The 415,138-nt window shown below is 38.5% G+C and overlaps 18 protein-coding genes and 3 long non-coding RNA genes across 34 annotated transcripts in view; 9 read left to right on the top strand and 12 right to left on the bottom strand.

Moving 5' to 3' along the window:
- Positions 1-22,114: 22,114 nt before the first annotated feature.
- On the top strand, positions 22,115-265,648 carry LOC140669725 (uncharacterized). 3 transcript variants are annotated; one of them, XM_072899780.1, is made up of 7 exons: positions 22,115-23,654; positions 49,115-49,303; positions 110,979-111,081; positions 240,963-241,106; positions 246,079-246,746; positions 261,000-263,763; positions 263,886-264,198. In XM_072899780.1, the coding sequence occupies exons 1-7, from the start codon at positions 22,902-22,904 to the stop codon at positions 264,059-264,061; spliced, it is 4,797 nt and encodes a 1,598-aa protein (XP_072755881.1). In that variant the 5' UTR covers positions 22,115-22,901; the 3' UTR covers positions 264,062-264,198. The 3 variants fall into 3 exon arrangements, with proteins under 3 accessions (XP_072755881.1, XP_072755879.1, XP_072755880.1); XM_072899778.1 differs by having other exon boundaries at positions 261,000-265,648; XM_072899779.1 differs by lacking the exon at positions 240,963-241,106 and having other exon boundaries at positions 261,000-265,648.
- LOC140669561 (uncharacterized) lies at positions 125,309-128,151 on the bottom strand. 2 transcript variants are annotated; one of them, XR_012047360.1, is made up of 2 exons: positions 126,796-128,151; positions 125,309-126,679 (listed from the first exon to the last, which is right to left on the bottom strand). It is a non-coding gene; the product is annotated as an uncharacterized lncRNA (long non-coding RNA). The 2 variants fall into 2 exon arrangements; XR_012047359.1 differs by having other exon boundaries at positions 126,873-128,151.
- LOC140669726 (uncharacterized) lies at positions 214,579-246,198 on the bottom strand. The gene is made up of 4 exons (XR_012047389.1): positions 246,068-246,198; positions 222,094-222,316; positions 216,990-217,134; positions 214,579-215,224 (listed from the first exon to the last, which is right to left on the bottom strand). It is a non-coding gene; the product is annotated as an uncharacterized lncRNA (long non-coding RNA).
- A 23,299-nt stretch (positions 265,649-288,947) lies between the features above and the next one.
- Positions 288,948-296,013, bottom strand: LOC140669610 (cilia- and flagella-associated protein 43-like). Its single transcript, XM_072899610.1, has 7 exons — positions 295,449-296,013; positions 294,617-295,370; positions 293,381-294,059; positions 292,444-293,245; positions 291,507-291,793; positions 290,708-291,133; positions 288,948-290,348 (listed from the first exon to the last, which is right to left on the bottom strand). Exons 1-7 carry the CDS (start codon positions 296,011-296,013, stop codon positions 288,948-288,950), a joined length of 4,914 nt encoding a protein of 1,637 aa, XP_072755711.1.
- Positions 296,014-314,924: 18,911 nt separating this feature from the next.
- LOC140669282 (uncharacterized) lies at positions 314,925-334,494 on the bottom strand. The gene is made up of 10 exons (XM_072898965.1): positions 334,390-334,494; positions 333,936-334,030; positions 332,905-333,725; positions 332,501-332,586; positions 332,003-332,424; positions 331,754-331,920; positions 320,202-320,347; positions 319,744-319,795; positions 319,510-319,648; positions 314,925-319,403 (listed from the first exon to the last, which is right to left on the bottom strand). The coding sequence occupies exons 2-10, from the start codon at positions 334,009-334,011 to the stop codon at positions 318,505-318,507; spliced, it is 2,808 nt and encodes a 935-aa protein (XP_072755066.1). The 5' UTR covers positions 334,012-334,030; positions 334,390-334,494; the 3' UTR covers positions 314,925-318,504.
- Positions 321,646-331,361, top strand: LOC140669283 (uncharacterized). Of its 2 annotated transcripts, none has more exons than XM_072898968.1 (5): positions 321,646-321,801; positions 328,216-328,468; positions 329,929-330,165; positions 330,420-330,565; positions 330,909-331,361. In XM_072898968.1, the coding sequence occupies exons 2-5, from the start codon at positions 328,216-328,218 to the stop codon at positions 331,203-331,205; spliced, it is 933 nt and encodes a 310-aa protein (XP_072755069.1). In that variant the 5' UTR covers positions 321,646-321,801; the 3' UTR covers positions 331,206-331,361. The 2 variants fall into 2 exon arrangements, with proteins under 2 accessions (XP_072755069.1, XP_072755067.1); XM_072898966.1 differs by lacking the exon at positions 321,646-321,801 and adding an exon at positions 327,308-327,869 and having other exon boundaries at positions 330,909-331,355.
- Positions 334,495-335,864: 1,370 nt separating the features above from the next.
- On the bottom strand, positions 335,865-339,188 carry LOC140669721 (uncharacterized). The gene is made up of 4 exons (XR_012047388.1): positions 338,584-339,188; positions 338,245-338,461; positions 337,961-338,103; positions 335,865-337,693 (listed from the first exon to the last, which is right to left on the bottom strand). It is a non-coding gene; the product is annotated as an uncharacterized lncRNA (long non-coding RNA).
- A 4,793-nt stretch (positions 339,189-343,981) lies between these two features.
- Positions 343,982-350,377, top strand: LOC140669181 (uncharacterized). The gene is given in 5 exon segments (XM_072898762.1): positions 343,982-344,116; positions 344,119-344,160; positions 347,643-347,812; positions 348,765-349,284; positions 349,784-350,377. Coding segments are annotated over 5 exon segments (1,194 nt in total). The 3' UTR covers positions 350,111-350,377.
- A 199-nt stretch (positions 350,378-350,576) lies between these two features.
- LOC140669183 (proteolipid protein 2) lies at positions 350,577-358,144 on the bottom strand. 4 transcript variants are annotated; one of them, XM_072898764.1, is made up of 5 exons: positions 357,786-358,144; positions 353,900-354,054; positions 353,253-353,426; positions 352,633-352,731; positions 350,577-352,364 (listed from the first exon to the last, which is right to left on the bottom strand). In XM_072898764.1, exons 2-5 carry the CDS (start codon positions 354,032-354,034, stop codon positions 352,230-352,232), a joined length of 543 nt encoding a protein of 180 aa, XP_072754865.1. In that variant the 5' UTR covers positions 354,035-354,054; positions 357,786-358,144; the 3' UTR covers positions 350,577-352,229. The 4 variants fall into 4 exon arrangements, with proteins under 4 accessions (XP_072754865.1, XP_072754866.1, XP_072754868.1 ...); XM_072898765.1 differs by lacking the exon at positions 357,786-358,144 and adding an exon at positions 357,399-357,662; XM_072898767.1 differs by lacking the exon at positions 357,786-358,144 and adding an exon at positions 355,450-355,829.
- A 242-nt stretch (positions 358,145-358,386) lies between these two features.
- On the top strand, positions 358,387-360,697 carry Fitm (acyl-coenzyme A diphosphatase Fitm). Its single transcript, XM_072898763.1, has one exon. The coding sequence runs from the start codon at positions 358,746-358,748 to the stop codon at positions 359,937-359,939; it is 1,194 nt and encodes a 397-aa protein (XP_072754864.1). The 5' UTR covers positions 358,387-358,745; the 3' UTR covers positions 359,940-360,697.
- A 503-nt stretch (positions 360,698-361,200) lies between these two features.
- Positions 361,201-368,947, bottom strand: LOC140669180 (uncharacterized). 5 transcript variants are annotated; one of them, XM_072898759.1, is made up of 8 exons: positions 368,636-368,947; positions 367,489-367,830; positions 366,121-367,285; positions 365,446-365,936; positions 365,010-365,260; positions 364,489-364,872; positions 362,916-363,287; positions 361,201-362,730 (listed from the first exon to the last, which is right to left on the bottom strand). In XM_072898759.1, exons 3-8 carry the CDS (start codon positions 367,262-367,264, stop codon positions 362,283-362,285), a joined length of 3,090 nt encoding a protein of 1,029 aa, XP_072754860.1. In that variant the 5' UTR covers positions 367,265-367,285; positions 367,489-367,830; positions 368,636-368,947; the 3' UTR covers positions 361,201-362,282. The 5 variants fall into 5 exon arrangements, with proteins under 5 accessions (XP_072754860.1, XP_072754859.1, XP_072754857.1 ...); XM_072898758.1 differs by having other exon boundaries at positions 367,489-367,809; XM_072898756.1 differs by lacking the exon at positions 367,489-367,830.
- Positions 368,948-369,570: 623 nt separating this feature from the next.
- On the top strand, positions 369,571-373,902 carry LOC140669458 (uncharacterized). 2 transcript variants are annotated; one of them, XM_072899320.1, is made up of 4 exons: positions 369,571-369,854; positions 370,293-371,416; positions 371,905-372,022; positions 372,092-373,902. In XM_072899320.1, the coding sequence occupies exons 2-4, from the start codon at positions 370,487-370,489 to the stop codon at positions 373,873-373,875; spliced, it is 2,832 nt and encodes a 943-aa protein (XP_072755421.1). In that variant the 5' UTR covers positions 369,571-369,854; positions 370,293-370,486; the 3' UTR covers positions 373,876-373,902. The 2 variants fall into 2 exon arrangements, with proteins under 2 accessions (XP_072755421.1, XP_072755420.1); XM_072899319.1 differs by having other exon boundaries at positions 371,905-373,902.
- Positions 373,903-375,878: 1,976 nt separating this feature from the next.
- Rplp2 (ribosomal protein LP2) lies at positions 375,879-377,342 on the top strand. The gene is made up of 4 exons (XM_072898960.1): positions 375,879-376,029; positions 376,643-376,815; positions 376,911-377,012; positions 377,126-377,342. The coding sequence occupies exons 2-4, from the start codon at positions 376,644-376,646 to the stop codon at positions 377,194-377,196; spliced, it is 345 nt and encodes a 114-aa protein (XP_072755061.1). The 5' UTR covers positions 375,879-376,029; position 376,643; the 3' UTR covers positions 377,197-377,342.
- Positions 377,343-377,608: 266 nt separating this feature from the next.
- Chc (clathrin heavy chain) lies at positions 377,609-386,192 on the top strand. Its single transcript, XM_072898951.1, has 9 exons — positions 377,609-378,128; positions 379,244-379,451; positions 379,684-382,735; positions 382,817-383,114; positions 383,185-383,625; positions 383,700-384,262; positions 384,351-384,573; positions 384,664-384,739; positions 384,840-386,192. Exons 1-9 carry the CDS (start codon positions 378,087-378,089, stop codon positions 384,965-384,967), a joined length of 5,031 nt encoding a protein of 1,676 aa, XP_072755052.1. The 5' UTR covers positions 377,609-378,086; the 3' UTR covers positions 384,968-386,192.
- A 112-nt stretch (positions 386,193-386,304) lies between these two features.
- Pop4 (ribonuclease P/MRP subunit POP4) lies at positions 386,305-388,689 on the bottom strand. Its single transcript, XM_072898959.1, has 4 exons — positions 388,539-388,689; positions 388,315-388,451; positions 387,861-388,245; positions 386,305-387,651 (listed from the first exon to the last, which is right to left on the bottom strand). The coding sequence occupies exons 1-4, from the start codon at positions 388,552-388,554 to the stop codon at positions 387,512-387,514; spliced, it is 678 nt and encodes a 225-aa protein (XP_072755060.1). The 5' UTR covers positions 388,555-388,689; the 3' UTR covers positions 386,305-387,511.
- Positions 388,690-388,788: 99 nt separating this feature from the next.
- LOC140669274 (haloacid dehalogenase-like hydrolase domain-containing protein 2) lies at positions 388,789-391,940 on the top strand. The gene is made up of 4 exons (XM_072898958.1): positions 388,789-389,066; positions 389,526-389,822; positions 389,907-390,117; positions 390,206-391,940. The coding sequence occupies exons 1-4, from the start codon at positions 388,936-388,938 to the stop codon at positions 390,371-390,373; spliced, it is 807 nt and encodes a 268-aa protein (XP_072755059.1). The 5' UTR covers positions 388,789-388,935; the 3' UTR covers positions 390,374-391,940.
- Positions 391,941-392,045: 105 nt separating this feature from the next.
- On the bottom strand, positions 392,046-397,091 carry LOC140669271 (WD repeat-containing protein 48). Its single transcript, XM_072898953.1, has 12 exons — positions 396,703-397,091; positions 396,062-396,278; positions 395,764-395,976; positions 395,390-395,685; positions 395,115-395,300; positions 394,717-395,034; positions 394,541-394,643; positions 394,299-394,464; positions 394,038-394,229; positions 393,716-393,962; positions 393,521-393,640; positions 392,046-393,449 (listed from the first exon to the last, which is right to left on the bottom strand). The coding sequence occupies exons 1-11, from the start codon at positions 396,748-396,750 to the stop codon at positions 393,578-393,580; spliced, it is 2,049 nt and encodes a 682-aa protein (XP_072755054.1). The 5' UTR covers positions 396,751-397,091; the 3' UTR covers positions 392,046-393,449; positions 393,521-393,577.
- A 1,050-nt stretch (positions 397,092-398,141) lies between these two features.
- Positions 398,142-403,682, top strand: Ago (F-box and WD-40 domain protein 7). 2 transcript variants are annotated; one of them, XM_072898955.1, is made up of 9 exons: positions 398,142-398,593; positions 399,090-399,346; positions 399,809-400,035; positions 400,097-400,199; positions 400,321-400,836; positions 400,947-401,354; positions 401,446-401,761; positions 401,865-402,019; positions 402,567-403,682. In XM_072898955.1, exons 2-9 carry the CDS (start codon positions 399,137-399,139, stop codon positions 402,618-402,620), a joined length of 1,989 nt encoding a protein of 662 aa, XP_072755056.1. In that variant the 5' UTR covers positions 398,142-398,593; positions 399,090-399,136; the 3' UTR covers positions 402,621-403,682. The 2 variants fall into 2 exon arrangements, with proteins under 2 accessions (XP_072755056.1, XP_072755055.1); XM_072898954.1 differs by having other exon boundaries at positions 398,143-398,574.
- A 307-nt stretch (positions 403,683-403,989) lies between these two features.
- On the bottom strand, positions 403,990-404,406 carry LOC140669609 (DPH4 homolog). The gene has a single exon (XM_072899609.1). The coding sequence runs from the start codon at positions 404,404-404,406 to the stop codon at positions 403,990-403,992; it is 417 nt and encodes a 138-aa protein (XP_072755710.1).
- A 319-nt stretch (positions 404,407-404,725) lies between these two features.
- On the bottom strand, positions 404,726-411,043 carry LOC140669270 (ecto-NOX disulfide-thiol exchanger 2). The gene is made up of 10 exons (XM_072898952.1): positions 410,821-411,043; positions 409,785-410,052; positions 409,073-409,659; positions 408,770-408,987; positions 408,464-408,658; positions 408,142-408,325; positions 406,696-406,802; positions 405,665-405,859; positions 405,275-405,584; positions 404,726-405,129 (listed from the first exon to the last, which is right to left on the bottom strand). Exons 1-10 carry the CDS (start codon positions 410,867-410,869, stop codon positions 404,912-404,914), a joined length of 2,331 nt encoding a protein of 776 aa, XP_072755053.1. The 5' UTR covers positions 410,870-411,043; the 3' UTR covers positions 404,726-404,911.
- A 2,367-nt stretch (positions 411,044-413,410) lies between these two features.
- Positions 413,411-415,138, bottom strand: part of Cpa (F-actin-capping protein subunit alpha) — a 3,731-nt gene continuing 2,003 nt past the window's right edge. Inside the window, exon 3 of the mRNA XM_072898957.1 lies at positions 413,411-415,138. This exon is cut by the window's right edge and continues 452 nt beyond it. The gene's annotated coding sequence lies outside the window, so the exon portion shown is untranslated.

The following is a 415,138-nucleotide window of genomic DNA, read 5'->3' as shown; positions in this document are numbered from 1 at the left end:
CGTCTCTGTCCTCACGACTCTCCTTCTGCGGTCTCCGACTCCTCGTGGGCTAGCCCACGGCGAGATAGCCGAGGTCTTCTCTGACAAACGCGAAACATTACACTCGCTCTTGGACCTTAAGGACGTCGAGTAATTATTCGCCCGCGGTGCCATAGATATCCGGCGACAAGAGACGGCTCCTTCAACCAGTTTAATTAGAATTTTTTTACTCCATTTTTCATAATTTTGTTCGAAAATTTCTTGATTATACGGCTCAATATTTTTTAAGTATACGATATTGTTTAGACGACTGGGAAATTTGTCGCAAATTTTATAACCGCGATGGAACGCTCGCTTAAAATTCGAAAAAAAAAAAAAACTTTCTCAATTATACAAACGATTATAAATACAAAACATGCAATGATCAATCTTAAATGTAAAAATGTTCTATTAATAATTAACTGTTGATTAAGAAGTTAAAAGTAATAACATTGACTTTGCTGTACACGAGTTGTAGTTTCAGCGAAAGAAGATACATAAGGAACTCATGATTAGTGCACAGACGTGTCGGTTAGTCGATCTAGAAATTAATTTTCTCCGCGTCCAGTTACATCTCTTCGCGGGGATTATCCAGCGTGAAGCGACGATTCTTCTTCTTTCTGGCCGAGGCTACGCGATCGCGAGGTCGCCGCGGGTCGTCGCGAATTTCGCATTCGCAGAATCCACCGCGCAAATCTCTCTCTCTCTCTCTCTCTCTCTCTCTCTCTCTCTCTCTCTCTCTCTCTCTCTCGAATTCGTAGAAAAGTGACTACGAAAGTCCGCAGAGAGCCCGAATGAGCTCCATTACGATAAGTGCCCGACAGACACGAAAGCATAAATCCGAGACGAGTCGGAAAGATACATTTCCTCCTCCTCCTGCTGTAGCAGAAACGCGGATACACACCGAACAGCGTAATTCTACTTAATTGGTACCTCGGCACGCGGAGGTTACTTTGCTTCGAATCTCAGTCCCGCTCGTGACTCCTTTTTTCTTCAACAAATGTATATACAACTGTTCGTGCGCGCCGAAGGTTTGGAGGATCGTGGCCTTTCTGAGGCCGATAGTCGGACGGTCTCTATTAAACCCGACACGTAAATATGACGAATCAAGCAAGCTGGTACTGCGTTAACGGTAATTTCATATTTTTTAAACCTCGCAAAAGGAGAGAAAGAGAGAGACTGACCGTATCTCGACGTGTTTTACTTTTTGTTGAGATAAAAAAACCATTAACGTTACTAAAGAACGATCAAAGTACCAACGTACGGATTACACTTAATAAGTACTTCGAAAGTGAGGTCATCGCGAATAGTGTCAAGAAACTCCCTTCGAGGAATTCTTCGAGAATGGACTGGGTCTTTCGTGTAAAGCCGGGGCGGAAATGTGGAGAAACGTTACGCCGGCTAACGCGGATGGGAAAACGCGCGGTCAGATGTGTGTACGCTGGTGATCCATGCGATCCTAAGCGTTCTCGGTGGAAAAGATATAACCCTTCGGGGTCAAAACAGAGAGGGGGAGTCCTCGTCGCGAACGTGCGAGAGGCATAAGATGGCCGCTACTGCGGGTCGGGTGATTATTGCGTAATCAACGCTAATTATCGTACATCGCGGTACGCTTTCCGCAGGAATGAATCGCGTTGTGTATACTAGGCCTTCCACGCTTCTTGCGGTAGAGGAGGAGGAAGAAGAGCGAAGAAGGAGACGGAGATCGGCATCGGAGAGAGAACGACGGTGTTGTGGATGAGTGTACACGCGCGAAAGAGACATAATGGCACTATTGCAATCTGCATACATTATGCTCCTCTCCCCTTCGTCTCGCGAGGAATCATCGTCGGGCTTCCTTCTCTTTCCCTCCCTCACACGCCTTCTCTCGCTATTGCATTCTTCCCTCTCGCTCCTTCGTGGTGTTGGCGTATATACAGGATTATACTTTGTCCTCACGGTGTTTCTCACGGAAGCTGACTCGGGACGCATGACGCTCCCAAGGTCTCATTGAATACACGCCGCCGCGCCGCCTCGAGAATCGACTCCGCCGCGCGTTTATCCGTCGCCGGAATTGCTCGCAGCCATCCGGTTTCCGGTATCGCTTACCTATGATGAAAGAAAAGCCGCGATTCCGTAGGAAAAACTTTGTATTAGATGCCGAGCGTATCCAAACGTGAGCTGTGACGATACAGTTTTCATACAGTTTAAAGTAAATGTATTTCCAAATACTTCCTAATATTTAAATAAAGCAGCAAAGCGATCACAATAAATCACAAACGATAACAAATCTCAAAATATACTCAAAATATATAATCAATAATTTCTAAAAAATATTTCTCCTTTTAAACAAATTTACGCGATTTGAAATTTTTTTAATGTAAAAAAGTGAATATTTTAACGAAAATATTTAAATTATTGTATTTCTCTAATTATTAAACTCTATTAACTTAAATTATTTAATTTTTCTAAGTTATTTTTCGAAAGAAAAAAAAAGAGAAAAAATATTAAAATAATGTTGGAATATATAATAAATCTCATTATATATATATAAAAGCCATAAACTCAATACTTTGTCAAGAGTTGCAATTTCACAATGTCTGTCCGATGGCGGAGCAGTCAGCTCGAGGTGGCACGTCGCCGGAAAGGACGACCTATCGGCCGTGTATACCGGACCAGATGTTTACTACCGGCAATAATGGCGCGGGCGTTTCATTAATTAATAGCCTCCGTAGTCTGCGTCAGCCATGGACGTCTCTCGTCTGACATTTCGAGTGACAAGCCGGTGTTCCTAGATAGCGTGACCGGTGCCTGTGTCCCGTGCATTTATTATTCACGACTCCGATAGGTTATACGTCGGTGGTACTTGGAAATCGCACGCTGGTTCGGGACGGCCGTATCACGCGTCGCATTAAAACCGCTCCGTGCAAATTGACGTCGCGCGCGCGACCCGTTCCACTTCGCGCCGAGAAAACGTGTCCGGCAGGCGGCCTCGGGCGAGAATTAACGCGTCGCTCGCGACACGAATTTTATCGCCGTTAAACGCTCATTTGCACCGTCGCGATTGATCCATCGACCGTATCGCCGCACACGCGATAAATCTTCGCCGGCGCGGAAATCGAGTTCCAAGGATGATGAGGCAGACGTTCGCGCGAATACTATCCACGTCGGCGGCTTTTGAAGACGATATCGCCGCGAGGAAGAGAACGGCGACGCAACGTGAATGCAATCGATACAAAAAAATGTTTGACAACACGCAAAAGTATGGTTTTTAACTTTTCTTCTATACATACTCTCAAGTGAAAATTAATCTTGCTGTACCTACCTCAAGTTGTAATTTAAAATTACGTTCACCCATACTTTTTTTATACATACATATAGGTATATCAAATATTACTTAAATTTTACTTAATAGATTTAAAGAAATAATTTTTTTCGAGAAACGCACTCTATTTGGCCTCATAACAATAATTACGAAACGAATTATTACACAATTTCCAATAACATGGAGAAAATTATATTCGGCAGTCTCGAGAATTACATACGGGTTTCTTATCGTCAGGATAGCGATATACATATATATTCAGTACGTGGAGAGAGAATCCAGCGAGAGAGCGAGATCCACTTGACAAACCGTGCGCCATAAACAGGCGCGTTCTCCGGAGCGGCGATCCCCTCTCGCGACATAACCGTAGATTCGACCCGCGCTGCATATTTGATGTCGCCCGTTCCATGATCGCCCAGAATTTTCCCCGGTGGATCGTGGCGGGCGGTCATAAGAGCTCTCAGTGATTGAGGGTTAGGGCAGAAGCCGATATGCCGCCGGGCCCGGCAGACTCCTCGCGCGGCATTAACTTTTCATCTTTATATAATTCCACGGTCATACCGCCGCCGCGCCATGGCAAGTAGGTAGATAGGTATGTACCATACGGACACACGAGGCCGTACCACCTCCCACCCGTCCACCCACCTTTTCCGGGCCGCGCCGGAACCGGGCGTAATTGCCGGCGATAAAGATCCGCCGAGATACGAGCCCTCGTTATGAGATTTGCCACCGGTGGGACCGCCGATTCGCGGCTGCCTCCTCTTCCCCTCCGCCTCCACCACCATCTGCTGCTGCTGTTGCTGCTGCTGCTGCTGCTGCTGTTACCCCGGACTCCTTGCGTATTCACGATGCATTTTTACGAGCGACGTCTACGAGCGACGTTGAGTGCCGTATACGTGAGGCTCGGCTCTCACTAAATCATTCGCGAACCTACCGATTATCTGCCGCTTCTCGCGTTTATGATGCCAACACGAAGATATGGCACAGTCGAACCACCAAGTAGTTTTCTCCGCGCGAGCTCGGAAATTTATTCTTAATTGAACTGCTTTTCAAAACAAAGACAGATGCAAAATTATATCTCACATTGAAATATTTTCATAAGTGTAATGTATTATAAATTATCACGTGTCTGTTGAAAATTTATCTCGACAACACTTCTTATTCGACAAGCCGTCTCGAATTTACGGTGTCGGCGAGAGGAGGAGAGAACAGTGGTGCGAGACGGGGGAGACAAAAGATACGGCACGGCGACTTACTACGTCGTCGTCGTCGTCGGGGAGAGGCCACGAAACCACTTTGAGGGAAATCTATTGCATCCGTGGGTCGAGGCAGCCGCGCGTCGAGAGGGCGAGTGTGGGCTCAAATGACACGGAATAAAAGTAATGCCCGGCGATACACACCGCCCCTGCTAAGAACACCCTTCTTCTCGCCCTTCGGCCGGAGCTGTTCTTAGTATCGGCGCTGGAGGGTTCCCGCCGGGAAGCGAGCAATCGATATCCGGGATAAGAAATGCCCGCTCGCACTAGGAAATCTCACCCTACTATTGATCCGCAATTATTTTCCGATACGTCGTAACAATGGTGACGTATCGCGGTTGTTCGAATTTTGTTAAAATTACCTCCCTTTGCTAGATATTACAAAATATTTATATCCTTTTTAATGAAATTTCAAAATCTAAGAAAACTTCTGAAGAAACTTGTTAAAAAAACGCAATTCTCCTTTTTATTCCGCAAGTATTATTTGTGAAAATTGCGCATTAATTAAAGAAAAGACTTTAGTGTAAAAATAAATTAATATAAATAAAACGAGCAAATAAGAGCTACGCGCGTACGATAATGGACGCAAATAAATTAATTCTTTGAGTAAAAATTCAAATTATTTATTGTTATATATGTTTCTTTTTTCTTCCAGCTCTCTTCAGAATAAAAAAACTTGTAATTGTCATTGATGAACCTGTCCTTTAGTTTATATAAATGTTCTTTATATTAATGTACGTAAAAATAAATTAATATAAATAAAACGAGCAAATAAGAGCTACGCGCGTACGATAATGGACGCAAATAAATTAATTCTTTGAGTAAAAATTCAAATTATTTATTGTTATATATGTTTCTTTTTTCTTCCAGCTCTCTTCAGAATAAAAAAACTTGTAATTGTCATTGATGAACCTGTCCTTTAGTTTATATAAATGTTCTTTATATTAATGTACGTATTTATTTATATTCTAATCTTTCATTATTATTTACGTAAGAAAACTTGAAAAGTTAATCTGTATTTTGTGCAACAAAAATATATAATTTATGGCATAATAACGTTAATTTTTATGTTTGTGCCAATATTATAATAAAATCTAACGTGACGTATACAATGTGTTGAAATCACTATTAATTATTTACGTGAATACGTCAAGTCGTTTTCATTTTATTAGGGAATTGATCTAATCTATAGTCGCGGAGGACTTGGCGGTTTCTCAGATCTTACTCGGCAAGTCATCGACTCCAATCAACGACCGTTCAAGAGACGTGTGATTTGACGTTCCGAGAAGCTCTAGAAACTTAGTCCCACGAATAACCCGGGCACACGCTACAAGGACACGCGGCGATGTGTCCATCGTAGGGAATCGATTCCGCGAAATCGGCCGATCTAATTTACGTAGACGCACGCGAGATCTTTTTTGTTGTTTTTAGGTTTAGCCGCTATTTACCTATCCGATGTGTCACGCGTAATCCGACCAGATTTCGCCTTCTTTTTGTCGATTCTCGCGCCGATTGACTGCCCAAGGCGGCTTTTTGATAGGCTTAATCACACGACTTGACGTAATCGAATCTCTCCTTTGAATGACTCGGCTGGAATCGATAAATCGTTTTACCGCACTCAATCGAAATCTCATTAATTTGTAACGTACACTTATGTAAATTTCCTTGTGATAATATTTAAAATCACTTCTACGTAACCACTTTATGCACTTTTTATGTATCTCTTGTATATAGAGCTTTTGCAAAAAATATAAAAGTATGTAATAAATTCATATCTAAAATTTTTTTCTCAGTATAAATATAATTCTCCTTTATTGTAAAAATATCAGAAACGAGTTATTTCTCAAATTGTTCACAACTGTTCACAATTGTTAATATCTATATTTGAAATTTATATAATACTATTTGAGTATACGAAGAATATATTAAGCTATAAATAAGGGGAAAATTGTGCAATATCAATCATAAGAAATGATCTTCATCGAAACAACGGTAAAGAAGATCTTATTGCAATCTTCGGCGATTCCAAAAGCGTGACATACCGTTCAATATATCGTGCAGAGAGTTCAAGGTCGACTTTAGTAGAAGCACGTCGATTAGATTGCAAATCGAATATGCTTACCTTTCGATAGAAGTTGTATGAAGGTGCTGAAGAATCGAAGAAAGTTTCAGTGGAGTGTGCGAACGTGCTCTGGCAACTGACGGATATCGTGTCTCGTGCGATAATTCGACGTCGACTGAGGGTCTCCTTGAACACGAAAGTATATTTTATGAAGGACACATGTTCAAAGACTGAATTTCTTATTTCTATTTTTAATATTTTTTTTTTTTGTTATTTTCACATTATAAATATTTCCATTATATTATTTCCATATATAAATATACATTTTGCTTTTAAATCGACTACATATACTATCTCAACAAAAAATTTTAATAAGTAGCACAAAAATATATAAAATATATATTTAATTTTTTTAATCTTTCGATATATACAATATGTTTAATATTATCAGCAGTATTTATTGTTTCTTATCTCTCGCAAGAATAATGGAAAATAATCGATCGAAGAGAAACTTCCTGCTGTTTCAATTATGTTTCGAAAATTGACATAGTGACCTACTAAAGGGGATATATGCTATGACGTCAGTCGGTTTTCCTACATAGGGGTAATTCGGAACGGTGGGGTACGCTCTGCGTGGGATCGATATTTGGTCCATGGGGCTCGTTGGCATTAAAGAGGAGAAGACGCCTTCGTTGCAAGAGACTTATGCATTGCAAGCACCGTCATCGGCGTCAGATGCTCTCGCGATATTAAAGTACAACTGGAAGCATTCAGAGAGTCCGTCGCGCGAAAAGCATTCCCGCCTAATTCTATTACCAGTAACGAATCTCTCTCTCTCTCTCTCTCTCTCTCTCTCTCTCCGGCGCGGGCCAAGATTGATCGTCGAAGGAAAAAAAGCGAGCAGAGCCGAGCGCGTGCTCGGCCATCCGGAATAAAGACCGGCGAAGAGAAGGGACTGCGAGAGACGCGACGAACGTCGATTAAAACTTTTGTTGTAAGCCGCCTTGGACGGATCATTGGCCACCTCGGCAAACAAGAGTGACAGAGTTCCGCTAGTAGCTTTTTTGTCCCGACTCGCTTTTTCTCGCGACTCGCTAGCTAAGCTGTTAGTGGAATTGACCGCCAAAGCGGCTTACTCTCGTTCTCCCTTTCTTTTCGTCCTCACGATCACGTTTCCTCTGACGCGAACTTTCGCGAGATCAATCACACATCGTCGAAGCCGTTTATCATATACACACCGAATTGACGCAGAGAAAATATGTTTCAATTGTACTTGACTCGATAACGTTTGATGTTCTCAAGAAATGGAAAAAGAGACAATTGTCTTTTAAAATATAAATTGATTACCTCTCTTTTTTTCGCTTGAGATCAAAGACCGTGAACAATGTAATATTTAATACACTGTATAATGTACAGAAATTATAAATTGCGTCTGGGATTAAAAAGTAAGAGAGAAGTCTAGACAGTGAACCGTGATCAGATGAAGCATGTCCAGATAATAAATAATATACCTACTCATTAGAAAATCGTTTAAGAATAATAAATATTAATTAGGCTTCCTGATTCTCTTACTTTGGCAGAGTTAACAGCCGTATTGGCGTGCAAAGGAAGCAAAGTACAAATTACGTTTTCATGAAATTTCCGAAAAGGCGGTTCGATCGTCCAAGAAGACGCGCCGCAACTGCCGAAAGTGGCCGAATCGATATTTGATCGGCCACGCGATATTCTGTAATTTGCGTTAATATTCGACAAATGCCTATATATGAGGCATGGTGTGCGCGCGATGAGCGCGTTTCCGTAGGATGTAATTATTCGACGCCTCTCTTAGAGGCTAGCGCATGAATTATTCGGCGTATATATAAGCTCCGAGGCTCGTTAACTCGCGAAACGGAACGAAGACCATCGACAATCACGATGTCAAAGTCGGGGCAGGCAGGTGCCGACGGTGCGACGCGCACGACTTCCGGTGCGCTCGCACCCGCGGCACCGCGCTCTTTATGCACTTGTTGCACAATCTACCTCTAACGATCTCCCTTCCCCCCGCGAGCTCGGATTAATAATCACGACTCCGTCGTAGTCCTGCGAGAGAGACGATGAGCGGTCCGGCGCGGAATCCTATTTAAAAATAATTGCGTACCCGCTCTCGCGCGCTCACCTGGTGGTTTCCTGTACTTGATTACGGCTAATTGTTCGAGATTTACAAGTATAATGGCACGTTTAATGCGGCGACTTACGTGACGGCCCTGAGACCGACTGTGTCGTCCTGCAGACATAACTTGTGCACGACGAGCGAGCGAAAAAAATAATCCCCCTCCTTGTACGAGGCGACGCGTCTTCGAGTTTCCTCCACGGAACTGTGACGAAACGATTGTCGGACGAGCACAACTGACCTTAGAATTGCAAAGCAGTATAATTATGCGAGAATGAATTGTCTCGACCGCAGTAGTATGTCAGAAGCGCATCGGAAATAAAATTATGCACAGGCGTTACGTCGAGGAAAAAAAAACCCAGTATTCTCCGCTTGTATCTCTGAAATCATTATCGCAACAGTTTTAACAACGATAAAAGTAATTAAGTTTTTGAATCGGTCGAGTTTCTTCTTCCAATAATATTTACTTGTGCATTATATTTTCTTTAGATTTCTTTTCATCACTTCTATAAAGTTTCTTTTTTGTGACTTGTGGCCTCACATTTCGTTCTCAGCGTTTTATATAATAACGATAATGCACATAAATGATGCTTTGAATCCTGCTTGACTTGGACTTCACAGATCCAAATTACCAAAGTGCACTGAGACTGGGACTTTGATTTAAAATCCGGAATTAGTCGGGAGTAATCTCTCGTTCCCAAAGCTCTCTTTTCCCTGCATCTTTCACTTCTTCTCTCTCTCTCTCTCTCTCTCTCTCTCTCTCTCTCTCTCTCTCTCTCTCCTGAATCGTCACAACGCGCGTCTTTATAAAAGCACATTTGGACATTTTGGCAATTCGAGCTATCAACGAAATGACCATTCGCCACGGTATCGTCGAAGCGAATAAACAAACGCGTTGGCTATATACAAAAAGAGAGAGAGAGAGAGAAAGAGAGAGCAGGAAAAAAGATGAGGAGAGAGCGAGAACATAGAATCGGCCACCGCCAATCTGTCGCTGGTTACATTAGCCTGGGGATTGGCTTTTCAAAAGTCCACGTTTGATGAGCCGTCCGCTCTTTCTCTCTTTTCCTCTCTCACTCGCTTGGATACTTTTAAAGTAAATTAGCTTTTTAGTTTTCTGTGACTAAAACTCTGAGCATATATATATATATATATACATGTATATACATATATACATATATAAAAGGAAGGAAGGGCTTGCTCGAGCGCCGTGTCTGCCGGAGGGTTCAACTGCCTCAATGTCTGAATGGATCCTTCCTCTTTCTTTCTCTCTCTCTCTCTTCTCTTATTCTACGTCCAGTCTTGTATTCGTGAGCGCGTTCGACCTATTCGTATGTGTACGAGTGTCTAAGTCAAACAAACGCGTTAAACTACTCCTACAGCGTATGTACGTCTGAATGCCCAAAAACACAAAGTGCACCACTGCATCGGCAAAGAGAGTGGTCTCCGCCCGCGCGTTAATTCACGTGAAAGATCAGCCGAGCGGCCGCGCCCCGAAGCGACGATCGCTTTTGCCAACTGGCGTTGACTTTCTGCCGTCGGAAAAAAAGGACAAAGTCGAAAAACGAGGAGGAATCTCGCTTTTTGTGCGAAACATGTATAGGAGTCTCTTTGAAAAGACACGGCGAAACAAGCGTTTTAACAAAAAGGCGAAGCGTGGGCGAATAAGCTTTTGTAAAAAATAAATGAAAAATAGACGTTGTAAATGGAGGAAGATTATGACTGAAAGTATAAGTATCTGCCGAAAAGTATGTGGTTTCTAAAATTAATAATAAAAAGGATATAGACATACGTGTATATATGTATAATATATTTGTGTGATAACGATATTACTAAAAATAATTCCATCAAATCTTATATGGTGCTGTTAGTTTCATAATTAAAAAATTATAACGTGAAGATTGAGATAAAAAAGTGACTGTGTCCGTACAATCGCGAAACGAAAGAAAATCGATAATTCCATGTTAGGCAATAAACCAAATTGTCGGTTAATACGCGGCGAGCTCATTGCTTATACGATTGAATTACCAAACAAAATTCTTTCAGAGCGTAGAAGCGTAGGCAAAGTTGCCGCAGCTATCGAATTTACCTCTCAAACTGATTTCATTGTATTACAACGGGGAGGGTTATGTAAATTGATGAAATGGAGATCAAGCTGAATGAAATTGAGATACACCCGGCCGGGGAATGCGCAATTTATTGCAAAAATATTCGTTTTTAATATGGCGCAGCGAAAACTGTAGCGCGAGAAATGTACACGCCGCGATATTTATATATCAAATATGTGTTTTGCATTTAATTGCCTGGCGCGAATTGATCGCGGAGTCGAAAGAACAATTCGTTTACGAAAAATGCCAAGCGTGGTTGGTATTTGTTTTTTTTTTTTTTTTTTTTTTTAATTTTTTTATTACTGCACAACCACCGATAAATATGATGGTTTTATGATTTAGAACAACGAAGATAAGAATGATTTGTAATTTTTATTTACTAATCTTAAATCTGTTCAATAGTAAATTTTAGTTTACTATGTAAACTGTATAACATTTTCCAATATACACAAAAAAGAATATATATATTTTTTTTCTACAACTATATAATTTGTTAAGAAATAATTCAATGTTTAACAAATTACATACATGTAGTCAAATTATTTCTACAATAAAAAATGATTTTTCATATTGAAGATGTAAAAAATCATCTTTCATCTTATAAATAATAAATTGATTAATCTCATATATGTGTATGTATGTGTTAATTGTTGCTAATCTCTGATATTCAAATTAACTATATGTTCTATAATTGAATAACTAATAAGATTACCTTGTGATTATTTCGTGTAAACTTTCTCGCTAAAAATGCGATTTCTAGCAAAATAGTTTAGCGCGTATCGTCACGAAGGCAGAAATATAAATTCCGCAGCAAGATCAATTCCGCCTCGAGATTCGTTCTCCGACTTGGCGTTTTATAGATTTGTCGATCTAAGATCGAAGGAGATTTCGCACGAGAGTATAACTAGATTACGCTATCAAACCGGCCTCATTACGTGATTAGTTCTCTTCGATCTAAGAAGCGTGAGAGAAAGAGAGAATATAATCCAGATTCCGCACGAGCGCGTATACGAACCATCGGGTGATAAATAATCGAACAAAATGGTAGAAAAAAAGAGAGGTGGGGAGGGGGGGGAGGGGAAAGCGAGAAAAAGAACGTAAGTTTAAAGGCAAATACTCACAGACTCCCCGCGAGGCGACCCCGGCTGAACTTCTAGCAGACATTGCGGGGGGTCTTCTAACGAGCCGTGCAATTAACATTTTTATTAGACGGTTCTTCAAGCCGATCCTCTGCTCTGCTCCACATGTGTACCTGCCAGAACCAGCCTCATCGATACTTCTCGGCAATGCGGAACATCTGCAAAATGGATTTTGATATTTTCCTATTAGTGCCTTTATTAAAATAGAAAGAGAGAAAGAGAGAAAACAAAATTGTCTTCTTGGGAATAATTACTCTTATTTGCATATGTTGTCTTCTTATGTTTTATTTATCTTATATATTTTATTAATGTAGAATCGATTTCTTTTATCTGAGAAAATGTGTAGATATATATATATATATAAATAAGTTCCTCTCTCCGGATATATTATTATAGAAACTTTTATTTAATTAAAAAATATAATTTTCATTTGTATATTTTTAATCTTCTTGTGCTTTATTTATCTTATATATTTTATTAATGTAGAATCGATTCCTTATATCTGTGTGGAAATGTGTAAATATATAAATAATTTCCTCTCTCCAGATATATTATTATTATAGAAACTTTTATTTCATTAAAAAATATAAAACGATATTAATGACGAAACGTTCGTCGGATCGTGCGTTTTACTCGCGATCAATCTTCTCGCGGGAAATTCCGTCGAGGAAATAATCGTTCTCGCGCCGCGCGATTTCGCCCCCACCGCGATATTATTTCTTTAAGCATCATCATCTTCACACCTAGAGCGAGAGCCAACCGTGTTATTTCCCGACCTGAGGCGTCTCGCGCAACAAAACAAACAAGGGCTATCGTATAGGCCGTACGTAGGGCGAGGTAGGCCGGTAAGTATCGTTGCAATGCACAAGCCGATACGAGATGGTTGTTGCGCATTTCAGGGCCGCGCTCGACCGGTGGTGCATCCGATGCGGCCGATGCATGCGCGATGCATTGTTCGGCATTTCTCTCGATGTGGCATCGCGTCGGTGTGCGCTACGTGCCGTACGGTGATTTGGCTAACCACACGTTTGTTGAGCCATCGGCGGCATCCGGCATTGTTTGCTCGCTTTGATGAGGCCAATTCGCGTCTCTCGCTTTTGCGTTCGCGTACGTTTCGTGTGGGAGATACGTACACGCGTGCATCTACACTACCTCAACGGCGATATCGCTGCCGCCTGTGTGTATGTGTGTATGTACGCGCGCACGCACGTACGCGAGAGAGCCTGCGTATGTCATTAGTGACCCCGGGGGTGACCCCGGGATTCGCTCTCACCATACCGAGCTATCAACACCGACCACCGTGCACCACCGACAGAGAGGAGCTCCATTATGCGCTTCCTAACGATACTCGCCCCGTGCGCGAAACATTGTCGCACGCCGCCGCGTTCGTTGCTCAGGGTATGTATTGCGTTGATTCGATGCGCTTCTGCCTGGTCGACGCGAATCGCATTCTGTGAAATCGAGCCTCTCTTCGAATCTTTCAATGATTTGAAAGATGACGTTTCCGTCCAACTTTTATTCACGAGTAATCGCGTAGTTGATAACAGACGATTCGTCGAATTACAATCAATGATTTTCTGAATAATTTTTAGTAACAAAAGCGAGTACGTAATTTTTGGATTTTTTTTTATATTTAATATGCATAATCCAAATTGTTTTATATAATATTCAAAATTAATTATCCAAAAATATAGAGAAACATTTGTTTTATGCAATAAAAGTAATCAAATCATTTTTAAATGATACATATATATATATATATAATCAAAATTATTATAGATATAATAACGAATAGAGAACCCTTAATAACCGAGATCAAAATGACCGTATTAAATTGACAATAACAGTGAGTGTAAAAGTGACACGAGAAAGAGAGAGGGAGAGAGTACTTTAAGCCGATCGAAAATAAAGACATTCTCACGTTACGATAGTTTTTGCGGAGAGGCAGGGGGGGGGGGGGAATAAGAAAAAGTCGATACATATTTTCTATCTGGTTAGCAGTAACCAGCTGCAAAAAGCGCAGCTCGACACGCCGTGAATTCGCGGCGCGTCTCATAAATAAGCACGTACCTATAGGAAGAGAGCAGGATCGATCCGACATGGGACGTCCGTCTGGCGCGGAAGAGTAAGTACGTGTACACGAGGGGCCCTCTCCCCCTTCTCCCTCTCGTCGTATAACGATACCGCTCGTCGTGTCCCGTCTCCGCCGAACTGGTAAGTAACCGGTGGTGCTATTAAATGCAGACACGAGCGCGAGCGCGGCCCGGAAATTGCCTAATTTCCTGAGTGCGCGCGCCGATCCGTCAACCTGACGTGACGGGGACGTGGCTGCACGGAATGCCGTGACTTTTAATGTCAAGTGTGTCGAAAGAAAACCCGGTTATATCGGCGAGTCTCTCTCTCTCTCTCTCTCTCTCTCTCTTGCGGAGGAGCTATATAAGGCTGGACCTGGCGACGGACGAATATATACGTCGCTCTTCTTCGCTCAAGTGGATTTCCGTTCAAGTCGAGGCGCCGCGACACGAGAGACTCGTGTCTCGCGATCCAATTGCCCTAGCTCTCTATTCGCGTCTACATCGGAAGCGGATATGCGCTTCTCGTTAGATTAATCGCAATCTCGAATGTTCTTGACAGTGGCAGCACGCACAGACGATGCAGTGAACGTCGCGTTCGCATGAGTGCTCAAGCTCTTTAGCTTGATGTATCGAATGAGTAGTTGATTAGTTCCTAATGATTATTAACGCATATTTATTCGGTTTACGCTTATTGTTTAGATTATTCCATTCATTAAACGTTATTATCTGCAATATATAAGGCGACTTTGTGGAATATATAATATGTATACACATATAATCCGTATACACATATATGTGCACATACATATTAAATATTTCAAGAAAAATCAAAGTATTAATAAAATAATTTTTTTTCTTGTTCACAATAAATTCATTTTATAAATCGGCGTAATAATTAGCATTTTCTCACAATGAGCATTCTTATTTACATGTTACATCGCATCAGTATATGTCGTTTCACATTATAAATTCTTTTATTACATATGTTATATATTGACATTGTTATCGCTTTATGATCTGTTAAAATCGATCATATTTCCGATATACACAAAGTAGCGATCGTTAATTGAAACATTGAATTATCGGCATAATCAATAAAATGTTCTACAAGGAATACGTGCAGAATGACAGATATTTCGACTATCGGATTGCGGAGTTATCGAGAGCGATATTTGTCGACCACGTCGAGAATTCCTCTCTGCTGGAATGTACCAAGCTACCGATAGATGCAATAAGCCCTCAGAATAAGTGGTTATCGAGAGGGGAAAGATAGACGTTCGACATGGGTCCTCGGTGATAGAGAGACTAATCCGTTAGCTTAGTGTTTCCCAAGAAAAGAAGAAGGGTGACAGTAGATAAGAGAAAATCCACAATTAAGAGACGTCAATCGTTCGTGACACATGCTACGTCGCTTTCCAATCTTCGTTACACGACGTATCTCGAAAATGCTGGTTCGAAATTTCTTTTTTTCATGATAGATACTGGAGGTCAGACTAAGACTAACCGTGTTTCAAAGTCCAAGCGCATTAATATTCTTTCTGAGTAATTAATCATTGATAATAAATAAATGAATAATCAGTATGAAATATGCAGTTCCGTTTCAACTAAATCAATTGTCAATAACTCTAACAAATCTTAATTCTGTCATAATTTGAAGAAATGTTTGATCAAAACTTGGTACATATATGAAATTTAAATATACGTATATCAAATACTAATGCGTATGAAAAAAATTTTCTTTAGATACGCATATAAAATATTGTCAAATCTTTATCAGGCAAATGTTTAATTTTAAAATAATTACTCGAGAAGATAACAGAAGACACTCCTTTGTCTTTTACTTCAAATTCCACGAGTATACAGCACGCGTTCGTCGAAAACGGTGAGAGCAGTTTCCCCGTGAGCCATCCGCATATGCGTGCGTGCGTGCGTGTGTGTGCGTGCGCGTGCGCGCGCGATGTGTGTGTGTGTGTGTGTGTGGTGGCAATCTCCGCGTCAGCCGTGCGATGTCGTATCTGTTTCACCAGATGCCACATGCGCCGCCGGCAGGGTCGCGAAGCAGGACGAGGGGGATTGCGATACCACGTCTCTCTCTCTCTCTCTCTCTCTCTCTTTCTCACCCCTCCACGAGAAAATGGGCGTGTATTGGCGTCCCCACCAGCCAAGTCTCTTCTCCTACGACCCCTCCGTCGCTTTTCCCACCAGGTGGACCAGGGGCGACTCCGACGACCGTGAGATCCCACACGGACGGATGCGGCGACGGTGGGACAGAAGAGAAGGGAAAACGACGGACGGTGGAACTCGTTCTCTCGTGTCGCTTCGAGAGTCCCCTACTTTGCCGTGTCGTCCGCGCACGCTGTCCTCCGTGGTTGCCGTGATCCACGCCTTCCATTTCCTCCCATTGGCCCGATCTGTCCCCAGAGTTCTGGTGACACACGCCTCTCCCCGTCGTTCTCCAGGAATCAGCCGCGGCGCAGGAGATCGCCGCTGGTTCTCCTGCCACGAGGAGCAGCGGAGAGCGGTCGCGCGAGGATGTCCTTAGGTGCGTCCGTTCGAGGATTGATCAGCCGCCACGGGGCTGGGCGTGTACGCGCTCTATCGCCGATGCGACGGAAATATAGATCCGCACCCTGGCGAGAGCGAGAACACATCTCGATTCTACACATCCGCGCAATTTTGCTCAGCGCACACCGGAATGTTATATCTTCGAACCTGGGAAAAATCAATGACCAGCATCCCTCGCACGAGATTTGTAATCATCGTACTCTATTGCTGTCAATCTAAATCGAATTATTTCTATACCTAGAGTACTTGGATACTAATATCTACCCTTGCGAATATTATTCGGGTACCTTTATCCTTGAAAATTACCTTGCTATTTTCAAGTAAAATGATAGTTAATAAACCTACCTACACATATATATTTTTCATTAAAGAATAACATGTCGTAATTAGTAAACTAATTGTGAAATATCTTATGTTATCCAGACACGGATATTTTATTTGTTTCGATATAATTAATCGAGCATTGAGAATGGAAAACTTTCTAGCTAAATTAGACCGAGTTTTTTAACTAACAAATTCTGCTTGTTATAAAAATATTGGATGAGATGAGAGAACCTTCTGATATTTTTTGCCTAACTCAAAATATAATAACGATCATACGCAATCGACCTATACGCTTGTTTTTCTTTGTACTTTACCGTCCAGAACAGGCTGCTTCTGCCTAAACTGCTGATCGGACAGCTGGGAAGCGCGGCCTGATTGCGTAACCGGGGACTATATTCGCTCGGTCGTAAAATGTAATCGCTATGCTTCGAACATGGTCGATTGTACAGAGAAGACGCGCATTATCTTGTAGAAACTGATAGCGGATGTCGCGAGTGATTTTTACATCTCGATATGTCCGTTGAGATGACAAAACCGTGAACTTCATGAACGATAATACAGCATGGCGTATCTAGCATCCGAGCATAAGAGCTATTTCTTGCATCAAAACAAGTCTTTACCCATACAGCACAAATCTTTCAGTTATATTGCAGCAATGTTGCAAAAATATTGTAGCAACATACAATATTTTTGCAACATTGCTGCAATATAACTGAAAGATTCGTGCTGTATGGATACATTCTCGTGTATACAATCAGTTTATCGAGCCAATTTGATCAATCATATATATATATATATATATATATATATATATGTGTGTGTGTGTGTTATTATCGTTTGTTCCTTGTTATATCAGCTGTTGATTTTCTCAATTTTAAAGAAAGTCTATCTATCCAAAGATATTTCGTTTTTCTATCAACACTTGCGTTATTTTATCTTCCAAAGTTCTTTATCCCCTTTTAATAACTTTTACGAAACATATTAAAGTCTACAAATACTATTATTATCCGATTCTGTGTATGTTTCGATAAAAGAATCAAGCAACTTTCTCGATTGTTTTTTTATATATTATCAACTCAAATCAAACAGTCTGAATCGATCGTTGATATGAAAGGGAGCCAAGGCACGAAATCTAGTCCGATTCACTCGATATAATTAAACACGCGTTCTCGAAGTTGTTCAGGCCGACTTTTATCGAGCGTTGCCTCGATAACACGCGCGCTCTTGACAGTCCATCTGACAGAAAGGTCGCGAGACGAGCGCGCAGGCGAAGCGAAGGCAACGACGGCTTTGTCTCGTTACGTCGGCAGCGAGAGAGGAGAACGAGAAGTCGGCGAGGATGATCTGAACGCGGCTGAACCGAGCTGAAGATGGAGGCACGATAACGACGACGGAAATTGAATTCTCTCACCAGTCATCCCGCTGCGAAGAGAGTGCATACACACACGCATCGATTCGCCCCGCGAGTCGTATAAGCCCGAGTATCGACGGGCTGTTCGTCGAGGGAAAAAGAGAAAGAAAGAGAGAAAGAGACGGGAGAGCCTACGGTTCCGTCCTTCCTGCTCCTTTTGTCTCGGCAACGCAATACGGTTGGGTGCACGTATAGGCTACTTCGAAAGGGCGAAGCTCGCAACGGCCGCTCTACGTACCTGCGGCATCAACGTCGTCGTTTTACCTGCCATGCGAGACAAAACAAGGAGAGAGAGAGAGAGAGAGAGAGAGAGAGAGAGAGAGAGAGAGAAAGAAAGAGCCTACAAAGCCTCTCGTTCCGAAAAATTCTATTCGCCTGACAGTTTATGAGCCAAGAAAATACATCGACGATAGGAAATACGCACATATATTGAGATATTAAAAGTAGATTAGGATAATCGTGGAATATTTTGCAATATTTAATCTCTTAATATCCATCTCGTAATGTCTGACGACGGAGAATTTACCTCGTGATGATTTGCGATAATAGTTTGACAATTAACTTTTCATTCGCTTTTTACATCCGTCGTATGACAAATAATATGAAAGAGGGATATTGAACTCGTGTTATCAAATTCTCGAAGATATACATATATTTACATTTTATAATAATTACGAATGTTTTTGGATAAAAATAAAAAGTATTTACATTTGTAATTATTGCAAACGATAATGATTTATATGCTTAATGCTTTTAGTCGTGCATATTATATATACAGCATAGTATGAGATTTTATGAACACAATCGGTATAAAATTGATACAAAGTCATTCAAGTCGTAAACGTAGTAGTAATATGTATAGGAATAATTAAGGAACTTAATGAATTGTAATTCTAGATATACTAAGAAAATGCGTGGATTTATTTCTATGATGCATAAAAATCCTCATTATAGCTTTAACATTAAAACGTGCTTATAATAGATGCTTTAAAAAAATTACTATATCTCAAATATTATTTATATGTAACTTATTTATATAGATATGAATATGTTTTTAATCTCGAGATAATATTTCTTTAGAAAATATAATTAGAAGGTGCTTTAAATATACTTTAAATAAATAGAAATGATCGAAATAATAATATTGTACATTAATTATAACATCACTTTAAAGCTGGAGGATTAAAAGAATAATGTGTAAACATTTACTTTTTATGTAAATGACATTATTGCTTTAATCGCAATATATCAATAATATATTAAATACGTCTTTAGTAAACTAATTTTCAAGAAAATTCTTGAAATTATACTGATAATCGCATATGTAAATAATAAAATGTATGAAACAAACTTGTACGAATAATTAAACTAACAATGAGACATAATTGTACGCAAAGAAAGTTGATGACAAGTGGACAAGTAAATAAACAAGTTATTTCACACTTTCGGTGTGAAATGCAATATCTAAACGGTTGAAAGTTGTGAAAAAAGTATCGCTTTATTTTGTTTTAGTTTTTATCTATGTGCGTACCCCGAGTTCGGGGAAGCCGAACGATGCTCGCTCGAGCGTGCCTTTTTTTAGAAATTAAAGATAAGATAACGCGAAAAGGATGCGATAAGGATGTGAAAGGGAAATCCGGAATCCCAATAAAAGGCGAAATGTTTCGATAAAATTCGATTTTTTTATTGGTTCGAAAATCACGGGGCTACGATTATTGCCCATCGATCGAATCCGCATAGATTATTTATAGTGATAATTTAAGCATGTTTTCCGTACGATTAGTGCGTCGATGTGCGTTTTATTGTCTCCATACGCAGATTTGTGTATAACGTATAATGGTCTGGTTAGTAAAATCGTACCTAGGAGCATGTCCAATCGACGTTACGATAATTTATGGCTTAAATAAATGCCCGATCGGTGTACGAGCATGTACAGGTATCAATTTACATGACGCAACGGATATGTAACCTGATATATCGTGTGGCGGCGGTACAGGCAAACCCGCGCCCGGTGGTTCTCATTGAAACTACCGATGCAAGCAACGCGAAGTAGCGACGAAAAAAAAGGATTGACATGACACACACATACGCTTACATACATGGAAAAACGTATTGAATTCAAATGCGATGACGATAAATTCATAGATATATATTAGAATCGATGAATCAACGCGAATTATCGTGAGCAACGCTCTTGACGTTATAACGAACGTACGCACTGAAACATGAGATTCATAGATAACCGAATTTGCAATGCAATTTTGCATTGATTTGTTCCCGAATTCGATGATAAATTCTATATCTAAACTAGTGCAATTCCGATTTTACAGGGGGTTTAGTCTTGTATTTGATTGAATGAAATATATTTTTTTTCAAGATCAATGACGCTGCCTCTGGTTTTTAATCTATTTTTTAATCTCTATAAAATGTTATTAATATTCGTCGTAACAGGACGTCAATATATGTATATTCAACGTAATTTTGGTATCTCTAATTAATGCGATTGTTTTGCCAATCAATTTGATGCTTAATGACATTTAAATATCGTGTATACATACTACAATGATGAATTTAAATATTATGTATACATACATATTAAGAAATTTGAAGTCAATTAAATCTAAATGATTGAAAAATCATTTTCTAATAACACTTCGAGATATCTCGAGTGTTGTTTCGTTCCTTCAAAATTCATTATATATATATATATATATATATATATATATATATATATATATATATAATGTATATAAATTCGGAACTTGATAAAATAATAGAAAAATACGATTCTTTACCGTGGAGCGAGAGAGAGAGAGAGAGAGAGAGAGAGAGAGAGAGACGACGTTCCCGACGTTCTCGACAGGGACCCGAGGATCTCACAAAAGATGAACTCTACTTCGTGGAGCTGTCGGTCGGCGGTGGCGGAGGCGGCATCGATGTAGTCGCTCGCGAAAGGCGGGAGGCGGCTGGCGGCTGAAGTAGTCTGTAGATAGATAGAGGTAGAAAGAGCGAGTGAGAGAAAGAGAAAGAAAGAAAGAGAGAGATGTATATGGAGGCTCGGCCGTGCTCGGGCGGCTTCGGGCGTTTCCGGCGACTGGTGGTGGCCGCGGCGCGCCGCGCGCCGCGCGCCCGCACCTCCGCCAAGAGTTGCACGCTGCGTGAAACGAAACTCGTACGTACGCGATCAGCTCGACCGAGGCCGCCGGCCTTCCTTTGCGTATCGGGCCCCGTTGCGTGTTTCGCGTCGCCGAACAGACGACAGGTATCTCTGCTCGCCTCGCGATAATAGCCGTGTGCGATAGTTGCTCGCGACGACGAGCGTTGGTGCGACTCATACACGGTGTCCTCGTGCGAGCCGGCCGAGAGCGCGCACGAATACACGTACGCGCGTTACGTACACACCCGCAAGCCGCGTACGCGCGGTCGGTCGTGCAAGGGCGCGAAACCGTCCCAGTCTGGTACTTAACGTGGTTCCGCGCGGGAGATTCGCGATGCGTTACCGAGGCAGTGTACCGTAAAGAGTTCTCGCGCCGGCAAGAAAACGCGCCAATCGCGCGTCCGGTGTTCGCGTGGTGTGCTTCACGCTCGGCGGTTTGTCGCAGAAGAGGAGAGGGAGGTAGAGGAGGAGGAAGTGGTGGAGGAGAAGAAGGTGGTGGTGGACAAGCGAGAGGGTGTGAGAGAGAGAGAGAGAGAGTGAGAGAGAACGACGAGGGAGAGAGAAGCACGGACGGCGAGAAATTGAGGCTCTCGGCAAGAGTGTGTGACATCTTTTTTGCTCCTCTCGTGAGATCGCCCGCGGTTCGGCTCTCACTTCAATGGAAACACGGAGGGTCGTCGCCGACAGCAGGAGCAGGTAACTTTCTGGCTTGAGAGAAAATCGGAATCGTAGGCGGGGCTTAAGGTTCGTGGACACGTGACACGGAAACTTGTCACGCCGCCCTTGCCCTCCCCTCCACGCGACCGAAATCCACGCGTCCACGGACGACGCCCCATCCCGGGAGACGGACTCGTACGCGTGTGTGCGTGCGTGCGTGCGTGCGTGCGTGCGTGACACTTCGCGTTTCCACGCGGAAATTTCTCGAGGATTGCTTCCACGAAATCTCAGGAATAAGACGAATGCCTCGGAAGTACGTCAACTATGCGCTTACAGCACGCTTTGAATGCACACGTCGACGTTGACAGAATTCTCGCGCTTGGGCGAAATTACGTGACACGATTCTCGCAGCAGGCTCGCAGTGCTTCTACTCTCCTTCGTATCGCGGAAATTCAAGGCTGGGAATTGGTCTGGAATCCACACGACTCTCGCGTCTGAATAATGCGCATCCGATTTCATTGTTACTCGTGCATGACAGTATCCTTCGCCTCTTCTCTCGCGCGCGATTCCACGATTAACCAACAGCCGACGACCGTTCCATCAACTCGCGAGACGATGATACCGTCGTGGCCGTTCGAGAAACGCCACCGTGGCGTCGACGCGTGAATCCCCGAGGATGCAGCAGGCCAGCGTGGGCGGCTGCGACGAGGACTCCGGCGCGACGAGTCCTCCAGAGAGATCGCCGGCCGGTTTCGCCATCAAGAACGAGCCTGTCGCTCTTGACAGGAACGACGGCGTGAGGATCAAGATCGAGATGCCCGAGCCTACGGAGGCTGGCGTCGAGATTAAAGGCGAACCCCGGGAGGATTATCAGCGACAGCCGGGTAACAACGATAGTTATCGTTACAACGACAAGAAGCCAGGATACGTCCCGGACGTTCTCGGACAGTGCCAGCCACCAGGATATCGTCCCGTAGGATTGCCCAGCTCTTTCGGCTTTCCTTCCTTTTACGGGCATCATCATCCAGCAGCGTCCATGATGCCGACGACGTCGTCGTCGTCGTCGTCGTTCTCGGCTGGACGTCCTTCCCCGGATGGGCCGATCGGTAAAATCGCCGACGGTCACGAGCAGACTGTCGTGTCGCACGCCGCCTACGGCAGGATGCCGCCGATGCCCAATGACGGCTTCCTGCAGGAGCATCATCATCATCATCATCATCATCGCTTCGACGCCGGCGACTTTCAACACGCCAACTCTGTAGTGCCGTATCCGGGCTTCCGGCCCACCATGCGCTCGTCCTACGGCAATCATCAGCATCATCACCATCATCAGAACAACAGCGCCTACAACAGAAGCAGTCACTATCATCCGGCTAGGCAGCGTAAATGGAGCAGCACTGCGTTTCGTGGACTTCATCCGCCGATGCCGGTAAGTTTTTTTTTTTTTTTTACATATCAAATTATTACTTTTCACGATTCATCTCATTTTTAAATACTTGACAGCAATATTTGAAATTTACTGCAATCTTTGCGAGAGCGAATCAAATCTAGTGTTTCAGCTGGAAATATAAAATTGAGGTTGTCAATAATAATAATAGAATTCACACGCATGGCGATATTATATATTATATCTAAATAATAAATACAACTCACGTACGTGTGTGTATTCTCTCTTATTAGCGTTTTCTATCATATAATGATAGCACTTCAGAATCCACAATTTAATCTCTATGGTAATCAAACAGCAGTCATAAAGGAGACTGTCTATTCTTGTGTCTTAAAGTCATGAATGTTAAAGAGAATGTTGAGCTCTTTTCCCACATCGATAATTCGCAGCCTTTCATCATTTAAAGGCTTTTTCGGTTTGGCAGAAACTGAATATAATGAATCATTGAAATTATATTGTGGATTTTTTTTTAAGATTGCGAAAAGAGAAATTGCTTCGATTCTGCGATGCATTAGTTATATTACCTATGTATTGGATTACGCGGTTATTCGGAACGGTGTAGCACTTATTAAAGGAACAATACCCCTGTGACGAAAGCGAGAATATGTGCATTCGCGCGATCTTATTGCGGCTCGATAAGATCGATAATCGGAGAATGGAGATAGTATCGACGATGACGACGACGTAGGCGGCGGCAGAAATTTCATTTTTCGCCCTCCGGCGCGTACGAATCATCGCCGAGAGAGGAGGGTAAGATTTCCGAACACGCAACCGGTACGTTGCATCTTCTATTTCGTGCGAGCAACGCATTACGTACCGTATCCGCGCGATCGTAAATTGTCGAAATTTCTTAATCTTCCGTACATCGGTCGATGCGTATATACAAAGCTATACATCCCATACGGAATAAATAAAAATTAATAATATTTTATAATTCCCGAAATACAAATGTTGCTCTATGATTTTTCTCTATTGATTTCAGCAAAATCTAAAATATACAAATGATGAAAAATGATTATGAGCGTATATAAATCATTATATATAAACCGTGTATATATTAAAATCATAACTATAAAATTATTATATTTTACCTTCTTTCTTCGTGACTTAAGTAATCAATTTATATATCTACTAATTAAGAAAATAGTTATTTTTCTTGCTTTTTTCCAAGTTTGGAAATCTAGTTTTTTTAATAACAAACTCTTTCTCGATTAAAAATTGGGTCACAGCGTATAATGCATAGAAAAAAATTACAAGCAAAAAAAGTATATATAGAAAGTAAAAAAATTCTACGTAACACGAAATCTACCATGTTATTATTATTGTACAGTAAAGATATATCATAGAGAGGCGCTGGCATTAAATCCTTCTCAGTATTATCAAACAAATCGATATTACATTTAATATATTTTATATATATATTGATACATTTATTACAATAAATATAAATGAAAAATAATTTTATTTGTTATCAGTATTTTAATGAAATTACTGATTTTTTAATATCAAAAAAGATAACAAAGTAATGTAAAAATCAGAGCAGTTTTTCAATCGTATTTGAATATCAACTAAATAATTTTACTTTTATATTTTTTATAAAATGATTTATACATATTACATATATGTATATAAGAGTATAATAATGAGACAGTAAAACTTATTTATCCTGTGCTTTGACATAATTGTATTATCTCAATAACAGGAGGGACTTAAAGAAAAATTAAAGGTGATATCTTATACCACAGCTCTCGCTTCCCACGATTTTTTGCTTCCGTAAGACATTGTGCACTGCAATTGAAATTGCCGGGCCGGAATGAAGGTTTAATGAAATCGGACGAGACGTCGCGATCGCCTGGCCAAAAATTGCGCCCTGGCCCAAAATTACAGTGATTACACGCATCGCGGCTGTGGTTCTGCCCCTCGGGGGAGGACTCTGCGCGCACCCTTTCGCCGTCCCTCGAAATGAAACCCTCCCCTCTCCTCTCTCTTTTCCCGGCTCGTGGAGTGGTACAGGACTCATTGAGAGTTCGACTAATTTATAAGCGGAAAACGCGCGCGGCTGGGATGGCGGATGGCGGATGGGTCGGTTCGCTCGACGATTACCGTAACGCCGTGCTCGTAAAACAGATGCGCGTGCTCGGCGTCCATTATGACGTAATCCGCCGTTTCTTATAATTTATCGTCGGCCGAGAGCGAGCGAGCGAGCGAGCGAGCAAAACGGGGATAAATATCGTTCGAAATTTCAGTTAACCGGCCGCATTAATTTACGAGGCGACGATTAGCCTCGCAGTTTTCGACGAGGGTTGGATTAGCGCGCCGTCCTGGTCTGCTTCTTTCGTTTTATGGCACTTTCGTCGCGTTTCCAAATTTATGATGCGCGAACGATTCAACTGGTGGCTTTTCGTGAAACGATAGGTTTTGGGGCGTAACAGCCGATTTGAACGGGTTTCGTTTGTGTTTGTTATCCGCGAATCGATGTATTTGTAGACGTGTTTAACGCTTAAAGAGTTTCACACGGACGGCCTTATCAACTGATCGTAAGGATCGGCGTCGATTGGCTATGAGGCGTCACTCACTCTCCACGAGAGAGATCTATCGCTTGTTCGCTCGCGGAAAGTATGAGAAATGCATTAGCTTTGGGTATCATGCGGTGAACGTTCCGCGAGAAATACCTGTTTGACGATCTTAATTTGTGCCGATATCATGATTGTGTTTTCAACGCGTTTATTTTCAACTTTGATACGCATTTATCGTCGTAAGATTTTTTTTTTACCGATTGTAATATATTATACATATTCATAAATTATAATTATATATTAACAAAATATACATATATGAGAGATTATGATTAAACAGCTTTAATTTTCACTGAATCTATCTCAACAGAAATTTAATTTAAAGCACATAATTAGAAATAGAGCAGTTTAAATATACATAAAAATATTTATCTACAATATAAAATATACAAGCTGAACCAATAAAAGTCTTATATATACATATATTAAATAATAATGCTTTTAAATTTTTTTTTTGCTAAAAAAATTCAATCTTATAAAGTTTTAGTCTTTACAATTAAAGTTTAAAAAAGATATATATATATATATATATATATATATATCTTTTTTAAACTTTTATATTTGATATTTTAATTTAAAAGTTATTTAGTACCTATAGAGAACTCTCTTTATTCTATTTTATACTTGAATGTAAACGAATGCACTGTAACAAGACGATTCACGTGCTCCAGAAACGCGTGTTCAGGCGCTTGCGATATCGGCTTGCGATCGTTCCAAAACGAGGCGACCGAACTAGATGCAAGAGCTATCGTCGCGTTTACCGCATCCGGGCCGAAAGTGCTCCACAACTCGCTGCAACTCGCTGCAACTCGCTTTCTCATCAGCATACCCTTTCGTCCCGCTTAACGACCGCGTTCATCTTTCGCTGGTACGCACCTGTATCGAGATAACGCTCGGTAACATACGATCGCAACGAATAAGGGCATTGAATCGAAGCCGATCCCTTCGGCTTCGTTTTCCCGACCGCGTGCGCGCTCCTGATCTTACGACGGAGTCGTTTGCGTTGGCTCGCAAACCCGAAGGCGCGAATCAGTCTATAAATTTCGCGACCGGGAAGTCGTACACCTGCGTACCGCGCAGACCGAGCAAAGTGATCAGTGTCGCGATAGCGTGGGACATTCCTTATTTTCTTTGCTGTTTGTCGCGAGTTGCCGATTCGTTTCTGAGAATTTAGTTCCGCGATGGTGTGTGTATTTCGAAGAAAATTACTGCTTTCCGAACACTCGCATAAAAAAATTGTAATATTAATTTTTATTAATATTAACCCTTACTCCGTATTGTTATTTTTCGCACCTTCTAACTGTACAGGTGGGTCAGCGTATTTTCGATAAGTTTATTAATATGTAAAAGTGTTTGAAAAAATGTATATACCTTCTTTGAACATTCTAAATAAAGACTAAAATAATAAATTTGAAAAATAATTTACTTAAATATATTATTTTATGATTATTTGTTTTCGAGAAATTGACATTGTTAGAAAAATCACGGACAAAAATGACCCACCAATACGGAATAAGGGTTAATTTAACATTATTATGTTATATTTTACTGTTTCGATATATTAGCCACATAAGCTCCAACATATTGTAAAAATTATAAAATGTCATCATTGCTAATTGCAATGCTCATTATAATTATTTCTTGATAACATTTTCAAAAGGTATACTTTTTCGCGCGCGTGGTATATAATCATAGATTATTATACAATTGTAGTCACGAGAAGAAAAACTGGTTTAATAGGTAGTGATATACATCATTGAGTAATTTTTATTCAAGTCATGTCTCATAATTTTCTCAGCGAAAACCTACGTTATCTTATTTGCATGTGATGACATTGTCAACAGCAAACATATACGTGCGTGTATAATCTACAGTCACGTAATATTTATTTATAGATAATATAAAAATATGTAGGAAATGGAGAGATTAAATAATACTGTTCTTACATTTTGAATTACATATTTTTTATATAATATTGAAGAATAATAATATAATTCGACATTGTCTGAACATTGTAAAATTATGAAACTTAAACTATTGAGAATAGAAGGTTAAAAAGAAGATACACGAAGCATATAATTTTCCATAGATTTGCCTTGAATAATGTTGTGGCGATGAAATTTTTTTTTTTAAATAACATGTAATCCGTGTAATTATTTCTCAACATATACATTTATAATATGGAAATTTATTCATAATCTTTCTGTACAAATATACTTTGAAAGACATTTATTACATGAAAAAAAAAAAACATAAATATGAATGCGTTTGTGACACGTATATAAGATAGTCTGAAGATATATATATATGTATATATATATATATACACAAAAACCCGCTCGAGAAGCTGCATCCGCATTCTCACAAGCAAATTTATTCCGTCGCGTGGCACGAATGCAGATTGTGCACAATTTAAGCGTTTTTATGTTTTCTCGTTCATCGATCATTCAGTACATAACCCTGCCACACGCGTCTACATACATCAGGTTAAACGCTAAACCGCGTCAATTTGCGAATAACGTCGCGCGACCACGTTGCGGACGGACGTAAATGGAAATAAAAAAATGGGGTGGAAGGGCAGCGAGAGAGAAGATCCAGCGGGACTACGAGGTGAAAAGAAAGGAATACGTTTGCACGCCTCCAATGTCGGAGGGGCCTGCGACCGACGCCCCGAGCCCCGAAGCGGTTCCGCTCGCCAGATGCGTGCGCGAGCCGGACACGCCGATGCATTTTTCTACCTGATCTGAAGGGCGTCCAATTGAGCGCAACACATGGCGCTGCGGCTACGGCGGCGGCAGGGACGACGATTCGTCTCGTATCGTCGAGGAAACGAGCCGTCGTCGAGCGAGTTTGATCGCCACGCTTTTCATCGTCGGCAAACACGCTAGACAACGACGTTTGTTGTTCACCAACCGGGCCCCACGTCACGGGCCCCCGCGTTCTGTAACGACGATAACCCGTGGGGAATCTCCTCGGAATGTTGCCCTATTTTCTGGATCATAAAGTCGTTTAAGTATCGCTTATGTGAAACGCCGGCGTGACTTTGATATGTACAAATACATTCTACGTTACAGTTGCTCACGTATGTACGTACATATGTATCTTGTACGGATATGTGTATTTCTCTCTCTGTGTTTGTATACGCGCTGACTTAACGACGACAACGACAACGACAACGACGACGACGACGACGACGGTTGACGCGCAATAAAAAGCGCACTTCTATAGTTAATGCCGCAAAACACGCGGCATATCTCAATGACACAGGATACACACTCGTTACGAATCAGTCTGTACGTCGCCGATCGCTCCACGTGCGAGTGATCGCGCGTGTGTTGGTACGTGTCACTTTGTAACGCATGAATAATTAATGGCGGGTATTTAACTTCTCATGTTCCCCCTTCGACGCTTAAACGGGCGCGTCTCGTTTCATCTCCAGCGATGGTTTTTCACTGCCATGTTTTTTTTTTTTTTTTTTTTTTTTTTTCTCCGAGCTTGTAATGCTAATTGAATACGTGAAATTAATTAATTTCAACGTAAAATATGATGTTCATTACGGAGCTTCGATATGCATGTGTATAAACAAACTGCTTATTACGTTTCCACACTTCTCGTTAAAAGAGAATTAGATTGGAAACCAATAATATTTTACCTATTAAAGTATCAAAAAGTATTGATATCGTGTCATATTGATGAGGTAGACAAAAAAAGTAAAAATGAAGTAAAAATGTAATCAATCTCGGCCACGCTTGTGGAAAGGTATAACGACGTTTCTAAACAATCGTGATCAGACGAATCGCATACCATGACTAAAAGGAGGGTATCGTCACCCCAAGTTAGAAGCAGGGCATAACGAAGAATAAATAATTAGCGAGCGGCTGCAGGCCTGCGGTTTCGACGCGCACGCGCCCTCATCATGCGACTGTCGACGGCTGACAAGGTTTCGTTTTTTTAGCAAGAACATAGAAACGACAATAGTCAACGTTATGTCGAGAAAAAAATAGATTCTTAAATTTTCCATAGTTTTTTTTTTATTTTATTTGCTAATTATTAATATCGTTAATTATCAAATGACAAGAAATTAATTAATCGCTGAGAAATTTGGAAATTCTTTCTAATTAACAATAAAAATGATTAATAGCATTGTTACCTTGAAATAAGGCAATTCTTGACTGAATATAAAAGTAATTTTTATATTATTTTAATTATTTTTTAATATTTTGATACATACACTCCTTCCCTAGTATGTTTATCTGATATGATATAAAACACTAATATTTTTTTGACACTGATCAGAGTATATCATTTTTTCTCGATATAGTTACTTTGACACGTGGCTGCATAATGATCTAACTTTTTTCTACTTATCATTACGCGTTAGTTTGAATTGAACGTGCAATATCATGTCGATGAGATTACTTCTTCGAGAGCTTTTTTTTCGCATAAAATACTTACATAAAAAAAGGCCAATAATTTTTAACCGGTCGACCGTAACGCGATATCGCGTTTCTTCGTAATCGCGCTCCTATAATCTCTCGCTCTCGCGCGCGACCTAAAAGCCGCGCGGCTTAATTAAGTTCTGTTCGCGTGCCGCGACCGACTGAGAGAACCACATATTTTTAACTGTCGACATAAACTAACAGAGAACGATACGCGCGAATTCTTTATCGTGTGTACCTATACCTATGTATATAGCAGCGTAGAAATATTTTCCCGGTTATATAATATCGTTATTCTCTTGCGCCGCAGTACTGTTGATCATAGTAAGATCGACCGTAAATGTCATAAGCACCAGAGGAGAATCGGACGGGGAATATCGCGCGTAATTTTTTTCTCTGCGATTAATAGAACACATTGATATTGCGGTGAGTTTGCGCATTTTCAAACGGCATACGAGATTTGTGAGAACGCACGCGCATACGCACACACATTATGTTATGAATACTTAAAATGCAAACTATATATGACTATTCGACAAAAGGGGCTCTCTAGCAACGTTGCATTTGTCAGCGATATTGATAATAGAGGGTTGGAAAAAGCCTCTCATGTGACTCGCTTTGAATTGTCCTCCATCGCATTGATAAATGTAAAATGTCTTCTAGCTTAATGGCTGGGATAGGCTAATAAAATGTGATAGCCAAGAAAATATCTTTTTTTTACAACATCTGAATTAATTTTTTGCGTATATGTTTGTTATTATTATTTTGATTTTTAAACTACGCGAATTGTCAATTTCAATATTTTACACATAAAATCTGTACCACATATCTATAAATCAACTATCATCTATAATAAAATCTATAATCAATCTGATTATTTTTACGCTTTTAAAGCTTAAAATTTCGTCCCAATCAAATTGCGTAGAAAATAAAATAAAAGAATATACGTGATATTTTTTTCTTCTACAACTGTAGAGGATTATGAGATATAACTCTATTAAGATTTTGAGATCTGATATTGTGTGTAGCTATCACACGCACATAAATATATAATCAAAATCTGAACAAAGGTAACAACATTACAAAATACACAATAATTTTTATGCGTGAATATTTATCTATTATGAAACTTCCTTAGTTGACATTTACTATCATGTGAGCTTATCTTCTATTCGCGCATCTCGGTGACACGTTTGACGTTTTGATTGGTTTTGATTAGCATCACTTATCATTAGTAATTGCTTTTAACGACGTAAGCATTATGGATACGCGTTTACATTCAGCGTCGTACACATATCGAGATAATTCGATAAGAATTATATATTAAAGAGATTCTGCCCGATTGATAAATATCATAAATCAGTATCATAAAAATGCAAAGTACGTGATAAGCATTATCTATAAAAAAAAAAAATGTAATTGCAAGTAAAATAAAATTATTACACTGATGTTGTTCTTCGGATTTGGATATGTATATGTATACGTATGTATACGTACGGGATCAAGCGGTCGGTTTTAATATAATCGCGACGACACGTTACCTGACCTCGCGATTACGTTACAAAGAGATACGGGAACGTCGTTTATTGGCCGCCACTACATTTTACGAGCGCTGACACTGGCACGAACGCTCAGCTATCGTTGGCATTATGATCACTGCCATTAAAGTAATTGACGTCGGCTCAGAGGAGATAGATACGCTTCTTATTGACCGACCCCGACGACACCACTCGACGTCGCTTCAACGAGCGTCCAGTCTCGACCTCAGCACCGTAACACGCTCGAGCGATCGATTAAATGCCGCCGCCACGAGTCGCAATTTGCATTAGAGCGCCCCATTCCCCCGCCTTTCGTAATTCTGAAAGCGCGATCTCTTTTCTCTTCCGCCATTCAACGACACCCATTCATCATCGTTTCGCTTTAGCCAAAGTCGAACGTTGCAATTACGTGGACGATCGCCGTGAATCGGTAATCGGTTTACCCGATTATAATCGACGCCCGCGATCGGTTTCGTCGCAGACGTGTCGAAACACGCGTCCATTCTGCGAGAGCAGAATTCGATTAGGATACATCTTTTCCATTTCTCAGATGCTGCAATATATTTCGATTCTCATATGGAAACTTTCTAATTTCTCGTGTAAATTTTTTTTTTTCAAAAATTGTTTATGAAAAAGTATTAGAACAAACTTTCTGATTAAAATAACGAATTACATCCAACTTTTTTGTGTATAACGATACGAGAAAGTTTTGCAGATTTTTATTTTTTGCACTTAATTATCAATCTATCCAATTATTTTTTAATTATATCAAGAATTTATGGGAGAAGAACTGCTACTGTAAATCAATTATATCGAATAACAAATTTTAGAGAGATCAAAAACGGTAGCCTTCCCATACGAGCATGCGATTCTTTAAACAAAGTACATTAAGCGCGTATACTTGCTCTCTCTCTCTCTCTCTCTCTCACACATAGCGAACATCATTATAATTTGATCGGTGTTTCACGATCGCGCCGATCACGTTGCGAAGACATCAGAGATGTTCGAAAACGTCATTTGGCCGCGCGCTGACTTTACGACCGCTGACACCTACCGCGACCCGCAATGGCGCGCCGACTATGCGGCACGTGTACGCGTTTGCACTGGGATGTTACGGCCGCGAATATTAAAGTAATTGATGCCTCCATAAAGCAGCGAACAGCGGCACGTCTTCGATGTCCCTGCGAAGACTCTGGGTGCTTTAAGTCGTGTTCACATAACTCCACGCGCGTGCTCCATCTTGACCCCAAGCTTGCCAACGTGTCCTATCGGCTACATCTCTGTTGCTCGATACCGGGTTTGTAATTTCTTGACCACAGACCGCTCTTTAAACGCGTTTTTAAATCACTAAGATTAATAATCGATGTAAATCGTAAAATTATATATAATGTAGATTTTATATTTTTTATTTTTGACATTTTAAAAAAATTTATTCAGCCACGAATAAGACTAGAAAAATTATAGAATAATAATTGAAAAATTATTTTACATACATATATGTAGATTGTGTATGTATAAAAACACAATTTTTCTACACGTGCGACTCAAGTTAAAATTGACAAAAGTAAAAGTCTTGGATTATCTGTATCTTATAAAACGCACAATTTAGTATTGTAAAACATGAAAGTTTCATCCGCATGTAAATTCCTTTATTTTCTCATTTCTCACTGCGAGCTTCAATCCGCATAAAACAGACACAAGAGAAACTCGCGGACGGGTCTGTGTGTGATCGCCTTTAACTTCACAGCAGTCGTTCCCTGTCTCATATATTTCCTGGATACGTGCCCGTGTCACCGTTTCGCTCGCATGTTTTCTCTCTCTTTCTCCTTTTCTCTCGTAATTTCTCGCGTCTCGCGACTACCGTCCGATGGGGATTCGCGTTCTTCGGCAACCGGTTCTACGTGCACGGCATTCTTCGCTGTACGAAAAGATACCACTATGTATAGTCGCACATCATTTTGGTCTTACAAGAATTCTACTTCATTATTATTCGATTGAGAAATAAAAATTAAGTGACATCTCACGGCATAATATTTCATATATAACATAATAGAAAAAAAAGCCATATTCTTTATATTCTATAAGTTTTTTCCTTCAGATACATAATTATTAAAAAATGAAAAATTTTATGTAGCGTAAGGGAATAAAAATAAATCTCCCGGTATTCTCATCTTAATCTCGACGCAAAATGCAAAACACGAGCACGCTTTTACACATCGATACGACGCGGCGCGATTTAAAGACCGGCTCGATCGCGTAGGCGGCTGCCTCTTCCCTCGGTGTAAACCGAGCTTTACGGCTCACACGGTGCCGTCGATCGTGAGATCGTATTAGAGCACCACGTCGGCGTCGGCTTTGGGTTTAGTTCGAGCAAGGGGTGTCGAGGGGAACAACAGCGCGCACCGATACAACGGGGAACGAGACAACGGGATGTGGAGGCAACACACAGAGTGGTGTGAGCGTGCACAGAGACAGTGGAAGGAGAGAGAAAGGGTAACAGGGAGATGTTGCAGAAGGGCATGGCACATGGAAGGAACAGCGTGTAACGATGTATCAAGCTGTTGCGCCCCTGGCGTGTCCGGCAATGGTGGATCGTCGCTTTGAGCTGGACCGCGGCCGCTTCGGCTCTGCATCATGCCTTTACATGCTCCCAATGCCCAAACGAGGGACGATAATGCCCTCGCTCTCGTCTTGTTCCCGCGTATAGACACTATTAATTTCGTATCCCCCGCCTGGTGCGCGAACCGCGCCGTTAGATTCATCCGATTGACTCGTTCGACCGCATCGCCGCTGGATACCGAGCGTATTATTTTCGATAATTCGCAATGAGAATGGAACCGGCAAGTCTCCTCGCTCTGCGACGTAGAAGGTAACGGGAAATATATGTACGTAAGTTGGTCGTTATTTTGTCCCGATATTAATTGTTGAAGGTATTAGATACAACATGTGTTTTGCAACATGAAAATTATTTTATTATCTTATACATGGATCTACTAATTCACATCTGTGTTCAAGAGTCCTGTGTGTGAAGCTGGCATCTTACTTCGTGGAAATTCATTATTGAAAGTTTTGGCTTTATTTGTAATAGTTTTAAAATTCTTGCTAGATTAAATAAATAGTGTCGGTCATTAAAAGTATAGGCTGGAAAAAAATCGGGACAAACTGAGACGCCAGATCCTTCACGTTGCATCTCACTTTGTCTTTCGACAATTTTTTTTAACATTCTAGCCAGATTTTAAACACTTGAGAATGCTGCAATAGTTCTACAAAAAGTTTTATGTATAAAAATTATTAGACTATTATATAAGATAATTATATAAATTAGATCGCTCGAGACACTAGACGTAAATGAGATTCATGTTAACTTACCTTTGGAACACTCTCTCTCTCCCCTTAGAAATTAAAAGTAATTGCAGAATGACGAAGAATAACACATCTAATTAATCGATAGAATTATCGAAATATGATCTGCGTTTAATTTGTTTAATTAATATTCTTATAATTTTTACACATAGAACTATTGCGAAACTTTCAAACGCTTAAAATCTGACGTGAAAATGCTAAAAAAAATCGTTGACAGATAAAATGAGACACAACGTCAACTTGGCGGTTCAGTTTGTCTCGAGCAATTTTTTGGTTTAATGACCAGACTTTTTGTTTAATTTATCAAGAATTGTAGAACTATTAAAAATAAAGCCAGAAGTTCAAAAATTAATAATTTTCCATAAAGTGAGAAGCCAGTCTTTACACACATTCGAGAATCTATTCATATAACTAAATCATATAACATAAATGAAAAATGAAGCTATTTCAAAAGTGTAAATTAATAATAATAAAATAAATATATATTTTAGTATAGTGATATAATATAATAGTAAATATATATAATATATATTTAATAAAAAATAAAATTTAATAAACTATACATCATATATAAAGAGAGAAAATAAAATTATTGAATTAAATAAGTAGAAATAAGAAAACGAAATATATGTATTATTTGTTTATGCGTGACTTAGATCCATCAATACTTGGGATGTGTGAAGTTAGCATCCCGAAATGCAATTTTTATAGTTCTGATTAAAATTCTGGCTTCTTCTTAAAGAGTTTAAGTGTTTTTTATAAAAAAATAAAAACAGTTTCGTCGATTAACGGTTTTAACTTTGAATTTGAAAATTGGGGTGCTAACTTTACACACCCAATACTTGAGCCTAACAAAACGGAATCATGGTTGACAATACGTACAATTTTGAGTCTTTTTTTTTTTTTTTTTTTTTTTTTTTTTTTTTTTTTGAGTCATGACGTTTGCTTTCACGAGAACGTCATAAATACAATGCTGAACCAAAGTAGATTTTAAATGGCTCGACAACAGATTGAATCCGGCAAAATGCACGGCTCTCTATTACAATCTCGGTCATTATTAGCATCGCGTGAATAGGCCGTGTAATATATCCTTGTGCGTCAGTCGAGACCGTCATTTTCACGGAGTGTCACGGTGCACAAAACAGAAGTACCGGACGTATAATGACACGTTGACAGGTGCGTACGGCTTGACGGCCGATCGATGGCCGTGAATATACACGCGAGAATATAGCCATAGCACGCGACACGTGCACGTGTGTGTATTATGTATGTGTAGAGACGCAGTTATATATACATATATACATATGTAGAGCTCGGCGATACGACGATGCGTGCGAGGAAACGCGTGTACGTTTCGCACGTGCCCGTCGTGCATCGTTCCGCTTCGAGAGGTTCTCTTTTCCACCGCATCCGGGGCTCTTCGCTTCTCTTCGCAGCCCGACCTGCGATATCCGTGTCTTCCTCCTCATGTATTTACATTGCTCTATTACGATAATGCGGCAGAATCAACTGTTACCGGCGGCTCAATATTTCATACGAGAAAGCGTCGTTGCTGTTTGTTTCGTGCACGCGAGACTCGACGATCTTTTCCTCTCTCCTTTTGCGATGATTTTCTAAGCAAAGTTAATTTGCCCGGTGCCTTCTCGGCTAGTGAATAATCGAACGCCAATTTTCATATGGAAAAGTCCGTAGGGGAGTTCGGAGAAGTGTGCGAATAATTCTTTGTCGCTTTTTTAAAGAAAATTGCGAAAAGTGTAGGACAAAAATTGCAATCATTTTCTGATGGAAAAGAAAAGAAAAAAAACTATCAAAGTATCATATTATCATATGTTTGGAAATCAATTTTGAAAGACTCTCCCCGCGAAGACATTCAAGATGAGATCATTTCGTCAAGTTACACGGACTTTTAGGGTTGATAGACGAAAAGGGACAGGGGTGGTCGAGGAACGTAACACGACGCGAATGTATCCGAGCTCGAGGAGGAAGACTGCTAACCCTTGCCTAGAGGTAGAAGGGGGGAGAGAGAGTCCACGAGACGGAAACCCCGGGAAAGGGTATCTGTTGTCATGGTCCCTGATGCTCCATTATTGATTAAAGATGGCTGGCTTGCCGGCTGGCTGGCTAGATGGATGGTTGGCGCAGTCGTGACGCCATTTTAATATGCGCAATTATAATGTGTACCTAGAGCCCTCAGGGAAAGGAGGTTGAAGGGGACCGATGTACGGAAAGGTATCAGTATAGGGTAGAACACGGCAAGCCAGGAGGTCCAACCGAGGGGGTGAAAGGAGAGGGAGTGATTTGTCGAGTAGGTAGCAGAGGAGAGAAATGGGGAGGAATACACACTCTTCGGCGGGTGACCCGAGCTTCTTTGTTTGCCCGAAATCAGAAGGGGAAACCGTGTAATTGAGGAGTTAATTAGGACGCGTTCGGCGCTTTAATTGGGTTCTCCTCTCCCGTTCTTTCAGCATTCGCGATTCTTCCCGCTCGCGGTCGTCTCTCAACAGGTAGTCAGCATTTGCATCGTTTACATCGTGCGAACGCGAAAACCGATCTCGCGCGAGAAATAACTTGCTGTAGCTCTTGACCGAGTTGCATTGAAAATTGGAAATTATAAACTGTAAGTTGGTAAATTAGAAATTTCACTATATTTAAACAGACGAATGAGAGGAAAATATATCTTGAAGATCTTTTTACTTATACATATATAAGTATTTGACATGTGAATATTAATATTCAAATACGCCGGTATGACATATATCGACATTCGGATGAATAAAAATATATTTTCTCGATATATATTTCGTATCGAGAATCCCGTTCATTAATACGTACCGATAGCGTGATCAGCTGTGGTATCAACGAAACGAAGTTTTGCGGGTAGTGCACGCCTATTGAGATCACGTGGTTATCGGAAAACTCGATGAGATAACAATGAGGCCGGCTCATTAGTGGCGGGGTTACAATGACATCGCATCGGTTCGATACTCGACAACATTGTTGCGCGGTGTTATTCATGATAGACCATGGGCGCTCGTAATATTGCCATTAGCATGAGTTACGGATGGATTTTCCATTGTGTCGTAAAATGACTCTCACAATAACAGTCGAGTTGCAATGTATCGGTCACTGCAGCCCGATAATATCCTCTGACATTTCATCGGTTGCATCGTTATTTATTTTTATTTTTTTTACAGAAAAATACGACGACAGAAACGCGTGTATCTATATATACATAGACAAATAATAATTTTTCTGAATTTTCAATAAATATCTAAAGGTGTTAAATATGACAAAAGTATTTTTTTAGCTTTAGCTTTCTTTTCTTTTAACATCACATTGTTTACATTATAGTAATAATGATGAACAGATAATTCGTCAATAACAAATTTACAATCATGATCGTGAATTTGGATATCCAATACGCCACGTTTGTGGGCGTACACACAGTGTACGCAATAACGGCGCGTACGTCGGGTAGATACGCGGGCTTACAATGCCCGTAATAGAGGAATTAATGCGTGCTGCGTGTGGTCGTGCCCCACAGGGGTTTCGCGAGATTCCCGATAGCATTGTCCGCGCTCATAATTCGTGTGCGCAATTAATTGAGACCGAAGAACCAGCGGCTGACATCTTTAAAAACGGCGGGAGCGACGTCGCGAAAGATCGTCCTCGGTATTCGTTACACGAGATGCATGCGCGCCCGGATATACGTACACGCCCACCCGGATATACATTTGCAATTAGTTACTAAGTATACGTTTAAGAAGAATGAAATATCTTTTAAACTCATATTTCTGGCACGTTTATTCTTGTCGTAATTTTTTTTTCTTCCTAAATTTATTCGCATACGAAAAATCTTTCGGATTTATTATTCACCTTCTGTTTTCATTATGCCTTTAAATTAAATTAAATTAAATTAAATCAAATTTTATGCAGAAGTTTCTTTAAAAGCTTCTTCGGCGCCATTTGTCCCATTTCCATCATATTTAGAGTACAAATAGACATTCGCAATTTCTTTTACGATTTAGAGAACCGCCTACGTGACATGCGTAATATACTTTATACAGAATGTACTCTTTATGAGAAAGCAAATAAAGCCGCGTGTACGCGAGGGAGGAATACCAACGGCTTTTCCCTATGTCGTTGCCATCAGCGCTTCCTTGCTTACCATGACATTAACGTATTTTTTATTTAAGGCATCGCGCTACGTGACGACCGAAGGGACGATACAATGTAATGCACCTGTAGTCGATAGGTCGTCGACAGAAGTCATTCCTCGCGATCCCTCCTTTCCTTGGAAAAATGGCGAGCTACAATTACGCGCAGGGCGGTCGCTTTAGAATACGACGCATTTTCTCGGTTTGATACCGAATAGGTATAATCAATCGTTGAGAAAAATTTATTAGTGTGAGTCGTATGGTAAATTTAAGATTCCGTGCAATTCTAAGGAAGAAATTTTGTATTCTTTAATAAAAAAGAAAAGAAATAAGTGTAGACAATAGTGAGCTGTTATTCTAGATTCTAGAATAAAAGAAAATTGTCTAAGAAGACATAAAAAAGGAAAAGATATATAGAAAATTATATATCGAAAAGATTCAAGAAAGGACATTATGTCTCAGTTGTGTTAAAATATATAATTTATATATATATATATGTATATAAAATAAAATTCATATACGAATATGTGACTGAAGGAAACATAGAAACTTTACGTGTTATTCACAATTAATAATCAGTACAGGAAAGATGTGTATATATATATATATATATATATATATATATATATATATATATATATATATATATATTAGTCACCGTTGCAGAAGTCCCGTTAATAACATTTCAACGACGAAGTCTCATTCCCGCTACTCGTGTATCGCGAAATCGGTACCTTTTCACGAAGCTACGCAAGAATTTTTCTACGCAGTGCACGAGGCGTGATTCATTGCGCGTCGAGATGCGAGTACCTCCCCTCGAGATTGCGTTCGCGCAGATGACGAGGCGAAGCCGGTGTTCGCCGGTGTTAGCTCTAAGAATTTTCTCATACGCCTGCAAATCACTGAAAGTAATTACAATGTTCCATGGCGAGACGCGTCAACCTGTCTATTTTCCAGCGTTTTTCCCGCGAGCGATTGCATCTAAGCGCGTATCTGCGGAGACGTTGGCGCAACTTTTTTTTTCTTCTTTTGCGCGTTGATCCGACTTATGTATGAGAAAAGATATGTCTTTAGCGATGTATGTCGCGGCATTTATTAAGCGGAATTCATCGCCGAGTAACAGCACATTACTCGGTATAGATCTTAACACACTGTCATGACCGGTACGATATAGCCAGAATACGACCTGTTCCGTCCACGTACGTATAAAATGTAAACCAACTGTATTTAATTACATATATGGTCAGAGTAAAGAGTCAATTAAATGCGATAATGAGTGATTTGTCAGAAATTATATTCGCTCAGTATGTAATTTTCAACATATGTGTATCTTTTAGACAGATCTTTGAAAAGAAAACGGAATCTGCTTGGCGTTTTCAATATGTTATATATAATTAGCTTTTGTATCGAAATTAAATTATCAATCTACATAATTATTATAAAATTGAAATTCGAGTATTTCCTAAATATAGTTGTCTAAAAGTTATTAAAAGATAATAATAAAACACACGAATCAAATTTGTTTTCATGAGAATGACATTACATATACATGTGTGAATTACACAACGCAACGAACGAAACTGAATGTAAATATAATACGAAAATACATGTCAGAAATTGTAATCGCTCAGAATATCATTTTCAACATATATGAATCTTTTAGACAGATTTTTTTAAAAGAAAACGGAAATGCCGCATGTCATTTTTAATATGTTAATTAGCATTTCTATCGAAATTAAATTATTAATCTGCACAACTATTATAAAACTCGATTATTTTTTAAATATAAATAATAGCTCTCTGAAAAAGATAAGAATTAATAAAAGCGTGAAGCAAATTTATTTTCATAAGAATAATATTACATATAGGTACATGTAAAATATACAACACGTGGACGAAACTGGATCTGCAAGAAATGTAATACGGGACACGTGTGATGAGATGATAACGGGGGTGTAAAGTACAATAAGTAACAGACGTCTTTGTGGTGCATCTCTGACGGACAAGAGAACCGGGATAGGCTTTTTGCCGGGCGTAAATTGTCCTCAGACTCGGCGAGAGCGTAATGAAACATGACGCGCGGAATTCCGCGACGAGATCTCCGCCGTCGCTCCGCGGTTTAATTCGTCGGCGTGACGGAACGCGCCCCCGCTCTCCCTCTCGCTCTTCTCCCCATTTATCTCTGCCGGTGGCATGACGGAACGCGTTTTGTCGTCACGTTATGGCGCGCGCGCCCATGCCCGCGCCGATCGTTTTGTCGCTGGCAATTACGGGACACGAAGTGGGCGGCACATAGCGTGTCGCACGCGCCGGGGCTTTGATGCGCGGATTGCGTCCTCCCCGTCCCCCTCGGCGTCGCGCGGATGTCGCCCGACGCGAAGTCACGAGACTGTGACATGACACGCCGATGTCACACCGTCTGAGCACACAAGGCCCCATCAAGATTAGAGTAGTTTGCCGGCCGTTTAGCGACGCGCGCTTTTTCCCGCGTTTAAGCGACAATCTTGCGCCGCTTTAATTAAATGAACGTGTACGTCGGCGCGGAATGTGAGTTAAACTTGAGCTCGTTAAACGCGCGAGCGAGCGTCGCGTTTAGGCACGCGTGTTAATTATAGATCCTCTAGACTTTTTGGAAAACACTCGTCGTGGTTAGGTTAGCATATAGGCAGTCGAAATGGTCTTATATAGTTTGTAAGAAGGTGATTAAAACGGATTAAGATGTTTAAGGAGGACCTGAATCAACTACGTCAAAAGGTCGTGAATCTAATATATTTCGAGACCTTTCATCAGTTTGATATAACCTTTTAAAATGTAAAATTAATAATTAATTTGTCAGTTAAAGTAAATATTTGCCCTGTAGAATATAATTTAACCTTAATATTGTAAATATTATATTGAACTAATTTTTTTATAATAATTATACATATATCACGGAAAATTTTAATTTGACGTAGATGATTCGTATTTTTAATAAGATCGATAATATTATACTGTATCGTCGTATGCATTTATCTCAAGTATGTCATATAATTTCGTTAGAAATTAAATATAATAACGTTCTTACGACAGTGAGAGACCGCGTTATCATCGCTCGGAAGGATCGATCGGTCGCTTTCAGAGGCTTGTCTCGCGCGCGCCGGAGGTTGAGGATGAACGCGCATAAATACATACGGCCGTCGGATTTGCATAGGTCGAACACGAGCCTGAACTTCTCGGCGCTTTTACGGCACGGGTTATCCCGCGGCGTAAAAGCGCTCGCGCGCGGTAGCGTGTCGCCTACGAAATTGATACTCTCATCGCGAGATATCGCGCTGACGTAAGTGTAATGTTCGGTGAAACGCGTGATTAGGCCCCGCCGCGGTGCCTCCGAAATAGGCAACGCCGTCATAACGGCATGTCGTTCGCCTACTAGGCGGATAACATCCCGCCCGAGGGGGAGAGCTACCATAATTTTCACTTATCCCCGACATGAGTCGCTCCAAAGTATCGAGTATGGCGTTGAGATTTCCTCCGAGTCGCGCGATATGTCACGTTCCGGGTAAGCATGTTGCTCGAGATGTACCATATATTTATAATATTTGGAATAAGAGAAAGGGAGAGGACTTTGTGCGGCAGTTATTCATTTTCTTTGAATTGTTTATAAAATACTTGAAATACTTGAGAGATATAGCTTTAAGCTACTTCTGTGGAACATATTTTGTAGTTTTCCAAAAAATCTCACATTGGAATTCTATCAAAAGAAACGCTTTAAATAAGCTTCTATTATTTTGGGCACGTTAATTCTCTATAATATGGACGTGGATGCTTTATCAGCGTCGTATCGTCGCCCGAGAAACTGTCGTTCGAAAAATTCAAGCATAAATTTGAGAGTGCTTACTCACTGTAAAAATTTAGGAAATCCAGATTTCTCAAGGATTTTTGTATCTGGAAGAATCAGGGAAATTTTATTGAACGTCAGGAAATTTTTTCAAAATTTTTACTTTGATGATTTTGTTCTCATATTATAAACAGTCGGTATCGTAAAAGTCAAGTGAATTTTATGTGTTTATAAATATATTATAAATATATATCTATTTCTGTTTATATACCTATGCAATGTCTTAACAAAATACTGAAAAAATATGCAGTATATGTATATTTTTTATTGTATAATTTTTAATGATAAAAAATTATTCAAATAAAAAATATTTATTTTACAAAAAAGTCATTCAGTTTTTTTTCAGTATATTTGCAAATCATGCAATAAAAAACTTTACAATAGAAAGTATAAAAAAATCTTTAAAATATTCTCTTCACTTGGAATTTGGAACAAAGATACCTATACGTTCAAGAAATTTTTAAGGAATTTTTTTTTACAAGATTTGAGTAGACATCCTAAAATTCGTTATTCAATCTCATTTGCGATACAACGTTTTAACGATGGCAGTTATTATCTGTCGGGCCATCGTCTTCATTCTCGTCGTCGTCATTGTCCACGAAAAGGTTGTGTTCGTATATTACGCCATTCGTAACGTAATATATGCGCACACGCTTGTATATACATTACACGCGCGCGTAAACGTATAGATACACGCGCGCAGTCGGTCAGTCTTTCTTCCGGGCCGCTCGTTAATGAAGCGGTTCGACTCGTGTTTACCTCGCTGGAGCCGACCTCACTTCGTTATTACGCGAGTAGCGGCCTTCGGGGTCTGCAAGTTTCGAGCCGTTCATCTCCGCGACCCCGGCCACTCGACGCACAGCGCGAATAATGTCACTTCCCGAGTAACCGTGGAAAATTGCAAAGCGATCCTCTTGCGGCTCGCGTGAAATTCTGATAAATTGCCGCGCAAGACTTCTCGATACGCTTAAAGTACACGCGAGAATTTTTATATTGTTAAATGAAGGTTTGGCAATATAAAAGTCGAGCGACTAATTTATTTTTTATCACTAACAATAAGTGAGACAGACAAGAGCCGAGGCGTACTAATTGGAGCACAAATTTTTAATCTGTTACAAAATATTAAATTTCATTCGAAAATATGCATTAAGTATGTATGGATGTTTTTGGTCATTTTTTGGTTCATTTTCAACACAAGAAAAACATATTGCAGTGCAAAAATGTCCGAAACTAATAGTGAAGATGACATAAACAAAATTAGTATTTTAAAATAAAGATACGTATAATAAAAAATATTACAAAATGTAGTACTTTTTATTTGCTACTTTTTCTCACTTATTGTTAATTATTACCTGAGAGCCTATTGCTTCATTATTATTTTTAATAAATATTCTATTAATAAAAATGGATCTGTCTAGAGCATTTTTTGCAAAAAAAAAGATTCAAGTTTTAAAGTTTAAATGAATATTAACTTTGCATGACAATGTAACCGAGACACTTTCGAAAAAATATATTATAGTTACCTGAATTTTGTTGTTGTAGAGTTCACTGTTTGTGGCATTTCGTGATCTAGACTGCGGAAGAGAACGCACGATGTGTACGACAGACGATGTTTATTTCATTTGTGCACGCGGTGCACGATAAAGACATTCGGAAATCACTGCGCGACGACCGCAAAAGTTTCGCGTCACTGCCGTTTATATTGCGGAATGAATTGAAGTAGAAATTAGACAGGTTGGCGGCGTTTCTCTCGAGTCACAAATTCATCCGCAAAGATTGCATCATATTTTATATGATTGCCAGTCGTAACTGTTATAATAGTTACTCAATCTATTTTTTCTTTTTTAAAATGCGTGTTATAGCAAAGTTATGACATAAACTTGAATTGCAGTAATTTTATTTCTTGTGAGATATAACAAAACATTTCTTTCAAAAGCTGATTGTTTACTGATAAAGTGCCCCAAAGGAATCTTGGCTTCTTGCTTCCTCCAATTGCGAAGAATTCCTGGCGATTAGAGAGAGAGAGAGAGAGAGAGAGAGAGAGAGAGAGAGAGAGAGAGAGAGAGAGAGAAAGAGAGTCACGTTCCATGTCACGGATCGAACATGTGACATTTCATGATTGTGGGAACTTTTCCGTTCATCTTATAAAAAAGCATACGCCATAGCTTTAGGCCTTCGTGCAATCAAGTGAGATCATTAACTGCATATATTATATATATTATGTAGGATTATATTATTTCATGTAATATTGTATACTATATTATATGTCTCATTAACTCTTCGTGCACAGAATACTATCGTACTAACAGTTATTCTATTCGAAAATATACGTGATATTTTTAAATAAAAATCTTCATTTTTGTAGGACTCTCTTTATAATTCTCTCTACAAAAAAATATGTATTTGTAAAAAATTACGTAAAATTTATAAATTTATAAAGTGATTCACAGAATTAGACACACTATGTTTTTGGTTGAAAATATCTATTTTAATTGTTAAAATATAGAATATAGAATAGCTCCCTCCGTGACGACGAATTTTTTTTATCCGATATTCTCGTCTAAAAACGAAATATTCGAGCAGATATATATTATAGCGCATGGCCAGTCAGAACGATGATTCGCCAGCGTGGAATTTGGAGAATACCGCGCCGCGTTTTTCGAGAGCACATCCCATGCCTTGTATAAAAATAGTTCGCCCGATATTATACGCGGCTTGTTCGCGCGAATACCATTGCTACTCTCATACTAGCGCGGAAAAAATGGTGATAATACTTCCCATCGTACACCGCGAGGTAAAATATACATCTCGACTCTAATGCTTATATTTCCAGAGTCATTGAATACACTTTTAACTACACAACTTTTACGATATATTATAGTTCTTTATATTTTCAGGAAAAGTTCTTGATGAATGAACAAAGAATGTAATTAATATTCATTGTAGGCTACTAATTTTTGATATTAAATATTTTGACAATTTAGCCTTAAGAGTTAATTTTAATCGAAACATTTTTAAAAATTTATTAATATTTTTATTTTTTGAAAATTGTCAAAAATATAATATATCGAGAAGAAGATATCACATAATTTGGTGTTGTTAAACGTCGAATTTAAAGTTAGCGTAAAAATATAAAGACTGATATTTCGATTTGAGAATTTAAGACAAAATCCACATTGATGTCGAGTTGATCGATGTCGAATTATTTCCACGGTTGCCGACTAACCGTTGCGTTACGATAAACAGAAAATATCACGTGCGTCAAAACTTGGGCGCGAAGTAGCGCGTTAACTCACGGACTTTAGGAGTTTGTTATTTCGGTTTTGGCGTTAACTCCCGCGCGAACCAACGACAAGAGACATTCGCCAGACCACCCTGAAATCGTTTCCATCTACCTCCCGTGTCCCACCCGCCGGTTACTGACTTTCCACACTGCGTCGTGACCAATAGCAGCTGATGGTGCTGATGCCAAACCTTCTGGCACGAAAATAACTAAAACACACGGTGTGTTACGCCAACGGCGTGATGTAAGATTTTCCACGGTATAAACGGAAGTTCAACGAGGAAATTAGACCGATAAATACAATTGGCGAATAATTAGAGTTTGACGTATCGATATGAGATTGATATAAATCGTCCAAGCTTTTACATTTTACAAAGATTATACTCATTTATCATCGAGAGTCAGTGTGTGGCAATAAAAGCACGTGAGAGAAGAAGGTTCAGAAAAATTTGCGACAGAACAGCGTTACACGACGAGTGATAAGTCTGGTAGCGAGGCTGTTTTTACAGGAGGCACACAGGCGGATCGAATCGCGCACGCGGCCGCGATTAATCGCATGGAATTCGTGTCGCGGCCCCGACGAGGACGATCAAAAAGTCCTTATGTACCGCGGTGAACGGGACGCACCGTGCCGTGCCGTGCCGTGCCGTGCCGTGCGAGTAGCGTGCGAGAGAGGTACTCCTTTTCTCTCTTTCCGTCTGAGCCTCTCTTCTCTCAGCGGGCCGGTTCCGCCGTAAGAACACTTTCAATGGACCACACACGCGCGACGACCTCGCGCTCGACGAGTACGCTTCTTACAGGGTCAGAGGCTTATGTCATCTATCTTAGGGAGCTGCTCATATTCAGTCGCGGCGACACTCCAATGCTCCGATTATAGTGGGACGTTTATCTGCCGAAACGACGGACGGTAGGGCCTTTAGGCCCCGTACACATCGCCAAGTAATAAACGATGAAATGGATGAGTTCGCTTATTAACCTCTCTATTGTGCTCGAGAATCTCGGTTTAGATATTTATAACGAGCGTCATTCATAAGCAGAATGGGATAATATATCCTTTGTCATACATTTTTAAGAAGAAATTATTCCAATTCTTTTTGCAAGTAATTTAAATAAATCTTATAATTTCATTTCTTCGTAATAACGTTTCCAAGTTTGTAAAGTGTACTTTTCTTAAGAATATCTTTTCGCTACATGCTACAAATAGATATCTTTGTCTATTATCTAACGTATAATTTAATTTATTATCTAATTACAGATCGCTATCAGGCAAATAAAGTTTAATGCCTTGATAATCAGACTACATATTTAAATAGATGCACATTAATTGCATATGATCGATAAGGTCATATAATAGATAAGCCATGAATTAAATATCAAGTGTGAAGAAATTAATATACATTTTATATTGTATAAAGAATAAAATAAATCAATAAGAAATGTGCGTGAGTGTGTTCAAGCAAGTATAAGCAAAATTTAAAAAAGTTACATACCTTGATAAATTACAGCCTGGTATTCGAAATAATAATGGAATCATAAATGATGACCTTAAACGTTGACTGTAACATGAATAACTTCAATCTATTGCTTACCAATGTGTACGCAGTCTTAAGGATTATTACCAGCGTAACGAATTTCATGTAAACTACACGTCGGCGAATACGGACGATTTCTGTCTCTGTTCGTGCGGTCAATTGGCTTTATCGCGCTACTGAGACATTTCGGATAAGATCACCATGTCGTTTCACATCATTATTCCTTTTGTACCAAACGTACCGTTACCACACGCGATCAAAAGAAAGAGAAGAGAAACGTTAGCTATAAAATTAATCCTTATATTATGCGGAAAAAAATTTATATTAATTGTAACCTGTTGAAAAAACTTTACTTTCGACGCGATAAAAAAAATATATACCTATATATAATCTTCAATTAATTTAAATAATTTAATTAATATAATTACTAATTATTGTTATTATTAATTTCCTCAAATAGTAAAGTATTTTGTTATAAAATCGAGATTTACAAAATTTATGTCTTATCTCAATTTCTTGTTAATGGAAAATATATTTTAAATTTAGTAAAAAAAAGAAAAATATCTGTATATACACATAAAATAGTTTTTAGGAAACATGTTTATAGGAAACTTATCTTAATGCAAATAAACAATAAATATTTTAAGAATAAAAATGACTTACTGTTTTTGTTCCAGTGGCCTACATGGTTTTTCCGACCAGATCTTCCTCTTGGCACGCCACTATCGACGAGTCACGTTCCAAATTCGAGTAACGTTTCTACTTCGTCGTCTTTGCCATCTCGTACACATCTGGACGTTCCGAAAGGACCGGAGCCTCCTTCCAATAGCAACAAAGTCCATGGACAGACGCCAACGATATGTACAGTGAGTGACACGTTTGATCATTTGATCCTGCTAACTAGACCGTAATAATTGTAGTTATCTTGTTAATATACAGATCTTATGAGAGACCAAGTTAAAACTATGCATATATACATATATTGAATGCTTTAACTGAATGAAAAATATTGCTGTGTTTTTATAGTAAAAAAATTTAGAAAAATATTTAGTATTAGATCAGTTACCTCAAAAATTATAAAAATATTTAGTGACAAATAATAGTGAATATTAAGAATTAATAATGGGATGACATAATCGCGATCGTAAAAATTTAGAAAAATATTTTGAAGATAGAGAAATGTAGGTATATAATAAAAAATTAAGAACAGATAAAAATTTTTTTTTTTTAATTATATTTGTAAGAAGACGAATAATAGCATTTCGATTGATCTCGGTGCAAATTATTAACAATTATTTAAAATACAATCGATTATTAAATCATTTGATAATAATTAAATGCCGATACGGGCGGTAAGTGATACTCGTTTGCTCGTTGGTGATTTTAATTAATGCACAATATCGTTAATGGCGTCGATTATTCTCGACTATGATTGTTATTAACTTATTTGACCGCAACTTTATGCTGTTACAAACCGCGAGTTGTACCTACGTAAAATCGTAACGCACGTGTATATCGATATTTTTGCGTACTCATCGTCAGTGTCGCGTTATTAAAACTAAGCGATCAATTCCATGTTTTGCGCATCTCGCGAACACGGGATATAACGAACAGTTATGTAGGATGAAGTTTTGCCGCGCGACAAAAACGACGTCGGTTAATTGAAAAGTACAACTGTTCTCTGGGCTAGTAATAACGCGTAATGAGCAGCAATTTCGTTTAAAATTATAGGTGTGTTTGTATCACGCGCGTGAACGGTAGCGGTAAAGTTTTATAGCCTTTGATCGAGGTCAATCGTCATTTGTATATCGATCCTATCCTGTTCAGTCGCCAGTGTAGAGCGTAATTTGTGCAGTGAACATAGTATTTTGTCGCGATAGCGTGTCTGCAGGTGACACCGGCCTGGAAATACGTGTCTAGCACGAAAACAATCAGGTTATCTACGTGCTTGTACGACGTGATTTTGTCTTCTTCGTCGTGGAACGTTGTGGATCAGTGTCACGTGACATCCGCTCTATTAACTTCGAGCGAACAACTCTCCTTGTATCATCTGACGCGTCACTTTTTTAAATCTGTTTTTGCCGCATATTATTCAAGTGAATTATAGTGTCGTAAGATTGTCAAAATCATAAGAGATGAATGGCATACAAACATGCAAGCTATTTTTTATTTTTCTAAATATGATGCGTGAGAGCGTTTGATTGATTATCCGAATGCAGGTCATCATTAAAATATAAATAATTAAGGTAAGGCGTGATGTGTAAAGTAGATAGTAGGACAAATTTTTTGTTTTCCCAAAGTGCGTTTGTATCACGTTTTCTTTACGTCAAAACTTTCTTTTTATTATCTTGCACGATTGACACCAAACCATCCCGTCGGTGGTTCCGCCTCCGCGTTACTCAGTCACCCAGGTCACGGGAACTCATTTTCGAGGCGCACGGGCTTAACGACCGGTGACATGGCACAGAAACGTACCGAACGTGTAAGTTACGGGCACGCGCGATCGATATTCAATTTACAGTTTTGTCACAACAATCGTGTTTCGTGGAAGAGAGCGACATGGCGTGGCGCCACGTCGATGCCTCCGCACCGTGGGAGTTGGGGCGACTCACCTCTGCGGCGAGGCCTGGAACCCTGAAAACCGCGTGGGCGGCGAGTGCCTTGTTAGAGCGGGCTCGTTAGCGCCGATGATGTGCTCGCCGTCTCACTCTCTGTTATACCGGAGTCACTTAAATGCAATCCTTAATAGAGCCACGCGACCGGATCTCGCGGATACGGTGCCCTCGCTGCGCCGGGGGGTCCGTCTTCGGCCTCCCCTTCCGTCGCCGCCGCGATTGTTACGTCGCGTAAATCGCGACGCCTGAATATTAATTATCGCGCGGGATCGCGGGTCGCGTCGAATGATCGATCTGGTTGCCGCGATTAAGGACGGCATCCCCGAGTGGGCGGAGGAGGCAATTTATACCGGCCCACGGCCACGGTATAAGCGTCCATGGGGTTTGGACGATACATACCGTATCGGAAATATTTAGCTCTCTCATCAAAAACAGCGAGGCGGCTGTTTAGGAATGTAACTGCCTTAGATGTAACGAACAGCTTGTATAAAAATGTAACGCAAGAGATAGCGAGGCTTAAACTTTAACTTGTATACATATCAAAATTAATAATATATATCTTAATATTACGGTAATATATTTAAATTTTATTAAACTTTTTTAAACTTCTTTTTAAATCTCTAGCATGTGATAATTTAAAAAATTGTTAAAGTAACGTATAGAAATTACGACACTGATATCTTGAATACTTGGTTTTTCGATATAGTGTGGCTTTAAATGTTCGCGAGCTCGAAGAAGATTGAACGGTGTCATTTGAAAGTTTATTTTTCTTCGTTCGTAGCTTTACGAGGAACGCGCGGAAACCGTATGTGATTGAGATTGTCTATTTTTATTTCTCTCATGAATTATTTGCCGCCGCCGTTTCATTCATTCTCATTGTAATCATAAGACGGCATGTGGCGTTATTCGCGGACGTTGCTATATATTTTCCGCGCGTATCCATATCGACGCGCACGGTCACGCTAATAAATGTGCATCTGCGAAAAAAAAAAAATTCCATCCCGAGAAACAGTTATTGCAAATTGCGACTGTGCCGAGGTATAAAACCGGCGCGCGGTTACGCGATCCTCGATATTCTATCCGGATCGTTAACGGCAATAACGCGCAGTGATTTTATTTCGGAGGATCAAGAGAGATACTCGCGCGCGGGCTGCTCGTTGAAATTCGAAGCACGCGGCGAACCTTAACCCTCGACCATCCCGCGTTCGATTTGGATAACATAACTATCCACGGTAGAGGAATCAGTTCCGATCTCGATAGAAACGGCGCAGTATTTCACGAGAGGGAGAGAGAGAGAGAGAGAAAGAGAGAGTATCGCAACTCTATTTTGCAACATTGTTTTACTTTATAGGACGTCCCGACTCCTCCGGATAAATCTAATTACCGCGTTACTACGAGAGCATGTACTTTTTCTGCTTTTATTAATGATTTATATGATATTTAGCTGGATAAATAAGGGAGAAAGAGAGAGCCAGTTGCTCTTTATTATGCGTGCTTGCACTTGAGTTAAATCGAGCATCTAAGTGCAACCGGTATAAGATACTACGCGCTCCGGGGAAACATTTTATATCTACGCACGCACGCTAGAAAGTGGCATAAAAATGTATCTTATATGAGAGATCTAACGAATTTTTATTGCGTAGCTTGGTTACGAGCCCAGTTTCGACCGCGAGATATTTTTAGCGAGATATCGATGCAGATAAATCGCAAGAATGAAGCTACTACTCACTATTTCTTCCATACATTGCAAGATTTTCATAGTCAACATATACTGAGTATTTTTATAGTCGTGGATCATATCAACAAAAAATGGAAACTTTAAAGACAGTTAAGTGTGAAAATATGTATTTCATGCATATTATCTTATTGGAAATTGCATACTTTATGCTAAACCAAAAATTTATAATTTAGCTGTGATAAATGAAAATTAGCTAATAAATCGACGAGACTGTCGATTAAATGATTTACCATGTGCTAAGAAACCAGTTCGATATCTCTAATTACAATTAATGCAGTTTATTTTACTGAGTAATTGGTTGAGATAAACGAAAATCTTAAAGTTAAATCTGAAAATATCATACACAAATTCTTTTTCGATAATCGGTTATCCAAGACAACCGATTAGTTAGTAAGTAAATAACGAGAATGTGCTAATTAAATACTTATCGTACGAAACCGGTTCGCGATTGACGTTAATTTATCGCGATTAATGTGAACATTTTCTTAATAATTTAATAATAAAGTATAATACTTAATAGTTTAATAATAAAGAAGAATAAAATATTAAATAAAAAAGAAAAATAATATTTCAAAATTAAAGCTGGAATCTCTTTGGAACGTATTCTCTTCCCCAAGGATCAGTTATTCAGCAGTGAAAATTTAATCAAAACTAAATAAAGTCAGTATATACTAAATAACGAGAATGTCAAATCAGACAACGGTTGATTGATAACAGAAACCTGTTCGAAATTAGCAATTAACGATACCTAGTCACGATTGATGCGAAAATTCCAAAGTACATTTCGAAGTACAATGTAGGTTTCGCAACTTCTTCTTCTCTGCTCCTCATATCGCATAGTAGATACATACATACGATATACCCATGTGTTAAACTGGGACATCCGCGGGGCAAAATCTAATTGCACAGCCGCTTAATTAGATCGTTGGCTATCTCGCGCGCGCGCAGTCTCGTCGTGCCCTTCATACCAAACTCTGCTGGTGTCTGCCCTTAAGATACGGATCGGCCTTAATTCACCGCGTCTACGGGATTAATCTCCGCTCGCGCGCGGCGCCGCGAGTACGCTCTAAAATTAGCGCGAGCGTCAATTGAGCGCGGCTGCACACGCACGTGTCGGTATATACATAGCACGCATCGATTACCTCATACGGATTTTTTTTCCCTCTCTTGGACGCTTGGACCGTTCTAGAATGGATTTCGATATCGCGAAAAAGGATGTATCTTTGATTCTGTTTTATCTCAAACAGTAATGAGCGTACTCAAAATTATAGAGATTTTTTTTTATACGTAAAGAAATTAAGAATTGCCTATTTTTTATATGGAATATCTGTTTTTGTATTGTATTTCGGCTTTTTAATCAAGAGATTAAAACTTTTATTTTTTATTAATATGAACGATAAAGCTGAATATTATTAAAGTACAAACTGAGGACGTCATTTGCTATAAACGCTGCTATAATTATCAATATTATTATTTGATAAAAACTATATAGTTTATGCCAACATAGTACTCTATAGATATTTCATTCACGTGTCATAGTTAAAAACTGATAGTTCTACTGACTTTTTTATTAATATAAGAATGCCATTAAAAGAGGGCATTATTTCATAGTATGCATTTCTCTATACTTTTATCTGCATCGATACGACACGTTTTGCATAATGGCATCTTACAAATTCATTATGCGCGATGTGTGTTTCAGATTGTATATTGAAATTATAGAGAAATGCAGATTCGACGTTCAAAGCTCCCGCATATTATGAAGCTTCTTTCCAGTATGCCTTAATTTACGCGGTAATAAAATGCCCGTAAGATTTGTTGAGCGCGTTTTACGAGATGCTTATTGAATGTCATACAGTACCTATCGTTAAACGAGAAAATATCCGTATCCTCTTTCGATTACTTTGCGCAAAGTAATAAATCGATTTTCTTCCGGTATTTTTTTCTTATACATTTTTGTGGATAAAAAAATCAATTTGTGTTATAAATTGTATAAAAGTAATACAAATTGGAATGAACATATGAAAGATTTGAAAAATCGTACAAATTAAACACGCTCACATTTCGTGAGAAAGAGCAACCTTTTTATATGTTTAACTTTTTGGAAAAAAGTTTTGCAAAAATACTTTATTTGTTTTATACTATAAATATTTTGGTAAAATTTCTGGTTTAAGTAGGTAAGTAGAATTTCTTTTTTTAACGAAAAAGTAATTTATAGGAACTATAGGAGAAAGGAGGGCACATTTATATATACAGAATATTTATTATATATTGAGCCTTTGAGAACCTTCGAATGAGAACACAACGCAACGCGTTCCATCGGTCGCAAAATAAGATGGCATGCGTCTCATTATTAGGCATTCGACCGGTGACGGACAAAAAACGCAATAATTTCATCGGTGCCGGCCCTAACGATGACGGAGCCGTGATGACAAAAAGCTCAATCTATCAAATTGTCACTGGCCTTTCTATTCCGTAGCCCCGCGCCTTCCCTAATAAGCAATCTTCCCGTGGACCTTACCGTAAACCGCCATCCACGACCTGAATAGGTTCTGGACCGGTACTGACCGGCTTCGATCACAGGGCCGGCTCTCCTTTCCTCGACAAATTTGCCTCGAGTTTTCGATTACGATTTTTTGTTTTGAAACTAACGTTAATATAGGATAAGTTTAATATCATCAAAGTTTAAATAATATTCTTTATAAACGATTAATGTTTATTAACTGTGAAATATATTATAGATTGAGAATTGCGATTTTTTTCTCATGTTTTTCTTCATCGCAAATTTACGAGATTTCAAATTATATTATCATAAAAATAAAAATACACGCGAAAGGAGAGATTTTTCCAGCTTTTTCTATCGATAATCAAGAATCTCAAAATGAATGTTTCGTCACATTTTTCGTTGAGCTGATATAAATTAAATAAAATTCGATTAATAAGAGTACTCGCGCTTGCGGATATAATTTTAATCGAGCGTTACGTGCGCGCGGATCGCCGTCCCTGGACATACACAGTCTATGTCCTCTGCGAACATGTATATACAAGCTACCAGATGCCAGGCCACGAATCGGCAAGAGAACGGACGCGTCGGTAGTCGTCATCGCGTCGTCATCCGAAGACGGACAACCGACGGTTAATAACCGGGCGATTTTGTTTGTGCTCTTTTGCGGCCGCGGACAGCGTTGCGGCCTCGGCTCGGCTCGGCACCGAAGTCACTTTGCTAATAAGTCATTTGCCGTACTGCGTTGGATGTCGCCGCCTGCTTATGAAGGCGTCCCTTCATGGCGCGCACAAAAGGATGTTTCATTAACCTAAGACACTTTATCGCGGACGGTTAATTATTTCCGAGAAGCGATACGCGAAGCGCTGCATGGCGCCGCGGCGCTCCGGATATTTTATATTTCGCTCTTTCTTTCTCGCCATTTACATATATGGATGTGCGTTAGATAATATTTTTCTCCTTTTTGAATACAATTTTGGGGTAAATTTTTTTTGTCAAAAATATTACGACATATATAATTGCTGTATGTTGTTATAATTATATTAAACTAGATTATTTTATTATATTATTAAACAAATAATACATGAATGTATGATTTATATTATCACAACTTGACATACCATATAATGCTGTTAAATTCTCGGAAGACATTGCTCGTAACACAAGAGCGTGCGCTATTCCTTTACGAGGGACGTTTCAGTCCGAAATGGCAAAATTAATTTGCGGAGAATGCGCGCGCAACATTTCCGCGCATAAAAGATCTTTATTTCCCGAGTGGACGAGTTTAACGATGTCGAAGTCTCGGCAAAACGGAACCGATGCTGGGAAGGCAATAAACAGATCACACTTGTACGTCAGTCTGACTACTAGGTACGTCGAGCGCGAAGAGAGTACGAGTGTTCTCACCTGCGTGATTAGTGGAGACCGAGTTTAATCGCGAAGTAGGACGGCTTTTCACATTTTTACAGACGCGAACGTAGAATCGCGTTCTCTTCTTTCATGTCATCTAGATGACATCTAGATGTGATCACGGCACGAAAAAACTCTTTGTGATTGCCATTAAATTATTTCATTGCGCGATTTAAATCTCATGTCTCCCATGAAAAAACGCATTATACGAAAAAAAGATAACATTGTAACTTTAGTCCCTCGTCATTTTATTTTATTTTCCGTTCTTTCCAACTTATTTCGAAACAACTAATTTTTCACTTATTTAAACAGCTTATTTTTGACAAAAATTTAATTACACGTAAATTTTATGTCCTTAAACGGAACATACGCGAGATAATGAGAACGTATGGTAATATTGGGAATACCGATCTTTCCGGCACTCGAGGTGGTCTTTCTGGCGGCTACCAGCTCACGCCAATCGTGCATAACTTCGCGCTTTCGGCCGTATCATTAATGGTGTCACGTATGCCGAACGGTGTACATACTGTCTCATCATGAACAGTAACCTAAGGCATTGGCGAGGCTTGATGTAAAGATTTCGCAAAAGAAGAGCGTTCCTCGCGCGCTGATAAGAGGCGGCCCGCCCGCCTCTCGGGGACAAGGGGACGTCCGGGGCCCCTCGAATTACGGCGTTGCAATAAATTTAATAAAGCCGGAATTAATGTATGGTTGCTCGTTTCAGCTGAGAGCACACGGCACTCCTTATACTTATGTCTCGCGCTTTCGCCCCGAAATTTAAGACACAAGTGAGTGCGCGCGCTGTTTAAAACGTAATACGCGCATAAATTGCCACGGTAGGTATACGAAATTTTTATCCAACTAAATAGGCAGCGCGTTACGTAAATGTTCGTATTTTATTATCGAGTGGAACGTTTAATCCCACTGCGTTCACAGTTTTCACTCCACTGGATTCGTACGAGTTTTTACAGCGAAATATTTTTACTGATTATTTTCTTTTTTTTTTCTTGCTATTGGAAAGATATTTGTTGCTCGCTATCTTTATAGAATTGTCGTTTCATCATTTGCGATACAAAATATGATGAACGAAATTTCTGAAAGAATTAGAGAGAGAGAGAGAGAAGATTTGTAGTGGTAACACGACTAGGTAAAGGTTAGGAAAAGAATTTAGGAAGAGACGCGAGGGAAGAAGTGGGCGAAATGGTAGTCCTGGAGAAACATCTGCGCCCTTAATTATTTTACAGATTTAGTAGATCGTTATGGCTTGTAAAATTACTGCCAATTTCACGCCTCTAAGCTTATTTTATCCGCGCGTTAGCTGCCTATCGGTGCGTCGCCGCCGAGGCTTCCCGAAGAATATTGGGCATCCTTCGCGGCTAAATTAATGGCCCCGTTGTTTATGACTGCATCGGCACCGGACACGCAACGATTCCGTCGCGAATTCCCGTAAATACCCGCGATAATGCGATTCGCCCGCGCTGCCTCTCACATATCGCTTCACATCTATTCTCCTCTCTCGTCCCATTATCTTGTTCTGTCCTCTTCTTTCTCTCTCTTTTTTTCTTACCAGAGAACTCGTTAGACGATGGTCCTGTTCTTTTTTTCTTTCTCTTCGTTCACTCTTTCGTAGTTATTCCGTCTTCTTGATCGATTATTATCGATTTCTCTGAGAATTAATATCCGACCGTTTAGGACATCAGTCATTTTGGAATAATATTCGACTTGAACGCGATTATTGACAGATATGTTGTATTACAGTATTATATGGAATAACATATTTTTTGTACTTTGATTAATTGACCCTAAAGAAACAAATTACAAGTATAAATAAATATTTTTAGATTATCAATATGTAAAGTGACTTTTTTAAATATTTATAGTCGAGTAGATTTTATAATATTGCAAAATTTATTTTTTTTATATTATGCAACAATATATAATAAGTTAAAGAATTTTTGATGTGAAGAAAAAAATAACATTACGCGATATTCAATAATATGGGAGAAATACGTAATGGAATCTCAAATATTCCGTTCAAGAAGCGATAAAATATGTAAATAAGGATCTTGGGTTGTAACTTGTATTTGCTCGGTGCTACTTAAGTTAGGTAATCTCGTGTTCGAGATCAATAAAATAAATGTGTATTATTATCTAGATGTTAAGCACTTAGCAGTTCACGATATAATTAGTCGCTCGCGAAGAATCAGTTTTATTAATGACGTTGGTTGAGACTTCTATTAATATCTGCCTTCTCTCAATATTAATTCTTATAGGTTCTTAACCATTATACTTATTTAACATTTGTATACAAAATGAGTGGTTATACAAGACTCTTATTAGATTCGTGTTAACTCAATGGCGTTCATAGCATTAATAGCATATCATTATTGAAAAATTGCGACAACTCTCTTAACATCTTTGAGGATACTTAAAAAGACAACTCAAAATATATGATATTTTATTTAAATGGAGGCTAGTATCAAGTAGAAAAAATTAATATTACGTTTATATTACATTATAATAAAACAATCTGTACAATTTGATTTTATCGATGTGAACATTTTGATTTAATAATAAAAATTTAATAACAAAATGAAAATATATTTTTATAATCACTCGAGATGATAGCAGGGACAAAGAGAATTCCTGTGGAACTCTCGATAAATGAACGAGTGGATTTGTTATCTCGAACGGATGAGATAATCGCAAATTGCAAAGAGCCTCTCGATTGGCATTCGTCGCGAATGCCATTGTTATACCGCTCCCTCCATCACGCATCTCGTCGGGCCGTGCACGATCTCGCGGTCTCGTGTAATCGAAATCGAAAATCGACGGGTGGAAATGATCCTCGCGAAACGCGACGCGCGCGCGACTACCGGATCCCGGCCCGGTGCACGGATCACTGTAATTTAATAAATTGCGATAGCTGCCGTCCCGGGGCAAATTGTAGCATAATCATTCATTAGTAGGTCGTGACTTCGCGTCGGTGCAACACGACTCGCGTTCGTGTATTTGAGATGCGCACAGCCGTGCACGTACCGCTATGCACCTTTCCCTTCCTCGGTTGATCCTATTTTTGAGAATAAAGAACATTTTTGTGGAAATAGTCTTTTATACTTTATTCAAAAATTTGATGAAACTCTTTCGATCAGCTTGCGATATCTGCTATTCTTTTTTTTTTTTTTTTTTTTTTTTTTTTAATGCTCTTAAAAGTTTTCAAATTTATCATTTTATAAATTATTATTTTTCTAGTAGCAATGTTTTAATAAATCAAATTAGAGAGAGAGAGAGAGAGAGAAATAACAGTTCATTATAAAACCATTACTTTAATAATTTTAAGCGTTTTCAATATCATGATAAAAATCTGTTCCGAAGCAAAATTAAAGCTCTTGTGATGCAACAGATTAACATCAAGATGCATCCTTAGGATATGATGGTATGTCATAGGAGAAATTTGTACTCCTGACAAGTAATCAAATTAATTCGAATGAAGCGCAATTTCAGCACGAAGCGCTGTCAGCTGGTGTTTTAATTCGCAATAAGGTGATCCCGATACATCCATCGTGAGGCCTCGGTGAATACTGAACGCTATCTGAACGATCTTCTGGGAGAAAAGACGCAAGGTGCTTTGTGCTAATTACCGATCACCTTCAAATCCTTCGAAACTAAACTTTTAACGGCCACGTAATGGATCGTCGATCACAGGCTTCGCCATAATAATGTCGCGTCGAGAAAGCGAATCCCTTGCCTTTCGAATGTTTCGCTCTCAATATCTTTTATCTTCGCCACGCAAGCGGTATTTTCGATACGCCTCAAGTCGATTAAATCTCGATCGGGGCGCAATTAGGCCCGCGCTAATTTCCCATAATTAGTCCGCGGGGTAATGAAGTTATTGCCGGTTAGGTTCGTGTGCCCCATTACACGGCATTTACATAAAACGTCGCGACAAAACGTGTACTTAAAAGCGATAACGCGATGTCGTTAACCGCTGATTAACCACGCGCGATCGTCGCCGCAACCGGAATCGCTCCGAGGCCGCGCGAATCGATTCGCGGAAATGTACAGGAAGCAAGAAAAGGAAGAAGAACGAGGAGAGCGAGATCGTCGCGGGAAACGGTTTTCATAAATTAGGATCGATCTGTCGGCGAGATAACGTGCTAACACACGCAGCGGGCGGATGCAATTAATTTGCGGCGCGCAATGTGTGTACGCTGGTAAATATTCATGTTTATGATATAGTAGGCATTGCCGTAATTGCAGAGCGCGCGACACGAATTCGCGGAAGAATTCTCGACTCGCGCGAGAAGGGGAACGCGATTGTGGCTTTCGTCGGGATCGGCATCGTCAGAAAAAAAAAGGCTCGTCTTTCGAAGACGCGCAGTTTCCATAAATTTGTTAAGTAATTGCGGGGCACGCGCGATTTAGCGACGACGGCCGCATGAAATTAATTTAGCACAAGCCGTGTACATTACATAACAAGGGCGTGTTGCTTTAAGCACGAGCTGACTAATAGTATCAATTGGTGTCAGAATTCGGTATCTCATTTCTTTCCCTATATAATTAATATGCATTATTCTTTTTATTAATTTATTTGCTTTTAGTAGTTTTGCTTTTAGTATAGCTTTTATCGTCAGATAAATTGCAGCGAGAGAAAGAGATTTTGAGATAAAATTTTGATATTACATAATAAAACTTCTCTCTCGTTGGTGCGATAAATATATGATTATTTGCACATAACTAGATTCACTTACGCATCCGGCGGAACGCGATTCCGAATAGAATCAATTATACAAAGGTCGACGAAACGAGGATTCGATAACGGGCGAACGATCGACGCAACGCGATTCGTAAATGATTTTAACGAATTAAAAAGAGGCGGATTTTCCGAATAGATTTATTGACGTAATACCAACGGCACACATCGCGGACGAATGCAATTCATTATACGACGCCCGGAGCTTTTATAGGACGTTCCACACAGGTGTTCGTTCACCGATCGACATATCGATTAGCGAAAGGACGATATTTGAAATATACTCTAGTCTGTAGGAAATAAAAAAAAAATTTTCTTTTTGTTAAAGCAATTTTAGCTAGTATATTCAGAATATATTATAATATACATATATTTGCATAGTAAAATGAATATTTAGTGTACCACATTTTAATTTTTCTTGGAAAAACAATTTAATTTTCTGTTATTATAAGAGTATACTATGTAATCGTCACACATTATTCTAATTGTGACATTATATAATATTAGACACATTGCGTTTTTGAATAAACAAAATAGACAGATAGTTAGCAGCAGAAAATAAAGTGAACGAAAGAGAGATAATCTCATCGAGTAGTACCTTATCTCTCTCTCCGCTCGTGATCCCTCGGATACGTTTCGTCTAATCGATCGTTGTACAGGATCGCGATTTGATCGCTCAATTCCCGTCGTGATCGACGTGGAAGCCCTCATCTGGGCAGAAAACTGGAAGCCCAGGGCTATGGTGGCGCGTGAAAAGGGTCTCGCTTGGAACGTCGTCGCTCGAGAAAATTACAGAGTTCATTGTTTCGCGTCGGCCCTACGGTCCGGCGGAGGACGGCTTGTTTTATGCTTCTCCCTTTCCTCCCCCGTTTCATCCCTTTTGGTTTTTTTTACTGCGAGAAACTGCGTGCACAAATCGGCGGATACGGTAATGCCGGTATTGACGTTCCGACGTTTATATCGCGTCGTCGACGGTGGGAAGAAACTCGGTAAAGAAAGAACACGAGAGACGCACCGATATTGACTTCATTTACTGCGTTGCGTACATAAATGTTTCATATACGAGAAAATATTACGTATACAAAACGTTAATGTAACAATGTTGAAAATTAGAGCAAAGAAAGAAAAAGAAGATCAAAGAAAGCATAATAGGAGTTTATTAAAAACAATTGTGAAATGCGCATAGATTTTAAAATAATCTCTCAACATTATCTGGAGAATAAAAATCATGCAGTGTGAGAGAATAATATTTTAATTGGATGAAAAAAGGCAGTTTATAGAGACTCACGGAAGTCGCAAATCACCTATATCATGTTTTTTTTCTCGTAAGCGTGATTAAATCAAGCCAAGAGTCTTCAATATAATTGTATGCATATAATCGGCAGAAAAAAACAACGAAGGCCGCGAAGTTGAGATGTCATTATGTCTATTCGAACAAAGTCCTTCGATCTACTCGTTTCGTCAGATGATAATAATTACGCGCGAGCGGAAGAGAGCGCGGGTAGAACAGAAAAACGTTCACGAGGTGGAAAATCACATGTTATTCGCTCTTCTTTTTTAAATATTACATGTACAAAGTGTCGCAGATTCCTTTGACAGATTTGAAGTAGACATTTTTTTCTCCTAAAAAAAAAGGTAAAATTTAATTAATTCCGATTTATAAAGTACTAAGAGTTTAGAAAGTTTCACAAATTAAGAATGAAAATAAAGAAATTATATTTCTTATTTATTTTCAAATGAGTTTTATATTAATTTAATCATTGTAAAAATATTTACTGACTGTTGAACGATTGCATTTAAATGACGACAAAAAATGTTTGCTAAGGAAATATCCAAAAAAATTGGTCAATATGTTTCTACCCAAAAAGTAGCATTATAAACTTGCGACACCTTATAGTCGTTGGAAAGGAAAAAAACTTGGTAATGTAAATTACAACGGCGTTCATAGCGACAAGACACGCGCGGCTGCCGCGCATTAACATAATTGGCAATTGCGCGAACGGAACCGCGACTACGACATACGCGATCGTCGATTTTCGATCGCGAGTCTCTAGAATGAGTCTCGATTTATATTTGTCCCACGTACCTATCCTCTTTCGCGGACGAGGGTCTCTGGGTCTATCCCTTCTTTATTGCCCGGCACTTTTCTTTTTCCGGGGGAGTTCCTTCCCTCGAGTCAATTTCATCGAATATCGATGGTACTCGAGGTAGAGCGTGGAGACCGGGAGTTTGTAAACTTTTATTGGGCTATCGAAACGTTTGCGCTTTCAGGACATGCCACTTGACGCCGCCTGTCATAAGAAAGAGAGCGGCAATGACTTAAAAAACAGACGAGGGACCGGTTCCTCCTGCCTACCCACCGCTTCGTGAGATTTACTCGAACGAAGGCACTGCTTATCGGGCTGCTTGTAAATTTTCAATGTCAACGTGCGTGCGATTCCTACGTTCATCAACAACACCGTATACTGATTTTTTAGATGTTAAGTAATAATTTATATTTATTATTCCGGTGTTAAAGTAACTTATATCACTATAATCTTCAATTGTCTTATCTTCTGTTGTGTTGATTGACATATTCAGTCTCAAAATCACGACAATTCATTCTTTCACCAACATATACATATATGTATGTGGAAGAGCGTAGGCACATATAACTGTCAATATTTCTAGCAGCCGCATGTGCTTTTCCTACTATCTGTCGTATAATTTCAAAGTTACGCTCATTGCTAAGTACAGTTAAGCTCGTTACGTGTCTACCGCTCCCTGTTCCTCTTCCGAGAGTAATGCCCTAAATATCAATTACCAGGCAAGGAGCGGTCGTCGCGACGTAGTCGCGCGAATACTACTTTCCGCGAAGCGGAAACGTTGCACGAGCAACGCTAATTAGTGATAGGACTTTCAATGGGACTTTGCTCGATAATTGCGTTCGCTTGAAAAATTATGGACAATTTAATTCGCGACGCGAGCAAACCTAACGTGGGTAAATAAATATTTGCGGGATAGATAGGTGAATAAACTTTGCGTCGGCGTGTATCGTTACCGATTCAATGCCTAAGAATTGTATATAGAATTTAATCAAGTGCGTCTGCCTTTCGCATTTCTCGAATCGACGGTATTTAGCGTGATAAAGCACCTGGCAGCTGCACGTAAAGATCTGGGCGTATATTCGAGTTCTAACGGGCTCGACGATAGTCGGCTAATGACGTTTTCTTTACGGACTTCGCGACTTCTCTTACTACCAATTAATTTCCCAATCTACATCGGTATATCGATAAGCGAGCTTGCCGCTCGTCGATTTACGGTGATCCTAACGGGAGATATACCGTCCAGCCTTTCCCCAGGGCAATCTCTCGTTGCTGACAATTCGGTCGTTGCGAATAGTGGAATAAGTTGTATTATTTTCACTCGTGGTTAAACGAGGACTACATCCGTGTTTGGTCGTGCGCACCCGGTATAGAGAACAATAATAGCACCTCGTTGTCGTTAACCTCTATGCAGGTTCAACGCCCATTATCATTCTACGTGTAGAACTTGTCGTAATATATCACCATCCAGGTAAAAAGTGGCAGACGCTTAGAAGCAAGGTATAACCGTAACTCCTGTCAGATAATTCGAAATATCTTTCCAATATCTATCTAGAAATACTTTTTACCACAATAGATGTACTAGATGGACCGTTGAACTTAACAATTATAGTTATTAGTATAGCTTTATCGACAATAGAATTATCGCGCAACGATATTGACTATGATTAGCTCTCTTTTCTACATTAATTAAATTTTGCATATCCTTCTTTCAATTGTTCCAGAATTTAATCAAATACGAATTTAATATCTCATTTCTTATCACCGTAATACAGATAAATTCAAATGTTACTTGAAAATAAAAAAATGCTTTTCAAGATATAGATAAGAATCGCTCAAACTTTAAATATGATCTGATTAAATCTTGTAGAAGTTTGAATTATTTATGAAATGGAAATTTAAAATTCATTAATATATATGTGACTATGTGTACATGTAAAACAAATTATAATAGAATATATAAATTATAATAAAGCCACCAACTTGTATATTGAAATTTTCATTTATTAATAATTGTCAAAAAAAGAACTTTAATCCTTTCATTTTATTTTGATATAATATTCACATAAATCTCGCAATTTAAATAAAAAATAACTAGAACTCATCGATGCGCAATAGCGAAGTATAGTACAAAATATTTATTTATCTACGTAAATATATATATATATATATATATATATATATATATATATATATATATCGAAATAATATATAAAAATAGTGTCCAAAATAATTATATATTAAGAAGATAATTATTGTCCGCAATTTTTATTCGGTCTTTAAATAAATATTTACTATAAAAATGGTTTTTTGTTAATTGTCATCTTTTCTAATATATATCTGTTTAAAGAATAAATAAAAAATTTTATTTGCGAGCAATCATTTTTTATGATTAATTATTATAAATACACATATACAATTTGAATATTATATACATATATATATATATATATATCTTAGCAAATTTTTAATTTATTTTACAACTGCTTGAAATTCGAGCACGTTTCAATTAGAAAATAGCATACGATAACGTAAAAATCGCGACATTTATAATGAATGCTGAGTATGTTCGAAGGAAAACAAGTGGAATACGTTTTACGCGTCAAACAACCGGGCCCAATATCCATTGCGGCTGCTTACGTGGAAAGATGGTAAGCCCCGCGGGGCCAGTTCGGCGTTTGTCTTTAACGAGCTGCTGCGGCGCAGGTGTATCTTTTCGATCACCGTAGGGCGTGGCTCTTCTATTCGTTAGCGCGAACAGATTCGTCGGAAAAGGCACGGCACACGCATACGCTTCGCGACCTTTCGCTGTTATTATTGTGTACAATACGCGCGGCCGCGAGACTTCTCGGTCATGGGATCCTTTCGACACGCGAGCAGGATATATCGCGAATTTCTAGTTTCCACGTCACGTCAGTCGAGTCGCCGATCGCCGTTTAAAACAATGTGTGCTCGTCGTCCTTGCGTGACGATTGCGTATATACTGTTGACATTTTCTGTTTCAATGGAATTTTTTGATTATCAATGCGGGAGACCTTATCAATCATCTTAACAAGTTAATCAAACATTCTTACGAGACAGTCCGTATATTAGAATAAATTGCTAGCGACTATATACATATGGTTTAGTGGATTTGTAAAGAGAAAGAGACATAGGTGCGTATATGCGTGTGCGTGAATGGGCGTATATGCTAATAGAGAACATACGCGTTACAGGCCGTAATTAGCTACTGTTCAACAAATATTCCTGCGGCAATTGTTTGAAAGCAACAGACATACTTTATCATGTTAAATCCATCTAAGATACCAGCAGCTGTGCAGTTAACTCTTTTTATTCGTACGAATCAATTTTCTATCTATCGTGCAGGTAGAATTGAATCAATTCGTATTTCTAAGTATAACCTACTACCTATATCGTGTCGCGAAACAATTTTATTTGCCTATACCTTTCCATAGAATTATTATAAGACGAAAAGGGAGAATAATTGTCGGAACGATTTATCGAGATACGTGGGAAACGCATATTTCCAACTTCGTCGAAGAAGTTACTACAAGCGATCAGAGCTCGAGCTGACGGGACGAGAGACGGGACGAGGGGCCTCAGGCCCCAGAGACGCTTAACGAGCAACGTCAAATTTTTTTCTACAGCTCGACGCAATTAGACTCTGTCCCGTTTGCCGAAGGGACGCGCGAAGAATAATGACGGCGCGCTAAATTGCCAGTCGTGGACAGCAGTCGATCGTTCGGCGGTCGTCGTCGGACGCAGGCATATTAAATGCGACGAATATCTCGAATAATTCGTCGCGTATTTCCAACGACAGTTTCGCTTTCATAATGCGTATAGAACAAATCATCGAGCGAAATTCAATTTAACTGTTAGTGGTTTTTAATGAAAGTGCTTTTGAGAGCTCGAGTTAATCAAATTTGATAAAATTGAAAATCCACAAATGTTTAGAATGATTCGCAATTTTCTCTCTAAATAAAACTCGCATGTGTTATGAAAGGTATAAAGAGAAATAAACAAACATATTTCGATATATGTATTTTACGTACAGATTTTTTTTTCGCATCGCGATCAAAAATCTGAAATATTCTTCTGAACAGATTTTAAATTTCAAAAAATGTTAAATTGCCTTTAATGTGTATAATATAGGCCTGTACTCTTTCTCATAAAAAAGAAAGATTGAGTGTTACTTCTTTGTTAAAGAAACAAAGCGCGTTTTGATCCTAGTAAGATCCATCTATTTGATTTAACAACTTACCTCGTCCGACTAGTCATAAGTGATTTCATCATAAAGCCTAGACATCAGCCAACGCTTTGAGAGTTGAAACTTCCGACTCCCGTTCTTGAGACAGTGGATTATACCAGTTGGTCATTCGTATTGTCGCGAGTCTCGTAATCCCATAATCGTTTCACGGTTCATTCAGGAAAGCTGGGGACGGCAGCTATTCGTAGGTATCTGGCTACCGCGATTATCGTTTAACGACCTCTCGGGCACACGAGAGTGCCACTGTAGCGAGAGAGAGAGAGAGAGAGAGAGAGAGAGAGAGATGGAGAGATTATTACAATTTCGAGCCGCAGTGTAACATAAGTGGCACAACGTCCGGTAATTAGTTTGGCTGATGATCTATCGGGGAATGTATATTTTTTCTCCCTCGTCACGTCTCCATGTCTTTTAGAAACATATATCGCGTCGTAGAAAGGAAAAAAATAAAAAAGATCAATGGTTTCCTCGTTTTGTTTCGATTAACCTGACATCTCTCAACACGTGACAAGCACACTTATTGGAAATCTCGAAAAATTCGAGGCATATTTACTATATTTAAGAGGTAAATAAAATGTGGAAAAAATGTTTAAAATAAGAATATATTTTTTTCTAAAATTTTATTTAATTTGTCTTAATCTACGTAATTTAGGAAACGATATCATTAAAAAGATAGTAATTTTGCATTTATGAAAAAGGCCGTTATTGGTTAATCGAATAATGATTTAAGCAAGAGAAGAAAAAAGGGTGAATAAATCAAAAATACAAAACGATTATCGAATAAAAGCGTAGAAACGATTTTAATGAGCACTTTACTGCGTGTGATCTCGCATCACCTTTTAGTTTTGTGGGTGGAAATTGATGTGGCCTCATGCTATTCGATCACTCTGATAAAGTAAGATGTTTAGGTTCGCACCTGGCATCAGGCACGACTGTATCGTATCCGATTTTTAAATTTACGGCCGAACAATAGCCGTAATCGTGATTTACCTTTTACCTGTAGAAATGGGCGCGAATATACACGTACGTGAGAAATCAGATCTTCGGTTCCTGGAAATCGTGAGATATGATTTCATGCACACGAACTGAGAATTGAAATGAAATAAAATATATAATATATGAAACTTTAGAATATATCATATTGTTAGATAGCTTTCTGCGCAACATATTTGAAAAAAAAAAAGTCCCCTGGATCGCCTTGTTATTTGTCCTCTATTTAAATCAGTTTATCCCGCTGAACTTGTTTCTGATCAACCGGACGATATAATGCGTAATTATCTCCTCAATCGAGATCGCGAATTAACGTTATCTGTAATCAGAGGTCCGGGAAAAAAAAAAGTTAGCGCGGCAATAACGTAAACCTCGGCGATTACGAATTAACGAGCGCTTATTTCGTTCCCCCCTCCCCCTCCCAGCATACTCTCCCTTCCTCTCGCCGGGATAATCCGGGAACGAGTCGCGCCCGAGTATATACCAAGTAACTGGCGCCCATAAATTCTCGTCACGTACGGATCCGGCCACAAAGTTTCCGATGCATCGACGCGCACTTGATTTCCTGCCGCTCGCCGGGTCCATCCTTTCCTCTCGTGCGATCCAGGAGGTGGGCAGGGGTCAGTCGACATGTTCGCCAGGCGAGACGTTGGCTGCTGCAGGCACGTCCACGCGGGACCTATTACTAAAAAGAAAAAAAAAAAATCATAGCCGCCGCGCTGCTCTCTCCGGCAATAAGACAAAATGGCGCGGCCAGGCAGGCTTGTTAATTGCAGTTTAGTGTTCTTGCTCGTAATTAGGTGCACTCGCGCACCTGGGCAAAAGCCGGCTTTCGAGCGAGCGAGCCAGGCCAGGCTCGCACGACTCCTCCGTGCTCCCGGGATAATTACCGCATCGGCATCGGCATCGGCCGTCATACACGTTCCTTACCAGGATCTCGATCTCCTCCGGCACGGCTACCTGCAACGCACTTTGCGCGTCACGTTTGTGTGCGTGCGCGTTTCCATGGGCGTTTCGCGCGCGAGCTCCCCCGGTGATATCGTCGTCTCGTCGGCCCGATCGACGCGGACGTTCTCACGGAACACGCGGTCGGGAAACGAAGCGCGCGGAATCGAAGCGAGTCGCGCAATAAATCCGAGCGTACTTTATTAATCCTTCGATGCGATGTACCCGCCGGATCGTTGCACAAGAGCACGATGGGTGCGCCCGGTTCCGCGAGACTGGCGTTCAGCTTTGTAAAAAAAATATTCCATCTTCTATTTTTTAAAGTTTTCTATTTAATTCAGGATATCTACTCTCTGGAAAAACGGAAAACTAGGAATTCTCAGGAATTTTTGTTGTACCTGGAAAATTCAGGAAATTTTATTGAGATATTTATTCAGGAAACTTTTTTTTTTAAATTCTCTCTTTAATAATTTTGCTCTCGTATTGCAAACAGCAAGCCAAGCAAATTATCCGTTTAAAATATATATCTATTTTTTTATATTCAATGTCTTCACAAAATATCGAATATGCAATACATATTCTTTGTAATTTTTAAAAATGATAAAAAATGAAAATTTTAGTAAAAAGCTTCTTGTGAAGTTTTTTTCCTGTAAGTATATTTACAAATTTTTAAATATGAAAGTGTGCTTTTCTTCCATATGAGTGAAAAACATTAGTAAACGTATGGATAAACAATTTCTTTTAAAAAATTGTGTAAAAAATCTTCAAAATATTCTTTTTATCTGAAATTTTAAACAAAAATACCTGGAAAATCAGGGAATTTAGATTTTTTTACAAGATTTGAACAGACATCCCGTAATTATCACAAATGAAGTAATATACGGCAGCTTATTTTTTTTAATTCATTATTATGAGAATCACACGAAACGAATATCTAGTCGAGGAGTCGAGACGATTCCTGAGATATAATTCTCAATCACAATCCCGGCGTAATTTATTCGCAGGATTTCTTTTTTCGAGTCTTGACATTTTGCAAATTAATAAATATTGCAGCGCCACAGATTAATCGCGGCTGCGGTTTCTCAGGCGTAACAGACATTGCAATACGCGATGTCTGCGAGTTTTACGCAAGTGTGACGAACGGAACGAAGTCGTGGCTCGCGGTACGAATCGGGCTTTTACATTTCCACGTAACTTCATCGTAGATATTGCGTAGCGCGCGCGTGTATGTATACAACATTTATTTCTATAAACCTGCTGCGCGCGGAGAGGCAAAATAAACATTGAGATTAGAATCGCATCGATGATCTCTGAGTCATAGTGCCATAAGCGAACATTCGTGCCCGGCTGCACGTAGGTGTGTCCTGCCGGAGATTAAAACCGCGGCAGCGCAAAAGCCATAACGCGATTATTTCCTAAGTCCCGCTGTTGCTTCGTCGTAAAACGGCAAAGGGTAATTTCACCTCTCGCGAGAATCTACGTCTACGCTCTTATTCTATCGAACAACCGTTTCGTTTATTTATTGGACTATTACGTTATATCCGCTTCAACTTTGACGCTTAACAACTTCGCGAAATATTTTCCTTCATCTCTCTCTCTAATTTATATTTAGATACATTTATTATACAACAATAATTTATGTATATATCTTTTTTTGATAAATTATTTATTTTTAAGAAATTGTCAATGTAGAATTTATTATGTTTTTGTTAGAAAGGGTTTGGGAAAATTACTTAGTCCGGCTTTCGAAAACACAAGAACGCATTTGCCCGTAAAAGCAGAGATACAGGTAGACGTTGTAATTATGCGAACGCAAGGAATAAAGGGTCTCTTCGTGTTGTTTTAATAAATGCAAAACTCTTCTTGAATATTCATGTCGGTGGCGAATGATTCCTTTTGTCGTTGCAACCTCGCTTCTTCCTCTCCTTTGCACTTAGAAAACGAGAGCCAAATTACGGAAAATGTGTACCATTGTTCGTAAAAACAACTTTTTGTGAAGTCCATCCAAAAAATGGATTTCGCCAAAATGTAGCAAACGAAATTGTAGGATTTTTTTTTATGGTTTTTTTAGATTCAAGGCATGCTTATTAAAATCACAATTTTAAATTTTAACAAAATCTTCAGATTCAAGAACACGCTTATTAAAACACACACAATTTAAAATTTTAACCACCTTTGAACAAAAGCCTTTCTAAAATTTTATTTATTATTGTATAAGCAATTTAATAATTTAATTAATAATTTCGCTCAAATCAAGGTAATTGAAGAAGTAATTATGCGTTTGATTTTTTTCATCATTGAATCTTTCTTTAATCGGTGCTCGGATACGCATCGAAAGTATTACCTTTTCCTTTCGTCGGTACCAACGCGAGTGTTTACGAAAGTCTTTACCATACTTGTGTCCAGAGTCGTCTCCAGAAACGACGAGGCCGCCACCCCAATTAACACCTGGCCGTCGTTAACGTGTCTCGGGCTCCCGGGCTTTGCCTTTTCACCGTCTCTTCCTTTCTTTCTCTTTTTTTTTTTTTTTTACCTTTCGTTCGAAAATTCCTACCCAAAAACCTGCACCACGAAAACGACCAAGGACTTCTTTATTGTTGCGACCGCTCGGTTGTTTGATCAGATCGGTAGCTCTCGACCCACTAAACGAACTTCTGTTTATCGAGTGTCAATTTTTCCATCCACTACGTCCGTTTCTTTCTCTTTTTGAAGAAAGACAATTTCCTTGCCGGCATCACCGTCGTTTTACGTCTTGGCATTTCTCGGCGGTGTCATTCTCTAATCCATTACCATACTGGACGTCCGTAGTTAACCATTCCGCGATGTTTGCGGAAGCAATCGACCGTTCGATGTAAAAGAAAAGACCCTTTTTCGTTTACAAGGCCGAAGACTTTTAGGTAAACGAAACGTACGGCTGAAATTTTTAAGTATCCCAATTTTCATGGTATATTTTCTCCAAGAATGTCAGAGAAATGCGATGTAGCTTTAGTATATATATCGGCACGGAATAAGAAGGATTTCTAACGAGATACGTATCCTTAACGATACGAGTTGCAACAGAGGCAAAGTGTCGAAAACCAATAAATTCACCGCGCGAGTTGCGCAGATCTAAATCGCGGACGTTATTATTTCGCGTCAATTTTTTATCGAGCAAACAACGAGCGCGCCATTCTCAGGCAAGTTTTAACAGTTTCGCAGTAACCCTCCGTGCACCCGCGCGCGATTGCATCCGACAATGGTGTGGCCGGGCGTCAGTAGCGGCCTGCGTTTTCGGGCTGCATTAAACGCGCGCTGCGCGCGGACGTTCTTAATTTCTTATTGTGTATTAACATGCCACACGTGTGCTCACGCGAACGAACGAACGAACGAACGAACGAACGAACGAACGAACGAACGAACGAACGAACGAACGAACGAACGAACGAACGAGCGAGCAAGCGAGCGAGCGAGTAGTATCGCGCTTTCGGAGTTTTGTTTTTGCCCGCCGGGAGGACCCGTGTGGGAGACGGCAGCTGTGCATTTCAGATAATACGATCCCGCGTACACACCACCTGCACTCGCGATGTGTGCATTACGCCCGGTCACGTTACCGATAAGGACGAGTGTATAGTTGCTATTGGGGTACACACGACTTCTCGTCCCGAAAAATTTTCCTTCAGGCCCGTCACCCGAATACCCTACGAATCCGCGGAGAGATCGCATTTGCAAGTATAATCGTCATTCGTATTATAGAAGGGGTTTGTATGTAAATAAAATATAAATACCCGAGTATAAAAAATTTAGAACACACATACCGATTAGAAAATATTTCATCTTTGCTGTCACGTTTGACGTCGGCGATGCTGAATGCGAGACAGAAATTTAAGGATTCAGATACCAAATTATACGTTAGATGCATTGTTTCAGAACCGTTGCCTACTTTGGCGCGTCTCGTAGCCTCCGGGCAAACGCAACAGCATACGGTGATGCATACCGGGATAAATGACAGGAGGAAGGAAGAGGCGAGCGAAAAGGGTCTCGGATGAGAGAGAGAGAGAGAGAGAGAGAGAGAGAGAGAGAGAGAGAGGGGGGGGGGAAGAAGGAAAGGGGGGTAGAAGGATTGTCAGAGTAGGCCTGCGGTAATGTGGGAGGACGCGCAGATTGCGAGCCTGTCATTCCGGCATACGAGGCGTGAAAGGAGAAGCGTTTGCACCCATGTAAATTCCGCCATTGGGCCCCGACGTTAGCGGTGGCCGGTGCGGTCCAGGCCCGTTGACGCGGTCTCTCTCTTTGAACGGTATCGCGCGACGCGGGTGTTCGCGTATCGCGAGGACCGAGCGTAGGATGCATCGCGACGCATGTGTGTATGCGTTTGTATACGCTAGACCATTGAAAAATCAAGACCGTATTGTGCGGACGATGATTGGCCGCCAAGCGGAATGTTAGCCCCGTCCATCGGGTTGACCACCGGTCTTCTTCTTTATTAATGGCATCCCATTCGTCGACGGTGCCGCTCCTTATTACCACTATTTCGTCCTTTGATCTGTTCTACGCTTTTGAATCTTCGTTATGCGAAGCGCTTCTTAAAAATGACGCAGCGATGTATACCTCGTGATTCTCGAACTTCTTGTCTTTCTTTTGTTACATTTCCTTTCTCTTGTATATTTTTTCATCTGTGTCTCCGTTACGTTTATATACTGCTTTTTTTCATTTTTCTATGCGATATATAGACGTTATGGTCAATTGATAGCATTTACTTTAAATTCAATTGCTGGTAAGAATTGTATATCCAATGTTCATACTAGTGTATTCGCAAATAATGACACAATGCTCGACGATTATTCATCGTTGATGATTGTGCATTGAGTTTGCGCTAATCGATTGGCACATGTCCCGAGCCTTCTTACACGAACATTTCTTTACGTCAATAACTTTGAAGAAGCTTCGTCGTTCATATACACGTCGCTCACGCACGCATGGAAAGGACAGCGAGGAGGGATTCTCCAACTGGACGAATATAATATAATAAGCTCTTTGCGTTTCATTAATATTACTGACATTCGATCGTGCAATTAGCGACAATCGTCTATTCCGTCAAGTCGTTTAACGAGCATTCGCGATACGCCAGTAATTAGTCGCGCGGAATTTTACGAGCACTCGTTCGAGCTCAAAATGCTTTTCCTATCTGCGATATTTTCTTTCTCCCCTCCTACCTTCTTGTTACTATCAGGGTATCTACTTCCTGGAAAAACGTAGAAAAATTAGGGAATTTTCATTGGAATTTTATTGGGATTCCGGAAATTTTTTTTTTAAATTCTCTCTTTGATAATTTTGTATAATTTTCTTATACTGTAAGCAATTAGTAAGCCAAGCAAAATATTAATGTGTATTTAAAATATAATTCTATCTCTATTTTTATATATTTAGTGTCTTAAGAAATTATTGAATATTCAGAGCACATATTTTTTTATTGTAATTGTTATTGATAAAAAAATGTAAAAATGTTTATCTTACAAAAAAAGTTATTTAGTTCTTTTGGTACATTTACAAATGTATCACTTGAAACTTAAGATGTTCTGTGTTTTTCTAACATTTTCTAATATTTTTCATTCATATGAAGGAAAAATATTAGAAGATGCATACAATAAAAAAATTTATTTTAGAAAGTTACACTAAAAAATCTTAAAAATATTCCGTCTATTTGAAATTTTGAATAAAAATATTAGGAAAATCCAGAGAATTTTAAGGAATTTTTAAAATAAAATTTAAATAGACACATCTTAAATAGACTTATTTTTTTTTCGTCCGCGATGACGCATATCTCGAAAACGATACTATCTTTCATCTGGCCGTGTCGTCTGACCAACCACTTCGGTTCGGAATCTCGCGTCTTCGATGGCGTCATCGCCGTTGCTGCTGGTGCATCGTCATTGTCCCTGTCGTAAAGACGGCCTGTTTATCGGTCGGCGGCTCGATCGTTCGATTACTCGTCGATCGTTTAATAGCAATTACTTTCTCCTCTCTTCTCTTTTCCTTCTCCAGAGAACACGGAGATTCGCCGTGCTTCTTTTTTCCCACCGCTTGGAAGAGAACGCTTCACTACGAGAAGAAGCAAAGAAGCCGGAATTTGCGCGACACGCGAGTTTTCTTTCTCTGTTAAAATTCTTCTGTATCAACCTGAGGCGGCATTGCATTTCTCTTTACGATGAAATTGTAGAATGACAAATAATGGAGAGACCACGGATGATAAGTTGCGGAATCACGTTCGAACGGCGATCCAGTATTTCTTTTTCTCATTTAGTAGAGAAAACGCGTCTTATGAGAAAAGACACGGAACGGAGATTGCTTTTTTTTCTGTGATTATGTTTATAGTAATATCAGGTTCTTTCTCCGACAAAATCATGGATTTTAAACGACAGGTAGGAATTATTATATAGATCGTTCTCATCCTACGTTTCATATCTTGTCTTTTATTTCAATTTTGTGTTTTCTTTTTCTTTTATTAATGCAGAATTAATGCAACGCAACGATCGAAGATGCACGTCCGCGAACATCGTTGACCCAATTATACGCTCGGACAGTATATCCACTCTTCTCGATCGGATATTGTCGAGAAGGAACCGAGCCTCGGTCGTTCTGCTTGATGGTCCTACGTATATCGTTTGTAATTACATATTTTACAGGGTGACGTCAATTACGGTGCCGCGGAAATAACGTCATGATATTTATTATCTTTAGTATCGTCGTCGTTATTTCTTAAGTATGGAGATTAATACAGATTATACGGGCGCTTCGGCGATAGGTGATATAACTCGATTGCAATTACTCGACAATATTTTTATTATGGCTTTTACAAGAATTTTCTTCGTTCAATCATAAAATATATATGCAATTTTATATTAAGAACTAATAATCATGAATATCTTTTTTAGCTGAAAATATCCTATTATGTCAACAACTTGTTCAATTTTTATTTTTGTCAACTGTCTAATATTTTATTTGAAAGATAGCTTTTTTATAGGAACAGTTTAATTTTGTCTTCTTTAAACTGCATAACAATTACAGATTTTCGCTTCTACCTCTAAATCTATTTTTTAAATTTTGATTTGAATATTGTCGCTCTTTATTATCCAGTAATCCAAATACATCTTTACTTGTACGTCCGGGTAATGAATTCGCCCCTTCCTTACTTTTTATTTGAATATTTTCCATTTAATGCGTGCAGCGATGTAAGTGCATTTCGCCTTTATGTCCGGATAGCTCACTCGTTCATCTCGGTCTAACATTGTCGAGTGACGACCCGCCTTCCTGTCCTGACAGTCCACATCACTCATACTTTTTGCTACGACAGCGTCGAATATGTTGGAGATTCTCTTTACAGCTTAAAATAGAATTATTATACGAACGACGGTGACAAAAACTTGCTCCATTACCTGCCGCGATTACGGTTCGGTATTCGACGCTGGAGTTGCTTCCGGATTCGATGTATAGCGGACGGTAATTATGCGATTATCCTGGATTAAAGTTCGATAAAAGCCGTAAATGCCGGCTGGACGCTCCGCGGTATCATTTTTAATATAATAAACCGGCCGAGGGTCGTCGGGTCATCGATGCTTCCCGAGCGATCGCGCATGCATTAGCATGACGGTAGCGTTGAAAATTAGGCTCGCGCGACCCGCGTGAGAGGCAGTATTTTTGCCGTGGCGAATTTTTTTTTTTTTTTTTTTTTGCTTTTTTTCTTTCGCGATCAACGCGGTCGTAAAAGCGCGGAGTATCTCATTTACGAGCAGGCCACCGAGTGGCCGCGCGCGCTTTCAGGTTGAACGACCAAGCGATGCGTAATTAACGGATTAACCGCCGGCGCAATTTTTATGAAGACTTTCTCAAGGAGCAGTGTAACTTCAATTTGTTATAAAAGGATAGAAATCCAAATTTGTAGAAGAAATACTTTATTACCACTGTCCACAATATAAATTATGCAACGGATGAGGGAAACATTAACATGAAAACGGAAGTCTTTATATATTCTAAGAGATAGTTAATGGTTAAGATTAAAGCGGCATTGCACGGTGTCTTGAAAAAGAATCTCTTACGTAACGGCAAATGTAAGAATATTCTTTAAAGTTTCGTTGTCGTGATGTCACAGTAATAAAACACCTGCACGGTTGTGTCTTTTCAAGCCAAGAAAATAAATGAGTGAAAGATATGGTCTGCGATGCAACAACAAATGATCCCTGATGCCCAACACTTTCTCACGAAAACCACGTGCGATATTGTTGGCGTAACCAGGTGTGCGTCACGAACGGCAACGACCGTATGCGACAAGCGTGCTCGTGTTCAAAGGATTCGTATCGCAAGTCGGGACACGAGAGGACGAAAGGAACGAGCATGGACCACACACACAGCCTGCGCGCGGTTATTACGCTCGCCGGCTGCGCGCTAAGGGCGCCACAACAGCGGCGTTGAAGTTGATTAATTATCATTGCCATTCGTTCATTGCCATTCGCGATACGTCGCGTACGTGTGCCCAACATTCTACCGTATAAGGCGTCGTGAAGTTCGCGAGCCATTTGTACATCGACGGTTCGCGCCGCTTTTACAACGTCACCCATCTTCGTGCTTTACAAAGAGAGAGAGAGAGAGAGAGAGTCGAGTTTGCAGTCGCCATCGCAATATTGTGGAATTTTCTATTCAGAAAAGAGTTTCAGTTAACCGATGTTCAAATAGTGTGCAAAAGAGATATACATATAAGATCAATTGATTAAAAATTGAAAGTAATTATCGCAAAAAGTTTCCGATAAATAAGATAAAATCATATGAAGAAGAAGGATGACTTAAAAAGTTTAAAAGATGCAAAATCGTCTTGCTGCTGTACGTGTAAAGTGACACGAAAAGAAAAAAAAAAATTTACGAGTGGACATGCGAGAAAGCCTTCCTGTAGGTATGACGAGACACGCATCAGAATCACATTATATCACAATCACGTCGGATCACAATCACAGCAACGTGATGCTGGAGAATAACAATGCGCGGGCGATGAATCGGCGGTTCTCCAAAATCTTTGTTCCCGCGACGATCCACAAATTGTCCCGCGTTTCACGCATCGTGAGAGGCGGCAAGGTCTGCGACGTCGACGAGGGATTCCTGACTTTCACGATGCCACATCGTTAGCCCCTCCACCGTCACCTGCAGCATCAGCACGGTTCATTGTGCACCTGTCATGTTTCACGCCCTTAGAACAACAATCGTCGTTGACCCGGCAGATTACCGAGAGCGAGGTAGCGAAGAAGAGAAGCCCGGTCCTTCGATCGTCCTCGCCGTCATTTCTTCAAGTATAACCGGGACAGAGCGCGGTCTAGTCCGAAGAAATCGTCGATTTATTTATTTATCCGTGATGTAGAAGAAGCCACACAGAGTTCTATACGGAGGTGTTATATTTATCCTGCAAACCCTAAATAAAGCTCACCCAAGACGGTCGACTCTGGAAACAGCATATTAAGACTATGGAAGCAGTATCAACGAGCGCCGTGACAACAGTGAAAGACACCTCCTTCGAGATCTTGACGGACGTTTTCGTCTCGAGAAACCGGTCAAAGGGTGCTTCTATCGACGACCGGAACGCGAGAGAGTGCGAGAAGGGAAAAAGGAGAAGGATGGAACGCGCGGGCACCGCGACGTTTGGGTGAGGGATGGCGGGTTTCTTCGAGGAGGAGGGTTTATTTGTCGAGCAAACAGAAAATGCGAGCGAGCGAGGCGTCAGCAGAGCCGAGCGAGGAAAGTCAGCAGCAGCAGCAGCAGCTGCGAGAAGAAGAGAGAAGGAGAGAGAAGGAGAAGAAGGAAAAAGACGAACGATACCATGCGCTCCCTCAGCCTGTTCGACGCGAAGGGCTTTGCGCGTCCATTGTTTATCTTCCAACCGCAACACAATATTCTTTCGCGAAAGGCTGCAAGAGGGACCGCCACCGCGCCCGCTCCCTTTCGCAATCGCACTTTGACAGTCGCTGACGAGTCCATCCTGAGAGTATTTGCATCTTTACGAGCTAGCTTCTCTCACGGGCGCACCTGTACGGGGTACCTGAAGTCGAAGGGTGCGGGAGGGGCGCGTACATCTTCGGGCGATGTTTTAACCCGGTTTAACTCTCCTACTCCTCTTCATTTCTGCAGCATCCTTTATCGTCACGACTCGAAGTCCCCTCTTATCCTCCTTCCCTTCCGCCAATCGTGTCAATCTTCCGGGAATAATCTATTTGTTTTATAATTATATATTTCGGGGGAATGGTGATTATTATGGTGCACAGTTACAAAAATAATTTTACGAATACCTTTGACATTTCAGCATTCTCATTATCTTATCAGAATTAGCAAATTTTTAATGTTAAATAACATGATGTCACGTGATATGTATAATTACAACAACAGGATGAAATTTTAAAAACACGTCGTAATTTTTAAAATAAATAACAATTAATAAAAAATATAATAAATTTTTCAATTAAAATATTCAGAAGGAAATGTATTGACGTACATTACGTGGAAATTTTATTTATCAAGCATGCATCAGAGAGAGAGTTTTCATCGGATAATTTTTTGCAGAATCTTTTGCATTAATTCTATCTTTTCATAAAAGTTTTTAAATTTGATTCAATCAAAATACAATGAACAAAAAAACTTGTGCAAAAAGTTTGCGAAAAAATTCTTATAAAAAATGCTCTGCGACTTTTCTTACGTAATCTTCTTTTCATCATAAGGCGTTGTCGTCTCCATTTAGTGACATAATTGCCTTGTGAAAATACGCTTACGTTATACTCATCCTGTCAATCGTGATGCGTGATGAAATGTGATGTGTGAAATTACAGAAAGAACCGTGACACGCATGCACTCACGGACGCATATTATGCAATGAGCTTGTCAAGACTTTTATACGGATGTCGTCGAGAAAGTTTGACTGTGAAAAAAATAATTGTGTGGATAAGATATTTCAATATATATATATATATATATCTTACAGATCTCTGTTTTTGGAGGTAGTTTATTACTGTGTCCCGGGTCTGAAACACTTACTCATAAATTTCTGTTCTTCATCTCGTAATATTTGTGAAATATTATTATTAATTAAGAGTATTATAATATCATAATTTCTTTATTTTAATAACATTAAAAATTGTTTATCTTTTATCATTGAAAAATTATTAGCCAAGGTTTGTATTCGACGATTTCGAAAATTCGATTCCACACACTTCTACGGAGTAAATAATTTTGTTAAGTTTAACTTTGATTAGTTTTCTTGAAAATGGAAGCTTTCATCTGAAGGCTAACAAGGTAAATTTCATCTGTTGCCGATATTGATCGCAGAATGTACTCTTGACCATCGCGATATTAATGATCGTATCGATACGATGTCACTATTGTTGAGAGAGAGAGGAGTGACAAAGACCGAGACGAGACACGGTTGCAGGGACAAGGACAGTCGGAGAATGAGAGGGAGAGGGAGAGAGAGAGAGAGAGAGAGGTTACCGAGTACTGTCGAGTATCCACTCCAAAGAGCTGGGTGGGCTAATTAGCGCGTTGCTTGGCAACCAGAGGCTGAGTACGATCTGCACTTTACTCCTCTCTCGATCTCTTTCTACGTCCCTTTCTCTCTCTCTCTCTCTCTCTCTTTCTCTCTTTTCCAATGATTTTCTCTTTCTCTTTTCGTTGCATCGTCGTATCATGTAACTTTCTCCATCTCTCACGTCAACTCTATCTCTCTTCAACTCCCGGAAGACGCGTCCATTGAAATTACGAAGAGGTCTCGGAGTCACTTCCAGTTTTTCTAGGATCATTTTAACGGGTCTTCATGCCTCGGGACGTTAGAAGGCGTTCTCATGTATTCTCGCGTATGAGATTAAATCCCTTGCTAGATCGGAATTTAATCGGCCATCTCTCGTTCGCGACCGCCACGCTCGTTTTATGACTTTTTAATCCATTTTGCACGGTGGCGAGTCATGACATATTTCCGTTTCAGAATTATAATGGTAAGTGGTAACGATGAAACTGAAACTAAATTTTGGTCAATCGAGAAATGACCATTTGTCAACATTTGTATTCTGCAGTTTATATTGTATGTACGCGTAATTTATTTGAAAATTTAAATCAATAATCTCAATGATAATTCTGCGATTCAGTATACTTTATTATATGGATTATATCTCGTTTTACTAATATTTATTTATAATTAATAATTTTTTTCAAGTAACTATATATATATATATATATATATATATATATATATATTTTACCTTATAATTAAAAATTGTTTTCCCGGACGGGTTACATACTTCATTTTTCTTGCGTCCGATAATCGCAAAAATGTTTCCAATGTTCGTGGCGAAATATAAAATTTATGCCCCAATGTTTCCGCATGAAATATGAATCGTGCGCGAGATATCCAATATTTAAATTATACGGATATTAAATGTGCGTATTTTTTCGACTGATTTTAGTCCAGTCCACATCAACGAGTTTTACGATGGAAATAGCTGCACAAATATCCATTTCCTGTTTTTTATTACAAGAAACGCAAGAGAAACATTGTAATTTCTCATTTAATCTATGAGAACTTTTAGTTGTAATACTCTTTCACAGCTTTTAACAAAAATTATAATATTTTTCATGCAATAATCACGCAAAATTTTTATTGCTCATTCTTATCACAAGCTTATGTGAATAGCGTGCATTGAGTTGCGAATTGAGTTATCAGCTTGGATTAAATAATTCTGTATATATTGATTTGATTGGATATGTCTGACCACAATCAGACTGTAGACGAAAATGGCGTCAAGTTTTAGCCAAAGAGCTTAATTTATTATTTGCATCATTAACTTGTGATCGAAATTTGACGTCGTGAATTCATTATCATGTATCATTATATATTTATTATTATACGCATTTCCGTATATCGTCTTCCATCTTTAGATTAACATGAAGAAATGTAATATCACTAATACAAGTTAGAATATTAAGCGACACAAGTATCATGCAATTAGACTCAAAAGCTAATAAGAAATTACGATTATGCGATAACCTTGCACATAGCACGTGGTTTGGTGGTAGTGTTTTCATTCGAACGATGACGTAGAATAAGAGAGGTTCAAGAGAGAAATCTTCCTCTCTCTCTCTCTCTCTCTCTTTCTCTTTAAAGCTCTTCTGTGGCATCTGTTCGTTCTCGCTTTGTCGGCGCTTCAAGCTGTGAAATTGCTCCGACTTATCATTCGAGCTAACGAGTCCCTAACCGTCTTCACACTTCACACTCTCCTCGCACTGTCTATTCTCCGCACCTTGCTCGCAACGGCGTAGAACGTGGAAGGGTTATTTTTGGCCGATGAGAACCTCTTTCTTTTAATCGTCGCGAAACTAACCGGAAAAACCTGCCATTCCATCGCCGTAAAATGTTAACCGCAGGTTAACAGAGACGACGGCGGCAATTAACGGCATGGAATCTGAACGAGATAGAAATGATTCAATTCGTCGATTGCGTTATTGCGGGAAATGAAATTTCAAAAATTCATATAGAAAAAAATGTATGAAATATAAAATTTAGTTAAATAATCTCGCTGTGGAAGAATTGAGCAATTAAATTGAAATTGCTGGATGTGTATTTTACCAGCTGATGTGATATGTGAGGATTAATAACGAAAATTTAAAATATTTTGCGCGGACCAGCCAAGTATATGCCAACAGACGCCATTGGTTGTCGTATCTGCTCGAGGATAAAAAAAAAAAAAAAAAAAAAAGAGGAGAGACACGATCTCCGGGGCCGCGGCTTGTCACCCTCGAGGACGGCGATTTCGTGAGATGGCGTAAGCAGGAATCGCCTGTATAATTTGTACCTCCGCCGACGTTGACGGTATTGTTACTTCATCTCCGTCTCTTCGATCGCATGTACATACACGTACGTACGTGTAATGTTGTATACACGCGTATGTATCGATCGCGATTCAATAGAAAATTTAAAATTAATTAATCAAGAAAGTTACTCTTTCTGTTTTGAACGTCTCACCAAACGCAACACCGTGGGCAAACAGTCAGTGTAATACAACTCGTCATCGACGACTGATTAAACGCGCGAGATCGAGAAGTAGCCGTCGCGTCCACTTAGCCGAAGGATTCTCAATCGCGATAGCAATCAATCGTAATGCCGAGTGCGCGTAACGTCTTCTCTCCTCGAGAGGGACCGGGGCTCTCGCGAGAAATAGAAAGAGACGCGCGCGGCGGCACCTCTTCTTCGAGGCACTCGACTCGCGAGGCACATTTGCAAAGGATACGTCTCATCGATCGTCGGATTAATGACGCGCAAACCTGTTCCCTTTCGCGCGCGAGACCAATGGTTACGCGCGTCGAGATGCCGAGAGATATCACCGTTATATACTCGCCCGAGTCACTCGACTTAACGACAGAATCATCGGGGACACACACTCTGTGTGTTGCCGGTAACGGCGAGCACTTAGCTTAACGATCGGATAATTGATAACCGATAACCCGAATGATGAACGCCGCCGGCGGCGTTTGCAACCACGTTACAGAGTTGCTTTCCGCCGCGAGCTTCCGCCGCGGAAAATCGACTCGGGCTCTACCCGGTGTCGCCGGTTTCCCTTTATCCGCGCGATCATCGATCATAGCAGTTGCACGATGCCAGCTCGCCGCTAATGACACGTCTCGCTACCGGCGCGATGAGACGAAACGATCGTATTGCATATGCGTGCAAGAATGGAAAACGTCGTCGTATCAAGTTAAGAGAGGGCACAAGTTCCGACGCATATCGATAATCATCGTCGCTCGCGTATAATTGGGTATAATTTACGAGGTGCTGGTGTCAAGCGGGTAAAGCCTGGTAATTTTGAGTTTGAAAGAGTGAGAAAGAGAGAGAAAAGGAGAGGAAGGAAGATGAAACTGTACTGCTTCATTATGTTAAAAAGTAAGCGCGCGTTTGTCGCGCGCATTCACTAATCGATGATCGGTTGATCGTGATGCCTTTTACCGCCAGTCGTGTTTCCGAATGCGCGCGTAATCGCGAGGAATTATGGCCTGCGCTCGTGGAAAGTGCGTAAAAATTGCAGCGCAACGGCCGTTACTCATTTTTAATCATCGGTTGCAAATTGCCAGGAAGTTAACAGAATTTTTTATACTTCGCCACGTGAGGGGTACGCAAATCGAGCAAGGTTGCTTGGAACAGGGTGAAGCAAACACGATAAGCGTCACGTGAATGTAACGTTAAAAACGAGCATGTGGAGCCAGAAAAAAATGATATAAATTGAAAGCACGAGTCATTATGGAGACAGGAACAATGTAAAAATTTTATTATTACTGTAATTTATTAATTTAATAAAATTATGTTTTTTACGTTATAGTTACACAATATAAGCCGTTAAATTGTGCAAGGGACATTAGATATTAATGCTATATTAAAAAAATATTTATATTTCGATCTAAAACAATATGTATCACACTAGTTTAAAAGCACTAAAAAATTGTTTCGAAGACAATCTTAATTTTTTAAGTTTATTTTCATTTACGTTCACAATTCTATTTTCTCTCTTGAATAATCAATAGTACTATCGATACGTAGTTTTCGATACGTTCTTCTAGAATGTCTAGAACGATTTTTTTGTGTCGTGTAAACAGACCTTAAGGCAAAGGAGCCGTTAGCGGATTGACATTTCGAAACGATCATATCGTGGATCATCGGCGAATCGGACAATATTCAAGCTGACGATCACGTCCTCCGTGGATCCGTTGTCGACTCATTACGTCATTCTTGTCGCTCCACCATCGCGATCGACGCTCGAGCTGTCGCGCCGATTGTCGACAGTCATCGGATACGATTGAAGAGCGCGACCTTCGCGCAATTAAAACCCCTTGAAAAGTTTCAACGGGGCCGGATGAAAACGGTCGCCCGGTTGACAATACAGGGTGTCCCTGACCAATCGCGTTTTGCTCGAGGCGCATAGATCCTTGAACGTGTTCGACGTCGATTATTCCTTGTCGAAGATCTGACACAAAGCCATCAGTTTTCAATTTTCGACATTGAATGCTTCAACGATCGATAAATTTTCATATGAACGCACTTGATTCTTGATCTCATAAATTAAATCACGGTTTTTTTTTCACAGGCAAGATGATGCATAAACGCTAAAAGTATTATATGGTACACCTTGCAGTGCAATTTAAAATTAAATTTAAAATTAAATATATTAAGAATTAAGAATAGTTTTTACATCTTTTGTAAATAACAATATACATAGTATGAATAATATGTGAACTCATAAAAAATATTAAAACATTTCGTATGAAACACTTCAATAATTATAGATCACCACGTAAAAAAGAGATTAATATTTTGAATAATCCCTATGTAATTTCCAAAATAACTAAAAATTATCTCATTTGTTCGGCCAACATGGAGAGGTCTGATTAATCAGGACACCCTATACATTCCCGGATCTGCGATGAATACGCTCTTAATGTAACTGGCTTCCCCGTAGACGAGAGCCGCACCTGAGTTAATCCATCGTGCGTGTGTACATGCGATTATGTGCGTGGAAGCGGGGGAACAAAACGAGCTGTTGACGCGCCGGAGGTTGTCAAAAATCGCGTTGACTCGTCGTTGATTGATGATCACACAAGCCCGCGAAAATGCCAAGGACTAGATGTTTTTCTCGCCTGGGGAAAGCGGCTTTCTCCGCTCAAGAGAAGAGAAACACTTATCGCGACCACATCGGAACTGTGTTATCGATCGCGAATCGAACATGTGTTTATTTTGTGAAAAGAAGTCAATTAATTACCTTTTGCATTAATTTTACATTAATAAATTTGCACTATCCTTCATAGAAAAGCAGCTGAATGGTTTAATTTAATTAATCAAAGATACTGCGAGTAAAATTAAGTTCTAATTGAGAAACAAAAGTCAGATAAGTGTGATATATTTTTAAAATTTCTTTGATACAATTTTTTCATGTTAGCAATATTAATATCGTTATTCGATGAATTTCGTAAACGAGCGTGATCTAAAGGATCGGTTTCACGTGATCACTCGCGAACCGATCGTCGCGCCGAAAAACGCCCGAAGCGATTAGGATTCTCTTGGATTGCGGTGAATCGACGCCCCTTAAAGACACCAGATTACTAGAAGCGGCTCGCGGGAGAGACACGATTAGAATAATCGTCGTCGCGACTAGCGATCCGATGGTCGTTTCTCGACTATGAGTTTAGAATAGTTTAAACTGTTTAACATAATGTCTGGCGAGAGAAAGAGAGAGAGAGGGAGACGAGCGGCGAATCTGTGGAGCGCGTGAACGCTCCGATTCCGGGGACCCAACAATTTGGCGAACTGTTCCCTAATGTCAACAGATTAGCCGTAATAATGAAATTACACGTTCGCGTAATGTCTCACATATGGAGTCACGTCGTCTTGCCGTAAACCTCGTGATCGTGCAGCAGTTCGTCTCCGACCTTCTTCTTTTTGTTCCTTCCCTCCCTGCAACCCCCTCTGTTCATCTTTATTCTTCCCGTCTCGCTGTGGCTTACTCTCTCTCTCTCTCTCTCTCTCTCTCTCTCTCTCTCTCTCTCTCTCTCTTTTTCTCTCTTTCTCTCTCTCTTGTTTTCTTCCTCCGCGTATCACCGCATCTCATCCCCTATCCTCCGTGTCTGCCTTCCGCCGAGAAGATTTTGGTAATGCTAGGGTTAGACATTATATACCCGGGGACGAGAGGTCAAACGGGTTTATGGAGCAGATTACATGCATTATTTTTGCGCTCGATCCGCTCGATCCGCTCGACCCGCTCGACGACGAAATGACCGGTAATTCATCCGACATTTGACTCTGGACCGTGTCTGGAACGGAGAAATGAGATTTCTCGCACCGAGGTTTGGTAGAAATTCATGGACGAACCCATCTCTCTCTCCATCGCTCTAATATAATATCAGCGAAGCTGTGAAAAGTTACTATTTCTGATGACTGTGAAATTTGTTTTTCATAGAAAAAAGAATTTTAGGAACATTTTTAATTATTCGAGTAAAAATTATAATTTTTGTTTAAGTTTTTAATTTGATTTTTTTTATTATATCTCTTTTTTTTGTATATAAAAGCACATACATAAAAATTTTGATTCTTTATTTTACAAGATTGCCTAGTCAAATTATATCGAGGAGCTTAAGTATGCACTCTAGTATGCACATCGTTTCCGTAAATGCCTGGACGATAGACGCATCGACCGCCGTTACGAGATCGGTCATTGACCGCCGTGGCTTTTCTTGTTTCGCGGCAATAAAGTTTTTGCACTAGCGGGATGATCGCTCGCGGGATGGAGACTCTGGAAGCGTAACCTCACGAAATATTCTGCATGCAGGAATGTCTTGATTGTTGTTTGCAAAGAAACATTATAACGATGTTGGCTTTATAAAAGAATGAAACGATAAATTGAAAATATGGAACGAAAGAATTGTAAGAGTCGAGAGAGAGAGAGAGAGAGAGAGAGAGAGAGAGGGAGGGAGGGGGGGAAATGCGCTTGTGTGTAAAGTTCTGATATAAAATTATATTTTATAAATATTTAATTCTCTAGCAAGCCCTCTTTTTAAATTTTTGTAACATATTATAAATTTTTAAACTAAATATTTATAAGTAAAATATTTTGTTTTATTTTATTATTTTATGGTAAATTATTTTTCCGATATTCTTGTCGATTTTGATATATAATAATATACTACTACTAGTACTTGTATTTCAGCCTCGTATCATATTATTGAATTGTAAAGTAATAATCTTTTATAACATTATATAATATTTTTATACACGTGTAGTATGTATATAATATACGTAATTGCAATATATAGCCACATTTCATCCAATATAATGCATGGTGTACCTTTCCAAGCGACAATTTACCTTGCAAAATTGAATTTACATGAATGAATATCTTAAACGTCAAAATATATCGCTGGAATTACGAGGGTGATGGTTCGCGTCGCAAATCAACTAAAGATGCCGTCCTTTGGTATTATAATCGACCCTTTTAAGCTTAGTACACACCTATTTCTCGTATAGACATATGTCAACGTAATATATACGGTCGATATATTGTATATTTGCATTGTGTACTTGAGCGAATAAATATTGCGCGGACAGTGTATCTCTTTCGAAATAAAAAATATATATAGATCATAACGTATTCTACAGAAGGCAAAATGTAACGAGCAAATGTCTCGTGTAGAACTTTTTTATTAAACCATTCACTTTATTCGTGGGAGGCCAGCGATATGAAGAATGTTATTCTCGAATCAAACGGTCTTAAATTTTATTGAATAAAGGTCAAGTATAAGTGTGAACGAATAACACAATCCGATCCTTTGTTGTCTTTAGACATTGTACGCTCGTCCTCCGATCGCGAAGTTGCGGTCTCCCCGGATAATAATGATTTCACGGGATCGAAGGATGACGTGCGGCGGCGGCGGCGACGGCGGCGGCGTCCCCGAGGGAACGAGAAGTGGCTGATCCATTGTTACGCTATCTCTCCTATTCTGCGCCGCGTTTAATGCATAATCTATTACGGGCTTTTAACAATGCGAGCCTCGCCTCTCTCGCCGCGGCGCGGCGAGCGTTCGTCTCTTCATCCACGAGGGTGTCGACGAATCGATCTTCCGCGTGCTGTACCCTCATATTTCACGAATGTTTTGACGTCTGCTTCGTAAGCATCCGCCGTAAGGGTGGATCGGCGACGATCAAGAGCGGAAGGAAACAAGAAAGGAAGAAAGGAAGGAAGAGGATTCGCCTGTCCCGTCTCTTTTCTTCCTTCTATACTCTCTTTCTCTCGTATGATACGAGTCGATCTCCGGCTTTGTCCATTCGCTGATATCACCCATAATATAGCCTTTATGTAGCAGGTATAACGTTCGGATCTACATAGCAGACGATTGTGTGACAGGTTTTTGACGTACACGAATAATGACTAGTCATCTTGGACAAGATCATCATTAACGAAAGACGGTGCTATATACATATTTTTAGTATGCTTGTACTAGCGATGATGTCACCGTGAAGCGGCGAGATTATGAGATTTGTTATGACTATTCGGTGGAAAAATAGGAGTGTAGTTATTTCATTTGTGTGGAATACAATCTATTCAATAAGAAATCGTTTTGTTTGTCATTGACATGAAAAAGCGTAGTATGTGAGGAGAAGCGGATACGCGAAGAAGGAAAGAAATGGAGAAGAAAATAGAAATGAAAGATCAACGTCAACCAAATTTCGTGACTTGGTTCTAAGAATATTTATTGCTCTAACATGCTAATATAAATAAAGCCAACAATTTTATGCTACAAATATTTGACAAATTACAAAGTATGTAGTAATAATTTGCATTTAGAGTTGAAATAAAAATCGAAATATAAATAATGAAAATCTGAGTTTAATAAAAATACACACTTATCAAAAAAAGTAATTTTTTAAAATAAAAATGTTTATAAAATATGATAAATGAAAGTGGAATTTTTAAATAAATAATCTAAATAATTAATATAAACCTTAAGCGCATTGAAATATTTTATATATTATATTTACATAAAAGTATTAATTGCTATAAATACATTTTTTTAAGTTTTAAATACACTTTTAAAAACACTTGTTAAAATAAAATTTTAAATATTATACACATACGTATTACACGTAATTAAATTATATAAAATATATTATACATGTGTACATGTATATAAAATCTATATACATGCATCATGCTTATATGTTACTTAAATCAAGTCATCGTCGCGATATTCGTATGTGCAGTTTATCATAAGAGTTAATCAATTGTGTTAACAATTGCTAATTATAAAGAATATAGGGACTAATTGTATTTTAAAAAATAATACGGTATATACGAAGTTCACGTACCTATTCCTTCGAATGTCGCCGTATAAATGACAAGAGCAACAGCGCGCTACGTCCGTAAAGGTCGAGCGCCGAACACTGAGTGACGATGTAAGATAACAAATTCCTTATGCCTATAAAATAATATACGTAGGTATGCCGAATATCCTTTGTAAAAAATAGTGACGCGTCCTTGTTTGTATCCTTGGTATGCGTGACGTAGGAAGACACGGCATAGGACATAGTGGGGGAAGGCAAGTGGGGGAAAGGACCGCCGTGTCGCGCAGAAAGCGGAGAGACGAAAAAATTATTATTGTTCAGCCAACGCTCGCGAGAGTTAACAAGTACGTATTCGACATACATATGTCGTTCATATCAATAAAGTTTTTCTACCTCATTGTCAGTAGCTTTCGATATACGATCTATCTGATTCTTTTGTAAAACTAGTTTTACTTACAACACCTTTCGTTTTCGACTTTCAAATTAATTTTATTAATAAATGAGTGTATTACAATTTTTCGCTTCATCATTCGATCCTGCGATTCGTATTATTTCAATCTGAAAATGATTAATATATTACATCTCAATCCGCGAAAAACAAAAAGCATCTAACAATAAGGTATATTTAAAGTTTAAAGATTATTATTATTATATAGAAATATTTGACAAATTACAAAGTATGTAGTAATAATTTGCATTTAGAGTTGAAATAAAAATCGAAATATAAATAATGAAAATCTGAGTTAAAAATAGACGATATAAAACATACACCAAACATAAAATTCAAATAAATGTGAATAATTTAAGAAATAAAATAAAATAATATGTATACACTTAATATAATAATAAACTTAACAAAATAATATATACATTTATGGAGAAAACGTCACGGATTTGTTAGAAATCCATTTCTGGCATAAAGATTACCATTTGACTGTTGTTCCACAATCGTTAGATAAAGAAACACGTGATATCCAAAGAGGATATTGAGAGGCGAGTTAGCGCGAAAGGAAAGAGAAGGATCAACGAAAAAGAAAGAAGGCAAGGGTGATTATACGATATCGGATTCTTCTCGTAGTCCCCTTCGTCCTTCCTCGACCCTTCCTTGCCGGTTCGTTCGTCCCTTCGAATGCGTTCTACCGTTCGCGAAGTCATTCGACGATTTTCGTCACGTCATTTCCCGTAATGCGATATATACCGGCGAAATCTCGAGCATCATTCCGCGGCTATTAATCTATTGGCGGCGCTCCAAGGCCAATGCACTTCCCGATATACATATTCAATGACGCGCTGTTGAGGACGAAGAGACGTAGGTAATTGCGCGAAAGAGAGCTTTTCGATCGATCGATGACGTTTCTATGAACAACGGTTAGAACAGCACAAATAGCTTTCGCATATTAAGAAACCTCTATTACTAATAGCGAATATATTTTGTACGCAGCACAGCTAGCTAGAAAATGTCTTTATGTTAAAAACTCTTTATTTTTGTTTGACATATGTTTGTGGAGAATTATTATTTCTCTTTCTCGCAGATCGGAAATAACTTGCGAAACTTACGCGACTTTCTGAAGAACCCTGATTATCACCACCGCGAACTTAAATCATCACAGTAATATCTCTCGCTTTAATAGACCTCATGTGTAGTGCTTTATAGTTCTCGTGGGACCCGCGTGTGCGGGCTTTAATGCGGCATTTAACGCGATAATTATTCGTAATGTACACATCGTTCGCTCGCTCGTTCGCCCTCGAAGGAGACTCGCGATAATCGACAGATGCGTTTCTCGCATTCGTTTTATTTCGCCGCATCCATAAATCGGTTTGCGTACTTTGACGTCGCTTTATTAATCAGGAAGAGTCGGGCTGAAAGAAGAGAGAAATATCCAAGCGCGCGCTATGGGCTTTGGATCCCTGTATATACGTAGCAGCGTCAATTAAGCCGACAGCTAAATGATCAATTACAGTTAACCGATGATAATGCACGATCAGCAGCGGCTGGTAATGGCACATTCTATCCGGACCCGAACTTTTCTCTCCGCTTCTTGTCTTCACTCGGCCACGCCACGCCAGGCCACGCCACGCCAGGCCACGCCAGTGAGCCAAGCAAGCTACTTCCTCTTCGACTAGTCGCTTCCTTTCTCGCCTGTTGCGTGCAAGTGACTTCGATCGGAGAGAATCGCCTCAGGGAGAAACGTCTTACGTCTATCCACCTACCAACCTACCTACTTGCCTCTACAACACAATACAGAACCATTTTGTAAGCCCCGCGTCGATAAGCCGCACCGAATTACGCTGTTACCTCAACAAGTCTTTTTACTGCGCCGAGGCTAACCGGCTCGTTTCCTAAGTTCCGCCATATCTTCACCGTAATCCTTTGCTACCTGACCTGCTTAACCGAACAATGCTCGAAATAGAAAAAACACGTGATTCGCGAAAAAGCAGCCCCGATTTTAATGTCGCTGAGTAATGTTTTTACGAGGTGCAGAAAGAAGTATAAAAATGTTCTATTTATCAATATTCATATATTTTTTTTATACTTTTACTTTTTTTCCTTAAAAGTTGCTTTATAACTAAATTTTTTTTTTTTTTTTAACTAAGAAATCTTTTCAGAAATCAGTAAGAATCCTTCAAGTTTATATAGCATAATACAATAGTTCTTAATGATGACGTAGGAGATAAAATTATTTATTCATGCTTTATTTTTTTTCTCTAATTTTTTCGTGGATAATTTTTATCGATAATTAAAAAAAATTAGCATTATATATAATATAATCCGTTTAAATGCTGACCTGAGGGAATAACGACTTTGCTATAAGAATCTACGCGAGCGTGATTTACGCGGTCTGTGATATCTCCGAAAAACAGGCCTGTTCTATTCGTCCGATATAAACGGGGAATTCCTGCGGGCCGGTTTGAGTATCAACATCGTGAATAAGATCTCAGGACGGGTTAACTTTGTCTGGACGAGTCTGGATCGCGAACGTTTGGGGCGTGGGTATACACATACACAAATCCCGGTACATTCGTGCACACCCACACGTACATACGTACAAGCACATCGCATATCGATCGGATATTTATGAAGATTCGGGAAGAATGGACGATGATTCGCATCTGCCGGGCCATTAGCCTTACCTCCACCTTATCCACGTCAGGGTCGTAGCTGGGGGCGCCAGGTGTGACCTCCACGGATCTCTAATGACGAGCCACGATAATCCTTACGGACGATGCCGACTCGGATATATAGACGCGGAGATTGATATGCCTCGTTGAAGAACAGACTGATAGCCCGGAAAGCTATCGTCCTTCTTCTCCTCTTCCCCTCTCTTCGTCTCTTTCGCGCGAACCCGCCGATTTTTCTTGAGATCTCGAAACTGTGACGGATGATAGGATGATTAACGCGGGTTTGGTCTTACATTTTGGTTAACTGCCGAGACATCTTACGAAAATGATTTCTCTAGTGTCAAAGTGAAATTTTGATTAATATGCGCCAGTGAATCTTTTTCAGAATAATTGATGTTTGGATTTTTGATAATATTAAATGTTTTTATTTTTTGTCATTTGGATTCATAATTGAATAATTTTTTATTTATTTATACTGTATACATATTTCGAAGAAATTAATATTTTAGTAAAAAATACATTTTTTTGCAAAATAACTTATATTTCAAATTTATTTTTAACTGGATTTTCCTATACTCTATTTATATATCACGTTAATTGTGTTTACATATTTCTACAGTAGTTGTTTTCCAATTGCTCTTGCACGAGGAGTGTGTTCTGCTGATAAATCATTACTCGGTACGGATTACTAGCAAGTTTGCGATTGCAGAAATGGTACTTGTAAGCGCGACATACGTCGGCATTTTTCTTTCTTCATCGTGACTCGTCTAACTATGCTAATTTGAAGATGATCGATGAGGTATGAATGTATACTCGTTGATGGTTAGGTTAAACCAACGGTGAAGACATTCAAGACATTTTTCAACATGAGTAAATCTTCTTCTTAATTTCTAATTCTCCTTTTTAGCTAAATTAAATAAAAATTTAAAAATAGTACATATACATGAAAAAATATAGTTTCCCCTTATCAACGTATTTTCGAATTATTTTTATCATCATTAGCGGAAATTTTAGAATGAGAGAGTGGCTTCTACCACAACCTTAATCTCGAATCTTTGAAGCTGCTTTTTTTTTTTTTTTTTTTTTACACACAACAGTTAAAATCGCAATGAGGACGGTAGAAACAAAGCGGCGCGATCGTTTGGTTTCGCATGAACAACGCACGTCCCGGGGTTATGTGCGGACACGTTAACTGGAGGGTGATCGATGAGCAGATTACTTGGCGGTCCATACGGCAACGGATGTTGAGAACAAGCGCGTTTCGCGCGCCAATAAGAAGGAGCGAGAGAGGGAGAATGAGATAGAAGGAGAGAGAAAAAAATCGCGGCCTTTCTCGTACTCGCCGATATACGCGCCATCGGTCGCTTTCTCGCTCTCGCTCGCGCCGACAGGAATTTCACCTACAACCTTTCGACGTCGAGGCTGCACGCCAAGGTTTGGAGAGGACCTTGTTATTAATCACGACGCTGCCATCTCCCAGAGCAACGTTCGCTCGTTAGCCAGAATGGTGGTGGGACGGCGCGGTTCGCGCGATGAGGGGCGAGGAAAAGGAGAAGAAGGAGAAGAAGCGGGACAGAACGAGAGAGGCAGGAGGGGAAAAGGGTGGCCATCTCTTAATTACTTCCGCGCCAATTAACACCGCTTCGAATAAAGAACGACTACTCCACCACCAATGGGAGCGTGGTTCTGAAAAAGTCAGTTGCTGGCGATTTGATTTCATGTAAAGTGCACGAGTACCTATGGCATTTTTGCGAAATCGACACACATTCCCGGAATTTGAATCCCTCGTTCGCGTTGATTAAATAAGTATTTGGTTTCGTCATTTTCGCTGTAATCGTTTTTATTTTTAAAGCAAATATTTGAACAATTATAGTTAGGTATTATGATTTATTCATGTTACTTAGAAATTAATTCCGCATAAATATGCATGTGCAATGATGAGAGTCTTTTCGTTATGATTTTTATTCGTGTGATTTATATTGTTTGTTTATATTTTATATTATGTACGTATAGAATATGTATATGTATATGTGACTTTCAGTAGAAAATAATAGAATAAAATGCACAAAAAATTGTACATGTATACATACACTTATACTTACGCATACAATACATATAACTCTCAGAATCTATAAAAGTCAGGATTAGATAATTGATAGGAAACACACACGCACTGAGAATCTTGTATATACATATATGTAGTTAAGACAGCGTAATCGCGAGATCAGGCATACTTGAGTCAAGATTCCGCTTGTTCTTAGTCGAATGCTTCGCAAAGTTGGTAACAAAGTAAGCTGGTCACGTGCGGGGATAGTTCGGTGAATTCCATAAGATAAGGGAAAGCTCGAGACAGAAAGAAAAGAAAGAAAGAAGCGGCAGATGAGTGAGTAAGTCGAGATAGCCGAGAGGGATCAGCTGTAGTCTTCCAAAAGTGGAGTCTCGTGGGAAGTCAATCAACCGACCTTTCTTCGCCTGTCGTGAAGGGGGTGACTTTCTTTTAGACCCTGAATGATGCTGAAACACACTTTGTAGACACAATCGATTTTCTTTTATATTTGAGAGATGCATCGAATCTATATATTTAATAAAAATACACACTTATCGAAAAAAGTAATTTTTTAAAATAAAAATGTTTATGAAATATGATAAATAAAAGTGTAATTTTTAAATAAATACTCTAAATAATTAATATAAACCTTAAGCGCATTGAAATATTTTATATATATTTACATAAAAGTATTAATTGCTATAAATACATTTTTTTAAGTTTTAAATACACTTTTAAAAACACTTGTTAAAATAAAATTTTAAATATACATATACGTATTATATGTAATTAAAATATATCTTAGATGCTTTTTGCTTTGAATTTTTCGCGGATTGAGATGTAATATATTAATCATTTTCAGATTGAAATAATACAAATCGCAAGATCGAATGATGAAGCGAAAAATTGTAATACACTCATTTATTAATAATTAATTTGAAAGTCGAGCAATAATGGTGTTGTAAATAAAATTAGTTTTACAAAAGAATCAGATAGATCGTTATTGAAAACTACTGAGAAAAACTTCATTGATATAAACGACATGTATGTCTAATACGTACTTGTTAACTCTACACAAGCGTTGGCTGAACAATAATAATCTTTTCGTCACTCTGCGCGTCGGTGCTTTCCCCCACTTGCCTTCCCCTACTATGTCCTATGTCTCACTACGTCACACATACCAAGGATACAAATAAGGACGCGTCGCTATTTCTTATCTTATATCATCGCACAGTGTTTGGCACTCGACCTTTATAGGACGTAGCGCGCTGTTAGTCTTGTTATTTGTACGGCGACATTCGAAGGAATAGGTATGCGAACTTCGTATATACCGTATTATTCTTTAAAATACAATTAGTCCCTATAATCTTTATAATTAGCAATTGTTAACATAATTGTGATTAATTCTTATGATAAACTACGCATACAAATATCGTGATGATTACTTGATTTAAGTAATATACAAGCATGATGCATATATATGGATTTTATATACATGTATGTACACATGTATAATATATTTTATATAATTAAAGATTATTATTATTATAAAAATATGTATCGCCCGTAATAAAATAATAAAATTAATAGTTAATAATAAATAATTAAAATTAAATTTGATTGTGTCTGTCGTACTTTAATTCCTATTTTAAGTGGAAATCGCGAGAAGTATTGCTATGATATATTCGAAATAAGAATCGTCACAAGATACGTATATGGTAAGATGTTACACAAAAATCGTCAAAATTATAAACTAATTCTCATCCTTAAACTATTTTTTAGAAAATAATTTCAAAAATTATGGTGGTGAAATTACAAGTTAATTATAAAAAGATTGATTTATAATTGTGTACGTTGTTTTGTACGTCATTAAGTACACTTATATATCAATTATAATATATCGTAAGAATTTTTAGCAGCGTATTTCTTTTTTTAAAGTTTAACTGTAATCTTACTTTATTCAACATAAAGTAGAATAAAATTTTCCCGACTAAAAGTCAGGTGAAAAATTTGTTGTAATCAAAACTGGAAGATCAATGGTTGATAATTATATGATAGACTTGAAGAATTTTGATGCGGGCCTCGTGAAATATTCTGTAAACACGAAGATCGTTCTTTCTCTTTCTCTCTCTCTCTCTCTCTCTCTCTCTCTTTCTCGTGCATTTTCCCCCGCGTGTAATCGCGTGGAATCGGCTCGCGCGTGTAAAACGATGCGCACCGACGGCGCGGCATAATAAAGGTTACCCGCGTCGCATACCACGATCATCAGCGATGAAACAACGCGCGCGTGGTGGCCGCGGGGATCAGCGAAAGAGGGAGAGGAACAGGGAGACGGAAGCGGGAGAAAGGGGGCGAGCGGTAGTTCACACAGGATATGACGATATCACGGTGTGTATGGCGGTCGCGAGCGGTGGTGATTCAAAGGGGGCGGTTCGCCGGAGACCCGGGTGCGCGCAGAGCAAGTAGAGGGCGAATTGAGTGTAGAAGGGACGTCGGCGGCGGCAGGAGGCGGTGAGGAGGACGAGAGACGCGGTGGACGGAAAGGGGTGGGAGAGGGAGGGCAGTGAAACGTGAGCACGAAGGGTGGCGGGCGAGAGAGAAGGCGGGGGGGTTGTTGGAGTCGGGTAAGGGGATGGGTTGGCGATTGGCATTTAATTAGCGGCCGGATGACCGCCGCCGCCTCCGGATCAATACGCCGCCCCCGGGGGCAGTGTGCAGGAGGCAGCGATCCCCTTTCGATCCCCCCGCCTCCCCTCGCTTCTCCGCGTCTCTTCCTCCACCTCCTCCTCCTACTTTCCACCTACCGACCCCTTTGCTCCGAACCAGAGAGTACACCGGGCAGAACCGAACTCGTTTGCTTCGTCTGCCGGGCGAAACCCTTTTGCTCTCCACCCACCATCGAAGGATGGAACGAAATAGAAGCGGACGGTGAGGAAGGGAGGAAAGGAGACGGGAAGAGAGAGGGTTGCGCGCGCGAGGGAGAGGTTTCTGCCGCTCCTTAATCTAACCTCCTGACCGAGCTCCCCACGTGCGGGGAATATCCGGAAGCACTTCGGTTCAAAATAAAGAGAACCGACCGGGGGTAAGTGCCGCGGATCCTTTCCTTCGCGGTCGGAAGTTTGGGCGAATCGAGAAAGATCGGCGGTTGTCTTGTCCTCTCTTTTCTCTTTCTCTTCTCGGATCCGTTTTCCAGGGAAGAGGCGAAAGTAAAGGAGTACTCTGTCGATATTTCGGAGTGACGCCCGATACGCAATTATACGTCCGTTCGATATAATGGTCATTTGAGACCTTACGAGTTTCCGATGAATTATCAGGAAAATACGAGAGTATATGAAATACGCCATCTACTTCTACAAAATACTAGCTGTAATATGAAGTAATAATACAAGTTAGTGAATTAGTGAATATAAAAGTTTGACATGTAATTGTTTTCGTTGTATGATTTTTCATGATTAAATATATCTTACAAAATTGAATTTTAATTTAAAGACTTTAACGTTTTTCTAATTATTGTGTTTATTTTTTAATTCATATTTTTGTGACTTTTCTTAATTATTTCCAGTCTTATTTGTGTACCTCGTGTATAGAGTAGATTAACTTTTTAGACATCAAAATAAAATGACTACAATGTTTAAAGACTTTAATTTTCAATGCCAAATAATTATGTAATTATATTACAACTATAATAACAGTTGTATAACAGAGTTTACATTTTTCCAATTTTTCGAAGGCAATTTTCAATTTGTCAAGATCATGTTACTGAATTATTACACACACACACACACACACACACACACGCGCGCGCGCGCGCGCGCGCACGCGCTTGTCTTACGGAATAAACTTGCAAAGTATTTTTTACCTTTTCGGCAGTCACGACTTTTTGATACACGTCGGCGGTGCTCCATTTGTTCGATTCATTCTCGTCGCGGCTTCTTTTTTAATCTCGCCACTCTCGCTAGCGGCCGAAGTGCAAATCGATTCTCCCGTCTTCCCTTTTCGCTCTCGTTCGCGCAAGAGTTAATCAAGGTAAACAGACTTCATTGTTCCATAACGCGGCAGTTAAAAAAGAACAGGAGAGCCGCGGCGCATCGGACACGGTGCTCGTGCCAAATCAGTGTTTATGCTTAAAATTATGGCCGCTCGGGTAACAGCCTTTGGAAATATCGCCGAGTCGAAAAGGGTTCTCAATCCTCATCGCGGATGCATAGACGATCGACCGGCTGTTTATGATCGACGCCATTCTTAAAAGTACCAGCAGCAGTATGGATTGATACGTGTGCGTTAGCGTTATTGCCGCAATTATTTACAGTGACAGGTCTATCTATATGCAAATGTCCGTATCATCCTCTAATAGCTCGAATTGATATCGATAATCGATCAAGAATTACGTAAGCTGTACAATGTCTCGACATACAAAGCCACGGAAGACATCGTTGATCAGTACGATGTCGATTTCCAATACATCACAATCATGAGAAAATATCATACGAGAAATATGATTTTAAAATGCGATCAATTTAAAATAATCTCCAAAAGCGATCGTTTTATCCTGAAAATAATTGCTGTCTTTAAAATATTTAATTGTACACACAACATTTGTATTGAATATCTGTAACAACATCTCGTAATAATTTCGTGTTTTACATTTCACGTCATAATTGTCCAAATTTCTGCTAAAGCTCGCTCGATCCGATCAAGCGACTCGACAGCACGGCAGTTACGACTCTTCAAATTCTTATTTTCATTCGTTGTTGCGCGGACGCTTTTTAATATGTCAAGCTACGCCCAGATCAAGGAGGTCGCCGAACTACTTTAATTACATGTTGCGCTCTTAACGTCTTTATGTTATATTTTTTCGCGAACACGCAGCGCAGACTCGCAGCATCAAATACGCCTGGATTATACGCTTTTTACGATAACTTAATTGCACGTCTCATCTCTACGCGTGTCTTCCAGCCGGAAGATGGTCAAATACCAAAGCGGAGCACCTCTGGCCTCCGACCCCTTTCTTCCCTCCCTGCTCCTGCCTCTGGAAGAGGCCATTCTCCCCTCTGTCCCCCTCCCACTATCTCCGCCTCGTTGTTTCTGAAGGAGTGTATAAAATACGAGACTTGTTAACAATGTTCGCACCTACACGCGCGTGCGCGCTGGACCTCACGTACGTGTACCTGGTCACCCATAAACGCATTGTACCCTGGCAAGGGACCCCCTTTCGGCGACGACGACCTTCGGCCCTTGAGATCCTCCGGAGATATTTTATTCCCGCGGATTTTTATGAGCCGATATATCACACATCGACTGGGCCCCGGCAGGGTTGGCGTTATGTTCGGGGCCTGGACCGAAAAGGGTCGGGCCGTCTTTTCCATCGCAGATAACTCGCGCGTTGTGCAAGTTATCTCTGAGCGTATATGCATGTTAAATTCGCATTTTTAAGGACACGAGACTTAATTTTATATCGCACTAGGAACAATTTTTTTATGCTCGTTTGATAAAAAGAATTTATTTTTATCTAATTTTATCACTATTTGATTACGACTGCTTTTAAATGAAATAACCAACATGATCATATATATATATTATTTTTTAAGATGAAGACTATTGGAAGAGATCAAACCGACAATATATTTGACAGAATGTGTAAAAAAATATATATTACTTAAAGAGATCGAAAGAAGGAAAGAAATTAAACATCCAACATTCTAGAGTCAAGAAGAAATGATTGTTAAGAGAAAGAATAAATAGGATCGACCAGAAATTTTATGTATAGTCCTGCTACGAGAAACAGTGATTTTTTATATGTCAAAAATCAAACTCCGAGTAAATGTGTGAATCCGGAGAGAAACGTCTCGGCATATCGCTACACGATTTCGTTTTGGAAGAGTTCGTGAGCATGTCTATGAGCTTGTCGTATTCCGGGAAGAACGGCCGCCTAGACTGTAATCACTCATCTCGTGGAATAATGGTGCGCGACGTGCGTGATGGGATTGCTTAATATCATCTTTGGGAACGATGTTGCCGGTCAAACGGTCCGATTATCGATTTCCTGCGAACTGCACACCACGTTCTTCCTCTCGAAACACGCCTTCTTGAGCTCATGACCTTAAGGCACGAGAAATGGCCATCACTGTATATAATATATCGAGTCGCCGTGGTCGACCTTTCGTTTCATTCGGGCTCCATGTGCGAGAATTCCGTAGAACGTATGAAATTGTCGGAAACTGTGCTAAAACGCAGTGCGATTTGATTTTTATCAGAGCAAATTTCTTAATAACATTACATATTAAATATATCTCTCTAATCAAAGGAATGATATTGCAAATTGATTTGATGTGAGAATAATAGAAATTCGTAGGATTCATACGCACCCTATACATAAGATATGTAAAAGAATTTTTTTTTTTTTCTTCAAGAAACTTGCTTTTGGTATTTCCTTGTTTTTTTTCATCTTAATTCATGCTTATAATATATTCTAACATGGTTACGCATGTTTGAATGATATCTAAAGTCTCGCGATTTTTATTATGTGTGTAAGAATATTACGTTAAAGCATATGACGCGTTTTCGCGAAACAGACGTTTGCCAGGAAACAAAATCCCGTGCCAGAGGGCCATCAACCAGCCAGCCAGCCAGCCGGCCGGCTAGCCAAACCTCGACGAAATGTAAATCGCCGGTCCCTGTATACGTGAGCCCCGTTGAAATCGCGTGTGTCATTTCATTTGCAGAAGTGTGGCCGCGGAGTGTGTCACGGCATCGAAAGTTTCAGGTCGTTACGAGTAGTCAACCAACACGGTGAGACAATAGGGTGCCCCTCCCGGTCCACGCGGCCATTACGCGATTACGTGTCTGGATCGCTCGTAGTACGTACACCCCCTGCTACCGAAGTTTAAGCGTTATTGACGAACGTCATTTCTGTAATGATAGCCCAACATGCGATTTTAGTGTCTTGGAAGGGACCGCGATATAGAGGGATGAGCAAGGACGATCCAAGACATTTTAAACCGCTGACGTCTACGGATAAGATCGATAACAGTCTTGTTATCCCTTGTGATGCGGAAATATTTAACGGAATATTATAATAATAAATGTCAATATGTAAAATATTTATTGTGTAATACTAATTGTATTACTATTGTATCGATTAATCTATTAGCATTGAATAACTTCATTGTAATTTTTCCGACACACATAAAGAATGTCGAAAAATATTATGTAGAGTTCATTGCACGATTATATATCTATTCGCGTGAAGGGTAAGAGAATCTCTGTAAAATTGACATTATCATTTGTATCGTTGCAAATCACGTCAGCAGAATTGTAGAGAAGATAGCTGCTGCGCGTGTAAAACTACTTTACTGCAACAAATCATATACAATACAATTGCTGGTGTTATTATTTTTTATCAATTCGCACGAGCAACTTTGTTCGCGGTCAGACGGAGCTCGCCTTTCGATATCTCATCGCCTGGAAGTCGAGTCTCGCGGCGCTTCTCGATCGTCGATGAAACTGCAACGGCGATGCAACGCTGCCACCATCTATTACGCCATTACGGTTCATTTTCGTTTAACGGCCGACGATCGTGAACAACGGCGAAAGGTGTGGCCGTCACGATGAAAAGTCAAGGTGCAGGGAGACGTGGCTGTTAGACACAATGGTGACCGATGATACACCCTTCTTTTCCCTCTTCGTCGAAACGGCGACTCAATCGGAAATTACCGATGGATCGGGACGATAGAAACGCCATTTTATTAAAATGTCTAGTCATTTTTTTAGGCACGACTCGCGCATTGTTTCGTGATTTTCGTGTCGATTTGTTGAGAATTTTGTCTCGAGAATCGTAGCTGTCTCTTAAGAAATTAACAGATAAAGATTCGCATCTCTAGGAGGGTTGAATGAAAAATTTTTCCCAACATTTATTTGCAACCAAGAGCAGTTTGTAATAAATTTCTCGGAGTACGTACACATACATGAATGCGTGCACGCGTATTACAACGATCGTTTTACGATTAAATCGACGGATTATATTCTCTTACTACTTTTTTCGCTGCGTGGCTCGGTGTACAAGTCCTCGATTATTTTTCGCATTTGCCCGCGAGCTGTAATAACGAGATTTAGAAAACACATACACACTTGCCCGTTCAACGTCCGCCTACCTGTCCACGTGCGCGGCAAACGGAAAAGGCATGGAAAAAAAGGAGAGACAAGCAATTTTCTACTCAGTGGTAGAAAGGACCCGGGTCATTTCCCACAGGTGCGGAAGAACTCGGCTTTGTGGGTTTTTTCCACAGTAATTTCTCCAAATAATTGAGATTTAACCTTTGACTGAAATTTTCCTACCTGTCATGTGAAGGATTGAGACGTTCCTTTATATGATCATTTGTGTCAAATGAATTTGGGCTTAGGTACTCGTTAGTGTAATAGATAAATTAATCGTAACTATAATTCTACCGATATTTTAAATTGTGGGATACAACCCAATGATCTTTTTCGGCTGTGAAATTATAATTAATTTAAACGTCATTTAAATTGTCATTAAAGTAGTTAGTAATTTAACTCATATTACACAATCATGTACAAACTTGTGTCATTTAATTATTTTATAACAATAAAATGTGCTCATTAAATATTAATAATTACAATGTTAAATTAACACGACCAATAATACTCGATTTCTTTGTATAAATTTGAAAACGGGAAATTGTTTGATATGTAGTACATATTATGTATATTGGAGAAGAGGGAGAGAAAAATCTTCTACATATAAATATATGTACATTACTATATATGTATATCGTTGTCGCGTTTTTCACGCTACATGTATCAGGACCGACAATCGGGGTGGTATTATTTCATCGGTCGGAAATAGCGAAGGGTGATCTTCCGAGGAGGGGGTCGGGACCAAAGTTAGCATAGCTTGTGTGACTTAGTGGTCCTAGGGGTGCCGTCCATCAACCCTCGTAAAGAACCTTTCTTATTTTGCGATATTTTGTCGCCGACGCGATATTTATCGTCCACGTAGGACTGACCAGTAGCGTCGCAAGCTTTAATGAAATATTTATTGAATTATTTATAATTTAAAAAAAGAATCTGTATAACGCAATATATAAATATATAAATGTAAATATATTTCCTATTTTTAAAAAAATTATATATATTCAAAGATTAATTAATCGCAATTATTATATATTAATGGCTTAAAAAATATTACATATATATTTTATATAAATATTATTTAATGCAAAATACGTTATCTTTTCTTATAAATTGTAGCCAATAAAAGGACAATGCGTGTGCCAAGTTTCATATTCGCATAAACACGATGACACGCGCATCTCTCTTCACCGTTCGCTTTTGTTGGTGCCCAAGTACCCAACCAGTCAATTCCGCTACATTTAAACGCGTCTCGGTAAAATGGGCAGATATATCATACAAATTGCCATTGTGGTCGCGACAATATGCTAAACGCGTGGCGCGTTATGGATGGCTGTTAGCATTTCGTTATTCTGCCGACGTATATATACACTATTTAGAATGAGGGATATGTGCGTTTACGGCTGAACAAAAAAATCGCCTCTCTGTAGCAATTTTTTTCTTTTTATATTGGGCGAACATCTTTTTAATGCGTATTCCTGCTCGCGTCAGGAAATTAAATCACTCTCATCACTTTGCAGGCTATTTCGTTTAAATACTAATCATCTATTTTGTGTGACACGATAGCCGATTTATTTTATATTTTTATTTGCAATTTTTATTTGCAAAAGTAAAAGAGCGTGTGTCGATGAAAGCTACTAATACATAAAAATTCTCCGCTCTTGTGGCTCGTGATATTTCAATTCAATTTATAATACAGTCTCTTATTAAGAGAGATTCGATTTAGCGAGGGTATTTTCCGGTTTTTCGTTAATGCGGCACGCAAGATTGTATGAAGTTTCCCCGTAGGATAATGCCCCTCCACGCATTCATTACTCGCGAAAGGGTGGTGGGAGATCCGATCAGCGCAACGCACAGGAGAGAGCCTAAATCCTCGAACTCATTAATGAGCTCGCGCAGTCCACGGGCGACGCGCGTATACGCCCAAGCTTTATACTTGAGGTTTAATTCGTGCCGACCAAATTAATTTGCAACGATAAACGAAACGGTGTGTGCGTATGCTGTTAGCGCCGCTGCGTTTCGAATCGGTTCAGATTAGCTCTGTTCATTAAACACGGGCGTGCGCGAATTCGACGGCCGGATTTGCACGGCCGGCGCAACGGCCGTTGCATCAAATCATCAGCATCATCGACATCATCGTCGCAGAGAGCCGAGTTGAGTTTTCGGCACTTTCGCGTTATGTATTATGCGTTTCCTGTAATCGAGCTGCCGTATCGATCAAAATTTGCGGTTGGTTCCGAACAACGTTATCTGCGTTAATCTCAACAATGCAGTACACAAGAACGTTAAACTCGCGATGAAATCTCAATTTATCTTATTGTTAGAGTTACAAAAATGTATTATCGATCTTAATCGTTTCGAGAAATATCTTACTATTATGCTACGAAAAAGAAAGCTATTGTTTGAATTCTGTTTTTGAATTTTCAATATCTTTTCTGAATTTAAACTGGGTTTTATATATATTTATATTGAACTTTCTTATATTTACAAATAATATTGAATAGGGAAAAGAGAGATTAAAAATTGAATTTGCGCTCATTTAATACAAGGACAATTTAAAAACTCTACCAGTCAATTAAATAAAAAGATGCTCGACAACGATGAGTATATTCAGTTTCCTCAGTCTTGTTAATCATTTTCTCTGTCGCTCGCTTGCGAAGCATTTCGAATAATAATCATTATCACTCACAAATGACGCAAAACGAACGTCTGTACAGTGTTTCCAAGTAATGATAATTAGTGTAATGTCAAGAGATCTGATTTGTTGTTAGGCGATATTGGTTTCTCAGAGGAGACGCACGCGAATACAATGGCGCACTGTGAAACTGTTAATAACTGCTCGACGTTGATAATAATTATTAGCACGATAGCGAGCGTTATTGAATGGAAATTTTGCATAACTCATGTAATCCGTATCCGCGCGCAATTAATTATTGTGCCGCGATAAGTCGCGATATTATTCCCGTCCGTCCCTTGAGCATACACGCGCGGTTGGGCTGATTGCGTGTGTGTGCTAACGTCATGTCATATATTATACACGCATCATCGCGTTGCGTACGCGCACTTTCCACAGCTGATTTCGGCGTATTTCCTCAATCGTTTAATGTACAACCCGCACGATTCTATCATCATAATGATAACTCTATGACAAGATAATGACATCAACGAAAATCTCCTCGTACCACTTTTCGAAATTACTGTGTTTAAAAATACGTAACGGAGATGACTTTCTTTTTAAGTTAAGTGCGAATAAGTATTACCATAATAAAAAGTATCAGAAAAGTCATAATAATATTAATAATAAAAAACCGGAAAAAAATAAATTGCAGTACATCAGATGTCAGGTGCACGTTGTCAACTGTCTCTAAATAGTTGACAACTAACATTTTCACCCATCATCGATAAAATTCTTTCGTGGAATATCAGCATTTCAAAAACCTTGACCGAACGAAAATTTGGCCGCGGGGGTGCGATCGATCACGATTTGTGCGACAGGTCGATCGATCGTTCGGTAGGCGGCTTTCGGAGAAGCGAAGCTGATACAGCGGAGCTGCGGACGCTCTCTCTTTCTCTCCCTCTCCTCAACTCGACACAAAAAAGCCAGCTGCCGCGAACGCTAATTTCGGCACGCGCGCCGCGAGGCTTTTTAGGCGCCGTGATACAACGGAAAGCGTAACGCAGCGCGCATCCGAAAGCCGCAGCGCGCGTCCTGAATACCGCGCACCTTGCGCCCCGTTAATTACGCGCTGGCAGCGTGCGCGCACACGTTCCCGTAATCGCTTTTTGCGCAAACGCGCACCTAATGCAACTTTCGACGTGCAAGAGTATCGTACAACGCGGATCTCTCGAGAGCGCGTACACAGATTGACGTCAATATCCAACATTTCTAGGAACGGAAACAATCTTCGAATTAACGTAATATTACGAGATTTATTTATTTTATTATTATTTTTTATTCACTTTTCAAATATGTAATTATTTATGTGTTTATATATATATATATATTTGGAAATAAATGTAAGCAAGAGAATGTTAAAACTAAATTAAAAAACTAAAAACTTGAACGAAGTAACATCCGGTGGTAGTTACAAAGACCGAGGTACGGTTCGATAAAAATTGTAACAGCAAATACTAACGACGAAACAAAGTCAGAGAGATTCGTTTCCGGAGTGTTAATCACGTCGAGAAATGGTAGGCGCCTTTAAAAAGACGTTGCCAAAGTCGTTATCGCCCTAATCGAGGAACATACAACCGTGAAGAAATATGCGTATGTACATATGAGCGCGGGGCGCTCGTGCATCCTTAAGCAGGGAGTATTAAGGAAGGAACGAGATGATAAAACCCCGTAGCGGGGCCTACGGCTGGCAATAAATGTTTCGTAGCTCGTAAAAATGTTATTGCCTTCTGTGCGGCGCGATACCAGAAGACGGCGCGCGAAAGCAAAGGGGGACGTTGAGGTGATAGAGACACTCGAGTCAGAGCCTGGCCAATTCGCCGTGTATGTACAGTCAAGTACCGGCAGACCCGTATAGGTATACAAGCTGTGAAATGGTGATGTAACAAGTCGTAAGTAAGAATAGACATGAAAATTTACGTCATTATTTTAACGTAAAATCTAAATTCCTTGCTCTCTTTATGGCGGTATTAAATAATTTCTTTTTAACTGGCTTTGTTCTTAAATTATTTACAATGAAAGTTGAGTGACATAATCTGTCATAGCTACTTTTCATTCGTTTGACCTTATCTAGATTAAAATGTTTGCTGACAAACCATTCCTCAGACTATATTTATGTTTACATACAATAACGTTATATTTTGAACAATTGAAAAATAGAACTTGTGTGAATGTGTGTGCAAATGGATTTAATTTGTGACTAGGAATCCTATCTTTTGATTGCATTATTCCAATTATCCTGGTGTAAATATAACGCATACAATGGTACGCGTTGATCAGACTTGACGGTAGATAAGTCAGACTATGACTCGGACGTGTGTAAAAGAAGTCGGCTTGGAATATCATGAAAGAACGAACGAACGACACACCTCCTTTGCATGTAACTCGAGAAATAGCATTCGTCATTGCAAGACCGGTCTATTATCACGCTTGCAAGACAGATAGAATGACAATGCCAGACGGAAGTGAAAGATCCAGGAAGTGTTACGCGCGATATCATAACGTTGGCTGTATAAACCGCGTATTCATTTAGAGTTAAAATATTTTTACTTTTAAATACATCAGGAATAATTGATTTAATCTACATAAGAAATAATTTATCTTGTTAAATTAATGTTTGCGATAATGTTTTCCGCGCGATTTATAAATAGGTCAAATGGTAAAGAAAAATATATGCGATCTAATGGAACGGCTTAAAAGGCTTTTATTACTAATAAAAGAAAATTAGAGAGATTGGAAAATTAAGTTGAAAAGGCGGAAAAAATATTTGTAGCAAGAAATGTTAATTTAACAAAATTACGTTATCTCGAAACGATTGGAAATCGCCTGCGAGAATAAGATAGCACGCACGTTTCTTATTCCGACATAATAACGCTCCCTCTTCTTTTTATGTCGCTAATATCGCCGTATAATCTGTCGCCGTTTCGGAATAAATAACCCGCGGCGCGGCTAATAAAATTCGACGCCTGCGAAATTTTGTCGGTCCCGTCGCCCTCGCGGGTCGCTCTTTCGCGCGACAGAAGATTTCCGGCGGATGCGTTTCTCACGATGGCACGGGATACTGTCTATATAAAGACACATAGCCGAGTAGGGCGGAAAAGGCGGGCACAGCGTGCACCGCGTCGCTTCATTTGTCTTTATATTAACGTCGCTGTGTAACGTCGTATAACAACGTTATGACGACACACAACGCGGTGCTAACATCGCCGCGAAACAACTTTTTAACCCTCCCCCCTTCGCCCCTCGGCATTTTCCCGCAGCCCTTTTTTTCGCCTCTTTATAAACGCGCCGCCGTTTTACGAGGGACTCTGGCACAGCCAGAACTGCCTCTGATTCCAAATTATTACTCGCACACGGACGTCTCCGGGGGTAGCGTTTTTTCGGCAAATTAAATTTTCGTTACGATCGGACGGAAGATGCTTATGATAGAAGAAAGAAATTTACAAAACTGTACATTTATTTATATTAAGAAATGGTTTATCTAACGTTATATATTCTTCTCGAAAATTCTTTATCGAAAGTACATCGATAAAACTCAAAGATAACAAAAATAATGACTGCTATTCTTGAAAGTAGCAATAAATGAAATGTTATTAAAAAATCCTTGAAAATTGGGAGAATAAAAATAAATTAATTATTAATATGCATAGTATTGAAAGAATAAGTGAAATGGTGGAATATAATAATGATAAGAGCGACTTGGAAGAATAGAATAAAATCTGGGACGATCTCCCCCTAACGCATATTAGCAGGATAATTGTGGAACAAAGTTTCCTAGTGCAAATTCGTGTTGCTCGGCAGCAAACTTTCAGATCTCTGTAATAGACATAAGAGCGAAAATTCGCTTCTTCTCTTCTCGATCCAGAGGCAAAGAGATACGTCGATACCTCGACCTAGGTGTACGTATTACCTGCAGGTAGCTTGCAGCAAGAACGAGAAGAATAAAGTTTTCTGCCGCGCGCTCGTATATATAAAGTAATACCGATACGTGAGGTCGGCTCCTTTCCTGCCCCGGAGGCGGTATTGGATGGCGGCTCCCAGGGGGTTAATTTCGTGCCGAAGGGTGGAAAATATTCACGGTTCCTTAAAATCCGACGAGCCTGTCTCTTACGAGCTTTCTCTGGGGTGGCGTTACGGCCAAACGGTCACTCAAAATACTAGGGTCTTGCCGTTCATTTTTCGCTCGCCCATGGCGATCATTTCTTAATCTGCGCTATACTATTCAGGATATATATATGGGATACTAAAAGTAGAGCAAAATTTCACTTGCTAAATAGAAGGTGTTACTGTATCTAAATATTATATAATATTATATAATACTTGCCCTATAACTTAATAGTCCCATTTATTTTTATTAACGCACTGTCTTTGCTTGCAGTCCATCCGTTGCACGGTGAACGGCTGTTCCTGCGAATCCTTCACACCCGGTAAGCGTCACCTACGTTACTGCGAGAACTGTCATCACGGTTGGGTGCCTCACGGTAAGTCCAATCACGTGTACATGTACGTTCACAAAATAATTATCATGCATATCGCACTTTATTGGCATTTCCATAATCAAGCGCATTTTTTGGGAGGGGGGGGGGGAGGGAAAGAAAAAGAAAAAACGAGAGAAAACGCATGAAAAGATTTTCCCGGGGATATTCCGGCGCTTGGGTGTCGCGTGCGCGCGTGGTTAAACGCAAATTTTCCAACTGTCAGCATACTTCATCCGACGGGCCCTCAGGGACGAAATTCAATTTTCCAACGATGACCACTGCCCAGCCCTCGTTGGGCATCGCGACCGCGTCCCCTCCCCCTTTTGTGTAGAAGGGCATCGTGCGCGCGCGCGTGTTATCGAATACAACGATATAAGACGTCGGAATACTTTATGCCCTCGTAAGTTTCCGAATGTGCGGAAGTGAAGCGGGAGGAACGAGGGCAGGTCTCCGTTTCTGAACAAAGTTCCATCTACGACATCCGTTGTGAATACGCGTTCTCATATGGTTTACGGACACATACATACACGCGCATACGTCAAACCGCGCTTAAAATTCTGCCTGCTTGACCCGCGATAGATTGGACGCGGCGCGGCATGGAATACATATCAATTTCGGGCTTCCTTCCGCCCGGTCCCGCGGGAACGCGGTTGCATTCTCTCTCTCTCTCTTTTTTTTTCTTCTCTCCTTTCTCCGTATTACACTGGAACAAAAGGTGTCGCAACCTTTCGCGCGTATTTTATTGCGCAAAAAGATGCATGACGTAAGCGAGAAAAGTGATAATTATTCCTGCACTCGTCAAAGGTTGAATTAGAATTATTAACGTAACACGTTAATGCACCAGACGTAAGAGCAAAGTGCATAATTATGGAGGTATTCGAGTACTTGTCGGCTGCTCGCAGATTATGGAGTAGCGGTGTTGGACGTACATTTTTACAGCGAATCGAGTGCGTAATTCTTAATGAGCTTATCGATCAACCATTATTCATTATATTATATATATATATATATATATATATATGTCTCAGAGATAAAAGTATCGAGAAAACAAAGATTATGTTTCTATCATTATCTTGTTTTGAATATATTAATACAACTACTTACATTTTAAAATATTTATACAAAAATTTTTGTAAATTTAGCAGTAGCTTGATAAATATCTGAACCGATTAGAAATAATAATTAATACACATAGCATGTATGTTATTATATCATTAAGAAAAATATCGGTTTATCAATATCTTATATTTTGTTTCCTTGTGTCATATCTCAATCAGTATACATTCTTGTATATCAATTTAAAATTACATAAATTTAACAATAAGATATAAAGACGATTGCCATAGCTGTAAATCAGTTTTGAAAGTACGAATATAGTCCTTTTTCTTTCGATACAATATAAACGATTTAAATTAGAAATAAACAATCAGAATAGAAATACCTACCGTTACTGTTTGTTTCGAACCGGTTTCGCCGAGAGAAAATGGTACAAAAAAGATTCGTCATTATCGATCCGTCAGTGATTAGGATATAATAATTTATCATATATATTTTCAGCGATAAAAAAATCAACGTGCAACGACAGAATTATTATTGAGATTAATGAACATTACGTTTTAAATAATCCATATCAAAATTAATATAATCTCAAGTATAATGTCATTTAAAAATTTTTAAATATTGAATTCTTAAGTATTTTACATTCTATTTACCTTAGTATATATATTTCAATAATATAATTCAACTTAATTATACTTAACGGTACACAGTCTTTCTATTTATGATCGAAGTTAACTTACGTATTTGATTGTGCTTAAGTACTTAACACATGTCAAACAGACTAGGTAGAGCATTGTTGGCAATGCCACCGTAGATATGCATTGTGTGAGGCATCGTTGAACGCGCGTCGTGAACGAAATCACGAGTAGTGCGCTGACAAAGACCTTTTTAAATTGTAATGAGCTGCCAAAGAGTGAATTATGTGCCGTCCAAGTGCCATCGAGTTCTCGGCGAACCCCATCCTATAAAACCCCGCCATACACGCGTATATATATATCCCGGCATCCCTGTGGCCGCTCTCGGCCACCCCATGTCATGAATATATTTACATTGATCGGCCGTCTCGGCATTTTTCATTTGGCTCGTCGTTGTGTCGGATGGAACCGAAGTGTGTCTATCCCTTCGATACTTTATTTATATCGACAGGACGTGTCTGTCTTTTGAGGGCCGTGTGCTCGCGCGTCTCTCCATGCAGTTTTCATCGGAAACTCGCGTATGAGCGATGAACCCAACGCTAATGATTCTTTCGTCCTTGCGTGGAAATCCCTGGAGTTTGACAAGACAGCTTCCTGGGCCATCAATATATTCGCGAGTATATATCATATATGTGAATCTCTTGGAATCAAAGTCACGCTCAAGAGATGTAAGAATTATTTATATTATTTATTTTTAAGTGTTTATATATAGGGAGAATATACATTAAACAAATTTCAACAATAATTATTCCTCTCTTCCTCTCTCTCTCTCTCTTTAATAAGAGAAACATTATTTAACATCTGAAGAGATCACTTTGCATAATTATCTTTCTTGTCAAACATTTATTCAGTTTTAAATTTCATAAATACCTCTGGTTGTGATATAGCATGCGTCATCGGCATCGGGAACGATCGAGAAGAGTAACCTAGCGAGACCATTACACGCGGATTAACCTAAGCCGCGCGTTTTACGTACGATATATATATATATATATATATATATATATATATATATATATATATATATATATATATATTCACGACGATACGCGAGAATGGGCGGCTGGTTTCTTCATAAAAATCGCGGAAAGTAGATGCGCGTGTAATGAAGGGTTAAAACGAGCGAGGTACAGTTACGTGATTAAAGTCTCGATGTTGAGCATACATATACGTGTATAGGGACCTCCTTTCCGCTGCGGCGTAACCTCGACGATAAGAGGATACGCGCGTACTCTAAATCCCGTACGCGCCCTTTCTGGTAATATACGGGAGAGAGCAATTTATAGCGGCGAGAATTTTCCGAACTTCGCCTTCAATACTTTACGTGCCTGCGCGAACCGATCATCTACGGTCTCTCGCCATTCCGGTCGTCCACAATCTAGTCCAATTAGGCGTGTTTCATCGCACTTCATCGTACGTTTAGCTGGTTGCCGCGAATATCTATCGTGGCGAGATCGAAGTCATAAAGCCATTGGTTGATAATAAGTTGCAATATACTATTTTATACTCGATTTTATGTAGAGACTTATTTCAACCACGCTAAAAATTGCTACAAACATTCGCTAATTGTAAGCATGACAGAAGCCATTAATATTATATGTCATGATATAAAGGCACGCTTTTTTTTTCGTTGATTAATCTTTGACTACTTAATCTCAGATTGAAATTTTTTCATGCAATCGTCGGGAATCAAACTCGATGATTTTATTAATTGCTTACGATTGATTTAATTTTGTTTGCCTTATTGCTATAATATTTCTTCGCGTCTTATATCGTAGAGAATTTTATACGAGAATGTTGATTTTACGGTCCATTCTAAAATGATGGATAAAATTGCCGAAAGGAGGAAGTCCTTGATCAGTAATTTTACTTGGCTCTCTCAACAACTCGAGAGGAGGAACTATGCAGTTAAGAACGGTGACAGGGTTGAAACGCAACATCTGCGCCTCCATCTGCACCTCTCACGATCGGCAGCTGGCGGAAGGTGAAGGAAAGGGCCCCGCAGGGCCCTCAGAGGAAGACGTCGAACTTTGGCCCGCAAAAGGGATATACGCGCGTCTCGGCGCGTGCACGATAAATCATTAAAAAGGCGTAGCCCGGAGTGACGCGCGCCGCTGTTAATAAACGCGCCACCAAACACTTTCTTTCTCTCTCTCTCTGTGAATTACGGCGACCATGAACGAACGGGGGTTATACTTGCCCCCCGTCATAGTCTTTGTTTCGCATCGGTCTGTGACCGAACTCCGTACTCGGGCGACGGGGGATGATTTACTCCCTGTTCCGTGAAACACGCACTTGCAATTATTTATTCGAACGCTTATTATAATGATTTAGATCCTTATTGTAACATATAACAAGATTGGATGAACCTTTTAATGATACATATCTTTATTAATCACGAAAAGTGTTGATTTCAAAAATTGTGTTTTCAATTGTGAAGACAATTTAGTTTTAATATATATAATAGGTATAGATTATTATGAATATATAGCTGAAAATAAAAATGATTTTTATATTTAATGTATAACTTTGTGATTTTACAAATTTTTTTCCGAGGTGTGAAACTGTAAAAACTTATTATTTGTTGAGAGTTCTGACTTTATTTTTAGTTAGTTTTATCTTATAGTTTGTAATTTATAGTTTTAGAATTTTTGATAAGATTATACAAATAGTTCTGGCTATAAAACAAAAAAAAAATGATTCGGAATAAACTGAGACGTCAAGATCATGCTGCGTGTCACTTTGTCTGCCGATAATTTTTTTGGCATTTCTTATCAGATTTTAATCGCTTGAGAGTTTCTATAACAATAATTCTATAAAAAGTTCAATACGTAAAAATTATTAGAATATTAATTAAACAAATTAGATTGTTCGAGATGTCAGACGTATAAATGCTGGTAAAACATTCGTATCTCGTCTATAATAAATTAAATGTGCATATACATATGTATAAAAATAATAAATGATGCATATTTACTCTATTATTTGTAAATGATACAATTGTTTGTATAGATATTTGAATAATTGCAATATTTCTTCAAAATATAAATATAATACGTATGTAATATTATTGAATAAAATCATCGCGCAATTTCTTTTATACATATGTTCATATATTCCCTGATTAAAAATATTATATATTATAATTTTTACTATAATATTTTCTCCGGCTAGAGAGAAATTACTATTATATTATTTCGTTACAGAATAAAGAATATAGAGAAGTAAAACGTGCAGCGTGAAGCGTATTATGAAAAAAAAAAAAAACATTGCGGACGATTTTCGGAATTTGTCGACGTTCGCTACATACGAACACAGTCGCGGTAATACCTCGTAGTGCTAGTGTACAGTGATACCCCGTAGAAACCGACCCCCATCAGCCTGAAGAAGATACGTGCTTTAGTACTACGTGCTACAGCGCGACCAAGGTCAGTTTCTGAACATCACTGCCGCGGAAAGGTGATTCTCGGTTTCTCGTATCTTATCGGTCGAAAGAGAGGATTTCGCAGGCGAACAAGTTTCAACAGTGCCGAATTGAATAACGGGCGATTATCTCAACACATCTATTAGTCTGCGCGATCACGATTTACGTCTTTCGATATTCGTAGGCGAGATTGAGATAATTTACCGCGTTATTACAATTGGCAGGTTTCGAACGAGTGTCGGGAGAGCCGAGTTGAAAGATCAACAATCGTTTCGCTATCTATTATCCGCGCAAAAGAGTGCACACCAAGTTTTTTGTGTATATATAACGCGATGTACGCGCAATTTTATCATTTGTGCGACGGCAATCAAACAGGAAAGTATCGGTCCGACGTATCTGTATAATGTAATGTCTGAAAATATCAAGTTATATATTTATCGCTCGCGCGATGAATACTAATAATTTTTTCGCTTTAGTTTAATTTTCGCGTCGCAATTAAAATAAAGTGCGCGTTGACGATTATTATCGGAAGTGTCGTGCAAAATGTTGCGCAATCGTCATGTTTAATTAGTATATTCTCAATTAAGTGCAAGTATTTTGTAAGTGCATCGACAAAGAATTAAGAGAGGATAAGCAGGCTTGGGATATATCGGACTTTATCAGGGCAATAATGAGGTAATTTATTATGTTTTATTCGCGGAATTAATTTTTTTATCGCGGTGATCACATAGCGTATTTCGTACAATTCCATTTGGGTGTGTATAAAGTTGGCGTCTCATTTATTTCGTGGAAGTACAACAATTATTGATTCTAGCTTTATATTTAAAGTTCTAGATAAATTAAACAAATAGTTCTGGTCATTGAATCAAACAAATGGCTCGGGGCTAAGACGCCAAATTCACGCTGCATTACTCACTTTGTTTTCCGAGAATTTTTTCGAATGTTTTATTTTAATTCTATAAAAAGTTCTATACGTAAAAATTATTAGAAAAAAATTAAATAAAGTAAATTGCCAAATTAAACTGGTCATATTTCGATAATTATGTCGATTTTAAATGAGATTTCACGTTATTTCGTAATCACTTTTAATTTCTAGCAAAAGTTTTACGCGTAAAAATTATTAAAATATTTATTAAACAAATTAAATCGTCCGAGACACGCTAAAAGTATAAGTAGGTGAGACACTAGTCGTATTTTAATAGTTCTATCAACTTTAAATGAGATTTCATATTATTCCGCAATTACTTTTAATTTTGAGCGAGAGTTATATGCGTAATAATTATTAGAATATTTATTAAACAAATTAAATTGTCCGAGACATTGGACGTATAATATGAAATCTCTCTTAAAGTCGATAGAACTATTGAAATATGACTAGCGTCTCACAAGCGGTACTTATATCTAACTTATGTCATAAATATTCTAATAATTTTTACGTGTAGAATTGTTTGTAAAAGAAATATGGTTTTATAGAATTTCAATTTTTTCAATTTTGATTATGCATTTCATTTTAAAATAAGAATAATCAATAATATTCTGTAATTTTAAATACAAAATTAATATTCCATATTTACGACATTCTCTTTTCTACTTTATGCCTTGATAAATTTTATGTTTAATATACATTAATTAATAAGTCAGACTTATATTACCATTGTCTTAAACATAATGCGAATACATTTCATTAACGGTTATATGATTCCATCGCGTACTATAAAGCGGGGATAAAGTTTAGAAGATTTTGTCGTGGGGTGCATTACGTCCCATTAAGAGCGTCGAAACGCGTCGCCGCTTTTAGAGCTTAAAACACGAACCTATTTGTTCTAATATGAAACCGATGCTAATGGCGATATATCATAGCCGTCCCTTATATATCCACCCTTCCTTCTCTGCCACCTAGAAAACGTCACTATGAATCACGAGATGCTAATGTACCAATTTATCTCGTCCCGACTTTATTAAGACTTACTTTTTCTCAGCGCGAAGGGAACGAAAGACCACGACCGTTCACGCTAACTCTCGCTCGTCTCTCTCTCGCCTTCAGGGCTTCAATTTATACATCGATGTGTATACAATCGCATAATATATATATATATCCGTAAAAAGAAGATCGATATCGGGATGGGCGAGAGAACACGTATAAACAGCGCCGAGATACGGACTGACAAATTCCCGCGACGGAATACACGCTCGTAAATCATGGTCCGGTTTTGGCGGCCGAAAGAAGGATGACGAACTCGTCCTCCTGGAACTCTTTAAAATTCCTTCGGGGGTGACGCGTCGGTCCTGCTGCGCCGCATCATTGTCTCATCATCGGCGCGTTCTACGCGCGCGAAAACTCGCTTCTACCTTTGGAATCGCTGCGCAGATCCATTAACGCGCCGGAGATAGCTCGCTTGCTATTTTACACGCGGAGGGTTTCTCGATATTGCAGTGCACTTGAGAAGCAGATGAAATATCATACTTTGAAAATGTTTTTTACAATTTAGGACATACGGTTTTTTGTTGGTAAACACTCGTATTTGTAATGTTTCAAAACTCTTTGTGATGTTAAACAACGAATTTTCTCTTTTATATATATTATTTATTTATTTTATAAAACAAACTTTAAAAAAAAAAAAAACACAAGATTTGGATAATACTCATATTTGTGCAGATATTGTTTCAGCAAAAAAATTATTATAGAAAAGGATATTAATCTTTTAAGTACAGTTATCTGTAATTTTCTTTAACAAAACGATATTTCAGAAATATTCATTTAATGTACCTACAGATATATTATATACCTAAAAATAAAAATAATGATTTAATACATATATAATATATATATTACATAATACAATACCGAATAATTATTTAATAAATATTATAAGTGAATATATAAGTGAATAAATTATTTAATAAATAAATTAATTATAATAAATATTATAAATATATAAATAAATAAATTCTTTTGAATCCTCCATCAAGTTTTTTCCTAAATTGCTTTATAAAATTAAAAAATGTTGTCGATATAGTGACAAACAGGAGAGAAATAACTCTAACGCATTAGTGCTATTTATAAGTCGCACGTTAATAGTTTACCGGTTAATCCAGATTCTCGTCCGTCGATTATCTTGTCGATATAGGTGGAAACACTTGTCGAAGGCGAGCGCAAAGTGCACCGGACGACGGAAATAGCCGCCGGGGTCTGCCATATGGGCACGATGGGCGCGCGCGAACCAGAATGTCGCTCGATAAATCCAGCGGGCGTACAGATTTGTCACGCGTGCGAAAATAGATGTGAGAGAGGCAGAGAGAGAGAGAGAGAAAGAGAGAAAGAGCCCGCGAACCGTGGACGGACGTCGATGGCAGAGGGAAGGGTGGGCGCGAGGTACGCCGATCAACCGCGACGCCAGGATGCGAGGGAGCCGGGGAGAAACGCGCGGGGGGACCGGACGCAGTTGGTGGGCCTCGACGTCGCCGCGTAAACACGGAGGCGCCGCGACGCTTTACGACGCCTCGCTACCTCGACCGCTGTTTAACTTACCCGCGACTTTCTGGCACGCAGGCCATTTTCACACCGCCCGGCCGCGGTAACGACGACACGCGCGACGTCGGGTCGACGGAACGTCGTTGAAAATTGCAAACACATTTGCGAAAGCGAGACGAAAATCTCGCGCGTTTCGGTTTTCGATTTAAAAAATATTTTCTCTATAACAAGATATATATATATATATTATAAATTTTTTTTATTTAAAAAAATTTAATTAAGTTTTATTATACTACTTATTATACTTATATATGTATACTATAATATATTGTAGACATTTAATTTTATATAATTTTATTTTATTAGAAATAAAAGTAAAAATAATAAAATTAAAGTTTGTATAACATACGTCGTCTGTAATCTCCTGAATTTAATTTCTCAAATAATATCCGATATAATAGAGACAAAATCAATTTATAAAACATGCATTTGTCTTAATATTATTGTTTAGTGACTGTTTGGTTGACAGGATGAAATTCAGACTCGTGGTGCGTTAAACCAGGATCAAATTCGAAGGGACAGTCATGTGTACCTTGTGTATAGAAGGGCACGATGTCCCATCAATGTACCGAAGATGTGCGCGCGCGGCAATTCTCGAGATTAGGATTAAATATTGATGGCGCCGGTTGATACAGATTAATGTACATTCACCGGGCATCTCGATCTCCTCAATCTAACCAACGCCAGTGTTATTTGTCTCTCGTTCTCCGTCGAGGAGAAACGCAAGCCCCTCTTGCGCTCCGGTCGATTCTGGCTCCGGCTGCTTCCATGACGAAGGACCAAGAGGGATCTCTGATTACCACCTCGGACGCGGCACGGATTGTCGAGTCCTCTTATCTGCTCCGCTTCTCTCTTTATCGTGCCAAGTCTCCGTTCTTACCTCGTCCCTTTGCCGTCATCCCAGCCTATCCTACTTCGGTTATGATGAACGGTGTCGCTGGGGGAGGCATTTATTCCGAGATACAACGTCCTGGGGGAATCTATTAGCGTGGCTCGGATAGATGTGAGCTTATTTACTCTCGCGATAACGTCGAATTATCTTAAAGATGCTTCTCGGATGCTCCTCAAGATTCGTCATTGCAAAAAAAAAAAATTCAATGAAAATCAAAGAGATAAAATAATTTTTATATGATATTAAATTTATTTTATATGCTTATTTATAAAATAATAAAATTTTAATTGACTAGAACGAACGCGAAGCACCTGCAGTAATACTCGGGTCAATCTGTTAATCTATGTAAATTCTCATTATCAAGTATAATATTTCGATCTAATACTGTCCGTGATCGATCAACAAATAAAAGAAAGGATCGAGAACAGGTGTCGTTACGGAAACGCCGCGACGAAAAAAAGAACCGAGCCGATTAAAGAGTGCTGTGTAACCAATGTTTTGACCGTGATCGTTCGTTGTAATTAATGGCGTCGGGACAGCCCGCGCCGTGTAATAATCGGTAATTACTCACGGTAATTAAATAATGCGTTTATCGCGATGGATCGATCGACTGGGTGGCCCCGAAATATCGACTCACGAGGACGACGCGTCTCCGACGCGATAAATCTCTTCAGGTTTACTCCCGTCTTGGCTGGCGGCTTGCCCTGAAATTCGAGCGCGCGAGATAATACACCGTTGAAGGAAGACGAGCATCGAGAGAGTGGTTTATTCCGTCTTCTTGTCGCGTTCGCGCTCGAGTACTCGCGGCACAAGCCCTTTATTCTTACCTAGACTTCACTTGACGCCACCACGTTTAACGCCAAGTGTGACTTGGAATCCCATTTGCCTAATGACCGGTTTCGCCAACTTTATCCGTTGTCAGTTAACTTTATCCTTGGCTTAAATCGATTAACTCTTTCTGTGCAATTAAAATCGAGAAGCGACAAGGGAGCAGTGAATTAAAACCAAATTAAGTGACGTTGATAAAACCGAACGTGAGATTTATGATTTTTACAATTCATCTTATATCAGTAACGTATTTATACAGTAACATAAATTACATGTATAGGAAAAGAAATATTCAAAAAACTATCTATCTTTCTTTTGATTTAAAAAATATTAATAAATCATGTTTTTAACTGGGTACTTTTGAAAAAAGAAATGTAATGAGTAATGTATTTGTTAATAGCATACATTAATATCTTACATTACATTGTGTGAATTGCATACAAGTTTGAAAAATGGATAGACACAACACCTTTCTCGCATCTGGCTCAGCCTAGCGAAACACGGATTAGTCTCCGTGATATTGGAGCAAACAAATGGCGTCATTCTTCCGAGAAACGTTCCACTTAATAACGCGGATAACCCCGACCTCCGTTTTTCATCCGTAAAGACGTCCGACTGCTCCTTCTTACGCATTTGTCAGCCGCGGTCAGTTTTCGCAAGCGTCGCTGTTCGTGATCGGCCTATCGAGCAAATTCCCTTTTCGAAAAAACAAAAAGTCCAGAAAGTGCTCTTTTAAACAAAAAGAGTTTATAATTATTTAAAGAGAAAGAAAGTGGGAATTTATACATGAAAATTTGACGAAGTACATATTTTTTTAAATTAATCTTTATTTATTTTCTTCTCGTAAGAACGTTTGTGATAATAATTCCACAAAAGTCTGAAACCTTTTATAGAGGATGACATCTTATTAAAAATTGATCGAGTTTAAAAAATTTGCAAATTAAAATTGAAATAATTTACTTAAAAGATACTTTATAGAAGTTATCTACTGAAACTATCATAAACGTTCCTTTATCTCAACCGCTTCGCAAACCCGTCGCCGGTATATTTTTTAGTCGTTGCGTATTTCTTGAAACGACAAAGTGTACCTATTGTTAGTGGAGGCGTAGGAGAGAAGGAAAAGGACGATCGTGCGGCTGCTAAGCGGCAGACAGGATTGTGGCGACTATTTGACCGCAAAGGAAGAGGAGAGGATGTGCGGTCAACGGGGTCCCCGTGAGATTAATGTGTCGCCTCCTATCACCGCGTGATTGACAGCGCTGTAACCGCGACAAAGCGCCGACATCCCCAGCCTCTCCTCTTAACCCTTGCCGTCGCGTCACTTTGTCCCTTAAAGTTTGCACACCGACGGCGACTTCTTCGGTCGCAGAAGTACAAGATTACGCGGCCGCAACTGTTGTGCCTTACGCGCGTTATTGAAAGTTTACTTCGCTCGTTTTATAACAGCCTCTATATATTATCTTTACGATGATTATGTCTGTGCTTCATTATCTATCACGAATAGATTTTTTCTCTAAGAAAAATTAAATGGAGACAGATAATTGTAAATGAAATACATGTAATTATATATTTTTAATAATTTTGTCTTCAATCTATTAAAAGATTCTCTTTAAGAATATCGACATATCTTTACGATGATTATGTCTGTGCTTCATTATCTATCACGAATAGACTTTTTCTTTAAGAAAAATTAAATGGAGACAGATAATTGTAAATGAAATACATGTAATTATATATTTTTAATATTTTTGTCTTCAGTCTTTTAATCTCTTCAAGAATATCGACATATATGTGAACATTAAGTTTTTTTAATGTATATGAAATTTTTTTACGAAACTTTAATGTACATTCATATATACATGTATATTACATATTTTTTAGAGATATTTCAAACATTTTTTAATTTTTTCAGTTTTGTTTAATGATTATAAATATATTTAAAAAAAAAAAATAAATTTTTTTTCAACTTTAATAAATTTGTTCCTAAAAAGAGGTTAATATGTAAAATAAGGTAAATGCGTGCATATTTCTTAATACGACACCATATTCAAATTACGCTGGGAAAATATAAAGCCGCCGTGTTTAAAACCATATCCAAGAAGGTTCTCATCAACGGAAGAAAAGTTTTGCAAACAGGTAGCATCGCTTTCCAGTCGATCCCGCGGGTCTGTCGGCAATTAACCAGGCGGTCGCGGGGTAATTAGATGAAGGTTTAATTGCAGGCGCTGCCTCGTCGTAGCCTGTAAACGAGAAAAGCTCGCCTGTCTCCGAGGTGCAATTCCCCGCATATTTACATCCCCCACGGGACGCGAAAGGGTCACGGAAAGGGATATAAGGCAGGAGAAAAGGGCCCGGGAGCGATGGCGTTAGAGAGAAGGCGAGGCTTGGTTCCCTTTCGACGGTTTTACCGCTCCCCCCGGCCGTCTTAAAAGAAAGGGTTAATTAAAAACAACAAAAGCTATCCGCGTCATTAGCGCTCGTTTGTATGCGCCCGCGCCCGCGCCCGCGTTAGCGTTAGCGCGTCCGGGGCCCTTTCGAAGGTCTCTTAAGCTATCTAGTCGTTCATAACTTTTTAACGGCTAGAACAAAAATAAAATTTTTTATAACAAAAAATAACAAACAATTAGCAAATAATTTTCATATATATTTTTTTATGTTTTGATAATTTGGCTCAGATAGCTTAAGAGATCTAAAGCTTAAGCTATCTGAGCCAAATTATCAAAACATAAAAAAATATATATGAAAATTATTTGCTATTTTTTGAGCTAGGTATTCCGAGCGCGAATCTACCCCGGTTGTTGCTTCGTTCCTTCCTGCTGCGATGAGATTGCACTTCTCAACTGCGAAGGAAAGGACGAAAAAAGGGTCTCACCCATGGAAGCGCAGTGTCACGAGTCACAAGCGTTTTAACGTTTCGAACAACGTAATTGGACCGAGGGCAGCGTTACACCCTTAATTTGACTAGCTGCGGCGGTTACTATCATATTCAAAGCCATTGTGATTTAAAGCCAAATAGGATACTGCCAAAGAGTTTGAAAGCATTGCTATTCAAATCTCGGAATGTCTAAGATATTGTATTTCTGTAAAATTCCTAATTAATTTAAAAATATGTAAATTTTTAATGAAAAGATAAATGTATATACATATTTTAAAAATGAAACATTCGTATATTTTTAATAATTTTTATAGAATATCAGTGAGTTTATTTTTGTTATTTTATTCTTTATACTTTGTGTCAATAACAGTGCAATAATGCATATTTTTTAAATATGTTTTTACGGTTTATATTTAATTAATTTATTTATACTAAATATAATAATTAATTAATATAATAATTTTTATGAGACTAAGAATCTTAGAATTTACTAGTCGGATTGATTTTTCTCTGTTGCTTACAATTTTACATTAAAACAACCCGGCATATTGCGGTATTCGTAATTATATTAAGTCTGGGGGAAAATCACACACAGACGGTATCCTTGACGCCAGATTGGAATCCGTGACGGTCGCAGCTAGAAATTTACTAAGATGGATGAGGACGTCCGTCGTGTCGGTTCGTGCCACACTCGGTAACGTGGTTGTAATTAGTAAGAACTTGGAGTGGTCTCCGAGTTCGTTCAAAGTTCCTTCGATCAAGTTCACGTTTATTGTATTTTGACGTTCGCTTATTTCTCAAGCAGAATTATTTATCATTGTATTATTTCGCCATGGACTGCGAAGCGCATATTTCTCCCGGGAGGTTTCCAGATATGGTTTCAGAAGGGCACAGGGAGATTAATTGAATCGATCAAAAGAATGTGTGTTGTAGAAGATAAATTTATAGAAAAGTAGAAGAAAATGTACAAGTCTCAATTATATAAATCATTGGATATATAAACGTAATTAATAAAATAAAATAGTAAACTGTATAAAATGCTTTCACGTCACTTTATAACATAGTTGAATATATTAAAGATGTAAAGGTATTTCATGCGCTTTTCAGATAAAAGACTGAAGGAAAGTGCTGCTGGTGATTAAACAAGTATAAATTAATACTTTACACTAACTTTATACGAATTTATCTCGTAGGATTTTTACCCAAAATCGTGCAAGTCGACCGTGCAATCGATCAGAGTGCAAGTCGCAGTTGTATCCGTCCGTAACTCTAGCGAGGAGATTTCGCGCAGCAGATAAGCGCGAAACGAAGTGCTGCGAGAAATAAAGCGGGACGCCGAGAAACGGTTCCGTAATTACACGTTTGGAAGTACGCGGTTCTTGCAGATTGACATCAAGCTTTTCGGGCCGCGGCCCCGTGCATAAGAAACTTTGTATTAGCGGTCGAGCGTAATTCTGCGAAACAGCCGCGTTATCAGCAACGACTCCTTAAAGCCCTGAAAAAGCTATTGTCGGCTTATCGCGGTTGGATCTGACATTTTCCGCGAGGACTCTCGATATAAACTCTTCTAATTCCCGAGTGCGAGGAGCGCGATATCGATCGTCTCGAACGAAACGTTCGCTCTTTTTTCCTTTCTCTCTCTCTCGTCATATGGTTTCTCGCTCTAACAATATTTCGCGATAAATAGTCGTATCTATTCTACGAGGTGGCTGCGAGAATCTCCGTCGACATTTATATGTCTTATTCCTCCCGACCGCCATCTCGCTCAACCACGACGGGCTCTCTAACCGGAGTTATCTCCCCCGCAAATATATATTAATGCGAGTGATATATCAGCTGGCCCCCGCAAGGGACAAAACGTTAAATATTGGATAAGTTGGTCCGCGGTCTCGGCCCGCCGAGACCAAATCTCGGTGATGGATAGCCCGCTGCTGACTGTCATAACAACTTGGGCGCTGGTACTTGTTCGATACTCGCGAGATGTCCACGTTGGAAGATGGAAAGGTCCGTGGATAAAAGTGACTGCTTTCTCCGCGCACCAGGGGAATCGCAGACCTCGGGATTATTAACTCTCGATCTTACCACAGCTTGTTCGAATCTTATTCCAGCTTGGATTTGCTTTTAATTCGTCGAGCATACTTTATGATTTGATTGCATATGGTAGATTACGAATACAGTAAAATATATATATATATATATATATATGCATGTATGTATGTATTATTATATTTTATTGTTTATAATCTGTCATATTTTATCAAATTGTAAAGTATGCTCGACGGTTAAAAGCACAAATCTGAAAAGAAATAAAATTATATAGAAAATAAATATACAAATACAATTTTGAGATATATATTATAAAAAAATGAAACACTTTGAATTTATCTCGTGTTTAGTAGGAAAAATCTTTACATTCAGAATGCACGATGAGTTTGGCGAAGTGATAATTGGTTGACCGGTATTCCGGAATGTTTCAAACAGCCGTTTACCTAAAGGCGGTATTCTATTAGCAGAGAGGCCAAGTAGTGTCACGTCGACGCACGCGTCCCTTGAGGATCAACCCTTTGCCGGTCCCTGCATAATCCACGACCCCGTAGAGACCTGGCGCGAAATTAGAGGCCCCTTTCCAATCCGGCGTCCTCCAGCGCCGAGATGATTTAGGGCAGAATTATCAGGAGGAATCCAATAACGAGGACCGCGGAATATGTACCGCAGTGAATTAAGATCCAGACGCGTCTCTCCCCTCGCTTCGAAGAATGATGCCAAATAATAAGACGCCAACGGTCGTGAAACACAAATATACTTCACTGCAACGTATACGTGGCTAATCCATTTAAGCTATTGAAAATCAAACTGGCGTAAATTACTCGATTAATAAAAAGTTGACTAAAGAATATGATATAATAGTATATATGAAAAGGAGTAAATTATAAAAATAAACAAAACTTTTCACAGTTTTATCAATTTAAATACAAGTACTTTCATTACAAAAGATATAATTGTTAACAGTTGATCGTCGTCATTGTTTTTGATACTGTTCTATTTTTTCACGGATATCGAGACTTTTAACGGAACGAAAACGCTTTCGCGGAAGAGTTGACGCTGAGATCTTACGGAGAACAGATGTGCATAAAATATAAGTCGAGAGTGAGCTTCACCGTTAAAGAAATTGATAGTGAACGTCGGCGGAATTTGTGTGACGTAGAAAACACACGTGAGGGATAAAGAGAATCAGGCGCGTATATCTTCTCGCTCGTAGAAAGTCCGATCCGGGAAAAAGAATTCGGTATATGCAGTGAGCATTCGTGGAAATGATAACGCGGTCCGATGTCATGAGAAGGGGTTATCGCGAGCAAGACGACCGGCCTATGACATCGATCAGTCTGTGTCACTCGATGTGAACCTCGTATCGCTTAACATTAATTATTATTGCCTCTTCGACACTTCTCAGAGTCCGCGTAGAAAACATTATATCCGTGTTTGTCACGATAACCACGATAATCCCGTCACATTCACGAAGATTCATCTCGTTTGCCGGCTGTCGTCTCTTCGCGCGTTACGAAAACCAAATGAATCGACGTACAGTACGTTTCTTTCGTGACAGATAACGATATCTGTGTCATCTTGCGACGCACTTGCAACGAACGCATGAACCGATTGATATAAAATTTTTTTTCTTTCCAAGCAACTCACGAGCAGTTTTAACTATTTGAGTAGCTAATGTCTGACTTTTAAAAGGATCAATTAAAAAAATCTCATTAGATAAAAATGTTTGTTTTTTTTTTTTTCTTCTTTCTTTCATATTGCAGTTTGCAAAATTGTATCTGATTTCTGACGTCAGTGTTTTTCTACGCGAAAAATATAACTAAGATTGACAGCTGATAATAAAAAAATATTATCGTCAAACATGCATATTTAAAGTCTACGTTTTATCTATGTTAACAATTAATTTCAACATCGACGAAAAAGTTTTAAAAAAGCGTATCTCTCCGCGAGATGTTGATTCGTAGTTCTATTTGTTTTCTCCCAAATATTATCGTACCGCGAAAAGAAGCACAGCACTTTTTGACCCGACGATGTGTATATTCGCATCCTGACGTCCGCGAGTAGCACGAGACCGACCCACTTCGCAGCACCTAATATAACCCGCTATTCGATCGCATGCCTCCGGTTTTACGGTGTAAACAGACCGTTGGCGAGGCCCGTCACTCCGCGGATAAACTCGCCTTGACAGAGTGCAGGTCCCCCAGGAAAATCCCGTAACTCTCGCCGACGTAAATTCCTTTCCACGAAAGGAAGCGAAGAAAAAAGACGGGGATCAATTTTCCTTATGACCACGTGGTCTTCTCCACGACAGCCTGTACGGTGGAAAATAATTGTCACAGTTGCCCAAGTGGCATTGTACTATCTAAATGTATACGGTACACGATAATAGAGATAATTATAGTGTGACTGTGTAATTTTAATTACATTTATAAATTATGAATCATAAATTTATAATTTATCATATAAATATTTCTTTACGAGTATCGATTTTTTTCGAGACAAAACTCAATGGATCTATCGAGTAAATCACTATCACATTTTTTTATGACATGTGTATTAGAACTTTTACTGAAAATATAGAAAGCATCCACACACACATATTTATCTATTTCTATCAATTCCAATATACATAATCGCTTGAGATACCGGGTAAAGAACCATTGCCGACGACGATGACGACGACAACAACGAGGATAGCGTTATGCACGGGTTATGAATGGAGGCAGTGTGCGGTCACGTCAATGCGTTAAGCGTGCGTGAGGTTAGTTACGCATCGTTTGCCGACCCCAGGGGTGTTCACTCCCGAGTAACTTACAGCGAAGCGAACGGTGCTACGGGGGTGCTATCACAACATGGTTCTCCCGTTACCGAGCGGTGATCGAAGTCGCGTAGATTAGGGACGGGAAAGCCACTTGTATAACGGAATAAGTATGACAAGTCGACGTCTGCGCTGCTACAAGAATACCGTGAAAGGATTCGCTTTTTCACCCGAGCAACACGGATGTAAAACGAGAAAAAAGAAGAGAAGGAGCACGTATTGGAGGGATTAAGGGATGACGCTACCGAAGGATCTTCTTGTTCTTTTTTATGTACCGCCGAGTCGGCAGTGACAAAAACAAGAGATCGTATAGCTCGAACCATGTATTATGGATAGGCACGGACAGAGATCCGTTTGTGTTCACGATATCGTCGTGCAGTGGCGTACGTCCGTCGAGATATCGGACAAGGGTGCTATCACATTTGTCGTCCGACAACTCAGACATGCGTCCAAAGGACGTGGGCAAAGAAACGTCTAAAAGACTGTCTAATATTTCAAACATCTGTTAAATGTACTTTATGCTTTCTTTTCGCACTCTGTTTGACAAGGTTGTGAACGTGGCAATTTGATCTGCCGTAGAAAATATATATTGTTAATTCATTCTTACTAATTTAACTTGAGTTTTTCACATTTTTTTATTTTGTCAGATTAACTATGGTAAACAATAAATAATGAATAATATATTTACGATTAATGATTAGCTTGGATCAGATTTTAACAGCGCGAGACACTCTAGTTGTTTAAAATCAATCATATATATATATTTATTAAATGACAAAAGAGTGACATTCTATTAACAAAATTAATTTTTTTTTAATTTTCTAATAAATTTTTTAATAAAGAAACTATATTATTATATTTCGCAGTTTATGAAATTTTGGAGGGAATTTAGCCAAGAATTATTTTGCAATAATATTCTTAAACGTAATTTGATTCTTCTGATAAATCACGCATTCGTCTAATTGTAAGTCGAGGCTACACCAATGTCGGCGCATAATTTCAGAGGAAACGCAACCATAAGGGGAACGTTGAGTGGTGTACACTGTCGAACGCAGTTAATAACTGTCTAGTAACACAGTGGCCACGCTTCTTTCGAAGCGTGCCCGAGTCTTGCGCACGTCAGTGATAATTAGCACCACGTTACAGTAATACCGCGCACTTAGACGATTCATTTTATAGCACATCGCGGCCGCTTTTGTAGGTCGATAATCGTCCTCCGGCGATTGAATCTACCACAACATATATATATATATATATATGAATGTCGACTAATTGCAAATTAGGGAGTACACGTTATCGCCTTTTATATAAAGCCGCGAGTTCTTCTCACATTTATATACAGTTTCCAAACTTTACTTTCGAAAAAGTGTCAGTATATACTGTGACAGAAGAATAATTTATTAGTATAATAATAGGGGATCGGATTTTTTATCGCTTACAACTGAAACAGATAGAAATAAAAGTATCGACGTTCCGACAATTTCGTCGAGGAGAAATCGATTCGAAATCGTTCATTGGATTTCGCATTTGTAATGTGTCATGCTAATTCAGCGATACGCCGTGTATCAGTACGATCGCGCGCGAGATGAAAGCCTTGGAATACGCGTCCACAATCTGTGCGACTGTCTTTGATTCGCTCAATTTACCGTCGGATATACATACGATCCGTTGCGAACGGCGGACAGCATGTGCTGGCGAGAGATAAGAGAAATTATCGTTAAAAACACGCCAGCTTGTCCGCTGTCGGCACGACTCGTCTCCCTTTTTCGTCCTGCATCGAGAAGGGGCACTTCTCCTCCATAAGCGGCCGCACTTAGGTTTTTGCCGGCCGGACGAATCTCCGGTCTCGAATCGAGAAAAAAGCATCCGCGATCGCGCACCCGGGGACGACAACGATGGAGCCGGGGTGACCCGGGTCGGCGGGATCCATTATCTCACCCGCGTCTCTCGCTCTAACGAGGTCTCCCGCGCGAAATTAATGAAACGCAGGAGGGCCGCGGCGGGCACGAACCAACGCGCGCGCGTGGATAAGTTATTATTAATGAGCCGGCCGCGCGCGGCCATTTCTGCCCGGCGGTGAATGAAACGCGTCGCCGAGACTACATGAGTGATTTCACTACTCCACTTGCTTTTTGCGGTGCGACGAGGCGCGCTAACGAGAATCACCAGCGTGCATCGCGATATGAAGTTCATCAGAGGAAGTCTCTGAATTCTTCTTAATTCTCTTGAGAACTCGGACCGCGTTATTATCCTCAATTTTGAAGAATGAGAGATTTAGTTTCTTTTTTTTTTACACGAAATTCAACAAAAAAAGAAGAGATGCTAAATATCAATAGTAAGTCATTTTTGCTTTTTAATTTATTTTATTAAACAATTAATGATAAACATATTTATTATCATTAATTATTTAAAAAGAAACATTATCACGCCATCATTAGTAAAATATCACATTTTTAACCTAACTATAATATTGCCAAAAAATTTTTAACTGGCGATGCTTTTATTTAATCTGCAACGTAAATGTCAACAGTAAGAAAGACTACATATTTCGTAAATGGAATAAGTTTATATTTCTCTGCAAAAGAAGAGATATGTTGTTTCGTATTGCAATTGGGACCAAAAGTTTTATAAGTGACTTACAACTGGGTCATCAATAGATGGTTATTAAAATTTAAATATATATTTTATGTACGAATAAAAATCTTTTTATTTTAATTAAATATAATAGCTAAAAGTTCAGAGAATTATTGTATAAAATATATATTCGACTTATTATACTCTTTTTTTAAACATAAAAGAAATCGTAGTCAATTAAAATTTAAATAATTATTTTATGTACGAATAAAAATCTTTTTATTTTAATTAAATATAATAGCTAAAAGTTCAGAGAATTATTGTGTAAAATATATATTCGACTTATTATACTCTTTTTTTAAACATAAAAAAAATCGTAGTCAATAATCTTAAATGACTTATAACTGGGACAGCTACCTTAAATTTTCAATTTTTTTATATTGAAATTTCTTTCTTTTTTAACATACTGAGATTTGGAAATATAATTGAAGGAAAAACTGAAAAATTTTTGAAGCTACGTGTCTGGATGCAAGACGCCATGAGATAATTCATGTGTGAAGAGAAAGAAGGGTACCGATAAAACCGAGGCGGAAAGACAGGGAGGATAAGAGTGCATTTGCCCGGTCCCAGTCCATTATTTCGCGGCGGAGAAAAATAAAACCAGCCGCACATAATCCTCCGGTAATCCCGAATACGTTCGGGGCGCCAAGGGCGAATTACTTTAGTTCGCAACTTCGTCCGATAATCACGGCGGTGGCCCTCCCGCTATCCTGTCTCAACCAACCCCCTTTTCCTTTCGTCCCTTCGTCCCTTCGTCCCTTCTCTCTCCCTCTCAATTCGCTCTCTACCTTCTTCGCGAGGCATAAAAACGGGCGTTCCATAATTGATTTTGTTCTTCGGAAGTTGGCATGCGGGGGCCCCCGAGAACGCATGTCGGGGGCCGCGGCGGCGGTAACGCGAAACTTGCGAAAAGCTTCGGCACTGCCGCCGCCGTGCTCGAGTGGGTCTCGAAGCCGTTAAAAGTTTTGTAACGATCTCTCGGCGGAAATTCCCGATCGTCCGACCGTCCGCGAACTTCCAGCTCTCGCCCCGACAATGGAAGAACTAAGGGGGCTAAGGTAAAAGAGAAGAGAGAGAAAGAGAGAGAGAGAGAGAGAGAGAGAGAGAGAGAAACTCGGAAGGGAAGGGACGGAGGCCGACTAAAGACTCCGACCGCCCTTGTTCGCGTCGCTCGCACTTCCGGTCTGAGTTCGCGAAAGGGGTTGAAAATTGCCACGATGAGAACGACACTCGAAGCGAAGGCTCGTGCTCGGTGGATAATGATAATTAAACCCGCGAGCGAAACTATACGCGTGAAATACGTCCGAATTGTTGATGGTTGGATTCATCGGTTGCCATATTACTTTATCTCACGTTGGTTCTCTGCCACTTGACACGAAAATCTGCAATATTTTTAGGAAAGAATCATTGTGTATGCGATATATTATTCTGTTCTCAATCAAAGTATGTATATAAAGTGAAAAGCAGCTCGAGGAGGAAATACAGTAATTGTACTTGTTTTCAACGACTTTTTAATTTAAATTTCTTTTACTCTCGAATCACGCAAAAAAGAGAATTGTGTTGGTTTTCATTTTTATTACCTTTTTTAAATAAATAAAATATTAATAAAATAATGTATTATTTATATATTGACAGTTGTTCGGCCGGACTTGATTTTTTACTTTTCAAGTACTTACGGTTTACCTATGTCAAATCTACATTTTAGGAGGCAGTATATACTGCGACCGCACATATTAATAATAACGAACGTCTGGAATTTAACGTCGTATCCGCAGAAACTTTCGAACTGCTTAACCTCGCGGTGAAGGGGTTAACGATCTTACATCACCGTCTTCCTATTCGGGCAAATTTTCACTCGCATACTTTTCACGTCGACGTAAACAGTGCGGTGTATCGGCGTGCTTACGTTACGTCTCGATGTTCGTACGGCGGCGGTCTATACGGCTGCCTGATGTATGGCGACAGAACTGGCAATTATTATCGGTGTATTACCGCGGTAAGCGTGCATAGCCGTCATTGGAATTACCATATACTGTTATTTCGAATCCGCTTTTACAGTCGCCTCTAATGACAGTGGCGTTATATCTTCCCTCGACCCTTCTCGGAGTCCTTCGCCACCGACCATCAATCTGGTGGAAGGTAACCCGGCCTCCTTCGGCAACGGTCGTGCAGTAAACGTGTATCTAATCTGTCGGTGTTAATCTACTATATAATTATAAGATTATAGTTTTAATAATAATTTTTCTCTCGGCGACTTTTTGTAAGCGCATGTGCCATTTATCTTTACAACTTTTAGCTTCTAGATATTTAAATAACCAAGAGGAAAAATAGCCTTACGTTAAAATTTTTTACATAAAAAATCCACCTGACAGAGATTAAGCGACAAATAAGATTTTAATATTTATTTTATTGCATTGAGATTTAATTTGTGCTAACAAATTTTTTAGTTTTCTAAATTTATTAAATTATTTCAATTATTTAGTCTGGATCATCAATTTTACAATTAGAAAGAAAAATTTCAAACGGGATTCGAAACTTTGCGAAAATATAACTTTATTATATTTCTATCAAACTTTTTCTATACAATTATCTGCAAAAAGCAAGGATAAGTAGCAACCGCTGTGCAGAACTTTACGATATTATCTTGCTGAACGCATTTGCCGAAGATGGCACGACAGTTGCCGAGGAGAAAATCGCACCGTTGAACAGCAGAAGGCATTAATACTGCAGTTAACGCGGCTTTCACACTGGGGATTTCTTTTTCATGTCTCGAGATAGACGACGACGAGGCCGGATCGCCACGAGGTGGACGAGGCAGACACGGTCGGTCTCTCGAAGTAGGACTCGAGCGGACAACCGCTCGGCGTTTCAAAGCCGACAGTCCACCTCGTATAAATCATCCTAATAACCGTGCGGTTCCACCTGCGGACTCGCTAAAACGCATATACGTATTATACATACATATATGCATATATGTATATATATATATATATATATATATATATATATACATATATACATATAATACGTATACACGAGTACGTGCGAGCGTACATTTCGTTTGCCCCGCGCGAATATCGTATGCATTATTCAGAGACCCGGAGACTGGCTGCAACCATCGCGCGCGAGACCGGCTTTGCATAAGCGCTGACGAGGAAAACCGCGCGCGCGAATATAGGCGATTCTCGATTTGTATTCATCGATAACCATCGAGGCAAAAGCGTTATAATTGCTCCCGGGCTTGGTCTTTTTTTTTATTTTTTGAGGTTTTTTCTAGCGCGCCGCGACGCCTTCTTCGTTTGTTTATTAACCTTCGCGGCATAATACCAGTATCTGATATCGGTGCATTCCTAATTCCTCCAAAATCAAGGTTAATCAGTCTTGGAAAAATGTAGTAAATGGAAAAAAACCAGCGTAAATTCTAGGTTTTACGTTCCAGACTTAATCCAATCGAATAAAGTGACAAAAACTAAAAATAATTAACGCTAAATAAATATGTTTATGTAACTTTATGCAAAACGATATTTTTGCTTTTAAATAAATTTTACCGACGACTGCAGTTTAAAAAAAAATAAAATCAATATAATAATAAAGTCTTTTTTAATTTAAATTGATATGTGAAATTTTGAAAACAAAAACTTGCGAGGTATAAATGTTACTAAATTTTATATTAATTTTTAATAAGAAAAATGTAATAGTAATAGAATTAAAAATTTTTACAAATATAGATCTGGTGCACATATACCTTTCAATATCTTTTAACAAAGACTAATTTATTTGCTACGTCGATTCCTAATCTATTATGGATTTTATTTTGGATAAAGCTTAAATTAAAAAAACGTTTAAAAAACGTTTTAATAGAAAAGATCTGTTTTTGTCGGTTTCTTCCGGAAAATACTGACTTTTATCATCATGGATTTTATCCAAAAAATGTGGAATTTTTCCAACCTTATCCAAAATTGGTTGATGGAATTGACGACCTTAAAAGCAAGACAGGTATGAACGAAAGGAAAAGATGAATTTTTTTCTTATAAGCGCACGATATCAAATCAAACATGAATCTCGAGCATTATTAATATGAACGCGTTGCCGTACATCTTATTAATTTTACTAATGATAAAAATTCACATTCTTTGTTCGGACGTTGTGCCTGTCCTCGAACATCGGCTTTTCGAAGCGATTACGGTGCACATTACGCACCGTATACATGCCACCGTGGCTCGGTTAGCACGGCATAATTAGCGCAGCGTTGCTTTATTAGCAGGAGACAACGTCTCCCGGCCGACGGGCATTGTTGGTAACCGCCAGTAATTTCCCCGTGTTTGCGTTGGCCGTGCACGTGTTAATAAAGCCGTTTGCGTCCTACTCGTGAAGCATCGTGCAGCTCGTGTTGCAGTTAACGCGCCCGCGCCTGTTGTTTCATTCTCGGAGCCTAACACTTGGAGGTGTCATATTATTTATCAAATAAAGCAAGCATTGGAGGGGAATAACAAGTAGAAGTGGATAAATTATAAAGATCCTAACTCAAACGAGTTTTTTAATATAATTTCTATTTTTTCATAAATTCTATAGTCCGTTTAGTTTAACACGTTTTATATATCAAGTGATATACAACTTTATAATCTGAAAATGATAACGAGCAAACTTCTCGATACGACATTCCATTCTTACATCTTCAGTTGCACAATCGAAACATCTCTCGCGGTTGGAGGAAAGGGCATTCTCTTTGTCGTATTGGAGAGTTACGTAACGATTTCGAAAGATGTAGTTTTCAAGTATCATCGGATTTAGGTCGTTGCTGTTCGACATGGGTGGTCCTGCGCAGCTTCAATCGCGACGATCATTCTCCGACGTGATGATCCGCAGACGCCGATTAACAAAACCAAACTAGCACCGGCTTGTTATTCATAATAGAACATCGTTCTTGAATCAGTATATACATATAAATATATGTATAATATTTAGTATTTCCTTATTGAAGGAATAAATAATTTTGAAATATACATAACATTTTATTAAGGTAAATTTATCAATTTTAATTACAATCACTACTGAGCCAACATCAGAGATTCACTTAACGTTATAGACAATTTCTTTGTGAATAATGGTAGGCATTATCGTTTGAAAAGGTCACGACACCATCGAAAGAAATTAATATAGTCTTAGCCGGGCGCCTTCGCTTCCGGATCGTAAACGTTACGAACATATGACCAGTATTATTCCGCGGCAATGTATCATGACCGCTATTATCGTTAGCTTGTAAATGTTGCCGCTTTAATGGTGTCTTAATTGAGTCGACCATTAGACCCTCCTGCCGCAGTGCCTTCGCACTCGTGAATATTAAGATATTAGGCTCGTTTTGGCATAATACAGGAATTCAAGTGTCAATTATGCCGATTTTTGGGAATGTAAGAAGTAACTACCGTTTCGAAAGTATTCATCAACTTTTCTATAATTGAATTTACAGATTATTCTAACCCATAAAATTATTGGAATATATTTTATTTAGTTAGAAAAAATTCGTCATCAGAAGCACTCATTCTCTCATTGCTTTCAATTAATATTTCAACGTAATAAAGGTCTATGATTTACAAATGATTTAAAATTGATTTAAAAGGATGTTTATTTTAGAGAAAGAGAAATAAAATATTCAAATATATATTTATAAAGAATAAAATTAGATCATAAGTATCGAAAGCGTAAAGAAATTTAAACCATTATAATTAATAACGCGATCTTAATGAAAACACATTTAATGAATTAATTTAAGTCATAGACGTTTATAATTTTTGTTTAAATTTATATCTCTGTTTCCATTATATTCGGTCGTGATTAACTGGACTTAACGCAGGTGAATTTGATCGCGTAAAGAAGATCGGGATAAAAAAATCGAGAGAGACTCGAGCTCGGGTGGAGTCGGAAGCGGCGCGGTAGAGCGAGCCTGATAGAGCCATAAATAGCGCCATAGCTCATTGATCCGCATAATCGCATGCATTACTGCTCTCCTCTCTCGCTGGCGTTTCGCTCGCGGTTTTCGCTTTTCGAGCCGGCGGCTATGTGCCGTGTGTACCATTACGCCGGCGAACGAGGAACCACCCTTTTCACCCTCCGAGAATGCGCTTTCGACGGTGACGATTATCGCTGCCTGCATAAATGATTCGCGCGAATCGACTCTACCGATGTGCGTACCGTGATGTGCGTATAGTATGCGTATAGTAAATATCAATTGAAAGGAAAAAAGAAATTGACGCGACAGGTGGTCACTTTAAATTGAACAACTGCAATCAAAGAACCATATTATTCTCGTTACCACATCATTTGATATAAAACGACCGCTTTGTTTTTGCGGTTAAGCGCATGCATTTGGAATCTCGTAGATTCTTTAATGTTAATGCAGATTGAAGAAAAAAAAATCGCTTACATAAAGTAACACATAATTTATATTTAGATATCTCGAACGATATAATGTTTAGTTTTTTCTCTCTCTGTTTTACAAAATTGACGCACTATAATAATTTTAAATAAATTATTTTAAAAATTTCAATTTAATTTAAATTTAAATTTATTAATTTTCTAGACTTTTATTGTTAACTCGGTATATGATATAAGAGATAATTGACACTATAATTGTAAGGAAATCGTGAAAATTGGTGAAAAGTAAATTCTCGAATTGGAGAGCGACGCAATTTCTGTTTGTATGCGATCCTTGTTCGATCTGGAAACAAAGACAGTGCTAAAGACTGTTCTTGTTCATAAACTGGCAAGTTTCCAATCACGTGAGCATCTCGATGCGCTTTAATGTCGATTGTATATTTGCGCTTGGATTAACGTCTTTTATATATAACGAACATGTGTTGTAAGTCAAAAATATATCCTTTTATGTCGCAATTGTGATCCATTAATTAAAAATTATATTAATGTATATACGGATTGAAGAATTAAATACTTACAGTTTAATCTTTTTCTTTTTTACACAATCATAAAAAATAAATATAAAAGGTAATGAAAAAATAAAGTGCAATGTTTAGAATCAAAGAGAAATAACTTATCTCAAAAAGTTTTTAAATCAATATTTTTTTAATTAATGTGAAACTAAATCTCTGAAGAATGAAAGTATTAAACATCGATTGCTCAAGATGTCTAAATTGCATATTTTTTTTTTATAAATCATCACAATTACACTAATATGTTTTTGCGTAATTTCCGGCTGTCAGCCTGCGGATCGGCCGACCACAAAATATCGATGAGTGTCGATAAACTGATGCTGAGACGTATGATACCTCCTCAGAAAAGCGGTCTGAAAAGTGGTTCTTTGAGTACCGCATCGTCGGCGTACGGCGTCCCGCGGGGGCGGCGGCTTTGACCTGGTAATAGCGTGCCGAGAAGAATGGGAAATGTCACCAGGGGGCGACGAGCGCGCGGACCTTCGCCGGGTCCGGGGAGTCAACCCGCGAGCCTTTTTTGTTCGGGCCGATGAGAGACGGGCGCATGAGTGCCGGGGCCCACATGGGGGCATAGGATCGTTCTCGCGGCGTCATTAGTCCTCCTTGTCGACGTGGACCCGCACTTCAAACGAATAGAAACGTTTTACCGCGGAGAGACATTTCGCCGCGAAACAAAATTACATCACCGAAAAAAAATGTCTCGGTGGGAGGAAAAAAAAAGAGTTGCACCCAGTGGAAAACGATTGCAGCGTGGAAAGGCGAGGGGCATTTTCTTAATTTAAAAAGCAAAAGAATTTCCCACCTTGGAAAGGTGTTCCATAGTCGAAAGATAATTTATCATGGACAGGCGTTCATTATGTCACGGAAAGATCGCTGGAAAGACAGCTGGAAAGACCCGTATTAAGGAGAAATCATTACGGTTCCAAATGTGAAAATTCCATCATGTCATGCGAAAATCTCTTGAAATAAGATTAAAAATTCGTATTATAAATATCAACAATAACTCAGCAGCTAAATGTAGTTAAATTTTATTAATAGTCCATTTGAAGATAATGTTAATGAGATCTCTAAATGTGTGTTGTGCTTATCATAAGTGTAAAGTCTAAATTATGATCATTTGCATGTTATGCAGTCTTGTTGCCTTTTTGTATCATAAGATTTACGTTTTACTATGACAAAAAGAAGTATTTTTTGTTCAATCAAAAATTCAGAAAACTACAATCAATAAATAAAATATTGATTAAATTCTTGATATTTTATTTAAAAACAATTCATATTTAAATATCTAAATATTGCGTGACATGCGTTATGATAACGGGTCATAAATCATGAGTGTGAGGTTTGGATCGCGTGGCCTTTTTCCGTCAATAGTTTTACATTCCGCTGCTACTAAAAGATATATAAAATGATGTTTCGGGAAAACGATTTATCAAAGAAATACGTTTTTCTCTTGTTCGATAATTACACGAAAAAAAAATCAAGATGTCACCCGGCAATCGAGATCATGATATAATGATTTTAGATATATCGCTTTGTGTATAACGGGTATATCGGATCGGATCGGTACGTCAATTACCCGTTAATTACCGGTGCAGAAGCTCGATCGCGCGGTGGACGAGACGCGCGCACGCATAAAAAAGATACTTCGCGAGCGTACGCGGAGCGCGCTCGCTGCTTTTATCTCGCGATTTCTTCATGCGGCTAATTATCGCGCAAAAAAGGACGTCCAATGTGCATTTACGATGTTCTTGGCTAATTGAGCTTGTTTAACCGCGGCATCGGGCGCCTTCGCGAAAGTCGACGTGAGAAGCACGGAACGACGTAATTATACGCTCGTGCACCTGTGTGTTACCCGCAATGCGGAGATATGCACTCTTGCGAGATACACTTTTAAATTTTCGCCACCTCCAGTAACGAAAAATAATTAGGAAATGTATATATTAAATGCAATATAAACATTATGCAACAAGAATTTGAATCTCGACTGTATCGCTCGGTTCAAAGATACCGAAAATTATATCGAATTATATGTTACTTATAATTTCGCTCGATTAAGTGATCGTAAACGCACAATAAAATTGTATACTTAACGAATTAATATATATCTCTTTATATTGCTTTCTTCGTCTGCTCTTTTAACAATTATTTTATTATTTCCTACAGTGGCAGCGAAGACACATTATATCGAACTCCGTTTTTCATTGATTTTATCGAATCTCGAATTGTTACAAGGTCGATCGTACATTACTGTGTCCGATAAGAAATTACAATTCGAGGCGACTAAACGTGTTGGAACGCGGGGCGTTCCTCGGTGCTCCAATATTGGACTCGCAAGGGTTATCAAGGTTACCATAGTTACCAGGTAGATAGGTCAGGTAGATTGGCGGGGCCCCGGGTGTGGGAAGGTGGCCCGTGCCAGAGAACGAGATGGTCGCGGAGATCCCTATCGTTTCCGTTAGCACGCGCCCCCGCTACAGCGATTACACTCGGGCAATCTCGGAGCCGCAGTCGAAGAAAAGAAAACGTGTGTGTAGTTTCTGTAATGGCGCCCCGATCGAACGCACACAACGAAGCGCCGGCCCAGGTGCCTGGCCCAGGCGTATCGCGCGCGGAGGGATTCGGAGAGATTATTTATACACCCCCGGAATCTCTCGCACACACGGCGAACGCGCGGGCGAGAACAACTTTTTCCGCGCCCGAAATAAATCCGCTCCGGCAATCTTTTGCAGGGCCACATCCTCATTTTCTACGTTCCTAATTGTAATTTATAATTGGAAACACGCGCGCGGAGAGGAAACTTCTCGCGATCGATAATTAACCGTGCGCGCGCGAGGCCAAGTATTAGCGAACTTCTTGTGCCTTGACGCGGGCGTGTCCGCTCTCTCTCTCTCTCTCTCTTTTTTTTTCTCAAAGTAGAAAACTATTCGTTTTCTACTTTCCATTCGGCTCACCTTCAATTCCTTCACAATCCTTTGATTTCATGTTCTTAAGTAATTGATGCGATCTATCAGAAATAGCCATAAACAGGAAGTGAAATTGGTATATTATTATAAATTAAAATTTAGTTAAAGACAAAGATGATGGGATGATCTAATAATGAAATATTATTATTAATTTATTATTAAAAGAATAATTAAAAGTTTATTAACCTACAAATATATAATAATACTATAATTCATAAAGAAAAAGAATTATTGTTCATAAATATAAATATCGTTGGATAGAAAATATTATATTTAAAAAATGATAAACATTGTCATTAATAACTTATTAAATTTAAAAAAAAAATACAATAGTAATTGAAAATTTATAAATTTAATATGATCTCTGTTTATTTGATAATTTGACATAAATTTTAATCTTTGATTAGAAATTACATTTGTATTAATTAAAATATAGTTTTATGAAAGTTTTACACAGGTAATGTGTTTTACTTCACTGAATATTATTAACTTGCTTCTTACGTTATGACTTTCCGGTAGCGTGCTGCCAATCGAGATCATGCTTGAAGCTTTCGGCAAACGAAGAGACGCGCGACGATCAGGAGCAAAAAAGCATTGTCCCTTGTCTGACTGAAAAAACGCTGGTAGATTAAAAGTAAAAAAAAAAAAAAGGAAAGAACGCGAGATGAAAGAGCTAAGAAGGAAGGAAAGAGAGAAAGAGATAATAAGAGAAAGAAAGAGCGAAAAGACGGAGATGAGAGAAGAAACAAAGGGCCGAGGGGGAAGTGACCCTTTCTAAAAGCCAATCAAAGGAATGACAGTCCGCTGCCTGCCTCATAACCTTCAAAAGGGCTGTTCTGACATTGCATTGGGCACCGGGCTACTCCATATTGATGAGTGACCGACCGGTCGCTCTTTCGGTTCGAAACAATTGCGGCGCCTTCGGTGCCGCATCGAGATGCATACGGATGATCTCGGTGAGATTTCAATAATCGAGCCAGTCATTCTCGGTGTCTTCCACTGCTTCCCTTCGATCCTATCGGGATGGAACCGCGAGAGATAGAAAGCGATCGATTTTAAGCAGCACAATTTGGCAACCTGTTATTCAGATACGAAGATCATTTTCTTTTAAATGAAATAAACATATAACTGGGAAGGGAAGAAAATAAAACAACATAATCAATAACAAATCTAATAAAATTGTTTTATTTTTCCAACTATCAATTGTAGGAGAAATCTTGTTATAATTTTTATTTTAAATAATTATTTAAAAACCTGACATTATTTAAAAAATTATACAAACATATTATGAAAAAGAGACAGATTTTCAAACAAAGAAGAAAGTAAAGAGGATTGCGTTTCAAAAATATTAACATGGACATCACTGTTTGTCGGTTGATTTATAACGCATACACTTTTCACATTAGTTACATTATACATCTTCCGAGAACAAACATTTTGATTACGTGAAGCATGACAAAACCCCGCATTATTTCCAACAAAGAAATTATCGACAACGCACTATCTGTCGAACGCTGTCACAATACCGCCGGTCGCCTGTCAAGGCCGAGACTCACAGGGTCGTGTTTTGCTGCAAGAGAGCAAGCACCGCATATATTTTATACAGAGGATCCCAGAAATTATCTTTATCACACGTTCAAATTACAAAAATGTATAGTTTTAATGTCAAAGCTAGTAGCCTTTGTTACGATTAAAAATTAGAGACTTGCATCGAAGAAAACTTTATAAATATAAGATTGATTAAAATACGTCGTAATCCTGTAATTAATTTTAGATGATTTTTATCTTGATAGAGTTTTTTTATTTTTTCTAATGTAATTAAATGAAGAAAGAGACTAAAAAATTATATAAAAATATTGAAAAATTATACGATTTTCGAAACACCCTGTGTATAGTACAGCAGATAGGCCGGACACATGCGTTGACACTACCGTCGTTGTTCGCGAAAGCGCAACATGAGTGACATCGCGACAAAAATATCGGGTTTATCGCGCGAGGTTATCCCGAGAAGACAAAACTAAAACCTCATGTCGTATATGTACGAGCGACAATCGTGTGTCAACCGTTTATCGTTTTAATGGTCGTCTAATTAGCGTTCCCCGCTTTATTAACTCCCGCTCGCCGCGCTATCCGCGCGTGCACTTTATTTCGTCTTCGTTTCTCTTTTCTTATCCCTTTCTTTGTAGCGGAAAAAAAAGACCGCTTCGATAAGTCGCCTGAATAAAAGAAGAAAAGTTGCTATAATGATGCTCCTCCCGAAGGCTCCTACGAATTTACCGTGTCTGCAGATTCTTGTCCAGGATACTTTTCATAATCATTGAAATACTCCTTAAACGGAATTGTTCTCTTACAGAGAAAAAAATAAAACGTAAGAAAATCCGAGATATCAACAGAATTATATGATATTAGTGAATACGTTAATACCAATTTCCTATTAATATAGAAACACTCGTTCTCTTGATGTTGATGTTACTATCAATGCGAAAAATTGTTTTGAAAAATATATTATTAAGCGAATATTTCCATTACGAAAGAAATGGTGACAATCGTGATAATTGCACGGTTATTTTTATTGAGCAATCAAATCTTGCGCGTGCTGATTTTTGCGCGCAAACTCCAATGCGTTTGCATATTTGTAAGATACGACAACGATGGTAACGTCTGATGACATAATTTTATCGCGACATAGAATATTGTCATCAGTTAAGGAAAATAAAATTTTTTTAAAATTAATTTTATAATTTTAGAGATCTTTATTAAAGAATAAAAATTACAAAAAAATATAATAATTGTAACACGATATAAATTTTTCTTTTATTTGAAATTTTCATTAATATCAAGAAGAAAATGTAATAGAAATAATTTTCAATATTGCTTTAAGTAATCGAAACATTAATCTTACTACTATTATGCAATTTAATAATAGACAGAGTATGATATTTTTTCTGCTTTTTCGATTCTCGATCGCGTGTTACGTTTGTGCTGAAATTCATCGATAGCAAATGATAAACCAGCAAAAAAACAGGGCAACGTATTGTAAACAGGAGTATATTTAGCAATATGTTTTAACATGCAATCAAGTATACATCACATCTTATCACCGTGTCTCTTCATAAAAAGGAGATTATGCAACAATCAAATGGTTAAAATTATCTACCTTATGTATACATCGCTCGAGACCTACTTTTTCCTATAAAGCGTGCAGTGATTTATCTTTTTTATATTCATTGTTATAACACAAATATATATACATCTTATCAAGGAGAATTAATAATTACTGCTTATGAAACTTTTAAATTGCATTAAAAAGAGGACAAGATACAATGCAATAGAGATACGAGATTAATGCATTGTTTAAGGCAAGAGCAGAAGAGCGAGAGGGTTTCATTTGTCAAATAATGAGTCCTGCATATTAAACAGTCCTTTAACGCGTCTTCGAGGGCCAGGCGCTACGCTTTGAATTATCTCGAAACAACGGGTTACCGTTGTTACCGGCACCAGAAGCGACCTGCAGAGGGAATTCAAGGAGGCGTAGTCATCCCAAGCGCATAACTCTCGGGCGTAGAGGGCAATCTCTTAGCTCGACAATGCGTCGGTGATTGTAGAGAAGTCTGAAGGGAGGAGGAGGAGGGGGAGAAGGAGCAGGGCGGCCGGAGAAAGAGGAACGCGAGGAGAAGGAAAGGAGGTGCACGGGACGAAGAAGTAGAGACGAAGAAGAAGCAGCCGAGCGAGATCAGCGAGATGACGGATACCCGGTTTCACCCCGTGGAAGTCACAACAATGTTTGTTAGCTGGCGTTATATGCCGGCACGCAGGCAACCTTTCCATCACGTTTCCCGGTTAAACTAATGGCCGCCACGTCGTGAGGTCCTGCGGGATGACTGCGCGCTCACGGCACACTGAAAACAGCGCATTTGTTAGGGGGGACGGGGCCCCGAGAGTTCTCGCGGGATTATTACGAAAGGGCAACGGCGGGAGGAGAAATCTCTAGAAGAGGAAGAACGGGGGAAAGGGGGTTGAGGCAGATTGAAGGAGGCATTTCTCTCTCTCTCTCTCTCTCTCTCTCTCTCTCTCTCTCTCTCTCTTTCCCATAGATGCACCGAGCGCCGCGCGACGACTTTAGAGGAGAGGAGGGAGAGGTCGGGGGTTCGAGAGAAGCGACGAAACAAAAGAAGAGGGAAGACCGATGCTCGGGGATAAATCAAGACTAACCAGCCGAGAGCGCGGCCTTTAATTCATGCGCGTGGGATGCGCGGGATCGGCGGCGCTCTTCGGGACGATACACCTCCGTTGTGGCAGACGCGGCGGAGGAGAAGAGACCCCGAGTCCGTGAAGAGGGAACGGCGGGGACGCCGGATCGACGAGTCGACGGTGGATGAGGAATGGGCCTTTTGAGGGCACCAAGATTCGCACCTCTCGTGGCATTCGATGCCACGGCGCGTAACTGTGTGTGGGATCGACGACGGCGACGAATGTTTATGCCAAGGTGAAGCTTACGCGCCTGTCCTGAACGAAAATTAGCCGAGGTCATCGAGAGACTTTTTACATGAAACCACGAGACCAAATCTTCCAGGATCATAGTCAAGATAAAACGTACCGTGAGATAATCGATGCGTTCCGCGTTTGTTTCTTTCATCCGGTTAAATGGATAGAGAATGCGTATTTTCGATGTAAATTAGACGATGAATGACAATGAGGGATGGTCTACAATTTGAAAACAAATTAGGAAAAATTTAGTGTACGCGTTTATCGTTCCCAACTCAAAATCCAACGAACCATGTGGTCGTGAAAGATGACTTTTTATCCGAGCGCGTCATCTGGTGACGCGGAATCCCCTGTAATTTACAAGCATCGGTAAAACCTCTTGCTTTCGTAATGAGTTTTTCCGTAGCAGATTGCATCCAGTCTTTGATAATTGTATGTTTCTATAAGTACGCCAGAGAAATTATACGCGCACGTTTCTGAAATTATGCAGATACATAATTATAAGATGTACGATTACAATTGTGGAGAACGCATCTTTCATTCGGCGAAGAAACCAAAATAATTCACGATCGTAACGCGAGAGGGGGGAGGAGGGAGGGCAGGGAATTGATATTCGGGCGTGCAGGCAATCTCGGTATCATTGAGAAAGCGAACCTTGAAGGAGCACGACGCTAAGTACCGGCGCGCGCGCGCCCGGTAGCAATTTATTCATTGCGCCCGCTAACTGGCGGAGCATTGAAAACCCGCCACGGTAATCTGCATTCATTTGAATAAATAACCGATCAATAACCAATAATAAGTTGGGCAATCGTTGGTTTGTCGTCCCCGGCAATCCCGACCCCGGTGTGATAAACTGCCGCCGCATATATAACCGCGCGCTCTCTCGCATCCGAGCGCTCGCGTTCTCGCGAACTTGACACCCACACTTGAATCCCGCGGCAAAATCCCCGCGGCGGGATATCTGGGTCAGTAGGCGAAACAGCTGTGTATACGCAATTCGCAATTCGCAATTCTCTCTTCCGCGTTTTCATGCGCGATATTCGTCATTTTTTGTCGACAGATTAGGCTTACGATATCGAGCAAAATATAATTGCCGGTTCCACTAATTTGTTTTGTTAGGAAAAAAAAAAAAAAAGAGGAGAAGCGTTAAATAAAACGCGCAGCTGATATATTCGCGTGCTCGGTAATGAATTTTTACGAGCGGTCATCCGCGCGCGCGTTACTCGACTCGCTCGAGCGTAGCCTCTCGAATCCGCAATCCGTCCTTCGCGGACGCGAAGCCCTTGGGCAGGAATTTTCGAGTAACGAGTCGGCACGCCGAGAGAGCAAAAATCCACATCGTAAAGGGATACTTTCTTCCGGCGGTTCCCCTTTGCTCCGCGAGCGGGGGAGAGGAACGTGCGAACGTCTCTCGTCAACCTGGCCGTACTCAATCTCACTTGCAAATACGAGGCCCGCTCGTGTCTCGTATTCGCAAGTGTATGCGTGCGTATTTGTGTGCGGCTGAATGGTTCCGAAATGTGGAAGCGGAGGAGGACGGAGGGTCCACAGAGAGAGCGCACACACAGGTCCCACCGAGCCAATTTGTGACTGACGAGGCGATTGGTAATAAGCAACGGGGAGACTCAAATTGCTTGAGTTTTTCTGCGGTCGTTCATTGGGTGTTGTCGTCGAGGTAGTCCCCGAGAGTCCTCTCTCAGGACGCCGCGAAACCGAGGGAGAAGAGCGAAGGAACAAGCTGGGTCCGGGACGAAGAAAAAAGATACGACGATCCAAGACGATCCCATTAACCGGACTCCTCCTCTCCTTCTCTTTTTTTTTCTTCCCACGGAGCACGAGGGTTCTTCCTGCGTGTCTTCTCGTGCGATATCAACTTCTTTCCATCGATACCAAAATGATTTCCCGCAAATATAAACGTAATCTCATAAATCATAATCGTATATCAAGGTAATTACTTATTAAAAAATGGTAGCGTAGGAAGTATGATTTTTTATTTCACTGTGAAAATTTAAAAAAAAAATAATCTAAGTATATTTTCAAAATATATTGCGAATTTCATTAAGAAAAAAATAGATATATCAAAATATATAGAATATATTTATAATTAGTTTTATTCTTTAAATATTCTTAATACTTTTTTTATCTAGAAATATATGTATAGAACTTTTGAAATTGAATATTCATTTGATACGCAATAACTTATGCTGGTCGTTTAAAAGAAAATTCTGACGCAATAATGTGTATCTCTCTTCTCTGTACTTACATATAACGTCAAGAATAAAAAAGGGACAAAATAAAAGAGGGAGACCAAAGGGTTCCGGACGAAGATCCGTGGCGATCCCATTAACCAGGATCCATATTCTCTACCGGAGAAGTGCAGGGGGGGGGGAGGGGACGGATAGGGGAACAGTTGGGTATCCGCCCTTCCGTGTGTGTCTCTGTGCTACGACCGGATCGCTTCTGCTCTACAGCTTCCAGAGTGGGTCCGGGGACGCGCAACAAGACCCGCGTCGGAGGGACCGAGTCGGCGAGAAAGGAGACAGAGATAGGGGGCCCCCCCGAGTCCCTATATTATAAGCAGCCCCGAACGTGTTGCAATCATCTCGAGACAATGGCTCACCGATCGGTCCGCCTCGCAAAAAGGCCCGGGCCCCATAATAGCCGCGACGCATCGTCCACGACGCTCCGGGCAATCGTAGGGCCCTTGCGTCTTCTCGTTTGCTTTTTTCCCCCCACGAACGAATTCCTTCCTACCGCGACGGGACCCGCGACGTCGATTACTCGACGTGTCTCGCACGGGGAAACGCAGACGAAACTGAAACAGGTTATTCCGGAGGAATGCGTGTATCAAACATTCCACGACACGAATCGTGTCGAGCAATTTTCACACGAATTTCGGAAATGAAAAAATTACATTTTACTTGCACTGCACATACACGAGCGTACTATTATTGTATTATATTCTTCTCACATATACACACATACTGCTGATTTTATTTTATAAATTATTAAGAACGTTATTCGATCTGTTTTCCAAAGAAAAAAATGTTACAAAAAATTAAAAAAGTACGTAAAACTAAAATAAGAAGTGTTAATAATATTTTAAAAATGTATGTGTGTGTTTGATGTATATATATATATATATATATATATATATATATATATATATATATATATGATTACATATTTCTTAATTTAATTGACAATATTATGAAAAAAGATATTGAAATAATCTGACGAATATTTAAAGAACTGACGTAACATGAAAAATTTACTGCTATACAATGTAAGTTCTATTGCCTTCAGCAATGTTTTTTTTTCATGCGATGATGCATAATGGTAATCAATTGCATAACATACCCCGCTAATTAACTTGTGCCGATTTCTCGAAGGTCGTCGCCAGTGATGAACCAAAGGCTTAAAAACGAGACAAAGAACGTTCTTTATGTATACGTTTGCCGATTATGTGTACGTCATCATTTTCGCCTTTATAATTGTAACTGCCACTATCGCGGCATTAATTCTGTTTCGCGAATGGTTTTAAATCATATACGTCTTCGTTCGACTCGCACAAAACATACTCCATCATCGACCCGCAAAAAAGTATCACAACTAAAGAGATATATCCGATATAGGATAAGAGATATATCCGAGAGCCTCGGGAAAGAAGCGAAGAAATTAAGTTACGGAATATTATCCTAAGTAATGAACCTAATGTAAAAATAATATTTTTATCGTGCCTGGCTGATTTTGATGGATTTTTTGCATTAATATACTTTACAAGATTTGATTCTATTACGTAAAAAAAAAGATGAAACGAAAGAGAATGCGGATTAATCGAAAAATCATTTTACAATTGATGAAATCGTAAAAGTTCGTAAAAATTCAGTAATTTTTAAAGCGCAAGATTTACATATTGTTCTCAAAAAATATCTGCAACTTTACGCACACTTTGTTAGTATTTTTTATACAATATTGTCTTTATGACGTACGTGACACCGAGAAAAAGTCTTGGTCTCGAACCATATCGGCGCTATATAGGAGAAGCGAGGCTGATCGTTTCGGGCCCTTCGGCTACAAGACACAATACAATTTCAGACTATAAAGCATGCGTGAAAGTTACCGTTGTCTACCGGGCGTCCTGCGCGAATCACGAGACGTCGCGCGCTAACGCCGGCCGTAAAATGATAAAAGGAACGTAGCGATAGAGACAAAGAGAAGGGAGCGGGTTTTCTTGGAAGCTAGGGGGCTAATTGGTCCGCAGGACGAGACAGAACCATAAACTGTCGCCTGCAATCAACGATGCGCGATTTTAGCCCGCGGCTGGATTCACTCTTAAACCCCTTCTCTCCCCCTTCTATCTGTATCCCGCCCCGTCGACCTCGTCTGTCGTAATGCGAAGAAGAGTCCCAAGTTTTATAAGGACCCCCCCGGCCTCCAGGCGTTATACGAGAGAGAGAGAGAGAGAGAGAGAGAGAGAGAGAGAGAGAGAGAGGGGGGGGGGAGAGCCTGAGACCGTGTGTACGAATTTACATTTAGAAAATATAATGAAGCAGCGTGAAGCGACCATTAGTCGTTCGGAGATGACAGACGGTTTCGGACCCCCGCAGGTCCTTCCTCCCCCTCTCTACACGAGGGACCCGAGTTTCGTGCAACACCGGGCCAATGAAACAAAGAGCAAGAGAGCGCAGGTTGAGGTGAGACAGGGTCCTTAATGACAGAGGCACAGTGGTTTTCATTAAGGTCGTCGTTCGTGGATAGAATGCGAATTACGCGAAACTTTTTTATATACGTTGAACAGGCGATCAGGTGATTAGGTACTACTGAGACAGTTTTATAGGAATTTAGGTCTCATATGTAGAAAGTGAACAGTGACAATATGACAAAAATGATTTTTCCACGTCGTAAAAAAGAATTTAATTTTTTATTTATTTTTAAATATTAATTCGCAACAATATTACGTTGCGTACTTAATTATATATATTTCAACTAACTTTGAATTTTTCTTTATAAATTATTCATATTTGTTAATAATAAACTATAGTAATAACATATATGAATAAAATTATTTTCTAATCATGTATTAGAAAATAATTATTAATAAGTTTAATACATATTATATGTTCAGCAAGATATTAATATTTCATAAACACACATAATAAAATTATAATCATATAAATATTGTAGCAATATATACTAAAAAGAATCACGCAGTGTTTTCGAAAGGTATGTTGATATAAACTACACTTGTTAAAATTTCCAAAAGCGTTGTAATGATCGGCTATCACTCAGTATACACCGAGAAATTGGCTGGAACGATTCTGACAATTCACCGATCTCGAACGCGCAGCCAGTTGGTGTCCGTAATTAAAGGTGCCCCGTCGTCGCAGTCGCTCCAGTTCGATTTCTGCTCGTTGCCGGCGCTCGTAAATCAGCGAAGACAGAAAAGGTCAGGCCCCGGTCCATCCCGCCGGAGATCTCTTCTCCTTTTCCTTTCTCCTCCATCTCTTCCCGTCTACGAGATAGATCGCTTCGGGATAGATCATCGATCTATCGCGTCGCCGTAGCTGTGGGGCGCGAATCAACAACGAAGACGACTACGAACGACAAAGACAACGACCTCGATTTCGCCGGAACGAGAATAAATCGCAATTAAGCGCATTAAAGTTTTTTTTGCGCGATCGGTGCCGCTTGTGACGAGTTGCGGGCCCCCGCCGACGACGTGCCCCCGAGGTGACGAAGGAAACGACGGTCGAGGCGGAATAATAACGCATTCTCATATACCTCCTTCCTCCGTCTGTCTCCTGTCACTCGTGTCTGCTGCTCTTAGTTGTACGAGAACCGTGTGATACCGAAAAATCTGTCCAGACATCGTGTCTTTGAACCGAAAGGCTGAGAGACGGGAGAAACACGGTATAGGGGCGTGTCTCTCTGATTATTATAATTATTTCGGACTTTGGTGAGGTTTCCGAGGACCGTAATTAACGCAACCACGGCCAGGACATTTTGACAGATCTCGAATTCTTAGTAATGATAAAAAAGGTCATATGTTTATAGCCAGAGAGAAGGAGACCTGGATCTATTCTAAATTATCCACAATAAGCGACAAAACCTGAAATCGACGAGAAAACAATTCGTCTGACATCTAGATATATAATCTCTTCAATTTCGACGAGGATAATCTCGGTGAAGCGCGGGGTAGACAATTAAACTGATACTGTTGTTGTCATTGATTTGGCAGAAAAATATCATGTAATAACGGGAACAAAAAAGGAGAGAAATCTTTTTGAACTCTGTGTTTTCTTCGCTGCGAAACAAAGAGACAATGTTGAAGAATTCTGTGAAAAAAATGTAATTAGAAGAGACAAAAGAATTTGATTTTTGAAATAAAATATAGGACGACGAGATGAGCCTGTGCAAAATAAACAAGAAAAAAGTGCAATTTTTGTCGAGAACAGCGATTGCTTTCGCACGTATATCATTTACGACAAATTTAACAAACGTAAAGATACGATAATAACACGCGCTGCGACAAGAAGGCGACCTTTGATCCCGATCTGCAAACTTGAAGACTAATCGAACCTGTGACCGGCCAAAAACAGCCATCGATCCGATAATTAAATCAGAGAGTTATTCCCGTCACGCGTCCACGCAATTATAATTAAGGATTTATTAGTATCGACCGCTGCCACCTCTCCGGAACCGCTGCTCCCCTCGCTTCTCTATCCGCGCGTTCCCCATGCCAGAAGACTGTAGAAACGCCTCCTTGGGTTCTAACGACTAACAGGTCGAAAACTCTTTAAAGACCGGACAGCAGAGTTCCCGTCTCTCTCTTCCTCCTGCTTCCTCTCTAACTGTGGTCCACTTCCCCCGAGGGGGAACAAATTAAAAACTGTCCCAGTGGCCGTAAATAAAACGCAGCCGGCATTCCGCCCATCTCTATATACGCCTTTAAAAAAGGCCTCTAGACACGCACCTACGTGATTTTCTATACCGGGTGCCGCGACATAAGCGTGCGAGAGCAACTAACAAGTTATCCTTGCTTCTAGATTGTGTCGCGATTGATAATTTTTAATTTCTAAATTGTATGACTCTTGTAATAAATGTAGATAGAAAGACTGAACATTGATATTGAACTGGTACTGAACACTGGAAAAGAAAAAGAAAGATATCAATCAAATAACAATTTAATGTAAGGCTAATTTTTAATCTCAAATTATGTCAAAAATAATAATTAATGTTAATTAAATTCTCTAAATAGATTTCAAACATGCCCTCACGTAATCGAACGTAATGTATTAATGCTGATGAAATTAGCATTAAAAATGAAAAATAGCTTCTTAAAGTGACTGTTGATCCCTCCCGTGATTGAAATATATCGTGTAACCGGTACTCGTTTGGCCAGTGATGAAATGCTTGCTCACATGCACGGGCCCGATTGACGATCATCGACGTAATCGAACGATCGGTTAATCAAGAGTATAACAGCGCGTTAATTAGTAATCACGCAGTTGCGTAACATAATAGCGGCAATTACTCGCGAAAATATCGGCGCCAATTAATCGCGCTGTTAATTTTTGAAGACACCCGGATCGCATGCTAAATTACTCGTTGCCCCTGATCCAAACGTAAACCCCCCCGGTTCTTTCCTTGACACCCGGTAGATCGGAGATCCCCGGCACCGCGTACACCGTATATCTCGAAGAAAGGATGAGATACTAGGTCCTGGCGCCGCGCGGCGTTCAAAATAATGACACGGGGCCCGGGGTCCCATCGGCGGGGATGGCAACGGTGGGGGAGAGCTTTTAATTACAAACTGATGACCAAGCCAAACCCGAAAATATTGTCTTCCTCGAGGAGTGTGGGGTGTCCTTCGGGGACCGGAATATATTAGCGTAAGGATCGATCGCGGTGCCTTACCGGTGTGCCTCGGCCATCTTTTTCTCTTTTTCAAAATGTGCCACGGCGTAGATGCAGGCGAACGGAGCGGCGTCTCGCGTGAGATACATCACTCACGTGGGCCCCTATAATTAAAGCCGAACAACATATCTGTCATATTCCCATTCCCCTCCCCCTCCCGCTCCCCCTTCCCTCCCCCGACTCGTCCGAGCCATTCTAGTTCCATCCACGTCTCTGCTTATCCGCTTTCACCTTTTTTTCCACGCCTACTTTACATTTTATCCCGACGTCGACTCTCTTTCTCGCCGGAGAAAATTGCTAGAAATTCACGCGAGCGCGTCTGCAATTTCTGCGACGAGCCGACGAAAATTGTGCCGATTTCGTTATGGGCTGAACTCGACGTGACTCATCTCTTCATTATCTTCAATAACCACTCCCGTCATTATTCCACTCGTTACGCTTAGAGCTAAACCGGCCAAAAGTCTCTCGGCAATTATTTAAAAGTACTAGTATATTTGCACTAAAAATTTAATTTCAGTCGCGTCGAAAGACTTGCTCTTTTTTCCATTATTAATATTAAAATTTCATTATATTAATATAAATTAGCGAATGATTATTTTTATAATCGATAAAACTCGCGATACTCGGAAATTATTTTATAAGAAGCATCACATTCTATATATATATATACAATATATAGCTGGCTCATATAACAGCAATTTGTATTTTCCCGGTCTTAATGCAAGAAACGAGGGTGCATATCGTTCCACGCTCGCAACAATGAACTCCGACGACTATCTTCGAATGTGGAATCACAAAGTCGTTATGCAGGCGTCATCACGCGAGTATCATCCCTCGTGAAGATTACATATACAGGTCTTGTAAATATACGTAGGTACATATATATATATACATATACTGTGAGTAGATTCGTGACGGATCGACATCGCGCGCGTACGCAGCAGGTGCGAACGCGTAATCCACGCCGATTTCGGCGATTGCATTCGCTGGTCGCGCGAAGGAGTACAACGAGAAGGCAGAGGCTATGAGAATGGCACAAGGGATCCCTCTCTCTCTCTCTCTCTGTCTCTCTCTCTCTCTCTCTTTCTCTCTCTCTCTCTCTCTCAATTTCTGCCTCAACCAATTCCAACTTCGGTGGAGGCGCGCGCGCGAGCATGGCCAAGCGCGTATAACGTAACTTCTGCCCGGGCAATCTGACTCGAAATCACCGTTGGGTGAATTATCGCGGGTAACTGCGTGCCGTTCCCGGATTGCAGCAATTACCCTGGCCTGGGTAATTATCGAGGAGAAGGACTCGAGTGTTGTTTAATCTGTGATCTGGCTGCCCGGGGTTCTTCGATTACGTCAGAGGAGCTCGGTTGCGACGGGGCGAGGGGAAATCGCGAAAACGTACGATGAGAGGGTAGGGGAGAGGGGGCTCTATCTCTCGAGAGTCTCTCGGACCCACCTCGGCTTCTCGATTAACGTAAACAATTAAAGATCTTTGTCCTCCGCGCGCGATTCCGTCATCCGAGGCGAGGCTGATAGTCTCGAAGAGAGGAGAAAATTACCAGCCACGAGGACAGTCGTCTAGTTTTACGAGCGATTCGTTACGGCCGCGACCCGATTATCTCGCATTGCGAAAGCCGGAGGCGAATTAAAGCGTCATCGAGAACGAATATGTGTGGATGCGTTTACTGACTAATGTCGTTTTTCAAACAATAAGGTAAGACATGGGATATATAAAATTATTTTGAAATAAAATATCATTGCCATAGTGTCTTCTCTTCATATATATTTAATTATCTTTTTCATTTTTAAAATTATAACATTTATCTATAGTATTAATAAATTGTGCTTATAATATTTTAATCAAAAGTTTTATTTTAATTATATAAATATTAGATTATTATAACGATATATTCTTGACCCAAGTTAGTCTTTAAATATCATTGAAGAGATCGCGCGAATAAAACACGTTTTTCATTTTCTTTAAACGTGGAAGGCTTTCAGAGATATAAATTATAGGACCAATGTTTCGCGAATCTTTGTTGCCCCCTCGATCGGGTCGCCGTGTTCATCGTCGTCAATTAAGATCGTGAGCTCGTGATTTTCACAATTATTACCGAAAGCATCGCGTATCGGAGCGCAACCGAGGTAAGGTCGACCGAGACCCGCCGCAACATCGAACCGAACTGGCGCAACTTCTGTCGGCGCAGCACGCGGATTACCCAAGTTGCAGCTACGTGCAAAGCACTAACTCGCTTTATTAAGTTGATCTCTCGACGCTCTAAAGGTTACATCTTATCCCGGCGTATCTATTGCTCCTAATGCAACCGGCGAGAGAGATATGGTGCGAAAGTAGTTTAAGATTTTTACTTTGTCGCGCATGCGGCCAAGATACCACCAACGGTTTCGATCCACCGCGATTCGGGAGACCAGCTGCAGCTCTCTGTGACCCCGTCTCTTCTCTTTTACGCGATATTAACGGTGATTCCAGCCGCGACGTTATTATCGTTCCCTCTCGCGAAAATATATGCGACTATCAATTTATTTATATACTGAACGTAAATTTATATATTTAAGTGCGAAATGATAATGAAAAGAGATTTTAGCAAATTTTCATTGCAACTCTCGTTCTGTTACATCACTTGCATATAATTAGTTTAGATAATAAATACAAGGATAATTTTTTCATCGTTTTCCATTTATATACGGAGGAAAACAGCTTCCGCATTTAATGTAAAAAAAAAAAAAAAAAAAAAGAATTATCCGAATAAGGGCTTACTGCACGCGTCGAAGACGGACACGGAACGGAACGCGCGCTGTTCCGCGACGCGAAAAGTCACGCTCGCGATATTCCAGCATGCACAATTGTGCGGTGCACCGGGTATAAATAGACTACACCGAGTTCTACGAACGGGGGCCAGGTGTTGCCCGGCTAACGAGGTGCAACACGAGAATATAAGCTCCCAGCCGCAAGGAGCCGCCGAGGCGTTCGCTGACCGGGGCTAAAGGCGGTCTCGTTGCACGGCCGTTAAGCTCCGGGCGCTGGTAATTAAACCGAATGTTAATTGCGTAATCGCGCCGTGCCCGCGTGCGGCTCCGCTTGGCACGCGAGGCGGCCGCGATCGAGCGATCAGCTGTTTTCTAACCGCGCTCGCGCATTCCTTTCTTGTCTTTGCGATGCTATCCGTTCCCGTTGCGGACGCGCGGCCGAGTCGCACCCGTGAAAATATAAGGCGTTCTTCGTTCGACTTGGTCAACACCTGATAAGTATAACGTGTAGTTCCCGTTGTCTGATAATTTTTTCACGCGAATCGGGGAGAATTTCTTTGCTCGCGTTTGACATTAATTTTTTAAGAATTTTTATTTTATTTAAAATCATTGAAATATTAGTCACGTAAACAGGGTGTTTACTCCCTGAGAGAAAAATACATAGAAAATTCAGGGAATGTCTTTTGCATTTGAAAAAATTATAGAAATTCTCATGGAATTTTATGAGGACTCAAGGGATTTTTTTTTAATTATTTCTTTAATAATTTTGCTCTTAGATTGTAAACAGCTGACAAGCAAAATAAATTATGTAAATTTAAATATATTATATTATACATATATACTTATCTCTGTTTATATATTAATGTTTTAACAAAAAATGTACGGTACATATTCTTTATTATAATGTTTAATGATAAAAAATGAAAATATTATGTAAGTGAAAAATGTTTATCTTATATGAAAATTATTCAATTTCTTTAGTACATTTACAAATTACTAGCACTTTAAGAGGCTCTGTGTTTTTCCTTTCTATGAATGAAAAATGCATATGATAAAAAAATTTTAGAAAGTAATCATTTTATAAAGTAGAATAAAAGATTTTGAAAATATTCTCTTTACCTGGAATTTTGAATAAAAATGCTTAGAGAATCAGAGAATTTTCAGGTAATTTTTTTACAAGATTTGAGTAGACACCCCGATGAAATTATTTAAACTAATTTTAATTGCTTACACTTTACAGATTATAATTTACAGAGTATTTGTTAGGACAAAATAAAAGCAATGTCAGGACATTTGATATCATATAATGATGCTATCCGTAATGTAAATATAACTCGCAAGTAGAACTCGCGTAGCATACTTCCGTAATACGAAAATTCGAGTGCATCTACATAAGGACATAAATCGTTCGAGTAACACCGACAGGCTTTTCGCTTGCCACGCCTGCCGTTTCCGCGTGCACGCGATAATACGTTGCACACAGAGAGAAGGAGAGACGAGTAAGAGGGGCCTCGATATACTTTCCGAGAAACCACTACGAGTCGACTCCTTAACTGCATTTTACACGAAGCGACGAGCTCTGACTGTGTTACGGCTGATCGACGCAACCGCTCGTGCATCGCGCATGTAACACATTGTATCTTGAAGCGAATCTTATATTAGATGACCGAGAAGGGAGGCATTCAAGATCGCCGCCTTCTATCTCTCTCTTTCTCTCTTCCTCCGCGCGTAACAGTTAATTGCCGACCTTAGCCTGCGGTGCGCGATGTACTTCGACGGCATGATCGCCCAGGGAAACGCGGTCCGCTGCTCGAGAAGAAGGGGCCCAGACGTCCCTCTCGTATCTTGGAGCTTCCTCGATGTTTGGGACGATCGTCTTGCAGATACAGAGAAATGGAAGAGAGAGAGAGAAAAAAGCGATCTCCACGACTAGGTGACGGGTGGGCTCCAACGTGTAATCTGCTTCGTCCAGCACTATCGCGTATATATTTAAATATACAACGTGTCTTGGTGCAAGATTGTAGCCCGTGAAATACACGCCATACACGGTCGGCTAATTCTTAGTTTTGTTTTCTTGACATTACGATATCGCGTTGATGACAGCTGTCATAAAAATCAGACATTTCATCAAAGATGAATTTCAGTTGATTTATTTTTTTTTTTTCACGCTAATTATTGCTCGATGTAACTTTTCAATAATGTTAAATATTTGAGCAATAGAGTTTTGAATAAAAATTTACTAATACATAAAAAATTATAATATCTCTGTTTTTTTGCTCAAAGTTTAATTTTGAATAATATATGAGAAATTCTTGCAACTCTGTTATCTGCTGAATCTAATCTACATGCCGTGTACACATGCGCACATATACGAGCTCCATGTACACGTATCTAGGCGCACGCACACACGGACGTGTATGCCCTAGAAGCATTAAAGTCTCGACGTCATCCTCGGATCCTAGCGGACAACAAAGAGAGCAAAACGGGAGTAAAACGTTGGATACAAGGTGGAAGTAAAACGAGCGTAAGAGAAATAAAGAGGATACGCGGGGGGAATGAGAGACAGGACAGCGGGAGAGAGCGCATATAACATTGAGTTCGCGAAGAAGGAGCAAAAGGAGGATGTAGTGGTGGTGTGTCAGTAAAGAAGGTGGAAGAGATGCCGAGGGACGGGGGGAGGGAGGGGAGGGCAGCGAGGGGGAGGGAAGAAAGAAGAGAAGAGGCCGGGAGCTATGCGTGCTCCGCTCCGCCCACGCTTTCAGAGACCCAGGACTCAACTTGTCCACCTTCTTCTCGACGTACAGCCACTCGCAAGAGTGCTTGGTTGCTGGATGCTTGTCCTGGATTGTATCCGTGTGTCTATCCGATGTGCCGCAGAGAAGTTCTCTCGATGACAGGTTCCCCGAGAGGACGAATGCAATATCGAAAGTAAGGGCTCGTGGAACTTCGGACGATGATGAAAAGCAACGGGGTCTTCGTTCAGGCACTTATCGGCTCGTCATCGACGAGGGTATGCGACTGTACTCTCTTGATGAAAGAAACGCATATATTCGAGATGTGATTATCGTTATTAATTGCTTTCCGAAAGCACCCGGAAAAATTTTTAAGATCGAACATGTCATACTTTGATCGTTGTTAATGGGGGTGAAGACGCGCCCTCGTCGAAGGCGACTCGACGCTTCAATGTCCGCTTCGACGTGCGAAAAAAGAACGTGAATGCGCCCGAGGCTTTATCGATGATGTACATTAGCACTCTGCATTTTAAAAGATACAATCTGTATTATACTTTATAAGATCAGTATCACTTTTACGTTTTATTAAATTATTTTGCGATATTTGAAAATCACTTTTAACAATGCTAACAAAATAATATATAAAATATATCTAAGTATATGAAATGATGGAATCACAGTTTCTTTAAAATTAACATTTTATTTTTATATAGCGATACAATCAACTTATCACGTATTGTCAGCAATGATAATTTTACTTCGTAGTAACAAATGCATGTGAAATTAAAACGCCATCAAAAACCTATTAAAGAAACATATGCAGTTTGTTTTAAAAATTACATGCAAAATTCTGGATAGCCATTTTCCTTTCATGGGCGGTGGGTTCCTTTTGATGCGGACCGTACTCACACGGTCCTGCGGCCGGAGGCACCATCTCCTGGAACGCTTGTCCCAGGTATCCGTGCAAGTCTCCTCCTCATGTGTAAGCCCGTGTCCCTCGCACATTACCATAGCTCGCCCGCGAGCCTTTAGACTCTGAAGCGCAACTTCGTTGCCCGTCTCGTGGAAGCATAATTCGCGCGCGTTTATCAACGAATAACATGACTCCAATGTGTTCATGTTAGAAACCATAATAGACCGAATAACCGAGAAAAAAGTTCATATCAAACAGTATTAATGTTGATATTTCGTTGGATGTCCATAAATTCTGTGTAATCTTAATTGAATGAAAGAGGAAGGAATTTTTTTGTCTTTTTGTTATGTGGAGAAATTTTATAAACGCTATATTTCTATCGAGTTTAAAACAAAATTTACAATGTGATTTTATAATAATAAATTAATACTTATTATTAGAAAAAAAGAAAATATAAGATACTATTAAGCGCGATGTTCAACTCGATTGTGCGTTTATCTCCCGCGCAATCTATAGATTGTGTTAAGCGACAATGTAAAATAGGATTTACAACAGCCAGACGCATCGAGCATTAAGTATACGTCGAGAATACGGGCCAATGTCTTCCACTCGGCGGCGAGCGTCAGCAGCAGAAAAGCGCAGTCTCTCTCGGCGCGACGTCTCGCTGGCTGAGCAAATACCGCATGTTAATCGTATTCGCGAGAGAAAGAGAAACGGCCCGAGGTCTCTCGCGCCGTCCCTCCCTTGCATAAAAGCGTAGGAGTGTGTTTGGAAACACTGTTAAAACATCGGACCGCAGCTGAGCAGCGCTCGCTATTGTTCGCCCGGCACAAAACCGGCGAAGCCGGCGCGCGCGCTGGACCTTTTCTGCGACTCAATGGAACGCGCGTTGTGCGTTATGCCGCTGCAACAAGGTGGACGCGAAAGCGAGGTGGGCGAAAAGAGCGACGGCGAGTACCTTTTGTCTTTTAATCGTCGCGCCGTTGCCGAGGGGGATGCCCAGGCGTACGGATACGGAAGGGTCGCGCTTCGACCGGCAAATGGCCGCTAGCTTTCCGACGCTTCGAGGAAACACGAGGGTTGTTCCACAGGATTTCAATCTGCTCCTTTTCATCGCACGTATTGACAGAACTCGCGCATTCGATGTGACATTTTTTATTAATGATCAGATTAAAACAGAGATGCATCTTTCTCGATCGTTTCAATACTTTGAATATATTTGTAGATTATAAATATTATTATAATATATTATAGTTATACTGTAATATATTATTTATAATATTGTTAGCAATTGTATTGAATTATAATTTTTTATAATTTATAATTATATTTAATTGTAATCTAATACAATTATAAATTATATTAATACATAAATATATATGTTAAATAATTTAATTATAATATATTGTTTATAATATATCTTTCAATTGTCACATAAATGATGTGATGAATCTCATAATCACTGGATTATTGGTTGCTAGTATTTTTAGTTATCGATACTCACACGCATGTACGAATAAATATACATATATTTCCGGACACTGAATCATCGAAAACGGTAAATTCTGGCCCGGCTTTCGCGGCGCTCGCTTCCGTGATTAATCGCGCGAGCGGTCACGTCGATCGTTGTCACGTGCGGCCGCACAAAACTCCCGCCCTCGAAGACAATTTATATACATCGTCGCCGCGGGTGGCGTATTGTCTCTGCTCTCTGTCGGAGAGCGAAGCCGACTTGGTCGACCGGTGACCAACCGGTGATTCTTCCCCGCGGAGGATCCCATCTCCCTTCCTCCAGAACTCGTACCTCCCGTTTTTCGAGAGACGCACTGATCAGCTTTTCAGGGTTTCGTGTCGGACACCGCGGGTGGGCGCCATCGGCTCCCTCCGCCGCCCTAATAATTACCACGCGAGGAACGAGGTCTTTATCGTGGAACAGCGTTCTTTAGTATCCTCCGACGGAGGATCCGATTCCTTTTCGGCCTTTTGGGTCCTTTTTTTCTGGCGGCCGCGAAGATCATGAGATCGAGTCGGATCGAAATGCACGCCGCAGGATTTCACATGAAAATATCGTGGGTACTCTCAGATCGATATTATCACCTTATCTCTATCAACGCGTATCATTTAGATTAAATTATCATACTTGCACAATAATCATATTTTTATTCGATCTTAAATATCATGACGTTGTATTTATCTCATTATCATAATTACGTTAGTTTTCTTTTTGTACTATTGTTATCATGTAAACAAAAAAAAAATAAACTCACGATAAAGGTGCCTCACTTTCCCCTACAATATAATGTCGATTGAAGAATCCTACACGGGTCATTCTTGTAAGTGGATATTTCCGAGTGGCACATGGACTCTTGAAATGAGCGACGCAACGTGATGCAGTAGGTACGAGTGCGTGCGTTCGCTGAATCTCGACATAGCCATCTCGAGGTGTGTCCGTTTCCGCTTCGCTGACGATACAAATACTAAACGCCTCGCCGCCAAAGAAGGAAACGAGGCGCGAAGGAATCAATGTAATGATCCTCGAGCCAACGCGCGACCGCAGCCAAATTTCCGAGGCAGCCGGCGCGGCAGATCGTTGTTTATCGCGTCTAGATTTCAGCTGTTCCGCGATAATCTCTCATAAACGGCGTGAATGCGCGTCTATATTCGACCATTCCGGCATTAAGTTACCGCAACAACATTGTTAGAAGCGCTATCGGTCTGCGAGTTAATTAGAAGTCTCGAAGTGCGAACAGTGCTCGTTGGCACTGCATCTTGATCGCGCCATTTCAAAGGCGAGCAAAAGCGCACTTCTAAAATGATTGTGTTTCAAATGTAGTTGAATAATAGCTAGGTAAACGTGAGTCGAAATCGGACACGTGTGTCAAAATCGGCACGTGATACGATCGGAAGGCTCGTGCGAGGCCAGGTATTGGCGGTTTGAAAGAGAAAAAAATCAGATCGAACCGTAAGACTGAAGGATGTTTCTAATTTCACAACTCGCGATATTTTTTTTTTTTTTCTTTTTTTTTATTACATGTGGATTCGGAGTTTTTTTTATGATTATTCCTAAAAAGTCGCGAGTTGCAAATGTAACAATACAGGGTATCGAGATAATCGGTATAAAAAGGTAATGAGAGACGCGTCTCGGTTGACGCGTCTGAGATTCTCTTTCCTCGAGCACATCTCCACCCTCGGGCTTTTCTTATCGTCCTCATAGACGCGAGCGCACGCTCTTTGCGTCGAGAGATAGCGGACGCTCGTTTCCGCTTCATTGATATTGAAATGACCGACCATTTGTGGGGAAGGGGAGGGGAAGAGTCCGGCAGCGCCGTCTCGAAAAAACAAGCCACGATGACCCTCGAGGCGAGAGGAGCGGCTCGGAAGTAGACATCTCCGAGTGGTCCGGCGTCATCTACTTTTCTTGCCTTATAACCCTTACGACATACGATATATCTCAGAAGATATATCTCCCACCGCGTCCGTCGTCTCGGATGCCACACGTATCGTTCGCGTGTATATACGTGCATCGGGGGTATAATACGACACGTAATCTCCCCGCGCGCGATCTTTTCCCCCTGTGTCTCTTTCTTTCTCTCCGGCTCGAGAGGACTCTTCTCCGCGACCGGCGAGAATGTTTACATTTGTCTCCTCCGGCCAAAGCCTCGCCGGACGCGCCTCGCACAAAGAGCGTTTTATAGTCTGGCGTCCTCCCGGGCGCGATGGACGCGGAGAGAATTCCTCCCTCGTCACGGCCGTGTCGCGGCCGGCGACAAAACACCCACAAAGACCGCCTTGTTAATTACAGTCGGCGTGACCGACCCCATGTGCATCCGGACCGCTCCGCCACCGAGCTTTCCGAATCTCGCAGAAAGGAGAAAAAAAAACGTGACGTCGGTCATCGAATGGTCATCGTGATCGTCTTTCGATGTGACGGAGGCGATGCAATAAAGAACGTTCTCTTTGTTGCTACGAGAGATTTTGACTCGCGACACGCCCTGGCTGAATGCTTGTCCGGTTGTAGTTGAAGATTTTAACGTACTAAATATTTCGCGAATTTTAATTATCTTGCAAATGATTAAAAAAAAAGATTTTATCCAGTTTTATCAAGATAAAAAGATAACATTTTTGGCAAACGTACTCGACAAAATAAACTTTGTTTTTTTTTTTTTTTTTTTTTTTTTGCAAGTTTTTTCTTCAAATTTTTGACAAAGTAAAGCTGTGGAAATTTATAGCGAATTCTCAAAATGTAACATCGATCCGCGATCGACGAACCCTAGAGCCGCCAGGAAGAAGTCTATTCTCGGCCTCGCGATCGTCACTCTCGCTTGTTTATACTGAGTGGGACAGAAATACAAGAGTGTCGCTGAGACGCGAAACATCTGTCGCGTCGGACCTGTCGACGTCGTCGTTCGCGTCGTCGTATTCCGTCTAAACTATTTTCGCGTACAGCCCCTGCGATCGACAAACTGACAACTAGTGACAACTGCTTTTCCGCTATGTAAATTCGTCATTTTTCCGTTTGCAAAGTATTCCGAGTAAACTGATGTCCTAGAAATACAGTCGTCCCTTCTTTTCTTACATTTTTTACTTTAGTAACACCAAGTCAAAAAATCAGAGAATACCTTTAAACGCTATCGATGCAGATGCATCGATACATAATGTCACTTTGGCAACATTCAGACAGATAAGCAAATAAGTAAGATAACACACATATGTCCCGTTCAGATATATATTTTAAATGAGAAAAGAATACATATAATTATATAGTATCATATCTAATTTACGGATCTCAGAAAATATGTACCTGTAATTTTTTGAAAATAAAATGACACGCCAAGGGTATAATTTTTCCATTTCACGCGAGACTGCCATTTATCTCTATAAATTTTATTCAATATAAATGATTACCTGTAGGTAAGAATTAATTCTCAGCGTAATCAAAGAAGCCGTTAGCGAATCGAAGTGCACGCGCGAGAAACTCGCAGAGACGAATCAATGACGCCGATCACACAAGTCGTTGCAGAGGACGCTAAGTGAATCGGACAATGACGTCGTTGTGGCCGGGATAAATCGAGAATGCGTTGCTAGCGTGAAAGCATCCCCGTGGGTAGAGACATTCGAGGGAAAAGGAGAGAAAATCGAACGGCGTCGTGACTTTAAACGACGCTCTGTCGCGCAGCTGGCACGAGACCATAATATTTTTCGTAGTGTAAGCCGGGGAATCGAACGTGACCCCGCGAGTGTATAAGCGTTCGTGATTTATTAAAAGATCGAGCATCCGCGACGCGACCCTGAACGCGCGTTTCTTCCTCGCGTGCCGAAGAGCGAATTTGTCGTCCACGGCGAGAGAGGGAGAAAAGAGAGAGAGAGAGAGAGAGAGAGAGAATCGTTGTGGATGCGCTCGGCAAAACCGATCGTTACCCAAAGTGTCGCCTGGCGGGCTTGCGTGCAGGAATGCAATGTGAACCGATCATTACCGCGACGCGGTGTCACCCGGAGGAGGGTAATTTCGTCTGGAAAGTCCACTGCGCCAACCGAGGCGGTGACGAGAAGGAGAGCGAGAGAAGAGAGCCACATTCTTGCTATTCGACAATCACGCCCTGCCGTCATACCTGCGGTCAAGTCTCTTTTCGCCACGTCGTTCGATCACGTCCTCGCCGCAAAATTATTTCGCGTACCGCTTTCGACATAGACCGATCTTATAACCGAGTGCAATCTACACGCACGAAGTACGAAGTGTTTTTGGGATGAACATGCCGTGCTTTCGGAATGCATCGGTCGATTTTTACTTTTAATAATAAAAAAAAAAATTGCGGAGAATGTTACGCGATAATTTTAATTCTTGAGAACTATATTTAAGCTAATGAATTTCTGCAATGATATTATATAACCTAATGAATTTATTTTATATTTATATAAATTATATACATATTATACATATATTATATGTGTACATATATATATATATATATATATATATAGTAATACTAAAAATATATAGTAATAATAATAAATTAAGAAATATTTGAATAATAATCGGGAATTAAAATATATTATTAGATATTTTAAAAAGTAAGACTTTATACATACACTAGAATAATTCGATAAAATATCTTATAAAAATAACTTAGAAATACTTTTCTTGGATGCTTTATTTTTATAAATTTATTAAGAAAAGAAAAATCTAAAATTTTTCGTCCTGATAAACTATAATTGTCTACGATTTTGGCCAACAAATGCGGTATTGACAGATGCGGTTAATCTTTCTCCGCGAGCAGCTGGTGGATTTTGCGGTAGAAATACGAGGTCGCGACGAATAGGAGAGGATCTCGTTAATTTTTCTTTACCTTAGGCAATGACGGGGAGGATCGATACACACTGAGGCTCGCAGGTGTCCGTCTCCTCGGGCGGAAGCCGCCTCCGAAAATTAAACATCCGGCGTAATAATATTCTTATAAACGATTACTTAACATCCGTTGCCGCAACAACGGGCAGCAACCCCGTTACGGAATCGCTACCGATATCGCATCTCGTGTCGCGCCTCCGATCGTCACAATGGGAGACCGTTTCTCGCCTTGCGGTCACCTCTCCATCCGGGGATGTGTCCTCCTCCGATCTCGCCCCCTTTTTTTACTGACGTACAGCCGCCGTAATAGCCGTAGGACGCGTTCCGCGGTTGTGCGTGAGCAAACAGGATATCGTGCGGCCGCGTATCCTTGAGTCCCGTGCATACCTAATAATTGTAAAAATACACGCACGCGGGATCTGCATAATGTCTTCGCAGGCATAAAAGACATCTCTTCTCTCCCTTTTCACTGCGGACGGGCGAAGAGCCGAGAGAGAAAGATCGTGTTGACGAAAGTGGTGGAACACGACGTCGTTCTCGTGTGCAATCGGGAAAAAGAGGGCCATGTGCACGCGTACTCGGGACTCGTCGTTCTTTACTACTACTACTTACTCGAAGAAATTGAATTTAGGATTAAATTAGGATGAAAATATAACGGGGACGTTTCTCGGATTAATCAATTCGGATTAATCGTTGCTGTCGTTGACAACAATCACAAAATTTAATAGTAAAGAGATTGCCAGTCCATGAGGTTACCGGCTGAGTTTCAACTTTAAGGAAGCGCATTTTGGATGTTGACGAGGCGGGCATCATCTCTCAGAGAAGCGAACGCACGCGGTGAGAAAAAAAGACGGTAAAATCGATACAAATTGGGAATGCGATGACGCGGCGCGTTTTCGCGGACGAGGATCATCGTCGGAGCGTCGGGAAAATAACAACGATCCCAATTATCGGCTCGTTTTGCCAATTTGCCCGCGTAGCCTTCATTATTAAGGCCCGCGTCGATCAGGCCGACGTATCCCGATGGGAAACAATGGCACCCGGGATGTCAGAAATAATACAAATAACCGAGACCGGTGAAAGTACTGTTTAGTCCGTAATTTCCTTCACAACGCGACCACATCGGAAGGCGGAGCGCGGTCACACCTTCCAGCTTGCGTTCTCTTTTCGCCTCTTTGCCTCTTCGCCTCGCACCTATCCTCCCCGGAGGCTGCCATCCTCGATCTCATTTTTCAACAGACGCAGGCGCGATTTCCTACCGCACCGGTCCAACATACTGAAAGTCATCCTCACACATTGTTTTTATAAGAAAACCCTCCTGTCATCGTCGCCGGACTCGAGAAGGGCGAAAGGAGCCCGGCGTGACGGGATCTCTCGCAGGAAATTCGAGCCATCCGCGGAAAGAGAGCAGTAAACTATCTAAACTCGTCTATTACACTGACAGAAACACGTCTTTGACCAGATATCGCCGTCAATCATGTGTCTGCGTCTGTAACTTGTAATGCGATTGTAATGAATATTGACGAAATTCATTCTTTGCAAAAGTTATTTTACTTAAGAATATTCCGTTAATTTTATATATTGTATATAATCAACGGAATATTTTATACTAGTATTATTAAAAAGTTGACGATATTTTTTTAAGAAATCAAAATATTATCCTTGACAGCTATATAAAATATAAACATCAATTTCTAAAGAAAATTATATATTAATCTGCTTCTAATAAGTTGTGAGTTTAGAGAATTGTCTCTCTCTCTCTCTCTCTCTCTCTCTCTCATTTTTATGCTATTAATTATATCATTTTAAATTAAGTTTTTAAATGCAAAGAAACACATATCGTTACGCGAAATTGCGCTTAGAGTTTTTCTCACTGGAATGATCGAAGAGACGATGAAGAGATAGGTCTCTTGCCCACCCTGGTTCTCTTTCGAAGGATTCAGGTAAAGATGCCGATCTTTTCGAGCACAATACGCTTCTCAGCGAGCTGTAAGTTATTATTACTGACTCGCCATTGTCCGGCTGTCAACAATTAGTTTAGATGATGCTTCAACATCCCACCGGACAATGCCACCTGAGACTCGCAGTTTATTTTCGGTATTCGGTGAAATATAACGCGGCCACAGAGAGCAAATAATAATCTTCATCTCGGTCACCTTCTTGCGCAAGACTCGACCAAAGGATTTCGGGCGTTCGAACAGCAATCGATGCATCGATATAAAAATACGGCGAGAAAAACGTGTTGAATTTATTATATTAAAAAAAAAAGCGGAAAAGAGCTGTAAAAACAATAAAGATATAACGAGAGTGTAATAAATTAATACAACAAATACCAGAAATTTGAAACATCTCTAGCATCTGCGCCAGCATCATTCATCTCGTATTCCAAAAAAAAAAAAAAAAAAAAAAAAAAAGGAAAGCAGTCGCGTGTTCGCGTTTCTCTCAAAATAATATTACAAAAGGTGGTCCGCGCGCGTTTTTCCGCCCTCGCGATTCCGCATCCACTTCCTTTCTGGCGGCGGCGAAAGACAACTTCAAACGACAAAAGACGGGTGGTTAAAGCGGGGGTCGCGTCCCGCTCTTGAGCTTCAGGATCTTCCCGCATGAAGAAGGGGCGGCGAATGCGCGAGTAGGGGCACGCAAGGATGATACAAAATATTAATATTGCGCGCGTTTCCCTCATAACTCACGGGTCGCTGAGCGCGTTACGCACGCTCGACGGCGTCTATATCCCAAGGGACCGCGGCGTTCTAGGATGAGCACAGGATATCGCTGGGGAGGAAGCGAGAGAAAGGAGAGGAGTGGAAGGGGAGGAAGGGGGAAGAGAGAGAAGAGAGGTCGCAAGCTGGGAGTGTGTGTCTTTGTACTTTTAGAGGCTCAAGGACCGCTTTCGGTCCATTGTGGCATTCTCGGGGCCACGGATCGCCATGGAAGACGCATGTATTCGCTGCTGGCGGACGCAAAGTTTACGATGAAGAAAAATCTCCCCCCTTTGTCTCCCGCGTCTTCTCCCTTTCGTCGGTCCCATTATTATGCCCTGACATAACTCGTCAAAAATATTGTGATTGGTCGACCATTGAATATGACGTTACCTGGCCCCGATCCTTGGAGCCTCGTGACGACAATGGAGTTTAGGAAGCGACGTTCGTTTGCTAAACCAGGCGGATCGTGAATCTCTCTTTTTTTTTTTTTTTTTAATAGAGGAAAAAGAGAGAGAGAGAGAGAGCGAGAAGAGGAATGGGGAGAGGGGGAAGTCAAAAATATGATATTTTCCCTACTCGATGTGCGACGTGTCTCTGGAATTTCATACGGTTCTCGCGCACAATGGCCACGCTTGTTCGGGATGCTCGGCAAAACGTTTTTGACGTTGATGAAGTTGGACGTGCGGAACAGCAAAAGAGGAGGAAATATGCCAACGTACAATACTCGTTTGCTTCTGTTTTCTCTGAAGATTACATTTGTTATCTGTAATGTCGAGTTTCGATGGTTTCTTTTTTGGCAGGAAGCATCTTGGAAGTACACGCGAATGGCTTTCTTAACTGCTAATATAATATTATTAACATAAATTTTCACTTGATTGTTTATAATTTAGCAAAACGTTTGAGAGTTTCAAAAATTATATATATATATATATATAATTTTTAAGTCTCTCTTTTTACTGTAACGTGTGTGCATACATATACATATTACGGTAACGATTGCAGGAATAAAACTTACTGTCATTGCAAAAACGACGTTATCACGTTTCCTAAGCAATTCAGGACGTCCCTTTGTGACTTATGTTAGTTTCCTTCCAGCAAAATGTCCGAAATCTTGCAGTTGAGATGGTGGAAAACGCCGTCTTTCGCTCGATCTTAGACTACGAAGTCAAACTCCTTGCGCCCACGCATCAAGCCTAGCCGCTAGTTGTGCAGCCCTTTGCCGAGCCTTTAGGGTTGCCGCGATGATGTTGCAAATTTAATCATCTGCATACTTGGCGATTACACGGTACACTGATCACAGGGAAGTCGTCGGGCGCGCCTCCCGGCGGTTATCCGGGGGTTTGTCCGAACTCCGTTTACGGTTTACGGGTACATACTCTCTGTATCTGTGGACAGTAATGGCCCTGTCCGTCTCCTCGCTTCCACGCGCCCTTCCTTTATACTCTGTCTCTGTCGCTCCCTTCGACCGTGAGATGTTGTATATGTGTACGCGACGATGTATTTACATACTCGAATTGATTTAATATCCGGATCCGGCTGTACTTCGCGGCTGATTTTAGCTTCATTTTCCTGTTTACTTAGGCGGGAGGTATGTACTTGGAGTCCGGAGGAAAATCTGACAGAGTTCACTCCAAGTGAAGCATAGCTTCACTATGTAACTTTCTTTATTGGACTTTGTCAGAGTCCTAGTTCACTGTTCACCTCTCTCAAATCTAGTATTTGTACTAATCTTGTATACACCATTGTTAATTTCGCGAAATCATTCTTCCGTTATTTCAAGTGCAAATCTTCCATTCAAGAATCAAGCTCTGACTTTATTAAAGGCGTTAACTATAAACTCTCCACCGTTGGAAATCGTTAAAAGTCACCGACTCTCTGGGTCAAGCGCACCGCTCGCGTACGCATATATCGCTCGCAAGAGCGCGGTCGATATCGCAGAGGGGCAGGGACGGAAATTGAAAGGGGGAAAGGATGGAAAAAAGGGCGCGGTAATTGCCGGCGGCGTTACAGTCCTGACCGTCCTGCCAGCAGAGGCGAGTCGTTACCGCGCCGTCTGCATTTGGCAAATGAAAACTTAACGAGGTTTGCTGGAAAATTTCTGCTCGGTGATACACGCGCGACTCCTCTCCCCACGGACGCGCTTCAAAGTGACACGTGCCTTGCAACGTCCCAGTCCTCTCCCCCTCCCCCCTCCCCCTTCCCCCCAACCTTTCCCTCCCCTTGAACACCCGTCGCGTCTCCCCGATCTTGCACCGCTCTTGACATCGGATACATTTCGATGGTACCAGCGCATCCCCTTCTACCCTTCTGTTCTCCCGACCGGCGGGCATTTTCGATCCCGCCGCGCTTACGTTTCCCGCGCCACCCCCGAGGGTCATCTCTGATACCAATCAACAGAGGCATTCCCACGTAATTGGTTTTTACGTAATGTTAAGCAGCCCGAGAGTTGCGCTGGACTCCGTATATTTGTTTTCCGTCGAGGTGAACTCGCGATATTCGGCCGCCGGTGGCGGGATCAAAGCCTCCGGATCGGCAGAATTAATTAAACGGACGATCCTCCTACGGGAACTTCCTTGCTTTTTTCGAGCGTCCGCGCACACCGGCATACGCCGTTGGTATCCCACCGAAAGAGAGATAGATCCGATCGCATTGGCAACTAGAAGTTTTACGCGCGCCCGAATGGGTCGAGAATCGTTTGAGGATGCATCGAGGAATTGCGCCCTTGCATTTTTTTTCCCCCCTTTACCCTTCGTCAGACGTTACAACCGCGCGCTCTCGATTTCACGGCGAGATAGTCTTTACGAGATATAGTCGACGATATTTTTATCTCACTCGTCCATTGACGATAAAAAACAGAAATTGAAAATACGCATTATTTTATAATAATAACATAATAATTAACATTATCATGTGTATTATGAATTTTACATCGAAAACTGCCAACTTTTACTAAATCTTAATTCTCACTTTTTATTATGAAATATATGAATTATAAAAATTATGTCGTTCTTGTTTATAACAAAGAATGAAAAGTTTAATTGAATATGTATTTCAAATAATAATCGATAATAGATTTCATTGGACCACAAGTCTGTAGAATTAATAATGTTGCGTGAGAACTAACGCGTATAAAACTTGCTCGCTGTCGTATTTTCACGGATAATTCGGCGAAAAAGCCGTAAAATTTATATCTTCCGCTTGAAGCCTTATCTGCTTACGGTGCGCGATAGGTCGAATTACCGCGAAACGAAAGAGGAGAGAGAGAGAAAGAGAGAGAGGAAGAAGGAGAGGAAAAAAAGGCCGGAGGTGCCTCGATAAAATTCCATTGTACCAACGCTCGGCGGCGTTTTAAGCCTCTCGTTCTGCTTCCTGCCGTTCTTCCCTCTCTCTTCCGACGAGTTCCCGGCGAACCCTCTTGTCGCTTGTTGTCACGGACCTTTATTAGCCCGCCCCGCGAGGATAAGGGCGACTTTTTTATTTCCCCACGACTTGACATCCGTCGATCTCTCTTTCGCATCTACCACTTGTTGCTCGCGCGACCCGTCGTTTCTTGCCGTGACACCAGCTACCCTCTCTCGTTTCCCAAGTCTTCTTTTGTCATCCCCCCATCCGTGATGTCGCGTTGTAACTGGCTAAACTTGAAAAAATCCCGAAATTCATAAATATTAGCACGCGGCTTTGAGGAATATTTTATTCTACGCACACAGAGAGATTAGTCTAACAAAGTTCGGTAATATTTATGAAAAATATTTTTTGAATACACAGAAATATATACATAGAATCCAAAAAATATTTTTTTAAGTATTAAATATTTTTTGAATATATAACAAAAAAGATAAAGATATAGAAATACCTATTTTAATAATGTATATATGTATACATTATATGTATATAATATACACGACACGTCATTTTGTATTAAATTACATGTAAAATAAAAGTCGGGAGAAGGAATCGTGTCTAATAATACGAAATCATAATACAAAATACATAACGTGAAAATTGTTTCGCCAATTGGATTGCAAGATTTTTACGATGATGTAAATGCATAGGGGTTTTAATTCCCTTGGTATATAATGCTCGCTGGTTTCACGTTTTTAATATCATTGAACACGAATGCGCGGAATGTTTTGCGTTCACATAACCACCCTCGTGCCGCGTTTTGCGAGTTTATAAAATTCGCGCCCACCCCAGTCAGTGTGATACGCACACACGATTATTTCGGGAGTTACATTATCCGCACGAAATTTGCGCTTGATTACGACTTATAATTTCTTTTTTGGCACGTCATTATTTTCGGTATGATCCCGCGCACCGCGGGAAGACCCTGTGATTCATATTGTCGTTTCGTGTGTATGCTGAATTTCTGTCTTGAGAATGGTGATATTACTGGACGGAGAATATTATAAACCAGGGCTTCTCAGAAGCAACGAGAATCTATCGGTAAAATATATTGTTTCGATTCCCTACCAATTAGATTTTATTCTAAAAATATAATAAAAATATAAATTAGCTGAAATCGTGCATTATTAGAAGTTTAATATAAATATATATTATACAAGGCGCAACATTATGCTTTATTGCGGCTTAAATGTTATGGTTTATTGCATCATAATGAAATATATAATTCCTTTATTAATTGTCCAACTATTGCATCACATTTACTTTGATATTGTGTGTTATAAATCATTTACTTGACATGTTGAATAGCCAAGACTTTATAATCATATAATTATTAATTAAATTAATTTGATTAATAATTCTTTATAATAATTTTTCTTTGCGAAAAATATATTTACATGCACGAAGATACCCAAACGGAATGAGAGCCACTGTATCAAAACCGCAAACCACGGGCCAATATAATGAGATTTAAATTACTGTGGGACTGTGACATAGTGTGCTTTTTACGAATCGTTACCTGCGCGACTCTCATCTCCCGTGGCCAATTAAGGATGGAAATTCGATTTGGAATCTCGTCCCGAAATAATCGATTACCGTTGGACACAACGGTGCTTATTCCAATTTCGTTAAACGACAAAATACCCCGAAGAAATCACCTTCCGAACATAATAACACGTGTTGCATAAAAAAATTAAAACGGCGGAATTTTTGATGAAATTCCTTTTGTTATTAAATTGAAAAATTTAATGAATTTTTAAATACGTTTTTATGAACAATTGCATTTACGCGCTTAAAAAGATATTTATAAAATAAAATACATAGCATACACATAGGTAGTAATTATCCCTGATTTTATGTTCTAGTTTTATTCAAATTCTTATGAAATTATTAAATACGATATAGATGCATATTCTTTTCATGAGACTAACATACAACATGATTTTCTAATTTTAATAATGTACGTTGTAATATGATGTAAATAAGATAGATATTTTCGACACACATTTTTAACGCTAAAGTTGTTTGCTTAATTTTCATCAAAATTATTCTTTCATATTAAAGAAATGAAACTTTATAATAATGTTTAGAATTACGATAAAAAAATATTAACTTTAAAATTGATAAATATATTCAATTCACGTATATATATATATATGCATGAATTTCTAATTTATATCATATACATGTCGGATAAATTCGTCGCGTTTAATGTGCCAAATACGCCATGGGAAGCTAACACGCTCGCGAGAGTTGTCCGCACGAAAGTGGAACCTTCGAAAAGGTCTTTCGCCGCGTTGCGCCTCGAATCCTGAAACTGGCACATAACACGCGGGACATAATGCGCGCATAAACTCACCGGCCGCGGAAGAGAGAAAGAGGAAAGCACATTAAAAGTCAATTTGTCAGGGAAACGATCGTCGACCGTCTTCTCCCCGAGGTGTTGCGGGGCGTATATAGCCCCGCGCACGCGGAGGAACGAACGAATGACACGGCGGTGCCTACCTGCGTTACCACGGCGTGTTATTCCATCACAGGCAAACCGAGCACCACAACCGGCCTTTTTCCGCCTGGCGCTTTTTGTCAATCAATTAAAGCGCATTCGCCGCAATTTAGAACGCATTAAGACGCCCCGCGGCAACATTCCGCGCGTTTCTCCCATCGTCGTCGTCGTCGTCTTCGCCTTCGTCTTCGTCTTCGTCTTCGTCTTCGTCAATCTCTCGCCTCGTAGAAAATACTCTCGCCAAGAGCAAAAACTCGGAACTCGGCGAAACGTGTCACGGATAGAACGATCGAAAACTAGTAGTGGAAAAGTAATTTGTACTCTATCGGCGTTCCGTTCGGTTGATTCCTAAATATCTTTACGCGCGATTAACAGTAGCATACTTAATTCGATCCCAACAAGATTTATTCTGATTGTATTATAACATGCTTGATAAGCATAGATAAATTATTATCTCTCTCTCTCTCTCTCTCTCTCTCTCTCTTTTTCATAACTAATGTAACATTTAATAAAAATTAAAAAGAGCAAATTATATAGAGAGCATGTAACTGGATAAAACGATTCGAAAATATGATCATTAATTTTCACGTTTTATAACATGCTTTGATAAGCATAGATAAATTATTATCTCTTTTCATAATCCACAACTAATTTAAATAAGAGTTTTAATATAATATTGAATTAAAGGGAGAGAGCAGATATTAATTCCATATTAAAAAAATTTACCTACTACATTTTATAAAAACAGCAAATTATAGAGAGTATGTAATTGGCTGAAATAAAAATATGATCAGTTGGACATTTGTTTTCGCGTTTGCCAGAAAATTAAATTTTTATTATTACAATTCTTGGTACACGAGATATTACATATTTCGTGTGCAGACATTTTAATGTATGCAATGGATAAAATAAATTTGTTGACGATAATAGAAGAGAGATCGAATACGCCGGATCCGTAGGCCATAGCCAAGAGAGGAGGCCTCCTGGCAGGCGAAGAAGCTCCTGGAGCAGGACCTGTCATTACCGAAATCTATATTTAATGCTGCTGCGGCAACACTTTTAATCCCGGCATTATCTGATTATCGCGTCCTCACGAAGAGAAGAAGGAGCGACGCCTTCTCCACGGTCGCGATCGAATCTTGGGCTGTCTGGCGAGAGGAACCCTTCGATACTCTCTTCTTTCTCGACGACGAAAAGCCGTGGAGGATTTTCTACGGTTTATAGATCGCATCTTCCTTTCTCGTGACCTCCGCTAAAATCTCCGCTGCGTCTATATTATCTGGCCGCCGTGATCTGCCGACGGAGGCTGCGGTCCGTACATTGATTTCGATAGTTATCAACCGACTTCCCCTCCTCTCTCTCTCTCTCTCTCTCTCTCTCTCTCTCTCTCTCTCTCTTTTCGCTCGCTCGAAAACACGCGCTACAATCAGGAAGGCAGAAAGCGAAAAGCTTGTACAAAGAGTCATGGAACAGTATAATTTTGGTAATTAATGATAATGATGTACGATAATGAGAAATAATAACTCGGCGGTGTGTGAGTTAATGAGCAATTATTTAACAAATTTAGTTATGATAATAATTTATAATTGTTATAGGTAATATCGTTTATTCACTTCTATATTTAGCATACACGAATTAATTTCGTACATAATCATGAGAAAAATACAGAAAAACATCAAGCAATACTAAAGTATCAGTTATGTTTTAAATGTCAAATTCATCAGCAAATTTGTCAGCATAAAATAATGTCACTCTTGTATATAAGTATATCATACATATGCTGATATCGAGCAACTACAGTCCTTATGTCAGTGAATGAAATAGAAGAAGATTTGCAGATCTAATCGATTTTTTCGGGTCGAAATCACTTTTCACGTTGCTGCACGACTAGGTCACGGATTTGGTCTTCGTGCGCATCCTCACACCAGTAAACAATTATCACCCCAGTCGTCGGTTTTTTGCCGAGGATCCATCGACCTCGATGTCAGATGACAACGACGACGACGACGATGACGATGAGGACGACGACGACGACGACAACGACGACGACGACGACGAAAGAGCTCACGAACATCTCCCACGGTGGCTGATGTCAGAAGACGTGCGCGACAAAGTACGTGTCACGCCACTCCCGGTTCGTTTGAACTAATTGCCGGGACTTCTCTCGCTTCCACCTCGTATCCCGTCATCGCCGGGCCCGCCGATTTCATCACACTCCTTTGATCTTTTGGTCCGTTTCTTCTCGTCCTCCTCCGTCTCCTCATCGTGTCTCACCGCTCGCTTACTTAGTCCTTCTTGCTGACTCTATACCGGCTTCGTCATCTCGCCTGGAATGAGACCCGCGTTGCAAGCGGAACGACACCGATGCACCTGGTATCTTTCAGCCTTGACTCGTCCCGCTCAAGTTTTGCATTGCTTGGGAATAGCTCGTGGGAAGTGACAGAAAAAGAAGTGACGTTAATCGGATCCCCCTTCCCGCCCCTTTCCTTCTCGATCGAAAGGAATCGTACTCTCATCGACCGCATTTTCTTCGAAATGCGAAAGTTCAGTAAACGAGAATCGTAAATGCGTATTTCTCAGTATGGAGGAAACATAATATTTAGAAACGTACATTTATTGCGGAGACAATAGATTTATTCGTTTTTATTAAAATTCTGCGACGGTCTTTGAAAAAATATAGCTCAAATTTTAACAGATACAACAAATATTCTATGCTGCATTAGAAGATTTTTGATAGATGTAATACATTTTTATAATTTTATGTATTTATTATAATAATCTTACAGTAAAGTGCTTAGACGTTGTCTAGGTTTACTTCAAAATTTATTTAAATATTTTTGTTATACCGCTTCATCTCTGATCCTTTCAGAAAGTATGAGAGTAACGAAAGAACAAAAACAAAATCACCGAGACTCCTGGATCTCGTAATGCGCTTAAATCGAAACTCGCGCGTACCTAAAATAATTACCATCCGCTTCGTTAGATCCGTGCTCGCTGATGAACTTTGTAAAAGCTTCTTTATCTCCACGATCGCAATTTAATATCTGCCTGCGCTCGGCGCCGCGAGCACGCTAATCTTTGCAATCTGCTCAAAAATAAAAAAAGAAAAAAAAATGGTGTCCTCTTGAGGTCGACAGGTCTCACACAATGCTTCTCGACAAAGAGCACGACTTTTCGTCCCTCGTCCTTCACACCGTGAAGGGACTAGGTATAATCCTGTTATGGTTTTTACGCATCGTTGACGATGTCACCGGCTCGGTATTGTCGATACCTCGAACAATGCAAAGATTGACGACAATAGAATCTCTCGGTCAACCTCGGTCCGCAAACTGTCACCGGAGTGTCATTGATTGTGTGTACGTTCCGGTCGGCTTACGCGGTCGAGCCCGGACACAATGCCGGGGACAGATCCGGGATCGGATCCGATCCTGGACAATGGGTGGGCGCGTGTCTTGACTGCGTGTCGTCGTCAACCGTCGACCGCAAACGATCGGTGGTGTTGGTGCCTGCGACAAGTGCCAATTTCCGCGGACTATCCGATATATAGAATAGATGAGATTTCTTTCTCTGTGTGTCTCTTCCGCGTGCGGACACGCGATCGTTACCGGACAGGTACCTCGGGGTAGAGACACCTACGGGCCCACCTCCGCCTTTCTGCGCGGATACACAACCGCCATTGTGTGTCGTCTGCGGAAACATGGGACCGCAAAAGTCGTGTGAGAGTCGTCGTCGCCGCGCGTGGGTCGTACATGTCCTGCTCGCGAAAGCGACCATAGGATTTCATCAAACGCGCGTGAGCTCGCGTGATGATTAACGTGTCGGCGCGTGGCCGGGCACCTCCCACGCCCACGTTGCGTCACACGGTTTAATGCCCGTACCTGTTGAGGCAGTTATACCCTGTCGGATTTTACGACAATTTACACATAATTAGCACTGTATGAGGTGTCTCGAGAAATCACTGTGTAAATATTCTTTTAACCTGAAATTTTTTGAAAGGTAAAAGTTTACCGAACTTTGTTATAAAACAAGCGTCTAAAAATCAAAAAGATAAAAATCTTAAATTATTCCTTTACTGTGTATATACTAATTTGATAAAATTAGATAATTTTAAATTATATTCTGTCATATACATACGTACACATATTCATCGTACTAATATGCACACTTTTATTTTTGTTTCAGGTAAGTGAAGATACGAGTAGAGTTCCCAACGATTTGCGTAAGTCGGTCAGGTCAGTGTAAAAAAAAAAAAAAATATCGCGAAAGATAGAATAAAAAACTGCTATATTAATATTTAGTGAAAGGTATAAATTTTCGGACGCTTTAGAAACGTAAGAAACAAATTTTTCTTAGAATTTTATATCGATTATTAGCAATAGCTATGATTCGAACTTACATTATTCTTAATTTAATACGATTGTAAATTTCAAATGCATTGCACTTTTGGAATAATTTCTACAATATCTTCTATTCATACAAGGCGTTATTTATAGTTGTTTTTATTTTTGTGGAGGTATACGATATGCTTAGTAATTTTTTTACTCGGTAATCAGACTTTAAAGACTATTGATTTGATTAATTTTAAAATATCTTAAAAGAATCTTAAAATATTAGAAAATCAGAAGATTATTATTTTTATTGGTTTAATAATAAAATGTATATATATTTTTTTCTCAAATAAAGCCAAAACAGACTTAATGGATTTATGTTTGATAAATAGAGATTAATTATCTAATTTCACAGAAATTCTTCAATATCTCAAATAACTTAAAAACAAGCATTCTTTCTATTGCACTATTTTTCACGTCAGTAGAATTCGTCAGTAAAAACAACTTCAAGCTTCGTAAATTTTCAGGCTTTAAAAAAAGTGATATTTGCGCGGGTTTGAAGCTTGTTTGTCATTTGACACGAGGGGAGAAAAAAGAAAGAACTGTGTTACAAAAATCTGTGAACGATGTTTAAATTCGCTACTCACAATCAGTCGAAGAGTTACGTAACGCAAAAGTCGATTCGCGAGAAGGCGTGACCGATCACGGTCGGCCTTGGCACTCGTAATTTATGCGAGATTTGTCATTGCGGGTCGGCAAGATCGGAGACCCGAGATCGAGTCGACGCTCGATCGCTCGCCGAATATCTCTCTCTCTCTCTCTCTCTCTCTCTCTCTCTCTCTCTCTCTCTCTCTCTTTCTCTTTCTCTTTTTCTCTGTAGCTCTTTCACCCGTATCTAACGGCGGGGCTCGTCACGCCTATCCTCGAAAATGGAAGAGCGGGATAATTAGCCACCGGATTGTGTTGGCTAATGCATCCTTTTGTCTCCGCTCGGCGGGTTATCTGATTCCAGCCGGTAGCCCTTGTAACAGCTCGTTGGCTGGCTCACTTCGGTGAGATAAGAACGACTGATATGTCCACGCAGTGGAAAAGCCTCTCGAAAGAAAGATCTCTGTCGTGGCGCAACTCGCGGAGATAAAAAAGAAGAGAAAGAGAGAGAGAGAGAGAGAGAGAGAGAGAGAGAGAGAGAGAGAGAGAGAGAGAATGGCGGGAAAAAGGGTTGTAGTTAAACAATAGAGCATTAAAATAAAAAAGGTGAAAATCGATATAATTAAATATATTAATTTCCTTTAACAAAAAAATAAGTAAATTTGAAGTAGATTTAAACTTAAAACTAATAATATAGAAATAACAACAAACTTTGCCAAAGAGATTGCGTTTATCTTCCGGAAGAGATAATCATTCATTCTTGAAGATGAATATCACAGGTGAAGAAGCGTTTGCGAAACAATTCGCGCTGCTTTATTCCTCCGAAATAGAGGAAACATTAATTATAAATTAGCCTTTCTCGTGTTTGCCCAGTATACACTGCGAATGCCTCTTGTTTAACTCAATGAAACTTAATGAAACGTTCAGCTTGGTCAACTTCGTGTCTTCTTTCCTGTTTGCCAATCATCAACGCGTAAGGTCGTTCTCCGAGCTCGCCGAGTGACCACACCCACGCAACAGTACCTCCGGTTTATTTATGATGCCACATGCTCATTGCGTACGTATCGTATCGTATCGTATCGTATCGTATCGTTGCACCGGCTCGCACTCGATCGAACGGTATTCTTGCACGGGATGTGCGTTTCTTCGTTAGATTCGAGGGCGGAATGAAAGCGCGCCGCAAGCAGGTCAGCGATTTAATCTTAGATTGCTCCAAGTATTTGGGAACCAATCATCTTCCTCTCGATCGGAATCGGTGATTTCACCGTCGGGAAACTAAAATTTATTCGATCGGAAGCATATTTTTGCTTAGAGCGATTCGATCTATATCGTCTTACAACAGAATATCTAAATTTTAACACGTATTTCCATATATCTTAAATTATAATATAAAATGAATTCGACTTGATAATAGTAGCTTACATTCACGGAATCGATAATGATAGCTTACACGATCGCGAATGTAGATATTAATTACCTCCTGCTATCTCGTCGCGCAAATTATCAATCTGAAATGAATGACAAGTGTGAAATCGCGAAATATTCAACATTATCTCTCAATCTGTGTCATTTGCGGGAACAATCTCTCATGACTGTCTCATTCGAAAAGATAAAGAATCAATTACTTTTCCCGACGAGCGCGTTCTCTTTTCCGTGATTTATACTCCGTGACAATCACTCCTAAGGATCGACGATCCCCGCCGATAGATCGAAGGTTGCGCGGAATTTAATGCGTCATACATACATCACATTGACCTATCATTAACATAGAGCAATTATCCGCGTTTACGCGACCAACGGAAAGCCGGCACTGCATCAGATCGACGTTCGTTCACCATTCGTTTGTGTGCAAAATAGCTAGGCTATTTATCGGCAGCTTTATCTGATCGCATCAATCGACTATCGCCGTGACTAATTCCCAAGAATTAATCCCGCGTGATGAAATTAATATACCGCGAGAAACGAACTCATGTAAATGGAGAGAAAAGCGCCGCGTTTAAACGAAACGCCTGTTCGCACGCGAGAAAAATATTTCTAATCGAATCGCATATTCGGACACTGACAGCTCATAGATGATATTTCGGAAAATTAACGTTCATCTATGTCTATGTTATTCGCTCCAAATGGATAAAACGCAATATCTGCTTATGCAATATAGTTTATTAAAGCTTCCCTTTTATCTCTTCTACATACTATGTATCATTATACAACGCTCGCATACTTTCCTATTACATTGTAGCTGATATTTTTCTCGAATGGACGATCTCTCAGCGAATAGAATTAATCGTATGACGGATTACGCTCTTCAAAGATACATAGTGATCGATGTAGTTTACGATCAGTGTAATGAAAGTGTTTTCTCAAACGACCGCAGATTGTTTCGCAGCGTTAGTTTCCACGAGCGTTTCGTTTTAGCCCGCAGCTAAAGTCCGTTCCTAGGTATGTAATCGGCGACACGTAGCAGAGACATTTATCCCACGATACCGACGTGCCGTTAATCGCGATCGCGACGATCGATGTACTATCACTCCGATCAAGATGCCGGACGACACGACATTCTATCGCCGATATGTCGATTTATTCTCGCCTCTCACCACTGTGCGTCACCTTCTGCGACTCTTCGATAGAAATCACAATCTCTTCTACAGAACTACTTATTGTGAATTAGCACAGATTGATTCTGTGAATCTAATGATGTCATAATAATATATGATTAATTCTCTCAACCTGTTAATAATAATAAAAATGTTTCGAGTTTTGAAACAAATAAACAAACTGAAAATTAGTGTAAATACTGTATAATACTAATAACAAACAGATGGAAAAACTATCAATTTTTTTGTTTTATAATATATATTTATAGTCATCATGAAAGAAGCTTAATAATTATTAAAGTTATCGAAAAAAATGAAGAGAATTAATTCATGCTTAAAAAGATAAAGAGGCTTGACAATCGATATTTTCTTTTGTTAATAACGCAGGTTTAAAAAAAACTATGTTGTTTATGCTTAACATTATTCGCAATAGAAGATTCTCGTGAAAAATCCATGCGAACAAAATATAATACATATCTCAGAAGAGAGAAATAATTTGTCAGAAAAAAACAAGCGATTTATTATACTCATAGTTCACGATAAATCGAATTGCTTCTATTGCTTATTCTCTTTATCTATTTCACTATGTAGCAAGCATCAACGATCACGAGGAACGCGCACGCGGCTACGGTCTTCGGGCTTCAAATGATTGTAGGAAATTCATGCAGATCGCAAAGCCATTGCCCTGCTTCTGAAATAACGATAGATGTCAGAGAAGGAACGAAAAGGCTGTATCATCCACGATTTGAAATACTGTTACGAGTTGTTGCATGAATTTGCGCTCTTAAAAACTTCCACAATCGTACTTAAATTAATGCGAAACGCGCTTAATCAAGTGTGTTGGTAATGTTAATAGTTAATTAATATTAATGAGTATAGACGTTTCTCCACGAGACTCGACTTTTTGTCGCCACGTGTGCAATCATGCGCTTCGTTCAAATAGAACAAATTCAAAACAAATAAAAAGAGACACAGTTATATCTGTGATTGTATATTACGAGAAAAACATATGATCAATTTAACGATTCAAAGGATAGAAGTTATTCGCTTGTTTACCGAGACTTTTTATTTATTTCGACCTCCTGAACGCATTCTTCAAGTTTCGCGGTTTCCTCTAGTCTAGAATCATTCTGCATATCATTCTCAGTCGTGCATCCTACGTGGTTTCGCGCGAATCTAGCGCATCATGTGCATTTGCCCGTTGAGATAAAGGCGCGGCGCGACTCTCCGCATGGAATCGTCGTAGGAGAGATTCACGGAGAAAGAAAGAGAGAGAGAGAGAGAGAGAGAGAGAGATAGAGAGAAAGATAGACTGGAAAGCGGCCCTGTTTCTGGAACCGCGGTGTTCGAAGCCGCAACAGGAGCGTAAACGATGCAGAATCATCGTCCCTCTCTCTCTCTCTCTCTCTCTCTCTCTCTCTTTCTTTTTCTCTCTCTCTGTGCCCGGAGCCGCCGCCGCCGCCGCCGCCGCCCGGTCGGGATGGATGCCGTAATATTAGCATGACAAAGAGACGCTGGGACGCCTTCTCCTCGCTTCTGCTTATACACCGAGGGGCCGCTGCCTCTCAATTCAAATGCGATGGGCGTATGCTATGCTAATATTCTGATCCACCGGCGTTAATGCATTATCAAACGCGGCGAGGTGCATCCGTGTCCTATAGCTGGCTGGCTGGCTGGCTGGCTGGCTGGCTGGTTGAGCGCACGCTAGTCGTGGACGCTCCGTCAACGTCGTGTACACGCGCGTGTGATGGGAGATGCACGGGTGTCGTCCCGAGGTTGACGTCTCAGTTACCGCCTTTCCTCCAGTTTTCTCGAACGCGGGTTCAAGATTCATCAACGAGAACGGTTGCTTTCTTCCCCAACAGAAATCAATTAATGTTATTAGAGCACTCAGACAGCGTTAATTGATCTTTCGTTGAGGGGCAACGTTCGATTTTATTGCGCGCTTCTTGCTTTCTCAGCTCAGAAACGTCGAGGCTTTTAACGTTGCAATTTTATTTGACGAGAAAAAAACATATCTCGAGATGACGAGATATTTAGATAGTATCTGCAGAGACGTATTCCGTTCATCCTTTCGACGCTTTAAGATCTCTTCCTTTTTTCAAAACGCGCTCGTAGAGTGTTGTTCCATTAGACTTTAAATGCCATAACAATTATCGCAATTCGAAGGCGCAACAAGTAACTCGTTGATGCATCTGCTGCTTCCCGAAATTATTCGCTCGCTAGCTGTTGACTTTTAATTCGCGAATAGTTTATTTATTCATAAGCTTATGTACAATCGATCGCTGACCGATGAGTGTCAAAGCAAATATACGTGAACAACAAAATAAAAAAAATTTTACATTAATCAAATTGGCTTTAAACGTTTTCAAATTCGACTTCTCTCGTACGAATTTATAAAACAAAATTTATAAAAATTTATAAAATATTAATACATGATTATGAAAGATTTAACACTTTATTAGAAAAAAAAGACACATTGTATAGGATTCTTCGTGTGTTAAATAGCTTTTGCTTTGGTAAAAATAAATATACAGTTTTAATCTGAAAGATTGATTCACAATGAGTTTTTTAAAATTTTTTTTCGCCGATCAGTTCTGTTTTAAATATTTATACATAGAGGCCAATGTTATAAACGCGGCAGGAAGTCACAGAACAAATCTCGTTTAGCCGGTTACATTGTGAAAGATTCTGTTCTAAACTTCCCGACATTATCTGAAAGAGATAAAAATCTTAGTTATTAGTTTCTTGCAGATTAGTCAAGACCAAATCGTTTAATCGGAATGACTCAAAGAAAATTACAGGGCAATCACTATTAGCCTTATAGTTAATTAATGCAGAGGCCTATTGAGACAGTCGAAGATTGAGTTATAGGATTCTAATTAAGTTATCACTTTTTTGATAGGTTGTATATTTATTACATATACATTTATTATTTATTTAATACAAAAAAATATTTAGATATAAAAAAAAGTAAAAATTATACCGCCGTTTTAAACCAGTCACTTTTAATTGTAAGAAATTGCATACGGGTATACCAATCTATAGGCTTTTAATCAATTTTGAATGCATATTTAATAACTGAAAAACAAAGCGTTTCTTGTGAGATGCGATTGAAAAATTTTGGTATCAGAATTCCGTAGCATCGTAGATATACCATGGGATTTTTTAACGTAAATTACGCCACGAGAAGGATATCCTGTCATTCGTTCTCCCGACATGACGCTTCCACGCGAGCCCCATTTCAATTTTTACGGTGCGTCGAACGCATAACCCGCGTCGCGTCGCGTTGCGTCGCTCCCCTGCGTGCACGCGCGACTCTCTGGCCACGAGCAGAGTCCCTCCGACCACAATGGAGCAACTCGGCGCCACCCCCGCCCCCCACCGTCGCCGTTTCGCATAAAAGGCGAAAAATCGAGGGGCGCGTCACGTCGGTCGGTATTGTGTAACTTGTCGCTGCGGGTCCGTGTGCGGCCGACAGCGACGGCACGACGCGAATTCCGGACAGCTATATCTCTGTCACTGAATTATTCACTTACACGTGTACCGCGGGGGACGGAAAAAGAGAAAGAGAAGAGAGTACGCGCGAAAATAACGACTGCAAATGGAGAGAAGCAACGACTACGAATTAACGAGGGACGGAGTTAAAAAACGCCAAAGAGTATAATTGATTAAGCTAGAGCGAAGTAGTTTTCACAGTAATTATAAAATATGTCTATCATGCATATAGTATTATGAATATATTAAAAATAAAAAAATAAAGAATGAGTTAAGAAAATATTATAAAAACAGATAAGAGAAAAAATATTTATAACGGTGAAATAAAAACATCCCTTTAAAGCACTGTAATAAAAATAAAACATATCTATGAATGAGCATCCATCTAAATTATAACAAAACAGAGAAACAACATTTTGCAACATGTAGGAAACAAGAACAAAATACATGCTCGTAACGAAGAGGCAACCAACGGACAGGAGAACAAATAGGAATGAGAGAAAGAGAGAGAGAGAGGAGAAAGAGGGAGAGGGAGAGAGAGAAGGAAAACGAAGGCGTCGCGACGTCCCAACAATGGCAAGCCGGCACGCTCACGCGGCTCCCAACAATGGCAGAGCGCGGCGCATTGTCAAACTGGTGTCAACTGTCAACCGGTCGTTCCGCGAGGCGACAGACCGAGGGAACCTCAGAACGGAGGACGGGCTGGGACGCCGTCGCGAGACGCGCGATCAGAAACGGAGCGTGAACCGGAGATCGCTCGACCATTATGAACGACGGATATTCCAGAACAGAGCAACGATGATATTCAGACGGGAATGTATTTGGATTCTCTCCCACAAACATATCGCGTGCAAGAGAGAATATCATATTTTGAAAAATATTAAATATTGAACAAATAAATATATAAAAAAGGTATAAAATTATTTTTTTTTTAAACTTACAAAATCCTAGTTGATACATTATTATTCATGAATTTTTCACTCACCCGAATTAAATAGTAGTTTATATAACTTTTATTTCTAACTTCTTGTAATTTCATCATTTTTTAATTTTTAAATACATTATTTTTCAAATTGCAACAATTTGTAAATTATAAATTATATAAATATGATGATGTACATGTCATATTGAAGCATTGATAATGTTCAAGAAAATATCATTAAAATTAGACATTTATATCAATTTTATAATCAAATTTTAGATCTTTTTTTGCTGATATTTTTACTGCCTTTCAATTGACCATTCTGACTACATATGTTTTCCAAATTTCTCATCGGTTTTTTTTAACTCATTTTACGTAAAAAAATGGATGGACAATCACGCAACTTTGTCACATCATTCACTTTCGAAAGAATTTATTGTTTAAAAAATCGAGGTCAAAAAAACAAATAGGAAGCGTGAGTTTGGATGTCATCAGCAACTATTTTCTCGGACATTTAGAGTATGGTCTTTAAAATTCTGGAAAAGCCGTAAAACCACAAAACATGACACCCGCCGGGATTCATTCACGCCACCTATCTGGTGAAGAATAAAAACGAGTTTATGATGGCAAGAATTACACAGAACCGAAGACGCGACCGATCCCTTCGATGTACCGTGGACACCAACAGGTACGCAATTCCGACCGAATTTATTCCGAGTTGTCTACCTTACACCACCCTTCGAAATACATCCTTTCCCTTTTCCTTATACGAGTCAGCAGTTCTCTCTGAGACAACAATAAAACGGAAAGCGAGCTTGGCGACCCACCACTGTCGTCGGCGATAATCTAATTAGAACCAAATTGTACCTTCGAGCGACGTGTCCGAGAGAAGTCGCTCTTGAATTCTTCGACAGCATTTATTCAATTCCCACGTATAGTCGCTAATTATTAATCTCTTTGTGGAGTTAGATTAAATTAAATTTTACAAGATTCAATATAGTTAAATTTGCAAAAAATTTACTTTAAAAAAATACATTCTAAAGAGTATATATTTACGATCTTACACAACATCTCAAGAGACGATAATATGTTGTCTTTAAAAATATTTATTTAAAAAAAAATTTATCTTTAAAATTAATATCGAATATCTTTTGAGATTGCATTGAGATTGTATTTCTTTATATTTTTTTCTTCTCTATGTTTGGAAAAGCATATCGCGTCGATAAACACGCTAGATTATTGCGTATCGAATATCCGAGTATCGAGTCTGCGCGTATCTGCGTGTGAATGAGCTCCGAACGTGTCGGAAAGACCTTCGGCTACGATCTATCGTACGTGTATTCATAGGTCATCGTCGATCGTCGGTCGTGACTCACTATCGTCCCTGGCAGCAACATTCAAGAGAATTTTCTCTCTCACTCGGTGCCACCGCTCAAGACCGACTCTCTGTCTCCACCCGTAACCTTTGCTTTTTCTCACCTGGCTTATTCCACGCGTAGGTACATACATACATACGTACGTACATATATATATATATATATATATGTACGCATAACTGGGAAGGTGCCTCGACAGCACGCGCGCGCACGCTTAGCATATTAAATTGCAGGCCGGTTTACAGGCCCGACGACGCGAATAATCGACGAGTTATATTATTATACGCAATGTATATCATTATCCTAACGCATAAATCTATCGGCAATAATGTCGGACGACAACACGTGCCGCATATTTAATACGATATATGCGCTTCCAGTTTTCAAAAACGTATCGCGTTAGAATCTGTAAACATGTCACCAGGGATCGAGATAGGCAAACAACTTGTCGTTTAACAACTGAGAGAGAATCAAGAATGAAATAATAAAGATAAAATTTACTAAATATTATATTTAATATAATATATATTTTTTGGGGACATTTAAAAGTTAATAAAAATTAATCGAAATAATCCATCACCTAAATTGAGATTTCTTATATTCACTTCGCATTGAATTGTTTTACTTTTTATTTATTTATAGATTATTATAATTGTTTTTGTTTTCTTTTGATGTGATACCATTCGTTTTCAAACAGCTCATCTATATCTTTTATAACTCATGTCAGACAAGAGCAACATAGACGGAGAACGTGTTTGGCATATGATTGTAGTGTCACGTGGCGCTAACAGGGTATCAATTTTCTCGCGAAAATTATACCGATCAGACATACGCGACGATATGGAAATATGTTAAGGCGTTACGTTCTACACGAGACAGTTCGATGTTATCTCACGAGATAAGGACAGTTTCGCTATTCGTTTTACGATCGAGACTTGTAGTTGTTGACACGGGTTTATATATACGTATGTACATCCAGAATGCATCTGTTTGCAACAACATGAGGCTTCGCGTGATGCATATTTTTCATAAAGTGGGAACCTTTCGTGACGCGCGCGAGAGTTCGCAGCTCTTTTCGCAAACGTGTCCATCTCCTCGATGCTCGTAAAGCGACCTTATTTTTTACGACTTTCCTTCCCCGCCTTTCCTTTTTCTACGTCAAGAGCGATTAGCGGAAGGAAGCGAAGTGAAAATCGAAAGGCTCTCTTCTCTTCCGCTTCGCGAAGAACGAAGCGCCGTCACGACTCACCTTCGTTACGGAACCTGACGAACTTCCGAAGCACTTCGACTTCGACCTCCTTTAGTCGCGAAGCCGCTACGGCTATGCAAAATGAGAAACGTCAGACTCGTCAGAGGACGTTCTCTTCGTTGCTTTTAAACTTGTTAATTGAAGACGTTATTGTAACGGTGCTACAGCTCCGCTTGCCTTCGTTCGAAACTTTACAGTCGGGGAAGTTTAAGATCGAGTAGAAATCTTTAAAAGTGAAGTGTGTAATAGACCCATGTAATGGATACATTTTATAAAGATTGTTGCTTTCCAATTTTTATCATTTGCGCACAATTTCTTTAATTGAAAGATTTAAATAGATTAAAAAATTTTAAGTAAAGGTGTAAAGACACTAATAACATACACGATTGCAAATTAAATAAGGATTATAAAAAATAGTAAATTAAAAAAAAGTAATATAAAGAAATTATACAAGTGAATTAATATAAATAAATTAATTATACATATATAAGTAAATTAATATATGTATATAAATTGAAATAAATAGTAACAAATTTAAGAAATGCAACATTAATATGGAAGCAGGAAAAAGCAAGATGTATAATTTCAATTTTTATGTCCAGTAAAAAAAGTTTGACAGTTTGAAACAATTATCAAAAATTAAATGTACCCATTAAACATGATTATATGTGATTCTTTAAATTAAGTATTACTTACTCTTGCTATTATTATTTAAGTATTATTTACCCTTATTTTTATTTGTTTTCTATTATTAATTTTGCATGTTTAACATATCTCAACATCAATGAAGATTCGAGTGTATCACTAAAATAACTTGTATGATTCATTTCTTATTAATTTATTCATAGGAAAGATATTTTGAAGTTGCAATAAATATATGATAACGTCTCGCACTTATATAAATAATAGACAGTTTCTCTTAATTTGCCATATAGCTATCTGCATGTCGGATAGAATCGCGAAATACCTCATGAAAGGATCATAATTTATGCGATTCGCTTTATGATCTTGCCTGTTCTTTAAAGTTACTGTCGTTCGAGGAATCTGAGTTCACTTGTACATAAATATATTTGTCGAAAGCGCAATGCGATAACGCCGTATGATATTCGTTTATCGATCCAGCTCAGTGATTTCAAGTCACATTTACATCTTTAAAGTTATACCGTCCTCGATATCCTATTTCTACGTAATTCGTTATTAACTTTATTTTTTACGATTATATTTTACGTTGCAATTTTTGCGCCGAAAAATGGAGAAATCTTGCGGTAAAAGTCGTGATGTCGCTGAAAGACCACTTCGCGAGTTCTAACTCCTCGAGTTAATGTCTGTTACGTGCAACGATTTTAAAGGGAGAACATATGACCCCCTTCTCTTTGACGACGCCAATAAAATCTCAAGTATAAGCGAATCTATCATCATTTAATTTTTATTGGTCTATTTCTCGCTTTTCCCCTTCCATCAAGAATGTGTCTTGAGGCTTTTAATGCGCGTGTAATTATCCACGTCGTAACTTTGATAATTAATGAATAAAGCGGCGCCATAAGCGAGAGACATCTCGAGAAATCATAATCCGCTAATTAAAAATTTAATATTGGACACATTTTATTTGTAATTATAATTTTTTTGAGCATATAGATAATTCGAAAAATGCCAATATTTTGAAATTCAATAATTGAATTCAATAAGTAAGAATATTATTCTCTAAGAATCCATCTGTAAATATAATTATAACATTTATTTTATTTCTATTTTCGTGACATTGCGCGGGTTGAGCTTTCAAATAAATCAAATTTTATATAATAATAATATACATATATAACAATAATTTTATATAATAAAAGGCAATAATAATTTTTTTCAAAGCAGTGAAAATGAGAATCTCATATTTTTTCTCTTAATTTTAAAATTACTCTTAAAATCACTGAAATTTTGCATATATTTTGTTAAATGATCATTTCGATGTCGGCTGAATATATACTTGTAATATAATCATAATTAGCACAGAAGTTTTAATTACGAGACACGGTTCACAATGAGGCCAATCTTACTTTTAATAAATTTTGCTGCGATAACGGGACATCGGACAGAAACGTCGGACGAATCTCCCTCGAATTAAATGACATGGTATAGTAAATATTTCATGATAGTAAAAAACTTTGCGTCTCAGCAATTTTTTATCTATTATTATACATCTTTATAAATACAATTCTACACGTCTCTATAAATACAATTCTCTTAAATCACTATGAAATATTTACAATTAAAAAAATGCAGAATATCTTGACGTAACATTTATTAACATTTTCCTTTTATGTGCGGTCCTCGTTCTTCCACGTGTCTCGAAAAATAAGTGTTAAGAGAGTCGAGTGCATGATCGGCATTCGATTGCCATAAAACCGTTTCAAAGGGAAGACGCGCGCGACATAAACGATGAGATTCCATCGTCGGCAATAAATACACAATTAAGCGTCGTTGGTGTCGATACGAACATCGGAGATATTTAACGACGTGATAAAATCAGGTGACGTGTGTCACGGTGAATGGACCAGTATTACAGCGAGCAGAGTGCAATAGAAGCAAATCCGTGGCCTGGGGGCACGTCTCCCGACTATAATTTAAGGTATCTGAAAATTCCTTGGATGGTGTTTTATTAAAGCACTCCTGTGGAGAGATAGAGCGAACGCGAGCGAAACGACGATCAAAATGATCAAGTAAACTTCTCCAATGCATTGAGATGATAATTAGAACTGCTGCAAACTCATTAATACAACTGCAATTATCTTTATATATGTATTTCCAGATTCAGTCGGACGATTCCACTCATGAGATACCGTTTGTTCGACGAAATCTCATGCAAATATTATTATATGTAAAACGTATTTTACATGAAAGATGTATATCAATGATGAAAAATAATGTAAATACCTGAAAGATGATTTTGAACAAAGCAAAAATATCTCATACATTTAAAATTATATAATAGTTAGTTTATCAATATGTGTTTCAAGACAAATCCATATTATAAACAATACATTTACTTGCATTATATATACAGGGTGTCTGGTAATTTAAAAAAACCTGCTAATGACAGATTCTTGAGATCATTTGGAGACGTTTCCTCAGCGAAAATGTCGAGGCATCAATAATTTCTGAGTTATAAGCGATTGAAAAAAGCGCTTTTCGCAAACTAAACTTTTTGAAGTTAAAAAAATTACCAAAACTACATTCTTCAGATAGAGTTTACTGTAATTTTAATTTAGGCTTAATTACATAGATATATAATGATAAAAATTGGAAACTTGCAAAAAATGATGACATCTCTCGATATTTTCGCTGAGGAAAAATCAACTCCAAATGATCTCAAGAATCTGCCATTAACAGGTTTTACACCAATCACCGGACACCCTGTATATGTATCTATATATATATATATAAAATTAATTATAATTATACACATAAATTAAAAAAAAAAAAAATAAATCGAAATATATAATAAATTATGCCTTCCTGTATATTTTTTCGAAATACTCTTTATCGTTTTATCCATCAAGATAAGTTACTATGCGTGACGATAAATGTACCTCTTGCCACACTACAAGCGTCTGGCGGAAAAATGAGATTACGCTAGAAATTTAGGATTCACCCTCGAACACGTTTTACCACATATTATCCGAATCCACTTTAAATCCTCTCCCGGCAAGGACATTCGATTTCCCCCTCCCTCCCCCTTTGCATCACGATGGCGTCCACCCTCTGTCCGCAATGTGCTTTGCGATTTAAATTTTGTCACGGGACAAATTGCCTGACAAATCGGATTTTCACCATCGCGACTCAGTCACCGACGATCAAAGCTCGACGTTCCGTGCGTTCTTTTTTTCATCCATTTTTTCTTTTGTTTCATTCTGTACGAAATACGATTCGCGAGAATTCAATCGACGCACTGTCCAAAATGATTTAAATATTTCTCATCCGAAATTGATCGTTTCATTCATCGATTTATCTTCAGCACTGCTGATACGAAAGCAATATTTTAATGATAATTATTTTTAATGACACACGTGTTTAATTTATTCTTTCAACATCTAAAGCGAGCCCCAAGTGAAACCCCTGATTATTTTGCACAACATGCAGAATAATGGTGTCCGTATATCTTTGTAACATGACTTATTTAAAAAATGGCGATTGAGGTTTTCGTTCGGAGAATCAAGATACATGGGAGAGAGGACGATCTTTCTTCGCGACTGAATGGAAGTTCTACGGAGAACGGACGACCACCGAGTGGCACTCGCCAGCTATCGAGAAATGATGCTCAGCGCTTTAATTAAGTGGCGTCTCCCTTATCCGGAGAAAGAGGGGCAGCACGCAAAAAAAAAAAAAAAAAAAAAAAAAAAGAAAAAGAAAATGCTGGGTTCTTCTTCGTCTGTGGCGAATGAAAAGCTTTCGAGCTTCGCTACGCTTGCGATACCGACCTCAGCGGTCGCTATTGTCCGCGAACGTTCTATTTAAGAGCGACGTGCAACAAGTATCGGCATTCATCCGCGTCTTTTATTTTCGCCGTCTCGCGAATTGTGTGCGATATCCCTTTTTGTTTTTTAATTTTTTTTAATTAATCACTCAAGAGCTGGTGTTAATGATCCGCTTGCTCTTAACAGCGGATTTATCGCCCTGCCTTTTAACCGACATATCAATTTAAATTCGTATTTTATTGATTATTATTTAAATTGCAAGAAACGGAATGAAATATTATAGATTATTATAATTTTTTTATGGCACATAAAATATATATAATATATAACTGCACAAATGTTTATCTTTTTGGAATGAATAAAGTTTCATGTCTCTTTATTATAATCAAGAAGAAACCCGAAGAGTATGGATATGTTCACATTAGGGTATCGTTAAGCGAAAGCGGTTAATAAATGATTGGTGATAATTTGTCCCAGTAAAAATCGGCAACGATTAAACCACAATAATTGCAGCACGAAACCCCGAATCTCCGCCGGATGTCGTGTAATTACGCGGAGACCTTTACGGTGTCGCGATCCAGTGATTTTATCGTCCGTCGTTTTAACGAGACCCAATTCTGCGTACGCATTTGCCAAAAATAAAGCAAACCGACACGCATGACGCTCCTCGATAATTGGCACGCGATTACGCAGGTCGGATAACGAGAGGACGGTTCTGAAATGCGGTAAGTATGCGGAACATAGACGTCAGGTAAAAATTGGGTATCTACAAAAATCCTTGTACTGTTATATGCGCTATACTTTATTTTTATAACTTGTGACAGTAATTAACTCATAAAATCGAGATAACAAGTAATTAGACAACACACACTAGTTATAATCACACATATGATTAATAGTATGCTAAATACGATTCGGAATCATATTTAGCATAAAAAAGAGTATATAATTATTCTTTTTCTTGTGTTGGACAAAAGTTATTTCTTGTTGAACTGTCTAAATTCTTGTTCAACAAGAAATAACTTTTTTCCAACACAAGAAAGAGAATAATTATATACTCTTTTTTATGCTAAATATGATTCCGAATCGTATTTAGCATACTATTAATCATATGTGTGATTATAACTAGTGTGTGTGTTGGAGAGGTTTCAGTGTCAAAAAATTCCAAGAAATTATTCTCTTTTTCGTACTTTTATTAAAGTGCGTTATCACGTCATTAGTACTTGTAAGTGTCATAATAGCGAAACGGAATTGTCTTGCCTTCCCCCAGTAATTTTTTTTTACTTCGAAGGCACTTCTAGCATGTATATATATATATATATATATATGCATTTATGAGTATCTCATTGTTAGAGTCATTTTTCTTGTAATGCGATAAGATCTACTATCAGAGTCTTAGCCTCGATAGTAGCAGCGATGCCTTTTTTCTCGCGGCACTCACGTCGATTGAAGTGCGAGAATCGAGCAATATCACGAGATGTAATCTTATCGATGGCAAGAAGCAGCCTCTGGGAATGCACGGCGTACGTCTTCTAATTCAAAGAATCTTCATGAATCGAAAAAGAGGGAGAGTATTTTAAGGTCGCATAAAAAAACACGACGATTGCCGGTCGCGGCGCATTACCTATCTGCCTCCTTCACGCCGTAACAATCTCGTAATGGAAAAAAGGCTTAACAGCGTAAGCGTTGGCGCGCGGTGCGGACGAGGGGGAATCGGATGAGAGGCGAGAGGAAGGGGGACGGATGCAATTTCGCGAGGAAGATAGAGAGGCGACGGCCGCGGGCGAAACACGCGGGCGTTTCCAGCCGGCACACACGTGGCCTCTCTCCCGTCTGCTACTGTATCAATTCTGTCAATTGTCAATTCGTCCCAGCACGACGTAGGCAGGGAGAAACGGGAGGGGGGAGGGGGGATGGGGAGTGAGAGGGGGTGGAATAAAGCGTCGTTTGAAGTGCGGGATCCGCGTAATCCCATTTGCAGCCAGGAAAGGCTGTGCCTGGAATGAGAGAAAGAGACGAGGATATCGAGAGACAGAGACTTGCTTGCACGTCTCCTCGTTCCTGGCGTTGCCCTCTTTCGCGAATTAGGTAGCCAAATTCGCTCCTTCCACAAAGATCGAATCTCATCACTAAGGCTCCCTCGCCCACCCTGGCGTTCGTTCCCGCGCTTGGAGTTGGTCTTTCCTTTCCGCTCTCTTTTTCTTTTTTTCCCTCCCTTTTTCTTCTCTTTCTCCTTCTCTCTTTTTCCTCGTCGTCGCAATACTACTCGGCCATCGCCGCATTCATTCTCCCGCTTTCATCCACCTCCATGAAATCTTTCTATGCACGCACCGACAGCGAAGCAATTGCAACAGAGTGCTCTTTCGCTCGTCCTGAACCTGTTCGAGACCCCCGCGGCAGAGAGCACCGCTCATCTGCTTAGCGATTCCTTCCTTCTTCCTTCCTCCCGGTCGCTCGTTCTTTTCTTCAGCCTACGCGTTCTCCCGCTCCACCTTCTTGCTGCTTCACAGGTCATAAAATTGCGGAAACGCACATGTCGCGATGTGATACGATGCGCTTTCAATTGACGCTTCTTTTTCAATGATTTTGATGAAGCTACGTCTAGAATGACGACTTATTTCAAGAAAATTAAATTAATTTTTAAAATAAGAGATGAAGTATTTTGATCTACGTAGGTCTACTGTATTTCGTCCAGAAATCACAATTTCTACTGTTGAAAAAATAATTTAGTCGGATATACGAGCGTATATTGATAGCATAGACCGTCAACGAGCTGAAATTAATCAGCGCCCTTCTTCGTTCGCGTTCTTCTTTCAATAGATTCGAAACTTCTCCATCCCCCTCCTTCTCTCGGTCGTCCTCTTTTCTCCCGTCCAAGGTTCACTCTCTGTCCCCTCTTTTCTGGTACTCTCGCTTTCTGGCCGGCTATTAATCCCGTCGTAGTTGGGATCCGGGATTATTGAAATTATTATACGGCAGCGAACCCCGAAATCGGAGGGCCTGTACATTTCGAGATTCCAGCGCGCGCCAGTCTCGACGCTCCCGTTTTGTGTTCATCGGCGTGCGTGTTTGCGTGCACACAAACTCTGGCCCTCTGTCTCTTTCTCTTTCTCTTTCTCTCAAAGGCCAGCAACACAACGTGGTATCACCCAGGAAGCGGAGAGACGAGCATGAGAACGAAGGGCCACGAAATAATGAGTCACCCGTCTATCCGGCATTCGGTCCATCGTGCGAGCCCGAAATATCTTGTTCCGGCGCGCGTTGCGTGCGTGCGTCTCATGTCGACCATTTTTACCAAAAAGAGAGAAAGAGAAAGAGACAATGACAGCTATCCCGGACGGCTACCGCAAGAGAGACGGTAAAATCTGTATTTAAAAATTAAAGCTATCCCGGAGTAAAAATGTGCACGGAACCATAATACCGAGGTCGACGTTGTAAGGGTCGCGTGCGTTAGGGTGAACCGCACAATTAGCGGCCACTTTAAGAATATTTGCTTTCTACATCGCGGGATTATTGACAGCTACGCAAATATTGAAATAACACACGCGTATATATATTCCCAATTTTACTTTAGGCGTACAAAGTCGCGTTCGCAAAATGAATTAGATCATGGATTCCAGCTCAATCTTGCTTCGAGAACAGCGAAAGGTGAAGACAATATTTTTAAGATTGAAATCTGATGATAAATCTTACGATAAATAAAAAAAAAAAGAGTCGCGAAAGAAAAAAATGAAAATATATGCGCACAATAGCCTCTATAAATTTTACTATCTGTAATCGTGTGTTTAATGTTAAATGCATTCCTCTCGAGCCATTCTGATGCAATATTCACATTTTCTCCAACTATCGCATACCAATCGCGTAACAATATTCCCACATGACAGTTACCTTCGAGTTAAGCCAATGATTTGTTATTTCGCGTGCTTCCAAACTGGATTACATATTCGATAGTCCTACCGATCGCTTATACATCTGTGCCATATTTCTCTGACCGGCTTGCATAAAGCAGTATGCGATCACCGACGATGAGGAAACGCGCCGTCGCATGTGATATATCATTGGCATTCCTGCCGCGATCATATAACGCAATGAAATATTTCGTATACACCAGTAATCTAGCGTGGATGGTAAATATTTTGAGTTTTCTTTTTAAATAATTTCTAGTTAGGAAAAAAGTGATTTCTACAACGGTCAAAGCAATAAATTAATGAGAGATTTATTATCGCAGCCAAAAACAATACCTTCGTCGTAATTCACACGTTTTTGATAATAAAAGAGCCACACTGATCATTTTCTTGGAACAATTTTAAATCATAATTTTTTCCGTAAATAATTTCGCTCATTCGAAATAAAGAGATAGAAATTTTATTTTTTTAGGATAGATCAGTCAAGATATTACATAATTAATCGTAGGATACGTACTGTAAATTTTAGACATGATAAAAACTAACTAAAAATACTACTCATATGTAAATCATTAAATATTCGAGCCTGCTACTTTGATATCGCTAAAACAACAGCTAGTCCTCTTAAATTATTAATTCTGATGAAGAGAGAGGATAACCCCGGATTCCGAAACGAGCTATACATACAGTGTGACGAGTCAGTGTCATCATTATAACAATATTACAGATGAGTGAAAGTGTAATATATGTCGTTCCGCGGCCGAATTATACCGTTCACAGTGAAATCGGGGCTTTCACCCCACTTTCCCCTACGGCGACCCCTATATATCGCCCCCAGGGAAGGGGGAAGCGCGCGCATACGGTGTACGGTACGTGCAGCCCTCTTTGTGACAGAACGCACTACCTCGCCACGGTGTTGTCGCGTTAATCCAAAGGGTGATTGAGGGGTGCGGCCCAAAGGGGGCGTGTACGCGATTTACCTACCTACCTACCCCTTTTATATTACGACGACACGGTGATCACGCAAATAGAGCGTTCGGGAAAACCGTTATTGATCCTCAGCACGTTGTAGACGAAGAGAGATCGCTCTCCAGGAATTATGAGTCTCACCCTCAGTCGTAGCCTCGCGTGTTCCGCGCGCACTCGTCGCGTTTCCTCTTCTTCAGAGCGACCGGTTATTACGCCGCTTAACACGCCGTTTTGTTACAATGTCGCGTTAACTTACTCGCTACTTTGTATCCGTGAATTGGACGCGTGAGTACGAAACGAGGAACGGAAGGAGAGAATAGGACTTTTATTACGCGCTTCAAGGATCGAAATTTCTCTTCCAGCACTAAACGAATTTTTTTAAAATTGCAAACAAAGAAATAGATGGATAATGTGATTTTAATTTTACAGTATTTACTTTTTAGCTGGTGGATAAAAAAAAGTGTTGCTTTTTAAGAAGTTTTTGCAATCCTTTCAAAAGGGCAACAATTATTAGAGATAGAATATTGGTAAGAAATACATAAAATCATTTGACTGATGTAATTAATTATTTAATAGGAATATAAATGCTGATTTTTAACTTTATTATTTATTATAACTTTTATTTTAAAAATAAAAGTAACGCTAAAAATAGAATTACGCAAATTATTATAGATTATTATAAATCCCGCATCCATATATAAGATAAATATTGACAATTCTTTTTTAAAAAAATTGCTTATTTAATTCTAAATGCTTTCATCCTTATATATATATACATTTACATATATACAATATATATATATATATACATAAACAATTGAGAGAATTCTCTGGCGAGCACATCGGTTACTTTCATAAAGATGGGTCTCGCTAACATTAAGTGAACTCAATCTTACGTCGTCCCGTGACGTCGCGAGCGCCGAGAATAAATTAATAACCACGTTCTCGCTTAATTGACGTCGGGTTCGCGCGTTCGTTCAAATTAATGGGAGCTCCGTGCGTACCCCGAAAATCAACAGAGATAATAACTCGTCCCATCGATCCTCCCGAAGCGCGAAATTAAAATGTAAATTGAGAAACGCGTGCGCGCGCGCGAGGCGGAGATTGTTGTAATAATTGATTCACGAGGCACGATCGCGATCTCGTCCTCGTATATTGAGACCGAACGCCATACACCGATATCCGTAAAACGTTCGACAGGTGTTCCCATAGCGAGGAGGAAGTGATTTTACACGGCAGCTAACGTGGTAAAGTGCTAATGTGCGAATTAATATAGCGGTCACTCCATAACGTTGGTCGCGCATCACGAATCCTTGGCGGATATGGCCGCTCGCGTGTAATATCCGCACCTACACGTGTACCCGTACAAGCCAGTCGACACGTAAAAATAGTTATATCGAAGTCCAGTACGTTTCCTCGATATCCTACTTTCTGGCAACGTTCACCTCGATCAATGTAAAACAAAACCAGCAACAATCTTATGTAAACATCAAGTATTTATTTTTTTCCTTTTACAAATTATTGTTCATCTTATACAATTTATTTTACAGTTATTTTACAGTATATTTTCTAAGTAATCACTCGTGAGTAATATAACAGAAATAATTCATTTAATTAATAAAACAATGTTATAAGATTATTTCAAAAATGTATGCACGAGAGAAATTGATAATTAAAAAATAACTTTTAAAATATATGTTTTACAAGATTAATATCGTAAATTATAACATGAATGACTGTTACTCTTATGATTCGTTATTACTATAATATATGTTTTACAAGATTAATATCGTAAATTATAACATGAATGACTGTTACTCTTATTATTCGTTATTACTATATTTTTGTTTTTTGCATCATACTAGGGAACTCGACAAATCTTTTTTTTTTTTCGATAACAACTTTGCATTACGCGATAAGCAATCGGTCGCGGTTCGTTGCGATACGGAGCTTGCCGAAATATTCGCCTAGGCTCTGGCGCAATTCTTGCGCGCGCGCGCAAGCGTCCAGAATACCTTTCTCCCGATTAATTGCCGTGACGGCAATCTCTTTTCCCCTAATTAATACGTATTGCATATTTCGTGTCGGTGAACCGGCGACGCGACCGCGACCGCGAATGGACTCGGTATCGCAATACTCCGCGATCGACTTTAGAAAAAAGAGACACGACACAGGGTCGGGGCCCTCGCGTGTCTCCCAGGACCATCCGGCTGATTCATCAGTCCACGAACGTAATTAGCGACGCGCTGCGTGAGTCTCGCGATGCATTTAATTGCCGTCTGGTCGAAATTACCTTTCCAGGTATCATTCTGAGTCTGCCCGAATATCTGTCACTCGCACCAGATACATCATCGGCAAGGACTGAGCATCCTGTCGATATTATCGTCTCTTTTCGTCAATGATATCTCTTGACTTTTTTTACATCGCCAATTCTCATTTTTGTCCGGAAGTGTAAATTTTTCGGCTCGTTATTTCGGTCCGTTATATAGCAGAGATCTCAAGGATAATTAAGATAGAAGAATACACACATATTTATCAATCATGTCAACATAGTCGTAATTTCTAAGCAAAAGGGGAGGCGACAGTATCTACTTTGATACAACTAGGTAGGTAAACAAAATCCCACCATAAGGTTATACTTTTTGTCGTATAAACATGTTTTTATATGTATATATGTATATAATGAATAATGCAATAAAATATACATATTCCTTTTGATTATCAATTCTTTTCTAGGGGTTTCCGTGATACAATTTACGTAAAATACGTTTAACTCCATTCACAATCTTATATTCCTACATAAATGTGGTTCATTATTTTCTCGTCCATTATGATACAGATCCCCTGACGATTAACGGCAACGGAAGAATCCGTAATCGTCGCTTTCTCACAGGATATGTTAGCCAATCTTGATGAAGACGACGAATCTCTTGTAATCTTTAACCGCGACCGAAAGGGGAGATTTTTTTTCAATTTGTCGGTCGATGCTTAGATTCCATCGTGACGCGTTTCTCATTAGACCTTTATTATTCGGACGACACACATTAGCATATCTTTTCTATCGCACGATTTCCGTTACGGTAAACCGTAGGTACTTTACTCGAGTCCGTCTGTCATCAGATGTATCTTTACTCACGGGACGATTCACCCCCTCGGTGAATTAACAAATAAAATCCGCTTGAGTTATTCATATATTTTTACCGGATGCCGGGACGATACGCGTGTGTCAACTTCAAAGAATCCACGATACATACATTAACGCACGTAAACGAACGTGCGTTCGGCGACGGTAACCTGCGGAAGCACACGACTGTAAAATTTCTCTCCCGCCACGTGTTTCTCCGCATCAACCTTACCGGACACGGTAATTAACTGTCTGGCGCGTCGTCACATCACCGGTATGCATCGGAATCCGCGGGCCTTTATCTCGATATTTTCTTACCGGTCGAATGCTTTTAATCTTTCCTTTCGCCGCGAGGAAGTCTAGTACGTACGCGCTGTCGAGCCTTCAAATACCGATTTGTTTTGCCAATGTATGTTAACTGATCTTTTCCGTATTTCGCTATCTTTCTCTAGCTTAGCTGTTAATATGAGTGGAGGAGGAAAAATGAGTTAATTACTTAGTACAGGTGGTCAGTATCTTAGCTGGTCAATATCGGTGAAAGTTATAATAATTGCCATGTGAGATATACGAAAAGAAAGTCTGGATTAATTATAATTGTAATCGATAGACGTCAAAATTAGACTCGCATTTTTGCCCAGGTATATTTATCGCATTACATTATCACAATATGATTTATATTTAGAAAACCGTTAGAAAATAATTAGAAAAATGACACAAGTCAGGCTGTACCATGTATCAAGACGACAACAAAAATGAAAAATACGATAACGTGCAGAAAAAGATTGAAAACATTATTATTGAAACATCTTTAACACATAACACATCATCCGTAGTTTCCTTTTGCGTATATAACACGTAGTAAGGCCTTTTCGAGTCTGAAGAATTCAATTACCGTGTCCGCGTAAAAAGTTATAATCCTTATTACACATCGGCGTGTAAAACGCAGAAGCGTAAAATTATTTCCCGCCGCGTGTCGTTGATGTACATCAGAGATCACCGCGTAGCGTGATCGCGGAAAAATTGCTGACGATTTCTCCAACCTCTCTTGCACATTGATTTTCTGGAACGGCAACAATGTGAAACCGGTCTCTCTCTCTTAATACGCGGCAGTTCCGTTACAATCCCTGAAATTAGTGTACGCTTTGGAGCATCTTCTTCGAACACGAAGCAGCGAACGACGCGCGAGTAAGCGAACCGAAAAAGAACGATGCGCTTTCGAGTTTAATTAACTGCTCGGGGCGCGCTTATGATTTTTCCGATTCTTATGTTTCCCTCCAACTCGTTTCTTAACCCTAAGCTCTTGGCGCGATACGTCCAGTCTCGTAATTCTTTGTTTATAACTCAAAATGTGCTCGAAAAAATTATTAAGTCTTTATTATATTTACATATTTATCAGAGCGCTCTCGTCTTCTGATTGTTTATTATTACAATTATTTTCTATAACATCACAGTATGCTAGACAGAAAGCGAGCGTATAAATATTAATCCTTATAAATTTTCAATTATATATAATTTTTTATTATAGCTATTTTTTATAAGAACTATAAATATAAATTATACTTTTTTTAGAATATTTTTTAAAAATTATTTTCTTCTTGTTTAGCGCTAAGTTTAAGGGTAAAACTGTGATTTCTCGACATGGTGCAAATTCCGGATGTAACGATGACTGAGTGAGAATTGAGATATCAATTTGTCAAATCTATGAGTCGCGCTAAAGCTCTTCGTTCAAGCGCCATACAGTCTATTTAAAAGCAGCAAATATAGCCGCGATTTCTCGAAAGTCTCAAGATGGAAACTCGATCCGACACATCATCGGCCCGCGATCCGACGAGACCCGGACGCGCGAGATATAACTGGAAATGAGATAAAGAAAATTGCGAATAATTCAAATCCAAATTGCCACGGACATATTCTCCAACAAACAGCGATTCGATCGCGAGAGGGAGGGTACGGCGATAAGAGAGGAAGAGAGATAGATATGGAAGGAGGGAGGAAGAGAGAAACGCAAAGGAGAAAGAGAGAGAGAGAGAGAGAGAGAGAGAGAGGGAGGGAAGCGCGAGCGCGCGAAACCACTCTACAACTTTTGATATCGATGCATCATCTCGATCCTCGCACCGGGTTCGCTGATCGATTTTCATTCCGCGGGTTGCATGGCGGCTCGCTATCCGGGTGCTATCTTCAACCACCTCGTCTTCGTCGACTCGCATCTACGGGGTGCCCGAGAAATAGCCGCGGGACAAAAGACTCGGTGGAATTTGTCATCTATTTATAGAATTGTTGACATATTGATTGGGGTAAATGGCGAAGTTGAATAACACAGTTGATGATGTATCGAACCAAGAATACGCTGAATTTAGTTTGACACATCTATCGTTTCGAAATGCTAATTAAATGAAGACCAAATTTGAATCTAAATGTCGATGCATTCCAATTATTGACAGAAGACGTAGAATATTTACAAGAAACGAAAATAAACAAACTATGCTAATTTTAAGATTTGCAAGAAGGAATAACTATTATAGGTCTCGTGGTGGATAATACGTAAATATCAATTTCAAACAGATCGATTTCCTATGGCTTATTCCATTATTGCTGTTTTATTTATATAAATGCACAATGAAATTTATAATGACTTATAAGGTTATTAAATAAAACCAAAATATTAAGAGAGGACTATTCTCGCTCATGCGAACGCTTCGTAGCGTGCCCGAGGGGTAAGAACGAACGCTCGGGAGGGACACCTTGTATAAAGATACGTGTAAGGCCCCCCCGCTCCACGGGCAGTGTAAGATATCAGCTAAGAAACGGGCCCGTCCGAGACTTTACGACCGCTCTTATAATTATCTCCAATAAATATCTCCGCGGCACGAGAGCGTATATCGAAATACTTCGGCGGGTCAGAGGTGAACTCGTACCTCCATCTTTCGATCAACGCGTTTCTTTTGGTCGCCCCGCGCGTTCTCACTGATAAATTTATAATGTTAACCGCTCGCGAGAGAGAGAGAACGGCAATATCGCGAGAGGGCCGGCTCTACCGGGGCAATAAGGAATGAGCCTGCTTAATAAGTCGGGTGACCACACGCGAACGCGGGGATGAAACCACCTTCTCCTCCTTCTTCTCCTCCTCCTCCTGCTTCCCTTTCCCTTCCTCTTCAGGGATCGACGAACTAATTTCGCGATTCGAATCTCGATTAGTCTCCGCGACCTCGCTCGTATCGCGCGTACGCCGGATCGTGCGATCGCACGAACTGCCAGCGATGCGATATAACTTCGATTTGCTTACGCCTCTACATGTGCAACATTGATGAGTTAGAAGCCACAACCGTGTGCTAGGGAGTTGAGTTAAAAGTGCAGATAGATTGCGTTGCATTTAAGATTCTCCCTTCGCCTCGTGTTCGATAACGGGATGAACTATTGAGTTTTTTCTTTGGAGAAAAACACTAAAGAGCTTAAGATCCTTAAGATTGTTCTACAGAAAAGAGTACAAAATTCTCCTTTAATTACAAATTGGCGGATTAATTAGTGACGTGTACACCTTGCGTATTGATAGAAACTATATCTAGATTTTTTTATTGAGATTTTTTTCAAGACGTACTTGTACTCATCAACCATAGAACGACTTGATCAAGCGACCATCAAGCACGCCGATTCTCCGGAGAAATATAGAAGTTGTTATTAACTTACGCCTCAATTACCATGGTATCAAGCCGGCGATCGCGCGGGTTACAGTCAAATAAAACGGCACGTTAATGAAAGCTAAACTAATACACGCGGCGATACATCGATAACGCGCGCGAGGTCCATTCGTCCATCCCCCTCGGTCCCGTTCCACTTGGCCGCATTTCTCTCTCTCTCTCTTTCTCTACATACTCGGATATATACCAATAAGACGAAATCGTCTATGAGATTAACGCGTCATTAAATAATTACAGCGTGTCCGGCTACGCCGTTGGCGGAGATGACGGGACCCGTATGTGTATAGTGGTCACGCATATACGAGCACGCGTCGCACGATAAGCCACGAGATAACGAATCGGCGAGCGTATGCACACGCGAGCGATGCAACGAAAAAGGAAAGGAGGAGACCCTCTCTTGCCCGCCCGAGAAATATCCGCCTAATTATTCTTTTCATTTGGACTGCTTCTTTACCCGAGCGTGGACGAAGTCGACGGGTGACCTGGCTCCGCGCACTGGAACGACGCAGAGATATACGGATACTCTCTATCCCGGACCTACCGCGCGTCTCTCAACTGACACACCCATTCTGTCCATAAAGTCGATTAGGATAAATGTCACACGCGGATAAATATGACGGTAATATTTCGAAATGGAATGTGTGTCTAAAAGAAAAAAACCCGATAGTAATAAAAAAATTGTTAAAAATGACTGTCTCTCCCTCTCTCTCTTATTTAATTACTACCGCAAAATCCTTTAGAAACATTAGAACAATATTTATTTCTATACATTTCTCAATACTGGTTATATAAACATTGAAAAAAAAATTTGCGACTTTAAAATAAACTCATTGATTGTTAAAATATATTAAATTCGAATTAAAAGAAATAGAAATAAAACAAAAAATACATGAAATTATAATAATTCACAGTTATAATTCACATTTAAAAAAACGAATGTTTCTTTAATGAGGATATATATATATATATATATATATATATATATATATATATATATATATATTGTTTTCTTTTCTAGTTTTATACGACATAAAGTCTATAAAAGTATAATTTAATAAAGGTAATTGGGGTGATAATCATAAATGTAAACAAGTACGGTGCGCGTTCTACTATGATGCGAATCGGTCGCGGTACGACGCGATTGCGTGAGTATCGCACGTGCGTGAGGAGATTCGCACGCCTACGTATACGTCCGGATGTGACGCTCGCGCGTAAAGGACGCGCGACGGAGCGGACTTTCGAGTTTCCCGAGTCTGATCGCGGAAGAGCGTAACGGGAATGGTAATGTCATGAATATGTTGACGTGGAGAAGAGAACGGAAGAAGATAACCTTCGCGAACGTGGAAGTGTAAATTGATCACACTAAGCGTCCGCAGAATAATCAGGTTGCGGATAACAAATGATTTATTTTGAGAATTGTTGCGTTATGTAAATTCACCGTGAACTATCTTCCAGTAGGGTTCGCAAAATAAAGTGTAAAAGTATAATTCAATTACATTATTAATCGCAAAATCTAAAATTTTATCCGACATAAACATAATTATATATAAAGACGTAACGCTTGTAAATTTAATCTACAAAAACATCATATTTAAAAAATACACGGAAAGAGAAAAACTAATTGATAATATCATAATAGTAGTTTGTAAAAATTAAAAAAAAAATTAATTTCAAATTAAACCAAAAGAATTTAATTAAAAAAATTGTTGATTTAAACGATTTGCGGCGAATCATTTAGTTTAATATCGACAAGTGAGGGCCAGCTTTCTCACTCGTTCTCGAGGAGTAATTTTGCCCGTAGGGAGAGAGATAATACTCGTAATAACACGAGGAAAGAGTCGGGCGCTTCGCGGGTGACCGCGTACACGCTCGCAAAGCGTTGCGTAAGGGAGTCGCAGTGAAGCGGCGCCGATCCTGGCGCGGCGGCGTGTGAAAATGACGCTGCGGCGATGAGGATGACGGTGGTGCCGTGGAGGAATCGGACAGACGACCTCTCTACTCGCTTTCACGGCGCGCGTCCGACTCTCTCGTTGAGACACACCGGCATCGCACGGATACGCTCGACGAATTCTGGCGGACACGGCCGGTCGAAAGCGGGGCCCGGGGCCCGGGGCCCCTCGTCCTGCCGGGCACACACAATGGACGCCACGGTCTCCCGCTGTCCCTCCGCCTCTTTCGACGTCGTCCTTCTATGCTAATAGGTTTCCCATTTCTTAAATGAGTCCGGGCGCCGGATCATATCCTTCTCATCTACCGTTATTAATTCTAACTCGTAATCTTTTTTAGTCTTAATTTAAACGCGAGGAAGAGATGTCTCATAGAAGGTACCGTTGCTGTACAAGCGCTTCCAAGACGTGAGAATCGACCCGACGTCGTGTTCTGCAGAAATACCACCATCAGGCTTTCCTTTCCCGATTGCGACAAAATACTGTATAATGTCAATTGCAATTTGATCGGCAATTTTACCGCTTCAAGATTCCACGTCGTAAAAGAGACCCCTTGATCGCAAGTCTTGATATAAATGTCGACCCGAAGAAACGGATGGAGAACTTATACAACCGCCATAATTTTTAAGATTGTCCCCGCAATGAATTCCTCGAGCGCGCCGATGGAGTAGCGGTGACTTTTATTCCCGATAATGACAGAGAAGAACGGGCGGTAGCGGAGTAAAAGAGAGAAAGAGGGAGGGTGAAGGGGGGGGGCGAGAGGCAAAGGATGGAGGACCAGGACCCCGACGCGGTACGTGATCAATTTTCGGAGCCCCGACGCGGTGTGCTATAGGTGCGCGCCTAACTACGATTTCGGCGTAATTATATACGTGCTCTCTCCTCTTTCTCTCTCCGAGCGGCATCTCGGAACACGGTCACAGTATATCCCGGGCCTCTTTCCAACCACATACGCACACATTCGAGATTCGCTCGTTCGCGCACCTGGAGTCCTGGTGCACGTCGTATGATTACCGCGCGACAAACCGTGCGAGCGCGGTTACGGTCGGTATCGATTCCGCAATTTACGTCGCCGCCTTTTGGGCCCCGAAACTCTCGGGGGGCCCCGGTCGAGACTCGGTGAATCGACGTGGCGCGGAGGTGGAGGAGAAAGAGATCGCAGTCGGAGTCTCGGAACGTGCGAGGGAAGGAGGGAGGGAGGGAGGGAGAAGGTGGCCCCGGTGGGGCGGAACAGGAGGAAGATTGTTGAAGGATGAGCGGTCATCGGGTCCTCCTGGCCCGGAGGAGCAGATGGCCACGAGACGAACGTAATTGGCGAGCCATCGAGATTATTGCCCGTGGCTCGTTCTACCTTTCGTCCTCTTTCTCCCGCTCCTCTCCCGCTGGTCTCTACTGTGGCTTAGAATACGATATTAGAACAGATTCTTTTTATCTATGATATCCCAGATTCTAGAAGGAACTGTCCTGTGGCCAGTTTAGAGGAACGAAGATGGAGAGCGAGACATTTAAGGGATGGCCAGAAGGCTATGCTAGACGAAAGGAAGTTGCGCGCCCCCGGAGTTGTCCCTGAGAGACCACAACTCGGTCTAGACTGCCTGACTCATGCACCTGCTTCGGTGCCGTGTTGTTTCCGCGACGGAAAAAGAAAAGTGGCAAATGAGGCGGAATTAAGGGTTTAAAAACAACGCGTCCGCCGAATGTTGATGAATACCGTTACCATATTGCTGACCGTGCTCTGCCTTAATATTATGAGTCTATTTAAAAAAGCTAATGAAAATTAGAAGAAGTTCGTGTCATCCTGATACTTATTGAGAAATATAATTTCAAATTTCATCAATATTATCTCGCTATTAATTACAATTATAATAAAAATCAGAATATGATTTTTCTAGTAAAATACTATAGTATTCAATAATTTTCTAATTTTTTAAATTATATATCATTACTATAACTCTCCTCTTTAACACTTCCATATTTTATATACTCTTTTTATATATATATATATATATATACTTTACCGAAGATTGTTAAAAATTATTACCAGGCTAGAGAGAGAGAGAGAGAGAAATCAAGAGAAAAAGAGACATCACCATTTATGTATTTTATGTGGGATATAAAGCTCTATGTGTGATCGGAAACATACCAGGTGTCATAAATATCGTTTACACTAGCCTCGGTGTCGCCTCAATATATTTACCGGCGATCCTTGGAGCTGGAATAATCTGAGGAGCCAGTCGCTACAAGAGAGAAGGAAGGGCCAAAGTTCTGCCGAGGCCGCGTCGACGTCCGTTCGCCTCGACGACATCGGCGCATCTCGCACACCCGGGACCGGGACCGGGACCGGGCCCGAGCCCCCGAGACCGTGTTATATACTCGCGCACGACGACCTTTTATTTTCGTCTCCCGCTCTCTCTTTCTCGACTCACGCGGCCGACTGGCATCGGGTACACGACGCGGGTCACCTGTCCCTCGCGCGAGCGTTGTAAAATGACTTTTACGACGAACCCTGCTATCCTGAACCCCGCTGTCCGCGGGAGGTCCGGCGAGAAGAGAGCCTGACCTCTCGAGGTGTCTCGTTCGATTTCGCTTGACACCGAGTCTGCACCGATTCCGGGTCCGCGCCAGCTTCGGAATATAAATTTGATTCCATGTGCCTTCTTCGTGTTTCTCTCGTCTCGAAACCATAAATTACAGGAGAAATGTCGCCGCCGTGAAAATGGTCCTGCGTCTCTAGCTCGATATAATGAGCGGGTGCACATTAGCATACGCGCGGTGACGAGCGAAGACAGATGTTCGAGGCGCGATACTGCCGCGGTGCCGCTGATACGTCTCTCTTGTAGCCGACGACGACGACTGCGTACGCAGTTAATCGCGGACGAGGAGGAAACGATCTCGCGCGACGCGCTGGAAGATTGCACCGAGAGAGAAAGAGAGATAGAGAGGCGCGCGCGAGTTATTACGCGGAATGAAGGCGAGATATGGCGTTGGACTATTCCAGCGTAACGTATAGTGTTGCCGGCTGATTATAATTTGTCGGTTAAAGACCCTGGCGGAATTTACATTACGCGTCTTCTGTAAATCCTTTTTGTGACTCGTGAAACGTTTTTATAAGAGATATATTATAATCGTGTATTCTCTTTCATAGAAATTTGAGACATGCACTGGAAAATAGGAAAATTAAAAAGTGGTCTAAAAATTATATTTTATTCTATTTCTATAAGTTTGTTTTAATTCTTGGTCTCAGTTTTGTTTCTCTTAAATTAAACTCCTACTGTTTCGCTTTATACATATTCAAAATACAATAATTTTGATTATAATTTATTGATTAAAAACTCTGACGGAATTTAAATTACATGTTTCCTGCAAACTTTTTTGTCTCGCAAAGTCACTTTAAGAGATACATGGTTATGTATTCTTTTTTATATTTGAGATATGTATTAGACAGACAATAGCAAAATTAAACATTTAAAAATGTACATTCTAAAATTTTTCGTATATTTTATTCTATTAAAGTTTCCTTTATCAAATTTGCTTTATATATTGTATAATTCTTTGTCTCATTCTATTCTAATTATTTTAATTTAAACTTTTGCTGTTTTAGCTTTATACTTAAAATAATTTTGTGAAAGCGTTGCTAATAAAAAAAACGTTGAAAATTTTAATTGTCTCTGTAAACAACATACATATAATGTAAAACATATTGTAACGTTAATCTATAAAAATGATGGTTCTTATAAGTTAGTGGTAATTAAATACGTAACGTTTTACATCTTTGCGTTAAACATACATATGTGAGCATCGTGCTCAAGCGTATGCGCATCCGCGTATTTTTATTTTACGAAGGCTCGCCGTTTTCTTGACAAGGACATTACCTATGGCCGACGAGAGACTTAACTTTGATAAATCCCTGCCGGGATTTGACGCCGACGCGCGTGTCTAAAACACACGACAGCCAAGGCAATTAATCTCCGCGATAATCTGTCGATGTACCTCGCGCGAAATTCGGTTTACCACGCACTTGGAAAGAACGCGGGGCTAATTGCTCGTTAAGCACCGCGAACAACACCAGCATATTCCACTTCCTGTGAAAAAATGAAGTATGAACGCGCCACGACCATCAAAGATTGCGCGATTATAAGCGATACGCATCTTTGTACTTGAGTTTTATGATTTTCGCGTGCATTTGTCAAACGTATGTATAGTCATCTTAAAAAAAGAAATACAGTCAAAACTCTTTATTCGCGGGATACGTTCCGTTAAAATGCTGCGAATATATGTAGAAAACACGAGAATATGGGGATAAAATGTATGGAAGTATAATGCGTTCCAAAAAAATTAAAAATTAAGAAAAATATTATTAAGAATGGTTGTTATTTTAAATTAATAATCAAACACATAATTAATACTCAATATGATTGCGTAATATTTTTTGAGAGTTATACGTTATTAAAATTGCAACAAATTACTTAAATATTATTGGACGGTTGATCAGAAATTAATTTAAAAAATGTAGCAATTTTTTCTTGTTTTGCTGCACTTGGTAGACTCTTGAATTCAAACTTATATTCAATCATCGTTTGTTTCTTTTTTTTAATTCAAACTTTTTTTCTATCGAGAGATGACGTTTCATAAAGAATTCACAAAGATAATAGAATAGGATTGCAAAATTTGCCCGCGAATACGGAAATTTCTGGTCGTGAAGTAAAAAGCGTGGCTAGAAACTTTTACTTTGCAAATGTGCGATTAGTGAACCCGCAAATAATGAGCTTTGACCGAACATCGAACATCGACAAACATGGTCCTAATCTGGACCACGTCAAGATGATCACATATCTCTTAAGGAACGAGCGCCTTGTACGCGTTCGTTTTTACAAGACACGGTACGAGGCACTTGCCGCTTTCCTGACAGCGACATTACCGAGTCGGTAGGTAAGCAGGAGGAGAGCCAGCTGGTCACAGTGGCTGCTTCTGCCGCGATGAGCGTATCCATTTCCATACAATGGCAACCGCGCGCCATTTCCATACGCGTCGAGTCGCGCTCGTGGTTTCACACGCGCCACACTCGGTTTTTCGCAATATCTCGCGAGGTTACGTGCGTGCGTGCGTGCGTGCGTGCGTGCGTGCATGCGTACGTGCGTGCGTGCGTGGTGCGTGCGTGCGTCCGTCCTGTATACTTGCGTGCGCCGCGGTGAACGAAACCGCGGAGCATCGATCCGCGCTGCACGCGTTACATTTCTCGGCGGGGATTAAAACGTCGCGTCGTTAAGTTTGCAAGTTTCTCGAATTTCTCGCGGCGACTTTGCTTTTGCACGCTTTTCTCATTAATTCTGATCTATTAACCTTTAAAAGTCAAATATGAGTCATTTTCACCTTATTCTTCAACATTAGAATATGCCGAAAGGGCCTTAATCAATAAAAAAATGTTTAAAAGGTATTTTTTAACTTTTGTTGTATATTGATAATTTTTTATAAATGTCAAGGAATATGTACATACGTTACGTTTGATCTAACACCGATATTGATTATTTTAATACATATATGAATAAATAATACACATATAATGAATTTTATTATATAGAATACGTATTAAAAATCAACGTGCGATAATCTCATTTACTCTTTGATCATTTTATAAATTTATATCGTCCAAAAATTAAAACACTAATATTCCTTCATCGATTTGAGCCAATGTTTAAAAACAGCCAGAGAGATACGGTAGCGAGAAGCGCAATAAAATACGCATGGAACGCGCGTAAGATTTATGTCGAGGAGGTGCTGAGACTGACAACGATAGGCCGCTGCAGCATCCGTGGATCGTTGTTGCAGCCGCGCTGATGTACATACGTGGAGTTGACAATGAGCGTCTCACCGTAGATTTATTCCACAGGAAACGCGCCGACGATGACAATGATACGCACGTCGTATGACCTCGTGGCATCTTCTGATTGATGCTCGACTCTGCGTGTCCGCGCGCATATATTAAATTCCTTCTCATCATTATTATAACCGTCCCGCAGACCTCGGCATCTGCTTAACGTTATGTATTCTACGGCTTGTCACGCATGTGCGTCTTCGCGAATTAATCAGAACGTATACCTGCCGGAATGCGAGTACACGGTGCGAAATTTGCTCAATTAAAAAGAATGGAAATATTTTACCTAGTTATGAAATTAGAGTTTTAGGTATATATGTAATAATTCATTTTATATGCATAATATATGATTCATAAAATTAAAATTTTATATATGATTATGTAGTATAATATTGTCATTACAAATTTTCAAGAGAAGACATATGTATTTGTGTAACAGCTTTAAGAATATATATTCAGATTTTTATTGTATATAATACACACAGACTATTTTATATTAAAATAAAAATGAAATAAAATAAATTTTTTATATTAAATATTAAAAATGAAACATTGAAATAGAAAATTTAGAATCGCAATTTGGTTTATGGGTAGATAGATAACCGTTACGATCCTTCGTGCCACAATGGGATTCGGTTCCAAGAGTGCCGAAAGACGAGGTCGCGTCTCGTAACTCGTACGAGAAATCTGGTTAGAGTTGTGACTTTCCTTCATTCAGGTATAAAGAGAGAGAGAGAGAGAAAGAGAGAGAGCGAGAAAGATAAAGAGAGGAAAGTTCAAAGAGGAGGAGACGACACATCTGAGAGAGCGCATGGGCGTTCTCGCGGGAGCGCTCTCGCTTCCCGGTATTTTGTCCAGTCAGTGGAGGACACGTTACTCCTCTCTCACGAGCGGCAGGTGACACATCGAATAGCCGACCACCGTGATCGCGAACGACGCACGGCGAATTTTATTATCTCGTCTCGGCCCTGTTCTGCCCGCTCGCATTTCACCGCGCTTTCAGGAAAGCCGAGAAACCCTTCGTACAAACGATCGGCACGGTGGATTGTGCCATATATAATCCTATATGGTCTGGTATCTTGTCCCTCTGTTTCGGCATTTTTGAACGGAGATTAACATGCAAAAAGATGCGAAAAAATAAAGAAATTAAGTTAAAACTTGAACTCTCTTTTTATAGGATATTATAAAATTAATTGTGTATGTATCTAAAAGTTATATAAGAGATCACAAAAACTGCAATACCAGAAATTTATAGAGCAGTTTTGTATCTAAAAATATAAAAATGTGATAAATATAATCATTTCTACATCTCTGTGGATAAATTTAATTATGTCTGCCAAATTAATGGAGATTTTATTCGAGGTTGTTTAAAAAGTTAGTTTAAATGTAGCCAGCGTGTAACGTTTTTTCAAAGTATCCCCGACCTTTTTAAATTGTACGAGGTTAGATTTAAAAAGAAGGCGCATGCACGTAAATCTAAAAATGGCAATTTGCATGTCAGTCCGTCAGTTGCTTGGATTCAACACCGAGCATCGAGATAACGAACGAATCGTTGATTTCTCAGCGCTCGCGCGAAAGTCGGCGGATATAACGGGTGACAAGTTGACGCGTGATATGTGCCAACGCGCCCAGACCTCGGACTGTGCTCGTTGTTAGTTCGTGCGTCTTTATCCGCGAGAATTAAACGAGGAGAAACGGGAATCGATCGATCGAAAGGAGGGGGGCGAATTGTATCGTGACCACCGACCGGAGAGCGTGGACGGGCGTCTTCCTCGGAGGCGACGCGCGCGGAGACTTCCGTTAATTCCGTTGAGCCGCGATACGTTTCCTATTAGCCATCACGAATAACTCGGCTATATATACGTATATATATGCATGTATCCGGGGCCCTATTCCACCTTCTTCCCCACCACCCCTGTAACGCGCCCCTCCTTCCCCGCGCAACAAAACTCATTAAGCGTCTGTCCGTTTGTTCCGATATATGTTAGCCAGGCTCGCACGTATGCGGTGGAAGTTGTAAACGAATTAACGATGTGTCGTGGCCCTAGCTCGCCTCGCGCGCGATGGCATCGGCGCATCGTCCCCCGGCTGGCGGAATGCAATTCCGCGTACAATTAACCGCCTAGGAAGCGACAGGTTCTCCGGCGATCGGTTTACGCCGTCGCCGTCGCGCCGTGGGCGGAAACCGTCTTCGGATCGGGCCACGGTCGTTAAACCCGATAGCACACGATGCGGTCTGCATGTGTGTTGTAAATTGATATCGCTCTAACCGGCCATTACCGACAGTCACCGATGGACTAATGTCGATTAACGATGTTTACTGAAATTGCTCTCCTCCCAATTCGCTCGTATTATGCGCGAAAGATGTATCGATGGTTACGCGTAGTAAACCATCGGACAGGTGAGAACATTATTATGTATAGCCCAACTTTATTCCTAATGCTTTTTAGGGAGGAAATTTATAAATGGAAAAATATATCAATTAACGTTGTGTAAAATCGAAAATGAGAAATATAAAAATTGTGTCGTGTGATGAGTAGTTGTATAAAATATCTGTTTTAATTGAAATTTTAGAAGGATTAAGGAAGATTTTAGATAAGTCACTTTGTCAGAGATATATTTTTAAAGAATAAGATAATTGTTTATATTATTGGATTTAAATGAGCACTAACAATAAGAATAAGTAATAAAAATTAAAATAAATAAATAAGCAATAAAAATTAGCACGCAAATAGAGTGGAATATTTTCTCTTGTATCTTTATTAAAAAAAATATTTATTTGTGCTATAATTTTTTTATGACTTATCTAAATACAAAGGCACACTAATAGGTATCGTAATATAGATAATTACCTTATGAGTTGTCACGAAGATATGGTGAAATCTTTGCGTCAATGATGCGCAATATTAATATCCATATTATTATTTTTCTACTTCATTTTGTTAGACATTCTTGTAAAAATTCCATTTTCGTGGAAACCGCTCAGCTCGCAACGATCTGGAATTAGCATAAATCAAATATTTTTAGTAAATTATAGATGATCTATGCGGCCAGGCGTACACTATTCCGCGAAGCGTGTCCTCGTGTTTCGTAACGTCACGGAACAGGTGGACAGTTTTCGAAAATTATAGATCGGACGGAACTCCAGAAAATTGCCCGCCAATTCCACACTTCGCCGTTTTCATTATGGTGTCGTGACGGAGGTCAGAAAAAAGGACTGGAGGAAGATCCAGGAAGGCGAGGAAGGCATTTCGGACAAATTACCGACGGACGGAGAGACAGAGAGAGAGAGAGAGAGAGAGAGAGAAAGAGAGAGAGAGCACCCGGGTTATGGCGCTCCGGTGGCTCTCCTAAGACCAATTATTCGGACAAACCTAATTATCTGCCTCCTCTCCTCCGTCCCTTTCCCACTTGCCCCATAAAAAGCGAACAGGTTGGCTACGAAGTTCTCGATCTCTCGCGCAGTCAGAAGCCGGGCAGATGTCGCGCGTCCCCATAAATGTCTATATTTTACATACACACGCCCGTGTCTCTAAAGATAATGGCATAATTAAAAAAAACTTTAGTGACTCTTACAGGAGGTGCACTACATTAACATAATTCAGAATATATATCTACCGTATGCTTTAGGGTATGTAAATTTCATTATCCCGTTTAAAAATCACTTTACTCGAATTTTAGCATTTTAACAGCTACTAATATTGACGATAACCGTAATATCTCCCTGCCTCTTTCCCCGCTCCTTCCCCGCAGCTGATTGCGATTCGCTGCAACGTTCAATGTTTGATCGGAACAAACAAGAGGATGTTGTATTAAGCGAATAAAAAAAAATGACTGATTATTTTACCCGTCGCACATCGAACACGAAAATTAAATCATGTGTTTGATAAAATTCTTGTCCAATCCGCCGCGTGACTGTTACATTTGTTTCGATCAGTAAAATCGAATTCATTAATGTTTCGATTAATCATACGTTAAAATGAAAAAAAAATGAAATTGTGTTTTTTATGATATTTATATGAGCAGTATATATATATATATATACACACAATATATTTTTATTAAAATTTCATCAATTTTTTCCAGATTATTTTTAATTCTTCGAAATGGAAATAATCTGAAGTAATGCGATTTATTTACACTCATTCACACGTAGTAAAATTGTTTAGTTCTTCAAAATGTTAAAGCTTTGCTGCCTCTCTCGATCGGAGGAAAAGCGGGTAGCGAGACAATCGAAATAAAGTTCGAAACCAGTCGGAAGAGCCGGAACCTCGAGCGATGGCTCATCCAGGTCGCCAACTTTAATTCGGACGGCCGACATATGGCGGCTCTTGGGCGCGTTGCGGCCTGCGCACGACTGACGTTACGGCATAGTCGACGACAGGCGATCTGCGGTTTCTGTCATTTACCGATAATCATTCGGTTTGTTCACCCTGGTGTGCGCGCTACCCTATTAATACGCCGTGGGCTAGCTTCCGGCCTCCGGTTGTAAGTGCAAGCCGGCTTGCGCCGCGTCGGTACTCCAAACTGCTCGTCCCCGGAAAGATGACACGTGGCCACGACTCGGTCTCGGTCGTTACTTTTATTACTATGCGTATTGCTTCCGGTCCCGAGGACAGACCGGCACGGAACCGCGGCGAGCGAGAGCGTAAGAAGCGTTATCTATCATCGGACAGATCTATCGGGCAGGTGCTTGTAGATACAGAAGCCCTGAAAACAAGATCTTGTCCTCTTCTTCGACGTGACGTTACTATTAGTTTTCAAAACATCGACAAAATAATTGTTTCTGCGATAGTTTCCGTTGACGGATTGGTTACGCAATGCACGCAGATGTGTCTCACTTGCGTTACTATCGTTTAAATAGATGTGTAGGTATCGATATTGAAAATTTTCTTTAAGAAAAATTGTGGAAAAGTACGAGTAATAACATTAAAAATTGATTCGGTTCTACATTCATTCTGAATTGATTTTTCATCCTTTATATTTTTAATAAAACTTGTTTTTTTCAAATTTTAGACATTTAAATATACCAATAGCATTTAGATTTCAACGTTTCAAAATGATCTTTCTACTGAATTTTTACGAATCTTTATGACAAGAGCATGCATTTTAAAATTAAACACGCGAGCTCCACGATATCCGATTTCGATTATTTTATTTAATGCATCAGTGAAGTTTCGGCGCAATTTTTGCTCGCGACTCGGCATCTCGTTTCCCGTTGACGATCCTTGAATAATTCACGATAAAGTATAACAGTAGTAGTCGCCGTCTAGCTGTCTGTCATGTCCCTCTAGCACAGATCCGTCTCGAGCCACGGCGCGCTTTTCATTTTCAGTTGGAGCTTAAACGCTCGTGTCGCACGCGAAAACGGCGAGACGACGGGGAAATTAAGGGCTCTCGAGACCGTCACATCAGGGAAAAACGAGGAGCTCGTCCTCTCTCGACAAGGGCGACTTGTCCAACCCTCGTTTCGCGAGTACGAGAAATGATCTCTCGACTAAAGCGGATCCCTCAAGCACTATAGTCGACACGACACGACGTCGACATTGGTGGCGCAGCACCCTTTCGTCTCTTCCACTAGTTTTCTCGACGTCTTTGTTCTTTCTTTTCCATTTTTTTTTTTTTTCGTCAGCGAGACGGTAAACATTCAGGACACGCAAGCGAACGCAAACGTCCGACCTGTCCCGTCCCGTCGTCTTCGTCTCACCCCTTGCGGATCGCAAAGGGGTTCGATCCACCCTAACGTTTCGCTTTTTCATAATAAAATCGTCATGCGGTGCCCCGATTGGCTGGGATCGCTCGAAGGGTCTCACAATACATCGGGGGCTTGTCCACGCCAATATTCGTGGGGCGAGGGCGAAAAAGAGGCAAGGAATGTGCGAGCGAGAAGGAGAATACCGGAGGGTCAGGATAAAAAGGGCGCGACACATCCAGTTCCCTCATACTCCGAAGCTGTGTCGCTGTGTAAATAGGGCACCAAGAGACACACGCCCCACGCATTGTGCGTGCCCTCTCATCTGAAGGGGCGCCCTTCTGTCCCCCTTTGACAAAGGGTTGTCCCGGGCGCGCGGTCGCTTTAAAACTGAATTTTTTATTCAACCGACAGGAAAGCGGCCATCATACCCTGCGCTGCCACATTCCCTGTCTTTCGCCCTTTTTCTGCGAACGCGTGCGTGTACAGCCGCATTCTTTTCCTTCTGGAACGCGTATGTTCCCTTCGCCATATCAGTCATCAAAACGGATGGAAGAATTTATTTCTCAAAATTGAACATATCTCTTAATCTTTAATATAGATAATTGTGAAATTAAACTTTTGCTGCTTTTTAAAATTATACGGACTCTGATAAAAATGATTAAATAATAAGAAAACAATATTAATAATAAAAAAAAGGAAACACAATGTTAACGTAATATTGTTCTTTAATCCCTGCATCGATACGACAGTCGTGAATCTGTGGCATGTTTAATATCCTGCTCATAACGCGCGGGATTCATCGGTACCGAACAAAGGGAGAGTTCTGTTTTTTAGTCATCATTGAGCCAGAAGAATGGCCAAAATCGCCATCGTCGTGGGACGTACGCACAAGCATGGGCATAGAGGGAGGAGGGTGATGACTCGGGGGATGGATAAGGCGGGGAGGGGGTTTGGAAAGGGCACTAAGTACACAGATGCACGCGTGCACGTCCTACGGAAGGTACTTACCGCCCCGCGCACGAGTGATTAGCGATATTTTATTTCGCATGGGAAACCAGACAGATGAGAACTAGTTGAGTGGGAGCTCAGCTCTCTTTCATTAGGGCAAGCCCCGTCTCTAAACCCCGTCCAAATCACCCCCTCGTCCACAACGTTCCCTCCTCTCTCATTTACCCTACTCTTCTCCCCCCTTCCCTTCTCCTGTCATTGCTTTCGCAACTCGTCTCTCGACGCTGTCACGATGGCGTTACATCCAATATCTTCTGGCTCTGTCTCTCTCTTTCGGTCGAGTGATTCCAAAGTGAACAAGTTTCCATTGAAAGAAGGATTCGATACTGCTTGCACAGATTTATCGATTATAAATCAGCCAGACGTTTACGGCTAACGCGATTTTGTCGTCATTGTTTCCACGACGTTTATCGAGGCAGCGCGACGTCCCTCAATCTACTCGCAGTTAATTGGAGTTTTAATGAACACTCTAATGAGCGCCAGTTATTTCTTTCAGATAACAGGTATACGCTATCGCAGTACTTTGTAAAGAATGAAGCGTCCACTGCGTATAATATATAATGTAAATGTTTATTGCTATGATTTTACATAAAGTTATAATTAATGCAGAGAAACTAATTAATTATATTATAAATTTTTTTTTGACGTTAAATGTTGTGTTTAGAAATCATAAAAAAATATAAGGAAAATATCAATATTTCTTGTACATAATCGTATTACATAAATCATTATTCTTTAAAAATTTTTTTATCTTTGATATAAGTATTGTGAAGAAAATAAAGAAATAAAAAATGTCCAATTCTATCTGAATAAATTTTCAAAGCGTATTAGCGTATTTTATGATACGCTATTCAAATAAAAAATTAGGTATAAAATGCTCTTAAAATCTGATTTATTTACAACATGACATCTGTCCTGTTATTATCCAATCGTACAATGATACGATCTCATCTTCGAATCGTAGTCGAAGTCTTCGGAACGGAAAGAGACATATGTCGACCATTTTCACGTACACAACCAATACTCAGACATGGCCAAAGGAAACAATCACGGAACGTTTTCGTTAGAAGAGACCGAATCATGGTGGAAGGCAGAATCTTTAATATCAAGAATCAGGATCCGCCATTTCTCTCTACCGGGCGTGGAATCCTCGGTAGAATGTTTGTACATAATACGTACGTGTGCGTGTATATGTAGATATGTATATGCATGTGTGTGTGTGTGTGTGTGTGTGTGTATTTGTGTGTACGTACCGGGATATGGAGGTTGGCAAACCCGTCCTTGTTAGCAGCTGCGTAGCATCCATCCCCCGCCCGTTACACAATGCCCTCGCGCTCCCTTGAAAAACGATGGGTGGATTAATGACGTCACGGACAACAAGGAACGCACCTGGCTACTGTCCAGGATCCACCAATCTACGGCGTCCTTCGACCTCCATGCGCCATCCGAGTGAATAGATAAACCATTATGCTATTCCTGGAAGAAAGGATTGAGACGCCCACTCGTTACCGATTTTAAGTATAATTCCGATAGAAGAAAATTAATAGGATGTCTAGTATAAACATATCGAACGGAGAAAACTTAATAGGTTGATAATATATATATAGTAAAATAATATTGAAATATTTTCTTTATTTGAAATTATTAAAGAAAAAATCAATTATCCACGATTCGATGATTGATAATTCAAAAGTTTTAAACATTTATGTTTTTTTGAAAGTTCTTTGAAAAATATTTTGGATGTTTCTATTGATCGAGAAGTGTAAATTAAATAACTCTAGCGTAAAAATATATTTTAAAATCGAAGCATGTTTGTTTTATGAGAGGCACGACCTAAGAAAACTCGGAATCAATTAAATCCACACACTAGTCGTTTTATTGTATTATTGTCACAATTCGCGGAATCTTCGAAAAAAAATCCGTAAGAATTTCACGACACGTTTATGAATTTATAGCGCCCTTTGTGCCTGTGGCCCGGTAATCCAACGGACAGGTACCTACCATTTATTGGGCTCTTTGTTATTATATATCGTAAAGAAAAGCGGCGGGGGCGTAAAGGGGAGTTTTCCACGCTGAAAAGGCGGCACGCGGAACCCCTTTTTCCTCGTAATTAAGACGCGAGCCACACCGTCGAGGGACGAGAGAAAGAGAAAGAAAGAGAGAAAGATGAGAAGAAAAGAAGAAGATAGAGAAAGAAAAAGAGAAGCATAAGAGACGAGCAGAGAGAAGCAAAATCTTTAGAAACTTTTCAGTCGAAAAGATGGATGCAGGAAGGGGAAAGGGTTGCGCTGATGATGCATAAATTAGGTGGGCTAATGGGCCGAGGTCGTCGCTGGAGATACCGTCTGAGAAAAGACCGGGGAAAATATTAATGCCCCGGGGCTCTGACTAGCTGGTTGGCTGGCTGGTCTACGGACGTCCGCGCATTTTCGAGGCGGATACTCGTAATTACACTCCTTCGTGCTCTCTTTTTCACAATCGGCCATCGCCATCAGCCGAATCGTCGTCGGGAGACTCGCGAAGTTACTACGGCAATAATCTCTTTGGAAAATCTCGTAACTTTTTTCTTGACCAAATCACAAAATTTTTCGCGAAAAGAGATATCTTTAAAAATATTTATTTGAGGATAAAGTTTATATTTCTTATAACTATTGTGAGACAAATAAAATATCTCTAAGTTAACATTTTTTTGTTTACTGTGTATTAGATTAAAAATTTTCTGTTCGAAATTTTTGAACATGCGGCATAGAATAGCAACTTATCTATTTCTAAAATGCATTTATTTCAATTTTATTTATGAATCATGTATTAATTTTAAATACCACAACTTTCTCTTCTATATCATCTACATATATGTATATATAAGTAATAATATAATGACAAATATCATTTTTTTTTTGCATCATATAATTACGCTGCCAAAATGAGACTCGATTGCGGACACTGCTTCCTTGTCTACGTAACATAGCAGTTCCGTTTCCATTAATAACTGATGATCCTTCTGACCCTTCATTAACCCCGCTGCATTAATTTCAATCTTTTTCCAGGACCTCTCTTTCATGCTTGCACATATCTTACGTCCATATTTACATCGTCCGATAGAAATAAAACATCGAACGCGCGAACCCCGCAGCGACCGGCGGTGATATATCCAGCGTAATCACGACCGTACCGAGATTCAAGTCTGGTAGCCATCATCCTACGAGATCACGTACACGCTCGAGTACGAGATGAGCGCCGAGAAAGGTCTGCGAAGGCACTGTGAGCAATAATTCTGTATCGCTTCCCCGTCCGCGCTACCCCCGGACCCTTTCATGTGTACCAAGAGTTGATCTGCCAAACAACACCCTCGCCTTAGTCGCCTGGAAACGCTTCGTCGATCACTCATGGTGCTATTCTTCATTCTTTTATAGTGATTTACAAGCAAATACCGGTCAATCGATGCAGTGCCAAGCAAACCACTCAATGTCAAGGATGCGTCTAACTTCTAACTTAACCGACTGCGAGTGATAAGATAGTAATTAAATGGTGATTAACTCGATGAGTACACACAATAGCATATCAATATCAAACATAAACGGGTTTTATCATAACAATATCATACATTACATAACATAATTGAACATAATGTTGTCGTACCAACTGCCAATTCAAAGAAAAATTTTGCAAATATCCTGGCTATTTATAATTGAGTGTGGAATTATTATTGTTAGTTCTATTTATTAGATTGTATTAATTTTTTTCTTAATTTTTCTCAATGTTATATGCACAATTATACATATATAATTTAATTTATGTAATATAATATAAACTGCTATTTTAAAGAACAAATATCATAAATATTTATAACGGTGAAATTATCGTTTTTAATTCTATTTATATTAATTTTTTTTTTTTATTCCCTTTTAACACATATTCGGGATCATCCTTGTTTTATTTACTAGCATTTCTCGAAACAATGATAAATTGTCACGGCTCTCGCACTTCTTCAGTATGAAAAAAAATGACGTTTGAAAGTGAAAGCGAAATTAATTAACGTTCTTGCTTCGATATATAATGTCGCTCGTAAAATAAATACGGAGGCCGCCGTGTCAGCGAGAGACCGAATAAGCACTGTGATGCGTCGTGAAAGGCGAAAAATCTTTCCCAATAATGGCATCACGGATCTGCCAATCAGAGCACCGATCGCAGACAGAAAAACGAGCAGTGCATACGAATGTATAACGTGGTGTACGTGTGTATTTGTGTGTGTGTGTGTGTATATATATATATATATGTACGCGCGCGCACTCGGTCCTTATATCTGCGTCTCTCTGCGCCCCGTAATTACCAGGGTCGGCCTTCACCGCGGCAATTTGTCAAGGCTGTAATAATCCCAGCGGACCTATGGCATTGTATACATATCGGCAGATGCCTCCCACCGGACCAGATAACATCGCCGGCCGCTCTCGGCCGGCCGGGGGCCCGCTCTCTTCTGGGGTACCATCGCCAGGCCCCGTGAAAACCATCCATTTCGAGTCCGCGGTACTATCATCGGCTCGGTTTTTGACGCCCGTTTCAAATTAAAGCCAATCAGCACGCGATACCATGTATCCAGCCTGCGATACCAGGCGTATATACAAATACTGTCTTTCCTTCACTCCCTCGCCCTCCCGCCCTTTCTCTCGCCACAAGTACGGGGGACGGTTCGTTCCCACCTGTGTGACCGACGTACTACGTAACACACGCGAGATCGCCGGACTGTAATTTATACGACTGACCCTCGTTACATCGCGATCCGTCATTCGCGATTATGAGGAAACGATGCTCGCGAACTCTTAGCGACTCGGAGGTGAGGAGGTAAAGAAAGAAGTGAACAGGGTATTTATTATGTACCGCGAGGCTGGATTCCGGCGAAGGGAGGGGTCGCGAGAAAACGCGGAAACATTTCTTCGTAGGTAACAAACGATGAGGAACGTAATTGATACTGTACACTATGAGATACCATTGTTGCGTAATGTTTACTTTGAGGACAGAGAGAAAGAGAGGGCAGCTTGAAATTATTCCTCAAATCGAATTGTCTCTCTTTACTGTCGAGATATATATTAAATGCCTGAAAGATGCAAATTAATTAATCATAATTATGTTTAAATTATTTTTCTAAAAATTTCTAAAAATTAATCGCACATTTTTAATCTGACATCTCGCTACATGTGACAAAGTTTTTCGTCCGCTAAAAAAAAATATATCAATTTTATCAAACCGAGCATCTGACACATACGCAGCGTGTTTATAAACGTCGGAGATTTTAGGAAGTGCACACGCGGATATCAAGCGCTGAGTAATGAGTTCGCGCGAACATCTCACCGGCGTTTCTCTCAAAGACCTAAACGATTTCCCATTTCAACGATCGTCGGTCTTTCCTAGAAAGAGAAAGGTAGAGAGAGAAATAGAGATCAACCATGAAAATAACGCGTCAAACAGAAAGAGAAAGAAGAGGAAAAAGGGAAGATTGCTCGACGTGCTACAACGTGACTAGTCTCATATCTTCTCCCTCCGACCCTTCTTGTACCTTGTCTTTTCTCTCTCTCTCTTTCTTTCTCTTTTCGTATACACGAGGTGTCTCTAGCTGGATCTCGGTTAATGGTGCATGGCAGTTGCAGGGGCCAGTACGTCAGGTCTGTGCAACAGAGTGCGAGCATCCAGCTATCTTGATGAGATCTTGTTTTCCGTGGGATCCCCCGCGGTGAGACGCGATTCGTTCTTCGTGTTCGTTGCGCATACCCGTTCCATCGCCGGAAAATCACCGATGACTGCGTATAGCACGACGCCGACGTACAAACACGTGCGGCAACGACGAATGACAGGAAACGATCGCCGCGCATGCGAATGCGATCAACAACGGCGTGGCAGAAGAGAGATAGAGAGAAAAAAAAGAAGGAGAGAGCGAACGACGGTAAAATGCAGTTTTAATTATGCGCGCATCGGTCGCTTACGCCTTGCGCTCGCGGCTCTCTTACCGTAATTAATAATACAATTAACAACATACACGATCGCCAGGCCATACCGTTCGAAAGTGAAAGTCCCCATCGCGTGTCTACCTTAAATTGTCGAAGAATTGAAGCGAGATTCGATCTCTGAATCTAACGCGCAACGCACGCGCCCAATTAAATTCTGATGTTTTGAAATGTTCGCGATTGTGCGATTTTTTTGTTGTTACAACAACGATTTTCTTCGCGTGAGAAGAAAACGCGTTTCTCGGAAATGGGCTTAAGCGCATCGCTAAAATGCTAATGCGCTCTTTACACTGTCTTTCAGACGCGGAAACGAATTTAATTTACATAATTAAAAACAAATTATATGCTGATCTTCCCGGATCTCATTCGTTTTCATTAAATAGAACGGTTAAGATTTTCGTGATTTGACGATTTTCTTTTTTTTTTTTTTTTTTTTTTTTTTTACACAGTACATAAACATCTGTCTTTTAGAAAAATGCTTTTCAGGAATGCACTTAAGAGACGCTATATAATCAATATCTCTCAGTGGAGACGCGATTATGTCGGTGTATTCGTTTGATTATACCCATATTGTCCTTCTCGGAGAAACAACCGGTTTCTCTTTTTTTTTTCTTTTTCTACAACAGATCCGTGCCATGTCCCTTTGCGGAAGATATTACCGACGAAAACCTCTCCGTCACATTCAACCCTAAAACGATGTCTGACAAAAAAGGGGAGACTTTACTACGTCCTAATTGGGATGACAGAGACGTCAATGGCGGTCACGATCAAAGAGACCGTAAATGTTGGTTACGGGTGTAAACTACGGATTTTAGTGTCACCGAGAGTTTTTTAGGTTCCATAAGATACGCTATTTATGGGGTTGTGTAACCCGCCCTCGTAAAGTAAAGGCGTGCATCAATAAATAAAGCGATTACGCGCTGCGCGACCAACGCTACCTGTACACTTTGCGAAATCAATTCCGCGTTTTTCCTTCTGTGCCACTCTCGATACGGCCGTCACTATGCGATAATAAAGCGAAAACGCACAACGTTATTTATGCTGATTTACCTCGCGGGAATTGATACTTGTGTTGCCATCGAGTTATATAGACGTTTATGTTAATCAATTAACAAATTAAGAGCCGCGGTTGCGGAAATATTTTCTTATCCAGGTAACAGTAAATATTAATTCTGCAAAAATATTAGAACTTGTAATTTATGTACATCGAGCTAAAGATATATCTTAATCGAAATATCAATTAATATATAGAAAAATATTAAATATTTACATATTAAAATTTATCATAGCTAAAAGTTAAAAAAAAATATTTAGGCGATTTTTATACAAAATGATTCAATATTTAATTAAATAATTAATCACATTTTTAACGTTAAATGTAAATATTTAGCTCACTCGGACGCAATTTCCTGGATTTCTTGAGAACATTTCGCGTACTCCGACTTTGCGTTTGCGCCGTTAATGGGGAGGCGTATCATTAGACGATATAATTATCAATGCACCGGCGCTATTATTATTGATATACCCGTTACTTCGTTTTTATATCGCATCGTGTGCCGTCATTCGTCGACGCGCATCGAGAATACTAATAGGATCGTTTACATCACTCAACTTCGCATTGTTGCACGGAGTGTGTGATCAGCCGAGATTAAGCTCGATAATTAGATACACTCGAGAGATCGGATCACAAGTAATAACTGCGTTCTCCGACCTTAATTAATCTTGATGAAAATTCTTATCGCCGCTATCGCCAGCACATCTATCAGCACCAGTCTTATGATGCGCTTATACTCTTTACAATGGGACACCGTTATTTCAATAATGCTTACGCTCTCAATAATAAACGTTCTTCATTTTAAGTACAATTGTTTTATTCTTAGATACCTAACGAAAAAAAAAAGAGAGAACGAATACTTAATTTTACATTTAATGTTAAAAATGTGATCGTCCGATTTTAAGATATTTATCAAACCTAATTATCTAATTAAATCATTTTGAATAAAAACTGGCGAAATAACTTCTTTTTTTAACTGAGCTATGAAAAATTTTAATGTATAAATGTTTAATATTTTTTTATATATTAATTAAATACAATACATCGTTGAAAAATATCTTAGAGACGACATTAAAGTCAATAATAATTTCTCTTTGATTTAGACAATTCCTTCTAAGAGACATAATTTTGCTACGAACAACTTGTCGGCGAAAATCAATTTTTCAGCAGCGCTATATATTTTCGAGGCGACGTGTTTTATACGATCGTAAGAGCTTAGCCCGGGTTGTTGTCGCGAACCGACGTGAACGGAACGAGATATTCTCCTTCTTGTAATTAGAAATTTATGCACTAGTTCGCGGGCGTGTTATTCAAATGTGACACCGCCACTTCGGTCCGGTCTGGGTCCGCATATCTCGGCCCGTAATAATAAGCGATATTTATGCCCGCGACGATGTACGCCATTAATTATCGCTCTAACGGGCCACACGCGACTATGTGTTGCATGTTAAAAATCAACCTCTCCATCATCCGATTATTCCCCTCGTCCTCTTGTCCTGTGTTTCAGATTGTCTCGTATCCGGACAATAATAATTCTTATCGAACGAAGGGATACGATCGTATTGTCGTATCTTCGTCGCGACATGTTTTCAAGATGACTTTTACAGCACCGTACTTTTTCAACCATACTTTTAATCAAACATAAAATTTTCCAAGTATTAAACTTTTTGCACTTGAATGATATATAAATCGTAATTCGAGGTGGAACAGTATTTGTATTATTTGTACTAATAATTTAATTCAGGCCTTCTTAGTCAGTTAAAACATGAAACTTGCGCAATGTGCAAAAATGCTTTCGATTTATCGCCATACACATCGAATCGAGCGTTTCTCGCGCGTCTTAATCCTTGCTATGTGCACGATCGAATCGATATATGAAGCAACAAGCTCGTAAAACCGGCCATGGAGGAACGAAGAAGCGTTTCCTTTACGATCGATCTCGCTCCTGTCGCGCGAGGACTCGCCGCGAAGGGAGAAACCGCCGGTGGAGCAGCTGCCGGGATCGTAAAATCCAATCAAGAGTCCCACGCAAGCGACCGGTCTCTCTTTCGGAGCGTGTCTTTTAATAAAGTTCGGGACACGAGATAGCGGGATCGGGCGCCGGGTGAGACAACGGGGGGGCGGAATAGGAGGGAGTGAAGAAAACATATCGATGGAGAGTTAACCGCCCTTACATTTGTATTCCTCCTCTCTTTCGGCAACCCCCATCGAGAGAGGGCTAACTTCTTAACACCGGGGCGACGAGACCAGATAACGATCCCGAACTGACGTATGCGTGCCGCGTGAGCGTTTGTTACATAGCACGATTAACGGTGTGAGCTTCCATTATACGTACGTCGGCAACCCCGTAGATTTCATTTACGGAATTTACAATCTTCGAATAATGTGCAGCGTCGTGGAAAAGAAGAAGGAAAGTAAGAAAAATCTTTCAATCCTTTCAACTTGAAATGAGAGATGATTTTTAATTTTTATAAGTACTTAATCAAAAGTTTTTCCATTAAAGTACGAGCGTTTTCTTTTTTTTAATTTAAATTAAAAAAAGTAATTTTTTTATAAAATTTAAAATAAAATTAATATATAATTTAAATATAATAAATATAATATTTTTAATAAGTCTTGTTTTAATTATTTCGTATATTTATGCGTATACATGTATAAATGATTTTGCATAGATGAATCGTTCTTTCACAATCTGACTACGCCAGGGCAAGTCGCGCTTTCTCATCCCACGCTGGAAAAGGGAACGATTCTCTCTTTTTCTCGAGACACACCCCTCTCGCGCCGTGAAATTCAAACACACGTTCGAAGCGCCGCGCTTTGTAGGTAGGGTGTTTCCCTTGCTCGTACGATTTCGCGTCTAAATCAGCCTTTCTATCTCGCAGCGACGTCGATAATGGTCGAAGAAACGCGCTTGGCCGTCGATGCTTATAGAAACGCGCGCACCTTTCTTTTATTTCGCCTTTCGCGCATTGTCGATCCCGCGGATAGGGAGACCCTATAGTGTTCTGTCTTCGAGATCCGGTCGACCTTTCCCGCGCGTTCCCACGTGCGAAATCGCGCCCGAGAAGCGAGCGACCAAGCCACGTCTCTTGCTGTAAAATGCATTGTCCATTCGCGCTCGCTCGCAAAATCCGAAGCGATATCCACATCGCCGGCGGCCTGGACGCGATGCGGTATCGACGTCGGGTATCGACGATGGTGAAGGAGTCTCGAACGCGCTCTCGTACTCGAAGGAGTAAGAAGGAGATCGGTATCTTCACGCTGTGCGTGGCCGTGTTGCGAGAGATGGAACGTACGTCGACGGCTTGACAAATTGCTCCCTGATTCGCGTTTTCGCTAAAATCAATCACTCGGCACGTTAGCGTGTCACCTTTGCACTCGACTCTGGCACGGCGTAATTGCCGGATTCTCCTCCGCGGCGTAATTGCAGATCGCGCGCTGCATCATCAACGGGAACTTTGCGATGAGATGCGCCTAATCTCCGGCTAAAAGTCGCTCGGCGATCGATCCTCCTCCGCCGCGTCCCATCAACATTACTGTCGGCTCAAATAATAATGCTGGCGTGTCGTCAGACGCGCGAATTTCTCGTCTATGCAACGGCATAATTCTCACGCAGTAATGGTGTGTCGATGATATTTTTCTATATTGACTATTATATAATTATTGATTGATTGACATGAAAGGAGTTTCTTGCAGCTTGAGCGAAAATTGAATATCGATCCAATCGCTTTCACTTCGAATGCAATTCAACATTTGAAAAATAAACTTTTTCATTTTATGATCAAATAGATTTAAGTCTCCATACTTCGTGAAATTTTGAGAACATAAATGTTTTAAATTAAATTGTTGTTAAGGAAAATGTCAAGTTAATATTGCCTCGTGAGTCTTTCACTAATTAATTCGACTTCTAAATGTATCAGCATCACGTATCCTATTCCGTTGAAAAGAGAAGGTCGATTCAACCTGAAATCGCGTCATTTGCCGATGATATCTCCGATATCGCCTCCTATTCTCGCCACCCGAGCCGACGAAATTAATTACGTTCACGCAGTGAGCTCTGCGAGCGGAGTTTCGAAAGGAAGTCTCGATCGGGAGAGGAGATGCAACTCCCATTTCTTGCTGACGCATCGCGAGGCGTATGTGTGTATGGTGTGTATGGTGTGTATGGTGTGTATACCCAGCAGCATCGTCTCTCGCGCATACTCTCTGATACAGCGAGAAACAGGGGCGAGAAGAGAGAAGAAGAGAGAAATCGGGACCAGCGGTCTAATAAAAAGAATATAGGAACGATAATGCAGTCTCCAGAAAGTCCTTTGGACGCACAATGGGGTGTATCATGGCTGGGATGACACGGCCCTTTCCTGTCAATGCTAACCCACAGGCGTCGCATTGTGCCTTAAGGCATCTCTATATCCACGTCCCTCCTGTCCCTCGAGAACTCGCGAGTGAGACGCGTCATCCTGCGAATCTCTTCTTCTTCGGGCGGTGAGAATCAGAGGTGCCGGAGGTGCCATCGAATATACTCTCTCTTCCGGTTGATGATTGCATTGATTAATTATTCACTGTCGATTTTTTTATAAATAATCTTTCACATCCCTCAGTCGTGAATCTAAAAAAATATTATATACAAAAGCAAATGTACATTTATTTAGGACGATCGGCATCTAAAGCATGAACCGTAAACCGAGAAATATTTCCTCTTATCGTTTCGAAAACATCAACCGATTATAAAGAAGAATCATTAATCCGAGCCTTCTCCCGTTTCGAATCAGGGATATGCGACGATGACACGGAGACAAAAAGATGATAGAAAACGAAGAGGTTCTTGAACGCAAAGTGATTCGATCTTCTCTCTGGGACTCCCTAGGGATCTCGAAGAGTATTCGGTGACAGGCAAACAAAAGGCAGTCGGAGGCCTTTTGCGGACGATACAGTGTTTTCGAAAATTCATAACAAGCTCCGATTGTCCGAGGCATGTGGGGGGCCTTTCACGTAAACTCGTGATTGCGCTACGCCATTTTTCCTCGCGCATAAACGATTTTCCGCAAGGATGCAATATTTCGCTAATTTCCTTTGTCCATTTCGCCAGCTCGTTACTCGCGCGAGAGAATCTCAAAGAAGACACTACAAAACGCGCTGTAATTCGAAAGTTTATCTCCAAAGATATTATTTCCGGATTTTAAACACATTTTACATAATTCTTTTCGCTGCCGGGTTTTAGAAACCAATTGACCAGAATGAAAAATAAATGGATGATCATATTATAATGCGAAAGAAATGATCTGTAAAATAAATTTTAATATCTCATTAATCCTATTAAATCTTATGAAATATTCTATTCTTATAATGATCAATCTTATAAAATATAATTAGCTATCGATATTCTCTTAATCGATGGATAAAAATTAAACGATTTATCAATTAAATAAGCTTCGTAAATTTTTCGAGAGTTTCGTAGCCTCTGTTTGGTTTCACACATCAAAGAAGTGATGCGCATGTTTTTTTTTTCCATCCTCGAATAGAGATCTAATAAAAAAATCAAGAAACGAGACGGAGACGAAAGTTATTGCGGGAAAGAGCGACTGTTTTTCCCATGAACGGTCCCGATCTACGCGAGAGAGCAAATTGAAACGATAAGGCGGATATAGCGCGTCGGCACGCGATCGCGCAGGCGTATCAAATTGATACGAGCGAATAATAACTTTATCTCGGCGCGCACACACGTCGATGCTGCCGCGTCCGCCTTCTGAATGGACCGATCAATTCGCCTAACGTCTTTTTAACCCAATTAATTAGCCCGGCGGACCGGCAAGCGGGGAGGGCTAATGCGAAATACTTGTAGTTGACCGGCAGTGACGTCATTGGCACGTCATCCGCGCTCTCGTCCTTCCCCGGCGCGATCACACGCCGCTCCTCTCACTTCCGCCGCTATAATAGATATTAATTGCCGCACGCGCGCACGTGCGGATACGATAGCCGCTTCGATCGATAGAGCACTCATAGTTTTTATGCCACGTGGTCCGTCGATTGACAGTTGAGAACGCGAGTCTCGTTACGGATCTTAGGCGATTTTATACGATTCGAGAATTTCTGAAAGACAACTGTAAAATTTCATTTATTTATTTATCTCAACGTTTAAACACACAAGTCATCTCACAGTTTACCTCAAATCTCAAACCAGCTCAACCAGCATAAGCCAATATTTTTTTCAAATTATCGTAGCTTGAAAAAGAATTGAGTAAAAAGAAGAGGAAGATTTTGTGTGAGAAGAAAATTATTTCAAATTCAAATGCACTTTATATCCCTAATTTTTAGGCCGTTTATATTTTTAATACATTCGGAAAGATGCTGCGCAGCAAAAAGTAAAATCTTCTGCATCGATGAAACTCAATACCAGCGAATGTCATGCTAGCAAAGTTTTACCTGCCGAGTCAATTTGATTTGTCTTCTTACGGTACAAAAGATTGGCTTCTGTTTTTGCTAGATTGCACTGGAACACCGGCGGAAAGAATCCGTTTAACGTTCGCCCGGCTAATCCCGCGATCTCGGTCCACATCCACGTCGAGATCGTGGATCCGGAAAAATCGACGACGGGGACATACATACCGGTTTCCAGGCAATTTCACGCGGACGGAGACGTGGACGAGGTTCTGACCGGGACGGAGTTAAACCTATTATTATCATAGTTTGTCCCCTGTAGTGAAAATGTCAAACCATCTCGCATGGTTGATTTCTCGTCGTTGGGCGGAGGAGGTAGGGACAACCCGATGGCGGTCACATCAAAGCTGAAGGATTCTCGCGACGCAGGACTCGCACGACAGGACACGTCTGTCTCGCGTTCGTCCTCGACAACCTTACGTCCTACCTCTATTTCTCTTTTTTTTATCTCATCATATATCTCCAGTCGCTCTTCGTCGTTTGTGTGTAATAGGGTTTGATCTGTATGTTGTTTAAATGGAACTCGAACCGAGTCAAATCGTCCAGAGTCATTGATTGGCTCGCTTTTCGGGAAACCTGTCCGTGATATACATTCGTGGTTTTTAATCCTTCGTATCTCATGGGATTCTCTCGAGGACGAAAAGAACAGGAAGGAGAAGTAGACGGCAAAGCTGCGAAACAAAAAAACCGATCGGCCGATCGCGAAGAGAGCAAAACGAAGGAAGGGAGGAATGAAATGAAAACGGAAGCCCGGAGGAGCAAAAACCGTCGATATGTGATGAATCGATGAATTCAATTCGCGTTCACGTACGAACGGCACTTGTTGAACCGCGCTCGCGCCGAAAGCTGTAAATTATTTGTGACAATTGCGACGAAAACAGGAAAATTTTTCAGCACGTGTTACATAATTTATATTTGCTAGAAAAATTAATTAAACGTTAGCAAAATTATTAAAACTATTAAGTAATATATATTATTATTTTCTCTTCTTAATCTCTAAAAGATTCAAATTTTGGGATGCCATTTCGATAAAAAATTATTTACAAGATACATTCGGTTTTTAATTTGTGTTCGCTACAGTTTCAAAGAACATATCTACAACGCACGAAACGCAGGTCTTGGTTCGCGACCACAAAAAGATGCCATTTGCAGACTCACTGGAAGAACACGATCCGGCGTGATAAAAAAAAGCAAAGACGACTTCTTCCAAGAGAAGACAATTTCAAGAGAGGCGGACGTGGAGGCCAAAGAACGAAAAAGCCATCGACAGGCGGCAAAATCGATAGGAGCCAATGGCCGACACAAACATCAATCGTTGACTCATCCCATTTGGATCACAAAAGTACGTCGAATTGGGTCGCTCTCTGGGTCGTTCGTAGGACCCGAGTGTAAGGGGCCCCTCATCTCATCGAGCGAACAATTATTTTGCAGGTCCTTCTCGCTCTCCCTCTCTCCTTCTCGCTCTTATTCGCCTTCTCCAGTTCGAGACAGAATATATATCCCGCAGCGCGACGTCCACCAACGCGCGGCAAGACAAATGGCCTCGTGACGGCGGCTACATTACATTTCAAAACTGGCCTAATCGTCGGCTTTCCGGCGATGAGAAAGAGGGGCCCGATATATAAAGCCGCGGGGCCATATACCTGCATCGGCAGGCGCGGCGCAGCGCGATACATTGTCTTTCCCGCGTTCGACGTCCTCTCTTTTTTAAAGATTCATCGTCGGCACGCTTTCCTTTCTAAATCGCAGAGAGATTTTCGAGCGTAGATTTTCTTCATTCGTAAATTAGCGCCGCTTCTTAACGATAGATATAGATAGATAGAAAAAAAATATTTGCTGCCATTATTATTTTCGAATATTCGAAATTAATATAATATCGGTGAAATAAATCAGTATTTCTTTTTCAAACGATATGTTATTTCTATTATCATTAATATTACCGCGTTGATAATATTAATGTCTTTAATCGATCGATTTTTTTCGATTTATAGTTTATGAAAGAACGACGAGAACAATAGAACGCTCGGACAAAGTATGGCTGATTTGTTTCTCTATTTCGACGATGCTTCGCGTTTAATCCGGCTGTAAAATTAATGATCAGCTCGTGTCGAAGTTATGACCGTCTTGCGCAATGGACCAGGCGTGATCTGCCAGGCCCAGAGATGATTCTACACCTGACGTTCAACCGAACCGAGTCCGGGAAATCGCGCAAACTTCTCCGCTAGAAACGTAGAATTTTAATTATTATAATCATATATATGTGCAGAATATTACGAATAATAATAAATATCGCTAAACATTATATTGTAAATCACGTGTAAAAAAAAGAATATCCTTTATTAAGATAGTTAATTAAAAATGCATTATACATATATATTTTATGAGAAAGATCATAACTATTATAACTGTCGATATTTTTGTATTCAAAAGTTCGAAAGATTGAGAATTATTTTTTACGCTCGCTCACGCGTCCATTAAAGAATTAACCCTTTGGTAGCGCAGCGCGTGTCGACGCGCAAAAATAACTCCGGATTTGGCAGACATTCCCGCTCGCCCCTCTTCGAAACGAAAGCCGGCAGTGGCAGCTTTTCCCGCCGCTTTTTTTTTCGACGAATTTTCCGCGAACTACCAGAATGATCGGTCCTCGGGAGTAGCCGGAAATCGCCCTGTTATCCGTCGAACGTTGTGCAAAAACGCGGAGGTGCGAAAAACCGATTGTAATCGCGCTGGGTCTACAGGGACCTCGCGGATTCGTTGCACCAACAATATGCGTTTGGAAAAAAAACAGCGGCGTTAAAATCCTATGGGCATAGGAGTATTTGATTGAATTATCGAAATGCAAAAAGAATGTTATAAACGAAAGGCAAAAAGAAGGCCAATGAATCCATTAAGTTAAATTATACACAGTGTTTTACATAGTTTTTCAGCCGTAAAATTTTTTACCTCTTTTCTTTTAATCTTTTCTTACCTAGAATTTCCATGGAATTTTATTCATCGTCGCAAGTTGATAATTCTCAAAATTAAATATATGTAAGTGACATTTGATAAAAATTTTTCATTTCTTTGTATGACATAATTATGTAAAAGAAAATGAACAAAATCACGCATTAATTAGTATATATTCCGTTTTGTTTTAAAAGTATAATTTTGCTTTCAAAGAACAATTACAAGTCTTTTTGTTTAAATTGTTACCCATATATACTCTATATATCAAACTGACATTGCGGTCAGACAAGTCGATAGGCGATCTCTCAAGATCGGATCCGTGAAACGCTCGCACGGCACGGCTTTCATTCGTAGGGTGTGACGCGTTTTCAGCAAGAATCGAGACTGTATTGTCCGCACTATTCAACGCCCGAGGGAAAATATACCCCGCGGAAGAAAATATACCATGGAAACCACGAAGGAAAGATTGCGTAAAGTATTGCTGGCGTAACTAAAGAAATGAAAACCTGTCGCAGACTCATCTATGGTGCGTGATGAAAAGAGAAACGAATCAGGTGAACCATACAAATCTTGATCAATAGTGCCTGCGACTTTTGTCGCAAAGCTGAAGAGACACTAATGACATTCTTCCCGAAGTTGAGCAAATGTTTCAAAAGCGAAAATCCAAGACTGACACTTGTATATTAATCAATAACACTTTAGAGCGAGAAAAACTTTGACCTGTTGATAAAAAATTGCTTTATAGAATTCATATTAACAGATTAATTAGAGGAGCCTATAAATAAAATACAATCTTTTTAAATACATTTAATAATATGTGCATCTATTATCGATACAATCGTGCTCGTTGATAAATAGAGTTTGTAAAAAGGCAATTATAAAGATACGCGAAAAAGGAAGTTAACAACGCGATCGAGACCGTCAAAAAGTCCATCAAGTGCCCCATGCTGAGAATGTGACCGCCCTACGTTCGGTAACAAATGATAGTTTTGATAATTAGCGGCTCCTTTTCTTCGTTTCTCAGCGACTGCTCCTTGTCGCAACACACTTCGAACAATGTTAAGAAGCAGCAGGTGTGCGTGCAGTATTTAAAAATTCGTGATGAATGCACTGAAGCGTTAATTCCTTCATATAATATGTCGCATCAGAATTATCATTAACAATCCGAAAATGGCCAAACATAATCGTTTATTCAGCATTTAATTTACTTTCAGCACGTCGTTCATGCGATATTTAACACAGTAGTACATTTGCATGACAGAATGTATTTCATATTTTATCCTCTGAATAAAATAAACTCACAAATTAAAAAAAGGAGACATAAGAGCAATCATTGGTTGGATTGGCAGGAATCACGCAACACATGGCTTTACACGATCGAAGTAAATTGTAGAAGATAACGTTCTTTTTACTGGACACCTAATAAATATATTTTCTGTCTCAGGGCAGCGGTGATTCTTGTCATGCATCGGTGTCTTTCACACACGTTTGTGCAAACTATTGCGCAAAACACGGTGACCGTTTATTCGTCGCGACGATCCTTCGTGGGGGTTCCTTTGGTATGCTGGTATTGGTTAACTTACCGTAAAGCGGCGATCGGGTAGCACGATCGATCTCCGTTGCTGCGAGGATCGTGTCAGGGCTGACTATGAGCCAACTTTTACGTAATAACCGACGTCTTGTTCCAGCGAGGCATTGCGAAATGGCACGGCAGAAGACATAAAGTCTCACGCGAGGACGAAAAGGCAATTTGAGACCATCGATGCGTAAGCGAAACTCGATATTCGATTATGTCTTCAGTAGGTAGGTCAGTTGTCGAATCACGAATTCTAGACTTCGCGAATACAACGATAAATTATCACAAGTTCAGCGTTAATATTTTTTTTACAAATAACACAAGATCTTTTCAAGAAGGAATTGAACGAATCAGTTATACGTCAAAAGTTAATAAATTTAATAAATTTCGAGATTCGTGAATTTGATATTACAAAAAAAAGAACACCTTTTTAACTTTTTAAAATATATAGAATTAACTTTTAAAGCATATGAGTCATTTAACTCTATCAATATTTTAATAACAGAAAAGTCTTAAAAGCCTTAATCAATAAAAATCAAAAAATGTTTAAAATTTATTTTTTAACTTTTTTTACAGATGTCAAGAATGTATAAATTTTTGTAAATTTTTCAAACACTGAGACAGCTAAAACTGTGACAAAACATTGCGATCTGGAATGAGTAAAACAGAATAAAAAATGCGTGACATGCAAGGGTTAATAATTAATTTATGAATTAAAGTAAAAAGTTGTAAAATATAATTTAATCTTAAAATTGTAAATATTATATCGCGAACTAACTTTTTACAGTCACTGTATCATTTTTAATTTATTTATTTAATTTGTGATTTTAATTGTACGATATAAAAATTCATAAAAATAAAAATTTTAATTATACAGAGCAAATCTTTACTTTAACTCACGAATTAATTATTAATTTTATATTTAAAAATATTAAAAAGTGCTTTGCGAATTAAATTCATGAATCCCGAAATGTATTAGATTTATTAATTTTTGACATAGCTGATCCATCCAATTTCTCCTTAACTTTACGATTAAAAAAAAGAGAAATTTCAATCGGATTGTTTGAAACGTTGCATTTACTTTTTACTCTTCTCTTTAGCGTATCAGAATTTATTGATACTCGGAAAGGTAGGCAATAATAGAGAGACGGTAGATAAGACAAAGGAGAGGTTTCGTGTCGCCGAAGGAAGTCCGCGGTGCGGAGATTACGCAAGCTCCATCCATGTAATTTATCTAACAACGTAATAAGTGACTTCTTGCTTATTTTGAGACGGCCATCCGCCGCCAATGGACGACTGGCGTCGGATTGAAAGTGTCATTATAAACGCGGCCACACACACGTTGGCGAGACAACGCTATTGTGTGAACGCAAGCCTCCAAATTGAATGCGATTTCGTCTTCTAGTCCCGAATCATTGTGGTACTCTTTAAATTTTGGACTTCCGAAAAATATTCGGATGATTATATTTCCTTGCGCAATCATTACAGATCATGAAAAACATGTATGGCAAATCTATATACATAATAAATTTAGAAAACTGTGTCAAATCTTAATGTGATTACAGTTGTCTATCTAAAAAAGTGCATATATAAAAATATACCGTTTTATTATCCTATCTACGTTGGCGTGAATTTCACGTATAACTTTGTGTCCAACTAATTACAGCCGTACGAAACCGCTTCATATTAATCTCCGCAAGAAAAACGATCATGCTTAAAAATTCCCATTATGCTTTCTGGTGCTTGCTGATTACATTTTGCGATAGAGCCTTGAGTCTCGTGTGTATTATTGCGCGATAAATATTTTTATATACGTATTTAAAATAATTTTCTCTGCGAATGTTATTCGTCAGAGAAGTAATATTAGTTTTACTTGTTGTGTAACAAATGTCAATAATGCAGTCAATAAGGTAGAATTGATTGAAAAAGTAAACAGTGTCACTTTCAATAATTAAATCAAACTAATTTTTTGTTTATTATTTATTTCTTTTTCTCTTTAAGCAAAATATTGATATTTTTATTTTTCTCGCGAATAGTTCAGGTTAAACAAAGTAAATGAAAAACATTAATGACATATGAAAGAATAATTCTTTCGAATAATTGAATTTTTAGGAATTGGAGGACCTTGGAAATTATTTGATATTCGCGACGATGGGACTTCTCATGGTGGGATCGGCATCGCAATCCGACGATGCCGTTTGTACAGCACTGTAAACAAGCGTTCGGCCAGGTTAGGTTACAGGGCGCGAGTAAATGGTATGTAAACCGTGTGCCGACTTCACCCTTGGCCTCAACCCTGGCCAAGTATCCCTCTCTTTCTCTCTCTCTCTCCGTCTCTCCTGCTCTTCTCGCACTCCGCAAACTCCATTAAAACATTATCCACGTGCCGATGCGCTCGGAAAATCAGACGCGACTATCCAGCTTCCGTGGCGTATTGATATTACATCCCACCACGGGCGTCCTTGCGCGGTATATACATATGTATACACACGCACACACACGTTTATACTCTCGAATCTCCATTCCGTGGGCGAGCGCACCCGGGATCGACCGGGCCGTCAGGCTTTCGAGTTTTCAAAAAGGGTCGAAAGCCGCCCCCGTAAACACCGCGGGATGTACATACACTCGTTAAAAAAAAATTGTCGATAGACTTGCGGCAATGTGAGCTTTCGGTTCGCGAAAATGTCGAAGGGTATCTGCCGGGGGCATCGGGTAGTCGGGAAAATACCGCAGGTATTCATATCGACGGTGTGTAATCGTGTTTGTCTGAGAAGAGATTTTACTCAAGAGCGAGCGTATCTCAACGATCACGATATTGGTATCCATCGTGCGGAAAGAACAATCCTGTCGTTAAATGTAATTGATTTGATTTGATGTTATTCGTCTTCTTTTAACGGAACGAATTAGTGTCTGATAAATTGTTGGAGTCGATAATGTTTGAAACTTTCTGAAAGTGCTCTATGAAAAAAAAAAAAAAAAAATGAAAACAACATACGTGGAATAAAAAGAAACGGAGTAAATAACGACGGATAATTCCTCGACTTTGCTCATCGCACCGCTTCCGGAGATAGGATTAAAGCGCCCCGCGAACCATTTTTCTTGATTCGTACATTTTTCCGCCCTGTTATTTGAATTAGAATCGGAAGGACGCATTCTCATTCGAGTCACATAAGGATTTATTTGGAAAATATACACGCGTATTTCAGAGAGAATTTTAGTAGAACCGGAAAAAATTGAAAAATTAATAATTTTGTAATTATATATAAAAGAGATAATATATCGTTATAATAATATCTATTGCATATACAATATATATATATATTTTCTTTTTAAATATTTTAATTTTTTTAAAGAAAAAAATTGCCTTTAAAAATATTTTTATTTCATATCTTTAGCGAAATAAAATACATACATAACGCAGTCCAACATGATATACGATGATTGTGAAGATGCAAATATTTCGGACTCGTTAATTTAACCGCGAACAAAAGCGAACGCGGGGGCGATTCGTTTAATTTTCATTTATATCGCGCAAATCAAGCGCACGTGGGGATGTCGTTTGCGATATCGGATTACCGTCCCCTCGATACGTGGACATGCTCGCGGAAAAATTCGTTGACACACGCGCGCATCCACGTACACATATACAGACACACATATATATACCTGTGAATCTGGCTTCGACCTCGTGCGCAGGGTATTACGCAAAAAAACAACGTGCGCCTGTCAGGGGAAATAAAACAAGGATCGGGTAAATAGCGACGGCCCGTAGATAATTCTATTTTGTTTATCACTGCCGCGGGAAATGCGATTTCGTACGCCACCGACTGACGCGATTTGTTTTTATATTCAACATTCTCCGCGGCCGCGTATTTTCTCCACGAGATATGTACGTTTATAATCAGCGGTGGTGTGTTCCTGCGGTATCTTGTGCGCGCAAAATAGGGATTATCGATTACACCGCTGAAATGCGCGGATCTGTTTTTAATTAATGATTTTATTTAAAGCAGAACGTTGGCGATTTCCAACATACATTCGGAGCGACGGTAACTTTGTTTCTGTAATATTTATCGTTGTGTAATCGTGATCTTTAATTTTAAATATGTGATGGCGTGGCGTGATCGCTAGGCTGGGTCGACATTTAGGTGGCAAGATTGTCATTGCCATTTAATTAAATCGAAAAAACCGGATAGTCATTAATGACAAGTGGCGCCCAATCGCGATGACTTCGTGATTTTTATTGATCCCACGCTGAGCCCCGCCGCGAGGGCTGAGACCGCTCACAGGGATGTCTTTCCCTTCTTCCTGATATGGCACCTATAACGATAATCACGCAGGTAAAGGTCGATCGACGCCGCACGGAACTTCCTTAATTTTATCGATTACACAAAAAGAGAAATCACATAATGAATCCCAATCATCGATTTTTACGACCATGTGAAATTGTCGGTTCCCGAATTCTTAAAGAAAAAGGATCATATCCTAATCATAATAAAATTTGTAATAAGATAAAAGATAAGATAATGAGATAAATTAATATAGAAAATAGAGCGTGTCTATTTTAAGACCACCTTTTTATTCTCAGAACTTTGATTTAGATTTTTGGTTAGATTAATAAATCGTGAAAATAATTGACTATTAAAATTTCCAAAAAAAGGTCGACTTTTTAAAATTTAAATCATAAATTTAAGAACAAGTAGATTTTGCATTATTGTGCGATTCTGATTTCGAAGAACAAAACAACATCGTAATATCATCCTTGAAAAAATAATTGCGCTCTCTATCGTTTGTTTACTCTCGACGAGTTTCTTTCGATCGTCCATCCAGCAAGTGTCGGACTCAGGTCGATGGGGAGGGGGGGGAGAGATAAGTAGAAAAGGTGTATTAGCGCACGATTAACGTTTTCGTCGTGTGCGAAACACCTCGCTATACACGCGGTGCGATTCGCGATACGATCTTGCGCCGAGTCCGCGGGACTACAAGGAGGTCCATAAACTTTCGTGTCCCGAGATAGTAATCGTCAGGTGCGAAAAGCGTGACGGGTCTAGAGGGAAAGCGTCCGCGCGGTCGCTGGTCTCCATTGGATGGGTGTTTCCATCCGCACAACTTCGTCGACGTCTAAGAAAGCGTCGATGGTTTTTTCTTTGTTTTTTTTTTTAAGCGCGATTTCTGGCCACGATTATTATAACGCGATACCGATGCGCACGGAGACGACCAGCGCGGCCGATGATCCGCTTTTGCTTCATTAGGGAAGGTTGCGCACACTCAAGGTAATAATAAATCTCCGACCTCTTATCGATTTCACGACGATACGATACGACGTCGATTTGTCATACGTTTATCCGAGAGACTTATTATATGCGATTTATCGCACGCCCGATCTCGCGCCACGTTTATAACGCGGGCTACGATTATTAATTTAAAGGCAAGAGGGTGATAGAGAGAGTTAATATAAATTTCTATATCTCGGTTGCTCTCACGCGCTGCAGGAAGGAATCGTGATCCAATAGAATCATTTATCGAATCATCGATAAATAATCGCGTTACTTATAACGATTTTGTTGAAATTGATGGAATTGATAATATATTCTATTGTTTAAAAGAAATGAAAGTAAACTCCGCTATCTAGTATAGTATGATATAGCATTGTGTATTTTTAATTTGCGTATTTTTTATTCGATTCCAAGTAAGAACAAGTATTACAGTTGCATTAGAGTTTATGATTACAAGCGAGCTGAATTCATTAAGGTCGTACAACGCATCTTACATCGAATTACTTATGACTGTCTGATTCCTTCGCAATACTAACTTTCTCTTCGGATATCAAAGTGCAATTCGGATCGGATTATCTGTACAACTGCACAAAGTAGCCGATATTAAATTCTGAACAGAAAATATTCTGGTAATATATATATATATATATATATATACATATATATATATATATATATATATATATATATATATATATATATACACACACACACCATAATATTTAGGAACGCGTTGTGTCTTGGATTCAGTATCATACAAGTCAGACGAATTAAATTCTATGCAAAGATATACATCGTAAACATTGTGATGAAATCTTATTATATCGTACCTATTCAACGATACTCGTATCAGAAACTAAATCCCAATCAATAATTCGCGAAAACTTCCATTTAGTATTTTATATGTATAATTAAATATTTTTCGTATATTACAAGGTATATAAAATTATATAAATAGAATTCTGTCATGAAATATAAATCGTCCAAAGTGGATTTAAGACTGCAAAAATTTTTTCTTTATTACTCTGATCTGATGACACGAAAAGAACAGCTGATCTTCACCTTTTTATTAAACTCGGGGGGAAAGTTATCTGTACATCATGAAATGCGCACTATGATCGTAGCGAAATCGAGTAATCGAACTGACACGAGAGGAGGATACCTTCGGAATAATATTGTTCTCTCTTCTCTTGCCGCTCCGCGACGGTAGCGTGCGGATGGTCCCCGTACGAGTCGAGACGTTACGACGACGGCGGCAGCAGCAGGTTGATGGATGCCGGAGTCTCATGAGAAAATCCGGACGGAGGGGATAAGCCGCGCGACTCTCGTCGTGTAGTCGTCCTTACATACTCGGCATACATAGTGGTGGCACAGCTCTAGTGGTGGTACCGGACTGACGGCGACGGCGCCGGCAATGGTAGTAGTATTACGATAGTAGTAGTAGTAGTAGTAGTAGGAATGATGCCGACAGAGTCTAGTAGTAGGGTCGATCGAGAGTGGGGACGATAGGTCCGGTCGCGAGAACGGGTAGGGGTAAGTAAGTACCTTCGGTGCCACGGCGACCCTAGGTTGCCTCGACGATGCCGGAGACAGAATCAGAGAGAGAGAGAGGGAGAGAAAAGGACAGAGAGTAGCGGGGGAAGAGGGACATGCGAGTCCGCTCGAGGGGACGACCGGGCGACAGAGAAAGAGAGAAATCAAACGATATAGTCGACCGGAAAGGGAGAGACGGAGTGACGGAGAAAGATGTATTTGTGTGGATGTGTGTTTGTGCGTGTGCGGGGGTGGGAGTACCCGGAGCTTAGGACACTGGTGGGGCGCGCGAGGGGGAAACAGGATAGGGTGGGGACAGAGGACGTTTGTCCACCGACACACGCGCTCGCACGCGCGTGTGCACCCTATCGGCAAAGAAAATCCTTTCTGACCTCTCTCTTTTCCACTTACCTGTATTTCAGCGCTGGCGCGACTGTCAAGCATCCACCACCAACAGCAGCAGCAGCAGCAGCAGCAGCAGCAGCAGGCTCAACAGCAACAACAGCGGCTTGACGGTGGCGGTACTGGTAGTGGGGATGTCGTCTCCGGCCCTCGTTCCATTGGTAGGGAGGATAAAAGCGTCGTAGGGAGGGTAAAGCACCCAGCATCGGCGGCGACGACGACGACGACGACGACGACAACAACGACGACGACGGAGACGACGACGGCGACGACGACGACGCCGCCGCCGCCGCCAACAACGACGACGACCACGACCACGACGACGATACTCGATGGTAGCACAGGAAGTGGAGGAGGGGTAGGTGGCGGCGGTAGTGGTGGTGGCAGTGACAGTGGTAGTGGTATTCCTGGTGGGGACCGTAACGGCAGTGGTAGTGGAGGTGGTTGTGCCGGTGGTGGTGGCCAAGTCGCGGAGAAGGAGGAGAGGCCACCGGCTTCAGAGACTGTCGAGCCGACGGCCGCGTTTGACGTCGCATCCCTCGTACTCTACGGCTCGCGCGCACTGCCGATACGCCTTAAGATCTTGCTCGATCAGTTGTTCAACCAGTTGCCCCCCGCGCAAGTGACACGTATCCTAGCTGCCTTCGGTTGGACCCACGAGGATTATACGCGAGGATACATACTGCAGGTGAGTTGACACGTCGAATTTATTCGACGCACACACAAACACACGCACATATATGTATACGCGCATCGATACGTTTGTGCGTGCGAACCGCGTGAGACACCCCTTTGTATTGAGGGATGACGTCGCGTCAATTGCGGAATCTACGATACGTCGCGATCGTGTACCATGTGATGACGATACTGGGACTTGACATATCGTACTTGGGACGCTCGCCGGAGAGACACGCGGTTGTTAATGTTTCGCGCGCGACGATCAGCTGCGAGACGGACGCGCGGTTTTGACACTTGGATTATCTCCAGATGTGACAGCGAGACGATAATTATTTTGGTGACATCTTCTGTGAATAGGTGCTCCAAATACATTGGCACTCGACAAGTTCGCGAAAATCTGACGAAGTCTATACTGAAAAATACTTTCTCAAAAGCTGACGCGAATCAAGACCTCTTAAATTGTCGCCACTGAATATATAATTATCGCATCTAAATGTAAAAATATCCTACATGCGTGTTACACGATAATAAATCTTAATAAAATAAAATATCAATAAGTGTCAATTGGATATTAATCTCAACAAAATTAATAAAGTAAAAGGCTTTTCTTTTTCTAAAGAATGCTTTAAAATAATTTTACGGATATAAAATATACACGCGTGATAGATTGTGACACCAGAAAAACATCGAGGAGAGAGACGTGAAAGCAGAATTGAAACGATCAACAGTGCATCAAAAGTGTATCGTATAATAGTGCAAGCAGTGCAAACGACGGAAGATCGAGATATCGGCGTCAAGTGAGGTACCTGCGCAGTAACATGTAAATCTCAATGGGAGTCCTCCGTCGGAAACATCCGCTACATCGAAGAGGACGGAAAGCACGAAGGACGTCGCACTGAGAAGAAAGAAAAGATCTCCTCTCGCGAGGAGGCTCGATCAAAAAGATGATTTAGATGCACGATTGAATCCCGTTATCCTGTCATCAAAGCGATGTAGTTTTCAATATTGAAGACTTTTCCGAAAAATAGGAATTCAAACTGATTGAACATATCAAAGTGTCTTGAAAGTGTAATGCACTAATGGAAAAATATTGTCACAATTTGAAGACAACATATTTTAATTTAACATTCTGATATAAATGTTAAAATTGTGTTAATTATATGTAACTGTGTTGACACTAGCAACGCTTCTCCGCAAATGTCACATCTGAAATTTGGACATTTTTGACAGCTTGAGAGACGATATGTTAACTGACAATTTTTTCTTCGGTAACGTGTCTTGATCACAATACAATATACAGTCTACTTTTACTACCGATTTCTACGAGGTTCACTGTGGATCATCGTTCTTCTTCGGATCAATCGGTGATGAATCGGAATATATTGATGGACTGTTCTTCTTTAATAGTGTGTGTCGATCAGTGAAAAAGTAGTGAAACTATAACGTCGTTAAATAGTTCAGATATACAAAAGTTCGTTAAACATTTGGTATAATTAAAAAGCTCGATGTTGCGTGAAAGCTTTTTTAAACTAAATAAGAAACATAAATCGCGCTAAATAATTATTCTTAATAATCATAGTGACATTAAACATAACTTATACGTGCGGTACACCTGCAGTCGTAATTATAAGAACGTTTAAAATGCAATTTGTGAAAATCGATAAAAAACCGCAAATAGTTTGAATAAAATTATAAATGAAAACATGATGTATCGCGATAATGATCACGACCTATCGCTAGGAGATGAGACGTATATGAAAATATATAATTATCAATAATTTTGGTATCATAAAAAAGATATTTTTCTCGAACATGTAACTCCGAACGTGCAATCAGTGAGTGATTAAAGTAAAATGACATTCACGAAGTCAATAGTTCCTCGCATCGTACTCTATCACAATTATTATCACATCTAATCTAACTGTACTCTTTTGATAATTACTGATATTTTAATTGTTTATAAAATAAGCGAGTTTGCAACGTAATCTAATGAATAAGCGTAGAAACAAGAATGACATTTCGAATGACGAAAATAATTCCTCGCAGTATACTTTATCGAGATAATAAATGTGTGTGATCGACCTTGACATTCTATCAAAATAAATAATCCTTATATTATACATATATGTATATGTGTGTCGCATGTTCATTGTAAAGTCAGTTTTATAAAAAGATTTAGTTAATTCACACATGAAACACTAAGTCTGGCCCGATTGGTATAAAAAACCTACTCTTTGAAAAAAAGCTAAATTTATAAAAGACCTACGGCATTATATGCATAGACTTCTCTTCTCGTGAGTGGTCCAACTAAAAAAACGATGCTTTACAACAAATAACTTGCATATTATTTATTAACGCACTAATCTCGACAACATATTTAAATAATTGAAAATATTTATATTTGATTAAAAAAAAAAAAAAAAAAAAATTATTTCGCTTAATGTATATGACAGGTCGCGCAATATATGCGAATAATCGAAATGAAGATGATATTTTGAGACAACAGAGATTTACGATTTGCACAATAGTTACCTCGATAATTATTTACATTTTGATCTGAGGTTGAAGATAATTGCAAAGAATCGATGACGTGTCGAGACAATCGTAAAACATTGTCATGGTAAAAGCTCAATCTTGCAGCGATCTTATAGATTTTTATGCGATACGCACACATACACACACACACACACGTAAAGCAATATATATACTTTGTCCTATGCGACAATATATACTTTGTCTATATGCGAGGATACGAAAACGCGCACGGTCGTGCGTTAATCTCACGCGAGAGAGAGACGCGCGCGTTAGGAAACGGGGAGTATCCGTGTAAACTGAATTGCGTCGATGTCGGCGTGAAATTAAAACGTACGGGAAACCGGTTTCTCGGACGAGACGGATACGTAGAGATATGTGCGTACGTATGTACGTACGCACCGCGCGATGCACTTATCCGTTGCAGCGGCTCCGCAAAGGCGTGGAATACGAAGAGCGCGTGCGCCGGAATTTATAATCAGAATAAATTTCGAGAGAGATGAAAAACGCGACATCTCGGACTATCGTGTACCCTGGTGTTCGCACGCGATGCGCAAAAAAAAAAAAAAAACCCTTAGAAGTGCCTCTCTATGGATTATGGGAATTGTCATTGAAGGGAACGCCGCCGGTGACACGTGCGGACCACGTACGCGTGTGTGTATACTATCGTTTTGTTTACTTTCGTTTCGTCGAACAAATTTAAACCGAAATTCGAAGCCTGTTAGAGCTCGCGTGACGATACACTTCGAGAAACTCTATTAGCCCGCGTACTTTTCCCGTATTACTCGCGCGGAGAGGCCGTTTGTGTTACCGCCGTGCTTAGGTATTTCGTCGCCATAAGCAAGTCGAACGAAGACACGCGATTATCCGGAACGAATAATGTCGAAATACACGCTTCGATAGTAATCCGTTACGTCTTTAACAAGTCGAAGCGCCGTGAATGACACAGTTCTAACTCTCGGTTATAACAGGATTAGATTAACGCCATGGCTCTAATAGAGAATATTTTCTAACCACTTTCGTAATTATTATCGAAATGTATCGCTTGACACATGAACAACATTTTACTCTCCTCGAAATTAACTATCTGTGTATTATTTATACCTATACATATATATATATATATATATATATATATATATATATACTATTTGTTTTAAATAATTTCAATAACTAATATATAGTTAGGTACTGATATAATAGAGAATATTCTATTAATGAAAAAACTGACACATTGTGCAATAAATGCTTCAACAGAAAAACGAATAATAGCTAACGACAATATTTACTGAAGACAAGGTTTACATATCAAGTACATATTCAAAATATGAATCAACCGCAACTCTGTTGATCGTTTATTTAGAGACGTCACGATTCTCGAGTCGCTAAATTCTGATCATCTATGATGGCGATGTAGGAAAATCGAAAAGTACAAGTATCCGCTTAGAATTTGCATTTCGTCGAGCCATTGACAGCCATTGTTGCCGTCTTAGGATTCATTATGGAAACATTTTCACCGAGTCGATAATTCCTAATCACCTATCTACGACATGAAAGTGGATCGCTCCGAGAAAATGATCCGCCGGAAATTAAGAAGATTTTTTGTGCCTCGCTTCGGATTTGCATTCTCTCTTTCACATCTGGCGAACTTGTTGCGGTCGAGCGCTACTTTACGGCTCGTTACCGGAATATTTTCGACCGAGTCGCAAGACTTCCTGAATCATGATCTGTAGCGCACAAGTGTCACGTTGGGAGAGCGATCTATGAGAAATCGAGACCTCGGCTCTGCTCCGGATTTGCATCTCGGTATGTCAGCTATCGAGCGTTGCTTTATGACTCGAGTCGCGAGACTTTCAGAGAGAATCATGATTTATATTGCAATAGTGTCTCCTGGCAGCGGGAATTCACTATCGGAATATCTCTCGTCACGGAGTCGTAGAATTCCTGAATCATGATCCATAGTTCATAGAGAGATTTGTCTCTCAGCGTGTAAACGATTCGCGCTGTCCAGCATTGTTTCATATATATATATATATCTCCATTATTATTTCCTTGCGGGAAACATAATGCAATAGTGTTAAAATAGACCTTACCCGGAACCACTAGAAAACTTATTCTTGGAATAATGAGACTTTCTGAATCGCGATCAATGACATACAAGTGTCGATTTCACGAGCAACCAAGAACCTCCGAATCGTGCTTCGAATTTGCATCTCCTATTCGCCAGTAAAATTTTCGCTTTACGGCTCGGAATACCTTACGCGAGGAAGCGGGGTCGAGAACACCGTCTTCGTGGATGTGGAAACGGTAAATCAGAAAGCTCGTGACGGCGGAGGCCAATTTTGCACGTCGCAACCGCGTCGTGTAGGAACGGAAGCAGAGTTGCAGCGACCCGGCGGAATCAACAAGGATTTTACAGGGACTAACTACCGTCGATTTTGCCGTTTTACGACGGATACCGATAGAGGAAGAGGCAACTTAAGAACGCGAAACCGTGCCTCCTTCTTACCGTCGTAGCAAGATTTACGACCGAATTGTGCGTCGGCGAGCGAGTCGAAAGGATCCTGACGATCGGTGGCTGGGAAACTATCGAGTAAAGTATTTTCGATGCAAAGTGCATAATCTTTCGGACACGATTTCTGTAAACATGCCACGATGACAACTTTGTAATTATTTAATAATTCTCCGATGATTATATATATTTGTCATTTGTTATATTGTAGCCTTTGAAACGTACAATTTTTTTTACGAAGTATAACAATGACAAAAGCTACACTTTTTCTCGAAAATAGAATTTTTTATAGAAATTTCACTAGCGAAAATTCAACGATTGAAAATCGCGTTATTATCCGAGAGAAAATAAAAGTTTTTCACGGCGGGTCGTAAAAACTGATACATTTTATGATTAGTAAAAATTGAAGTAGAAACGTAAATGCGTTAAAATTCTCTTGAAAATCGCACATTTCGCGTAAATTTATTAGAGACATTTCTTTGAAATGTATACATAAGAAATTAATGTTGCATTTTACAATTATAACATGATGATAATGATATTATTAAAAAAGTAATATAATTCGTTCGTAACTTTTTACGCAAGAATTGATGATAGGCTCAAATTGTCGACGATTGAAATTAATTAGTTGCTAAATATCACACTTTTGAAAGGTTGATATTAGAAATTTAGATATTCTTGGTACAAATAAAGATGTTCGAAAATACAATAATTCCGGTGAGATACATACTACATCATTCTTAAAATATCTCCGATTGAATCCAAGCAGAAGCGTCAAGGACGACGGCAACAAGTCCTTCACCGGTGGTCTCTCAGAATTCGAAACCCGTCAAGATCGCCTGACCCAGGAGCGATCGTCGTCGCGCAGCGTTTGCGAGGAATCGTAATGTCGAAAGTAGCGACAAGATAAAGCAGACAGAAGGCCGGGCAGCGGAAATCGGTAAAGATGGTAGCCCGGAGCCGATCGACCTGTCATTACTCCACCTCGATGGGAGCATGAGCCAAAACCGTAAATTACAGATCATCTCGAGAGCGAACGGAGACGATTCGAGGGTACCGATCCCGGAGTATTTGCCAGATGAGAAAGAGAGAGAGAAGCGAGTCAGAGAAAGAGGGGAGAATCAGCTCGGGACCGTCACGGATCGATCACTCGAGCGGAAATGCAAAATCGGGCGCGCGCAATCGGCGAATTAAAACTTCGACATGCTATTTACATGGCTACCGAAACGATCGAGGCGGAATGACGATGACGACGGGGGGAAGGCAAACAGGAAAAGTCTGGGGAGAGAAGAAGACGAAAAGAAAGAATAGAGCGATCGAGCCAATACGAGAAAAAATTACAGAGTGCGAGACCGAAACGGAGGCTTCAATTTCTCACAAAATGTAAGACGATGAGATTATTGGAGGCAATCAAGATACACGAAAGATTGACCAGTGATTATAAATGTCTTGTACATGCGGAGTAAAAAATCAAGATAAATCTCGCGAAATGCATACAACTCTAATTATTTTGAAATTAATTTTTAAAAAATGTTCTTTTTAATGCTTTATATTAATCTATTGTAAAAAATTCTGAAAACAAATTCTAAAACGCGCAGCTTCTAATAGGCGTGTATTTTTTTCGCCTACCAAAGTCGACTGACATTTGACATGAATCTTGAAACGTGACATGTGAACGAGGCGTGCGTGCAAAGTATCAAAATTCCAACCGCTTCAAACGCATTCAATCGCGTTAACATTACATTAACGGCGTGCTTCCCTTGCGATCGCGGCGATGCGGCTAATCACCAACGATTGGCTACGATGTCTTCGGTCTGGATAAGACGTACATTCTCATGGACCACGGGATGTGACGACGGGAAACGTGTTTCGAATGTAAATCATTTCACATGGCGCTTTGATTCTCCGGGTCCGGGCCTCGGACGCACACACGCACACTCGCGCGTCCGGAATGCGTTTCGGGATGTCTCGATCGCCCGGAGCAAGCCTCGGTGCGAATTATCCGACGATAATGTCAGCGTTAAACGTACAAGATCGAGCGATCAGAGTCACATAGTTCATTCTTCGATGTTGGAGCATCGCTCGCGGCCGGAATAACTTACGACGCGAGTAATAACGCAAGTCCGTGCTCTCGCGGCTCTTTCGGAGCTCCCTTTCGGTCTCTCTCAGTTTGTCACGCATTCATTTTCAACGAGCATTTAGCGTCGGCGCCCCAGAGTTTTGTCAATATGATACGTGATTACGATTAATACTTACGCGTTTATTTTTCGCAGTTGTTTGACGGATGATATCACGTATGTCGGCGTAGCCGCGAATCTTGTGTACACGTGTAGCATATGATATATGAAAGGTTCCGAACAAAAATGACGTAAGTAGGAAATAGATCAACATATTGCGTATCGCATAGTTTTGAGATCATACTTGTAAATCATAATCTTGGCGGAAGATGACGTAATATTTTTGAAATTCCTTTTAATTTTAGCTTAAATACACAAAAGTCGTAGATGAAAAATGAGAATATATTATTCTCAATGGATAAATTTAATGATAAATTTTAAATGTTTCTGTATTTTAATTGATTTATAAAGATGACAGTCTCAATATAAAAAAAGAAACGAAATTTAATTAATACATTTATAAAGATAAATATGGAAAATATTAAGAAAAAAATTTATATCTTAAAATAACCTCATTTATTTTTAGACAATATATATATATATATATATATATATATATATATGCATATATATAAATTAATGATATTTATATATTTGAACATACAGAAAATATAATCTTTAAAATTTCACGAAATTATCCTTCTCTAAAAATCTGCAAAAGTAAAATTTCTAAAAATGCATATCCTAGAATAAATAAATTTTTCATTCTAGAAAAAACTAATTTATTTTTATCATTCTTATTTAATTTATTTTTAGAGAGACAAAATATAAATATAAATTAATTATTTATAAATTCTAACGCACAAGATCTTGAAAATCTCACGGTATTCACGAAAAAAATAAGCTATTTCTCTTCTCTAAAAATCTGCAAAAGTAAAATCTCCAAGTTGCGCTTAAGACGCCATTTTCCCGGTCACCTCGGTGAAACTCTCCGCGTGTTGCATCGAGATTACATTTTACGACGTGCCGGCGGCCGAGCTCTTCGCGTTTACGGCGACTTCGCCGACAGTTTCTCTTCGTCCGCCGATCGTCGCAACGCTAACGAGAGCGCGTGAGTAAAGTCGAAATAAAACGGCGCAGTTGCGGTGAGGCCGCGTGACAAAGAGCGAGGAGAAGCGAGTGAGAAGAATATGCAAAGAGAGAGAGAGAGAGAGAGAGAGAGGGAGAGAGGGAAGGAAATAAAATGTGAGCGGGAGGACAGAGGATAGACGCAGGTAGCTGCAATCCAATTTAGTGGCGGATATCCACGCGAGATCTTTACGATTTCTACCCACGAATAAGACAGGGCCCACTTACCGTGAAATCATATGCAGTGTCCAGTCACGGATGCCATTGCCTTGCCGCCGTCACCACCGCCGCCGCTGATCTTCCTTCTCCTCCTCTTCCTCCTCCTCCTTCACCCTCGATCATCGCTGCCGCTTCTTTCGCGGTGAAAACTCAACTGCGTCGTATATCGCGCCGGCAATTGCATGCATCGCCAGATGGCACCACCGACTGGAACTGTCTGCCAACACGCGCCGTTTTCGTTCGCCACGTATTTCGATGCCGCTCGCTGACTTCTCTTTCATCCCTATATTTGATAAATTAATCGCACAATTAATCAACAAACAAATTGATTTTTCTTTATCTTTTGCAAACACAAGGTAATATATATAATTCATAATATATATATATATATATATACCTTATATTAATATATAATTGATTTTTTAAAATAATTATTTTGTAGATGGAAATAAGTATATAATTAGAAAGGGGGGAGTCCATATATATTTATATAAATCAGATCGAAAAGTTTGCCACTTTTTTTAAATTGTCAATTAAGTGATTGAGTGAGATTATCAATTAATGAGTGATAATACAAAATAAACAATATACGGGGAATTGCGTGAACGAAGCAAGAATTATGCGAAACATATGGGGATTGAGGGAAACTTAATGAGCGAGCGAGTAAAACGAGGTTTATCTTACGTCTTCGGCTCTCGTAATTATCCATTATGCAATAACGCAGTAATGCTACGCTTCTTGTTCTTAACGCCTGTTTTATTCTTGGGTACCAACTACTAAAATTCCCAGGGTCCTCCGCATCGCGTTTCGTATATGTGAAACGTTGAAAGAGACGTGTACACATGCTATTATTTAAATTAATTACATCTATCTGAATTTAATTAAAGGCATCTCCGAACGACAAAGCGAACTTTGAATAGGTATACATGTATGTTACTCATTTTGCTTACGTGATGTTACATATCTCGCATATATTTTGTAAAGTCAAGCACAAATTTAAAAAAATATAATTATCTGCTAAGAGATATGAAAAATATTTAATTAATTAAATATTAAAAATAAATTTTAAATTTATTATTAACCCTTCGTCCGTACTGATGGATCATTTTTGTCTGTGATTTTTTTAACAACGTCAGTTCTCGAAAACAAATAATCATAAAATAATATACTTAAGTAAATTATTTTTCAAATTTATTATTTTAGTCTTTATTTAGAATGTTCAAAGAAGGTATACACTATTTTCAGATTTTTTAAAACACTTTTACATATTAATAAACTTATCGAAATATACGCTAACCCACCTGTACAGTTAGAAGATGCCAAAAATAACAATACGGAGTAAGGGTTAATAAATAATGTGCTTCTGTGCAATTGCGGTAAACTCGATAAACAGTATTCACAATTTAAATGAACAAATATAAGTGGTGTTTTTATAATAAACACGGGCTTGAAATAGACCCCGTTGTAGAGTGAACAATTTTTATAATAAAAAACCATAAAACAAGTTAATTTTAATGTTAACTTTTTTTGTTAGCTAAGAATATATAAGAATCGGCAGACGTATTCTCAATTTTAGTATATTAATTATATCTATAACTATTGTATATTATTTACTTCAGAAGTACATTGTACAATAAAAATCTTTCTTTTTTCTTTAGCGTTTGTCGTCAAAACTTTTTTTCATCATAATTTACACCGCCCACACGTTTCACACTCATTTCGTGTCCCATCGGACACACGGGAGCGCATAAAGCGGTGAAATTTTACGTTGTGGAATTTGGTGAAGGCAAGAGAGACAGAGAGGGAGGAGGGGGAGGGGGAGGAGGAGGGAACGTTGTTGGAACGAGCCTCATTCGCGTGCGGGATTAAAATTCGAGTCCCACGGTACACGGTAGTGTTGCGTTCTCAGACACGACTGTTCGGATCCTTTCATGTAAGGACGAGAGAGACGCGCGTTTAAGCGCTTCGCGGAACCCTTTTTTCGTCCCTCCTCCCCGAACGTCACGCATGTGTGTATAACACGGCCGCGGGTGAATGATGACGCGCACACCGTCGAATCTTTCGTGAAGTATCTATGGGAAAAGCATCCTCGGCCTTCGAGATCGCCTCTCAAGAATCGACAACTACCGTAGTAAATGATAGGCATCTCGCGGTGCAAAGTCTCGGGAATATAGCACATGTTTTTTTGTTTCTTTCCCAATTCTGAGATCATATCTCGACGTTTAAAAAAAACACGACAAAAAAAACATTGCTGCCGATAATTTATATCTAGCATAATTTCGATAAACTGCGATTCGTATGCGATAAAAATTACAAAACGTCTAACTATTTGTCAAACGAAAAGAAATTTTTTTTTTTTAATCCGCGATGGATGACTCTAGAAGCTCTTGTCATTTCTCATGAAATTATGATTATCAAATGTAATTCGAAGATAATAAGTTAAATAATTTTCAATAAAGTAATATCATTACTTTATTGCGCGCGAGATTTCGTCGCATTTGTAGTTTGGCCGCGTGATGATCGATGGGAGAAAATGAACGCGCGCGAAGAAATGGCGTAACAAAATTCCTGCGTGTCTTGATATCACAATGCGCGTAAAAATCCTTAAATTGCATACATCGTACGCGGAGACGAGCCCATTATCGCGGGAAGCAACCGGGGAGAAAACGTCGTCGCGCACTTGTGGACACATGAGAAACAGTGTGACATTACTCGTGCATCATCAAACGATAATCTCGATGCGATCTACAAGAGAAATAATATACGGTGTATACAGGGGACGTCACAGCTGTCGCTGTCGCGTTGAGATTTGATTACCGTCGGACGAGAGTAAAAATCGGAAAATTATACTTTGTGCAACGTAACGGTACGTCGATTCGTTATTCATTGTCTTTCTATCCATATGGTTTCAATTATCTTCATGTTTGGACATGTTGTCATCCACTTTCTCCGCAAACATTGTTTAATATCTTTGTGAAAATTGAGCTTTTGCTCATTTTAACGCGCGTACGCATCTCCCTAAACTGAATTAATTTTTCATCTGATATTTCTCTGTGAATTAATTTTTCATCTGATATTTAATGCGCACATGGTAATTCAGCAGAAAGCGAATAAATTTTTTAGTCGATGCGTTATTAATTTATATTTAATAAATGTTTTACCACATGTATGTATAATATAAATATCTTATATATACCATCAATTATTATTCCGCTTTCTAAGATTTTTCAATTGGATTGATCAATTTGAATTAAATATTTTTTTTCTTATTAATCGAATAAATAAAATGTAGCTCTAAATTTTAGGATATTTTATATACAAGTAGTATTCTTTCTATTTTATTTTATATATATATATATATATATATATATATATATATATGTATATGTATATTGTTTAATTTATAAAAAAAAGAAGGAGCACAAATAGCTGTGCAAGATATCCTGCCGAATATACCATGACGGCGCCGAATCGATTCTATCAAAGAGAACAAAAACTTTGTGGCAGCGCCTATTATATCTGGCGGCGTGATCGCCAGCATTCGTCTGACATTCTTTATTTTTGCGGTTAGCCCGGGGCGAGAAATAACGACGTCGTTCCCGCGATCGAATCCGGAGTGGCGGGCGGTCATGAGTGTCCGCCGGGACGAGTGTGTTTCGCACACATATTTCCGGCCGTGTGCGTACGTGATGTAAGTACGCATACGGTGGCGCGTGCGCGTGCTTGAAGAAATATACACGGGACGCGAAAAGCGTCGCGGCGCTGGGCGTCCTGCGTTACGTCCGCGAGGCTCGCTGGAATGCGTAAATATACAAATCACAAAGAGAGAGAGAGAGAGAGAGAGAGAGAGAGAGAGAGACAAGCTCACGCTCCACATACGCGGCCACCCCGAATTTATAAGAAGCCGTGACTCCACACGAGCGCGATATACGTGACGTACGAAAGCGTATCGCCAGATTTACGTTCCTCTCGGCAGGATACGTATCTCACCGAGAGAGGGGCCAAGATGAAAAATTTAACTTTTGTCAAGAACATGGCGAATCGCGACAAAGAAACATCCGGTGTTCTGCAAGTATTATTCGCTAAAAATAGAATTAAACAAATGAAATTAAACAAACAAATGAAGGAAAAGTGACTTTCTTCTTAAAAAAGAAAAATTATAATAAATAATATAATGTACATAAATATATAATTTTTCGGCAGGGTATTATTAACGAGAAAATAAATAAAAGACGAAAATTATATTTAACTTTTAAAACGGTACTTAATAAAATATCGAAAATTATAGTGTGATGTGTGTTTTTTAATATACAACTATTATTATTTTTTTGCGATTACTCCCGTTACTTTATTTCGAGCGAAGGGTAAACGAATTACACGAGATTGACTGGAATTTATCGAGGCATCAAATTATATTCGTTCTGTTAAATACAATTTTTAATGGTACGTGATGACAAATCGCTAAAGTTCGATCGCAAAAAAGAGATTATCGTTAATAGCAGAGAAAGACAGATCGAGTGTGTATGTACAATACGTTCGTTGAGATGCAAGGTTAAATCCTTAACGCGTTTAAATGCAATCTCGCTGCTAACAGGCAAAGCAGAACTAATTACCCGCTACATTAAGCATCATCAATCAATCCTTTTTATTTATCAGCCGGTTTTTGCGCATTCCATTTCACTAAAGTAACGGACCGCCTGACCTTCTGCGGTTGACAATATACGAGAAGCATTTTTATCGTGATGATATAATTACAGTCGAATAAGAATAACGCTCTTTTACGTCCACCACCAGTGATTATGCGAATCGGTCGACGATATCGCACATTCTTTGTCGCGTGATTTGTGCATTTACGCAATTTCCCGCCTAGGTTAAACAGTGTAATCTTGAACACTGGCAATTTACTTGCAATGAATGTTGTAAGAAACTACTTCGAAAAAATTCTTTGTCCTTTGTTTTATCGTGATAAAGAGAATACTATTATAATAATGCATTGTTGCAATTCTTAGAAAACTTTAAAAAGTCATATTACAATATAATGCATAAATAATTCTGCGTGTGTACTTTTTTTCTTTCAAAAAAAATAATATATAATAATTATAATTTTTTAACAGTATTATTAATTAAAAATTATAAATTAAGAAAATAAATATATGCAAAAATAGCTTAAGAATAAAATAGGTTTGTGAAAAATGTTTCAAGTAAAAATTGTTTGGTTTCGAAAAGGATGTTATATGATGATTTTTTAGTGGGATTCTTATTTTTTTATAATAAAGCTATTTTATATAATACGGTATTATCTACTTATATCGTCGTTTTCTTGAAATAGATTTAAATAACGATAATATACGATGTAAGGCAAATATTGTTTAATGTCAGAAAGATACACAGAGACACATGGAGACATATGAATCTGATCGCGCAATCTTCACGTGGTTAAATAATGTCAACGCTAGTATGTATCTTTGAAGATTTACGATGGAAGGTTCAGGAAGTTTTTAACGATATAAAAAGAATTTGATTATACTATTTTGAAAATGTTTTGACATCAACTCTAAGAATATATGATAATTTGTGATTCTTATTTTGAAAAAATTAAAAATAATCTTGACATAAATAACTTTTAATAAGGATGCAAAATGCAAATGTCATCTGATATTTTCCTCGAAACTAAATAACTGAATAACTGTTTTTTTATTTGATTATCTTTTATCTTGACACTTAAATTAATTAATTTCATCCTTTCTGTTTACAGGACTCGCAGAACGGCCCGGTGCTGGACCGATGGAGTATCTGCTCGGCTGAGGAGGAGCCGCTGGTTCTACAGCAGTTCCTCAGGTTCGCCGAGACGCGTCCGTTTGTGCAGCAGCTGCTGCTGGCCGCCGGAACGCCGGGTACGGATGCTATGTCACCGAGCAGACGACCTTCGCCGCCGACGATGCCACTAGCACACCTGCCACCCCCGTTGCACATGCTACATTGCGGGCTACCGCCGCCGGGTTCCCGGCTGCCGCCCCCGCTACCGCCGCCCCCGCCTCCGCCGCCGTCGTCGCTCTCGCATTCCTCGATGTCGCCGACGGCGCAGAAGCACCACTACTCATCGTCGTCGGCGAATCCGATCGGCGGCATCACCAGTAGAGCGAATTCACCTCCGCGTACCCTGGACTCGCACCTGACGGTGTCGCCGTTGAATCGGCTGCAGAGCATGCAACCGTTCGACTTCCGGAAACTGGGCACCCTTGGGCTGCCTGCGTTCCCTCCGTTGCCGCCACCGCCGCCATCCGCGGAGCAGCTTTTGCAGAATCGGAAGTCCTTGAGGAATCAGCAAAGCCCTCACAGTCCGCCTCATCATTCGTCCGCGGCGTCGCAGTTGCAGAGGCCGCACATGCCAGTCGCGCCCATCTCTTCCTCGTCGTTGACCTTTGGCCACCCGCTCTCGGTCGCCGTCTCCTCCGGTGCGCTCCCACCGAGCTTTCCGACGCACTTCCCGCCACCGCCGATGGGCAAGTCGCCCGGCGGGATCGTTGCCGGGTTAACTGTACCCGCGGACGTGCACAGCGGCGGTGAAAAGAGCAGCGAGTTCGGTTCGGAAGAGGACGACGACGACGAGGAGAACTCGGACAGCGCGCTGAATCTCAGCAGACGAGACTCCGCTTTGTCGAAGCACGCGATTTGCTCCGAACAACGACACGCGCCGTTATCCCTCCAGGGCACGCCGTTGGGCAGGCCGTCCGGTATACCTGGCAGGAAGCCGCACTCGCCGGGCAAACGGCCGGGTAGCCAGTGGAGCGCCGCCGCGAACCTACCACCGAACCTCGGCACGCCCTTCATCAATCCTACCACCGGCAAGAAACGCGTGCAGTGCAACGTCTGCCTCAAGACCTTCTGCGACAAGGGTGCGCTGAAAATCCATTTCAGCGCGGTGCACTTGCGAGAGATGCACCAGTGCACCGTCAAGGGTTGCAGCATGATGTTCAGCTCGCGCAGATCGCGCAACCGACATAGCGCCAATCCGAATCCCAAGCTGCACTCGCCGCATCTACGTCGCAAGATCTCACCGCACGATGGCCGTTCTTCCATGGCGCACGCCCTGGTGTTACCGCCGCAGGTCGGACTACCCGTACCGGCCACTGGACTGAATCACCTGCCGTTCGGCACGTTTCCGTTGCTCACGCCACCGCCGGATCTCCGCTCGCCGGCCTCGTTGTGCGCACTGGACTTTAAGCACCTGGATTTGTCGTCTACGCAAGCGGGCCAGGGCAGACCGTACGACGAGGCGTTGCAGCAGAGAATGTCGGTGAACGCGAGTCTGTCGACCACCACCACGGCCTCGACGACAATGCCGGTTGCGATGTCGAGCTCCGCACTCATCACGACCACGACACCGGCGCGAAGTTCGTATCCTAGCGGCGGTGCAATCTCGCCGTCCACTCAGGCGTCGTCCATGATACCGGAAGGCGAGGAAGACGATGACGATGACGACGGTGGTATCGTTGTCGTCGCAGAGGATGAGACCAGCAATTTGCCGTCCAGATTGCAGCCGCTCCGCGCCGACGACGATGAGCAGCCGGCCGACTTCAGTCTGGCAAAACGACCCAAGCTCTACTTCGGTGACACCGCCGATGAGGATCTTGCCAGCAATCCGGATAGCAATGAGGATAACGACTCGATGGGCACGGTCGATCAGCAATCTTTCTCCGTGAATCAACACTCGCTCAACTCGAGTTCCTTCCATAGCCGGGGCGTGCGCAAGAGGAAGTCTCAACATCCTACGAGATGCGCCGTACCGGTGGAAGTGCATTCTTCGTCCACGGACGGTGATTCCTCCAACGACGAGGAGCAGCGAATTCAACGGCGCTGTTTGTCAGACAGCGTAGTCGCACCGACGCCGATGGCAGAGTTTCAAAATCAACCAGAAGACATGTCGATGTCCAGGCTTGAGGCAGAAGAACGGAAGATACTTCCCGGCTCACCGAGAAATCTCAGAGGCGGTCTTCATGAATCGGACTCGCGCTCGCCAGATGCCGCCAATAGAGAGCGCGAGACGACAGTGTCCGTCAATAATCGACGCGACGCTCTCTCTTCCCAGGAAAACGCAGAGGATCCACTTCAAGACGAGCCACGGGACTTGAGCTCGAGAGCGAGTAGCATCAAATCACCGAAACGACAAATCACTCCGGAACCAAAGATCGATAATGCACCGTCGTCGAATACAACGCCGAGCGGGGCGACGACAACGACAACTTCGGCGGCTGCGGTGAAGAATTCTGACGCCACATCGTCCTCCGAGCAGAAAGATCGACAGCAGAGCGCGGAGAGCGACGAAACGAGGGCAAAAGAAGAGGCAATCGCAAAGAGAGAACCTGCCGAGGCGTCCGCGCAGGAGGAGAAGAAAGCAGTGAACGAGGTGGAGCACCAGGAGGACGAGGAGGACGACGAGGATGAGCCCATGGAAGAGGTCGAGGAGGATGATGATGAGGAAGAGGAGGATGCGGACGACGCGCTGCGCAATCAAGAAGGTGAGCGTCCCGATGATCCCCCCCGTGCCCCGAGCTCGGTCGACAGCCGTCCGACGACAGCCGACGACCTCTCCCACGACTCCTCGATCAACACTTTGCGTCAACTCGAGTCCTTGTCGCAGGGTCGATGCGCGATGCCGTACGCCGAGACGCAGCGGGTGGCTTCGAGGTCTGGCCGCGGCTCTACCAGCCCTATCAGCCTCACGATCCACCAGGAGACCACCATGGACAACTCCTCACATGGCTCTCGTTCATCCAGCGCCTCACCCTCCACAGCGGCCATGGATACGGACAATAGCCTGATCACGTACGCGCGCTACGAGAACGGCGGCTTCGTCAGCACCCAGGAGGTGCCGCTCGACCGTGAGAATCCACGCCGTTGCACGGCTTGCGGCAAAGTCTTTCAGAATCACTTTGGGGTCAAGACCCACTATCAAAACGTTCACCTCAAACTGATGCATCGCTGCAGCGTGGACGGATGTAACGCGGCCTTTCCCTCGAAACGATCTCGCGATCGTCATTCGGCGAATCTCAACCTGCATCGGAAACTGCTGTCGACCTCGTCGAGTCCGCCGCTCTCATCCAGCTTGCCACCGAGTCTATCACCACGCGTCGACGATCCGCAGATAAACCCGTTGCTGCATAACGAGTTTCTGGCGAGACTCTACGCTGACGCTGGCATAGGCGCCTTGGGTGCATATCCCTTAGCACCTAGTTTGCCGTCCGCGGTCGATCTGGCGGCTAGAATACCACCGCCGCATCCGTTGTTGCTACCACCGCATCTCGGCGCCACCTTCCCGGGTCTCTCCTCGTTCGCATCTCATCTGGCTGGCCTGAACGGCCTCACTCATCAGCACCTGAACCACTTAACGAGACTGACCCAGGAACAGAGCAACAGGCATATGTCTGCTTCACCCATGTCCTCGCCAGGCTTGGATGATCGTAAAGAGGAGGCCAGGTGCACCATACCCGGCTGCGAGCGTGTCTTTGGCTCCAAGGCCGTGCGAGACGCGCATTCCAGGGATCCTCAGGCCCATCGCGATTTGCCGATCCTATCTACCAGCAGCGGCTCGTGACCGATCTCGTTCTGCGGTCGCGGATACGATTATTATCCCCTACTGTGATGCCAAAATCCTAACGGCGACTCGATCTGATCGATCGATCACCTATGATCTCGTTTCTATGTAGGGTCGGCAAACGATGCGGTCCTCACCAATGTCCTTATTCGAAACGTTCAACATGGACATGCATAAAAACGTGCAATATCGAGCAGAGTGTATACGGGATGATCGACCATCACGTGACTGATACGAAGTAGTCCCCGTTAATCAAGGTCATCGAAGATCTGCCCATGGAGCCTGTTCCAATGTGGTAATATCTGCCTGCCAGTTCTTTCCATTTCTCAGATTCATTCAGGATATTTGTTGGGCTGATCTAGTCAATCTGGAAATTTTACTCGTTATCAGAAGGTAGATAAGATAGAAGATTCACGCACTGAATCGCTGCCAGTCTATCGCTTGATTGACAATATTGCGCAAAATATAATACTTTAATACTTTAATACGTCAAATTCTGCATTGAATAATAATAATGATACATCAACAGAAACTTGGAGAACTTACACATTAATTAACATAAATCATGAATTTTACAAAATAAACGATTGTTGTGTAGGGTTTTATTTAAGTTGAAATATATGGAATGCAGATTATTGCATAATACTTGATTATACATATTTAAAGTTTCTCTTGCATTCTGAATAAAATTGAATGATTTTAATTCGAATGAGTAAAGAATTAGAAGCTGTGTAAATATTACTTAAAAATATTAAAAGGGAAAGAATTTGATATTTATTTATGAAATAAAATTTTTATTTATATTCTATATGCACTCTATATAAACAATTTTTACAAATTACATATATATATATATATATATATATATATATATATATATACACGTATATAATATATACACCAAATTTACACGTTTCACAAAATTTATTTATTGAATGTATTTATATATAAATTTTTTATTCATATTCTACACAATTTTATATTGATTGACACTTGAGAATCTTATTTTCTTTAACCATAGACGAATAATACGTAGTAAATATGCTAATTCCTTTATAATTTTTAGAAAAAAATTGATAAATTCGGAAATGCCGTACAAAAATATAAAATCATTCATTTTTATTGAGAAAACAAAAATCGTATTTTGCAGTATTAATTGGTATCTCTGTTTATAAGAAAAGTATTACTCTCAACTAAAATATAAAATTTGAAAAAAGAATGAAAATTTGTGTGGGTTTTCTATCTCCTGATATAATTCTAAAGCAAGGAATGAAGCAGCATGTGAATTATATCCGTAAAATATTTTCTTTGTATCATTGTAAAAAATCGTAAAAATGACACTGGCTGGCATAAATTCAGAATTCAATTGGTCGATTAAACTGCCTGACCTTGAAAATGTTCACATTCGCGTGGCGTGCGATCAATTTTTTTTTTCACGACCGCGATGCCGAAGAACCGAACATGCGAACCGTTCGACCAAAGTATTTCGTCTGGTCCGCTAGATTTCCCTTATTCGTCGAGAGCGACGGCCGCGTCATTTAATCGAGTCTCATTATCAGGATTATCTAACATAATCAGAACTAAAGAATCGAGACGGACAAAAGGAATAAGGGATGGACGAAGAAGAGCGGACTCAGAAGCGCGGTTCCAAAGGGCTAATTTCATCATCGTTGTGATAACGTACGTTTAGCGAATAACGCCACTATTTAACCAGTAACCAGTTACTACCACTGTATATAAAATATAAAACATAGTACCTTTCGATGTAAACGCGTAATTATATCGACTAAGCTCTACCAACGCGTCCGACGCGATGGTTAACGATTAATTTTGTAAATGTAAAGAGGAAGCCGGACGCGTGTATCGGATAAGGAGGAGAGGAAGAGAAAAAAAAGAGAGAGAGAGAGAGAGAGAGAGAGAGAGAGAGAGAGAGAGAGAGAGAGAGAGAGAGAGAGAGCGATGTGTATCACGTCGCGACGACGGCAGCTAGAAAGAAATGCAATCTTACTTTAAGGAGAGAAAGGACACCCTTAAGAAAGCTCGAAAGCTGAAGAATAGGGGATGTTTGGCCGATCGGTATAGGATGGACGTACACAATGGATCGACCAGCAAATCAAAGCGACGGCGTTTCGCGCTAGATAAATGAGAATAGATAGATTTTATTTATTGTTTCCTAGGAACTTCACACAAAAAACAAACACGCACACATACACACACGCATTACACGTACACACATTCACACACATTCACACACCAGAGCGGCCAGTAGCGGGCACTGCCGCGAGTAAACTTCCTCCTCTAGACTTGTAAAGTCGCCTTGTCGTTTTCACGTGGAAATCAATTGGCGCCGGAGGATTCGCTCCTGTTATGTCGTTTGAGAGGAAAATCACTCGGAGTCATTCGGTCAAGAGAACCCGGGAGTTGCGAGAGCTCCTCCTAATATAATTTTTTGGTTGTACATATATACTTTATTTTCATATATCTACGGATATAAATGTATAATTTTCCGGTGCAACGCGAGATATTCTTCTTCGGGAGCGTACGTATGTATGTGGTGCGCGTTTTTCTATGAAAACCTTCGTTTTACATTTTCGCGTCCTGAGAGAGAACGAGCGAGGTTTCCCCTTTCTCCCCCTCGACACACGACCCACTACTACTACGCATTAAGAGAACGAACGAGATTTACTATTGTAATTATGTATAAACCGAATGCTACGATGTATATTATAGATCGATTATAAAGAACACACACACTCATCATTATGAAAATAAATACCTATCAAAACTAATTCACTGGACGTGTTCTCCTTCTTCCCTTTATATTATATATTACTTATTATTAGTACGGCAATCTTAAAGTGTTCTTTATCAATTTTATATAGTCAATTAAAATAATATATTTTATTATTAAGTGAGACATAATTTCATGTATACATATGTATTGATTTTTCATTTTATTTATTTTTATGTTATATATTTTATTTTTATATTTATTTGTATTATCTTAAAGTTTTCTTTATCAATTTTAATATAATTCATCTGCAATTATATTATCATTACTAAAATAATATTACGTTATTATTGACACACTTTCATGTATATATATATAAAACTGTTCATTTTATTTATTTATAAAAAAAATAACTTTAATATATCTTCTTGATTAAAAAATATAATGCTTATAAAAAGAGGATGTTTGACAAAAGGTGTAACTGTCAAGATTATACTATACATGTACCTGTTCTCGTCTTGACGAAAGATTGGGCAGCGCCTCATCGAATTTTCGACATAGACAGATAGATCGTGCGTGGAAAAATGAAAAAAAAGAAAAACCTCACTCCGCCCACGCTCTAACACGGGGTGACCTCGTTTTCGCGGAAAGAAGATCCTTCTTTTGCCAGAACGATGCCGGATCGTTTATCAGAGGATCTCGCAGGCGTGCACGTGCACGCCTACTAATCCGCGGGCATCACGAAAAAGAGGATCTCTCTGACAAAAGGCTTGTTTTCAGCCTGGACTCTGCAGAATCACACTTGCGTTATAGTGGCGGGACTCTAAGCAAAAAACATGTAGGTTCTCTATAATTATTTACGATTATATGATATAGATAGTAATTTTATACTTATATGATAAAGTGGAATAATATTTGGAAGTGATACTTTAACCTTAACTTAAAATTAGAATCATAACATTTATTTCTGCGTATTCATGACTGGTGTAAAACTTGCATTTATTCATAATACACAAACCACTATTATTCTAATTTAAAAGTAAAAGTACATTCTCTTCGGAGGAAAAGAAAATATTATGTTGAACAAATTATGAAGTAAAATTTTTCCAAAATAATTATTATAAAATTACATGCTGGAAGATGCAATTATTTTACATCACGTACGGAAATAACTAGGTATGACTCTCGTCGCAAACTTTTGACAAATAGATAGTTACATACATATATATATTTATGAGTCGACTGGAAGGACCTTCCGCTTAGACTGCTTACTGATAAGTCCACCGTGCAAAACAACGGACTAACACGACGGCAGAGCACAATAATTAAAAGTGTCTCGTAGTCGGGTCCACCCAAACGAAACGCTTAATTACACGTAAGCGAGCGAGCCTGTCGTCCTCCGGAACGAAAAAGGAGGCTCGAATCCAGCTTGGATCTCCCGGCCTTTAATCGGCCAGGCAGATTAGATTAGGGATCCTTCGATTCTCGCGCTAGCTTACGTTATCCCCCAACTGGGGATTAATAACGGATGCGTGCGAAATCGAATCCCAAGTTAGACTCCAAGTGGTGTTTGGCATCTCCATGAATCACATTGTAAAAAAATATATAAAATTACGTGAACAATAAGTAATTACACAATGAATAAAAGAAACGTATAACATTTTCATTATTTAATGTGCAACTTTATATTTATTGTTCATATATAATTCTGTAATATTTTTTTACAATGAACAATGCAAAAATAAAAAAAGTTTATACTTTTTATTTATTTATTGTTGAAATAAAATGTGTATTAGTTTTTTAATTTAATAACGTATTATATTATATAATAAAATTATTCATAAATAAGAATAATAATAATAACATTGTAGATTTATTGCAACAACCATTCGAGACAATTCAGACAAGTTTTTGATATTTCCTTTCACTTTACGTAAATTTTAATTCACTTTGCAATATAATTCAATTTCCCGGAAAACATTGTACGTCTAAAAAAATTCTCATCTTTTGGAAAGCTTTTTTTTTAGCAATTTAAAGCATCGAGAGAAAATTCTTCCGTGTCTCTGCGAGTTTGGCACTATATATTTCTCTTTCTCTATTTTTTTTTCCTATTCGCAAAAACGTGTACGTAACACCGATGTACGCGAGATAAATGGATTTAGCTTCGACCTTACCGAGTACGTGCGCTCGCCCGGCTAGAGCTTTATTCTACCACCTCTCCCGACGCTCTCGTGCGCACGACAGGTGCAGCGTGGGAGAACGAGGGTGGGAAGGTGGAGGTAGGTGCACGCTCTCACAGGGAGCTCGTCACGAGGGGGGAAAAGGGAGGCCGGAGGAGACAGGGAGAAGGAAGGCAAAAAGGACAAAACGGTAGAGAGAGAAGGCGGTCTCTTCTCGGTTAACGTCGACTCGCCCATCGATTCCCCCGCGTATCCCCGTCCATTACCGTCCATATCGTATATCCCCGGTCCATTGCGTCTACCGCGGGGGCCTCACCATTGCTCTCGCGTGATCGTTTGGGCCAGCTGATCACGCTCTTGACAGCGAAATCTGCGCAATACGGATAGATGAAGGTTTAGTTAATATATTTTCATCATAACTCTATTTAATTTTTATTATTAAAGCAGAAATCTATTGAAATTGAATAATAATTATTTAATAATTACATCTTCAGTCAGAGTCTATCATATTTAATAATCATGTCAAGAAAACGTAAAAAAAATGTCTTTTTCTTTTGAATATTAAATTTATTTTAATCACACCAAAATTTAATTTATTATTGAATTCTGATATCTCAATATAATATTAAATTATATTACTTTTTTGACTATACTAAAAAGAAAAGTAAGTTGATAACTCGATAAAATAAATTGTAAAAATAAAATTATGTCGCTTATTATAAATCAAAATTCAACAGAGAGAAATCAATAATCAAAATAAACAAATCAATAAATCACAGATTGAATAAATGTTTAACAAAACAAGAATCATTTTAAATGATTTTAAAACTTGTTCACTCTATATAATTTGCACGATATACATATAATATAAAGGAAACATTAAGCAATAACATATTACGAGATTTCTTTTCTACTTCGATTTCTCTCCAAAGATTTTTCTTCAAGAAAGAAAGGACTCTAAATTTACTTTTTATGTTAAATTTGTAATGGGGATGAAAATATGGAAATCAGATGAGCAACGTGATGTGATAAATTTTAATACAGCTGATTAAGTAACAGCTCTAGCAAAACATTTTATTCTTGTTAGATCTCAATTTACTTGCTTATTTATTTAGGGAAAGTATATATGTATATATGTATATAAAACCCAGCTACTTTCCTGTATTAGTCAGCCATTAAACTTTTACTTGGTCGCGTGAGAAACATATTAACCAGAGAATAATTACACTCAATGCAATTTGTATACTTGTGATTATTTTCTGTTGCCTATACTTATTATAAGTTTCGTTCTTTCTTATGTAATCTTACAGCTAAATTAAATATTTAATGAATCATGTCTTTTATGTCTTCAATCTACAGACACAACAAGTAAATTATCTCGTAATAAATACTTTACACGTACAGAGTTTTCCTTAATTTAATTTTGAATTTTCTCGTTTTAATGATCGAAAATGTGTGTCTTTATTTTTTGACGGAATAACAAAAGTATACTTTAATAAATAAAATCTGTATAGGTCCCTCTTTTCACTTACTATGGAACAGAGGAGTTTGAAGATTTTTGTATAATTCTCCAAACTTTTCTGGTTCTTTTAAAAACCTGTTTGAGATCGTTATTCGTGCACGCTTCAATTATTGTCACGCCAATATTCCCTATAATCACTGAAAATATACGCAACGATTGCCCATCCCCGTGAAATTAGTCCCCTTAGTCATCCGACGTATCATCAGCGCCTATACGGTCTTGGCGAGCACGAGGACCAAGGGTACTTTTAGGCACTTTTTCCGCCGAATTGGGCCCTGGACACCTGCGCGAGTCGCGAATTTCGTGCGTCTAGCATCCAGCAATCGCAACGTCGAACATCCGGCACGCGTGCACGAGGGGCGCGACGGGGTTCGATCGAACGCGCGCGTAGGCTACGTATATATATATATATATATATGTATGTATATCGGATGCCCGTTCGTTCCTTAATCGAAGAGCGATACGAACTAATCGCCGTGGTACGAACAGGTACCGCGGCTCCGACCAGGTATATATCGCCATACATACGGGCGGCGCGCTCTAAACACACGTTAGAGCCGTGGCCACTCGGCCGTTTAATCAGACGCCACGGGCGAGCTTCCATGCCGAACCGTGAATATCGGTCCCTCGTATCTCTCGACTCTCGGCCGTCCGTGGCCGATAAAGATCGCGCCACGGCAATTTCGGCGTCCCGCACATGTCGTGTCCTAGTCCGATCCGGCAGCAGGAATTACGGCGCTAAACAAGCGAATCCACGAACAGAACGGAGATGGAAAGCGGACAGGGAAAACTATCTCGTCGCGTGATCGATCGTAAAGTGTTGCTTCTTATTGACTTAATCACGCGGAGACAATGTGGATTTCAATGCAAACGAAAGGGAAACGAGTACTCGTGCGTGCTGTTATTTTTTATTAGGGATAACACATACATATGTATATAAAGTACGTTTTTTTTTTTTTTTTTACAATATGTCAGTTTTTCAAAATAGATTTTTCTTAGGGTTGCACGAGAATCAAGACAAGATAGTATTCGGAAAAATATTGTATTAATAATATTGTATTGAAAATTTTCGATTAAATCGTGTCTTGGTCTTGAGTGAATCTTTGTAAGAAAACTTTTATCTCGACTTTATTAGTAACTTTTACCTAATAGTGAACAATTGTGTAAAATAATATTTAACATAATCTTTATATATAATATAAAATAATTATTATTATTTATATCATTTGTTTATTTTGTATAATTGTGTAAAATTTTATATTGATTATTTCGTTTATTGTATTAATTGTTTCTAAATTTATTAATATAAATGTTTTTATTTATATTTAATTTAAGTAAAATTTTTAAAATTTAAGAAAAGTTTTTATTTAAGTAAAATTTTTTAAGTTTGTATATAATATAGTGATATTTTTTTCATTTAATTTACAAATATACATATTTTAGCTTTTTTTAATTAATAAAAATATTATTTTAATCTTGTCTCGAATTTCAAGACAAGCAATATCAAAAATAGTCTTGGTATTCGTTGTAATCCTAGTTTTTCTAATTTTCGCGAATTCCTGTAATATTCCTTGTAAAATTACATGTTTGTAAGGCTGAAGAAAGAATTGATCTCAAAATTGGTTAACAAAATTGTTGGTCTTTATCGCCCGCCATCGGTCACATGTTCGCACCTCGCTTGATGATATCAAAATCTTATGTCGCCGATCTTAATAGCCAATCATGCGTCACACCACGGACGATCTTATCTCAATAACGTGCACTCGAGTGTCTGATGCCTTCGTCACACCTTCGTGAACAAGATAATCATCTCGAGTACCTACAATCTAGATAAAATAACATTGACCAGAATGCAAATGCCATTCTGTAACATTATCGAGATTCTTTCGTAAATGCCATCTTCGATGCGATCAAATAGGGTGTAACTGAATTAATGAGTCAAAACTTGCAGGCGTATTAATTGAGCAATTTGTAGTCATTCTCTTTTTAAACAGAAATTTCATTAATCGCTCTATTATATATTATTTTTTATTTATTCTTAAAACTTGTTAAATTACAAAGTTAAATATCCTGTTCGCTAACTCTTTCTTATATGCACATATGTAATACATGATGTTTTAATCTTTGTGCATACTGTTATTTTTGGCACTCTCATTGTCAAACCGGTGAGTCCGACATATTTATCAATGGGTAAAAGTGTTAAAAAAATGTATATATATATATCTTCTTTGATTTCATTAAATAAAAAGTAGAATAATAAATTTGAAAAATAATTTGCTTATATATATAAATATATTGTCATTGCAGATAGATGAAGAAAACACTTAAAGGCTTCTGTTAGAAATTGCAAAAATGATCTACCAGGAAGAGTTAATTAATGTACACTAGATTCAGATTTCTAGATATTTTCGAATCGTAAAGGCTTTGACATATTGATCAAGACTGTACGTGGGGTTTAACAAAATCTCGACAGAATCGATTCCCAGACATGATAACCGCAATCCTTTTCCCTTGGTGCGACCTTCCTCCCGATGCGTCAGTTGGAATGACATTGCACGCGATGCAACCACCGGACCCACCATCTGGTATCGGATTGTTTGTCGCCGTGCGCGACAAGTTCTCTGATCGTTTCGCGACGCGATTTCCGAGAGAAGAGGAGTTTCTTTGCGGTGATGTCGCGCAGTGACACGCAATGCGAGCTCGAACTCCTTTCCAGAGGATCCTTTGTTGCTCGAGGAGATGTCGAGGGGGGGTTTCTCTCGTGTCTGTCTCTGCGACAAAGATTTGCGCTTTTTGAAGTGAACAGCCTGGTCACGAAGCGCTATTCATTGGCACATGTGGGAATATCGATATGTCGAATTGATCTATTGACTCTCAAAGAATGGGAACGAATACTTACGGTTGCATAAAAATATGTTTGTAATTGTATGAAATTCTATTCTTAGTTATACCATCATTTTCCAATGCTATTTTTTTTATAATATAAATTTCGAAAAATGATTATAATTTAAGTATCCATTTTTTTATATTTTATCTATTTAATTTGATGTATCTATTTAAAATTTTATCTATTTAAGTTTTACATCTATTTAATATTTATATATTTTTTAAAATCCTTTTATTATAAGAAAATATAAAATAATGTATATATAATTTTTGATAAAATATAAATTGAGCGTAAAAAAACGTTCACACTCAGGTGTAAAAATTCGAAGCAATTTTTTTTCATTGCTAGGGTCTTTTTCCGAAAGATGTGCACTTCTCTCACGACGTTTATCATTTCGCGCAGCCACGGTTACTCAGTCGCTTTTATACGTAAGCACGCACATACGTGAGGGCACGCATAAGAGAGTTCGATAATAAAAAGCCGCATGTCCGTGACGAGTCGCGAGCGCGTAAAAAGCGGAAGATGCACTTTGCGCACACCGCCGACTAGCATTAATTACATCATTCGCGCGTTAACGGGTCGGATGGCCGCGTAATGACGCACACACGGTGTGTGCGTGCGTGCGTATACACGCCCGCAAGCGCGTTAACGATCCCGTAATAACGATAAAGAGCGCACAGATTACTGTTACGATTAATACGTAGTCGTTAGGCTCGGTCTCTGACACAATGTTGTTATTAAAAAATTCTAGCCTGGACATCTGAGCAATAGTTTTTATTTATTTATTTATTAAAGTGCCTGTGGTGCCATCTTAAATACTGATGAAAACGTCAGACTAGTGCTTATAATATCGCGTTATAATTAGTATTAAGTGCATTAGCATAATCAGTTTAATCGTAATAATCGACTTTACGATGTTTATTTATTCTTTCCACTTTTGATGAAATAACTTCGAACAAAATATTGAATTGTGAATTTACAGCGAATAAGAAAAGATGAATGTTTCCGTATCCATTTATTTGAGAATAATTTTTTACAAAAAAGAAAAAATTGATTTATTTAATAACTGCACATTCAGAGTTTTCATTATTTATTATTAATTCTTAATAATAATATTTATTATTAATTTATTATTAATTCTGTTGAGAGTAAAATATGTTATGCGTGCAAAATAATTAAAATTATTGACATTAATAAATATCAAAGAATAATGTGAAATAATAATGTAAAAACTTAATTAATAATATTTTGAAAATTGATATTAAATGTGTTTATGTTAAAAAATTTTTTTAACAATTACACACTAGACTTATTAGTCCGAAAGTTAAATAACATGTATTTTACGATTAAAAACCATTAATGTTTGAAAATTTAAACTTTTATTATCTGAAATTATTTTTTAACCGTTCTCCATTCTCTCTCTCTCTCTCATATATTTAAAACGGTGGTGAGTTTATCGCAATATCTGATGGTGGCGACTTTCGAGAGGAAGAAATGTCGACAATCGCGACAGAATGACAAATCGTGCACGACAATAATCATAATCTCAATGGCGTAACTGCGTCTTAGTTTCGTGCAAAGCGGGCAAAACCACACGATCGTCGGTATCGATAACGTGCCGCTATCCGGCAACGGCAACAAATTGGAGTTCTATAATCGTGCTAATGCATCAGCCACGCTGCAACGGGTGTGACGGTAAAATTGCGGCGAGTCCTTTAAAGAGAAACTCGATCGTATCGGCCGTCTAAGTATGCAAAGTATATCCGCTTTTAAAAAAGAAACCCTAAGTCCTATTTATTCTCAGTAAAAGGAAAAAATAATATGAGAGTCATTTTTAAGTTTCATAAATAAATAAAAAATCAAATAATAAATACTAAATAATAATAGAAATACTGATACAATATATAATGATAAATAATAATAGGAATTGAAATTATATCGATTTAATAATTTGAAAAATTCTAAAATTCTCCAGTAAACAAGCTTTCTCTTTAATTGAAAAAATTTATTATTTTTTTCCATCTATAAAAGCCTTCCGTTGAATGATGATATTTTCATTAAAATATTAAATATTGTTCACTATGTAAAGGGATGAAAGTTGCAATCGATAATGCTCGTGTGCGGATATTTGCTTCATTTATTTGTACGAAATTCGATTCTCTTCAAAAGTGGACGAAGTACGAGGCGCGATCGTGACGGCATGCCGTACTTCCGCGTATCAAATCGATGTCTCGTGCGCACCCTCGCAAGATGATAGTGTTCTTGCGTACAAGAAGGAAGCACACTCTGGCACGCGATATGGAGATTAACGCGATACTCCGAGAAGTGGCAACTTTGCTTGGGACAGCGAGGCTTCTTCGTGAGCTTTAAACGCGCGCATAGCGAAGAAGAAATGATTAAATCCGCTTACGTGCAAATCGAACATCGCATTTCCTCTTCTTCTTTTTCAATTTTGCGAGATGAACCGCGGATAGACATCGACGTCGCGTAAAATGAATGCGCTATAGTGAAGAGAGAATAATTATAATCGGCTGAAACTTGATAATAACACTATTGAAAAAAAAAAAAGTATAAAGAAAGAATTTTTCGACAGAAATGTTCGCCTAGAGTATCAAATTTATTTTTTATTTTATAATATACAAAGTCTCTAGGTATATGAGCTGTTTTGTAATTTTTATACTTTACAATATTAAAAAGATATAAGTAAACTTGACGCAGACATGTTTCTGTCAATATATTTTTCCTTACATTTTCTTTCCTTCTCTTACATCTACCAATAAACAAGCCAAGAGTAACAACGTAATCAATCGCCTAAGAATAGATCCGGGAAGATAGACTGCGAGACAGCGGTTTGCACTTGACGTGTATACTTGGATTGAATCAAAGGAAGGCGCGTAAAAACGCGGGAAGAAACTTGACGGGAAGATCGAAGAATGCATCGTACATGGTGTAGTCTTCAGGCCAAATGAACAACCTTATATGGAAAAGGAAAATGGAATCTCATCACCTGAGGAAATTTCGCGCGACTACATCATAGAATCCTGACATATCCGTTTCGTTTTCATTCGACGATAAAAAGGAACGAGCGCGTTTTGCTTGCCACCGTCGTCGTTCGAAATTAGGAAAGTGTTGTAAACCCGAGAGAACGTCGATTTAGTTGCAACCTATAGCCGAATTGCAGCTGCAGTGCAACGTCGAGATATCACGCGAGAGAGTCTCAAGGCAGAAGAGGATAGAAAAAACGGACGACGGGGAAGGAAGACAACCCTAACCCGGTTCCTGAAGACGAGTTGCCACTCAGATGGTCGTAAAAACGACGGGAATGTCACTGAATGACGGTCTACGACTGAAGGGACGACTCTTCAGTAAGTAATACTTCGGCAATTATATAATTACTCGTGGTTAGCCTTTGAGCGTCAGGCGTGCCCTGGGGTACCTGGCGCTGTCGCGCTAAAACGTAGGGAGAGAAAAGTCGTTATGATATTTACGGCTATATAATCGCTGCCCCTGCCGAAGAAGAAACTTACCTTGGGCTGGCTGACGAGCGAGCGAAAGCACAATTTAAAGACCAGCGTTCTCGACGAGATGCCAAGCGACCCGTACTTTACCTTCGGACAGGTGAGGTACAATCGTTCAGAAGACTAAGTAGTTTTCTACTTCAATGAAAATTCACGCAATTGCATCTGCGACAGAGATATGTTGGATGCAACAACATTGTTAACAAAACGACTCAATGTTAAAAGCAAAAGTCAGAAAGACTCTCGAGATTGTACTTTTGCGATAAAATATGTATATTTCTTGAAATTCCTTGAAATAGGAAAGCTAACATTTCGAGATCATTAGGTTTATTGATCGGAATTGATGTATTGGATGCGCAGTATCGACAGATCAGAATCTTGACGTAACGTGATAGGGAACTGACACCGATGATCGTCGGAAGACACGATATGTGGATATGACATCGAGATCGATCGATCAGGCTTATATTACGAGAAATACGAAAGCAGAAATGAATCAACTCCGTAATTTATAAGATTCACTTTAGAGATACGAAATCGTATCTAAAGTAAGTAAACTTACTAACGTGTATCTAAAGTAAGTAAACTTTATAAATTATGGATTTAATCCACTTTATAGAGTTGAATATTGTGCAAGCTCTTAACAAAATTAATAAATCAGATCACAGATTAGAAATAAAGATTGTAACATTGCTGATCGTTATATTTGAACCTTTCGTGACGGTTTTTATCGCTATTTCTATATCTATACTAGTCTCTTATTGACTGAACAGACGTTAATCTTCAGGGATCGCGAGAACGAAGACCATCACGAAGACTTCGTTTTTCGACGCTAAAACGTTTCGACGTTTAAACTACTTTGTAAGGATCGAGAAAAAAAAAGAAAACGATAGATCACATATACCTTCTCTTTACAACGGGACACTAATTGCGGTTAAAATACAAAACGCGAGAGAGAGGTAGCGGTCTCCTCGCACGTATGTATATCGTGAAAGTATATACAAGGTATGGCTCATCATCATGCACGGGCGCCGCCGTGTACCCGAAATTAGCTGTGATCGATGGACGTCGAATGAACGGTGGAAAAAAGCGTGTACGCTCGAAAACGCACGAAGCGTTAGCGCTGCTGTTGATCGAGGGTCGCGTGAGTGATTTGGCCGGGTTCAGGGCGGATACCACGCATCTTGGCCCGAAACCGGCGATCGCGCGCTCTTATTTTTCAGCCACACCGTGGAGAACATGCGAAAATAGTGATTAGGAATTTGCATCGTTGTGCCCGTCATTCCCATCGGCCGTCGGGATTTGCATGGAGCCGGAGCATAATTTTCCGAAAAAAAAAAAACACGAAGAGATGGGTTATACGGTATATGCAAACATCTTGCCATACAGCTACCGAAATGAAAGCACTATTTCGTGCCGATGATCTCAATTCAAACTCATGAGACGTATCATTTAATAATTGAAGCATTCTGAGAATGACATAGTCATTCTGAAAGGCTGGACTAAAAAGAAATACGGTCTACCGTGCCGTTCTTTATTTATGGATTTCTTCCATTAGTTTAGGAGAATTCGTTTAATTTAAAACGAAGGAATTTCGGCAACTAATCTTTTAAAAATGTAAATGCGTAATAAAAATTCGATTAAAAACGTGACAGATGAAACTTGTCAATGTATTCTATTATTTCTTGAAGATCCCCTTTGATATAAGAATTCTTATTTATGTCGCAGACGTCATTTCTATCGCACACGAAACGAATTATCATGCGTTTGAAAATGCCAGTCCATGGAATCCTTAACTTTTATACGCGGACAGCAGGTAAGTACGACCGCGTGCAAAAAAAGCGGGTGAGAAGCACGCGTGACCTGTATTTAAGGTGGTTTCGACGGTCCGAGAGACTACGGGCCCCCCTTCCCGCCCTCCTCGTACGATTCTTATTTGCAAACCGCCCCCTCCCCCTGCCTCCGCCCTCTCCTCGTGGTGCACGCAAACGTGAGAACCGTGGGTCCTCGCTTTCGTTGAACCACGTGTGAAATGTGTGTAGCAGACCGCTCTAATTCGATAGTCGAAGAGCTAGTTGATTACACGTAAAATAGCGATTTCCGGTCTCGGCCGTTCTAGTTCTCTTCACTTATTTTCTATACTACAGACCGCTGTCGCAACAATGTCTTCTCTTATTTTCTTCTCTTTTTGTCGATTTAGATAATTTTACTATGTGAAGAATTTCAGGGAATCGCTGTTCAGAGAAACGTCATATGATAATTGAAAGATAAAAGTCTGTTTCTACATTTTTTTATCAATCTTTCTTTCTTATTTTTTATCTTTCATTTTTAATCATTTATTTTAATTTAATAATTCATTATTATCTCCTTTATATTATATTCAATTTATTTTATATTTATACAATTTATATGAGATCTCATCTTTGATTCTGTTTAAATTTACGCTGAAAAAGGTGCAAAAAATCTACCGAAATATTCGACATATTTTCCTTTCATTTTTTTAGTCTACTTATGATTTATTGAATTTATGTTTTAAATTGCGTTTTATGTACCGCGTTGGCTCTTATTTGCTTTTTTTTGTTTCTTTTATGATTATACAGTCCTACAAGCTTTTCTTGTAATTGACGTCTTCTTTTCGAAGCAATAAATTTGTCTTACTAATTATTCCATATAATATATATAATTTTTTAAAAATATATTTCTAGATTTTCAAATATTTGAAAAGATATTTTTTATTAAATATAACACTTTTATTTTGATGATGGGAAATTTTCAAGAGAATAAAGAAGATGGTTAGTTAAAAGAAGGACGCTTCTAGATCCGGCTGTGAACGCAACGATGAGGATCTTGTCGAGTCGGCTTGTTCATTCTCGACAAGATTCATTCTCCGCGACTCTTACAGCCGCGCACGATACCCCTTCCCCTCTCTTTCGAGATATTTATTACGACTGTACCTAAGTCCGTTCGCACCCTTATCGAGCTCTCGCCGGCCCTTCGTAACGCGCGCGTCTCAAGAATCGAGAGCCGCGAGCGGCCGGCCCGGCAGTGGTCCCGAGTCTCGAGAGCCGAGAGCCGATTCCAATTCGATATCACACCAGCATGGACGCAGCACGGAAGAGAAGAGGGAGAAGGAGGAGGCATCGCGTACTGCACGCTACCCGCCTATATATCAGTCATCGGTAATAAATTTAGAAACAAATTGCCGGTCACCTCGACGACCCATCGCGAAAAGGCGCGATGGATCCGGAGAGGAAGGGATTGAAGCATTGCCGGGGGAATAGGGCAGCGGACGAGCCGCAAAGCAAACAACAATAATAATTATTTGATACGAGTCGACGGGAAGAGAGAGAAAATGGGGAAGAGGGGAGGGAGAGAGAGAAAGAGAGTACTTACGCGAAGTTTGTAATATCTGTAATGGGCTGTTCTACTCGAGTGACCTGTCGGCCGGCGCTGAATTAATGGCGGCCGAGATTTCGCGTGGAAACGAGACGATCGGTACGAGTGCGCTAAGGAATGAGCGGAAGGAAGGGTAGAGAGAAAGAGAGAGGTAAAAGCGACCACATAGGGAAAAGAGGGGCCCACGGGGTGGAATATCGTCGATCTCTCTCCGTCTCTCTTTCTCAAGGCAGTCTCGAGTCGTGACGCACGAGTATAGGTACTCGCCGATCCTTACGTACATATCGGGTGAACGAGTCCGTTCGCCTAATCGTATTTCCATCTAACGTAGAACGAGCTTTTCTATTAACGGAGATTCCTGCGCTGATGAAAGATTAGACGAGACAGGGATACGTTTTTCATCAAAGAAGTCACGATGGCAAAATGTTTTTCAGTATTATTTTTAATGCTGAACAATTCTTCTTGTCAGTATCCTTTACGTTGCTTCGAACTGTTTCAATTCTCGCGTGACGAATATTATCCCTAATAGCTAAATATACTGGCAATTTAACACCGGTCGTTAAACTGTAATCGTAATATCATTATCCGAAAGGGTTGTAATAATTTCAAAGTGTCGATTTAAAAGGTGAACGTACAATGATGCACTCATCGTCTCCTCTCAGAAAGGGTCATCACGAGTGCGTATACACCAGCATGGCTGTGGCTGGAAAGCTCGCGCTAATTGAATGGGAAGTCGTTCGGGACGAACCGCGGAGCGTGTTGTTCGTACCCCCTTGGTCCGACCGGGCGCATTTATGGCGGTCGCTTGATGCGCTCCTAATTGCCTAAAAAAAAATGCACTCCGTCCGCGTGACTGTACTTTGAGAATGAAAATTTCGACGATAAAACGACAGAGCTGCGCGAGCGTAATTGACTGCTTTTATATTAGACACTATTTTTCATGTCACACATATGCGTTTTTTGCAACGAAACCTCGATTTAATTATACAAACTAGGGCTGTTAGTTTTGACAACTTTAAAAGTTTGAAGTTGTCAAAAAAGTAACAGCCCTAATATGAACTATATAGGATGCGATTATTATGTTGTCGAGGCTGTTCGCAGTCATAGTTAATATGCTAATTATTACCAACACGCGTAGCTCAGGTGGACGTCCTTGTGTTTAAAAATATTAATTAATTAAAAAACTCTTATAATAGCGTATATTAGTCAAAAACAAGATCATTTAGAGCCGGAATCACCATCGGCGAAAGAGCGAAATTACTGATATGCGGCGGTGGTCATTAGTCAGATCCAGTCAGGGAAGAAAGAGAGAGAGAGAGAGAGAGAGAGAGAGAGAGAGAGAAAGAGGAGCGAGGGTGGGAGAGAATCAGGCTCCTTACACAGGAATATTTCCATGCAAGTCGTTCGTCGGGCGTGCGACCCAAGTTGCGTTGCCGCATCAACAGAGATTGCTTCTTGCGGTATCGGCATGCAAACTTATTATGCATCAACCAGGCAATGCACATGATTTTTGCGAGCGAGTAAGGAGAATTGCGCCGTACGCGTCGCGTGCAACGCAATCGCATGTTACACGTGACGCATTGTTCTCCGCTCGAGGATACGCTCCTTCGATCGTAAATATCGCACAAGGATAAAAATGTCCACTTGTGATCAATTGTGATGGAAAAAAAATCTTCGTTATTATACCAGTATAATAAGCAGTTTTATATTACTTCACGACGGATTTACGTTTGTCTAATTTAAAAAAAAAATGTATGCACAGAAATTTTATATATTTTGATATTTTATTTAAGGATATATATAAAATAAATTTCACTTATATATTTTTTATTTCTTTTTATCTTTCTTCGCGCTTCCTCTCATTCATAATTTAGGCAAGCAGCCAAATTTATTAATTAGATATTACAAACATTTTTTTAATTTTTAAAATATATTAATTATAATCTTAAGAAATCGATATACAGTTACAAGAACCGTCATTGGAAATACAATACCACGTGTAAAAGATCGAATCATTCTTAGACACGCTAGAATTAGATACGCCAAAATTTTCTTAACAGTAGATAATGTTTCTTTTAGCTTTCCCAAGCCTCGGAAACAATGTATATCACGGAAGGTCAAAAAGACAAGACGCTGCGGCGCCTCTCGAGGTCCCGTCTCAAAAAGCCAGCGTAAAATTCGGCGATGAGCGTGACGGCCGCGAAACATCTGGTGGGACGTTTTCCGAAACAGGTAATACAGGGAGAGTCTCAGTAACATAATGGTATAGTGGGGCTGGTGGTAAAGGGCGAGATCCTCCCGCTGCTAATTAAAATCTGCCCGCGGAATACATTACCGGTGCCAGGTCCGGGGCCGGAGCCGGGGCCGGGGCCGGGGCCTCACGTATACATATATGTAACCGGGGACCTAAAGTGGAAAACAACGCCCACCGCGCCCAGCCGATTTGACACTTCATTATTCGCCGGCCACGTGGGACCCTGTCATTAAAACGAGATTAGTCTCGTAATCGTAAAGTCCGACCGACAAGGCCCCCTTCTACTACTTTGTTCGCTCGCGCGCCCAAGCTGCAAAGTAGAATAAAGATGATAATAAGCACCGGTCGTATTTCAAGTCTCCACCGCGGCCGGCGCCGAAAGAGCCGAAAGCTCGTCCGAGAACGGGGACCCTCCAGAAAGCTATATCAGTAAACTTGTTCATCAAAGATTTTCAAGATTGAAACTAAAGAAACAAAATTAAAGCGCTTTCTAAAAGCGCTTGAGAAATCAGGATTTCTCTAATTTTGTTTAGAGAACCGCATTGAATATAATTATTCATTGATTTAAATCGATCTATTACGTGACATTATAAAAAACTTTATTGGCATTAAAAGATCTTTAATGGGATTTATTTATTTCATTTTAATTATGTATTTTTTTTAATTATATTTTAAATATATATTTATACCTTCATATATAAATGATAATTAAATTCCTTTTGGATTTGCGTTTATAAAAGTTGCAATTCGTTTGACTCGAACTTGGATAACAAAATTTTTTTAAATGATAATACATATCGATATACATCGGCGAGAATCATACGGCCGTGTCTCGCAAATTCCGTTGATTTAACCGTTGGTACCATGACGAGATGGAACGTCGCGAGCATTCAGTCCAATCCGCCGAAAACGGACGAAGGGTGGCGTTAACGCGTCCCAACCGATTCGCCGCCACTTCGCACACGTCGACTCGGTGCATACGCAAATATTCTGCCGCGGAGTACGGCAGAAACGTCCAGCTTATAGGGGATTAACGTCACGTCTTGGCAGAGTCCACCCGTGGGACCGACGGGAACAAAAGTACTTTCTCGTAGTCTCAAGCATGCGTCTGTTTTCTCAGAGCAAATTCCGAGGAAATGTGCGCAAAAAAACGATAAAGACCTTTCGCATTTTCGCGTATTTGATTAGAATATTCTCTTTTTAATAAATTTTTTTAATTGTTTCAGGTAGATACACTGATTTAATGTATTTTTTTTTTGTGAGCAAACAAAATTAGGGGTCGATCTCTCAAGCGTTTTTAGGATAATTCGTCTTTTTAATCATAAAGTAAAGCGGATATTTTAAAGTTTTGTTTGACGTTTGTTTTATCAATATACATCAAAGAATAACACTTTAAATCGAGAAATATTGAATATGGTAATTTAATGTAAAGAATGTTAATATATGTTAATTTTAAGTAATATTATAAAAACAGATGCACCTGTTATATAAATCATCTGGTCATATACTGTATGATTAGTTATTATTTAAGATTCGGACAAAAATAACGAACATTGATTTTACGGTACACGATCAGACACTGGAGCAGAACTAAATGTTTTGTAGAATCATCAGGATGGAATTCCGAAACGCGAGCGAGAGAATTTTTCCGGTCGCCCGTGCTTCCAAGAGCCTTTTTTATTTTACGAATACGAGAGAGAGTTTACTGCCTTTCGCGGGGTAAGAGAGAGGAACGCATCTTTGTCTCTTTATGGTCGGAAAGTGGCCCGTGGAACGGCCGCGGCGGAGCTCGAGAGGCCCAAGACGGCATCGTCTCGTAGTCGTGGCCGTCTTCTTCTCGGATGCCACGAAGAAGTACGGTCGGATAATAACGAGTTTCGTTGTCGTCCCTTTCGCCCTGCGCGCAGCGCGAGTCGTAAAGTCAGCCGATGTTAACCCTCCCGTTCCGTCAACCACCAGGCCGCCGCCCGCCCGCTCGACCGTTTTTCTTCCACGGCGATGTGGACGATTGTGTCAAATTTTTATTGCGCCAACGAGCCTGTCTCACACGGGGCCTCGTGTTTGCCTCGCCTTATACGGCATCGAAACGATGAGGAAAGACAGAAAGAAAGAGGAGAGGGAGTTTACTTCATACCTCTCTCGTGATTGCATCGATATTGCAGCCCCCGTGGACATCGACAGATTGCAAAGGATAATGATGATAATTGTGTAAATGTGATAATAAAATATAATGGTATGAACAGAGAATCAGATAGAGTTATTTAGACTTTCTGACAAATTGAATAAGAATCTTTTTAAAAGATTAATATAAAATGTGTTAGCAACATAGAAATAGTAGCAATAAAGTAATAAATTTAAAATAATAGTGAAATTACAAAACAATAATAGCAATATATTAAAGCACCAAGTAACGATATTATTATTGATATATTATACTTGATAATTTTAATAATTTTCTATTTAGATAGTTTTTCAACGATAATTGCATCCTATCATTTAGACGACAATTTAAATAATACTCTCAACTATTTCGCATTTTGACAGTTTAATGCAGTTCCTTCAACCTCGATTGACGTAGTTAACTCTCATAAAAGCTCTGTTTTAAATTTTGGGTAAAAAAGAAATATTCCATATGGATCACTTTTTTATGCAGTAAATATGATCTCTTTTATGTTGCGGTTTAGCCTTCATAAATCTATTAATGGTAGATTTAATTATTATCAAAAATGTTGTAAACACTCATAGATTCAAATATTCACTGTTCGATAAATTATTATTCAATAGGCATTCGGAACAATTTACGAAATTACAGCAGCGATGGAGCTAGCATTTTCAAAAGAGAAAATTTACAGTATCGAGAAGAGAGAGGTATCGTTTTCGTATTATGTATGTCGTAAAAAGATTCAACGACACATGTAGTATCACACGCTATGTTTATCTTGGTAAATTACTTTGTAAACAAAATCGCTGATCCAAAGTTTCTATTCAATGCACTTTTTTTTCTTTGACAACTTTATTCGTATATATGTGTTTATTGCACCCGAAAATTCATCCATTTATTCTGCGACACAATTGATTGCACCTCTGTGTCGAAAAGGTTATTACGAGCTGGTTGAGTCGAGGAATTCCTGCGGGAAATCTGTCCGCGACGCCTCGGAGCTGCATGGCATAACTCTGGAAAAAGGTAAAGTTCCTGGCTCGCAACGGAAAACTGAGGATTCGTGAAATTATTACTTTTTATAATTGCTTTAGATAAGCGCCAAAAATTTTTGCAAAGATTTAATTATATGTATTTAAAACTTAAATAATAAAAGAGGAAGAAAGCAAAAATTGAAATAAATAAAAATAAGAAAAATAATTATTTATTAAAAAAATAAGTGTCGAAATTATGTACGAATATATTAAAGCCATTGTTTGACACAATTTGACGTATCTTTTTTCGATGAGAAAGAATGTCCCTCTATTTTTAAATTAATCAGAAAAATAAAATTTTAGCAATAAAAATATTTAAAATCGACTCCCGTATAATCCGCGTTATCACATTTATTCTCTGATATATATGTAATATTCAATGCAATGTCTATTACACACGGGACTATCGGATATTTCGCGTGACGCGATGCGCCGATATATTCTTTCCTTTTTTTTTGTTTATCGAACGAGATACATCCCAGGGGCGAGGAAGCAAAGACGCATTACCAGATTGGCCCGCGTACGCATTCAGAGGGTCCTTTACATTCATGAAGCTTTTATTCGGTTGATTTGACTACGCGCTTCGTATCCGCGGCTCTCGATTTGATTTGCATTGATTGAAGTGGCCGGCTCTCCCGATAACGACCGTTTTTCTTCCGCAGTGTTGCGGATCCGTAACTCGACCGCAGGTGTGGCGGTTGCGTAAACATGCGTGCGCTTTTACGTTGATCTTAAGAGAATTTTACTGCAACTCTTAAACGGGCAAGCAATTGTGAATTTATTGTGTAAAGAGAATTAATTCATAAATATCAATTCTTTAAAATTGTTTGTACCTTGTGCAATAAAATTAACAGCTTATTTATATTCAAAATCCGTTACTAGCAATTTAATTTATAAAGGGAATTGTATAATATTTACAACAACGTAATATATATCACAAACAAATTAAATATTGGAATCGAATATTGATATAATAAGATAGATTTAAATGATTATATAAATATTGTCCAATGCGATATTATCAGCATGTAACGCGAAAGAAGATATATTTTTATCTTAAATTTTATTACCTAAAGAATCGTGATATGTTGAATGTTTTATATATTATATATAATATTATTAGCAATAAGACATATATTAGAGTCAAAGATTAGAGGCAATATTGTTGCGAGTAACAAAGTGATTGAATAAATATTGCATAAGAATGTATGCAAAATTGTTCGGATATAATATAATGCAAGACTCTCCCATTTTTATCGCGAATATAAAATCAACTGCTCGCAATATATTCCTCATCGGACAAAGTCTTACAACAAGCGTCGCGATAGATAGAAGCGGCCACTATTCCACCATCTACGACAACGGCAAGCATTGTGTTCGCGTCAACGGCAGAACGATGATTAATCGATCGAGTGTCACGGATATCGTTCTCGCTTCTCGCGCGCGGCTACCACGGTCGTGGAAAGGACGCCGAGGAATAATATCGCGGGTACAATACGTACAAACTGTCGCCATTAATAAAAATCATATCGCTATTAAGCCGAAAATATTTACACTGTCGCGGTGGACTACTCCCTCTTTCCAAGGAGTGATCCCTCTGATCCCGAATAAGAGACGAAAAATATTGGTAAAAAAATGGAGAGAACCGACGTTTAATCGTCGCGGAATGAGTCTTCACTTTTTCCTCTTCTCTCAAAGGGACCACCTGGGAATTTCCCAGATTAAATTGATTCGTACGCGCACTTTGCGGCGACCCGGTGATCCTCCGCCGTCGCCGCCGCTGAAGCCGTCTCCATGACCGCATCATTCATCTCGCCGGTGTACTATTAGTACTGTTATTTATGATGAAAAAAAGCGTAGACCACGAAAGCGGCGCCCATTATGTATCGAGATCGGGTCGCCGGGTGATTTATGCCGGCGGTGCAAATTGCCGCTTGTCCTTTGTAAGACGGGCGAAGTGAAACGTCGCCGATTAAATCGGCCACGTTGATCGTGATTTAGCGAAGTTTAGGAGGGCCCGGGCTCCGCCGCCTCGTGATTGCGAAATTAGCGATCGCGAGAGAGATTACGCTAAGTTTATGCGCGCGAAAAATACAGGCGTGGCTGTGGCGTCAGCTCACTCGAAGTTTCTGGGAGTGCGAGATGCGCACACATCGTCGCGATTATTTATAAACTTAATTAAATTACCCGATGAAGATTAAGATAATGCGGATATAAGGAACAGCCATGGAAAAATTTCTTTCAGGATTCATCTTTTATCTTCTTCCGATATTAATTACTTTGAAAATGAAACAGAGAAATTGTACATCGTATGCAATATGTTATATTAAAAGAAACGAATATTAAAAGTAGACCTGTTTTTCTTTCCTGCAAATCTTAAGTTATTAAATTTTTCTTCGAAGCATGTCTACTTAATTTTCAAAAATTATTAACATACTTTATCTTTGTCATCTAATACTTTGAAACATTCTAGAGTGGGATACGTTCGTATCTGTAATAATTCGTGTTCGAGCTGTAACACCAACAGCTCAGCGTAATTATCCTGAAGCTTCCTGATCAGATCGGATCGCTGCTTAAACAGACGCATCTTTCGATCCATATGCTGACTTTGTTTCGTTTCTCCAGCGATATCACGTTGATACTCCAGTTCCCATCTCGCTACGTTCATCTCCGTGACGGTTCGGTCGAGCTTGGCGTTCTTTTTCTTCACGCAAGTTATCTTCTGCCGAAGATTTTCCAGTTTATTCACCTCTTTGGACAAGGCTTTATCCAGAGATTTCTTCGAGACCTCGATCTCCTTCTCGAGATGCACCGCAGTTTTATCATCGCGCAGTCCCTTCGCCTTCCTCTTCAGGTACGTTCGCATATCCCGAGTGACTGTGACGTCCTTCAGAAAGTTCAGATCCTCCTGCAGCTCCTTGAAGTGGGTCCTCAGACAACGGTGTTCCCACTCGAGCGACAATATTCCATGGCGGAAGTCGATCGTGCGCTTCAGGACGTCCAGCTTGCGCGCTCCCGCGGCAATGATGTGCTCGTTAACTCGCTCAATCTCTTTACACGGTACCAAAATGGCGTCCACCGTGTTGTGTCGTTCACCTTGCAGTTCTACCTCCACCTGACCCTTCTTGAGCACCAGTTGCACCTCGGCGTTCTGCTCGCGCGTCACCCGCTCGTCCCTCGTCTTCTTCAACTGATTCCTGAGGAGATCTACGCTCGATTTGCAAGCGTCGATCTTATTCTTGAATACCGCGATTGTCTGCTCCACCAAGTCAATCTCCAGCTGCTGAGCTTTCATTTTCAGTTCCACGTTGATTTTCTGGCGACGCGATTGAGTGAAATGATTCCAATGATTCGCGTCGATCGACTGTGGCAACCTGTCAGGTCTAGCGTCGAGAGTCTCAAGGATCTTCGAGTAGTCCGTGCAATCTGTCGGCAAATAAGCCGGCTTCTGGTCTAAAAGGTGTAGCGCGAGAGTGAGCAGATCACTGGCATCAACGTTCTTCAAGGACATCTTCGGCCTTCGCTTGTACTGCCGTTCAAGATACTCGATATTGACCTTCGACAGCGAGGCAAATTCGTACTGTAGCTTCTTCACTATCGTCTTCTCGCGAGTACAGAGAGCATCTTGTTGTGCGAGCATGTCCTGGTAGATGTCATGCAGTTTTCGCACGTGTTCCTTCAGCACGGCCTCGTATTGACGTTTCTTGGATATTTCTCGTTTCACCCTGTCATCCTCTCGTATAGCTTCGACTCGTGCCAGACTTCGTAAACGGCCGCGAATGTGTCGTAGCTTTAGTTGATTCATCGCCGCTTCGATTTTTAACTTCAACTACAAAGCAAAGGACGAGATATTGTTCGAAAAAAATTTGATTCAATTGATATAAAACTATTGTATTGCAAAAAAAATCATTGTAAGAAATGACTCACTGAATTTTTAGACAGTGTCTGAAACTTTCTTCTAGACACACTGAATTTTTTCAGACAAAATTTTTAGAAGAGTGTCTAAATTTTCATTCTTCTGAACTTTCAGAAAAACAACTCTGATGATTAAAATAGATTGTGTGAAATTCAGATAAACATATGTCTGAATTTCTTAGACAATTTCTCATAATAAAAATTAATTGAGTCATTGATAAGTCGATAATCAAAAGTTAGAATCGACGAGAAAGAGAGAGAGAAAAAAGAGACCTGAAAGAAATCATTCAGTTTAACGTCAAACTTGTCGATGCCTTCTTGTACAAGTCCGCTGATCTTGGCATAATCGGCCTCCAGCATCCTTTTGTAACGTTCGCGTTCCTGTCGAAGAACCTCCACGTCCGCTTCGTACTTTTTTACAGCCTTAATATCTTCAGGCGTATATTGCTCCGGCTGTTTTTCCATCATGCACGCGGGCTTACGCACATCTATTTTGATGATCTCTTCCCAACGAATTTCCAACACGCCATCCATCATCTTCATCAAGGCACGTTCGCGAAAATCATCGGCCAGCAACAATTGTCTAATTCGTTCGGCTTCCATTGCTTGCCTGTCCAACATTTCTTGCTGCGATTGTGTCACGTATGGCTTCGCCTTGACTTCTTCATTAAGCACTTGAATAATGCTTTCTACTTTCTCCTAATAGATATCATATTTACATATCATAATTACTTAGAATTATAATCGAGCAGTTATGTTTATTGTATTATAACAGAAGAAAATTAATTTTAATCTTTATATACTATTTATAAAGTTTTCGATGTTTATATAATTGCAAAAAAATTTGTTGAAACAATTTTGTAAAGAAATATTTCTTCCGCAATTATTCACAAAATTATTATATAAATAAAATACAGTTTATTTTTCAAGTGGGGGAGAGAGGAGAAAAGTACACACTCTCGTGAAAATAATTGCTTCTCTAACTCTGTTATAAAAAAATTGATTCTTTCAGCAATTAAGATTGCGGCTTCTGGGACACCCGATAGAAGCAATGTTCGTATCTCGTGTTTACCTTGGGATGCCACTGCGGATCAACAGGAACCTGCAGCACGCTCTGACCGAACATTATCCTCAGCTCAGAGTCTATATGACGTATCCTCTCGTTTCTCTCCCGTATTGCGCTCATTTCCCGCTCCTTCGCCGCGTATATGTCGTCGAAGAGCTCGTTGAAGTAGGCATGGAGCTTGCTGTAATCGTGCATCAGATAACGATCGTCTAACGTCACGTGCGCGAACCCGTAAGACTCCATCTGCGAGTAATAGTAAGGCGATTGCTCGACGAACCGATGCGTCGTCATGCCTGCGAACGAGTTCCAAGCGATTAGCGAGGCTTAATCGAATAAAATGGAAAATTACAAGTCTCGCAGTTTCATGCAAAACAAAATTGGTATCCTTAACCTTTTGCGTGCAATTTAAATTTTTTACTTTCATCTCTTTTTGCGAGTCACATTTTTTATTATTTCTAAAAAAGTGAAAATGCTGCAAAATATAAGGAGCGAAGGAATATAGGCCAGTATTCATAGTCTTTATATTTTAGATCGTCTTAAGAAAGATCTGAAATGAATGTGTATTTCATTATTTGTTTTTAATATATATATATATATATATATATATATATATAAATATATATTACTAAATGATTTATTTTCTAATTCATATTTTTTTATTATTTCCATTCGCAAATTTATTATTGCATGATTTAGAAAACCAGTTGCTTTAGATCGTACCTTTTTACACTATGGCATAAAAAGATGTATAACAAATAATTTGTTCCTGACAAAAACTTAAACATCTGATAATAGATGTCTTGAACATGATGGTCAAGTTAAAATGATTAATATTAACTTGCATATAAATTAGTGTCAAGTAGAAAATATAAAATATCTTAAGTAATAGATATTAACTCTCCTCTAATGTTGCAAGATTCATCAAGGAAAATCATCATGTTACCTTCAACCGCTCGCAATTCCGCCAGTTCTTCAGGGTCAATCTCGCGTTCTTCGTCTTCAAGAAACACATCCATCCTACGTTTTTTATCCTCGTGATACACCCTGACGGGTTTACTCAATACTACTTGAAGTTGATCTTCAGTATAATTGCGCCACGGCTGGAAAGTATCTTCGATGATGCTACGCACTGAATCTCTGAAAAACTGCGCCCATTGTAAATGGTCCTTGAAATACGGATCTCCCTCGACGAGCGGATAATTCGTCACTTCTGTGTCACCGCGGAAGGAAAATATCGAACGACCCAGCACGATTTGCGGATCCCAGAAGGTCGTTTTGATCCAGTTTGCCACGCGATCTGTCGAGGCGCAAAGATGCTCGAGCTCCATGCGAACGTCCTCTCGCTCGTCCTTGGCCGCCTTCAATTTTTGGTCGCGACCTATCTTGTTTAGATCAAACGCGGACACCGGCAGCCTCTCGATCTCCGGACAAGTCTCGTTGGCGTCGAGAAGCTGGCTTACGGTGGCTATCAAGGCTGTCAAATCCTTCATAATGGCAGCCTTCTCCGCGACGTAGAATCTTGCCTCTTCCTCGAGTTGCACGTCCTCTCGCCATTGCTCCCAGGACCCATATTTCAACCTCTCCTCGGCTGTTGGGAAATCTTGTCTGGTACGAGTCAACGAGGCACGAATCACCGGATCGAGAGAGTCATAATCGGATAGTATCTTCTCCTTCTGCTCCTCGTATAATCCATGATTCACTGGATAAACACTTTTGGCTTCAATCGACGATAAAGCTTCATTCTCCTATACTACAAACAAAAATTGTCAAGATTATTTCATAAATAAGAGTAGCACGGTAAGAGACAGAAAAATAAAATTAAATGCAATTAATTAAAGAAGAATAAGAAATTATACATTGCCAATTATATTAACACATACCTTTTTATTTTTACGATGACCGTGCATCGCGATTAGAGAGCCATCCTGACCAATAACGACCACCGTACCACCGTCATGATCGATGATCGCCCTCCGGCTACCTGAATCGAGTCTGTGATGTGCCGACACCGTAGCGACGATATGACGTATCGTTCTGTCACGGATGACAACTAATCCGTCGTAAGCGCACGTGACGATCCAACGACGATCGGCAAAGACGCGGGCGAGTCGCACGTGATGACCCGTCAGCGTCGCGTCCATCAAGGTCACGAGTTTAAAGTCTCGCTGCAACTTGATCGTATGCAGTTGCCGTTGGAGATAAGGCGAGCCTATCAGCGATATTATCAGACCACTGCCGGGAGCGGGAAACAACTCGCAGAAAGACGCGGGCAACGTCAACGTGTCGCTGATCTCGTCGATCAGACGACCCTTTTGCTGCAATTTTGCGTCGTTGTAGGAGACGTTGTAGATAAGAAACTGGTGACCAGCCGGGGTGAACAGCTCGTACTTGACGTAGAGCGCGAGCACTTTCAAGGTCTTACGAACCTCGTCATCATACAATACGACGTCGACGAGGCGCCTCCTCGTCCGGAGCTGGGCGATCACGTTCCACGGCCTGTCGCGCCGCAAGTCTATGCAATAGCAATTGCCCGTATTCTTTTGCGCGGCGATCAGGAATCTGCCGGCAACATAAATCGACCAGTGAGAGGTGTATAATCCGTTGAAATATAACGCGCGTTTATCGGCGCTCGAAACTAAATACGTTTGGCGAAGGTATATTTAAAAGAGAGGCTATCGGCTGTGTATGTATGTGCTTTCTTGCCTATGGGAACGAAACGGAAAATTAATGGTTACGTAATAGAAAATCACGTTGGTGAAATAATAAACGATACTGATACACAGAAAACATTCTCACGTGATTTCAATTTTATTTCCGTACCTATATATTTCATTTTATTAGAAATTAGATAGGTAAAAGTTTTTATTTTCAATTTAATTTGACAATATTTTAATTTATTAAAATTAAAATATTGTCGTTTTAAAATATTGTCGCGCTTTTATTTCAAATTATATATTATTTAATATTTAATATTTTTTTTCAAAGCTATAAAATGAAAATGAAACACAAAAGCTCTTGACTAAAATCTATTCTTGTTATTATCAACAGCATATATATTAACAAATTAATAATATTACAAATTTTTATAAAATTAATACGAATTATTTTAAGCTTACTTGCCAGAATGAGAAAATTTAATGAGATCCAAGTATTTTCTCTGAAGACGAAAATATGCCAGTATCGTTGGTTGTTCCGGATTAGTGACACCCAGAATTGTCATCTCACCTTGATCACTGATAACGGCGATCAACGGATCTTCCGGATGTGACGTTTGAGCAGATATACTGCCTTCCATGTTGAGCTCTACTTTCGAGATTTCAGTGCCGCTATAGCATTCGAGGATGGTCATTTCCTTAAACTCGTCCGTCACTGCGAGATGATGGCACCAAGGGTACAGGAAATCGACGAACTGATATTTACCGCCATAGTGCAAGTGTTTATAGATTGTTGGTATGGTTTCCCCTCCGTCCTCGGGGAAGACCATCTGCATCAGGTATCCCTCGAGAATATAGTAGAAGAGTCGATCGTTCCTGAAGGGATGCGCGACCAATATATAGGGCTTGTAGGTCGACTTGATGTACCACTGTTTACGCCAAGCGTCGGTCTTTGGTTCCTTCTTAAAATAGCGAATTTGACAAAAGGTCGTCCTGAGAACGATCCCTTCGCGAAACCAGCATACGGCTGGCACCTCGATTTCTAGGCAGATCCCACAGCGTTGCGAAACAACGATGCGACGAACATCAGTACCGTCATAGTCGCTCAAATATATATGACCATCTTTGTCGGTGATGGCCAGTAAAGGACGATCCGACGTAGGGCACCAGTTGATATCCAAGATCATAGCTTCCCCTGGTAGTTTCACTTCGTAATCTTTTTAAAAAAATATATGCATATTTTAAGATCTCTTCAACTGAGATATGTCATTCTGGAAACAAAATCATAACATGCCTTTCAGGATGACAATCTTGCCGATAACATCGAGTTCCCAGGTGAGCAACCTCCCGCAGGTCTTTCCCATTTGACCGATGACAGTGCGTCCCATTGGAGTTACTCTGATTATCTGACCGACTTCGTCGCGTATAGGTGTGTTCACGATCGCGAGCTTCTCGCCCGTTCTCCAGCACCATACGATCATCGAGAAGCTCGGATACGAGCCCAACGAGACGAGTTGATTGTAGGACGTGAACGCGATTGCCAAGTAACCGCTTTTGCATCCCTGAACGCACTGGCAGATCTTCGTCATCGAGGGATACGCGAGGACGAAGATTCGCGGATTCAGCGATCTCTCGGAGAAGGCAAAAATCGGTGAGGACACGTGACCGGATATGCAACGAGCACCATCGCCGGTAACATTGTTCCAGCACCAACGCAATGTCTGCTGCTTCTTGGCGACGTGAAAGAACACGATGTACAAGCCTGTGCACCAGGCAAGCACGTCCTTGCCGATCCAAGTTATTTCCTCGATTATACCGCCGCGTATCCAGCAGGGTGAATAACTAATCACATGATCCATCTGCGGGAATGATTATGAATAGTAATAATGAAATTATTAATTGATTATAACCTAGAAGGACTTATAATCGCATTGACAACAGTTGAAAAAAGAAACATCGCAAACAAATTGAATTTGTGTAACGATGGCTCTTGATTAGCTCGATAATTATAACAGAGTGAAATTTAAAAATTATCATTACGTTGATAAATAATAAAGCAATTTCAATAGATATATCATCATTGAAATGACAGTAAGATTGTTACTTTCTTTACTTCTTTTTTATAAAAGCAAAATTCGCTTATTCAAATTATTTTCGATAATTAATTTTAATAATATGACTTCTTGCTTAAAATCATATCATTAATTTATGTTGACTCTTAATTTCTCAATAAATATTTTTGGTCAGATTTTTTTAAAGCATATTATTCAACGCTGCTGTCCCGATTGAACAACCGACAAACTTCTTATTGCCTACGGCAATATTCGAGACTAATTTCCTATGGGGTTAAAAGTTTCCATTGTTCTCTATTGTGAGAGCAACAACGTAAAAACCCGAAACCTCAACACAGTTGCTCAACATTACGTTATATAAATTCTTTCTTTTTTATAACAAAAAAAAGGAAAGTCAAATCAGACAAACAAATTTTGCACCGAGTATTAGATATGAGTTTTAACTATTAAATGTTGTACTTGAGTGATATAATTTTGAATAATTTTGTCTCGTTAAAGAGACTTACTTAAATTAAAATATGTAATTTGCTTATAATGTCTTAAAAATCAACGACAATAATTTTTATATCAAAATATCTTGTTATACTATATTTAAATAAAAAAATTTCATGAAATTAATAAAAGATCTGCTTCCTACAATACAACATGTCGGTGGCAAGTAACGTCTTTTAAAAGCGATAGAAAATATGACGTCCATTCATTCGTGCAACATATTACTAACGATGAAGAAGAAGGCATTCAACTGAGAATTACCTGTTTAACTGTTGCGCCTCTGTTGTCTCTGCTCAATTCAACTAGTGACAACTATTCTCCGGCAACATCCTTCATATTTATTATCTAACTGTGCTTTAAAAGATTTTGACGGAAGATGGATTTATTCCCATTGAAACGAGGCATTCACGCTTTATCGATTCAACTCAATAAAACTGCGCTTGAGAAACAAAAGGAAATGAGTAACTACACATTTTTTACAAAAGAAACCGGAGATCCAGAATCGGGAATAAGTATTTTTAAAATAAATTAAGCATAAATAAATTTACTTAAAAAAATAGGACTTGCGTATAAAATATAACTCTTGTTTGTAATAGATGAAAAAAAAAAAAGAGAGAAATGCAATTATTGTTCAATGTAGCGTGAAAAATTATCGTGTAAAATTTGATGTATTATTGCATAATATTTTTCAATAATTATATTATTTGAAAAATTCTTATCTACATTTGATGGAAATTTGTCAAAACCAATAATTTTGAGTTTATAAACACTGTCCTGTTTTTTATATAGAAAATAAAAAATCGCTCGTTATATATTCATTCGCTTGTAATCAAGAATGTAATTTCGCACTTTCGTACAAGAAGGGCATTTTGTTCGAGTGTACATCGATGGCGACAACGGATATTCGGTTTCTTCTTTGACAGAGGGGTCAGCGCGCCCCGATCTCCCCCTCTCGAAGAAAGAGTTTGGCAGGCTTAAGACAAAAGGTGATTAGGATACGCGCAGTCGATGGTGGTTTATAAAGACCCCCATAGCGTGGCGTGATGAGGTCAACCAGCAGGGAGTCATCCGTATAGCGAGGCCCGATCAAAAACTTATCCTTGCCACGTGATATACTGCCCGTGGATGCCTGCCAAGCGTTCTCCCTTCGCTCCCTCTCTTTCCCACTTCGTTTCGTCCTTCCTTTCCTTCTCTCTTTCCCTCCCCTTCGACCTGGTCCTGGCTGCCCTCTCTGACCGGTAATCTGACTGACTGACTGACTGCCTACCTTGAGACTGTCCGATCTCGTATCCTCGCGTATTCGCAGCCCAAGAGTGCACTCGCTTCGTTCGCGGCGTCGTTCGCGCTCGCCGAACGCCGTCGTTTTACCATTAAAGTGACGCCCGCTGAGATTTGTATTTGCATAACCCAACCAGCCCCGCGTACGATCGGCGTTATCGACGTTAGTACCGGTGAACAACCAGCGGCGTCGTCTTTCCGACTCTTAAACCGACTCGCGTGGGAATCTGAAAGACGGTGACGTCACATCATGCACTTTGCACGGAGAGGAATCACTCCCGATTCCTCCATCCGTTTTCATTTCAATCAGCTGGAACGTTTCATTCCAAACGATATCATTTCGAAAAATACTCCTTCTAATAACAGTTCTTCAATTCTCTAGTTGCATAAAAGAACTAGATTTTTAAGTAGATGGAAAGATTTAAATACGAGCTCAGTAATTATCATTTACTGGTATAATTTTATACGATATCATTACTTTTATGCGGCGACAGATACATATATCTCGATAGTTGAGATATTCTACACGTAGGCTATGCGTGATCGTTTAACGCTGGCGTGTTTAACGTTTAGTCTTGCGATCTCGTGCATTGATTCCAGGGAAAGGCGCGCGCGCGCCCCGAGAGGACGGCGGAAAAAAATAGCGATCCGAGATGAGGAAAGAGCGGCGAAAAAAAAAACAGCTAAAGGAGCATCATCCGCGCGCGTATACGCGCCGATCGTTCCGTAGCCGGCACGCACACGTGCTGTGCGCGACCAGCAACCGCCGTCCGTCTCTCGTATCACATCGTCCGTACAGTGTGGGAAACCGCGCCGCCCGAGAGAGACAAGGGAGAGAGAGGGAGAGAAAGAGAGAGATAGAGGGAGGCTCCGCGGAAGAAGAGGGAAAGAGGAAGAGGGAGCGACTCGAAACGCGGCGAAGAGTAGCATTTAATCAGAGCCCCGCGTCGAAGTGCACTCCGGTGTACACGTGTACACGTGTATATCGCGAGAGAGAGAGAGAGAGAGAGAAAGAGAGAGAGAGAGAGAGAGAGGGAGGAGGGGGCAAGGGGGGAGGGAGGGAGGGAGTGGAGAGCGGGGTATATGGTTCGGTTAGTTTTTGCTCGGGAGGTTGCCTGGAAATTGGCGCCAAATTAGTAAGGAGGACGAGGCGGAGGCTCACGATGCCTTGGGCTGCGTGACGCGAGACATTAAAAGTAACCTCTGCTCTTGTACACCCCCGACCCTCCGCCGATCGCGCTGCCGCTCTTCTTCTCTCGGTCCCCACCCCATCCCTCCATCATATACTCGGGCGCGTCTCTTTCTCGCTTCTCTCTGCAGCATCGCAACAACCGTCTCCTTCTCTTCTTCTTCTCTTCTTCATCGTCTTCTTCTTCTTCTTCTTCTTCTTCTTCTCTTTCTTCTCCTCCTCCGCAGAGATGTCCGTGCTCCGAAGAAACGAGCAGCAGCTTAGAACTCCTCGGCCTCCCAGTAATCACGTCCGCCCAACGAAAGGAAACGGGAGAAAAAGAAAGAATTCGCACTTACGCCGAACTCAGGGTCTGCGTAGCGCGATTGGGGGGTAGGTAGGTAAGAAATATCGAAGGGGAGAGGGGGGAAGCGTGTGATACCGAGCCGAGGCCTTCGAAAATGGTCGTTGTCGAAAAAGGGTATCACGCCAACGGTCGCGAGAAAGGGGTCCGGTCTTCCTCTCCCCCTTCTTCTTTCCACTCGGGTATCCATAGCGCACGGAATGACGTTGACGAGACCAACGGCAGCCAAAGTCTCTCACGGGCCCGAATGTTTTTGTCGCTCGATACCTCGAAGAGGTAGAGAGCACGACACGAGCACCGCTAGGAAATTTCCTTGAAACGGGAGGAAAGATTTGCAGTCGCGAAATTTGTAGGCACCCCATTAATTTTCGACGAATGAGAATTAACGTGGTGTGAATAAAAATTAATACTTGTTTACATAAATACGTTTCTTAAATATTTTAGCATGAAATCAAAATGCTACTGACTACGTGTGCAGTAACGTTTATCATAACGTCACGTATGAAACATTATGAAATCAAAAAAAAGCGAACGATATCTTTGGAAAATCATCTTTATCGTCAGAAGTATTCGGATTCAACATCGTATGTGATCGCAGATAAATAAGCTTAGATTCAGTGGTCATTCACTCGACGAAACCGGTCGTTCACTTGGTAGTGCATCTAGCCCAGTAATTTGATTTCCATTTTTATCTGAAGGAGAGTCTGGCGGACCACGAGTCTCGAACACAACCAAAACGCTACTCCCATTACGAATAGAGTTCTGATTCGCATCGGCGATAGCGCCGGCACACTGCCAAGCGTAGAGAGAGCGTCTCGACGATAAAAAAAGATGCGATCGACAAAATGGATGGAAGAGATAGAAAGAGAGAGAGAGAGAGAGAGAGAGAATCCGCCCGCCATGCCGAGAGATTCACCTCCGGTCGATGAGGCAGCTGCTGCTGCATCTTTCGACCGCCGTGCATGCGTTACACACGCATAGGGTACCCCTGAAGAGAGACCGACCGTCCGCGCGTAGATTATAGATGTGTCGCGGTAATCACAGACAAACGTTTTAAATCGCTAAACGTCAAATTACACGTGGCGCGCGGCCCCCTGGCCCCACCCTTCGCCCCGCTCCTCTGTCGCTCGCGCGGCCGGTACGAGATAATAACAACCTTTGCATAGATTCGGCTAGCTGCCGATTTTTCGTATCATCCTTCTCGCCAACAGCTGCGATCATCCATCGTGCTCATCCGAGCCGAGTGTGTTACATCGCCGAGTTGTGTACGTCGCGTCGAAACGCCCGGTCATCTAGAAGCGGACAGGCCTCGTCCTCGCTTGCGCCTGAAACGGATATGGCAATATACATCGAGAAAGACGGATAGTCCTGTACATGTGTCTTTTCCGTCGTTAATCTTTAGCATTTGGCAGGCGTGGCTTTCAACTGCGTTCACTCGAATAAGAAAGCCCTATAAGAAAGCTATCCATGTATTTTAATCTTTATACTCGTTATCGAATCCCATTTCAAAATACAATCTTAACCCTTAAAGGTAATCACATGGCTCATTTTGATCCTATCGATATTTAAAAAATATCCCAAAGACCAATAAAATCAATAAAATATCATTAAAATTAATAAAAATAATAAAAAAAATGTTTGAAATTTATTTTTTAATTTTTGTTGTGCATAATATTATTTTCTATAGAATATATATAAGTTTTTATAGAATTTTTTTCAAGCACTTTGAGACTAAACTGCTAAAGCTGCAACAAGACATTGTGACTTATATGTAACTAGGAACAGAGTAAAAAAACGTGTGACCTACAAGGATTAATAAAAATTTCATTTTTCAATATTTAACGATTGAGGTACGTTAATTCGATCTCCTCGTGACAAATTTTTTTTTTCGTTGGTATGCGCATTCGTTTAACAACGCGTCGGATTAAATAAACGTTCGACCACACACGACGCGCGGCGGGTCAGTAACGTTAATTAGCGTCCGCTCGCGCCTTCTTTGCGCCTCAAGCACAACGCGCTTAAATGTCCACGGTGTTCACGGATCTATCCACGGTAGAGTCCTGCGACTGTGGCTGTATAAAGACCCCCGACAAAAGGAGCGGCAAAGCCGAGCCGTCGCGGATGACTCTCGCCGCGAAATGACATATGAGCTACCGGGCTCTTTGTGTCGCCTTGAATACCGTTTAAATTGGGGAACGCGAGTTACATCGGGAAGCTACTGGAACGTTGCCTCGCGAACGTCACGATTTATCACCGATATTTCGTACCGTCAGAAGCGGACGGTAACTCGCCAATGCCTGAAGCTAATCAGATTCGGCAAAAAAGAGATAGAGAAAAAGAAAATAAAACTTTAGTAAATAAAAGAACAATTATGATTAAACTAAAATTGGTCCACGGAGGATAGTACACTCGCGATCTTTTCCCATCGGCGACGCTAATCGGCCGATGATTGCGGACGAGGAACGTAACGACTCGTTGATAACATCGACCTGGAAGGCTCGATGCAGCGCGTCGAATTAGTAATCAAAGTAGAAGCTCGAGTCATTCGCATTCTACGCCGATCCGATGAGAGGAGCTCGATAAACGTCATTCGCTAGGCTAATTATATTTCTACATCTCGGTACGATCTTATGCAATTGCTATTCCGTTATATACGGATGATTTAGCACCGTTAAATCGCTCGATATAGTGATGAACTAACGATTATGTATGGGAGAATGAACTGGAAGAAGAGATGTTGACCTGCATTTACAATCTACATTTAGTGTCTGTTCTACATTCCAGATATAATATTTATAAAATATAAACGAATTTTTGTAATAATATTATTTGAATATTTTACAAATATTTATCAAAATATTTCATACATATTTTTGTAATCTTAAATTGAACAGATATAAAGATTTATCATAAATATACTAGCAAATATTTATGAGAAGTATTTACGAAATATTGCCACAAATATTAATTTTTTATTTATCATAATATTATATAATATATTTAATCTATAGAATCCTGTAAAAAACATCTTAATTTCAAAGTTGCCATTACGTCTTCTTTATTCGAAGAACATATCGGTCCGAGAAAAGACTGTACGTATCTTTATAATTATTATCCGGCAGTTTGTAACTTACAACTTAAGATAGACGATCAAAACTCGCGAGAGAGAGAGAAAGAGAGAGAGAGAGAGAGAGAGAGAGAGAGAGAGAGAGAGAAGGGAAGAGAGTACGCTAAAAATGTCGACCGTTTGACGAAGAGGCAAGGAAGAGAGAGCCGAGAGAAGGGGAAAGCTCGGTATATATACACGCCAGGTAGATATATAAGAAGCAGATGCGTCTGTCATTAATATGAGCAGGCCGAGCTATTAATAACCAGTTAATGAGGACTCTCATCTCGCCATCCGCCTCCCCCGCCTGTCCTATGTGCGTGCGTATAGGACTGACTCGTCGTACCCACCATTGCGGATAGGGGGATGATCGCACACACATACGCTCGTGTTCACACGCGCCCACGACCGCCACATTGTACTCGCGGCCGCGGTCGTCAAAGGGCCCCGCCAAACGTCATGATTTATAATCGGCCGCGTGCAACAGCGGTGGATGAATAGGCTCAAGAGGGGTGAACAGGGGAACTAAAGTAAAACTTCCGTCTGGAGGAAAGCATGGCGAGATAAACCGTAGGAATAATACCTAATAATTATTTTTTAATAGATGTCTGATCTATATAATGCTAGATCAGGATATAACGTTATTATAAAGTATACATTTTATGTATGCAAAATAACTTTAAAATAATATTTCAATATTTAATAATAATATAAATATGTATATAATATTTCATATAAAATACTTATCATAATAATATTGTATATCAATAAAAATTAAATAATATTTCAATAAAAATTGCAATACGTTCTAAAAGTACTAATATTTTAATAGAATCTTAAATAAAACTTTTAATAGCGGTTGAGTTGAAATAACTGTCAAAATGAATCGCTAAATGTTTTTAATATAAAATTTCTTTTCCTCTGCTCCCAACTTTCCAGATTTGATGCAGTCATCGATGTTACTATCATTGTTGGCATTTCTATCTTTGTGGTTGGTACACAAATTATAATTAATAATATCAAAAAATAGTAATTTATATAAAATTAAAATTATAGAACCTTAAATAAAAAAATTAAAATATTGTTTTACGATTTGACAACGAAAAACTGAAAGTCTTATATCAAATATACTCGCTTTCGACTCAATATTGGTCATTCTAGATCAATAATGGTCATCAATTGGACGAGGTATCAGAATGGATAAGCAGAATAAGCGAGTTCCAATTCCAATTCACTCGACATATATCTCTAACATATCGTGGCAGAGACTCGATCAGACTAATCTCCCGAAGAGGGAGAGATCGCTAGAGGAGAAATCCAATTTAACACCTTCCAGAGACTTGTGCCGACAGAAATACGAGATTTTTATCGGCGAATAATCGCGGCGTATAATCGTGACATTAATGTATAGAATTATGTCTGTATAAAATAATTATAAATTTAAAACCTTTCTTCGTCTGAATTCTAATACAAATTTCATACATTGAGCCTGAATCTTAAAATAAAGAAAAAATATAGAAAAAAATGCGAATTTAATTGTAATTTTGATTACAATTAAATTTGATTAGTAGTATATATGATGTATATTTTATGTTTATATTATGTTTATCTTATTATTTGTTTTATTTTTAATAATATATACCACTTATTATAATTTATACCACTTGTTATACGATCACACACAACATGGACACAATCTCAACAAATGTAAAAGGCTGGAAGCCATCCAAAGCCGAAAGGCAAGGATTGATAAAAATAAAAACAATAAAAAAATAGGAAAAAATGCGAGATATTTCTAGCAACTCAGGTAGAGAATATCTTTGTCCTCCTCGGTCGCGGAGGCAAATTTCACACTATATACGGGTCTCGGGGGAGGAAAGGCCGACGGGGTTGACCGATAATTAAATGAGAACCCCTGAGTACGAACGCAGGAACGCCCACGCCATGCATCAACCGTGACGTAGATAGGTAACGCCGCTGCAGATGGAGAAGATGGTCCTCCGAGATATACCCCCGCGCAGTCGGTCTTCCACCTTGGTTAGGGTCAGCTATCTCGCGCGACCCATCTCCGCCTATCCAATCACACACCGCGCACCGCGTATATGGCACGCAAGCGATAATACACGGTGTCCCAATTATCCCGCGACACGGCAAGGCCCACGTTGGCTCGTTCTCTCGCCCGCTTGCCGTGAGAGTATTTTCAACACGCCCCCGTTGCTGCCCCCTGTCTCGCTCCCCCTTCTCATCTTGCGTACCAGTCGAACCTCGGACCCTTGTAGGCGACCACGAACGACGAGTACATCGATTCCACGCTGCTAAATCGCGAAATTCCGATCCAGCTCCACCATCGACGAGCATTCCAGCAGGAAGAATTTTTAGTTTGCTTTTTTATTTTTTTTATTATTCATTTATCTGTGTCGTTAAATGAATTATTATCTTTAAGTATATATGTATATAAAAAAAATAATTTTTAATTTATAAAATTCAAGAAGTATATAATGTATAGCTAAAATTTCGATGATTAATTTGTCAACTCTTATAACGCAATCAAATTGATATCATTTTACGTTTATTCATCATAGAAACAAATAATGAAAAATCGACTTTTACTTTTTCACGCGAGATAAAATGATATATTGAACTGATGTGCTTCTGGTACGTTAATATAGTCCTGCAACATAAATAAAGTAGCCTCTTAAATAAGGGAAGAATGATAAATAAAGAAGCAAACGCAGGCGTTTGTGGCGAACAACGCCTATTAGCAACGGATAGCCAATTTAACGCACGCAAGTCTGGAGCAGTATGCTCGACCCTTTCAAAATCTGAAACAACAAGACGACTGCAAGTTGGGTCTATTGAAAGCGGGATCTTTAATTTCGTACAACACGAAAAATGTAGGACGTAAAATTTCAATCCGACCTCGATCCTTAGATTTCGAACGTGAATACCTCGCGCGTTTTACATCGAAGTTAATTCGACTGATCAGTTGAAAAAAATTGTTTTTTTCTACTTAAAAAAAAAAAAAAATTTGCGTTACTGAACGTTTCAATCTCTAAATTCACATAACGTAAACTCCCCAGGACGTGCGATAGTACTCGTGTTCGACCTAATTCAAGTTTCATCCTGTCGTAAACTCGATTTCCTTTATGTGCATGCATAATGGCGTGTTAGAAGCCGACTACTTTAGTCGTGAAAAATGGTTATCCTATATTACGGTGGAACAGCTCCAAATAGAACATTGGCATTTCGCGAAAGAATTTCGCGTTCTCGATCGTGACAGCGACAAGAAAAGCACGGATTTAACTTTTAAGTATACTAGAGCAAATGTCAGCGACACATAAAATTTTTTTTCTAAAATTTAAATAGCATACTCGCATTACATTTATTGTAAGATATCAAATATTAATATTAAAATAAGAGATGAGATTCTTGCTTAACATTATGAAAAAAATATTGTCTATCGCTAAAATTAATGACATGTTAAATATAGAAAAATCATAATTTGACATTTCGACGACAAACATGTGCGAATAGTTCCAGGTATATAATTATCAAAAGACGCAATGGAGAGCAACCACGCCCTTGTCCCCAATCTCGCCCTTGTCAGCCAATCCCGACTGTCGCCGGTGTTGCTTTGTAGTGGGGACATGGGACAACGACATTCTGAGTCGAGAAGGACGGAAGTATAGCATGGCGAGGAAATCCAATACACGTGTCTCTGCTCTTAATTCGGGGGAAGTGCCTAACGTGGAACGTCAGCTGATTCGCTGAAAAATCAGGTGACATTTCACGCGACCGTCATCGTATAATTGCGACAAAGGGAAATAATATTAATCACAACCGTAATCATGTATTACAATCAATGGCATCGATATTTCATGAGATTTGAATACGATAATTTTTTAATTAAAAAAAAATTAAATGTACTAGTTTTTTAATGATATTATTAAGTCGATTGGCAATCACAATATATTTAATTAAAAAGTTGACAATTATTTTCGTTTTTTATTTTCATTTTTTTTCATACATTTGAGAGAGAGAGAGAGAGAGAGAGAGAGAGAGAGAGAGAGAGAGAGAGAGAGAGAGAGAGAGAAATATATTAAATTATATATATTCTTTCTTCGTCTTCTTTTCATTCCATATATAAAATATTATTTAAATCTGTAAATTTTTTTCTTTTTTAATAACAAAAAAAATTAATTGATTAAATGCAACAAATGAGACTATTAAGATGAAATATTATGGCAAACAAATTTTAACACACTTGTACATTTAATATTTTTATTTTACATTAAATATTATAGATATCAAAATTATAAATCAAAGTGTCAAATTGTTTCACATAAAACAAGCATATTTTTTTCATTATTTCATGTATGTATCATATTGCATATAAAACATTTTATCGCACGCGATGCATAGACAAAGCAAATTATCTCTCGCCGACATTCAATCTTACTCGACTTGTGCTTCATCTATGTATATGTACGCGTATATATATATATATATTAGCATTTTATCTCATTCTATTCTCCTACTCTCAAACTCGAGCTGAAGAAAAATTTAACAAAATGAGAAGAGAGAAGACTTCAAGCAAGAGCCCCACCCACGAAGGGCGGTGACGGCCGGAGGAATCTGTCGCAGGCTACGGAGGGAAGCATCGGCGAGTCCCCGTCGACGACCAACGTTTGGTCCCGTTGGCGACACAGCGCCGGAGGGAAAGGAACAATAGCGCGACCGCGTTCGAGGAAGGGTAAGAGAACGGAGGGACTGCGGACGTGCGGGGGAGTCGAGTATCGTCGAGTGACAAACTCGGAGAGGAGTTGTCACCGCGTACTCGACGAATCAGAGGCCACGAACAGACACTAAACGGAGGAAAGAGAGAGGACAGAGTAGAAAGAGATATATATGGATAGAAAGAGAGAGAGAGAGAGAGAGAGAGAAAGAGAGAGAGAGAGAGAGAGAGAGAGAAGCCGTCAGAGCGCAAGCGCTCGCGACCCGCTGGACACACGGGCGACACATCGATCCACGGTTCCACAACCTCTACCTTCCACCCGCATCCTGCCACCCTCCCTGGTCCTGCTGCCACCACCTTCCTCTTCTCCCTTTTCCTCTCCTCCTTTACCTCTCGACCGCCCTCCTCACCCTCTCTTTACGCTCCTCCTTCGGGAACCCCTCATGCTTTGTCCCTCCATCCGCCGTCGTCTCCATCCACTCTCACCCCTACATCTACCTCAGTCTCCTTTCGTTGATTAAACCGCGTTCGCTGCCGTTGGCGCCGCCGCCGCCTCTCCGCGTTGTTGCTTGTGAAAGTATCAGGCCGCGCGGGTGGCGCGAGGGATTTCCGGTTACGTTCCGGGGGATAAAAGAGGGTACGAAGGTTGCACTGCTTGATGCAGAGCTAAGGGTTGATACGTGGTTTTTCGAGACTTTTCTCTTAACAATCTGAATGAGAAGCAAAATAATTATTGAAAGATTCGATCGATGATTGTTATCTGTTGCGCGTGCAAATTATTCGTATCACACGGTAACATTTCAGAAAGAATTGATGAAATATCAAACTATCTAATCAGGAAAGAGTACCGATGAAAAGCTGAAAATTGAAAAAAATTGCAATTCTTATTTTTGACATAATATTTGATTTTAATTTAAGAACGATTTGTCTTGTCAATTATGTTACAAGGGAATATAAAACTTAATGAAACGAGTTTAATTCACAATTGCATGTTAAAAAAATACTTCATCTTAAAACATTTTTTGCATTCTTAATACCAATTTTAATACTAATTTCTTTATATTAATCTAAGAAGAAATTAAATCCCTGCTGCGATTTTAGTTCGAAGAAGGATAAGAACAACAATGATTACAAGTTTTTAAATACACTATCCAGACAGCACATGATACTTATGATAAATATTTATCAATATTTTTACTACATTTATTTTTTGAAATATTATATATATGTATAAATATATTATAAAATATATACATATTTTATATACATTAAAAGAAAAAAAAATCATAAAGCTGTACTTGAAACATATTATTAAAATATAAATTAAATATTTGATATTTGTGGTAAGTAAATAAAATTAATATTTCTAGTAATATTTTGTAAATATTTTTCAAATATTTGCTGGAATATTTCAATTTTTATGATCTGTTCAATTTAAGTTTATCAAATTATTTATGAAATATTTTGATAAATATTTATAAAATATTCAGATAATTATTATAAATATTTTGTATATATTTCATACATATACATATATATTGTAAGACGCAGACTTAATCCGTAAAGCAGGTAAAAATCGATCAAATTGCGCGGATCAAAACCCCAAGACTCTCGACAATCGATATCGATTCTAATTTCTTTCTATGGGATGAAAACCAAGAGAATCATCCTGAACACAGTTGGTGCAATGTCCGTCGTACCTAGGATATCGATTCCCTCTCGCACCTTCTCCTTAGAAGCCTCATGGCCGGAGGAGGCGGAAAGGGTGGGTGGATACTAGCCGACAGGCTTACTCGCGTCTCACGGACGACAAGAGGGTGATATATTACCACGAACTACCCACTGGGACTGCCACCACTAGCACTACTACCCACCACCTTCCCCACGTTTCTCCTCTCTCCTTTTTCTTCTCTGTCGCGCTCTTCTCTCGTCTTCTTTCCTGCCACCCACCGCCCCTTTTTGCTTCCGAGCCCGGTGGCGGCTCTTCAAACTACCCTCTCCCCCCTTCCTCCCTCCTGTCTCTTCTCCCTTATCCCCATGCCCATCCTGCGAGCTTTATTCGAAGGAAGATCCATCTCCATAATGGCCCCCACGCCCATAGACTTCTCACACGCTCTATCCGCATTGTATATATGCCATCCTGGAAATTCACAAACTCGCTCTCATAACTAGCGACCACGCATATGTGTGTATATTATATATAGATATGCATTATATATACATATATATTAAATTTTAAATAATTTTTATGAATATAAATGTTTGAATAAAATTAAAAAGTGAAGTGATTGCAAACATAACGATTTGTGTTTTAATACTTTTAACCGAACATATTGTACGTATGAAATTTTATAAATACAGTGTATATCCTTGATAATACAAAATCATCTCTCTAAGTCGTAAAAGTGATAATAATGTGCATGAGAATAATTAAGGATAGGTATTAAGAAATTGTAATTTTAGATATACTAGGAAAATGCACTAATGCGAATTTATTTCTACGATGTATCACAAATTAATCTTCCTCATTGTGATTTTAACAACATTAAAACGTTCTTGTAAAAAGACATGCTCCAAAATTATGTTTATCAACGTTGATTATCGGTTACTTTAAATATCGAACACGTCACTCGATGAGTCTCTTGTCAACAATTATATAATTATATAATTAAGAGTTAGATCTACAATATCATAAATGTATACATATATTATAGTAAAATATATGTATACATAATTTTTATTACTATTAATATCAGAGATCAAAAAATTGACGATATTACTTGAGAGAAAATAATTCAATTTTTAATGCGATAGCTTTTATATGTGATTTGTTATATACATGTAATTAGATTTTCATAATATCTTTATTATATTACATTATAATATAATAATTAAATTTTGTCAGCTTTTTGTCATATTTTTGATATGGACTTATTGTTTAATATTTATTAAGTGAAGTCTATCTGATGAAATGAAAACAAAGCGTCTTCATTTTTTCGCTGCTGGAAATTTAATTGATTTTTAATATCCAACATCAAATTAGTTTACAATTAATATATCATATTCTGCCTGTAAAAGAATCTATATACCCATATGTGTATGCGCGACGAAGATGTCTCGAAGGAACCGATCGGACTGACAGGATTTTTGGCATATAGTTCGAAAGATGTGCTCGACTTCAGGAGCCGATGACGTGTATCCCTCGGTGGCGTGCAAAAATCGGGGACTGACAAGAGATTGGCGAGGCAAGAGACGCGAGAGGGTAGTTGGGAGAGGCCTCCTCTCTCGCTCTCCGTTCGACACATATCCTTCCTAGAGCGGAGCCCTTTTCCCGAACGCCTCTCACGGAGTAGATATCTACATTTGGGATTTCACGCGAGCATCTCGGAAACCCGGGAACAGATAGGGAGAGAGAAAGAGAGAGAAAGAGAGAGCCGGCTCACCGGGAGTTCTCACGCTATACGTTGCATTCTGCCCACCTCTTATAATTCTTTCTTTGCCCTCCTACTCGTATCTCGGTATACTCGCTCGACAGCGTCACGAACCTTTCGGGGGCGAAGCTCTCATTATGCGTGTCCAATCCACTCCATGCTCGCAAACGGCACGAAGGCTTTGGAAATCGCGAGCGTATTCCCTTACCGGAGAGATTCTAGTGTGCGCCGATATGTACGCAAATTCCTGAGCAAAGGCTCCGAAAGTCGTACCTTGTCGAAACTTGTATAGTTCGCATAGATATTAGCATAGATATTTTTTACAAAACTGATATTTAAAAAAAAAAACATAGGAATAAAATCGCTATAACAGATGTCTTTATCATTAATGTGTATGGAATATATCATAATTATATTAAATGGAAATGGCTATGTAATCATCTGTCTTGTCGCTTCCACCATGGATCCCTTGAAATTGATATTTCTTCGAGACACACATTTGTGAAAGAATTATCATATATTATCCTCATTTAATGGAATTCAACATTTTTTTTGTCGCTACGATTTTTATACAGCCACACAATCATTTCCTGTCCGAGAAGCTGCATTCCATCGGACGGCCGGTAGGGATTTAAATTCTCTCGCCGAAGGATAAAAAATTATGAAAATCCGCGGGTGCGCCGAGATGTATACACCTGCCGCCCGGGGTTCGCAGGAGTTTTCCGCGACGCGGGTCGGTGGGGCAAGCGCGGCAACGACGGCGGCGGCGGCGGACAGATTAAGCTTAGGAGGGAGATTTATGGGCGAACGTGTAACGAGCAACTTTTTCATGGGATGCGCACGCCGGGGTTAGCCTCCGGGGGTGGGATTAGCATAAGATCCAGCAGCTGCAGACCGCGCGCGCGAGAGGACCCCGTCCGCTTCTACGGGTCGTTCTCGCTCTCCCCCGAGAGTTTTATTCCGCGAAAAAAGAAAGACTCATCGCACATACTTCCACACAACCACCGCCGTTGCCTTCGACTCGGAATGCACGTCAGGACGACGTTCCTCTCGCGATGAGAGATGTATCGTAATCACTTTACCGAGTCGGGCACACTACGCTAAACTTGCCGCCCTCTTGTTCGGAGAGAGTAGAAAATAATAGTAAACCCAGATCGCACATGATATTTATGAGCAATATTCATAAGTATCTTTTTCTTATTCTATTAATTCTTTTTTAAATATTATATAAATATTTTATACATATTTTATATATCCCAAGAGAAAAAAATGGTAAAAATTGTATTTGACACATTATTAAAATATAGATTAAATATTTTATATATTATGTATAATATTATGATAAGTAAAAAAATAAATATTTCTAGTAATATTTTTTTTGAAAATATTGTGATAAATATTATAAATATTATTATAAATTTTGTATATATTTTATAGATGTGTGGTCTTTTCTCTGGTCTCTTGTTCGGAGACAGTAGAAGAAATCTTTCGAATTACGGACTTAATCAAATGCCATGGATAACAATAATTTCTCTTTTTCTATCGTTGACAAGGAGTTGGAAACTAGTTTCGCCGCAACTTGTGCAACATGAACGGCGATAGATAGACATTTAAATGTACGTGCCGGTCGAAAGGGCGCGGATAGGTACATCTCGAATGCGCGTTTCGGCCTTAACATAATTGCCAGTAAAGGCTCAGCGTAATACGTCGATTATACCGCCGCATGTTATGGCTCTACGCCACGGCTACTGACACCGCGCATCAATCGCGCGTGTATCCCTGAATATTCAATTAAGTATCCCACCTTGCCCCCCTGACCTCTCTCTGTCTCCCTTCATTTTTCTCTCCCCCCACCGTCGAGGTCCACTTGCGCATTCTCCTCTCCGTCTCTCCTCATTCTTCCGCAATCATTCTCCGACTCGCATTAATTCGATCATCGATTGCAATTCGCTATTTGATCGATATCCCGCTACAAAAATGATCTGCGTAGTTTCGCGAACATTCGCGAAATTTGTTATCGAATGACAGCTGTAGAATAAATTATCGACTTGGTTAATTAACAGATTAACAGATTCCACGTAGAGTCTCGCAGAATACAAATTGTGTGCGTATGCCTGTGAAACATTCTTTGAAATTATATTTATATTATAAAGACGTAAGTTATTATAGGGTTTCACCATTATTATGTTTATATTAAGGAAAGATATTTTTTATTGAAAAATGTGTAATCTAAATTCATACGTATTATTCTACTTGATAAATATTATGTACTACTCTAAATTGACGACGATGATGGAAAAGATTTTCTCCTCCTTCCGAAGAACAAAACCATCAAAAGTAATGTAGAACGTTCTTTGAAAGAAAGCTTCGATTATTGTTTCCACGTGCTAACGGGCACGTTATTTCTCGTGACGGCAGCAATCGCGCACGACTGTCGCTGAAGATCCGGATTGACAGAGAGAGGGCCGCCACGGCCATACGGGCCACCTTGGACCTCCTAAGGTCGGATATTAATGAGAGGATATAGAGGCGGCCACCTCACACCACTCCGGATCTCGGCAGCAGACTCACGGATCGTCTCTGATGGAGAGAGGTTACCGAGAGAGGTCTCCTCCTCCTTCTCCCCTTCCTCCCACCTCGTGAGATGAGGGCCGAAGAGAAGCACCGGCACAGAAGAGGAGGTAGAGGTAGGGAGGACCAGGGAGGGTCTCCACCCTACGACGAGATCGTGGAGGGAGGACATCGTCGGGTTACGAGAAGACGAGAGAAAGAGAAAGAGGGATAAGCGAGGGAGGTAAAAGGCAGGGAAGACGAGAAAAGGACAGAGGGAGAGCAGCAGGAGACAGGGAGCGAAATGAGAGACAGAGGGAAGGTAAAGAGAGGAGAGAGCCAGGAAAGAGAGATAGGGGAAGAGGAAGAGGTAGAGGACAAGGACAACCAGGAGAAAACAAAGGACGGCGGACTCGGAGAGAAAGAGAGAGAGAGAGAGAGAGAAAGAGGGAGAGGAAACGAACTAGAAACGACCGAGAGAGAAGGAGAGAGAGAGAGAGGGAGAGAGAGAGAGAGAGAGAGAGAGAGAGAGAGAGAGAGAGACGAAGGAAGAGAGACAGAGAGAGAGAGAGAGAGAAGACGAGATCTGGACCCACGTAGGAGACGTTCAATACTGTAGCAACGACGCGCTGAGGCAGCGCCATTGGCTACCATTTTCTCTCTATACCTTCTAGGCATACACCTTGTACTCTATTCCGGTCTACTCCACTTTATTCCCGCTTCCATGCTCTCTGCTTCTGTACTTCCCATCTCCTCCCCCTTCTTATCCCCTTCTCGCTGCGCTCTCGCGCCATCCGCGAGATCCGCATACTGGGAGCGGAAAACACGAGGAAACAAAAAAATCTTTTCCGCCTTTTCACCGAAATCGCGAAGGTGGACCAGAATATTTTTTCTAGAAATATAACGAGATGCATCATCTATGGGACAATTCCGATCAAATATAAAAAAATTGTATGCATATTAATTTGTTATTTTTGTTTTCATCAATTTATGCATTATAAAAAAAAAGCATCAACATAATCGATGATTAAATTACAAAAAAAAAAAAACACAAAAATCATGAGTTTAATCATCGATTATGTTGATGCTTTTTTTTGTTTAGACTCAGTATGATTAATCTCTTGCCAAATTAATCTTTGTCAAATGATACTACGAAATTCAAATGACAATACTATGATACTCGTTCTTCTACTTTAATTCTAATTTCCTACGTTATTTGTTATTACATTGTTTTATTATACTTATATTCAATGTCATTTATTTATTATATGTTATAGATAATTACCTGTTCACATTTACATAAAATCAAAATTGAATTAATATCTCGATATGACGCAAATGCTATTTCGAGATCACTTATAATTAGCTTTGCTCAATTAAATTCTTAATATACAGTACATAACAATATATACATATAACAATATGATTATTTCTCTCCACTTTGTGCTTCTCTATAATTTTTATATTTTATTGTCGCTGTATTTGTTATAATTCCCGAGATTCCAAATAAAACACAAATTTTCAAAAAATATTCTAATTATCATCCTAATTTTTATATCTTGACATTTAAATATTTTGTACATTTATATATGACGTTTTTTGATCTTTTCTATTCCTGTCATTATCCAATAAAATTTGTTGCACATACATTCTTACATTATTTTCGATAAAGTGTCCATTTCTCTTTCGCTCAAGATGTAACTCAATACATCAATAGGCTTGACGTTATAAAATAGATATGATAGTCCGTGAGAACTTTCAAGACTTTCTGTGAGAAATAAAATAAAGAATTGAAAAAAGGATAAAGAAGGAAAACCGTGGATAACCGTCTTGTTATTAAATAGAGAAATATTCATAAAGGGAAGAAGAAAAATATAAAAGCCTCAAATGCTCCCTCGTATATTCGATGGTGCCATCGTACACTATACGCTTTTTCTCTTTCATACTGACGGATATTTTTTTCCACTTTGTCAAATAATTAACGGACGTTACTCACGCGCGAGAGAACAATGCGCGCACCGCACTTTTGCGAGGTAATGCTGCAGCTACGTTATATACCACGGGGAATGGAAATAGTTGTAATTTTAATTAACCCGATGAGATTACGCCGTGCACTCTCTCATACGTCAAGACTCGCATGGACGGTAATTTGTTATATGTATACAGTAGATAAGTATATACGCTGTACCGTGTCAAACAATATTTTTATAGTAGTCTTCTTGAATACCATTAATATATGTTGTCACATTTCAATTTCAAGAAGCAAAATACTGTCTTTTTTTAGAATCTGTTGCCTACCATCCACTCACCGCTCTCACACATTTATATATTTATATCTTTTATATTTTTTTCCTTTGCCATTTTGATATTTTATTAGATCATGTTTATGTCTCTAATTGGGACTTAATTATTTTGACGGCATCAACCCTCTGATAATGATGTGTTTTTTAAATAAGTCACATATACACCTGCATCGCGAGCAGCCCAGGTAGTCTCCTGTCGCAAAGCAATCAGGCAAATTAACGTATAATTCGCGTATAAAATTCGGCCACTTTCTCGAACGTTGTACACGACGCCCCGGTGGTGGTTCTCGCAGGTTCCCTCGGAGATTTTCTGCTAGTCTTAACGGCACGGATCTCGTAACGTGACTCGATAATTGCCGCAATCTCGGCGAAGCGCCCTTTCGTTATTCCGGCCATATGCCGCGGACCGGTACACCCGGGAGGTACGAAGAAAGATCCGAACTACCGACTGTAAAACTTCCTTTCCCGAACGGCGAAATTACTTTTTCTCTCTCTCAGAGTTCTTGCCGCCGCGAGCAGAATCGCAAACCTGCCCCCGAGATGCTTTCGAAACGGATCTGTCCGCGATCGAAAGCGCGATGGCCTGTACGATTCCGCAATGGAAGCTCTCGTCTCGCGAAAAAAAATACTCCAATTAAGCATTGAACACGATCGCAGATTTTTATCCGAATCTAATTGGTATTTATAGTATTTTTTTTTTTTTTTTTTTTTTTTTTTTAAGACGGACTGCTAATTTGCCTGACAAACTTTGGTTTTGCGACGATAAAAAGAGGAAATGGTGTTCTTCTCTTTCTTATTGAGATATAAAATATAATGTTTTATTAATAGCAAATATTAACTCACGCACGCAACAAAGATCTTATAAAAAATTGTGTATGATGTATGCATCAAAAAATAAATGTACTACTTTTGTATCATTTCTAGTCTACAAGGACATAGTTCTGATGTAGTATCATTTTGTGTAGATCGAGAACGTTATTCTAGAGAGACTCTTATCCTATTATCAGTCAGAAAGTCTTTATGATCACGTGTATCGCTGATTGCATTATAATTTTCTACCGAACAAAATCGAATGATCAAAAATTTGACAGTAAACTCGATAAATTCTTCGCAGGATGCAATCAAGATTTCAATACAAAAGATTTATCAAGCAAATTTTGAGATAAGTAATATATATATTTTAAAATAAATATCAATAAAAAAAGCGTTATTTAATAATTTTATATTTTTTAATTAAATGTCTTTTCATGCTCGTTCGTTGATATTTGTTCGATTGTTCCTGCTTAATCTGGATTTGATCGACAATAAAAAAAATTAATAGGAAAAAGATTTTCTCACCTGATGAGTTCAATATATAGATATGTTTGTTTTTTTTTTTTTATATATTGCACATATAGTATGAAAATAGAGATGATAAATATATCAAATATCACGCGCGCTATTTGTGATAATTATCTAACAAATTCATCTGTCTTTTTGTTAAAGATTTGCATAATATTTTAATATTTGTGTTAACAATAGTTGCGGCAGGACTATCGTTTTATTTATTCGAATCATGTTAATGTGAATCACACGTGGTGACTATGAACAAAAGTTTGCTCAATAAGAAGAGCAACGATTCGCATAAAACAAATTACAATAAGCTTTACAAGCTTGTTAGATATGACATATACGTTGTACATACATATTACATATTACACAGTTACACAATACTAACTTTAGTTAGATAATTAAATACATACTTTAGTGTTTCAGTCACATCATTTTAGAAGACGTACAAGGATTATTAAACTTTAAACGAACAGGATTCGTTTTAGAATAATTATATATTATCAATTACAAAAAATTTCTCAAATTAGAAAAAGAAAACAATATAAGTTTATTATTTTTTAACTATATTTTTTAACTATATTTTTTGTATTTTTTCTACTATAATCCTACTATATCAAAATATCTTATTATAGAACTACTATATATCTTCTTCTTTTGTAATATAACATATCTAATTACAAAAACGAATCTTATATCACATCGAGTGAAGGCACGAAAGTTTTATGTGGACAAATAATTGTTGAATCTACATGATTATGTAGCAGTTATTGTGCGAATTAATATTATCTATTATTTCCGAGGAGACAAACTATACTACATTTTAAATTTAAACAGAGATAACTAGTAAAATTAAATCCTATTCTCTTAACATCAGTTGTATAAGCTCATAAATATGACAACTTTCTTAACAAATTTTTTTTGTAATTGTTCTTGGAGGAACTAAATTCTGTCAGTAAAAAATATTTAAGTAACTGGCTAGTCAGATGAATAAAACCTTATACAAGATACATAAAGCATATATCTGAGATATCATAACATCATTCGAAAGTAATACGCAAATTCTTATAATAATTAAACATTTTTTCAACAACAAATACCATTGTGCGTAATAATCACGTGATGCTCGAATTATATGTAAGATAAACGTAATATTTAAAAAATAATTTCTTAAAGCTTTGTACATTTAAAGAAATATTAATTCATAAACTGAGTATAGTATTAATATATCGATTATTGATTAAATAATTTTTTTTTCAAATAGATTGATAAATGAAATATTTTTAGTTATACTCTTTTTTTTATTTTTTTTTTAACTATTAACCGAGAAAATTCATCGCTCACACTTTGTGCGATTTCATGCAAATATTTAATTTCTTGTAACTATTTATGAATCTAATTATTTATCATTTTTGTTATTTACATTTTATTTTTCGAATTGGCTGTCTATTTTTTACACGTGATAATCGGCGAGAATCACCGATCGATCAACGTTTGCATTTTTTTCTCTTTTTAAGATTTGTCACTCTTTTGATCCACTTTGTTTGTCAATACTTTCCACGAATAGAACGTCATCTGAATCGACAATCATTTTTTCGCTGTTCGATGCTTCTTCTTCTTTCTTTTTATTAAGATCAATGAATTTAGCTAACATATTCTTCCGAGATTTTTCCGGAAATTGTTCCCCTCTACCGACGGATAGTAGAGTCGCTCGTTTAGGTGGTCTTTGTAACGGAGATAATTTTGGCAGGACAGGAATCTGATCAGATTTTACTACCAATTGTTTTTTTGTTTCCTCCTGTTCAGATTTCATCAATTGTTTTTTCATCTCCTCTTGCGTGATTTTTTTAGTGAATTGAGTAATGAGCGGTATATGTTTCTTTTCTTTCTCCTTTTCTTTTTCCTTCTCTTTCTCATCTTTTTCAGTCTTATCGAATGCAACGTCTTGCAACGTATCACTTTTTCGACTCGGCGTCAAAATATATGTCCAACTATTCGGCAATGACAGTTTATCATCGGGAAGATACTGCTTCCGGATGTCTTCGGAGACATACCAACAGGATTTAAGATGCATCGGTCCCTCTTCAGGACACGCCATCTTGTTAGCGATTTCATTAATCTTCGATAACACGCTAACCTTCGAGAGCTGATTTCCGCCATTTTTGCTCCAAAATGTCATGAACTCTTTCATGAGGAAGTGTCTGCCATATGTGTTTCCATGCAACAGTCGGATCAGATCGGGCAAAGCTTCATCGGGAAACTTGGTTTTCTTTGGACCTCTTGCAGATTGCTGAGTCGGTGTTTTGCATTCCGCGTTAGCCGAGATGTCATCTTCAGGTGATATCGACGATGGAAATACTATCGGTATATTGCGGACCCAAGCTTGACGTGCCGATAAAAACTCTTTGACTTTCGCAGACACTAAAACAAATTTAAATTTATGATTAAAAATTAATTATAACAATAGATTATAAATATATTTAAATAAAATAAAATAATATATATATCTATAAAAAATAATTCTCACTAGATTCCGGAAATGAATTGTCAAATCCTTGCCAGATGCATCCAATTATTTTCGGTTTAAGTTTGTACGTTTTTGTATTTCTTTCGGCTTCAAATTGTTCTCCCAATATCTTTAATTTCATCTTTTGTGTTTGTGGCGACTGTAACAAAAGCAAACGTTTTACACCGATCTATATTTCAAAATAAAATTTTTCTGTATAAGATGATAGCGTCTTATCATTACAATAATACTTACCATATCTTCCACTTCCTCTTCGTCAGCTTGCGCTTCTTCATCAGATAAATATCTAAATTATAAAACAATTTATTTTTAATTTTTATATAAATATCCATAGATATTCTAGAAGTTATTCTTGTAACTTTGAAGATTGCACTTGAAACGTGCAGATTAAGAATAATGAAATTACTCTTTTTGTAATTCAAATTTAATTTTCTAATAGACCAGAGAACTAATTAACGCTCTTTATAAAACTACAATGTCCATTTTTGTAAGACGATTTCTTATAGATGAAATTCAATTAATAAACAACAAATATTTGCGGATTGTTATTTTATTCTGCAACTATTTCGATTGTTTAAAAAATTATTTATCAAATAGAGAAATAAATATTTGTAACATTTTTTAAATATATCTCATTTAAAATTAATGTTTAATTAAAAATAAATACAATTAAATCATCTTGTATAACTTACCCGTGAGGTACCATAAACTCATTGTCGACATCGTATTCGTTTTCTTCTGGATTTTCTTCGTCCTTCTCATCATCAGATCCTTTGAGAGACTCGCCAGGCTCTTCTTCTTCCCATTCATCATCGGAATCGATTTCGTAATCAAGATTCTGAAAAAAAAATTTATATACGTTCAAAAAATGTACGGATTATCTTTTCAATTCATTTTTTAAATATTTAAACCAATCTATCATATTTAAAATTATTAATTCTTGTAAATGCAAAGTTTGATATAAAAAAGATCTTACGGATTTTCGATTTATTTTTGGATCGAGAATTATCTCTATCCGTTATATGTCATAAACTACTCTAGATTTTAATAGTGATGGAAAGATTTACAAATCACATATTTCTAAATAAATGCTTTTCGTAGATGTTTCGTTGGAAATTTTTATGTTTTTTCTCAATTTAAAATATATCGAGCGTTATCAATAATTCTTCAAACTACAAGTGACTAAAAAAAAGAACAATATAATTTTACTTTAAAAAATTTTTAAATTAAAATAATTATTGGAAAATATCTAACATTGCCTGTCAATCGCATCTTATCGTAATTTTTTTACATATTATGTCGAGTGATTTATTTTAGTTTCAACTAGAATCTCATGAGGCAGGATATAAGTCGATATCAAACAACTTCCTTGACGAGAGATATCTCGCTTTGTAACCATCTCCAACGCTGGTTCGCGCATTCTTGTTACTTAGTCACTGTATAACCATAGTTGGCTGCTATCAAAATGTACATTCAAGTCTCTTGGGCTTCCTTTCTATGGTGCTTCTGGTCAAGTGTTAATAAACGCCAATCATTTTAATGCAGCTACCGATCAGATATAAAGAATCGAATACAAATCGTGATGCATATAAAGTGATTCTTTCTTCGAAATAACAATTTTCCAAAAGTATAACGTATTGTTGCGAAGCATAAAGTTTCGATATATAATATATCTGACGTGCCTTGTTATCCATGTGTAATTTGGTAGCTTGTTAGAAATAGCTATTATTCTCTGAATTCGTGACGACATTCTCGAGTAACTTGTCATTGTCGAGTAGTTATTTTTATGATATTTGTTTATTTTTCATATTTGCAATACGTTTCGAGTTAAGACGGAATGAATCAAACATATCGACGACTTATCGCGCGTTTATTACTCCTTTCGCGTGACAGTAGTCGTGGTCCACGTCCGACGAAGCGTGATAAATCCTGGCATATAATTGAAATCAATTAATTCGAAACACTAATAAAACGCATCGCGGAAGTGTACTCTCTCTCTCCTTCTCCGCCGAAAAGTCGATAAATTCTCCCTCCCTCTTTTCTTTTTGCGTCACGGCGCGAGATATTCTTTGTTCAATAAATCAACGTCGATTTCATCCCTACGCGAGCATCAATTACAAGATTCTTCTTGAGACATTAATTTATTATCGGGGAGAAACGTAATCTCACGGGCGATTGATACACTCGTCGCTTAACACGAATAACACAAAAACAATCGCCGGCTCTTTGCTAATAAAGAAAAAAAAAGGAGAAAGAGTGCGCGTTCAAGCAGCTTTTGGCAGCAATACGAAGGTACGTATGACGTCTCGTGAGGCATTTAATTTATTATCAAGGGATACACAAGGCATCCCAGATCTCAACCGTACTTTCCTTCAACTATAAATTGTTGAATCATTTTTTCTATGTAAAAATATATCGAGCGTTATCAATAATTCTTCAAACTACAAGTGACTAAAAAAAAGAACAATATAATTTTACTTTAAAAAATTTTTTAATTAAGATAATTATTGGAAAATATCTAACATTAAAAATTAAGAAAAGATAACATCGTATTAAATTTTAATAGATAAAGATAAAACGCAATTCTTTGTAAAGATCTACTTGCCGCAAAATTAGACGAACAAACTATAAAATATGTAAAAAATTTTTAGAGAGATAATCATATAGAATAATTATCTGAGTATAGATGAATGTTACTTATTATTTTGCAAAGGCTTTCAAATTTACAAAATTTATAATCGTTATTTTAGTGCGAGGACCAGTAAATAAATTTCAAGATAATTTGACAATTGAATCATTTTTTCTATGTAAAAATATATCGAGCGTTATCAATAATTCTTCAAACTACAAGTGACTAAAAAAAAGAACAATATAATTCTACTTTAAAAAATTTTTAAATTAAGATAATTATTGGAAAATATCTAACATTAAAAATTAAGAAAAGATGACATCGTATTAAATTTTAATAGATAAAGATAATTAATTAGCATTATTTTCATTGGAATTAATTCAGTGTTACAACTATCTTAATTAGAAGTGTGAGAAATGCATAAAATACAGATCTACACCACACCAAAGGGATCCTCCGCCCGTATGCACGCACGCACGCACAAGAAAAGCGCAGTTATCTGCCTGAGGGTGCGATGAATGCGTTTAGCGTTGCGTTGATGCATGCCGCGAAGCATCGTACATTATTTACAACGTGTTGTCACCCGGCGGGCCATCTGTAATGACTGTTTTATGCTCCATTAAGATTACGACCGGTACTCCTCGTACGGTGAATGTACACCATAGATTAGGGGGCCCGGCAATTGAATTGATTTATTTCCCGGATATTCGGCTAGACCTGCACTTCGTTACCGAGTTAGCGTGACGATGCGCCCGCTATGCATGGAAATTGGAGACTGCTGCTCCTCGTGAACTGTCATCACCGTAAAACGTGATTGGTCCCATAATTTTGCTGTGAGATTCAAATATGATCCACTCAAAAGTAAACGCTTGTAAAATTGCGGTTTGATGATTGACATGAGCATAATAAAAAATGTTTCAAGAGAGAAAATATTGATATAATTTGAGAACATTTGATTGTTAATATATTAATCAATAAATTATCAATATTTAATCACGGAATTTTTTTTTTAAAAGCATGAGAGTATCATAAAGTTATTTCTGAAATTATTTTAGCCAACATCTGCAAACTATCTCAACTTAAACTGCTGGACAATAATAGATCATATTATTTTTATTAAAAATGAGGATCCACTATCTTAATAACAGTAATTAAATTTTTATTTTCGCATGATATGATTCGCGCTTTTCACACTATACAGAGTGACGAGAATTTAAAATGCGTCTCTCGCATGAGATAAAACACGCGTGTTATCTCCGAACACATAAATTTCGTACGAAACGGACTATCGCCAATTTGCGGTTGATACTTTAATTAAAGTATACGTTGGAGTACTGTGCTATTTTGAAACATATACATTTATTTTATTTAAAGTCTAAGAATAAATTTTTATATAAAATTTTATATAAATGAAATATCTATATTAAGATATTTAAATCTATAATAAAACCTAAGGATAAATTTATAATTAAATTTGAAAAGAATAATTAATTAAAGCAATTCTCAGTTATTAATACAAAAGAAAAAAATGGTATCAAACAAAGTAAGAATAAGAGAGAGATCCAAAAGAGAAGAGAGAGTTTAACTATTTCTAGTTTCATCCAATTTAGAATCACAAATAGAGCAACCTGACAAGATCTTGTAAACGCGATACAACTAGCAATAGCTGAAAATTGATATCCGATATATGGCGCATACTAAAAGGGTTAAAGCTACACACGTGAGTTACAAAAGCGCGGTATTCGCGGAATATTACATAGCATATACGTCAGTGTGAAAGGAAACGTCAATGAGAGATATCGCTCCTTCGACACAATAAAATCCGAAATCAATCCGATATCCACGCGTGCCAGCGGATTAGATGTCGATATATATAACTGCGGGGTATCTCTGTCTCTTTCAGTATATCTCTTCTCTCCTTCGCTTTTAATTAATATTTTTAGCTAACCGTCCTTTCTTTTATGTTCAATGTATATATTATGTTATTATATTTAGATAGATATTTATTTATTAGAGATTTATTACAGATATATCTCTCAACATACTCGATATTATATTAGCAAACAATTATATATCATTTATATATTATTATATTATATTATATATTTTTTTCATTATATCTGTTTTTATAAATTAATGAAAAGCTGATTAGAAAATGTTTCAGAAAATTCTGTGCAGTTTCTTTGGCTTTTAGACAAAATTTGGCCCGTTACAAAGCTACTCCAAAATTATATACATAACATAATAACGTTATTTTTAAAAATAGATATAGAAATTTTTCTTTCCAGAGAATAAAATAATTTTTTTCTCGCTCTTTCTCATTCTCGAAACACGCAAGTGCAATGCATCTGAACACTCGCAAAGATATATCGGATCGTTCGCGCATCCACCAGATAATAAATCCGCTAGATAAACGAACCACTGATGATCACTGTGTCGCCGCTAAGTCGTGATCTGTTTTTCATAACGCACCACGATAACTATACCTTTTAGCGCCGCTTCCCAATCTAAAACCGAACAGGCTCTGGATTTTCATGAAAATAAAAACGATGCAGGCTATCATAAGTTTATGTAAAATGTTAATGTCTTCATTTTCTGAAATAATTTATAAATTTTGAGGTGTCCTTTATATTTCTCTCTTTCTCTCTCTCTCTTCCTCTCTCTTACACACACAATATTTAATATTATCATGAGTCCATGACAATGAGAGCAACATGAGGGAGAGAAAAAGGAAGAGAGAGGATGTAGAAGACATCTCAAAATTTATAAATTATTTATGTTTAGAAAATAAAGACATTACCATTTCACACAAACATATTTTTATATTTTTTTTCAGAATAATTTAATTAACTTATAAAATAAGATCATAATTATGTGTATGCTCCAAGATTAGATTTATAAAAAAATATCATTACTCGATACAATCTCGAATACGTTACATGGCGCGTTTATCTTCTTCAATAAGATATAACATGACAGAACATTTAATTTCTAAGACCGTTCACTGTATTTAATATTTCAAGTATGACGTTTTACGCCCCATCGACTACGACATATCCTTGAAAAGGATCAGATAATCAGATGATTTTTTGCCATTACAATAGCAAATTGTATCAATGGGTATAAATTGGATCCTTTTCCACGACGTTTCTTAAATTCTTACTTATTAATTCATGCAGAATATTTTGCAAGTGGAATTTGCATATCAAACATCGCTTTCAATCATTTGCAAAGATCCACTCTATATTTCTCTACGTTTTTAATCAAATAATCAACGATCTCGAAGATCACGATCCTAGATCGATCTACAATGAATTGAGAAGATAAATGACAACCAATGAAGTCTTCGAGGAATTTTTATATCTCGGATATCGGTATTAATCTCATCTGTGTTATTTTCTGACTAATCACGTGGATGAAACTCGAATCTTTAAGTGAATGACAATATATGCAACGTTGTATCTAAGGTCAACCTCGCACCGATAAATGAGCGATCGAACTCCTAATGGCAATGGCTCGGATGAGACACCTTTATCGAGCCCCACTCTAGGTCAAAGCCATCGCGAAACAACGTATTGCATACAAAATCATCGAGAGAGATACATCACTCGCTTGAAACTGCGTTCTTCGTTTTTTCTCAACAATATGTATATTCGAAAAAAAAAAATTTTATACCGTTTCGGGTCAGTAGTTCGCAGACCGATATTACCGAGACAATTTTCGCAATAGGAAAACAACTGACGTTTTCGAACTCTCATCGCTGTTACATTACAGTACTCGATGGTTACTAAATCTAATGAAATTTTTATATAAAAGAAACAAACGTCTGGACATTATGAGATGTTCCGATTTAGAAGAAAAAAAATATTCTACCGGATTTTTATAGTGATCTGAAAAATTTTAAAACTTTTAAAATAATTATTTTTTTTTCTGCAACATAATAACTGACAGGTACGAGATATCTTCAGAATGTTTAACATTCAACTCGACTCTCCGGAATTTAAGTTTCCGAGAAAGTGTACATATACAAGACAATTTGTGTACTTCTAAAATTTCTGCAAGTTTTTACAATAATTATTTAATCTTCTAAAGTTAAAAAAAAATTCCTTAACCATCTAAAGTTGAAAATTTTCCCAGCATCCAGAATCACAATATTTCGAGATATCCTCTCGCACATATACGATTAATCAAAGTGAATCCAGCAGTCTGTTTCTCGGATTACGTCACGAAATTGACAATATATCTGACGGCCGAGCCACATGCACGACAGTGCGACGACATCCTCGAGACATCCCCGAAGACGAGGAAAGGATGGTCTCTCTCTCTTTCAATAACCCGTGTGGCGATTCGTCCGACGAAATCGTCGATAGCTGGCGTGCGAGCGTCACGATTAATTCGCATCCCGGGAGACCGTAAATAAGCGGACTAATTGCTCCAGCAGTAGGGATGGGATCAAGTTCAATATGTGTCGATCACAAATCCGAATCAATTTTGACACTATTTCATTTCATAGAACTCGAGGATCATTCATACATAAAAAATTATTACTTTATTCTTTGTAAAAAGCATTATTTATCCCAAAATGTAGATACAAGAATTTAAAGTTAATATATTGATTGTCAATAATACAGTATTGTAAAGAATTTTTGAAATTTCCTACTCAGATTTCTACCCAGATCACTAATGACATAAGAATTTCTTCAATGTTTCGTCATTTTTGGGAAAGTTTAGTCTTTAGATAAACTTTCCTTTTTTTGAAATCACGTTATCATTTCGGTTATTGTATTCGGATCCTATTTCAGTTTCCATAAGAAACTTCTAAAAATGATCGATTGTACTTCGTATCAAGTCTTTATGAAACTTCGCCAGTTATTCGACAATTATTGGGAATCTTGCGACTGTTGCGAAATACTTAATCCCATCTCTACCGATTATGCGAACCGGGGAAAGATAAACCGACGACGAGTCGTCGATTGAGGATGGCGTTCTGGAACGAGTCGCGGTCGCACGCGTGCGATGGCGACTCCCTGGGGATCACTGCGGTGACGGCACCGGGTGGCACAGGCTAGCATCCTTATCTCGGGGGAACCATAACTCTGTCTCTTTCTCTCGTCACACGCTCTTGTGGATGTCTTTTCATTTGGAGGATTCGACCACCAGTTGCAGTCTCGACACGATCCTCGACTAATCGCGACGTTCGTGCATCTTTCCTCGTGATATTGTCATTGTGCGAGGTTTCGAGAGTGCGTCATTTCGCACTCGCCAGAAAATCGGCTTATTATCAGTAGTTTAGATTAGTAATCACGAGATCTCTTTCTCTCACTTATAATCAAAGAAGAAATATGCCATCAAATTTTTATAATAAGACTTTGGACACTTTGTAACATGAACACTTCTTTCCTATTATCAAGAGATAACTTGAACTCGTATAATATTGTGATTAACTAATACAAACGAGTCTTACTGTTAGCTTAAAATATCACAAACAATTAAAGTTTGCTTTGTTAGTTTCATGCCAATAATAATGCAGTGATTAATAAAAAGATAATCGTGTCATGATATCAGGAAATATGTCTGAGTTGATCAGAGCAATTATGTAAACTTTAAATGAAATTCTTATTTTAAAAATTATTGTTGCACATAATCAATTTGCATAAGTACATGAGACCGATTTTGAGTATTTATTCTCAATAAAATTTTCAATATGATTGAAGAAGCTACTACGTTCGATGTGAGTATATAATATACGTATTGCAATGCAATATTTAATTACAATATCTATGCAATATGTATTTTGACATTTGACAATGTCACGTGTATCCATTCTAGTATTACATCGCATCACGTCAAAATTGAAGCCTATGTAATTCCCGCGCGTTTATAAGAATGAAAAATTGACAAAATAATAGAATTTAAAATTGTTAAAAACATTATCTTTCTTTTACGAAATTATCTCATTAAATTGAAGATGTAATGCTTAATATCGGTTTATTTGTCGATATTAATCTGCGAACGCAAAGTCTTAAGTCTAAAGAGCGTACTTAAAATAAATATCTATATATTTATAATTTATATAGATGACGGATGAACTATTCTCCGCTCTGGGATTGACGATGGACACCAGCATTGAAAGACAGCTATTCTCGCCGATCAAGACAAATCTACCTAGCGATTACGAAGTATCGTGTACTCTGCTTAGCAATGATTTTGGAATATACGATAATGATCAATTGAATGCGACAAATCCAATAGATTGTTATACTGATTTAACTTGCTCTTTGCAATCATCTTGGAATGATTGGTCTACTACCAATACGCCTACATCATCAGGTATGCATTTTCTCTCTTTCATTTGTGCGTATTTAAATATATAATAATATTTATATACATAAACAATAAATATAACAATAATGATAATTGAGCAATATCAGGGTGTCTACTCAAATCTTGTAAAAAAATTCTCTGAAAATTCCTTGATTTTCCAGGTATTTTTGTATTTCCAGGTATTTCAAAATTGCAAGTAAAAAGAATATTTTCAAGACTTTTTAATACAACTTTCTCTAAGATAAATTTTTTTATTACATACGTTTTTTAATATTTTTCATTCATACGAAGAAAAAACACGGAGCCTCTTAAGCTTCAATGTTAAATTTATAAATGTACTAAAAAAAACTGTATAACTTTCATAAGATAATTTTTCATTTCTTTAGCATTAAAAGTTACAAAGAGTATATACTTCATATTCAATATTATGTTTAGGTATTAAATATATAAAAATATATATATGCATATGTTTATATAGGCTATACTGAAATGTCAAGTTCACGTTGTCTCACTTTATCTGCCGATTTTTCAAGCCAGTTTTTTGCCAAACTTTAAGTGCTTAAGAGTTTCACAATTATACAAAAAGTTATACAAAAGGTTCTATATATATATATATGCATAAATATTATTAAAATATTAATTAAAGAAATTAAATTGTCAAATTAAACGCTAATCATATTTCAATAATTCTATCGACAATATTTGTTAAACAAATTAGATTGTCCGAAATGCCAAAAGTACTGATTGTGAGATGAGACGCTGGTCATATTTCTCAAATGTTCTATCGACTTTAAATGAGCAATTTAAAGCAATTTTGTGTCGTTCTGCAATCACTTATACTTTCTGAACAAAATTGTAGATATGCGTAAAAATTGTCAGAATATTTATTAAACAAATTAGATATCGAAATGCCAATATAATATGAATCTCATTTACGTCCAGTATCTCGGACGATCTAATTTAGATAATTATCTAATATAATTATTACATTATATAATTATCTAATATAATTATTACAAATTAATTATGACAAAGTGAAATACAGCGTAAACCTAGCGTCTCAGTTTGTTCCGATTTTTTCCGTGCCTATTCTTTTAATGGCCAGCATTATTTGTTTAATCTATGTATCAAAAATTCTAGAATTATTACAAATAAAGCCAAAACTCCCAACTCAATTAATAAGTTTCCGAAGTGAGACGCCAGTTTCACATACACTCAAATGGAATTACACGAAATATATTATGCGATAACTGCGACAAAAAAAATTAATTCCGCGAATAATACGTAATAAATTACCTCATACATAATAAAAACCGTTTCCGACGAAATTACGATTTTTAGATCTCTCCCTTGATACCCCCATACAAATTTTGGATTTTAAACAACTATATAAGTAGAGAGAAGTGCACATTTTTATAAGTATAAATTGTAGAATTTTTCTTAAAATATGTATCAAATAATTGTAGGTTGTATAAGCGAATTGAGCGAATTGGATTCAGAGCTAGACTGGTGTCTAGAGAAAAGCTGGGACTCTGGCCTCCCAGAAAGAACACCATTGTGTACCGCAGGATGCGAAGGGTTTCTGCATTTACCACCTTTACCAAATTCACAACAGATGCCACAATACGAAGAACCGTTGCTAGTGCTCGGAATCGATTTACGATCATTGGAAAGTGAATTGGAAAACGGAACAAATACGATAGGTACGCTATTAAAAAAATATTATTCCTCACACATACATTACAATCATTCTGAAGAATTCTAAAAGATTGATATCACTAAAAATAAGATTTTTTTAACGTTGTCATTCAATGTATAAAAGAAAGCGACATTACGTTATATTATAATATTCTTGAATAATAATCTATTATAGTATTGATAAGAATTATATCTAAAATATGTTATTATTTTAATAATCGTATGTAAAGCTCGATTAATATGTATCTCACGATTGCAGATTATAATAATAATCAATTAGAAGACGACCCTCTAATTCCATCAGCAGCTACTGCCGCATTAGCAACGCATGATTATACAAATCGAAGCTTAGCAAATGCAGCCGAAGATCGATGCTTTCCATGTACCTATCAAGGCTGCGTAAAAGTAAATCTTTTTCTAAGTGACACTGATTACTATGCTATCTTATCAAGTCAATTCCAACATAGAAATATTTTTTAGAAAAAAGGACAACTATGGTTCAATTGAAATTTTTTATGATTTATATATAATTATGATTTATCTAAAAAATGAACTTTCAAAATATATGTATTTTTAAAAAAATTTAGTTAAAAGCATAATTATGGTTTAATTAAAAATCTTTACAGTCCACAATTACGATTTTCTTCCCAAAAAAATGTATCCTTTTTACCGAGTATTTTGGGCGCGAGTATCCTATATTATAATATTTATAATATTTGTGTAATATTTTTAGCACATTTTTTTTCAGGTCTATGCCAAAGCTTCTCACTTGAAAGCTCATTTACGGCGACACACCGGTGAGAAACCGTTTGCATGTACCTGGACCGGTTGCGGATGGCGTTTCAGTCGATCGGACGAGTTGGCGAGGCATCGACGATCGCATTCGGGCGTTAAACCGTATCCCTGCGAAATGTGCTCCAAGAGATTCGCACGCAGCGATCATCTGGCCAAACATCGTAAAGTGCACCGGAAAAATGCCTATCCCCTATTTCACGGTGCTCGGGGACTACGCGGCGACAAGATGAACGTTTTACCAATGGATTAATCTAAGATTTCGCGTTTCCTAGATTTTTTTCTAATCAATAAAGCTAGCCAAAGCTTATCGTCGAGACAAGTTTTATGCTATATAGATTCTACATAAATTAACAAGTACTTAAAATGTTTCTATAGAAATAATAATGTAAAAAAATAACTTGCCAAATAAATGTAAATTAATAATGTAAATTAATAATCTAACATTTTCGGCGCCTAATAATGCTCTTGGATTACTTTCAATACATTTTTTGTAATTTTAAGAAAAAACAAAGAGAGAGAAAGAAACATTTAATTTGTTTAGAATCTTGTTGACGAAAATATAAGAGATAAACTATAATTTTATATTAAATTTAAAAAAAACACTTGAATATAATATTAATCCAATCAGTCCTATTAATGGCAGTTAAAGTTTTTGCGATAAGAAACTTTAATCGGCGATGTAAAATAATAATAAATTGTATAAAAATGCACTAATCGTGCGTGTTTTAAAATATTATAAGCCAACCTATGGACTAATTCGTTTCATAGGAGAACAATCTTCTATTAATTATTTCTTACCTTTTCTTTTGCAAACGGTCGTCGAGGATTTAAGATGTTACTTCGTTTGCGCCAAGTGCCCCAATATGGAGGACGACGATTTTCGCTAAACTGCAACAATTTTGGCCGATGCTTTTCCAAGTTGTGCGTGTCGCTTATTATATTGGAGCTGCCATCGTTGTCTTCGTCTATACAAGCAATTAATATTCAAAACATTAGCAGATAAAACATTTAGCAAATAAAAAATTTATATGCAATCACAATTTTTACCTAATAGAATGATATCATCATCCTTCGCTTCGAGCGGCCACGTTTTAGAGGAGGTGCGAGGTATAATTCTTCCTTTTTTAACATCTTCGAGATACAGTTTAGATTTTTGCAGATCTAAGTTACACTTTTTATCTAGTAATAATTTTTCTTCTTCAGTCAACGTTCTTCGACAGACTGGTGCGATTCTCATGTCAACTTTTACTTCAAAAGGCATAAAATTTTTCACTTCAATAACACCCTCTTCTTCCGACTTAGCTTCCTGCTTTTTAGAAACAAAAAAGCTGGCAAAATTTGAAGCTGCCTTTTGCTTTTTACGTTGAGCTTCCAACTTTTCCTCTTCTTTCTTTCTTTTTTCTTCTTCTTTAGCTTCTTCTCGTTTTCTCCGTTCTTCTTCTTTTGCCTCCTTCTCCTTTTGTTTTTGTCTGCAATTAATTGATATTTATATTAAAATTTTAATAAAAAATAATAAAATTATAAGATACAATTAAATATGCTTACTCGATTTCTATTTGTTTCTTAAGTTCTTTCAATTCTTTTTCCTTTTTCTTTTGTTCTTTTTCTTCCTCTCGCTTTTTCTCTTTTTCCTAAAAAATGGAAAATAAAATATATCAGATACATATATCATATTATCAGAAGTCTTTATAGAAAACTTCAATGTTTCACTAATATTATTTTCTAACTCAATTTTAGATCAAAGATTCTATGCCAGAGACATGAATGTAATAATAGCAACATAATTTACATCAAACTTGAGATATTAATTCATGAAAGTAAAAAATATTTTATTAACAGGCAAATTAAATTTTCAAATTGCAATAACTCAGGACTACAAAATTGTACATTAGTGATTTTGGTATTAGGACCACAATATATCATACATATATATTTATATATATATATACCTGTTTTAATCTTAATTTCTCTTCCTTCTTTCTGGCAATTTCTTGCCTTTTTTCTAGTTGTTTTGGTGTTAACTTTACAATTTTCTTCTTTGCACTTTTGTCAGTTTTTGGAGTGACAGGAGTTGCAGATTTGCTAGTTTCTTCCGCATTTTCACTCAATGTTGATTTGTCCAATTCAGTTGAATCTTCATTATCCGAAGATAAAGTAGTAATATCACAGTCTGATTTCTGAGAGAGAGAATGATCTGCATCCTTACTAACAATCTTATCCTCTAACTGTTCATTTTCTTGAGATAAATTTTGTAACGTAGATTCGGTTGTCTGTGTGACTGAAGTTTCATTCAAACAAATTTCATTTTCTTCTTCATGTACAAAAGTATTCCGGCAATCTTGTTTATTTTTCAATTCATGTATACTGTTGCTTTCAGCTTCCTTGTCTACTTTTTTGAAAAATTTGGTTAAGGCACCAGGTTTTTGTTGAGATTTATCCAATTTCTTATTTTTTCCTAATAAACTCCTTTTAGGTGTGGTATCACTTTTTATTTTCTTTTCATCCTGCTGATCACTTTGCAAGTTTTTCTTCTCTTCAGCTGGTATTATTATTTCAATCTCATCACTACTATTAAGTTTTTTCTCCACTGCATTTTCTCTTTCCTCTTCAACGACATTTGGAACAGAATTTTCCTTTATTGTAAGTTTCATTATTTTAGAATTCTTAGATTCTATTGAGGGTGATATTACTTTTCTCTTCTTTTTGTTAGACATATTGTTTGTTCTATTTGGTGATTTGGAGGAACTTGATATTTGAAATGGCAATTGTGCTGAAAGAATAACCAATTAATTAAATATTTATACCATAACAATATATATATATATATATATATATATAAAATTGTGTAACTTTTTATATCTAGATATTTATAGATATTAGATCATTATAAATAAATAAAAATTAAAATTTATTCTCATATATTTAATAAATATTATATAATAAAACTTTGATTTCTGATTTATAATATAATATGACAAACCTTGTTTCATTTTCTTTTTCTTTGCAGGCGTAACTGTTTCCACTGCACAATCATCGTCTTCCAACGAAATATCCATATTTTTTATTTTTTAGAACCTGATTGTGAGATAAAATACATCACATACATACAACTCTAAATTCTTTGTTTAATAAGAATGTTGAAATATAGAAATAACCACAACACACATTCTCGCAAAATGGCAATTAAGTTGTGAATAATCTCGTTACTTTTAAAATATCAATATATTTACACTTAGAATATTCCTTAAAAATTATTACGAACAAAAATGTAGATCTGTCAATCTCTTTATCATAACCTAATCAAAAACCAAAGTAAGCTCCCTTATTTACGAACATGGGATAAACACAAACAGTTTAGTCGATGGCATGGACAATTTGTTGTTACACAAACAATATGTTCCGAAAGAACACTAATTAAGAAATAATCAACTTACACGATTAAACGCAAGTGCAATTACACATTGCTAGTCACACAATCATGACAAAATCCGCGGGAAAACGCGTGGCGAAAGACCCAATCAAATATGGCAGAACCAGAGAAAAATCTATCAATAAGAGTGGTACGTCAGATCCGTCAGATCTTTTTCATCCCGTACAGTGACATCTGGACAAACTTTTCATAATTATCAACTGAATCTGAAGATAATAGAAGATTAGTGACATTATCGGCTGTTTCAACTTCATTCAAGATAATTACATGAGTTATAAATATACGAATATTTTAACTCATACAACTGTTGTTTTATTATTGAAAAAAATAGATCTTTTATGTAGCTGTCTCAAGATTAATAAAATAAATTGTTTTATTGTATCAAATCACTTACCGACAATGCATTTACTTAGTTACAGTAAGGTGCAGTGAAAATTTTTCATTTTTTCTGTCACGCTAAAATTTCGGAAGATTACACCAGCCGTTTATAAATAAGGGAAATAAAACTGTGGATTAATAAGAGCCACGTTATTTATAAATATGTTATGTTAAATATTTTCTTTTTTTATTGGCTATTGGTAGAATATATAATTTTCAATATAAGATATAAATTAATATAAATAATATACATATGTTTTTTCTTAAATATTATTTGCATTGGTTTTTTTTATTTATTCTTAATATATATAAATATAGATATACTAGTAAAAGTGATTTCTTTTCTCATTTATATTTATTTTATTGGAATATTTTGAGATTAATAATTAATTTTATTATTTACATTTGCACATTTATCACTTTTAAAGGAGATTGGATTTTAAAAATCGATAGATTTAGAAAATCGGTTTCTTAAACCATATACTTTTTATATTATGCTATAAAAGGGTTTAACTTGTTCCTGACAAAAAATTAAACATTTAATTATAGAGGTGTGTCTTAAATATCAAACTAAAATGCTTAATATTTATTTACATACAAATTAATGCTAAGTAGAAAATATAACGTAAAATATCTTAAGTGATACGATTATATTGACAACTCTCCCTACATACTTGTATGCTGTCTTAATTATTTTATTTCTTTCATCGTATTATTAAATACTTGCGACTCTTCTCTTTCGCTCGTCGACATTACAAGCACATGTATATACAAACTATAAGAATATTCTTATCATTTAACGTTGGATATTTTTACCCTACCCGTTTCCTTCAAGCTTGCACCTGTGAGTACGTGACATCGAAAAATTCGCCATTCAAGAACCGTACTTAACTGCGGTAGCAATACTTAAGCGAAGGTATTCACATCCACTCGCATAAACTCGAAGTATCGCGCGATAGCGACATGTATATGCTCTTGAAAGATTTTAAAACGTCGGTGCATTGTAAATATGTAATATGAGTTGTGCCTTTCGCGCCGAGAGAAGGAAACTCGTACCCCATTGGCCGTCGGATTCCGCCAACGGTGGTGGAGTTACCAAGCCTCGACACAGTATCCTGTATATATGTATACATATATATGTGTATATATATATATATATAGTTTAGTATATAATCCTGCTTCATATATGTACCTTCGTCGACAGGCCTTGAGACGCGTATTAAAATTCATTGTACCCGTGAAAAAATTCTCATATCGTCGCCGTAATACAATCGAAACGCCGTAGACATTATACTTTGATACATCGGAAATCGTAGGTCATGTATCGAAATTCGCTCGAAAATTCGCTATAGATATTCCAAAAATATAAATTCTAAACACACATACACAAGTGATTTTTTTACAATAATATTTGATACTCATTTCGTGGCGCACGAATATTTCCAATCTTACTATCTCATCAATGTCGTTCTATTTTTTTTTAATCCACAAGTCTGTTATTACACCATTGAAATAATAAAAATTTAATCACACACACACACACACACACACATACATGTATATTTCATAGTAAAGTTGTGTAGAAAGCCTTTTAAAAAGAGAGATAGGAAATATTTAAGGGGAAGAGCGCCCTTAAAAAATTAATACGAGGAAAAAAAAGGCGCGATTTGAAGAAAAGCGTCGCGCAGGATGCGCGTAACGTAACTGCAGCATCGAATTACATCGTTGAACCTGTCCTCTTGTCGGCCGATTCGCGGCGCGACGCCGATCGGTTTCGCTCGGGACACCGGGTACAAGCCGGGAAAGAGAACGTGCAAAAAGAACGTTAAGCGCGCAGACTGCGACCTTGACCGAAGCGGTGTCCGCGCGCGAGGCGAGGCGAGGCGAACATACGTGCGTCCGTCTAGAGGGGTTCCATTCCCTCAGCCGGTCTCGAGCCGATTTCCTTTTCGATACGGACGACTTTTTCGATCGCATAACGTAAAACGCAACTTACATACTGTAGGGAGGCTAATGATCGTTCAAGTCATTCGCCGATGCGAAAGGTACAATTTTCCCGCTTCGCGGAAAAATTGATGAGACAAGCGTACGGATAATTTCGTTTTTTTTTTTTTCTTTTTTATCGCACGCAATAAAAGAAAATTAATTTGTAACTTTTCCCATCGCCTATGTAGGTGTTAGATTTACATTGAAAAATAATTCACGGAGACATTAGTGTAATTTGAAAAATTTACAGGGGTATCTTTATGAGAGAAATTTTATAGATGGGAGAGAGAGACACGTGCATCCTGCATATACACCTGTATGTTGCATAGTAAAACACGTACGTTATTTGGGGAGGCTTAATTACGGGAAACAATTATATCGAAAGATATAATTATAAATTGACTCAAGAGTACGAGAAACGATGAGGACCTTGTGCATACCTGATGAATCTAGAGAATAAAAAATTACGATTCGAATAGAGACCTACTTAATTACTATTCGTAATTACGAAACTTATCGTTCTGAGAAATGTTTGCTTTTATAAAGTATAAAGTAAAGTCGCGAAGTCATTGACGAGAAGACGACGAATATTCGTAATCTATCGCGAACCACAAGAGCCAGAATAGCAAGTATACTCAAGGTCAAGGTTAGTCTGGGCACTCCCTTTCGCGTCTATTTTTTTCTCGAGAGTCGCTTAACGAGCGCTTCTTTCGAACCAAGTCTGGGTTCCGATTTTTCCGAAATGCACGCCAAGAGCGAAGTAAAAGCCTCGGTACCCGCGATCACGGGACAATGCTCTTCGGCGGCTTCGTGATACGGCGCTGAAGGTCGTCGCAAGAAGTCGAGATCCTCGGGAGAATAGAACCGTCTCGCATATACCGGGTGGCGCGATCGGAAACAAATCGCACCGACACACGTGCCTTCTACGTTCTCCGTTCTATGATCTGCGCAAGCAAAATTTTTCTCGATATAATTTTTTCTCGTTTAATTAATCTTCTAAAATAAAATATTCAAATAATTAAAAATCACACACACACACACACACACACACACACACACACACGTATAAAATCGATAACATTGATATAAAATAAATAATTTTATATAATTTCGTATAAAATTATTGAAATAATTTTTTAATCGCGCTTTAATTCTCTTTCTTTTAAATAAATTAATTGTTACTGATAACTAAAGTGCAGTGAAGTGCCTACCTGATCTACTGTTTACTCGACTTTTATCTAGCTTGTATGTCAAACGTTGTATTTTGTCTTTCGTCCTTGAGCGATATCGGTAGATGTTTTCGTATATATACATAATAAATAATCGTGTCGGTTAATTTCACACGACAATAGTCCTTTCAAAATATTAAAACCATATATATATAAATAATTTACGTTGATAATACAATTTAAATATACACTATGTTTAAAATATATGTATAAAATATTGCAAACGTAAAGGAAAGTTAGAAAAAAACTTTATATCGGAAATTTACCATTAAAAGATTTCTCAATAATTTTAAGGTACTTATTTACTTATCGCAAAAAAAACAGAAGGTACACACAATAGAGATTTACATTATTTTTTAACAAAAAATATTTTGATCGTAACGCAACATTTTCATAAATTAGCAGTAGTTGTAAAGAGTACGAAATGTATTCACAATTTTGCAATCACTACATCTGACACCTTAGAAGAGGTCACATCCTGATCTGAAAGAGAAAAAACAAGAACTGTCTGTGCTAAACGTACCTGCCTGCTCTTATCAACATTATACCAATACCTCGCAGTAACTAATCTCATTTTGCAATTGGAGACGAAAGAAAAAAGATACCTCACTCTTCACCTTGGATATGTATAAGACGATATTCTTGTCGCTCCAAAAAACAATGCATCTGCAAAATCTGACCCTATGTAAATGAATAATTGCCGCCGAAGACAAGCGGGACGTTTAACACTAAATACGAACTGTCGCAATATAATTCCAGGAGAGTGACAACGAGAGTACGCACGCACGCACATCGAGACGGTCGAATTCGAAGGCAAGGCCTCGCGATAATCGCACCCGGCGCGACGACCGAAAGATCCCCGACCCGACTGCACTCTCGTATAACTCGCCGCTCGTCTCGTCGCGTCGCTCGTCGGGACGAACGAAAAACGGACAAAGAGTCTTGTTGCCGGCAACAAGCAGTAGAACCCGCCGGTTCTCGGCCAATGAGAGGAATCGGCACGATCGCCGGCCGGCTAAAACGCTTGACCGGCCGTCGAAGCGCCATGCGATCCTTCGCGAAAAGAAGACCGGATCCTTCGCGAAAATGAAAGAGGCTCGGTAGAACCCTTTGCGAAAAGAAGTGACGGAATCATTTTTTTTTTTACTTTTAGAGATGTAAAAATTTTTGCGCGAAAAAAGACAATTGAATAGAGTGCATAGATCCTTCCCGAAAAATAGCGAGAATATAAACTTTTTAGTAAAGATGAAAATTCCCTGAAAATCCTTTACGACAGAGATGCTGGAAAATATTATTTTAATTTAGATATTATACTTTTTTATTTATAATTTTTTTGACTGGACTTAATCGTCTTTTTGATATAAATATAGCACATGTTTTTAATTTATATTAGCTATTGAGAAAATTATAGTAATTATTTTGTCTTTAACTTATATAATATGTATATACTTTTTATAAAACAATTATTATAATTTTATATTATATATATATATATATATATATATATATATATTATCTAAATATTATGTGTATATATTTTGTATTTCAAGGAAAGAATTAAAATCTAATAATCAACGTGCAATATCTAGATTGATAATTCTTGTTCTCTATAAATTCGAAATATATCAGAAAACTCTCAAGTGGAAATGTCATGTTACTTTTGTGTGAAGACCGCAAAATACAAAGGGATTTGATACCGCAGAATATTGCTATCGAAAATGACGGAGGCATCGCGATGCCATTCCTGCAAAATTGCAAGACACGCATCACTGCGTTCCCTTCTATCGCGCGACGATAAAAAGGAGACGACGACGTACCAATGACAGGTGCGTCGCTGGACGGATTGATTGATACGATACTGTCATTAATTTAATTTTTTTATCTTTTTATATATTATTAAGCATATGCGAAGCGTGATGCAAATGTAATTTTCACCTTGAAACGAAAGATAAACGTTAAGAGCGCGATAACAGTTGTTGAAACACAAGCAAGTGCATTTATATGCAATTATGTAGACTTGTTAAAAATATCATACTTAAACATTGTGAGTTGATGAAAGAAAACATGTAGGTATGTTCAATTTAAATCAGTTCCCCACCTTTGTAAATTATTCACTATAAATTAGATAAAAATCTTGCGTTATAACTAACCCTTTATAAATAAATGTAAAAGAAAGAAAATATATTATAAATTATTAATATTATTATAAATTCTCTCCAATTAAATCGCCTATTTACTTTTTCCGAAATATCAGGCTTTGAGAAACACTCAACATCCTCGAGAATCTCTGACTCAATCCTCGTCGAATTCTACGATCTTTCCCCCAACTATAAATCGCTATCTGTACGCACTCAATGTCACTCCGAGATCACAGCAAAGGCACCGGCCCTTGCATTGCCCGTAAAACCGAACTGACACGAGAAGACGGTTGCGACGTGATACGACGAGATGGCAACAGGTGAGACTGCACTCGCGAAACCTCGACCGCGACCGCGAATTCCCTCCGCGAGCGGAGTGCTTCGCCGCCATCTGTGGATGCAAAGAGCGCGCCATGAGAGCTCTTCTCTCTCTCGTTCGCTTCTGCATCCCATTGCTGGCAGGAATCACAGGCAATTAATCATAAAAGGTATACACACACACACACACAGAGGCACGTAGTGCATTTTTAAAACGCGATTCGCGCGCGCAGTGGTAGCAGTCGACGCCTGTGCGACGTCGACCGCGCGACACGCGTGGATAAAAAAAAACGAGATTTCGGGGGCGGGAAGGAAGGGGAGAAGAAGAACGCTGAGAACCGGTTCCGCGGGGGTTTCGAGCCTCGACGATCCGTCTGGACTCGCTCGCTCGCTCGCTCGCTCGTCGCCACCGCTCCGGTTCGATTTGCTTCCCGCGAGAGAATGCCTGCTCCGGTGCACCACCTACCTACCTACCTATCTACCTATCTACCTACCTACCTACCTGCCTGCCTGCTTGTGCCTGTATCTGTCTACCAACTTGCCTGCAGTAGAGGCTCTCTGCGGAATTCTTGATCGGGAGACTCTCCGACCGCTTCTCTCGAAAGGGATACAGCCGAGTCGGCGCTCTCGCTCTCGGATACAAGGATGCAGTCGCATACGAATCCAAGGACTTTGGATTTACAGCATTGTGTTATTTACACACATATGCTTAGCTTCTGTCTGAAATTTTTTTAGTTTTATATTAACAAGAATTGTATAACATTTTCTATTTTGTTCTTATTTTTTTAATTTTGATTAGAGACGCGATTGTTTTATTAAAAGACGCATGTTTGTCTTGAATTTTTCAATTGAAAAAAAGAAGACAATATCTTATCCGAGACAAAGAGATGACACATCATGAGGCATTCGTACCTAATCTACATTGAACCTCAATAATGTCTCGCAAGCTGTATAATCTGACCGTACACCGCCCTGACATTTTGAAGATTCCCGATGAAGGCTCGACGAGGCGAGTCGCATTCTTTCGCATGATGACACTTCAACAAACTTTAATAAGCTACAAAACTTTAAGTTACATTAAGAGCGCAAAATGATAGATATAGGATACCGGCTAAAAAGTCATTGCCAATGAATAACGATGAGAAACACGCGTCTTTTTTTTCACTAAAATAAAAAATCCAGCTCCCTTTCAGTTTCATCGAATATACCATGTCACTCGTGAATCGAAGCACTCGCGAAAACTCTCACCGTCGAATTGCATTCCTGCACCGGCAGGATTGCCGTCGCGTTGCAACCGAGGATCAGTACATGTGAAGCCGATCCGTTGCTTCGTCGGCCACGGCACTGACCTTGGACGGGCGAGCCTTCTAAGCGACAGACGCGAGCTGCCTTTAAAAGCAGCGCTCCTTTCATCGTCATCGGACGGAGGAGTGCACAGGGGTGTATTCCCGAAAAAGCTACCACCTAAGTAGCTAAATATGTTTGCCGACTGGTCTGCCTGCGAAGATATATAGGTCTTCTCTCGAGAATGTAAAAAGGATAAAGAGGGACAGACGTTGATGAGGAATGTAGGTTTTTTCGTTATTTAGATTACTTTCCGATATCTAACGATTGCAAATTTAAATAAATTGTAAGACGTACTTCCGATTAAATCTGAATTATTCACGATTATATTATTAACAATTTAGGATAAAAGCTGTTTGACATAAAATAGAGATAGCGATTTACAATGTAGAGCAAGAGAATATCTTTAAAATTATAACAAGAATAAAATAAATGATACCTTCAAAATTTTATTTAATCAAATCTCGATTAAAAATTAAAAGTAATAAAATGCTCATGCTATTTATTAAGATCTTTCGCTGCTGATTTTTTTGTTCTCTTTTCTACATAATATTTTTTTGTAACTTTTTTAAATTGTGTGACTTATGTAAATATCGTAAAATTAAAAACGAAAAATAGTGGAAAAAAATATGAAATACCTAAATATAAAAGTGGAATGTTGCTTTAGCATCAGGTGCATCCTGATGCAACTACACTCCTGTGAAGTAGAAGTGCAGGACGAGTTTCCAGCAACTTCCATCGAAGAGAATACAAAGTCACAAAAAGTCCTACGTAAGTTCTCTTTCGTCGGACTGCTTTCCTACTGACGATAAATCTCTATAAAGAAATCATTTAAAAATATTTATTTTGTCGGATTAAAATCTTTAATATAATCGTAATAACATTTCTTTACTTGTATAATATATCCCGTTTTTTCAAAATTCCATCGTTTAATTTTTTTAGATAATATATTAATATTAAGTAAGACAGAATAAATTCCAGAAATTTTTTTCTGTCATAATAATAACATAAAATATTAATATTATAAATAAATTGATTTAAAGATTTGGCGATTCTAATCTTAATCGTAAATAAAGAGAAAATATGGAAAATATAACAATTTTAAAATACATATAAACAGAATAGAAAATATAATATTATTTTATCATTATAGTCTTTTCAATCGCTTTTATAATTGTCTTTAATATTTATTGCAAAACAGAAACCTCAATTCAGTTTATTACAAACGATACTGTAATAGTAATTCCCGCAAGAGACGTAAAATTGACCGGACACAACATTATGCAATAGTTAGAGAGTCCAAACAACGTCCACTGACATTTGCGTGATGTGCATCAAGACAGCCAATCAACCATCTTTTATTATTGATCCATTGCTCACTCCATCATGATCTTTTATCGTTTAAAAATCTGTATAAGATGCAACATAACATCTCATGCAATTTTTAAACGAGACAAACAAATAAAAATTATAATTAATCGTTTATACTTAGCGCGTTAAATGGAATATAAAATCTCCTTCCGCATATACAGACGTAAGGAATTTTTTATGAACAATCTCAATTTTATGAATCTCAATTAACGATTGTTATGTTTCTACACATGTTGTAGGATCTCTCATCAATTTTGACTTTTGACGGCAGAGAAAATTCAATGATTCGAACTCAACTTGGATCACACACCAATGAATAGCGATTCGCGGCAAGATTGATGATATTATGTGCACGAAACATCGCGAGATTTCGATAGTCATTGTCGATATTTGTTTGTGATTCTTGAAACTCCATTTAGAAATAAACTGTTTCTATTAAAATACTACTTACTAAAGACCCTGACAAAATGATCGGATAACATTATTATCGAAAATCTTAATCTCTAATTTATAAATCTTTTCAATTTACCCTGACACGAGAGAAAAAAAATTATGAATATAATCGCGCCAATGTTTACAAGAAGATAAACAACGATCTGCTTGCGAATCAGTCGAAGATCTTGCATCGATCCTTTTCGATCAGATCTACGAAAATAATCAAGACACAAGAAAAGTTTTCAAACAAATCCGACGGTCAAGTTCGCAGCACGCATATATCGATAGTATATAATAAATTAACGCTGAGATCGTGGCATGGCGCCAATCTTGATGTCGGTGGGGTAAAAAGAGAGGAGCGTTCCTCTGGGTGGAACGCGAAACACAATCCTGGCCGATGGAAAGTTGGCCTGCGTGTTGCTGCCATAGGAATTTAAACGGGGATATAAGTATAAGAACGCGGAGACGGGGAGTCGTTCGCGGTAGTGTGAGGCACAAACGCGCCACGGCCACCACACCTAGTGCGCCCACAACACTGCGACGAGGGACAACACGGCCATGCGCGTCGCGGTGATCGTGAGTAACCCTCTAAAGCAGTGTTCTCCATTCGCGCGCCAACCCTTACTTCATGACAAGTTGCACGTGCATTTGCGAAATACATAAACTTTGGCCGAGGAACTGTTATTCCGTTGAATTTCGATATTTATACAATCAGAATCTCAACTTGAAAATTTTTAAATTTTTTCTCACTTAATTGTTTTTAATCCATATTTCTCGCAAAAGTACGAATAATCGTTTTAATGCTCCCTCTGTAAAATAATGTGTAAGCATGTCAAGTGATTGATGTATGGAAAGAATTTCATGTAATACATTTGAAATTTTGTCTAAAAATTAAATTAGTTATTAACTATTTGATAATTTTAAGTATGAATAAATTGAAGAATTTTTAGAGAAGATCAAAAATTGATAATTTTGTAGGATATATATAAATTCTTTGTCGATATCTTTTTTGGTTCATTCATATTTTGGAGTTTATAATTTATAAATATCTAACTGTATATTTAAAAAATCTGATAAAATTTTTTTTTTTTAATAATAAGTTATGATTATTATAGCAATGATCGATTAATATCTTTCGTAGATATGATTCTTTAATTTCTTTTTTACATCTTTAACATGACATAATACTGAACAGTATGATGTAAAAAATATCGCGTTCTCAAAATATAGCCCTAATATATGCACGCTACTTATGATATTACATGTACAATTCAATCTTATATAATATATCTATTGAATATTTTAATTACATAACATGTTAATTATAAAATATGTCGCTTATAAAATCTATTGGCTTTTACTGAACCATGACACAAAATAAATTATATAACAATCGATAGCACAATTTTATCGTTTATTAATTAATTAATTAACTTTTTGACATTATACTATTATATTACATTATACACGTACACATATATATGTGTGTATGTATATTTACATATAAATATATTTATATATAATGTTATTTACATATAAATACAAATAAATAAATAAAAATATTTGTATATAGTATAAAATAATTAAAATATCGCGTTGCGATTGTGTTTAAACGAAAGAAATAGAATCTAGTCATAAGTCTTTTTACGACCATTTTTCCTTGCAATTTTTCGTATATCCTCTCATCACGAAATTACACTCACTTTCTTTTGCGCGTAATAACGCGATTCCACTTGTACTTTCATTTTTAGCCCTCGATCGACACAGTGAAATTTCGGCGACGTATATAAGTGGTGGGTACTAGACTTACGTGCGATGAATTTAAACACTCGAACACCTGTACAAGCACATGTCAAGTACTTAAACATGCGTAGTCCGATGCTCAGACTCACGCGTATTTCTTAAGTAAAATAATTTATTTAATGATTGTTGGGGAAGTGTTGCAATTTAAATTACACGGAAATAACGCGATTGCATCTATACACTATGCGCATCATAATAAGCACGCGTCAAATTATCGCGTCTTACGTATTCGTCTACTATCTATGAATACATTCTAACTTCAAACTTTAATTTATTGAACATTTTAATTTATTAAGAAAAAAGAAAGCTCTCTGATTTATTAACACACTTAATTCTTAATCTGAGAAATAATTAAAAATTCTTAAGCGATTAAAAGCCACCACATTTTTATCGTACAAGAGATCGCTCACGTGTTTGTAGTCATTATAAAAATCATGTAACAGGTAAATTAACAAATGTTTTGCGCGTGCGAAGGGAGAGAGAAGATACTTCTTGTCGCCATATTCCATACAAACGCGACTTTGGGTTCCAATTGTTTCTCACGAGCGGAAGACCGAGACGAGATTTCATGCATACACACCCCGATCAGCACCGAAAATCGACTTAATAATTCACGGCGAACGCGAGTGAAAGCGTTCGGTGTAAGAAAGTCGCGAGCAGATTTTTCGCTATATCTTGCGCGTGCCTCGACTCGGAGAACCGTAAAAGAAAAGAATTCGACTTCATTTAGTCCTACTCCAAGGAATAAAATATACTCAACGTAAAGTGCATTGGATGCATAAATGCAAATATATCCGATTTAGATCTGTTTCCAAAAATTTAATCAATATTATAACTTTTAACGAATTTATGACAAGGTTAAAGATTAAAGATAGTTCGCGACAAAATTCACGATATTCTATACATATGTAATTTTTATATACGCCGTTTATCTTGTATCAATGTATAATTCTAATGTATTTTACATACGTTTTTTTAAATGTTTTCTGTGTACTGTGCCACACATAAAATTAAATATTAGATTAAAGTGGATTTAATAATAAGAGAGACAAGACATGTACTTGTAAGGTTTAAAAAAATTTTTGTCGCGACAAACATTTTCTTGAATAAAGAAAAAAATTTGAAGAAAAAATATTAATTTATATTTATATAAATTTCTCTCTCTCTCTCTCTCTCTCTCTCTCTCTCTCTCTCATTATATTTCAACAAACAAAGTGAAAATATTATTTAACTTTTTTCTCGTTTCATACATGTTTTATTAATCAGTTAAATCCTATATCGTGTGTGCTAAAAATGAAGGAAATGATGAAAGTGAAAGAGCTAACAGTTATTTTAATTTCTACCGCGTTTCTATCATGATTTTTCCAATTTACGTGCGTACAAAACGCATCCCTCTCCTTTTCGTATTTCTCGTCGTCGTTTAAATGTCATGCCAATTAAACGATTACGCGTGTATCTATATGCGGGATTGAAAGAATGCCGCGACTTAAGGCCCTCAAATCGAATCACTTTCTCTTTTCTCTTGTACGAGACGATTTTACGTATGTATGTAAGCCGTGCTGGTGCCGTACTTGTAACGCAAAACGCAAACCGGAATATCGTGTAGTACTTGCATGCCGCGCGGAACAAGTTTCGCGTTACACGCGGGCGTGACGAATAGTTTCGCCGCGCTCGTTGCCGTTCATCGATCGGAGAATCACGATAGAAATTTGTGTAACGCGCAAATAATAGGTAGTTGCTATTTATTATTAGCATTATACATTATTAACAACGCGCGTAGAATTACAGAAGATATTTCTGGCGGAGTGATCGCGGTGAAAACTTGGAAAGAAATTTAATGTTCTCCTATCGTTAACCGGCTTAGTCTTTGGAAAAGTCGTAAACTGTTTTCACATGATTAGCGTACAATTTAAAGAGCGCAGCAGGAAATAGTCGATTAATCGTTTTTATATCAAGAATACATGTCTACATATTGATCGATACAAAAAGTATAAAACGTTAACATGTCACCTAGTCGTTCATTGTGATTTTTTTTGTAACTGTTTACAATAATCATGCTTTAGTTAATATATCTAATTAAGATTTTTTTTTAAATAACAGCAAGAACCCTATCAGCACACATGTTCAAAAAATGTCCATAAGAGATTCACAGGATATTAAAATATGTTTTAACATTCTATGGATCTCCTATAAACATCTTTTGAACATGTGTGTTGATAGGGAATCGATAATAAAAGCGCAATTTTTTATTTCAGTTTTTGGCATGCGTCGCCGCATGTTTGGCACAATTGCAAGAAGGACAAAAAGGAGTACCAATTCCATTACGAACGACACGTTATCAGAAATTACCACCACCTCTTCGGCCAAGTGCTGGACTACCACCTGCCTTGCCTAATCAACGGCTTCGCCGACCGAACGCCTTCAAGTAATGCACATGATGATTAATCACCTTATTTACATAATTCAAATGGGATAGTTAATCCCATATATATGATATATATTTTGCTAGAGTCTGCGAGAAATTTATTTTTATATTTGTCGTAATAAAAATTTACAAATTTAAAAATTCATAAATATTTTTTTAATAAAATATATATTTCTTTGCTTTAATTTTTATGCAATTTTAAAAATTATATCAATATAAAAAATTTGAAATTTACATTATTATTACTTTGATAATATATCAAAATAGAGTGTAAATATTTACAATTAGCCATGATAAATATAAATAATCACATCTAAAAGTATTCACATAATCCGTCTATATGAATAGAGGTTCTCGAGCTATTGGAAAGGTTGAAAAACCAGTTTGGGTGGTGCATATCTATCTAGGAGGTGCAAAATATATACCGTTGCTAATTAATCTAACGGACAATCGAGATTTGATGCAACATCCGCGTATTCTTGCATGAAACAGGAAATGCGAAATTATCGGCAAGGATTTAAGAATCTTCTGATTATGCAATTACTGACATAAATCTATTGCTTATCTCGAGTAAGTTTGTAAACAGAATCAAGGAAAAATAAAAATTCCATGTGAGTGGTCACATATATGTAAATATATATTTAGTATGAGAGAGAGAGGATAAAAAAAAAAAATAAAATAATCACTTCACATTTGCAAAATATGAAATTTCCACGCGTATTTCGTTTACAATTATTCTTGTTTTTGAGATATCTCGCAAAATTTCTGTGTACTCACGAAAAAAATAGACTAATACATATTTTAAAAATGTGACTAATATATAATTTTAACAACACACATACACTTTAGAAATGATTTCAAAAAATGTGTATGTAAATATATATATGAGTACATAAATATATGTAATAAATCATATATATGTACCAATCCTTACCAAATGGTAAAATTACAGACCTCGTGGTCCTGGAGAGGATGCACCCAGTACATTCCGTCCACTTCGACCGAACGTGCCAGCAGTCGTGCCGTTGTTCGCGCAGCAGGTGAAGCCGGTGAACGAGGTGCCCGAGGAGGAAGACGTGTTGCGGGATTCTTTCCGCGAGCGCGATGACAACGAGGATTCTCGCGACCTGAGCCAGGAATCGAACAGCGAGGAGGAGGTGAGCGAGGAGGTGCCACGGCTGACAGCTAATCCACCGGTGCGAGCGCTCAGTGCTTCGGTGCCGCTGATCCCTGTATCGCCGATATATCGTCCGCCCCAGGTGACGGTGACACCGGCGAGCGTTGCTCGAGGAAGCCTCGCGACGCTACCCCCGCAGCCCATTCAGTATCGTCCGATAACGCAGAAACCCACGAAGGCCCCGAGGAAGCAGATCGTCGATGATGTCGCGTTCAGACAACCGATCAAACCGCCGCCCAAACCGATAAAACCGTCCCAGGCTTACGAGATTCGTGGCAAAAAGCCGGTAGCGCAGGTAAGGTTGATCGAAACTCGTCCTCAGAAGTCGCATCAATTTCCGATTTATCAAAACAAAACTCGAATATTTAAGATAAATTTCTGTGTAAAATTTTTGACGTTCATAAAACTCCCAAGTGTGCGAATTATTGTATAATACAATCGCTTTCTAGTGTACGAAAAAAATTTAAGTCATCTTTTTAAATCGATAGGTGAAAGTTGGAATCATCCAGGCGTTGTGTTTGTTCTTATTCCAACACTCGATAATTCATAAATGCGGTCAAGAGAGAAAACCTGTTCATGCGTTACACAATATCGGTCGAATTTGTGCGAAATGACAGTGTCTTTAAATGATCCTTAAATTATACCGAATTAGTAATGCGCTATAGGCCGTATAAAAAGATACCCTGAAATTCTTTTTTTCTTCAGAAAAGCATATCTAAAATATAAATATATAAATTTAAAATATACATATTATAAATAAAAATATATAAAATATTCAAACAAATGTATTACAGATCATCAGGCGATATCGACACGATAATGCGGACGGTTCCATCACGTGGGGTTTCGAAAATGATGACGGGTCGTACAAGGAGGAGACGATCGGCGTGGATTGTATAACGAGTGGCAAGTACGGATACATCGATCCGGACGGACTTCGACGCGAATATACGTACGAGACCGGAATCAAGTGTGACGAGGAACAACGGGAGGAGGAGGAGGACAACGGCTTCGTGGATTACCAGGAGAACAAGCTGGTACTTCCGGACGGAAAGACCATCGATCTCTCGTCGATGGGCAAAAAGCAGGCGCGCCGGCCTCAATTTCAGTACAGAAATTAAAGGATGAGATCAATACGCGTTTCCACGCACACTTGCCATCGTCCTCGTCGCCCTTAACGTGTACTATAATTCATATGCGATGTAATCATATTCGTGTTTTTCTACGGTTTAATTAGAGTTGATAATAAGTTAAGATATCGAGAGTTTAGCATGCACGGTATCAGTAACACGTATTATAATATTATACATGTAAGATCATGCATTTAGTGTAAATGATGTTTAATAAATAAGTTAATGTATATATAAATAACCGAGATATATTAATAATATATATCCATAACATCATCAATAAAATGAGTGAAAACATGTCGAAATTAATACAATTCTTCACACTTTAGCTTAACAACACTGTAAAGAAGTAAAGAAGTTGTTTCAGTTCTTTTTTGTTAAGTTTTACGATGTCAAGAAAGAAGATCTTTATCCTAAATGAAGTACGATGAAATATGAAATAATGATTACGAAGATAATTCATGTGAATATGTATATATATATAATATTATTCTTATATATTCATAATACTTTAAATACACGACAATTACTTGACAAAATTCTTCCTACATTAAAAGGGCATCGGTAGCAAACCGAATTTCATATTCGGGAAACAACAATCAATAATTTATTTCGTTGAATACACTTACCGATGCTGAAATTTTATTTCGTCAATCGTCTCATTATGCATAGTAATATCCATAGTAATATTCGCCAGATCTCTTTAACTAGACATTGATATTGGTGTATACCGTGAAATGTGTACTTGTATAGGTTCAATCTTGAGTAAAGATAACAAAAATAGTAGATATAGTTTACGCGCGAGCCGCAATAAAAAGAGTGCGGTACTCTTCGTAACAAATTATTTCTGTCCTTGGCATAAAGAATCTCGCGAGTGTCGTCATGCGAGATTACGCGTTAACGATTAACGTGATACAACGATCCGATATGATGACGAATGCGATGAATATATGTTCATCGCGAGCCAATAGTCTGACTCAAAAGGTAAATAATGTATCTGTATATATCTATGTGTGTGTTTGTGTATATGTGTGATCACACTACATTATTCTTTTAATTTTCTTCCCGGTACAATTTGTGCAAACTTAACTGCACTTTTTGTCCCTCTCAAAAACTCGCAAAGCGCAATATCGAACAATCTAAAGAATTTATACGATTGTCTAAGAAGACTACGCACGACAAGAAAGGGGAAAACTGTGTTTCGGTATTTCAATTTTTGCATTCTCTGTCTTCGTTTGCAAAACACTCGAATACACTCTTGAGATTCATTCATTTTATACTCTCTATTAAATTCATTTGTATTATATTTATATATATATATATTTGTGTCTAAATTCTTGAAGACCAACGAAATCGAAAACTCTTCGTTAATGCAAACGTTATTCTGCAGGAAATCGCTGAAGACAAAATTGGCCGGACCAGTTGCAAACAAGGACCGAGAGGATCAAAATAGACCTAACAGTCGCACCGGCACTCGACATCGTGTCCGAGCCTCGCTATACCATGATGCGTAAAGCATTGTCCTCAATTTCAACAATGATTTAAGATATAGTTCAACAACGTATATGTATGCGTATATACATATAGATCTGTGTATGTATGTATGTATGTACATGTATATAGTCGCATAAATAACATCGAATAAAATCGATCGACAGCAAAGATGCGGCAAACATTATTACAAAATATTAACAATTGTTCGATGGAGGATAATGCATACATGAGCGCATCGCCTCTTCGTGTTAGAATATAAGTCAACGATACGCTATAGCGTAGTGTAGATTATTGCCTTGTTACAAGTACAAAAAAAAGAAAAAAGAAATAGACGAAAGGAAAGTCGAGTGTACGCGTGCGCGGGTGTAAATAAACGAATATACGCCCGCAAGAACACACGCGACGCACACGTGCGATCGAACGGAAAAAGCGTCGAGCCAAGAGAAGCACGCGCCGTGCGTGCCGCGTTGACATTCCCGCGCGAGAAATAAAACACACGCCGGAGTTACAAAAGAGCTGGCCCCACACAAAGGTAACGATATGTAACGATCGAGCGATCAATCCAATCGGTCGACCGGTGGTCCATCTGCCTTGGGACCCCTCCCTCTAATGGATTTTAATACGCTGGACTGGTGACGGTGGACACTTGTTTCGGCGTGTGTTGACCCTGCGCCAACGCGCCGCTCTTTGTCGCGTTGAACTTCAGCCAAGCGTCGTAACCGTACGCCACCATCGCACAAAAACCGAAAAACTGTGGGAAATAGAATATCTCATTATATAAAAAAAATATATATATATAAACCTATTCTAAAAATAAAACCAAGAAGTATCCTACACAGTACGAAACTCGAAAAGATATTTACATTCACTCTTGATATCATTATTTTTTATACAATAATTTAGTATTTTTCTCTTTCAATAAAAAAAATTGAAATGTTTTGCTTGCATTATTTATGCGAGGTATATATATTATTATAATAATAATAGTATATATATATATATATAAAATTCTTATATACCGCTGCAACACCAAAGGCCTCGGTGTAACGCGCATAGTCAGCTGCGAGGGAAGCGGCCAATAAGTAGAAAACTGTCCATATCGTACAGAATATGAATTCCTAAAAATATTGTGTACAAGTTAGATAACATTCTCGATTGACAAAAATAAAAATAGCAAAATCGTTCGGGCGTGGCACCTACAGTTGAAACAAACGCTTAATCTGCCGATTCGAGGAAAGAGACGTTACGTGACGCGCCACGTAATGCCATGTAACGCGTGTATGAGTACATTTTTAAGAAAGGGTAATCTGATTATGAATGATTATTTGATCCAGCACAGACGACAGCTGTCCTCATTGTATCACTCACGATCGATCGTTCACCCGTGAGTATAAAAGTTGGAATGACACAGATCGATTTTTAGAGTCCTGCGTAGAAACTTTCTAACAAGCTTTCACTCCCTGGTTCCCGCGTATCACGAATATTACATGTGTATATCCGCCTCACACGATATTATCGAACGTACGAGACCCGCTCACCGCCTATTTATTTTCTTTTATACTAATTTTAGGTGCATACTTCTCTTTGTAAACAAAATAGAAATAAATCAACAACGTAGCGATGACTACCGGCGACTTACAATCTTAAGCCACGGAATCCTGGAGAACTTCTCAATAATGTGGAACAAGTAGAAAACAAGCAAGATCCCTGTAAACCAAAAACCAGTCATGGATACGGTATTGAACCATCCTCCCCGGCTGTGGCTGCTCTGACTTGACACCGTTATACATATAAATCCCAAGAGATTTAGCACCTGAAAGAAGAGCCCAACGCGATTATCATTCAGAAAATTCTATGTTGCCCAGCTGTGCCAATACTATGCAGGTATAAAGTCTCACGGCTCTTGCAACCGACATGAGATTTAAGAATACATTGTAGTCTGTGACGCAACTAGATGTTTATACCATATCGTAATCCTAGCTAACGATATAAACGCACGTTTTTACATGCTGTGTATATTTAATAGGGCAAACTTGCATCTTCCTTTAAATCCTTTATAAATTTCTTAATTTCCAATATAATTTTCACTAATACGCTATTATTTAAAGTATCTTCAAGTAAAAAAAAATTATAGATATATTTTCTAAAATCTATAACATTATAAAACAATTTATTTTGAGCGTAATCTTTCAAATTAACTAATATAAACTTTCAGTTTAACAATTAATTAATAATTAATTTATTATTAATTTTTTTTTTCTCCAGAAAAAAAATGTATGGACTTACCACTTGCACGATTTTCAGAATACCAGGCAATGTCCTCGCGTATGACGGATCGAATCTTATATTAGGTTGAGTAGTCGTAGTTGTAGTTGTCACGGTGGTCGTGGTGGTATGCTGCCCCGGGAAGCCTTGATCCATCGTCTCCGGTTACTCTAAAACTGTAACACAACAAACGTTGTATGTAGTAACGTCGCATGTTTGCGTCATTGCTTTATAAGTTGCCGCCACCTGACTCGATATGCGAGACGACGATGGCGATTCTTTGCAAGGACGCGTCTAAAGTGGACCATTGAGCATTGATTGATTCATACGAATGAAGAGGTAGAGAAATGGACCTCAATATAAATATTACAAAGCCCCCATTGACGATAGTACATATGTGTGAGGGGAAAGGTGTTATGTTTGTAAATATATACACGATAAATATATATGTAAATATACAAACATGTACACTCACGTATGCATAAATGCGAAACGTGTTTCTTACAAAGCATGTATGTTCATTTATATAAAAAAGCAGTTTTAGTCTAAATTTTTTTAAGAACCGAATATTTCCATTTACAAAAAAAATATTGTGCGAGATTTGACAAATTATAATGGAATTTAACGTCAAATTTAAATGTATAGTATGTATAATAAAAAGTTCAATTAAATTATACATTCTAGATTAGTCGTAAAATGACATCTTCTAAAATATAATATTCTTTCTAACAAAAAATATCAAAGAAATATAATACAACTAATCAAGAATATGTATTTTCAAAATATGCTCGGGAAATAACTATAATATTAATTATTATCTCATGTAGCATTTTTAATTACATATATATTAAATAAGTTTGTTTAGAATTAGACGTTTAGAATAATCTCTTAATAACTTAATAATCTCGTTGTAATAACGTGCCTTCATACATATGCATGCGTATACATACGTATTTCCATCTAATCGATAGCAACTTTGTTTATAACTATTAGAGACTATTTCACTCGCTTATACATATGTATCGATGGCAATTTACAGCATTCTCTGGTTATAAGATTTTGTTATTCGGAGGACCCGGTAAAAAAAAAAAGAATATGATGATTTTTATTAATTAATCTTGTTTAAAAAGTTCCACTGACAGCCGAGAATAAAAGTGAGACAGAAATAGGAGCAAGCAAGATAGTGACATTTTATGAAATCAGATAGATATTTTGACTTTCGGCATCACTGATAAAGGTTTGAGACTCGTTTACTCGACAAATGAGGGAAATAACTCGCGATCTTTATAACCGGAATAAAAATCGATGGAATATTGTGTACGTATATGCTACGGTGTAATACACTATCCCAATCGCTTTACCATAAATACGTTCACTCAGATTATTTTCCATTAAATCTCACATTTTCTTTTCGTGTTCAGAGATATTAAATCCTTATAATTCTTATAAATATAATAATTAAAGAAAATTATGATTCATTGCTCACTGTTAAAATTTCACAGCACGTATCCTATAACTATCATCGATTGATTTACATACATACACGAGACACCAACACGCATGCTCTATACCTGAATAAGCAATTTGCCGCGATTAACGTTTAATTAATGTCCTGCGAGAGGACGCTGGAGATATGCACCGCGATTGACATCGAAGGACGCGAAAATGAAAACGCCGCGCGGATCGATTACGAGAGCTATCGTGCAGGCATAAAAGGCGTAAACGCGTTTGCGTCGACGATAACGGCAAATGATCGATGCGCGCGCGTCTGGTTCCCCGAAACTCCCAGTTGCCAGATTCCATCGAAATTATTTCCGCAAATTATTATCACGATAAGAAGAGGATATAAAAACGTCGCGACAATATACACTTTTTATTTATTTATTTTTTTATTATATTTTAATTATATTTTTCGCAACTCGCGATTTGAGAACGCAGACTTCTGCGCGTAATGACAGGAAGCGAAACCGTCCGCTTGATAAGATGCTTCGGTTGAGATCTGAAGAGGCTCTCGGGTTACAGACCGCAGCGTCTCGGTATTATGTCACAGTTAAAGCGCATACTGCAGGAGAGAATTACTTAATCTCACGGCGTGAGATCATCCCGACTGGAAATAGATAGTGACAGTTGGTGGGACGCGAGGCGCGGCCGTATACACGTGGTTATTAAATCCACCTACTCGACAAGATGAGTGAAAATATTCCTATTTAGTGTAATGTGGCAAGTATTGCGTCGTAGAACGATTGCATTACGCCGTCTGTACATACATATTACTCATGTTATATATTTTTACACCATCCAAATACACACGTTATTGTTATTAATTTGTAAAAAAAAAAAAAAATTTTTTTCATAAATCTAAAATTTATCGTTAGTGCAAAAAGAAGAAATTTTTTATGAATAGTTTGATATTTATAAAATTCAGAATTAGTCGAATTGTTGAACTTTTTATTAAATATGACAAGCTTCCTAAAAAATTAATTGGTCGTAATATACATCACCACATTCTTTTTTGGCGCGACACATGATTAAATACACTAATTACTTGTAATCCCCTTTTAAAATTCACTTCTAGCTATAACTTTATATCGTATTACTGATGTGAATCATATCTTATTATGAATTATAATTTATATTTTAATATGAATCATTTTTCTTTTTACCGGCGAAGGTATCAATACCGGATATGACATATAATATATCTCAGAGATAATACGAATAAATTATCGTGAAAGATGTGTATCGAGTTGATTTTAATGAAAAGCATTCGCTTGCGATTCTAAATCACATGAGATATAAATTAAACCCACACGATAATATATATATTCACGAAATTAAACGAAAAAAACTGCACCGTTTACTCCGATTAAAGGAAGACATTAGCGATCGCATGTAAGTGGATCGGGAAAAGGAATGCATCGCGTTTGCTTAAACACGTGTGGGGGTGGAGGAAAATGTCGAGATTGGCGCGCGTATAATATCGCTTCACGGGAAATGTCAAATTTAACAGAGATTTGCTGTGGAAAAGACGGACGCTTGATGGACGCCATATCGGATGTCGCCAAGAGTGCCATCGATTTGCCGAAGGAATTTTGGTCGTTCCACGAAGTTTCATTCGTCGCGATTATTAATAATTACAGCTCGTTTGCGGAAATATCGATCAATCTTGTATTAAGTCCTATAAAGAAATATTTCAGGAACTATAATGGTAAAATATATAGTCATTTTTCGCGGATTAATTGAGAAAATTTTACAAAAATATTCGCGTTGTATTAGTCACCACGTGTATCGTGCATGGACACGAAAGCGCCTAATTGCTCCTAATCAGTTTAATTACAAAATTACACTGTAAACAACATAAGCGCTACAAGCAATTTTTATGCAACAATAAATCGATACGCGCAATAACACAAATTACGCAAGAATGTTTATCGAATTGTTCTCTGAATTTTTTAACGGTTATATCGAAATATACGAGAGGTCGTAAAAAAAAGTTTTCAAGTCTCATTCAAGTACTCACGCATTCAAATCCACGGAACTACGCCCCGCGCGATTCTCACGCACAAAGTGAGAGAGAAGGAGAGAGAGAGAGGAAGAAAACGAACGACGTACACGTCGAATTAACACGGTTATCGACTAGATGCGCGACGCGTCGCGTCGAGGAGGTCGTGTCAATTCGTAGAGAGTCGTGCGACCGTAACTGGAATAACCGAGACCGAAGAAGGTAGAATTCGCGCGTGTACGTGTGTCCTCACGTACACAACAATACAGCACACGCATACACACACTACGCGAATAATCCTTCGGGTAGCTCGGTAGCACGCTTCGAGGACGCGAAGGCGGCCGCGACCCGCGACCCGCGACACGTCGCGAAAATCACACAATGTACTGTATGTATTGTTATTACCGTTCCACCTGTTACTGCTCTCTGCCCTGCGTCTCGTCCTCGATTGCTTCACCTCTTCCGGGAATCGTCGCGAGACGTTACGCTGTCACTTTTCTTGGCGTCGTTCCTTCCAGCAAGCTCAGCTCCAACGAAGCGTCATAAAACTCGACCGATCTATGCACGCGATCGTTCTCGACGCGAGTTTCTGCTCCGCGTCACTCCGCGTCCCGGCGTGTCATGCGTTCCCCCTCTCGCTCGTCCGTCTCACTCTTTCTCTCTCGCTCCCTCTCTGTTGAACTATTCGCTCTCGTCCTTGAAGCGCACGAAGACGAGAGTCGCGCTCGCGTCGACGTTGTGTACAGAATGGAGGGAAGTTTGCGCGCGTCGACGTTACAACAGTGAAGCGTGTGTATCTGTTGAAACTGCCCGGAACCCATTGGCTGCGTTTCGAAACGGCCGACTTGTGGATTAATCGCGACATTCGCCGGCAGCCATATTGCACGACTTGACGCGCCATCTAGTGGCGAGCTTTGGAAGCTCGCGTTTACTCGCGCCATCGATAGGTTTGACAGGTAACCCGCGACGGTCGATTATACAGAGCCTGACCGAGTCGTCATTATGATCGTGATAATAAGTGACAACGCGACCGTCATAGACTTTTACATCCTATACATGAAGAAAATCTAGAACAAGCATCCGGGGCAAAGAACATCCATGGCATGCATAGTAATAAGTGAAGAAGAGGGGAGTGAATCGAACAGTGGATGACGGAGCAAATTTTACCTCAAGTCCGACAACTTGAGGAGACTTGAGCAAGATTCGAGAGAAACAGGCAGCGTCGTATTGGACATCTTCCGGCATCTCCTAGAACAAGTTATGTGCCTGTGTCTAACCTAAAAGATTAATCTAGTGCAATGTTTTTAGACGACATCAGGAATCGCATGTGTCGATAACCTAGGATTTAGGATTTGACGAAACAAGATGACAACGGGTAAACGACGAAGCATCCACACGTCACCCGGGAATGCCGGGACCGGTAGCGGTTTACGCTCGAATCGGATGAACTTTCGGCCGAGTTTCACTCAGCAGGAGGACCGCGGCGGTACCCGGCCGACCGCGGCACCGAGCTCCATCGGTCTCATCCTCATCACCATGCTGCTACACGTGTGCAAGAAGTCACTGCTGTTCGACACTCGGCTCAAAGTGGCGATCTACTGCGGCACGATATTCTTGATCTCGCTGATCGCGGACTTTATCACGATGCCACGTACTTACTTCTCTAGGTCGGACAATGCCCTGAATCAGTACTTCGTCAAGTGGAGCTGGGGCTGGTTGCTCTCTGTGATTGTACCCTGGGTCGCTCTGACCGCGCACACAGTGGGCTGCGGTCGCAGACCGATCCTGTTACGACACTTGGCCCGTGTCGCTCTCGCCACCATCGCCTGGCTCGCCTGGACGAAGCTGTTCAATTACATCGAAACCAATTTTGGCAGATGTCTGGGTACCCGCAGCAATCTTATGCAATCAAAGGCAAAGTGTCTACAGTCGGGTAAATTCTGGAGCGGTTTTGACATATCTGGTCACACATTCATCCTGATCTACTCCAGTCTGATACTCGCCGAAGAAGGCTCCTCCCTGGTGGGATGGGAGGGCATCAAGGATCTGGTAATGCGTGAGGAGCACACGCGATCCACGCCAACCGAGACGAGCCGTGGTCCGCTGCGTAATCTCTCCGATGACGATCTTGAATTCTTGAAAAAGGCGCATCGAGCGCTCACTCCATATTTGCGTGGCCTCTTCGTGGCGATGACGCTGCAACAGCTACTGTGGGACATTATGTTGGTGTCAACGATACTATACTATCACATCATGATCGAGAAATTCCTCGGCGGCGTGGCCGCGGTTATTACGTGGTACGTCACGTATAAGTGGTGGTACAAGCTGCCCAGGATCGGCTTGCCGTCTCCCGGCGATGGTCTCTTCAAGTATAATGAGGCAAAAACTCAGACGAATCCAGATCTCAACGTGAGGACGAGACGTACTACTCTGAACGGCACCAATCAACCAAAGTTCATGGGAATGCCGATCAGAACGATGAATCAAGAAACTGCCGAATCGAGTACAACAAATAGACAAACAGATCTTGATGTATCTACCCCGAGAGTGAGAGAGTAAGAGAGTGTGTTCTTCTACGTTTAGAAAGACTCTTGATACACACTTCAATGACAATGAATGGATTATTTTTTATGCAAGGACTAAACACTCGACATATGATATCTGGATGCTTGTAACGTTAATAATCATACATTACTGTATACAGTCGTATGTTTCGCATAAAATTTCCATTTTTCTCTACTTGAACAGTTGAAACGTTACACCAATGATGGATACACAAGATGTGCGCAGTATATATACGATACTTAAATATATACTATATGAAAAATATATAATATATATGGTACTTATATAAACATTTGCTGTCTCTCTAAAGTTTGAGTACAAAGATCGAACTTAATAAAATATAATTTCATAAAATATGTAATAAAATACAATTTTATCTAAAAAATTCTGATTAACATACAAGCGCACACACACACACATATGTATATTCCTTGCTTTGTTTTTCTATGATAAGTATTTAGATCTTAGATTTCATATAAAACTTGCACATGCATTAAAATATCTTCAATATTGAGATGTCAATCAAGCTCATCTAAATGGGACGGCTTATATTAGGTGCTTTTAAATTATACAGCGTTTGTACTTGTAGGATAATAAATGGGAGCATGCGTTGATTTTATCGGCGCTTCTATACGGATTGTTAAAAAAATATTAACTTAATTTCTTTAGAATCAAGGAGAGAGTGTCTGCTAATACTCTCTCCTGAATTTTGTTTTGTAACTTATATTTAATAAAGTCTATTGTTATTAAAACGTTTGTTTCTTAAGTTAATAGGCATGCTCGGCATAAAATTATAGCATAGAGTATATGTCACATTATATTTATATATATATATATATATATATATATATATATATATATATATATATATATATATATATATATATATATATATATGGAAGAAAAGTACAAAATATATACGGTTTCCATTATGAAAGCTTCCTTGTGTGTGGTATAATCGCTGCATTTACGAGAAACAGAGAGCAGAGTACATTCTCTATTATCTTTCAAATCATATGTTTTCATTTATATCGCAGGTCATTAGTATCTACATCGAGTTCTTGTCAATATTTCTCTAGTTTATCAAAAACAAATATACAATTATGTTATCATATAATTTCGCTAGTTTTGTTTCTCAAAAAACCTTTATGTTATAACAAAAATACTATTTTTACGCCAAATTTATCCTTTGCTGGATTGTGAAATTTTAATGGAAAATTATAGCACTATGTTTCTACGATTCTATTAACAAATGTTTGCTTCTCATAGAAAATTGATTTATTATAGCTTTGTTTATATTCAATATAATAGCCTCTTGTAATAAAGTGCAACATTCATTACAGATCTTCCATATGAGTTTACAATTGCAAAATAATTCTCACATTTGGCAACACGGGAATCTTGGACAAGTCATTTGATGATTTTAATAACTTTTATGTAAGAATAAAGGTGAAATATATAGAATAAATATTTATACACAGACATGATAATTGATACAGCATCTCTCGGTTATCAGATCGCTGGGACCGGTTGTGTAATCTTACAATCGCTGCACACACGCACAAAAAACTATATCCATAACAATTGACCGCGATTGAGAATATGATAAAAGTGATAAATATCTTATAAAGTCGACTGATTCAACTTTCGATCTCAAATAAGATGCAAAACTTATCTATTTCACGCAGGAATAGAAAAAGGAAAATTTTTGCAATTTTGTAACCAAAGCAAAAATCGATTTTATAATTTGACAACTTTACAATCGGTGATGTCACTTCATCAACTTTTCTTTTCAGAAATATTATGATTTATCGCAATTGTGCAAACTTCTGACAAGTGAGTATATATGTAGATATCTAAATGGAAAATTAATTGGTATTTAATATAATATGTGTGTGCATATGTGTGGATACGCACTTCCATATGTATGCATCATATATGCATCAAAAATCATAATGTTTTACTTATGCATTATAGACTATGCGGTATTTTTTATTAAATTTTACATAAAAATAAATCATTTAGCTGTTATTAAAACAAAAATCAAAGCGAAACTGTACAGTCCTACTTACGCGTTTACATCAGTTTTGTTTATTTGAAGAAAAAAAAAAACAATAAAAAGAGAATTCTAGTGAAGAAATAAAATATGAATAATGAAATTCAATTTTGTATTTCGTAAAAATGAGAACATATTTTTTTACTTATATATCATCATAATCTAAGACATTTTGTATATCTCGTTATTTTTCGATGATGATGATGGTGATGCTAATTACACAATGTATCTAGAAAACATTTAGTACATACATATTTATCCGAAGATTCATCGATCGACTTTTAAACCTTTGATCGTTTACGCGCGATCGCGTCTTCCACGGCTTTCAGTTGCTTCAACAATTCCTCGCGACGCGAGCTCACCTTTTTGACGGCCTTGGCCGCCGCCGCAGCTACTTGCGCTTTGCTGTCAATCAACGGCGGTGACTCAAGAGGTCGTTTTTTACCTGCTATAAGCGCGCTACGATCGATTTTTTTTACCGCTGTGGCGTTGCTCGCAGGTTTCAATGTGAGTTTAATCTGTTGCTTTGCACCGCTCAACTTCAATGCGTCGATGCCTTTGGAATCTTTACGTGTTATCGGTGGTGTTGAACCTTTCCTTCTACGTGCCTCACTGGAGGATGACGAGTAGCTCGATTCGCTTGAATCGCTGCTGCTTCCGCTGCTCTCCGATCCAGAACTACTGCGAAACGATTTAGAATGTGCTTTTCTCTCCTTTTCTTTTCTTTGTCTTCATGATGCATAATAGCGTCAGAAATTAGGAAAAAAGGCACACATTATAAAAATAAATTAATTAATTGAACTAATTGTAATGTTAATTTGTAATGTCATTAAATTAAATTTTTTTTTTCATTTTTATAACATTTCAATATTAAGTTGTTTTAAATTTATAAATTAAAAATTAATTTTGCTCACCTAGATCTCGAGCGGCTTTTAATGATTTTTGCTACAGCAGCTGCAGCCATAGCAGCTTTTTGCTCTCTAGCTTTTTCATGATGACGCTGATGAGAAGAAACTGGGCTTGGAGCAGGTGGATTCAATCCGGCCCGTCGATGCAGAGTACCCGTTGTAGGAGAGATAGATCCTTTGGGTGGACGAGGAGATGGAGCAGGGGGATTCATTAGCATGGCGCCTCGCTGAGGTGCAGCTGGAGGATTGGAGGGTGGTGAAGTGATAACAGTTTTGGTTTTGCCAGTGGAACGGGTTCTAGTGGGAGGTGATGGTGAACGGGACCTGGATAGGGAGTCGTAAGAACTGTAGCTAGAACGGCTCGAGCTACGGCTAGAACTAAAAAGATTATATTCTTATACATTTTTTTTATGTACAGAATGAAAATAATTATGAAAAAATTATTCAATGATTTGTGAACTTATCCATGAATCAATATCAATATTTTCATAGCAACTTTCTATTTTCATGTAAGTTAATCCCTCCCTTTGTACATGTTAATGGACATTTTCCAAAAAGGGACCAATTCACTCAAATATAAAACTGAGAAAACGATAAAGTTTTATATAAATTCAAAATTTCCATCTATGATAGAAAATAACAATTAATTTTCTACAAAAAAGAACCAACTTACTTGAACCTACTTAGCAGATATTTAAACTATTAATAATTGAATGTTGCTTCAGTGCATCCTAATAGATATTGCTAGATTTACAATGCGACTTAAGTATCTAATAAAATAAAATATTGCAAGATTTCAGTTTTTTAATTTTTAAGAGTCGATTTTTTCTGTAGAAAGCTATCCAATTATAATATAAAAACAAAAGAATTATCAGAAATTAATTATACATAATTGTTTTATCATGTTATTATCTTTCTAAGAGATATTCTATTTGTCAACCTTATGTCAAAACTCAATTGATATTATTTTGTACTATTGTACTCTTTTTCATATTCTTTAAATAATCTTAATTTATTCTAATTGCTCAATATTACTGTCACTTTTTAATTATATTTGAAATAATATGATAAGATAATCTTTTATTTTCATATCATAACTGATAAACAACCATGAATAGATAATATTATAATTTACACTATCATCAAATTAGAAAATGCTTTAAAGATTTTACTTTAAAGACTCTCAAACTTTTGTGTAAAGATTATCTAAATTCTTTAATTAAACATTTTTAATTTAGTTTAATGAATATTATAAGGCTGTGTGTAGAATGTTTAAACTACTATTTTGTTACACCCTATATGATAAATATAATGCGCGCGTGTACACACATACACATTAACAATAAATAGTTGAATGAAAAATGTGTAAGTAGTTTTTGATTAATATTTATCATTTATAATTTTCTTTCCCCTTACTCTATCATCTCTTCATAAAAAAAATATTATGAAATATAATCTCGATAAGTTATCTCACTTTTTAATAAATAATATTTTTTTTACAGTTTTAGACGCTCTTTTCTTTTTTTCCTTTAATACTAATATTTAGGCAAGAATGATCAATCGCAAGTACGAATAATACCTCGTTGAAGAATAAGAAGAGCCCGAAGAGTATGATTGTCGGCGAGATCGTCGCGATGACGTATTGCGATGCATGGTGCTCGGAGACTTGCGTCGCATCCACGGATCTGCCCATTCGTCACCTCTGCCTCTTTCCACAGGAGGTGGTTCCTCTTCTCGCCAAGGTTTCGTCGGCGGAATACGTTCTACAATAACTTCCCGCGATGGGCGTTTATGTTTCTTCTCATACTTCTCATAATAGTCTCGCTCTCTGTCGCGCTCACGATCTCGTTCTCTTTCTCGGTCGCGGCTGTGCGGTGGCGGAGAAACGGAGGTCGTGCCGCGTGGAATCGCGTGATAATCAACACGTTCTCGATACTCGCGAGAATCTTTATAGTGCACTCTCCTGGTGAATAAAAATAAAAGTAAAAATGAACAGGTTTAATCAAGTAACGATGATTATTATATAATAATAAACTTATGCTTTTAAAAGAAATTTTCTTCTTTTAGAATTTATAGTTAATATAGTTTCATTTGTCTCACCTATAATAATCAGATGACACAGTTGGAGGAGGATAATATCCCTCAGGCTCATCAGCAGTATATGTGTCTGGTGTAGGCCTAGACGATGGTACTCTGCGTTGTGGCCATCTTTCAACAGGGGGCTCGGGACTAGCCGCTCTAACATAATATCCTGCTTCTCTATCTAGTTCATCTTGTCCTAAACTCAAGTTCATTTTCTTCTCTTCAAAGTCCATGTCTGATTCCTTGCGTTTATTTGCTTTACGCATCATCTAAAATTTGGTTTAATTAGTTTAATTTGAAAGATTAAAATTTCTTTTAAGAAACTTGCTTTAAGATATTATTATAATTGTTTATAAAATTTATCAAAAAATAATTATATATGTAATACTGTGTACAATTTTATTTTGTAATAATAATTTAACAATAATAATTTTATTTTGTAATAATAACTTACTTCCTTAGCATGGCGCAGACCACGTTCCCAGGCAGATTCAGTTGGAGTTTCTTCTACTTTAGGTGTATGTGTAGGAGCACCATAACCAGGTAATGATCGAATATTTGGTCGGTCGATGTGTGGTCTATATTCATGTGGCGTGACGGCGTGTGGCGGATATGCCATAGGCCTCACCATATCGAACATAGTGTAGTTACCTTTATCTGTCACTCCTGGATGCAAAAATCTACAGCTAACACCCCATGTACATTGTCCTCGATTATAAAAACGACACACGGGTCTCGGTTCAGTTTCCTCTGGTCGTGCATCATCTCCATCGCTAAGCTCTCCTTCCTCTAATTCAGACTCCTCTTTCTCTCCTTCCTCTCCCTCTTCTTTATCATTCATTTCATTAGATTCCCTTGACTTCATTTTATCCTTGTCTTTATCCTTGTCTCTATCTTTCTCCATATTTTCTTTAATGTCTTTTGTACCTGATGCTTCAGTTTCACCTATAATTATTATCATTTACAGTGATTGTAATTTTAAAATAATACATAATGTGATTTTTCTTTAATATAACGTTTCATAATGTTTCGCAAATATAATTAAGATAATATTCAAATATATGTGTGCAATTTTGAAATTAATAATAAAGTTGATTTAAAACTCTTTAAATTCTCATAATGCATTTACCTTCATCACGTTCGTCTTTCCATTGACCATCAGCTTCAAAGTCTAGTTGTTCACTTTCTTCCGTCAAGCCAACCGCTGCAGTTTTATCTTCTTTTTGTATATTTTCTTCATTGTTAACAATTTCTTTTTTTACGTCCTGTTCTTGAGGTTTATCTATTTCTATGTTCTGCTCAATAGATTCCTCAGGACCATCTATACTTTCGAGATCCGACACATCTGATAAATCTTCGCCATGAGTAATAGGTGCAGGTTTAGATTTAGACATCGGCTCTGGTTCGTCCTCGATGTCTCCATCCGAGATTTGTTCACCGTCTAATTCGTTAAATGAACCGTTCTTCTCTTCATCTTCGTCAGGAGAACGAGGACCTGAATGCGCCGGCGAATGTTTATCTGATTCTTGATCGTCCATAGGAGACGCTGGACCAGATTTGAACGACTTTGGTGAACTCCTCGGTGATATCAAGGACTTTACAGAACTGGGACCCGATCTGGGCGATTTTGGCGAACTTTGTCTGGATTCGCTATTTTTGTACGAATATGATTTTAACGAGTTATCAGCGGACCTTTGTATATCCCCTTCGAAATCAGAGGCTTTCGATTCGCCGTCTTCAAAGCGCATAGATTTGGAATCATTCGGAGGAGAAAGACATGATCCGTTGTCCTGTATAAGAGATCGGGATGAACTATGATCCGATTGAGGTGACTCAATAGAGTTGTTTCCCGAATGATGAGACTTTGGTGACTCGAATGGGCGATACGTTGAGGGGCCCATTGATACACCAATGGGCGATGCTGGATGGAGATATGTTGGCGACAAGGGTGACGGTGACATTGGCGGTGGAGATTTCGATAAACTACGCAACGATCTTGGAGAACCTTCTTCACTGGGAGACATTATCCCAGACCTTTGTGATTTCGGTGATAATGGGATGGATCTCGGCGATTTAGATTCCACACCCGACAATGGCGATCCAAGAGGTGACTTTCCTCCGGATGTGATGGAACTCGCCGCAGATTTTCGTCGTTCAGATCCCGAGGAATGATGCGAATAGTGTGACGATGTTACTTCATCCGTGATAGTAAGTCGATTCCTACCTCCATCGTATCCTTCCGAGGAAGTGCTCTCTGAACCAGAGTCCGACATAGTTGTTGAAACTATTTCAGCCTGTAAAATAATGAAGTTTATTAAAAGATGGCAGATAACTTTAGACAAACGGGAACAGGAATGTCTTGATTAAATCTTTAAGTGTAACCCATTCACAAATTTCTTTCTTACTTGGTAACGTTAATTGCCTTTTGTTTTTAGGCGTTTCACCGACCGAATGTGTAGCACTGAAAAATCTGCATCAATAGCAACGCAGGGCTTACCTGTGTCAATCAGAGCCTGTGAAGTATTCGCTCTTGATGGCACAACGCGCGCGATCCATATCGTGTCGAACATACTTTTTATGTCACAACTTTTGACAACTTTTGTTTTATCAAAAACTTTTATACTTTATTATACTTATTAACTTTGTTTGTCACATATATAATACATACTGTTTTTTTTTGTCGGGTTTTCTTGCGCGGAACTTTTTAGTGTCGATTTAAACTTTCAACAACTTGAACACAACACAAACTAAGAAAGTACCGATAAATCACGAACCGTTTTTATACTGCACTAGAAACTATAGCGAACGAACTTTCAACCTGAAAGAATATCTTTTGGGCCTGGAGAAAGAAAGAGAACAGGAAAGGACTAGGCACAAGTTGAACAACAGAGAACATGAAGAAAGCTTAAAGTGCAATAATAGCACGTCCCAATAGTGTCACTCTAATTATTTTTGGCAAAATATAATTCAATCAATATTGTAGACAATAAACCATAAATACTTTGTTGTTTAAAAAAAAATACATTATAAATTCTTTATAAATTTCAATACTTTCTTCTTGTATTATACTTTAATCAGAATTAAACTTTGCCATGTGCAATTATGATAACATTTTCATGAACATTAATTGCTGATAAAAAAAAACTTACATTGTGTGCACATAATTGCTATAAAACGACAATAAAATCTCAACAGTAATGATTGCAGTAACAATGTTTAATTAATAATCAACAGAAAAAAAATCATTTATTATATTAAGTTAAACATTCAATATATTCTATATACATATTTCCTAAATTCTTATTTTTGTTTTGTTTTATACTTTAAGATGGAAAGATGTATAAAATATGTGTACGAAACATATACTAGCCTGTTTATATCTAGACAATTTTCTTTTACTCGTTAATAAAAAGAATAGTCAATACAGATATTATTTTCAAGGAGAGCATAAAAGAGGTTAAGACGATAACGATGACAATATCGCGTCGAGGCTATACTACTGCGATCGAGACTGCGAGATGAGGATAGTGATAGCTGTGACATTTTTTTTTTCTTCTTTTTCATTTTTCTTTCTCCCTTTTACGAGACGTATATTGTATTTCGATATCCTGCCCGTGCTGAGAGTATCATCATGGGCCTCTTACCTTGGTCGCGAGTATATGCCTGTGAAGCCTTAGGAGATTTCGAGACTCCGAGGCTTTCCAAGGCGGCCGGCGTCACCCGCAGAAATTAACGTTCACACCAGTACGAAAAGCGTGTCTGGGCACTAAATCGTTTCCCCAGGGCGATGTACAACGGGCCTACACCCGTCCGGTTATCAGACGTCCCTCTCGTTCTATCGCAGGAGAACCTGTCGGTCGACGAAGACTATCGAAGGGAGAAGGGAACAAAGCACAAACGAAGTCGAGGAGAATGCAAAATCCTCCAACATCAAGTTTCTCGACCGTGGAACCTAACCGATACTAGATGGGCATTAGCACAGTATATACAGTAGCGCTCTCTGTCAGCATCTCTAATGTCAGCGTACCTAAAAATGAACTGCACATGCGCGGACTTGGTAGGTAACCAATCATGATGGAGTGATTTTCTGTCTTAGTTCCTTTCTATTGACGCTCTCTCTCTCTTTCTCTCTCTCTCAATCTTATGGATATGTCCATATTAGAATTAGATATTTGACTAATTTGACTATTCAGAAAAAAGGGAACTAAAATTGCTATGTCTTAATTGGTCAAATTTAAATCTTCAATCTTTAATCTCAATTTTTAATGCGTAGTCTGAAGGGCATTCTAGAATGAAGATAGGAGGCCTTAAGTCGTAAAAAGTTGACCAATGACAGTTAAATGTGAGAAGAAAAATCAAATATGATTGGTTAATTTTTTACGGCTCAAGGTTTACTACTGCATTGTAGATGACTCTTAAAGATGTATTTTGAGATGCGACGCACATGTCATTAACACTGTAAAGTTTCTTTGTTCTGATTGGTCAATCAGTCTTCCAACACTTATAACTCTAAATTGATAGGCTCTTTACCGCTTACTCTATTGCGCATGCGCAGGATTTGTCCTATTCGCTACGATTCTATCGCAGAAAACGTGCAAGGGTCGTACAGGATCGTGTAGAAAAAAATCTGACCTACGTTGTATACATTGTGATCGGATTTCGATCTTAATTAATTTCTTGTATGTTTTTATATTTGATTACAGAGGATTATATTACGTGTGTTCCATTGATATTCAAGTTTCATAAAACGCAACAGTTGAGTGAAATGACGAGGACGCTCGTTTGAGTGATTTAATGAGAGTAATTCGTTGACTCTGCAGCCATTGATGATGAAGAGCCGATCTCACACATGCGGTGAAAATCGTAAGTAAATATTTTTGCCGTACTTTTCGCAAATATTCTGTTCTTCTTCACGCATTATTCTGACTTACATTTCTTTCCTTCTCTCCTTTCCCCTTCCTATCTCTTTCTTTCAACTTGATGCTATGTGCACATATATATGTACTAATTTTTGGCATGCAAATTGTATTCTATTAAAATTTTTCAAGCATTATCTATTAGAAATTTTGCAGAATAATAAACAGAAAATAGACACATATAACAAATTGTACTGTTAATGACATATAAGAACTTAGATCTTTTAATTACATAAAAATATATATTATAATTAAAAATATATCTTTTATCATTGGTCAATTAAAATCTTTCAAACTTTTAATATAAAATTGTTTAAATTATATAATTAAAAATAAGCAAAAATATAATTTACGCATTACTTTATAAATAATTTTTCTATTACAGAAATTGTTACAACAAAAGGAGTATGCATATACAATCTTCATAAAAAGATTATCACAATAATCCTCTACATGATATAATTATATATTTATATATATATATATATATATATGGATACATATACATGTGTGTCTTTATTACATTTATAAATGACATAAATGTATTACATATATACTGAATCAAGGATATAGATAATTATGTTGGAGAATCAGTTATTAGCAAAAACAATGAATAGCGACAATAAAGATAACAATATGAATCCAGAATCGGAACATAAATTTATTATGAATATGACTCCATTGGATAGAAGTAGATTCTTTTTGAAACGACGATTTAGATCACCCAGAGTGCTCAGTAAATCAGTTCCACTAAGAAGTACAAGTTTACTTCATCAAAGAATGAATAGATCCTTGAACTTTGATATTATTAGTCCAAGGAAAGATAAGTTATTAAAATATTCAAGTTCGTATTTAGACAATGATTCTTTTGATGCAAGCAAATCATTGCGAGACTTATCTAGATCGGCTAAAATAATGAGAGCACTTAATTTCAATCGTGATTCGTTTTATCACAGAAACGTGAATATAAAAAAGTCATTGAATTTTGACTCGTCTCCAAGTCCACAGAAGACCAATAATGTTGATATAAGTTCACCTACTGATTCAATTACATCGTCACCTATGTTAGATAAATCCTTGAGGCTTGATTCAAGTTCGAATGATTCAAGTTCTGTCGCTAGTAACATGTTTATTGCATCTTTGGAGTCAATTGATGAAAATCAGAATCAAACGCCTCAGCAAAATCGAAAATTTGCTAAAATATCGAGCAGTAGGAAAATTAATACAGAAGAAAATGCAGACGATTCAGGATCATCTTGTTCTACATCATCGCTTCGAAGCAATCTTAAAGAAAAAATTGACGACATTGTACACATATCACAAACACCTGATTTACAATCTCTCAAGCGAGAGAATAGATCAAGAGCATTTGGTGTTATAGTTGCAAGTACACCCAGAAATTTATCTCAGGAATTCAATCAAGATGTACATAATAGATCACATACACCTGAGAATATGATAGATTTAATCCCAGAAAGTATGAGTGCTATTAAGAAGAGCCATAAAAAGGTATTATACAATTCATGCAATATTGCAATTTTCTTTCCTTTTCTATTTTCATTTTTAAACTATTTTGTGTGAAGATATATATGTATTGCTACAACTTTGTACATTTAATTATCACCTTGATAAATTTAGATATAAATGTAAATATTTCAATTAATTTCTTCTCAAAAGTCAATATATTGAGCAATATTTCATATGTATTTTTATAATTGTGCATACATGATAATATGTATTTTTTCATTGTTATTATATTGTACATAATGAGCAGCAATAAATTGACACATACAATCTTGTAATTCATAGAAAGAAGTAATGATCTGTTTTTGTTAATAAAAATAAATCAAACTAATAATTTTTATATGAGCTACTAAAAAGGTCTTTATAAATTAATACTTCTATATTCATTTTTCTCACTTTGTATCTACATTTTTATTAATTCTGAGGCATTGCATAATTTTGTAATTGATATATTAATATTTCTATTTTAAAAGGAGAAGCTGTATGGTTATGAAGAACGATCATTTACACAGCAGAAAAATGTTCCTGCCAGAAACGGAGATACAAGTTTGGAATCAATAGCAATGGATATATCTGAAATTCCTAGTTGTAGTAAGGTTTTTGTAAAAAAATCTAAAAAAAAAGAAAAAACTGTTAAAAAAGCGCTTATTTATGATTTAGACGATAAACTTTCTGAGCCTGGAGTTTTTGAGCACAATACACAGCGAAAAGCCATGTCAAAGGAAAAAAATTCTTTAGGAAATAGATTGAAAGATGATAAAACGCAGAACATTGATTCAAGCGATTATGAGAAGTGTGAAGAAAATATGCAACATGAAGACAATATACATCCTATAAATTATGATGATAAAATACAAGATCATTCTATGGAGAACATCTGCGATAAAAATACATGTCGGTCATCTTCGGAAAAAAATTCGTCAAGTATTTGCAACGTGATGGATGCGAACAGAGCAGTATCTCCAGAACCTAATTCAACTATTCCTCAACATTCTAATGGAGCAGCTACACCTGAAAACAACATGAATATTATAGAGCATATATTCACAGAATCGATTAAAAAATCACATAAAAAGATTAAACATGAAAATAGAAAAACTTCATTAAAATCCAAGATTCTTTACCAGAAAATGGAAAGAGTACAACCTGAAGTATCAGTTCAAAATACTTTTAATGATGATCAGTGTGAAGATAACAGAAATGAAACAGTTGCAATTTCCTTAAGCTCGCAAAATCGGCCGTGTACACCTGACAACGCAAATTCAAGCAGACTCTTATTATCTGAATTTAAATCAGTTAAAAAATCACATAAAAAAGACAAGTACAGCAAAAGAATTTCCGGTCTCGCTAAATGCCATAAATATCATCACGAGTATCATAAAAAATATGAGAATTCATTACAAGATAATGAACACGAAGAAACAAATACTAGCAAAACTTTACATAGGAATGAATCACTCGAGTTAAACGAATCTCTTGACGTGTCACCCAAAAAGAAAAAAAAGTCAACGAACGTGTCCTTTGAAAGCGATGTGCGCAAGTTATTATACTCTTCCAAATCGCCATCTTTGAGATGTAACAATACAAATGATGAATTTAAAATTTATACTCCTACCAGAAAAGTAACGTCATCAAATCGGTTTACAAATCGTCTTTGTGCAGACGGAATGTCGCAAGAACAAAATGAATCTGCACCAACTACATCGGAAATCGATACAAAGGAAATTGATTGTTCCAGATGTATGACACCAATCGCACGTTGTTTGAAAAAACCAAGAGAAAGCAAAGATTTTACATATGCTAGCACTAAAGAGGTTGAGACTGATGCATCTGTTTCGAGCGATGGACCAGCGGATTTTACAGATCTGACAGATGAAAATGGTAGATCAACTCCGGTAAATATGTCGACGATAGAATTACTTTGTAATATAGATTCTATTAAAAAATCACATAAGAAAGATAAGCATAGTCGTAGTATATGCAAGAGACCAGTTTTGTGGAAGGAAAAATCGTATATCGAAGAAACTGGAAATGTCAATTTTACAAGTATGTTGAAACAACATACACCTTTAAAACATATGGATGTTGACAATGATTGTGCCAAACCGGGAACGTGCAGTAATACGCGTGATGAAGAAGGGAAGAAGAAAAGCAAATGCTATAAAGAAATTAGTTACGACGATTCTCAACCATCTACGAGTCGAGTAAGAGATAGTATCGATCTAGAAACCGTGAAATTAGAACTGAATACAACACCTCCAAATGATTTAAACGCGACGAATTTCGTCAAGCTGTTGCATACAATTTCCATTAAAAAATCGCATAAAAAGGAACGTGACTGTAACGCGCAAGCCAAGTATATTTTGATGAACGAGGAACACGAATTGTCTGACGATGGATCGATATTCGACGAAGAGGATAAATTAGATTTTATTGAAAATTAGAGACAAATATACACAGAAAGACAGAGAGAGAGAGAGAGAGAGAGAGAGAAAGAAAGATAGTGACAATGAAATGTACATATAAACTAGAATAAGAATTACTAGATATTTTGTTGGCGGATAAGAGAGTAAAAACACCATACAAGAGAATTGAACATTATGTTTATTTTGAATATTGTTAGTGCACATCTGTTTATCTATTTCGATGACAATTTGTCGAAATTTTTGTCCTAGTAAACTGAATACATATATATTAATTGATAAACTATTAAACTTAGAGAACACTTTGCATAAGGAACTTTGTGTTTAAAAAAAATATTAAATGACTATAAAATATAGTTATCTGTTAATTATTTTTTACTAGAATTCTTTATTCATAGACTCAAGTGAATCTAACAAAAAATGAATAAACACATATATCTGTAACTGAAGTATAACTGAAATGATTATAACATAACTGAAATAATTAAAAAAAAATGAATTGTTGTGTATTATGAGTAAAAGATTTAAATTAAATTATAATACTACAGTATCACAGATATAATTACTATTAGTATGTGATTAAGATAGTGTCTTTTTCAAAGACATTGATTTGTTACATAGATATATGTATACATAAATGTATACTTTACTTAACTGATACACTAACAGTATTCGAAACTTATAATAATGTTTAATTCTCAGAGCATTATATATCTATCCAACATAGAAATAAGCTTAATGTTCTCCCTTAGGTTAATATCTTTCCGATTGTATTGTTTTTATGGAATATCTTTACTTATGGATTTTTAAGTCTGTTATAACATACTTAATTTCAATAATATTAGTTTCTGTAGATTTTATATATTGCATTTTTTGTTACATTTTCGTATATAATTTATAAAAAGAAACATTTCGAAAAAAGTAATGCAATTATTCCAATAATAGTTGAATGTTACGTCTGCATTTACTTATTTGACATTTGGTTTAATATCAATCTTATAGTATATCAGTTTATAATAGTTACATATATATTTAAACAATTATACATTAAAAATTATCAATAAAGTATTATGATGGCATTAAATGTGAAACAGTTAGGATTTATCTAAATAGGGTATTGCTGAATAATCTATATTTTTGTAGTATTATATATAAGATATTGAAACAAATACATAACTTTTTACTTGAATTATATATACAAAAGCTTTCTTTTCTATATATATGTATATACATATGTAGGAAGAGAAAAAGGTATAATGTCAAAATTCACTGCTGATTGCAAGATATACAGTTTTAAAGATTTTATCATAATTGCATAATACAAAGAAAAAAAAACATAACTCTGATAAGTTTTTCTCTCTATTGATATAAAGTACTATTTTTTACATCTGAAATATTCTTTTTTTATATCTAATAAATTCTCAATACATTGTCTGATGGCTTTTCATAGACATAATTACTGTGAACTCTGTTTACCATATCTATAATTATAACTACAGAATATATAGTTGGAATAAAATTATAATGATGCTATATGACGAAATGATCAGACAAATATGTCAAATTATTTCGCTCATTCTCTCGATATCTAAAAAATAGAATCAACACGTTTTTTTCATGAACATGTTTTTTATGAGATATAAAACTATGATCTAGTATTACATGTACCTATATAATTTTTAATAAGTCAATTCACGTCGCAAAACGAATAAATAAAATATATTTTTAACAAAATACTTATATTTTTCCATACATTACAACATGAAATCGTAAGTTTTGTCGATAAATAAAAAAATATATATTTTTCAATACTTATAAAATGCACGTGGTCGCCAATATATAATACCACGTGGACAAAGTGGCGTGCAAAAGAACAGCACAAAAGACTCCGAGAGAAGGATGACCATAAACGCATAAAATGTATAGATGGAGTTGTGTTACTTAAATGGACGCCGTTCTTTGCGCATGCGTAATGCAGTGAAATAACAAAAGGAAATTTTCGTCCAATCAGTCGCTTCGAAGACAATTTAGTAACCACGTGAAGCGTACCCTTCTTCACATTATTTTCTCCCAGTTCACTACAGTTTCTTGCGTTGTTCTTCCGGTGCCAGCTCGTGCACATTACACATTGATTATAATTAGCGGGGTCCACGTTTCGTGTCGTAAGACTTAAAGGTATGTCTTTAATATAGAATTCAAGTTTATATAAGAAAATATTTCTTATTTTGAATTACTCGAACATTATTGAATTTAAATAAATCACGTACTTGTCCGATTGCATTTTATAAATTCGTCGTATTATTGGATACCTATTGGTTGCGTCGCATTCGTGCAAAAAATATCACATATAAATATATCCAAAATAACGTATAATCGTGTTGTTTTCTACTTTTTCCTTATATTTTACTAAAAAATTGATAACCTTTGATATAGAATACTAGATTTCTCTTTCACACACATGCCGAATACAATAGGTTATGCCGTTTGAAAATATAAATATGTATCGTAGATACATGTGTTTTTATATATATAAAATACGCAATATATCAATTATCACGCTTTGCGCGAATGTTACTTTATATATATATATATAAAATAAATATAACACTTGGTAATATTAGATACGCATTTAGAATTTATTCTTTTATGATGATATTATTTATTCACCATCTTTCGACTGAATGATTGTGATGGTATATTTTCTTCTGAGCATAATTAGCATATAGAGTAATTCTGTTATACAAATTAATTGCATTAATATTTTAATAGAAATATCTATATTTTGCAGAATGCGTTACGTGGCCGCTTATATGTTGGCTGTTTTGGGAGGCAAAGCCTCGCCAAGCCAAAATGACATTGAAAAGATTTTATCGTCGGTTGGAATCGAAACAGATGCTGAAAAACTAAAAAAAGTTATTTCAGAATTGAATGGAAAGAGCATTGATGAATTGATTGCCAAGGGTATGTTAACATATTTCTTCCAATACTATCTTATTTTAAAAAATGTATATTTCATTTTTCTATATAAAACAAACTAAATATAACTATGATTTTAGGCAGGGAAAAGTTATCGTCCATGCCAGTTGGTGGAGCAGCTGCTGTGGGTGCCGCTGCAGCTCCTGCCAGTGGTGCGGCAGCTCCTGTTGAGGAAAAGAAAGGTACATTTAATTCTGTACTAATTTTAAAAATCTAATACTAATAGTAGTTCTATTAATCCAAATAGTAGTATTAACATATTTTATAATGCTACAAATAATTTTTACTTTAACAGAGGAGAAGAAGCCTGCTAAAGAAGAATCTGAATCTGAAGACGACGACATGGGCTTTGGTCTGTTTGACTAAAAAAAAAGTTTTTTTTTTATCACCAAAAGAAAACGTGCTACATTCTGTGGCAGTGGTATGAATGATAACAACAAAATATTGTATAAAATGTACAAAATTAATACCACTGCTGGAGAATAAAAGCATATTTTAAATTGAAAATTAAATTTCTGCACATCTATCCTTTCCTGAGAGTATCTTCTATGTCTCTAATTGTAGATGCATTAAAATACATAAAATGTAACGATGATAACTTTTAGAATGTACAGAAAAAAAATATAATTAGAGAGAAGAAAAGAAAATGTAATTTCTCTAATCTACTGTGTATATAGAACGTGTAGTCTCGTTCGTAGCGACGTAGAAGAAGAGTAGGGGAAGGGGAGGGGGGTGATGCGCGAGATTTACCACTGAATCCAATCGTGTCAAATCGCGCCTGTATTCTTCCGCTAGTATCGAGGCTCGAGGCTCTCGTCGGGTTCGGCGTCAACACGATTGGAATTGTTCCGCGCTAATTGTCCAAGAGAAGGAAAGAATACCGGTTTTAATTGATAATCAATCGCCGTTATATATTTATAGTGCGATTTGTGTGACGCAAGGTGCGATCGAACCACGAAGAACCGCCAAGAAATTCTCATACGCGGGAACTATTTCGAGATAGAGGGGCGGCGTTGGCGGCCATGATGGGTGTCAGCGGCGAGTAGCATTCGCTCTCCAGTCAGTTGGTTTTGCGCTTTTAATGATTGATGTTGAGCATTCGGGGATAAAAGGTGCACGATACACGGGAATAGGTCGTAAATAGATTGCAGTCGGGAGGTTTGCGGAAGCCGTACGGCTGATTGATCTGTCAAAGAGGACAGCGGCTGAAAGATCTCTCTTTCTTGGAGATTTTTTTCGAATATAATTCGGCAAAAATGACGCAGCTACTACCCATAAGGTTCCAAGAACACCTTCAGGTACGTCATCAATATCGCTAAGATATTTCGAGGAACGAGAACTCGTCAAGATAATACTAGATGTGCATTAGCCTTTTTTTTTTTTTTTTCATCTTTCCTTCTCGGACATTTTTTCAACGATCGTTTGTCGTGAGTCTAAAGTCTTTATCTCGTTTCGAATTGAATCGACACGTTTACTCGCGTGTCTTTTTCCAACGGAAGTGCAATTTCTGCGCGATTGACGTTACTTTGACAGTCCCAATGACCTCGTACACCTCGCGTATGATTCAATGACATTACTCGGCTCGTTAAATGGCTCGTGCGTTCGCAGCTGCGCTCGCACGGCAAATTTCGTGGCACAGGTTAATCATCCCCGATACACGCTCAATTGACGTGTATATCACGGATAAAGTGAACAAATCGAGTTATGTACTTTGTCTTTTCAACAGCGAATGATGAGCCTAAGATTATCGTGGATCTGTCGTCGGCGCATACGCCCCTTGCTTCCGCTTTTACCGAAACTTAACATTTCTTATTAAATGTCATTTTTTTTCCATCCGCTATTCCACGATTTTCAATACCAGCACTCGTGCGTTTTATAAGTTTTCGTATTAATATTTTTCTTGTTAAATGTAAGAAATAATTTTTTAAAATGTAAATCTTGTGTATAGTCTACTTGTATATAATAAGTATTTTATACGTCATATTTTTTTGTAGAAATGCAAACATATTTAACAACATAGTTATTACAACACATGATATTGTTGAAATGTTATGACATTATAAACTTAACTTCATGGATATTTTATTGTGTGTGGTTATATATATATTACTAATAAGTAATAGCATATTTATGTAATCAGGATATCACATTATGACTCATTTACTATAGAGAAAAATATAACTTGATATATTGCTTCTAATAAACATCTCAACTTTTAGATATTTATTATATATAAAAGATATTATTAATAAAGTCAGTTTAATATAAAGAGTTCTTTTTAAAGAATAAACAATAAAATTGATTATATATTTAGTTCACAATATATATTCTTCTCTATATACAAAAATGATTGTAGGAATTGAAAGAATATGAAAAAAAAGCATTATTTATCTGTTATTTCTTATTTTTATAGCTTACAGCTGTGGGAATTAACGCCAGTAATGTCAGCTTTAATACACTTACTATGGAATCTGATAAATTTATTTGCGTTAGAGAAAAAGTTGGTGACACTGCCCAGGTAGTTATTATTGATATGAATGATTCTGCTAATCCTATCAGACGACCAATATCTGCTGATTCTGCAATTATGAATCCAGCTAGTAAAGTCATTGCTCTGAAAGGTATGTACACACATAGAAATGTTTAATAGTTTAATAATTTAGAAAAAAGCAGTATGAAATAAAACTTGTAGAGATTAATTTTGCTTTAATACTCTGAAGAATAAAATGTATCAATTTGATTTTCCCTAAAAAAAGTCTTGAGGATTGTAATTCTTTCTAGCAATAAAAATAGTAAAAGAAAGAAAATATGTAAACAAATGTAAGAGAGAAATATTTATTTTTGTTTGATTAGCTATGAAGACACTACAAATTTTCAACATTGAAATGAAGTCAAAAATGAAAGCTCATACCATGACAGAAGATGTGGTTTTTTGGAAATGGATATCACTGAACACATTGGCATTAGTAACGGAAACTGCAGTGTATCATTGGTCCATGGAAGGCGATTCGACGCCGAATAAGATGTTTGAACGTCATTCGTCATTAAACGGTTGCCAGATTATCAATTACAGGACAGATCCAAAACAAACGTGGCTATTATTGATTGGTATTTCGGCGCAGCATAACAGAGTAGTCGGTGCTATGCAGCTTTACTCGGTGGAACGGAAATGCTCGCAACCGATTGAAGGGCACGCTGCCTCCTTCGCTCAATTCAAAATGGAAGGAAACGCAGAGCCCAGCAATCTGTTTTGTTTCGCCGTTAGGACGGTTCAAGGAGCGAAGCTTCATATCATCGAAGTGGGTCAACCACCCGCCGGTAATCATCCATTTCCGAAGAAAGCAGTGGACGTATTCTTTCCGCCTGAGGCCGGAAATGATTTCCCCGTAGCTATGCAAGTTAGCTCAAAGTACGACGTCATATATTTAATCACAAAGTACGGTTATATACATATGTATGATATCGAGTCGGCGACTTGTATATTTATGAATCGTATTTCGGGAGAGACTATCTTTGTCACTGCTCCGCACGAGGCATCCGGTGGTATAATAGGAGTAAATCGAAAGGGCCAAGTCTTATCTGTTTCTGTGGACGAAGAAAATATAATCCCATATATCAACGGAGTGTTGCAGAATTCGGAGTTGGCATTACGAATGGCCGTGAGAAATAACTTATCGGGAGCTGAAGACTTGTTTGTTAGAAAATTCAACATGCTTTTCCAAAATGGTCAGTACGCGGAAGCGGCAAAAGTTGCGGCTAATGCTCCTAAAGGGATACTTCGAACACCTGCGACTATTCAACGATTTCAACAAGTTCCGACTACTCAGGGTCAAACATCTCCTCTTCTACAATATTTTGGAATTCTTTTGGATCAGGGACAATTGAACAAGTATGAATCGCTGGAATTATGTCGTCCGGTACTAGTTCAAAACCGTAAACAACTGCTAGAGAAGTGGCTGAAGGAAGATAAGCTGGAATGCAGCGAAGAACTGGGGGATCTGGTAAAACAAGCAGATCCTACATTGGCGCTTAGTGTCTACTTGAGAGCCAATGTTCCCAACAAGGTCATCCAATGCTTCGCGGAGACTGGCCAATTTCAGAAGATTGTTCTTTATGCCAAGAAGGTCTCGTATACACCCGACTATATATTTCTCTTGCGGAATGTCATGAGGATTAATCCTGATCAAGGTGTAGCGTTCGCGCAGATGCTGGTCCAAGACGATGAACCATTGGCCGACATCAATCAAATTGTCGATATATTTATGGAACAAAACATGGTGCAGCAGTGTACAGCGTTCCTGCTGGACGCGCTCAAGAACAATCGGCCGAGCGAGGGTGCTTTACAGACTCGTCTCTTAGAGATGAATTTAATGTCCGCTCCGCAAGTCGCTGACGCTATATTAGGCAATCAGATGTTTACCCATTATGACCGAGCTCATGTCGCGCAATTGTGCGAGAAGGCTGGCTTGCTGCAACGTGCGCTTGAACACTATACCGATTTATATGACATTAAGAGAGCAGTAGTGCATACGCACTTGCTTTCTCCCGATTGGCTCGTAGGTTTCTTCGGGACTTTGTCCGTAGAAGATTCCCTTGAATGTTTGAAAGCTATGATGACGGCTAATATAAGACAGAATTTGCAAATCTGTATACAGATTGCGACCAAGTATCACGAGCAATTGACAACTAAGGCATTGATAGATTTGTTTGAGAGTTTCAAGTCTTACGAAGGTTTATTTTACTTTTTGGGCTCAATTGTAAACTTCAGCCAAGATCAAGAAGTGCACTTCAAGTATATCCAAGCGGCGTGCAAGACTGGTCAGATTAAGGAGGTAGAACGTATATGTCGGGAGAGCAATTGTTACAATCCGGAACGCGTTAAGAATTTCCTGAAGGAAGCAAAGCTATCTGATCAGTTACCCTTGATAATCGTATGTGATCGATTTGATTTTGTTCATGATCTCGTTCTTTACCTCTATCGCAATAACTTGCAAAAATATATCGAGATATATGTCCAAAAAGTTAATCCGTCGCGTTTACCAGTGGTCGTGGGCGGTCTATTGGACGTTGACTGCTCGGAGGATATCATTAAGAACTTAATACTGGTGGTGCGTGGACAATTTTCCACCGACGAATTGGTCGAGGAGGTCGAGAAGAGAAACAGGTTGAAGCTCTTGCTGCCGTGGTTGGAATCTCGCGTTCATGAGGGCTGTGTAGAACCCGCGACGCACAATGCATTGGCCAAGATTTACATCGACAGCAATAACAATCCTGAAAGATTTCTCAAAGAGAATCAATTCTACGACAGCAGAGTCGTCGGCAAGTATTGTGAGAAACGCGATCCCCATTTGGCTTGCATTGCGTATGAGCGTGGTCAATGTGATCGCGAGCTGATAAGCGTGTGTAACGAAAATAGTCTGTTCAAGAGCGAGGCGAGATACCTAGTGAGACGTAGAGACCCCGATCTTTGGGCGGAAGTTCTTTTAGAGAGCAATCCCTACAAGCGACCGTTGATTGATCAAGTTGTTCAGACGGCATTGTCCGAGACGCAAGATCCCGAAGATATATCGGTTACTGTTAAAGCTTTCATGACTGCTGATCTACCTAACGAGTTGATCGAGCTTCTCGAGAAGATAGTGCTGGATAGCAGTGTGTTCAGCGATCATCGTAACTTGCAGAATCTTTTAATATTAACGGCCATCAAGGCCGATCGTACACGTGTTATGGAATATATTAATCGCTTGGATAATTATGACGCTCCGGATATTGCCAATATTGCCATTAACAACGAGCTTTACGAGGAAGCATTCGCCATCTTTAAAAAGTTTGACGTTAACACATCAGCTATCCAGGTTCTAATAGAGCAGGTCGGCAACTTGGACAGAGCTTATGAATTTGCAGAAAGGTATACAATATATGTGTGTATGCATATATCCTTTTTATGTTTATACAATAACACATAATGGACTGTTTTTACGCGTTATAGATGCAACGAGTCACCAGTATGGTCACAACTCGCCAGGGCTCAATTACAACAGGGTTTGGTGAAGGAAGCGATCGACAGTTTTATTAAAGCAGACGATCCGTCAGCCTATGTAGACGTAGTCGAGACCGCACATCGGACTTCGCATTGGGAAGATTTGGTCCGTTATCTCCAAATGGCCCGTAAAAAGGCACGCGAGTCCTTCATCGAGAGCGAACTTATATATGCGTACGCGCGAACCAATAGACTCGCGGATCTCGAGGAATTTATATCTGGCCCGAATCACGCCGATATACAGAAGGTAAAAAGAATCATTCGTATTCGTGAGAGCAATTTGAGAGGTTTCTGTTAAATCTATTCTTTCTTTACAGATTGGCGATAGATGTTTCGATGATAAGATGTATGATGCCGCAAAGCTACTCTACAACAATGTATCGAACTTCGCGCGATTGGCAATAACGCTCGTTCATCTGAAGGAATTTCAAGGTGCCGTTGATAGTGCGCGCAAAGCCAACTCGACGCGCACTTGGAAGGAAGTTTGTTTCGCTTGCGTGGACAGCGGTGAATTTCGTTTAGCCCAAATGTGCGGCCTGCATATAGTCGTACATGCAGATGAGCTTGAAGATTTGATCAATTACTACCAAGATCGCGGACACTTTGAGGAACTCATTAATCTTCTCGAGGCTGCTTTAGGACTCGAACGGGCTCATATGGGAATGTTTACCGAGCTGGCTATTCTCTATAGTAAATACAAACCTCAACGAATGAGAGAACATTTGGAACTCTTCTGGTCGCGCGTCAACATTCCGAAGGTATATTTTATTTAAAATCGATTGCGAATAATAATTTATTAATTACTTAACGGAAAACAATTTATTTACTTTAGGTATTACGTGCGGCAGAGCAAGCACATCTGTGGGCCGAGCTGGTGTTTTTGTATGACAAGTACGAGGAATACGACAACGCGGTTCTCGCGATGATGCAACATCCTACGGAAGCTTGGCGAGAGGGTCATTTCAAGGACGTAATTACTAAAGTTGCGAACGTCGAACTCTACTATAAGGCTATACAGTTCTACGTGGAATATAAACCCCTTCTTTTGAACGATATTCTACTCGTTCTTGCTCCGCGCATGGATCATACTAGATCAGTGGCGTACTTTACGAGAACTGGCCATTTGCAATTAGTAAAACCGTATTTGAGATCAGTTCAGGCTCTCAACAACAAAGCTATTAATGAAGCCTTAAATGGCTTGCTGATTGACGAAGAGGATTACCAAGGTCTTCGAACGTCGATCGATGCGTTCGATAATTTTGATAATATCGCGTTAGCACAGCAGCTTGAGAAGCATGAATTGATAGAGTTTAGAAGAATTGCCGCATACCTGTATAAGGGAAATAATAGATGGAAGCAATCTGTAGAACTTTGCAAGAAGGATCGACTCTTTAGGTAACATTGCACGATTATCCGCTAGAAAATATTTTTACGATAAGTATGTATAAATATGGATCTCTTTTAATCACTAATTTAATAACAGAGATGCTATGGAATACGCGGCGGAATCTCGGAATGCAGAAGTTGCCGAGGAATTGCTCGAGTGGTTCTTAGAGAGAGGTTCCAAGGACTGCTTTGCAGCATGTCTATTTCATTGCTACGATCTACTTCATCCAGATGTCATCTTGGAACTCGCATGGAGACATCGTATTTTACATTTCGCGATGCCGTATCTTATACAAGTTGCACGGGAATATATCACTAAGGTAAACAAAAATATTATTCAGTTATGCATTTAATTCTATATATCGTAGACATTAACATTATTCATATAATATTAAATATATTTGATGTAGGTCGATAAATTAGAAGAAGCTGAAAGCCGACGTATCGAAGAAACCGACCATCAAGAACATAAGCCTATGATTATGCGTAAGTAATTTCGTCTTATCTCGTTATCACGTGTGACAATACACTGTTTTTTTATATTAACGATATTTTTCTCTGTTGCATATGATTGTCACGGCTACAGCGGAACCTCAGCTAATGTTAACTGCAGGGCCTGGAATGATGGCACCTGGTTATGCACCTCAGAATGTATACGGTACACCTGCACAAGTGTATGCGTCCACCGCAGCCTATCAAGGTTACGGTATGTGAAATACATTTAACGGGACAGATCAACAAAGTCTACTTTTCTATAAAGTTTAGGTAGAATGAGATATATATCGTTTGGTTAGCTTATTAATATATCGTATCAATAAAGCGCGAATACGAATTATAATATCATTAGAAACACGAAGAAATTGCCACGTTTAGAGATCATGATTACAAATAATGTAACAAATAATAACGAAATATATTAGGAGAGAAAGCTATCACACGCTATCTAAATGTGAATTATTGTTATTTATAAGAGAAACGACAAGGAGCAAAACTATCATATTTCACAATTCAAATTGTTATTTAAACCAGAGATCTTGTGAAAACAATATTATTTAAAAGAATTAAAAAAAGAAAATTTTTTTTTTAATATGCTAAGATTTTTCTATCGAATTTAATTGTTGCACAGTCAATATAAAAAAATTACGTTATATGTATGTATGTTGTATGTAAGCAGATAATAATTTTGCAATTCTCTTTGCTCGCACATATACGTGCGTCTACGTGCCTTTCTTTTGGCTATTAATGAGAAGCAAACTTTTTTCGACGATATCGAATTCTAGATAGCAAAATCAACTGTAGATCTTTAAATCACAATTTCCATAACTGCAAATTACACAATGCTTTTTATTAAGTAAAATTGTTTTCGCGATTTGCTTCAAATATTCTCATCTATATCAGAGAAGCTTTCAGCTTTGAAAGTTAATCTCTTAATTTTTTTTTTATCTTGAAAATCTATAACAGCTCATTTGAGTATATGGTTTAGAAACGTTGTAGCGTGTGGTAAATCATAATGAAATTAAAGAGTGTCCTCGCAAAATTGAAATGTAATAAGAGTATCTTTTAGATTGGATAGATCAATATTGTGAGACGAGATTCTTAAAAAAAAAAAAAAATGGACAAAATCTGTAGACATTTCAGAATATGTTGGCGTCTATAGTACATAAACATCGTTCTAGATCTACTTGTGTGTATATTTGCTTGAACAGAGGTACATGTTCGCAGTTAGTTTAATTTGCGTAAACGAACGACACAAAAACAAATAATAGATATTGAAACTGATGGCAAGATCTTATTGTCTTATTAATGTATTGAAATATATAAAGTAGTTTGAGTTTTCGCCCGATCTTCGTATGTATCATGCTTTCGACCTTTTGTTATTCACTATACAAGTGAAGACAGTTATGATTTAGAGTTGGAAATATATAAAGATATTTAAGAATTGGAACAAAGTATAATACACCCACAAGATCGTCTCTATCATGTCGTATTATATATGTTTTAATAATATTTTGTACTCGTTTCAATTTCATGTAGTATGTGTGCATAGTATCTTATTTGAAATTATTAATCGTTAATCATTATATAGCTTGTTACAAACTATGCCTAAATTGTGCAAGTATTAAGATAAATTAGATCGCAATACTTCTAGAAAAATGATAAAGCCATGTTGTATCTCTGTTACACTCATGTTTTTAAAAATATTTATGTTGCGTGTATAAAGTGCTACATTGATGCATCAAGGTCAATACATGAGACATGGCAGAAAACGAAGAAAAACAGATATTAATTTTGTAATACGTCTTACCTTTAACATTCCTAAAGTTGCCCTACGTAAATTTATATCATTTAGTGATATCTCGTTTATGTGTTACATATAAGATATAATGGTTTATATAATATATAGTCCTTTTTTTATTTTAAAGTACGAAGCGAAAGTTAATTATATCGCGACGAAATAGTCGAATTATTACTATGTCCAAGTAAAAATACGTAATAGTGAAAGAGCAGATATATGACGTTTTTTCTTCATCTCACTTTATTCATCTCTATTGTTCAAACTTTCGTTTTGCTACTCCACAGTTGATCTTGCAGTGATTCAGCTGTGTATATATCATAAAAATATTATGTTGAATAAAGGTCAAGCAACACATGACCTGGTACTTTTCATCTAAATTTAGCCAATGGAATTGTAGATTGATTAACAAATAGTTGTACTAATTGAAAATAATTATCAATGTATCAGTGTCATGTTTGGTCACTGTGGTTCTAATGGAATATGGGTGAAAAAAGACGCTTCCAAAGTATAAATACATTATTGTTTAGTAGCACATCTCTTCATATAGATACATGCAAAGATATACACACACACACACACACACACACACATACACATACACATACATTATACATAAATATAAAATGCTATATTATATAAATACTGTAACATGTAAGTAGTAAATATATCAATTCTGTAATTGTAATATTCTATAATAATAATCTGCAGAAGAATAATGAAAGATATGGAAATAAATAATTCTAAAACATCTGCATGAGATTAAGCAAACTTGAGAAAAAGAATTATTGTTAATTATATACATATATATAATTTATAGATTAATTTTTGTCACATTCTTCAAGTACTTCGCGAGATAACTTTTTTATGAAGATTTTTGTTAATATAAGAATCAATGCATCTATACAGGACAATGTCTCTAGCAATAAATTTATTAGTATGTTATGTTATAAATATTTACAATATCACAATTGAACTACTCTTGTATTTTTGTATTTTTTAACTGCTCGTTCTACAGGTCTTATAGCAAGTTGTCGTCCAAATGCTTTTAATATTACACCATTGTCTAAGTGAATATGAATTTTCACTACATCTTTTGGTATTGCTGAAAATAAAATTCAGTAAAACGTTATTGACAATATGAAAAAAACTTACTATAAACTTTATAAAAAATTTGTTGCATTAATATATATATATATATATGCATAGTAGAAAAAAAGAGAAACTAAGTTTACATGTTATAAGCATTATATAGTATATTTCTACTATAGAAAAATCACATATATCTGCAAATGTATTTAGCATGCCGCTTACTTCGAATAACATTGTCCAGCCCACAAATCCTAAAAGTGTTTTTTGTATCTTGTATGACAATTCCTGTAAGTCCTACCAAAGTTGGGCATTTTGATTTATCAATTGAAATTTTAGCACCATGGAAATCAGCTTTTATCAATTGCTGATTTACATTCTCCCAATTTGGATTATGGGAATTTTCAGGTATACTGGTAAATGATTCGACACCAAGCATTTTTCGCATATAGCTCAACCATAATTGGTTTAAGGGCAAAAGATCTGAATATTTTATTTTGTTACCAGCTTTGCCCAAATCCAAATGTAATCTTTTCCTAGCTGATAAGAATTTGCCTCTTTGATCTCTTTTTCGCTTGCGTTTTACTTTGAACTTATTAAATATAAACGTCTGAAAATTTCCATGAAAGTTAATTGACTGTGTAATTATTTGTTCCATTTATCTTGTTACAAACCTTACCTTTCGCATCTCGTCTGAAATAGATTTACAATCAGATGGTGGCAACAAGTTTTGTAAAAAGTTGACCACATATTGCTCACTGTTTTCGCAGATTTTAATATGATTAGTTAGATTCCTAGGAAGTGGCGTGCACAATTCTGAAAATAATAGTTGATATTTAAATAAGAGAGAAAAGGAATTATGTATTTAATATTGCTAAACATGTATATTTGACTGATATTTACTCGTTTGTTGCGACATAATTTTGTTACACGTGTCTTTAAATTAATTCAATTTATTTGTATACAACGTGTCAAGCGTCAAGCGTCAAGCATGCACTTTCAGATAATAGATGGCATGATCGGACATCAGACATGATCACGTGATATTTACAATCCTTCCTTTTTTGCACATGTGCAATGTATTGGGAGATGAAGGAACAAGCCTCACGCATGCGTAGTAGCTACAAATCTAACCTGTCATTTTTATATCGTTTTTATTTTTTTATAGCACTAATCAACGACGATTGTTATGTTTCAACCTTCGTTTTTAAAATGTAGTTTTAAAAAATTTAAAATAAGCGAGTATTATTAAGCCAAATATTTATCGACAGTTCCATTCTGAAAGAATGTAAAGTGACAAATGTGTAATATTAGTTGCCGAAAAATCGGAGCAATAATGACGAAACAAATTACAACGGTGCTAATAGATCTTAGTGGAACACTGCATATTGATGACACAATTATACCAGGCGCTGTGCAAGCGTTAAACAGGTATTGTTTGTTTTTAATGCTAATTGCGAATTTACATACGTCGTATCACATATATATATATGTATGCATATGTATATACATATGTATACAAATCAAGATTTATACAGCGCAATCTCTATAAAAATGGCGCGATTCAATTTTAAGTTTCTCGATGAAAAAATAGAAATTTGAAATTTATTTCCTTTTTTCTGACTTTGCGAAGTCAATTAAAATTTTTTTATATAGGATTATAAAAAGTCTATTTTTTAATTATGATAGTTTGATTTTATTAACTAAAGTTGACATATGTCACATCTCATAATATCAATAATGAATTTTTCAATCTCAACTAATAAATGATTACTCAAATATAGAACTTTTTGTGAATTAACCAACAGTCATCAAGCAATAGCTTATTATTTATTTAATATCAAGTAAATTTTAGTTTTTTAGAGTCACGCATTTAAATTTATAATTTAGGTTACGACAAGCAAACCTGTCAATTAAATTTGTCACCAACACTACCAAAGAGTCAACCAATTGCTTGTATGAGCGTCTGACAAAACTTGGATTTGACTTGCGAAAGGATGAGATTTTTAGTTCTTTAATCTCAGCGAGGAAATTGATTATCTCTCGGCAGTTGAAACCACTACTGTTAATTGATCCAGCAGCAATGGAAGACTTTCAAGATTTAGTAACAGATGATAAACCAAATGCAGTAGTTATTGGCTTAGCGCCGAGCAAATTCAATTATGATGAGTTAAATAAAGCATTCAGGTAATGACATCTTTATCCTTGTCTTATAAATTAAGCATAAAAAAAAATATAGTTATAATATAAAAATGACACGTACAATTTCAGACTGCTTTTAGATGGCGCATTGCTCATAGCTATTCATGAAGGACGATATTACAAACGTCCTGATGGTCTAGCTCTAGGCCCTGGTGCATTTATCAAAGGTTTAGAGTATTCCAGCAATGTGAAACCGGAAGTTGTTGGTAAACCAACCATAGAATTTTTTAAAGCAGCTTTAGGAGATGTAAACCCAGTACAGGCTGTAATGATTGGAGATGTAATATTTCAAATAACATATTCTTTCTTTTTTTTTTTTTTTTTACTTAATTATAATTTTTTATATAATATTGTAAATTTGTGATTAGGATGTGAGAGATGATGTAGCTGGCGCACAGGCAGCTGGGATCAGAAGTATATTAGTACAAACTGGCAAATACAGAACAGGAGATGAGAAGACAATTACACCAGGACCAACAAAAGTATGTGGTTCTTTTGTACAAGCCGTCGAAAGTATTCTCGACGAAATTGTTTGAATATTTATGTTTGATAAAATTATTAAGCAAATAATAATAGTATTTTTATTCAAGTATTGCTGCACAGGTGGACAAATATAATCTGTTCTGTGTATATTAAATTATATACTTTATTTAAATACTGATTTCTTTTTATTTTATAGAGTGTACATAGTCTTAAGTGATGCCATATTATCATAAAATAAACGATAAATACAAATAGAAATTATAATATATATAATGTTAATTTTTTTCTGATATGGAGCTTTATATATCTCTTTCATTCTACTTATTAATATAATTAATTTGAGATATCAATGATAATCTATCAATACAAATTGGATAAATATGAAAAAGTATTTTCAAGGATGATAAAAATATCGTCTCATTACATACATTCGTAGAAAATTGTAGAAAATTTGACTTGTTTGCTGGAAAATTTAATAAATTTCACATCAGAACAGTAAAATGTATTTTACAAAGCAACATGACAAACATTCAATCTTTTGCAGAGATGATATTAGTCTAATCTTGTTCTAAAAAATTATAAATTTAATACATATTTTATATAGATAGACTTATACATCATAAGTAGTACCACTGTAGAAACTACATTAATGAAAGTTTACAGAAACAAAGTACTCCCTATCGAAAAAGTACAATGTGCTACGAGTATCGTTTTCAGTATAAAATTTGGCACCCGACCTTACTACTTCTTTAAACAGTTACAGTTGAAACAAGATAGAAGAAATTGATATTTTGATTTTTTACACTATTGACGTTCTAGTATTAATACTTCAATTTTCTGTGCATAAGTATCATAATATTTTGAGTGAAAAACTAAATCTATTGTGTCATTTCTAATAGCATTTAATAAAGTTAAAGCTGCATGCTACAAAATAAATAATGGATAAAAATTCATAATGCTAGTGGTAACTCTTCTTATGATTTATATTATTGATGATGTAATCGAAATAATAATGTACTCTCTCTTTCTCTCTTTGTGATCATATATCTTGTAATTATGGGCTGTTTTAAATATCAATACAAGTCATAATTGAAATGCCCTCTGTAACTTATAATCTATCATCAGGCACATCTTGATTACTTCCACATTATAGTAATAAATATGTTAAAAGTAATTTGTTCAAAAAAATAATGATTAATTTTCGATTTATGCAAGAAATGCATCTATAGAGAACACTAATATGTATAACATATTTGTAAAGAATTATGCAATGAACTGAATAATCATGATATATATATATATATTATAGTTGTCGTTGCAATAAATAATTGAAATAATTTTAAGTCAAAGGTGATTCTTACTTTTTTGTAACACTATATTGGGACATTTAAAAGAAAACTATATTTTCATATTACACTTTAATTTTCATTTAGTTCAAAATTATTTTTTTAATACTAATATAAAAAAATATAAGTTTACTGCACAATTTCTTTAAAAAAAACTTTTCTAAAAATAACAAATTAGGCAATCTTAACTATGTAGAATAATACAATTTTTGTCAGCCATATATTCATATATTCTCTTTAGAGAGTTTTTTTTATCATAATATCTTAACAATACTCTCTACTCGCATAAAAAGAAAAACAAAAATAAGCAATAGAAAATAATTTCTAATATAAAGCATCAGCAAACCAGGATTTAATCTAAATTTGATAATAAATAAAATGTTGCATTTGTGAGATACATTATCTAGTACCTTGAAAAATGATAATGATACATTTACATTTATGAGAAGATTTGTGCTTCTATGCACACGCAACTTTAATAAATGATATTTTATATTTCATAGACCATATTAATAAAAACTAGTACAATATCTTCCGACAATTTAACTGTTTGCAGCAATAGCAAATGTCATTGGCTTTCAATCGTTCGTATAATATTTGTTAAATTTTTATTTATATGACCTACTATCGTTAATGGACATTATTCACAGTCGTGTTTGCATATGTACAACTTATAGAGAAATCGAACATGTTAACATAAAAACAACTATATGATTTTTATTCGTTATAAATTTCTTTTTTCCAAGATCAAATTCTGTTAAATACTGTAATATTTTCAATATTTATATTATCAATAGTATACATTTCGATATTAATTTTACACATAAAAGTCCTCTTTTAATGTACACCCAATCCCTAATCTATATTTTATTAACCTTCATCAAAACAGAATTTGACCTTATTACACTGCAGACAAATACATCCTCTTATTTTTTATGCAAACAATAGGAAATATTGAACTTCTAATTTGGCTATTTAAATATAATTTGATTAATGGTAAATTGACATATCCTCTCTCCTCTCTTTCTCATATATATATATCTATATATATATATATATATATATATATATATATATATATATATATAATCTCTCTTTTCTTTGCTTTCTAATGTAACAAGGCAGGTGTGGAGTATACATCTTGCATGCATGTAACAAAACGTTATACAATTTCTCTCATGCCTCAATAAATATTCAATACTTTTATTACAATACTAAAACAAGATAATCCTATGTATTGATTATGGGAGGGAAGTTTAGCTAAAGTAGAATTAATAAGGAAAATTTGAGAAGCATTGTGAGAGGATCACCTGGATCCTAGTAGACCTAACAAAACTAACAATTTTCTCGGCCATACAGTCTATCCCCTTTCTTTCTATTTTATTATTATTTTTTTGCATTTGTGCTATATGCTCTCTTATTGATACTTCTGACGTGGGAAGACGATAAATGGCTGACAACAAGCACTTTAAATTCTATATCCAGGTACAAAAAACATGCTATTCTCAAGCAGATTAATCGAGAGTAATGCTCCGGTGTGTGAATTTGGCCGCAGGATGCAGGTGTGTATAAAAGTGAGCAATTTATACATTAATACTTCCACACATTATTGCCTTTGAACTTCACATATTATATTCTAATACTCCAAATATGCCTCGCTCTCTTTAGCTCCTGCTTCGACTTCGCACGAAACATTTGTTAAATCCAGGTGATCATTTCCTAAGGAAAAAGTGGCACAAGGTACCATATTCTGCAAATAGCCCACTATGTATTTTCCATTATTCTGAAAAGAATAGTGGATCAATCTTGTTGCAGTTTTTATTTAGAATCGACGCGGAATATGCAGTATCTTACCATGGTATAAAACCAGGCACACTGTAAAGACTCGTGATGCAATGTAGATAATTCTAACTATTTAACAGGGCGATAATGAAGTGTTAAATCTGCCGAACTTTTCCAGATAAAATGCCTAACCTGAAAAGTCATCAAATATATGTTAAAATCTTTTTTCAACAATAACAAAAGTTTTTTTCGAAACTTTATACACACCGTTCTCAAATCCATTGAAGGATCCAAGACCTGATCGTTACATAGTAGTTCGACTTTTTCCTCAGCCAACGAAGAATTATCAGCATTAGAATCTGTATTTGTTCTATCCCCCGCTGGTGACCCACTTGAAACGGTATTTCCACCTCCAGCTACCGAACCTGAATCGCTTCCTGCACCGAGCACCTTATCGTAAACGTGTTCCGCCACTTTACGCACTTGTATAAAATCATTTGCGATTAAACGGTCCCTTCAAAATAATAATATATGATTATTATTAATCGCGTTAAGATATAATTTTAAGATTTAATGATGTGACACGTACTTTTTCAAACTTTTTACACCTGAAGAAGCATGTGGAAGAAGATAGAAAGGTATCTTAATAAATTGCGGAAGATTCTTGTCCACAACGATATTCACTACCCATGGTGGTACAGTTTCGTTCAATAGGACGCCTTCGGTTTCTCCCGCAGCATCTCGAACTAATAATCGGTAGATGGTTCTACCTCCCACTTCACTAAAAAGTAAAAAAATATATAATATAAATTTATTTAATAAATTGTTGTTTATAACAGTCTCTGCATACCTGAAGATGACAGGTGTATGACTAGGTACTGAGAAGTATGGATTTCCTCCTCTCGTGTGTATTGGACCGTTTCCGTCATTGCCATTACCTTCATTCTCGTCATCAGCGTGCAATGGTCTCCACCAATGTTCAAGTAATGCTTGTAACAAAAGGTTTCCATAATTCACTAAAACATGGAGAAAAAACATTAAAAATCTCTAGATTTAATATATTGAATTATTGATAAATAAACAATTGATCACCTTTTTGATCTACAGCATCATTCTCTGCTAGACCAGTCTCTTTGGCAGAAACCCATGCAGAAAAACAATCATTTTCGTCTTGCCCTAAGTGTATAGTTAACATCTGCAATAATTGAAAACATTTATTAATTTGAATTTTAACTGAAAGCAATTTAATTCGTCAAAGAAATACATACTCCTGTTTTGAGATCAACATTAAACCAGTTTGGAACATACACCACTTTATTTCTTTTTTTAGTTTCCTGTTCAAAATCGACTCTGCCTAAATCTTCTACTTTACATGCTTTTAGTACATCATATAATGCAACATTTTCTTCTGTATCTTTCGTTAAAACGTGTCTTTTATCATTTAATATGTGATAATGTCTTATGGCGGGACCACCTAATATCTTTTGTGCAGGTTCAGTATTTCTTAAAATGTTGCTTGATACATTACTAGCAGAATCACAATAATCTCCGAGTCCTAACTCTTGCCAATCTTTCTGACTTATGGACTGAAATATATAATAAAGAATATATCATTTTTTTATAAGTTCTTTTAATAAAAATGTTTTGCTCCAGTATAAAACTTTACCCAATTATTAATAGTTGACTCGCTGGTTGCAACCCAAATACTAGATTGATCCGGTGTCATAGCCATTTTGAGTATAGGCGCCTTTTCTTCACAAATAACTGTAAATCTCTCTGCATAACTTAATTCTGTCATCACTACTCTCTTATCCCTGCCTCCGGATATTACATGGCTAAAATTATCCGTTGCCTAAAAATATATCAAAGTTTTAATGCAATAAAGTATAAAAATATTATTTACTTTGTATAGCAATTGTATTGATAACTTTGTATAATTACCAATAACGCCCATACTCCTTCCTTATGAACTCTAAACGTTTGTACACATCTTTGTTGACCGATTGACCACAATTTAATAGTGCCATCGGAACTCGCTGATAAGCACTGTGTACCATCCCTATTCAGGACTAATGCTTTAATATTGTCCGTGTGACCACGAAGTTTCATAAGTTTGGTGCAAAATCGTGGATCCCATACACGAAGAACTTTTTCCGTACTGCCACTCACGATAATCGTGCCAGTTTGGTTCATTGCAAGACTATATATGGAATCTCTATTTCCACTCAGAGATGATGCTACAATAAAATTTAATGTATTAATTACATGTACAGGAGACAAGGTGCAGCACTGAATGTACAATCACAAATACATACTTGTCACTGTATTGTTACTTGCAGTAAGAGCAGTCAACGTATTAACATCCCATAGAAATATCGACTTGTCTAGACCCGCACTAGCAACTTGCTCTCTATCTTTGGCATATGCTAATGCTTTGACATAGTCTTTGTGTGTTCGCAGTGTGGACATACAAAAACCTTTATGCGCATTCCATACTTTAACAGTTGTGTCAGAACTTGCAGATATAACTGTACAGATATTGAGAATTGAAAAATTGGCATGTAAGAAATTAAGAATCATATAATATTAAAAATCTTAAGAGCATGTACGTACGATTTTTGCCACCACAACATAGCACTATATCATTTACCCAATCCGTATGATGTTCCATAGATTGAATATATGGTTCTTTCATATTTCTACAATTCCATATCCTTATGATACTATCTCTACCAGCAGAATATAGCCTATGCAGAGCTGGATCGTATTGTAAGGAATTAACACCAGCTCTATGCTGCTTCTCTACTTCGTCTCTTATAACCATAGAAACCTTTAAGAAAAATAAATTTCAAATTAATATATAGCTTTTCTCTCATATTGACAATTAAAATTTCATTAGTCAATTTATCAAATAAGTATAATTACATTTCAACAATATATAAGCTAATTTTTATACAATATTTAATTCAAATATCTCGAGAAAAATAAAGTCAACAAAATTATGTACTTAATTAAGCTCTAACAAAAAAGTAAATTTCATAATAAATTTACAAGCGTGATTTCCCGGAAACTAAAGATTATCTCGTTTAGACACATTATCGTATAATCCTACAAATTAATCGTGACAAGCTCTCTCGTTTCCATCCGTCACCGTGGAAACAATTACGATGCCGACTACGGCATCGGTATCGATGCTCGAGGATCGGCAAATTCCTCGCCATCATCGAGGAGAGAACCCTGTCAATCTGTCGTACCTGCACTTTCTTACGGGCGCTCTGCCCGCCCGTCTTATGAGCTGCCATTATTATACCCGGAATGTTTTATCCAGCGGATCACGGCGACCCTATGTCGAGGTCGGATTAGAAATGCGTTTCGCGGCGTACGTATGTTATAATACGGTTCAAGCTGCGACGACAGTTCCACGTTGCGTTCCTCGATCGTTGCGTCGCACACGCGGCGTCATTCCGTTAATGGTTCGTTAGCACCGTCGTTGTGCGTGTTGCCGATGCCGATCTCACTGCCGGGATACACGCGTGCGGCAAACGTCGTCGCGCGGCATCATCCTCATCGTCGTCATCGTCGTCGTCGTCGTCGTCGTCGTCGTCGTTGTCGTTGTCGCCGTTGTCGTTACCATCATGATGCACCAAACTCTGTGTTTATTAGAACGCGCAGTTGCGTTAGAAACGTCAGTTGAGAGAGAGAGAGAGAGAGAGAGAGAGAGATAGTTCAAGAGGTAGCGCTATCTCTCTCTATACAGTTCATACAAATTTTCCGCTTTCTTGAAATCTTTCTTTAACTTTCCCACACTATATGTAAAAAAATCTATATTTATTTTTTATTCATGTAATTACTAATAGAATATACATCTTTCTCAAATTCTCGCAAAGTAGACTTTCATAGCAAAATGTGAAGATGAATTTTTATGATGTTCATATCTAATAAATATATACGACATGTGTAAGTAAAATTATTAGAACATTTATTTATTTTTTTGTACATTAGCTCTGTTAATATTTCTGATAAGCTTTTTTTATATTTTTAATAGCCTTTGATATATTTTTTACGATAATCTTTTTTATATCTTGTAAAAGAAACATTATATACATATATCCGGTTGATTTTTTCTCTCTCATCTTATTATTTTATTATGGCTGTATATAGAATTAATTAATAATTAAATAATTGAATATTTATTTTGATTATTGTCGTATAGTGAAAAATTACGAATAAAAAATTGTCATCGCGAATGAATAAAAGGTATCTTTTTTACCGACACTCAACACTCGACGCTCATGTTAGCATGACATCACGTGACTAAAAATGAAGACACCAATTCGTCATTTTTGTCACGTGACGTCTTTTGACACTGACAATGGGCGTCAGTGTGCAAAATATACCTTTAATATACTAGAGTTTTCTAGTTACTCTGAAATAAATCACATATCTGCATGCAAATAATAATTTGGTATCCAATTAATTTTTATAATAAATAATACTGTAATAATACTCAAAATATCGAATAATTCCAACATTTATAATTTCGAAATACGTGTACATACATACAATGGAATTTAATCGCGTGAAAAACAACCGCGTGAGAACATGGCCTGTTCGTGAGCGCCTGCGCATACGTCATCTGCATACGTGATGTCATATATGTGTATGTGTACTGTATATATGTGCATATATACGACATGTACATGTGTGTACTTGCCGTGCCCGTGCCTGCTGTGTGAACGAGTGTGGAGTCGGGAGGTGCGGAGTAAAAGCTGATTGAGCGCTGCCAGGAGGCTGCTACCCTCGATGGATTCGCGTCGCATATCGTGTCGTTTACGTCCGCCATCACCTGTTAACTCATCAACTCTCGTTTAACTATTCTGCCCGCCACCCTCGCTTACGAGACAGCAACCGCGTTTCGCCCTTCGCGATTCTAACCTAAGATATCGCCCACACACGACGGCCGCCGCACGCGAGAGAGAGAGACACACGAAGCCATGCTCCTTTGATAGAGACAACACGTCGTCGTCGTCGTCGACACGGACGGACTCTTCATCGGTGCGCATCGCCGAGGACGTCGTCGATCGACCGATAAAGGCCCCGACGACCGGGAACGGCGTTCGTCCTAAGTATAGACCCCAATTTTACGTTCGTACATACAATAGTTGTCCCCTTTAGCAAGTGTCGCAGCTTGTCATAAATTCGCATCGTTCGTTCTCGCGCGGATATGTGGGGTGTGGCTGCCGGTTTGTTGTTCTTTGTTTGCAATATTTTAAGCGTGTACGATGCAAATGATTCAAGAGGTTAGGATAAATCCTCGTCGCGATAACGATAATCATCATCCGATAGATTGTAACCTATATCGTAATCGTTATATGTGTAATGTGTCTGCGAATTTGTTCCTTTTTTTTTTCTTTCTCTTATTTTTTGGCAGTTTCACACGACTTTTCGCGATACAATTGCAGGTAGCAACACTTGACGTTTCCGTTAGAATCGAGCTTTTGTTGAAATTATTGTTGATTATACATAATTATTTACATAAGTAATTATATCGATTAAAAATAAATAAACAAATCAATAAAGATTTTTTTGGTATGTCTCAATTGTACTAATATAGTCAATACTTTTTTTGTTTTATTTATAGGTGCAGTTACTATACCCATAAACCTAATATTATCGTTGCGTATAGTAATGTCTGTCCCTCCTTCATCCTCCAACAATATATCTGACAATAATAAACTAGGCGGTGCCAGTCCTAGTCCTATCGAAGGTATCGAGGGAATTCCTGGACCCAGTTCTTCGGATCCTATGCATTCAATATTGCCACAAGATGAAGAATCTGAGGATTATGGAGATGACGAAGATGAAGACGATGAAGAGAGTAGTGAAGGAGAAAGTGAAGTAAGTTAATTATTTATTAAAACAAAAAAATTGTTTTAGTAAATTAATTAGTGTTTGTTCATTACAACCTTTTTAACTTTTTAAGCTAAGATACATAGAGATGGTCATTTATTAAATTTCAATTAACTTAATTAACTATTCAATTAATAGAATTGCTTCTCTGTAAGAAGATTTCTAACTATATAACTTATTTCTAATTTTTAATTCAATTTTATTTAATTTTTCTTTCCATATAATTAAGTTAATTAAAATTTAATAAAAGTGTTTCTCAATCTTTACAATTGATTGTGAGCGGTGCAATTTTGTTGATAAGATATGTGATTCAATCATGCTACCATGATGATTGATGATGCGATTGAGTTTTAAATGTATTTTGGCTTAAATTATTTGCAAGTAAATTGCTAAATTAAACTAAATTTAATAATGTTTCAATAATTAATGTTCTATTAATTATATTATTAGATTAGCGACAGTGGATTGTTCTGCGATGCCGAATGTACAGCGGAAGTTGAGAGTAACAATGATCATTCACCTGTATCACAATCTCAAATGGTTCTCTCTGTACAATGTCCAATGTTGCCTACTAGTAGGTCATCAGATGTCGTCCAGCCTGAAAGAAAGCGAAAAAGTGAAACAGAGTGTTGTTTACCATGTAAAAAACTTAATCCAGAGGAAAAGTCCCATACAATGTAAGCATTATATCTCTTACAAAATACTGTTATACATGAATTTAATACTTTTTTCTCTTAGGGCTACAAGAAAATTAGACGAGAAAGGTAAACATGTGAGATGTGTCATTCCTACCAAGGATAATCCTCCTCCTGAACTGAGTAGTTGGCTTTTGCAATTTCAGGTATCTGGCTCTTGTATATTTCTATTAAAATAATAATAATAAATTCATATATTGATAAGACCGTATAAAAATGTAATAGTAAACTTGTTTAAGAATCAAGTAAAAATGATGCTTGTTACAGAGATGGTCAAACGCGGAAAGAATGTTAGCAATAGACGAATTAATAGACAGATGCGAGCCTACGCAGGTGCGTCACATGATGCAGGTGATAGAGCCGCAGTTTCAGCGAGATTTTATATCGCTGCTGCCGAAAGAGCTAGCGCTATCGGTATTGGCGTTCCTAGAACCGAAAGATCTCCTAAGAGCAGCGCAGACTTGTCGAAATTGGCGATTCCTAGCTGACGACAATTTACTTTGGAAAGAAAAGTGCAAGTCGGCCGGCATAGAAGACTTGAAGGATCTGCCACCGCTAAAACGCAAAAACTGTCGTAGCGGCAGTCACTCGTCGCCATGGAAACAAGCTTACATGCGCCAGCATAATATTAAAATGAACTGGAGAACGAAACCAATCCGTACGCCGAAAGTGTTGAAGGGCCACGACGATCATGTTATTACGTGCTTGCAGTTCTCTGGCAACCGGATAGTTAGTGGTTCCGATGACAATACCCTTAAAGTGTGGTCTGCTGCGACAGGCAAGGTAATTAAACAGTAAAGATGCAAACTGTAGATTCAGCTAATTTTGTCAGCGAGAGAGAAAGATAAAATGAATATCAAGTATACCAATATCGTATTTTCTCGATGTTTCAGTGTTTACGGACATTAGTTGGACATACTGGTGGCGTGTGGTCTTCACAAATGTCTGGTACCATCGTTATCAGTGGTAGTACGGATCGTACTTTAAAAGTATGGAACGCGGAAACCGGCCATTGCATTCACACTTTATACGGTCACACGTCGACAGTGAGGTGTATGCATCTGCACGGTAACAAAGTCGTCAGTGGTAGTAGGGACGCGACACTAAGAGTGTGGCAAGTGGACACAGGGGAGTGCTTGCATGTGCTCGTGGGACACTTAGCAGCGGTCAGATGTGTGCAATATGATGGGAAGTTGGTGGTCAGTGGTGCCTACGACTACATGGTCAAAGTTTGGAATCCGGAGCGCGAGGAGTGCCTTCATACCTTACAAGGACATACCAACCGCGTTTATTCCCTCCAAGTAAGTGCACTGTTTTATTTCTTTTAAATGTTCGCTCTTGTTGCCTCTCGCCATTGACGATCCATTCCTGTTTGCCGTTTTTCCTCGTTAGTTCGACGGTGTGCACGTTGTTAGCGGATCGTTGGACACGAGCATAAGAGTGTGGGAGGTAGAAACCGGTGCTTGTAGACACACTCTGATGGGTCATCAATCACTCACCTCGGGGATGGAATTGCGCAATAATATTTTAGTATCAGGCAATGCTGATTCTACAGTTAAAGTGTGGGATATTGTTAGCGGTCACTGCCTTCAAACTCTCTCCGGTCCGAACAAACATCAGTCAGCGGTCACTTGCCTTCAGTTCAATAGCCATTTTGTGATTACGTCCTCTGACGATGGTACAGTAAAACTCTGGGATGTTAAGACTGGTTTGTATATTTCTGCTTTGTATGTTGTTTTGTTTAGGATCGTTTTCTCCGATCGGAGTATGCATCGATATTGTCGACAACAATTTGTGCCGTGTGTTTACAGGTGATTTCATTAGGAATCTAGTTGCTCTGGATAGCGGGGGTAGCGGCGGTGTTGTGTGGAGAATTCGAGCGAGTGATACGAAACTAGTGTGTGCAGTAGGTAGTCGTAATGGTACCGAAGAGACGAAACTGCTTGTCCTCGATTTCGACGTTGAGGTAAAATAGTGCGCTCCACTACATGGATACAATCGCCCCCTTTGTACGACTTCTGTACATACTTTCAATTAAGTAGTCTAAAAACTAATCTACGCTGTACATGTATTACATGGTGTGATTGTGATAAGACTGTGTACGCATCGTAAAAATCGAGTAAAATTTTTGTGAAATGGAGAAGGGGAAGTCGAAGTGAATGAGAGAGAGAGAGAAAGAGAGAATGAATGAATGAATGAGTGAGTGAGAGAAAGAAAGAAAGAAAGAAAGAAAGAAAGAAAGAAAGATGTAGCGAATGATCTCCAGATGGATTAAAGTGCCCGTCGAAAAATTATAATTATTGTTTTGTCGGTGCGCGTTGTTGTGGTGTACAAATGTGAGATTTATAAGACTCATAAACTTACGGGGAAAAAAAAACGAGGAGCTTATCAGTGTATTTCTGAATTTTCGCTGTTATAACGATTCAGTGGAATCATCAACGATGCAAAAGTAGCAAATATCATTAATTCAAAATTCATTGTAAGTGTAACAGGTTTGTTATGTGGGCATTTAGGAGTGTTTGTCAACGGTAGCAGACGAAAACGATGGGATGATTGAGACGTACTGAAACTACAAGGCAAAATAACATTATATTTGAAGAATCTCATACTTCCTGGAGCACAAACGAGAAAACTGTCGACGACAATTTCGATACAATCTTTGGAACTATACGGATTTTTTTATGAGAAATTTCAAACACGTCTACATCAGAACATAAGTTTGTATAATTTATCGACCGTTCTACGCGTCAAACTTCTTTTTTTTTTTTTTTTAATTTTTTAAGCTTTGATATTTCCTGATCATGTAAGACTTTAGACTTTATTACTTACTTGTACAAACATCGTGATCTGGTTAAAAACAAATATTTTTATAAATGTTTACAAGCTGATATTTTCATATTATTAACATTTACTAGAGGAGCATGACTCTAGGCAAATGAAACAATTCAAATCAATAATACAATTTTTTCTTACAGTACAGTTTTGTCTGTACTGTAGAAACCTCTCTATTTTAGAATAATCAAGATTAAGCTACTCTTAGCTTATTTTGATACTTTCTGCTGTCTTTGTCTCATTCTATGCATATAGTGAATATAAAGTGGTGAAACAGCACCAAGAAAATTTCAGTTTACAGAGATAGCTGTTCTACAATAGAGACGATCTAGAGTAAAAGATTTTCCAACATTGTATGTTTCACTCTATCATGGTGCAATATACAAAAATAGCACACTTGTTCGCGTGCAATACAGATTTACAGAACAGTGAACTAATACAAACCTGCACGAAGCAGAATAGTACACTTTTATTTTCGATTAAAGATTTTTATCAATAGTGAGTGGACTTACTAAAGGGAGAATATTTGTATTAGCCAGATCTTTTCCATTTAACTCAAATTGCATAAAAAAAGGACTTGGATCATCCTGCATCAACTGACGAATTTTACATGAATTCTACTGAATCATGAATAGCATTATTGGTAATGCAATTTGTGCAAATGCATCTTTATTATTGGACCTAGGTTAGACTAGGTGTCGTGTTTATTTGTATATTGCTCAATAGTTTATATTATAAGAATGTGTTACCTGTTGTATCATTTTTTTATAAGAAATAGAAAAAAATGTTGCTACATATTTTAGATTGTTTTTTTTTTTTTTTTAAATTTATTACGGCTGTACACATGTTCTTGTGCTAAGAAACATATTTTGTACAAAATAAATGTTCGATTTTGACTTCTTTCTATATAACTGTGGACATTATCTTATACTATACAAAAACAAATGTAAAAAAAATACCTCTTAATCCATCGTCTTACCTGCTAGACATAAATATTCGTTCAAATACATTAATTTGTTCAGTGCTTTATGGAACATAGATTTTCAAAAAATGTTTAGATATATCAAAATATATTTTTCTATATAAATTTTACATTGATTTATGCTACGTTTCAACAACGATAATAAGCGTACAACCGTCGCACATTACGTGAAGTAAAACGTTCTTTTCACGAAGATCATCTCGCTCGACGAAGTAATGGCTACCGCATCTGCAGAGATAAAACAACGTGTCCTCTAGCACGGATTCCTCAAAATCGCTCGGCGAGAGACGCGCATACACGGGACTGTCTTCTAATTTTTCCCTATCTTCTAATTCTTCTTGTTTACAGACCGCATCGTATCGCCTTCTGGATTCTGGCTGTCCCAAAACACGCCAGGCTTCAGTAACATTGTGAAACTCTTGGCTGTCCGTAGAGCCGCTTTTATCAGGATGAAATTGCAGCAAGCGACGCCGATAAGCACGCTTGATCTCTTCGTCCGTAGAGTCTTTGCTGCAGCCGAGTATTTCGTAGTAATTCATTCGTATCTTCGATAGCAATCACCGATCTTTCCAGGTAAAATATATGCTTTTATTGTCGACATAACCTCAAGTGATTCACGTTGCGTGATCTGTCATATTGTAATTTAAACTCCAAGCAAGGCTACCAACATGAAGCAGTTAAAAGTGGAATTCCCTTTTTCGCGCATGCGCGATATAACTACGCGATTATAAGCCACGATGTAAATATAAATAATTTTTTATAATCTTAAATTGATTAGACACTTGTTAAATTTTAATAAAAAACAATCAAAATTTAATTATAATTATGGTTATGCTCGAAATTATTAATAATTTCGAATTAAGAATTGATAAAGATACTTTATTAATTCACGACATATTCTGTTCGTCATTTTAATACATTTATCATTGACAAATTTCGATTGCACTCGCGGATCGCATTGCGGATAGTAATACTAAGAAAGGAACAACAAGACAAATGTTACTTTCGCAATTTTTTTTTACACATTTAGTCGCCTAGATTTAATCAATGAGTACGATAAACGTTAAAACCTGAAAACTGCCAGCGTCTTTCCATATTTGCACCGATGCCAAACAATTCCTGTTTAAAGACTTGTGGAAAACGTTGCATTAAAACTTCGACTTCGTTAGGTTTAATGCCAGGTTCCATTTTTTGCAGATAAGACCACAAGTAATCTACGCTCGCGCCAAACGGATGGATATGTAGAAACGTCGCTATAAGTCCTAAAATGTATCATACATCATTAACAAAAATCATAATTAATATTGCAAAGGTGTCGAAAAGACGTTTTCTTTAATCATTTTTTAACTTTTTAAGAAGACGTTATTGAGACAATCTCTTTCATTGTCAAACTGTGAATATATTTACCGATGAGCTTGGCATCCTTTTGAGTGACTTGTACGAAGTTGGAGGCAAGAATGTGCTGTTTTGGTGTACGCGGTTCCTCGCTTATATCGTCGTCTTTGTCGAGAGTGATAATCTCGCTTTCTCTAGGCTCTTCTTTTTTTGTAGCATTTAACTTGACGGTCAAATCCTTGATCTTCTGATCGTCCTGTGCCTGCTGTTTACGTGACTGCATCAGCTGCTCCTGCATACCTTTCAGTGTTTGTTGCAGCATCTTCATTTGTTTCTCCTTTGCTTCTAACTCTGCTTTCGTTTCCGATTTCAAGAGATCCACCTAGGAGATTTAAATTTAAATTTCGCGTAAATATTTCACCTTTGAATCACTTGTTCTTTAATCACTATGTTAATACATACTTCGTTTTTATATGCTTCCAGCTGGCATCTCAGACTGTCGTTCTCTTCCTTGAGACTTTGCAATCTCTCCATGTCCTCGTTACTGTCAGACTGATTGCGTGTTTTCTTACGTTGCGGTTCCTCTTCCGAATCCGACACGTCCATTTCGCCCTCGCCTTCAATTAGACTATCTTCCAGTTGCACCGCTTTTATTTCCTGTCATTACGAACAGCGAAAATTACAAAGTGCATCGATCCGCGGATATCGCTTTTTCACACAAATGCATGCAAAGTATGTAGTCTCTTATATATGCTGTTCAAACAATGGTATTTAAGTATATATCCCTAAACGTGTGTGACTGGCTCTATGATTTTTATATATATATATATATATATAATATACTACTAATCTTTTTCTTTTTATGTTATATAGTAAATTTCTGTAATTCAGAGTTGAGACACGCGATGGAATAAGATTTTGTTCTTAGTTTTTGTTAAGATTATTTCCGAGATTGTGCCTCTTTGGGACGCTTTGGGCTTACCTGAACTTAAGAAGCAAAGATGCAGCTCTGAAGTACAGAAATAATAAATATTGTATATTGAATAACACTGTTCAGGAAAATGAGGCGAATCCATGCTGTCTGATAGTCTGTGGTTGCTTTTCTTCGATCCGGAAGTATTAATCTCGCATTACCTTCTGTTCCATACGCTGTTTTCTTAACGTGGTGCGCGTTGCCGACAGGATTTATCTGTCTTTTATTGCGGCATTCCACGATAAAGTACCGAATTATAAACGCACGAAGAAAAGCGAGGTGTCTGACCGTTTTTCTTTTTTGCAGGCGGAAATTTGACTCTTTCTCAATTATCGCACTTACCTGTAGATATCTTAGAAATACAATTTGCAAAACGAGCGTGTTTGGAGGTATCGTGCAAAACGCGCATAGGAGCATATTGCGACAGACAAGACTCTGAGATTGCTTCAAGTTAAATAGATAAGAGAAGGAAGAAGAAAAGACACGCTACCAGCATTGTGGAAATGCATTACGTACATACCGAGGATTGCTTCTTCCACATCTCGATGTTCTTCCGTTGTGCCTTAGTGAAGTGATCCCAGACCTTCTTGTGGCTGGCCGCGGTAAAGACTCGTTCGATCTGACTGACTGTTGATGACATGGTCGCATGTTGCATACAAAAAAACACAACAAATCCACCGTTGTATACCTTTTTTTTGCTTGAAACTCTAAGGTTGGTAGTTTCGTCTATGCTTTCTAGTACTCTCTTTACGCGCACTCTCTTGTCATGTTTAAACTTTTTAGCTATCGTGACATTCCGCTCGATGAATAGAAAAGTATCTCCCACCTTTAATTTAATCGTATTTTGATACGTATTGATACAGCTACAAATAGTCTCACAGAGTCTCATGTAGATTGTGCCGCATTTAATCTAATGTAGTTGGTTTCACCAAACATTCCGTTCTCATTGTACGCCTTTCCACCTTACTGCGGATAATGTAACCCCAGAAGACTTGCAATTTCTGGATTTCCAATGTTAAGAATTATTTTGAACAGCCAACACATTTTGATATCTTACTTGTTTATTATAACGTAGTTTATAATATTCGCATATATGAATTCAATAAAGAATTATATAAAGATAGTTTGAATCTTGCGATTCAAAATAATCTCTTAACAACAGATGCCCAGCCCATCACCCTTACTTCTTAGCATTGTCAAGCATGCAACTTTCAAGTACACTATGGCTTCTATTGAGATAGAATTTGCGATAAACTGCCTTTGCTCGTCAGTTTTGTTGGATCCTAAGTCCGAGAAGATAGGATTTTTCACCCACCTTATCCTCGCCTACTATCCCTGATCCTTCCTACCGAGTCGCCTCCAATCGTGCATTGACCACAAACAGATTTCATATATAACGAACTCGCTATGATACACTTGAGAGATTGCAAAAGTTAGTGACGAGACAGAGAAATACTTTGTCGTATACCAAGAGTTATATAATTTTACGTCAAGCGTATCACTTGATATGCAAAGCCGTTCTTTGGAATATCATACGTCGAGATCGGCAAGCTTAAAATTCGAAATTTGATATTTTGATACCTGATTAGAATTGGTTGTCGTACCTTAATGTCATGAATTGTTACTCTTAATTATCACGTGATGTATAACACATACCTTCGTAAGAAAAATCTCTGCTTATTATTGGAACTCGATATGTGGCACAAAGATTTGTCGTTCACACAGTGTGAAGAACGTAGTGATACCGCTGTCATTACTTTTACTCTATCACGATAATCAGATAATTACGAAGTTTTTTTTGTATTTGCTATATCCAAATAAGGAAGAGAGATGATTTCCTCGTTGGGCCTATTTATATGCCAAAGTGAACTTACCAGCCAATGCGGATTTTCTTAGCGCACACGAAATATGTACGATAGTATGGAGCTGTCTTGAAGACAGAGAAAACGAAAGTATGTAAACGTACATTGTATGAGAAGTCCTTGCATTCTTCCCTTCATCAGTTCCTTGGCTTTCTGCAGCTCTTCCTCATATGCAGCTTTCTCCGTTAGGAGTCGACGCACGTGAGAGTTCGTCGATTGTATCATCGAGTAGAAGGTATTGGCATTACGTTTGGTGCAATCTCCTCGTTCCAGCCACGTTACAACGACCTGCAAAACCATTTATAGATTAGAGAAATTTACAGAGAAATTTATTTACGAGTATAATTGTAAGCTAAGAAAAAAATTATTGTTATTGTTCGTTTGTTTTTATTTGGTTATTGTTATTATTTAACAATTAGTACTTACTTGTACTGCTTTCATAAACGTGTCATCTTGTTTAATTTTTTCGCAGATATTGGATGCTTCGTGGTCCGTGTAATGCACTACTGGAGGTGGACTCGACGGCGGTCTTTGTCTTTCCTTCTCTACCCTTTCTCTATGACGTTGTTCCCTTTGCAGTTGTCGTTGCCTGCATTCCCATTCATATTGATCATCTCTAGCCTAAAAATTATTATTATTATTAATGACTATGCAAGTAGATAAATAAATTAACATAAATAGATTAACATTAATTATACATTAGGAGATAACAATTTTTAACAGATAACAAACCTGTGCGAAATCTACATGAAGTCTACCAGTGTTTGCAGGTTCTCCACTAGATCCTATTCTTACTCTATAGCCAGATAAATAGATTGCTGCATCGACACTGGCTTCCAATACAAAGCGTATATGACAAAAATTTTTCTTTGAAAGACGCAAGGTAGTTATTTCCCCACATCGTTCAAATATCTCTTGTATTATAGCTTCCGTAATGTTTTCTGGTAAACCTATGCAAAACATTATAGTTATTAGAAAAATTTATACGAGATCGAATAATTATACTTTTATATTCAATGCACAAATAATATTTACCTCCAACAAAAATTGTTCTACATCCTGGTGGCCTTTCACGCGTGGTGGGCGGTGGGGCATTCGGATTTGGCGGGAATAGCACACAACTCTTACAATGTATGATCTCTTTGGTACCTTGAGGCGTTGTGGGTGGCGGTGGCAGACTCGCCGTCATAATTTGTGCCGCGTCTGTCATGATTTGTTCGGCACCAAGTATTTGAGCGCCTATCATACTGCCATCATGTGACATCATACTCATACCCATCGGATTGTAGCCGTGCGTGTGACTCATGTGCGGACCCAGTGCCATTTCACTCATCATGGGTGCCATCGGTCCCATGGGACCCATGCCCATCATGGGATAACCTACTCCCATTCCCCAGACACCAGCGGATTCCATCTGCGTGCCGATACTCGGTGCGTTATTCGTATTTGTCGACGATAAAACTTCGTTGTTGCTCGAGTTGTTGGAGTGATTATTATTATTTTTGGAGGAATTCGTGCTACTTCTTTCCTCGACTCTTCGATCATCTCTTCTGTCTCGTTCGCTTCTCTCCTCCCTCCTTTCCCGATCTCTATCGCGTCTATCGCTGCGTTCGCTCCTTGACCTTTTGTAAGATAATATATGAGCTATGACTAAAGTTATGTATAGTCTATAAGGCTTGCATAACTCTTACGAGATTATTCTGTTTATCATTTTTTTAATAATAGAATACAGATAAAACTGAAATACCTTCTATTGTTATCTCGTGTATCGCGACTATCTCTATTCTCCCGATCTCTCCTATTATCATTCTTATCGCTTCTTCTATCGCTACTGTCGTCAGAAGTTTCTCGTACTATTGGCGGCTGATTTTTATTTGTGCTGAACTCCAGGGGCGAGTCATTCATTCCAGGCAGTGGTATGGGTGGTGGTGGCAGCGGTGGGAATCCTTGACCTGCAAGCTCCATAAAGCTTTGTGGTCCTGCTATAGGGCCCAGTGGACCTATTGGTCCCATACCTGTGAATTATGTAACATTGGAAATATAGAATAATGTTTGAGTGATCTAATTATTTAAGTTGTCTTAAATTTATTGCTTAGTATAAAAAAATTTCTAATTTTATTTATTGTTATCATATATATAATTATATATATATATATATATATATATATATATATATATATATATACATAATTTTATTCTGATAAAAATTTAGTTTATTCTTATAAAAGTTTTTTTTCATTTTTTTCCTCATATAATTCTCTTTCAGTGATATAGAAATAACTTTACTACTAAAAAGCCTTCTTCATTTCTCAGTTTTAATTTTTTTTCACTAACTTGGCAAATTTAATTCTTGCAATTTCTACATGTACTGAAATCTATAGTAGTATTATCTTTATATCTCTTTACACATATATTTTTCTTAAATTTCTTTTCAACATTTGTTATATATCTATCTTTAAATGTACAAGCACTAGATTTTTATTATTAACTGATAGGCTCTGAAAATGCTAAAAATTTAAGATAATTAATATATTTAATTCTATATTTTTTTAATCATTCAAATAGTTCTAAAATAGCTTAGTAGTTATGTCGTAAAACAAGTACATATTTTTCTTAATGTTTCTGTAATATTTAAATATTCTCATTTAGAGAAGTAGATATAACTATACTCCTATATAATTAACTACTAGCTTTCTATTTTAGAACTATATCTGTGTAAATAATCATTATTTTTGTAGAAGACAGACTGGGTTAATGATGGTTAGAGAATTAATCAGCCTCACCCATGGGTGGCATAGCAGTTGCCGGTACCCCGGGAAAATTATAAGCCATTCCTTGTAAGATAATCTCTCAATTCCGTTTAGGAGACAAGATAATAATGGAGATAAACTACTGCGGAGAATATTCTGCTCGTTGTCGTCAAAGTCACGGAGATGGCGGAGATGGATATACAACAGGGTGGCTATAATCGTATGTAATCATATAACGCGGTGATAGTACCGGTGCACATGACAGATGACACTACCATCGTCTTGCATCATTTGCAACCTGCAACGTCACGTGTTGGCCTATTACAGTGCTTATTAATACGTTTATCATTATCCGCCTTTTACCATGATAAAGAAATTTATTTCAGAAAATGACAATGAAATAGAAGTAATAATTCCATACACAAAAAGATTCACACTCATCTTCAACTTTTTGATGGATTAAAATATGCATAATTTTTCTTGTTTTTTTTGCGGAGTAAAATATTATATATATGATAACACTGTGTGCGTGTGTTTGAATAATATATGATAAAATATAAGTAAATTAGTGAAAGATGTTTTTGTATTTCTAGTTGCTGTCAGCTTAGCTGTTTTTTTTTTTTTTTTTTTTTACTTTCTTATACATTGCCTTTTTCTCTGTAAAATAAAATATATATTGTAGCCCTTTATTTTTTCTCTATTTTGGAACAATGATCTTCCTGTAAACTGAAATTTCTTTCATGAAAAATAAATCTGATAATATAAAAGCGTAAAAATTATCACTTACATTAGTAAATTGTATAAAAAAGCGTGGTTCTAACAAAAAAACTGATATCTAAATGCATAGAAATTGAAAGGAAATTTCAGAATAGAGAGACGGTATTTGTAATATTTGCTTTACTTTCAGTAGAGAAAATGTACATACACATACACAAGTGTAAAAGAGCAACACCTGCTATCACGTGTTCTTCCGTTTGGTTGCCATTTTAACAATGGCCGATGGTATAAACATAGATGGCTGTCTATGAATGTCAAGTTTCGTTAAGGCGTCTTTGTGATGCTTTATCGTGCAATTATGTGTCTGTATATTTATTTTTCGCATCTTATATTGAGTATAATAATGTCTAGCATAATTTGTTCAAGGTACGTTCTTCTATTTTTTCGCAGATCTTTGAATTATGACACGTTGTGTGTGTACGTATCTCACAGTATAGTATGTTTGTTTATCAAGTAGATCTGCACACATGAAAACACACGTAAATAATAACAAGAACAAAGGTACCTATATTTATCTCATCCTTATTGTGAAATAAATTGTATTAGAGTATACGTTACATTAATTAAAATTGTTTACTTTACGACTTACGTGTAAATATAATCTACATAATTTGTTAGATTCCAGTCATTATAATAATATAAGGTTAATTTGAGATATATGCTCTTATAATTATCGTTCGTTAGAGATAATACAAAAGAATTTTCTAAATTTTTCCTTAAAATACTTTTCTACACCTATCTTATTAGAATAATTTTAGTTTAATATAAAATAAATTTTATATTGACAGGAATCTAAATAAATACAGTTTTAAAAAATTTCATGGAGTAATAAATGTAATCATTACGTATAAAAAATATAAATGTAAAAATTGTTCTACATTTATAAATTCTATTGAGTTATAAAGTACATTAAATAATTAATTATACATGTACCTATCTATATATGGCGTGGCAAAAATTAATATACACAAATCATTTACATAAAAGAATTGTTTTCATACTTAAAAACTCTATTATAAAGTGTCATATCACTTTATTTAATCAATCATAACATTCAATAATACATAATTTAACTGATAAATGTATTCTGTGTTTAAATTTTTACATAAGGACATGCGTTTTGTTATGTTACGGTGTACACTTGAGTGTAGGTAATACCTAGTTTTCAATATCGTAGGCAACTATGTTGTATGGAGTTTTGACAAGATTCGAAACATACCTCAACGCTCCATTTTGTAATTTACATACGTAATACAAACAATGAGACTTGAATAGTATATGTGTGAGATTGTATTTACATGAATAACTTCGTTATTGCGCGCTTTGCATGCTAACAAATAATTTATCATATTTTATTCATATGTACTCTGACTGAAGTATCCTTAAGTATCAATGGCAAGAATCTCTTTCGCGTTTTCCTTTTCTCTTTCAAGAATTTTACTGCAGTTGCAGTAAAGATGACGATGCCTTGAATTACGATGTAACTTACAAAGTACAAATAATATTACACACATGTTTCGAATCCTATTGCATTAAGAGTCAAATGATGGTTGTCGCATTCATTCATCCAAATAACATATGTACATAGTATTTCCCCAAGACCCAATCTTCATTGTCCCCATCCCCATTCCCCCAACGTAAAGTGAACAGATTAAGGCTCCAGCAGGCTATAGGCTACATTCTACAATGTACAATGTACTTTGTTAGTTTCCGTTTTCGCATACAATGTCTGGCTGTGTAATGTGTAGTAAGCGATAGCACCAAGAGATTTCCCGCTTCTGCTTTTAAATTTGAATGATTCTTTCGCGACGGGGTTGATGTATTTCAATGTGATTTAGAAACCAAATTGCGCAATGATCAACATTTATTTCATTCAGTAGTTCATATTTAAACTTTGTAACGTATCCATTATATATAATAGACATACTTATTATAAAACAATATACATTTTAACAAAAATGTATATAGACTTATGCTTTTATGTGTGAAATATAAAGTTGGATAAAAATAGTAGGCCTTGCCCACCAATATCTGTTAAGAGTTATGTTTCCTTGTTTTTCGTACTTTATGTGTATTGAATGTGATAGTGAACACTTAACGGTATGTTCGATACCGGCAAATTATAAATAGACACATCTAATGTCTTTGTATTACATTTGATATATTATGCGGTTGACATCACCCATGGCCCCAGCATATTGTATCGACAAATAACTTAATGATTGAAGTATATATGTATACATGGTCTTTTTATCCAAATTTCCAAATACACAAGATGTGTCATCGCGCCGCTTTAAGTGATCTAAATCTTAAGGATTACAAGCAATTTGTCTTCCTTTTAAAATGAGAGTCTAAAGAAATATTTCTCTTATACCTTACATAAACTATTAATTTCGTTATTTTATTTGCACATCTGTAAAAAAAACTTATTTTTTATATATCATGTTGTGTATTTATCATACAGGTTTCGTAATCTATAATTATGTTCATAAAATGTAAATAACAAATTATGCAATTTTAGTATTTGATTGTAGAATGCATTGTAAATTCAATGATAAAATGATTGAAATTATTTTGCTTTGAGTCAGGGTGAACTGTCAAGTGACAGATAAATTGTGCTAGAACAGATTGATGTAGTTGTAGCGATAAGATTATCAATAAAATAATAACCTCAGTGAATATATAATATTAGATATTACCAACTTCTATTGTATTTGCAATAAATTTCTACAAGGAAAAATGAATACGTAAGTAAAATGTAAGTAAAAATATTATTAATCATTGTCAGAGAGAGATATCACTGATGTTATTATATTTTTGATAAAGTTTGCAGGAATTTACAAGTTTTATGTCAAAGTTGAAAAACTGCATCCTCTCTTCCAGCATTTGCTCTTTACTTCACAACTATATAATTATAGCTTAAATTTATTTTCGCTATTTGTGTTTCACAAATCTCAAGCTATTCAACACATTGAATTCAACTTCAGTTCGATCACTTAACATAAGAGCAAGGATTCCCATTACCCCATTATAAATAGTAAATATTTCTTTTACTTCGACAGTTATTAATTGTTTTTATGTCCTTTCGAAGTTAAAGATTATATCTTGCGCTATGCTGCATAATGCGAATATCATGGATATAGATTTAAGAAAGATTAGAATTGAAGCAAAAAATCGTTTATAAAGGTTCCACTGTTGTGAATACTGATTTTATATTTTACAATCAGCATATTTATAGAAATAGTGCTTGTATTTATATCAAGTCATTCAATGTTACATTAGTTCATGCCAAACTTGTATGTATAAAAATTTGGAGAAATTATTAATTCAATTAATTTCTTTTACACAATTGACAACGCCGAAAGTGTTAATTTCCTTTTCTTTTTTTTATTGCTTTCTAACATACAATATAGAGTCGAGAGGAATCTTGAGTGGTATGCATGAGTCGAAATCTCTCTAATCAGATGTTATTTAGTAATGTTATATAGTTTGCTCCCATGCACATCACACGTCCAGACTTCACTCATGCAGCAAAATGCGCTTTTCTTCTCTTTTTTTTAATTATTTCTTTTAA

Source organism: Anoplolepis gracilipes, chromosome 9 (assembly GCF_047496725.1).
Source record: "Anoplolepis gracilipes chromosome 9, ASM4749672v1, whole genome shotgun sequence".
In the NCBI taxonomy this organism is placed as follows: Eukaryota; Metazoa; Arthropoda; class Insecta; order Hymenoptera; family Formicidae; genus Anoplolepis; species Anoplolepis gracilipes.
Note: the sequence above shows the minus strand (reverse complement) of the source record. Positions and strands in the feature narration are given on the sequence as shown.

Bases quoted from the DNA above. Each gene is read 5' to 3' on its own strand.
- Rplp2 (XM_072898960.1), top strand. From the start codon at position 376,644: ATGCGTTACGTGGCCGCTTATATGTTGGCTGTTTTGGGAGGCAAAGCC. The intron at 376,816-376,910 runs GTATGTTAACAT...CTATGATTTTAG, and splicing joins TGATGAATTGATTGCCAAGG to GCAGGGAAAAGTTATCGTCC. The intron at 377,013-377,125 runs GTACATTTAATT...TTACTTTAACAG, and splicing joins TCCTGTTGAGGAAAAGAAAG to AGGAGAAGAAGCCTGCTAAA.
- LOC140669270 (XM_072898952.1), bottom strand. From the start codon at position 410,869: ATGGCTTATAATTTTCCCGGGGTACCGGCAACTGCTATGCCACCCATG. The intron at 408,988-409,072 runs GTAAATATTATT...TGTTTTGCATAG, and splicing joins TAGAACAATTTTTGTTGGAG to GTTTACCAGAAAACATTACG. The intron at 408,659-408,769 runs GTTTGTTATCTG...AATAATTTTTAG, and splicing joins TTCATGTAGATTTCGCACAG to GCTAGAGATGATCAATATGA.
- LOC140669458 (XM_072899319.1), top strand. From the start codon at position 370,487: ATGTTGGAGAATCAGTTATTAGCAAAAACAATGAATAGCGACAATAAA. The intron at 371,417-371,904 runs GTATTATACAAT...CTATTTTAAAAG, and splicing joins TTAAGAAGAGCCATAAAAAG to GAGAAGCTGTATGGTTATGA.
- LOC140669610 (XM_072899610.1), bottom strand. From the start codon at position 296,013: ATGGATCATGTGATTAGTTATTCACCCTGCTGGATACGCGGCGGTATA. The intron at 295,371-295,448 runs GCATGTTATGAT...TTTTTTAAAAAG, and splicing joins CAAGATTGTCATCCTGAAAG to ATTACGAAGTGAAACTACCA. The intron at 291,794-292,443 runs GTAACATGATGA...ACTCGTTCGCAG, and splicing joins GGAATTGCGAGCGGTTGAAG to GCATGACGACGCATCGGTTC.
- LOC140669180 (XM_072898759.1), bottom strand. From the start codon at position 367,264: ATGTCGGACTCTGGTTCAGAGAGCACTTCCTCGGAAGGATACGATGGA. The intron at 365,937-366,120 runs GTAAATGCATTA...TAATAATTATAG, and splicing joins GAAAGACGAACGTGATGAAG to GTGAAACTGAAGCATCAGGT. The intron at 362,731-362,915 runs GTGAGCAAAATT...TGCATCATGAAG, and splicing joins AAAAGCCGCTCGAGATCTAG to ACAAAGAAAAGAAAAGGAGA.
- LOC140669282 (XM_072898965.1), bottom strand. From the start codon at position 334,011: ATGGATATTTCGTTGGAAGACGATGATTGTGCAGTGGAAACAGTTACG. The intron at 319,796-320,201 runs GTAAGTTATACA...TTTATAATTTAG, and splicing joins GAGTTTATGGTACCTCACGG to ATATTTATCTGATGAAGAAG. The intron at 319,649-319,743 runs GTAAGTATTATT...CTTTTGTTACAG, and splicing joins AAGAGGAAGTGGAAGATATG to TCGCCACAAACACAAAAGAT.
- LOC140669725 (XM_072899778.1), top strand. From the start codon at position 22,902: ATGCAGCAGGCCAGCGTGGGCGGCTGCGACGAGGACTCCGGCGCGACG. The intron at 23,655-49,114 runs GTAAGTTTTTTT...TTTTTGTTCCAG, and splicing joins GACTTCATCCGCCGATGCCG to TGGCCTACATGGTTTTTCCG. The intron at 111,082-240,962 runs GTAAGTCCAATC...TTGAATTTTTAG, and splicing joins TCACGGTTGGGTGCCTCACG to GAATTGGAGGACCTTGGAAA.
- LOC140669609 (XM_072899609.1), bottom strand. From the start codon at position 404,406: ATGAATTACTACGAAATACTCGGCTGCAGCAAAGACTCTACGGACGAA.
- Fitm (XM_072898763.1), top strand. From the start codon at position 358,746: ATGACAACGGGTAAACGACGAAGCATCCACACGTCACCCGGGAATGCC.
- LOC140669271 (XM_072898953.1), bottom strand. From the start codon at position 396,750: ATGGCAGCTCATAAGACGGGCGGGCAGAGCGCCCGTAAGAAAGTGCAG. The intron at 395,977-396,061 runs GTACGTACATGC...ATATCTGTACAG, and splicing joins ATGTTGTGGTGGCAAAAATC to TTATATCTGCAAGTTCTGAC. The intron at 394,465-394,540 runs GTGATCAATTGT...TCCATGTTTTAG, and splicing joins TGATGCTGTAGATCAAAAAG to TGAATTATGGAAACCTTTTG.
- LOC140669274 (XM_072898958.1), top strand. From the start codon at position 388,936: ATGTGTAATATTAGTTGCCGAAAAATCGGAGCAATAATGACGAAACAA. The intron at 389,067-389,525 runs GTATTGTTTGTT...TTTATAATTTAG, and splicing joins GCTGTGCAAGCGTTAAACAG to GTTACGACAAGCAAACCTGT. The intron at 390,118-390,205 runs GTAATATTTCAA...ATTTGTGATTAG, and splicing joins AGGCTGTAATGATTGGAGAT to GATGTGAGAGATGATGTAGC.
- Chc (XM_072898951.1), top strand. From the start codon at position 378,087: ATGACGCAGCTACTACCCATAAGGTTCCAAGAACACCTTCAG. The intron at 382,736-382,816 runs GTATACAATATA...TACGCGTTATAG, and splicing joins GCTTATGAATTTGCAGAAAG to ATGCAACGAGTCACCAGTAT. The intron at 383,115-383,184 runs GTAAAAAGAATC...CTTTCTTTACAG, and splicing joins ATCACGCCGATATACAGAAG to ATTGGCGATAGATGTTTCGA.
- LOC140669183 (XM_072898764.1), bottom strand. From the start codon at position 354,034: ATGGATCAAGGCTTCCCGGGGCAGCATACCACCACGACCACCGTGACA. The intron at 353,427-353,899 runs GTAAGTCCATAC...CTCTTCTTTCAG, and splicing joins TTCTGAAAATCGTGCAAGTG to GTGCTAAATCTCTTGGGATT. The intron at 352,365-352,632 runs GTATATAAGAAT...TATTTCCCACAG, and splicing joins AGGCCTTTGGTGTTGCAGCG to TTTTTCGGTTTTTGTGCGAT.
- Ago (XM_072898955.1), top strand. From the start codon at position 399,137: ATGTCTGTCCCTCCTTCATCCTCCAACAATATATCTGACAATAATAAA. The intron at 400,036-400,096 runs GTAAGCATTATA...TTTTTCTCTTAG, and splicing joins GAGGAAAAGTCCCATACAAT to GGCTACAAGAAAATTAGACG. The intron at 401,355-401,445 runs GTAAGTGCACTG...TTTCCTCGTTAG, and splicing joins ACCGCGTTTATTCCCTCCAA to TTCGACGGTGTGCACGTTGT.
- Pop4 (XM_072898959.1), bottom strand. The intron at 388,246-388,314 runs GTAAGGTTTGTA...GGAAATTTTCAG, and splicing joins TTTCAGACGAGATGCGAAAG to ACGTTTATATTTAATAAGTT. The intron at 387,652-387,860 runs GTAAGCGGCATG...TTTTATTTTCAG, and splicing joins GCTGGACAATGTTATTCGAA to CAATACCAAAAGATGTAGTG.
- LOC140669283 (XM_072898966.1), top strand. From the start codon at position 327,843: ATGATTGAAGAAGCTACTACGTTCGAT. The intron at 327,870-328,215 runs GTGAGTATATAA...TAATTTATATAG, and splicing joins AAGAAGCTACTACGTTCGAT to ATGACGGATGAACTATTCTC. The intron at 330,566-330,908 runs GTAAATCTTTTT...ATTTTTTTTCAG, and splicing joins CCTATCAAGGCTGCGTAAAA to GTCTATGCCAAAGCTTCTCA.